Source organism: Thermobia domestica, chromosome 17 (genome assembly GCF_964235325.1).
Source record: "Thermobia domestica chromosome 17, izTheDome1.hap1.1, whole genome shotgun sequence".
NCBI lineage: Eukaryota > Metazoa > Arthropoda > Insecta > Zygentoma > Lepismatidae > Thermobia > Thermobia domestica.
The window spans coordinates 104,310,355-104,887,070 of NC_137470.1; the positions used below are offsets into that span (position 1 = coordinate 104,310,355).

The 576,716-nt window shown below is 36.7% G+C and overlaps 4 protein-coding genes across 14 annotated transcripts; 2 read left to right on the plus strand and 2 right to left on the minus strand.

Annotated features, from left to right (window-relative positions):
• Positions 1-101,616: 101,616 nt before the first annotated feature.
• On the minus strand, positions 101,617-107,838 carry LOC145674618 (uncharacterized). Its single transcript, XM_081744835.1, has 2 exons — positions 101,835-107,838; positions 101,617-101,734 (listed from the first exon to the last, which is right to left on the minus strand). Exon 1 carries the CDS (start codon positions 106,031-106,033, stop codon positions 102,122-102,124), a length of 3,912 nt encoding a protein of 1,303 aa, XP_081600961.1. The 5' UTR covers positions 106,034-107,838; the 3' UTR covers positions 101,617-101,734; positions 101,835-102,121.
• Positions 107,839-114,509: 6,671 nt separating this feature from the next.
• LOC145674276 (BTB/POZ domain-containing protein 8-like) lies at positions 114,510-372,350 on the minus strand. 9 transcript variants are annotated; one of them, XM_081744112.1, is made up of 13 exons: positions 371,631-372,350; positions 339,298-339,461; positions 337,378-337,546; positions 327,838-328,029; positions 326,185-326,348; positions 314,110-314,284; positions 253,525-253,716; positions 239,269-239,482; positions 208,580-208,612; positions 148,154-148,298; positions 130,694-130,830; positions 126,465-126,643; positions 125,039-125,082 (listed from the first exon to the last, which is right to left on the minus strand). In XM_081744112.1, exons 2-10 carry the CDS (start codon positions 339,321-339,323, stop codon positions 148,267-148,269), a joined length of 1,197 nt encoding a protein of 398 aa, XP_081600238.1. In that variant the 5' UTR covers positions 339,324-339,461; positions 371,631-372,350; the 3' UTR covers positions 125,039-125,082; positions 126,465-126,643; positions 130,694-130,830; positions 148,154-148,266. The 9 variants fall into 9 exon arrangements, 8 of the variants coding, with proteins under 8 accessions (XP_081600238.1, XP_081600242.1, XP_081600241.1 ...); XM_081744116.1 differs by lacking the exon at positions 339,298-339,461; XM_081744115.1 differs by lacking the exon at positions 208,580-208,612.
• LOC145674613 (uncharacterized) lies at positions 169,464-192,987 on the plus strand. Its single transcript, XM_081744829.1, has 4 exons — positions 169,464-171,889; positions 176,310-176,485; positions 181,418-181,705; positions 192,420-192,987. Exons 1-4 carry the CDS (start codon positions 169,465-169,467, stop codon positions 192,459-192,461), a joined length of 2,931 nt encoding a protein of 976 aa, XP_081600955.1. The 5' UTR covers position 169,464; the 3' UTR covers positions 192,462-192,987.
• Positions 274,663-314,097, plus strand: LOC145674277 (uncharacterized). 3 transcript variants are annotated; one of them, XR_014128881.1, is made up of 5 exons: positions 287,892-288,151; positions 297,134-297,242; positions 307,320-307,519; positions 308,715-309,558; positions 309,720-314,097. XR_014128881.1 is itself a non-coding variant. In XM_081744122.1 (4 exons), exons 2-4 carry the CDS (start codon positions 297,139-297,141, stop codon positions 308,948-308,950), a joined length of 540 nt encoding a protein of 179 aa, XP_081600248.1. In that variant the 5' UTR covers positions 274,663-274,727; positions 297,134-297,138; the 3' UTR covers positions 308,951-314,096. The 3 variants fall into 3 exon arrangements, 2 of the variants coding, with proteins under 2 accessions (XP_081600248.1, XP_081600247.1); XM_081744122.1 differs by lacking the exon at positions 287,892-288,151 and adding an exon at positions 274,663-274,727 and having other exon boundaries at positions 308,715-314,096; XM_081744121.1 differs by having other exon boundaries at positions 308,715-314,096.
• Positions 372,351-576,716: the final 204,366 nt, after the last annotated feature.

Sequence of the window (576,716 nt, forward strand, 5' to 3'; positions counted from 1 at the left end):
AATAATGGTCATGGCAATGATAAATACGTTTTTCAACATTAAAAATGTACAGAAAAGTAACACAGTATGAAACTTAAAATTGTAGATTTATAGTAGAGGTTCATAGTAATGTGAAATACAAATATATATTTTCCCCTATGTCTTGCAATTTGGTTCCTATAGAATTAATAATTTGTTTCGATTTCCTCGCGGCACACCAGCGACCCATTCGCGGCACACCAGTGTGCCGCGGCACACCGGTTGGGAAACGCTGGTGTAGATCATTCTCTTAACAGCTGTTGCAAAGGAAGAAATGTCAAAATTTAAAGATGTCATCGTCAATGAGTTTATTAGATAAGCTTAATAAGCCATCAATGGTACCCTTTACAAAAATGCGAGATTTGGAGATTGGAGTACCATTTCGTATTGTAAGCTGTGAGATAATTACAACGGTATATGGCAGGAAGGTACGTGTGACATTTGAAGGAGGCGAAAAAGTGATTTTACCAGGACGTTGTACTGAAAAATTTGAAGCAGATAATGGTGCATTATTAACGTATTTACAAATTGGGAATGTCTGTTTAATATATAAAGGAATGAAGATTAATGTATCTGGGCGTAAGATGCACGATCTTGAATTTACTGAACCGGTATACTCGTAGTAAGTGTATGGTGGCATGTACAAACAAGATGAAACATAAATTTTCCTCTTCGCCCTTCACTCATGCGCAGTCATCTGTATGCATAATGTCGTTATTCTGTGTTGATCAGCTACTGGAGCAACATGTCTTTGAGTGCTTGTGCATCAACTATGGATACCAAGAAGGAGTACTTGTTAAATGTGGAATATGGACTTAATTCAATGAAAACCAAATTAATTTGTATTGGTCTGGATAGTGATACATTTGAGCCAATGATTCGTGTTGGTAAAGTACTTGTGTTTGGAGTGGAGTTAAATTTGGCTGAGTGGGAGAAACCTGTACATTTGACCCCGTTTGCTACGGACTATTTAAATTCTCAGTGGAAAGTACATTTATAAAATCTCTTGGCTGAAAAAACGAACTGGTGGTGAAAAAACTAATGGGTGAAAAATTAGTGATGTTAGAGAAGAAAGGAACGCTTCATGCTCCTCGAAACACTGTGTACTTTACTTCAAGTTATTGGCTTTATTTCTTGGAAATATTACCGTGTATTGAACATGCTGTGAAAAACAGTAAAGTTTGCAGTGCTGTGCTACGTGAATATTTTGACTTCTGTACAGATGCTATTCGTAATCATGTACAATCGCAGTGTGTTACATGCAGAGGACTTGGCGGAATCCATACCTGTGTAGATGAACAGAGTATAATTAATGGTATGAACATCAGTTTTCCAAGTGTTTCTCTTGATAAGAACAGTAATGTGAACATTGATGGTGAAAGATTAAAATTGGAAATGAAAGTATTTTGCAAACAAAAACTAATAGATTCAATTATGGCTGATTTATTTGATAGTGTACAGACACAGCCATGGTGGGGGGAGACCGATACTCAACCTTCGGAGGGTATCAATGAAGTGAACGTCTCTTCATAAAGAAGAAAATTGATTTGTTTTTTTCATGTATAGTAAACAACGAAATATCAAATGTAATAAAAATATATAGTGAAAGTGAAATGTTTTATTTGTGTGTGTGTTTCGTGTTCGTTTCATACACCTTAATATGATAAGAAAAAAATCCTAACATATCTTTTTCTCGTATACTATAAATGATATGTACAATCATAATAATAATAATAACAAAAATAATAATGAATTCAAATTCTTGAAATGAATGTTAGAATAAAAATTGGTATTTGAAATTATTATTATTATTATTATTATTATTATTATTATTATTATTATTATTATTATTATTATACAACTTTGTCTTAAGTATGATAGGACTATTTTAGTTTTTAAAAAAGGAACTAAAATAATTAATATTAAATTTTTAAAAACAAAAGTCCTATCATAATAATATTGAATTCATATATTTGGTTTAATTTACGACAGAATAACTGATTAAGTATTTGAATTCATTATTATTATTATTATTTAGTTATGTGATTACATCATTGAATTAAAAAGTCAGTTTTAAATTCTTTTTTAAAAACACTATGAAATTCTTTAATTCTATGAGTTAAAAATATGTTTTATGATATGTGTATTTAATTACATAATTGATCATAAAACATATTTATTTATTAGGAAATGGAGAAAATAAGAAATAAAACATTTGTTTTCAAAGAGAAAAAAGAATACAAAAAGTATTTATTGATGTTGGTGATGCCACTAACACAATTAAAACGACGGTAAGTATAGTGCACTTTCTAAAAGAGAGTACGTTAGATTTTTTTCATTGTTCAGGTGATGATAACTTCACAGTTGCAATATAGTGTTTACTGATGCTGTCCATACACATGTACATAGTTGTGTTGTCTTTTTTTGCACAGTTCAAATAATGATAACTTAGTATAGTACTGCTGTTGATGGTGATGAAACGTAGATAGAAGTCATACTGTACAATGATGATGTCCATACACACGATGACAATCTTTTACTCTCTGAAATGAAAAAAATTGAAAAAATAACTTAAAATTTATTTTGTCTATAATCATGAACAAATAAAACAACAAATGATAATATATACAAACACATTATAATAAAGAAGAAGAAGAAGAAAAGACTACCTGCAATAATAATAGCTAGAATTTTATCTATAATAAAAAAGTAATCAAAACAAACGAAGAAGAAGAAGAATGAAGACATGATTATATGTATGCAGGAGAAATGATTACATGTAAAGGCAAAAACAGCCAGCGGAGATCATTTTTTTCTGGAGTTGATGAGAAAGTATAATGAAATTCATCTAAGCACTTTCCTTTAGCTCTGAAGCAAAGGAAAAATATATGAATAATGTCCGCATAGGGACGATTTCACACTTTGAATTTGTTTAGTATTACATGTATAAGAAATGGAATTTCTACGTAGAAATTGAATATGTTGCATTACATATGGAGAAAATCCAAATATATCGAAGTAGTGGGCACGTCCATCAGTATGAATATATTCGGAAATCCAGTGTGTGCCAAGTTTGTTGGAGGGATTTGTATTTATGATGATAGCTGGAGGTAGTGGAACATGTGTTGGTAATTGATTGGCTGCATAAACGCCAACGAAATTATTGTGAAATAAAGAATTTGTTTGCAAAGCATTCAATAAATCTAGTGTAGAGGACATCATATATAAAAATGCAGACATGTACATATATGGTATGGTATTTAACTAACGTACCTTTAAAAATCCATGATGATGTTCCTCTGATGATCCACTTCTAAGAGAGATTGGAACTCGCCATATGTCATGCATGAGACAGGTGCTGGTAGAGGATTCTTAAAATGAACTTCCAGACGTACACATCCATGTTTGATTAGATTCCAATGTTGCACAGCGCTGGCTTCTCCATCTTGGGTGATGTCGAAAACAAAGATAGTGTATCCTTGAGGAAAGGCAAGGCGAGGAATATTGTTGCCATGATTGGAAAAATTAATACCTGATGCATAGAATAATACCTGATCATTTGCACTCTTGTGAGAGGATATTTGGCTGTTGTTGATTGCAGAAGCTTGTTATGTGTTAGTTTTATTGTAGGACTAACATTAATCTTTTTAATATGTAAAGCAGCGTCTAAAATATTCACCTTAACCTCAACAGACGAATCACTAGCGATCAGAAAAAAGTTTGGCTTTGCAGGAATTAACTTGAGACGTAATTCTACTCCTTGGATTAAAAACTTATCTTGATTAAAAATATCACAATGAAGATGTACAAGCGTGTCAAATTTTGCACTTTTTTGTTAATTCATAAGGTTGTTGAAATCCTCTAATACTACTACATGTTGCATCCATATGTCTAGCAGTATCTTAAAACCAGAATGCACATTGAAGGTGAGTACTTTTAGCAGAATCATCATAATTTAACGGCTTTCATTGTATGATCGATATGGATGATTATGAGATGGAAATGAAATCAGTTCGTTATTTAAATACACTTCCACTTCACTGAACACAGAATTTAAAAAGTCATTAATAGGAGCCACACCTTTATCACTTTCAACAAATGCTGATCCATCAGGCTTAACGATTTGAGCTTCGATGTAAAGAAGAGTATGTGGTAGATCTATGTATTCATCACTTGTTTCTGGGATGACAAATTCTATAGGAGCATTATCAGCTAGTGAACTGATTGGTTTGTATGTAATAACATGATTATCCAATATACTGGTTTGCGTTGGTTTTGTAGAAAAAAATATCTAGTTCACTTTTTACACACTCGCAGGAATGATGATGTAAGAAAGCCATGATGGTGATGATTTAATCAAAGATATCGTGTGATAACTTCCTCTTCTTATAAGACTGATTTTTCTTTATTTTCTGTGTACGTTTCCTCTTTCCCTTCTTCTTGCGCTTGATGATGTGTAATGATGAAGGGTTAAAGATGGAATGATGTGTAATTCTTTTTTCCTTCGTTGAAATCCAGATCCTAGCATAGGTTTCAGTTTATTTTTTGCTTTGTCTTGCAAGACGGATCTCGCTTCACCCATTCGTTGATGAAAGGATTCGTTAATAGATTGTTTATCGACGATGACATCAGTAATAACGTTTGCTACAGATTTTTAATAATTTCTTTCCTACAGTTTTAGCTCCTTGTTTTACTAATGGTATGATAGAACGAAATAATCCTCCAAGGAAACTTCCAATAACATGTCCAACTTCATAAGGGGATCCAACATAAACGTTTCCAGTTCCAGAAAGACCTTGTTTTTGATAATATTGTAAATATGGAATATTCATATTTGTTGATGTTGACGCACTGGTCGAAAATGTAGTTTAACGCATACAGTTCCGAAAGTGAATGCCAGTGGAGAGCCTGTATTATCTCATATCTATTTTGATGTATTCAAAATGCATCTTTTCTATAGGCACATAATGTGGAAAAAAATTTCTATAACACTACTTCCAAATGTATGATTCACAGGATTCATATTTATGATACGTAGTAATGGTGCTACTGTATCTGCAACAAATACAGATTGAATTATATCACAACACATATACATTGTAGGTGGAAGTCCTAAACGTAAATTTGGAATGCTTTGGCCTTGTTGCATATCCTTTAAATCAACGTTTGGATCAAATCCCAACATCGCACTAACACTTGGTGATAATGCAACGTCTACATCTATGTCTCTATGAAGACGTCGTATAAAACAGGTATTACTCTCACGAATATAGGAAATATGCAAATTTGTGAATCTGTTGTACGTATTAATTATAAATTCTTCTTTATCAATTATTATAATTATTCTTTATCAATTCTGATATGTCAGTGTAATAACGTACAGGAATAATTATAAATTTCCATTCATCACGTTTTGCAGGTTTGTAAAACATTTTATTATTTTCTTCATTAATATTTAATATTGAATGAGGATAATGAATTTCAACAATAGCACCTTCCCACTTTTCACGGAATTCCATTCTTTGATGAAGTTTCGTAGTGTATGATGTTAAGGTGTTGTCAGGAAAATATTCCATAGAACTATTACTGGGAAGCGTAACGTAAAAATCTCCATCAGGTTCCATTGTACTTCTCGATCTTTACGGATGATGCAGGTATCCAGGAATCGAAAGAAGAAGGATATCCTTTCCAATGAACAAGATATTCTTTTCTGCTGCCTTTTCTTCTTATACGTATGATTTTATCTATGTAAAACGTCTTTGATAACGTCACAGGTTGTAATTCCTCTCTGTAAAATAATCCATCCAGTGGTTCCTTTTTTAAATCTTCAATTTCATAAACAGGTGGATCTCTTGGTATTATCTTCTTCACTTTAAATATTTCCCAAGTCCAATTTTGCATATATCCTTTATCAAATGTACGTTTAGTTTTACTAATTCGTAGTTTATCACCAATCTTAAGATGTTTTGAGAAATTTGGATTCTTCTTCTTTATTTTATTATCATACTGTTTATGCCATACTTGTAATAGGTTATTTTGAGAAACATTTGCAGGTGACATCTTTATATTTGAATGATAACCTTCATTGTATGATTTCACAAGAAGAGGTAATACGTTTAAACAATTATACGTTTGATACTTTGTAAAACACTTCCACATTTTTTTCTTTTAGAGTTCTGTTAAAACGTTCTACCATACTAGCTTTTATATAAGGATTTTTAGTTGTAATATGTTTTATTTTGTTGTCCTCTAAGTACTTCTGTATTGTTTTATTAGTAAACTCACTTCCTTTATCTGTTCGGAATGTAATTGGTTTTCTGTCTTTGAACACAATTTTCTATGCTTTTAAGACATTATTTGTACTTTTAGATTTTAATGGCACAGCATATGCATATCGACTGAACACATTTATCACTGTAAGATTATGACGATATCCATCATTAAATTTATGAAGAGATTGAAGATCATTAATATCACTTTCCCAGTCATCATCAATGTTATTCACTACAAAGAAATATGTTTTAAAACGACGACGTACAGAGTTGTGTAACGTATATGTTGTTTGTTGCAGTAACCATTTTCCTATACAACGTATAGGAATTTTCTTCTTTGTAGCTATCCAAATTTTTTAACAGTTGAAAACGATGCAGGATCTGAAGGGTTGTAGAAAATCTTGCATAACTCCTTGTTTATGGTTTCCATCTTGACCATACTGAACGTTTATAGGCACGTTTCCTTTTCCTTATAGGAGATACTACCTTTTCCTTTTCTTCTTCTTCTTCTTCTTCTGCATCTTCTTCGTTGTTTTCTGCAAACGATTTCAGAGATATTTTTCCCTTGACGATGATGCTGTTGGTAATGCTTTAGTTCGTCGTAAAATATATGACAAACGTTTTGGATTTCCAATAAGTTCTTGAGGTGTGTTATTAGAAGATAAATAATTACAAAATTCCTCCCATCCCGGTGGATTTGTGTGTTTCCGGGGTCGGGACACATCAGAAATTAAATCTACAATGTGAGATCCTTCTAGTTTATCACCTCTGATGTAGACAGTTCCTTTATTATCCCACGTGATATTATCATCATGTTTTATTCTATGTAGTAGTAATTCAGCTCTTTTACGAAACGTTTTGGGTATAGATAATAATATTTATTCTTCTACTTCAGGCTTCTCAGATTTAGTTGACGTAATCGAAAGTGTCACAGGTTGTTTTTTTTTGTATTAAATGTAAATATTTTTGAAGAATATTATTATATTGATTCCACTTTTCTTCATCACTAAGCGATGATAACTGTAAAATCTCTTGTATTTCTTGATCCAAATTAGATTCACGTTTCTCCAGGGCTGATGATGATGATGGTGTTTGTATACGATTAAGAACTTCAGGTGGAACTAAAATCATCTTCTTTGCGTGTTCCATTGCGCTAACGGAATAGTAAACTTGATAATGCACCAGTTAAAATAGGAGCTAATAATGCCCGTAGGAATCCACCCTGCTGCTGCACTAATAAATGCTTCTTCTTCTTTTGGATGGAGTTTCCTTTCTTCACAAAATATCGAAGCGTCCTCTTCTATCGCTTTAATCTTGCTTTCTGTGTCTTTGTAAGAGGTACATTCCCTTTTAATACATTATAACAACATTCGCAAATACTACGAATCACTGAAGAGTCTGCATTGGCCACTATAGCTTTACGTAATTTAGGATTTGCTTTGCTCAGCGTACGAAGAAGATCTCCGTGTTTTACTCTTGGAGACATATTGTCAGAATGAAGAAACACAGTTTAAAACAAACATTATAAACACATCTTCTTCTAGTTCATTGGAAGATAAACGTAATGATAAATATCATCAGGAAAGATTTTTGTTTGAAACGGAAGTTCATCTGGCGTATCCTGTTTTAAATCAATAATCAAATATCCATATGGTAACTTTGTTGCGTCGTGGAAACTTTCTTGAAGAAATTTTAGATTCTCAGGAGTTAGTTGATAACTCAAATGTTTAATTAGTGTTTTATCTCTTGGATTTTTAAATAATACGAGATAAGAACAATTCAAGCTCATGTCTCTGCTTCCTTTTCCCTGATGAAATCTGTTTTCTGTAATAAATAGTACACTAAGATTTCTATGATGAAAACTCTTTGTAAAGAAATCAACTATTTTGCGCTTCACTTCACACATTTGATCATCAATAATAATATGTGGTCCAGTTTCAGGTAAAAAGTCTTTTGTTCGAGGTAATCCTTATAATAAATTTTACTTTTGTAAAATTTTCTCTGTATGCATTTTCCCATTCTGCATAGTACCAATAAATATGACGAAACGATGTATTAACCATACGTGATAAATTGGACAGGAATCGTATTACAAAGGAAGTTTTTCTACATCCACTTGGTCCGGCAACAATACATGAAAAGGGATGTTTCCACGTCGTATCCATGTTAAAGAGTATGATCATTGTTTCTTCACAAGTATATTTATAAAGGGTCTTATTACATTTCTCTTCTTCTTTTGTTGGAAGTAGAGTAGCCACTTGGAAGAGTATCATCTGATTTTGGTATTCTTCGTCGTTTTATATAATTTATCTTATAAACTTTTGTTTCGGGCATGCTGACGATAGTATGGTCTATCCTTGGCAATTTTTTTCTTATTGGTAATTTTGACTTCAGTGGGACGAGATTCTTCTTCTTCTTTGGCCTCCTTTTCACTATCTACTATCATTTTCTTCATTACGTCAAAATTTACGTGTTTTGAAGATTCATAGTTTAATGAAAAGCCCCGTATCTTGCATACTTGAAACTCCTTCTTCGTACTGGGATCAAAAATACGTAATCCATAGTTCTTGGGTCCAGCCGAGACGTATTCTGAAATAGGCCTCTTTACCATACTCGAGTACTTCATTTGTTAAACCACCTAAAAAGTCACCAGTTGGGATTGTAGATTCACCAGGTTTTTGCGTGTAAATGACTGAATCTGTATCAAAATACAATGCTCTTTCTTGAAGTTGATCTCAATACTTGTACCATTCTAATCTTTCTTGTGCTTTTGTGTATGCGGCTATGACTACGTTTACTGTTGGTAGTGAAAAAGGAACTTCATATATGTATTGCCAATATACATATATCATATCATCATTTACTGGAAATATTTGATGAACGTCAATATCATGAGATGTTAATTTCTCATATAATTCCTTTGGATCATTAATAATGCTTACATGACCCATCTTCTCAGGTTGTCCAAATTTTCTCCAAAATGAATTTAGCATTAATTTAGCTAGACTCCTAAGTGCATGATTATGTTGAATTTTATTTTCATCTAGACGTATTCCTTATTTTTCATAAAATTGCTGAATGTACTTCTGCTTTAGCTCATCTGTTTCACACCATGTTGGCCATTCACTAGCTTCAGTTTTTGCTTTCAGGGAGGTATTTATGTACTCTGCAAATAAGCCGCAACTTTTTGTTTCTTCATCATATTGAACAACATCATATGCCCAAATTTCATGAATATCTATTATTTTGTATCCTTTTTCTAATGATTTTCTTACTTCATCTGCTACCCATGTACCATGTAGAACTCGGTCTTCACCGCTGTGATTACAAGATAACTGGTTTAATTCATCACAATATGTACGACAAAGTGGAAACATCAATCTATCATTTGACTTGTAAGGAAGAACTGGGTGTAAGAGTCTCTTTGGAGGTAGAATACTTAGTTTAATCCTTCCACTTCTTCAATGGTGGGAATATTTGAATCTCCAGGCAGGTAGATAGTAGGATGCAGAATTGGAAACTTCTTAGTCTTACAAATATGTGGGTACAACGAAATAATATCTTTGTATTGGATTGTTTCTCCTTCAGATTCTTGTGCTTTATGATACAAACTTATGGCATTCACACGTCCTCCATAGAAAGCCTCACGAGGATTTAATGGTGTTTTCTTTGTGTATGGATGATCACTAACATACTTCTTCATCTCTTCATTTCCTGCCAATTGTTTTTTTAAATTCACAGCCCCATATTTCGTGCACTTCACGGCCAAAATCTTTTAACTTTTGAATTTTCTTCTTTGTTGCTTCATATCGAAATTCCATGGTATCTGTAGTATTGTTATAGATGGGTTTAACTCTGTCGTTAGGGTAACAGAAGATACAGCCAGGGACCCAATCGCCCTCATATTCCCACACGTGTATTCTTCCGTGTTGGGATCTGTCCATACACCATCTACTTTCATTGATGCAATTCGTTTTTCCTTAGAGCTCCTTCGTGGCTAAGCGGTTAGCGTGCGCGCCTTTGGCGTGGGAGACCCGAGTTCGATTCCAGGCGGGAGCTCATGTGGTTCGGATTCCACGTTAATCAGTAGGTCTACGTCTCATATAGCCTCGCTGCTGAACGGGACGCTAAACTAAAATCATATCACATCGTTTTTCCTTACTACGAGCAGCATTGGTAATTTGTATGTTTCTTGTTTTTTCTTCCCAAGCTATCCATTGTATTGCTTCAACTGATTGGACATCTCTCCATCGATGCCTCGGTATTCATAATACGTTGTTTCAAACGACCTTGTCCTCTCGGCATACGTACATGATGAAAATTCACGATGCAATCTTCATTTATAAGAGAAGCCGCATTACTTTCCAGTACTTTTTCATAACTTGTCCATAGAACTTCTGCTGAGAGATATCTTGCTTCTCTGAACGATAACCGAAAAGGACGATGTCCTTCTCTTTCATTTGTGATTGTTATTCCTACGTAATCATGCTGATCCACATTACGTAGCAAATAATCTATTAGAGCCCGTAGACTTGTTTCAATTGCAGTAAAAGGATTTTCACCTGCACGCACGGGGGTAGACGGAATCTTAGCATTGTACCCTCCATATTGTATTTTCTGTATTCTACGTTCTTCTATTATATGAAGTCTATTGTTTTCATCATTACGCCTGTTATTTCCAAATCCTGCTTGTATATTTGAGTTTTGTTCTGCTTCAAATACGGATAACAACTCGTTCATTCTTTTTTTCTATTTCGTCTAAATCGATTTCTATTTCTGTATGTTCTGTATTAGCCTCTGCTAATATTTCCATAATTGATGGGTATATTACTTCTTGTTGTTGTTGTCCTTTTTGAGGATTAGGAAATAAATTGTTAATCCATTTTTCTAGTTCGTAGAACTCATCTTCTTCCGTCTTCTTCTTCTCTTCCTCATTGTAAGTCTCCCCTATTATTTGGGAGAACGTTAGATATAGCAATTCTTCTTCTTCTTCTTTTGTTCTTTCTTAGACGTCTTCTTATTTTGCTCCTTCTTGTAACCATTTTTTAATTTGGGCAATACGGTCGGATGCTTCCTCTTCTTATTCTTCTCTTATCATTCTATTGCCTGCACTTTCCAATATTTCTAATAGTTCTTCTTCATATCCTTTTTCTTCTGCAATTTGAATTTCAGTAGCGGCATCTCTTTCTTCTTCTTCGGTATTGATGATCATCTCTTCTTCTTTTTCTTCTTCTTCTATGTGTTCTTCCTCCTTTTGTGTACCTTTCTTCATTTCATCTTCTTCTTCCTTCCTTTCATGATGATCTTCTTCTTCTTCTTCTATTCCGATTACGGCATCTACCTCTCTTAGAAGAACTTGCGTCTCTTTATTTATTACGATCTCCTCTTCTTCTTCTTCTTCTCTGTCATTAATAAATTCAGTAATCTCTTTTAATAACTCTTGTGTACACTTGTTTTCCATTTTTACGCCCCTGATGTATATACGTAATGCAAAAAAATCCAATATGTATATGTAAATAGTGAATAGAGAATATAAGTATTATTTAAAATGGAATATAAATAAAAGTGCTTTAAAAGAATATATGAATAAATAAAAAGGTCTATATATAAGTAATTAACAAAGAAATAATATCAGGAAGGATAAGGAAAGTCTAACACACGTATCTTTATTTGTATTCAACCTAAAATAAAAAAAAATTCATCTGGTTACTTATAACCATATTCCAAATAAATATAAACAGTATATAAAAATAGATTTCAATTTCTTATACGGAAAAAGCAGAATTTTCAAGGGAAAAAATAGCATACCCTTTAAGTAGTTAAAATGAATTGTAACTTTTTCTTCGTATTCCCTGGAAGTGAAACAAATGTATGTTCACAGTTTGCTTCAAGTGTGTTGTCTAATGTATAAACGTTCTGTACGTGAATTTTATACTTATTCTTTCAGAGTTTCGGCGACCACGAAAAATATGTATTTGACACTAATATCGGCCATTATGGTTGTCACAGGCTCAAAATCCGGTTCCCACCAACGGAATTTTGTGGTGGACAAACACCGTGTACGTTGAGGATTCCAGTTTCAAACTCCTGTTCCCACCAAATGAACTTTTTTGTGTACAAACACCGTGTACGTGGAAGGTCCCAGGTTCAAAATCCTGTTCCCACCAAGTGAATTTTGTGGTGGACAAACACCGTGTACGTGAATTTCCTCCCACTTTCTTTATTCCAACATTTCATTCATTTCTCATCATCACCGTCTCCATTAGCATAGCCGACATAACTGTGGGACGTAAAACTTAAAGATTTCCCATTAACATAATCGTCATAATCATTGGACTTAAAACTCCAAGATTTCATTTCATTGTTTCTCTCGTCCATATTTTTTTTTATTCTATCATCATTCACTTAGGGGGACACGATGGTTTAGTACTTGGCGGTCCTTGATTTGCTCTTAGCTCAAGGGCATAGTTTCTGAACATATTTCGACACCTTTTCATCAGGGGCCTCTGTGGCTCAGTGATAGAACGTTCCCCTCTAGTGTATGAGGATCACAGGTTCAAAATCCTGTTCCCACCAAGTGAAATTTGTGGTGGACAAACACTGTGTACGCGGATTTCCTCTCGGTTCTCCCGGAGCGTTCGCCTGTGATGCATGAGGCACCGTGTTCAAATTCTGCTCCAGACAAGTGAACTTTATAATAAACAAACACCGTATAAATGGATTTCCTTGGGTGTTCTCCCTTTCCCCCACTTTCTTCACTTCATCATTTCTCATCATCACTTTCCCTCCACTAGTCTAGTAGGCATAACCGTGGGACGTAAAACCCATTTTGTTTGATAACTTTTTCGACTCCCTACCTCCATTTGCCTAATTGACATAATCGTGGGACGTAAAACGCATTTTTGTTTGATAACTATTTTCGATCCCTTTCTTCATTAGTCTAATAGACATAAACGTGGGACGTAAAACCCATTTTGTTTGATAGCTTTACGGCTCCATTCCTCCATTAGTCTAGTAGGCATACGCGTGGGACGAAAAACCTATTTTGTTTGATAGCTTTTTGACTCCATTAGTTTAGTAGACATAAACGTGGTTCGTAAAACCCAATTTGTTTGATAGCTTTTTCGGCTCCCTACCTCCATTTGCATAATAGACATAATCGTGGGACGTAAAACACATTTTGTTTGATAACTTTTTTTCGACCCCCTTCCTTCATTAGTCTAGTAGACATAAACGTGGGACGTAAAACCCAATTTGTTTGATAGATTTTTCGGCTCCCTACCTCCATTTGCCTAATAGACATAGCCGTGGGACGTAAAACCCATTTTTGTTTGATAACTTTTTTCGACCCCTTCTTTCATTAGTCTAGTAGACATAACCGTGGGACGTAAAACCCATTTTGTTTGATAGCTTTACGGCTCCATTCCTCCATTAGTCTAGTAGGCATAAGCTTGGGACGTAAAACCTATTTTGCTTGATAGCATTTCGTCCCCATTACTCTAGTAGACATAATCGTAGACCTTCGATAAAATGAAAGAACAAAACCGAGATGAAACAAGATTCATAGGTTGATGTAGGGAGAAACTGAAACACACACAATGAAAAATCGAAACCAATGGATGTCTATTACACAGAGATGCAGAAATGAGGCATATAGAGAGAGACAAAAGGAGAGAAGAAAAAGAAAAAAAAGAACAGATAAAACTGTAAAATTCAAACGTAGTAAGAAAAGAAAATAGCATTATGAAGTTCTGCTTCCAGAAATACAACAGTAATATAGAAATTACGTCTGTTTTTACATATTTTTTATCCAACAGTAATATAGAAATAACGTTTGTTTTAACATATTTTTCAGAACTATTAGAATATATAGAGAATGCTTTAAACATTCATTATGTCCCTTTCATAATGGATAGCATACTCAATTTCAAGTAGAACTGTAGATCTCCGAGACACATTTAGGATAATGTCAAAAGTTTAACACACATGCTTTGTTTCCGCGTAGTTCGATTGCAAATTCGGTAGTGTTGATTGGACGTACTGTTCCAAAATACATTCTAATAAACCCAGTAGATAGCGCTGGTCATATCCTCCATTTCAAACTACTAATGCAAAACAGAACAAAAACAAAGAAAAATACGAACCGAAAAGAAAATAGAAAGAAAGAAAGAGAAAATAGATGATTTCTATTTTACTGCTAAATTTCTATCACAAATATCCCATATTAAAAGTCCAAAGTGAATCGTAATGAAAAGTTACAAACGTTGGAAAGAAAAAGTTCATGTTTTTCATAGATGTAACATGTTTCCAATTTCAGCGTAAGAAAAAATTGAATTATACGATCGGAACAAATTTTGTGGCAAACTAGTGTAAATAAAATGTAGTTTTCAAATAACAAAAGAGGTTACCATTTTCCAGTCTTTTCCAAAGATTTATCTGTTCCGAACATCCAACGTTGATTACATCTCTTCCGGAACTTTCACAGATAGAATGAACGCGCTAAGCACTCAAACGGATCATCGTGTCAGTCGTATGATGCTGGTTAGGCTATAGACCACCATTGGGCCGAGGATTCAAATCCGTAGTGACCCGGTAATTCGACTGAAACTCGGAAACCCACAAGATAAAAAGAGGTTTTTCTTATTCTCTTGCATTTAAACAGTGTTTCTGTCAGAGATGACCAGAGCTGGAGATGTTATCTCCAGAGAACGAAAAACACGATGCCGAAGTTAACAGTTATTTAGATTCTCCTTACCAGCTTTATCGGGCTCTTGCTCCGTTTTAACTTTGAAATACGAAGTGCGTGTGTGAGAGAGAGGGAGAGAGGGGGAGAAGTGAAAGATGCAAAGACACGATAGGAAAACGTCAAGAAAGAGAGACAGAGAGAGACGAATATAAATATGAAACATACTTATCATTGCAGTGCATGATGTTGAACCCACACACTGTTTACTCGAACTATCGCCAATGATGCCTTGTAAGATCTCCATCAGAAGACAAATCTCTGTACCCATTATTTTATGCAAAAAATTATACTACCTGATGGGGAACCGAACAAAGATTTTCCTTTTGGAAGTCAGCTACGTTACCACTACACCACCGATTGCTTTAGGCAAGCTTTGTTTAACAAATAGTGTAGTGTTTCTTTCTGAGAAAGATAACATGAAAAGTGAATACTGCAGATCAATGATGTCTTTGGAATGTCCTGGTAATGTCCTTGCCCTTTCCCACCCAGCATTCGTAAATCGTCTCTTTCCTATGCCGGAAAGCTATGATACAGGTGTTTGCTTCCACATTCTTATGTATTGCTTGTCCAGTATGATAAGTCGATTCTTCACAATCACTTTGTAAGAATATTAAATTTGGCGCGAACGGGATTTGAACTTACGTTTGATACCTGTATTATTTATAAGGCCATTACATTACTCCTACATTATCACGTCATCCGAAATTACAAGGCAAACAATACTTTCTTTAGCTCTGATCTTTGGACCGAACCAAAGTGCACAACGAAAGTGCACAATCTCTCGACGGCCTAGAGAAAAAAGTGCCCACTAATAAAGAAAAAGATACAATCCACGAAAAATTACAGAAATAAAACATATTTTACTGTAATTTCGTCGTGCAAGTTCAAAAGTACGTAAATACTACTGCTACTACTACTACTACTACTACTACTACTACTACTACTACTACTAATAATAATAATAATAATAATAATAATAATAATAATAATAATAATAATAATAGTAAATGTTCTCGGTACAGTAATCTATTATTATTATTATTATTATTATTATTATTATTATTATTATTATTATTATTATTATGAACATCAATTACCCGCTTCGTTGGTTAAATTGAGAAAAATAGAAATATTTTCCGTTACTCAGTCACTGTTTAGGATTATTAAAGAGCTCTTTCATATCGGTCATTTTCGATATATTTTATATATTCCCTTCCCACTCTATGTTGTAGGGCACAGCATCTGCAGTGTCATTGTTGCTCTCAGCGAGCCAGAAAACTATGAATTCGTCACTGATAATGGTTATTTCGATCATTTTTATAAGTCTCCCCTCCTCCAAGTTGAGGGGCTGCATTTGGATTTAAACAGCATCAGATGTGTCACTGTTAATCTCAGCGACTCCAAAAATTATAAATTCGCCACTTACATCGCTAATTTTTCGTTCTTCTTTTAATTGTCGCTCCCGCTCGCCATCTCTTAAGTTGCACCGTCAAGGTGATATGACAGAAACCATCTCAGGTTCGAGCTTCATCTAGGTTGATAATTTGATCGAGATTGGCTTGATGGTTCAAGAGTCAAATGTGCCCTTGAGGCACTTATGTTCAGACATTAGTACGAATTTCTATCTGCAAAATGCCATGTTTTTGGACCAAATGCTCTTATATAGTCCTTGCAAAAAAAAAAAAAATCTCGTAGGCCTTATATCGGGACAATTACATATAATGCAGCCCAATTGAAACAATCACTTAAGTAAGTATGACGTTCTTATTCCGCAAAAAAAAAAAAGAAAAACTTAAACTCATTTACGTGCCGTTCAAAAATTTTATAGCCCCTGATCCAAAAAACTCCAATATATTTCAATCAATATTTTCTTGTGCGTCTTATATCATGAGAACTACATATTAGCCAAACCTAAACTACCAATTAACTCAATATGACATGCTTATTCCGTAATATATATATATATATATATATATATATATATATATATATATATATATATATATATATATATGGAAACTTAATTTAGGGCCGTTGAAAAACTTTGTGGCCCCTGAACCATAAACTAATTTGGTCAAAATTGGAATATTTTGATGCATTTCTTGGAATCATTCCTAAAATTGTTGTTATCTTATATGACTAACTGCATTCCTATTATTACAAAAATAATAAAAAATAATTAAAATAATTAATTTGCGAAATAAATTATCCTGTGAATATTCTAAATCGCGGATATGGAATAAGTTGTAGCAATGCCTAGTGTTATGTAACCAACTTAACGGATGTGATTGCTTGGGTTGCATACGTAGCAGGGGATCAACATATACTAATGAAAATTAGTTATAATGTAAATCAAACGTTATGTCAGAATTGTGTTTTGCCACAGAATGTATATATCTGCACACAATTTCGAAGCCCTAGTCACTACGGAAATCTAGATTAGAAGATTTGATGAAAAAGAAAGAAACTTTAAAGAAAATAAACAGTAAAATATCCTCTTTCCTAAGAAATACGTCTTCATTAAAAGAATTTTTCTCTTCATTGCTATCTGTTTCGATTAAGGATATGAAAATATTCAACAAGTCTCATACATAACAAAAATTAAACAGTATCTTCTGCACTAATTTAGACAATAACTATGTTTTGAAACAATTGCCGTTTGTTGGTTCACCTACAGAGGCAGGCAGTGGATGAACCGGGTTCGCTTCAAAACAACCCATAAGGCTAATAAAGTTGACCTGGAAAAAATATTTCAGATAACAAGCGCCCTGGAGAGATTTCTAAAACATGATATTCTGAATTTTTTGGAATGTCTTTCCTGTTGTTGATAAAGAAACATAAATCGTTCCAGATTGGCTGTACAGTGGGCCACATAAATTCTTGAGGTACAAAATCCGTGAGTTAGGCAACCCAACTACGCCGGCACCAAGATTAATTACGAGTAGTACAGCAGCTAGAATAGCAGCATGAAGTTGCCCCCACGGGAACTTGGCACTAGTGTTAAACGGCACCAGTCCCAAACGGCACAAGACCCAAAAATCATTTGGCTTCACCAGTCCTAAACAGCACAAAACCTAAAAATCATTTCGCGGCACTAGACCTAAAATTTAGGTCTAGTGCCTATATTTTAAGACTTACGCCGTTTACATCTTGTGCCGTTTAAGGACTTATGAATGTTACCCGCCCCCACTTGTTAAAAGAACAATATTCTAGATCGCTCCATAAACAGTGGGGTTTAGAGACTTGGTTATTTACCACGGTTGGCCATTGAGTGAAATTTTCACTTTACATTAGAATCCAGTATACATTCAGTGACAGATATTCACCATTAACAAGCTGTCTGTTTCCTGAATGGCGTTCATGATCACTACCTCCTCCCACCAACTTATTGTTATGTCAACTTTGCGCTGAATCAGTGAATTCTTAGGAGAGTTCATAAAAGCACGTCAACACTTAGTTGTATTACATTTTCCTTATTTGTAACTTTCGAACTTAGTTGTCCCCAACTCCTAAGTTTGTTCACTTGTACTGTAAAAATTTCAATGAAAAATTTCAGCTTAATTGAACTATTTTAAAATGACCTCCATAGTTCTGCAACTTTCAAATTTTATGAAAATATCGATTTCTTCTTTAAATAGCGTGATTTATTACTTCACATTTTACTGAGGAAAGTAATAGCAAATCAGAAATTGAATGCATATTTTTCTAAGAACTATTGAAGCCAAAGAACTATTGAATTCGAGTTTCTCTTTAAATTGTACTTAATAAAAGCAATGTGAATAGAAATGTAATAAACGCAAACCTTAGTATTTCATTACTCCAGTTTTTATGACGTGAGTACTTGTTTCTTTGTCCAATAACACTAGGCAAAAAATTTCCAATGTTTTTCTCTTTCCTGAAAAAGAATGACTGATTCCTATAGAACTCTTTACGCTGATTAGAGTGATGTAACTGGAATTTCTGTATCAGCCTCTAAGTCTGAGAAATAGCTGATTAAGGTTTTAATATATAATATAATTAATCTGCTAGGTTAAACATTACAGGGTTCGTAAAGGCCGTCTAAATTTTGAAGGAACCGTATGAAATTTAGAGAAAACCTTGGAGATACAAATTCTTACTAATACCTCAAGTGGTCATTTGCCCCTGGATTATCATTTAGAAAAACTGGTTTTAGGCAATTGTATGTACAGTTTGAACAATTTTGTGACAAAATTGCGTACTTTTCAGGGGTTTGTCTCCTTGGGAAAGATCGTGTGGGTGTCCATGCGCTTGAGATTTTTTTCGATGGACAATTGAGGGGAGTAGATTCATCCGCGCACCTCATAGTTACATTACAGTGAGTCAAAGACGTAAATATAAACACTAGCTTGCAATGCATATAAAGTAGTAATGAAACAATATTAGTGAAACACAACGTATAGAAGTGAAATAAAATAAGAATGCTGTACTGCTTCACAAAATGTTCTTATCGGCGTTTCTTTTTTGTACGTGCTAGCTGACTGTTGTTGGACCTCATGTTCTCTGCACGGTCCAACAACAGTCAGCTAGCATACAAACTCAATCACATTTTCCCGAGTAACTATCTACCAGCACACGAATTGTTTCATGAAATCTTTCACCGTGTTCATCTTATACTGCACCTAAGTCTCGGGAAAGAAATTCAATTGGGCGTGTAGGAAATGAAGTTTCAAAGACATATTGCAACCCATTTCTCGAAAACCCAGCATCATTTCTTCAACAATTTGGACATATTGTTTAGATTTTCTGTTTCCCAGAAAAGAATTTACCACATTCTTCAGCGCAACCCATGCTCTTCTCTCGTTTTCTCTCAGGGTTTCGTCAAATTGTGGATCTTTCATCACTTTTTATATTTTTGGACCAACGAAAATTCCTTTCTTAAGTTTTGCATCTGTGATGCGGGGAAATAGTGCCTAGAGATAACGGAAGCCACTACCTTCTTTATCTACAGCCTTGACGAAAATCTTCATTAATCCTAACTTTATGTGCAATGGCGGTGAGTTCATAATCTGCGGTTTGACAAGAGGTTCATAACTTACACTTTTCTGTCCGGCAGTCAAAAACTTCTTTGCAAGCCATTGTTTTACGTTGTGGTATGATCTTTTGCCCTGCTGTCCGATGCGCACAAATAACAATATTTCGTATAACCAGATTGCATCCTTAAAAGTAGGCCAAGAACTTCACAATCACCACAAATGTTCCATGGATTCCACGTACTCAAGTTTTCAAGTAAAAGTTTCATATTTCCGTATGTGTCTTTCATACCTACAGCATATGCAACCGAAATAAAAGGATGGTTATTTCCATTATGTAAATAATACCGCATTTAGACTGAATTTAGAAAAACCCATGAATAAAACCGCCAATCATTCAAATCGTAATCAACGTTCAATGCAGACATGAGTTTGCAAACATCTGTGCAGAACAACAAACCTTCGTGAGAGTCGAGAAACGTAACTACCCGTAGATCACATCCACGAAAGCGATACGTAGTAATTTTTGTGTTCTTCTCTAAAAGGTTCCACTATTTTAGTTTCGAAGCTAGTAGTTCAACCTGAGACTTGGACAAGTGCAAATCTCTAACAAATCATTTAATTTACTTTGGGATATTAATGGCGGGTCCGAAGATTTTTCAGTATAGAAAGGATATTCCTCTTCTTCAATTTCGAAATCACGATCTACGGACTTAGCACGTTCACCAGAATCATCCAATGACCATTTTCTCGGTGGAACAGGCACAGGTAACTCTTTGCTGTGTGGAACAGGTCGAACAGCGGAAGTAAATTTGGGTATATGATTGACTTGTTGCTTTTTGAGACTTTTCCATTCCAGATTATTCCACTTGTTAAACAAAAATAACAGTTTGACGTATGGTCTTTCAGCTCATGTCACGTCAAAACAATGAACCACAATTCCACTAATAAAGAATTTTACACAGTGTTTCAAATACATAGCAGAAAGTGTTGTCAACACGAGAACTGAAAATTTATTATTAAGAATTTCCTTTTTCCCCAATTCTGAGAAAACCACTGTAACACAGTGTAATTATTTACAAACTGTATTTGATTTCTTGTTCCTACTATATGTCAAACTTTTTTTGACATTATTGAATAACTTTCATTTACCTCTCAGCTATGATGCTAAGAATACTATACATTTAAAGTTTCTAGTGCACTTGGAAATAGACATTATATTTTCATGTAGAGGTGAAGTAGTTTTAGAAAATTTTAATTTATGAAAATATCTTGAAAAAAAATATTTGATTTAGACGAAATAAAACCGTTAAAGCGTTTTTGTTTTTAAGAATTTGAGGTCTCTGCTACTAACGAAGTATATGTTCACAAGCTTTGTTTTGCATCACTGTGTTCTCTAGTCATTAATATATTTTGCATTCTTTTGTCTTAATGAAGAGTAACTTCATTATCGAAAGTGAAAATGATACAATTTCTGAAGGTAGCTAACTTAAGGGTTCGACTCTTTTGTATGATAATACTACTACTTCTTCCACCCACCTTATGATGCGTACTGTACTAATTTTAGTAAAATAGTAAAATCCAAATAAGTTTTCATAGTAAGTTCTGGTTAGATCACACCTCTTAAATGATGATAAAATTTTGTTTGAGCTGGTCTTTGTAAAAAAAATATGCAGAGTGTATGCCATGCACCGGGCTTCACTCAACCTTTAGGAACGTGGAATAAAATATTTTTAAAAGAGCAGTACCGGTGAATATCACACCTAATTGTAATAATTCCCAATAATAGTTCCTAAATAATTTCTTCCTTAATTGTGTACTTAGAAAATCCAGAAAACTCACACGGTCATCTTCAGTATTATTTTCTGTTTCACTACGGTAGTTTTCATTGTCTATGGTCGTCAAAGTTTATCTAAATATATTCTACTACTAAAATTTGGTCATAAAGTTGCCACTATTAGTGGCTCGAAACTATTTTGAAAGAGAAGTTCTAAGATGCGACGTGAGCATCGAAGTTAAAGTAAATCACGCCGAAACATTATCTCAATATTTCTACATAGTAGGGACGCAGTTATAAGAAAAATGGCTTTCGTGTGCAGCGACATTCGATTATTCTCGTGTTCCTAATGAACAATTACAATGTTGTCACTCTTTTCTTCCTTAGGACGCGTGTGGTGACGTCATTAATATGGAAGTCACTTGTAACTACGGTCAAATGAAAGTTTCAGTTTAAAGCTAAAAATTATGTTCAGTTACATTGTTTCGTACAAGCAATAATTAAAATGGTACAAGGCATTTTTTACATTATTCGACATCCATATTTGTGGATTTTTTCAAGCAATAAAGAAACTATCAAATTTAAGGAAACGTTTTCAGAACATAAGTTCATGCACTATCATCTACCTTGATCTCCTTTAATAAAGTACACTTCTCCAATTACTAACATTTTCCATTGTACTATGTGCTATACAACACAGCCTCATTAAGCCCTTGCCCAGGGTATTTTCTTGTCCGAAGTCTGCTAATCCGATGTCCCGAGTTTGGCCGATGTCTGCTAATCTTAGTCGGAAAGGAATATGAGAGAAATGGATACATTTGAAAGAACTACTTCAAGAAAGTCTAAACTATGTACTGGTAACTATATCTTGTAGTTCCTTTATGAAAGGAAAACTATTTTTGATAGAAAAACAACCAAAAATTACTCCTGCTAATAACTTCTAGTACTAATAATAATAATATTAATAATAATAATAATAATAATAATAATAATAATAATAATAATAATAATAATAATAATAATAATAATAATAATAATAATAATAAGTACATCCCATATGTGGATAAAGGGTGCACTTTTTAAAAGCTAACAATATTTTTTTGGTTAAACGTTTATATTGCATCAGAAGTAAGTACAACATATTTGGTGGCTTTACAGGGGACGCTGAGCATTATAAATGTTCTATATCCTGGGAATTTTTAGAATAAAAACATTAGATAAGTGTAAACAAAGGGTTAAGCTGGTATCATTAACAAATACATTATCGATTTATGTAATGTTTCTTACTAAATGTATCAAAACTTTATAAACTGTTTTCCTGTTTTCTTGGTATCAGAAACTAGTTATTCTTATGTTATTTCCGGGAAATTTTGGGAGAAAAAAAAAAACATTGCCTTACCTAGTTACAGCATGTTAAAATCAATATTACTTCCTCCTTTCCGTAATTTATATATATACAGTACTATATATTTAAAAGTTATAAACAGCATTTAAATAATAAACTCTGGTTGCATCTCTCGTGTAGTTTTACTGTTGATTAGTTTAGATTGTTTTCCATCGTTTAATTGAATCCTAATAATAATTGAAATATTCTTGATATTTTAATGATATAATGCTAATTTAATATGTTAATATAATGCATTTTACTTTTAGGACTGAGAATGCTGTAACGAATTTACGTGAATACTTGAAATCACTTGTACACATAAACGGACATTGCAATATGGCGACGCACATTCTTTTGTTTAATTTACTTCACGACCTACCATTTTTTTTAGGTTTTTGGTAACAATTACATCTTTGATACGAATATTCATGAACATATTTGTTTTCGAAATTAATTTACATCAATAACTTGAAAGAGTTACAAAAATAAATAACAATATAAGTCTATCAATTATCAGAATAAAGAAATGTAACGGTATCGTTTCAAATTATTGGATTACTTCTTACGTTATATGTGTTAGTAAATTTAGCTTTGATTTGTTTCTTATGTAAAATCATCTTAAGCAAAACAATTTTAAAAAAATTTAGTAATGAACAAATAACGAAGCAAAATAATGAATGCATTTATATAAGTTTGGAAAATTATTTCAAGTGGACAATAAATAGTTTCTTGTAATTATGATGATTGCATGAATATTCTTAAGATTTACTTGTCGTTATTTCATTATTTCAAAACAATCTTGATCTAATAACGTTGACAAAAATATTATTCTTTGTTAATTAAAATATTACATGAAGAGAGAAAAGTATTGAAAAATGAATGATTCACTAACAAAACATGCTATGTTATTTTCATATACCTGGATATACCTGGATTATGTTAATTTGCAACATAATGTTATTTAATAACTCTTACATACTTGAATGTTTAACCTTAAAAATTGTTTTCAAATCCTATAATGCGAATAAAAACGAGGGATATTAAACCATTTTTTAACAATTTCGTATCATTTAGAATATACAAATTGCTGTTTACAAAGCTTTTTACGGTCTAATTAAGTATATAAGTTCAATGAGTAAAGTGTTCAAGTATTTTCTTGTCAATATATACGGAATATTTGTGTTACTTATTCAAAATAGAGGATAAACTTGGTCGACATTTTTAACTGACAAACCAACTTCATACATATTTGAAATTTAAACTAAATATACTGTAGTTCATTTTTTGAATTTTACTCGAAGACTAATATAAGTGTGGTATTGTGGACATGTTTAAAAATGAAGAAATTTAATATTTTTTATTAAATGTTTTACCTTTTAATGCCGAAGAAAATGTTAATTATATTTTGTTATAGTATTTACAGATGTGAGATGTGCAAATGCGAAATGTATATACTGAGTCAAGTACCTGACACTTTATATTCTATGCAAGCTATTATTTTACAACGTGAATAAACAAAGATTTTCTAAACATTTAGTCTTGTTGTTTTATAATGTAATTCTCTGTACTTTTTATACTATATTTCGTTCTTAAAATTATTTGAAGAAATATAGCTTATCATATTATTTATATACAAACTAGTGAGTCATGTTTAATTTAACACATACATATGATTTAATCTTATTTCTTTTTAAGATATACATCTACGCCAACAAGAAAAAGTAAAATCAGATGTTATTAAATGTGTATCCCTCAATTCAAATGTAAATGAATCCAAGTTTCGTTTCTCCGTGTGAAACTATGGCAGATTTCCAAATTATGTGAATTAAATACTCAAAATTGTAGTAGTACATATATAACTACTGGTTATAGTAGAAGAATGAGACTAAATATAAACTATATTTTTTGGATGCTAAATCCATATCGAAATGCCTAACCCGGTCTCTCTTACTGTTATTGTTCTGTAAGGATTAACACTAAAACTGGAAGTAGCACTATGCGTTTATCACTTCTTGTTGCAATAAAATTAATAATATCAGAACGAAACACTGTGTATTCTTTGAGCTGAATCCGTATTAAAAATAAGCTTGTCGCTAACAATTCCCAATTTATTCATTGTTCTATGAGTGCTGTAATCGAATAAAAGTAGACTTTCACCTCTTTTGGTTTCAACAGATATTTAAAATTCGAAGCAACACTTATTCTTGGGAGCTCCTTCATGGCTAAGCGGTTAGCGTATCCGCCTTCGGCCTGGAAAACCCGGGTTCGATTCCCGGCGGGAGCTCATATGGTTCGGATTCCACGTTAATCAGTACGTTCACGTCTCATATAGCCTCGCTGTTGAACGGGACGTTAAACTCAAAATCAACTCACATAACTCAACTTATACTCGGAGCTTAATCTGTGTTAAAAACAGTTTTATTATACAGTTAAAAACAGTCTCTTATGCTTTTAGCTCTATAAAAGTATGTATTGAAATCGGAAGTATTAGCAAATTACAACCGTTTCCTGTTTCGGTAGAGTGTTGCAGGTGATGATAGTATTTTCTCTTGAGACGCTGAACAAACCAAAAGAGCGCTTGTCGTTATCTATTACTATTTCTGTTCTTTGGCGATTAATTTTGAAAGTGGAAATGACTGATTTTTAACACTTATACCTATGAACACAGGGATGGACAGACGAACGGGCGGACGAAAATACAAGTTTTATGACTTGCGACACTTATGTCCCAAACCAATGTCCCAAAGAAAAAGTGAATATTGCTTGAAGTGTTTATGCTGTATTTTTTCTCCGATCATTTTAAACTGCTTTAGTGCCTGCGACTCATTGAAATAACGGAATTAAAATGAACCATTTTACTTTTCATGTAATATAGGTTGCAACTTGTGCATGTTGATCGCATGTGTCTTAATTATTCCACTATATTAACAACTGGTCGATTGTCTTTAAACTACAAATAATAGTATTCAGTTTATGTGGTCATAGTTAAAAAAGAGCTGTAGCAGTACTTGAGAAAACCAAGTAGGTAACATCAAATAATTTTTTTACGTATGGGTAAACGGGGTCGCGTTGGCTCGGTGGTATAGTATCCCTGATTCGATTCCAGCTCTTGCCAAGTGAAGTTTGTGGTAGACAGGTACCGTATGTGCCGGTTCCCTCGGGGTATGCCCGCTTCCTCCCAATTCCTTAATTCCACCATTTCATTCATTTCTCATCATCACCGTCTCCTTTAGCCGATCCGGTATAAACGTCAGACGTAAAACTCAAAGATTTAATTTCATCTCATGAGGTAAATAAATAAACAATATGTTCCAGCATAAAAAATATGTTCTAGCAATGAAAGTCAAACATGTTAACGCCATGCAAGGGTGTTTTATTTTCCCTCGATGATTCTGTAGATGTTTTCCCTGGATAATTTCGTACACATTAAAGTTTACCATAAACGATTGCATTTTGCTCAGCTTGCTTCATTCATCGGTAGATATATGTTTTATATATTTGCAATACAAATATGTGGTAACGTACGTAAACATTGCCCTAACTTATGAAAAACCATGCTACTATCATTGACGATGCTTTATGTGATGGCCGTGAGCTCGTACTATGGCCTCGCTAGCCTAGTATTTAACGCTCTTTCATTTCGGACAAGCGGTCCCGGGGTTTAATTCTCTGTGGGGACACTCAGTTAAAAATGTGTAAGAACTCTCTCAGGCCATTCATTCTAAGTGAAGTTTATTTCTGGGTTTTCCTGGGTGGGATAGTACCTCATATGACAGGACCAGGTTGCTTCCTTCTTTCCTTATTCCATTCCTCCTCTCCAATTCCCCGGGCAGTACGATAAGCTAACGTGACGGGATAAGATGGTTAAACATACTGAATGACCAGAAAGTTTCCTAACCCTAACTCTAAGTGAGTTCTAAATATTGTTCTGCACCGTAGTTTCTGTTGAAGTAAACGAGTGCGAAGTACAGTCGTGTTGAGATTAATCCCTTCTAATTGCTTTCCTCTCCATGGTTCCAGGTTGTCTGCATCAAGGATGTTGACTTTTGTAACAACTCAAAGCACGGTAATCAATTGGTGAGACAAATATCTCTTAAGAGTCGTCGCTTTACGGGATGGCATGCATACACAATACGGTCCCCAGACGTGCCAGAACTCGCCGGGTGAATGCAGATGCGCTGGTTCTTCCCTTATTCTGATTCAGACATACCTTGTAAGAATCTACACATGGACAGAGAGGCTTTTGTGCTAAACATCCCGGTAGAAACGGACGCCTGATAATAAACTAAAGATTTTCACATTGTTAGCTTCTCATTGGATGGTTAATTTGTCATTTCAACGTAATCCTCAAAAGATTATGTAACTCTTGGAGAAATTGTCCACCGTTACACTATTTCATGTTTAGAAATGTTTTCCCTCGTGGATGGTAATATATATCATGACCTTAGTTGTAGTCACTCACACAAACGTATGTCTCCTTTAAAATGACTACAAACATACACCTTCACTGAAAATAATAAGCAGCAACCTAATCGAGGTTAATGGACAATTTGGCTCTAGAACCAGTTAATAATTTGCAACAACATTTCTGGGACAAAAAAAAAGTTAATTTTACGAAGTCGCCTGTAATCAATCGCATAGCGTTAGTGAAAAATTCATAGAAACAATACATTGATTGGTTATTAACCTGTAAAATAGGTTAGAAGAAGGTAACCAATTCAATAAATTTAAAACACTGTGTTGTTATCAGCCGATTGTCACGCAAGATAGTTTTCTCCCCAGAATTTGTTTACTGGTACCACTGCATTGGTGTTACTTTAACAAATCAACGAATGAACTTAAAGTTCAATATGACTCAAGAAAGCTACAGATATTTCCAGGATCATCAAAAGAAAAACAAACCGAGAACAATGAAGCAGAGAACAAGTACGATGAAGTGAAAAGTTCGTTATTGACATGGGGATTACAAGACTACATATTATTATTTGATGGTCAGTTAAATTGAATATTTAATTGTTGTATAAACATAAGTTCGTCCTTTGTCTGAAACCTGAATAACAAACAGCGAAGATAATTATCTTCGATAAACGTGGCCAATTTCTCATAATACCTAGTGTCAAGACAAGTATTGTGTTCCTTTAGTATTCTGGTAGGCCAACTCTATCCATTAGGTTATATAGATCTTGTTTGACAGATGTTTTACATCTCAAATCTGGTGGTGTCTGTTCTAGTGCGATATTTCCTCGGAGCACACGCAAATAATTGCGAATAGATTCATAATATGCCGGCAAACTGATACGATTAGTGATCGCCCCTGTTGCAAACGACTATCTTAGAGTGTGCTTCTTAAGGAAGGATTAGCATTAATACGTGCGGATTGACTTTAGAAGGAATGAATGTAAATATGGCATATTGGCATACGGCATAACAACTACAGTGCATAAACGACGAACCAACTTCTCTTAGGTGGCTACTAAAGGTAGGAATGCTTTCTAAGTGGGTCAGGGTTGAAGCACAACAGGGATGCCCTTGCAATTTCGCGAGGTACATCCGTAAGGAGCACGCGGTTTGAATACACACAAACGAGGATAATGGAAGAGCACTTTATATAGCATAAAACACATATCTACAGCTACGATTGCCCTATCATATTAACAGGGTAAATGGATTACTGCAACTAACTGAACATGTTAAATTTACCGATCTCGGTTATACATTTGTCATACCTTATTACATTAATAGAGTAAATAGGTTAACTAATTGAATATGTTATATTAACCGATCTATTCTGTTATACATTTCTTACTGTATTACCGTGCCGAGTAAATGAGTTATTTTAAATAATTGAATATATTATATAACCGAAATACTCGATTACCCCAGTTGACACACCTGTTTCATTAACTTAGCAGTCGATTGTTTCAATATGCTAACTAGGTTGCCGATTACAGGCTATGATCGGTAGTGGTAACTACATGATCGGTCAGCATACCCCTGTGACTAAAATTTACATCTACAACTACTCTAAATTATTTTTTACATTCACACGTATATTTATTTTCGTAATATTCATATCTACTACATTTGTCAAAACTTTGTTTAGGCATTTTTGTTATGTAAGTGAATCACATATATTTTATTTCATTTCTAATTTCTATTTTCTTCTATCGAATAATGGCACTAACGCAGAGTGCAAAAATAACTGAGATATTTGATTATAATTTTACATTCTTTTTTTCTTCTGTACCTTCAATTTTGCAAAAAAAAAAATAGATATAAAAATTAAAGAGCCTTTATTACGCTATAGGATGCTGTTTACGCAGTCTAAATATAATTAGTAAGAGAGGTGCAGAGCTGTGTTTAAACCTAGAAATATATATGCTATCAGATACACACATGTTTACAAGCACAACCGAATACACAACCAGCCTGTTTGAAATACGAAAGCATCTACATACATTGTCTCCCTCTTTCCTTTACAGTACACTTCTTAGTGGAAATAATTACATGACTTGTTATGATTACACAATGCATCAAACTGAAACATAGGTCTTGTCGGGAGATAAAAGGAGATGCTCTTTACTAACTCTCATACGCTGATTACGAAAATGAAATCAGAAATGTTCCATCAAGTATACGTTTTCTTGGATAAGATATGTCACATATACCACTTAGCCTATATTGCACACAATTAGCGTTATATTGTAATTCATTAAAAAAAACAAAGTAGCAACCTGTTCGACACATGAAAAAGACTCGATTGCACTACAAAATGAGCATATAGATGGATAAAGTACAGATCATGTACCACAATTCATTTGCTGTTACAAAACATTAAGAAAACACGAACATGAAATCTACAAAACCGCGTGAAATGTACTTACAACCAAGAAACTTTCCCTGACAAATTTCCGTTTGTGGGTGGATGGTGAAGCTTCTTGTAGGAGAGTTCTGCAGTAATCTGGCAAAAGGCTTGGTGACCATCTTTCCTTATATCTTCTTTCCATGGCACAGATATCTTTACCAAATCGCTCACCATGTTCATCACTCACATCTCCGAGATTAGGTAGGAAAAATCCAAATGCGAATGTGGGAAATGTATTTTTAGGAACATGTTGCACCGCATAGATTTGTAACAATCCAGCATGTGTTCTGTCAGTTCTCTGTAGTTTTCAGACCTGCAATTACCCAGGAAATTGTTGCACACGTCTTTGAAAGCAAGCCAAGCTGCCTTCTCAGTATTAGTTAGCAACTCTTCAAAGGTACTGTCTGTCTAGGGTGTCTCATAAAATGACAATATCTTGAAACTATTCCTCCCTAGGGTTTTCTCATTCCTTTCCGTGTGAAATGAAAATACATGAAATATGAAGTCACTAAGTTAACGTTTGAGTTTGCCCTAGGGGCTTAAACTTTTAATTAAAAAAAAGACATATGTAATTTTCGAGTTTGTCGATTTTTGTTTTCAATACTTGTCTTGAATTGGAATTATTTTTAGTGTTCTTAAGTGTCAAAAGTAAGAAATTTGGATATAAAACATTTAGAGTAGGGTCGGTTAGAATCGGACACTTAGGAGGCTTGGAATATCAAGTGCTAACTTTCTTATAACAATACATGCAGTTTTCGTATGGAAAACTAGGAGTCCCGGGTTCGATTCCCGGTGGCAGCTAATGTGGTTCGGATTCCACGTTAATCAGTAGGTCCACGTCTCATATAGCCTCGCTGATGAACGGGGCGTTAAACTCAAATAATCAATCTCTATGGAAAACTTTAACTTGCACAGCCAAGTAAGGAAAACGAAAATAGGCAAAATTGAAGCATTTCTAAACTTTTGTCGTGTAGTATCGGACACTATACTTACCTACAGTAAGTTCATAAAACATAGAGCTATGCGTTCCTAAGGCCTTGGTTCACAGTTTTTGCATATGTAAAGCTCCGGACAATGCACTAGATTTGTACACTTTTCATGCACTGCAACGGTAACATTGTATCCAATCTTCTTGAAATGACTTCCCACAAATTATGCAACTCATATGTTCAATCGTCTAGAGTCGATTCCTGTGGTTCTCTCTGGGATCCATTTTGGTTAATGTGTTGCTTATTTACATTGACTTGTTTGGCTGAAATAAACCTGGATCTGCCATTCTCCGTCTTTCGAGCCTTTGTAGTTGAAAGATGGGCCCTTCTAGTTGACGTTTATAAGGACTAGATGTCAATATTTCACTTTGTGCAACACATCTCTTTCGTAACTTCATCGAGTTCTAGGACGATGTTGGACTGTAAAATACTTTGGTTATATGATTGTACAGTCAGCGACAGTAGAAAATGGAGGTTGGATACATAAGAAATGATAGCTTTTACCAGTAGCAGAATAGTTTCACTGTATGTCTGATAGTTGGACAACCAACATGACAGCATAAACATGCCCGAAAACATAACATGAAAGGATATTCCTCCATTTGGAGGAAAAAGTATTACTATCTGAGAGCATCACTTAGAGAAACAACCACGAGATAAATCTACAGAAATTCCATTCACTTTAAGATCAAAGAGATAGGAATTAATGCAAAGGAAACGAAAACAATAATACGCATCATGCAGAGACCGAAAAAGTATGGAAAGCTAAACAAAATGAGAAAAGAAGGAAAGGAAAGAGCAAAAGACATGGGAATAAATTAAATTTTAACATATAAGGATAAACAGTGTCCGTCTTTCCTCCTGCCCCCTGTATCCGTCCTGGTTTTTCTCCCTTCATAGGATAAATCTCATTCAGCATCAAACGCGAACATCATTTATAGTGTTTAACTCTTTGAAAAAAACGTAACTCAGTCCAGGCCGAGACTCGAGCCCCGTACCCTTAGCATAACAGTCAGACGCTGTAACCACTTACCTACACACGCTATAGCAAGTGTGTTTATAAACCAGCCATTACCCGCGCTATCAAACGTCTTAAATCAGCCATTGTCGGGAGTTACCCCAGTTACACTTGAAGTTTGAATTTTATTTACGGCCTTTAGCCATCTACGGCAACAGGCCCCATGTTTTCATTAAAAGCATTTGTTCTGTAGATTAAAATCAAGAATAACTTAATCTATACTCTTACTTACTGTTGTCAATATATATATATATATATATATATATATATATATATATATATATATATATATATATATACTGAGAGAGAGAGAGAGAGATAGGTATATAAAAATCGGATTAATGGGGGTTAAAAGAGTGATTTCGTAACTGCGAAATGGGTGATCGCACCACCACTGACATCTGGTAGCGGTGTTACGTAACACACACATTAGAAATAAAGCTTCGAAACGACAAATTGCACGTTGTGCCGTGGATAAGTCGGTAAAGTGTCTGCTTATTGAGTAGGCAACTCGAGTTCGAGTCTTGAGTACACCAATTACTTTTTCCTTCAAAATACATTTCTATATTTTTATATATGTTATTAATAATTACTTTCCTGCATTTTTTGTAAATTATCTTAAATTAGTGAAGGTTCAGTAAAATCAAGAAGGTTAAAATACATATATATGATTGTTTTATCCGTATGTACAGTCCAGAGATGGAGCGGGTCGGGGGGCCGCGGGTCAACAGAACGTGACCCACTGCAACCCCCCCCCACTCTGACTTAACAACGTATTACGACCCACAGACTCATTCTGCTCAGTGCATTGTAGACAGCTTCTGAACACTGGTGAATTTGTCTACTTTCAAGGCATCCTTTTTCTCTTCATTTGTTTCTATTGACAAAAGAACTTCAGGCAAGTTTAGATATTGATATTTGCAACTGTAATAATAGCAATAGGACTTATTTGAGACGCAGCCTGTGATTTCTTAGAGGAGCTAACTACTGGGAAAAATGTTTCAATCATGTGTAATATATGAATTATTATATAAAAAATTGAATGTAACTATGTGTGCATGATCATCATATCCAAATTGCAAAGTCAAATGAAATGATTTTTGGTATATACTTAGGCCTCAATTTCAACCAGGAAGTTATCATAAATTCGGTATCGATTTCATTATATTACATATTCTAAGAGGGTCCAATTTTTTGCGAAAAATTTAGTATCTCACAAGCCGTTCAAGTTGGAGAGCTGATAGTCAGTATATTAATTTTTTATCTAATATAAATAAAATAAAGAGTTTGTTTGTGTGTTTGTCTGTCTGTCTGTCCGTGTGCGGCCTGGGAACCAGACGAGTGGACCGAGAGTTACCAAAATTTGGTCAGGGGCACCTAGCCCAGGCCCCAGATCAAGACGAAGTCGTTTTTTAAATTTCGAACCAGGGGGGTCTCAGGGGGCTTTTACCGGAACCGGCTTGGGAACCAGACAAATAGACCGAGAGTTACCAAATTTTAGTCACAAATACCTTGGTTCACGCTCCAGATCAGAGTTAAACGTTTTTCTCAAAATTCGAACCAGGGGGTCTCAGGGGGGCGTTTATCGGGACATGTAAAAGTAGTAGAAAATTTCCGATATTAGTGTCGAATTAATAGTTCTCGCGGTCGCTGAAATCAACGGTGAAACTCTGATTACATTAATTTCCAAATTCACCTTATTCGAGCCGGGAGTCAGCGGGGAGGGGGGATACCGAAAAATTTAAAAGTAATCTAAAATGACCGATATTAGTGTCCAATCCATAGTTTTCGCGGTCATTGAGATCAATGGTGACACTTCCATTAGCAAAGATTTGCAAATTCAGCTACAATTGTATGCAAGCCGGGAGTCAGCGGGGAATACTGAGAAATGTAAAAATAATCCAAAATGACCGATTGTAGCGTCAGTTCCATAATTTTCGCAGTCGGTGAGATTAATGCTGACACTTTCATTAGCGATGATTTGCAAATTCAACTACCATTGTATGCGGGCCGGGAGTCAGCGGGGAGGGAGGGGACACGAAATGCCGAGACATGTAAAAATAATCCAAAATGACCGATATTAGAGTCAAATCCATAGTTTCCGCGGCCGCTGAGATCAATGGTGACACTTCCATTAGCGATGATTTGCAAATTCAGCTACATATGTATCCGGGCCGGGAGTCAGAGGGGGAATACTCAGGCATGTAAAAATAATCCAGAATGACCGATATTAGCGTCAATTCCATAATTTTCGCAGTCGGTGAGATCAGTGGTGAGACTTTCATTAGCGATGACTTGCAAATTCAGCTACAATTGTATGCGGCCGGGAGTCAGCGGGGAGGGGGGATACCGAGACATTTTAAAAGTAATCCAAAATGATCGATATTAGTGTCACATCCAAAGTTTTCGCGGTCGCCGAAATGAATAGTAATACTTCCACAAGCGTTGACTTCCAAGTACTGGCCCCATGCGAAGAACGGGTATATTCAGCTGGTATATATGTACTTTGCCAGTACATGTCCCATAGCGTTAGTTTTTGTTGGAATATTTTATTCCCCCCACTCAGACTATGTTAACAAAATCGTAGTCGTAATTATTCGTACTAACTAACAAGAAGTAACTATAAAGTTATGTAGCTTCCTGTGTATTTATATAATCTTGGTATTTGCCTAGAGTCTTCTTGTTCTATAAAATCCCTATGTATCTGCTTAAAACAATTTGAGGATATATATATATATATATATATATATATATATATATATATATATATATATATATATATATATAAAATTTTGTGTATATTTACATTGTTAGTATTTATATTAATGGTTGTTAACTTCTATCTTAATATCACATTCCTATTGAACCAGAATAGTCAAAAATGGTAGCGAGAATTGATGAGATTAAGTAACTACGAACGCCATGATAGTACATTAACGAAAGCTACAGACACTTTCTTCGTGATCCGACTTGTTGAGTTGACTTTTGTTAGTTATTATTCATAATGGAACCTGAGCAACCCGAAGTAGCATTCAAATCAGTTAGTGTTAAATGTGTTTTTCTAATGGCTGGCATGGAATTTTTATTCAGAAAAATATGAATACAACCACTCAGATAGACGACTAACAATTGTCTTTTGGCGATATTTTTAGTCCTCTCGTAGAAACAGAGAGTGATCATAGCAATTGTTTGCTTAATAGCGATAGCGTTAAAGGACGGGTTTTGGTTGACAGTCTGTGTGTGAACACAGAGCCAAAGGTCGTTCACGTTTAAATGGCTTGGCTGATAACAATTCATTCAGCGTCTCGTGCGAATCAGCTGTTTTGAAGTCGAAGGAAAATGAAAACGAAAGTTATTTTTCTTTAGGTTTTAAACCTGGAAGAATTGTGTCTGGTGATTCACGTGTAGGGAATTCATTTATGCCTTTTAATACTAATTTAGATAAAGTAAGTGTAGGCATTGCTTCAGACAGTTTTAGTAATTTATATCAACAAATCCCTATTTGGGATGGACAAGATGATTATGTATTATTTCAATTTCTATTGTCAGTTTATAAAATAGTTAGATTAAAAACCTTCCTTGAAGAAAGCATTCTCACGGCACCTATAGGAAAAGTCATAGCCCATTCAGCCCTGACCCACACAATTGTGCACGTAGAATGAATGACCAATCTTTCCATCTTTCGTAATTATTAAAATAAAACAATACTGTTTTTTTGGAAAACTGAATTTGTGACTTGTAACGTGGCCTGAGTGGAAGATAAAATATTTCCAGAAAAACTAACGCTATGGGACAAGTACTGGTAAAGTACATACACAATTGGTTTTAAATATCTAAAGAAATATATATATATATATATATATATATATATATATATATATATATATATATATATATATATGTGTGTGTGTGTGTGTGTGTGTGTGTGTGTGTGTAATAAATAAGCTGAAACAGAAGCATTAATACTATCAACTGAGTAAATCGCTCAATAGGCTATTTGAATTATGCAATGAAATAATACATAAAGTTCGTCGGATTATAATATGTAAATTTCATTAAGGAAACAGAACATAAAATTTGACTTAAATTATTTTATAAACAATTTGGTCACTCCAAAATAGATCCTACAACAAATATAAAAAATAATATCTGTGTATTCATTGATTATCAGAAAAAATATATAATATTCTATTAAAGTTATTTTATTTGATAATCTTCAATAATCTTCAATCAGCTTAATAGGATATCTTTGAGATAAAAGAGTATTCAATTAGGAAAGTTAACATTTACCAATATTTTTCGCACATCACTACAACATCTTTCATAGCGAATATTACACTTTATACAATAAATATATGGTTTTGTTCCAAAACAAGCTAATAAGGAACCTTCAAAACAACTTTAAGCACAATTCATTTATACTCAATACTCACAAGAATTTGACTAATACATACACTATACCGTATTCATAAAATTCATGAAAAGCAGAATAGCATTTGCCACTAATAAACTTCAACATATTTTCGGATCAATCACAGAATATAGAATACATCTTGAGATTTTGGAAGAAATTGCTATATAACTCTACTATCCATATAGCAATAACTTGAACGTTGTTATCACAAAATTTCATACAAAACTTAACTTCCCGTAATAACATACAGATTCTTGCCTTTCACGTTTCTCTTCCAGTTTCGGAATGAAATTGTTACAGAAAACATTTCGTCGATATTTGATAAATAATACATTACTCATGAATTTGTATACATTTCCATGTTTTCACTTCTGACTATGTATAACTTGTAGAAAATTAAAATGAAGACCCAGGGTCAGATACTGAACCTTGAGAATTTGACTGTCCACTTCTCTATCGTAGTCGTAATTATGAACATACGGACGGCTACGGACAAATCACAGCCTAGCGCACGAGTTCCAATTCTATCCACTATCACATGAGTAGTGCTATTTATACTTTAAATTGACTGCCGATTTCCTCACCTTTTTAACTTCAATGAAATCGTTACACACATCCAGCAGTATATTTACAAACAAATGCAACGTATTTTTTCCCTAATTATGAATGTAAAAGTACAATAGTCATCTGTCAAAACAAAAATTAATAATTTAATTATCTATACCCAAGTAATAATAATATTCTAACTACAAAATAAAAATCCCCAAAACTAAAAATTCCCAAAATAAACTACCTAAATACAAACAAGAAGTCCCAAGTCTAAACGTCAAAACGTAATCTATAGTCTTAAAAGTCTAAGTACTAAATACATTCATAAACAAACATATAAATAACTAGAATCCTGAAATAACTATAGAAATCAAATTTTCCATAGATGTGTATAAATAAATGTACCAAAATTCACAAAAGTAAATCCCCACGTTAAGCGGGTTTTCATATCCAGGCTCCTAACTATGAAAACATTTACGATCACTCCAACCCCAATCATTTCACAGATTCAACCTGTTGTATATAAGTTATTAGGACGTAAAATTGAATGTAGTTTATACGAAAAAGACTTTTATGCATTGCAACACTTGTAACGCCCAAATATTCACCACAAACTTATAGTCATATCGAAATAAACAAAAAAATGTGGAGCAGGAAACTACTTTACACAAAAGTCTAAAGAAGCTCAGTGAAAACGTACGAACTGGTGGAGCGGTTTGGGTGAATAGTCTATCAATCATAACTGTATGTGTTCAAACCCTGTAGGTATTATTCAATTTGTTTCTTTTTTTTCTTAAAAGTGTGTTCATATTTTCATCAGAGGACTGAGAACATTTCTTTGAATAAATCTTTGGCAACTACTTTTCTCTCAAATTCGATTAGAAAGGAACATTATATGAATTGCAAATCTAAAATCCAAAGCTGAAAACAAAATATTAAGTATGCTCAATATTTCATTAATGAATATTTCGATTTGCAATGAAAAACTAATTATAAGCATTGATAATTTCAGAAGATTCTCTCCGGGTAATGGTCAAGATATAAATGAGAGAAAACTGATAAAACATTATTAATCCACTTTGAGCATGATCGAAAATATGGCCACGAAGGGGGAAATTTATGTCGACAAGGTCTCAAATTCTCGAACAGGTAATGCCCTGAAATCATCACTGTTTGAAAGGTTTCCTTAACAAATACCTAGGTAGAATCAGGGGCGGATCCAGGAGGGATCGGGGCGATCGCCCCTCCCAGAAGAGGAAACTTTCTTACTTTATATATATAAATAAAATCTATCCCAGAGTTTGGAGCCCTTAGAAGTTGCATTATGACAACCCACCGCCCCCCCAGAAGTTGGTCCTGGATCCGCCCGTAAGTAGAATATTACATTTATTTCTAGTTCTACGTTTTGAAATGACAAAATCATAATTTTAAAGAGAATTCAACGTGGTCTCTATTCGAAGATCTATTTGTTCGAATCCGATAGAAATACAAAGAGAAACTTCGAGAACAGGTAAAAGAAAAATGTTACTTTGGTGGGACTGGAACTAACGTTTAAGACTTCCTTTCAATTTACAGACAAATGCCTCAGACACTTTGTTTATTTTCTTTTAGTTAACTGATTCACTGAACGTATCTGAGTAAGTTGTCCCTATTCTCTACTCAGTTATACAGGTTTTACAATCATTTCCTTTAAGCTTGAACGACAGGAACACCAATTCAAAAACATATAGAACAATTAAAATTCCAAAGTTCCCCACCGGGAATCGAACCCGGGACCCTATAGACGAAAAGCAAACGTGCTAGCCACTAGACCAGCTGTAAGAGCGTATGAAATGTATTTTGTAGTGTCTGACGTTTATACGCATTTCACCCTGATGTGATTTGTCTATTGACTTTTTAATGTTTATCGTAGTTGTTATTTTGAGGAATGATAAATGTTGTTCATATGGATTCTATTATGTATTCGTCTATAAATAATATATAAATTATCAGAATTATTCATGATCTTTCATGGAAATTCACTGGTGCATGCGCAGTAGAAACAGAAGAATGCAGTTGATTGATATTAGTCCGAATGAAAATTTCTAACAGGCTGTCAGAATTCCTTAATGAAAGCAGTGGTTCCCAACCTGAGGACGCGCAGCTTACTCCTGGTTAAGGATGAAGGGGCCGAAAGCTACTGGCAGAAATGAATTTGAAATATATAAATAAAGCACCACTTATAATGACTACAATTTAGATTGACAATTTTATAATGACCGTTTAAAAAATAATACTGAACTAGGAGGGTATGCTAAAAACTTGCTGGAAATAAATATAAATACCTGAGATTATTATTATTATTATTATTATTATTATTATTATTATTATTATTATTATTATTATTATTATTGGTCTCCCACTTCTTGGCTGAGATGTGAAATATTCACCACTTTCTTCATACCACTAAATCTATTTCTTCACTGTTTTCTTGTCACAGCCCATACCTCTAGCTATCTGAATGGCAGTTCGTTCCATAGTTAAACGACTATGATTTCCCCTCGCATAGTAACAGATAGTTTTCTACAGCCTTTATAGCAAGGCATTTTGACAGCCTGTAGAAATTTGCATTGTGACTCGCATTAGTAATGACAGTAAAGAGGATTTTTCTGTTTCTACTGTGCATCATCAGCATCATTATATAAGAAGTATTCCCCCATTACCAGCGGGTCACTTACCGCGACTGAGAAACTGCCATGCTCTACGATCTTCTGTTAACCTTTCCATCTTCACATACGATTTTTCTGTTTTGATATCGCCAATAGCCTAATTCTGCTTATATATAGTCTAATTAATCCCCTCCCTCCCTTTCCTGCCACCATACCCTCTAGCATATCCCTCATGATACAGTTCCTTCTTAACCAATATCCCAACCAGTGTCTCTTCCTCTTCTTAATAATATTTTTCTCCTTCCATTTCTAACACCCTCTAATTCGTTTTCCTCTCGACCCAGCTATTTCTCTTCACTCTTCTCCACGCACATATTTCGAAAGCCTTCAATTGTTTCTGATCATTTTTGCATAATGTCCATGATTCTGCCTTATAAATACAGTACACGAAACATTATGAGTTTTTTTTTTAATTCTATTCAAGGTTCCAAAAAATAGTATTTTCTTCATCCGAAAGGCGTCTTACGCCATTTCTATCCTTGCTTTTATTTCACGTTCGCATGTCATATCATCACTAATAATACTACTCAGATATCGAAAACTAGTCATTTGTTGTTTTCTTCCGCTCCCACTTCCATATTTGACACCGATCGCTTCGTTTCAATCACCATGGATTTTGTCTTTCTAACATTTATTTTCATCCCATATTCTTCAGAAGCTTTTCTCAAGTTTTCTACATCTTATCAATTTTCTTTTTAGAGTTTGCAACAACAATCATATCAACCCCAAACCGTATACACCTCATCATTTTATCTCCTACCGGAATTCCATCTTTCTTAGGTAGAATCCTTTTCGCTATCTCTTCTATATAGCTATTAAATAATGTCGGCGAAAATCTCTGTTGAACTCACCTTCCAATTACACTGTCTCTCTACTGTGCATGCACCAGCGAATTTCTATGAAAGATCATGAATAATTCTGATAATTTATATAATATTTATAGACGAATACGTAAGAGAACCGATATGAATATCATTCCGCAAAGTAACGAATACGCTAAACATAAAAACATCAATACATATTACATCAGGGTGAAATAGATATAAATTTCAGACACTTCAAAATACACATCATTCGTTATTCCCGCTGGTCTAGTGGCTAGCGCGTGTGCCATTCGTGTACAGGGTCCCGGGTTCGATTCCCGATGGGGAATTTTGGAATTTTAATTGTTCCTGTGTTTGGTTTTTGAATTGGTGTTCCTGTCTTTCAATCTTAAAGGAAATGATTGTAAAACCTGTATAACCGAGTAGAAAATAGGGACAACTTACTCAGATACGTTCAGTGAATCAGTTAACTTAAAGAAAATAAACAAAGTGTCTAAGGCATTTGTCTGTAAATTGAAAGGAACTCTTAAACGTTAGTTCCAGTCCCACCAAAGTAACATTTTTCTTTTACCTGTTCTCGAAGTTTCTCTTTGTATTTCTATCGGATTCGAACAAATAGAACTTCGAATAGAGACCACGTTGAATTCATTTATTGAGTAAGCCTGACATTCTTATAAAACATGGCTATAATTTTATTATTATTATTATTATTATTATTATTATTATTATTATTATTATTATTAGTTAAAGTACGAAGTTTGAAATCAGGCGATGCATTATATACGTAAACTAAATGATAATTTATTTGATAATATTCACTAGCCCAGTATACATTTGCGAAGTATTGCTTTGGTAAATGAAGGGTATACGACATTGAATAGTAAAAATATTACAATAAAAATTTATTATTAAAAATATTGATTAAGTAATTGGAGTTAAACATGCTTTCCAGTAAGAATTATATATAGAGAGGATTTACTTTAAAGTGCATGGAAACGACTATTCTAGTTTTAATCCGATTAGAAATCGATAACTTACACAATACTATTTACAGTAAAGCGTCGATTATCCGAAGTAATTGGGGGACATGGGTGTTCGGAAAACTGGTTTGTTCGGATAATCGAACTGTACATGTTTATTTGCCATGCGCGGAGCGGCACGCCTCAACTCTAAGCTGGCGCAGCTGTTGCTTTGAACAGCTTTGATACTACCGCTACTTCTACAGCCAGTGCCAAACCGACAGAAGTGTGCTGATTGTTGAAACACAGCGACTGGCGGCTTGGCCGGTCAGCAGCGCCTCATGAAGGCCCAATTAGAAGCAATGTTCCGCCAGCGGTGGCTCAGTACGGCGACTACTGTGGGAAACTTGGTTTGGGAGTGAGGGGGATGATGGACGGTAGGGTGGGAGAGTAACAGGTGCAAGCGAGTACACAGTTCGGTTAAGCGGTCGTTCGGTTGCCCGACGTTCGGATAATCGACGCTCTACTGTACTTCATTAGTTATATAAATATTTATACTTATCGTATTATAATTCTCTTTAAAATTATGATTTTGTCATTTCAAAACGTAGAACTAGAAATAAATGTAATATTCTACCCACGGGCGGATCCAGGACCGACTTCTGGGGGGGCGGTGGGTTGTCATAATGCAACTTCTAAGGGCTCCAAACACTGGGATAGATTTTATTTATATATATAAAGTAAGAAAGTTTCCTCTTCTGGGGCGGCGATCACCCTGATCCCTCCTGGATCCGCCCCTGATTCTACCTAGGTATTTGTTAAGGAAACCTTTCAAACAGTGATGATTTCAGGGCATTACCTGTTCGAGAATTTGAGACCTTGTCGACATAAATTTCCCCCTTCGTGGCCATATTTTCGATCATGCTCAAAGTGGACTAATAATGTTTTATCAGTTTTCTCTCATTCATATCTTGCCCATTACCCGGGGAGAATCTTCTGAAATTATCAATGCTTATAATTAGTTTTTCATTGCAAATCGAAATATTCATTAACGAAATATTGAACATACTTAATATTTTGTTTTCAGCTTTGGATTTTAGATCTGCAATTCACTTTTTTTTTTTTTTTTTTGTTTATTTCGATACGACTATAAGTTTGTGGTGAATATTTGGGCGTTACAAGTGTTGCAATGCATAAAAGTCTTTTTCGTATAAACTACATTCAATTTTACGTCCTAATAACTTATATACAACAGGTTGAATCTGTGAAATGATTGGGGTTGGAGTGATCGTAAATGTTTTCATAGTTAGGAGCCTGGATATGAAAACCGATTTACTTTTGTGAATTTTGGTACATTTATTTATACACATCTATGGAAAATTTGATTTCTATAGTTATTTCAGGATTCTAGTTATTTATATGTTAGTTTATGAATGTATTTAGTACTTGGACTTTTAAGACTATAGATTACGTTTTGACATTTAGACTTGGGACTTCTTGTTTGTATTTAGGTAGTTTATTTTGGGAATTTTTAGTTTTGGGGATTTTTATTTTGTAGTTAGAATATTATTATTACTTGGGTATAGATAATTAAATTATTAATTTTTGTTTTGACAGATGACTATTGTACTTTTACATTCATAATTAGGAAAACTGCTGGATGTGTGTAACGATTTCATTGAAGTTAAAAAGGTGAGGAAATCGGCAGTCAATTTAAAGTATAAATAGCACTACTCATGTGATAGTGGATAGAATTGGAACTCGTGCGCTAGGCTGTGATTTGTCCGTAGCCGTCCGTATGTTCATAATTACGACTACGATAGAGAAGTGGACAGTCAAATTCTCAAGGTTCAGTATCTGACCCTGGGTCTTCATTTTAGTTTTCTACAAGTTATACATAGTCAGAAGTGAAAACATGGAAATGTATACAAATTCATGAGTAATGTATTATTTATCAAATATCGACGAAATGTTTTCTGTAACAATTTCGTTCCGAAACTGGAAGAGAAACGTGAAAGGCAAGAATCTGTATGTTATTACGGGAAGTTAAGTTTTGTATGAAATTTTGTGATAACAACATTCAAGTTATTGCTATATGGATAGTAGAGTTATATAGCAATTTCTTCCAATATCTCAAGATGTATTGATTGATCCGAAAATATGTTGAAGTTTATTAGTGGCAAATGCTATTCTGCTTTTCATGAATTTTATGAATACGGCTATAGTGTATGTATTAGTCAAATTCTTGCGAGTATTGAGTATAAATGAATTGTGTTTAAAGTTGTTTTGAAGGTTCCTTATTAGCTTGTTTTGGAACAAAACCATATATTTATTGTATAAAGTGTAATATTCGCTATGAAAGATGTTGTAGTGATATGCGAAAAATATTGGTAAATGTTAACTTTCCTAATTGAATACTCTTTTATCTCAAAGATATTTTATTAAGTTGATTGAAGATTATTGAAGATTATCAAATAAAATAACTTTAATAGAATATTATATATTTTTTTCTGATAATCAATGAATACACAGTTATTATTTTTTATATTTGTTGTAGGATCTATTTTGGAGTGACCAAATTGTTTATAAAATAATTTAAGTCAAATTTTATGTTCTGTTTCCTTAATGAAATTTACATATTATAATCCGACGAACTTTATGTATTATTTCATTGCATAATTCAAATAGCCTATTGAGCGATTTACTCAGTTGATAGTATTAATGCTTCTGTTTCAGCTTATTTATTACACACACACACACACACACACACACACACACACACTCACTCACAGACACACACACACACACATACACACACACACACACATATAAATATATATATATATATGTGTGTATATATATATATATATATATATATATATATATATACACTCACTGGACAAAAAATTAGTCACCCTTGTGCAGAAGGAGAGATTAATCGTACAGCCTGTACAGATGGCGGAGCAGTCGAGTCACGTGCACAACCGTGCGCGCAATGCCTCTACAAAACCGTAAGGCAGATTCAGTCAGTGAGACAAGTGTGTTGCAAGTGGACAGTGTCCGTCAAAATGGGTAAAAGTAACGATGTAACAGAGTGGCAAAAAGGGACAATCGTGTTTGACCGTGCCCATGGCCATACGGTGAGGGAAGTTGCTGGATTTGTTGGTGTTTCGGAGCGAACTGTTCAACGCGTGTACAAGCAGTGATGTCATACACGTGGCCACGAAACACAGCGTCAGAATTGTGGTCGGAAGAAGATCATGACTGGAAGGGACTGGAGACGCGTTTCTCGGCTTGTGAATGAAAATCGGTTCCAAACCCGACAGGAATTGCTGCAGACAGTGAATGCAGGTCCATCCCAACCTGTTAGCGAAAGACGGGAACTGCATGCATTGAACATTTGGAGTCGGGCACCTCGCTCATTGCTCACACGCACATAAAGCTGCGCGTCTTCAATGGGCCAGAAATCACCAAACGTGGAGAGTAGCTGACTGGCGGATGGTAATGTGATCTGACGAATCACGTTTTTTCTTGTATTCCAATGACGCACGTCGTCGAGTGCACCGAAGGCCACATGAAGCATTTCATCCTGAATGTGTGCAAGGGCATGTTCAAGCCGAAGGTGGGTCTGTGATGTTTTGAGGGTGTTTTTCTTATCATGAATTGGGCCCACATACTGAGGCCACCACTACAATGAACCAGCATGTGTATTTGAACATTCTGGATGAGCAAGTATTGCCTTTCAGTCAACATCTTCATGATGAGTATGCTGTGGAGACTCCTATTTTTCAAGACGACAACAGCAAAGTTCATAGGGCTGGAACAATTTGTGCGTGGTATGATGAACACTCCCGAACCCTCTTCCATCTAGATTGGCCTGCAAAGTCACCAGACTTGAACCACATCGAGAATCTGTGAGACATGTTGGAACAGCGGGTAAAATGCCGAAATCGGCATCCACGCAGTATGGCGGATTTGCGCGATCAAATCCTGAACGAGCGGCTTCAACTGGATGTGACACCTGCAAAACCTTGTGGACTCGCTTCCAAACCGAATCCAGGCAGTTATGAAAGCCAGAGGTAGTGTTACACGCTATTAATTTCTGTTGTTCACGAATTCTTGAGGGGGTGACTAATTTTTTGTCCGGTGAGTGTATACATATATATATATATATATATATATATATATATATATATATATATATATATATATATTTCTTTAGTTGTTTAAAACCAATTGTTTATGTACTTTACCAGTACTTGTCCCATAGCGTTAGTTTTTGTGAAAATATTTTATCTTCCACTCAGGCTACGTTACAAGTCACAAATTCAGTTACCACAAAAACAGTATTGTTTTATTTTAATAATTACGAAAGATGGAAAGATTGGTCATTCATTCTACGTGCACAATTGTGTGGGTCAGGGCTGAATGGGCTATGACTTTTCCTATAGGTGCCGTGAAAATGCTTTCTTCAGGGAAGGTTTTTAATCTAGCTATTTTATAAACTGACAATAGAAATTGAAATAATACATAATCATCTTGTCCATCCCAAATAGGGATTTGTTGATATAAATTACTAAAGCTGTCTGAAGCAATGCCTACACTTACTTTATCTAAATTAGTATTAAAAGGCATAAATGAATTCCCTACACGTGAATCACCAGACACCAGTCCCGATAAACGCCCCCCTGAGACCCCCTGGTTCGAATTTTGAGAAAAACGTTTAACTCTGATCTGGACCGTGGACCAAGGTATTTGTGACTCAAATTTGGTAACTCTCGGTCTATTTGTCTGGTTCCCAAGCCGGTTCCGGTAAAAGCCCCCTGAGACCCCCCTGGTTCGAAATTTAAAAAACGACTTCGTCTTGATCTGGGGCCTGGGCTAGGTACCCATGACCAAAATTTGGTAACTCTCGGTCCACTCGTCTGGTTCCCATGCCGCACACGTACAGACAGACAGGCAAACACACAAACAAACTCTTTATTTTATTTATATTAGATAAAGAATTAATATACTGACTATCAGCTCTCTAACTTGAACGGCTTGTGAGATACTAAATTTTTCGCAAAAATTTGGACCCTCTTAGAATATGTAATATAATGAAATCGATACCGAATTTATGATAACTTCCTGGTTGAAATTGAGGCCTAAGTATATACCAAAAATCATTTCATTTGACTTTGCAATTTGGATATGATGATCATGCACACATAGTTACATTCAATTTTTTATATAATAATTCATATATTGCACATGATTGAAACATTTTTCCCAGTAGTTAGCTCCTCTAAGAAATCACAGGCTGCGTCTCAAATAAGTCCTATTGCTATTATTACAGTTGCAAATATCAATATCTAAACTTGCCTGAAGTTCTTTTGTCAATAGAAACAAATGAAAAGAAAAAGGATACCTTGAAAGTAGACAAATTCACCAGTGTTCAGAAGCTGTCTACAATGCACTGAGCAGAATGAGTCTGTGGGTCGTAATACGTTGTTAAGTCAGAGTGGGGGGGGTTGCAGTGGGTCACGTTCTGTTGACCCGCGGCCCCCCGACCCGCTCCATCTCTGGACTGTACATACGGATAAAACAATCATATATATGTATTTTAACCTTCTTGATTTTACTGAACCTTCACTAATTTAAGATAATTTACAAAAAATGCAGCAAAGTAATTATTAATAACATATATAAAAATATAGAAATGTATTTTGAAGGAAAAAGTAATTGGTGTACTCAAGACTCGAACTCGAGTTGCCTACTCAATAAGCAGACACCTTACCGACTTATCCACGGCACAACGTGCAATTTGTCGTTTCGAAGCTTTATTTCTAATGTGTGTATTACGTAACACCGCTACCAGATGTCAGTGGTGGTGCGATCACCCATTTCGCAGTTACGAAATCACTCTTTTAACCCCCATTAATCCGATTTTTATATACCTATCTCTCTCTCTCTCTCTCTATATATATATATATATATATATATATATATATATATATATATATATATATATATATATATATATTGACAACAGTAAGTAAGAGTATAGATTAAGTTATTCTTGATTTTAATCTACAGAACAAATGCTTTTAATGAAAACATGGGGTCTGTTGCCGTAGATGGCTAAAGGCCGTAAATAAAATTCAAACTTCAAGTGTAACTGGGGTAACTCCCGACAATGGCTGATTTAAGACGTTTGATAGCGCGGGTAATGGCTGGTTTATAAACACACTTGCTATAGCGTGTGTAGGTAAGTGGTTACAGCGTCTGACTGTTACGCTAAGGGTACGGGGTTCGACTCTCGGCCTGGACTGAGTTACGTTTTTTTCAAAGAATTAAACACTATAAATGATGTTCGCGTTTGATGCTGAATGAGATTTATCCTATGGAGGGAAAAAAACCAGGACGGATACAGGGGGCAGGAGGAAAGACGGACACTGTGTATCCTTATATGTTAAAATTTAATTTATTCCCATGTCTTTTGCTCTTTCCTTTCCTTCTTTTCTCATTTTGTTTAGCTTTCCATACTTTTTCGGTCTCTGCATGATGCGTATTATTGTTTTCGTTTCCTTTGCATTAATTCCTATCTCTTTGATCTTAAAGTGAATGGAATTTCTGTAGATTTATCTCGTGGTTGTTTCTCTAAGTGATGCTCTCAGATAGTAATACTTTTTCCTCCAAATGGAGGAATATCCTGGCATGTTATGTTTTCGGGCATGTATTTGCTGTCATGTTGGTTGTCCAACTATCAGACATACAGTGAAACTATTCTGCTACTGGAAAAAGCTATCATTTCTTATGTATCCAACCTCCATTTTCTACTGTCGCTGACTGTACAACACATGCGACCACAGCGGCTTTCATATTTTATAATTGCTTCCTCCCATTATCCACTCATACCATTTTTTTTTACTTTCCTTCTCTCGATATTTCTCGAGCCTGTAAAAGAGGTTCTCATATCATAACAAATTTTAGAAAGATTCTTTGCAACATGTGTTTCTCTGGAGCAAGTTTTGCATTATTCTTAGAACCTAGCAAATTCCAAATGTTTCTCAAATTGAGTTCACCAAATGATGGAGTTACCTCAATTCTATGAGTGACATTTACTAGCACATCGGATGGAAAGATTGTTTCTGAAGTAGACACATTGTATTGTCCTTGAGGTACAGTATGTTTTCACCTTCTATATTTAAATGTTATTTTTAGCTGTTACATTTGGAATGAGGTACATGACATAACATTCAATAAGAGAGAATTATTTTGTGTATTTGTGGTTCGCGATGTCATTATTTAGTCTCAGAGTTGGGATGTACTTCCTAAATGTAATACGATCATACTTGATTCCATGCAGGTTTATTTTATACTGGTAGTATGGTGTTTGTACGTATTAAAATCATTGCGTCTGGAAAGTATGTGCAAGAGAGATCAGCTTCAAAAATGATAAACACGAATGACCACAGATAACATCATCGAAGTTCCAGATTATACCCGCGTTATATTATATAACTGTTGTGCTTTGCGCTTCGCGCCGTAGATATCGAATAACTTATTTCTGTGGAATACCACCATTTGAATGGAAATGCAGACAAAATGACAATGTTTCCAGTGACATATCCAGTGAGTACCTACATTGCTTGAAACATCTCAAATTTAATACTCCACATTCACTTACTTGTGATGGTGAGGTGGGTAGTTTGTCATAAAAAAAAACTCCACTCAAGTTTTTGATCTGCATTTCGCATGCTAGACGTATAATACTAACACTCGTTTTTTTCTTTTTTTACTGCTACATACTAGCCTGAGAAACGAGAAAGCAGTCCAGCTTCAACCATTTGACTATACTTAGTGATTTTGTTATTCTAGCTCAGCGTTATTTTTATTCGTATCTATTACTGTCTTGACAAACAAGTTGAACTTCCTGGTATACCCCCTAACGCACCAAGAGCTGGTTTGATAGGAAATAAAACACCAACGTTTTGCTCTTTAAGTCTCTTTAACTGAGGTATGTTCAGTGTACCTAGGTAACTGCAGCACTTTCACTACTACTTCGCACTCCCAGACACTTTGAGAGTTGTTGCTGTGTAAGTATGGATCTCATTAAGTGTAGCTCATTTAGTGCAACTTCAAACTTAACGACTTTTGCCTACGTTCTCTGTTAGAGGTACTTTGGTTTTATAACCCAACCCATTTTCGTTTTAGTATTCATAGCTAGAGTAGTTCATAATGTTGCTAGTTTTTCACCAATACTCGTATCATTGCTAATACACGGCCAAATGCTTTAAACTTCCAATTCCTTATCTACTTTATTCCTAGTATCCAGTTCTTCAAAATTTTTAGACAAATAATAACACACTCCTTCCGAGGTATCAAGCTTGATCTAGCCTATAGATCCCCCTATCATCTTTGCTTAATATTTCATGAAGACAGTTTCTGAACCTCGAAGTTGATAGCCCGGAATGTGAATGTTGATGTTGAAGGAAAATTTATTAATGATATCAATGACCAATCCAATATCTTTATACGTTTACTAGAATCTCGGCGGCAAAAAGTTAACGACCTTAATTAGGTAGCTCACATCGTTAGGATCACTCACAACGAAATTAGACAAAATTTGTACAATCATATAAATGATACTTTCTCGTTGTAAAATGATTGATTTCCGACCATTTCTTCACCAGCAATCACCAAGTGTCGATTCACAAGCTTTCTTACATAATCCGTCTGGTAAATGCTTTCGGCAGATCCGTATACTTTACAATTCCTGCACCACTTCTCCCTCCCGTGCCCTCAACACATATTTTCCATTTGTTTCCTATCTGCTTTGCGTTTGTTCTAGCTAATTCGGTTTCACTATGTTTCGACATTTGTCGCTGGATGAGAATTCAACTATTTTGTCTTGGATCGTGATTATGATACAACACATGAATCATTTTCAGTACGAGCTCCTTGGTGGCTAAACGGTTAGCGTACGTGCCTTTCGCGTGGGAGACCCGGGTTCGATTACCGGCGGGAGCTCATGTGGTTCGTATTCCACGTTAATCAGTAAGTTCCGTCTCATATAGCCCCGCTGCTAAAATGGACGTTAAACTCAAAATCAACTCATTTTTAGTACGTCTGCAAAGATGGTAATCCTCGACTGAATATGCATGTAGCTGATCCTGTTCTAACATCTTCCATGCCTCTTAATTACCATAGAACCGTTTGAAACTATCACCACCTTGAAGTAGTTTTTCGTCGTATATAATAACATCAAGATCAAAGTGCATATCCCAGTTACCAATCATCAAAGAAATAATCTCATGTTTGTTTATAAAGTGCAGCCCAAACATTTCATCTTTATCAGCCTTACTAATACTCAAATAACGCGTATCTAATGGTGCTAATTTTGTATTTTCTATGTGGTTTAGTACCTGCTGCAGAAGCTACAGGGGATAATGGATTACTACTGGAAATATCTGAATAAGCTATTTTTTCATTAGTATGATTGGTAATGGAAAGTTTCTGCAACAATAACAAGGGTCCGCTTGCTCGTTACTTAGAATCTCTCTCCCAGATGATGTTTCGGATGGTGTTGGTGGGTAACCTCCAATATTTTGATCATCTACAGAGATGAGTTCGATAATGAAGTTTGATTTCATTTGTTATATGCCTTTCATTTCTTGCTCTTAGCTAATGATTGCACGAACAAGTGTACATACAAAGTTTCATCTTCCTGACATGAGGAGTTAGTGAGATATTCTATGTGTCGCATATATTTTCTATGACCTGTTCAGATCAACAGATTTCATATAGCCTACGGTCTCTTACAGATTTCCGCTTCTTCGATATAATTACATAGACGTATGTTGAGTTAACGTTGTGAATTTATTTGCCGGACAAACATATAAATATTCATTTTTATCTGAGTGACCCAAAGTTTTATTTATATTTTCTTTAGAGCAAACGACCTTGTTTAATATATTGTCATATAGAATATCTATGTTGAATGTTTATTGCACTAGATAATGATGATGAATTTGAAGTGTTGTATGCAACTTTAATTTGTATGTTAAGCTACAAATCACCATTTACAAGCGGATCCATTTCTAGGGAAAGTTGCCGAACTCAGCACATGCTGACAGGTAAATATATTTACACTAAATTACCCTTTGTTAATGACTGTAATCAGATAATTGTGCTCCTTGTGTTATGTTACGTGGAGTCTGCTTTGCAATTAGCCCACATTTAATGAAACGTTCTTCGTTGTTTCAAAGGCTTATTTTCGCAAGAGTTCATAGAAACATTTTATACAGATTCAGAAATAGGGAGTCCTTTGTCATGAGGCACAGCCCGAGTTGCAGAGGGGGTACAAGAGCATACAAGTTTTGATTCTCTGTTCATTGATATTCATTTCTTAATAGGAGGAACCACGTAGAGATATGACTATCAATAAAATGACTACTAGACTCCTATCAAATCATAGGTACTGCAATGGCATACAACATTCTTTTCCATTGAAACGCTTATTTATTTTCAACGAAAACATAGTTCAGTAGATGTTCGGCAATATTTTGTCTTTCTCTTCTAGCTAATAACCAAAACACTCATACATAAAATGGCATTTTTGTATATGGCGTAATTGAACATTTCCTCGTAGGTAAAGAATAGATTATTCAGAATATTAACACATTTTCAAGATACTGTCCACCTTTCTATTACACCGATCACCAGTTGACTTAGAGAAACCTACCAAATACCGTGTAACACCACCTTTCGCCCTTATAACGGTGGCTACCCGCCACGGCATGGACTTCAAGAAGCGCCTGAAGTGTTGTTGTGGCATCTCAATCCATATCTGCTTTAGAGTCTCTCAAAAAGCCCACAGGTTGGTCCGAAGAGAATCCACAGCTCGAAGGTATCGTTCCATGGCATCGCAGATGTGTTCGACGTAATTGAGGTCCGGTGACCGTGATGGCAAGGGAAAGGCTGCTCGATCAGAGGAGCAATCATCAAACCAGTCTGCTGCCATCCTAGAGAGGTGGGCTATTTCATTGTCCTGCTGAAAGATGAAGCCACCATCCGGATGTTGCAGCCGAGCTAATGAAAGGATATGGTCATCCAAAAGATCGCGGTAGCATTAACCTGTGAGGGACAGAGTCACACGTGTTAGGGGACCCATTTCAGTCCAATTAGACATGCCCCACATGAGATCACCACCACCAGCGGCCTGCACAGTTCCCTGTTGGCACAATGGATCCACTGCCTCATCCGGTTTGAGATGCACCCGTACCCGTACCCGACGTAACCTTACCAATGTGAAAGGTGACTCACCTGTTCAGGCAACTTTTTTCCACATTTCTACGGTCCAGTAGCGGTGTGCTATTGCCCATGCTAGACATTGTTTCTTATGTTATGCGGATAGGAGGGGTATTCGGGTACGCCGATGACTTCTGTACCTCATGGTTAGCAGATGGTTGTGTATTGTGACTGCTAACTCGGCATTGTTGTTCTGCACTGAACCTGTGCGCGATTTGACGCATTCTGGTCAAATCGGCCGACTAGACCGCACTGACATCTGTCGTCAACAGGCCCCTGACCGCGGTAGTTTGCAAGTGCGGGTGAGGTTTTATCAAAATCCAGATACTCATGATACACCCTTGACACAGTTGCCTTTGAAAATCCAAGTGACCCAGCCTTTTCCGAAGTCGAGCCACCTAGTCGTTTGGCCCTTACGATTTGACCACGGTCAAATGTATTCAGGTCCTTCATCTTGTCCATCATACAATGCACTGACACGCATACCTAGAGAGAAAGGACTTGGCAGAAATACACGCGATGCGTTTCATTCACATGCTCTGGTGGAACCTCTGCCGGGTGGTTTCTGCAACTATCCTGCTGTCTCTAATTCAACTGGTAATTAGTGTACATATGAATGCCAGCTAAAAGTATCACGAATAATTTATAATGGAGCCATACCACAACTGCCTTAACCATAATAGAACAATTATACAATTTTTGTGCATGTTATACTAACCGATAACACTTATCAAGCGACAATCTTACGTATCGAGAGTAGCCGACAACGTGAAGATACTGTATTATGAAAAATATTATACACGCTTGCAGTGTTGCATTGATTATTTGTGGAAAAGCCAAAATTGAGTGCAAAAAAAAAACATTGGGTCAAGACTGTAATTCAAAAACCAGAGCAATTTTAGAGCGTTCACCTATGGTGCTTGGTTCGGTCGCGACAAGTGAGCTTTGTGGAGGACAAATACTGTGTGCGTGGGTTTTCTCGGGGTTGAGCGTTTCCTCCTACTTTCTTCAGTCCACCATTTAATTCCTATCTCATCATCATCGGCTCCTTTAGCCTAACCGGCATAAACATGGGAGGTAAAACTCAAAGTGTTTTCGGAAACTAGTGCCAACTTTCAAATTTCAATTTTACTTTTCGAATTCAGTGGCCACATTAGTAAAGTTTAGCTAGTTTTATATCCGTAACATTGTGTGCTGAATAGTATTATACGAGGAGAAGTCAAAAAGTAAGGGGACTTTCGAGAAAAGGTACATTTATTCTAATGGTATTATTGTCTTATCGAAAACATACATTATTTTTCAACATAATCTCCCCGCACTTCAACGCACTTTTCTCACAAGTGTTTTGATTCCCTCGAAAGAAATGTTTTTCGGTTGTACCTGCAACCAATTTTGCACCGCATCAATAACTAGCTGATACTTCACGTTTAAATTTCTTAACTTCTTGTGATGTGTGTTTCCAAACCATGCTCGCAATATTACTTTCCGGTTCGTGATGATGTACCCAAGTTTCATCTACAGTAACGATTTGCTATAAAAATCCATCTCCCTTGCGGCCAAATGTTTAAGAGAGATGTCCAACCTTGGTGCCTTATGCTGCGCCGGCAATTCTTTCAAAACCCAACTTGCACATACTTAGCTTATAGCGTCCTAGTCAGTCCTTGACGTTGATGGCCTGCCCGATCTTTCCTCGTCACATAAAGAAGTTCTTCCCTGCTTGAAACGCTCTATCCATCCGTAGATCTTGCTTTGGGATAAACTGCTGTCCAAATACTGCTCTTGCATTCATCGAATAAATTCTGTAGGTTTAGCAGCTTCCGCAAACGAGAAAGCGAATCACTGCCTTCATTTCCTCCTTGGTGCAAATCGACAATGAAGCTGTCATGGTTAACGATCTGCTACAATCCAACGTCTAACGTGGGAATAAGAGTGACATGTTGCATAGAAGTATTGCAGACGAAACTAATTCAACGATGGATGCTAGTGATACCAAACCCTAATGCGAGAAATTGCAAGTCCCTTGATTTTTGACTTCCCCTCGTAGATCAATGATATAAATGGACGCATGATTCAGTTAGTCTAGGCTTTGTTTTCGTTTGCACTTTTTTTTTTACAATCACCATTCAGTTTCATCAGACAGCTTCTCTTTTCTTCAGTAGTAGCAATGAAATACGATGCTATTTTCTTTGCATTTTGTAGCACTAACTTCTTGGTTTCCAGTGGTACCTTCCCAGTGGTACAATGGCTAGCGCGTTCACTTTTGGTGCACGTGGACTTGGCTTTCACTCTTAGTATTAAAGAATTTCAACACAATACGGTGGCTTGGATTTCATCTTAAACCAGTGGTTCCCAATCTTTTTGATTGCGAAACACTTAACTGAAGACACACAACATTATGACTCAGACACTTGATTTTTGTTGATAATAAAATTTATAATAGTGTGAGAGTATAACTTTCTATGAAGTAGTCACTCTATGTTATATTGAGGATTGTTGTTGCATCTGGAGGCGTTCGCTGGTGCACCCTGTCTCAGAAATTGATTGTAATTAGTTATTAACAGTTTCACGTTCTTTAAATTTTGCGACACATTTTACTGGGTGGGAACCACTGCCTTAAACTGTAGCCTTGCACTTTATATATAACATCAGTGCTGAAAATAAACTATAACCTTCAGACATCCAAACTAAACGAGTTGTGCTTCTTGAGATTTAAATTTAGCGTTCTGATGCGTGTGAATGAATGAAGGAAATACAATTACACTAACAAGTCAAAGTATCAACAAAGAATGCATTACTTGAAATAATGACGGATTAATGTAAAACCATCGAACAGAAGCTCCTAGAACGAAGAATCCATACCACAACCGTTAAAGTGTATTATTCTTCACCAACGGAAGAAAATTTTAACACAAAACATTTTAAATGATCTTCCTAAATTGTGTATAATTAGTTTGGAGATTCTTTAAAAGATACAGTTTCAATAGGACACCTAAGCGACATAAACGAGACATCGTACTAGCACTCGAAGCACTATCTACTATAGTTATAACATGTGCAGTTCTATTAAGAGTTCTTAAAAATTATATGAATTTTAAAATTTCAGAAGTTAGTAATAGTCAACACATTGTAAAAAATGACATGAAGAAATGAAACGAACGTCGCATGATTATGCCCTTTACGCTAAAGGAGGCGGATCATTAATGCAAGTGAAAGATGATGAAATGATAGGTGGAATGAGATTGTGGGAGAAAAGCCACGGACACAATGATGTTCGCCACAAACTTATATTTCAGATAATCAAACTAGGCACTTCATCCACCAGAAATCAATCCTCTAACATTGAGCCACTGTGCCTCCTACGTGAAGCAATAATGATAGCAAAATAATTTTATAAGGATTTCTAAGATGTATTGTGTCTTTGGAGGTCAAAATTGAAAATACAATTATTGCGATTTGAAAATAACAGTGAAACCACTTATGAATTTTGTTCAATACTTGCCATCTTGCTAGCAAGACTATTCTCTAGTAGCTATATAAATTCTGTGATTTCTGATCAAAAAATGTGATAGGGTTTTCACATACCTCTTTGTTTTGAAAATACACTGTTAAAAGTAATTTCTTAAATTTGAAAAACCAATTATTTGTGCACGGATACAATATTTTCTTACAAATGAGATTTGGTAATTCTCATTCATAAGGAAAGTAACGGTATATTTTATAGTTTTGCTTTATACAACCTCATCTATCTCTCTTTATTTTACATTAATGAGAGTTTCAAACTCTTGTTTGTAAGAAAAGATAGTTTCGGTGCACAGATAAGAAACGGTTTCTCAGATTTAAGACAGTATTTTTAACAATGTAACTTAACACCATTCAGAGAGTTCTGCAGACACAGAAAAGCAAATTATAGTCAGAAGGCGCCAAGTTTATTCTATATGGTGAATATATTAAGGCTTCCTAGTCAAATTCTCTCAAGTTTTGACGTTTCGTTAAAAGTATATGCAGTAAGGCATTGCCACGTTATAAGACAATGTTTGCGTTGACCAGTTCCGGAAGTTTCTTTTGAGATGCTAAGTGCATTCGTGTTAATTGTTGACAATACAGTTCCGAATGTACTTTTCTTCCTGGTGGCAGGAGCTCGTGATTTACGACGCACTTGCAGTCCCATCAAACATACAACACAACCTCTTGGGCGTCAGTATGGGCTCTGAAACAGACTGAAGCTTTTCCTCTTCGACCACGATTTTTTCAAACATTATTGTCGCATATTATCCACTTTTCACCACTCGTGATCAACCATTTCAGAAATGACTCCAGTACGTTCCAGCAGAGGTCCCTAATTACAAACACGATCCAGTAGACAGTTTTGAGTCATATCAAGTGGCTCCTAGACGCCGAGCTTCTTTCTGCAGCCAGCTTTCTGGGAATAGTTTAACACCGTGTGGTGTTGGATGTTTAGATCCTTGGCAATGTCATGATTGCTTATATGTCAGTTTTGCTTGACTTATGCCAGAATATCATCCACTTCTGAAGTGATAGATCAGCTACTACGAGTAGAAAGTTGAAGGTAAAAATTTCCAGAGGAAATGCGACGGAAACATCTGTTGGCTGTTGCTCTCTGTAAGGTATCTTGCCAATTAGGAGCACAGTTTTTCACAGGCGGATACACCATTCGCGTTCTTGCTAAAATAAAACTGTAAAATGCAGCTCAATTATGCGGAAATTTTGCTCATCTTCACGGTGCAATATGTTACGACTCTTTATTACAATTCCAATCACCTTTTGCATATTTACTAGATTCAATTGTCAGCCATTAAATGCAGCTGGGGCTGACTACTGTGACTCAGATTTGGAACACTAACACTATCTTGTGCGCAAAAGGCTCGATACCTTTTAGACAGCTTGGTATTTATATTATGATCAAGTACGTAGTTTCTATGTTGGTTTTCTAGAAAATCGTTAATTATTGTGTCACACTTTATGTCTAGATTGCCTTTGTCAAAATTAAACTGGGATTTCTGGTTCTAATATAGAGCGACTGTTATATATTTCTGTGACGGAAAACATTTTGTGAAGTATTTTAACGTCTTCAATCTTGTGTTTGGGAATGAGAAGATGTCTTGGCAGTCCTTATATTCTTAAAGCTCTCTCTTTTAGCGTTTCTGAAGCGGATTTTTATCCAAGTTGTAAGGTTTAACTTGGTTATGCCGATGTAGACTGCACTATAATTACAATACATGTGCTAAACTCCAGACGTCGATAGTTTATTTACAAAGTAACTTATATATCCCGATAGTTTTCTCTGTATTGCCTGCCTTTTCTTCTGTAATAATGCGTGAAACTAATAGGGTATCTATATTATAGTCATTTGTCATATGTAAATCGATTATGGATTCACCTTTTCTTTCCAGTTCCTGTAGAGAGAAAAATAAAGAAATAAAAGAAAAAAATCTTAAGCATTCTTAATATCTGAAGTATCATCTGATGGTTTAGAATGTCTAATATCAGTACGGAAAGGACTAAATGGATCGTTTTATGATCAAATCTGCCACTATTTATAAAAATTGAATCCGTGAGTTTTAATTCTATTTTTAGATATATAGCTCTCTCGCAGATGCAAACTCTAAGCTTACTTAAATTTAAAACGAATGTAAATATAACAGTAGTTTACTTTCTAATAGAAATAGATCTTTTAAAGGAAATAAATACCCAAATTTCGACAGAAAGTGACTTAGCAAATTTTGCCGTATGTTTCACGGACAGTTAGTTTATTTTCATATATAAAGATAACATTGATCTCGTGTGTTATGGAATCACGGGAAAACGACTAACTATTCGAAATGAAGTTTTGAATGTAACTATGTGTTACTTCGAACTGGGAATTCATAATATGAATTTATTTAAATGTGTTTTCTAAGAGGGCAACGGAGAGGTCAAAATTAATATTAAAAATTGAATATCTTATAAGACTATCAAGTTAGAAAGACCAAACGCTATATATATACTGCTCATTTCAAACAAGAGAATACATCTCCCAGCGTTATTGAACACTCTTGTTTAAGGTGGAAAGAACATTTTCTAGAATGTTTTTCCCACACTGAAATCGCGTTGTATGTTGTTTGTGACCGTATCACGAGAAAAGTACTGCCCTGTTTGAAATGAATTTTCGAAGCTGAAGTTGGGTTCTTATCTTCTCACTTTGATCAAAAGGCGCATCCTAAATGGATAGGGGTATTCAAAATTTATGTGAAAATGGAGAATCAAGGGGCTTTTATTATATTTTTGTTGAAATGTCTACCGAAAGGGGTTCTAATATTTCCCATAAACCTGTTGTCCTCATTCGAAAAACGGGTATTTCAGCTAGTTTACTGTGAAGTGAGTAGATGGATAGGTTGTATTCATTTTAACTACTATCCGTGTTGGTTATATGTAATAATACTATTTTTTTCTTGTATATTTTCAGATGAACATTACAGAAATGAAAGAAGGGATTGTTCGAGCTAAAGTCATGACTCACGAGAAGTTTGCCTCTAGTGTCATATATCGTGTTCACATGCAGTCATTAAAGGAAGTGCTCACTGAAGCGTAACATTTCCTTGCATCGATTCATGGCTAAGTTAGACCTAGGTGTATACATCAAAGATAACTATGAGACATTTACTAGTGTAAATGAAGAGAATATTGAAAGTACGTTATGCTGTTGTGAGATAAACTTCGAAACGAAACAGCTTATCGGACTTCGAAAACGATTATAAACTACATGTGCTCAATCCGGAAATTCTATTACAAAACTCGAGGTGGTAAATTCCAAATAATATCCGTAACACAAACGCTCATATGTTTTTTAAAGATTTCCAAATATTGTTCGGTGTATATTGAGTGTTATTAAGTATTAGGTTACTTGTGTTATATGTTTGGTTATTTACAGTCACCCATGAAGTTTCAAAACAAACCACGTATATTACTCAATTACCTAAAATGTCCTAATTATCAACCGTTACCTTATAAATCAGTTTCTGTTTCAAACGTTATCGTTGAAACCAAATATTATTCTATATACTAATACACATATTGATGTTAATATTCCAAACTAATTACCAGTTGTCATTGTAGTATGAGTGATCAACTTTATTAAATTTACGTTATGATTTTGACAAATAGATCTGCTACTAACATACATTTTGCTGAGCAGCTAATCACATACTATATATTAGATGTTCCACGTAGTAAAGGCGAACTCAAAAAATGCTACATCCAATCTGAACGATAGAAATTATATTTAAGGCGTTCGAATAGAGATAGCAAAGTCCTCCGTAAAAGTGAGTTCTCGTACCTATATGTGTAGTTTATAGAAATCATTCCTTTTGCCCTTAAAACTACAGTACCAAAATAAATGGAAGTTGCTCTTCTGCAAGAAGGTGATGTTGCCACGAAATTTGACTTTATTTCTGTTCGTTTAATGTACTAAAAGTAAAGTTCGGTGGCGATAATCAAAGAAACAACGAAATAAAGGTGGCAGGAGAAGGAACATTTCCGAAGAAACAACGCACACAGTGTTTGTCAACCACAAAGCATACTTGGAGCAAGCTGAAATCGAACCACGGACTGAAACCAGAGTTGAGCCCTTTACCGCTGAGCCCCTGCGGTCCCTTAAAATAGTTTATTGGGTTATAATATAAAAGCAGATGTAATAAATAAATAATTAATGCTTTATAGATTCCTCATTTTAAGTATTTCTTCACATCAGTATTAGTATTTTTATTTTTATTGTTAATTTGAAATTTAACTTACATTAGGACTTGTCAAGAACTACTTGATGTTACAAAAAATACAATTATCAAAATATAAGTGAAAGGCGTCTGTATTTGCTTACTTAAATGAATGATTGTTTAAAGGGTCCGGGGGGAAATCCTCACAATACGATCCACATAATGTATTGATGTGTATCGGTTCTTAAATATTTTACTTACTTTATGTTTTATTATTTTCTAACATACAACTTTACAGTGTTACGAAGATTATAATACTGACAGTGCAAGTAAATGTAATTTTACTTTGCTTCTTGAAATCTTCAACTCTTTTGGAAATATCTTCCATTCTATTTCCCATGCTACAGACGGACAAAATGAGCCACATATTTCCGGGAAGAGTGCAATAATTGTAAAATATGACTGTGCTGATAGGAGTCCTCCCCTCCAGCAGACATAACTGGAAGACACTCGGGTAAATCCGGTCATGAAATAGGGGTATCCTATTCCCTACTTGTGATAATTCTAAAGTGCCATTCGTAATATCTTTTTGCGGGAGATCTGTGTGGGTGATGCTAGTACGTCTATACGGATTTGTCGAGGGATAGATAATATGGAAGGGGACTTAAGTCCATCGCAAATCTGGCGATCCTGTTCAACCACGTCATCTCCCAGTACTAGGATTACAACGTGAAGAAATTAAAGTACCGCAGATAACGGGTATAATGAATGGGTGGCGGTGAGGTCACAAGGATGAAGAGCTCACCGAGAAAATGTACTAAGAATTACTAACCACAGGGAAGGGGTAATGCTTTTGTATCCCTTTACATATCGCACCAACGAATGCCTCCATGGTGAGATATTCTCCAATTTGTGGTCGGGAAGACTGACGAGGCCTTACTTTTCAAAGTCAAATAAGGAGGTATTGAAAAACAATAAAAGTGACGGTACTGTCCTTTGAGGGATTTTTTTTTAATACAAATGACTCTTTCGCATCTCAGACTCCCATCAGCAAGGCGCTGAAGGGACCTCAAGGCGCTGGCGGATCGTCAAAGAAATTACACTCGTACTTCTAGGGAATCGCTGGCGGTTTTAGGGGGCTGACCTCACCTTAGTTCGGCTTTGAGTTCGCGCTTATCCCGCCAATGCTCTCTTTCTCTCCATATAAAGAGAGAGAGAGAGAGAGATTCGTTAAGCTGCGTGGTTAGTGCGTCAGATCTCGGTACGCGTCGTTCCTGGTTCGATCCAATCCCAGCTGGAGTTCAAGAGTGCTAGACTTGTAGATCAGACTACCATAGTGAGACAATTGGGGAGCTACATTAAGTAGGATATACAGACAGAAATCCAGTTAAGTAAGATATAAATAAGGGCGCCTGGACGTGAAACTGATGAGCAGATAGACATTACAAAATTCAACATGCGCCATCTGACTAGTCATACCCTTTTATAGGTGATTTGGCTCAACAGACGGAGCAGCTATGGTCAGACAGGTAGTAAATGTTCAACTGAGTGGTTCGTGATCAGTCCATCGCCTCCTAGGCCTTTATTTCTAGCTTATATAACTGAGCGTACACAAACGCACACAGTTTCGAAATTTAAAAGATTTCCAAAAACACTTACCTTACAGTGATAGCTTGTAGTATCCTTACGCCATCTATAAGATTTAGTAGATGTACTAAATTCTTCAGAATACATCGTCTCCCAATATGTAGTGACCTCAGCACTGTGACCCAAATTTTAAAAAAAAACAGAGGGTTAAAATTTCCAGCATTTGTTCCGCGTTTATCTATACGTAACTAATGTAAATATAATTCGAAAGCATGGTTCATGCAGATGACAATGATGTAAGATCATGAATGTAAGGTAATTAGGGATGGGCTAGCTTTCTTTGAAACAACACATTATATTTTGATTACATGAAAACGTAAGAACTTTAATGGGTTAACCAGAAAACGTTTCCAGAAACTCATTTTACAAATCGTTGAATGAATATCAGAATCAAACTTTTTAATAAAAATATTAAATGAGACCTAAAACCCATTTTATATGGAGTAGAAAACATTTACTACAATGTGGTTTAATCACGATGTTCGAACCACAGTACTCACACAAAGCACGGAACCTGTGGAACACTAATAAGCAAGAGAAATTCGTATCCCGATAATATATATGATTTGAATGTCAGGAACGATTTACCAAAATCTTTATCCAAAGGAAGAATTCACATTTTTTAATCAACAATACACATTTCATTCTCGTAAGTAGAAAATAAACCTTAACACAATGGCGATCTCAATCCATTGAAACTGTGCGTTAGTGTATGGGATTTGTCAGTTATTAATTCTGTGATCCTACAATCATATCGTAGGAGATTTAAGTAACACTAACATTTCTTTTTTATTATTATTATTTTACTTTCGAAAGACTGTTTAAATTTCACCCGATTGCTCTATACACATCCTACTAGTCACGAATTCACATTTTGAAGAACACTGTTCTCTAAAATCACTCCAATGGGACGTCCTTACAGAACTAGCATACAATTTAGGGGGTTATAAAAAGATAAACTTGTTTTTCTTCCACTATACGTTTATTAAATGACATTATTTTATAAAACAGCTTTTGTTGAGTATTACAAATTTTACTTTTATTCTTAGAAAAGGAAAATTACATATATAGTTTATAGTACAAAGTAATTAAGACGTACAAAGTAATTAACTTCGCAAATATTCCATGGCTTACAAAACTTATGTTCACCTAACGCAAAAAGACTACTATCATTAAGGTCGGCCTCACACCAAATAAAACTTTTCGTTTCGCAACACCTTCAGATAAGGTCCGATTTTATTTTGATCTTAAACATCTGAATATGTTGCTCCATTATTTCCTTCAAATAGATGAGAAACAAAATGTGTAGTTTTGGTGTTTGAGTGACCTAAAAAAAATATATATGCAAAATTATTTCAAACGAAAACAATTTTAAATGTTTCTCCGTTGCGCTGTTTATATTAAGTGATGTTAATTGTAAGAAAAGTTGTTGAGTCCTAAAGATAAATTCTAAGGAAAATATTTATACACAGTAGCTTAAAATAACTTACTTAAATAAAAGAAATTACCTACAGAAATTTCTTTGACATCCAGTGATTTCCAACACTGTTCTAGCATTACTTGGCAAGTCTTCATGTCCATGTTTCCTCAATATTAACAATAATTGATTAACACATTCATACGTTACATTGTTTTTAATAGCCCAGCTTCTCACTTTTTTTTGTAACACTGGTTTGAACTGTATACGATCGACCATAGTAATCGACAGAAATACCTTTTTCTATAGTACTGATCAGATCTCCAGGAAAGTCACTATTACTACTTGAAGTATCGGTACTAAGATCTTGACAAAATTCTAGATCACTATAATCCGAACTCAGATGTGCTGAAATGTCATTCGTTGCATTATTAAAAGTTTTAGAAGCAGTTGATGTAGAAGCGGCTCTATATCAATACCTGAGTTTGTATTAGTGACATACTTGCTCCTCATTACCTGATGGTTAATTGCAGCTTTCTTTTCTATTGAAGACAAATGTGAGTTTACTGATTTTCTAATATGATGATATTCTTTGTTGTTATTATATTTAATTTGCAATTAGGAACTTTAATTTAGAACAAAATATTGTCTTACTCACTGCCAAATTTTTACTATAAACAAAAAGATTGTTGAAACATATTTACTATTCTATATTCGCAATTTTTCTGACATTTCACTAATAGGTAGTTTTTTCTTCTCGCTCTGCTACTGCATTTTTAAACCATGGTCACGTTATTTGAATATGTCAAAATATGAAAGGCTCTTCAGTGTTTTGTGAGATATTTCTGAAAAACAAAATAAATAAAGAAAAAAATAAGAATCAAGAAAATAGTGTTTGGTAACTAGACAACATGAACTAATTAGCGAGTTCTTCCAAACAGTGAAAATTTTAAATTAATGAATATGTGTAGAACTTATACTGTGAAAGACTAAACTATACTTAGTTGAATATACTTTGTCCACTTTCTGAGACAATTTTTAGATACTGTAAAATTTCCGTTAACGACCCCCTTCCCTATAGCGGGCACGTCCACTATACGGACAAACGCTTTTGTCCAGGCAAAGATATACTGTAACCTTATGGCAGAGACCCTTCGTTTTTACGGACACATTCAGATGCGAACAGAACAGTCTTGTTGTACCCCCAACGTTCTAGTAACCTCTTCATAATGGACAGAACTATTCTCAGCTCGTACGCATCTAACAAGAAAATACTTTCTGTAATTTTATAAACTTCAATTCCGCTTCAATAAATCCAGTCGTTAAAAGCAAATTTTGATCAGAAACTAATACCAATGATTACACGACAGACAACTATTGAAGTATTTTTCCCCCCAAGAAATTCAAAAACTGGCATGATTGGTTAGTTCTCTCTATATTTTCATTATTCAATTGTAATGCTCTTATTTGGTTACTTTTACTGTTAAGATGATCATTAACTAAATTAAGAGACTTCTATAGAAGTGGCTTCTACTTGAAAGGAAATTACCATATAAGCATTAACCCTTTCCCCTCGAATGCGGCGAAGGCCCCGACATTCGAAATTTTCCTTTCCGCTCTTATGTCGTGGCTACCCCGCACTAATTTTGACGCTTTAATTACTCGCATGTCAACAGAGCCCTGCTTGTATGATTTGATCGACAACTTCTGCCATCTTTGGGCCGTCTATTCAACTCCTTAGTGTACCATTCGTTAGTCGACAACTGCTGCCAGTTTTATGCGTAAATCGGTGAAATGGTAGAGAAAGTTATTTTTCTGGCTATTAGAGATTACAATTGTGAATAGTTTCTTATTATTGAACATTCAGAGACAAATGAATCAAAATCCAGGAGTTGCCCATATTGACTACAGAGAAAAGTTGATCACTCAGCTGGTAGGCAATGTCCGAAATACACAACGCAAGCGAGGAGGGCCGTCGTCTACAGATACGGAAGAAAGACTGAATGGTGCACCACATTTTATATATCCCAATCCAAGGAGCAATTCCAAAGACTGTAGAGTGTGCAGTGATAGAAAAGTAAAAGGTGGGAAGAGAGAGACTGTGTATTTTTGTAATATGTGCTCCAGAAAACCTGGATTGCATCCAGGTGAAAGTTTCGAAAAATATCACACACAGCGCAAATATAGGTAACAGATATATAAAAGGGCAGTTTATGCTTAATTTCTTATGAATTTTTAAATAAAACAAAGGTATTTTCTGTAATGGGTTGTTTATTTGTATTGAAATGGCAGTAAGCAGAAATCACTAAAATTATCTCAAAATAAATCCGAGTAGTACAGCTTGCTCTGTCAAAACAAATTCGAGGGGAAAGAGTTAAGTTTTGCAGTGCACACCTACATAAAGAGGTCATCCAGTGATTCTAACACTGAGTACAGCATTTCTATATCAGCCTTTGTTAGAATCGCACAGTGGGCCTTACAAGATTGTAATATTGTATGTCCGTCCGTTAATCTGCTCGATAACTCTTGAACGAATGCGAATTTCGAAATTTTGCTTTATGCAATCAATAGTTAGAGTAATTATCTCGTACAAGTTTGTTACCGAACATCTCTCATATACAGACAAATAATCATGTCCTATCGCGGTTCGTTATTCAGAGTTTCATTGTATATGAAGAGATAGGAAATTTTCTGTAAACAACATCTGCAGAGTCCCGAGTTAGGACATTAGTCTGACAGTTAACTTAATGAGAAGTTTCCTAGTTTTCATCTGAATTCTTCTTCCCATAGCTTTAATTCTTCACATCAAGTGAATCCCAAGCTAATGACAAAAAACTTGTAGTTTTGGTAAAAGAAATCATTGCGTATCACTGGTTTTGAGGGCACCGATTTTCAGGGTTACCGGATTCCACGAAGTAAAGAAAGAGGATATTGAAAAAATTCTGAACTTTCAAAATGGAAGCTTGAAAAAATCTTATGAAACGAAACTTTAAATTTGTCAAACGATTATGAAACGAGGCTAACGGAGCCGGTAATTAATGAAACGAACGAATAATGAGGCAATAACTCGTTGGATGAAGAAACTGGGTGGCAACCTTCGCACACGGTGTTCGCCAAATAACTACAAAAACCCACTTGATGCGAGCGAGATCGAGTCTGGGACCTCATGCACCACAGTGAGTAATATACCATTGAGCATCAGACGCCCACGAAATTTTCTTTTTATGTTTGAAACATATTTCAAAGTAGAAAATTACAAGTTTGCTCGTTGAAAATATTTTGTGTACTTCAGATATATTTTCATACACTTTTGTAAACTTATTTTTCACGTAGATTTAACTCTCTTTGTCGTTACAACATTGTAGACTCCATTTTGCGAACATTCTCACGCATATTTATACATGTTTGTACGCATGTCTACTTATATTTTCCTATTGCTTATGATGTATTGCAATTTCGTTTAGTATTTTTATTGTAATAATAATAGAAACACAAAAATACCTTTTTGAGTTCCATGGTTAATGAGACGGCACTTACTATTAATAGCGGTAGATGAGGTAGGTTTCGTACAGTTTACTGGAATAAGCTCCCTCACATTTTATTTGTGATCGACAGATACAAATATTTCTAACAATCGGAATTTAACTAATTATTTTAAGTTTCGATTTTCGTAGAATTGATAGAAAACACGGGCAATGTCACTATACAGAAAATTCTCCCAGTTGTCTATTATTTCTCAGATAAGAAGACCGGGTCAGGATAAAAAAGATGTTTGGTAAGCCTACTGCTATCAATTATACCTGACGCTGAAATTTCACTTTTCTAAACCTTTTTATAAATATAAAATAGTATAGTCGAATAAATTGTGAGGAGAACAAAGCCTTAATCAATTATTAATGCATCATATTGCCATTAATCACTGGACACCAGTAGGAAGGGAGTATTCCACACTTCTCTTACACCCCCCAATTTCCTTACACACACCCCTGGATAGGAAATGTATATTTACCTAAATCCAATCATATCAATCAGCATAATATATTTATTACATCAATTAAATTAAGTTAGGTTTCGAAAAGAAATCCATATCATTCTGATTTGTTTCTTCCCATTCGTAATACGAAGTAACCACATTCTAATATACGGCTTTGTGAAACACAAGGTGAGAGATTGAGGCTCATTAATGAAGGTTGCGACAGAAGGAGAGAGAGGGAAGCTTTATGTTGGTCTCTCTCACAAGGAAGCCCTCTGAGTACGAGGTCGGGAAAGCAAGAAATCGATGGTGGCATTAAAAACCCCTTCCCATTAAATAACCATATACAAAATATTAGCTGCTAATGGCCACCACAGGGGAACTAGGAGTCTTTATCAAGGACAGGCATATGTGATGCAATTTCAGGAGGAAGTGATGGACACAAGAGAGGTGGATGGAATGTGAATCTTTGGAAATGAATAGACAAGGCAAAGATAAGGAATATATATATCGAAAATTAAAACACTAGTAATAAAGAAAAAATAACAGTGAACCACTAGTGACGTACTTACCTCAAATAGGTGACATGGATGTAAAGCAAGGTCCCATTGGCGATGCAAAATCGAAACTCTTATGGAACATACGTGTTCCACGTCATAAAATGTGCATCCGTCATGTTGAAGAAATAGTACAAACACATTGGCACATTGCACCGCGAGCAACGAATAAAAAACTAAAGGCCACAATGACAGAATGTAATCTCGGTGAGATCAAAGGCAAAAACTTCTCTGGAGCTATGAAGCATTTAGGACGAGCACATTGGTAGCCACTTCTATGAAATGCGTAGAGAATCATATTGGTATATTGTGGTGAACGGAACTGTTGAAAGGTGATTGCATGCAGTCCAATCCGAAAGAATCGGTCATGGAGTCGTTCCTGCAAACAAGCATCCCGAAGAACGTAACTTCAAATGATGCGAAGGTAAGTATCGTATGCTCGAAAAAGACAAACGTCCAATGACTGAATTAGTCCCGTGGTTCCAGGTGGAATGAATTTGAATGTCACACACTTTCCAGGAGGGACAGTTTGATCCAGAATATAGTGACTTTTACACGCAGGCCAGAAGTCCAGCAGAAGCAAGTTATTGTCACCAGCTATGGGCTAAAAGCAATGTTGATACTAAAGTCGGAGTTCCTGCAATCCCATTTTCCACTATTGCTGGCAGTGACGTACACATTTCCTAATGCATTATTTTAAATTCGTCCACACAGGGCCTAATTGTGGGCGGTAGAAAACCCGGAACTTCGCCCAGAACAATAAATAATTTTCCTGCTAACGTCCCATCTAACCGAATAATTGGCATTATGGTGAACGAGTGGGTCAAAGCACTGATGGACGTGTCTTGTGCCACAACTGTCTTGATACCACGAATAGCCAGGATACCTTTCTTATGTATTTCCTCTTCGAATCCTAACTGGTCTTCATGAACAAAACTTATGTTTTTAAAAACACTAATTTCACCATGAGAAACTGATATGTTTGCCATCAGGTGAAATATACCTTTAAAGTAAATATCTCAAACGTTCAAACTCTGATGAAAAAATTTAACAGAAATATTGCTTGGGGCCATTCGCTGACCCTTCATTGGTATCCGAGTTTTAATACAAATATGCAAATTTGTCTTAGGTGTTCAAGACGGACATTTCGATAAGGTCTGAGAATAGAACACCAAACATTAAGAGTGACAAGTTGAGATTGTTCGGAAAAGAGAACTGTCTAGCGCAGTGTTTACGCAACGGCAAGGTACACTGGAGACCCGTTTATGATTCTCAGTACAGTTCCAATTTTTCACTTTGCAATATTTTTCTTTTAATGTCATGGAGCGCAGTTTGTTTATACCCTGCTTTTAGAGTTCAATGTCCTTCTTCAGCAGTAGCTGTGTAAGACGTGGGAATTCTGTTGAAAGCCTGATTCGATCTAGTGTAATGCTTTCAATGCTTTCCCACCAGAAATCTTACCCGAGAACAACAAACAAGTGTGCTAACCACTACACCGGCATTGTTACCTCCCAAGTTTCAACAATACATTCTGCAATATATATATAAGCATGAAACCTCATTTCCCGTAGTTCTTCAACTTACAACTGGATGGAAGATTATTTCATTTATAAATTCTGCCTTTCATTCATTACACCATTGCAGGGAACTCGCGTCCTTATTACATCCCGACCACATTATGCTGAAGCGGAAATCTCCGTGCAATGAAACAAGGTATGTAATGGTGATTTAGTGTAGTAACTTGAAACATCCAATCATTTTGGGGAAGCTATATTAGTAACCTCAAAACGATGAATGAAACTTAAGGCTGTAATAAGTAGAAAGAATAATTGTCTAAGAGAATAAAATGCAGAAAATTGAATGCCAGAAGACATACGATTCTACAATATTGTTATGTACTATATTCATGGGAATTTAAATAAGATTATACTCGTTGGAATTTATTGTTTTGTATTAACGAACTAATCACATTGCTGCGGATAGTAAGTACGCAAAAATATTTTAGTTAATGGAGTGTTCAAAGTAAAAGAGTGGGTGCACTCAGAATAGTGATATATACTTTTACTGATAAGAAACCCCTCTGAGTGCGAGGTCGGGAAAACAAGAAATCGTTCGTGGCATTAAAAGTCCCTTTCCCTCAAATAACCGTATACAAAATATTAGCTACTAATGACTACCAGGGGGCCTTTATCAAAGACAGACGCCTGTGATGCAATTTCAGGAGGGCGTGATGTGCACGAGGGAGGGGGAAGGAATGGTAACTTTTGGAAATGAATAAACAAGACAAAGATAAGGAATACGTATTTCATGGAAAAAGCTAGACAACAATAGGGCCGGGGTGAATAAGCCCCGCAAGTGATTCACATTCGACGAAGTTAAGAAATGGTATCCGGTCACAGCAGATGTTGAAAGAGCGATTGGGAAACGTTGTTAAGGGCGACCGAAGCGCCATTGGGTACTGACGGCGAATGTGTGTTAGTAGTGGACAAGACGTAGACGGGCTCGCCCGAGAGGTAGTCGAATAGAGTGGAAGATGCGGACAGTAAAACACGTGAACGGGCAGTAACGAATGTGGCAAATGCAACAGTGTAGTGATTTGTTTGTGTGTAGCAGAAAAGGTTGGTGGCAATAGAAAGCGTTAATAGGGATATATTTGACTGGTATTTGCAACAACAGTTGCCGAAGTTGATATTTCGCGTACCAAGAACAGAAGAGATATCCGATAAGGAAAAGGAAGTGGCTGATGAAATTCTAGCATTTTTACAAGACAGTACAGTTGATTGCAATATAGAGATACTCTGGATTGTGACAACAACGTAGAGCTGGCACATGAAGACGAGGCATATAATTAGGACTGTGATACAGCAACCGATATTGAGGCAAGATCGTCACCAGTAACATCAGATGCCACTACCCCCTCCCCACAAAGTAAACGGCGGAAAGGGGAAGAAATGCCGGTGGAAAAGATACAGACCATTATTACCTACAGGAATGAATATCCACCTCAGAAAAAGAAAACAATTATGAACAGATTTCGTATTGGTGAACAGCAATATGATCGAGTAAATAAAAAACAGGGGACTCACAGGAGGATGAAGCAAGATGGTTACGACAACTGGCGTTCTTGCGATTCAAAGAGGCTCGGGACGAATTACACGATGTTCATGATAGTGATATACAATGTTATGGGTTTCAATGTGCACGTGATATTGGTACACTGACTTTCAAGCAAGCAAAGAGTGGCTGGAGAAGTTTAAGAAACACTACAGTATAGGGAGACGTAAAATCACAAAATTTCAAACAAGGCGACAATGTGCCGATGAACAAACAACTACAAAGTCCGTATAAGAACTTCTAAATGAGGTGAACGCACTGATTCCCACGTTCCGCAGGAACTGTTTTTTCAATGCAGACCAGTTAGGATTCGAAGAGGAAATGCATAAGAAAGGTATCCTGGCTATTCGTGGTATCAAGACAGTCGTGGCACAAGACACGTCCATCAGTGCTTTGACCCACTCGTTCACCATAATGCCAATTATTCGGTTAGATGGGACGTTAGCAGGAAAATTATTTATTGTTCTGGGTGAAGTTCCGGGTTTTCTGCCGCCCACGATTAGACCCTGTGTGGACGAACTTAAAAAAATGCATTAGGAAATGTGTACGTCACTGCCAGCAATAGTGGAAAATGGGATTGCAGGAACTGCGACTTTTGGTATCAGCATTGCTTTTGGCCCATAGCTGGTGACAATAACTTGCTTCTGCTGGACTTCTGGCCTGCGTGTAAAAGTCACTATATTCTGGATCAAACTGTCCCTCCTGGAAAGTGTGTGACATTCAAATTCATTCCACCTGGAACCACTGGACAAATTCAGTCATTGGACGTCTGTCATTTTTGAGCATACGATACTTACTTTCGCACCATTTGAAGTTACGTTCTTCGGGATGCTTGTTTGCAGGAACGACTCCATGACCGATTCTTTCGGATTGGACTGCATGCAATCACCTTTCAACAGTTCTGTTCACCACAATATACCAATATGATTCTCTACGCATTTCATAGAAGTGGCTACCAATGTGCTCGTCCTGAATGCTTTATAGCTCCAGAGAAGTTTGCCTTTCATCTAACAGAGATTACATTCTGTCGCCATTGTGGCCTTTAGTTTTTATTCGTTGCTCGTGGTGCAATGTGCCAGTGTGTTTGTACCATTTCTTCAACATGACGGATGCACATTTTGTGACGTGGAACACGTATGTCCCATAAGAGTTTCGATTTTGCATCGCCAATTGGACCTTGCTTTACATCCATGTCACTTATTTGAGGTAAGTACTTCACTAGTGTTTCACTGTTTCTTTTTCTTTATTACTAGTGTCTTAATTTTTGAAATATATATATATATATATATATATATATATATATATATATATATATATATATTGTGACTGTCTTAAAGTGACTTCGTTCCTTATTGTGGCCTGCCGGTATTTCTATATTTGGACCCGCATGCAGCATTTCCGCAGCTTATGCCGCAGTCGCCGTTCAGCTTTTTCTATGAAATACGTATTCCTTATCTTTGCCTTGTCTATTCATTTCCAAAGATTCACATTCCATCCACCTCTCTTGTGTCCATCACTTCCTCCTGAAATTGCATCACATATGCCTGTCCTTGATAAAGACTCCTAGTTCCCCTGTGGTGGCCATTAGCAGCTAATATTTTGTATATGGTTATTTAATGGGAAGGGGTTTTTAATGCCACCATCGATTTCTTGCTTTCCCGACCTCGTACTCAGAGGGCTTCCTTGTGAGAGAGACCAACATAAAGCTTCCCTCTCTCTCCTTCTGTCGCAACCTTCATTAATGAGCCTCAATCTCTCACCTTGTGTTTCACAAAGCCGTATATTAGAATGTGGTTACTTCGTATTACGAATGGGAAGAAACAAATCAGAATGATATGGATTTCTTTTCGAAACCTAACTTAATTTAATTGATGTAATAAATATATTATGCTGATTGATATGATTGGATTTAGGTAAATATACATTTCCTATCCAGGGGTGTGTGTAAGGAAATTGGGGGGTGTAAGAGAAGTGTGGAATACTCCCTTCCTACTGGTGTCCAGTGATTAATGGCAATATGATGCATTAATAATTGATTAAGGCTTTGTTCTCCTCACAATTTATTCGACTATACTATTTTATATTTATAAAAAGGTTTAGAAAAGTGAAATTTCAGCGTCAGGTATAATTGATAGCAGTAGGCTTACCAAACATCTTTTTTATCCTGACCCGGTCTTCTTATCTGAGAAATAATAGACAACTGGGAGAATTTTCTGTATAGTGACATTGCCCGTGTTTTCTATCAATTCTACGAAAATCGAAACTTAAAATAATTAGTTAAATTCCGATTGTTAGAAATATTTGTATCTGTCGATCACAAATAAAATGTGAGGGAGCTTATTCCAGTAAACTGTACGAAACCTACCTCATCTACCGCTATTAATAGTAAGTGCCGTCTCATTAACCATGGAACTCAAAAAGGTATTTTTGTGTTTCTATTATTATTACAATAAAAATACTAAACGAAATTGCAATACATCATAAGCAATAGGAAAATATAAGTAGACATGCGTACAAACATGTATAAATATGCGTGAGAATGTTCGCAAAATGGAGTCTACAATGTTGTAACGACAAAGAGAGTTAAATCTACGTGAAAAATAAGTTTACAAAAGTGTATGAAAATATATCTGAAGTACACAAAATATTTTCAACGAGCAAACTTGTAATTTTCTACTTTGAAATATGTTTCAAACATAAAAAGAAAATTTCGTGGGCGTCTGATGCTCAATGGTATATTACTCACTGTGGTGCATGAGGTCCCAGACTCGATCTCGCTCGCATCAAGTGGGTTTTTGTAGTTATTTGGCGAACACCGTGTGCGAAGGTTGCCACCCAGTTTCTTCATCCAACGAGTTATTGCCTCATTATTCGTTCGTTTCATTAATTACCGGCTCCGTTAGCCTCGTTTCATAATCGTTTGACAAATTTAAAGTTTCGTTTCATAAGATTTTTTCAAGCTTCCATTTTGAAAGTTCAGAATTTTTTCAATATCCTCTTTCTTTACTTCGTGGAATCCGGTAACCCTGAAAATCGGTGCCCTCAAAACCAGTGATACGCAATGATTTCTTTTACCAAAACTACAAGTTTTTTGTCATTAGCTTGGGATTCACTTGATGTGAAGAATTAAAGCTATGGGAAGAAGAATTCAGATGAAAACTAGGAAACTTCTCATTAAGTTAACTGTCAGACTAATGTCCTAACTCGGGACTCTGCAGATGTTGTTTACAGAAAATTTCCTATCTCTTCATATACAATGAAACTCTGAATAACGAACCGCGATAGGACATGATTATTTGTCTGTATATGAGAGATGTTCGGTAACAAACTTGTACGAGATAATTACTCTAACTATTGATTGCATAAAGCAAAATTTCGAAATTCGCATTCGTTTAAGAGTTATCGAGCAGATTAACGGACGGACATACAATATTACAATCTTGTAAGGCCCACTGTGCGATTCTAAAAAAGACTGAAATGGAAATGCTGTACTCAGTGTTAGAATCACTGGGGGATCTGTTTATGTGGGCGTGCACTGCAAAACTTAATGCTTATAAGGTAATTTCCTTTCAAGTACAAGTCACTTCTATAGAAGTCTCTTAATTTAGTTAATAATCCTTAATTTAGTTAATAATCATCTTAAAAGTAAAAGTAACCAAATATGAGCATTACAGTTGAATGATAAAAATATAGAGAGAACTAACCAATCATGCCAGTTTTGGAATTTCTTGGGGGGAAAAATACTTCAATAGTTGTCTGTCGTGTAATCATTGGTATTAGTTTCTGATCAAAATTTGCTTCTAACGACTGGATTTATTGAAGCGGAATTGAAGTTTATAAAATTACAGAAAGTATTTTCTTGTTAGATGCGTACGAGCTGAGAATAGTTCTGTCCATTATGAAGAGGTTACTAGAACGTTGAGGGTACAACAAGACTGTTCTGTTCGCATCTGAATGTGTCCGTAAAAACGAAGGGTCTCTGCCATAAGGTTACAGTATATCTTTGCCTGGACAAAAGCGTTTGTCCGTATAGTGGACGTGCCCGCTATAGGGAAGGGGGTCGTTAACGGAAATTTTACAGTATCTAAAAATTGTCTCAGAAAGTGGACGAAGTATATTCAACTAAGTATAGTTTAGTCTTTCACAGTATAAGTTCTACACATATTCATTAATTTAAAATTTTCACTGTTTGGAAGAACTCGCTAATTAGTTCATGTTGTCTAGTTACCAAACACTATTTTTTTCTGATTCTTATTTTTTTCTTTATTTATTTTGTTTTTCAGAAATATCTCACAAAACACTGAAGAGCCTTTCATATTTTGACATATTCAAAATAAGGGGACCATGGTTTAAAAATGCGGTGTCAGAGCAAGAAGAAAAAACTACCTATTAGTGAAATGTCAGAAAAATTGCGAATATAGAATAGTAAATATGTTTCAACAATCTTTTTGTTTATAGAAAAATATTTGGTAGTGAGTAAGACAATATTTTGTTCTAAATTAAAGTTCCTAATTGCAAATTAAATATAATAACAACAAAGAATATCATCATATTAGAAAATCAGTAAACTTACATTTGTCTTCAATAGAAAAGAAAGCTGCAATTAACCATCAGGTAATGAGGAGCAAGTATGTCACTAATACAAACTCAGGTATTGATATAGAGCCGCTTCTACATCAACTGCTTCTGAAACTTTTAATAATGCAACGAATGACATTTCAGCACATCTGAGTTCGGATTATAGTGATCTAGAATTTTGTCAAGATCTTAGTACCGATAGTTCAAGTAGTAATAGTAACTTTCCTGGCGATCTGATCAGTACTATAGAAAAAGGTATTTCTGTCGATTACTGTGGTGATCGTATACAGTTCAAACCAGTGTTACAAAAAAAAGTGAGAAGCTGGGCTATTAAAAACAATGTAACGTATGAATGTGTTAATCAATTATTGTTAATATTGAGGAAACATGGACATGAAGACTTACAAAAGGATGCCAGAACAGTGTTGACAAGCAGTGGTTGTCGAAGAAATTTCTGTAGGTAATTTCTTTTATTTAAGTAAGTTATTTTAAGCTACTGTGTATAAATATTTTTCTTAGTATTTATCTTTAGGACTCAACAACTTTTCTTACAATTAACATCAATTAATATAAACAGTGGAACGGAGAAACATTTAAAATTGTTTTCGTTTGAAATACTTTTGCATATATATTTTCTTAGGTCACTCAAACACAAAAACTTTATCACATTATCTGCGCTTCATAAGAAACAAATGTTGTTTATCTACATGTACTGAAACAAACTCTGCTTGTAAATGTCTTTAATTATATTGTTCAAAACACATGACAAGCATTCAATCAAGGTATTTTGTGTCACTTAATTCCCCTTTAGAAACAAAATCAGACAAATATTTTTTATACGCTGCTCTTTATTTCAACAACTATATATATATATATATATATATATATATATATATATATATATATTTGTACCAATGCATGCAGAACTCTCTTGCCCTTTGTTTGTTCTATTTTCAACACAGGCGCTGGTCTTCGTTCCTTAATAATACATTAATTTTCAAAAGACCACTGACATAGAAGATTCTTTACTAGGAATTATATTACGTATATTTATATTCTCCACTTACTGACATTTTCTCTCATTCATCTTTGCAAATGTAAGAAAAAATATCACTCACAATATCTCAAAACCACACACTCTTTATAATGAACTCAACCACACACTATTGTACACGTTTGCGCCAACGCAACGGAATAAAGGGGCATTAGTTTGCGATAATAGACGTAGCGCCTTTAGAATTCCTTGTTCCAGCTTTTGCTTGCGTTAGAGTCCGCAAAATTAAGTAAAGTTGCAACGGAATGTAGCCCACGTTATCTTGCTTTTTATTTGTTTGATATATCGAATCGAAATCGAAGGTCTCGAGAGAACGAAAGTCGATAAGCGCTGAGGCCAGTCTCTCTCGCAGGTTATTGCCAACACGTTCTCTCGCGGGATTCCCTGAGTAGCTTGGCGGTAGTTTCACTGCCGCCTGAGACACTGCTCGGTGAACCCCCCAGCAGTGGTGCCAACCACGATTTCTTTATCTAACATTTTTTTATCAACTTAGAAAATATAATGCATTCTGTGCAAGGAAAATGAATTATGAATTATAATTTCTGAAAGTAAATAGGTAGGCTGGGCCTCAGGCCTCTTACCACCCTTTGCTACTGACCCTAAGGGGGTAGGAGTTCAAAATTTCGAGTCCTGTATCATATATATATATATATATATATATATATATATATATATATATATATATATATATATATATATATATATATCAAAGACATGACTAGGTCAACACAGGGGAGTGGAGTTTCGCAAAGACGGGAACCGATGATATTGCTTATATTTTATGTTGGCGTAGATTTAGAAACAATTCTGGAGGCACAAATGCAATCTTACTGTAAAGTTTGAAAATAAGTGACGTAATATAAAATGTACCATGCATTACCGCAATAGAAATACGTTATGTTTTTTTCTATGTAGTATTAACCATGTAAAATACCAATTAATTAGTAATTATTGTCATAAATATGTTTATGTGTTTCGATGATAATCCGAATGAGGTTTTATATTATTTTTATCACAGATCAAAAATACCCGCACACCGATGCAAGCAAGTAGATTTTGCTGTTTTAAAGCAAACTACTAAACATATGGTACCTCTTAAAAATGAGTAGTACCTTACATTGAACTATGTAGGAATGCAGAATCAAATCCTGTTTTATAACATATACTCGAAATGGTTTACTCTGTTCAGTAATGCATGCGCGAGTTGTTTTTCCATGTTTAAATCTACGTGCTTTGTGTGTTGGTGCGTGTGTCAACACGTGTACATTGATATTGTAAACCTCCGTCATAATGTTCCTCTAAATACTACAGTGGATGTATAAAGTTTTCCTTTAGGTGCTTCTAAACGGAGATATATATGTGCGAACGATAAATCTGGTGAACGCGGAACCATAATCGATCAGAAATAATGCAGTTATCGAAAAACTTACGCAAGAATTGCATGGTTTCATTGAATGAGTGACATGTAACACCGCTGTATTGGACGCAGCATTTACTTCAAGAATCGAGACAAACTGTGAAAGGTGTCTTGTTATATTATTATACTGTTCATTATATTTTCAAAGGCAATGTGAAAAAATTATCGAGGACGTGATATAACATACGCAAAGCTTACTCTACAATTTTCTGACGTGCAACAGTGTTTCACGTAACACATTTTCAAATGGCCAAATTCTACTGTCTTGATTATTTACGTAAACAATAAGTTGGATCATGCTTCGTTGATGGCGAAAACCTGATCAAGTTCCTCAATCTGTGCTTATTAGCAATTCAACTGAACCACATGCAGTACGCTAAGCGTTTCTTATTCGGTTTCTTTTCTTATGAACATGATGTGCAGAAAAGTGTATTTTCATCTCTTTTTGAGCACTTCCTTAAATGTTTCTGATGATGCTTAGCCTCCTTACGCTTTTTGAAGACGAACGCTGCATCATTCCTGTAACTTTCGCCAGTCCAATCGCGTCAAAACGGTTGGCCTCTCGGAACTTCTCCAGCCTGCAACTGAACCATATCATCGAAAGCAGCGAGTAATTTCTTTTTTCTTGAATTGATATTGTGGATATTTTTGCCTAAACTCTTCTATAGCAAGTGCGTAAGAGCGACTGGCGAAATAATGTTCAATAATAAAATTTCTTTGCTCTTGGGAAAATAACGCACATCTTTCAGCAATACAGTTATTACAAGTGCGATTCATATATTCCGCATACGTTTTTTTGGTGTGCACGACTTTTCAATTTCTGTACTTGAACTACTTCCATAACCTTCACATTTTACGAGAAAACCACAATATCGATACAGAGCCAAAACCACGTATTCTTTTGTTTACAGTTTTGGATATGTTTTCAAGAAGCAAGACATTGAGCGATGTTTGGTATCATTTGAAAAACTGGATGAAAAGGCGAAATGCTACTATCGATACCATCATCAGGTTCAACTTCAAATCTGAGAAGACATTTATCAATAAAACATACAACAGTGCCCATTAGTCGTCAAGAAGGACAAAGCCAATCTCGTTCTCCTTCAGTTAGTGATCAAGAACTTGGGATTCGGAAACAAACCGAGTCCCTCAACAAAACCTACCGCGTGTGTGTGTGTGTGTGTTTTTTTTAGATTTTACATAAATACCCAGTCCTTTAGGTGTCAACATTTCGTCGGACCACTCATACACAGTGGACAATACTCTACGATCTCCAGTCTCCCGTACAACGACGCCTCGGATTCAACAATCCATGAGTAGATTTGTAGATACTATCCGCCCCATACCCGTCTATTGGCATTCAGTTATTGAAAATGATTTGCTAAGAAGGCCATGCCTTCTCTATTGTGGAGGACGAAGCATCCAAAAAAAATTGTAGATCTCTTAAATAGTAATTATAGTCTCCCGAGCCCTAAAACACTTATGAATAATTTGTTACCTTCCATTTATAATATTTTAGAAAAAAAATTAAAGTAGAGCTAGTTGATGCTTAAGCTATTTGTATAACGTGCAACGGATGGACTAACATCAATAATGTCAGTTTTTACGCAAACTGCTCATTATATTGACAAGGCCATTTAACCCTGATCTTGTTTAATTGAATGTGTGGAATTTTCTGAACGGCACACGAATATTAATAGATATCATCCTGGATTAACAATGTCCTGGAATTTTTCCATACGTCATAAAATTTGCGCTGTTGTATCTGATAACGCCGCCAAAATGAAAGCTGCTGTGGCCGATTTGAACGTAAGACACATTACGCGTTTTTGGTCATAGTTTGCATTTAACTGTTAAAGACGCCACATCATCGTCTATTAATGAACTTTTAGACCAAGCAAAAACTGTTGTACAATATTTTAAACAAAGTGGGAGGTATTCAGAGAGAATTCGTTAATCGAGGGTTAGTCACAGACTAGTAAGTAGGCATACTAACTCTTTATTAAGCAAAGTTCACGTTATGGTATTCAGAGTCTACTTTGAGTATAACTAAAATGATGATTTGGGTACGATTAACTTAGATAACAACAATGCATCGGGTGAGAAAAATAAACGTGACAACTACGGAAGAGTAGATCAGCGCATGCGTAGTCTGCAAAAATGAAAACACATGAAATACGAAATGTGAAATGTTGTGTCGCACGCTAAACCGTAAGTAAAAGATTAACCTCTGCTCTAGATTAATTCGTCACATGAGATTAACTTCTTCAAATTCTACTCCTAATCAGAGACTCTGAATACAATTTTGATAACCATCCGTTAATCAATCCCGTAGTATAGCGTTAATCAGATTTCAAAACGACTCTGCATAAGGCCCAGTACCTCTAGCGAAACTTCACGAAACGCAAACTTCTCTTCACAAAAGACAATCTGAAGCTTAAACAGGATGTGACACAGGGGCGGATTAAAGGAGGGGCGAGGGGGCGATCGCCCCCCCAAGAGCCCTCTAAAATATTAAAATTACACACACTGCTGGTTGTGGCTTACCACCACACGAACGAAAGTTTGGGATCGTTCTTGCGTTATTTCAAAAGAGGGCCAATTCTTTAAATTATATTTTAAAAAAATCTCTATTCGGCATGACGCGTTCCCGCTAACGATAACTCGAGTCATAATATCAGATAAATCTCGGGAAGAATGACGGTGTTACTTGAGGCTAGAACATCTGGAAAACTAACCATGGCTGGTTCTTTCCCATAGGGAGAGGGATCTTTTTTGTAAATATTGCTCACTTTTTGCAACTTTTTTTTTTGGGGGGGGGGGCTATCGAAGAAACGTGCCCCTCCAAACTCTTGGGGCTAAACGTTTGAAGAAATTCGCTACTTTCTACGCTATTTTAGAAACAACAAGGCACAATATCATATTAACGCTTTTGAGGTCGGAAAAGCGTTTCTGAAAAACTACTTGGAACCAGTGAAATCAGTCGAGAATCAAATCAACTCGTCAAGAAGACAAGTCATCCAAAATCGCGACAAACTGAAATTAATGTTGCGGAATGTGATATTCCTTGAAAGTGATATTCCTGGGACGATGCTTGTGCAGATAATTGGACCTCAGATGGTGATGGTGCAGAAACTAAGTTCAACGAGGGCAATTTTCGAGAATTGCTCAAATTTAGAATGGCTTATAGTGACGGTCTCTTAAAGAATCACTGAAAGAAAGCATCGAAAAATATCATTTTTGCCAATAAAACCACACAAAATGCCCTCATTGAGGATTGTGGATGAGAAATCACGTCTGTAAAATTGTCAATCGAGTGCGAGAGGATCAGTTTTATTCTATTATGTTTGATGAGACTACGGTCGTTTCGCACACTTCTCAGCTGTCTTTGATTCTAAGGTACGAACACATGGGTGAAAAAAGACAAGACTGTTTCATTGATCCTCCACCAGCAGAGCTGAAAGATGAGGACATTGGTTCGAGCTCGGAATCCGAAGACGCAGAACCGCTCGAACTCTCACTGATTGGAGAGAAAATTGGAGAAATGTTTCTATCTTTGCTACGAGATTTCTCACTCGAACCGAAAAACTGCGTTGGTATTGGTACAGATGGTTGCGCCATCACGAACTCTCAAAGTCGCCGGCAGTGCAGGAGATCCAGAAGGAGGCTTCAAATGCGCTGCACTGTTCATATTGTAGTCACAGCCTCAACTTGTCCATCTTGGTCGTCGTCAGTACAGTGCGTGAGGAACTGTCTGGGAACAACGAAAGAGATCATTGCGTTTTTCACCGCATCTCAAAACGTAATACTGTCCTTAAGTTTACGGTTAGTGGCCAGTTGGAGACATTGTGTGAAACGAGATGGGTTGAAAGGAATGACGTGGTGTTACAATTTCACGTGAAATTTCAATAAATAAGCGAGGCTTTACAGTGTGTTCCAAGTGGTCCGAGTTAGACACAGCAGTCAAGGCATGGGCACTTTCTTCTGCCATGTACGACAGCGAGTTTATCGTAACTATTATGTGTCTTCAGGGTGTTCTCACGATAACCCTCCCCTCAATCGACTTTTGCAGAAGACAAATTTAGACATGAACGCAACGTCAGATACCATTCAGGACACTATCGCAGCATTAAACAAGAAACTTTCAAACAGCAAAGAATTCAAGGCAACTTTCGAAGCAATATCCAAAATGGCTGCTAGTGTCGATCTGCAGATTCAAACTCCTCATCTCACTCAAAGACAAACACATCGTACGACCTTCAGGGCAGATGGCACGACATTTTACTACTGAAGAACTGTCTACATTCCGTTCATAGAGTCGGTTGTAGAGGACCTCAAAACTCGTCTTGCCCAGGAAGTTTTCAATGTATACGGACTCAACATTTTATTGCCAACACGCGCAACTGACTAAACTCTGAGCAACAACGTCCGCATTCTAGCAGAAAGATTTTACAAAACTATCGGAAATCAAGAGACAATGCTGTTTTCCCTCTTTAGTTCTGAATTTGCAATTGCAATTTGCAATTTGCAAACACGATCCTGCCGTCGAGGCAGTAATAGAGTTAGATATATATCTTACCGAACCATACTTACCCCGTTCTAGTGATTCACTTAATTGGTGGAAAATGAGTACTCAAATGGGTTAAATCGGATCTCAGAGGGACATCGTTCTTTTTTTTTCATACCTGTCAAGCAAGTGTTTCTTCAAGCTCTAGTCAGCTCCGCCCCCCATTCCCGAGCAGCATCTCTGATGTTATCTGATCTTTCCCCAGGCGGTAAAACTAACACGTTCCGATTTCAGGGGGACATCATAATCAACATACGAAATTCAGATGATGATAATATGAAACTTTAAAACAATATTGAGAAAGTATACGCATTAAAAAAAAAAAAAACTTTTCGCAGATTTCCTTCACACTTTATTCAGGCTTAGGACTGACAATGTAGTAATTAGCTGTGGGGCACTTTTGAGTCCCCTTGTCATATTACTTTATATGCACAGTATATACAAAAACAGCGGATCAGTTGAGTCTCCTTGTCAAAGTTTTTTACAGAAATAAACGAAATATATAAATTTGCTGGATAGTTTCCATTGTCATAATTTAGGCCGTCTATCTATGGCCACAGTCGAATTAATGACAGTACAAATACTCAATAGCTCAAAGAAAGTCTTCAAAAATTTCTTGCTTTGTACTAAATCTGTTACGCCATACATACACAGGAACGATTCTGTTCTAATTAGGCTCATTCTCCCAATTCGCCGTCGGATATCACGCTTTATTCGACTCCAACATCCTTCTATATTCTGGGTATGTGTTGTCCTGTCATTAGGGTTTACAAAATATAAACTGTGGTTAACAGTATCGTGCTGATATCCTAAACGCGCCAACCTGCTATACCCTCTCCAGCAATCAGTTTTTATAGTAGTTCCTGGCAAGACATTGTCGGCAATTACATTTTCCAAAGTTGCAGCATCCCTTCTTTCAACTAATACCATAAACGTTTCCCGCGTCTCCCTGTCAAGACCTCCAACTACCCATCGATTCTGTGTTTTTCGACCTCTGTTATATCTCCGATTTCCAAAAAGCACTCTTGTCGATTCCAACTGTGTCTCTTATGCCTCCAAGTTGTTTGTCTAGTTTCTAACAACCACATTGAAAGAAGCTGTCTGAACTCATTCAGCAGTTTGGAGACAGTGTTTTTGTCCAATCGTGTCTCACTGACAATTACAGTGGCCGGGTAACTTAAACTCCACGCAAGCAGTACTTCTAAAAATGTGCGAATTTTGATCCCTGTTATTCCGAAGAAAGTACCTTGTCGAATAGAAGACTTTTTTCTGCAGGCTTTTGTTCCGCATCTATACATTGGCTCCCTAACTACAAGGTAAATAATAAAAAAAAGTTTGATCATCAGGGTGACTAAATACGATACGGATTTCTTTTTTTTTAACTTTAAAAATTGAAGCAACGATAATGTTTCAGAACTAGGAGTCTCAGACGTTATGGTTTATCCAGGACAATCCCGTATTTAGTAATCTGCACCCCCTGCCCAAGTTGTTCAAAGCTCCAATTGTCCTGATTTTCTTCCAAAACATAAGTTAACATAGTTCGTGGGAAATTTTTAAAAATCCCGTTTTAATTAATCATCAATATTTAAATAATAACAATAACATTATTCAACAAATTTTAACTTTTTTTCCGCCACATGAGAGAAAACACCTGATCTTAAAGGAACTTTGGTTGCTGAATTCGAATCTGCAATCCGTTTTTCTCTATCAGGCACAGTTTTCCCGTGACAGAGGGATTTTCGGGAAGTTTCCCCCAAAATTTCCCTTTTTCTGCATTTTTGTACCTCTAGCTCGGGTACCCTTAGGCATATAAACATACAAATTATATTCTAGGTTAGCTTGATTTATACTTAGTAAACCCTGTAAGTTTCATCTGAGTCGCATCATTCTTCATTGAGAAATAAATATATTTATATAAATATTATGCTATGTGTACTGTCCATTTTACCATATATAATAGGTGCAGAAGAACCACATGTAACTTCCACGGGAATTGCAATATAAGCAACGTTTATACATCATTAAATTTGTAATGAAACATACTTTACAATGATGTATACACCAAGTCCGCCATTTTTATAAGAGGGAAATTCTAGAGGGATTTTTCGGGAAATTCCCTAAAAAAGTAGATTTTTTGTCTCATGTCACTGTTCATATAGTGATACAGAAGAGGGAATTGCGCCAGAATATAGATTTATATCAATTCAATAAATCAATAGCTCACTAGTAAACAAGGTTTTTGCCACATGAAAGGGAACATCTGATCCTAAAGGAACTTTGGTCGCTGAATTCGAAAGTGCAATCCGTTTTTCTCCATCACCCACAGTTTTTTGCGTGACGAGGGGAGGGGGCTGAGAAATTCCCTCAAAATATACTTTTTTTCCAAATGTTCGTACCACTGGCCCTTGAAATATAAATACAAAAATGACACCATATAAAACTTTGATTTATACTTAAGAAACCTCGCAAGTTTCGGAACAATCGCATTATTATTTCTAGAGAAATAAATATAGCTGCATGTATGTTGTTTGTACTGCTTATTTTAAGACGTGATGTTGCGTTTTTTGCACCGAAAGAAAAAAAAACAGAATTTCATTTATCCATACAGGCACAAATACGAAAAATGAGAGTATACGACATGGAGTAAGAGGTCTGTGGTTTTCTACCACCTGGCATGTGATTGCATTGATACAGCTGTACAACACGTGTTTAGATGCGCAAAATCAGACTCTACTGATAAATTGTCAGGTCCATGGCAAATAGATAAGGAAGTGTTGTATAACAGCATAAGTTTAGTTTTAATTTGGATTTACCTGTGACAAGTGGTCGTAAGTGCGTTTGCGTGTTTGTTTTCTTTCTCCGCTATGAAGAAATCGCGGCGTGCGTGTATAAACTCACCGAACACTTTCTGTTACGTGTGTGGAAAATATATTGTGAAAAGTCAGCGCCGTACATAAACAGAAACGTTAAAACAAGCTTATTATAGCTATTTTAGGTGTCATGTGGGTGATCAAGACAAAGTGTGGGCTCCCCATGTGTGCTGTGTAACATGCTATTAAGTGGAAAAGTGTCGATAAAACTCGAGCTATGCCTTTTGCGGAGCCAATGGTCTGGCGAGAACCAACCAGTCATGCTGAAGACTGTTATTTCTGTCTAACAAAAATTTGGGGTCATTGTAAACGAACAAAATCTAATATTGAGTACCCAAATGTTTCATCCGCTCTAAAACCCATACCACATGGACCTGAACTCCCAATCTCTGATCCATACGCACAGTCAGAAGAATCTTCTCCAGCAGAAGAGCAAGTAGATGAGTTGCCCGAACCATCAACTTCCTTTGATCCAAACTATAGCCCAACCAAAAACACACCTCTTCTTGTTAACCAGTCCAGACTGAATGACTTAGTGAGGGATCTAAATCTGAGTAAGCAACAAGCTGAGTTGCTCGGATCGAGACTTCAAGAATGGAATTTACTGGCTCCTACCACCAGAATTTCAATTTTCAGAAACCAACATGAACAATTTTGAGGTTACTATATAATGCAAAATTCCCTCTGTGCATGTACAAATACAGATGGTTTAATGGATGTACTAGGTTTCCAACACATCCCTGAAGAATGGAGGTTGTTTATCGACTCCTCTAAAACAAGCCTTAAGGCTGTTTTGCTACATAATGAGAACACTAAACCATTAATTCCAATGGCATATTCCGTAGAGATGAAGGAAACTTATGAAAGTTTGTCTGTGTTGTTAGCTGTGATACATTATAACAAGTACTGTTGGCAAATTTGTGGTGATTAAAAGGTCATTGCTATATTACTGGGGCTTCAGGGAAGATTTACAAAATACTGTTGTTTTCTTTGCTTGTGGGACAGTAGGGCAACTGAATCACACTACATTCAAAAACAATGGTCCCCAAGAGAAACATATATGCCAGGGAAACACAATGTTAAGTATTCTCCCTTAGTTAATTCAGAAAAAATTCTGCTGCCGCCTTTACATATAAAATTAGGCTTAATGAAAAACTTTGTTAAGGCCATGGACAAGAATGAACAAGGTTTTGCGTACCTTAGAAGTCAGTTTCCAAAACTTAGTGACGCGAAAGTAAAAGAGGGGATATTCGTCGGGTCCCAAATTCGGAAACTATTAAAGGACAACATCTTTAAGACACAGTTAAGTAATGATGAACTATCCGCCTGGAGAGCTTTCAGTAAAGTGGTGTATGTATTTTTGGGAAATCATAAGGCAGAAAATTACCGTCAATTGGTTCAAGAGCTTTTGGATAGCTATCAAAGGTTAGGATGTAGAATGTCCCTGAAAATTCACTTTCTTCATTCAAACTTGGAATTTTTCCCCGAGAATTTAGGAGCTGTAAGTGACGAACAAGGGGAACGATTCCATCAGGACATTCAAAAAATGGAGCAACGTTATCAAGGTAAATGGGATCCTTATATGATGGGCGACTACTGCTGGTTTTTAGTTTGAGAAAGTGACTGGCACTACAAAAGGAAGAATTAATTGTAAGTACAAATGTTTTATTTTCATACTTTGTAAAGCAGTTGTGCATTTGATCCATTGTGAGTTATTGATATTTGTTTTTGTAGGTCAATATTAATTTTTTGTTTACTATCTTGAATAACGTTTAAAAGACGTGGAAACTAAGAATTTTGTTGTATACTTTCGGAGTTAAAGATCAGTTTTTCAATAGGATTAATCTGGTGCAATTCCCGTTTCTGTATCACTATATGAACAGTGACATGAGACAAAAAATCTACTTTTTTAGGGAATTTCCCGAAAAATCCCTCTAGAATTTCCCTCTTATAAAAATGGCGGACATGGTATATACATCATTGTAAAGTATGTTTCATTACAAATCCAATGAAGTATAAACCTTGCTTATATTGTAATTCCCGTGGAAGTTACATGTGATTTTTCTGCACCTATTGTATATGGTAAAATGGACAGTACACATAGCATATATTTATATAAATATATTTATTTCTCAATGAAGAATGATGCGACTCAGATGAAACTTACAGGGTTTACTAAGTATAAATCAAGCTAACCTAGAATATAATTTGTATGTTTATATGCCTAAGGGTACCCGAGCTAGAGGTACAAAAATGCAGAAAAAGGGAAATTTTGGGGGAAATTTCCCGAAAATCCCTCTGTCACGGGAAAACTGTGCCTGATAGAGAAAAACGGATTGCAGATTCGAATTCAGCGGCCAAAGTTCCTTAAAGATCAGTATTCTTCTTTCATGTGGCAAAAACCTTGTTGACTAATTTAATATTTTTTCACTCACTTTGGTGAGTGTTGATCTTTTATTCTATTACATCTGAATAATAAAGAAGTGCATAAATGTGAATATTCTGTAAATATTCGAAAAAATGTCTCATTTTTCTAGTCTTGAAATTTGGGAGGCCTATTCAGAACAATAAAACAGACTTTAAACTGAGCAATTCTTCTTTAAAAAATAAGCTGTAACAGTAAAGCTTCTGTATATTTAAGAAAAAGTCCACATTTACTTCAGATCAGTAGGATCAGTAATCCAGAAAAAAAAAAATAAATAAGAGAAGTGGCAATTACTTAACACATGGAGAATAATAAATCATCTCCTATCTTGAGTACAAGAAAAGAAAAATATCAGGGCCTCATTCTGTTTTGGTTTTCGCAAAATTTGTGGACTGCAACGCAGCGTAGATAATTCAACAATCAATTATAATCTGTGCCGATTATCATTAACTAAGACGGAAATTTTACATTATGTTCACACAAACCACTACAGAACGAGATCCTACGCTTTGCTAGGACCTTACACAGGCTTGGTTTTTCCATCACATTATGAACATTTATAGCAAATAAATTAACAATTATACTATTACTATTACTGGTCAATAAAGAAATACTGTATTACTTACCATTTCCATTTCCGAAAATCCTGCTATTACCTCCACAAAAGCTGCAGACTTTCAAAGGTGGATCTAGGCCGGGAACGTGGGGGCTAGCCACCCAGTTTTTTGAGTTAAAAAACTAACTTAAGCTATTATTTATATAGTTTTTAATGTTTAAAGTAAACTCATGATATACCTATTATAGTCTGGGTCCTGGCACTCCCCAGTTTTTACCCTCTAGATCCGCCACTGGGTCTTATGAAATTCCAGTTCAGAAGAAACACTCTTAATTCGTTCCTTTCAATAGCAGCCCGTAGGCTTATGATACTTCTTAAAGCATCCATATTCTTCAATTCTTACTAGTAATAGATTAATTAGTAAGTTAAATAATTTATGGTCTGTGGTGATATGTTGCCTCTTTTAAAGCTTCTCAAAAAATGTCAGTTTTCATGGTGTCCCACTAAGATCGGAACCGCCTGGGAAAAGATCAGATAACATCAGAGATGCTGCTCGGGAATGGGGGGCGGAGCTGACTCGAGCTTGAAGAAACACTTGCTTGACAGGTATGAAGAAAAAGAAGAACGATGTTCCTCTGAGATCCGATTTAACCCCCAAATGTATATTCAGTTGTAGTAAAAGGACTATCAGCTACTAGCGTTCCTTGTAAGAGGACGTTGTCTAAGGATGGGCAAATATGCGGAAAAAAACAAAAAAAGCAGGTTAACAAGCGACAAAATTAGCAAAATTTTGTTTAACAACAATATTTTGGCATTGAGTTTAAAATTGTAACACTTTTGCCGTGACTCTAAAACTGGAATGCTATTTCACTGAGTCTAAAATTGTAATATGTTTACACTGTGTATTTGATTCATTAATAATTTCTAAATAGTTTTTCATTTTTCCACTTGTATTGTACTTTGATACTTAATAGTAGTACTTTTATTTAGTCTAAATTGTATATGTATTTTCCATTCGCGTCGTATTTTTAGATTTATTAATAATAGTTTTATTTAATCCAAATTGTACATTATTTTGCATTTAAATTGCACCTATTTGTACATTACATCTGTAAATTGTATTTAGTCTGTTAATACAATTTTATTTTTTAAATTTACCCTCTGCCTTTTGTAAAACTGTGGGTAAGTCACTGAACCGTTCAAATGAACTATTCATTTTGGTGAGCGAACCATTGAGCGGTGAATCGTTTTGCCCATCACTAATTAGCATAGCAGTATTGCGTAGGAATATAGTATTGATACTGTTAGGTCCAATGGGTCGATAGTCAGGGAGAGATGACAGAAGAGACTTGACTTTAGCAGGCGGAGTAGAAAGCGTAGATATGGAATACGAACACACAGCTTCAAGACAAGGAGGAGGATCAGGCATCGGCTAGATTAAGAAGTTTCTATAAAGGTAATCATTGAATGATTCTGTTTTTGAGAAAATCGTCAAAGCAAAATTCATCCCCAAGATTCTCTTCTGGATTTTTCCCGGATGAACGCTTACACTATATTATAGGGTTTTTGATGGGATTTATGAAAAATAAACAAAATCGTTAGAATTATTTTCGAGAAAATTACATTTTTGTTAGTTTTACCTTTCAGCATACTACTCTTATTTTTGCGGATAAGAAAAAATCGAAAAAACCTCTAGAGAATCTCATATCAAACTGTGGTCCAGATCGGTTCAACGGTATGACCTCTAGGAGAGTGTACATCAGGACGACCGGCCGGACAGACATCGAAAAATTATTATTATTTTTTTTCGGTATGTAGGGACCATGAATCGTGCAAATTCATTGAAATCTCGAAATTCGATCTTTTTCACGGTTAACACACTTTTTTCCTATCGTCGCTCAAGAGAAAGAAGAAGAAAAAAAGATGAAAGAAGAAAAAAGGCTTGCTTGTACTGGACATGGCGACACAATCATTAGTAAAGATAGAACGCGGATTAGTGTTAAGCGAACAACAAGAACAAAATCATAGAATGTTTCCTGTGAAAAATTACATTACTCAAGGCTGAACAAGGATATTACGAGAACAGGCGAAAGAAACAAAAACAATCCATCCAAGTATTAGTAAAGCTTGTACCCAACTAAGCAACCAACCGATAAACAATCCTAATCTTGACCGTAGACCTCTCAACGATAATTTGTCGCTTTTATCAGTTATCAAAAATCAACGTTTGGACACTTTATTTCTATTGCTTTCTCTATACCTCTATTCAAGCCCGGAGGCATGAAATCGACATATTTTGTGTGTCTCGAAAACCACAAACCTTACAACAAAATGTAATTTAGAATAATAATTACAAAGGAAAGCTGGAAGAATGCTTCATTAACCGATGAAATGTTATTTCTACAGTAAACAAGTTAAAAAGATAGCTCAGTTTTAATTTGTTTCTATAGTGCTGGAAATTACAGATAATGCAAGTCTCCAAACAACAGTGGTTTCTTAGGAAGTTGTTGCTGATAACGGTAACAAATCGTCGATGAAACGTATACGGACAAAACTATCATTGTCTACCGGTCGTGTGCTTACTTGAATACAAGCTTTATTAGCATTTCATATGCACTCTATGAATTCATTTTTAAGTACGTCTTTCCAAATGTTGGTATAAGAAACAATGGAAACATTAACTGTGTACATGTTGGAAAATGTAGCACAAGAACAATATAGGGTGGTCCAAAAGTAGGTATACGCCCTTGCATTGGTCAAGTATAACATTCTAGTTTATGGGTTTATTTGTTTCGGCTCTTCCTAGCTTAAGATGTAAGTAAAAACACATTAAGAACAAATAATAAAGAAACTAAGTCTACATAAAGGATAATAATAAGAAATAATATAAACTGCAATGAGCTGATCAGTACGGTAATGTATACCTACTTTTGGGCCACCCTGTATAGTGAAATTTCCCTTAATGCATATTTGTATAATGTGGACAGATATTATGTCCCGGTAAAAGATTGTATGTATTTTTACGTGACAGAATCCTTTCCTTTAGCGACACTTTTAGACAGCGACAGCCTTATTTTCCCAGAAAAGCTATAGTAACGCATTCATAACATAAAATAATTTTCAGTTCATACCTATTTTCTGTAATTTGAAATTAAATGTAACAAGAGAGCTAGCGCAAGTTGCGTTCACAATTGCAGTTAAGTTGTGGTTTGTATGAATATGTTTGGGAGTGCTGATTACACACACATTTAAACTAAGTGCCATCACCAATTACCTGTAAGCTACGAAGATGCAATATTCCGCTTACAGTGGACTAACGTGACGTTAGTAAGTGTATTATTCGTAAACAGTATTCCTCTAGCTAATGTAGGTATGTGCAGTATATGCTATGGTGGACACTCGCCGCGTCACTTGACGAAGCGTCTGAGGCGACATCTAGGGGAACCAGACAGACATGAACGCATAAGAGCAAGGAACCCAGTATAATAGTGACCCCCGTTTGTGTTCCATCAACGTCGGTAGTTAATCCGTTTGTGTTTGGTATTACTAGTGTTGTAAAGTTTCCGGAAATTTTGAATCGGCTGGTAAAAAACAGTTCTTTTTTTCGGAGAAATTGGAAAAATAACACAAATCTTTGTATTAGGTTAGTTTTACTAATAATGGAACTTTTTTTTTTTTTTTTTTTGAACGCGTGAAAAATGTAAATTGAGAAATTTCAATATTGTGAATATTGTGAATATTTAAAAAAGAAGCATTCGAAAATAAAATTGTTGTAATTATTCTTGAAAATTACTACTCTGCACTCATTTCCTTTATGTGCCTTTTAGTCGTTTACCTGGTTGTGCATTAATTACAGAACTTTTACAATTACATACACATCTACCATCATGAAGCGTTTCTGTTGCAACAAGTAGGGCTCTTGAATGAAACTGAGTTCTTAATGTGCTCTTTGATCTGGTGAAATTTTGTTAATTTTAATCAAATTACATCTTTAAAAAAAGAGCAGTAGACAAATTTCACTAATACTCATGCACTAAGACATATAAATACTATTATTTAATATTCAAATACAAACTTTAAAATAAACTGTATCTACAAAATTTTGTATGTAAACAAATACTTGTTTTCTAGTGCGACAAGTTATCTACATATATAAAAATGAAAGTGACTATAATTGTAACTTAACAACTCTTGAATCACTAGACTGATCTCGATAAAAAATTTCAACATAGACGATGTTCGGGCCTGGGGTGGATTTTATCATTTCACTTTGAAAGTGCAACTTGGAGGAAGGAAGTGCGGATATATATTGAAAACTACCGATCTTAGTGTCGAACTTATAGTTTCCGGAGTTGCTGAGATGAACAGCAACACTTCCGATGCTGTTTAAATAAAAATTGAGGCCCGCAACTTAGGGGAGGGAGAAGCCGAGATATATATGTAAAAATGATTGAAAATAGCCGATATCAGTATCGAATCCATAGTTTTCGGGGTCGCTGAGGTAAATAGTGACACTTTCGATCCCGTTTAAGTCCAAATATATCCCCGCAAACTGGGGGAGAAGGGATATATATAAAAATGCTTGATATTAGTGTGAATTCATAGTTTTAAGGGCCGCTGAGATGAGCAGTGACATTTCCGATGCTGTAAATCCAAATTCTTCCACGCAACTTGGGGGCGGGGAGATATATAAATACCCAGACAGAAAATGCAGGTGATTTACAGGCGCCTGTGAAACATGCATAAACAGGCATATTTTTACAGGCGCCTGAAAATGGAACACTTTTAAACGCATGAGACAGGTATTGACTTTTTTCACGATCATTGCATGCTCATTTCACGGAAACATGTAGTTTTCATGTTGATAGGGTTGCAATCTTGTTACGTGAAAAATGCATGTAAACAACATGTAGAGAGTGGAAAACATGTACGTAACCGGCATATTTCATGTAGTTGACATATACGTTACCCCATGAGGATCTGACGACAGCTGCTTTTCATTTGATAAATATGTAATTGACATGTTAAATACAGGTGTTAACGAATTAGTGGGCGTGTTAGAGTAATATACATGTAAAGTACATCGCATTAAGTACTATACATGGGTCAGGATCTTGCAAGTGTGCATGACAAACTGGAGACTTAGTGCCTGAATACTACATGTTTCCTACACCTGTAACATTAATGTTTCACTGCAATCAACCTTGTTCATTGCATACATATGTTTAATCCATTTATTGGCAATGATGATCATTGCATTTTCCGTTTACCTTCACATTGCATATAGGTGGGTTCACACTTTGCATGTACACGGAGATAATGCAGGCAATGTATTCAGTTGTAATCCCATATATTATACATGTGTCAGGACCTTGCATAGCGAATGTCGAATTGGAGACTTATGCCTGAATATTGTTATGCCTATAACGTGAATGTTTAGCTCCAATCCCCCTTGTTCATCACACGTATCTGTTTAAAATCCATTTATTGGCAATCATGATCATTGCATGCTCCCGTTCACCTGTACATTGCCTGTACACTGCACGTAGGGGAGTTACACACTTCGCATGTACACAAAAATGATAAATGTAAAATAACTTATTCTGCATCATGCGTTTTCCATGCTATACGCTAATACATGGTATTTACATGTAATGCGAATGTCACACACGTATATTGCATTTATATTACATGTTGATAAACAGGCACCTTCCTTGTACTTTTCATTCTTACTCTATTGCGAACGTGGGGGGCGCGGTGGCTCAGTGGTAGAGCGTTCACCTCCGGTGCTTGGGGTCCCTTGTTCGATCCCAGCTCGCGCCGTGTGGACTTTGTGGTGGACAACCACCGTGCTCGTGGGTTTTCTCGGGGTTCTCCCGTTTCCTCCCACTTTCTTCATTCAACCATTTCACTCATTATCATCGTCTCCTTTAGCCTAACCGGCATATCCGTGGGACGTTAAACTTAAAGATTTCATTTTCATTTTCTATTGCGAACGTTGTCGACAATCCATTCAAGGTACTTTACATGCATATATTCCCTCTATTTATTTGCATCTAAGTGACTATGTATACATTGCATGTTCTCATTTTGATGTATAGGCTCTGCACAACGCCTGTTTCCATGCAAAATTTCCAACAGAAGTTGGATACTTTTTCGACATGCATATCACCTGAACATCTGTGCCTCTAATATTTTCTTTACATGTGTTTTCGACGAAACAGGCGCCTGTATAATGCCTGTCAAAATCTGACACGCTTTTACAGGCAGTTCCATGTACAAAACATTGCATGTTTCCTCAAAAATGGTCATAAAGTATGATCGAAAATTACCAATATTAGTGTCGAATCCATAGTTTTTGGGGTCGCTGAAATGAACAGTAACACTTCCGATGCCGTTTAAATCAAAATTCATCCTCGTAACTAGGGAGCGGAGGAGAGGGGAAGTATACATAAAAATGATCAAAAATGACCGATATTAGTGTCGAATCCATAGTTTTTGGGGTCCTGAGATGAACAGTAACACTTCCAATACCGTTTAAATCCAAACTCAACCCACATTAGTTACTCCTAAAGGGGGAAAGTGACATGTAAAAGTAAAAATGAAATCTTTGAGTTTTACGTCCCACGGTTATGCCGGTTAGGCTAAAGGAGACGGTGATTATGAGAAATGAATGAAATGGTGGAATGAAGAAAGTGGAAGGAAACGGGAGAACCCCGAGAAAACCCACGCACACGGTGTTTGTCCACCACAAAGTTCACTTGGCGGGGGCTGGGATCGAACCCGGGACCCCAAGCACCAGAGGTGAACGCTCTACCACTGAGCCACCGCGGCCCCCATGTAAAAGTAATTGAAAATGACTGGTACTAATGTCGAATTCATAGTTTTTGAGGTCACTAAGTTCATTGATGACAATTTTTGTGCCCTTTATGTCCAAAATGAAAAGTATTTCCCCGTGCGAAGAACGGGTATTCAATTAGTCTTTAATAATAGCAAACGGAAATTTCACATGTTAAATTCTTCACTATATTTATCGCTGCTCAAATTTACGCACTTGTGCAATGTATATGTGTGTATACGTAAATAAGATCCTCTCTTTTTTTGAGTCGTTCGGAAAATACAATTACAAATAATAAAGAGGGATTTTTATCAGAAATCAGAAAACTAAAAACATAAAACTAAAAGCTGTTGCTTTAAATATTTTTCCTTCTAGCGAAATATGTTGTATACATACATGCTGCAGACACGTTACACCAAATAAGATTCATATCAGGCGAAGAAATGATTTTTAAATTATATTTTCTGGGTTTTGTCAATATTTCCGAAAAGATTTTTTCTAATGGATTCAAAATTTCCGGAAATTTTACACAGCACAAGGACAATACATATCTATATAAAATACATATTTGATTTTAACATACTGGTATTAACTAAAATAATTCTGGCCCTGATATTTAACATTTCCCTGCCATAAAAAAGTAACTTTATAAGATTACTTAAGATAATTTAAATGCGTCTATATTCATTAATCTAACTATCTTTTGTAGACATAACGCCATTCTATCACGGTGTTAACTTTAAAGGAGTGGTACAAATATATTTGTTGCCACAAAATTTCCCTATTCTAATACAAGAAATATAACTAATCAATGATGTTAACTGTAAACTAGTTTTCATTTTAAAAGCATAATGTAGAAAAATGTTCGAAAATTTCAGTTTTTCCGTTTTTTTTACAAGCTTGGGAAAAAACGGTAAAAAACTTTTTTTAACCCAAAATTTCCGGTTTCTTCCCAGGCTTTTACAACACTAAGTGTTACCGGTTTCGTAGCGCGTCATGTTACTCTCACTGTTAACGCAATCGTGTGATAATGAATCCTGCAAATATAGTGAGCATTATCATTAGCCATTACAAACACAAAAGAAGACCCACAAATATTACAGTAAAGGAAAGAAACGCAGCTGCATTCGTAATCAATGTATTAGATGAAACGGTGGCAACCAATGTAGTCGAGTCAAAATACGGTTTGACCTGGGCAAAATTGCAACCTTTAGTTTTACACATGTATTTTATTTAGGTACTTCACCTGATGAAAATATCCAAAATCCGACAAAATCGGACCACGGGAACACCCCCAAAAACGGATTTCAAAATGGCGGACTATGGTTTTTCGAAAACATCGTAGACCTTTACGTTGGCGGCTCTAGTAGCTCTCCTAATTGACACAGAGACATGAATGATACCTCGTTGGAACGCTCATAGACCACAAATTCCAACGAAGTGACTTTTTTACCCATCATGCCCAACCCGTAGAAGAAGAAGAAAAAGAAAAGAAGAAGGTGGATTTTTTTTTGTTTTTTTTTAAATTGATATTTCTTGGACCCTGGCAACACTGTATGTCCTCGTACTCCGGCAGAAAAATTGCCATGCGTAGAGCGAACACTGGTAACAATAATATTAAAAAAATGAAGGACGTAGGTTCAACAATAAGGGAGATAAAATTTCGGAACCGTGGACCAAGGAGGGTCACTCTGTATATTTTTTACTGTGGTCTAACTCCTGTTTCTTAGATCTAACATCCTCCCTAATTGTCACAGAGATATGAAGAATATCGCGTTTTAAAGCTTATGGAACCCCCTTGACAACGACGTATCGTTTGTGCCCCCTGTGCCCAACCTGTAGAAAAAGAAGAAGAAGAAACCTTGAAAAAATTGGGAAAATCTACACTTTTACCTTTCTTGGGCTCTGGCAACCCTGATAGTCATTCTACGCATGAAAAAAATCTTGTTTCTTTCTTTAAATAAAAGGTCGCTTTAATATACGTACTGCTTTCTGCAAGTACAATACTTTCTTTCACACCCGGTAGCACAGTTGCAATGAACAATGGTGAGCAAATTTCATACCCATCAAACACGATTGTTGATGTGCCATATTTACAAACCGTATACGCAGCAAATGATGCAGCGATATTGTCGTACGAACTGCCTTTACACCATGGTAGTCTATGTAAAAGAGATCCTCCGTCTAAGACATACAGAATATTGTCTGGCTCCATTTCCTCAAACTGTGCGGTCTGCTGCTTTCTGATCTCTAGTATCGCATGGGCCAGTGGGGCTTTGTCTACCTTACGCATCATGCTGGGTGACTCAAATAAAGCTGGCAGGTAGGCACATAATTCATGCGCTAAGGTCTCCTCTAAAGATGTGCTGCCTGCATTAGCGACAACTAACAGTCTTTGAAACAAAAGATTCGAATCGACGGAGATATCGCTGCTGATTTTAACACTACTCGGGGATGCTAGAGTTTTGACTATCTGCAGACAGTGAACAGGTCTTTGCCAGATAGTTTCTTCGCAAGCTCTTCCCCAACTGAAAATAAATTATGGACGTTGATCGAGGAATCTGCTGTGACTTCAGTGGCAATGTTTCTCAACAATTTGTCTCCGTCAAATGGTGAGATGGGCTGCAGTCGTGCAAGAAGCGACGTGTGTCACTGATACCACGTGACATTCTTGACGTTTCGGCTTCTTTATGTTGTTCGCTAGTGACATATGCTGTGTGAGTAAGAGTTTGCATCGCCAGTTGTACTCGGAGCATGCTGGCATTGAGAGCATCCACAAAGATCGTTGCATCTCCGACATTCCACTCCCATGGGTTAGACCTCCAGTGGATTTTAGCGATCTCATCAGAACCTGCTCTATGACTAGATCAGAGGACAACCCAGCCCAATAACGGTTGCTTCTTCTAATAACTCCGAACTGTTGGATTAACCGATGGCAGCGTTAACATTGTTTGCAGGTACAAGCATGTCGACTTCAGATAATTGAAGTGTCCTGCTGCAGCGAACATGGGAATGTACTCTGCTATAGCATCAAGGTGATCCTCCCAGCTTCCTGTTCGGTCTGCTGCCACAAGTTTCCTTGCTGTAGCCAACATGCGCTGGTATGCAAGCCACAACTGACTTGTTTTTGATGTGTTAATAAGTTCTGACTTTCGTTCTCTTATTTTTTCTCGGGCTTCTTGAAGAGGTGAAGCACTAGCTCCAGTTACAGTAATCTCACCCGACATCAGACTCTGGTAGAGAGAGTACGCATCGTTGATAGTTCTGTGTTTTCCGTTATATGTCTCCAGAAAAACATTCTCCACAAGCAATGCACTTAATGCCAGGTCAACCATCATGTGCGCACGGAAGGCTCTTGCTACGGACTTGCCACTTAATATATGTACAACCGAATTTTCTCCATAAACCTCAAGCAAGATTTCACGTAAGCCTGAACCATCCATCAGGGAACCAATTGCTCCTAGAAGGTTCATCAGAGTATGAAATGAGCCCAACAGAACAACCGTGTCCTTAATACTGGTGTTATGTGCTCTGTCATGCAGGATACGTGAAGCTTTCCGAAACAGTGGTTGGTCTAAGGTGATGATTAGTGTGACTTTATATTTTCTCCCAAGATTATTCAGGTACACTGAAGTGGAATAGATGCATGACATATCAGATGGATGGAGGTCAATAATCGGTAAGCAGAGAACAGTGAATTTCACTGGATGATGAAGAGATGGATCTGCGTGAATGGCCCGCATCATTCCTGACCAGTTTGGTGTGCGAGACGGAAAATGCCAGGAAAGTTTCCACAAAATATCCAGGGAGCTTTCGTTCGGTGATGGTGCTGTTACCAGTTCACAGTTGACCTTTTCAAGAATAGCCCTGGCTTCAGTGTATGCATGAATGGAAACACTGGCAAGGGACTTCACATCAGCATCAGAGACGGGCTTCTGAAGAATGGTTAGACTGGTGGTAGTGGATTGAGTAATGGCCGCCAACATTCCCATACCATGGAATGTGCCTAAGCCACTCAGCGTTTGGAGATCATGGTCTACATTATCCGCTGCAAAGAGGAGAGTCTGGTCTGCTGACATTTCGACCACACGATTACCAAATGTACTTGCAGCACAGCGTTCAAACTACTGCACTTCCGCGTATGAAGAGCAAAATCCCAGGTGATGCAGCGTGTCAGTCAGGTGTTTCAATCGATAGTGGTGGTGCAGCTGCACAGCAACACCTAACTGCAGAGGAGCTAATATAGCTCTTGGTCTGATGCTTGCATCAAACACTGGCCAATCGATGCTATTTTGGTTTCATTGTCCTTTTCGGCAAAAAGTGTGGCACAGAATAGTTTAAGGCTAGGTGGAATGTACTGAAATGATTCCTGAATCATCAAGTCGCTGGATGAAGGATATGTATCACTTCCAGTTTGTAGTTTGGATTTTATGTCGCTTTTGATCAGTCGAGCTACGGTTTCTATTATTATATTTTTTCCTTTTAGTAGTAGTGGTCCCGTTATGGCCGAATGACTCATCCTCACTCTCTTTTACGACCGGGATTTTTGAACTTCGTTCCCTTTTATGGCTAAGATGAGTGCTTTGGTACCTCGATTCTGATTGGCTGAGAGAGGTCACGTGACGTTAGGCCCCGCCCACGCGGGAAATTCAAACTTTCAGGTCACGTGGTATGACGTCATGAGTCACCCCGACCTCACCCTGGATTTTTGAAATTTGTTCCCTTTTACGGGTAAGATGTGTGATTCTGATTGGTTGATAGCTGTCACGTGATTTTAGACCCTGCGATATTTGAAATTCGTTCCCTTTTACGGGTAAGATGAGTGTTTATGATTAGCTGATAGAGGTCACGTGATCTTAAGCCCTGTGACTTTTGAAATTCGTTCCCTTTTTACGAGTAAGATGAGTGTTTTGGTACCTCGATTCTGATTGGCCGACAGAGGTCACATGATCTTAGACCCACCACACGGTGAACAGAATACGTGGGAAAACCCCTCACTCATTTGTTTCCTTTTATGGGTAAGATCAATGTTTTGGTACATCAATTTTGATTGGTTGATAGAAGTCACATGATCTTAGCACCCCCACAGCCCATGAGTGAAATATAGAGCGATATGTCGGTGATCCTGGATTTTAGAATTTAGTTCCCCTTTTTGGTACCTTAAAGTTCCCATGGAGGGTTCAACCACATCCTTAAATAACCCTTTTTTAGGTATCATGATATTGTACTGAAGTTTACCTTAAATATTATCGTTCTCTTTGGTAGATAAGATGATTACCAGCTTTTTTACCTTGATGGAGATCCTGTCCTTGAATTAGTAGTCTATGTCTCTGGAAGTAACAATGGTGAAAGAGGGGTGTCGCTTGTAGATTTCTTATAACACATTGTTGTGAGTTTAAGTGATTTATTGCTCAGTAAGCGCTTCATTAATGGAAACAGCGTTGCCAGATTTTTCTTATCTAAACTGCTCCGATTCTTTTCGAAACGGTTCCGCAGAGTACAAGAAATTTTAAACTAAAAAATTTTTCGAACTAAAAAAATTTTGTAACTAAAAAATTTTAAACAAAAATTTTCAAACAAAAAATTTTGAAACAAAAAAGTTTCAAACAAAAAATTTCAAAAAAAATTCGAACTAAAAAATTTAAACTAAAAACTTTCGAACTAAATTTTCAAATCAAAAAATTTTCGAACAAAAAATTTTCGAACCCAAAAAAAATTCGAACTAAAAAAATTAAAAATTTTTCGAAAAATATTTTAAACTAAAAACTTTCGAACTAAATTTTCAAATCAAAATTTTTCGAACTAAAAATTTAAACAAAAAATTTCGAACCAATTTTTAAAAATAAGTTTCGTACTAAAGATGTAAACCACATTTGAAAATTTTCAAATTAAAAATTTTTCGAACTAAATTAAAAATCAAATTTTGGACACTAAAAAATTCTTTAATTATTTTTTCGAACAAAATCATGTAAACCAAATCTTGGATATATTTTCCACCTTAAATTTTCAAGATTACCATTTATTTGAAAACAAGTGTTCAGGGTTTCAAGAAATAATAAAACATATTTTTTTTTTCAACTTGTTGTATTTTAACGAAAAGTATGTGCTCTTCCTATACATGTTTATTAACATAATAAATACAGGATCTAATTAATGAATATGTTGGACGCGTCATCATCTTCGAATGTTGTAGACGTATCCTGTAAAGAAAAAGAAGAAACGACGGATTACTTTAAGAATTTCTTTTTTTCTGAAACAATAAAAATGAGTCAATATTGATAAGAGAGAAATAAAACTTACTCGTAAATGATGGATCTGTTTAGGCTCATCTTCCTCCTCGGGTACAGGATCACTGCATTTTTTTTTCACCGATGGATGTTTATGAACTCTTCTGGGTACTGCATTTTTCTTGGTGTTGCTCCTTTATGGTCAAGGTTCCTCCTTCGGTACGAGATGACTGCATTTTCTTCCACTGATGGTGTTGGTGGTGATTTATGAACTCTTGTGGGTACTTCATTTTCTTCTTGGTGTTGGTTTTGTGGTTAAGGAGTGGAAAAAAAAGGAAAAGGAAAAAAGAAATGGTGGCCTCATTGGGTGTTTACAGATTTTTCTTCTTCATCTTCTTTTTCCAGTTCCATCTTCTGTTTTTTAACGTACCCGTACGGAACCGTATCATAGGAATTGATTTCTTTAAATCGACGTTTTGTGTACTGGATACTGTACATTTTTTCTTCTTTGCGTGTGACGATGGTATGGTCTTTAGTCCTGCATATCTTATGGGGGATAGTGATGGTGACTTGTCCACGGCATTGATTTGTAATCATTTCTTTTAGCGTATTGAAATTTAATTGCTGTCCTGCATTGTAATTTAATGTAAATCCTCTAATTTTGCATATGTAACTGGTGACGTTGGTATCCGGATTGTATATTTCTAGGCTGTAATTTTTTGGTCCTCCACTGACAAATGTCTTGATGTATGCTCGTGGTCCATAAGACTCCATCTCATTCGATAAGCATCCCAAGTACGTTGAAGGTTCAATGGTTGGCTCCCCGGGCTTCTCCGTAAATATTACAGAATCCGTGTCGAAATATAAAACACGTTCCTGCAACATTTCCAGGTACTTGTACAATTCCAGACGTGCCTGACATGTTGTAAATGCACCTAACACGACATTGGTGTTTCGGTTTTGAACAGGCACATGTTCATTGTACTCCCAGAACGCATACAACATCGTATCATTGATGGGTACAATTTGATGGAGTTTAATGTCGGGGGAAGTGAGTTTTTCATAAAATTCTTCCGGCCGATCAATAATTGTGGTCTGGCTAAAGTTTGATCTTTGCGAAAGTTTTCCCCAAAGAGCATTAAGACAAAGCTTAGATAAGCTTCTTCGTGTAGGATTATTTTCAATTTTGGTCGGATCCAATGCAATACCTTCACGCTCCAGGACGGTTTGTATGAATTTTGATTTGTCTTCTTCGGTCACACAGGAACTAGGCCAGCCAGACGCTTCCATTTTTGATTTTAAAAATGTATTGATATATTCCGTGAACAAGCCACCTGTTTTCGTGATGGGATCATATTGTTCAATGTCATAGTCCCAAATTTCAAAAATTTCCACTGGTTGATATCCCAATTCTATTGCTTTCTGGATTTCATATGATACCCATGTTCCAGTGAGGCATCGCTCCTGATCGTTGTGCGTACACGTTGCTGTAGGGTCTGGGTTCATTTCTTCGGCACACGCAGCACACAGTGGAAAGAGTAGTTTCTTGTTACATCGGTAAGGCAGGAGACCATGATAAAGATGGCGACTTGGTAATATCGACATTTTGATTAGACCATTGACTTTATTTATTGGTGGTATATTTTCATCACCCTGTAGATAAATTCGTGGATGGCCTACAGGGTATTTAGCACACTTATTTACATAAGGATAAAGCGAGACAATATCGAAATATTTTATTACTTCCCCCGCTTTTTCGTCGACTTGGTGGTACAATTTCACGCAATTGGTCCTTCCTCCAAAAAAGCTATCTCTTGGATTTAATGGTCTGCGGTTCATGTACGGGTGATTCTTCAGATACGTCGCCATTGCAGGATTTTGTTTTAAGAACTGATTAAATTCGCACTCCCACATTTCATGTACAATGTACCCCAATTCACGCAGTCTTGCATTTTTGCGTTGCGTTCGTTCATAACGGAATTCCATGGTGTCTTCTGGATTGCTGTAGATGGGCTGATTACGGCCTGTAGTAAAACATACTTTACACCCGTGGTAAAAGCACCCGGCATGCTCGTAGATGTGGTCCTCTAACGTCTCAGGATCTTGGTAGTAACCATCAACATGGAATCCCGCAATAAACACTTCTTTTTGTCGGGCCGCATGTAAGATTTGTTTTCCTTCGCTTTTTTCAATGTAGGCCAGCCATTGCATTGCAGCGATCGATTGGGTACTTCTCCATCGATAGCCATGTGCCGGTAGAATTCCAATGGTGTTGGGTTTAAGGAAATTCCGGCGGAATACTAAATTGGAAGCACTGGCAATCGTGATCGTCTCCAAGAAGGGATTCACTTTGGTTTCTGTTTCAAATGACGTCATAAACGAAACGCATGCTTGTCGCAGTACATTGACATCTTGAATACAATACTTGAGAATTTCTTTCTGAAAATCAAACGTATCATTACGATGATCGTTGTACCACTGCATGAACTTGTTTCTGTCTTCGACGGCCATTTCATCTGCACCATAATACTTCGTTTCTGGAAGTGGTCCAATATACGATTGATTCTCCTTGGTGTTGAAGAAATGCGGGAAGTAGCCTTTGGTTGTGGGTAAATTGAACGCTTTTGACAATTTACTTAATGCCATAGGTAGGAAGTTCAACGAGTCAATGAACGTCAGATTATTCAACGTTAAACTCAGTATCTTGGTCCCATTTAATATGACGTCAGGTCTCCATTGACATTGTTCGACCATAGCCTTTAGGATGAAATGTCCATCGTAGCCCTTCGAGTTGTGCGCGACACAGAAAATCCTATTTATATTGGGACGCCGTTCCCGCAAGTACTGAAGAAAATCATAAACTGGATCCTCTCCTTGGAAAATATGCTGGCGCTGACCACACGTACTGCAAGACTGCTGGATATTATTGTTTTCAACACATGCATAACATACTTGTTGTGCAACCAGTAAATTTGGAATGTGTACATACGTATTATCGCCAATATTCGTGTCCTGCATAGATTCTATATCATAGAATATCAATAAGGCTTTCTTTGCGTGCATGAGTGAAGGAACACCAGGTTTCAAGCATTGGCGATCGGGAAGCATAAAACATTGATGGGATCCCGGAACAATCTTCTTACAAACATTGCAAAAGATCTCATTACAATCATGATGTCGTTGTCCGGTATGCACAAAAGAATATACTCTGTAACATCTAGTACATTGCTTCACCATTTTGCATACAGGTTCCCCACGATGATATACAATATTACGATGATTGTTAAAACATTCTTCGCCGTAAAATTGCCGATTGCAGTCGTTACACAGCACTAGCGTTTGATTCTTGTCGCATAGAGGTCTCTGTAAACATTTGGAGCACGTTACAGGACAATTTTTCACATGTCTGTTACGTTCACTGTATTTTTTATGGCACGCTTCACAGTAGAACTTGGTTGCAAAACAAGCAGTTAAAGATTGGATGATGTCAAAATGGCCAGCCAAACAAATTAAATTTATGGGAGTGCGATTTTCATCGTTGGGCCCCTCGTACATGATGTCACGGCCTGAGAAACTGGTATACACAGTAATTTTATATTCTTTAAGGTATGCCTGGAATTGTCGTATTTCATTTACACTGGCACCATGATCCAAATTGACTCCTGCATTTGAACATAACGCATTCACTTCATCGTCCACAATACATTTCGATTGACGCTTATACTGCTTATAACGTTGCACATCTACATTCTTGTATGCCTTCAGACCAATAGCAATAACAATGGCGTACGCCAGGCACCTTGAGTCTTGATTTTGTACACGTACAATCCCTCGTTTGCAACGTAACAATTCTTCATTTTGAAGTATTCCTTGTGCTAAACGATCTCCATATCCGTATCCTCTTGGAATATCCACACGATGAAAATGAACAGTAAATGGCTCGTGCAGGAGAAATGCATTGTTACTTTGTAACACTCTTTCGAACGAGGCCCACATCGTTTCCAGTGTCAAGTTTCGTGCTTGGCGAAAACTCACCCAAAACGGTTTATTGGTATTGCGTGGTGATATTACTGATAAACCAACCATCGCCTCATCGTCGACATTGGCTAACAAATGGTCCAGCATCGCTTGGAAACTGTTATGTACATACTGTATGATATCGGTTCCTACGGGCGGTGCGTTGAATTGAACTTCGAGCATTCTGCCTTCAATGTTAAATCGTCTATAATGACGAGTGATTTCATTGCGAACAGTAAAACCCGATTCGGCCATGTTAATAAAAGGAGAAAACAAACAAACAGGTACGGTAAAACAAATATGTAATGTGGGGAAAAAAGGAATTATGCAGCGTGAATTTACTACAAAAGAAAAGAAGAAAGAAAAATCTTAATCACCTGATAAACAGGAAATCATAACATTCATGATAAATTCTTAACTAAACAATTCATGTAAAGGTCCTGAGTTTGATTCCCTGGCGGTGGCGTTCAGAATCTCATTATGAAAGCACATGTACTAGAAATCAAAGTTTTTTTAAAAAATAATTATGTTACTGAAATGAGTGTTTTATTGCTGTCAAACTCGAGAGCACTACATCAGCATGTAACTGACCTACCATTCTATAGTGATAAAAAGAATGCATGAAATGAATGAATGTTTCATCAGTACTGAGATGTTAGAAAGCACGCGTAAGCATTTTTTTTCCCCACTCACAACGACCTTTAAATGATGCGTTTGCAAGTTGAAGAGATTCATCAAGCATTAACGATACACATACGTAATTGTCGAAACAAAATCGGTATAGCGTATTTTTTTATTATTGTGACTAAGCGGTTAGCGTACATGGTTCGGACGTGGAAGGTCCTGGTTCAAGCCTCGGTGGGTTTGCTTTTCCACGTCGGGGTCGATGTCAAGCCTTTTCTGTAATTTAATATTCTCACACGTTATCATACATTCTTTTCAAAACTAAGCTAAATGGTTGACGTGCACCCCCTCATAATACATAAACGTACATAAATCGTCTATAATGACGAGTGATTTCATTGCGAACAGTAAAACCCGATTCGGCCATGATTAAAAAATGAAAACAAACAAACAGGTACGGTAAAACAAATATGTAATGGGAAAAAAGGAATTGAGCAGCGTGAATTTGAGTTGATTTTTTGATTTTTTAGTTTAGCGTCCCTTTCAGTAGCGAGGCTATATGAGACGTTGACCTACTGATTAACGTGGAATCCGAACCACATGAGCTCCCCGCCGGGAATTGAACCCCGGTCTCCCACGCCAAAGGCGCGTATGCTAACCGCTTAGCGAGATTCATCAAGCATTAACGATACACATACGTAATTGTCGAAACAAAATCGGTATAGCGTATTTTTTTATTATTGTGACTAAGCGGTTAGCGTACATGGTTCGGACGTGGAAGGTCCTGGTTCAAGCCTCGGTGGGTTTGCTTTTCCACGTCGGGGTCGATGTCAAGCCTTTTCTGTAATTTAATATTCTCACACGTTATCATACATTCTTTTCAAAACTAAGCTAAATGGTTGACGTGCACCCCCTCATAATACATAAACGTACATAAATCGTCTATAATGACGAGTGATTTCATTGCGAACAGTAAAACCCGATTGGACCATGATTAAAAAATGAAAACAAACAAACAGGTACGGTAAAACAAATATGTAATGGGAAAAAAGGAATTGAGCAGCGTGAATTTGAGTTGATTTTTTGATTTTTTAGTTTAGCGTCCCTTTCAGTAGCGAGGCTATATGAGACGTGGACCTACTGATTAACGTGGAATCCGAACCACATGAGCTCCCCGCCGGGAATCGAACCCTGGTCTCCCACGCCAAAGGCGCGTATGCTAACCGCTTAGTTCGGGAAATCATAACATTCATGATAAATTCTTAACTAAGCAATTCATGTAAAGGTCCTGAGTTTGATTCCCCTGGCGGTGACGTTCAGAATCTCATTATGAAAGCACGTGTACTAGAAATCAAAGTTTTTTTTTAAATAATTATGTTACTGAAATGTGTGTTTTATTGCTGTCAAACTCGAAACCATTACATCAGCATGTAACTCAGTGGTGCCCACCCCCCCTCATGTCCATGACGCCACCCCCCTCAATTGTCTATCCGTAGGTGTTCTTCCATGAAAAAAATATTTTCGATTAATTTTTACACCTCCTCAAACATATTTATATAGATTTTTAACCCCCCAAATATTTCAATGACGCAGTTTGCGTCATAGCCCCCCCCCCTTGTGGGCACCCCTGTGTAACTGACCTACCATTCTATAGTGATAAAAAGAATGTATGAATGAATGAATGTTTCAACAGTACTGAGATGTGATAAAGCACGCGTAAGCATTTTTTCTACTCACAACGACCTTTAAATGATGCGTTTGCAAGTTGAAGAGATTCATCAACCATTAACGTTACACATACGTAATTGTCAAAACAAAATCTGTATAGCGTAAAAACTTTTAACCACATATTCATACACTCGTGGCTAAGTGGTTAGCGTACATGCTTCGGATGTGGAAGGCCCTGGTTCAATCCTCGGTGGGGTTTGCTTTCCACATCGGATCGCTGTCAAACCTTTTCTGAAATTTAATATTCTCACGCGTTATCATACATTCTTTTCAAAACTAAGCTAAATGATTGACGTACACGCCTCTGGCCTTGGTTCAATCCCAGGTGATTGCTCGAATATCACGTTAAGCTGAAGGGGCCGCTAATGCTTTTAAAGGGAATCGAACCATATTATTCTCAGACATAGTTTCTGAAATTTTGTAATGCATTCTTTTCAAAACTAAGCACACACATTTTTCTGGCCATGGTTCAATTCCCGACGGGTGCTCGCTGAAGGGACGCTAAACCATATCATTTATCGTGCTTACTTCTAATGTGTGTGGGGGGGGGGTCCTGATTCGTACTTCCACTTTCCCATTCCACTAATTTCTTCATAGTCTAAATATTTCGTACTAAAAGTAAAACAGTGTATTCGTGATCCGCCCACAAATGATTTTCGAATCTTGGGTGACAAATAAAATCTCACTGAACTTACCTCAATTCAATGAATAAAAAGTCGGTGCAATGAAGCTTAAATGAAAACACTTTTAAAAGGAGATCTTCTTCACTCGCTAGTTGAGAGCGATGTAGGATTTGAAAAATGAAATTTAGATTTTTATTTAGGTCGCTGTGAAAACGATGTCACCGTCAGCCAATCAGAAACGAGGAAATTTATAAAATGACATCACAACGAACCAATCAAAACGCTCGCTGCTTTTGTCATGAATCACGAACCAAAACGATGTGTAACAATCGATCGTGACGTCATTCACGTTTCTCAATAGTTACATCATATAGTATTGCAGTTCTGAACCCAAATGCTTTCTGTCAGGATCATGTCACTACATGTCGTAACTGTGACGACATTTCATTTTCCTCATATTCCACACGTGAATGTCAATGTTTGCTTTTTTCATGAATCATGCTGACACGTTCGTAGTAAAACAAAAGTAATGCGATCCGCTGACGTTTGCATTTTTCAATCATATGTGCTTCTATGTCGTCACACAAAGAAGTCTATCAGCATTTTATTTTAATCCACGAACGGAAGCGTTACACTGTCAGATTTATTTTCTTAAAGTATAAGTGTATCCTTTTCAAGGACCATGGTTCGAAACCCACCAAGCATGATTAAATCCGAATTCATTCATAGCTAAGCGGTTAGGATACACATCTTTGGTTTGAAAGACCTGAGTTCGATTCCTGGAGAAACATTTCTTAGGATTTTTCTTAAACTTGGTTTAAATTTCTAGTTCGAAAATTTTAAAAGTTTAGTTCGATAAAAAGTTTGATTTGAGAAGCGTTACACTGTCAGATTTATTTTCTTAAAGTATATGTGTATCCTTTTCAAGGACCATGGTTCGAAACCCACCAAGATCGATTAAAACCGAATTCATTTAAGCGGTTAGCATACACATCTTTGGTTTGAAAGACCTGAGTTCGATTCCTGAAAAAACATTTCTTAGGATTTTTTCTTAAACTTGGTTTAAATTTCTAGTTCGAAAATTTTAAAAGTTTAGTTCGATAAAAAGTTTGATTTGAAAATTTTTTAGATGTGATTTACATCTTTAGTTCGAAACTTTTGTTTTTAAAAAATGTTTTACTTCGACAAAATTTTGTTTCAATTTTTTTTTTAGTTCGAAATTTTTTTGAAATTTTTAGTTCGAAAATTTTTTGTTTAAAACTTTTTTGTTTCAAAATTTTTAGTTCGAAAATTTTTTGATTTGAAAATTTATTTCGAAAGTTTTTAGTTTAAAATTATTTTGTTCGAAAAATTTGTGTTTAAATTTTTTAGTTCGAAATTTTTTTTGAAATTTTTGTTTCAAAATTTTTAGTTCGAAAAGTTTTTGTTTCAATTTTTTTTGGTTCGAAAATTTTTAGTTACAAAATTTCTTTAGTTCGAAAAAAATTTTAGTTTAAAATTTCTTGCACTCTGCCGGAACCGTTTCGAAAAGAATCGGAGCAGTTTAGGTAAGAAAAAATCTGGCAACACTGTTTCCATTAATGAAGCGCTTACTGAGCGTTTAAAAAAAAATCGCTTAAACTCACAACAATGTGTTATAAGAAATCTACAAGCGACAAGGATTCCCCCCCCCCCTCCCGCTGGTAATCATCTTATCTGTCAAAGACAAGGATAATATTTAAGGTAAACTTCAGTACAATATCATGATACCAAAAAGGTTATTTAAGAGGAGGCTGAACCCTCCATGGGAACTTTAAGGTACCAAAAAGGTATCTTTAAGGTATCAACCAATCAGCATCGTGGTACCAAAGCATTCATCTTACCCGTAAAAGGGAACGAATTTTCAAATATCCCAGGGTCTAAGATCACGTGACAGCTGTCAACCAATCAGAATGAGGTATCAAAGTACTCATCTTACCCGTAAAAGGGAACAAATTTCAAAAATCCATGTCATAAAAGAGAATGAGGGATTTCCCCGCGGGGTGACTCATGACGTCATACCACGTGACCTGGAAAGTTTGAATTTCCCGCGTGGGCGGGGCCTAACGTCACGTGACCTCTCTCAGCCAATCAGAATCGAGGTACCAAAGCACTCATCTTAGCCATAAAAGGGAACGAAGTTCAAAAATCCCGGTCGTAAAAGAGAGTGAGGATGAGTCATTCGGCCATAACGGGACCACTACTACTCTTTTCTTCATCAAACTCTCGTTGTAAATCACGATATGCCGGTAGAATGTGATTGGCAGTTTCTCGGCAGCTTCTGTAATGAAGTTGTTTTTTCCACTGTCATTAGAAATTATAATTTTTTCACCGACGTACTCCATTCGTTGACACTTCATGCGTCTGTCATATGCAATGTGATCAGTCCCTTCAAGAAATGTGCCCATTTTTGTAGCAAGTTCTCCCACAGTTAGTTGCTCATCATCGTGCTCTTCCAAATAACTACAGATGCGCTGAAATGCTCTGATTCTCTCATCATTTGTAGGTCGGCCAGCCCGGAATTTTTTTGACGCTGACTGATTATTGGTTCAGTATTGTTGAGGAATTGCTTTACCTGTTCGAAAGTTGATACTACATGATCTGTGATAGACACAATCTGCTGCATGAAGATTAGATGAGAAGTACTCAATTTGACCTCGGTCAGTTTGTGACCAGGTTCGTTTCGTTCATTCCAAAACTTTAATGTGTAGTAATGCTTGTGTTTTCACTAACACATTTTCTGATTTCAACACGTGACGGTCATCAAATAAGACGGCGTACCGCAAAACAGGCAGTCACTGTTGCTGTTGAAGAACCCATCCGAGGAGCGAGTAACTGGTTTTTGAATCGGCGATTACGTTTTTCTTTTTAGGGCAATCGCAATATCTTTTTTTTTTTTTTATCAATGTAACGTTTGCGACAAGAGACATGGACCACCATACCTGCAGCGGCGAGAATGTTAGTACCGCGAGCCTTACTGGCATTGTTCACTCCTTCAGCTCCCTTTTCTTGAAGTGTGATGGGGTTATCGTTAGGATCTAAGCTTCTGCAGATGATACAAAAACGTGTAAGGGAATTAGGCTTGGTTCTGCAGTGCCAAGGTTCATGCAAGACTATGATATGTAGAAAAGCTTATGGAACCCCCTTTCCAACGATGTATCGTTTGTGCCCCCCTGTACCCAACGATTATCAAGGTTGCCAGAGCCCAAGAAAGGTAAAACTGTAGATTTTCCCAATTTTTTCAAGGTTTCTTCTTCTTCTTTTTCTACAGGTTGGGCACAGGGAGCACAAACGATACGTCGCTGTCAAGGGGGTTCCATAAGATTTAAAACGCGGTATTCTTCATGTCTCTGTGACAATTAGGGAGGATGCTAGATCTAAGAAACAGAAGTTTGACCACAGTAAAAAATATACAGAGTGACCCTCCTTGGTCCGCGGTTCCGAATTTTTATCTCCCTTACTGTTGAATCTACGTACTTCATCTTTTTTATATTATTGTTACCAATGTCTGATCTATGCGTGGGAATTTTTCTGCCGGCGTATGAGGACGTACAGTGTTGCCAGCGTCCAAAAATATCAATTTAAAAAAACAAAACATCGACTTTCTTCCTTTCTTTTTCTTCTTCTTCTACGGGTTGGGCATGATGGGTAAAAAAGTCACTTCGTTGGAATTTGTGGTCTATGAGCGTTCCAACGAGGTATCATTCATGTCTCTGTGTCAATTAGGAAGGCTACTAGAGCCGCCAACGTAAAGGTCTACGATGTTTTCGAAAAACCATAGTCCGCCATTTTGAAACCGTTTTTGGGGGTGTTCCCGTGGTCCGATTTTGTCGGATTTTGAATATGTTATTCAGTAGTAATTCCTGAATCGAAAACTGTTTAAAAAGCTTGGGTTGCAATTTTGCCCAGGTTGAGGGTAAAATTGCTCTAGATTTCCTGGACTAATGGTAATAATTTATAAAACGAAAATACAACAGACTATACTGAAGAATATGAATATGCTGAAGATTTGTCGGATTGTGAAGATCCAGAACTTGATAGTGACGAAGAGCTATTACGAAGTGATGGAAGACTGCTTATGCGCCAAGTCTACTGAAGAGGAAGAAGTGAGCTGATATATCTTCTGAAAAGGCAAACGAGATAACTGCATTCCAGTATTCTGGGAAACCTAAACTATTAAGCTTCAATATAGTACAGAAACAATATCGTATGGTGCAAGACATACTTACGTCACGTGGTAGAGAGAAGGGAGGCAGGCCAGCGCTTAAAATTGCACGTACTTGACAATAATGTAGCTGAAAATGTAAGGTTAGCGAGAAATGTTCTAGGCGCTAATGTTCACGACATCGATATCCGTGCATGGGGTTTGGAAAAAGCCCGAGAAATAGGACTAACCCGATTCACTGGATCTATCCATGGCTGGGTTGCACGGTTTAAGCATAGACACCATTTTGGCTCACGGCTAATAACAAAATGTGTAACCACTAACGCTTGGAATACAGATGGTGACCTGCACGAAAGATGTGAAGAGTTTTACAAGGAGGTAATGTCCTTAATGAACACCATGGAACGTACACAGTTTTGTAATACCGATCAAAGTGGTATATGGAAGGAACTTCACTTATCGTGAAGTCTGCATTTCAAGGGAGAGAAGTCGGTGACAAGTTCAGTGCGGAGCTATCATGCGAAAACTCATTCTTACACCATCCAACCCGTTACGTCGGCAAGTGGATACGTGTTTCGAAAGATTATCTAAGATCGGGTCATGTACATCTTGTCCCGAGCGCTCTACCGTTGCGTCATCATTCGTATAACTCGACAAGTTCAGAAGTACAACACTACCAGAGGTAGAGAAACTTTATTTCCACTTCTGTTTAAGTACTGGTCCATCTTATTTCTTTTATAAAAATAACTGATTTCCGAAACGCAATTTTTCAACGAAAGTTTAAAAGAAAAATAATGACCATTACACACATAAATCTAATATTGCTCTGAGATGAAAATAGCAGCGTGTACAAAGGCTATAGAAAACACACTGTTGTACCTGTACATTCGTTATTTTCTTTACATACAAATTTATTGTAGCTGTAAGGTCAGGGTTTGAAAAAACCCAACTCACCTGGACTCATATTTTTTTTTTTTTTTTTTTTTGAGGGGGGTTGTTTTTTTTTCGAAATATTTTAATATATCTGGGGAAAAGTGTTAAATGTGATTTATATTTCAAGATTGTCATTGTCACAATTTCAACTATTTTCTATTCACTGCTGTTTTGAAAAAATGGTTGCCATTTTAAAATTTTATATTGGATCGCCGAGAAATTATATACAGCAAATTTAGAATGACTCGTATTTCTATTCCGTAAATTTTAAGTTAAGAGATCGAAAATTTCGCTTTGTAGCGTGGATACCAGGTATTGCGAAAAAAATTGCCGCCATTTTGTAATTTTACGTTGGATTGCCGCCATACAGGAAATATAGTGTCTCGTGCTTGTACCTTGAATATTTCAACTTAGAAAATCGAAAATTGCATCCTGTAGTGTGTGTCATACAGGAAGGCAAACGAACAATTGCTGATCGAGTCATCTCAGAAGCCTCAGTAACATTCGCCAAATATGAATACCAAATATATTAATTTAAAACAGATATATTTCATGTTTTACAAAATAAATGTTTCAAAATGTCTTATATAAAATAAACATTTTCTGGTGTAAAATAAATTATTTTATTGTTGAAGTTCACTTCCGATACTTTGTGCGTTCAATTATAGAAGTTTCCCGAGCACTTGTTGCAAGACAGTTCTTTCCTGGAAATTAATTTAAAACAATTAACCATTTTAAAATGGTGTCTGTTTCAGGTAAATTATAGACCTTCAGTTAAGCAGGTACTGCTTCATTGAGCTAGCCATATAGTACACAGAACAATATAGTGGTACATGGGACTATACAATATTCCATAGAGAGTGAATGCATCCAATATAAAAATGGAAACTGGAATTCACTCGTTCAACTTTTCCACGCCTGTATGTACAAAATCTAGCGTATCTGTGAAAAATACCAAATAAAATTTAATCTTGATCTTATGTGAACATCACCAGGAGCTCATGTGGCTCGGATCCCAAGTTAAGCAGGAGGTTCACGTCTTATACAGCCTCGCTGTTGAAAGGGATATTAAAACTCAAAATCAATTATGTGAGGAACACTGTACAAGAGACATTTCACGGTTTCACATGAGAGAATATCTTCTATTGCGCTGAATATTACAAACAGAAACATGTACCAATGACGAATATATATTAGAGTGGTCCAGCATAGAATGGTAAAGAAACAAAGATCTCTATATATAAAGCTTGTATCCAAACACCACTTAAGTAATTTTGTGGCAATTTTCTGTTTTGGTGCTAATTTTACACTTGAGCATGCTATTATATATTACTATTCATAACATATACCACTGAAACATGTTTCATTCAATCAAGAACTATTGCTAGATCAATTTGTCGTGTCTTGTGTAAAATTACAAAAAAGCGGTGTGTGAAAACAAGCTCCTCATATATATACGTTTAAAAGAAAGACAATTATCTAACCAAGAATTTATATATATCAATAATATACTGCATGCAAGCTATACAATGTAGCATAGTGTGGCCAAGTACATGAAACAACATTATTGTATAATATACAAATACGAGTTACACTGTAAAATATTACACCACTCGTTCATTATTCATTACCGAAACATATTAATCTTCATTTGTAAATAGTGCATGACTCCTAAGAATATTATTGTACAGACCTTTAAAAAAGTTCAGAAATACTTAATTTCGAAGTTGGTCGAGGCCCGCCATGTCAGTCTTATATCTCCGAAAATATTTGCAGAGTAATGGTACTCACACTGGAATTTGTTTCAGTATTGTCAAGACGCTAAGGAATTCAATTTGTTGTCATATAGAACACCCTAAACGAGATCTTTAGGAAACGCGGTTTAAACGTGAAGATGGCTCTAAGCAAATGTTCCCTCTTAAGCGATTATTGAGAACCGTATTTACGAACATTTCATAAGACACAAAATTGCTTTTCTTACCTTCTATGCAATACTGAAAGAAGGTTCTAGTGTGTTTCGTTTTCCCGTTCATTCTCTTCAGATGTAACACCAGCTTTGAAACCTTTTTAAGTGTCAGACATTTACTTATAGCCAGTACATGATACACGTATTATCAGAAGGGAATGTCAAAATTTAAATACAAGTAAACGGTTATAGCACATGTAGTTACATATTTTATAACAAAAAATATATTAGTATACAATTTACTTGACTAATTGTAGCAATGTGAAAAAAAAAAAAAAAAAATCATTTCACAAAGAGAAAATTAACTTTACTATTCGTAATTTTTGAAAGCTGTCATATGAAAGAAGAATATAGAAGTAAATATTTTATACATTTTACATTACGATTCTTTTCTTGTGTCACCTAAACCTATCGTTCAGAAACAAGAAATCGAAAACTGCGACATTTTACGAAATAAAGTGAATTACATGCAAAACCTTAGGGATGACACACAACAGACTGGGATAAAAGAGGATAGTGTTTGGAATATATTACGTAACCTCCATGTGCCAAAAAATTACTGTGTAGATATAATGCATGACCTTCTTGAAGGTGTTTGCAATTACGATTGTGTCATATTCTAGACTATTTTATCAACGAAATACGTATTTTCACATTGTCCAATTTAAACGCAAGAATAGCAGTTTTAGCAAGTACCTTAGGCCACCTGAATAAACCAACACCTATTCAGATTTATATCCTTTTAAGGGAAATTACAGTGATAGTAACTGCAAGAGTTCTTCATGTGAATACTTCATATTTGCTTTCAACGCATATTAGTGAACAACACGAAGTACTTAGTTCTCTAAGGTGTTTAACGTGGAAATGAGGCTACTTATAGGTGTGAACCTCTTATCCCACACAGTTTCTATTCCATACATATGATGTTGTATAAAAGTCCACGCCTGCTGGCTCTCCTGTGGGTACTTTCCATTCAAGACGTGAAATGTTTTGAAGCATATATCTACCGCCTTGAGTGCACTTTCCACTTTGTAGATATTTCCTTCTATGCTCACATAAAAATGCTCTGGTTCCAACACATTAGGCGCAACTACAATTGGTTAGGGCTGCACAGTACCTCCTAATCTTATCATTTTCAAATGGTGTGTCTCAAGATCTGAAAGGAGATCCGAACCTTCCTGAAATTATAAATATATGAATGTTATTAGTAATCAGCGTAAAATTGCAGATAGTAGTCATATATCTTAATGTGCATAATCTGTCACTTTAGTTGTAGACAAAAAAAAAAAAAAAAAAAAAAAAAATAATAATAATAATAATAATAATAATTATTTCACTTAAGAAAACATTTTACATCAGTTCAAATATTTTTGCATTGTTCTTGTAGGACATTGTACACTCATAAGCATTTCAAATTTTCCGCATGTTCCTCTTACTTCATATAAATTTACATATACTATATTTCAAACCTATATAATTAAATATCATTAAGCCAATATTGAATAATTTCATGTCCCAATGATGAACACAAGGGAAAGAGTTATACTTTATACTGCCCATATTCTCCATGAGAATGTAAGTAATATTTTCAGGGAATAACATTCCATTATTGGCTTTTAAAAAATCTGAAAAAAAGGTGAAATAACTGAAAATCATATGGAAATGCGAAAAGGATAAAAAAAAAAAAAAACAACTCCACTACTCCAGCTTACAGAACACAGGCTGTCTATACACTGTGTTCTGTAACACGGAGCAATGCAGTTCTTTTCAATTTCCTTTTATATTTTCAACATTCCGCATGATTTTTTACCGTTGTTTCACCTTCTTTATACTTTTCAACCTGATAATGACGCAGTTGTTCAATGAAAATGTTACTTTCATAGAGTGTGCGGTGAGTACTAAACTATATCTTGTGTTTGTCATTGTGATGATCATAATTGATAGCATTTTGTACTTATATAATTTTATGTAAGTCCAGTCAATGTCCTGAGCCTGACTATCCAAAGACCGCATAAACATTTCAGTTAGTACAAATGTGTATGCTAATTTCAAAACTGCAAATTGTCTCACAATCGGTGCACTGAATCTCGGGTTATTAATTTTGACAGTTTACCTACATTTGCGTAAACAGTTGTGATTGCCATTTTTGAGTTCGAGATCATTCGGAAACACGTCTATGAACTTCCTTTGTAATTGAGATAGAGTGTTTATTTTTTCCCTCGTAATCAAATTGGCTTTCAAATAAGCGAGAAATAGTGCAGCCATTCATTCACCACGCTGCACAGGAACTTTAAATATCCCCCTCCCCCCAAAAAAGAAAGTTTAAGAAAAAGCTTACATTATTAAGCACATTATCCTTTGTAAGTTTTCAGCCGATGCTTGAAATTTGGTGAGAATTTTATTTTTTATTCCTAATTTTATAAACACGAATATGATTGAAATACTTGTGAGCATCCTTTCCCCTATTTTCCGACTTGCTTTGATCAAGAGCGCAGTTTTCATTCCAGGAAATGAAGTACACATATTAAAAAGATATGGCGTTATCGTTCCACAATGGGATATGTTTAAGAAAAAAAGAACCCTTGGATTTAAGAGAAATTACTTTTTGAGTCGAAATTAATGTCTCCAATGTCCGTTTCTACATATATATAACAATGAATGCAAAAAAATATTTCCGAAACGTTGAACCTCTCTGTCTCATTACATCTGTTGCTTTCTTTCATAAAACACAACAATCTATAATTTGTTCGCGTATCAATTAAAAAAAAAAAACCCTCATAAAGTAGGAAACATAATTCATAGGGTCAGGTGGGATTATGTTGACACGCTCTACAGAATGTACAGTCGTAAAGAATTCAAACTATGTACGCGGGTTATCTCTAAAAATTACTAAATATTATTCCATTGAGTGATCTATTGAATCCATATATGAAAAACACTCTTGAACACAAACTAACGGTAAAAAAAAAAAAAAAGAAAAAAACCTTCTTCCCAAATCCTTCCATTTCTGTAACAAAAAAACTTTTATTTTCTGTCAGAAACTCTAAAACTTTTATTAAAGCTGTTGAACTATAATGGTAATCCAAAATTCACAATATTAGCCGGTAGTGGACTTTATGGAGTAACAGAATCACCACAAAATTCAACGTATCAAGAGTGTGTGGAGAAGCAGGAGCTGTAAAATGCATGGGGCTATTATGGGCCAACATCTGGGGCTCTTGTAAGACGGCTTTTACGACCCTTGAAATACACTACTTTACTTTGTATGTATACGTAACACATTAATTCTACTTGTACTTTCCTGCTTTTAGGAAATGGTTCACAACAAAATGTTTTTCATTAAACAGCAAAAATATTGTGTTACATATGGTAAACGAAGTATACTGTTTATTTTGTTCAATGCTGAGAAAATAATTATTCAAGTTAAATATTTTACTTTTATTATTATATGGGATCAAAAGTGCATCATTTTGAGATAAAGAAAACCATAATATAAAAAAATTGATTTACGTGTCATCAATAATATGTAGAAGATCCTTTAAAGCTTTGAGTGCTTATTAGCTTAATTTTCATTTTTAAACTTAGAAACTTGGCAACAACAAAGAAACCACTGTAAGATAAATTCTTAGTGAAACAGAACGACATATTTAAAAAAGTTTCAAAAACTGGATGTAATTAAAAGTTTCCATTATTTTCTGAACTGTCGTAGTACTGATTTTGAATAAATACTGTAAATAAAAACTATCCATCACAGAGTCACAAAACTTGGTTTTTCTTTAAGAGAATGTCTGCGACTGTCTTACAGGAGCCAACACACATTCGTATGATCGCCTGGGCTAGAGTGATAAGCATGGTCCGTTATAGCCCCATCATTGTTTCATAATAGCGCCAAATGCGGGGCTATGATACACTATTTTTATTTTTTTAATGCAGAACCTTCAGAATTAAGACCTTAAAATGGTGGAATCTAATAGAATCCTCTGTTCACTATATTCTGACGTTTGTTTGTCTTCCTAGCATTAATAATACAGCAGTTATGGCAAAAGATTTTTGTATCTCAAAACAAAACCACCTGACCCTACTTATTATTATTAGGGAAAGTGGTCACTCCGATTTATCCATACTTTTGTATTTACATACCTTTACATGAAAAATGAAGGCCTGCTGCGACTGTATCTTTGACGGTTTCCACACGCCACTTTTTTTTGTCTTTTCGGTTCATAGACGTCAGAACAGGTGGAAAATATCTGCCCAGTGGCATAAGTAATAGTAGTGTTCTGGATCCTGTAAAAGATACAAGCATGCCATATTAAAATATATTTCAGACGTTCTAACGACACTCGCAGGAGTTCTAATCATGTTACTACTTACTCTTCCAGGCAACTCCCAAATATTTCTTACCGGCTCTCCCCTGGATTCTTGCTCACGGAGGTTAAAACATTAGTAAGAAAAATAAAAATAAAAACAACCCAAGAAATAATAGGAATCGAATTAATAGACTGGAGAGCCGTGTTGTAGACACATTATCAAGATCGTACGCCGACATTTCTTCATTAAGGGTCTTCAACACCCGTGACGTTACTGCCAATTTTACAGTTTTTCTGTAATATCTTCAACACAAATAAAATTAATCGAAAAGCAAAAACACAGTGCACTACACGTTGTTATTTTGTATGTAGTAACGTTATCACGACTCAACTATCTGCTTTCACTTTGCAGCTGTTTATCGATTTTGCATTTATTTGCGGGTTTATAAATACCTGCACAGCGAAAGCAGATAGATGAGTCGTGATAACGTTATCACAGTAATATTGTCTAGTGCTCTGTGTTTTTTCCTTTCAGTTACTTTTATTCATGTTGAAAATATTGCAGAATAACTAAAATTTCTGTAGTTAATTTTGCAAGTGTTGAAGACCCTTAATTGCATTCCTTCCATGTCCATGATTGTAACATATGACGAACACATCATCTAAATGTAACATGCAAATAGTTACAAGAGATTTCATAAATATAAGATCTTAGATCATTTGAAACAAATACCTTTAGTACCCTATGAAAGATTTTTCAAAGTTTTTATGGGTGTATAAAGCAGGGGTTAGGTTATATGATTTAAAGCTCTTCATTACTTGTGGTGTGATATTAAGAAATAAGTCTTTTTTTTTTCTTTTTTTTTTTTTTTTGTAAGTAAGGTAAGTGCACCAATGGCTGACACTGCTCCAAAAGCTGACACTTTTATCTTAAATTGAACATTATAAGATTATTTGTGATCATTAACAGATTTATGAACGCACACACCTTTCTTGGTGGTTTGGCAACATTTTGCTTAATCGTGGTTAATTTGCGCCCCAACTGATAGAAGTGTGCCAAAGTTGAATTACGTGCTATCAGAAAATAACAGAAGTGAGAAGAATTCTTGAAAAATACGGTAAGCCTACTTACGTCGTTATTTTTATGTTAATTAATTATTTGTTTCTAGTTCAGTAGTATGTTGAATATGTATAGTGTTGGTGAAACAGGGTAGTGAATCTCTGGAGGAAAATTTTGTTAAAATTCATACTCTAAAACTTCAGGAAGGGGGTGTCAGGTATTGGTGTGATTTTGTGTAGGATTTTCCAGTAGCTGACACTGCATGTCAGGAATTGGTAAACAGCATAACGACATTAAATTATGAATTTCATACATAATTTACACGAGAAAGTAACACTTGTCTTCTGTTATCAATTTCACTAAATTTAGATGCATCGGTCCAAAAGCTGACAGGGGTTATCACTTATTGGAGCAATAAAATATTGTTTTGTACCAAGACCTGACGAAAAAAATTCATTGAATTTGAGCAACGCAATGAGGCAAACATCGTTATTTTACAGAAAAAAGTATTTTGTAGTTGTTCTAAACATGTTTAAGACAAAAAATTCATGACCTGCTTTTCTTAACTTTTCATTGTTTAGAACAGAAAAATGAAATGAAATCTTTGAGTTTTACGTCCCACGGTTATGCCGGTGAGGCTAAAGGAGACGGTGATGAAGAGTAATGAATGAAATGGTGGAATGAAGAAAGTGGGAGGAAACGGGAGAACCCCGAGAAAACCCACGCACACTTTGTTTGTCCACCACAAAGTTCACTTCGCGGGGGCTGGGATCGAACCCTGGACCCCAAGCACCAGAGGTGAACGCTCTACCACTGGGCCATCGCGGCCCCATTGTTTAGAACAGAGATAGATAGTGTTACTTCCTCCTCTTGTTGGAAAATTGGATTACCCGAGGTGTGTGAACTTGTTGGAACAGCCAACAGTATTTTATCCAGGCACCTTAAGATCCATCCAGAATTCTTAACGCAGACGAGACTGCATTCTTTCTATGTCCAAAAGGAAATAGTGTTAATTCGTAAGGAAGAAGAAAATATATACACATGCAAGCAATGATCAAAACGAATGTACGATAACGTTGGTTATAGCTAGTGGATCGGGTATTTTGGCTTCCCCCTCCCCCCAATGGTTTTATACAGTTACAAACGAATAACAGCTTCTGTAGTTAATATAGTGCCTAAGAATTGGGGTATTGGTAGGTCTGAGTCAGGTTGGATGACAGGAGATATATATATATATATATATTTTTTTTTTTTTTTTGAATATATGACTAATGTGTTTCAACCCTGGCTTGAAAAATCAAATAGCAAAACTCCTGTGTTGGTTTTCCTTGATGGTCATGCATCGCATCTCAGTGAGCCTCTAAGTTTTTTTTTTTTTTTTTTTTTTTTTTATAACAATGGTAACTTGTAGCTTTGTATCTGAATTCCACTCATGTTTTTCAACCAATGGATATTTCAGTTTTCCATCCAGAGAAAAGAGCGCCTGGAAATGTGGTGTGCATCAGTGGAGCATCGAACATGACGGTAGAAAGCTGAGAAACTGAGAGTTTGCCTCTCTTTTGAAAGAAAAACAATGAAAATATCAATTACACCAACTACAATACGAAATTTATTCAGAGCATGCGGTCTTAACCCATTCAACGCTGATAATGTAGACTATCAAAATTTCATGAATGGAGGAACAACTCTAGAACTCTCTATAAGGAAACGAATCACGGCCAAATAAATGAATTCTTATGTTTCCTAGAACAATGAACTGCTACTGAGAAAGTTAAAAAATTCTCCGATGGTGATGGCACGTGGTTAGGCAACATATAATATAAATTTTTTTTTCCTTCTGTTGAAATCTATAAAGCTGCATGCAGAAAATGTGTAACGGATGTGATCCTCCACCCAGAATAGACAACGAATAAGTTACGGAAGAAATATCTACTCATCAAAATACAGATGAAACTACTAACATATCAATTCCAAGCATTTCAGAACCTACAGGAACTGACGTTCCTACGCAGGAACAAATTACAGAAGTAACTGAAATTTCTACTCATCAAAAAAGAAGTGAAACTCCAAGGACTCAATTCCAAGGACTTCGAACACTACAGAAACTGACGTTCCTACCAAAGAACAGGAAGCAAAGGAAAATACTCTAATTTTCTCATCATTTGAAAGAGATTTATTTTGGCAGAGTGGAAGAAATATCATGAAAATAAGCGAAAGGAAAAGGAACGTATCCAGGGACAAAAGGGAGATAAAGAAAGCAAAAAGAATTAGCGAAGGTCAAGGAAGAGAAAAAACTAAAAGTTCGACGAAGGAGAAAATGTGGCATTTTCTTCGAAGAATCATCCGACTCCTCCATTGAGCTTCAACTTGAATCTGACGGAAACAGTGGCGATTGGTATCAGGGAAGGTCGTCAACCAGTGGAAGTGAGTCCGAGGGCAATTTTCACGTCAATGATTATGTAATTGTTCAGTATGAAAGTGAATATTTTCCAGGAAAGGTTTTGAAGACCGAGCAAAACGAAGCTTTCTTCAAAGTCATGCTGAAGACTGCATATGGCTGGTATTGGCCGAAATTTGAGGACAAGCTATGGTGTGCATATGAAGACATTTTGGGAAAAATTAATACCTAAATATGATTCCCAGATGGGTGCATATCTGATAGAAGAAATTGAGAAATACCATGTTAACAAAAGGTAAGAAATGTCTTGGAATTTAAAATGGATACATTTGAATAAGTACCCAAAGAGCAGATTCTACCTATTATAAGTACTGTTACTTCTATTTAACCTATATTTTGAAAGAATATTTGATGTTATTCTTACTAATAAATGATTTCATTTTACTGTCAGCTTTCGGTACATTACTATGTCAGGCACTGGATCATTAGTATTTTCTGTGTGTCAGCAACTGGTACAAGTGGGTTATGTTCCACATAAATTTCAGTAACTCACACATGTTTATCTGAAGGTCTCATATAAATTGAAAACCTTTCCTTAAACTTAAACCTTTCAGTTATTATAGCCATAATCTTTCTATGTTGTTTTATTTAAAAACCAAAGCGTTAACTTTAGAAATGCATCCTTAAAGTGTCAGCTATTGGTGCTGTTACCTTATCTGTGTTTTGTGGAATGTGGATAACTGATGCAGGTAAGAGATAAAATATAACTTATTACATTAATATTGAAACGCAGGATCTCAGAAACAATTAGCGATGTCGAATATACATGGTGAGTAAAAAAAGGCTCTTAACACCTCAATATATCACCACGCTAGGTCAAATGTGGAAATGGTGTCAATGAATCACCACATCAAAAATGAATTATCAACACCATCTAGGCTGTCGATGGTAAGGGAGTGGTCGATCACGTGCATAGTACCAGCCTGTTTCCGCCTTGTTGTGCTGATCAATGCCTTTCTCCATTTATACGTCGGAGACTACAATAGGGATATACTTTAGATGCTGAAATACTTTTTGCGCCAACCTCTACAGTATGTATAATTCAGAATGTGTTATGAAATTGTAGTTAACAGCATCTTAATACATTGAACCTTATTCCAGAGAGGATGAAGAGAAAACGTAATTGTTTTAACCTGTGAATATACGAAACGATCACTCCCATAATTTGCATTTAGTTAGTTTGACGCTTCAACTCATATTCAATATGATCTGATTAATATAATTTTATTTTCATTAACGTGTATTTTCAACTACGGAGGAAACATTAATAATTTACCTACAAAGCTTGCACTAGTTCCACTGCTTCTGGAGCTGTGTATGTGGTACTCTCAAAAATTCTTTCTAATTTTGGACTTTCATCTCCCATCTCGAATAGAACAGTATCTCTTTGTCGGGGTATGTGTGACGGAAATCAGCATCCACCTGAAAAGAAAAGAAAAAAAGTAAATTATTAACCTTCATTGTAGAACGGATAAATGCGTATAAAGAGTAAATGTTATTACCATTGATTATTACAGGATCATATTTTTCTTTAAACGAATCAAAGGATCTTATATTATACGAATGATTGAAATCATGGGTTTCATTATCTGAGAAATGGTGTGGTGTTATTATAGACATCACACACCTAATTTATAGACACCAGGCAGGGTACTATATAATTTCTTTCCAGTCTACTAAACGAGACAAATGTCAACATGATGATAATATATAGTTTTAACACTTCATTCCCAATTCCTTTTGCCGGTTTTTGTGATCGCCGAAAGACATCATTCCTCTGACATGAGACAGGCTTATAGGCCACAGTTGCCACAAATGTCCAAGACTGCTTGCAACAATGGCAAGAGAGAGAGTTGGTCCTTTTGTTACTAGGGAGGACAATTTTTTTAATTTTCTTTTTAACTATGATTCTATAGTGACAAGGAAACATCTTATATTAATAGTAGCACTGTCCAATCAAACAATGCGATTCGATAGAGGAGTGAAGAAACGTGAGAAATCCGAAGTTTTAGGGGCCGACACCCAGAAACACAGGAGATACAGAGGAAAGAAGTATCCAGAATCATGTGAAGATAGCAATGCAAAAGATACACTGACACAGAAAGAACTTCAAAATGATTATGTGAAATGCCCAAATGTTGAAATGCACTCTTTCGAATACGATAATTAGTATTGGTAATAATGTGATATCGCGCGCACACACACACACTATACTATATATACTATACTATATATAGGGTGTTAATGAACTAGACCGACACACTGAAACAGGTAATTCCTCACATCAAAAATCCATATGGGCCTGTGGTCAAAAGTGCATAATTTCGGAGTCTTGGGCTGCCGAATACGAGGAAGAATGAAATATAAAGATCCATAGCTCTACTGTTATAGGAACTATCGTAGTCGGGTCAAAACATCACTTAAAAACTAGGATATGCCCTATGCAAATATCCATGTTTTACAATCATCTAGTACATTTTAAATACGTTTCAGAGAGGCAAATGATGAGTACTCAGAAAATATTAAGTACGCCCAAACTGTTTCTCAAAAATTGTCGCGCAAGTACCAGAAGATTGTTAAAGATGGATATTACGAATAAAAAAGTACTCTTCGATAAAAAGAATTCAAATCGGTTAAGCGAAACATCCGGGACAGCTAAAATAACGTTATAAAATATAAAAATTACAATTTAAAAAATACTCTTTTATATATGATATACACAAGAAATGTATTCGACAAGCAACAATTAAAATCCTGAGAAACAGTGAGAATAACAGAAACATTTAAGGTGAATACTACCTTACCTTGAACTACTGGAATACCATCTGAACTTCCTTGATTGCTACAATTTCCTTGACTGCTTCGCTTTTGCGACTCAGAATACTGCTTTCACGGAGAGATCTTTTTCTGTTGTCATATTTATCACATAGTTTGCTAAAATTTTCCTTTCTTGGGTCAGAGAGTGGGGATTGTAATATGTATGCTGTAAAACACAAATGAAAATAGGAACTTCATTTCAGTCAATATTCTTTTAATACTGAATCATACATGTAGTTAACATATAAGCATTTACCAGAAACATGCAGAAATGCGTCTTTCTCTGGTGACAAAACCACATATACATATTATTATTTAATATATGATAATTATTCCTGCCTTCATTTAACAAAATAAAAGAAATAAGTTTAAAACACAAGCAAATAAAATAAGAAAAGTGAAGGAAGGACATGTGAAATGAACCAAATTTCATACATACCCTTTTCTCTTACCTTTCTGGCGTTTCCTGTGAGCTATTTCCTGAGCGCGTCACACCTGAGACAAATGACCGCGAAAAGAAGTCACATTATGGCCATATATGTTACGATAAAAATCTGTTACTTGCCTTCTGTGACTAAGAGAAATCCCGAAAGAATCCTACTTTAAAAGGACAGCGCAATAAACATTTCTACACAATCACTAAATACCCCACCGAAAAGGAAAGGCAGTACCGCCCACAACGAAGGTTACAGCACGGAGCTCGTCAAGGAATACAATAAAACATAAAAGATAGCAACTGGCATTTTACTGCTTGATGAATATATGCCTCCTTCACATTTAATCTTTCAGTATTACTGTACCACTGCCGTAATATGAGAAATGACAGAAGAAAGCGTGAATTTGTTTATCGACTGTATTACTTCGGAAGAAGAATTATTTTGGATGCACTAAAATGTTTCATCACTGAGGTTAGGCAGTTTTCAATGCTGTAATATATACAGAAGAATTGAAGGAGATAGAGAAAGAATAATGTTTACTTATTGAAAATACCAATTTCTAACAGAGATCAAACAACTGAATACGTAGAAGAGTATTTATTTATTTATTTTTTTTACAAACTTTATTTTCTGTTGGAGAAAGGTCAACAATAGCTTCACTTATTCTGATGAAAGTTTCACTCGTAATCCTGTGAAGTATGAAATTATAAATTAATATTAATAAAATTACACTTCATGCCCCCAAAGAAAGAAAAATGGAAGAATACAAGAGAAGTAACTAAATATTCGATTAAATTAGACATCTTTATTACAATTATGACGAAATAACATTATCATCACATAGTGGCTGTAGTGTAAACTTTTACTTATGTTTTATGGTGTGCATTTTGATAAGGGACAATAATGATACCGAATACAATATGAACAATAAAATTTATAATGAACAATAAGAACTACTTCCCGGAACAAATACGTACTTGTCGTAATGTGAGAAAAAAAATCGTTTATATTGTGTTGGTTTGATATGCAATGACTCCTTGCTGTCACTCCTTTAAAAGATTCAAATTAGTCCCGGGGAAGGAAGTAAAAACGAACTGAAATCTTTAAGTTTTACGTCCTACGGTTATGCCAGTTAGGCTAAAGGAGACGGTGATTATGAGAAATGAATGAAATGAAGATAATGGGAGGAAACGGGAGCACCCCGAGAAAACCCACGAACACGGTGCCTGTTCACCACAAAGTCGACATAGCGCGAGCTGGGATCGAACCAGAGACCCCAGGCACCGGAGGTGAACGCTCTACCACTGAGCCACCATGCCCCCGGGAAAGGAAGTAGCCTAAAACCTATAACTTACATATCATCTCGGAATTCAAGTGCTTTCTCTACAAACACAGGATGGATAATCGTAAGTACAGCGTGAGTACAGCACCAGTAATTCTAACAAATGAAAATGTAAACAACTACTTTTATTTACACAAGTTTATGAACATTTAGATGTGTTCCACCAGTAACTGTATACCTGAAAACAGGGTTGGCAAAAACCCTGGCTTTTATTGAAAAAAAAAACAGGTTTTTTGGTTTAAACCCGGTTTTTTTGGTTTAAATAATTTACTCTATGTATTTATATTAGATATGGACAGAAATTAGTTTGCTTCGCCTTGGTGTTATTATACAACAACAAGGTTATGTTGGAAGGGGTCACATAAGCTTAAAGCGGAATCTCGACTTACATCTAAGAGAAACTATCCTTTTGGACACGAAACTGGGACCAATTGGTCACAAATGCGATTGCCGACTCACTCACGAAAGACTCCTGATAAAAATACGTTGTACTCATCTTTACATAGGCGTACTTGTTAACGTAAATGTCAAGAGGCATTTCAAAAGGACAAAAAGATGAACAGTTACAGAAGTAGAATTATATATAAATCGTGAAACTCCCGTTTTAGCCATTGGGAAAATCCTGTTTTTACTTTAAATGTAAAATTTGTATTTGTATGTAAAATTTTAAGGTCAACATATCATAATCACTACGCTAAAACTGAGGTATTAAATTACAAATTTGGTATGAATATATCATTCAATAAAATTAAAACAAAGTCCAAATTAATGTTGGAAGCTACGTAGGCAGTTGATAAATTTTGCCAATTTCTATCAATATATTTAAGCAACCTTGGCTTCTTTATAAAACAACAGGCACTCATTCAAGTAGAAGTGTATAATTTGGTTTGATTTTGTATGTTTAGGCTTAACATTCTTATGAAATACCACGGTTATCACGGAGAACACTTTCACTTAATGGGACACCTCGAATCGCTACTTGGTTTACACTTGAAAGATGGGTTGTGGTTCGACCAAGAATTGAACACTGGACCCCTTGATTAAAAGGTGAAAAGTAAATAAACGTAATGCGGATGGTTTGATATGTGGAAACGTCACCATTAAGTCCACACGATTTAAAGGTTTTTTTTTTTTAAACCACCTTGGTTTAAACCAGCCAACCCTGGTGTTAATATACAACAACCAGGTTATGCTGGAAGGGGTTACATAAGATTAAAACGAAATCCAAACCGCTTCTCGGCTTACATCCAAGAGAAATTGTCCTCTATTTGAACTCGAAACCGGGATTAACTGGCGATACGTCTGCCAAATCACTCACAAAGGACTTCTGATAAAAAATACGTTGTACTGATCTTTACATACTTGTTAGTATAATTGGCAAGAGCCATTTCAGAAGGGAAAAAAAAAAACAGTTGCACAAATGAAATTATTATACAGAATTACATATGGACAATTTCAAAATATTGCAGAGTTCAGAAGAAATATTTTAGTCCAAGTTAGTTTACTACGACTTTTATTAGTCCAAGTTAAAGAAATGCAACGACTTAATTTGCATATCAGCAATAAAAGTGAATAAAGATACGAATTAATTTAAGTCCACTTTGGTTCTGACCCATTTATACATAAATAGATACCAAAGATATTTCTGATTTCAATAACTGCCTCTCGTGGGGTTTGTATGACCCCCCCCCCCAAAAAAAAGTACAGCACTTCGATGTATTTTACCAATAGTAAACATTATTAAAACGAAACAATATTTAGAATTTTTCTTTGATTGCAATTGCATAACAATAATAACAAACTATAAAGAAATCACAAAAGAAACATTCATAAACTTATAAAAAGAACAAAAGTTGCTTTTGTAGCATAATTTCTTTGAGTACTGAATGAGGAATTTAGGTCTGAATACAATACGAATAATATATGGGAGTGAAACGTGATAACCCACAAATGTATGTTTATCAAGATTTTACGAACACTTACATTTTTTTGCGAACATTTTTGTTTTTTGGTTTAAATCAGTTTTTTTTTTTTTTTTTTTTTTTGAAAAAACCAGTTGGTTTAAACCACCTTGGTTTAAACCAGCCAACCCTGAATGAAAATGAAAAGAACTTCAGTTGATTAGTTACAAAAGTAAATAATTAAAAAAGTATTTCACCAAGAGCTTTCTATTCAAGACTCACAGTATAGGACCTGGAAATTGAGGTGAGTTGATTTTAACGTCCCTTTCAGCAACAAGGCACTATGAGACGGGACCTACTGATTAACCTGGAATTCGAACCGCATGAGCTCCCACCGGGAATCGCACCCGGGTCTCCCACGCCAAAGGCGGGTACGCTAACCGCTTAGCCACGAAGGAGCTCAGACCTGCAAATTGTCAGGGGTACACAACTGGACAAGATATATATACCGAAAGAGACAAGAGAAATGAATATACCTTGTATTCGGTCCAACGTGGCGAATTATGACATCACTGAGTAATTGTCGTGTTCGTTGATTTAAACATCCTTTTGTTTTGTATACATTCAATACTTCTCTTCCTTCTAGGTAAGAGTTCAATATGCAGGCCAAATTCTGTAAGCAAAAATGTAGTGCTTACCAAAACAGCATTACACCTGGCAAGAAAACAGTTCGCATATACGAGGATGGACTGATAAGTTCTCGGCCCGACCCAGAAGGACTTGAGCTGCAGGCATGAAAGTGTGAGGCTATTCAACATAGTCCCCTCGAAGGTCAACACACTTGGCACTTCGATGCAGCAACTTCTCCATCTCCCCCCCCCCCCCAAGAAAAAAATTCTCAAGGTCTGGAAAAAACTGTTCCGCAGTTGTTATCACCTCTTCATCACTGTGAAATTTCTGTCCTTTCAGTGCTGTTTTGAGTTTTGGAAACAGATAATAATCAGTAGGGGCGAGATCTTGCAAGTAATGTGGGTGGTCAATGCACTAAAACACTAGGTCTCTCAGAAAACCCATTGTTCTGCCAGCCTTGTGGACAGGAGTATTGTCCTGCAAGAGCAAGACACCTCGTGTCAACTTTCCCCGGCGCTTTTCTTTAATAGCGTCCTTTACCTTAGCCAGCAAACTGCAGTACTCTGCAGTTATGGTTTGGCCCTTTGGAAGGTAGTCTGAGAGCAAAACACCATAATATCGAGGCAAGCACCTTCCCTACGGACTTTTGTGCTTTGAATTTTTTTGGCCGTAAGAGATCCTGAGTGGCGCCACTCGCATGACTGCTGTTTGGTTTCCGGATCAAAGTAATGCAACCACGTTTTATCCTGGGTAACAAGCCGATTTAAAAAATCGTCCTTGGAGTTCGCAAAATGCCGCAAAATCACCTGCGATGATCTCACACCTTCGCGTTTGTGATCCGCGTTCAAACATTTCGGAAGCCATTTCGCAGAAAGCTTGCACATGTCCAACTGACCATGGATTATTGACCCAACACGTTCTTCGGGTATGTGCACTTCGTCAGCTATCTCCTGAAGCGAAATCCGTCTGTTGCTCAAAATCAGGTCATGAATCTGGTCCACTTTTTCCGGAATTGACACTGACACTGGCCTACCACACGTGTCACCCTCTTCTGTTGAAAATTCACCATGCTTGAAGTTCGCACACCATTTCTTCACAGTGGAGTATGAAGGACACTGTTCACCCAATGGGTGTAGCATGCAACCATGGATTTCCTTGGGTGCCCTCTGTCGCAGGAAGAAGAACTTCATAACACCTCGCAACTCCTCTTTGGTGAATTTGACAGCTGGCTCCGCCATGGTTCATTCAATTACCTGTAAAATAAAAACCGTTCATGGTAGAATCGTGAAATTTGGTACGGTAACATATAAAAGATCAACATTTCACATGACATCAATTACATCAGGATAGTACATTCGGAAGAGGGTCGGGCCGAGAACTCCTAACATTGTACAATTCCATGTAGGATAAAGAGATGGACAGAATGAAGTGAGATACCCAAAAAATTACAGCTATCTTTTATGAGAAACATTAAAACACTCAAAGTGATCCTGTTATACAATATGTACACGAAATCGATCGAAAACCGTGTGTGTCGGACAGACATGTTAGTTCTCGGAATGTTTTGAAGTTGAACATATCAACTATGATCTTCTCCTGAAATAGGAACATGCTCTATGACAGTCTGGCAATCTGAAAATATAATGTTGACCATAAACATGCAGAAAAATAAAACCGAAGTGAAAGGTAATCAATTCATAGCAATAACCTATCAAACTTTATAATCTACACATCTAAAACGTTTCGAAGACTGTGATAGGAAATTAGAAAAATTAAAGCATGGTGACATTATTCGCTTAGACATGTACATCTTGAGCATGTGCGAGGCACACAGTAGTGACAAAACTTAACGTACTTTTTTCGCTAACCGTATTTTCAAAAAAAATAATACATTCGAAAAATCATACTTACGAAAGTGTTTTTAAAAACACAATCACAAGTTTTCTGTTTTGTTCAAGCACCATTTTTGATCTGAAAATAATGTAGCATTCAGTACCAAATAGGAGTTGAATATTTCAAACATCAAAGTGTGAGCAGTGTTTGGAATGTTTGGTTACTTTTTGCCCAGGAAATTGTACCTTTTAAGGGACTTACAAATATTCAAGTTTTGGAGGAGTGAACATAAGCTACTCGTTTAATTCTTTTGAGCGCCTTAGAAACAATACCAGAAGGTAAACGTTAAGTCTGAGTACTCAAGTAAGCAACTTATTACATCCTAATGAAATGATATTCAACATTAAGAAACAAAAAACACCGTTTACTTCTACAATAATGCTGAAAAAAGTAGAAAGGAATTCTTACATGATTCTGCCACAACGTTAGAAATTTCAGTGTTTTTACTGGTTGAGCTGCTACAACTACTAGCTGTTAAGTTGTCTATTAGACTATCGGGCTCAAAGTTTACAGCCATGTTGTAAGCGTTCAATATGTGTTACTAATCTCTCTCTCTCTCTCTCTCTCTCTCTAATATGATTTTTTTTTTTAAAAAAAAGCTATTACATATAAAAGTAGAGAAGAAATTGGTGGAATATTCTATCGAGCCTTCGATGTGAAATTTGATGTATTTGAGGAATTACTGGACCATCTACCGTTGTATGACACTGCATGAACGAATGGGAAAAGTAATGACTTCATAGCTTAGGTAGAAGTAAATCTTTTAGTTTTTTTTTTTAACCGTTCACTTACTACTGATGTTTTTTTTTCAGTTGTTACGATTAAAATACATTTAAAAGTAACCAAAGCATGATTTCAATCACAATTGCAACCGCTATCTCTGAAAAAGCAAACTGTGAAGAGACCCGGGATCCTAAGAAACTCTCTCTTCCCTCAGGTGAATTATGATCACAACTTGCTACAGATGATGTAGGTGATGGAAACGTTGGAGATAACTGTCTGTCCTGTTGTTCCTTATATTCTTGGTATTTAAAAAAAATCATTCTAGGGCCAATTTTTGGTATAATCTCCTTGACATTTGTCGTCAGGTAAAGGTGCAAATGATTCATCGTCTATTTCTTCCTTTGAAAAGAAAAGAAAAGGGAACATTGTTTACATAAGCAAACTAAAAAATGATCCATAAAAAAAAGGTGTATTAAACTTGACTTACATTGTGATATTCAGGGAGGTCTATTTCTCTTCTTAAGCGCTTGTAACTTGTACACTAATAGACAAAAAAAAAGCTGAACTTATGCACCATTTAAATATTGCAGGAGGGGGGGCACCGTTTAACATACTAGCTAATACCACCAGAGAGAGCTAACAGCTAATACCGTGGCATCAAAATTTATTGAAGGTGCCATAAATTCTAACAGAGATCCCCCTTCGGATCTTGATTTTTTGCCTCTAGCACTCTCCTGTAATCCAACTGTCATACGTGTTGTCTCTCATCCACTGTAATAGCCAACAATATGTTCTATTGATTAGGGTTGCCGAACGTCCCGGTTTTCAATGAAAGAATTAACTGTCGTCCTGAAAAAGGCTTTCGGGACGCCTGTTTGTCACGGTTTTCGTTCTTCAGATTGAAAAAAAACATGCAAGAACTAGTACGTCTCAGCTAAAAACGTAACGTTTTTTGAAGATTTGTGTAGCCAATTAATTTTACTAAATAAACAACAAGGAGTTTGAGAATCACATCTATTCTTTTATCTTATTGGTTGGTTGGGTTGTTTTGCCAGAGGGTAAAAAACGGATTTGTAAAAATATTCAAGAGGGTCATACGTTTCGGTAACAATTTTCTGAATATCACGTTCAATAGAGAAGAAAGTCTTTTTAAGGTGATGGGCTTTAAGGGGCCGTCCACATATTACGTAAAGCTATTTTTGACCAAGTTTTACCCCCTCACTCTACCTTCGTAACGCAAAACCGAGCCCCTCCCCCTTTGCTACGCAACACTTTTTGGATTTTGTTTTTTAGCCAGTTTTGCTTATTTTGGGAGTTATTTTTAATAGTAGAACATTTTATTACAAAATGCGTCTATTCTGAATATATTTGCGGTGCTTTTCCGCCAAAAAATCAAAGTATTAAAAAGTGGTAGTACCCTAATAATATTTCAACCTCATAAGGTTGTTTAATTAACAGTCTTAATTCTTCGAAATTGCATACTGTCATTTGCTCAAGGAGATTGCACCCATTATGAAAGGACACCGACGAGTGGCAAAAAGGAAATACTACTGGAAGATGCAAGTGAAAGGGAATCTAACGAACTGACATTGTCCTGTTTCTTTCGGGATCCAGGATACTTCGTGTATTTGAAGTCTGCCAATCTCGACGATGCAAAGAAATTTTCGCATACGTGAAGAATCAGGAATATGTTGTTGTGAACAAGCTTTGAGCATTTTCTTTGGACTTTGGACTTCAATTTACCCCTTTTCAAATTATTCTTGTCCTAAAACAGTGCCAGAATGCGAATAAACTTGATTTCTCCAGAAATATTGAAATCCAAAATTTAAAAAAAAAAAAGAAAAGAAATCAGTACAAGATGAACATCCGATGAATTAGGTTTTTTATATCTTATTTTACTCTGCAAACCGTGGACCGTTCCGTCGCAAAAATTATGTCTTCACGAAAAAGAGTTTCTTCTACTTCACATGTGAAATTCTTTAAAAGAATAGAGTGGGTAATGATTCAAATCAAAAGTTTTAAATAATATTCTCAGAAATAGTGATACGAATGGGAAGGCGAGGGCATTTTCAAGCGGTGGTTACGATCATTAACAACTACCTCCAGAAAGCGTTTGGCGTAAATGTAACGCTGCGATAGTCACAAAATGGAAATTTACTGTATTGTAATACACGCAGTGTTTGTAACCAGTCATCGGCTTCGAATCTCTTCTGTATGATTCAATTTATATAGGATAAATGTTCGCAATTTCCCGAAACAACAGAAATATTTAGTTATTTATTGTTAAAAAAGGAAAGAACTGAATAAAATGTTGTTTAAACGATTTCATACAAACCTGAGAATTAAAATAAAAATTATACCAAAAATGCGTTACGTAACGACGACGTAAACCCCTCCTCCCCGCTTATCACACTTTGTAATGCAAGGCAAAACCCTCTCCTCCTTTGTCGCGTTACGTAATATGTGGACGACCCCTAACTACTAGTTATATACACTTCAATCAGCAGCGCAGAACTGCTTTATTGTTTGGACTTTAATCAACAATGGCGATAGTGCTCTCAGTCGCTACATCTTAATAGCATTTAAACTGTCTATTTCATTCTGTATGCCATCGTTTAAGAAAAGTGAAATGAAGTAAATTGATTTGCTTCCTCAATGTTGTGTGAAGTCAAATTGTCAGTAATTTTCAGGTTAAAATTCCGTAACAACTTATTGCAGCACGAGAAGTAGTAGTTAAACACAGAAAGGAACGTCTTGTTTAATTTTGATACTGATTTTTCCTGTCAAACTTTTGAAGAACCTGCGTAAATCTTTAAAGATATATAAGTTTTGTTTATCGATCTGAATTTAGCGTAAATGTATTTTTTCTCTTGCTAACTGCTAAATTTGCATATCCTTTAGGGTAATGTTTCAGACTCAGACGGTGATGCAACAATGAAATACAGTATCTCTTCAATCATAAATGGGAGGGTATGTTGTAAATTCGCGCAATATTTAAGACCTGTTAAACACATCAAATCGGAATTCGGAATAACGGACACCAGGGAGCTCTTCTTATGTCATCTTTTCATATTCTTTATATATCCCTTCTGGAGCTTCATTTATGTTAGCTCTGTATAGAATGGAGTGGAAAACTGTGAATAGTAACCTGGAAAAGACAGGTACCGGTAATTAATTGATTCTGCCCAAATGAGTAGGAATCCTTAGCCTGAGATTGGTGTCCTGGTTTTTCGTTTACTAAATCTGGCAACCCTACTCTTGATGACAGAAGAACGTGTTTCTCTCAATCACAGAATCGATGATTCTTTCAATGTTGTTTAACAAATGTCTTGTTGCTTGAACTACCTTCAAAATATGTTTAGGTTTATATTTCACTGACTAATACCTCTTTTTTTCAAACCAGACAGGGGCATATGTCCTTATAACGTAATTTATAAGCACTTTGAGTTCATTAGTAGGATTTCTTTGAGAAACGTACTACTTTAAAACTCGGTTTGCACATATCAGTTACCGGGGCTGACTGAGAGGTCCAATGTCTCTTAGAGCCAAATTTGGAGCAGACTGCCCTGTCTGAATTGCTTTGTTAGAACTTTTATGGCACCCTCAAAAAATTTTGATGCCAGGGACTAGAATGAGCTGATATATTGGAGAGAATGTTAACTGTCTCCCCCTCCAGTGCTCGAAAGCTTGAGAACAGATCTTATCACTTATGTATAATAAATCTGGTCTGAGTTTGAGTCCTTACATTTTCCATACTATATTCAGGAAGTTGAAAGACGTGTCAAACTTGTTACAGAGTATGCAGGAAAAGTGTGTGGACAAGAAAACATAGATAGCTACATTAGAGCAACTTTGCTCTCAAGATTCACAATGCCAAGATTTGATTTAAAAATTTGAATTTAAGGCTAAATTCTTGACTAAATCAACATGATTTAGCATACCCTAATTGATAGGATGGTGGGGTAGGGTGTGGGGTGGAACTAGAATTGCAGCCACCTTCTCGTGGTGAGTTCTGTGCCATTTCATTAAAAAAACAAGTTATTACGAAATTATGCAAAAACATTAAGAAAATAAAATGTATAAAATCATTCGTATTACCGAATTATTAGCAAACATGATCTCACATAGCTAAAATGAAGTACTTAGACGCTATAGAAGTGGAAAAAGTAATCTGTATATTTCTTGCTTAAAGTTTGGTGTTTTTCATATCTTTTTTTCAAACTTTAGGCCGTTTATGAAAACTGAAGATAAAAAGTATGATGTTTTTCGTTCCATTTTTCTATTGATCAGCACGAGAATACGCAACTTTTGAGCCCTATTAAAATTCGATACTCGAAAATTTGATTTTTTCGCTCCACCCTAATACACACGTTTCCAAGGAGATACAATAAATGCAATTTCAACAACAATGTCGCTTAGGCGATGTTGCTACTTGAGCGAAGATGTGTTACATTTCCCTGTTATTTATTAATTTTGCTATTTCAGACAAAGATTGTGTTGAATGAACGTGGTTAATATCAAATTTTAAGCGCAAAGAGGAATTAAGAAATTTAATCTAACTGATATTCGTTACAGGAAGTGAGTTGACAGTATAGTGACAAATTTTCTCCAATTCTCTTCGTTTGTAAACACTATTAAATAATACAATCATTTATCTTAATAGGCAGACCCCAGTTTAGTCATAAAGTATGGTGTTTATTCCTCGCCAACCTTCGCATGGTCATTCACTCTATCCAGTATCCATGGAGGCCACTATGTAAAACCTACCTTTTTTTTTTTTTTTTTTTTGACAAGTAAACGAATATATTAGGTTTCTGAAACTGTGGTTATGCTGTTTTTTTCATTTTCATATACTTCATTCTAACAACTGTAGGACTTGGTCGCTTGGTCTAGTGGTTAGCACGCTTGCTTTTTGTGCACGTGGTCCTGGATTCGATTCCCGATGAGGTACAGTTGAACGAAAAATGAGGTTAGCATTCCACTATAACCATAGGTCAACGTCTCCTTTGGCCGCCAAGGCATAATCGTGCGATGTTGAACCAAACAAACCAATCTAACAACCTCATAAAGACTACTTTTTAAACTTCAAAGTATACATTTTATTATTACAGATATCACTATCTGCGTTTCAGGAAATGTATGGGAAGGAATGTGAAAGCATAACAATTGGATTGGTGCACACTTCGACGGAAGCGGTTCTTGAAGCCGTGTCCTCACATGAAAATATTGGACAACCTAGTGCTAGCTTATCCTTACCTAAGAAACAAAAGCTTTGTAATCTACTGTTTTGTAACGGAAGTGATAGATTAATCATTCTATAACACCTACGTATTCTTAATAATAATACTCATTAACGTCTGTGTACGTTTTCAATTTTAGCCATGAAGTAATGATTACGTCATTACTTCATGAAGTTACCTTAATATCAGTAATGCCATCCATGTTTGACACTTGCTTTACCAGCGTGAGCTACATCTCGAGCTACGGCTTTTGAAGTAGGAAGGAAAAAAAAACTCAAACAAAAGCAACAAATTTTGATTACTTTACGTTCTAGTATCAGAAACAATGTTTCTTTTAAACAAGTAGCACAATATTGAATGCTGTTCTAATACTAGACAGTGTTTATTGTTTGCCAGAATTTTTTTTTTTCATGAAATATTTAGTCAATGTTCCACGATTATGCACCGAGGCGGTGATTATGATGAATGAAATGGTAGAATGAAGTAAATGGGAGAAAAAGGGATAGCCTAGAGAGAACTCACGCACACGGTGTTTATCCACTACAGAGCCCACTTGGCACGGGCTGTGATTGAACTAAGGACCCCACGCACAAGTGGTGAACGCTTATTTCATGTCATTCAAAACAAGTAATGCTAAAAGAAACTAACTTAATTCCCCTTCATTCTGTAATTATTACTGTATGTTTCTTGCCGTAAAGGTCCGAAGAAGACAAACCGTCCGAAATCAATGAAAGTTAAATTTAGTACGATTATGATGATTTAATGATGATCCTACAGGAATACTAATCAAACAGGAAGTAAATATAAAAGCAAAATAGACACAAACAATAAAACCAAAGAACTAACTCCAAGAAAAAATTAAGAGCTAAAAAAGTTGTCGTGTCAAGGCAACTACATAATGCACCCTTCTTCCATTTCCACAAATGAACTTCGAGAAATACACTTAAGCATTATACTCTAAATATTATAAACAATACATAATGCGAGACGAGATGGGGTGGCTCACGCTTCCAATTCCACTTTCTTCATTCCAACATTTCATTCATTACTCATCATTACCATAACCCTTAGCTTCGGTGGAAAAAAAAAATAATAAAATAAAATAAAATAAATTAAAAAAACACGTCACACTAGATATATCATTTCATTTGATACATTTCCACGTTAAAATTTATATCTCATACAAGCAATATATTCATTTAACAAATGTTCCTTTATTACTAATGTCAAGCAACACACAGCTGAAACAATACAAGCACGCCATCAAAGTGTACACACACACACACACATATATATTATATTATATTATATTATATATATATATATATATATATATATATATATATATATATATATATATATATCCGCACTCTAAACCTAACCAATACGTTGAGTAAATAGCAATACCATCGTATTAATTCACTCTGTTTAACTGCTGAAAGTTATCCGGAAGCTACAGGCCTATATTATCTTCGATATCGGGGAAAGAAAAGCCTCTGGGAAGGTTCCAGAACGGGAAGCACCCACATATAGTTAGCAGCGAAGTTTGTCCCTTTCTGTACCACAGCTTAATCCTTAATTCACACAGTATTACCGAGCGAGCGGCAGCGAGTGAAGGTGGATAATAGCTCTTCAGGACATGTTGTCTTCTACCTTTATTACAACTCAATGGAAAAGGGGATCAGTGTTTGAGAACCGTGCCGGCACGTTATTATCTATATTCATTGCAACTCAATGGAGAGGAGGCCAACGACCCTGTCGAAAACTTGCATACCACGGAAGTAATTTCGTACCGTGGCTACGGCATACCTTGTATGGAAGTATACCTCTTTCTTTGTAACTTCAGAATAAACTAATGTGGGGTTAAGTTCCAAAGTCCGTCCGTTTCTAACAAAATTTTGAAAATTTACCGGGAAGAAACGAATAATTTGCTAGTTTGTGTGCTTGATAATGTATAAGGAGAGCTAAAGTTGTGATTATTTTCTTATATAAAAGCTTGTAAACATGGAACTATTTGACAAGGGGATGGAACTACCTGGAGCAAGGCTACTTTATGGTAGGATTATGGGACTGTAATGAGCATTCGTTTTGTAAACATGGCTAGTGATAATCAGAAAAAAATCTATTAAAAGTAAGTAAAAGTCATGGCTTAATAAATCTAAAAATAAATTGTAGAAAATGTGTTAAGAAAATAACTGTAAAGAAACGTGGAGGAAGTTACATTTTTCAATGTAACGGTAACACATCCAACATGGCGGCAAGGTTCTAGAACACAGGTCCCCCTTCCCATAGTAAGTGAATTAAATATTAAACCTTGGAACACAGAGAAACCAATTATGACGCTTGTATCCAAAACCTAGGAGGACGACCACATAGTTAATTCACCTAGTGTTGCCGAGCGAGCGTTAGTGAGTGAAGGCGCGTTAGAGCCCCCAAAAGCCAGTGGATGACCAACTTCGTAATAAATAGCTGCTCTTCTTACATATCATAAAGCACACAAAAAAGCAAAATAATCATTGCTTCCCGGTAAATTCCCAGGGTTAACTTTACAACGCCCGCTCCATCAGGCATACTTACTCAGAAACGAGAAATGACACTCGATTAATTTTATGAAAATGGATCAAAACTTCCTTAACCTTAAGCTCACCTGTTCCTACCCTACTTATCTTTATTTTACCCTATTCCACCCTCCTCTACTCTACTATACCCTTTTATAGCGGCCTGCAGACTCGCAAAGATGAGAAAAAATAAATACTAGAACAGAAGAACTGAAGCTGTTCTGCTTCAATAGAGGAAATGTATATTTGAATCTGAAAATCAGAAAGTGTCCTACCATCAGAAAATCTGAGAAAAGTATCAGAAAACCATCAGAAATGTACACTGCCGCCATAAAATTTAACAACTAAAATACCCTCCGCTACAACCACATTCCTGAAGGCCTGCAGACCATAGGTTGGAAATTATTTTTATAAAATATTGAGTTTACAGATTTCATTTACTTTTTTCTTTTCTTCTCAGAGAAACATGCCAAAAGTTGTCGAAAGTGGTAGAAAAGTTATTAGTGAGTGGGCTGAAGTACTAAAAATAGACGGAGACTGAAAATGAAAATGCAAACATGTCAAGCTCGGAATAGGAAGTCTGAAGAAGATCAGTTACAAATAAATATTGATCGAGAGGAACATTCAACGATAGTATCACCTTCTTCAAGTGTAACGACAGTGTCACCTTCCTCAAATGTTAGTTTCAGTGTCGATGCCCCTTGTACTCCAAATGCAGTCAGTGCAAGTTCAATTTCAAAACCCTTTAATTTTCAACTGTCTATAAGTGATTTCGCGATAAAAACAACTGAGCACCAGAACCAAATACTTGATAAAGCTATAGCGCAGTTCTTATTTGCGGCAAACAATCCTTTCAATGTTGCTGAGCTCAAACACTTTACGGGAATGATTGAAATGTTAAGACCTGGTTATTCTCCTTCATCTTCAAAAATGATGAGTGGTAATCTTTTAGACATTGCAGCAGAAGAGACTGAAGCTCAGCTGCGAAAAAAGTTGGCATCGAACAGTGTTACTCTGACAATAGATGGATGGTGTAATGTGACAAATCATCCTATTCAGGCTGTGAGTATCCACACGGGGTATGAAAGTTTCCTTCTGCATTCTATGGATTGCGGTTCTCAGAAGAAAACAGTTAAAAAAAATGTGCCGGTGTGGTTGATTCAGCAATTCAAGAATCTGAAGAAAAATTTGGTGTTAAAGTGGTCCCTATTGTAACAGACAATGAAAATAAAATGTCAAAATGTAGCGTCTTCACAAGGAGAAGTATCCGAAAGTAATCATGTATGGTTGCTCTTCACATTTTTTGAACTTGGTTGAGAAAGAAGTTTCACCTAAAACGGTATTAAAACATATTTTTGAAATACAGAAGTATTTTCGCAACATTCATCAGGCACACGAATGGCTAAAGGAGAAAAATGGCCTGATGCCTCAGCTTCCAAGTGATACACGTTGGAATTCCCATCTCGATTGCGTCAAAACTTTGGCTAATTATCACATGTACAGGGAGATAACATCGGAGCATAAAGACGAAATTGACAAGTCAATTGGTAAATTATTGGACAATGTTATCATTTATACGGAAGCACAAAATCTTCAAAGGCAGTACCGGTAGTTTCCTTCGCCCTGGATATCTTGCAGGCGGAATTAACTTCGTTATCTCGTACAGTGAAAGTGTAGTTGGATCTACATGATGATGACATTTTGAAGCAGCATTGCAGCATTTTTAAAGAAGGATTTGATCAAGCCATACAACCGTTTCACCTGCTGGTGAATTTAATGGATCCTAAATATATGGGATACACGGAGTGGTAATTTTCTCATATCGTCAACCACTGAAATTAGTTACTGTGGAAAATCATTTAGTATCGGGGAAGTGAGAGACATTCTACGGAGTGGTGATCCTTTCACATTGGGCAACATTGAACTTAGTGACTCTAGGCTAGAAAATAATTTCAAACTAAATTAGAAAATATCTTTTACGTTTTAGTTTCTCAATGTTTGTAGTTTTTCATCTTTAATCACATTTGTGTAGACCGGAATATTTAGCCATATTTCATACAAATGTGTACATCCTAGGAAACTATGTACTTAAATTTTATTATTGCATTTTGTTTTACAGTATTTTCTAAAATATAAAATTGCATATTTTACTTCAAATAGGCTATAAGCGTAATCCATACATGTCTGATATTTAGTGTCTCTCCCAACCTCGCACATATAAAATCTCCAACAAAATATAACTGGGTTGGGGGGTGATACTAAATGCCATCATCATACATTAATTTGTTCTATAATTATCCCAAGTTAAGGTAAGTTTCTCCTTTTTTTTTATGTATTCAGTGCACTCAGAATTTCATAAAGGCCTTAGAAAAGATTTAATCATTATATGTTGAATATTATTGTATATCTTAACGTGAGAGCACCTAATTCGCCCAAGGAAATACCAAAATCTGGGAAAAATCGCTTTCAATCTGATCATCTTAGGGGTACCAATAATATATACTAACAAAAAGCTCAAAACCCCAGGTGTGCTTTTTCAAATGGGTGAAACCCGAGGGCCCACTTAGCCAAACCCTGTCTAAGGTTCATAAAGAAAACAACTGTAAATGTTAAAATTGTACCCACTATGAACACACCTTTACTTATTCAAGTGTGTACATTTCGGCAAACGCTTGGTTGACATTCTCAACACAGTCTTCTCAGAAAAAACAGTATTGCTTACCGAAACATATCAATGTTGTATAATCTTAACTATTTAATACGCACCCTATTGAAACAAGTAACAATAAAAATGCTTTCCTTGAAATAAACGTACTCTTTATCGATTAGTTTAGACTAGCTTCCGTAACTGTAGTATACCTTAACTCCATTTACCGTACTTACGCGATTATAAGACGCACTCTTTTGTCGATTTTTTTTTTAGCCTCCATTAAGGTGCGTCTTAGATTTCAGTACGCAAATTTAGACCATATTAGATGGAGTTTTGCCAAAAATTGTTAACCCCGTTAGTCACGATTCTGTAAAGAACGCGTCTATTTGACCATCAAAAGTAGAAAAATTGCAAAAGATAGTGATGTCGATGAAGAAACAGATGATGAACAGTAACGTATCAGTGTTGTTTGTTTGTCTGTGTGTGTGTGAGTACATACTGGTATAATACGATACCGATAGTGGATTGCTACAAAACTGACGCAAGCAAGTGTTGTACCATAATTACATAAAAAAAAAAAAAAAAAAAAAACTACCAGCAGATGCACACGAATACAAAGTAAATTCCAGCAGTACATTCCATGTTTATTTTCCCATATTTATTAATCTCCTTTTTTTTTTTCATTCTTTAAAATCAATGCGATGTAGTTTTTTCTCATTTTCGCCAAGCCGCCGTTGAAATTTCGTACGTCGGGAACGAGTTCTTCAGTAGTGGAAGCTCCATCACCAGAAATGAACTACGTTTCAAACAACTATTCAAGAAACGGGTAACACCATCCTGAAAGGTCATACTGCGTGCTGTTCACAACTTTCGCACACGCGAAGAAACAACGGTACCCTGTGAGACTTCGATCGTTGCGTACTCAAATATGTTAGATATCAAATGTTACATAAAGTGTGTAACTATTACTGTCACGTCCAGAATAACTCTATTACTAAAAAACACAATATCGTTATTGACCTCTTTATTCTATATCTTAACTATTTCTATAATCACGAGTTTTCACATCAATCTATCTCAAAAAACTAAAACTCATAATCTTAATCTTCTTAAACTCATAATCTTAATCTTCTTACTTAACTTTTATAATCTTCCATGACTCTTGTCTGAAACATCCATATATCTTTTTTGTTATCACATGCTATATTCTATCTTCAACTTCTCAACTGTATGTGTAGCATTTAAAAGCACTTTGTGCCACTCTCAATATCCAACATTCTCCCCCCTTTACAAAATGAAAGCTATAACAAAATAAATGAAACCACACATTTTAAATATTTATGTTCTATCAACCAGAACTAGACTCACTATACTGCCAATCCACGAACTTCTTTCTTTTCTTCCGCTGATTCAATCTGGTCATCAAAAAATTAATCTGCGCTTGCATTGCATTTTGGTTCTTTTTAAGCTGTGAAATAATTTGCTCTCGATCTTGCATGTGTTCAGGCACTGTGATGGTCTTCGGCGCTGTATAATCTCTATTCTCGTCGACCTGCTTCGGCCAAGTACCACTCTTAGCATTCCCTCGTTCACTTCTTCTTCCTCTTCGGGTGACAAACCACTTTGTGAATACCTGTTGAAATCGTTTTGGTGACGTGACTTGAGGAGTTTCGATTGTTCCCATGAATGGGTTACTTTTTTGTTTTTCTTCCATGGAATCAGAAATAAACAATTGCTCACATCCTACGTTTGACTCGTCTATGTCTTCCTTGCACTTTGTCATTTTCTTTTTACTCTGATCATAAAATAAAATGTCAGCTAAACCATTGTCTGTACTCGCATCGGGTAATTGTATCTCTTCTTCCTTTCCACAAGATAAGGTGTCTAAATGCATTAATCTAGCCAAATTGATCAACTCTTCCTGTTCTGGTTGACTGTCGTTATTATTCTGTGACGGCATTTCATCTATAGTAAGAGTTTGCTGTTTAACTTCTTGTGTCACAAAACTGTCGTACTGGCATGCTAGTGCAAAATGGTTTTTTCTTCCGCATTTGAGACAAGTCTTCCCCCAAGCAGGACAAGCTCCTTTCTTATGTGTTAACCTGCAATAGTTACAACTTGACCTGGGCTTCGGAGATGCTCTAGGTGATGATGAGCTGGAACTGGATGCCCGTTTATCTGCGAAGTTTGAAAAACGACTTTTCATGGTTTGAATTGTATTCACTTTATGGTCAGTACCAGGCTTGAATAACCGCAATTGCTGTTCTGTGCTTTCCATCGTTAGTGCAATTTCAGTAGCTTTATGGAAAGTCAAATCTCTGGTGTTTAATAGTTTACGCCTTATCCCTTCATCTGCAACACCAAAGACAAACTGATCTCGTAAATTCTCTTCTAAACAACATGTATATTCACAGTACGAGGATTGCTTTTTCAGGTCTAAAACGAAACTAGTTATTGATTGGTATGGTTTTTGCTTCATCGTGTGAAATTGATAACGTTCCGATATCACATTTACTTTAGTGGCATAATATCCTTTCATTGCTTCCTTGATTTCAGTGTACGATTTTTCTGCAGGTGAAACTGGCCAACAGATATTGCACAGCTGTTCATATGCTTCTGTACCCATCACTGTAAACCAAAGTTGACACTTTTCTCTCCTCAGGTATTTGCCCTGCTATGCATAAATGCTCAAACCGATCTAAGTAGGATTGTAGACGATCTGTTTCAATGTTAAAGGGTGGAAAATTCGGAATTGTTGACATTCTTGGAACGTAGATTTCTTCAAAACGACTGCGCCAAATATGTTAGATATCAAATGTTACATAAAGTGTGTAACTATTACTGTCACGTCCAGAATAACTCTATTACTAAAAAACACAATATCGTTATTGACCTCTTTATTCTATATCTTAACTATTTCTATAATCACGAGTTTTCACATCAATCTATCTCAAAAAACTAAAACTCATAATCTTAATCTTCTTAAACTCATAATCTTAATCTTCTTACTTAACTTTTATAATCTTCCATGACTCTTGTCTGAAACATCCATATATCTTTTTTGTTATCACATGCTATATTCTATCTTCAACTTCTCAACTGTATGTGTAGCATTTAAAAGCACTTTGTGCCACTCTCAATATCCAACAAAATAAACATTAAACATGAGTCCAATGCTATGGACCAAAGTCCAAACAAGTCAACTAGACAACTGTGATGTCAAGTGCAATTCCACGTACCAGTATGCGCCGAACCCTTGGAAAGGACATACAATGTATCCATACAAGCTACAATGGTACATCAATTGTTCGAGCAAGATAATGTTCAACACACCACATTCTGTGATTGCGAAATCAGCGAAGGTCATGGTTTCATGCAACACCTTATCACATTCGACGAACCTCATTTCCATCTCTGTGGTTATGTCAATAAATAAATATGTCAATTCTGGACTGGTCAAGTTCCTCAACTGTTTCATAAAACGCCATTGCACAGGGCCAACGTTACTCTTTGGTCTGCAGTGAGTCACGCCTATGTGATAAGTCCCTATTTTTTGAGAACGAGCATAAGTGACACAGTCACCACTGAGCGGTGAAACAAAATATTATGAACATCTTACACTCCCGAAATAAGGCGACTTGGCGTAAGGTACATATGGACTCATCAGGACGGTGACACCGATCATACTGCAGTAGTGTGAATGTCCCTTTGACGACACTTGCGGGGATGTCTCATCTCCAAATTAGGCGATATCTATTGGCTACCCAGATCTTAGTCCAACCATGAAGTTTTTGAAATAAGTCACAAAATAACCATAGAAAATATTAATTTCACACAAACTTTGAGGGAAAAAATCATGATTAATTTCTTAATCGTCCTATCTTTTAACGACTATCAACAATTTAAAATTAACTTCTATAAAATTTAACTGATTAAAAATTAGCAAAATTTATAATTGATTAACCGTTATTTTTTAACGGATTAATTATAAGCCTGGGAATGTATTTCAAGGAAGAAAAATGCCGAAGAGACTGAGGTAACCCACGCATATTGAGATAAAAAAGTGAAATAAGAAAAGGAAATTTTGACAAATTTTCTAGAGACAATAAACAATGTAGCCAAATTTAGGGATCATGTCGAAAAAGGAAACCAAATGCCTGCCTTAAACTTAGGTCCATTGACTAAATATTCGATTTCGTAATGTCAACATGTAGCTAATTGTAAGGTGAAAAGGTGGTGACAGAATGCAAGGTTGAACTTCAACATAAGTAATGAGTCAGAAACGACAATGTAAATAATTACCAAGTAATCCTCTGTAAGGGAAGCAATTCCATACGTTGGCGCCTCTGACGTTCCATCCAAATGTGTTACTCGTCTACCTTTCCTCTCTGAGGCTCAACCCACATCCGACCGCGCTAGAACGCAGAAGCGTCTGATGCTAGTACACCTATCAAAATAAATAAATAAAATAAAAACCTGTGAATAAAACATATTACATGTGTCTTAAATGTGAAACACACACAACTAAAACATAACCCCTGATCGATCCCTATAAAGGCTGCACCTACATGAATAACAAAGTGCCTTGTATTTTGCTGTTTTGCCTAGCAGCAAAAGTGACAGTAAGGATCCCTTTCATGTGGCAGAAGTGAAAGAGGTGTGCAGAATTATATCAACGTGGTTCTCAATACGAGGACTGTTGAGACCACACAAGATACTAATTGAACGAACACTGTTAAGGATTTCTACACGTTCCAAGTGAACCACTTAATGTGACCCTCCGTGTAACTTCTAAATTATCAGAAATAACTGAAATATCAGAAGGGAGAACAAGTTTGACATACTCAACAATATAAAAAAGATAATAGCATTGCAATCTGAATAAGAAGTTTCATTTTTTTTTTCAAGTTGAACCTTAGGTTCTTATATATCAAATCTACATGTTTTCTGTGTGTATAACAGAGAAATATTCTTGCGTCGGATTGTCAATTGCGATGAACAAATCAATTAGCTACAACAATCGAAAACGGTCAGTGTAGTGACTGATCGTGATCCAATGAACAGAACGCATCCTAAACCACCACTTCACCGTTAGAAGGTCTTGATGCTGGTGCAGAACGTTGTAGTGCTGAACACCACTAATGCACTGCAAACTGTTCTTAATTATCTATGGTAACTATTAGTGATGTTTTTAAAGATCTCATAAATTTCCTTCTTATCGAGGCTAACCCTTGCGCCTACCCTGTTTAACATCGACTAGTACACTATAATAAAAAATAATTACTGTATCTTATTATCTGACACTTCGCTTTTGAGCTATGGTCCTTCTCAGCATAATTCCCTCAAATTTTCAGCGGACTACAGCTACGAAATAGTGTATTGGTGCATTTACGATTTTCTTTTTAATTCTCTCATGTAAGAAAACATACTGATCTTGCTTCTGACATTCCTAATAATGTGAAGAAACGTGATCCAAAGTGCATTCTTTTCACGATGTAAGAGTCCATAAGGAAGCCATGATGTACTGAGTTCCTGTCAATGGAGTGTGTTGAGTCATGATCTGCAACGATAAAGCTCACAAACACATAGTGATATGAAGTTTACATTGTGTTTCCACACTCGTCGCTTACGAGCATGCTCACCATCGCAGACGCGTCTGCCCCTACGGACAAAACTTTGCGAGAGGGCACCACTTTCATCCTGCTCTTTCCTCGATTAGAAACAATTCGTGTAGATTTGTTGGCGTTTTTGGCATTGTCGTTTTAAAGCCGATAGTGTATTTATATCCATAACGGTTAAGCACTTCTAAAATGAATTTGCACCCCAAAATAGAACTCCTCCCACAACAAATAATGTATAAGATTGTAGAAGTTCATCTCCTGATGTAAGACTAAAATAGGAGAGAACGGAACAATCTGAGCCCATCGCGAACAAGGATGATGTAAAATAGAGTATCTGCCTATAAAACAAAACCTTGAAGCCATACGTCACAGTTTCACCATCCCCATTTCGCCCAAGAAGATCGCAATGTTTTGAGCCAATACTCATGGCGCCAACGAAAGTAGCCAATCAGACGTGCCGATGCTCGGTTATCTTTTTGGCTTCATTCAGTTAACAGGATGAATATACATATGGGCAAATCCTTTATTTTATAACATCCTTGGTCACGAATCACTCAAGAGGACAGGCGCAGAACTATACATTTGAATGTCATATACGTAGTAATAGGCCAAAGAACAATTTACGTTACGGGACCGAGAACTTATCTCCTTAACCGCTCTAAATATTGACTGAATAAAAAGAACCGCACGATTGTTGTAGCACTCAAGAATTGCGAATAGCTATATTACTATTATTATTATTAAAAAACGGCGGGTGTGGGAGAACCCGTCGATTCTGTGTCAGTGTTATGAATTTCACCCTACGTACGAACTTGAACACTAACACTCAGCTACTGAAGTACTTTCACGGACAATGAGTACTGTCAAAACAATACTTCACGAAAAGTGGGTGCGAACTAAGCAAGCTACGCCAGTAAATGGTATGGTACCTTTACGGTTAAAATGAATGATTGTATATGGAAGAAAACTATATTAGGTATTAATTTCAGGCGGAGAAGTATATCTGAACACCGTAATACAGCTTAATTTTATGTGTACAAGCGTTATAAGACAGTAAAAATAATGGAGTACATATAAAAAATGACTGTGTTATATTTTATTTTCTGATGGCAATAAGAATCTCTCCGAAACTCGTTTCATGTCTCCACATTTTTTTTGTTCTTTGATTTTCGTCTAAATTGCGATAAGAGGTAGAAAACAGAGAGTCCTGCGGGGTTTCTAACCCCCTTCGTTCACTCAGCTATATTTTGTGAAGTAACACTGGAGATGTTATAAGTGCAAGATTGGGTGAGAAAGTAAAAGCTTTATTTTAGGTTTGTAAATATAGAGTTACTAGTGTGAAACCATCACAAGTGTTATAGGAGCTCGAATCACTCTAAATCCACATTAAAAACACTTGAAAATGTAACGTACAAGCACTAATATAACCTACGTATTCTAATAACTTAACGTAGCATTCCCATTCCCTACACTACTGGATTATGGTTTGTCGGATGGCACTCCATGATAGAAGAAGCATAAAGCAGTTTTAATCATTAATTCCCTAATTACTTAAGGTTATGTTCATATACCTTATTCACAATACTCCTTTCATTTCTCTGCTTCAGTTGTTATCGTATTCCGCGAATATTTGTTAATTCATGTTTTATTTTTCACTATACGTGGAACCATATTGCATTACTGCGCAGTAGTAGTACATTTCATCTGTTCTGTGTTGCAAACTCTTGTCACGTTCAGAAATAACGAAAACAATGTGTCAATAGAAACATAAAACCAACTTGTGCTAGAAGGCCATTATAAAGGCTCAAATGCTATCTAACCGAGTCAGGGCAGGAGCGCAGAAGGGAGCCCCTTGAGGCAGCATTGTTGGGTATATGCGAGAAAACTAGGATAGTGAAATACTTCTTACCGTATAAAAACATTTGCTTTACGTGTAGCACAATTTGCATTCTACATAAGAGAGGTAAGATCCCGATATATTTTTTGTTTGCTCATACAATACTGTAGTGAAATCATTTCACAAAATTCTTCCGTAGATTTTACTAATTTACGCCACCTAAAATAGGGTAGCACAGAACCCCAAAGGAACGCCATGTTGTAGGCACTGTTGAGTGTTGCCTAACACTTCCCGGTTTAGTAACAATGGTAGTGAGTTTGGAACACAGACATCATGCACTACTGATATTTTACGTAACATGGCGTCACCAAGCACCTACATATAGTCCAATTTCCTCCGTAATTACTCACTGCACAGTGACAAACATTATTACGTTATTCGTTCGTCTAATGTTTAATTTTGTATCATTCAATTGACTTCCCCGAAAATCTTGCAATTTCATTTCTACCGTATTGTAGCACATTTTCGTTCGTATTTTACATAAATAACCACTTGCACGACACATTATGCATTTATTTACACATGCACGAAGAGAATAACACTGCAAACCTTAAAAAAAAAAAAAAAAAAATCATTTAACACACACACACAAAAAAAAGTGAAACCGTAAAAGTAGGCATTACTGGAGCAGACGATTCGACCAAACTTTGAGACACATCTAACATTGTCAAGCTGGGTTACAGCTTTGTATTTCTTTTCGCAGAGTATGCACTAAATGAAAGCTCCATTGCCACTTGCAGTTTGACTTCAGGAGGACTCAACATAAATACAGTTTCGACGTATGGCATTAAGCGCGAAACAACTTGCGCTAGGTTGTCAGTAAAAAAGAAGAAAATGCCACCTAATCGAGTCAGGGCAGGAGCGCAGCAGGCGCGTCAGTGACGGAGTAAATGCACATAACCGAGGGTAGTGTAAGAACACACTTACAAATAAAACCTCTTCACCATCACTAACAATTCATTTCAATATGGTGTACATTCGTCACTGATAGTAATCACGGGTTAAGTGCTGTATCGCCGGTACAATTTTAGGAAATTTACCGGGTCAATTGGAGAATATATTTAAGTTTCGGAGGATGAATGAGTGAAAGTCAGGTAAGGGGAATAATTGTTTTTGATGCTATAAGCGGCACTCTATGTGGAGACGGATGGAGTATTTCGCCGAAAGTTACATTTGATTTACTATACGGATCCATAGATTGTAAAAGGAACAAGTCCTTAATTTGCCTATTTCATGTCGATAACAGAACCCAACTAACCCTTGCGGGGCTTCTAACCCGTTCAACACGCCTAATAATGTAATGTAAACGAATCAAATATAACCGAATGCAGTACATTTTGGTACTTTTTCCGATTTTCAAATTGGTACGGCGATACAGCAGTAATGCCGTAAGCACTTCTATTTACACTCTTATTCCTTCACGAAAAATGTTTCACATTATATTTTAGCTATAAATTTCTTATTTGCTAGACCTGTTTGCTCGATTGAAACGCTGAATTGAACGTTGGTGCGTTTTTTTCGTATGAATAATCATTAAAATGGCAAATCAATTTGCACACATTTTATCAATCTGTACGTAAGTTTTAGCACACCAGAGAAGGAAATAAAATATTCTACTTTAATGTCCCACGAATATTTCGAATTAGTCGTGGACACCAAGGGAGACGATGATTGATGTAAGTGAATGATGATGGAACAACTAATATAGCAGGAAACGGAAGAACAAGACAACCCATCGGCGCAATGTTATACAACACAAACTTACTAGTCCGGGATCGAACCATGGACCACATACTCTACTACTGAGCTATTGTGACCCCTGCGTGCGCCAAGAAAAAAGCAGTGTAGTATACGAAAAGACATCATGGGTTAACTTTACAATGCCTGCTCCAGCTGGTATAGGCCTACTCACAAACGAAAAGTTACACTCTACTAACTTTTAGGAAATGGATCAAACTTTCCCTAACTTTAAGCTAACACATTTATATCCCTACCCTACATACTGTACACTTAAGGACGCTCTACTTATAGATGCGCAACTGGAGCGTGTATTGCAATGTTTATCCGAAATAATTTCAAGCAAGTTCTGTTAAACGTATATTATCATGTACAATTTGATATTATTGCATTGTATCAACCGTGCAGTTTTACTACACGGATCCATAGTGTAAGTAGTAGTAGAAGTAGGGATAGCAGTAGGAGTAGAAACGGGTTAGAAGCCCGCAGGGGTTCGTCTGGCTCTGTTCTAGACATAAAATGGGCAAATTAAAGACTTCCCTAAAATTCTTTGGGCCTTGCATAATGTGGATCCGTATAGTAAAACAGGGCAAGGTTCCAGATTACTGGTCACCCTTCCCATTGAGCAGTAATAAAGACAGAAAACAACGTGCCCTGCGGGCTCTAACCCACCTTCACTCGCTAACGCTCGCTCGGCAATACTGTATAAGTTAAATGTATAAACTTTAGTACAGAAAGAAACCTACCCAGCTACTAATCTATATGGGGGACCAGTAATCTAGAATCTTCCCGTAAAACTACATCGTATTAACTTCAGTACTTACATCATTAACTTCCATAATTCCTTCTCGAGAATTTTCATCCAAAGAAAAATCAGTTCAAATTTTAACTCTTTACCATTTTCATTTCTTCTTCTTGCAAAAATTTTTATACCATGGTTTAGTCTTTTTTCCCATGATCTTCTGCACAAAACAACTTGTAGAATCCTAGTACATATTAATGTAACAAAAATCAATATTCAATCTAATCTTAAAGATAAATCTCCGTCCGGCTTAAAGAACATCACGTCTCACGTGACTTGATACCAGTAATGAATGAATGTAACAGTTAAATTCTCATAACCGGAGCGAAATCACTGAATCGAAGACTCGCAAAAATAAATAAATAAAAATAAATGAAATGATTAACATTAAAAACTTATCTTAAGTTGGCAACGTGTTAGTAGTTCCTATGTCTGGGAGCCATACTGACTTCCAATTCTTGTATTCTTTTTCATCTTTAACATTTTTAACAATGGTAAAGGCGTGACTCAGTGTTTTAACGTCTTATAGAATGCTACGAATATTCTCCTTCTTTTTTGCATGTTTTCACTACTTATCGCCAGATGGCAGTCAAATTAGGTTTTCGAAAAACGATCAAATGCGGCATACAGAATGTAAATAATAGATGTGAGAAATAATAATATCGGGTCTCGTCCGTACCAGAATTCCCAATGTCATAAGAACGGAATGGAATGCAAAGCTGGAATCAGTTGTATGTGTCAATTATCGCAAAATAAAAGCAAACCCGTACGAAAAGAGGTCCATTATATAAAACAGCAACAAAGTTATTATTATTATTATTATTATTATTATTATTATTATTATTTGTGATTTCAAAATATTGCTAGTTACTTCCTAACCAGTGACCAAACAAATCTAGACAATTCCTTTCCACCGTTTAGGAATTTTCGTCGATCTCGGACCTGTTTGACAGGTTTTGGTAGGTGACATCTTATAGGTGGAATTTTCATTTTTATTGTTAAAAAGGTGGGGGAGGCAACACCCCCTCATACCCTCATATCTCACACCATGTGTCCCTGTTATAAATTATATCATGACTTCTAAATTAAGTGAATTTAAGGTCTGAATGTGAACTACCTAGTAGCTGAATTGATATTTTCGAATGAGATATTTGGGATTGTATGTAGTTTAGGTACAAGAATTACAGAAATATTTGCCAATTAAGGCTTCAATGTAAAATAAAATAATTTATTGTGTCTTACTACACCATTATGGAACACAGAGCTTCCGTTTATTTGTAGATCTGTTACTAAATTTTGTTTCTCTAATACTATTTCAGATGCAGAAAAAAATCACAGTTCCCTGAGAATTTCTAAGCTTCATTCACGAAATCCGTAACTATGTACCTGGTATCACTGATTTGAGTGTCAAATATTTTGAGGATAAATCAAGGTGATGATAATTAATGTTTATCTAGAATAATTTTATTTAAATACATGTATAATTTATATTTTTCGTTGAAAATTTGTTTTAATACTAGAAATTAACTACTTTTAATAGACATTGGATATATTTTTCAGACTCCTCAATACATAGAAGTCTACTTAAAATTTTCGAATTTCAATCCAACAGTAAAATGCATTAAGTAGTTGAATGTTATTTTAGTAAATTTTGCTTTCAGCAAGGAAGCATTTTTTAAAATTAATTAGTTCTTGCATGAATGTCGTCTACATGTTGAGGTGAATATTTTCCACAGAGGCTAGTTCTTGTCACTTTTATGATAGGCTAAAATTTGCAATTTACCTTTTAATATCCTCATGAAAGATAGAGTGTTGTCACCTGATTAGTTATTTTAGCATGTTTCAAAAACAAACCTAAATTGTAATTGCTGTGTTGTGAACCGGAAACTAGAAGGGAAATCTTTGCGTTGCAGAAAGGCAAACAAATGCGTAGGTTTAATAGGGCAAAAGTCATAAAAACTAAAATATGCGTATTTAGTGGATATATTATACCTAACGATAGCTTGGAACTGTTAGGGGTTACAAGATACAATTCCAGTAATAAATATAATACATATCTAGATACATTACTGTAAGTTTCAAGTATGTGTGTGATTAAGCATAAATATCTAACTTGCACATTACGTTTAAGAGCACTGCTGGAAATAATTGATCAAAAATTCAAATTTACTGATTGTCTTCCTATTCTGTTGCAAAAGACTTGCTCTGGACGATGACATTTGTATTCGGTACACATTAAATTGATGGGGCACTAATATACAAAGAAAGCTGGATTGCTTGACAGGATATACTTTACAAAAGGGAAGGGAAAATTGTGGATAAATAATGAAATGTAAATCTCGTCATGTATCATATTTTAGCGGGCTAGTTATTAGCTGAAACAAATCATAATTCAAATATGCCCTTTGGTGTTAATAGCCACCGACAGCGGAACCGAAATGGAAAATTTACGGAAAAAATGAACAGAATCAAACGAAATGTCAGCATGAGAGTAGAAAAAAAAAGTTAATGGTCGTCAGTGTAGGTTGATTAATAAGCGAGAAACCTAAAATTTGGACTGTATGAGTTTGTGGATTGATTCGATATGATGTGGACGTTCAGAGGAGCATATGACAGTGTTTCAAACCTACTATGTTAATAACTAAGGTAGGATGTGTATTTAGGTGTAACGGACGGAAATAAATATAGAGCAGCAGCCAGTAAGAGGTGATATGCATCTGAGGTAAATTTAGTGAAATGAGGAATGTTGGGTTATATTCCATGTTAGGGGGGCATAACTGTTGAAAGTACACGTATAAAGTTTTATATTTCATTTATCTATATGATTAAAAAGTATATATCAGGATGTTACACATTAAATGTATAATAAGATAGAAGTACGAAACGGAAAGTGTACTGTGTATCACATAATACTCAATACGAAAGACATGATGAAAGGAAGTGGTAGGTCAAGCAGGACATTTATTCCGAAGTTGGCCCACCGCCTGGTTTTCGACAAAAAGTCGAAAATTCAAGAATCATCAACTTTTAGGACCGCTTTAAAACTATATAATAGATTAGGGTAGAGTTAGGTAGGGTCGGGTTAGCTTAGGGCTAGAGAAGTTTGGACACATTTTGTTAAAATTAATAGCGTAATTTCTCATCTCTGGTTAAAGATACCCAATGGAGCGTCTCTGTATACCTGCACCCATGTTCAAAGAATACAAATGCTCGTTACTTTCCCACAATTCAAGCATGCTGTATAACCTTGGCAAATAGTTCCATATTTATAACTGCTAGAAACGGACGACCAACTTTAGAACTTAACCCGAAGGCAGTGTTCATATTGATAACGCAAGTGTTGCGAAGCTTTGCGACTCACAATCCATTTGTTTTATGACGTATGAAAGGTTTTCCATAATCCTTACATATGCGTATACCCACCGTCGCTGACGCGTCTGCTCCCTACGGACGTTCCCCATTGCTGCCGATTGGGTCCCCTTCTGTGCACCTGCCCTGAATCGGTTAGATAGCATTCGTATTTTAGTGGCCACCTAGCACAAGTCGGTTTGTGGTTAATGCACTGTAGTTCTCATGCCATGCATTCACGCACTGTTAAGGCTGTACGAGTGCGCGTGATACTAAAAAAAGAAATACAAATGTAAGTATTCGCATATTGAACGGTTAGCATGCAGGAAAGAAGTAGGCCCTAGTTTGATAAGGATTCATTGTTTTAATAATTTCTGATTAATTTTGCGCAGCAATAGTATATGAGTGCATACTAACCTAGGACGTATATGCTGCAGTAATGGATAGAAATACAGAAATGTAGAGTGGAAACTAAGCGTATGGCTAAACGAGGATGCGTTTCCAATACGTTACCCCCGCAGCGAACGCGACCTAGGTGTCATCTCGGTAATTTTACTTTCGCCAGAATTATAAATCACACTGTGAGACAGTCAGAGTTTCTAGGTCTTACTGCCACACCCTTATTCTCATTCATGCAAATCAAGAAAAATAGATCTGACTCTGTTGTGTTACACAGATTTTTCTATTGTGATTAGCTAATTTTTCGGAATTTCCTCGTATTTTTGTGAGTTTTCTTTTGTTATACACGTACATATTTTATAATATCAGAGTTCCAGTACTCTGCACAAAGCATCTTCCAAGCAGTTGTTTCTTGCTAAAATCCCCTTTTTTCCTTCCTTTAGAAATATTTTGCTGAATCCGAAACAGTAGGCTGTCCATTGTTCCAAAACGTACCAAATACGCTCAAGCCGACCTATTTTGCGCGGTTTTAGTGCTTTCGCGTTTGCAGCGTATTGTGATTAGCCATCCATATTTAAATATATGGTCAGCGTATTACAAGCGTATGAATGAGCCATACGGGTTGCGAACGCATCGAATAGCCGTGTATTAAGAAAAAGAGGAATTGCATCTGAATCAAATGGGGCAAAATATTGAGTACTATCTCATTTTATAGGCACATAAATTCCACGTTAGAAGTATGTTACTTGATTTCACTATAGGATTCAACAGGTAATCATGATATATCTGGATCTTTTTTTCGTGAATGATAAGGTAGGAATACGAAATGCAAAGTGTACTCTTTATCACGTAGCAGCCTACTCCATACGAAAGACAGTGAAATGATGTCCTATGTAAAGCAGTGTAAAAGTGATCACAGAAGTGTCGCAAAGCTGTGCCATATACAGAGAATGTGTTTTGTGACACATAAAATGGTCTTCCGCTAGTGGCGTTCTAGAGGAAAAACTGGGGGGCAGCTTTCAACGTTGCACATTATATGCTGTCCTGCTGTCCATAATCTACATTCTCTTTCCTTTTTTGCCTTCCCACCAGGGGAAGGGGAAATTCCCCCTCATTTACCTTTTTATCTCCTCACATGTTAGTTTTTTTATCCCTGGGGGGAAGAGTATAAGGGAGGGAACATTGAGTTGATTTTGAGTTTAACGTCCCGTTCAGCAGCGAGGCTATATGAGACGTGGACCTACTGATTAACGTGGAATCCGAACCACATGAGCTCCCGCCGGGAATCGAACCCGGGTCTCCCACGCCAAAGGCGCGTACGCTAACCGCTTAGCCACGGAGGAGCTCAGGGAGGGAACATTGTTTCATAATGAAAGTCTATTTTACATCTATTTCTTTTGTACCGAAGTCTAGCGCCCTAACCATCAGGCTACAGAAAAGTTAATCAGTGCATGGATTTTTATAGAATGAAGCTTATAGTTAACTGCCACATTTACATTGGATAAAACGACTTGTTTGGATTTTACACAACATAAAACTGCATTAAGAGTCCCTTAAAAATCCATAAATACCAGACTGGATATATTGGTATAATTCAACATCAATTTAGACCTAAACAAGATTATTCCCCCCCCCCCCCGAAGAAAAGCAACAAAGATTTGTACTTTTTATTTGTAGGTCGGACTAGAATTTCCTATACATATATATATATATTTATTTTATAACAAGAAGTAAGTCGCACAACGGTTAGCATTCTGTCGTTTTCGATGTAGGGTACTGGTGGAAAATAGGATGACATTTGAAAGTCTCAAATTTAGGCAAAATAGACTAACGTAAAGGAAAAAAAAACTGAAATTCGACTGTCTCTCGAAAGCTAAGTAGTAAGTTCTATTGGTATTATTATAATTACAAATATCATTATGCAAAAGGGCCTGAAGTTCTTTTTTCATTTAGATATACTCATGTCAGGTAAGTAAATAGAAACAAATGAAAAAGGCAAAAAATAGAGGCCTTGAAGGTAAAATGTGGACAAATTCATCAGTGTTTAGGAGATGCTGTCTACAATGAACTGAACATAGTTCGTTGTGGGTCAGAGTGGGTCACTTGGATGATGGGTTGCAATGAGTCACGTCCTGTTGAAATACGACCCAATCACCCACTCACTAATCTTGACCCACGACCCACTGACTCACCTATCTCTACCGCTTAAACACATTAGCAACGGTAACGTGTGACACTGGCAGCATAAGCAGATGTCTTTGATCGAAGTGATTCGTAACGTCCCGTGAACTCCTTTCGGCGGAAAAGAGGATGATCTCAATGCATTCCTCAGGGGATAACATCATTTGCTTCGTCACTTACACCTGCAATAAAAGAGATATGATACCAGTAATCTCGATTTCCATACGTTGTTGTCATCACTTATTCAACATCGCATTAATAATCTTGTAGAAAATCAAGATATCCAAAAATTGTCTTCATATTTGTGTTTTTGCTGACATTCTAGCCTGAAATTATGTTCTACACATACACCTTTCTATTTTAAAAAATGATCTCAATCCAATATGACGGATACCAAGATGGCCGCCGCCATGGTCACGCGCAGCAGTCAATTCTCTCTACCCGTACAGTATTACTATATAGTCAAATCATGCCAAACTCTGCCTCTGGTAGGGCTATGGGGACCTTTCGGACAAACAGTATATCTTGCTCAAGGGAAAGTTAAAGCCTAAAACCTCGCCTTTGCCTTCGGCACTCACCGCCATAGAAAACATAGTGTAATATATAGCGAGAAGGTGTCTTGAAATTCGGTTCGGCGTCTTAATAATATGTTATGTCTCCACTGTTACCTCTTTCTTGAAATCGGGAGTAGTAGAAGTCTTCTATCATTTCCGCTTTTTTTTTTTTTTTTTTTTTTTTTTGCACAACTTACACATTAGAAATGACTGTGTTAATTCAACGCAAAGGCTCTGTGTTACTTGAATTGTGTTAAATTTTGACAGATGCATGATGCTACTTCAATTCCTTCGTGCCTCCGATTTAGGAGTTAAGATGGTAGTTCTTAAATCAATCACGTGACATGAGGAGTCATTTCAGTAACATGTGTTGTTTTATTTAAAGTTGCCAAACAAGTACACTGAATGAGCAAAACTCATGGGATAGCAGGGCTCTGATTTGTGGATGGACAGCACGTGTGCCCAACGCCACCTGGTAGCCTCAGCGACGGTCTCAGTTGTGTGATAGACAGTGCTGGAAGTGGCTGTGTGAGTGCGCGCTGGTAAAATGCAACGTCGTCGCGAGTTGACGGCATTCGAACGGGGCATGGTTGTGGGTGCCCGACGCATGGGGCATTCCATTTCGGAAGTGGTTCAGGAATTCGGCTTCCCAAGGTCAACAGTGTCGAGAGTTTACCGAGAATGGGTGAATGAGGGTGTCACAGTCCACAACAGACACCATACCGGGCGTCCACAGGCCCTAAATGACCGAGACAGGCGAAACCTGAGACGAGTGGTAATTCGAGATAGGGGAGCAAATGTGCAACGAATCACGGCTGAATTCAACACTGGCCGAGATAGAGACGTTTCCCAGTGGACAATCCGTCGGAACATGCGTGTTCTCGGGTATGGGAGCCGTCGCCCCACACGTGTGCCACTGCTAACCCGGCCTCATCGGACAATTCGGCGTGCATTTGCCAACAATCACCACGGATGGACACTGCATCAGTGGCGTAACGTGATCTGGTCTGACGAATCACGTTTTCAACTGTTCCATGCAGATGGGAGGCACCGTGTGTGGCGCACACCGCACGAAGCGATGGATCCAGCGTGCCAAGTGGGCACAGTCCAGGCCGGTGGCCTATCTGTCATGGTGTGGGGTGCATTTTCGTGGCATGGAATGGGCCCCCTGGTCGTTCTGGATGCCACATTGACTGGTCAGCGGTATCGTCAGCTGCTTGGAGACCATCTCCACCCTTTTGTCATGTTTCAACACCCTGACGACATTGCTGTGTATCAAGATGACAACGCAGCCCCACATCGCGCCAATATCGTCCGTGCCTGGTTCGACGAGCATGCAGGTGAGATCCAACGACTGAATTGGCCACCTCGCAGTCCGGATGTGAACCCCATTGAACATATCTGGGATGCCCTCGAGGTCAGGCTCAGGGCATTGAATCCTCAACCCACGAACAGGACCCAATTGGCTGCCGCTCTGCAGGATGTGTGGTGCCAACTGCCTCCGGACGTGTTCCAGAGCCTTGCTGACTCACTGCCACGCCGTATCGCTGCACTCCGCAGGGCCAGAGGGGGCCCGACCAGATATTAGGTGGGTATCCCATGAGTTTTGCTCTTTCAGTGTACTTTCGCAAATATATTTTTCCTCGGTATTAAACGAACGTTACGACGGAGCGGAATATAATGAATAAAGGGAAAATAGGTGAAAGCACATCCATGTTAGAAGATTCATAGGGTTGCGAAACCATTTTAATGGGATATTACAGGAAATATAATACATCGTACGTTACTTGATATAAATATCAAATATATCGCGAAAAGCATTAGTCACAGCAATAAATAAAAACTAATAAAAAATCTAAATCTCATGTACTTGTTAGATATTTATTATGTCTTTGAAGAAACGTCACTTAATTTGGTCAAAGAAAAGGTGTTCCCTTGTATGGACTGCGAATTATCAGGTGGGAATGAAATTCGTGTTTTAGAGAAGGACACTCAATCTTACAGTCAGTGGCGTAGTCAAGATTGATTTGAGGTGAGCCTTAGTGTTTTCATATGTATGCGTTTGTATATGTGGGTGAAGGGAGACATTTAGGTGTCCTTGTACAAATCTGCGTAGCAGCCTTTCGGGTTGTTGCGTTGGAAGGTTTAGTCTTAATAATAATAATAATAATAATAATAATAATAATAATAATAATATCTTTCTCCGAAGTCTTTTGTAGATATTTCTTCGTTGTTTTTATATTGTTTTCGCACAATTTCTTCGTCAAAATTAACAGCACTACTGTCTTTCTTTCGTTCTAGCCACTTTTCTAAAACGTTTTTCGACTCTTTCTCTGAATTAATATCTTGTTTAAACTGTTTTTCGTTGTTTCTTGGTTTCTTTGTTTGCACATTTTCCTTACCGAAGTTAACACAAGTGTCTTTCTTTCCCGCTTTAACCACTTTTGTAAAAGGTTTTCTGACATTTTGCAATGACAAAGTAAAGTTTTTATTTCGACACTTTAACACGTCTAACTCAAGTAAATCTTCTGAACTGCTCTTATTGATCAAACATCAGAGATTGCTGTGATATAGTCACCCGTTACAAGTCTTCACTATTGTCTCCTCCCTCTCTTGTTAATAATTTTTCCTGAAATATTTTTTTTATCTCAATGAAATCAAAACAACAAAGGAAAATCTTTATTTTTGCCTCTCCTTTCTTTCTTTTATTGCCTTGTAGGTTAATGCGGTCAATACACTGTCGTATTTTTCAGTTGTAACCATAAAATTTAATAAGGTAGTTTTGTTATCAGATGTTCATACCTTAGTGTATGGGACCTGTCGTAAGTTTATGTACCGATTTTTTATACCCTGGAAGAATTTGGGTGCTTTTAACTTTGGGCGTAGATACAGTCCGTAAAAGCCGCTCAGATGAAAGAGTTTTAGAGCAGCAAGCTGTCTTGCCCTTCCCACGGCATTCTCACCTGTCTGGTCTTAGTGTTTGGCTACCGAGGATGAGTTTTCGATGCGTTTTCCCCGCAGCAAACGCGAACTAGGTGGCTATTCGGTAATTTTACTTTTGCCAGAGTTATAAATCATACTGTGAGCCAGTCAGGGTTTTCAGGTTCACGTCTATAATAACAGAGTTTCAATACTCTGCACAAAGCATCTTCCAAGCAGCTGTTTCTTGCTAAAAATCTTCTTGCCTGCTCCTTTTTTCCTTCCTGTAGAAATCTTTTACTGATTCCGAAACGACAGACGGTCTATTGTTTCGAAACGCACCAAATACGCTCGCGCCAACATTTTCTGCGCATTTTTGTTGCTTTCGTGTTCGAAGCGCATTGTGATTAGCCATCCACATTTTGATACATGGTCAGCGTATTCCAAGCGCATGCAGCGTATAAAAAGGCGTTGCGAACGCAACGAATAGCCGTGCACTTCTTGTTTTCAGAAGAGAAATACTGTGCTTGAGTTGTTTTCGCGAATCGTTGTTGAGGTTTGCTGGTACAATCCGCGGCAAAAAACCTGCAACATGAGGATGTAAGTTTATTGTGAAACTACGCCTAACAGCACAGGGAATGAACATAACGTCTAAGTGGAACGAATCACGCCAGGATAGACCTCGGCCTCCTCCCGTCCACACTTATTTTGGAGCAAAAGACTTCGTCATTTCACAATAAACTTATATGCTCATGTTGCAGGTTTTTTGCCGCGGATTGTACAATAACCAGCAATCATCATTCCAATCTACTTTCAGTCTTTCTATACAATACATGATCTCGGCTAAATTAATATTTTCTATTTCACAAAACGAGACATTATTTCCTAATTAAAATTCATATTTAATTTTCATTGCATGGAGAAAAAGAAGTATTTAAACCCCATACTTCCTAATCTGAATTTGCAAATGATAAGAGCTTCTCCATGGCTATATAGTCAGCGTACGCGTCGTTAGTGCGGGACGCCCTGTTCGACTCTCGGTGGGAGCTCATGAATTCGGATTCTACTTCTCATATAGGCTCTCTAAACTTCTTTCACAGAGGTAAAGGCGCTTATAAAGATGAAGTCACACCTTCAGAGTTACCCATGTTGTGATATTGAAATGAAATGAATTGAAATAAAACCTTTGAGTTTAACGTCCCACGTTATGCCGATTGGGCTAAGGGAGATGATGATTAAAGCCAGTGAATGATGATGAGAGACTTGGTGGAATGAAATGTGGGAGGACAAGAGAGTACCATGAGAAAACCCACGGACACGATGTTGTCCACACAAACTTATTTTGACGGGGATCGAATCAGGGACCTCACGCACCAGAGGTAAGCGCTCTACCACTGAGCCACGGTGCCTTCCTGTTAAAGAAACAAGCACAGCATGCGACCAATTTATCGCCGAATTGAAAATGATCTATAATTGATACCCGGCTATTTACAAGGAAAAAATATAAGGTTAGCGCAACCAGCAGCAATGTTTCTTCCATGGTTCCCTCCGGCAGAACACAAATAAACCTATTAATAATAGCAAAGATAAATTACGTTTTACTCTTGTGCACTGCACTCCTTCACCAAATAATGCAATTATTTTGTTTTATCCCATGATTCTCTAAAAATATTTTTCAAAGAAAGCATCACCAGCCTACGAGGTAAGTTCAAAAAGTACTAATCCTGACCTTGAACAAGATACTATCCGATATTTCCCTGATAAAACCGAGCAAAAAGCCGCGTTTGAGTATCAAAATTTGCTGATAATTCTTGCTATTTTGACAATGTGCTGCTTGTTATTTTAAGTACTTTCTCAACTTTACAAGAATTTATTGCGAAATACGTTTAGAAAGTAACTATTTTTTTTTCACGCGATTTTGGCATTACTCGTAAAAAATGTAATAAATGAAATATATAATGTTTCTTCCTTCGTATATTATTCCAAATCTCAGTTTGTGCAAATATTTAAATCTAATAATAGCTCTATTTCACCATTAATGCTCATATACTAAGTCAAATAGCAAGTCGTTGTAGCGCTCGTTTTTGTATGGTTACTTTAAAGCTGTGAAAGTTTTTTTTTTTTTTTTTTTTTTTTTTTTTTTACACGCCTATATTTAAGCTAGGTGTATGGTTTGTTAATTTGCAAGTCAAATACATAGGAGGCTACTGTACATTTCGTAGCATGTGCCGCCTTCATCGCAAACAGAAACAGTCTATACAGAGTGGCCCAAAAGTAGGTATTCAGTTCTGCATTAATCAGTATGACATTTTAGTTTGTTAAGATAATGAGCGTTTTTTCTTAGGTCTGTTCCGAGCGTAAGATGTAAGTGAAAAGAACTAACAAGTAGACCTCACCACTTCGCCGTTGCGTTAGCAAAAGGAAACAACTACTGTCCTAGAGTAGGGTTAAATATAAGATATTGACAAAAATTTTAGCTGCTAATGAGCACTAGAAATATGGGAAAACGAAATAGAAACACGAATGTGGGAAAGCCAAGTACAATATAATTTGATAGTTGCAAGACCGATATTTTTTCGAAATACATGGAGGAGCAATAGTTATGACTTCAACTATGTAAATCGAGTTAGGAGGGATGTTTTTATGGCATTCCAGATCATGACCGCCATCTTGAAATCCGCCATATTGGATCGACGTCAACTTTTTCAAATGGAAAGAGGGCCATGTGAGGTATCAAACAACAATGATTTTTTCCACCCAATCTCATACACTAATTAGTTTGTCCATATCTGGAACGGTTTACAACTTACAGTTCTTTCAATGTGGAAAAATTCGTTGTTTGTAGCAGATAACAGATAAGTACAGTGGCAATGAACATAGCTCCAGAGACAGCATTCTTACAGAACAAAATTACGGCAATGCAAAAAATGAAAGTCCTCAGCATTCATAAAGTGGTTCTGATCCCGCCACTGCGTGTGTGCGTTTGTAGATTCAAACTGAAACTATAAGCAGTTGGGGCAGCACGATGAAGAGAATAGCAATATGGGTTGTCAATGGCATTCCTGGTCGTAGTAGCTACGGTATAATGTAGAAGCTTACGTGCATCGTGTACCATTCTACAGCGACAAACTCTTTGTAAGGGGACAAGTGCAGAAAATATATCATTCTCACTGTGAGTTCTACCCGTGAACTTGGATGTGCTTGAGAAATAGTTATTTCGTTTATTGCATTAAGCCTGTAATTCTGTGAGGTGCGTGCGTGTGTGTGTGTTAGGGAGAGTGTGTGCAAGCAACAATTATAGTCTAAAAAACGACACACCCTGGCGTTAAATAAGGAAAACATTGCTATGTACCTCCTGCAGCAGTTACAGACATTACGGTTCAAGCACAATGCAACAAATATATCAGAACAGGAAAGAGTAATCGCAGATGACATAATTAGATTCCTAGCGGATTAAGACTTGGAATTCGAAATGGAATACAATCTGGATATTCTAGAGGTGGCACATCATGAGATAAACAATCAAGAAGCTAGTGTGGAAGCGGAACGGTATGTGAGTTGCTATTGGTCGAATACAGGGAGCAGGAATTCACTTATGCTGGATACCTGAGAATTATTTAATAATGAAGAGGTGCGAAGTACAATAGTTCCACCTGGGAAATCAGTGGAAGTGTGACAAATTCCAAAAGGTACCACCGGCATATTTCAACCTTTGAATGTATTTTTTTTTAGACAATACAAAACATTGGCGTACTATATGTGATTATGCAATGAAGGACGAACATTTCCATTCAAAACTGCATGACAGAGATACTATTGTCACTCTGCATTCCATTGTGTACAATCAATTTCAGTCTCCTCGCTTCACAGGAATGATTCAATAACCACTTTGTAAATCGTATATATTGATGAGCCGATCGAATGGTTCGAAGTGCCGAAGAAGCACGCTTTCAATATTCCAGGCATTAACTTTTGTGATATTTCTGATGCTTCATTTTTCATTAGGTGCTCATGGTACTCTGCAAAATTCTGTCTTGACCATTTGATGAATGCTGAGGACTTTCATTTCTTGCATTGCCGTAATTTTGTCCAGTAAGAATGCTATCTCTGGAGCTATATTCATTGTCACTATAGTTATCTGTTATAACGAATTTTTCCACATTGAAAGACCTGTAAGTTGTAAACCGTTCCAGATATGGACAAACTAATTAGTGTATGAGATTGGGTGGAAAAAATCATTGTTGTTTGATACCTCACATGGCCCTCTTTCCATTTGAAAAAGTTGACGTCGATCCAATATGGCGGATTTCAAGATGGCGGTAATGATCTGGAATGCCGCAAAAACATCCCTCCTAACTCGATTTACATAGCTGAAGTCATTACTATTGCTCCTCCATGTATTTCGAAAAAATATCGGTCTTGCAACTATCAAATTGTATTGTACTTGGCTTTCCCACATTCGTGTTTCTATTTCGTTTTCCCATATTTCTAGTGCTCATTAGCAGCTAAAATTTTTGTCAATATCTTATATTCAACCCTACTCTGGAACAGTAGTTGTTTCCTTTTGCTAACGCAACGGCGAAGTGGTGAGGTCTACTTGTAAGAACAAATAATAAAGGAACTAAGGCAATGCCTGTATGTGTAACAATTAGTAAATGATTATAAAATGCCATTAGCCGATTAGTATAGGACTGTATATACATTTGGGCCACCTTGTATTCCTTCTAAGCATTCTACATTATTTGTGCGTGTTGTAAGATCAATTGTGCCAGTTTCATTGAAAAATTATGTCCCACCAAAATCTCATGGGTGCAACCTGAGCCCTGAGCATACCTTATTTGGAGTAATTTGTGAAGTTTCAATCAATGGAAATTGCCTTGAATTCGGAAATTATTGAATTAAGTGCTGAAATTACTCTTTTGTGCACGGTAGAAGCTTATGTGGAGGAAGGAAGAGAAACACATACCGCGAACTAAAGTATAAGATATTTCAGAACTGAAACATCTTACCGAATAAGAATGTGTGACACTTTTCAGTGAATTCGAGGAAAACGGTATGTTTGTGGTTTATAGCATTGTACCGTTTTGAAAAACGGTTTGCCAGCATACTAGTGCCATTACTTGGATAATGAAGAAACGAGCCTTTCAGCGGATGGTAATCATGTTCCGTACAGTAGATGATTCCACTGGGAACTCAGCACATCCCAAAAAGTGTCATACATCATTATTCAGTGGAGTGCTTCCATTATCAATGTTTGTTTGGTACCTTTTGAGTTTCTCTCATTTCAGTGTTACAGCATAACGATATAACGATTTTTAAACCAGGGAATTTGATGGAAACATAACAAAGGAATCAATTAAGCATAAAAACTATACCACTCGTCGGCAATTCTTTCACTGTCACAAATGTTTCCTAAAGTACATTAAAAGTGACAAATATTAACAAGAGATTAACACGAAATTTCATATGTGGGTAGGGTGGACAGAAATTTCATAAATATTAAGTATTTATTGTTTTGTGCATCGTTAATTGCATAGGTATATGTTTCCGTTTTTCGTAATAGATATTTTCCCTGGTTTTTATGTTCGAATCTGTTAATTTCATGCCTGATCAGTATGACAACGCTGAAAAAAGGAGAGCAGAATGCGTAAGGGAGAGCCGATGAACTATCGTCGAGTTTTCCAGTACTGTGAGCATTTTCAACAACTCCACTGACCAGTTGAAAATTAAAATATGAAATTATTTGATATTTTGATAATTTTCCTGTTCTACCCATAATAAACATTTACGACTATTCTACAATGTTACCATGATACATAAATTAATCTTTCTTGTTCAGAAAAGTGAAGATGCTGAGTTCTCCAAGTCATGACGGGATCGCCTGCATTACAGGTCTTTCAGGCCCTAAAGTCACGCAACTTTTCAGGTCTATTAACTCGTATTTTTTAGTTCCTAAATTTAAGAGAAACTGATCTATAAGTGAATTCGTAGTTGTATGCATCTTTCCAGTTTTAGTTCTAATAGATAGACGTGTAGCTAAAGCACGAAACCTTTTTCTAAAATGACGGTAGACTATATATGTTGTGGTATTCAGTATAAATATGACATTACTAATGTTATTTTTTCTCCTCCTATTAAAAACAGAGACTACAAATATGGACATTCCTTCTAGTGATAGTACTCAAAGTTACGAAGCTACGTACTCCGACACACCTGCAGGATCGCAAGAAATATGCAGCGTTGAAGATCCAACTTCGTTGGCTCCAAGATTCTCTCAGTCAATTTTACATCCTAGTGGACCCATAGATGATCATCCTTTTCAGCAGTCTCAGACTTTTCCACTAGGAGAGTTTTCATCACAAGGAGATCGTTCTCCTCTTCAACAATCTCAGATCTTCTCTCTAGAAGAAGGTTCATCTCAAGAAGTTTGTCTTTCTCTTCAGCGATCTCATAGATTACCCTTAGAGAAAATCTCATCGCAGAATACAACGCAGGAACAATCTGAATGGCATTTCATTCAACGCCAGGTTGAGTCGCAAATCTTGCCTGTACCAGTGCAGACCTCTCTCTCCAGAAATCCTGGTATCATTACTATCTCAAATTATTCACGCATTCCCCTATCCCAGACTAAAGATATGAACATTTCTTCTGGAGATAGCAGACAGACTTACGAAACTATGCACCCCCACACTTCTGCAGAACAGCAAAGAATGCACAAGAGTCCAGTATTGTTGACTGCGATATTGCCGCAGTTAATTTCCGATCCTACTAAACCTATCGGAGATCCTCCTCAGCGATCTCAGACTTCCCCCCTAGAAGAACTTTTAGCACGAGGAGATTGTCCTCCTCTTGAGCAATTACATTCGCAAATCCAACTTGGACCAGCGTCATTGAATCAGACATCTCTCTATGCAAACTCTTGTACCGTTTCTGTCTCTGAGTCTTCGAATACTCCAGAATTCCTGAGTCAAGACACAGATATTTATCCTGAAGATAGCACGCCCACTTACGAGTCCATGTACTCCCGAACTTCTACAGGATGGCAACAAATGCACTGCACTGAAAGTCCAGTTTTGTTGTCTGCAACATTGTCAAAGTTAATTTCTCATCCCGCTGAACCTATAGGAGATCGTCCTTTTCAGCAATCTCAGACTTTCTATCTAGGAGAGACGGCATCACAACAAAATCGTCCTCGCCTTCGGCGAAGTCAGAGCTTCCCTTCATTACAAGATCGTTCTCGTTTTCAACGATCTCAGACGTTCCCTCTAGGAGCGCCCTCATCGCTGAATCCAACGTATGTACAACCAGAATGGCATTTCAGGCAAAGCCATGTTCAGTCACAGTCGCAAAACCAACCTGTGTCAGGTTTAGTGGCGCAGTCTACAAATCATTGTATCGCTACTATCTCAGATTCTTCGACTACTTCGGTAGGTCAGACTCAATATATGGATATTTACCATAGAGATAGCACGTCCACTTGCAAAGGTATGTACCCCCGAAATTCCGCAGAATTGCAAGAAATGAACAGCTCTGAAGGTCCAGTTATGTCGTCTGCAGCATTGCCCCAGTTAATTCCTCGTCCTGCTGGACCTATAGATCAACCTTTTCAGCGGTCTGAGACCTTCCCTGTAGAAGAGTCTTTATCACAAGGAAGTTATCCTCGTCTTCAGCAATCTCAAACTTTTCCTCTAGGAATGTCCTTATCACAAGAAGATCGTCCTTCTATTCGACGATCCCATTCGTTCCCAGTTGAAATACTCTCATCACAAAGAGATTGTCCTCCTATCCAACGATATTATACGTTCCCTGTAGAAATGCCATCATCACAGAATAAAACACAGGGACAACCTCAACTGTGTTTCATTAAGGGCCAGATTCAGTCACATTTGCAAATCCAGCCTGTGGCAACATCAGAAGCCCAAACATCTCTCTCTACATATTCTCGTATCGTTTCTACCTCTGAGTCTTCGAATACTCCCGAATTCCTGAGTCAAGACACAGATATTTATCCTGAAGATAGCACGCCCACTTACGAGGCCATGTACTCCCGAACTTCTACAGGATGGCAACAAATGCACAGCACTGAAAGTCCAGTTTTGTTGTCTGCAGCAGTGCCCCAGTTAATTTCCCATTCCTCTGGGCTTATAGAAGATCATCAGTTTCAGCTATCTCAGACCTTTCCAGTAGGACAGCCTTCATCACAAGAAGATCGTCCTCCTCTCCAACGATCTCAGACCTTTTCTCTAGGAACGCCCTCATCACAAGAAGATCGTCCTCCTCTTCAGCGATCTCAGACATTCCCTCTAGGAACGTCCTCATCACAAAACCCAACTCTAGTTCAACCTAAATTGCATTTCATTCAGAGCCAGAGCCACCAGGGAGATACTGGCAGTAGTAGTGACGGAAATGTAGGAGATAGAAGTAGTTATGATGAAGGAAGATATTCTATTCCAGCAGCAGATGGAGAACAAATTTCATTGACATCTTTGAAGGTGGATACAACTAATAATACTACTACTATTGAAGGGCCGCCAACACCTACACGCTCTGAAATCCAGGACCAAGTAGATCAAGGAAAAGGTATGTGTTTGAAAGTTACTCTTACATTGAATTTTGTAAGAATGAGGAATAGCTGTGAATAAATACTCTTTTAATTCATAATCATATTATACATTAACTTCTAGATGCATATTTGAAAAATCAATTGTTATTATTTAAAGATGTGATGTAGTTTTCAGCTTTGATAACCAGATGGGAAATGCTGCACACCATGTTTATGAAACTTAATATTAGTCGACCATATTTTCCTCCAAATTCTATTGGATTGGTGTGATCAGAATACCCTATCTTACATCTAGTTTAAAAACTTCCGATAACGCAATAATGTATAGACCTAGGTAACGTGTATGACACATAGGTTGCCAGAAATGTTGCCAGAAAATATTCTAAATCGAAGTTTAATATGGAGACCTTTAAAATAATAAATAGTCAAATTGGTCTCTTCGTCATCAGAAACGATGAAAATCCAATTTCAATATAAGCATCTAAGTTGTCACATCGGATCTCGGTCAGAGTCCAAGTAAACATAGTGCTTAATCGTGCTCCAGTTTCTTGTATTTAGATATTTTTTTTCTGTATTTTAATGAAGTCAACAGCTGAAAGTAAGTAATTTCAACTATGTAAACAAAATGCAAAAAATGATTATTATTAAATTATTGGAGCATTTATAATATTTTTTATTCTTTTCAGTTTAAATCGCAAACATTAAAATATGCATAATTCGAAAGTCCACTCTCAAACATTTTTTAAGACTTTTAAATCGTTGTTCATTTATATAAAACAAGAAGCAGCTGTTCCCGCTTGCTCCGTATCCAAGTTTTCATCAGCGGTATAAAAATTTAATTTCGAGCATGCATTGCGAGCATTCTTTCTGTTTGATAAAAAATAATGAAAACATTAAATTTAATTATGTAATAATATTTTTTTTGTGATTTATTTATCTAAAATTCAAAATCTACGACATGCAAAACTCCTCAACAGTCTTTATTTTTTTAAAAAAAAAAACGTATTTTTATTTCAAGACCGCTAACTTATATCCAGTTTTTTGTTTTTAAAAAGTTATATAAAATCCGGAACAAGCGACCTCGGAAATCTCCCAATACTAATTTTAATTAAAATCTAATAATTTTTCATTATGTCCCCTATGTTCGATTCGTCATTTTGTTTTCATTTTTGTTATTTATTTTTAAATATCTGATTGGACATCAAGAACCTAAAATGTCTGCATGTGCTAACCTTTAGAAAGATTAAATTATGTTTCAGATTTTGACTAGGTTTCTAGAAATAAGGACCACTTTGCAACGTCAAACTCTGTATATGCCCAGAAAACCTGTTAGGATGCCTAGTCACTCAGTAGATAGTGGGGCCACGGTGGCTCAGTGGTAGAGCGTTCACCTCTGGTGCTTGGGGTCCCGGGTTCGATCCCAGCCCCGCCAAGTGAACTTTGTGGTGGACAAACACCGTGTGCGTGGGTTTTCTCGGGGTTCTCCCGTTTCCTCCCACTTTCTTCATTCCACCATTTCATTCATCACTCATCATCACCGTCTCCTTTAGCCTAACCGGCATAACCGTGGGACGTAAAACTCCAAGATTTCATTTCATTTTTTTTTTTCAGTAGAAAGTGGTGTTACTAAGGTCGTGCAAAAATGTACAATGTATACAAAATTGCCAGTTAATTTCGTTTTCGGTTCCAAACTGGAATAATGTTCATATCTGGCCGCAGAAAAATTAACAGTGGTTTCAGGCCAGGAATAGTATTGTAAAGGATCGAAAAAACTGAGGATCTTGGGATAAAAGCGGCTTTCTTGCTTTCTTTTCTTTTTTTTTTTTTTTTTACCAAGGCTAGGAATATAAATTTTACCGATATATAAAAATTTAACTTTCCGATGTAGCAGCAAAAAAAAAAAAAAAAAAAAAAGTTGGAATATTGGGGTTGGAACCCATACTCATGGACATCAAAAGTATTACAACCAGCTGCCGAAAACCGCTTGGCCATGATGATTATGCTCAACAACGCCTAATGTATTCACGTTCTGTATTCTACCATTGGTGAGTGTACGTTTGAACACCAGAACTTCCACTTTAAAAAAATACAGCTACGTCGGAATTTTAAGTGTTTGTTCTTTATCAATGGTAAATGGCGTTTACATTCAAAATAACAGTAATTATGGTCACATTTATTTGGATATATTTTTTTTAAATAAAGAAAAATAATACCTAAAGACGAAAACAATTACCGGTACTAAACATTATCAATAATAATTACTACGGAAGACTAAAACGAATAGCTGAGATCCTAACGACGGGACTTACACTTTTGGCTAAAGTATGTTAAGAACTGCTGTGTTCTATGTTCCCCAACGGAATTCAACCTATCTCCACGCGCACAAGACGTAAGAAAATATATTTGTAACGCTGCACACAAGCTTGAGTTAACCGACAATAACATATGCAATACTGCTTCTGACTTATGCATACATAAGATCGATCCCATCTAATGTCATACGGATTTTATGGTGGATAAACACCACGTGCATAAATTTTCTAGAAACGGAAGCCTAAATGGTAGAACTGCCTAATCTTCAAAGAACGTTCGTTAGATTGACTCCGCATATTGATATTATTATTGGTTGAAATGACAATTATACAGGGAAGCTGAGCATTTGTTATTATTATTATTATTATTATAAGCGTACTTTCCCCATGCCGTAAGCGTCGGTGGACCACCGATGGACAACTAGCGACATCTCGCCAAAATTGGCGGCCCCGCAGCTACGATCCGCTGTGGACCCACTTTCGTTTTCAAAATTATACCACCAGCGGCAGAGATGCGATGAGACTCCAATGAACCACAAAAATAACTCCCAAAATATGTTAAATCACCTAAGTGTGTAATTTGTTTACATTGAAATTAGCTAAAAAACACTTTTAAAAAGTAGAAAAAAAGCATTCTGGGGTGTGCGCGAACCACCAACCCTTTGATTATTAGGCGAGTGCTCTTTCAACTTGGCCACAGAGGCGATGAATAAAACGTCGCTTGTAGTGGGATAAATGGTTGAGGTCTTTTGAATTCGGCTAATCAGAGTGCTTCTTTAACTGTGTATATTCGACGATAACCGTTTGGGATCAGATAATATCAGCTCTCCATGTAATTTTACAACAAAATGACGGGCGTCTATTTACTTTATTTCCCGGTTCTCCCATATTCACTTTCAAATGATCGGTGACATTTGTCATCTAAATTCAAACATTTATATGCACTCATCTCAAGATCTTTCACCTCATGATGTAGAGGCAGGGGTTACTCTTGACCCCTGAAGCTAACTTTAGGAACAATTCGTCAGGAAAAAATAATCGAATATAAATAAAATAGAGAGTTTGTTTGTGTGTTTGTCTGTCTGTGTGCGGCCTGGGGACCAGACGAGTGGACCGACTGTTACCCAAATTTGGTCCAGGCCCCAGATCAAGACGAAGAGCTTGTTTTTAAATTTCAAACCAGGGGGTCTCAGAGGAGGCAGGTGTTTACCGGAACAGGTCTGGGAACCAGACAAGTTGACCGAGAGTTATTATATTTTGGACATGGATACCTTGGTGCAGGGCCGAGAGCAAGACGAAGGATTTCTATCAAAATCCAAACCTGAGGGTCTCACGGGGGGCGTTTACCGGGACCGACATCGGGACCAGATAATTTGATCGAGAGTTACCAAATTTTGGTCACGGATACATTGGTTCAGGCCCCAGACCAACGCAAAGCACTTTTATTAAAATTCGAACCAGGGGGCTCAGGGGGGACGTTTACCGGAACATGTAAAAGTAGTTGGAAATGGCCGATATTACTGTCGAATTCATAGTTTTCGCGGTCGCTTAAATCAATGGTGAAACTCCGATCACATTAACTTCCAAATTCACCCTATTTGGCTGCGGGCCGGACATGTGAAAGTAATCTAAAATGATCGATAGTAAGTGTCAAATCCATAATTTTCGTGGTCGCTGAGATCAATGGTGACACTTCCATTAGCGATGAGTTGCAAATTCACCTACCATTGTATGCCGTTCGGGGGCAACGGGATGAGGATCCTGAGACATGTAAAAAGAGAGCAGAATGGCTGATATTAATGTCATATCCAAACTTTTCGCGGTCGCTGAAATGAATGGTGATACTCCAACAGGCGTTGACTTCCAAATACTGCTCCCATGCGAAGAATGGGTATATTCAGCTAGTATATAATAATAACCGCATGCACATGATTGGCGATAGTTGGTGTTGGAAATGGCAAGGGAATTATGTATTTCTGCTTAGAACTGTTATGATATCGCTCTGCAGTAGTGAATCTCATATATTGTTTTCAGTTTTATCTTGTTGTTAACAGTATGGGGATGGGCAGTTTCAAAGAAAAATCACTTTGTAATTCGAAAGTAATTTTTGCTACTCTTATTTCAGATGTCAATCCAATAAGTATCTTGAGCTCTTTGCAGAGTCTATTTCAAGCAGACGGTAGCTCAGCTCAAGCCTCTGCATCAGAAATACCTGATCCTTTTCCTGCCATGCCGAAGTATTGCAGAGAGAACGGAGTATTTAGTTATGTAAAAAGTTGCCTTATTGATGAGATGGAAAAGGTGAGTTAATTGTTGTCAAATGACTTTGTTTTGCAATTGTGATATATAAGTGTACCATTTTGTTAAGTCTGTGTCTAACGTTTTCAGCCGAAATTATTTCTTCGTATACGATAACATAGTGACATACTTTCCAAAAGAGCATGAAAACTATTTGTCGCATTGAGTTCAAAATTTCTTCAGATGTTAATCTACCTTAATAGTATGACTTTCTTTAAAAAATAAACTAGCTTTCGTAGTTCATGAATATTACTTTGGATAAACAAATATAATAGTGCTGGTGAGTACACAAATGTATACACAAATACAGTATTGACGAATGTGTGACTTTTTCTTTTCTGGTCATGGACGTGAAGATACAAGCAATTGTAACATATGACCTGTTGTTCTTGACTGATCTTCGCAAGGTACACGTTGGAGGAAATCAAGTTGTGGAATAATACATCGTGCATCTAACACTGTAATGTGCAGAATGCATACCTTCAAAGTTACGGAAGCTTAGCAGCCAAGCATGAGCAATATGGGAGATAAGAGTTGCGAAAGGGATAGCTGGGGAAACAAGAAAGAATACCACCAGAAATCGGAAAAACTTATCTTCCCACAAATGTTCTGTTTTATAACGAGACATGTCAAACAAGGTTGACTTTCTCATTTAGATATATATGTAATCGCATTAGCATTTGTGCGTAAATCAGTGATCAACTCAAACATTTCTTGGGACAATATTAGAATTTTAGCCTCGTAAAGTTTGCACTTGTATACCGTTCTGCATCTTGCAGTAGGTCGTATGTAAAAAAAAAAAAAAAAAAAAAAAAAAAAAAAAAAAAAAAAAAAAAAAAAAAAATCACTACTTTACAGGGGAATAAAAAAAACTCTTGCATTTTACGGTTGTGAAATAGGATGAGATATATAATTATAAGCTTTTCTATAACTCTGCTTTAATTAGCTGGATACATACGATGCTTTTCCAGGTGATGAAACAAGTGCAGCCAGCTCCAATACTGGTGTTAATTAAAATACCCAAATTTTAACGTACGACGTTTTGCAAGATACATATCTATATATTGATTTTTGCACTGTAGACAAAAGGGCACACGAGCAAGAGGAAAAGTAAAATTCAAAACATTATCAGAAACGGCTAGAGCGCTTTGAACAATTTTTGGTACAAATATAGGCATTTGGCCTTTGAAGGTTTATATGCATAGTATTATAGAACAAGCTTTGAATGTACATGTCTCCTTGTTTGGTTGTTGATACTAGCTACGAAATGATCATTCTCAGTTGCAGTGCAATGTATTGGTAATTTTAACTATTGATTATATTATTCCTATCCCCCAATTTCACTTATATTCACGTTTAAAATCTTTGGAACACATTGAATGTAAATGAAAGTGTAAACGTGAGTTAACATGGCTAAAGAGAAAGCTGTTCTTGTGCTGTTAAAATAATGTGCCAATTTGTCATACTAAAGATGCGGGAGAATATCAACCATTTTTATCTTCCACTTCTTAATCTATATTATAAAATTGAAAGTGACTGTGTTTGTGACTCTTAATCTCTTGAACCAGCCGAACGATCTTGATTAATTTTTTGTTGTAGATGCGGTTCTTTCCTGGGCGTGTTTTTGGCTATTCACTTTGACAGTAGAACTTAGGAGTTGGGTAGGGTAGGGGAGAGAGGTATAAAAATAAATAAAACTCTTGAACCACCCGACCGATCTCGATCAACTTTTGAGCGTAGATGAGGTTTGGGACTGGAAAGTTACACACACACACACACACATATATATATATATATCTTAACTTTGACGGTAGAACCTAGGGGAGAAGGAGGGGAGGAAGAGATTTATATAACTAACTAACTAACTCTATGGCCTATGGAACCCGGAGGTTCAGTGCCGCGTTCACAAAAGCTCTCCACTGACTTCTATTCTTAGCTAATTGCATCCAGTTTCTACTTTGTATTCCTATCTCTGCGAGATCCATCTTAATATTGTCCTCCCATCTGCGCCTAGGTCTTCCTAATGGTCGTTTTCCGATGGGTCTTCCAGTCAAGATTTTGAAAGCGTTTCTACTTCCATTCTAGCTACATGAGATTTATATATAAAATAAATAAAACTTAACTCTTGAACCATCCAACCAATCTCCATCAAATTTTCAACATAGATGAGGTTTGGGCCTGGGATGGTATTCATCTATTCACTTTGACGATATAACTTAAGGATGGGGAGCTAGGAGCTAAAAGGTAAATAAATCTTAATAACTCTTGAATCAAATGATAAATCGATCAAATTTTCAACATGAGGTTCGGGCCTGAGATGTTTTTATCATTTCACTTTAACGTTAGAATTTAGGGGAGGGGATAGGAGGGGTTGATATATACGAAAATAAATAAAACTTAATAACTCTTGAACCACCAGACGGATCTCGATCAAATTTACAACCTGATGAAATTTAACCTGAGATGGTTTTGTCATAACACTTTGACAGTCTAACTTAAAGCCGAGGGAGTGCGAGACATTTAAAAATGACCAAGAATGACCTATATTAGCTTCGAATCCATAGTTTTCGGGGTCGCTAAGATGAACAATGACACTCACGATGCTGTCTAAATCCAAATTCAGCCCCGCAGCTTGGGGAGGGGGAGATATATAAAAATGATCGAAATGACCAATATCAGTGTCGAATTCATAGCTTTCGGGGTCGGTGAGATGAAGAGTGACACTTCCGATGCCGTTCTGCGCAACATGGTTAGGAGAGGGGATGTGTAAAAGTTATCGAAAATGACCGATATCAAAGAGGGCTTTAGTAATAGTAGAAAGTGAGTGACTAACGGAACATATTACCATTTTTTTCTTTATTTAACACAGCGAAGAGGGTAATTCATGGTAGTGATATCTAAAATTGTTCTTTTCCATCACCATTTATAAAACTCTTTCATTCATTTTCCGCTTGACCTAGTTAATTCTCTTCATTCTTCTCCACACCCACATTTTGAAAGCTTATAGTCGTTTTTCATCATTTTTTTCGTAATATTCATGTTTCTACTTTCTATTTTTACTATATTCCCTTTTAAGCACTTAGCAAGAATTATTTCTACACCATTATGACCTTCCTTTCCATTATCTGAGTAATATATCCTATATCCTTCGGTGTTCAACACCCCATTATACTTCCATCTAACTTCACACATTCCTATGAAATCTAGATTATTTTTTTCCATTTCCTTTCTAAGATGAAACTGAAAGAAACGTGTTTTTGACCCTTTAGGACCATCAGGGTCAAAACTTGGATCATAACATTCCTAGAGTTCACGCTTTTCCTTTCTCATTATTCAACAATTTATCTAAAGCGAGGTCTGAAGTTGAAAATATTCGAATCAATGAAGAGAGCGACGAACATTAAATGAATTATTGTAAATTGTATGGTGTTCGGTTTCTGATTTCTTCTCATTATCAGAGAATATTTATATGTATATCATTCCTTCGTATGTTAAAGTAAATGAATACGTATAGTAAATAAGTTTACTCAAACATTATGTCAAATGAAAACACATTGATATAGTCATAATGAAAATATCGTTTTCTCTTATCTTTCTCTTAAATAAAATTGCTTGGGTTTTGTTTTTAATTTTTTAAAGTTTGGAATTGTACATTTAACCTTTAATTTCATGATTCTTGAAGTTGTAAGATTCAATTGCATCTAGAACTGAGAACTGGAAAAACACAATTGCAATTGTGTATAAAATAGATTTCAAATAGATCTTTTGTGAAAGAGGTTTTATAATAAATAACAGGCTAACTTGGGAAAATTGCAAAGCGAGGTTTAGTACCCAAAACTATGCCTCAAAGAGCGTTTCAAATTATTTTTTAATATTAAGTTGGATTCAAAGTTTTGACATTGAGGGTCTAAAATGGTCAAAAATCAGTGAAAAATAGTTTGTTTTTTTTAGTTTTAATTTTTCTTGAGAAGATTGCCATCACTTTCAGACTCTAGAAAAATATGTATGTTGCGTTTAAGGGCATCATATCATTTTAAACAAAAGAAAATCAATGACGTCCCCCATCAAAAAATCACAAAAAACTTTGATTTAGGACCTAAGAGAGAAAGGAAAATCATGAAGTATTTTAAAGCAAATTTCAAAGCAATATATAGTATATATATGTTGTACCTAAGGATATTACAACATTTTGAATAAAAATCAGCTACTTTGCCCCTCTCAATTGTTTTACTAGTTTTTGAAATTTTCATACGCAAAAATTACAAGAACATACGCATCTTTTTGTTAATATTCACGTTTACAGCTATATACTATAACACCTGTGTAACTTTCAAATTATTTGGACTACCTCCACTACTTTTTTAAATATTTAATTTTGAGCATTTATGATACGATCATTCAATAAGAGGTTGGGCTAGTGGTTGAAACATTTTGTGTGGTTTTACGTTAAAACTAACATATTGGGTCACTAACGACCCGATTTGCATCAAGGACAAATTTCACTACTAGCAAAGACCCTTTGAATCATTTGCTAACTCATATATGATCAGTGTCTTTTTAGAAAAGAAAACAGTCTTTTCATATGAAATAGGTAGTGAAAAAATACATTACACACAACGGATTATAATGCCTTTTAGATGTGGAACTTATTGGACAACACGCTTCAAACCATTGAAATTAATCTTGAAATGGAAAACTTTTACGTGTATCAGCTACAAAGGAGAATTCACTTTCAGTGCTTCGTAGGTAAACTGACTGTTGCCTCCTATTAAATGTTACATGTAAGTTTCATTGAATTTGTCGAGACGTCTGTGATACCAGCAAATGTAATAAACACGATCTTATGAAATTATATTAATCAGGGGAATTACTATTACTGTTCAGCGCACAATTCATGTTTAGCATAACTTCTGATAAACACTTATTGTATTGCAGGAAAAATTTCAAACGCAGCTGGATGTTGGAAGAGTCAAAAGGAACACAGGCACAATATACACAGGAAAGTTCTTCAAAATAGATGTGACCAGTCCACTCGGTAAGAAGATATTGTTATCGAGTGCAACTAACATGTTTAGAGATCAGTGGAGAGAAAGCGTAGCAGAATATGAAATTACATCGAGCAACATCAATTGGCCAAAATCAAGAAGCCGAAAGCTTATTTCTGATATGAAAAGAAAACATGTTCACCAATACAGGTTTAAAAAAATACTGAAATCTTCACAGGTAAGTTAATTTTCCCACTGTCTTTCAACAATTTCAGATTCATCTGAAGTGGAAATAAAGTTACATTACTGTACTTTAATATTCTTAATTGGTTGTCTTCTTTGCTTCAGAGTGCAGTTCATGGTATCATTGTTTAGAAACACGAAATATTCTTCATCTGAAAAATGAAATGAAATGTTCACATGTCCCATACACGTATTCTATAGAATACAGGAGAAAACTCACTGACAGGATGGCCGAGGTAATAATGGTGTCCATTATCAGCAGAGATGAATACTCTACTGTTCAGCTACAGTATCCCAATTTTACTCTGTAGCTTTATTATCTTTTTGTAAAGCATTAGGTCCAATAATATGAATAGGGCACATACTGATGTAAATGTTTTGTTACAAATCAAAATAAATGGCACAATTAGATACAATTTGTTTCGCTCTGCATGGAAATGATAGACAGAGAATTATGTTACAAGCATTTTTTTATTTATCTTAAAATTGTCGATTATGTAGCAGCCTGATATCTTTCCTCGCTCTAGGTACACATACACACTGTCAAGAAAATTATTTCGTTTCCAATGGTAACTGGAAGTTAACGTCTCTAGTTCCAAGGTTATCGGTACGGTACTTTAGAATGAGTCGATTTTTGCACAGTGGTGAAACATAGCTCGATTGTGTAATATTTTGCATAAAGCAGGAATACAAAATCTTAAAACTATTTCAGATCCACTGTATGTTCCGATGGACATAAACTTTATCGTGTTATTTCTTAATTTTATAATGGCATGCTTTAGGTATGAACATTTCTCAACCTAGATTGATACTAGATTATAGAATTAGTTGGATAACTTGTTATCTGATGATTTTATTCTTGATTTTTGAAATACAGAAATATTTACTTTAAGATCTAAAATAAAATCAGGTATGAAAGAGTACCAAACATTGTTCTCTAAGGATCGATTTATATATTTGTGTGTGTGCGTATGTGTGTGTTTAAATTATAAGAAGTCATGTGTCATGTGGGATCACAGCTAGTGTAGCCTACGTTTCGTGTCTTTAATCAGAGTAATTTCAAACTATTATCAGCCTCAGCCCATATATCTTGTCTCGAGCTTAATAGAGTTTGGATAGTGTATCGCTATAAGTTCACAAATATGATGTAGGTGATTTGCGGGCGAAGATAAATTATATTTAATAGAAACAATTATGTGTGCGATGCGGGAGATCTGCAAATGGAAAATAATTTTGCAGAAGGTGCTGGAAAGTATAAAATACCTCAGTTTACAACCATGAACAACATTAGTAAACATTAAAATAGCATGATGTGTTCAGGAATATCTAAACTAAAGTAGTAGCCAGAGTATGAATCTGGACTTTGTATGACCTCGTTAAAATCGATTATGAACTTGATAATAGGCCATTGGACGTTAGAAAGGTCCAGGTCAGCTCTAGATTGGAAAGTTTACTAAGCGATTCAGTCTTATCAAGTCTGGCAAAGATACATACATATTTCATCTTCCCTATATCTAATTGATCATGAATCCAAGAAGCTTCAGTTGAGAAGGGGGAATTTAGATACTTCTAAAGATTTAAGAGGGACTCTCGTAGAACTTTCTCTTCCGCGAAAGTTATGCTATTTCTTCATAGAAATATTATTAATTTTTACGTAAGTAGACGATATTTTAACATTGATTTATCATTGCAGTTACTTAATAATAAAGGATCGCCACATATTTCCGATTTCTTTCGCTCATGTTGTTTAAGTATGTGCCGAATATACGGTGACTGAGTGTATATACAAAGGAACATCAAGAAGGATACATCGTAGAAAGTTGAAATTTCCAGAATGTGCAGAACCTGGAAAGACAAACCATCAATTAACACAATAGTGAAGTAGCATACGCGCTTGCTGTGCAATTTACTGCCAGCAAACGGATGCCTAGCAGAAAGCTACAGACTTGTAGGTGCTGTTGAATGTTGGTGTGACGTGACTGTATGCATACAGTTGAAAGATATTCCGTCATTGAATTCTACATTATTTCTAGTAGATTTCGGCATTTGATCGCAGAACAATAGTGAGGCATCACGAATGTGGTTGATACTCATACTAGATGACTGTTGATAATGGATGGTATGCGACCAGTGTGCAGTGCATATAGACTCAACATCTCCATGAAGCCACTACGCAGCGTCACGCCGGATACCAATGAATACATCATAACATGGGTCGCAAGGAGAGATGGCTTGTGTGAGTTACACTGGTGAATAAGATAGCAAAATATCAAAATGGTGTCGCGAGTGGACAGACAAATGATAAAATATTGTCTATTAAGACGAATTTATCTTCTGTTTACAGCTTCATAATGACCACACCTGTTTATTTATTTATTTATTTATTTATAATACTATTTATTGTAATGGCGCTAAGTTAGGCGATGTCCGTGTTTTCATTGCTACGTTGGTCCGGCACCTTTTGTTATGGTGTGGGATGCCATTGAATTAAGTGTCCCTTTCTGCCTCCTACGCATTGAGGGTCATCTGATAAACCAACGATACAATGACGAGGTGTTTGGCCTAATTGTAGTCACTTCAGTGCATGTCCTGCCCTAGACTATAAAGATAACATGCTCTCCTGTGTAGTGCGCACTGCCATAGGCTACATTTCCTGGTAGGGCACAACGTTCCTTTGCTTCCATGGCTGGTGAGTTTTCACGATCTCGCCGATTTAACACGTCTGGTCGATGTATGGATAACTCCTCAGAGACCTGCGATTTCCAATCAGGTACAGTGGAGAGCTGTGGCATCGTATCAAAGGCATATGACTTGTCATTCCCTAGGTGAACATTCAAGTATTCATTTTTTCGATGCCTCGTCATCTTTCAGGTGCACCCACATGCTACTATCCATCACCAGTTTTGCTGCAATGTTGTCACATTTCCACGTGTTGCGTAGTGGTATTTTTTGTTATTTGCTACTTGTTCCACAATGTATTTTTGCCAATTATTGCGCTGCTCCCTTGTTTCCTTTTTGGTTTTGCCCTTTCAGTGGCGAGGGGTGTGTGTATGCAATTTTGCCCCTAAATTTAAACTATTTGAATAGAGCGACATGATTATTATAAGGTAACACATTAACATACTTAAATTAATAATTTTTAGATGTTTTGGTCAGAAACGTGATTTCTGCTTCAGAAAAAAAGAAAACACATTTTACGCATATTAGATTTAATCCAATGTCTAGCGCACACGAACATCAAGATGGGTCGAAAACTTGCAAAATTATTATTTCAAGTCACAATATAACAGAAAAGTTGCGTATTGGGGAGACTAAAGAGGACTAAAAAGTAAATAAAATCGGTTTATATCTTCCAGACATGCATGTGCTCTAAAGTCTGCCGAACTTGAAAAAGATCACGGGCCTTATGCAGAGTCGTTCTGAAGCGTGATTACTACAATATTAAAGAGTTTGACTAACATATGTTTCCTGCACTAGTCAAACCTTTAGTATGACGCTAGTCAATACGTCAAAACAACTCTGCATAATGCTCCACATTTGTACGATACTTTTTATCTTACTTGTCAATATTAAATGCAATGGTTCTAAACGAATCTCACTGCAAGCGATTATGATTTTGAAAAAAAAATATTTTAGAAATGTAAGTCTAATTATTAATTCTAGAAAATAACTATTTTTGCCTGTATCTTATAATTACTTTTTATTTAGGATTGAAAAATACACTGTATTTATAGAGAATGGTGACACAATGTCGATTAGAAAAAACTGATTTAATCCCATCTTCACACATTCGCTTTGTCTTTGAGGTAACTTTTACACTTTTGTGTCAAATCGTCATACAGAGCCTATATTTGACGGTATCCACTACATTTGGCAGACAAAATTAAAATTAATCTATAGACTTATTCTTATGAAATATTCCAGCATAGCCTGAATAAATCGCACAGAAAATATCATTAAACAGAATATATAGGATGGTTCTTTCATATTACTAGACATATCTATAAGACAGGCAGACAAACTTTGTCGAAGCATGAGTTGATGAGATTTAAAACGTTCTGCGTGAAGTTTTTCACACACACACACACACACACACACACACATATATATATATATATATATGCTATCGGACATAGTTTCGGATCTACAAGATGCCGAAAGCGTGGGAAAATGACTTTCGAACGCCAATAGTTCGAAAACTGTCCAATGTAAAGTGGGTGGGTAAAAAATTCACTGAAGAAGTCATACCTGCTGTATTGAATTTTGCGTGTTTCACAATCCTACCATGCGCGCGCAAGGGATTCCCTAAAGGAACATAGGGAGTCCCGGATAATCTGCCAAATGAAAATTGGTCTAAATGGATATGAATTGACAGGGTTTCTACCAGGTAACAATAATTCGTTTGTATTAAGTCGATATCTGGAACAAATACAAAATGGTGGACACCTTCATGCCCGTTGTATGTGATTGCATAATCGCCAGGTACGGATGCTGGCCAACAGTGAAGTTCTGAGTATTAAGAGTAGAGAATTTGTACTCAACTGGTCTAAAAAGACATCTGGAGTGTCGATAGAGCACAACATATGAAGTAGGGTGATTCGCATGTGTGGAAACACGTAAAGAAAAATGCCCAGAAATGCACTCATACTCAGTAAACGTGAGTTCAAAGCGTCGGAAATGTAAGGATTAGCGTCAAGAACATGAAAGCCTTTGCAATTCACCAATAATATTCCCTCAAACCGATGCAATATGATGTGCTATATGATGCAATATGATACAATAGTGGCACATGTTGACATTTGTCCATTACGTACATCTCGATATCAACACACTCATTGCCCACATATCAATATCGATCATGCGATCCCACTAGAGACATTCATTTAGTTTACACAGTTTCTTAGTGAGTCCCCTTGCACAATTTCAACTTGGCCTCAGTTGTTGCATTCTTATTGGTATGCAACCGTGCATATCATATTGCATCGGTGATTTACGTAGTGATATTTGATACAATTTCATATACTTTGGAAAATATAAAATAAAATAAAAGAAGATTGTATACATCAATTACCCTTAGGCATGATGGTGAGAAATGATAAATTTTTGCATAAGCATAGTTGTTTATATTCTGTCTTAAAATATATTTTGACATCTACTTAATATACCACTTACTAATTGTAATTGCAGTGTTATCCATTTTGAGACACCAGCCATTTCACGATGAATGCCCTTAACAGTGTTATTAAATATCTTATCAAAATGCACTTAAGAAAATGTAAACGTCTATATTAGGTACAACGAAGGATTCAGCAAATAAAGAGGAAGAAATTTGCAGACGCTTTCAGACTATTATTAAAATATCAAAAATCAATTGGTTTGAATGAACAGAAAGTATTCGTTAAGGTATTGAGAAATCTTCACTTGATTGAAAAGCTGAACTGCCTACAAGAAAGAATAGAGATATCTCACCAAAATTTCATTCAGAAGTGCATAGAGGATATTATTCCTTATGCTGAACTACTGTAAAAAATGTTGTGGTAAGAATTTTTAGGGTTTTCATGCAACTGTAAACATATCAAATTGTTAATGTTCATCTATAAAATTTTGACAGTCTCGTTTCTCCCGCTGGCATTTATTTCGGTAAATCCCCGCAAGTTTTTCAACGTGACGAAATGGAAGGGACTATTTGGCGGAGGGGTACACTTGTTATGATTTAATGGCGGGAAAGGCAGTGTTGAAATGTTACGTATATGTCAACGTTCTGACATATCGTATTTAAGTTTTATCGAATTTTAACATAACTTGCTAGGTGGCCACTATAGCAGTGTATTTCTGTACAGTGTAGAGAAAATGTATTTTATATTTACAAGTGGAACGCTACTAGTATGAAACCTTGACAAGTGCTATTGAAACTCGTATTATTGTCAAAACTCGCCTGTTCTCACTACCCTCCCTTATGAGCCTGCTTTCTTCGGATACATCTAGCGTTATCGCACGGGCTCACCAACTTCACCATACTCTGACTCGGTTAGATAGCATTCGTGCTTTTTAGTATTCACCTAGCACATGCTCGTTTGTGTTTTCGTGCACAGTGTTCTTTCTTTTTTTTTTTTTTTTTGCACTTCATACATCCGGACAACGTATTTATACGGAAACGGCAATTTTCTATTACAAATTGTAAAAGTTTACCCGCCTTTGTTTTGAAGGTAATTGAAAAGTGAAATGAAATCTTTGAGTTTTACGTCCAACGTTTATGCCGGGTAGGTTAAAGGAGACGGTGATGATGAGTGATGAATGAAATGGTTGATGAAGAAAGTGGGTGGAAACGGGAGAACCCCGAGAAAACTCACGCACACGATGTTTGTCCACCAATGAAGGTAATTGACTTGTGAATCAACCTAAACAGTCGTATTTTCTTTTTTTTATTTTCGTGTGGTCCTACGACAGAGCACTAATACCTAAGGCAGGTTAGGATAAGTTAGTTTAAATTAGGTTAGAGTTTGTGTCCTTCTCGTAATACATATTTTCGTCTGCGGGGAGTATCAGAATTAAACTCATAACTTTTTACGGAGAACATCCCTTGAGAGTAAAGTTTTGTCATACTGACATTGTTTCATTTTGTTATTGTTGTTGTCGAGTTTTTATGTCTTTTCAATTAGTTTTGTTAGTGTTTAATTTAAATAACTCTTAACGTTGGCGTTATAGTTCTTTAGTGTGTTTTTCTGTTAGTTGTTCACCATGTCTTTCAGAGTTTGGCAAAATCGTTGGTGCGCCAGACCAATTTCGATCAACTTTTGAACATAGATGAGGTTCGAACTGTAACATGTTTTTTTTATTATTATTATCTATCTTTGATGGTGCAACTTACCGCCCTTTCACATTATCCTGCGATTTGCCGGATCCGTTTCCGGCGAATTGTCGGACAAGGTAGAAAGACATTGCAGGCAATGGAGCTTTTCACATATGTGCGGCGGTTGCCGGACATTTATCTGGCGATCTCCCTGCTTGAATTCGGCTCGGCAGATTGCCGTGTATAGTCATGCGGGACATTACAAGCAATGAAGCTCTTCACATATACGCGGCAAACTGCCGGATAGGTGATGGGGGAGGAAGCAAGTGTTGCCAGAAATGAGTAGAGAGTGGCTGCGATAATATGGATGTATGTGTTTTACGTATATGTATGTGTGTGTGTATCTGGTGGAAGCGTGTTTGTGTATCTGGTTATGTTCTAGCCCAGTACACCTGGAGTAATTTTAACCAAACCTTTTACATACAATATATGGGGAAAGATCACATTAAAAATAATCGAAAACGACCGATACTACCGAAGTGTCGAATCCATAGGTCGTTGATTAAAGAGTCCAAATCAGTATAAATTCTATTTTTCTATGTAATACAAGATTATAAAATAAATGTCCGGGTAGCACTGGGAAAATGAGCTTGTAATTCTATAAATTTGTGGTGCCACGAAATTGAAATATATACTATCAAATATTTCAGCAAGATTATATATTTAATAATAATACCTTTATGTACTTTTGCAAAGGAAGAGAGAAATCATGATGTGATATTTCATAAATATACCGTACTTTATATATTTTATAATTATCTTTAACACTTCTATGGTTGTAATTTCTTTAATAGTCCTTTGAACACAGGGACTAGAACACTACTTTAAAGAGGCTTGATTCAATAGTCGAAACGCTTAATACAAAAGAATAAACCCAAAATACTATAATAATAATAATAATAATAATAATTAATAATGCCTACAGATCAGCCTTGGGCTCAGTGGTTGTGTTGACTTGGGATTCTGGCAGTGGCGGATCTATCCCGGGGCCGGAGGGCCTAGGCCTCCCAGTTTTTAGGGTGACGAAAATAATTTGAGCTATTATTTTTTTTTTTTTTGAAACTCTATAGTAAACTCATGACACACTTCTCATACTCTGGGATCTGGCAGCCTCCCAGTTTTTACCTTCTAGATCCGCCAGTGGGTTCTGGGATAGATCTCTACCACCGACTATCCTGAAAGGACTTTATCCTGGTTTTCCCAGTCACAACAGGTGAATATCGGGGTCGTATTTTAAATATTCAGAACCTGGCTGCTATTTTGCTCAAGTCTATTAATTGTGGAAACAGTATAGGAAAGTCTCCTTCAAGATACCACTTCTCTCTTTTTTTTTTAAAAAAAAAAGTGAATTCATATGTGTGTCTGACTTTTTTTCTGTCTGTTTTAACAAGGAGAGTAAAAGACACTTTTTGCATCTGTCCATTGCAACTACCACAGACAAGAGTCACAAGGTTTTGTTTCTTCAGTTGCCCAGCAACCCTGCTCGTATATTTTTCATCCACGGCAAAGCGCCGGATAATGTGAAAGGGTACACTTCTCATCTGCAAACTGACGGAAACGGATCCGGCAAATCGCTGGATAATGTGAAAGAAGCCTTAGGGTTAGGGCGAGAGGACGGGGCAGATAAATAAAATTGATCGAAAATGACCGATTGTAGTGTAGAATGCGTAGGTTTTGGAGTCGCTGAGATGAACAGTGACACTCACAATTGCGTTTAACTCCAAATTCAGTCCAGCAACTTGGGGAAATGAAATGAATTCTTTGCGTTTTATGTCTCACAGTTATGACGGCTAGGCTAAAGAAGACAATGATGATGACAAATGGTGGAATGAAGAAAGTGGGAGGAAGCGAGAGAACTCCGAGAAAACTCAAGATCACTGTGTTTGCACACCACAAAACTGACTTGGCGCGAGCTGGGATCGAACCAATGACCCCATGTACCAGAGGTGAACGCTCTACTACTGAGCCACCGTGGTCCTACGCACAACTTGAGAGAGAGGGAGGGAAGATATATTATATATATATATATATATATATATACACAAATGATTGAAAATGAACGATATTAGTGTCGAATCCAAATCGAGTACGTTTCAGAGGTATGGAACACACGAGATAAGAACTTTTGCATTTGAGGTTTTTATTTTAATCGAGCAAAACGGGTAATTTACGGTAGTTTGTAATGTAAGAAAAAGTTAAGCTGAAAATAGCACGAAGAAATGCTCATTCAATTTGCCACTTAAAAAATCCTGAGCGCTGCAATTCCACAATTTCTTCTTTTTAATTCCTGGTAAAATCTGTCCTACCTTTATATCCTCTCCTCTCCGCTAAATGAAAATATTGGACACTTTTATCTGTTAAGAAATTCTATAAAATATTAGAAATTTCCTCTTCTTTCTTTTCGCTAGCTTCTTGTTTTTCCTTCTTCTTCTTCGTTGAGGCGTTGGATGACAAAGTGGCGTAACTCTTTCTTATCTTTTTTTAAAAATGATATTAAGTATTTTAAGGGAACTTGAAACCATAGCCTATTGGATGGCAAAGTTGCATATCTCAAAATTAAAAGACGGCATAAGCCAAAAGATGGCTGCACAAAAAAACGATTTTGTCCGCTTTTTCTATCTCGATTCTAATAAAAATCGCAAGGTTCTTCTCTTCTTTAGCGTAGGTGATGAGAACATTCCAAATCCTTTTTGGGCATACTCGAGCAGCGGAGCATCCCGAAGTCTATGCCTCTGCTGATGGATATGAGATTCATCGTAGTATGTAATTTGTCATGCACGTGGCTCAATTTTCCTTCAAAATTTAAATTCTGTTATTATCTGCAACTACTGTTGTAAGGGCTAAAAAGTCACGTTGAGGGGTAGGAGTTCTAACAATGTGTCCACGACACGGATGATGTCAAGTACGGTAATAACCACCAGTAAAGGAACATAACTGAACAAATTAAAATACAAGGAGCAGTCAAAAATTTCCTGAAATTTTATTGTAGCTCTTTACTTGATCGCCTTGAAAAACGGAGGTACCTTCTGAACACACATACTTTCTCCAACATTGGATAAACCTACGATACTCCTCTTGAGGTATCTTCGAAGTCCAGCCGTCGCGTTGGTTTTGATCTCTTCTACGATGGCGAAACTGGTATCTTTGAGTTCCATTTTAGTTTTAGGACGACCAAAAATTCGATGGTACTAATCTGTTTTAAGGTTATCAAAAACTCTGAAGCAGATTTCCCCAATTTGAACATGCACTTCACGTTTGCACGTTGCTCAAAGTAAGACATTGCCCCAACTGATCACTACGAGCTCCTCCGTTGAGCTACACTGCTCGTACGCTGTCTTTTATGATTTGTTTACATTTGTCAAATTCGTTACTAGGCAACCTAAGGACTGTACAGGACAAAATTCATTATGATTGGATCACAAATTCCGAAACTACAACAACATTCAAGAAACTTTTCGACTATCCCCCGTTCAAATGCCTGTTAAGGAAATTGTGCAATCGTAATGGTAATTATAATAAAATAAAAAATAATAACCTACCGCACCTAACAAGAAGTGAGTCACTACTTCAGGAACACCCGGTATTTTTAATGTTAAGTCAAAAAATCCTGTTACGGTGAGTATTGGTGCGTATCATTCTGGCAGTGTAATCCCCTAGTTATCTCCAAAATCATCTGCTCATTGTAATAAGAAAAAACAAAGTTATAACAGGGCTGCCTTTCATGTATAATTCTAAAGAGCGAATTCTCGGTGAAAATTTTGTGCTTTTTAAGCTTTTAGATCTCTGTTTTTTTAATCATTATTTTATTGTGTGTTGTAGGCTACATGAAATCCTAGTAATGCTTTCTTTTTCTTTGCAGGCATGTACGAGGAGTCACCAGAAAGTATTTAACAATGTCTAGCTATCTAACGATGAAAATTTTCCATGACAAACATTCATAATTACATAAGATTGTGCTTTTCTTAGAATTATATTGACTTCTGAAAAGAATTTTCTCAAGTGTGATTTAGTCTGTCCACTAGTTGATACTTCACTATTCATTTTGATGATAGAATGCACTATTTTGTACGCTTTCCTCTGAGGTGGACCTCGAGATCCCTCTTTATGCAAAGTTGTGATGATGTACTTTATTATTAAATTTAGTAAAACTTAAAATATAACAATGTAGTGTGATTGTGAAAATGCTTAGGAAAGTAAAACAAGGTAGATCTAATGATAAAATGAACTGATGTTGAATTGAGTTTTGTCCAATCATTTGTGGAAAATGTCTTTCATGTAGATTGTATTAACTGATTTCAATATAGTGTTTTCGTTTCATAGATTTATAAGTATGTCTTTTGTGCGTCTTTTTATAGACAAGTACTGAGGATGAAGATAGAAGGCACTGAAACCTAAAACAAAAAATAGTGTTCCCTGTGCTCAATATTTTTTTCCATTTGACTATATTATTATTAATAATATTATATGTAATTGTGCATATCATATTCTTATTTTGTTATTGTTAAAGCTTTAATTTTCAATAAATATTTTATGATAATTTTGTATAATTGAAAAATCATAATAATATTCTTCCTAATTTCGCCAAACGATCGATACATATGTGTGCAGCTATTTGAGTTTCAAAAGCATACCACAACATACGTATGACACAAATACATACTGATCTTACTTTTACTTTCTTGTGGTGTTCGTGCTAGTGTCCACATCAATTTATGTAAATTATAGCGAGGTATAAATATTACTATTAATCATAAATTCCTATTGCAAAATTTGTGTTTATTGGCTCAAGAAAATGTGAATAAATGAAATGAAATGAAACATTTAAATTTAATGTCCCACGATTATACCCATTTGGCTAAAGGAGACGGATGACTGAGGCGAATTGTTGGAATAATAAACTGGGAGGAAGCGGGAATAGCCAGAGAAAACCCACAGACACGATTTTGTCCACCACAAACTTACTTGGCCGGAGATCGAACCAGGGGCCACAAGTACTAGAGATAATAGCTGTACCACTGAGACACTCTGATCATCAAGTAGATGAGAACAAATACTATCTATTTTTGTAGATTGCGAAGTAGAATGAAACAATTGTTGCGAAGTGTGAATATTTATGGTTCTCCTTTTACACCTTGTGAAAAACTTTGTGAATTGTTTTTTTCTGCTCACAGTGCCAGTAGGATTTTCTGAAATACTGATAGGATGTTTAACTATTTCCCACAACGAAGTCAATTAATTTTAGGTGTTTTACACGTATTTTCTACTCCCATATTTAAAGAACTGATGTTTTGGTGTAAGGAGTGTGTGACGCAGAGTAACATTGCTGTAGCTGAAAGTAGTTTATATAAATTTCCTTTAGATGTCTTGGAGTACATAAAGATATATGTTAAATACAAGGAATGACTTCATTTGAATAATCAATTCTACTGTAAAGTCGCAATAAGAAAAATATTTTTGTTTTCTAATTTATTTGTGATTAAAAAATCACCAGGAAGTTAAGCAACAGTAGTATTACAGAGGATTAGAACAACCATTGTTCGAATTACATTTCAGCTAGGAGTAAGTAGATGTCCACATATTAAATGATAGAACGTACAACCATCCGTCCTGCCGGAAGGCTCTTTCGGAAGGACTTTTGTACAGAGCCGCCTTCATGCCTTTCGTACCAACATGACTTTTTCTGTGCTAGAACAAGAGTTCATGCTCTTCCCACCAAGAGAACCTTCTGTCCTGTTGAAGTACACAAAGTACTCTAATTTATAGATAAACATCGTAAGACTTTTAGGACCTTACGTCCTCCCGGAAGGATGTTGTACATTCTATCATTAATGTTACTTCTGCACAGTAATCATAGAATTAATTACACACTTTAAAAGAGTATTCAGCTAAAATTTCATGTATGGAATGTATTAGTTGTAGATGCTTTCAGACGCTAACAAAGCTATCGTGTATTTGTTTGCTTTAATATCTGATTGGCTTTACTTTAAAAGCCCAATATACAGTCCATCACGTAGACTTTAAACACTAAGTTTGATGCATTTTGTTGATCTACAGACTGGTATGCGTTTTCTTTTTTTCTTCCTTTTTTTAGGTTCGATACTTTATAGAACAACATTGAACACAATAATGAGATTCACATTCAATAGTATTATTTATTTAATCCTCGATTTGCCGATGCTTGTAACTCTCAAATACACGTACTTGCCGTATTGTCTTATAAATAATTCAGAATGTAATCAATCTCGATCATGGCTATGGTTAGTATGAACATTTTTGTGCAACAAATAGAGGTTTGATTCCCGAAGCTCATGCGATTCGGAGCCCACTTTAAACTGTAGGTCTATGTTCGTATACCCTCGGAGATGAAAGGGAAGCTAAACCTTAATCCAATCTACCAATCCGAATCTAATGTATCAGTATGAGTGCACTTTTGATAATTGGATACCACATAATCACCATAAACTATGATCAAAATGACACTTTAATAATGGTCGTTTTTCTTGTATTCATATCAACAGAAAATTGACAATGCAGTCATTGCATTTTAGCTGTGATACTTCCTTACATAGTTGCTAACATTTGTTTGGCATGTACAATGTAATTATAATTAAAAGTTCCACTTTCAAAATGCCGTAAAAAGAAAACTACTGGTCAGAATGACTTCAAATTTGAACTGAATATACTTCAAGGAGAAACGGTATGACATAAGAACAAAAGAGTTGCAAAGTGTGTCAATAGATGGCACTGTAAGCTGCATGACATTTTGAATCGAAATACGATGGTTTTGGCATGAGTTTAACATTAAAACAACTCTCGTGTTTAATGTGCATGATTGTTTCGCCTTTGTGACCAACAAAATGACTTCCAAGTCATTCAACAATTGTGCGCTGTTAGTGGAAATCCACTACAATGTCGGTATTTTTTCCACTACGAAACCGAAACAATCATGCACATTGAACACTACAGTTGGTTCAATGCGCAACTCATGCCAAAGCCGCCGTATTTAGATTCTAAATTTCACTTGTAGCCAAATCCAATTTCGTCACGCCGCTTACAGCGCCATCTACTGATACACTTTAGATTTTTTTATTCTTATGAAATACCGTTTCCCCCTTCTTGAAGTATATTTAGTTCAAATTTGAAGTCATTCTGACTAGTGCTTTTTTACTGCACTTTGAAAGTGGGATTTTAATTATAATAGCCCTGTATATCAAAAGAAAGTAGTTGTTGTACAAAAGGAAGAAGAATCAAAATAATTAGATGTATCATTCACATAAGTAAGATACAAAAATTAAGAAGATTGTGGCAAGTTAAATATATGAAGGCACCAAAACGGAAACTATTTTTGTTGAATTTTTGAAACACCCACGTGAACGTTACTGGTACACTCATATTCACACGTAAAATAATGGTAATTGAGTAGCCTTTATCCAATTCCTTGTGCATAGTTAATTTTGAATTTAATGTTTATTATCGTTGTAGCACGAGTACTTCTATGATGTTAAATATAAAGATTCTCTGAAACTTTATAATCATACGAGATTTTCTATATGTTCGAAATTGTAACTGCCATTTTATTACACAAATCCCAAGGTCACGGCCATTCATCTATGTTTGGTTCATTACGGTAGGATCACCCTAAATAAAAACATTCACAGCAAAAAATGAGGTGTTGAAACAACACAAAATGACTACCACTTTAATGTGTTACTTGTGTGTTAATCTTACACCAAGATTTTTTTTTTAGATTACGGGAATAGGGCTAACTTTATAAATCCTTATTCATCGATTTATTTTCCCTTGCCATTATAGGGTTATGCCCTCTCTTTGACAAACACCAATGACATCGCCTTCAAAGCATATCAGAAATAACTAGCTACTGGCTGTGAGAACTTGCATTGTTTTCTATTATTTGGTATAAGCTAAGCTTTAAGCAGTATATTTGGTACTTATACCAAACAACGAATAACGTTCTATGTTTCCTGTAATCGGTCACAAGAATAGTTTTGTAAACTTTAGAATTGTCTCACAACTGTTATATAAGTAGAAGTTTCGCAATCTTCTGTTCTTATATGTTAAGACACAAGAATAAGATATAAGGAAAACAGGTGGAAACACTGCTATTGTTGTAACTGTTGTCAGACAATTTACAGGTTTACAATACTATTATTGTCACCAATTACAAGAAACATTAAACGTTATTCTTTACTTGGTATAAATGCCAAATATATTCGTAAAGCTTTGCTCATACCAAACAATAAAAACCTAATGCAAAAAATTACAGAGTACTGAGTTCTTTCTGATATGTTCAGAAGGCGATGACAAGTAACACGCTAAAGCGGTAGTCATTTTGTGTTGTTCCAACACCTCATTTTTTGCTGTACACCTAATGGTAGAAACAGATGAAAATGAAGAAATCCCTTCGATTTTACTCTTCAGCCAGGATAAGTTATTAGCCTTTGGACTGGAAAAGATAACCCATATATTCCCCTAAAATACAAAAGTACAAAAAAGGACTAAACAAAACAATAATGAAGAAACGAATGAATGTAGAAGTTACCTACACATTGCACTAGCCACATCAGTAGCAACAAGTCACCAATTATCCTATGGGTAATTAGAAGACATAGCTTAGGAGAAATAGAATGCTCTGTTGTCATAGAAAATACGATTAGAGAGTTCTATTTATGAAGGGTGAAAGAAATATTCCTTAGGGTATTTAAAAAAGAAGAATTCAGAAGTTGAACAAAACACACTAACTGGGTTGAGTTTTCACAAAGCACATGTAAGATCCAATAACTAGTGTGAGTTTCTGCGGCAACGAACTCTTAATTCAAGAAGTTATTTAAGATATGAAATTTTAAAAAAGAAATACTGTTTTGTACTATGAAAAAAATATCTTTTAGGATACCTGGAAATAAATAAAAATCAGTATCCCCAAAAAAAAAAAAAAAAGGAAGAAAAGGAAAAGAAAAGAAATGAAATGAACGGTTATGCCATACGTTCCACGGTTATGCCAGCTTTGCTAAAAGAGACGATGATCACAAGAAATGGTGGAATGAAAAAGGTGGGACGAAATGGGAGAACTTCGAGAAAACCAACGCACACGGTGTTTATCCACCACAAAGCTCACTTCTCTCGAGCTGGGATTGAACTAAGGACCCCATGCACCAGAGGTGAACGCTCTACTACTGAGTCACCGAGGCCCCTATTATCCAAATGAAGTAGAGAGTTTCAGATTATATGTTGGGTTATACTATATTTTTATGTATGAGTATTACCGGAACATGTTTATTTAATTGACAATAATGTAGTTTGGTTACTTCAAATACGATATGACAATTCTCTAGTGAAAGTTGACCCATCTTGCTGTCTAGTGGTTAGCTCACGTGCCTTTGATGTACAGATTTCCGCTTTCGGTTTTCAGTGGGAGAGATTTAATCCATTGTGGTGGTTTGGATCCCACTTATATCTTTAAGTCTTATATAGCTTAGGTGCTGCAAGAGTCCTAAAATTCTATTCGAAGCATCTAATGAAAGCTGTAATTCTTTTTAAGAGATCTATATCTTAAGATGTTAGGTTTATATGTTTGTGATCAAGGAACGATATGTTTGTGGCCAAGAAAAGTTTACATGTTTGTGGCCAATGCTGTTGATAGTGAGTTCTCGAGAATTATAGGCTTTAGAAAGATGCAGTTTCCACTGATCGATTGCAAATTTTGTATAGATTCTTCAGTTTAAATTAAGTGTTTTAAAAAGGGTGTTATTCCTTTATTACATGTTTTAGGTGTACACTGGAAATGTTGAAATTTTAAAAATGTAAAGCATCATATCCTGTGGGTTATACATTCCAACACAACACATTTGTATATGGGGTTATCATATCCTTCCGGCATTTATTTCATGGAAAAATGATAATTAAAAACGATGGATAACCATTTCTCCAATCTAAGATGAATCTTTCTTGTTCAGTGTTTTGCCCAATGAACACCATATGTCACTGACATTATAATTAACTGTGTGTGTAATGTATTTTCTTATTACATACTGCATGCAAAAAAAGAAAACAATTACCGTACATGAATTAGAAACTCCAGCGGAAGTAATCTCAAACCTTGCAAACGGTGCTAGATATTTAAAAAATAATAGAAAAAGAAATTTCAACCTTATGGTACACCTTGCCGATTTTTATCAAGAGGTCCTTCACTTGCGTCTGTAAAGGGACGTGTACAGATGTTGTGAAGAATGACAGGGAAAGTAATGCTCATACGTGAATGATGCGCTGTGTAGAGTGCGCAGGTTCTACTAGTATTAAATTAAATCGCCGATTGGTTGGCTCGGTGAGAAGGCTGTCTCATTTCTTACCAGTATTACCTCTGTTGAAATTCAATGTAGATAATGTGGTCCTAATTAAGTACGATTCATAGAGTGTTCTGTTGCTGTGAGAAAAGATCACGTGTAGAACTTCAACCTCTTTCAGGTTTCGTTAAGTAGCTTCAATAATTTAATCATACTTGTCCTATTCTTCTGAACTCAGAAATGTTAATATTAGCAATTCTTTTTGTCAAGATTTTTAGTTTTTATATTGATAGGTTTGATCATTTTTTCTCAGAATTTCCGTAAGGTATTTTTCAGACTTGGGAAGGTTGAAATACTGATTATATATATTAGTAGACTAGATTCAATAGTTTGTCATTTGACAACCTGTTTGAAGGAGGATGTTTTCTATAGTGCCTATCCGGTTCTTCATAAGGATCAGACTGTGTCAGGTGATCACGTCAAAAGTCACGTTGCGTGCTAAATCAAGTCTGGAAATTCCAAATACAGATATGAGATATTTCAAGCACGTTACCTCCGCTTGGGATGCCCTGGGTGATTCGAGGAAGATACCTATACTTTATCTTCATTATTGATTTTACTCAAACAACTTGACTTTTGACAAGGTTCTATCCATATCTACCTTATATGCTATGCATCGTTTTAAAATTATTGATGTTGTCTTTGCAATAAGCTTTCAATTAGCCATCTCATTATATTTTTTGAGATATGTGAACGATTTCAGGTTTTTCATTGATTTACCATTGACCTTAATGTTCGTGTTTCGGGATTTTTACTATTTTGCACAAATTTTAGGACAATTTCTTCTCTGAATATAGAATCTACATAGTCTCATCTATACTGAAGCTGAATTTCAGCCATTTCCGTCTTTAGGTTTTCGAGATAAGTGGAGGAATTATTTGTTTTTCATTGGTTATCCATGCACATCAATGTTTCGTGCTTTTTGTTACTGTTCTATCTATTTCAAGATAATTTATTTTTTGTATGTAGAATTTACGTAATCTGTTCTATATTTAAGCTGATTTTCAGCCATCTCCATCTTTTGGTTCCTGAGACAAATGGAGGAATTATTCGTTTTTAACTGATTTCTTTATTGACATTAGTGTTAAAGTTTAGAGCTTTTTGACTATGTTCCATCCATTTTAGGACAATTTGCTTTCATATAATATAATCGACATAGTCCCTTCTAAATTTAAGCTGAATTTCAGCCATCTGCCTTAAAAGGTTGTTCACATAATTGCAACCGGATAGGCCCTATATTTGCATATGTGATTTGCTAATTTGTAATCGTTTCAACTGAATCCCTGAAAGCACAAAACAAAATAATTTAGATTTATTGTTTTAGAAACAAAAAAAATTCTCAAAATATTAGCCTAGTACTAAGATAGCTTTCGAGCAGTTGACACGTGCTTGGCTTTTGGCTTTCTACGCTTGCACTTGAAACGCATGCTTTCATACAATCTGCCTTTTGTTGTATGTGCAAGCGATGCGTTAGACCTTTCGCAGAGTGTCAGCATTCGCCGTTCATTGGATATTGACTTCACTTGACTTTTAAAACGCTTGAGTCAAGCTTGAGTGGAACACTGATTGCAAGGTTGCCTCCATGTAACTTCGTTACTGAAATCCAGCTTTCGGCATGCTTGCACGTTTTCCAATCAAGTGGGATGCAAGCTTGGCCGATTTGCAATTCAAGTTTACAACAAAGTGTTTGTAAGTTGTCTCAGCTACTAGGGTAACATTTAACATTACAACGCAGTGAAACTTCTCTTAAGAAGTTCGATTTACCAAAATTCCTCTATACTCATATATTTTGTCCGTGTGTCCTTCCCGGAGACACAAAATCTTAAACACTATTTACTGGATCACTATCAGTTTTGAGTAGGTTGTATAGGAATAAAAGTTACCGAGGTCGTAGATGGAGGTGATCCATCTGACCGAAGTACTACAAATCAAAAATTTCTGGTTTTAACGTTGATCACTGTAAGCCGGAAACGGTAGATAGCGACAAGTTATTTTCTGCAATCCATTAAGCGTAACAAGAATACGTTTCACTTTTCTTCTTAACTCTATACTATAAAAGGAAGTGATAGGAACACACTACAACTTGTGACTCCAATACTAATCTACATAGAGAAAAAAAAAAAAAAAAAAAAGAATAAGATATAGCGGGAAGCGATAGATCCAGAGTTCTTCTGGAATCGATTTAGAGTTCTAAGATTAGGTTCGATTCATCTTAATTAGGCTTCTATTCAAACTGGAATTCGCAGAAAGCAGCCACTTCTGGTGTTGCCGTTAATTATTTTACTGTAAAAAAGGTAACGGATAGGAAGAAATGGTTTTCTACAATGTATTAAGAGCTCCATCTCTACATTAATTTCAATACTAGAATCGACAGTGTTACAAATCTATTACAACTTGTAGTTTCCATAAAAATGAGAAAAATAGTACGCCATACAAACCGAATTTCTTCATATGCTGTACACAAGACACTGCTACTTGTTATCTTGATTGTTTGTTTCAAACCCATTCCACTTTCCCCAATGCCGTAAGCGTCAGTGGACTACCGATTGCAACTTGCGATATTTCGCCAAAAATTGGCAGCGACGGCCCGCGGTGGCCTTATTTTCGTGTTCAAAATTATACCACCAGCGGCAGAGACGCGACGAAACGCCAATGAACCACAAAAATACTCTCCAAAAGTATGTTAAATCGCCTAAATGGGTGAGTTCTTTACATTAAGGTGAGTCTAAAAACACTAAGAAAAGTACTCTGGCGTAAGCATGAACTACCGACCTTATGAATACTTGGCGCGTGTTCTTCCGACTTCGACAGGGAGGCGATGAAGAAAACTTCGCTGGTAGAGGGATGAATCGTTAAGGTCTTTTTACTTTGGTCAATGAAAGTGCTCCTTTAGCCGTGTATATTCGACGATAACCGTTTGGGATCAGATAAAATGCATTCGCCATGCAATTTTATAACAAATGACGAGGGTTTATTTAGTGTATTTTATAATTCTCCCATATTCAGTTTCCAATGATCAGGGATAGTTACCATCTAAATTCATACAATTCTACGTACTCATTTCAATATCTTTCATTTCATAATGTAGAGGCAGGTGTTACTCTTGACCCTCAGAGCTCACTTTAGGAACAATTCGTCAGGAAAAAATAATATATAATAACAGCCGCATTCACATGACTGGCGATAGTTCGTGTTGGTCCCTTCGCGATTCTCCGATACGAATACAAGGAACATGGTCCAAAATGGAACTCTCACTGCTACGTGGTGGTAACTTCAACACCTGACTCTAGATAATTGTTTCGACTGGACAAAACCCTGTCGCTAGTGGCACATTTGTGGTAATCCTTCGACGCGTCGCTATATCGACGATCGACATTTACCGGCAAGTGAGCCAGTAGGTGCTGGCGATGTTTATGGCATGGGATTCATCATTTATATGTTATACATACCTATGCTAATTTTATTAATAGCATTTTGTATTCATATACTACGCTCGTCCTCAACGGAACGATCTGCTGTGCGTTCCTGTGCCACGCCCTTCTTTAAAGGGGGTCCTTTAAGGATGAATATCAATCTGTCTTCAGAGACGACGAAGAAAAAAAGGTTGAATTAAAAGCCATCCAAGCCTGTAAATGGAAATTGAAGTTTTATTTCACAAATTAAATTCAAATGAGTATTTATAAACCACCTCCGCCCTCTCCGTCAAGATATTTGTGTGCAATGACTGTCTCTAAAGAGTTAAACTATAGTGGGTGAATTTCTGTAAAGATTCAGTTAATCTACTGTAGTTTTTATACGAAGCTTTTTACATGTCATTCTCTTCGTAGTCAGTCAACCCTCTTCAGTTTCTTTAATATTTGCATTATACTGTTAAGTAAAATTAAAAATAAATTGCATTTTTCTTAATCTTCATTAGTCTCAATGGTGTCTTGTTACAATAGGGTGGATTTAATGTAATGTGTTGTACAACCTATGTCTCATTATTGTTGAAAAGGTAAGCGTTACAAATTATAGGCATTTTGAGGTGAGACGAAAGCTATGAATTAATTTGGTAGTAAGTACTACGTGCGTCAGATAAACCGGGTTTGTCCAGAAAGTAGTAGAACTGACGTTTTTTTTTTAAAGAATTATTCACAATTTTGACACATCGACTTAATAGTTTTCAAAATATGCCACGTATGCATCACCACACGTTTTCAGAGACTCTGCAAATCACTGAAGCGCAGAAACTCCCTTGTTACGGCTTCTTCAATGTCCTGGACTGAGCCGTAGTGACCTTCTTTTATGAGTTTTTTCTTTCGGGGGAAGACGAAGAAATCTACAGGACCGACACCTAGTCTGTAGGATGGTTGGTAAGGCTGTGTGAAGTCATGTTTGGTCAGGAAGTCCATGACAGCAAGGGTCGTGTGGGTCAACGCATTGTCGTTATGAAGCTTCCACGATCCAACGATTGTTGGACGGACGCGGGTTACTCGTTTTCTGATTTTTAAAAGTACTTTCAAGTAGAATGCAGCATTCGCAGTTTGATCAGGCGGTACAAACTATCTGTGAACCGCTCCCTGGCTGTCAAAAAAGATGATCAACATCAATTTAATTTTCAACTTACTCATGCGGGTTCTGATCGCGTGGCATCACTCGCACAAGCAGTCTTGATGATATCATGGTCTCATTCGCATTTTTACCCAGTTTAGTCAAAACTTTAAACTCTTAATGCTGCTCTATCACACAATTCATTGTGGGATGACAAGGCACCTTCAATGGTGTTCACGTTAAAATCGATCTACACTCCGTGAAGGCTTGGGAATGACTGGCGACTGGTACACTCATAGCTAAGACTCCCCCCATCCATCCAGGACAGTAACATCCCCCTCCTTCACTACGTTTAGCCGAGAATTAGAAGTCCTGCTACTTCCCGGACAAACCGTGTATATATGTTACCTTTGCGAAAAGACAAACAACAATCTACTAGTTAAAACTTCGTTTCTTCTAACAAAATAAATTATTATTGGCATTGAACGACGTATTTTCCTAGCGCCACGATTTTTTTTATTTTTTTATTTTTTATGTTATGTTATTTTTTTTTTTTTTTTTAGTATCGGTGAAAGTGACATCCAGTATAATTTTTAAATGAGTCGTCCATTTTCAAACGGCATGTTGTCCAAGAAAATTCAAGAATAAAACAAAATTTATTTTACACTTTCTAATTTTACACAGTCAGCAGTAATGATGTAACCAGAAACAAATCGAAGGAAGTTAATGTATATACTGTATATACTAGCTGAAATGCAAGTTTTCGCACGGGGAGAATAGGTTTCGGGAAAATATTTGATTCTCTTTCACTTATAATATTTATTTTAAAGATAAAAATACAGAAGATAATCAACTTTTGGTATAAATATTGCAAAACCCTACAGGCACAGGATGTATATTTAATCAAATTAATATATTTTAAAACATCAGCTTAAATGGATACTATCTGAGAAAGGTCATCTGAAACGAGTCAGACGTTTCAAGATCTCAAAAACTATTAATTTCACACCAATCTCAGTCATTGTTGACATTTTCCACCTTACCCTCACACTCTGGCGATCTGGATTAACTTTGACTTAAACGGCATTGGGAACATCGCTTCATTTCAGCGACGCAGAATTTTATGAAATGCACACTAATAAACGTCCCGGGTTTACACTGAAACATACATTCATAGATCCAAATACATACACACGCACACACACAATTGTATATATATATGTTTGTAACCTAATAGCTTGACGAATTCAAACTATGTGTTCGAAACTAATCTCAGTCATTTCAGAGATTCTATTTCTCACGCCTCATGCCAACTGGGCTGTACTTGGACTTTAGAGCTATCGGATTGTTACTATCGGCGACATAGAGACTTATGGATACGATACTAATATCGGTCGTTTTCGGTTATTTTTACATGTCAATCCTTTCACAGCAGGAAGTGCTCTTAACCTATGTCCAGAACCTCTGCTTCTACGGTCTCTTCGCAGTGACGTCAATAACGAGGAACTTAAGGTTGTCGTCTGCTTCGCGCGCGAGTAAGACCACAAACAATTCTTTACTTAGTTCGAGTTTTTGTTGTGTTGAATTGTGTTACTTTCGCTTTTAGTGCACATTTTTTGGTACGTTTTAGACTACTTAGTCGAATTATATTTAATAGTGAAGAAGTAAATATCTCGGAAGATAGAGAATTCTTTACGTGGGCTTGGCTGTACAGACATGTAATATTGCAAGATAGTGTCGTCAACTTGAGTACGTGTGTACCTATTTATTTTTACGTCTATTTGTGCCCTTCCTTTTGTGTAATATAATGTTTTTTTGTTTGTGTGTGTGTTTGTGGGTGTAAATAAAAATGCCTTCTTGTGCTGTAGCAATGTGAAGGAATCATAATAGAAGAACAACAGTTACAGATATTGTGTACCACAATTTCTCTTAGAACTCTGTTCTTGCTAAACAAAGTTAAATAAAGTAAGTTATTTTTCTTATTCATTTTCATAAATTTCTATGTATGCATTAAGTTCATGATTTCAAATGTTAAAATGATTTAAAATGTTTGCTTTGTTCCTCTCTCTCCGAGGTTTTCATTCTTTTTTTCCCTTCCTTTGGGACCGCTTATTGACAAAAAGTGCAGACATGACCGGTATATGCAGACATGCTATTAGGCAGAGTCAGAGATTTGAAAAGGAAACGAATTTTAATAGTAATAATAATAATAATAATAATAATAATAATAATAATAATGACTCTTTATCACATCTCTTTATCTTTCATATGAGGGCTGAAGTCTGCTACGCCAATGGTGTCCCTTATTCTGTATTTGTCTCTCTATTCATTTCTTGTGGATGTTTCTTTTGTGCTGTTAGGCTTTTATATTAAACCTATACATTATGTAACCTTACGAGATTTTTTCTTTTTCTTTCTTTTTTCATTTTTTTTTTTTTTTTTTTTTTTTGAAAAAGAGAGAAACTGCTTTCCTCTGATGTATATGAATTACCATTCATCTTGTTTGAACTCTTTAAGTAATATCATTTTGTATCTCTTTATGTTATCAATTTACCTCACAATAATAAAATCGTTATTCTTAAAATTTATTATTCTCTTATTTGCAGTTTGCCACACTCCTATATTTGTAACAAAATTGAGGTTTGGTCCATCGCCTTTCTAATTCTCAACCACTCCAACGACACTGTTTTTTAGTTGAATACAGAAAAATTCCAGTTGGAAATCTACTTTCGGTGTCGTCTTACAAATATAAGAACTCCATATGTTTACTACGGAAATCTGTACAGAAGATACTTTATCCATATTCTATATACGTACTGCTCTTTTCCCGCTTAGATGGTGCATCATGCCACTGGAGGATAACGTACGCTTCTTCCGTATATTACATGCGTATATGTATCTTACTTCCGTCAGCTATACGTCACATATGACTGTCTGTACGTGAGATACTGAGATACGGAAAGGACATTTATATGAAACACTTATACGCAAAGTACGTACAAAACCTACCTTTTCAATTATATGTTTGCAGCAGGACGTTACACAGGATTGTACGTTAAATCCAAAAACAACAGGCTTTACGCATGTAACCTAAGTATTTACGTATGTGCTTAACTGCTTCAGACACTAATTAATAAACAAAAACAAGTACTCCAACCCAATAGCTCCTTCTTTCCTACCGCTACCCTTAAGGTTTAGCAGCAGTCCTTCTCACTCACCTTAAGGTTACATGTAATCTATATATACAGGGTGTTTCAAAACAACACCGGCAACTTTGGGAGGTTACTCCTGACAATAAGATAAGACAAAATGTATGGACCAACCTTGGTGCACAAATGATTCCTTTCGGAGTTACGGGCTGCCGAAAACATGAAAAACTGAATTTTAAAGGTCCATAGCTTTAAAACTATGAGACCTACTATAGTCGGGTCTAGACTTCACTTATGAACTAGTATGTGCTCTATTCAAGTATCGAAGTTTCTGAACCCAGCGGTACCTCCGCAACAATTTTTATAGAGGTAGTTGACGAGTACTTCAAATTATATGCCCGTAGACAAACTCCCTCATTAGATGTTGAAATTTCTAATAATGTCATTTGGGGACCCGTTGATGAGACTACTTTAAATAATTTTCCATTTACTGAAAGTAGACCAGGAATCAAACCTGAAATCTTCGATAACTTCTCCGATTAAGTGACGTAAGATTTTTTTTTCAAGCTGTATATCACTGACGACATTATTCAACACATGGTAGTAGAAACTAACAGATACGACCATCAAACAATTAACAAGGGTCATAAACCTAAGGCCAATTACATAAATAAGTCTATGGAGCCACTGGCTTTACGATTTCAACACAGTAAACGATTCCTGTGGACTTTCGTGTTACCACATAGCATACGAAAGCAATCAACGTGAGGCATCCATAAGTGCCACGCGGCACAAATTTACAAAAACAGTGAGGCATAATGTCGATGCCTCATGGCGGTTAAAGGATTAAAAAAATAACTTCTCCCTCAATAAATACACTATACCTATTAATTAAAAATATTAAGCCTAGTACAAATAAAAAAAATATTTATGCTATTTAAGAATAGAAATCTAGTTAAACAAATTGAGAAAGGTGAAACCACGGCCTGGAGGCTTTTGAAAGGCTTCCTTAGTTCCACAAACTAAAATTTTTATTAAACTACCCAAGCAACTATAAAAGCAAAAAATCTTGTACCAGTAAAATATATTAACAAATTTAAGGGCAATCAATTTCATATTAACAATAAGTATTCCCGCACACTCCTTCCCCAACAAGAGTACAAACTAGAATAAGGTTTACCATATAGAGTATATGAATATAAACACAATCTATAAGCTGCTAAAAAAGGAAAGTAATGCTAAACCTACACCCATGATCACCCAACAATTCTGTTTAATAAATTAATTTCACCTAATAAATTCAACGTAGGGGGAGGGGCAGCCATATTAGCAATTCTTGATAAAATCGCCAAAGGCTTATGCTCGGTATGAAAGATAATATACCTCGATTAATTAGCAATCTTCGACTTCCTAGACGTTCATAAGAAATATTTGTAAGACTGAATAATCCTGAAGAACATGCGCCATGCACAATCATCAATGTTAATGCTCCTCTAAATTCTCATAGTCTTATCGTCATCAAACCCATTAACACTAACACTATATGAGCCACAGAAGAATAAGGAATCAAAGATTTTACATCAGGCTGCCGCAAACAAAATTAATCTAACTGATCAAATTCCCACAACACTAATTCCAAATCAAATCAAATTTATATTTACAGCCACATTTTCCACAAAATACATAATACGTAACAAGCCATACGTCCTAACCTTGGTAGAACGCTAGCTAGAATTATTGATCCACTTACTGGAGCATCAACATGAGCCCTCGGCAATCACATATGAACTAAAAATATAGGTATTCTAATTAAAAAAAAAAAGCTACTACTAAGGTAAAATATCACATATAATATCTAATCCTTAAATTTATAACACTCCCTATACTAATCATTAACAAATTATCCTTAATATATTCTAACTGAAAAACACTGATCAAAAGAGGTAAGGAAGCGAATAAGGTATAAAACAGTAAATACATGCCTGCCTGCAAAAGTTCAGGTTGATACCCCCAACCTAAAATTAAGAACAAAGTAGGAATTATTGATCCTTCAAAAAAGAAGTAAAACATAAATAATCTAGAAAAAGAAAATCTCAAATAAAATAGTACAAGTAGTACTAAAACTAAATTAATAAAATTAGCACAATATAAAGAGCTACTCAATACTTCTTGTCTAGTCATAATTATAACTATAAAAATTCAAATACTTAACAAAATTAATGAATATCTCAAACCATCTCTTCATAGACAACCCACTCTTCAAGGAACAAATCTTATACTATCTCATTTATAAATAAAAAAAGCACACTCTGATAAGACAAAACTGAACAACTCACCATAATTTAAAATTAAAACCCAAATAAATTAAATACAATATAAATAATAAATACTTTAACATCGCAACACAACTAAAGAATTGAAATAATCTCCCCCGTGAGTTCGAATAATAGATACTAAAATAGATAATCCTAAACTCCCTTCACAAACACTAAAGTTAAAAATAGTAAACAAAATGAGTTCTCAACTTATAATCTATCTAAAAAATAAGATAATGACAAGAAAGTCATTAATACTTCAAATTCAAGTCTTAGTAAGACTATTAATAAATGTTTACGCTGGATAATAAAACAATTTATGCCCAAAATAATAAAAAAAAACAAGAAAACAATGTAAATAATATTTTTATAAGCTTTAATAGTTTAATCAAAACGTTGGTCTGTAAACCATTAATGAATTTAATTTTAAAAGCATCAAGAGAAAGTCTAAACTTATCTTTAGTACCCAAAACTAATATTTTAATAAACTACCCTTTAAAATTAAAATAACATGAATATTACTTATAATTTAGACAATCTTAAGATTCATTCTAATTCAAATATCCCACCCTCTCTTAATAGGCTTAATACTCATTACCAATACTATTATCAGTTCCTTAATTATTTTCACTATAAGAGAATCACCTTGATTCTCTTATATCCTCTTGTTTTAGTTTTTCTGGGCGGTATATTAGTATTATTTATTTATGTAACAAGACTAGCATCAAATGAAATATTTACTTTAACCTCTAATCTTCTTCTATTAAACCTCTCCAATCCTCCTATTTTATTAGTTATTTGAGTCATTGACCAGTTACTCATTCCTAACTCAATTTCCATTTCTGACCCTCAACTATCAATAATTAGTTATCACGAAATTCCTAGTATAACATTTTAAATAACATGAATTTCAATAAATACTATTATACTAGCTATATACTTATTTATTACATTATTTGCCGTCGTGAAAATTACTTTCTTGTACCAGAGACCTCTTCGACCTTCCAAAATATGTCAATACCAATACGTTTACATCACCTTTTATTTAAAATTGCTAATAACGCATTACTAGATCTTCCAGCACCAATTTACATTTCACACTGATGAAATTTTGGTCCCTTTCTTGGTTTATGCTTAATCATTCAAATTGCCACAGACCTATTCCTAGCAATACACTGTGTCTCAAAAATTGAACTAACCGTTAATAGAGTGATTCACATTTGTCGAGATGTTAACTTTCATTGGCTACTGCGTACACTTCATGCCAATGGTGCATCCTTCTCTTCCATTTGCCTCTACCTACACATTGGTCGAGGAATATATTATGGCTCCTATCTGTATCTCTTGTATACACGACTTCAAAAGTGCATTACCACCTGCAATTCTCCTTTTCCTGCAATAGCAGGCAACCCAAAAAGCTCGGCGCTTCGGTTGGTTGCAAATTCGAAAGGCGTTGGACCAAACCTCAATATTGTAACAAATATATCAGTGTGGCAAACTGCAAGAATTACAATTTTATTATCGTGACGGAGTTGGATGACATCAAAAGTTACAAAATGTTCTTACTTAAGCAGTTCAAACAAGCTGAATGGCAAGAAACAGATATCAGAGCAAACCATTTCTCTCCTTCGCCCCTCAAAAAGAATCTCATAAAAAAAGAGAGTTATATAATGCAAAGATTTAATATAAAAGCCCAAATCAAAATTTAAAAAGTTGACACCCGAAAGGCAAGAACAACTGAAACGAAATGAGTGCAATTGTGCACAGATATTGCAGACGGAAAATGAAGTAATCCGGGTTTCGTATTTTAATAAAAAAACGGTTCGGTGGGGCATGGGCCCCCCCAAAACATTTGATCACGAAACATCAAAAGTGTTGGTAACAGTATGTCAGATGTGTGTAAAGAACATGAAGAATTGCCACGAAAATTTACGTATGGACAATACGAAAAAACAAACGAATACGTTTTTTATTTTCTGCGGAAAAACGGTTTTAGGGGGCAAAAGCCTCACCCAAAATTTTGATACTTGACTCCGAAAAGGCGAAAAGAAGTGAACCGAAGTAAACGATGTTGTGGACAGATACTGTAGACGTAAAATGACAAAAAAAGGGTTTCGTATTTTACTTGAAAAAAACAGTTGGGTGAGGCACTAATCCCTCCAAACTTTGATCACAAAATATCAAAAGTGCTAGTAACAGTATGTCAGATGTTTGTAAAGGACATGGAGAATTGCAACATAATTTTGTGTATGAACAATACGCAAAAATAAACGAACACTTGTTTTTTATGTTCTGCGGAAGAAAATTTTAGGGGTCAAAATCCCCAACAAAAAATTTTGAAAATTGACACGCGAAAGGCAAAAACAAGTAAACCAAAGTGAATTAAAATGTGCACAGATATTGTGGATGTAAAATGACAAAAAAAAAAAAAACAAAAAAAACGGGTTCCATATACTCCTGCAAAAAAGGGTTGGGTAGGGCAAAGACCCCTCCAAACCTTTGATCACGAAATGTCGAAAGTGCTAGTAACAGTATGTCAGATGTGTGTAAAGCACATAAAGACTTGCAACGAAACATTGTGTATGGACAATACGCAAAAAATAAACATATACTGTGTTTTATTTTCTGAAAAAAAAAGCGGTTTTGGGGGGCAAAAGACCCTACCCAAAAATTTTGAGTGTTGACGCCCGAAAGACAGGAAGAAAAGAACCAAAGTGAAGAAGTTGTGCTCAGATATTACAGACATGAAATGAAGGAATACGGGTTTAGTATATTCCTGGGGAAAAAAGGGTTATTTGGGGCACCGACCCCTCCAAACCTTTGATCACGAAATATCGAAAGTACTAGTCACAGCATGTCAGATGTGTGTGTAAAGGACATGAAGAATTGCAGCATAACTTTGTGTATGGACAAAACGCCAAATATAAACGTATACAGTTATTTTATTTTCTGCGGAGAAACGGTTTTAAGGTTGCAAAAAAACTCACCAGAAAATTTTGAAAGTTGATGCAGAATGCTAAGAGGAAGTGAACCGAAGTGAACGTAATTTTGCACAGACATTGTAGACGTGAAATGATTATACGAGTTTCGTATTTTCCTTCAGAAAACGGTTGGGTGGGGCACCGAACCATCCAAACATTTGATCACGAAAAATCAAAAGTGCCAGTAACAGTATTTCAGATGTGTGTTAAAGACATGAAGAATTTCAACATAACTTTGTGTATGGACAATACGCAAAAAAATAAACATATACTGTTTATTATATTCTGAGGAAAATCGGTTTTAGGGGGCAAAGTCCCCCACCAAAAAATTTGAAATTTGACACCCGAAAGGTAAAAAGAATGAACCAAAGTGAATTAAGGTGTGTCAGAATTGTAGACATAAAATGAGGGAATACGGGTTAAGTATGTTCTTGGAAGAAAGGGTTGTTTGGGGCACCGAACCTTTGATAACGAAATATCGAATGTGCTAGTAACAGTATGTCAGATGTGTGTAAAGGACTTGAAGAATTGCAACATAACTTTCTGTATCGACAATACGCTAAAAATAAACGAATACGAAAAGGTGGGGCACGGACCCCTCCAAACCTTTGATCACGAAATGCCAAAAGTGCTAGTAAAAGTATGTCAGATGTTTGTAAAGGACATGGGAAATTTGAACGAAACTTTTTGTATGAACAATAGGCAAAAAATAAACGAATACGCGTTTTTTTAATTTTCTGTCGATAAATGGTTTTAGCGGGCAAAAGCTCCCACTCAAAAATTTGAAAGTTGACGCAAAAAAGACAAGAGGAAATGGACCGAAATGAATGAAATGTACACAAGTATTGCAGAGGTAAGATGAGGGAATATCTGTTTCGTATTCTTCCTGAAACAAACAACTGTTGAGTGGACCGAGGCTATGAGGGGCGAGAGGGGTGGATCAAAGCGAATGAAATTGTATGTAGATATTGGGTGTGTAAACTATGGCCCTTCGTGTTTCACATGTGTCGTGTCTCCATCCGATTTCTTTAAATTTTTCAGATCAATTACAAGCACAAACAGTATAGCGTTTTTTATAGTATTTCAGGAGGCACTTTTAACCCTTATAATGTTTTTGCGCATAAACAAAAATACGTGTCGATTTATATCTAGTTTGTTCTTGATCTGCCAAATTTGAAGCAAAACTTCCGCAAAAATTAAAACACGATTCATTTATTGTTTTGGAATATACGAAGTTTCGTTTCAATTCGAAATATTCTTTAGGAACGTCCGACACATGCTTATTTGCAAATTTGATATTTAGTAATCAACGGTTTGTAAGGTCCGTGGCTCACTCAACCGCTTTTTTCCAGGATAATAATAAACCCAATTATCTCATCTTACGTCTACAGTATCTGTGCACAATGTAATTCAATTTGGTGCAGTTCTTCTTGCCTTTTGGGCCTGAAATTTTAAAAGTTTGGGTGTGGCTTTTGCCCCCTGAAAACCATTTTTCCGCAGAATAAGAAACGGTTATCGTTTTTTTTTTTTTTGCGTATTGTCCCTACACAATGTGTTGTTCCAATTCTTCATGTCCTTCAGGCACTTCTGACATACTGTTATTATCACTTTTGATATTTCACGATCAAAGTTTTGGAGGGGTCTGTGTCCCACCTAAACGGTTTTCTTTTTTTCAAGAAAATAAAGAACCCGTATTCCCTCATTTTATATCTACAATATCTGGGCACAATTTCATTGACTTCGGTTAACTTCCTCTGGCCTTTCTGGCCTCAATTTTTAAAAAAATTGGGGGGCTTTTGCCAAATTAAGTTGCAACAGATTAATTGTTAGAAAACCCGAATTGGCAATGCGAATTTAAGATTAGTCCATACTTTAGATAACATGGAAAAAAGTTGAAGAGTGTAACCTAAGTGTGTGGCCAAGTAGGTTGCGAGGCGATTTAATAAATTGTATGTCTTCTACTCGCCAGAGTCCACCTGAACCGTTTCATTTTGTTTTAAAACAGAACACTTTTATCATGAGTTACATTAGCATACAGTACATGAGTGACAATTTATATTATGATAGAATATACTATGAATTTTAATAGAAAAAGTGCAGACACTCGATAATTATTACGTAGTAAGATTTCAATAGATTCAGTGCTTGATCGTGCCGTGTGTGAAATTATGAAATAATTATCGCCCTTCCCTTGACGCTCTGGTATACACTGGATAAAATGGGTTTCAATCCTACTTTATTTACACTGGATAAAGTTGGCAACTATGCTTTAGTCCCTACCTTGATCATATCCTGGTTCGGCGGCTAGGTTTCCGAGACGAGACGAGGCATCTCTTGAAAAGTCTTGTCTCGTCTCATGTCTCAGAAATGTAAACACAGTTTTTGAATGTGTTTAAAAATTTATTAACTCTTAATAAATTATTGCCTTCGAAAGTATACCAGCGTTTATTATTTCAAATGAGGACTATCCCAAAAATAAGGAATACCTAAATTTTTTTAATGATTCTTACAAACAGCTTTCATTTCCATTTTCCAATCGATTCAAGTTTAAATATTTTGTGATAGTGTTCCAGATTCAAGTAAAATGTTAAACCATGCATCGAGATTAATGTCTCAGAAGATTTCATTCCGACGGCTGGTGGTTATATGTATGTATAAAAATCCTTTATAGAAATACAAGTTCTCTTAATGCCAGTTTCATCAGTGACTAACCATTGTTTCATGAGTTTTCTCGTTCCGAACAAAGACACAAACGTGTCAGCCTTTTTCTGTCTGAGTTATAAAGGATGCTGGTTTGACAATAAAATTTAATTTCTTTTATTGTTTTATGATGTTACTCGAACGAAAGCCATTTTTGGAATCGGAAAGCCACATAGGTTGCATTTCTTAATAATTTATTTCATACACACTACAGATAGAACTACTCATATCATTTTAATTACACAGCACGTAGTTCTTTGACATAGAGGGAAATCTTTGGTTATAGCAACATCCAGTATTACCAATGGGGATTTCCCTCATCCCCCTTGTAATTCGCACACCGTCAACAGATATAGAACATTGTTGAACATTTCTCGAACCATCACACTCCTGGCCTTGTGACATGGTGCATTTTCTTGTCGAAAAATGCCACTTCCGTTGGGAAACATGGTTGTCATGAAGGGGTGTACATAGTCTGCAAGCAGTGTGCGATACGCCTCGGCCGTCATTGTGCCTTGCTCGACCTCCACTAGACACATGGATGCACACGTAGATGTTTCCCAGAGCATTATTATTATTATTATTATTATTATTATTATTATATTTGAAGTATTATTATTATTATTATTATTATTAAAATCAAATATCACGACAATTATTATTAGTTTTAATTAACTGAATTGAGCTGAAAATTAAATCTTGATTTCGAAAGATTAACTATTAAGTTTATCCGCTCTGTACCTTTCTAAAGTAATAAATGCTGGAATTGGTTTCAAAGCTGTTTCTAAGTGAACACTTTCATCAAAATAATATTAAAAATTATAGAAAGATTTTCGAGACATTCGAGTCGAGTCGAGATTTTTACGAACAGTCTCGACTCTACTCGTGTCTCGACTCGAAAATTAGAGTCGAGAAATACGTTTGTGTCGACACGTCTCGAATTTTGCAAAGTGTGTCTCGACTCGAATTCCAGTCGAGATTCGGGATCTGTCGACTCGTGCGCATCCCTAAATAATCATATTTTAAATCTGCAATACCACCTTGTGAAAAATGACACCTAAGTTAATTCACCAAAGTCTACTTTCTTCTTAGATTAGTGATTGTTGTTTAGGATAGATTATGCAAAGTCAGATATGGTTATGTATGTTTACACTTTCGTTTCTTTCTTTCAAAATGTATTCCTATCTATTCCCATTTATTATTAATAATTTATGTCTTGCATTTATTAATAACTATCTGAAAAACCCATTATTCGCATGGTGGTTGTATTTGGAAGTCAACGCCTATAGTAGTATCACCGTTGATTTTAGCGTATACGAAAACTATGGATTTGACATTAATATCGGTCATTTTGGATTATTTCTACATGTGAGGGTATCCTCTCCCGTACCCCGACCCGCAACCAAATGGGTTGAATTTGGAAGTTAATGCAATCGGAGTTTCACCATTGATTTATGACCGCCAAAACTATGAATTCGACACTAATATCGGTCATTTTCTACTACTTTTACATGTCCCTGTAAATGTCTCCTGAAACCCACAGGTTCGATTTAAAAAAAGAACGCTTCATCTTGATCTGGGACCTGGACCAAGGTACCCGAGATCAAAATTTGGTAACTCTCGGTCCTCTCGTCTGGTCTCCAGGCAGCACACAGATACATACAGGGATGCGCACGAGACGAGTCCAGACAGGATTTTCCTGACAAAATTCGAGTCGAGACACGGCTCTTCCAATAGTGAAATATACATTTTTCGAGTCGAGATATCACTTTTACAGCACATTTTCGAGACCAGACAACCACAAATCTTGTCTAGTGCGCATTCCTAGATACATACAAACAGACAGACAGACACATAAACAAACTTTTTATTTTATTTATATTAGATTAGGTGTATTTCAAATAGTGTTTCTTCCAGAAGTGTTTTATGGGGGCACTGCCCGCCCGGACCTGTGAGAGTACCCCCGGAAGAGACCAAAATAATACGTGTATAATATAGTAATAAATAGAATAATATCAACAGTGTCACCCGGAATACGAAATGTGCCCCCTGGGAACATAGTTTCTGAAAGAAACACTGATTTCAAACACAACAGATAGAACCAACGGCGCCGACTTTCCAAAACGTATGTGGGTGCATATCAATGGCGGGGCGTGTTATATGTTTTCAAGGGAGTCTCGATATATTTTTTTTGATTGATTTCTTTTCAGTTAAAATATTTTATGAACGCTGTCATAAAAGGCTGTGCTGTGATAAAGTAAAATATAACGGTAATATAAGGATAAGTTGGGGCTGTCCTAGCTCAGTCGGTAGCACGGCTGACTTAAACGTAAAGAAACAGGTTTAAAAACGTGATCAAGTTTAATTACTGTAATGCATATTCCCAACATATACAATCGTGATATTTAGTGTATATTTTCAACAACTTACATGATGCACAATGAGCACAAGAAGCAGTGATATTATCAATACGTTACTAAAAGAATATACTACATTCATACAAATTAAAATGAAAAAATCATCATAAAAGAACATACTTTTAATGCTATTGCAGAAAGAAATTGCAAGGATTTTGTTGTGGACATAAAATATAAATTGACTAACTTAGTGTGTTCCTTGCTTGCCTTTGCACAAACAAACTTAAACAATTATGCTTTAGAGGTTAGAAATTTTAACTTCCGTCTCGATGTTTTAATTGTTTACTTTTTGATAGTGGCAAGTGAGAAATATTTATTTTATTATGTTTCTATGAACCTAAAAACCTTGCCTGGAGCTCCCAGACAAGACTATTTGTGTGAGTGCTGGAGCCAGGGAGCACCCACGTAGTCGGCTCGCATGAACAGAACAACCCCTAGCATTTCTTACACAGCACGTGGTTGTTTGCATAGAACGTTGCTACTATACTAGCGAGTTCCAGCTAGTTAAGCCTTTTATTAACAGCCGGAGGCAGCATTCTGTTGTATCGTTGTAGTGAGTCGCGCGGTAAAATACTCCTAGTATCAGCGTTTTCATCCTTCTATTGACCTTGAAGGACAAAATAAATGCCTTTCGAGGAATACGAGTTCCCTTTAATTCATGAAGTTGATATAGAAATGACCTTCCAACCTATGCTGTGTATAAATGCTGGAAGTCTTTCTAAAACTAGCGGAACGAGTGAGCCATTTATCAAACGACTCGACTCGAAACTCGACGTCAAAAACTGACTCGTCTGGGAACTCGATTCGAGAAAATTACCTTTGATTCCACTCGAAACTCGACTTGAATTCGAGTCGTGTTTTAGCTCGACTCGTGCCCATCCCAAGGCATTAGAAAAAATGGCAGCTTATTATTATTCTGCTAAACTAATTATATAATAATAACAATGTTGTTATGTAAAATTAAAAATACAGAATATAGAGAAGCGTAGGATATGCAAACTGATCTGAAAGAACTCCAATATTACATACCATCAACAAACTATTTTCAAGTAGTGCAGTAGGCCTGCTCATCAGAACACAGTTTATTCATATTAACCCCTTACTGTATATCGTTAATTATGGTACCCTTGTTTTCAGGGTGAGAATTACCAGGGAATGAGGGGGATTTGTCCCCCTCAATCACATTTTGTTCCCCCCAAAATATCAACTGAAGTATCCCCACCGGAGATCGCTTCTCCCCCAAAAACCATGCTTAGTATAACGCCAAATTTCACTGATTTTTGTCATTTCTTGTAAGTTTAATCTGCTAGCCGTATTTCAAAATGAGCGATGTAAACTGTTCAGTATTGGTCGTTTTAATTTCCCCACTATTTTCACCGTTGCTTAGTTAAACTATAATATTATGACTACAGTTGCCACTTGCAACGGTATCCTCATACCCTTCAGTTCGTCGTCGTTCGTGAATATTGAATGTACTAATTGAGCATAACAAAGTAGGGTATGGATTTATAAATGCTCTTAGTGGTTGGCCAAGAAGTAAACAAATAGCTTCCTCCATCATACTCGGGCATGTCATATCCATCCCCTACATTTGTATCGATTACCATCTTGTTTTAATTTTTGTTATATTTCATTTTAGTTTGCAAGTTTGCATAATATTTGTAATATCCAATAAATAGAACAAGTGGATTTTATAGAACATAAGTGGACTATTATTGCTTGAGCATCAGTGCCTTTTACAGTTTACGAAAATGAACTTTTGACGCTGTACTCAAAATCTGAGTTCCGCCTATATATTCTCTCGTGGCTATATGTTAGTGTATACACTTACGATGCGTCCGTAGTAAGCAGACACGTTAGTGAAAGTGAGTAAGAACATAAGATTTGTTTTAGCATTTGCTAACACGACTGATTCTCCGTGTCATTCATTGTCTGTCTGTGTCTGTATAAGCACTTCAACTGGAGCGGGCCGTTTAGTTAAACCTTCACTTTCTACCCTTCTTTTCGCTATACAGTTTGCTGTCCACGCCAATAATTTTGTCTGGAAAACTTCAATGTGATATTTATACTTCATTTGATACCATAGAACATAGTGAATCAACTAAGCTGTATCCTAACAGTAAAGTAATTATAAGTGCTGATTTCCTGAGCTCCAACATAGACTTGACTTAGGGATGCGCACAAGACAAGATTTGAGGCTGTCTCGTCTCGAAAATGTGCTGTAAAAGGAATATCTCGACTCGAAAAATGTATATTTCTCTATTGGAAAAGCTGTGTCTCGACTCGAATTTTGTCAGGAAAATTCTGTCTCGACTCGTCCCGTGCGCATCTCTAACTTGACTTGATTTTGAGTTCAATTACAATTGTAATTATCTTTTTCTTTTAACACAAGCGAAGCACGAAGTTTCGAACACGGGTCATCAGGGTGGGAGTTCTGTACGGATCCAATGAACTACGGAATAACGTAATAGAAACTCCCTACTCTGTAAATATATATTGCTAATCTTCTTAAGTTTCAAGCTTGTAAAAGAACGTAGCTGTTTTGTCTTTCTATTAAGGTTTACGATATTTCTATCGTTTCTTGTCTGAGTTGCAAAACGAAAGATAATACATTTATCGATTTATGGTTAGGGATTGGTCCTTTAAAACATTTAATTATTTTGAGAGGTGATACAGATACTATCCCTCGAAAAACATGCATTTTCTTTTGTGACAGATGAGAATACTACTTCAAGTTTGACTATTGAATTCATATAGTTTGGAAATCTTCGTTTCACACTGTGAAACGATACTCACTTCTTTTAGTTTGGTATTGGTACTGGTAACTCGTCTAATATATACAACAAATTGACACTCTTAGTCATAGATTAGAAACTTGTAGCAATACATGTTGAAACCGTACTTGGCTAACTTCAGCTACTTCTGGTTTGAATAGGAACTGGTGGAAAATATTCTTGTGATGCTGAATTCTTGGAGGAGCACTTTCCTACGACCCTGAATTGATTGTAAAAGTGCCGTATCTTGATATCTCCTATTGTTTTGATTCCTGGAAACAAGAATTGAAATAGGAAATAATAGTTAATTTGAACCACTTCCTGTTGATCGTAAAAAAAGCCGTATCCTGGTATCTCCTATTGTTTTGATCTATGGAAAAAAGAATTGAAATAGGAACTAATAGTCAATTTGAACCACTTTCTGTTCCGGTAGGGTGTTGACAAGAATTATGGTATATTGCCTTGAGACGCTAAATCGTTTGGACAAAGATGTTCTCGCTATCTGTTACCGTTTTCGTTCTATGGCGAGGAACGTTCAAACAGAATATGGCTAATTTTAACAAATTCTGCTTTGATCAAAGCTGCCATGGAGAAGGAGGAAACTATTCTTGAGACGATGAATCGATTGCAAAAAGCTACTTTTTAATATCTTTTAACATTTTTGCTTTTCGGAAATCAGTATTGGGACCAAAAGTACTAGTAAATTTGAACAATTACCAGCTTTGGTAGAGTTATATGGATAGTAACGATATGTATGTTGAGAGGCTGAATTGTTTGCTTCAAACTGCTTCTCGCTATCTGCTGACGTTTTCGTTCTATAGCGATAAATGTTGAAACCGTTCTTGAAAGAAGAGTTATAGTAAATTTTAACTACAGCCGAATTTATTGGAGTATTGTAGACAGTCATGATATGTCGTCTTTGGACTCTGAATCATTTGCAGAAACTACTTCTCAATATAAGTTATCATTTTCTTTATATACAAACGTTCAAACCGGAAATGGCTAATTTGAACCAATTCCAGTTTGAGTAGAGGTTAACGAAGGAAATAAAATATATTCTTTGGACACTGAATTAATTGCAAAAGACCACATCTTGAAGCATTTACTATTTCTATTAGGCGTAAATTAGAAATTGAAACCGGAAGGAATAGCAAATTTCAACTATTTGTGGTTTCGGTAGAATATATTGGATACTCTTGATATTGGCTCTAGATGGTAACTCGTTTTCAAAAATCAGTTCTCGCTATGTTACCGTTTCATGCTATGACGATAAAAGTTTAAACTGTTGTTGAAACCGGAAGTAATAATTTAAACCCTTTTCAATTTTACTACGGATTGTGAATGACCATGATATGTTGCCTATACACGCGCAATCGTTTACAAAATAGTCTTCTTGTGTGTTGCCGTTAAATGTTAGAACCGCAAATTCCAAATTTGAACCACTTCTGGCTTGAATATAGAGTTAGCGGATAAGATGGAACCTATTCGTTAGATGCATTATCAATAGCAGAAAACCATTTCTCTATATCACTGTCTTTGCTCTGGTATCTGTCGACAGCAGAGCCCTGCACGGACAGGGAGCGCGCGGTTCGGCCCGAATATGCCCGTCCCGGCCCTGCCCGTTTCAAGTAATATCAAACTGGACCGGACCCTAACCGGGCCGAACCAGGCGAGGCATATTCCGGGATCGGAAACTAATCTTGTCAGCCTCTTTTTAAAATGTTCTTCACTACCCCTGCCTTCGCCGTGATCGTAGGTCTTACTGACAGCCTATGATAATCGTAATGTGTTTGGGAAGCTGACTCTTTATTCAAGACTGCAAAGTACTGTAATACTACCACTAATACTACTTCTACTATTACTACTAGGAACACTGCTAATTCTACTACAACTGCTACGACTTCGCGTCAGAGTTGACATATCTGGTTGTACCGAATTTACCTTCTAAGTACAGAAGAAAACGAAGCAATGCTAGTTATTATGGCCGGTCTGCATAGAATGTGAACCGATACTTGATCTACGAGGGACAACGCTGGCTCAGTAGGAAAAACACTCACATCAGGTGCTAGAAGTAGTCGGATCAATCACTGCTTGTGCTATGTGAGTTTTGTGGTGGACAAACACCGTGTGCTTGGGAGTTTTCGTTGTGGTCCCGCTTCCTCCCACTGTTTTCATTCCACCAATTCATCCCATCTTCATCCATACGGCCTGAGCCGTAGTTACCTAAGATAAAGTCAAGTACTTGACCTACTAAGTAGAATTTTGTACGCTACCATAAGATCACGGAGGCCAAAACCGTGAACTGGCGCGCTCATAAGATCAGTACAATTTGTAGTAATGTTCAATTAGCAAGGCAAATACCAAATAGTGTTATAGTTTTCTGTATTGTTTACAGTATGATACTACAAATATAACAAAATATAATAATCAAATAAATCACCAAGATGCCAGGGTCGATTAGGTGTTCTTGGAATGGTGGCTCAGTGGTTGAACGTTCATCTCTAGTGGATGGTGTCCCTGGTTCGATGCCAGCTCTCGCCAAGTGAACTTTGTGGTGGACAAACACAGTGTGTGGGGGTTTCTCGGCGTTCTTCCGTTTCCTCCCACTTTATTCATTCCACCATTTCATTTATTTCTCATCATCACCGCCTCCTTTAGCCTAGCCGGCATAACTGTGGGACGTAAAACTCAAAGATTTCATTTTTATTGTTTTGTTTTCGCATTACAAGTAATAGCAGTAGTGGTATTCGCTGTCGCATTAGTATAGTAATGAGTAGTAGCAGTAGTGATAGTAGTAATAGTAGTAGTAGTGGCAGCAATAGTGGAATTAACACTAGCATTCGTAGTCGTAATAATAATAGTAGTATCAGTTGTAGTAGTTGTAGTATTAGTATCACATACGGTGTAATAGTTTTACATATCTTCTCTGTTACTCGTAATGCACTAATGAGCGTAGTATAAGACTTTTACGTCAATGAGCTGTATTATTGTACAATAAACATGGCTGGACAGAGCAAGCACAGATAACAAATAAAAAACAGAATAGGGACATAGAAAGAATAACTTGGGTAACCTTTCACACGATTTTCCTATTCGAGAAGGACAAATAGATATTGCAATATTATGACGACACATTTCTCATTTCCCATTGCATATTGAAGGATTGACTTGACTTATCAACTTGGTTGTTCCCAGGCCGGTTACGCCCGGTCCGTTTAGAACCCGGCTCGTTCGTGCCCGACCAGTTTAGTGTCCGGCCTGCTTTTGCCCGGCTCGAGATTCGGGCCGGGCCGAATCGGGTCGAGACGGGCACTGAATACAGATCCATCCAGGCAGGGCCGTGCCGGTCTTTGGGCCTGGGTTTGCAGGGCTCTGGAACTTTTCCTACTTTTATGCACAGCATAGTTTGGACGTTTAAAACCTGTCCTTGGTCCCATAAATATCATTAACACTAACATATCAATGATACTCTTGTGTATAATTCAAAAAGTTAGCTGTGAAATTTAATCCAAATTGGAAGTAGTTGTGGAAAGGCCTCTTGCTATAACAGATTTGTGGGTGTTCAGATAAAACCAACATAATCTTTCTATTTCACAACGGGTGAGTAATGGATAGGCCATTTCTACTGTATGTAAACTTCACGGACCAAAGCAACTTGTGACTTTATGAAAAAACATTTGTTGGTTCTTCAAGGTCAATAACAACAAAATTGCTAATACTAAGAGTACACGCGACCCATTACTTCGATAGAGGAGGGAAATTCAACAGACGTGTTTACCTATAAAACACTAATGCCCTCCGGCACTTAGTAGAAGGCTTAACTGGGTGGAAGCAACATAGCAACGTTCTATACGATAGAACGCTGTTTTTTTCTATCTGTTGTGTGTATGAAGCACGAGTTTGTTTGTGTGTCTGTCTGTGTGCGTCCTGGGATCAGACGAGTTGACATAAAGTTACTAAATTTTGATCACGGATACTTTTGTCCAGGCCCCAGACTAGGACGAAGCGTTTTTTTTTTCAAATCGAACCAGGGTTCTCAGGGGAGGGGTGCATTTACCGGGACATGTAATGATATTAGAAAATGGCTGATATTTCTATCAAATCCATAGTTTTCACGGTCGCTGAAATCAATGGTGACACTTCCATTAGCAATGACTCAAAATCGGCTACCATTGTATGCGGGCCGGAGTCACCGGGAGGTGGGGGTACCGAAACACGTAAAAATAATCCAAAATGACCTATATTCGTGTCAAATCCCTAGTTTTCACGGTCGCTGAGATGAATGGTGATTCTTTCAAATTCGTTAGCCTCTAAATACAGCTTGAGCCGCGGTGGCTCAGTGGTAGAGCGTTCACCTCTGGTGCTTGGGGTCCCGGGTTCGATCCCAGCCCTCGAAGTGAACTTTGTGGTGGACAAGCAGCGTGTGTCATAGCTCACCGACTCACTGACAATGACTGATTTAACAGGTTTGATAACAGCGCGTGTAATAGCTGATTTATAAACGCAGTTGATATAGCGTGTATACCTGTAGATAAGTGGGTAGCGTGTGTAACAGTTGTTCTAAAAATTCTGTGTTCGAGCCGCACCCTAGACTGAATTACATTTTCTCTCAAGGAATTAAACACTATAAATGATGTTCGCGTTCGATGCTGAAAGAAATTTATCCTATGAAGGAAGAAAAACCAAGACAGGTACAGAGGGCAGGGGGGAAAACGCAGACTGCGTGTTAAAATTTAATTTATTCCCATGTCTTTTGCTCTTTCCTTTCCCTCTTTCCTTTTTTCCCAATTGTTTAGCTTTCTATACTTTTTCGGTCTCTGCATGATGCGTATTATTATTTTCATTTATTTGCATTAACTTCTCTCTCTTAGAACTTAACGTGAATGGAATTTCTGAAGATTTATCTCGTGTTTGTTTCTCTAAGTGATGCTCTCAGATAGCAATCCTTTTCCCTCCAAATGGAGGAATGTGTAAGGCTACTGTACCATACGCGCACAACCCCTATGGGACTATGGTAGTGAGTTGCGCAGTTTGAGCAATTCGCACGGATAAACCACGCTTACATTTATATTTATTAAAATCTCATATCAGGACTTACTCCGCAATACGAACTTTTAACAAATGCGCCTTTTAAAATTCTCTTCTTCTTCTTCTTCTTCTTCTTCTTCTTATTATTATTATTATTATTATTATAGCAATAGTTATATGAAGCAATTATCTCGCCCAACTTGGTCGGGCCGCGGTGGCTCAGTGGTAGAGCGTTCACCTCTGGTGCTTGGGGTCCCGAGCTCGATCGCAGGCCCCGCCAAGTGAACATTGTGGTGGACAAACACCGTGTGCGTGGGTTTTCTCGGGGTTCTCCCGTTTCCTCCTACTTTCTTCATTCTACCATTTCATTCATTACTCATCATCACCGTCTCCTTTAGCCTAACCGGCATAACCGTGGGACGTAAAAGTCAAAGCTTTCATTTCGGCCAACTTGGTTAATACACACCATTCATCAATGGGTAGTTGTAGAAATGAGTCTTTTACAACAGGAGTGTTATCTCAATCTTGCCGGTTGGTGTAGCCGAGCGGTCTGAGGCGTTAGGCTGATGATCGCGAGCTGAAGCAAGTTGGGGGTTCGAGTCCCTCTGTAGTAGCAAGGGTGGTATTTTAACTGTCGTCGATGTTTCTGTGTTCGTGTCCCTGTCGTGTCTAGTAGTCCTGAAAAAGTAGTTGCAGTAGAAAATAAATCAGGAAGTTTTAAAAAAATCGGTAGAGCGCTGACTCATGGATTCGAGGGTTGTGAGTTCGAAACTAGTCCGAATCAAAAGATTCTTTTCTGATTTAATCCTTCAGATGGAAACGTTTCTCTATTCACTTTCATCTCGTAATTCTGGATAGAAATGTTTGGATGTGAAAAAAGATACTAGAATACAAGAAAAGAAAGATAATTTACGTGATATCTTTTGCATTTTTTAACTATATTTTACCTATCTAGGACGTTTCTGAAAGTTCAGATTTCTATATCTTCTTTTCGATCTCTTACGTGTCCTTTAACTACGTAATTCATACACTTATTTCTTAAATCACATATACATATATTGCAGATGTATCTCTTTCTCTTCTCTCTACATCATGTCTGGAGATAATTGTTTTGACAACACGTTACAGACACGATTTACAAAAAAAAAAAAAAAAAAAAAAAAAACAATACGGTCTACGATATCAGTGATACATGTTGTGGTGTTTAACATATAAAACAATAAATAAAAAAGCTGAGAGTGCACTGATGCTTCAAATCTGTGTCTTTACTCCCTATACCTATGTTAATTCTCTAGTCAAAATAAAAACTCTTCAAAATTAATCACAAATTCTTATACAACTATCCCTTCCTTGGAGTACCACGCGGTCACATACCCGTCACGGCGATGTAACGGTACTTTTGGTGACGAGGATAAAAATACGCATACGTCAGAAGTCCCTAAAAAATATGGAAAATTGCAACGAAACTTCGTATTGGGACTATCTGCAAAACAATAAATGAATCATGTTTTAATTTTTGCGGAAAAACAGTGTTGGGGCCTAGGCCCAATCCGAAAAATGAATTAATAATACCGTAATAGCGAAGGAAGGAGTGGACCGAACGAAATGATATTGTGTAGATATATAGACCCTATGTAAAATAAAAGCCCTTTCGTCTTTCTGAAGTAACCCTATCAGTTGTGCTTCAAATTTGGCAAACAAGAGCAAACTGGAAATAAATCGACACGTCTTTTTGTTTATGCGCATAAACATTCTAAGGGTTAAAGGTGCCTCTTGAAATACTATAAAATACGCTATAATGTTTGTACATGTAGTTGATCTGCCAAATGTGAAGAAATCGGATGAAGACACGACACTTGTCAAACACGAAAGGCAAAATTTTACATATTCAATATCTACATACAACTTAATTCGCTTCGGTTTACTCCTCACGCCAACCAACGCCTCGATCCACTCAATAGTTTTTCTTTTCTTTGAGGAAAATACGAAACACGTATTCCCTCATCTTACCTCTACAATATTTGTGCACATTTCATTCACTTCGGTCCACTTCTTTTTGCCTTTCGAGGTCAAATTCCAAAATTTTGGACGGGGGGCTTTTGCCCTAAAAAGCGTTTTTCCCCCGAAAATAAAAAAACGCGTATTCTTTTATTTTTTGCCTATTGTTCATACACAGTTATGTTGCAATTCTACATGTCCTTTACACACATCTGACATACTGTTACTAGCACTTTTGATTTTTCGTGATCAAAGGTTTGGAGGGGTCGTTGCCTCACCCAACCGTTTTCTCCAGGAAAACATCAAACCGGTATCCTCATTTTACGTCTGCACTATCTGTGGACAATTTCATCCACTTGGGTTCATTTCTTCTTGCCTTTCGGACGTCAAATTTCAAAATTTTGGGTGGGGGCTTTTGAAACCTAAAACCGTTCTTATGCAGAACATAAAATACCCGTATTCGTTTTTTTCTTTTCGTATTGCCCATACGCAAAGTTATGTTGCAATTCTTCATCTCCTTTACACACATCTGAAAACTGTTACTAGCACTTTTGATTTTTCGTGATCAAATGTTTGGAGGGATCCGTGCCCAACCAACCTTTTTTCGAGGAAAATACGAAACCCGTATCCCCTCATTTGATGTTATACAATATCTGTGCAGAATTTCATTCACTTCGGTTCACTTTAATTTGACTTTCGAGCGTCAACTTTCAGAATTTTGGGTGGGAGCCTTCGTAACCTAAAATCGATTTTCTGTAGTAAATAAAAAAACGTATCCGTTTACTTTTTGCGTATTGTCCATACACAAAGTTTCGTTGCAATTCTTCATGTCCTTCACACAAATCTGACGTCCTGTTACTAGCACTTTAATATTTCGTGAATAAACTTTTGGAGCGGTCCGTGCACCACCCAACCCGTTTTTCTAGGAAAATGCGAAATCCGTATCCACATTTTACGTCTGCAATATCTGCGGACAATTTCATCCACTTGATTCACTTCTTCCTTGTTTGTCGGGCGTCAATGTTAAAAATTTTGGGTGGGGATTTTTGCAACCTAAACCCGCTTCTACGCAGAACACAAAAATCCGTATTCGTTTATTCTTTGCGTATTGTTCATACACAAAGTGTCGTTGCAATTCTTCATATCATTTACACACATCTGACATACTGTTACTAGCACTTTAGATTTTTCGTGGTCAAATGTTTGGAGGGGGCCGTGCCCCACCGAACCGTTTTTCCAGAAACATAGGAAACCTGTATCCTCTTTTTACGTCGTCAATATCTGTGCACACTTTCATTCACTCCGGTTCACTTCTTGCCTTTCGGACGTCAACATTCAAAATTTCGGGTGCTGGCCTATTCCCCCTAAAACCTTTTCTCCATAGAACAAAAATCCCTTATTCGTTTATTTTTTGTGTATTGTCCATACACAAAGTTATGTTGCAATTCTTCATGTGCTTTACACACATCTGACATAATGTTACTAGCACTTTTGATATTCCTTGATCAAAGCTTTGGAGGGGTCCGAGGCCCACCCAACCCTTTTTTCCAGGAAAATACGAAACTCGTATTCCCTCATTTTATCTCGACAATATCTGCGCTGAATTTTATTCACTTCGGCTAACTTCATTTTGTCTTCCGGGCGTCAATTTTGAAAATTTTGGGTAGGAGCTTTTGCCCCTAAACCGTTTTTTCCGCAGAAAATAAACAGTATTAGTTAATTTTTTGCGTATTGTGCAAACACAAAGTTTCGTTGCAATTCTTCATGTCCTTTACACACATGTGACATACTGTTACCAGCACTTTTGATTTTTCGTAATCAAAGGTTTTGAGGGGTCGGTGCACCACCTAACCGTTTTTTCATTAAAATACGAAACCCGCATTCCCTAATTTTATGTCTAAAGTATCTGTGCACAATTTCATTCACTTCGGTTCATTTCTTTTTACCTTTCGGTCACCAATTTTCAACATTTTGGTAGTGGGATTTTGTCCCCTAAAACAGTTTTTCCGCAGAACATAAAAAACCAGTATTCGTTTATTTTTTGCGTATTGTCCATACACAAAGCTATGTTGCAACTCTTCATGTCCTTTACACACATATGACATAATGTTACTAGCACTTTTTATATTCCTTGATCATAGGTTTGGAGGGGTTCGTGCAACACCCAACCCTTTTTTCAGGAAAATACGAAACCCGTATCCTCATTTTATGTCTACAATATCTGTGCACAATTTCATTACTTCGCTTCACTTCTTGCCTTTCGAGCGTCAACTTTCAAAATTTTGGATTGGGGCTTTTGCCCCCTAAAACCGTGCTTCCGCAGAACATAAGAAACACGTTTTCTTTTATTTTTTGCGTATTGTCCATACACAAAGTCATGTTGCAATCTTTATGTCCTGTACACGCATCTGGTATACTGTTACTAGCACTTTTGATATTTCGCGATCAAAGTTTTGGACGAGTGCTTTCCCCACCCAACCGGTTTTTTCAGGAATATACGAAACCCGTATTGCATCATTTAACGTCGACAATATCTGTGCACAATTTCATTGACTTCGATTCACTTGTATTCGCCTTTCGGGCGTCAACTTTCAAAATTTTTGGTTAGGACTTTTGCCCCTAAAACTGTTTTTCCGGAGAAAATAAAAAAAAGTATTCGTTTATTTTTTGCGTATTGTCCATACATAAAGTTTCGTTGCAATTCTTAATGTCCTTTACACACATCTGACATAATGTTACTAGCACGTTTGATATTTCGTGATCAAATTTTTGGAGGGGTCCATGCCCCACCCAACCGTTTTCTCCGTTAAAATTCGAAACCTGGATTCCCTTATTTTAAGTCTGCAATATCTCTGCACAGTTTCATTCACTTTGGTTCAGTTATTCTTGTCTTTCGAGTGTCAGCTTTGAACATTTTGGGATTGGCTTTTATATTAAAGCTTTACATTATGTATGTTTTTCTTTTTTATGAAATTCTTCTTCCGGGATGGTAGGAGAGAAATGGTTCCCTCTGATATCTGTTCCTTGCCATTCATCTTGTTTGAACTGCTTAAGTAAGATCATTTTGTAACTTTTGATGTCATCCAACTCCGTCACAATAATAAAGTTGTCATTTTCAACAATTTGTTTTATTCTCTTATTTGCAGTTTGCCACACTGATATATTTGTTACAAAATTGAGGTTTGGTCCAACGCCTTTCGAATTCGCCACCAACCGAAGCACCGAGCTTTTTGGGTTGCCTGCTATTGCAGGAAAAGGAGAATTGCAGGTGGTAATGTACTTTTAGAGTCGTGTATACATACTGAAGAGTAGGAGTTACTATTATTCTATTCCCAGTTATAGCAACAGCCTTCGTAGGGTATTTTCTTCCCTGAGGATAAATGCCATTCTGAGGAGCACGAGTTATTACAAACCTTCTATCAGTCATTCCCTATTTATTAACAATATTAGTACAATAACTCAGAGGGGGATTTGTCGTAGATAACGCTACCTTAAACCGATGCTTCGCCTTTCACTTTCTCTTGCCTTTCATTGTAGCAGCCATGTCCATAGTATGCCTCCTATTCCTCCACAAACAGGCTCTAACAACCCTTTAGGACTTAACAGAAATTAAGATAAAATTCCCTTTCATCCTTAGTTTTCAACAAAGGACGCTACACACTCTACTTCACGTAATGTACACGTGTCAATATATATAGATCGAACAAGCAAGTGTATGTTTGCCTGTCGAACTCGAATTTTGTAAGTATTTGACAAGCTGTAGTCTTTTTCTTAATAACTACAACTCAGCATGATTTAGTTTAAGGAACTAGAATGAGGAAGTTAAGTGCAGCCCGCTTCTCTTATTAAAATTTATTTTGAAATTTTGTCTGTCGTTTTTGTTGTTTTATATTGTCACAAGTGCCGACTTTTAATTATAATACAAAGTATAGTTTGACCATGGTCACCTGCAGCAAGAAGCAGTTGTCCTCCTAACTGGATTTTCTTGGAAATCTAGTGGAAGTCAGTTCTTGGAAATATATGTCAAAACATACTAATCTGCTCTGACATATTATGATATTTAATATTTATATTAAACATTAAAATACTGTAGTTAATAAGAATATGTGAGTAAATTGTTTTATATGAAGTACGAAATGTGATCAAAAAATACGGTGAACAGTTTTATTAGAACAAAGTAATAAGGTTACATGGAATTTGATTTAATCTCCATCTAAGTACTGTCCTTGACTAGCAATGTACTCATCCCAAGGTTGAATCCATGCCTGGAAGCATTTCTGGAAGACTTCTTTTGTAAGGGCGTTCAGCTGCTCTGTCGTGGCCATATCAATGTCAGGAATGTTGTCAAAACGTTTTCCTTTAAGCACGGTGTTAATTTTTGGAAAGAGCTAGAAGTCGTATGGTGCTATATCCATGATAATACTGTGGATGTGGAGAAACACTAATATTTTTATCGGCCAAAAACTCCTGTTCGTCACTCAAAAGTAGAGGAACGTATTTTGCACTCACTCTTCTCATTAGCAAATCAGAGGTTAAAATGCTTTTCGCGGACCCGTACGAGACTCCAATTTCTTCAGTAAGCTCTCGAATAGTTATTTGCCTGTTTGAACCAACAATTTTGCCACTTTTTACACATTTACTTCTCATTTTCAGGTTAATGGACATCCCAAATTTTGTTCGTCTTCTACCGACTCATTTCACCTTTTAAATCGGTCATACCTTATGTAAATAGTCTTCAGAGTTACAACATTATCGCCATACTCTAATTTGAACATTTCATGATTTTTTTTTTTTTTTTGTTTCTTTCTATTTTCTTTCTTCCTTCACTTGTTTGCAACTTGATTCAAAACTTAATGTTAACGCGTTATTCAAAATCCATGATGCGCAACAGAAACAGTAAATACAACATCACCCTAGCTGGTCTGGACGTTGACTGACAAGTCAGAACGTGTTCCAACTTCACGCTGCGTCTCTCAATGGATCAGAATATCGGACAAATTACAGTAAATCGTTGCTACTAAAAGCTCTTAGCGTCAGCAGTTGCTGCTAAAAGAAAATTCATACACTGTATTCTTTTTTATCACACCTTGTATTATGTGTGTCGGTCTCTTGTCTTCAGCGTCCCTGGGTGTGACACAAATAGTATTATGAACCTGTTAAATGCGATTTGTGGTATGTAAATTGACAATCAGGAATTTGTTGTATATTTTATCTCTTCAAAGTACTCGACATTCGAAAAATTACGTAAACTTCCTTAATTTCAACGTTTTAGCTCGAAGATGATTTTTTTTTTTTTTTTCAATAATAATAATAATGATAATATTATCAATTTTTGGTTGTTGTTACAGAACCTTCTTCCGAGATATTTAACTGGAACTGCTGAAGGTTCTTTCCATTTGATTTGATTTGATTTTCAGTTCAGCGTCCCTTTCAGTAGCGAGGCTAGATGAGACGTGGACGTGCAGCTCAACGTGGAATCCGAATTATATGAGCTCCCGCCGGGAATCGAAGCAAAGGCGCGTACGGAAGTGCTCAGAAAGGTTTTTTTCAACACATTTAAGTTAAAAACTAAAAAATAAGTTCTTAAATCTGTATTAATATAATTTTTGCATTCTGTTCAAGCTTTTCATTTTTGTTTTTTTTTTTTTTCATTCAGAAAACAAAATTAAAAAAAAAAAACAAGAAAGGAAAAGGTGAAACAAGTTTCGACAAAGTAAATGAGCCTCTAGAAGTTAAATCTAGGTATTTATACATTGGAGTTAGTTGTTTCAGTTTCTACATAAAACATAAAAAAAAAAAAAAAAAAAAAAAAAAAAAGTTCGATGGTTCCGGAAAATCCTTCCTTCACGAAAAGGTGCCCCTACTTCATACCGCTCGAGAACATGAAAATAATTCTATAATACTATTAACGATTAAAGAAAAAAAAAAGAAAATAAAGACATATACCAATCGATAGACTTATTGAGCTGAACAAAATCATATACGTGAGTATTAACCCTCGTGCATAGTTTTCGAGCAAATGAAGAAAAAATAATCTGTAAACCTAAAAATTGATGTTGTGCAAGAACCATGCAATTTATTGGCGAGAAACATACTGAAATATGCCTTTGCTGAGCTCTTTATTAGGATGCCAATAATAACTACATAGCCACGAGCGAGCTTTTCAATCGTTCTTTCAGCAAGAACTTTCAAAAGATATACAGAACGATTTCTATATACTGCACGAAGAAAATACATAGCAAGATTAATCTTGCACTAATTAGATGAAAATATTGAAGAACTATATCGTTAAACTAATATTTTTGTAGAAAATATACACTTTGATTCACAGTTAATAAAATGTGTGTGGGACCGTGTACACTGTAATTTTATGCTACACTTCTCTGCCTGAAGCTTAACTTAAACTTCAATGAAATTCGAAGGATGAGTGAGAGTTCTGCGTTGTTTTGAAGATTATGAATGGAACCTATTATTAAAATGAGCTCCGAGTCAAGACTGGTGATTGAATCTGGAACAGCTGGTTGGTGCATAGATCATCACGCAAGATTAGCTTTTATTTTATTGGTCCTTCCCCACCACATCACATCGCCTTCAACAAAGCTGAAGTATACGATCACGCCCGCAGCTCCGGCTTGGCGAATGAAAATACGTACAACTGGAACGAGAATCGAACCCAGGTCTCCTTTTTCCACCATTATGAGGCGTTAACCACTACAGTACCCAGCACCCTTATGATAAGCCCGATATTTAAAATATTGAGATCGGTGATCAGCTAGTGATGAATATTTTGATACCTGAAATCTTTCTGTTTAGTCGAACAGAGTTGATGGGAGGACCTAACATAGAGTATAAAGTTTTTTTCTTTGCTGTTTATTATGGATTGGGATGTCCTCTCCCAGATTCCGACGGGTGCTACTCTGGCATCCTTGGGCAATTTTCAGTATCACGTCATTTATGACATCACTTATACACCTGCCGAACTTACGTAATAAACAGCAATCCGTACAAAAAAGTTCTCTCTAATTCCCTAACAGTACATGATGCTAAGGCGATATTTTCAGAATAAAATGTGGCTTGTAGATTTTACAATTTGGATCATTCTGGTGATCAAAGGTGGTATGATAACGTCACAATAATATCACAAAAATCAGACATCTAGATTTTAAACATTTTCCACATTTTTAATTTGTATAACACAAATTACGTTATAAAATTCAGCTAAATTTAGGATCTACTATAAAAGTCCAGTTACACAAAACACAGTATTACATGTATTATGAAAGAACCTGAAAGAAACTCCTTTAGGATTTGAACAGGAATAAAACTTCTACTAAAATATAACCGAAAACTAACACTACTAATAAAGTACATTAGAATCTTCTTTCTTTCACATATAAAGTATTATATATTTTTCGCCGTTCTACAAGTGAAACAAAAGTTAGTAAGTTTAAGACAAATCATCAAGGTTTTCATCGTTATTATCACCATCACTACTGAAATCAACGTCTCTTGAAGTGTCGTATTAACTAGAAATCACTTTGGTGTACAAATTCATGCACATATCAGTGGACCCACATTTGCAATATGTTGTACACGATACTTTACACGATTTACAACTGCAATTACTTCACATCCACATCACATCAACTTGATCACTTCTGGGGGTCCAACAGTTCTTACTCCAGTTCATGGAAAACAAATATCATTTTCAACTTTCCATCCATAGTCATCCAGACATAACTGGGGAGAGGAGAGTTTGTCTGCGGATTTCCAATATATCTCCTGTAAGTGGACACGCTTAACATGTTGCTGCATGGCCTCATCTGTTGGTGGCAGTGCCTTCAGGCTGGTTCAAGCATGCTTTTTAGTAGTAAGATATAGTGTCGCAGTTGATTCATAGATTCGCAAGTTCTTGCTCTGTACAAGACGGCGAAGAATGTATTACCAGCTTTAAAAATCTCCTTGTGATGTATATTGATCTCTCCAAATGACTAACCCAAGGCTTTCGTGTTTCAGTAAGAGTTTCCATGTAGCAGCTCTACCTTTACGACATAGATAAGAGACTGAATCACATCCTGTAAGAGTGAGTACAGCTACTATTTCCATGCTTTTGTCACCCAAATGAATGGCACTCGTATTGGTGAATTATCTTGCCATTGAACTTTCTCATGGAGAAAAGAGCATCTAGCTTGAACTTACAGTAAAAATGTAACATTAGAACAAACACATCTGTATCAACACTGAGAAGCTGCACACTTGTCTTTCCATTTTGGAAAATCAGCTACAAAACGTAACTCATAAGTGTGACGTGTTTCCTCATGCATAAACACGGCTCTATCACTACTTATAAACTTTACATGAGGCTTAGAATGTTTATTAGAGCATAAAAGATGAATGAGTTGCACCTTATTATGCACATTACTAAGAACAGCACTTCGCGCGAGTAGTGGTGTCAAGAGAGCCAAAACAAGCTGCACTGCACCACCAGTTAAACGTCTGTTTCGATCGTGAGACTTTCTAGATGATGTCTTATAATTGTCGAAGATTATGTACATATTATGGTCATGGGAGATTGCCTTTAACATGTCGGAATAAAGACTTAACATTCTACCCCTAACTCGCCACTGCACATGGTATAATACATCATTTCCATCCACTAGCAGCACATCTGGTCTTGAGTCTGTTGAAATCATGATAGCAAGTTTATTTGTCAGTATTGCTTTGTTACCCTTTTGCATGTTACCATACTTATCAAACAGAGAAAACGGTATGAAAAAAGTTCAGATCGAAAAAGAGTATTAAGATTTCTATTCGTATGTTGAGAGATAACCATTAGTCGAGCATACAGCTTTTTACATTACATAACTCATTTTTTTTCTTTTTTTGACCCTGAGAGTTTTCTTCATTGATACCATGGTGGTTACTCCTTTGCGGTTGTCATAGGATCCACCTTGGAGTTTGTTTTTAAAAGTAGTGTCCATTCTGTGACCAATTACTAATGTATCATGCATATTGACTTTCTCATCAGCTTTCTGCCCACTGACGATGTTTATTACAGTTTCTTTTTGAACCAGCAGCGGATGTATGTACTAAAACAGACCGCTCTTTATTTTCTTCCGGTTATTAGTATCCAAGTCTTGCCTGCGTTGTCTGACTTCTTTATGTGTACCACACTCCACATCATGAGATGCAGTTTTGAACATCGTATCCACTAACATTGACAATGTGTTGTTGCGAAAGGACCCACCCTGCTACTTGATCAACAGACAGGCTCAACCAAACAAAGCCACCTTTTGCTTTGCCATACCAAATATAAGTTTGCTCTCCAAACTGGTCAAGCGGCACAGCATTTCAGGAATCTGATCTGTGTCTACAGACATGCTCTCTTCTCTGCAAAAGTTTTCACGTTACTACGTAAGGCATTTTTCATCACTAGTACATGCCACGTGATATATCTCGCATAGTTCCAGTGTTCTGCTGTAAAGAAATACGGTAGCATGCGCTTCAGACAGTACATTTTGAGCAACCAATCTCCTCTCTGGGATCGTAAGAATAAGTGTATTATCATGACAGGTATAATGAGCATGTCTACCCACAATCTACCATTGGGGTCCTGTCGGATTTTCCCAAGTTCCATCTAAAGAGCATTCACGTCTCCAATTCGATTTTTGATTAAGTTCTCGTGAAGTACCGTCATTACCATACGCAGACTTCTGATTGCTTTTGGCCATGCCTTTCCAGACATCATATTGGCATCTCCACCGTACGCTGCATGCAACAGATCTTCCTAACCAGTTCCTTGCATAAGGTGACGAATGCAACCAATGAAAGACATCAAGATAAGCATCATGCCGGGTCTTGTTATTATGTTTCCAATGACTGAGATCTGACAATTTAATCTTCATTATTACTTTGCATGGCTGCATATTCGCACATTATGTGAATAAATGATTGTCCATGCTCTCTTTTCTTGACATCCATCCCAACTATTCTTTCTTTCTGGTAATACTTTGAAGCCGCTGCCACATAACAAATAAAAAATCGCAAAACTAAAATTCACTTTATTATTTCCCCTTTATAGTATTATTCTTGTGTGCATTTATAATTTGAAAGTGTTTTCTACTGCAAATCAACTGATATATAATTAATACCACTGTGACATTTACAGGCTTAAGTAGTTATTTTTAAATAGAACTTTTAGATTCCGGATGAAATCCAGGAAATCTGAAAAGCTTACGAGAATTGCCTACAAGTGCCAGGGTGGCACCTGTCATAATATGAAGGTTGAAGTACCTAACTATCATAAAATGCAAAGAAAAAAACTTTATACTAAATGTTACAGTGTCGCAAATTTTTACATGGGTCACCTCCAGACTAGTTAATAAATTTTACATTATTATCGCTTAACGAATGAAAAAATGTCCTAAGGTGAGGCAGGTAGAAGCACATACAGATCTTGTGCTGAACAAAAAAATGATATACGGTCTGCGTAGTATAAAGGATGGGAGAAAAAGGGACAAAACGAATTTCTTCGTAAATCTAGAAATTGATGTAGTAGGAAAACCACGCCAGTTACTGATGTGCAAATTGTACTGAAATATATTGTCATTTAGTTCTTTATTATGAAAGTAGGAATTTGACAATACAGAACGTGGTTAATGAAATATACCCTACAATTATCATTAACTCTTAGATTTTAAATTCTGCTTGTCTAAAATATTATCCAAAAATCAGACATACCTTAACCAAGAGATCTCGTAGAGTTGAAAAAAAAAAACAAATAATAATAATAACAACATGCTAGCACGCAAATTCTCGTACATAATTTTCGAGAAAATAATATTAATCATCAAACGAACTTTTGTAGTGCTAGAAAGTACGCTGTTCGTTGACAGTAACAATTAACCATTTCTGTTTCGCTGGAAGAAATTATTATTTATTTACACATTATACATGCAGCAAAATACACTGTTAACTACCAAACTAAATTTATTTTTGTTTGTCTTTCCTAACAGTGACACACATACTCGTTTACTTGTAAATTCTACATTATTTTAGCATTTACTGAAAAAGAGAAAGGATGAGGACTACATCAATCGATAGATAACACTGAGTTGGAAACAAATGCTCTGACTGTAAATCCTCATGCGCAGTTTTTGAGTGAAACTATTTTCTTATAAACCCAAAAAAATATGCTCTACAACAACTACGACACCTAAGATTAAACTGATACAGAAATAACCCCCATAAGACATTAGCAAGAGAACAATACACAAAACCTCTTAATGTGGCGTCTAAAAAATTGTGCAGAGGTGACATATACATTAACCCACTGTTTCTAATCGATGTGTTGCGGCACACTGATGTATCGTGCAGTGTAGTAGGGTGTGTTGTAAAACTTTGAAATTTACAAATCAACAAGCATTTAATAATTAAAAATGAAATGAAATTTTTGAGTTTTACGTCCCACGGTTATGCCGCTTAAGCTAAAGGAGACGGTGATGATGAGAGATCAATGAAATGGTGGAATGAAGAAAGTGGGAGGAAACGTGAGAACCCCGAGAAATCCCACGCACACGGTGTTTGTCCACCACAAAGTTCACTTGGCGGGAGCAGGGTTTGAACCCGGGACCCCAAGCACCAAAGGTGAACGCTCTACCACTGGGCCACCGCGGCCCTATCATTTAATAATTAATTAAAATCAATTCCGAGAGAGAATATACCAGACAACGCCTCCAGCAACAGCTACAATTCTCAATAGTACAAAGAGTCGGTACTTTGTAGAAACACATTTTTACACTATTATAATTTATATTTATAAAAGAAACCAGAAAGTGTATCGCGACATCGTGGGAACTCAGTAGATTGCGTCATCAGTTGAAAAAGGTTGGGAACTACATTAATCGATAGATGACTTCAAGCTCAACAAAACGACATGACGACTGTAATTTCTCAAAAAGTATGTCGTTCGCTGCAAGAAACAAGTGTTAGTTTGTATTCTACAGAAACGGAATATTTATTTATGCACTGCATATATATCAGAAAGACGTTACCTGCAATTTGCAAAATTCCTACTGAGCCTAAGTCAGTCAAACCTTCAAGAAATCACAGTAGACAAACACAATGAATAAGATAAACAAAACAAAACAAAACAAAAAAAAAAAAAAAACATTGTGTTCAAATACAAATATACCTATCTAGTTAATTACATATTTCACAGGTGTTGCACATATTCACCTTCCGTAATACAGCATACATACGTCAATACAGTATACAAACATACAGTATATAAATAATAATTCATTACGTCCTATATACGTGCCAGCATATCACAGTCTACCACAGCCTTTGTAGGTGTAATACATTGTTAAGATTCTGGAGATTAAGAGAGAATGGAAACACATGAACACGATTCTCCACAAATTTCCATAAGAAAGAGAAAAAAAAAAAAAACTTACAGAAGGTAAAATCCGGAGACTGGAGTGACCACCATATTAATGAGCCATCTTGTTCTGTGAGTATCTTTGTCGTAAATTTCAAATAAGATACCCTTGCGCATTGTCGTGGTAGTAAGCCCAACAGAAACCTGATGAAGAATAACCGTATCCATTCGTCTTTGGCATCAGATACTTTTTCAATACGTTCCAGCAACTCACTGCAGTAACGACTGATCTTCAATGAAATATGATGAACTAGTGTTATTGTAAACTGTAGAAACGTGCGATATATATGCAGTATATATATATATTTTACTGTTTTAAATGTTTTCTTTCTTACCCTTCAAAAATTCGAATCTAAACTAAAAGAAATGATTCTTAATTCTAAAATTCACCTTTAATAAAATATTATGCAACTTAAAAAAATTTGAGATGCAAAAAAGCCGGCTTTTTTGAATCGATGGTTTTTTCACATAAAAAGCCGGCTATTTTGGGGAAAAAACGAGAATTTTGGAAATTTTGGCTTTTTTCAACTTCATGATTTTTCTATGTAAATAGCTTTCTTATAGTATATTCTATAGTTAGATAAAAATTCCATGACCTGAATGTGATATTTCGCTCTGAAATTCACCATCAAGATGGATGGAGCACATGTTTTACGAATTAAAGCTAACATGAAGAATGTAGTATTTGAGGGTAATTTTAGAGGCTATTTAACTTTATTTTAACTTTTGAGTTATCGACATCTTTTTTCTTCTCTAGTTTGTCATCCGTGTTTCATTTCTAAGAGCTTTTAGTACTCTAGCTTCTAGCGCAAAAGTTAAACTTGCCCGTTTTTCTATTTATCCGTCAAAGCGTACGTTTTTCAATATATCCGTCAAACCGTACTTCCACATTTCTGTTATACTGTAGCTGTGAAGTGATTTAGCAATAATTTTCCGGACACAACCTTGAATACCAATTTATACAAATAATCAGTAGCGGATTTAGAAAAGTACTTTAGGAGGGTTTTTTCTGATTGTTTCGTTTCCTAAAAAGTCCTAATTTTATTTGGGAAGTGCTTGAAGTTTATGAGTACAGACATAACTAATATTTCGTTTCGTTTATATGTTTAGCAATAATCTTCCGGATACAACTTTAAAAATCATTTTATACTGAGAATCAGTGGCGGATTTAGAAAAGTATTTTGGGAAGGATTTCTTACTAATGTTTAGTTTTTTTAAACATTCGTAATTTTTACTTGACGGGAGCTTAAAGTTTATGAGTAAAGGCATAAATAATAGATATTTCGTTTGTTGCAGACATTCCGTAACTTTGGGGAACGGGCTTCAGTCCAAAAGACCGCCCCCCTAACCTTCGCAAAACCGTCACTGCTGGTAATTAGTAATAATAACGATTTAAAAACAATAAAAAAGGAAGTCGCCCAACTCACAGTACACGCACTATTTCTACATTCACAGATGGAATGAAGAAAAAGCTTTGTCAGAATGGTCGAATGCTGGTTGAATCCCGGACTTCCCGATAGAAGCGCAAAAGCTAATCACTCAGTCATGTTTGTTGTGCAGTTGTATTTAGCTTAACTTAAATATATTCTGTAGTCTTTTTTTTTGGGGGGGGGGGGAGTTCCGTAATGATATGTTGAATCCCTCTTGTTAAAAATTCAGAAAACTTGAGGATTGGGTAAACTGTGATGGTGGTTCTATAAAACTTAACTGTAGAATTTCAAGAATATACAGAACCAAAAGCTCTAGATGTGCAGCCTTTAAGTGTATCATATAAATCTAAGTATTTCTATTATGTTTTATTTTAATTTTATTTTGTTTCAAAAACAGGGTATGGAATATTTTGAAGTAAAAATACTACATACTATTTTGCTAGTTATTTGTGTATTCTTTAAAAAGAAGTGTTTACTTTTAGGGTTGGCTGGTTTACACCAACTTTTTTTTTTTTAATAACTGGTTTAAACCAGAAAAATAAAAAGAATGAAAAATGCGAATCGTGTGAACATCATGGTGACATTTCCAGATATCAAACTACCTGCAATAGTTTTATTTCCCTTTCACCTTTTAATCAAGGTGTCCCATGTTCAATTCTCGGTCGTACCACAATCCTTCTTTCATGCGTAACACAAGTAGCGGTTCGGATGTCAGTTTAAGCGAAAGTCTTCTCCTTGATAACCTCGGTATTTCGTAAGGATGTTAAGCCAAAATATACGAAACAAACCAAATTGTATATTTCTACATGCCTAAATGCGTGTTGTTTTATAAAGAAGCCAATATTGCTTAAATATATTGATAGAAATTGGCAAAATTTATCGATTGCCTACGTAGCTTCCAACATTAGCTTGGATTGGACTTCCAATGATATCTACGTACCGGTACTAAATTTGTAATTTAATACCTCAGTTTTAGCGTACTGATTACGGTACGTTGACCTTTAAATTTTACATGGAAAGCAATAACAGGATTTTCCCGTTATTGTCTTACATTTCAAGTAATGACGGGATTTTCCCAATGGCTAGGGCGGGAGATTCTCAACTTAAGAAATTTACTGACCGCACTTCTTTAAGCTTATGGGAGTTCTTCCGGCATAACCCCGCTGTTGCATAATAACATCAAGGCGAAACAAGCTTAGGCTATTTCTGTGAATATGTAATATAAATACATAAAGCAAAAAATCTAAGTCAAAAAAGCCTGGTTTAAACCAAAAAAGCCTGGTTTAAACATCCCCCAAAAAACGGGTTTTTGGCATTTTCAAAAACAACCACGGTTCTTGCCAACTCTGCTTACTTTTGTATATAGGAGGTTAAAAAATTCTTATTATATACATTGGTTAATCCTGTGGAATTCATAATGTAAATATGTTGAAGAAAAATTGTTTGAAATATTTTTTCGAAATTCATAGTTTATTTTCGATGTTTTATATTATTATCAGCATCAACCACTAATTAAATGATTTTTTGTGTTATAGAGAAGCGATACAAAGTCTGTTTTATCAATTTAAAGCAGTATTTTGAAAAAAGCCCAAAATTTCCGAAGCAAAAAAGCAAAGCAGAAAAAACCGAGTTTTTTTCCAAAAAAGTCGGTTTTTTTCCGAGCCCTTGCATCTCTAAAAAAAATACTAATAAAGAAAACTGGAGAGGGGTTAATATAATCGTACACAATTTAACTGGTTTGAGCCCTAAGCAGTAAGGATATTGTGGAAATTCTAAACAGCATATGTATTATCTGTCAGGAAAGTAAAATGTACACCTGTTTTTTAAGTCTGGCATTCCTGCGCTCCATCCATGGAGAGTATGAGAATTAAATCAATCAAATGTTTACTGAGGGAAAAGAAGAACAGTCTAATCTGAATAAGAAATTGCAGAGGGGCACAAGCTGTGAATACGAATAGTGCATAGTGTAAATAAAGGGCGACACCGAAAGAGAACGCCAGAAACAGCTGCTAAACGGAGAAAATAGAGTAAAAATTGTCGAAGTGGGAACATAAAATACAAATACAACAAATATGCCAACAACAAAGCGTTTACCAAGCAACGATCTTGGTGTAGTGGTTAAGACGCTAGATTACAAATCAAAAGAGCGGCGGTACGAATCTGCTCCAAGTAGTATATATTTTTTTCAAATAATGCATACAGCACATGAAAGGTGGTAAAAGAGAGCGTATTACCCGTTTAATATGTTAAGTCAAAACGAGTCAAAAAATTCGATGAAATTTATTAGAGAAGTGAGACAATGAAAATGAGGAAGCAAGTATATTTAATCAGGGGTTGTATCAGAGGGTGGTAATCTCAAAAACTGCAAATTTTCCCGAATTTCGCACATGTGAGTCTCTACGATAGGTAAACTTCTTCAGAAATGTGCCTATTGCAGAGAGAGAGAGAGAGAGAGAGAGAGAGAGAGAGAGAGAGAGAGAGAGAGAGAGAGAGAGAGAGAGAGAGAGAGAGATATGCTCCCGGAACTGAGAGTGTGCTGCTTCTTTTCAAATCAACGAGATGACAAATAGACGCTTACATAATAAGAATGCCGAATACAAACAGCCATAAAAAAGCAAAGTAATAATTGCAAGCGTTATCACCTAAGGTTCCAAGATCCGAACAACATATCACTAATATCCCGAATGCCAAATTATTGTGACTTACACAACTCCCCATCTCCCCAAATGTGTCCTGTGAAAACAATCACAAGTTTTGGGATGACAGACCATATTGAGACTACAATATTAAACTATATAAGTAGACTTTTAGCAGATTCGTATTCAGTTATTTTTTTCCACAACCAGTTTTATTGATATTCAAGACTCCAAAAGCACTATATTTGTTAACGACAAAGCGAAGTTATCGCAACACTGCGTTACACAGTGAATCATGCATATTACACTCGTGAGTTTTGCTATGCAGAGGCTAGCCACCGAGGCATGCTGAATAACGCCTGAAGGAAGCAGCGAGGACAGATAGCGATACAGTGAACGAAACAAGCAATGCATTACAGACATTTCAGGAGAAAAAAAAAAAAAAAAGATCCCTCTTTCCACACTTCATGCTGTAGTTTTAACTTCCATTTCCCCATCAAAGTTACATGCCTAGACTATTATACAGTTCCATTACACTTAATCCAGAGCCTTCAAACAACTTTGTTCTACGAAGGAAAACATAGAACACTACACTTATAGATATATCATACATAGACAGTTAAGTAGTAATAGATAAAATGCAATTAACCCCACATAATATCGATTGTCTAAATATACACTAGTTTCAAACAATTAGTCACATAACAAACATTCACAACACCAATATAACCTATCATATGTTAATTCCACTTCACAAGTGGTAGAATGAAAACCGTAGAAAATAAAATTATTTTTTTTTTTTAAATTACAATTATGAACACAAGTTAGTGAAGTAAACAATGACAGTCAATGAAAGGAAGATGATCCGAGGTCGGATTTCGAGAAATAACTTGATAATGAGATGAAAACAGAACTTTATAAAAGGAATGGTTATGATGCGCTAGACACAACATGGTTGCCTCTTTCGTCTCGTCATGTGAAAATGTCTCGTTTTAGAGAGGCGAGAAAAAGCCTGTGTTTCGTCTTGTGCAGTAGCGGATCTAGTTTGGGGGCGGAGGGCCTAGGCCCCCCACTTTCAGATTGACGAAAATAATTTAAGCTATTATTTATATAGTTTTGAAAATTTATAGTAAGGTCATGATATACTTATCATAGTTTACATTCAGGCAGCCCCCCAGTTTTTACCTTCTAGATCCGTCAGTGGTTTCGTGGCTATCCCGGTGTCATCTCGTGTTTCCGAAACGAGACAAATTGTTATCTCGTCTCCCTTCGTCTAGTTTTCTTTCGTAAACCTCATAATAATAGAAGTAAAATTGGAAGCCATGCGGCTTCGAAATGTAACGAAGTTTACAAGTTAGAATTGATAATCGGACAAGAGAGGGCTATGGAATGCTTTCAAGACATTTAAAACGCGACGAGTCCAGACAAGGACCTGTCACGTCTCGTCTAGGAAAACGAGACGAGACAGACGCTTTGTCTCGTGTCATCTCGGACTTAACAAAGCCTATATTGTCTTGCCCATGCTGGATTGGAAGCCTCTCACCAGAGATGAAGTAGATCGTGGGCCGTGGGTGAACAGGACGTGACCCACTGCAACCCACCATCCGCCGTGACCCACCATAACCTACATACCCACTACGACCCACCGACACACTCTGCTTAGTGCATTGTATATAGCACCCTCTGAAGAGTGGTGAATTTGTCTAAATTTTACTTTTTGGATCTCCATTTTTTCTTTTTCTTCTTCTTCTTCTTTTGCATTTGTTTCTATTTACTTACCTGCGATGAGTATATCTAACAAGGACAAGGCAGACTTTGTTAAATGAACTTAGGGGCCACCTTTCGCGAGGTAGTAGTGCATATTTAAACTGGGAGCGCGTAAAAGTCAGAAATAGCCTAGAAAAAGTATCTTAAAGTTTCGACTCGCCGTATATATGGTACGACGCCTAAAATTATAAAGTGGCGGTGTGGCAGTGTGGAGCACTCACGACTCTCGTGTAAAGGGTCCAGCGTTCGATTCCCGCTCGAGTCAACTTGTTTTTGCTCTTTACCAATAAAGTCGTCATTTATAACTACAAGTAAAATATTAATTCACCATATGTTCATATATTCTAAACGATAGGAATTTTCAAATCAGTTGTAAAACTTTTCAATATTTTATGTGAACTAGATACAAAATATAACCTATTTCATAAATATATTGATATCACTAGCTGTATTACGGTTACCACAGTCGTTGTGTCCGAAGTTTCGTGTCTATATCTGTGGACACTGTGCGAATTGCAAGGGGGATGAGGGGGAAATCCGCTAGGGAATACTGGATGAATGCTATAGCCAAAGGGGATTTCCGAATTATCCCCCTTGCAATTCGCACTCTGTCCACAAATATAGACACGAATCGTCATGAAATTTTTTCAATTAACGACTTTACGAAATAGGTTATATTTGTATCTAGTTCACATGAAACATTGAATACTTTTACAACTGATTTAAAAATTCCTATTGTTTCATGCATTATAAACATATGGTGAATTAATATTTTAATTGTAGTTATAAATGACTACTTTATTGGTAAAAGCAAAAACAAGTTGACTCGAGCGGGAATAGAACTCGCGATCCTTTACGCGTGAATCGTGAATGCTCCATACTCTGCCACACCGTCACTTTGGAATTTTAGGCGTTGTATCATATATACGGCGAGTCGAAACTTTAAGACGCATTTTCTAGGCTATTTCTGGTTATTGCGCTCTCCCAGTTTGTAATATTAACACTTAAAATATGCACTAATACCTCGCGAAAGTTCATTTAATAAAGTCTGCTTTCCCCTTGTAAGATATAGTCATCTCAGGTAAGTAAATAGAAACAAATGCCAAAGAAAAAAAAAAGAAAATAGAGACCCTAAAAGTAAAATGTAGACATATTCACAACTGTTCAGAGAATGCTATATACAATGCACTAAGCAGAGTGTGTCAGTGGGTCGTAGTGAGTCTATAGGTTATGGTGGATCGCTGGTTTATGGTGGGTCACAGTGGGTAGTGGATTGCAGTGGGTCACATCCTGTTGACCCACGACCCACCAACGGACTTACACATCTTGACCCACATGTCTCACTTGACACAAGACCCACTTCAATTCTGGTGAGAGATTTCCGATTCAGCATGGAAGACAATATAGGTTTTGTTAAATCCGAGACGAGACAAAGCGTCTGTCTCGTCTCGTTTTCCGACACGAGACGTGACATGTTCTTGTCTGGACTCATTGCGTTTTAAATGTCTCGAAAGCATTCCATAGCCCTCTCTTGTCCGATTATCAATTCTTACTTGTAAACTTCGTTACATTTCGAAGTCGCATGGCTTCCAATTTTACTTCTATTATTATGAGGTTTACGAAAGAAAATTAGACGAAAGGAGACGAGATAACAATTTGTCTCGTTTCGAAAACACGAGATGACACTGGGATAGTCACGAGACGAGACACAGGCTTCGTCTCGCATCGCTAAAATGAGACAATTTAACATGAGGAGAAGAAACAGGCAATCACGTTGTGTGTAGTGCATCATAATAATTTCTTTTCTAAAGTTCTGTTTTCATTTCATCATCAAATTATTTCTCGACGTCGACATCGGATCATGTTTCATTGACCGTCACGGTTCTGGAACCTTAGGAGATAATGCTTGCAATTATCACTTTGATGTTTTATAGTTGTTTGTATTCCGCATTCTCATTATGTAAGCGTCTATTTGTCAACTCGTTGATTTCAATGGAAGCACCTCACTCTCAGTTTCGGGAACATCTCTCTCTTTCCGCTTCAGAGGTGATGATAGACAAAAGGGCAAAATTCCATAGAAATTTTACGGCATTTCTGGCAAGATGATCTCTGCAATAGGCACATTTCTGAAGAAATTTGCGAAATTCGGGAAAATTTGCAGTCTTTGAGATTACCACCCTCTGATACATACCCCTGATTAAATATACCTGCTTCCTCGTTTTCATTGTTTTACTTCTCTAATAAATTTCACCGAAATTTTTAACTCTTTTTCACTTAACGTATTAAACGGATAATACGTTCTCTTTCACCACCTCTCATGTGCTATAAGCATTATTTTTAAAAACCTAAAAAAATATATACTCCTTGGAGGAATTCGAACCGCCGTCCTTTGGATTTATAATCTAGCGCCTTAACCACTACACGAAGATCGTTGCTTGGTAAACGTTTAGTTGTTGGAATATATGTTCGCATTTGTATTTTATGTTCCTACTTCGACAATTTCTACTTTCTTTTTCTCCGCTTTCTCTGTATTGATTTAATTCTCATATTCTAGATGGTTAGAACGCAGGAATGTAGTGGCTAAGACGCTAGATAGAAAATACAAAGGACGTAAGTTCGAATCCACTACAAGTAGAATGATTTTTTAATAATGCATACAGCACGTGAGAGGTGGTAAAAGAGAGCGTATTACCCGTTTGAGATGTTAAGGGAAAACTTGGTAAAAATTCCACTGACATTTATTAGAGAAGTGATACAATGAAAATGAGGAAGCAAGTATATCTAATCAGGGGTATGAATCAGAGGGCGGTGATCGATAAAACGAAATTTTTCCGAATTTCACACATGTGAGTCTCTACAATAGGCAAACTTCTTCAGAAATTTGCCTATTACAGAGACCATCATATTCCATCGATTGCGCTAGCCAAAGTTAGTTTAACAATAACAAATGGTGTAGTGTTTCTTCCTTAGAACGATACATTAAAAAGTGCATACTGCAAGTTCAATAGTATAATAATAATAATAATGATAATAATAATAATAATAATAATAATTATTATTATTATTATTATAATTTTTCATCGGTCCTGCGCGGAAAGTGAGAATTAAATCAATCACACCACGTCAAACATTATCCGGTTTTAACTATTCGATTAACAAATAAACGGTTTTGATCATATTTATCAGTGAGTGCAAAATGTTGAACGAAAAATGTTCAAACCAAGATTTTTAAACAGTAATCAATAAATGTTAAACAAAACTTAAAACTAAATGCAGCAAAGATTTGAAAATCATCAGCCATTCAGATTGCACGAAAGATAGTGATCAATCAATCAGTTTGCATGGAAGATAGTGATCAGCCAATCAAATTGCATCAACAATAACTTTGCTAGTGATTAACGAATCAAATTATGTCACCTTGTGATTAAATTTCAAAATGTTGCCTTTCGTCTATGAGTCATAAGATTCAATTAGGTTACCTATCAGATTTCAGAAAACTCAAGGTTAATTGAACCACCACCAATGATATTAGACTATGAGCTATGACTAAAGTTCAAAGTATTGTTTCAAATTTCGCGCCTCATTCTAAAATTTTTTTATCACAATTCCCAAATTTAAAGAATGGTCCTACGTACCTCTCTCGATATACCTAAGTCTTAGAATTAATCATATAATTACATGTTGTAGTTAGGTCTCAATTAGGTCAATTGTTTACCTTAGCAGAACCAACTGTTGTCTAGAAACGTGTTATTTGATAACTTCCACGAATTTTGAAAAGAAAATGAATCGGATCCCTGTTCACTACCTCATCAAGGTCAATCACATGGTACATCGTGTTGCTTACGTTTATATTTGGCCCATAGGTGGAATAATCAAAACCAATGACGTAATTTCATTTTGACAATTCTCAAATTATCCTACAAAGTTTAAATGTACAAATGTCCTTGACTCCTAATCCCATCATAGGTCAATAACAGATCACGTGACCATACTCATATTTGACAATGATTTACCCAAAGAATGAGATACCACCCAATTCTAAGAACAATTACCAATTACTGATTTACAATAAGAAATGTACCCCTCCCAAAATTTAAGATTGGTACACAAATACACCTGTGTCTTATGAAAAAGTAATAAATCCTGTACTCATTTAATAGTAAAGTCGTATCAAAAATGATAAAATAGGTCAATAACCTTTAAAATTTGAATATAGATAAAATAGGTCAATAACATTTAAAATTTGAATATTTGGCCATAAGAGGGACACCAACATTTACAATGGGTCCTAGAAAACGTTTACCGAATTTTGTTATTTGATAATTCCCAAATTTAAAAAGGAACATAAACATATAAAGGTAATAAACCTCTGTACATACTCATATAATGTGCTAAATCGTTATCAAAGGGGGGTCAGTAGATTCTGAAATTTGATTTTTGATAGTTCTTTACCCGTGAAAGGGAACGAGGTGGACCATATAAATTTATAGTGGTAGATATTGAGGTCCTGTACTATCATACCAAATGCTTGTATTGAACAATTTCTAAACCTGAGTGGATGAGCCAAGGTACCCCTCCCAAATTTTTAAAGGGGGGCATCAATGTACCCAGGCTTACGATAGGATATTGACCCCTATATATGACCATATAACCATATAAGGCAAGAGGACCTCATCAAAGGGGATAAATTGGGGCAAAACCAAACACGTGGTACAACGTATTGCTTGCGTTTACATTTTGGCAATTTTTTACCCCTAAAAGGGAATGAGGTGGACCACCCAAATTTATCATAATACATATTAGGGTCCCGTACTATGATACCAAATGTTTAAATTGGGCAATTTCCAAAATTCGGGGGGTGGGCCAAGGTACCCCTCCCAAAAATTTAAAGGGGTGAATTAATATACTCATGTCTTATGAAAGGGAATGGACCCCTGTATACGTCTATATCACCATATAGGGTAATTAAACCTCATCAAAGCGGGATAAATTAGGTCAAAAACCCCCGAAATTTAACTTTTTGGTAATTTTACTTATGAAAGGGAACGAGGTGAACCACCCAAATTTATAGTGATCTATATTAGGGTTCTATACTATTACACCAAATGTTTAAATTGGATAATTTCCAAAATTGAAGGGGTGGACCAAGGTACCCCTCCTAAAATTTGTAAAGGGGTGCACCAATGTATCTATGTTTTATGATAGGGAATAGAGCCCTATACATGACCATATAACCATATAAGGTAATAGGATCTCATCAAAGGGGATAAATTGGGCCTGAAACCAAACACGTGGTACAACGTATTGCTTACGTTTATATTTTGGCAATTTTTTACCCCTAAAACGGAATGAGGTGGACCACCCAAATTTATCATAATACATATTAGGGTCCAGTACTATGATACGAAATGTTTAAATTGGGCAGTTTCCAAAATTTAGGGGGTGGGCCAATGTACCTCTCCCAAAAATTTAAAGGGGTGCATTAATATACCCATGTCTTATGAAAGGGAATGGAGCCCTGTACACTCCCATATAACCATATAAGGTAATATCACCTCATGAAAGGGGATAAATTAGGTCAAAACCCTCCGAAATTTGACTTTTTGGCAATTTTTTACCCATAAAAGGGAACGAGGTGGACCCCCAATACTAATGGAGGTACATACTATGGTCCTAGGCTACCACACCCAATTTTTAAATTTGGCAATTTCTAAAATTTAAGGGGAGTAGTCCTATGTACCCCTGCCAGAATTTAGGGGGTGGGCCAAGGTGCTCCTGCCAAAATCTAGAGTGGGTGGTCCTAAGTACCCCTAGGTCATTGATCCCGGCCAAGGTCATTGATCTTTGACGTCACAAAATCGGGGTCAAAGTCCAAATTTCGATAGGGTGACGCAAGTACTACTGTGGCTGATCGTGACACGTCGAATTATAGTTGGACACATTTGCTAATGGATATTGTAGGATACATACTACTAATATAGCCACACACACACACAAAAAAAAATAAAAGTTCTGTGCACCGAACCCCGGGGTATGGATTCGATGTATTTTGTTACACAGAATCCCAATTTCGAAACTCCAAGACGATCGACCGTGTCAGTTTCTTTTTATGGGCGAGGAACTTCAGCAATTTTGGATAGGGAATACACGTAACACAGCCATACAAAAAACCAAAGTTCTGTACAATGGACCCCTGGGTATGGATTCAATGTATTTCATTACACAGAATTCAAATTTTGAAACACCAGGATGATTGACCGTGGCACTTTTTTTTAATGGGCGAAAAACTTGAGCGATTTTGATAGGTAGAATACACAACACAGGCATAAAAAGAAAAAAAAAGTTCTGCAGTGGACCCCAGGGTATGGATTCGATGTATTTTGTTACTCAGAATCCAAATTTCGAATCCATACCCTGGGGTCCGCTGCAGAACTTTTTTTTTCTTTGTATGCCTGTGTTATGTGTATTCTACCTATCCAAAATAGCTAGTTTTTCGCCCATAAAAAAATTAAAAAAATAAAAAATAAAATAAAAATAGAATCCGTACCCTGGGGTCCGGAACTTTCATTTTGTGTATATTATATATATATAATTAAAATAAGTACTAACCTTGTATCCATTTACCTATATAGGAGTTCGAGTATAAACAGTACATATCATACGTTCCTGAAGTTGTTAATTGATCATAGTTTTTCAATTTGGTTAGTGTGTTTCGAAACGGGTCTCATATTTCACAGAATAATCGATGCCAATTTATATCCAACATTGCAGTTTTCCAGAAATACCAGATTAAAGGAAAAAAAAATACATGTCTTATTAGAGGAATATTTTTGCGGTCTCTTGTGAACTTCTCATGCAGTCTTCTTTCATTTTTCTACAGTGTAAACATCGAATCCACTTTCATTCCTAGACCAAACACTAACCGTACATGTTGCCTAAGTACGGATTCTTCGGAGATGATACGCAAAGCTCGTAGAAAGAAGTTTTTCCAAACGTTTGCTTTTATTAGATATGAATGCGCTGAATCTTTGTGTACAAAATAATCACACGTCTTATCACATGTCGTCTTATTCCTATATACTCGGATAAAGAATTTGTTATGTCGATATATCTTAGATCGAGAAAATTTACAACTTGTTTCAGTTTCCTCTTCCAAAGAAAATTTTGTATTTTCATAAATGAAGTTAAATTGTAATAGAAAATCTAATAAAGTGTTTTTCTTCTTATAATTAATCAGGCAATTATCGACATACCTAAAATACCTTATAAATTTAAACCTTTCTTTACTCAAAATTTTTGTTGCAAAATTGTTTATTACGATATTGGTCAATAATGGAGACAAAGGACTGCCTATAACGAGAAGAAATATTTGGAGAGCTTCCAAATGTGGTGTTTAAGGAAGATGGAGAAGACGAAATGGACAGAAAGAGTAAGAAACGAAGATATTTTAAAAAGGAAAGGAGAGAAGAGGACGCTCCTAGCCAGTATCTTTCGTAGGAAGGCCAATTGGATTGGATACATCTTGCGAAGAAATTGTCTTCTTTATGCTGCCGTAGAAAGATGGAAGGAAGTGAGAAGAAGGAAGAACACAACTGATCGATGATTTAAACATTAGAAGAAAATATTGAGAGTTAAAAGAGGAAGCTGAAAATCGAAAAACATTTCCAGGTCCAAACTGAAAATTAAGAAGAAGAAAAAACCTCATTAGTCCCACGACCTGCAAAAAGGCAGAATACTTAATAATAATAATAACGAGATCATCTCTCTGGTTGTAAATTATCTATTAGAAGGTGAAATAGCTATTATTAACAGAACATTCAAGTAGTTTACTGATTTCATATATGACAAGATCTGAAACTTCGTTTGCATGGTACCATTGCTGAGTGCAATAAATAGTAAGATTAACTGCGACAGAATTAAATATATATCTATGATATCAATGGAAGCTAGCGTAAGATCCCCAGAGTTAACCAGTGACTTCATGTGCGAAATGATTCCTATATTATTAATATATATAAATCCTGAAATTATATAAAGAAACGAGAAACTTCTTTAAAAGGATATAAAGTTGGTACTTACTTTAATTATGGTGTTATACTTTAGGGACCGAGGCTCAATTTGTGTATTCTTTTCTTCAGACTGGTTAGGTTGACAATTCAAAGATTTTGTTGTTTCTTAATACCCGATGCATTTTTTAATTACCATCTATTTCTTGTTTAACTTACCCTTATCTATCCTAAGTTTCGAATGTTTTCAAAGAACAAAGAAAATTTCAAAAAAAAGTCATTCTATTTCATTCTTGGCTCCAAATAAAATTCTTCAGTGGACAATATTTCTTTTAAATTTTCACGGATCAGAACTTAAAAGTAGCGTTAGCATATAGTCTGACGTGTCAACGAACTGTTAAGAAAAACATAAGTTTTCTGACTTTACACTTACTCGCATTAAGCTTGAATGTCGTGACTTCTGACCATCATCTGGGTCTAAGACAAGGCAAGCTGCTTCTTGGATATGTGCTCGAAGCTCTGGATCCATCTGATTCCATGCTTTACATCTGGCCGCTTTAGGCGCTTCACGAATTAAGCTCGTTTGTACTCTGTCCTGGATTCGCTGCAGCAGCTCAATGAAACTCTGTGAAAGGATAAAACAAAACTTCTTAAGTACATTACTGGGTATCAGATTTACCACAGAAATTGTCCCTAAACAAGTTTGAAAGAAACAACTGAAAAGATTATAAATGTTAATGTAAACTTTAATAGATTGATTGATTTTGAGTTTAACGTCTCGTTCAGCAGCGAGGCTATATGAGACGTGGACCTACTGATTAACGTGGAATCCGAACCACATGATCTCCCGCCGGGAATCGAATCCGGGTCTCCCACGCCAAAGGCGCGTACGCTAACTGCCTAGCCACGAATGAGCTCGTAAACTTTAATAGAATTTAACGATGCTTCAATACCTAACTCCCTCATCCCAATAACACGGCTCGAACAGTAAATATTAGAAACTAGTATATTATACAGAAATATTAGTAAAGAACGCAATATTGTCTTACAACATCGATGGCTTATTTCAACTTTTTACGTGTTTTGTTTCGCTTGTAGTTCAACTCTCCGAAGGAATCCGGAAGAGGGAATAGAAAATGGATTACTTATCAGAAAATAGTGAAAACCCCCATAGACAATGAAGAGATCACTACAAACGATTTCGCTAAATGCTTTATCAGGGGCAGAAGGAAGTATGAAATGAAGGAGAAACAAGTAGGAGTGACACAGTATAGAAAGGGGTTGTTTCTTATCTATGGTAACGAAATTACACACGTTGCGGCGCACCACCAAGCGGGAAGAGACGGAAGCTGCCAGTTGTGTAGGCACCTTGGACCACTGACTACGTGTGACAGGTGTGGAAAGTGAATATCGAGACAGATGCCGCCGAAAATAAATGCTTACTGGGAGGGCTACATAACTACCCTTTCCGACGTGAACTACAGTTATACTGCCTTTATTAAACTGTGCAAGAAGCGTGGATTCACTGTGTCCAAAAATGGCATATCACGGGTGTTGAAAGGGGACAGGTAAGGTTAGGTGTGGGATGATTTCTGAAGGGCAGAAACAGGTCAACCCCCGGCCTGCTACTAGCCGCACACGAGCTAGAATTCGGGAAGTCAGAGTTCTGGTTACCAGGGAGAATCCATCCGCACAGAGGAGTATCGCGAACCGGCCACACAGATCACTGAAGTGCACACCATCATTCACCGCGACATGAGGTTGGTAAAGCGATTCAAGGACCGTGTTCATGAAACACATCTAGGAACGTCGCACCAACTGTCGAAGGCTGTATGAGTGGGACCTGGGCGATGAAAAGTGGAAGTTTGTTGTAATACTGGACGAGGCATATGTTTATCTGAATGACTATCACAAGCCATGTGCATTTTTTTTTTTTTTTTTTTTTTTTTATCGATCGACAGATGCGAGGGACTATCAAAGATGTTCTCTGAGTGCAAGAAAAGATTTAGCACACGTTTTATGATCATTGCAGGATACTCGTACAAGGGCAAGCTGACCATACATTGTGTAGCAAAAAATACGAAGGTGAATCCGGAATATTATCAGGCTAATGTCCTGACACCCATTTATCGCCATAAAATTCCCTATCTCAACAGGAGGGATAAGCATCATGTGTGGGTGCATCAAGACAAGGGGTCAAGTGACACATCTCGCTCAACCCGCCTCTTCCTCCAACAAATGGCAGCAGAAACTGGAATTCGAGCCATTCCATTCACAGACATTCCAGTGAAGTCACCAGATGCGTTACCGATAGACTTTTGCACATTCGGCCTCCTGAAACGAGCCTTGTCTTACAGGAGACCCCGCACCAATAAAAGGCTATGGAAAGCCTGTCAAGAATGGTTGCCATTTGACATGACTACACTCTGCGTGCCAGTCTCCTACAGTGGAATCTTCGCTCTCGAGCAATTGTCTAGATGCAGGGCACCAAATAGAGCACTCTCGATGGTGGAGACATGGTTTCTCTTAACGCAAGTGTAGTTTGAAATCGTCACCATAGATCGCAAACTACGTAAAGATATTTGCTTTGTTACAGCGTACGCAACGTGAAAATTGATATTATCCACTTTTCATATATATGTATTTCATATTTTTCATATAAGAAGTAAATAACACTCCTTGAAAAATCGAACTCTTGTCTGGTTCATAGGCAACCAAATTAACAGCTAAGATATGTGTGTTGCATATCACACAAGGGGGATTTGCTACGCTAGTTTGTGTACTATACCAGAGGAATAAATGGGGAACAAGATTGTCTACTTGGGATCAACTGGATGGATCATCATCATCAACGAACTCGATTTTTAATTTTGACTTCCAAAGTTGATGATGATCCACCCAATAGTTCTTGAGATATTGTCTTCAGGATAGACAGAGTGAATATACATAAAGGAGATTTTATATACGTATATATACTTATCTGACGAATTACTGTGTGTGTTCTGTAGAGTATTTGCTGTTGTGTTTACGTTGTGTTATTGAGTAAAAGGTGTGTTAGGAGGAGAAATATGAATGCTTTTCAGCATTATTTTACAACATTGCCAGAATATGCGAGCGGTAAAAATCAGTCGACTTAGTCCATTTCGATGGTACTTTGCTGCTACCTCGTATCTCAAAACCAAAACACAACTTACAGAAGAAGAAAAGTTTGAAAAGTTAGCGACTTTTAACTAATCTCCAACTTTTTCAAACGTTTTTTCTTCTCCTGTAAAGATTTTTTTTAAAAAAAAAGATACGAGGTAACTGCAAAGTACCGTCGGTTTCTCGTTTTTTTTTTTTTTATAAGGTTATTGAAATCTTTGTTGTGATCTGAAGAGAAAAATGGAAACGCCAGAAAACTTTTTACACAGAGTAATTCGACCTCGTACAAAAAAAGAAAAAAAAAGTATTAAAAATCTGTAAAGAAAAACCCTACGCTGTAAACTAGTGATGGGGAAACTTCTTCAGCCAGGACCCAAACAAGAAAATAATAATAATTAAAAAAAAAAAAAACAACAATGGTATAGAGTACCTTCCTTCGCCATGTTAGAAATCACGTCGATGCCGCATAGAACTTTCATGGAGACCTCGTCTGGCTCGCGGGCCATAGTTTACCCATCACAGGTGTAAACTATTTATCGTAATGTTTTTTAAAACATTCTTAAACATATTAATTTATTGACACTTTCCTGAATTTTCTTATTGGTTTAGGAACCTTGCTCAAGACTCTAGTCAAGTAGAAGCGAGGAAAGTTCTTCGAAAAAAAAAAAAAAAAAAACTAGTTCCGATCTTTCATCTTGCAAACAAGTCTGAACAGATTAACAACGTTGGAAGTAGAAAGTGAAGTACTTAACATTATAGATGTAGAAAAAATATTAAGATATTCTGCAGAGTACAAGGTCAGAAAAATATAATCTTGATGTTTTGGGTTTTCGCTGAAACTTTTGAGAAGATACGTGCCTGCTCTCAAATCTGATTCTTACTATTGAGATGCATATTTTAGAGTCATATGTTTTTTTTTCATTTATTTAAATACAATTATTTGTATAAGCGCTAATCTTCGTATTTATATTTTACAAGTATCATATCATATTTTTTTAATGGACGTACTACAATAAAGTACCAAAGTCATATAGTGTACTCCGCTTGGTAAAAGTGCAATATATTTAGCGCGGGTAGTAGAAATAGTGGCACATTCACGTACAGAGGAATTCTGGTCACATTCTTTACGGGGGAGAGGTGGAAGAGGGGGCAAGTAATAGAGTGTGCCAAGTGATAGGCGTGCATCTCCAAAATTTTTTCCCTCGAACCGGCCCTGGGCGGGCACAAATATTTGTCGAGTTTGATGGTAGAAACTAGTTCTAATTAAGATCAGAAACATACCCTTATTTATTTCTCGCTGCGGGTAATTTTGGTAGAGATATTAGTGTAAGATTCAAACACAGAAACTTTTTTTTTTCTGCAGTAGCAAACAATGCGTCTACACCTAGTAATTATGCAACCCAACTGACATCAGTGTAATATACAAACAAGGGAAATAACAAGGTTCTGCGTATGGAAGATTCCTTTGTTAAGAAAACAAAAACGTCCTTATTCACTGATAGCTTCAGGTAATATTGGCATTAATATTAGCGTAAGGAACAGACACCGAAAGGTTAACATTTTTCCTGACTTCGTTTTTGGAGAGCAAATAGTGCATTTACACCTAGTTGTTATGCAACCCAAATGACATCGGTGTAAGTCATCGTAACATACACACAAGAAATACAAGATTTTGCGTATGGAAGATTCGTTTGCTCTTTCCACTTCTAAGCCTAGGCAACCTACTGTATTTCAGAAAGTCCGGATACGGAGATGAAGGACATAACGGACTAAATTTCAGTTTCATTCAACAGTCGCTTTGTTATGGCTACGTTTACGGTACAACAAATTTTGTTAGTATAGCTGACCTATGAAAATTAAAGAGTAAATCCTCTTAACTTCTGTCACCTGCCTATATTAGTCTCTCTAGTATGAAACCTTCATTTTCCCCTAAGACATGCATTAGTTTAAAACTACGTGTGTGTTGGCCACCTATCTATCTTGGAACTTGGCCGCATTGAAGGCTGCAGTGTAGCTGCTCACAAGCCGCTAATGCTAAATTAACCTTTCTATGTTGGGCACCTACGTAATCTTTATTCCTTAGAAACCCTTTCAGAAGATATCTTACTGTTTGGTTCTAGGAGGCCAGTAAAACGAAGTGTGAGAAAGGGTTGACCTGTCAATTGAAATTACTCTTTCAAAAATACACAATTGCTTGTAATCTTTATTGCTTTTATGATTTTGTCGATAAGTGTATCAATATATTAGTGCCGTTGTGGTTCAGTTCAGATGCACTGAGATGTCCTTTTATTTTCGTCGCGTCTTCGAATCCTTTTTACCGTTGGAGAGCTTGCAGGAAAATTAGAAGAAATAACGATCGGATATATGTTGTAAAGTGTTAAAAGAAAGGCAGATAAACATAATAATAATAATAATAATAATAATAATAATAATAATAATAATAATAATAATAATAATAATAATAATTGTTCTTTCTTGCTTCTTGGTCAACAACCATTTTCCAGATGTACAATCGGTCACATTTGGTGTTTCAGCGCTGAAAGGGAAGAGTGAGAGTGTGTGGATGTTTTGAGTACTGCTTGGAACTGACGTTTTGCCTTATTTCATCTATCGTCATAAGTGAAGGGGGCAAAAATGTGCCATAGTGCTTGGAGCTAATCAGCATTCTGAAATTAGAAATAAAACTGTGGGAATGACTAAGATTTATTTCTTTATTTCACAGGATATTTTTATCTTCCAGGAAAAAAAAATGCCATGTATTATTTATAAAATAGGAACTAGTATAAGGTAATAATTATTAATAGCTGCATTAAAAGCGCTTATTAAGATCTATAATAGATTTTGTTTCCGTAATAATTTATTTTCTCTAAGTTGGCCACTTTACAGTGGAACCGATGATAGAAAACAAACAGGTTTCAATGTATATCTGTATTATAAAGCAAAAACATATCAGTAACACTAATCAATAACCCCCTTTTGTGTAATGTTCTCCTAGTACCCTGGGCTGGAAAAAAAAAAGTTTTACGAATTGCATATTCTTAGGAGAGATGGGGTAGTTTTATTTATTTATTTATTTATTTGGTCTAGGAATTAATTCGTGCGGGTGGACAAGAGATGGCGCAACGAACGGAGCGTCCCACAGTTCCGTGTATCCACACATGTGTTGCAAACCCCTGTCATCGCGTATCGTTCGTAGTATAGGGCAGTGGATTAAAGCGTCAACAACACCAGTTTGTAGTTAAGTGAACATGGCGCAATTTGTGCCTGATAAAGTGTTTTTGCGGGGTGTCCTGCTGCATTACTTTAACATGCAGAAAAGTGCGACTGAAAGTCATCGTATTTTGGTGGAAGTGTATGGTGACCATGCTCTAGCTGAGCGAACGTGTCAGAAGTGGTTTGCACGGTTTAGAAGTGGTGATTTTGGCTTGGCAGACCAAGAGCGAGCTGCACAGCCAAAAAAATTTCAAGACGAAGAATTGACAGCATTGCTCGAGCAGGATTCGTGTCAAACGCAGGAACAACTTGCAGCAGCATTAGTCGTTGATCAAACAACAGTCTCCAAACGCTTGAAAGCCATGGGAATGATTCAAAAGATGTCACATTGGGTTCCACATGAATTGAAAGACAGAGACGTTGAAAGACGAAAAACCATTTGCGAATTGCTGCTTCAACGACAGAGCAGAAATGGGTTTCTGCATCGAATTATTACGGGTGATGAGAAGTGGATCCATTACGAGAACCCTAAACGAAAAAAGGCCTGGGTGAAACCAGGTGAACCAGGTCCATCACAACCAAAACGAGATATTCACTGTGCAAAGGTTATGCTGTGCATATGGTGGGATATGAAAGGTGTGGTGTACTATGAGCTGCTGCAACCGGGTGAAACTATGAATGGAGAACGTTATTGACGACAATTAATGCGTTTGAAGCAAGCTCTGGCCAGAACACGACCAGAATGGGAGAACAGACATGATAAACTTATTGTTCAACATGATAACGCTCGCCCACATGTCGCAAAACCGGTCAAAACCTATTTAGAAAATGTCGGATGGGAAGTTTTACCCCACCCACCGTATTCACCAGACGTTGCTCCTTCGGACTACTACTTGTTCGATTGCATGAACAACGATTTGATTGGACAGCGGTTTACTTTTTCAGAAGATATCGAAACATGGGTCTCTGACTGGATCGCTTCCAAGGATGAGGACTTCTTTCGCCACGGAATCCGTACATTGCCTGACAGATGGGCGAAAGTGGTGGCTAGCGATGGACAATATTTTTCTTAAGGTATTTATGTATTTTGTGTTTGTACTACAGCTTCAATGTGTGCGTACCAACCGCACGAATTAATTCCTAGACCAAATATTTATTTTTTTTTTTTTTTTTGCATATTTGTGTTATTCACATACATTCAATTAAGCCGACGAAGAAGAGTGGAATGGAATGCAGGAAGAGAAAGAGGTGAAAATATTGTCCACAATAAGACGAAGAGGTATATGGTAGTAGTTCTATAAAAGTAAAGCCAGTCAGTTGTGTAGAAGTAAAGAAACTGTGAAGAAACGTTTTCTACAAATACAAACTAAGTAGAATAACAAAGGAAAAACAAACATTATGTCAAGATGAGAACGGCTTTCCTCATAGCAGGATCAGCGGTCTATTTTTTATTTTTTATCTTATTTATTTATTTATTTATTTTTTTACACAGATATCACAAGAGATCTAGAGCTTACATATAGACCTACAAGAGACATACGAGAAAAACACGTATTCTCACTACGAATCAAACGTAAGGACTTCTACAACAAAAACAGCATCACAAATCTTAGTATTTAGAAAGATGAGTAAAAACAGATAACAGAAACGTATACATATTTTAAAAGGTCTTGCGGATAGCTATCGTTTACAACAGTAGTTTCTACGTTTATGAGTATATCTATACTTATAGAAGAGACAAACGATAATATTCGTTATTGCTTTATGGCCACCGTGCTGGAAACACTTAAAAAAGAAAAGTACCTATACCTATCTTGGTTCGGTTCGCTTCCGATTAATAATTTCTTTACACTAAATGCTGAATATTGTCCTGAAACGAGAATTTCGCATACCGCATAAATAACGAGCACTTTTCCGTTTTTTCCCTCCGTTGATAACTAGGATGCCATAATTATTAAATGAACTGATAGGATGCGTATATTTAATAATAAAACACTACCGCTGAACTCCAGATTACGTATACATACTCGTATTATTTGTATCATGCAAGGGTGCCGATCCCCCCCCCCAAAACTCATGTGGGCTCCCCTATTGTATTTATGAGTATACAATATTTGGCATAATTTGAGTGCAATTTGTCTTAAAATCTTTATCTGCATTTGAATGCCTCCCCCCCCCCAATTTACAGAGAAATCGACGCCCTTGGTATCACGTGTATATTTGTCGGCGACTGTTTCATCATCATGATCACCATCATCATCTGTACCTAACTTCTAAGGAATATTCACACTGTGAATTCATGAATCAATACCGACCAACCTGTATTAGGTAATCATTACTAGCTAGACTGTATGTAATTCGAGTTAGGGCAGAGCCAATCAGGTAGCACTGAGATCAGGGGTAAAAGTGCGGGGGATGCCGTCCCCTCACCTCCAGAAAGTATGTACGGCGTCCTCCCAGTTCTTAAAAAAATAGAATGGGCAAGGATAGTCAGGGGGACGGCGTGACGTCATGCCGCTACCTAGCGTCTCCCTACTTTTACAGATCCGCTTTTACCCCTGACTGAGATAGTTCAATAATGCAGCCGTCGGGAGCAGGCGCGTTAGCGAAGGTGAGTATGTACTTAAATCTCTTTATTTAATCATTTGATCCGGTGGGGGCACTCGGTCGAAAAAGTGTAAGGGGTTTTCCAGGCTAGCCATCCTGTGTGTTTTCTGGGTTTTCCTCATTCACACCAGACAAATACCGGGATAGTACGGGACAGCACTTAATTTGCAGGTTCCAGGTCACTTCCTTCCTTCCCTACCTTTCTGGATAGTGCGTTCGTCGAAGGATGTCATACGTGACTTGCTTAAGGACATAGATGCCAGTAATGACCAGAATTACGTATAAATAAGCAAAAATAAATGAAGATTTGATAAGTTCTCATGGTCGAAAATAATAATATTCGTTTCTGAATAACCATATTAACTTAAACGGGCTTTCCGATGTCAACCCTAAAATTATAAATAAACCATTACAAGTAGACACGATGTGAACACACGCGCATGGTCTGCGATCGTACCCAGTACTTCGGAAGTTGGTGAGTGCTTTACTACTTATCTGCCATGCCCCTGCCGCAAGGTAAAGCAGAGTAGAGTATAGAGAAGTACGTATTAGTAGCTTAATATTGCTCATTATGAAGATTTTGTAGTGCAGTTTAATAGCATGGGTGCCAAGATTTGAACATTTTACGAGTATAATCTTTACTAAAAGGAGACTAAGGATTAACGAGCTTATTTATGCAGAAGACATACTAAAGTAATAACATACAGATACGTATTAAAAACACAAGGACAAAGTTCCAATACCCAACTGTGAACACCTAAAGTTTAAGGGCGCCAGAAAAAATATATCTGAGGAGATACTTTCCGATAGGTAGAGGTACAATGTATGCTTTATTTTCATTAACACAAATTATCAATTTTAAATAGCGAGTACCGGAAACTAGCTTACTTGTAGGTAGTCATATTTTATTTAAATCCTAGCGTAATAAATTGTGATGGATGGACGCCGTGTTAATTATTCAATTTTGCTGCTTTCGCGCAAGCATGGGCAGTATTATTGTTATCGCAGAGTGTTTCAAATGGTAATTAGTTTGTTGTAATAAAGTGAAGTATAAAAAATCTAATTAGTTTTAGTATGTATGTTAAAAGGCAATTCGTGGTTACACAAACTACTGGGAGTCGTCTTATGGTATGTTTGTATAGCCACTTGAATGATTAGGATTGGGATTTAGATTTCTGGGCTTTCGGCATCTAAGGCCATTTAGCCCGTCACGTTTGAGGGATGACGTCCCTCGGTGAGCACACTATCCGGGGAAAGGGAAGGAAGGAAGAATTGGGAAAGAAGGAAGCGGCCTGGGACCTGTAAGTGAGGTACCACCCCGGCATTTGCCTGGTGTGAATGAGGAAAACCTAGGGAAACCTCATTCAGGGAGGCTGGCCTGAAAATGGTTTTACACTTTTTAGACCGAGTGCCCGCACCGGGAATCGAACCCGGGACCGCTCGCACCTTAGGTGAGAGCGTTAGCGAGTACGCTACGCGGGGTCACAGTAGGGTGACCAAATCTTCAACTAGAGAAAACGGGACATTTTTTTACGTTTGGGTAGGTTATTCCCCTAAATATATATTTTTGCCTCGGCGTTCTCTCTCCGTCTTTCTCTCTCTCTCTCTCTCTCTCTCTCTCTCTCTCTCTCTCTCTCTCTGTATCTCTCACAAAAAGGGCAAATTTACACTTTTTTCATTTTAAAACCTATTGATAAGGTTGTGGAATTAATTAGATAATAAGTAACTATCAGCAACTAACAAAAAATGAAATTTTGAAAACCTTACAAAAATATATAGGGCCTATATATAACATTCATCAATATCTGTCAATCAACAAAATGTGTCACCGGCAGAACTTATAAGGAACTACTCTCAGCATCGGACTCCAACTCCCTTTATTTGCTTTTTCTTACTTTTAAACATTATTTCACTTACAACTAGTTTTCTTTCTACTTTCACTTTTATAGTTCTATACTTTTGTTCCCCTTTCGTAAATGACAGTATGTTACATCTTAGTCAAATCATGGAAACACTGTACTGTACTGGTGACAGAACCTCAGTCTTCCACCGCCCGAAACAGAGAGTAAAAACAGTTTGTTTTTCATAAGACTTTCAGCCCCTTCCACTGTCGTCTGTGGAGTGGGAGTCTTGGAGGGGGAGGCCTAGGAGGGAAAACAGTGCAGCCACCACATCCAATATCGCAAACGTCGTAATGACGTTGTTCAGTAATTAGACATATTCCAATATAATCACATAGCTTAGAAAATAATATTAGTATTTTCTAAGCTATGTGATTAGAAAATAACAATATAAATTAAGAAACTTTAGATTGGGAAGCTTTCTTGTACTTAATGTACGTAAATAGGGGACATTTGGGTGTCCCGGGAAAATTTTTCGGGACACCGGGAATGGTAGTGAAAAAACAGGACAATCCCGTTTTTACGCGACGGTTGGTCACCCTAGGTCACAGCCACTGAATGAGTGTAAGGTAAAGTAAGGTTAGGTTAGAGTAGAGTAGGATAAAATTAGATAGGGTGAGGTTAGGTTATGTCAAGCTAGGTTAGGGTAAAGTAAGGTTAGGTTAGGGCGGAGTATTCTAGAGTTATTTTAAGATAGAGTACAGGAAAATAAAGCTATTCTAGGGTATGGTAGGATTAGGTTAGGATAGAGTTGAGTGAAGTAAGTTTAGAATAGAGTAGGGTTAGGTTAGGGTAAGGTAAGCCAGGATCCTTCTCTGGAAATTAGTTTCTATATATTTCACCAAACAATTTGCTGAAATATTCTTTATCAAAGACGAGATTATCAATACCTCAAATGATTTTACCATGACCACTGTCAGTTTCTACGGGGGAGTCACTACAAACAAGTTTTCCACTAATTGGGTTCAAGAGAGAGGACACAAGATGTCTCCTTAGTGAGGAATGCGTTGATGGAGAGCAGGCGCGTTAGTGACAGTGGGTATGTAACCGAGGATTTTTGTTTCTAACGTTAGTGACAATTTCTGTATGCGTGGATATTCAACATCATTATGTTATAAATATTTTTGGTTTCTTGTCTAGTGGGAGGGGGTAACACGGCACATTACAAACGAGTAGAGTTTTAATTAGAAATTTTAAAAAACTCGTATTTCAAAATTTCCGAAATTTCCTCTCCTAAGGTTGAAAAGGCTTTTCTGTAATATCCAAATTTCCCTTTTCTTATTCAGAAAGTGACCAATGTGGAGATACGTTAAACTTGAAAGGGTGAAATTCGGTACATAAACTCTTCATTAAAAGTGAAATAATACGTGTTCCAGAGTTTATGAAAATTCTGCTCCTTAAAGGGGAAGCGGAGAGGGGATTGATAATATTATACGAAAGAAATTTAATGGAATCTTTAAGTTTTACGTCCGATGGATATGCAAGCTAGGCTAAAGGAGACGGTGAAGATGAAAAATAATTGAAATGGTGGAATGAGAAAAAAGTGGGAGGAAACGGAAGAACCTCGAGAAAATCCACGTACACGGTTTGTCCCCCACCAATTTCACTAGGCGCGAGCTGGGATCGAACCAAAGACCCCATGCACCAGAAATGAACGTTCTACCACTGAGCTACCGCGGTCTCCATTATACGAAAGAGTGAATGTGATTGAGACACACATCGAAGCTTAATAATATATATTTAAAAACGTGAGATTTGGACGGAAAGCTCGTTTTGATTTGATTTTGAGTTCAGCAGCGAGGCTATATGAGACGTGGACCTACTGATTAACATGCTATCCGAACCACATGAACTCCCACTGGGAGGAAAGCTCGTCTTGTTACGAACATAATGAATGAGAGGTCTTTCAAAGAAGTTAGTTACTAAATTTTCTCTCTCTCTCTCTCTACGCGTTTAACTTGTATTGCGATAACTCATATTTATCGACTTTTCTCTGTTTTTGAGTTTTGGCACTTACGCCCTTTCTAATTTTATTCAATTTTCCTCTTGTCTCATCTCGTTGACATCTATAAGCAATTAATACCAGTTTGCCATTAATAAATTCAATTTCTTTTTCGTACCTGTCCCCTCCTCTTCTGATGGTAACGCCACTGCCTTGGATTGACGCTGCGTGTGATACTTCTTCAGATCCTTCATTGTGGCCGTCCCATCTATTTTCCTTGGTCCAGGATACTTCAAACCACACGCATTTTCCTTCATTGTTGTCCATCAAACTCGTGGCAACGTTGCATTTTTCTTTCCATTGGCGGTTTTACCAAACGGTTTGGGTGTAGAGCCCAAACGGTTGGTTGAATTCCGAAAATTCCAACATTTTAGATTGAAAACGCATACTTTCCAACAACATTGCTCTCTTATCATTTTCTCGTATCTTCAATAATTACCGAGATGGCCTATGTAAACGAACTTATGGAACACCTTGTATATATGTATCTCGGGAACTGTAAATCATAGAGAGATTATACTTCGCGAATTTCTCAATTTTGAGCCCTCCATTTTGAGTATGTTTCTTCTTAAAACAACATATCGTAGAACGTTTTAACAGAACTCTTAAACAAAACACGTGGAAAAAATGTAATACTCAAGGAAAATATAAATGGAAAGATATATTACAAGATTTGTTTAATGAGTATAATAATAAAGTCCATAGAACAATTCGTAATAAATCCGTAGAAGTTGATAAGAAAAAATAATTGTTCTTACGTTCGTTCCGACAATGGTCTTGGATGATACCAACTGCTTTTTTTTCTGACTTCCTATTTAGAGTCGCAAACCAATGCGTTTACACCTAGTTAGTATGCAACCCAATTGAGACCTAGTTGGTATGCAACCCAACTAACACCACTGTATGTCCGTGTAACGTACACACAAGTAGAAATACAACTTTCGAACTCTGGGTCTAGGCAACCTATTTCGGAAGTGCGGATACGGAGATGAAAGAAGTAACAGTCTTAGTTTCAGTTATCATTGAACAGCCGCTTTGTTATAGTTACATTTATATTAATACAAACTTCTACAGCATAGCTGACCCATGCAAATCATATAGTAAAACCTCTCAACTTGGCTACCTCCCTATATTGGTCTCTTTCTTACGGAACCTCTAATTTCCCTGTTAGACATGCATTAGTTATAAATTATGATGTGAATATCTTAAGTTAGGGAAATGTACAACCTCGCTATGCTACGCTTACAACCTCGTGAATTACTGATGTTTGTGAACGCATCAAGGGAAAACGGCTGAAAACTTTGAAACTAATTCTGGAGCATCCTTAGTACATACTTCGAGCTAGGTTTCCATCACGTCACTTTGATGAAATAGCGTATCCCAAATGAAATGGTTTATGTCATAAAGTGACAATCTTACGTAGTGGTGCTCGTAAGGAAGTTTTGGGGTTTAAACTCCCCTTGAAAAGATATTATGTAAAAATACGGAGATGAAATCATTTACTATCATACTATATATATAGGGTGTCTCAAAAGTCCCCTGACATAGGGGTAACTCTTATTATCAGAGTTGTAACAAAATGTAAGGGGGAAACTTGTCTCCAAATATGATGTTTTCAATCTAAAATAAATGATTTTTTTTTAAATCGGACGAGCCGTTTGAGCTGTACACTCTTTATGCGTCCAATGTTAAATGAAAATGCAACGTTGCCATTTACCTTGACCCACAACATGAATGAATGAAGTTACAGTTTGAAATGGGGGCTTGCCATCGACACATTAGCGTAAAGGACAATTACGTCCAAAATTCGTCTTTTGTGAACGACTTCGTGAGAAATAGCTTATACAATATATTAAATATTTGTTTATTAAATATAAACAAAAGAAATATCATGGAATTCAACGCAAACGCACACCCCAAGAATAAACTACCCCTTTTTAGGGGAAATGAGTTACGCCATATTGTCATGTTATTAATGAAACATCAATACCACCTGACTTTTTTTTTTTTTTTTTTTTGTGGAGAAAATCGTCAAGATCGTGAGTAAAGTGCCCCCTCTGGACGGATTTAGGATTTTAGATTTCTGGGCTTTGGGCATCTATGGTCATGTTAGCCTGTCACGTTTGTGAGGAATTACGTTCCTCGGCGAGTACACTATCCGGGGAAAGGGAAGGAAAAAAGAATTGGGGAAGGAAGGAAGCGGCCTGGGACCTATAAGTTAGGTACCACCCCGGCGTTTGCCTGGTGTGAATGAGGAAAACACAGGAAAACCTCATTTAGGATGGCTGGCCTGAAAAAGCGTTTTACACTCTTTCGACCGAGTGAATCCACCGGGAATCGAACCCGGGACCGCTCGTACCAAAGGCGAGAGCGTTAGCGACTACGCTACGCAGGGCCACCCCCTGGTATCGGTGAAAACGACATACCACAATATAAGGTTTTTAAATGAAATATAAACAAAAACGTTTAACCTCCTTCAGACAAATTTGCCGTTTTATACATTCACCTACTACAATATTCTGAGTTTTCTGGGTAAAAAAAAAAAAAAAAAAAAAAAACTGAAGATCTCCCTCTGGATAGTCCTATAAAAACCTTAACCACAGAAAAAACTAAGATTTTGATATTTTCTCTGTGTCTCAACTTCAAAACTATGCGTTCTACATGAGTGCACATATACAGGCAGAATGGACAACCATACATTTAATAATAATTTTATAAAATCTTTTTAACTTATCATCTCACAAGGTTAAATTGTTTTCCCTTCCCCCCTAAAATTTCAATGACACACTTTGCGTCACAACTACCTTCTTCGCACTACTGTCGTGTTCTCAGCGAGAATCGAAGTCGGAACCACTCGCACATACGGCAAATAATGTATTAATTGTGGTGAAAGCGTCGACTCCTATATAGGCCTGTAGCCAGAACACTAACACCAGGAAATTAAAGTAACTTTGAAAGGGCTAACCTGAGCGCACCTTTATTTCAAAGTACATGAATGTTTATTATTATAAATTTTCCTTAGCCATGAGCACAGGTTAATGTGATTTTCACAACTCCTGAGTAACGAAAATTAATAAAATGACTATGACTGCATGTAGAGGACAGAATCATTTGAAGCTGCCAGAGAAAAGGTCAGAGCAGCCACATTGGCACAATAAATGAAATACTGCTTCGAGAAACTTGAATTGGCAAATAATGAATAAGTCGCTCCTTCACCCTTCAGCGATGCAAGGAATCGTTGTGATGTAAATAAGGACATAATCTTTCACTCGATAACAAAGCGGTCATTTTTTTTTTTAAAACTGTGGCCTTTTCTCGCAGAAATAACGGACCGGAAGTAAACCAACTAATGAACTCCATGGTCTATGGAACCCGAAGGTTCAATGCAGCGTTCACAAAAGCTCTCCACTGACTTCCGTCTTTAGCCAACTGGATCCTTTTTCTACTTTGTATTCCTATATCTGCTAGGTCCATCTTAATATTGTCCTCCCATCTGCGCCTAGGTCTTGCTAATGGTCGTTTTCCGATTGTTCTTTCAGTTAAGACCTTGAAAGCGTTCCTACTCTCTTCCATTCTGGCTACATGACCTGCCCACTTAAGCCTCCTATACTTGACGATCCTAACAATGTTTGGTAAACCGTATAAATTATGCAGTTCCTCATTATGAAGTTTCCGCCATTCCACATTTCCGTTTCTCTTGGGTCCGAATATTTGTATTAGGATCTTGTTCTCAAATACGTTCAATCTACGGGGACCGGAAATACTATGTAAAATTTTAAACTGGATTCTCTAATCCTCTCCATATCCATTTTTTCTTTTCCTTTTTACTTTCGAGCGACGACAAGAAAGTATGGTGATTATGAAAGAAATCAAATTCGAGGTTTCAACGGATTTACACGTTTCATGGTTCCTACATACCGAAACAGTGATTTTCCAATCTCGGTCCGTCCGTGTGTGTTCACAGGAACTCACCTCATCTCGCTACTAATTACAAGCATTCTCCCAGAACCATTACAACTGATATTCTCTCATAATCCAGTATTTCTTTAAGTCACATTGACAATTTTGAGGTATTATCGGAAACCGAACCTAGGACCATATTATTATTATTATTACTATTATTATTATTAGCTAAAATGTCCGTTTTTCGAGCAGTAAGAATACGTTTATGGAAAATATTTGAACCCTTTCCCCCATTATGATATGCATTTTAATGAAAGTGAAATTAGAAAACCCCACAAGACACATTATTTTTGGTATAAAGTTTGAACTCCCCTACACCCTTAGAATATGATCCTTGATCGATATGACATGAAAAAAAAAATTGAGGCAGGAACTATTCGAACGGGTAAACCGTTTTCCGTGATGCGATCATAAACAATAGACGTTTATGCCCCCAAGAAAAAAACTTTTCCCCTTGAATCTGGAAATTTGAGAAATGATGGTTTATGTATCCGCTTACTTGTAATGAGGAATTTATATACAGATTACGTTTTCATACCATAATGCAGTGTTGTCTTTAACCGCTTATTTAGGTCCTATAACAAGCACTTATAACTTAAAGCTGAGTTTTGTTTATTGGTCAAGTCAGACACGGACCAAGGAACACACCAGACGCGTTTTGGAACCAATGATCAACTTGGTGGCATCAAATGGGGCGGGGGAGGGGGGGGGCGTGACGCCTTTTTTCAAATAATTTTCAAAAATTTGTCCCGCTTTTAGCTTTCAAGATATTATATTGAAATTTTGCATACGCATTGTGTGTACCTATAACTATTTATCAATTTCTTTTCTTTTTTTCTTTTTTAGATCTCTACGTCAACCGGGCCCGAGGAGCTCAAACTTTTTAAAAAAGGGATTTCTTCGGAAAATTTCCCGGAGTTTTCCTAATTTCCCCTTACTAGTGTATCACATGGGCATGCGAGTGGTACCCCTTGAAAGGTTGCTTTATTATGAAGCGAATGATGTATGAACCATGATCAAGGGAAAAATAGTTCTGTTTTAGGAAATGTCTACATCACGTCGTATAAATATATGTATTCTATATACGTATAAAAAAAAAGTTTGGTCGCCTTGAGATTTTTTTAAAAAAAATGCCGCCCTTAGCTTAAGATATCAGATTGAAATTTTGCACACGTTTTGTGTACATAATTCTGTATTTTTTCAGTGATTTTCAGATCCTTACGTCATTCTAGGCCCGGGCCAGAAGGGCGCAAACTTTTTGAAAAAAGTTATTTCCATGTTAATAACATTTTGAAAAAAGTTATTTAAAATATCTTCGTCTTACCTTTGCAGGATAAAGAGTAAAATACATGTTGCAGTGAAATTACGGCAAGTCTCAATGGTTACTGAGAAGAGTTTATAATTGTCTTTCTATGCACATTCACTCTGAAACAACTGTTAATAGTTTCGGGACAGTGATTTGGTTCTTGGAAAAACTGTGTATGTTGGTATGAGCAATTACAGACAAGTAAAACCAGGGTGTTAAGTATTCACTCACATAATGTACCTGCAATAGGCCTTCTGTTAAAGTGACAAATTCTATACTGCACGAGCTACCTTGGGTGCCTGAACAAAAGTTTCATACATAGAATGGACTTGGTAAAGAGGGGTTCAATCAACTGTCAGCTTGCTGTTCATCAGTTTGCCGATGGAATGCAATCGTTCTGTCTGACCAGTTGTAGTAAACTGTACGAATGCCACCTTGAGCCACTCCCTTTTACAGGGAGAAGAGCATAGCCAATACGCAATGATGTCATTTGATTTTAATAATGCCATACCTTACATTTAGCACTTAACATGAATTATCCGATAAATGCAATACTAGGCTCGAGGTCGCCGCCTGGAGAAGTTTTCCTGAAATAAATGCAATGTGATACCGCTGTCCAAGTCCGTAGCAACCAATGTTGCCACCTAGAAGTCAATATTGGCGTATGATCTATCGTTCACAAAGAATATAGTTGAAATAACCAAAATAACGCAAATTACTCCTCGGATTGCAACGAAATAATAAAATAACATAATACTTCAAGAAAGAAGTTTCACGCATAAATTTCAGCATCAGAACATCAATATTATTCGACTTATAACAAGAAATAAAAAAATGATATAACCACTACCATTTTAACAATTTTATGAAATTTGGAATTTAATTCAATTTTCTTATTTTCTTTTCAGTCTTGATCTCCTACGACTTCCTGCTATGCTGCAATGAAGAAAATGATAGATGGTTGTCCTTCTGGTAACTTTTCATGTTGTAGCCATAATTATAATAGGATTAGGTTAGCCGTAGTTTGTAGTTACTTGTGTAACTTGTTTTAGCTGTAGCTGGTAGTTTCTTGTTTGGTTTGGTGTGATTTAGTTTAACGTCCCACAGTTATGCTTGCTAGGCTAAAGGAGACGTGGAGATACTGATTACAGTGGAATCCGAACCACTTTGGTCGTTCAACTGCACCCCCACCTGGAATTGAAGCCGGGACTGGTAGTTTCTTGTGTACGTTGCAGTACTAGTATTACTAGTGTAGAGTGTAGTACTTTCTGTGGAGTAGAAGTAGTGTTGTTCTCAGATCAGTGTATAGTAAAGACTATGTGAAGTGTGCCCCTCAAGAAACACCTGAAATTACGCTACTGCTATGTTTATATTACAGACGTCCCTAAAAGTCACTTTTGCACAGATTTCTTAAAAGAGGTGGCATTGGTGATGGGTGATGATTTCAGGGGTGGTCTGGTCCGGGGAAGACCCGCCGTGGAGCTACAACCTTCCCTCTGGGGATATATCCCATCGTGGTCAACGTGGATTACCAGTAAGATTTTTTTTTTTTTTTCACTATTTCATTCGCCCTTTGTGCAATGAAATTCCTCCTGCAGAAAAATCACAAGTCATTAGTAGTAATGGTAGAACCCATGTTTTACTTAGTCTCTTCGAAAAATAGAAACATTCCTTTGACACTTTATCATTCTTCGAAGTTATAAAAAATGTGACAATGAACTAGCTAGACGTATTTTTGCTTGGGACCTATGAAACGCTATTCAGCATTAAATATTGCGTGCATAAATGGTACATTCAAAACGAAGCAACGTCTTACGCAGACAACAGAAAAAAAAAAATAAACATGAGCATAAAAGGGCTGCAAAGTGAAATTCGAACCACTACTCGGATTTGTATCAACAAACAAGCATTCCAATCAGTACCATCAGGAATCAAACCATGGAATGCGTGCACAGAAAGTACGCATGCTAGCTCAACGTTCATGAAGAGAGACCCGTATCAATATGATCAATGCATTTCTCAATCAAGGACCAGATGATTTTTAATAGCACACGTTAAAAGTTAATATTACATTTTGCAACTTTAAGGGATATTACCAGGTCCGTAGCTAGGGGTGGTTAAGGGGGCTCATCCCCCTGCGTCCAACTTCAGTCCCCTAAATATTTCAGTTGTTCTGTGCTGTGCATGTATGAATGTAAGATGAACTCAACTGAATCCCTTCCTTTCCAAAAACATATTGGGATTGACCCCATGTCTTAGTGTTCTGGCTACAGGCCTGGATATTATCACTACTGTAAATGAAATTAAATATAAGTTTTACGACCCACGATTATGCCGACTAGACGGTGATGATTAGAAATGAATGGAATAGTGGAATGAATAAAGTGGAAGGAAACACGAGAACCCTAAGAAAATGCATGCACATGGTGTTTGTCCACCACAGAGCTCACTTGGCACAAGCTGGGATCGAACCAAGGACCTCACAAACCAGAGTTGAACGCTCAACCGCTCAGCCAACGTGGACCACATTACCACCACTGTCTAAGGGTTTCTGGTAACAGAATATTTAAGAAGATAAACCAGCAAAGGACAAAAGCAACTATCTGTTTCACGAAATATGTATTTCCCTGTAATATTTGCATTTTAAAGTTTTAGCGTCATTTTCCAACGTCGAGGCTACAATATGAGACGAGATCCTATAGCTTAAAGTGGAATTCGAATCACAGTAATAGATTCAAATTTGTAATGCTATTCCAGCGGGAATCAAACCCGGGAGTATGTACACCAAAGCCACACGCATTAGAAACGAGACTGGTGGTGAATCTCCTTTAAATACATTCTTAATTAAAAAATGGGTACCTTTTTGGCAATTTATTAAGTTCGCGAATACACACAGGGGGAGCAAACTAGAAGTAGAAGGCCGTATGTGATCCGCGGGCCGCCAGTTGGACTATAACGATACGCAAATATTGCACATTTTCACGGTATAGCTAACAATGGTATCGTATATTAGAACATCCTATAGCTTTAGCGACATTGATGTTCAGAACTAAAGCGAAATTAAAATTCATGATAAATTTGTGACACCGAAACTAAGGTTTCATTATATATCGAAATTGATTTATTTTATTCACTTTTTTAATTTTCTTTCTCAAAAATATACTTGACTAAGCACTATGTTCCACTTAAAACGAAGATTTCAATAATAAAATCAAACGCATGGCTGTGCAATGTTTAAAATTTTCAGTCTAATACAAGAGCGCCTTTAAGTTAAAATTGGTCATTGTAACATTCTTCAACGCATTTATTTATTTATTGGAAGTTAATTTGGAGTACAGAATTTCCGTTAACGTTCTACTGCAGATACAACAATACGCGTAAATACGGCAGATAAATACTCCTTCTCTGATTAGCTAATTAAAGCACGTGACATAACGAATTTTATTCAAGCGTGCATCTCAAACAAAAGACAGTTAGATTACGCTGAGTGATCATCAGAGCAGGTACGTATAGCACCTAATATGAAAATTATTTATTTTATGTTATTGTTTACTACTTTATATCGTTAGCTATAAGTTATATTTTTATGTTTTTAATATTTAATACGAAATTATAAAAATTTCAGGAATAAATAATGAATAAATGACATTTTGCAAAATTGATAGAGATGGTGGAGGATTGTGATGCTAGTAAAGGGAATATGAGATTTTAACTTTTATTTAAAGGAATAGCTAATAATGGGGATTTGATACAATATTATAACTAGTTTTTTATATGACACGCATCCAAAACGTGAAAGTGCAACAAAAATCGAATTGTGTTATTGTTCGTGTTAGTTCATCTCGCATGAAAAGAAGATATTTCGTTTTCCGAATGGGTTGAGTTGTGTTTTACGGCTTTATGCATCACCGCTGTTATGTGATTTTAAGTTCAGTGTTCCGTCCAGCAGCGAGGCTATATGAGACGTGGACCTACAGCTTAACATCGGATCCGCACCACATGAGCTCCCATCGGGGATTGAAAACGGGTCTCTCACGCCGAACACTGATGTTATGAAGAACGTCCTACTATTAATGCAGGGTCCAAACTATGACAAGATTTTGAATCCGGTGCACTTGGGGGATGCGCAGATCGTGATACCTAGCAATAATAGGCCGTGTCCGAATACACTATTTGGATTACAGGACCCCGCCACCGATCCGGTGATTTTCTAAAGGATAATAATTTTAGGGGCATCACGTCTTCCATAAACTCAATGTCCTAACAGTTGGGTGTCACTGTTAGGTCCGTTTGATATGGATGCATCTACCGTAAGAATGATTTTTCTCTGTAGCAACTGGTGATGATGGAAATGAAAGGAATTTTTAGTTTCATCTCACAATTATGTTCTGAACGGTTAAAGGAGACAGATGATAAAATGCAAGTGATTATGAACGAATTAGTGGAATAAAAAAGCGGGAGGGAAGGGTTGTTGTTGTTGTTGTTGTTAATGATTTCAGCAGTGAGGGAATGTGAGACAGCCGCGCAGCCAGAAATGTGTTGGGGGGTCCACCACTAGTAGTCACTGCCTAGGTAGTACTGAACTGTTATTATTCTATAGTCAATAAAATGATAAGTAATTTTAAAGTACTGTCACCTACATTCTTAGCAAAAAATATTAAAACAATTATTTTTATATAAAAAAGAAAGTACATATGTAGTATAAGATCAAATTTTTAAGGTACATTAACAATTTCTATCCTAGAGAAATTATATATAGTTTTCTTAAAGCGTAGAAATGTTTTTCGAGTTACGAAGACTGGGGAGGGGTTTAGACCCGGTAAACCATCCCTGGGGGTGCGCCCTGTAAGACATAGAACCTAGCTGGTACATTTTTGGATTTGAGGGACCAGAATTTTTTGGTTAAAATTAGTACTTTTTCGCTATATTTTCTGTATTTTTTGTTTGTTCAGGTTAGGTTAGGTTAGCACTTACCTTCACAATTTGGAGAGATCAGCTTACTTGCTATATTTCTGTAATTTTGTTCGTTCAGGTTAGGCTGGATTTGGTTAACTTATTTATCTTCACTTAGTTATTACATTTTTGTAACATCATTTGCCCTATAAACATTTTTTTTTTTTTGTTTTACCTCATTCTGGTCCCGCAAATCCAAAACAATCCCCCACAGCTTAATGCGGGATGCGAAACGAAACGTTTCACTTTATTATCCGATGATTATGCCCGTTAGGCTAAGGAAGGCGGATAAGTAAAGCAAGTGAAAGATGATGATCGAATTGGTTGACTGAAATATTGGCAGGAAACAGGTGCGCCCTGAAAAAAAACCTACGAACACGAGTACTAAATAAAGGCAGTGTACAAAAGTACCATAGAAATGTGTTTCATGCCAAATAAAGTTTTTTCCCACTATCCTCATTTATACGCATACCCACTTAACGCGACTGCTCCCTTCGGACGCACTCTCTCGTACAGCTCAAGTCCCCCTGCTGCGCACCTGTCCTGACTCCATTAGATAGCATTCGTGCTTCTTGTGGCACGCAGCACAAGTTAGTTTGTATTTTAAAGTGAATTCGTATTTTATGCATTGCAGTTAGGCTTACGGGAAAATTATAGAAAAATTATACGAAAAACCGATCTCTCACACAATGGTTGAGTGCGGGACTACTGTGTTCACTCTGGCTGTGGAAGTTATTTTATCTAGAGTGTATTGATTTTTTCGATTTTAAGTCAACAATAGTTTACTTTTTTAAAGCGCATACCTTGTTTGAAAAGTTCTTGAAAAAACCTGTTTTTCGAAAAAATGTGTTGAAAAAACCTGTTTTTTTGAAAAAATGTTTTAAAAAAACCTGTTTTTTTTGAAAATTGTTTTGAAAAAACCCGTTCATCAAAAAAACCTGTTTTGAAAAAACCCGTTTATCGAAAAAACCTGTTTTAAAAAACCCGTTTTTCGAAAAAAATGTTTTGAAAAAATCCGTTTATCGAAAGAAAACCATTTTGAAAAAAAATTCAAAAAAACCGCGGGGTAAACTTTACATTAAACGCTCCTGTTCTTCATCTGCGTCGAAAAGTAGTTTTGTTTACATTTCCTTCTTTTTTTGTTATATTGTTAGGTGTGAACTGATGACGTTGTTGTTAGTTTCTTTACGCGATTGAGTTTCATTTGATTACCTAAATGATATGTACTGAGACTGCACTGTGTGTGGTCGATCACTTTTTTAAGTGTCTTTGTTAAGGTGGTCAAATACTGTGTTAACATGTAACTTCGTATTTAGTTCTTGTGTAGTGATTGTGATGTAAATTTACTTTAATTTTTTTTTTTTTTTTTACGTTAAACAATAACGAGAATGAGTTTTTGAAATATTTGGAACGGGATGGTTTAACCAAATAGGGGCATTTTTCCGCAGTTGGTCATCCGCCTGCTCTTCCAGCAAAAGTGTAATAAAGACTATGAGAATCTAAAAATTATCAATTCTTACTTTAAGTTTACTTTCGGGGCCGTCATTTGCGGTAATTAACCTGAAATGAGTATAAATACAGTGCGGACGATTAGCAAAAATATTACAGTGCATTAATCATAAACCAACTTGTGCTAGATTGTCATTAAAAATCACATATGCTATCTAACCGAGTCAGGGCAGGAACGCAGCAGGCGAGCGTTAGCGAGTAGATGCGTTCGTAGGAAGCAGGCGCGTCAGTGACTGTGCGTATAAGTATAAATGAGTATATTTGAAATGAACTTTGTATGGCATAAAATACATGTTTTGTGTGTTGTACAGATTTGCGACACTTGTATGATCTCTTTGTATACTGCCTTGTCATATTCATGATGTATTCAATCGGTACATGAATGGAATACTATGTAGTGATAAAGCAATGTTCAGAATACAAATGCTCGTTACTTTCCCCAATCCAACCATGTGCCAAGTAGGTCCCTCTGCTTGCCAAATAGTTCCAGACTTATAACCATAAAAAAAAGTTTTGATCTTCTTACATGTTATCAAGTACACAAACGAGCAAATTATCTATTTCCCCGGTAAATTCTTGAAACTTTGCTAGAAGCGGACGAACAATTATAATTTTAAGTTTTTTTTAAAAAAAACCCGTTTTATGTTTTTCATGCGGTTTGTATTACACGGAAAATTTATTGTAAAGTCAAAGTTAGGTGTGAAGGAGATCTCGCTGATTTACATACATCTGAATTTCGAAATTGAGGTAAGTAGTATTGTATGTTTTATTGATGTTTAGGGGGGAGCTTACCCACCCTTAAGTGTGGAATTCGTGTTGCTTTGTTAAATAGTGTGATTTGGTTCGAAAACTGTGAAGGATGCTATCTACAGCATCAGGTTAAAGCTGGAGAGAGTTTCGTAAAATTTGTCGTGGACATAGAATACATGCTCCAGTTTATCTTCTTAGTTACCTAAAGGTGGTTTATGTATATATATTTGGCTTGGTTCTGTAAATGTGGAATTTGCGTTGTGCTGTTTTGTTTATTTGTTAAATTGTATGTTATTAGGACTTTCCTTGTTTTAAATACGGCGGTGTGTTTTTGGCTGGAAAATAGTGCCGAGGAGCTAAAATTCCAACTTGTATTTTTTTTTTAAAAAAAAACGTTTTTTTAAAAAATAATTTCGAAAAAACATAATCATGGTTTTTTTAAAACGGTATTAAAAAAAACTAGGCCCATTTAGATTTTGCAGTCCATTCCGGACGGTGATTTTCCTTGTTCACCTCATCCGAAACAAAAAATTGGCCTCATCCGAGAACAGCACGTCATATGCGGATCGAGGTTTCTGTCTGATTTGTTCCGCGGTCCGCTCACAGAATTCGACTCGGCGGTCTGGATCACCCGCGGTTAGATGTTGGAATAGTTCTATCTTGTATGGGTGCCACTTACGCACAGATAAGATTCTCAGGATGGATGTACGGGATACACCACATTCTTGGGCTTGGCAGCGTGTGGGACTTTTTGCGAATGATGCCAATACAGCAGTGGATGTTGATGCTTAAATCGAATTAAGAATTAATTTTCAGAACGCGTCTCATAAGTTCCCCTTTCTCTCCCCTTTTTAATTTTTTTTTTTTTAATTTGCATGTGGGTGTGTGTGAATAATCTTAATTCGTATCTACATCGAATAAACCACTCGTTCAATTATTTCCCATTTCTTGTGACGAACAGACACACAACTCACGAAACAATACTGCTAATTCAACACAGTACTTAAGTCATAGCTCGATCACTACTTCAGACCCACGAAAGATATCTTTTGCTACTTGTTGGTTGATCGATATGCATCTGTTTTGTCAGTCTCACCAGTCACTAAGAGATATCTCACCAGAATGAAACATTTGTTGGACATCACTTTTGTGTTTCTGTTCGTTATTATCCCTAAAATGATGAATGGGAATCAGTAATTACAAAATTTGCATAGTATTGGCATAATAATAATAATAATAATAATAATAATAATAATAATAATAATAATAATAATAATAATAATAATAATATCAACATGAGTTGGCAGCCTTCCACAAAAAGTGACCAAATTAATACCGCCATAACACAATCCGCGTGTTAATCATTTGACGTGTGATTCATGGTGTTCACTGCTGTGCTCTGGTAATTCCGTTCCTTTTATCTTTCCCGGGTGTTCTTATTTTTCTGTCGCCTGTTTTTATCCTCCGTTACCTACATTCCAGGGGAGAGTCGAAAGATCGGAAGTGCAAGTGGTATTCAGGAATTGCATAAACCCGTAAGAGTAAAGGGTGGTCCAAAAGTGTGGAAAGAAATAAAATCCAAATCATTCAGAATTGGGTAAAAAGGAAAAAAGTGATGATAACAGACAAGGGGAAAATCTTTTGAGACATACGAGACCATCGGCCGCCATCTTGAAATGGCGGGAAGTTATTTTTTAAATGGGAACCCTATCGTGTGATACATCAAATAGGACTAAAATTTTTCCAGGAATGCAGTGGTAAAATGTTTTTGGGTCTATGACCAACTGTTGCAAAGTTTTAACCTTTAAATATTTTCATAGGAAAAATAATTTTTTTTTTTCAATATCCTATGTCTATGGAATTTGGGGAAAAAATGAAATATCTCATTAAAGTAATTAATTATGTATGCCTTTATACAACATTTTTTGGAATCCGTCTCGTTTTCCCTGAAATTCACTGAAGCAGTACCTTGAAACTTTTCTAAAAATTCTAATATTAAAGCTCATTGTTGGAGAAGAGGATGGCCAACTTGTAAAAAACTGCCACAGATTTCTGTAATTCCTAAATATTATTTGTACTTTCGAGCTTTCGACTCTTCCCTGGCCTCATCAAGAGAAGAGTGGTGCTGGAACATACTTTGTCAAATTCAACTATTACATGTCATATGGTGGTGATACAAGTTATAATATGGCGGAGTTGATTTGTGTGTTGTTTTGTTCTTTAGTGCAAAGATGCCATCTCGTACTTCGTGCTGCTAATTTTGTCGTTATGCCAATGACGTGCGAATTACCGGTTTCCATTGACCAGTTAACCATCCCTTACCTAAATTTTATTTTGGTTTTCTTAAATGAATAAATACATTCTCAAATACGGGTCTATCTAATCATTTTTGATCCTCAATAACATTTTGAAATATTCTACCTTGTGTTGTTTCAATTAGATAATTTTCGACAGACCTAACATCGGGCCATCTACTATTGAATCCCTAATCTGCTCCTTGACACGGGCCTCGAATTTACTTTAATTTTAAATTAACAAAAAAACTGGCTACTTACAAAGGAATCCTCCCTTGGAAAGCCTAAATATTTTTCTGACGTTTCGGAGCTCACAGCTGGTTCCTTCCTCAGTGACAAGGTGAAAAGGATTAACACGGATAGGAAATAAAAGTATAAAACAAGGAATACATACCACTAAATAAAGAAATGTAACGTAAAAAGTAGATCCTGAGATGGACGAGCAAAGCGAAATGCAAAAGGAGTGGACTGAATCGAAGAAAGAGCGGGTCTATGTTACGTCACTATTGCTAGATTCAAAGTACGCATCAAAGGTAGGTACCCAAATTCTATCAATGTTGCAAGTATCCAAGTTCAAAGCAGATTTGTATTTATGAATAAAGAATGATTCTTTAATCTTCTTTTTTTTTTTTTTTTTTTTTTTTTTTTTTTTTTTTTTTTTGCTGAACCTATTACCTTAACCTGTTTTATATTATGTGTATGTTGTTTTAAATGAAGCGCCAATCCCGACATGCCTTCTTCTTGTCATTTATTTATTTATTTATTATTATTATTTTTGTCTAATACACCATGTTATTTAATTCGGGTGTTAATATTGCGTTTTGTTTGGCCTATATATAAGGAGTCATATTCGCATTGAACGCGGTAAATGCCGGATTTATTTAGTGGATCAACAAAACTTTTAAATCCGGTGAGATGTTTTTGTAGACTTTTTGGGGGGATACTTGAAGCAGATATGTTATGCTTTGCAAGAATACGTTGAATTTTTGTCGATAGTTTGGAAAATAAGGAATTGCTATCCAAGTTTTTGCTTCTTTGGAAGTGACTGTTTTGGGGGCTTGCAATTGATCTACGTGTTTGATTAAATCACTTTTGTAAAATACACAACAGTTTTTTTGGTCCTATTTTGTATAAAAATTGTATTTCGTCATTAAGATCTTTTTGGCGGTCACAAATTAATAATGCTGTACGAAAGAAATTCTTCCAAATATTGGCCTTGTACAGTGGCAGATGAGCTGACTTGGATAGGAATTCCTGATTTTCCACAATTATCGACAAAAATTCCACGTATTCTTGAGTGAGTAATCAATTATTGGTAAGTAGACGATTTTTTTTTTTTTTTTTTGTTAATTTGAATCCTCCTCTCATGCGCTCATATAATTATAATTTCTTTGGTTTTGCCTATGTAACTCTCATGGCAACTGCATTTTATTTTATAAATACCTGATTCTTCATTGCGATCCGTGTAGTAACTCTTCAATGGGGTGAGGCTCTTTTCTAAAGTTTTGAGAGATTTCAAAGTCGTACGGAAACCGTATTGTGTACAGATCTTATTCAATGCAATTGTCAATCTCGGGAAAAGTAGGAAATCTCACCCATTTTATGTCATTCGAGTTGGTGTCAGATCTATCGAAACGTAAATTCCTTTTAACCTGGTTATACCTATTAATAATGGGCTGGATTTCCGTTCATACTACCTAGTTTTCTAAAACTAAAATTTAAGTCAATAATAACGTTTAAAAACCTAGTTCCTATTTGGACCCAGGCTTAATAGGAGTTTAAACTAATTTTCCGTAATCGGGAATACATGTGTCAAAATTAATAGTCAATCGCTTAAAATCCATCTTGCCTTTGCGCGCTATGCAATAGAAATTTAGTTAAATGGTATATTCGAAATATAAATATGTCAGAATCAATAAGTGTTAGCATACAATCTTCGTGTTTGTTTGCCGGCAAACAACAGAGAGCTTGGCTCCAGTCTAAAATTTTATTAAGTTGAAAATTTAGTATTTTCTTGATTTCTTATATCTATTTGAGAAAAGTATTAGAAATGTATTTACTTATCGTTAATTATTATAAAATCTTTAATGTGGACATCCTTCGTCTGATCTGTGAAAACACATTATATATCAGAGAGAGAGAGAGGGGAGGGGGGGGACTAGTAATTCGATGCATTCCTTGCAAGGGGATATTCTACAAGTACTTCGGAACATTTTCACCTATATGAACCGGGGATCGCAAATCAATAGTTTCTGAGTAATTTGCACATGTGTGATTTCTTTGAAATTTGCGGCTAACTTGAGGTACGCAAAAAAGTTTTACCTTCACCCACTTTCACATATCGTAAAGAGATAAAATTTTACATGTGTAATCCTCATACCTATGTACGTCATGTATTAACGTACAGCTCGTAACTCTGCACCGTTGCAATGTTATAGGTCCAAACGTGAAGTAAGGTGTAATGGTCCAAAATCCAATACTGCACCTCAGAAAGCAGCGTGGCAACATCGCAGAAGTACTTACCCCTAGAAAATGACTGCATGGTTGGGAAGAGGTGGAATGAAGATAGTGTGCGGTCAAGAGAAAACGCGGACTATGACGGATTTCATACCTAGGGTCGTGCATCTGTCTGGCCAACATTCGAGCATTGTTTCCCAGGAGGCAGACACCTTTTGTCAGCATGTCACGCTCTGAGATTTCACAGAATCCCGCAACGCACTCAGCGATGAGGCATAGTATATCCTGGTAATTGTGGTACCTTTTCCTGGAAAGCAAGTAGTAATACCCCATTCTGATCCCAAATAAACGTGACCATCTCTGGTCGCTCAGAGTTGAACACGGACTTCCTTTGGTGGTGGTACATTGGCATATTGTCACTGGTTTGATTAGGTTTTCCTTGGTTTTCTTCACTTTCACCAGGCGAAGCCCAGGAATAGTACCTTCTAGAAGGTCAGACTCAGTTACTTCCCAAACCCTAGACCCACCTACAAGACCGATGTGACCGCGGAGTTGGAAGTTCGAACACTTCCTTGAGTAATTTCCTTGCATAAATACATAAATAAATAGCAATCGAATACATCGCTTTAATAACTCAAAACAAAATGTACCACTACCAAAAGGAAGACCGTGTTCAACCAAAGCGACCGAAGTAATGATCACGTTTATTTGGGTTCAACATGGGGTATTACTACTTGCTTTCCAGGCAAAGGGTACCTCAATTACCAGGATAAACTATGCCTCACTGCCGCGTGCGTTGCGGGATTCTGTGAAATTCCTCAGCGAGGCATGCTGGCAAAAGGTGTCCTCCTCCTGGAAAACAACGCACCCAGACAATGCTCGAATGTTGGCCACACAGATGTACGACCCTGGGTATGAAATCCGTCATAGTTCACGTTTTCTCTTGACTGCACCATCTTCATTTCACCTCTTCACAACCATGCAGTCATTTCCAGGGGCAAGTACTTCTGCGATGTTGCTACGCTGCTCTCTGAGGTGCAGTGTTGGATTTTGGACCATTAAACCTTACTTCACGCTCTGACCTATAACACTGCAACGGTGCAGAGTTACGAGCTGTACGTTAATACATGACCTACAAAGGTACGCAGTATTACACATGTAAAATTTTATCGCTCTACGATATGTGGAAGTGGGTCAAGGTAAAACTTTTTCGCGCACCTCTCGTTAGCCGGCAAATTTCAAAGAAATCATACATGTACAAATTACGCAGAAACTAAGATTTGCGACCCTCGGTTCATATATGTGAAAATGTTCCAAAGTTCTTATAGAATATCCCGTTGCAAGGAATGCATCGAATTACCAGTTACCCTGTATATACGTGTATAAATCTTTCATCATCCAGCTTCGATACGGAATTCAGCGTCGACACTTAATGTTTGATTATAGCAAATAACCATATATAATTAAACATCTATTAGTCAATTAGGGAATTCCTTAACAGTGATTAGCACAGTACATTTCACTGTATCAATATAACGACCGTTTTAATTAATTTTTTGCATTTTGCTATTTTTCGTTTGTTTTTTTTTTTCTTCCTGGTACTGCAGTATTATTATTTGCTGCTTTTACTTCAATATTATAAGAGATTATTTAATATATACTATAAAAATTCTCACTGAAGTAATTATTTCGTCTAATACCTATATTTCTATATGTTGACATTATTTCTTTACAGATTCTTAATATCTATAAGATTCATAGTAAGTTAAACTGTCGAAAATCTTAAATATTCTTCGTACATGACTAAGCATTAACGTTATTTTGTTATGTACTACTTTTATACAAATCTGAAAATATATCACTCATTTTAAACCTAGTTCAACTTTCTATAAACTATTCAAATTAATCCTACAATGCATAGTGGGACACACATGATCCGTAGTGGTAAATAATCTGTGCTTTCCTACACAACGGTATGTAAAAAAAAATGAAATCTTTGAGTTTTACGTCCCACGCTTATGCCGGTTAAGCTAAAGGAGACGGTGATGATGAGTAATGAATGAAATGGTGCAATGAAGAAAGTAAGAGGAAACGGGAGAATCCCGAGAAAACCCACGCACACGGTGTTTGTCCACCACAAAGTACACTTGACGGGGGCTGGAATCGAACCTGGGACCCCAAGCACCAGAGGTGAACGCTCTACCACTGAGCCACCGCGGCCCCACACAACGGTATGTAGTTGCTAATGCATGTTGAACCAGATTGGGAACGTTCGAAGTTAGATGTAATTACACAGTTTCCGCATAGATGGCACTATTTAGCATACCGGTACTTCCGTTACTCATTTTTGTTTTCTTTTGCAAAACTATTTTTTTCCACAGAAAATAAAAAAAAATCATGCATTGTAGGGTTAATGCTTATATTTCAAATGTTTACTATTCTCTTAATTTTCTAGGAAGATGGAACGCTTAAATAAATAAACTGCGCTGTTAACGAACGACAAAAGGGAACTATCTGGTACTCTGTGGCAGTCTCAATGCTAATTGCGGCCTAAATATTACTATGACTTACTAAATAAATTTATATTTATGGAAAAGTCTAGGATTTTCGTAGTTCATTTATGAGACGCAAGCTTTCCATCTACCTTGGGAATTCACACCAGGAAATCTTCGAAATTCAGTTTTGACCTTTTGTATCCTAGCGACAATTTTCTAGGTAAATAGGATTCTACGTTTAAAAAATTACACTGCTTTACAAGCCATCAAACGAAGCTGCTACCGTATCAATCTCTCAAGTGCCTTTAGCGGCCTCTTCTAACGTTGTCGCTGAAGACTAATATGATTAAAATAAAACGTAATTTTCTATGGAGTCAGGCCCTATGAAGTTTTTATCTTGTGAGAATTTGACTTCTGCCTAATTAGGGAATTTATTTTAGGAAAATTTGTTCTAAACTTAATTGTTAAATGTACCAATATTTTAAATTATAACTTAAATCGACAATAAACCCAACATTTAGTTAAAAAAAAAAAAAAAAAAGCTACTTACCAATGAATCCTCCCTTGGGAAGCCTGAATATTTTCCATACGTTTCGGAACGCACAGTTGGTTCCATCTTCACTGGCAAGGTAACAAGGATAAAACACATAGGGGATAAAAGGTGTAAAACAAGGGATACATACCACTAAATAAGTGCAACGTAAAGAATGGATAGCAGAGCAAAGCGCAAAAGTGAGAGCTGAATCGAAGGAGGTGCGATGTCCATGTTACGTCACTATTGCCAGATTCAAAATAAGCATCAAAGGTAGGTAACCAGGTTCTATCAGTGTTGCCAATATCTAGATTTAAAGCAGGTTTATATTTATGAATAAAGAATGATTCTTTAATCTCCCGTTGTTTCTTTGTTTTTGCTGAACATATCATATTAACCTGCTTTATATTGTGTGTATGTTGTTTTAAGTGAACCACCAATCCCGACATGCCCTTTTGTTGTGACTTTTTTGATTGTATAATATGTTCTTTAATTCGGGTGTTAATATTCTGTATCGTTTGGCCTATATATGACGACTCACATTCGCAGTGAGCACGATAAATATTTGACTTATTTAGTGGATCAACAAAATAACTTTTAAATCTGGTAAGATGTTTTTGTAGACTTTTCGGGGGGTGATACTAGAAGCATATGTGTTATGTTTTGCAGGAATACGTTGAATTTTCGTCAATAATTGTGGAAAGTAAGGAATTCGTATCCAAGTTTTTGCTTCTTTGGAAGTAATTCTTTTTGGGGCTTGCATCGAACTACGTGTTTGATTAAACCACATAACTTGTAACCTTTTCCTTTTTTTTTTTTTTTTTTTTCCTATTTTGTATAAAAACTGTATTTCGTCATTGAGATCATTTGGACGATCACGAATTAATAATGCCCTGTGAAAGAAGTTGTTCCAAATATTAGCTTTGTACAGTAGCGGATGAGCTGACTGTTGATGTATGGAAGTAGTGCCTACATTAAGTTTTCAATATACTTTTCTTATACATGTATTGTAAGATCGGGTAGTCAGTAAGTCTAAAAATGGAAGACAGTTACCAGATTCACGTTCGAGGGTGAACTTCAGCCTAGGATGCTCATTGTTGAATTGTTCAAATATTTGTAAAAGTGTATTTTCGTCACGTACAAGTATTAAAATATCATCGGCATAACGGCAATACCTAATGTATTTAAATTTCTCCTGCTGTAAAATAGAAGTTTCAATCAACAATTTTTTATAATATTGAAAATAGTGTGTTGCCCATGGCTAAACCATAATTCTGGGAAAAGTAATGATTTTTCAAATTACAATACATTGTAATTTGTTAAACAGACCTCAAATAATTGTAATGAAAAATGGGTTTCATAGGCAAAGTAAGTTCCAATGGTATGGACGGTTACATATCAACGACGTCTATGGATGCAAGTAAAATGGCATTAGCATTTACAAGTGATGATAACTATTGTTTAACGTCAAGACTACTTTTCACAACATATTTGAAACCATTGTTGTAATTACAGAGTTTTCTTTTATATAACCATTTGGATATTAAATAAGCTGAATGGTTAGAACTTGATATGATCGGGAGAAGGAGAACTTTTAGTAACTCACTATAGGGAAGCCAGCAAGAGAAGGTCTCTGACAGCTCGCACTGACGTTGCCACTACTCACGTGTTAGGCCTTTTTACGGTGCATCTATAATGGCAATTTAATGGTGTAAGACAGAGTGACTGTGGTTGTTGACACTAGTACCAAAGTAGGGCCTGCGTTGTCCCAACGCATGTAGTAAGAAGCGTCAGACACCACCTCTTGTTGCCCCTACTTTAGTTTTCGGTATTTTATCTTCCAGTTTTCAAAAGGAAAGGTCAGCTTTTAGTCCGATCCTGTTGAAGCTTTGGTAGAAAACACTGAGCGGTTCAACTTGCTACGGTCTAATCTAAAGGTAAGTACGGTAATGTGCTTTTAATAAACTTAGTTTTAGGCACTTCATTGTTTACTATTGTAGACGCTAAATCAACAGTAATGCTTTCGTAATCTAGATATTTAAATTATAAATATGTCTTTCCAGCTGTAAATAGGGAAACTGTCCCAATAATTGACAGTATAAGAGCAGTATTTGACAAATTGCATGTTGTTTTACCCTTCAAATGAGTCTAACTTACTTAACTCTCGTGTAGGTACGAAGGCATCCTTCCTTCATCCATACACACCACCGGAAAAAATATAGACTGATAATTATTATTTTTAAATATATATATAAGAAATGTTGTATATTGTACCAGAAATTGACACTGTGATTTGAGAGAATCACCAGTAATTGACACATCGTGACCCAGTAATTGACATCTCTTAATATCTTACTTCTAATGAACTACATAATTTTCTACCACCTTATCAAGCTGATTTATAACAGTTTTGAGATATTATTTTTGTATACAACGGATGTTAATACTAAAATAATACAAATATTCATAGCATAGTCTTGTTTCCAGTTGACATATGACAAGAAAATTAAGTACTAATAATTGTATAATTGAAAAGTAAAATATTTTCTAATACTATCAGTGAAATATCTTATTTGAAAAGTCCTCGGTCCTAATGTAACAGCATCGCATAACACAATAATTAAAATAGCCTAATGATGCCGGAAAACCTTTATGATAGTTTCATCTGTCGGTATGAGATTTTGATCTTCCGCAGAATGACATTATCCAATTAGAGAAATCGATCCGTAAAATATGAATTTTATGTCCACCATTATCAATATCAGTGACTTTCAGCCACACAAATTTCTCTTCCGTGACCTCTCTAAGTAATCTGATGAACCCTGTCTTTATCAATAGCAGTAATGCAACCGATATAAAATTGTTCATCATAATAAACACGTGTTTTTTTTTTTTTTTTTTCAATTTAACACGTTGATAGTTGATGTGATGTGGTTGGAATGCCACTATCCATTCCCAGACTCTCTTACATGGTGGCTCAGTGGTAGAACGTTCACCTCCGGTGTTTGGGGTCCCTGGTTCAATCCCAGCTCGCGCCGTGTGGACTTTGTGGTGGACAAACACCGTGTGCGTGGGTTCGTTTCAGGGTGTCTACTGGTCTTGAAAGTCATGAAAGTCATGAAAAAGTCATATATTTTGCTTAGTGGTCATGAAAGCCATGAAAAAGTCCTTTATTTACCCACCTGGTCATGAAAAGCTGAAATCTCAGAGTATATTTTTATACTTCATACTTTTATACCTCATACTGCATGTCCTGAAACAGTTGTATCAGGTCAGTAATTGTGAGAATTTCCCCCACCAGTTAGTGCTGGCTAACTGGTACTTTACTGTCTTCCTAGCTGCTCCCCATTCATCTTCTAGTCTCTGTAATATAGTAACAACTTTTTACTGTCCAACTTTCTGATCTGCTATTTCTTTACTTCTAGGAAATGTAAATTGTGTATTTTTGGGCCTTTAGACTTATGCAAATAATATTATTCGTTTGAGTTTGCAGATTTTAAATTTGATGATCTATTTTTTTAAAACTAATTTCTTTTATAATAATTTTTTTGTCTTTGGGCAGTTCTCTGAGTGCTTAATTTCAGACAAATTTCTGCTAGATGGATAATTATACTCAGAATTAAAACTTCAAATACAGTATAGAGTGATTCACTGGTAAGAGCAGGCCCGTATTTAGGTAAGTGCTATTCTGTGCTCGAGCACAAGGTGGCCGAATTTTATTCTTTCTTTAAGATTCATAATAAGTGATATTTAAGACTAGCAACCCGCATAGTTCCGATGCACCACTGATGGTAGGGGTTTATTATTACTAATGGTAAATTTTTATCGCCATGGTCATGAAAATTTGAACAAAAAGGTCATGAAAAGTCATGAATTTACTTTCTGGTATTCAAGTAGACACCCTGCGTTTCCTCCCACTTTCTTCATTTCACTCATTTCTCATCATCACCGTCTCCTTTAGCCTAACCGGCATAAGAATGGGATGTAAAACTTAAAAATTTCATTTAAAGAAGAGTTAGTGTTTTCACCACCTGATGGAATCTAAAGGGACGAATTTGATGGCACGGACGGTATTTCTAACGCTTGTACCACTTCTGTTTTCTCGTTTTCCTCTGGGCTATCACCAATATCTAGGGAAGACTGTGCCCTCTCGCTTCTAGGTGTGGCCAGTTTGCAGCTGTGTTGCATTCATATGATCACTAGCTAAAGATACACTGAGTTGACACTAGACCTATTAGATGTGATTTCACTTGTAAAGAAACAAAGCAGAATCTTTCCTTAGCATCATCAGTGTAAAGCATTCAGTGTCCATAAATATGTTAAATCTTTTTTTTTTTTTTTTTTTTTTTTTTTTTTTTTTTTTTTTTTTTTTTTAACTAATCGGATACTGTAGTCTACTCTACCAGTGGCAACGTGCCAAGTAAGAGTACTGTAGGTTAAGGGAAGACACTTGCTTAAAGTCATATTTAACGCTTAGAAAGACAAAGAAAAATAAAGAAAAAGGCCTAGGTCCACTTAACTCCGTACCAGGGGGATATTTACCACTTCAAGATTTTTTTTAAAAAAGCAAGGTCGGTTCTCTGTTAATCACAAAGGTGTCAACCCAGGACCTTTCGAATGATGACAAATCACAATAATGTGTAAATTCAATTTTTCTGCAGTAGCCTAGTAATTGACACCCCTGGATCTAGTAATTGACACCCCCTGTCAACTACTGGGATTTTATAAGAAATAATGTTTTTAACTCTACCAGTAAACTTAACTTCACTGAAATACACGGTATACAAATTTCTACTGATATTCATTGAGCTTACGCAAATCACCAGTAATTGACAGGGGTGTCAATTACTGGTGACTGCAGCTAACCTGTGACCAATAATTGACCCCCCCCCCTGAAAACTTGGTTTAACTCAAGAAGCTAAAATTTTTGGTTTAGTCTGATCTATTAGTCCTTCAGTTACATCAAAAGATCTTTAACTCGTCAGTCTTTATTATGGTCTATTTGATATGCGCCGGAAACAAAAACAACTTTCCTTAAGCGTAACCGTTACTAGAAGCCTGAAAAAACAGTCGACTTCTCACTGTCCATCGATGTTCTGCTTGTTTCGGAGTACTACCACCTAGTGACAAATATTAACAGTAGTGTAGAATTGACAACACCACAAAGGAATAACAGGTGGCAGCATTTGCTGGTATCTAGTCCCGCAGTCTTGTTGCGGCGAAAAAAAGACGACAGTGTCAATTACTGGTATACTGTCAATTATTGGGACAGTTACCCTATATAGTTTTATTCTATTTAAGTAACATATTTTGTCTTTTTTTTTCTTTCTTAATGCTCTGAAGACATGTTGTTACATTAAAACATAATTGTCCTTCATAAGCTATGTATTCCATTTTCATTTTCTTAGATGTTAATATTACTTTTATTCGCTTTATATTTGTAATGCCAACTTGCATGCTATAAAGACATGATATTGTACATTTCACTCCATTTATTATGCTTCTCTAACGGTATGTTACATTTCGCCCCCAGAAAGCAGAAGGTGCTAAGCACCACTTTCCTTGATTTCCTACTAAGTGCATATCCTGAGTATCCATTTCATGTTTAATGTTGTGCAGAAAGGAGACAAGTGGCAGGAGACAATATGAAAGGTCTGCAGTGAAAACTGAATTCTAGAAGAAAGAAAGAATCGGAATTAATTAGTGCTTCGTTCGTTTTTATGTTCTCCTGAAAAATTTTAATTTTGGCGCTTAGCACCTTTCTGATTTGTGAAGGCGATATATACATATTGTTCTGTACGTCTGTGCTGTCATTATATTTTTGTCTTGAAAAATTGATTGCATTCAATTTTTACATATCCGTTCTGCCTAGTGGAAATGTACTTTTTTTTTTCCGTAAGCATGAAGCTGTGTTATTTAATTGAAGAAAAATAAAAATTCTTACATCAATTTATATAAAATACTGCTTTACCATACCAAAAATATCCATAACCAATTTGTTAATAATCTATTTACAATTCTTTCCGTCACCTATACATTATCATGATTAATTTTTGTGTATGTGGTTAAAATCCATGAGATCCATTAATAAAGAGTCGGTTGTCTTTTCAATTTCGAATATCTCGTAGTCTGTTGTGGACTTAGAATTAAGTAATCGTAATATTCGACATTTTAGCTTGCATCGTCCGCGACGACTTAAACGAACATGTTCGTCTCCTTATGTGAGTGTAATTAATTCTCCGAGTCACTGTAAATTATTAGCACTTAATAATGTAGACGTAGCAACGTAATTCATTCCATTAATCTAGTGTGGGAAGGTCTGAGGTTATTAATTTCTTCACCAGTATCCTAAGGATCTAACTACGCTCTAACTTAAAATTACTTAAATCTATTTAATATTTTTTACTTGACATCCTTACAAAGGCGTACGCCTCACAGCATTCTGTATCATGACGACATGCCTTAATGACACTGTTATAGGAATGAAGGTAGAGCTTAAATACTACAATATTCAGGGATATAAAGACACACGTACTTTCCCAATCTCGTATTCGTAATCTTTTTGCAGAAATGAATTGCTTGACAAAGATTTTTTTTTTTTAAATAGTATTTCATTGAACATTTAGGAAATGTAGAGTTTTTAATGTCGTGTACTAAATCTGTTCATGCAAGGAACATATTTCTCTCTCACTAACCTGCTGTTAACTGATGCATATGACTTCCTTCTTATGATCCTGGAAACGGCTCGTCCTTGTGAATCGACGAATGAGACTAAACACAAAGTCCATTGGATGCATTACTTATCCAGTGCAACTTAGAATGAGGTAGGTGGTAATTGAGAGTGTTACTTCTCAGAAAATAGTTTGTTTTGAGTTAGCGCTGCGGACTTGGCTATTTATCTTTGAAAGGTTAAGGTGTTGGTCTGCTACTTACAGGTGACTATACTAGAGACAGAACTGCATGAAACTAGGAAGTCCCCAGTTTATGTACGACAGAAGAGAGAGTATTGAAACGTGGAAAAGTACTGCATGGGTGTCTCAAATCCAAAATCTTGACATGTGCAGAAAAATGTCAGTTTGAGAGAAATACGTTCATCAGCATGTCACTAGGAAGTTCTTACAGTTTGTTACAATTTGTTGCACACACAGTTTCTCATGACAACGAAGTTATACAATAGAGACAAACAACATAATTCACATATGTAGACATAACGCTATTCTTTTCCGGTTTGTCTGGACAATTTAAAAGCAGATAGAACAAAAAAAAAAAAAAAAAAAAAAAAAAAACTAAGTAATCCACGTGCGTGAATATAAAGATTTTGATAAAATTAAAATATTGATTTCCATGTTTACTTTCTAGGTCCATACTTCTCTTTAAATAATATGCAATGATAATTAAGAGAATTAAATTATATATTTTCAAAATTAAAATGTACCTGAGTAGTATGAAAATGTTTTAAAACTTAAGTCAGGAAAACTGTTTTGTAGAAATAAGAACAAGAATCAGACACGTGGCCACAATTTTCTTTCCGGAAGGGACAAAGACATGAAATCTTTCGAGATTTTTGCTTCTGGAACTTCCTTTATTGTCCATAGATCTGCACAGTGCGATTCGGAAGCACACAAAACCTAAACTCATTTAATTTCAATTTATTAACTACCTATTGGTATATACAGGTGTAACAAAGAGGTACGGAAAAGTTCAGGGGTGAATTTCTTATAGGTAGAGAAGCAAAAAAGCTCATACGACCATATATCAGGAAGTGCATCGTTACAAAGTTACGGCCATTAAGCCGTCTGATGCTATGAAATAGTCACATTGTGGTCGCCCCTTAATGTGACTCAATTTAAACCTCAATAGCTCACCCCCTAATTAAGCTGTGAAGATAATTTTGGTATCAATGTGTTTCTGAAGGATGAAGCTTTCCGCTGATATGTATCCCATGTATGTGGAGGGTACCACGGCGGACGAGGGAGCGAAACTACGTGATGCAAAAAAACAAAACGCAGATAGTTTCCCTCCCCCGACCGCCGTGGTACCCTCCACATACATGGGATACATATCAGCGGAAAGCTTCATCCTTCAGAAACACATTGATACCAAAATTATCTTCACAGCTTAATTAGGGGGTGAGCTATTGAGGTTTAAATTGAGTCACATTAAGGGGCGACCACAATGTCACTATTTCACATCAGGCGGCTCAATGGCTGTAACTCTGTAACGATGCATTTCCGGACATATGGTCATATATAAAATTTTTTGCTTGTCTACCCATAAGGAATCTAGCCTTGAAATTCTGTCGCACCTTTTTGTTACACCCTGTATATAAAACTCAGTTTTCTTTAAAGTGTACACATACACTTATTAGAAAACACAATGAAAAGGGGTCAGTTAACAGAAGCAAATTTCTTTCACAGCTATTGAGTTACGCTAGCGGCCATAACAATCACCTTCTGAACATTAGATGACAGATGGGAATGGATTGATAGAAGCGCAAGTCCTGTAAGCCGCTCCCCACACACACTGTTTCGGTGATAGGATTTGATTCTTTTCAATCAAGAAAATGATCTCTCCACCGACGCGGTTGAAACAGGCAAGCAAGCTAAGATTTTGAATAGCTTGCTGATTGTTGGAAAGACGGATGGATTATAGGCATTGATCACATTCATAATTTCGACAGATTTATTTGGTCTATGATGCAATTTTTTCACACTACATACCATACTCAGCCCTAAGGACTGATTCTGAAGCAAAATTAGTTCAATAGTTCTAAATATTTGTCAGATCTTTTGGTTTTCCTCCCTCAGCATGTTTTGTCAAGAGAGAGGAAAGCTCGCACCATTTGAAAACTATCCATACTCGTAACGCACGAAATTTCTTTCTGAATACAGATATAAACAACGTGTTTGTCACTCGCTTAGTACAGCGCGCCGCTTGTCACCCGAAATCACGTTTCCGAATACCATTGAAAATGTTTCTTGATACTATATTCAAGTTTGAACTTTCAATATTGAATGCGAGTTCGTGGTATTGAATGTTATTAGTTACTGTTATTTACTTCTGAATATTAGATTTGGTAATACGTAAGGAAAAGGACTGTTTTACAAAACGCCTCACACCGAGATCGCCCTTTTACTCAGTGTTTAAAACTCAAATATGCACACATATTCTTACTACTAAAAGCATTCAGCATTAAGTACAACCTAGTCTGGTAAAGCTTTTAAAATTTAGTACAATGTGTTCTTAATCTGAAGTGCTTTCTAAGCAGTCCCCTTAAGTACGAGAAGTCAAAAAGTAAAGGGACTTAAAATTTCTCGCACTAGGGTTTGGCAACACTGCTAGTATCCAGCGTTGAATTAGTGTCGTCTGCAACATTTCTATACAACGTGTCACTCTTATTCCCGCGTTAGTCGTTGGAGTGTAGCAGACAGTTAAACATGGCAACTCTATTGTCGATCTGCACCAAGGAGGAAATGAGGGCAGTGATTCGGTTTTTGTTTGCGGAAAGTGTTAAAACTGCGGAAATTATTCATGCAATTATTTGTCACCATACTGCGGAATGCAAGTGGAGTATGGTGACAGCTGTTTATTGCGAAGCAAGATCGGGCAGGCCATCGACGTCAACGACTGAGGATAATCTGAAAGTCGTTGAGGCTATGGTGATGGAGAATAGATGAATTACAGTGCACGAAATCGCCAATACTTTACATATTAGTCACGGTTCAGTGTATTGAAGGAAGCGCTCAGGGGAAGAAGATTTGCAACCGATGCAGAAGTCACTGATGCGGTGCAAAATTGGTTACAGGTGCAACCGAAAAACCTTTTTTTTTTTTTTTTTCGACGGAATAAAAGTGAGTTGAAGTTCAGGGAGATTATGTAGAAAAATAATGTATGTTTCAGTTTTCTATCATTATAATAAATGTACCTTTTCTCGGAAGTCCCTTTACTTTTTGACTTCTCCTCGTAATATCATACCCATTATTTGGAAGAATAACTAATGAAAATCAAAGAACACGCACTCACATTCGACATTCAAGATTGAAACTTAAATATATAGGAAATAAAACATTGTCAAACTATATATTTCCTGTTATTGCACCTAGATAGCACCGAAAAAAACAGTAAATAAATTACGTTTCAAGGGAAAATTCTAACTTATGTTCACTGATGTTAAGTAGGTGCAAGTTACTATCTTTATTCAACCAAAAATATTACAAATTCAGCATCATTGTAATCCTCAAACATTTGCTCTGGCTCTTATTCACATTGCTCGACGAATTCCATTGAACATCATCTTCACTTGAATCATTAGTATACATTAACCATCTCAATCTCCTCACCATTGTTTTGTCTTGAAGGAATTTACACTTTACTCGCTGATTTTGAATTTGCTCACCCAAATTTGGCGGAGAAAATGTCATCCTTAGTGTACTCGTTTTCTCGAAGTAATCGCGCCAAGAAACCACGATTGATTCCTACTCCAGATTAAGTACAAATTTATTAAAGAGTAACAGCTTAATCTAGTTTGGAAAAACTCATCCTATGCGTATTGAAATTCACTGTATTATCGTCATACTAAATCTGAAAGTAGATTTGTTTAGGATTATTATTATGTATTCTACTTCCCTTTTTTTCTTTTCCTTCAGTGTTTCAACCTCTTTTCATTTGTCATTGACCGAAATTTCGGGAGTTTCCCCCTTGACTACGTCCCTGACAAAATAATGGGAAGGGGAATGCTAGAAGGCCGTGAACTCGAAGGTTCCACCGCCTATGCTCTCTTAACAATTTAATGTGATAAAAACTTAAGTTAGGCCATGGTCCATTTATGTACCAAAAATAATCGGTCCAGTAGGAGTTGGCTGGCAAACATTGTTACATTCTTTTTGTATTTACACAGATGATGTTCTTTTTTCTTGCAGAAGAAATGTCACAGAAAACGAAATACGGTTTCGTTGTTCGGCCAAAGAAGCCTGAATCTCCACAGATAGAGGAAGCTCCAAAGGAAGAGGAAACTCCTACGGAGTCCTGGTAATTCTTTTTTAAAATTTACTTACAAATACATTTGTCTGTGTGTATAATGCACTGTATTTTAGCGTTTGTTTACAAGAGCCTAATAGTGCAGTGGAATCCATTAGTGGAAAAAGCAAAGGACTATTAAATGGATGGTCGGAGAATTTACATTGGAAAAATTGTTCTATTTTTTCTTTTCAGTTTAATGTCCCATGATTATGCACTGTGACTAACGGAGACGGCGATAATACGAGAACACGGAAAAATCCCACGCACATGTTTAAAATGGTTATTTTTGCGAATCAGTATAATTTAACAATGGAATGACAACATGTAATAAAATAAAATTTCTGAATATCATAAAGGGATAAATAGGACAGGGTTCTTGCTGGTCATGGAAATCATGGAAGTCAGGGAAAACTCAGGGAAAATGATGCAGGTCAGGGAAAAAGACTGGAAATCAGGGAAATTTTATAAAATATATTTTTTTTAACATTAATTGTACACCAATTTCAGCTTAGCCAACCATAAATGATCATAGTATGGGACATTGCTCAGATTTTTATGGGAAATAAGTGGAATGTACGTATGAGCAATTTATTATTATTATTTGTCTCTATAGAATAAATGTTCTCATACATAAGTAATCACAGTTATTTATTTCTTATTTATATATTAACGTCATCCGACACCTGTCATGAAAGTCAGGGAATTTCCTGCCATAGGTCAGGGAGAAATCAGGGAAATAGATTTCTCCAGATCAGTATGAACCTTGTATGATCTTTACCATGAAATGGCCGATGGAACAATAGACTAGCCAATGGGGCAACTGTGTGTGTTTTATTAGGGCTAGTAAGAACGTAGTTCAATTTTAGTAAAATGTTGATGAAAAACAAAATCAATAACTGGAAAAGTAGAGTACGTGAAGAGAGGAGTATTTTGTTTTTAAGGGTATCCAGAAGTTTGGATAATTATGCAGAATACCAGAGATGTATCCACATGAACTACAGTGACTATATTGAACTGTAATTATACCCCATTTCTCATCAATGAGGAAACTACAGTCTGGGGCACTTTAAGATAGTAATAAAAGATTACGGGATGTATGGAAAACTTTTATCGTATTTATTCGATTATAAGCCGACCCCGCCGGAATCAAAAACGATAATTAAGTAAGTGAGTTTCGTTTCACAGTGTGAAACTCCGGTAGACTTCCAAACTTTGAGAATTAAATGCTTAATCTTGAAATGGTACAGCTATAATTCGTGGTTTCAGTACAGGATTAGCATTTAGGATTTAGATTTCTGGGCCTTCGGAATCTAAGACCATTGACCCCGTCACGTTTGAGGGATGACGTCCCTCGGCGAGCACACTATCCGGGGAAAGGGAAGGAAGGAAGCGGCTTGGGACCGAGAAGTTAGGTACCACCCCGGCATTTGCCTGGTGCGAATGAGGAAAACCTCATTCAGGGTGGCTGGCCTAAAATAGCGTGTTACTTTTTCGACCGAGTGACCCCACTCGGAATCGAACCCAAGACCGCTCGCACCGAAGGCGAGAGCGTTAGCGACTACGTTGCAATAGAGGAATAAGATCGAAGATAGATTCTGTTCCTCGGACACTGAATCCATATAAAAAAAGACATTATTCGCTGTCTCTTATTGTATTTGCTCTAACAGGATTAATATTAAAACCGGAAGTGGTATCCTCTCTAGTTGCAATAAGAGGAATAAAATAAAAGACATAACGTTTTCTTGGAATACAAACCAAAAATTTGCTTGTCACTATTTCCATTTTACTCATTTTGTGATAACTTAATCTTATTTGATTTGATTAATCTTGATCTTATTACGTAAATTTTTAACACTTCCGGTTTCAAAAGATAGATAAAATTTGAGAAAAAACTCATTCTTGGATGCCTCAATGTGTCGAAAACGATTTTTTGATATCCCTTACCGTTTGTACTCTATGGAAATAAGTATTGAAACCAGAAATAAATTCCAAACACTTCCGGTTTTGGTAGTGTGTTGCGGATGGTGGTGATTATGTTCTTTTGAGACACACCGTCAAATGCTGAAATCCATTTGTCGCTATGTATTAACGTTTTTTGTTCTGTGGCAAGGAACATAAAAACCGAAAACAGTTGATTTCTACCACTTCCAATTCCAATCGAGGGTTAACGGTTCTTCGGACGCTGAATCGATTGCAAACAATCACTCCTCGGTATCATTTACCGTTCTTTCTCTATGAAAATCAGTATCGTAACCGGGAGTAGTCGTAAATTTTAACCTCTTCCTAATTTGGTAGTGATGCAAGCAGTGATCGTACGTTCGGCTGAGACACTAAAATGACCGCAAAGAAAACAGCTTTTCGATATCTTTTACCGTTTTTGCTCTATGGAAATCCATATTAGATCTGGAAGTACTAGTAAATTTCAAAAACTTCTGCTTTCGGTTATGTCACAGGTAATGATGGTATTGAGACGTTAAACATATCGCAAAAAACGCTTCTCGCTATTTATTACCGTTTTTGTTCTATAGCAATGATCGTTGAAACCGGAAATGATTGATTTCTACCAGTTCCGGTATGAATAGAGGTTTAACGGAGATGGAACATATTCTTAAGACGCTGAATCGATTGTAAGAGATTGCTTCCCGGTATCACTTACCGTTTTTGGTCTATGGAAATCAGAATTGCATTCGGAATTACTAGAAAATTTCAACCATTTCCGGGTTCAGTATTTCGTTGCAGATGGTGATAATGTGTTCTCTTAAGACGCTGAATCGATTACAAAAAACCGCTTCCTGATCTTTCTTACCGTTTTTGTTCTGATACCTGTCGATGGAAGGATATAGCTGTTTCATAAGACTTCCGATACTTATGCATAGCATAGTTTGAAAGTCTTAAAAAAAAAAAAAAAAAAAAAAAAAAAAAAAAAAAAAAAAGTTAATGGTGCATTCAAAGCATAGAAATAAATTTCTTTCGCTAAATGCTAATAAATTCTGATATAGTAATATCCTCTTTATGCACAAAAAAGTTTTTTTTTTCTTGTTGTGAATATTTAAAATATCTGCTAAATTCAAACATGGGCAATATATCACCTGTTTATTTCAAGAATGACATAACTCAAACATCGCCCTTACTGACTTATGGGCAGAAAATGAAAGCTAATCTCGATGTCTACCCCGGGTAAAAATTTCACGGATGTGCTTCCAAAACTGGGCCAAGCTGTTTTCACCGCGTTTCGAAACTTTCAAACGCTTCTTCTGAAAAGTTAGGAATTTTGAGTTATGTCACTCTTCAAATAAACAGGCGATATACGAATTTCTTTCAAAGTTTTATTTCAGTGTGAAACTACGGTAACTTCCAAACTATCTGGATTCAATACTCAAACTTCAAGGTACATCTGTAACTACTGGTTGCAATTGAGTAATAAAATCAAGGATAGAACTTGTTGCTCGAACACTGAATGCACAGCAAAAAGCAATTACTCGCTATTCCTTGCTGCTTTTGCTCTATGATGCTAAAAGTTGAAACCAAAAACTATAGTATAAACAAAAGTGAAGTGTGAGATAACATATTAGTTTTGTTTTGTTTTGTTTGAAAGATATAGACGAGAAGGAGAAACAGTGACTAGAAATTTGAAAGAAAAAGCAATTTCCATATTTTATAGTTATTTATGCCTTGTTAATATGTTAACATTTTTAAATGTCAAAGATATCCTATATTAAAAAAAAAAAAAAGTGTTTGAGAACGTTTTGTATGCCTCCTTATTGCTCGTTGGAATAGCAATGACGGTCACTACTTATGCACTCGCACTCAGGAACAATTAGGCATAAAAGGCCGTATATTGGCCGTCGTACACACTTTTCATTGTATAGTATCTTTGCGTTTTTAAACGTTACCATATCAACAAGGTTTCAAGTCTTCCCCAAAAGAAAGAAAGAAAAAAAGTGTGTATCGCAGTGATATATACATACAGATGATTGTCAAAATAATGGAAACATTTGTAGTTTTGTAAGACTTAAGACGTAAAAATAGTAACATTCAGGATGCGTGGTAGCACCTGGCCGTTGTTAGTGGTGTGTTAGGTGCTCATCTATAGTATATCAGGCGTGGAAAAACGTAGACAAGTGATGACGCGGACGGACCGTCGTAATGCAAAATGGGAAACCTATCTCAGTTTCAAAAAGGCCAAATTGTAGGTTGAGTGGTTAGTTGGTGCAAGGATCAAAAGTGGCTAGTGTTTTAGGTGTGCTGCGATCAACAGTGTCTAAGGCAATGATACGCTCAATACCCATGGCAAAAGAACATTGGTGGAAAAGTGTAAGGGAGTGTACCTCAGTAAACATCGCGATTAAGCTAACTTTGCACTTTGAAGCCGTTACTTTCCAAATAAGTCAGACAAAAAAAGAAAGAAGATCGTAAAATACTACGCATGCGCACGACGTCTTGCTAACCGCGTCAGTTTATATGCCTGCTGTCGAAAAAACAAACCTCTCATGTGTTCAGTTTCTCCTTCAAAGTTCCTGGCTAATGATGGCACGTTTGTCTTAGCGAAAAAATAAGATTTTCGAGTATCGAATTCTAATAGAGCTCAAAAGTTGCGGATTTGCATGCTAATTAATGGAAAAATAACGAAAAAGTTCACACTTTAGATCTTCAGTTCGCACAAACGCCCTAAATTTTGAAAAAAATGACAAAAAAAAAAAAAAAAAAAAAAAAACCTTTATGCAAGAAATATACAAATTACTTTTTTTTTCATTCCTATAACGTCTAAGTACTTTATTTTAGTTGTGTGAGGTTATGTTTGTTAATAATTTGTTAATGTGAGTGATTTTATACACTATTCTCGTAATGATTTTACAGCTCTTCGCCTATTTCTCAACGCCCCCCCCCCCTTGAAATGGCCCAGAGCTCATCACGAGGTGGTGGTTCCAATTCGAGTTCCACCCACACCCTATCCAACCATCCTATCAATTAGGATGTGCTAAATTATGTTCATTTAGTCAAGTATGTTGTCTTAAATTCAGATTTCTTAAATCAAATTTTGGCATTGTAAGTCTTCAGAGCAAGTTGTTCTCATGTAGCCATCTCTGTTTTCTTGTCCGCACACTTTTCCTGCAGACTTTGTAACAATTTCGAAACAATTTTTTCACTTCCTGATTATGGTATGAAAAATTTAAGAAGTCAAACTTATGGGCAAATTTGTCATTCATAAGTGATAGTTTCTGTTGTCAAGCTTTCGAGCACTCGAGGGGCGAGAGCTTACATTTTCTCCAATCTATCAGCTCACTGTAGTCCGTGGCATCAAAATTTATTGAAGATGCCTTAAAAGTTCCAACAGAGCAATTCAGACAGGGCAGTGTTTTCCAGATTTGGCTATAAGAGATCCTGGACCTCTCAGTTACTTCCGATGGCTTACATATGCAAACCGGTTGTACACTTCTCAAACAAATCCTACAAACAAACTCAAAATGCTTGTAAACTACATTATAAAGACATATGCTCCTGTCTGTTTCTACACAGAGAGATATCAGTCAGTGAAATATGGATGTAAACATATTCTGAAGATAGTTCAAACAATTAGACATTTGTCAAACAACATTAAAAGAATCATCGATCCTGTGATTGAGAAAAATGCGTTCTTCTGTCATCCAGAGAACATATTGCTGGCTATGACAGTAGATGAGAGACAACACATACGAGAGTTGGGTTACAGGAGGGAGAGTGCTGGAGGCAAGAAATCAAGATCCGAAGGGAAAATCTGTTAGACCTTTTATGGCCGCCCCCTGCATTATCTTATCATTTATGATTGACAAGTCTGCTCATGAGTGACTTCTTAAATTTTCCATGCCATACTCAGGAAGCTGAAAATTGTGTCGAAATTGTTACAGAGTCTGCAGGAAAAGTGTGAGGACAAGAAAACAGCTACATGAGAGCAACTTTGTTCTCAAGACTCACAATGCCAAAATTTGATTTTACAAAATCTGAATTTAAGGCAGAGTCATTGACTAAATCAACATAATTTAGCACACTCTAATCGGTAGGATGGATGGGTAGGATGTGGGTGGAACTGGAATTGTAACCCCTCCTCGTGGTGAGTTCTAAGCTATTTCATGAAAAAAAAAAAAAAAAAAAAAAAAAAAAAAGTTGAGAAATTGGCGAAGAGCTGAAGTCATTATGAAAATAAAATGTATAAAATTACTCACATTAACGAATTATTAACAAACACGACCTCACACAACTAAATAAAGTACTTAAACGCTATAGAAATGAAAAAAGTATTCTGTATATTTCATGCGTAAAGGTAAATTTTGGTGTTTTTTATATTTTTTTTCGAACTTTAAGCCGTTTGCGGGAATTGAAGATCCAACGTATGGTTTTCTTCGTTATTTTTTCATTGATTAACACACGAATATGCAACTTTTGAGTCCTATTAGAATTCGATACTCGAAAATCTGGTTTTTTCACGTAAATGTTTTTTTTTTTTTTTAATTTTTTCAAATTTTAGGCCGTTTGCGCGATGTGATCTTTTTCGTTATTTTTCCATTGATTAGCACGCGAATACAAAACTTTTTGAGTCCTATTAGAATTCGATACTAAAAAATTTGATTTTTTCGCTCCACCCTAATATATATATATATATATATATATATATATATATATATATATATATATATATACAGACACTCACACACAAAGAGAATGAGAGAGAAGAAACAATACTCCGTAACTATAAATATGCTATCACACAGAATATCAATTAAGCTCAAGTGTATTTTTTTATTTATTTTTTTTAATATTAAAGAAAGAAAGGAGGAATCCTACGCATCTCCTTCCGGTCAACAGAATACATGGTAACCCCTGCTGTTTCTGGGTAATAGCGTTCAATTGAGACAGAGGCTTGGGTCAGTCATCCCTAAAAATATAAGAAATTTCCGATTCTTGCCGAGGTTTGTTCTTTGGTCAATTTTCGTATCGTGTATCGGCAAATCGAAAATTAAGTGTTTGTTTTTACGTACACGTTTTACACTCTACATATACATAGATGGAAACATACAACATACGAATTATAAATAATTCTGAACATTTCAGATTCATAGTGAATATTTATTTAAGTTGGCAACGCTGAGGAATTCACTTTCCTGTCTGTCACATCTCACAAGGAGAAGGCACACTTTGGTAGGTGAACTTCAGGGCCATTTTTTGCGAGGTGGTAGTGCACATTTAAAGAGTTAATATTACAAACTGGGTGAGCGCAATGGGCAAAATTGACGGAGAAAAACAGTCTTAAAGTTTTCTACTCGACGCATATATCGTACGACGCGCAAACTTATCAAGTGACAGCGTGGCAGAGTGAGAAGAATCAGCTACTCAAGTGCAAAGGGTCTCGGGTTCGATTCTCGTTCGAACCTTTTTTTTTTCTTTTTTTTTGCTTCAACCAATAAACTAGACATTTGTAACTATAAGTAAAATATTAATTCACTGTATGTTTATAATGAATAAAAAATTAGAAATTTTCAATCACTTGTATATTCTTTTGATGTTCCATGTTAACTAGGAATAAAATTTAATATCTTCCGTAAATATTATTGTTACTGCAGTCGTTGTGTAAAAAATGTTCTTGAAGCTTCGTGTCTACATCTGTTGACAGTGTGAGAATTACAAGGGGAATGAGGGGGAAATCTGCTTTGGTTATAGCAACATCCAGTATTAGCAAAGGGGATTTCCCCCCTCAACTCCTTTGTAAATCGCACACTGTTAACAGATGTAGAAACGAAGCATCAAGAACATTTATTACACAACGATTATTGTCAAGGGCGCCGATTATGGGGGCCTGTTCCTCCCAAGCTCATGTGGGCCCCATGTATTTTTATGAATATGTATTTTTATTGTTACATGTATTGTTGTATGTATTTTTATGAATGGTCCACCCCAAATTTACAAAGAAATCGGCGCCGTTGACTGTCGTAACCATAATACAACTCGTGATATCAGTATATTTACGGAATTGATTACATTTTCTTGCTAGTTTACATGGAACATTGAAAGATTTTACAAGTGATTTTAAAATTTATATTGTTTTATTCATTATAAACATACGGTAAATTAATATTTTATTTATAGTTCCAAATGGTTACTTTATTAGTTGAAGCAAAAAACAAAACAAGGGAATCAAACCCGGGACCCTTTGCATATGAGTTGCACACATTACTCACTCTGCCACGCCGTCACTTGATAAAGTTGCGCGTCGAACAGTATATGTGGCGAGTAGAAAACTTTTGAAGACGGTTTTTCTCCCTTATTTTTGCCCATTGCCCTCTCCCAGTTTGTAATATTAACTCTTTAAATGTGCACTGCCTCCTCGCAAAAAATGGCCCCGAAGTTCACTTACCAAAGTCTGCCTTCTCCTTGTCAGTCTCTGGCAGGCAAATCGCGAAGAACAGTACGTCACCCAAAAGCAAAGCTGTAGCAAGCTATGTCTAACATAGATCGCACAGCATTGAAGATGATTGCAACCAGGGCCCTATTTTACATTTTTGCCACCTCACGCCACTATAAAAATGACGTCCCCTCAATATTAGTACATACTTGTGGCTGATTAAGACACCAAACTGATAATATTAGACAAACTCAACAATAATAATAATAATAAAAAAAATGAAATCTTTAAGTTTTACGTCCCACGGTTATGCCGGTTAGGCTAAAAGAGACGATGATGATGAGAGATGAGTGAAATGGTGGAATGAAGAAAATGGGAGGAAACCGGAGAACCCCGAGAAAACCCATGAGCACGGTGTTTGTTCACCACATCAACAACAATAAAATAAATTTGTCACAACAATCGTAAGTTTCTTGCGGTGGCGACAGGGTTGATGAATTCTAGTTAAGTTTGCAAGTTAACCAACAACGGAAAGTCGAATTTAAGATAAAACCATACAGTGTCAATAATCGATGAGAAATAATTAATATAAATTCATGATCCATTTTTACGGTAATTACCTTCTTTTAGGGTAAACAGATTTTTGTTATTTGGATATTTACAAATAGAGAAGTCCCGTGTCATAATCTACATGAACATGGATAGTAAATTTCTGAAATTTCTACAACTGAAGTGTGAAAAAACTGTTCCGAGAAAATCTGCCGCCTCGAAACATGGTTCACGTTGGTCCATGCGTATATACGGCCCTGATTGCCACCAAGGACAGTAAAGCAGAAGCGGCAAAAATGGCTACGGAACTCAACAAGCACTTTGAACAAATTACTGCAACAATTCCAGTCGGATGCGAGTCACATTAGTGAACATCTGGGGTCGGGTTACAATTTTATAACTACTGCTTATCGCCAACAATATTTCAACATGGAGGCAATGGTGCCGAGAATATGCAAAGTAGACCACCAATGATTGGAACGTGCAGTATAGGCCCATGAGTCCTCTTTCACCTTAATTCCTACAAGAGGACCTGTTTCTGTTTATCAGACGTTGAAATAATTCCAAACTGTCCCCTCTATAATATGAAACATGGTAGCTACTGTGATACTGTGGGCTGCGATATCTTAGTATCCCGTGGGTTCCGTTATTACGCTCACAATACGTATTACTACCAGTTATGATGTGGATATTTTAGGATTATGTGGACATCTCCATCCTATGCAAGATGACAATGCATCAATTCATAGTTCTGAAGCTGTTGAGGCGTGGTTTCATGAACGTTAGGCAACATCTCCCATGATCCCCCAATCCCAAGACTTCAACATTACTGAACACCTGTGGTTGGTTATGGAGCTCAGGCTTCAGAGCAGATATACTCCTATATCCTTGCTGACGGAACGGAATGCTGCACTGCATGAATAATGGTACAATATTTCTATGGAAACCATTCATGAATTGATGTGTCTAAATTCTACGACGAATCACACATGCTGCAGTCAAATGGTGGTTCCACGCCGTAATAAAAAGGTAACTTATATTATCTTCAGGTTTCCATTATTTTGCTAACTATTAGTACATATCTATGCAACTCTGTATTCCATGTGCTATTTATTTTGATTCGTACTGTACTCGTTATTTATGTCTTCTCTATTCTTTCGAAGGGATGAATGGGAAAATGTCATGATGCTCCGGCAGGAGGTAGGAAAGCAGAACACGGAGATTGGACTTCTTAACACTAGATTAGAGCGACTGACAACAAAGTTTGATGGGGTGATCGACAACCATGTTAAATTGATTTTGAAACTCAGACTGGAAAGAGGGTGGTCGCCATATCGTGAAGAGAAAAAGAAGGCAAAGAAAGGTATTATTATTAAATAATCTAATATAAAATAAAATAAAAAGTTTGTTTATGTGTTTGTCTCTGTGTGCGGCCTGGAGACAAGACGAGTGGACCAAGACTAACCAAATTGTGGTCACGGGTATTTTGGTTTAGGCATTTTTCGTTTTTTTTTTTTTTTTTTTTTTGTTTGTTTGTTTGTTTAAACCGGCCAACCCTGTTGTAGAGGTATGAAAAGTAGTCACTATAAAGTTTGACAAAATTTGAAAGATATCACCTAAAAGAGTTTCCGTCAAAGTTAAGTCAGTTTCGTGGAATACTACAGGGTGCGGCAGAACCAACTAAGCAGTTTTAAGGAGCAATAAAAAGTAAATCTGGATATATAGAGAAAAAATGTTTTTATTTTCTAAATTAGTACAATATACCATTTTACATTCATTTAGTTTTGAAAATAATGTCCTCAAGATGGCGGCCGTTAGCATCAATACATTGTTGTAGACGATCCCTGAAGTTTCGAGCAGTTCTTGCACACATATCGCGGGGTATGGCATTCACTTCGTCAAGAATTCGCTGTTTTAACTCTGGTAGGGTATAAGGGTGGCTTTTGAAAACCTTTTCCTTCAGATATCCCCAAAGAAAGTAGTCACAAATGCTCAAATCTGGTGATCGCGCAGCCGACTTGACATCACCCCTCAAAGAGACGAGGTGTCCCGGAAACATTTCTCTCAAAACGTCACAGATCTGTTGTTTTCATAATAAGCGCGAACGGCAAAACCACGATGTGCACCGGTCCAGACCCTCGTAGTGATTGAGTTTTGAGAGTAAATTTTGGGCTATATCTTGCCAACCATTCTATATACTGTCGTCTTTCTAGTGTCATAATGAAAAGCTGAATGAAGTTATATTTAAGTATCACTTTCATCTCAATACCTGTTATTGCACAATGTCAATTCTTAAGTTTACAAAGAAACTAGTTTCCCTTGCATATGTCGAAAACTACACAAGTATGCCTCATCTGTGTGCATCTTTTCTCTTAAATGCTAATAATGTAGAATTTGTAAATCATTCTTAAACATTACAAACTAATAAAAATTAAGACTTAGGTAAAAGAATATTGCAACGTAGAATGATAAGACAAATTAGTAGCTAAACCATAATGTAAAACATTGATAAATGTGTAGAATTTTGAAGAAGTGATTTAATATTTGGTTCGTTGCAGAAAAACGGAAAAGGAAGTCTGGCTCTCATACTAAGAAAACAGACAAAGAGAACTTACGGAAGTCTGGCTCTCATACTAAGAAAACAGACAAAGAGAACTTACGGAAGTCTGACTCTCATACTAAGAAAACAGACAAAGAGAACTTACGGAAGTCTGGCTCTCATACTAAGAAAACAGACAAAGAGAACTTACGGAAGTCTGGCTCTCCACCAAGAAAACTTAGAAAGAGAACTTAAAAAAGTCTGGCTCTCACACCAAAGAAAATAGTCATGAAATTACGATGTGTTTGTGTATTTTAAAGACCACCAAAGTTATATTAGTCATGTATTTAACGTTGTATTTTTATATTTGTAACCGATACCAAAGATAACTTAGTCATGTAATTAACGATGCATGTGTGTATTTTAAACGGTACCAAAGAATATTTAAAATCATGCAATTAAGGATGCATTTGTGAGTTTGTAACCGGTACCAAAGAAAACTTAGTCAATTAACGATGTATTTGTGAGTTTGTATCCGGCACCAAAGGTAACTTAGTCTTGTAATTAACGATGCATTGTGTATTTGTAACCGACACCAAAGATAACTTTGTCATGTAATTAACGATCTATTTGTGTATTTGTATCCGGCACCAAAGAATATTTAAAATCACGCAACTAAGGATGCATTTGTGAGTTTGTAACCGGTACCAAAGATAACTTAGTCATGTAATTAATGATGCATTTGTGTATTTGTAACCCGCACCAAAGATAACTTTGTCATGTAATTAAAGATGTATTTGTATCCGGTACCAAAGAATATTTAAAATCATGCAATTAAGGATGCATTTGTGAGTTTGTAACCGGTACCAAAGAAAACTTAGTCAATTAACGATGTATTTGTGATTTTGTATCCGGCACCAAAGGTAACTTAGTCTTGTAATTAACGATGCATTGTGTATTTGTAACGGGCACAAAGAAAATTTAAAATCATGCAATTAAGAATGCATTTGTGAGTTTGTAACAGGCACCAAAGATTACTTAGTCATGTAATTAACGATGCATTTGTGTATTTGTAACCCGCACCAAAGATAACTTTGTCATGTAATTAAAGATGTATTTGTATCCGGCACCAAAGAATACTTAAAATCATGCAATTAAGGATGCATTTGTGAGTTTGTAACCGGTACCAGAAGATAACTCAGTCATGTAATTAACGATGCATTTGTGTATTTTAACCGAATCAAAGAAAACTTAAAATCATGCAATTAAGGATGTATTTGTGCGTTTGTAACCGGTACCAAAGAAAACTTAGTCAATTAATTATGTATTTGCGAGTGTAACCGGCACCAAAGATAACTTTGTCATGTAATTAACCGTGTATTGGTAACTGGCACAAAACATAATTTAAATTTATGCAATTAAGGATGTATGTATGAGTTTGTAACCGGCACAAAACAGAATTTAGTCATGTTATTAACGATGTATTTGTGTGTTTGTTTGTTTGTGTGTGTGTAGAGATAAAAGAACTGTACATATGTTCAACAAATGTTAACACTATTAAATTTTTTTCTTGATATGTTTTCTTACTAATTAAATCAGAATATATCATGTCATTCGACAAATATTCGAAGAATTTGTTAAAAAAAATTGAAATGAAATGAAATGAAATCTCTGAGTTTTTCGTCCCACAATTTTGCCGGCTAGGCTAAAGAAGACGGTGATAATGAGAAATGAATGAAATGGTGGAATGAAGAAAGTGAGAGGAAACTGGAGAACCCCGAGAAAACCCACGCACACGGTGTTTGTCCACCACAAGTTCACTTGGCGCAAGCTGGGATCGAACCGAGGACCCCATGCACCAGAGGTGAACGCTCTACCACTGAACCACCCCGGCTCCGACACCTTTTAGTTTCGCGGTAATGACAGGATTATTAATTCGAATTCAAAATTACTCTTCATTACTGATCAATATTGGTTTGAAGTCAGGATGATTCATTTAAATATTTCTGAGAATGTTAGGGAGCCTTGAAATTTTATGTGTATCTCGCGTAAATTATTATGCCAATTTTTCTTGGACGAACTGATGGACAGATGTCGAAAAAAACAATTTTTCGGTACCTACGGACAATGAAACGGTAAAGGCGAGAACGTTAGCGACTACGTGTAAATAATACGAAATATACCGTGACACACCGAAATATACGCGGTATTCCGAATACGAACTGGAAGCCGGTGGTCTCTAACACCTCTGACTCCCCCCCTCCCGACGCATTATGTGTTCACTACCCTGAAGATTTAACCCTTTGGAGAACCCGGCTTTTTGGAGTGTTTTTTAGACTTTCAGTCAAGCAGTTACTGTATCGTCATTATTTATCCTAGGATCATGGTTCATACCTCATTCTCTTCAAAATAGAACTGCCTTTCAAATGGTATTACTTGCATGCCCGTATCATATACCAGGAGAGGGAAAATTGATGTCAAAGGAAAAATTTCGTGGGAATTTTTTTTTTCAAATTTTGGGCCCGTCTGGGGCGGCCCTGTGTAAACGTAGAGATCTCCAAAAAATCTGAGAAATAGTACTTGGTAGGCTGAATGTGTGTGCCAAAATTCAAGTTTCTATCTTGAATAGTAAGGGCGGGAGAAATGTTATCAAGAATCCCCACAACGCCCCAAATTACCGCAAAATAGCATGATCTCAGGTAAAAAATTTCCTGAGATATCCCTAATTACCCTAGGATTGTAAATCGCCAATCATTCTCTTTAGAATTGAACGGCCTTTCAGACGGTATGACTCACGTGTCTCCATCATGTATCTAAAGCGAGAAAATCCCGAAGAAAGGGATTTTTTGGTCTGAAAATCCCGAAGAAAAGGATTTTTTGGTCTAAAAATCCCTTTTTTCAACTTTTGCCCCTCTGGATGCCCCCCTGTTTTAACGCCGAAATCAAAAAGAAAAATCTGGTAAATACTACTCGGTGGACTGAATGTTTGTGAAAAATTTCAATCTTCTACGTGCAAAAATAAGCCCGCCAAAAAATAATGAACATAGGCTTAATAAGTGAAAATACATATTTTAAAATTATGACATCATCACCTCCTATGTCTGGACGCAGGAAGGTGTGAAACCATACGTAAGGTCTTCTACAATGCCTCTGGACTTGGAAAACAAAAAACCCGGACGAAAAAGCTCAAATAGAAGAGTTATAACGCAATGTACCATGAAACACCCGTATGGTACAAATTATACCATTTAACTTTTATCTACTTTGAACCCACCATTAAGTTCATGTGTCTCACCCCTTTTAGACCGAGTGTCCCCACCGGGAATCGAATCCGGGACCGCTCGCAGTGCACTGCGTGTCCATATTTTCGAATTCCTGTATATTTTCGGAACAATGAGGTATCATGTATATATTGATATAGACTTTTTGTTACTAGTTCTTGAAAGAATCACCTCTCAAGTTTAGAAATACCTTAACGTTCTACCCTATACATTGACTTTATATTACATAGTGTAACTTGATGGCTTACAAAATGATAACCAGTATTTCTGTTATTGATTATATTTTGATAGGTTCAAAATTCGAGCGTAAAAGTTAATTCCAATTTGGAACAGACATCTATGGAAGTTTCAGGGAATCACAACAGATGAGAGGTGTTCAGGTTTCTTTACTCATTTAATGGTGAACACGTTGTTTTCGAAATTCAATGTGATCGGAGAAGCTTCAAGGCAAAAATCCATGTTTGAGCACCCATTATTAACGAAGACGCAATTCTCAGTGCTATGAAAAACAATCCTTCATTACCCCTATGGTGGAGAGTACTATTACTGTTCAGATACACAAATGTTTAAGATTCTTCAAAAATAAGGCAAATGGGCGTAATATGGTAATAACATGAATTGGTAAAAAAAAAGTTTTTAAATTAGCATATCCGTTTTTTTTACAGCTGACTGGAAGAGTAATTATTAGACAAGGCTGGTGCCTGTGACGATTAATACGCGATAGTGAAGAATTCTCTAAGCTAAAAACAGTGACTTTCCCCAGATTGTCCTCTCTATAGAAGCCTAGACCTGAGTAGCGTGAACAGCATGATCGGTTGTTTTTGTTCTATGGCGATAAAGGCTGAAACCGGATATTTTAAATTCACCCATTTCTAGATTGAATAGATAATTAAGGGAGGAGACAGAATCATCTCTTGGGAAGATGAATCCATTGCAGAAAACTGCATCTCGATATCTCTTACCGTTTTCGCTTTATGAGATCAGCATTGAAACCGGAAGTAGTAAATTTCATCCACTTGCGGTTTAGGTGGTGTGTTGCGGGTTGTAAAGATATGCTCTCCTGAGACACTGAATCGATTGCAGAAAACAGCTTGCAGCTCTCTATTACCATTTTTGTTCCATGGCGGTAAGTATTCAAACCTGAAATCGCTAATTTGAAATAGATCCGGTTAGAACAGCGGGTTAATGAAAACGATATAATATAATCTTGGGACAATGAATCGATTCCAGAAGACGAAATCTTGATATCTTTTACCCTTCTTGCTCTGTGGAAATCAGTATTGAAACTGGAAGTAATAACAAACATGAACCACTTTTGATTTTGGTAGCGTTCGGGATAGTCATGGTACGTTGTCATGACACGCTGAATTGTTTGCAAAAAAAACTTCTCCGTATATGTTGCCGTTTTCGATCTATCGCGATAAACGTTGAAACCGGTAATCACTGATTTGAACCATTTCCGGTTTGAATAGAGAATTAACGGAGGAGATGGTACCTATTCTTGGGAAGCTGAATGGATTGCAAAGAACCATATCTCGATAACTTTTACCGTCTTTGCTCTGATACTGTCGACGTACGGACGGACAAAGCCGTTCTATAACACTTCCGACACTTACGTGTAGCATAGTTTGGGTCTGAAAAACAAACACACACACACAAAAGAAAAAAAAACGGACGCTATGCTGTCTACAAAATCTAACATAGTTTGAAATTGAATTAAAGGCATCAAGAGTCACTATTCTACTTGTGAGTCACCTTAACTCACAATCTATCTCCTCATTTAGAAACGACGGCGAGTATTAAAGATGTTAAATATTAGACACATACTACAATGAAAAACGAATTTAAAAAATACAGTTGAACTTAGTTATCACGACACCAAAGGGACCCAGGAAATAGTGTCGTTATACACGAGCGCCCTTGAACCCGAGATGTATAATATCAGGCAACGAAGGCTGCCAATGATTAAGTATTTGACTACTCGATCAAGCCTATATATGTGTGGTATAAAATCACTTGCCTTCCACGGAAATACTTGTTCTCACTGAATACTTGACGCAATAGCCGAAGTGTCGCAGAAATCGTGTCGCTATAGCCAGGTTCAACTGAATGCACTAAAACAGAATGGCTTACCGTACTCCACTGCACTTCAGGCGGGGGATTTTCCGAGTGTGCTACCGCTAATATTCGATGCAATCGAATGTGGCTATTACAAGCTTGTTCGGCTGGAAGACTGTCCGTTGCCGCCATTATACTATCTTCAAGTCTGCTGATATTCCAGCTCAGCTCCTTTCCCAGAGAGACGAATCTGAAAGAGAAATAATCATGTTCTGAATAAAATGTAGAGCTGTGTTCAAAGTAATTTACTTTCTAGAATTTAAATTTATGGATACTATAAGGATAAATTAATAAAAATACACTAATCTCTGTATTTAGATTTAACCTTCCTCATGGTGTATTAAAATACCTTTGTTAGTGTGTAAGTGTAAATATTTCAATACTAATAATTTATGTTTACTGCGAAAAGATAAATCAGCATGCATAAGAATGTTTCTTAGATATTTTTGGAAAGCCCTAGTGGTTTTCTGGTGATTCTACATAGACTGACATAATGTGAAACGCAACCATTCTTTCAAATATTACATAACAAAGTAGCTCTGAGCGTAATATACTGACGACATTACATAATTTGAAAATTCAGTGCTTGTATTAGCAACATGCTTCAAGAGAAACACATTTCTTAAGTGCGTGGAAAAAAAAAAAGTTATTAACTCTTCCGGAAAAGCTTCGTATACACTTCTACAAGTGTTTTTCTGATTATTCACATTCCTTTAAACTTTTTAAGATTACCTCATTCTAGGAAGATTTTTTCGAGGAATCTAATGTAAGCAGACAATGTCTTAACGAGAAAGATACCAGCGAGCATCGAAATAAATTAAAATGTGAACTGGATACAAAGGTTAATAATTTTTATTCATTTAACTTTCGAGAGGTTATCATTTTTATCTCTACACAAAATTACAACCCACCACTCACCCAACTGCGTTCTTATTTTATTTTATTTTATTTTTCTCAAGTCTATTATACATTTTAAAAATATTTTAGAATCAGATTGGAGGTACAAAAAGGGACAAACAAATGCGTGGTAAAATTCTCCCGTTTGTTTCTCTCTTTGTACCCCAATCTAATTTATAAATATTTTTAATAAGTATAATATTGTCTTTTTGGCCTCCACACGGCGTTGAAAGTTAAACTGGTCAGTCACGTAAATAAAAACGTGACGGCCAGCAGGTTCGGAAAGCTTCTGATACGGCTGTTACGGGCAGACAAACGCAGTGCGCTGACTCCATGTTCGTCGTTGGCTTGAATGCAGTCCAATTGGTCGCTAACAGAGGGCGTTAGAGCAGACTCAGGCACAAGAAGACCTGTCACGCTAATTAATAATAATAATAATAATAATAATAATAATAATAATAATAATAATAATAATAATAATAATAATAATATAGTCTTGAGAAAAATAAAGAACGGAGATGGGAGAGAAGCGGTTACAATTCTGTGTAGGGATAAAAATGCCAACCTCTCAAAAGTTAAATGAATGAATATCTTCTAACCCTTGTGTCCAGTTTGAATTAGAAATTATTTCGATCTCGGTGATATATTTCTAAATGACATATCACATAGTTAACATTAAATTCCTTGAAAAATTCTCCTAGCGTGAGGTAATCGCAGAAGATTTAACATTAATAATAATAATAATAATAAACAATATAGTTGAAGTATAATGAGAAAAATACATAAACTGCATATGAAATGAAATGAAATCTAAGTTTTACGTCCCACGGATAGGCTAAAGGAGATGGTGATGAGAAATGAATGCAGTGGAATGAGTAGAGTGGGAGGAAACTCACGCACAAGGTGTTTGTCCACCACAAAGCTCACTTGGCACGGGCTGCGATCGAACCAAGGACTCCATGCACCAGAGGTGAACGCTCTAGCTCAGACACCGGGCCCCCAAATTAAACTTCATAGTATTATTTACTCTGTTTATTTACATTAACATTGTTCCCGATATGCTTGTGATACAGTTCACAGTGGAAAAATTAGCAGTGAAACATTAGAACAAATTTTGGTAAGAAAATGGCCAGGGTCGATATGTTTAAAGGTACCATCTGAGTAGTCGCTAGGTGAAACTGAAGATAAACAGAATACACTACACTATATACATAGATTATTAGTATGGTGTAAAATACTCATGCACACTGTCACAAGCTCATCTCACTGAAATTGAGGAAATGTCATTTGAGGCGCACATTTAAGCTAAGCGTACGTTTATTAGCTTTAAGAGAGTGTGAATCTGTGGAATTACTAACGCCGGATGTATACGCTACACTAAAGGTAAAGATATTCTAAAAGCAGTGTTTAAATAGTGTTATGTGATCAATGAATAGTTTCGATTTTGGTTAGAAGTAATATGTACACTCATGTCCAAAAATATTGTCGCATATCTATAAATATATTGTTGTATTAATCTAATTTGATAACAAATTCGCTCAGTATTTCTTATAATGTTAGTATGTATACAATTGGCAAAGATATGTATACAATTGGCAAATTTCACGTGAAAAGAGCAGTAAATACGAACAATAAAATGAAAATAAAAGTTTCTTGTCCACTTAGCAACATTTTGGTTTACTCATTCTAATTTTCGTATTTATAATTCATTTCCTATGAAATTTACCACAAATATACATTTTCCGATTATACACAAAGTATCAGTACTCTGCAAAACCATTATCAAATTATATTCTTACAAGAAGACAGTTATAGACATGCGACAATAATTTTGGACATGCGTGTACATTACTGTTAAGATTATATACCTCACCGTCAGAAAACAAATAGCAATCGATACAGTGTGCTACTTCAATAAACTATCCTTTCACACATACAATGCATAAATAAATAAACAATCTCTTCAGGCAAAATAAAATAATTATCAATTACTAGCAGAATACCCGTTCTTCGCATGGAAAGAGTACGTTTCATTTTGGACATAAAGGGCAGTGGAGGCTGAGTATGGATTTAAACGACATCAAAAGTGTCACTGTTCGTCTCAGCGACCCCAAAAACTATGGATTCGACACTAATATTGCTCATTTTCGATCATTTTTAAATCTTTCTGCCCTCTCCCTTGCCTACGTTGTACCGTCAAAGTGAAAAAAAATCCTAGGCCAGAACCTCAGCTTTGTTGAAAATTTGACAGAGATCGGTCGGGTGATTCAAGAATTATTAAGTCATAAACATAGTAACTTTTAATTTCATATATTAGATAATTGATACCATTTACTGTGCTAGAGATTGTTATTTATTTTAAGTAGCCTCTGTCCCCGGTGTTACCACGGACAATATTTTTCATCTCATCCTCTTCTTGGGTTCCATTTCTCCTCGTCTTCGATACTCAATGCTAGTGAATGAAACATTTTCATAATTCTTCGCTCAATAGTTTAGGAAGCGTAATGAACAAAAAATTTCCATTCCAATCTTAGCGTTGGCATTTGAGAAATCTTGTCTAATCTGGAGCCTAGGATGCAAGAACAACACTTATACAAACATTCAAGATTCTACACTTGACAGTTTGGTAGATCTGGCGAGCAGAAAAAAAAAAAAAAAAAAAAATCAAGCCCTCCACCCTCCTGACGAGTCTTATTTCGCAAAATCTTGTCTTGAAATGTTTCAGTTTAACTTCCCATGATTATGCCTCCTAGGCTGAGAGACCGATAATTACGGCAAAAGAATGATGGAATGAGAAAATGGGAGGAAACGGGAGTACCCCGAGAAAACCTAAGGTTGGCCACCACAATCTTACTTAGCCGGGGATCGAACCAGGGACCCCATGCAGCAGAGGTAAGCACTCTACCACTGAGACGAACACCATACTAACAAAAATATCCCAGTAGTTTTGTCTTTAAAACAGCGTCTTACTCACAGGCACAAGAGGTTTTTACCTGGGGGATTTGAAAATTAAAATACCACTTTATCCAGCGAAAACAGTTTCAGAGTGCTGGTTAGCTTTCAGTATCTCAGTTGGTAATCATACATGTAGAGAGCTTGATTGAGGCACTGACAAATTAACTAGTCTAAGTAGATATTTAATGGTGCGTTTACGCACCTATTATTTTTATGGTCCAAGGTATACTCACCTTGAATTTACGAAAAAACGAGCATATACAAAGGTGTGTATAAGCTTTATTAACGACAAATGTCGAGCGTATACATACCAAAAATTCTGGTATTACATCACAGCATATAAGATATAGTCTGCATGAATCAAAAAAATTAGGGAATCAAGTACAAGACCGTAATTAGACAAATAATTCATACAGGCTAGATTATCGGCAAGAGTCTTTATGAAACAATTGCAACTAACGAAAAATTTAAGTTCAAATAACATCGGATAAGCTTATGGTAGTATGTTAATATTTCCACTGACCCACGATGTTGGCCGATGAGTCCATTCAACTTAGCACAGAGGACTAATATCAGACTCAGCTACCAAAAAAGACGTTAGAGAGGGTATGAAATGTACTTAAGAAATCGGTATGCAATAAAATTTGCTTTATACATATGTACACATTACCCAAGGAAAAAATATTTACCATTACAGAAAGAAATATGCTGTTTTCAAACACTGATTTCCTCTCCAAGTCCCCAACACCGGGAGTTATGAAACGTGTTAGTCCAACCGCACATTAACCAGAGAAGAGGGCAACCAAACCAACGTACACTATTGGGAGCAATGAAGCAAAACCTAGTACTGCATATTCATCCGAGCACGTACTATACAAAGTCCTCTCAACGTTACGATTGAAAGGAAAGCTTTCAGTTAATCTCATGTTTATGCTGGGTAGGCTCAAGGAGACGCATGGAATGGAGGAATGCATGGAATGGAGGAATGAATGAACTGGGAAGAAACTGGAGAGGCCCGAGAAAACCCACGCACACTATGTTTGTCCACCACAAAGCCCACTTGGCGCGAGCTGGGATCGAAGCATGGATTCCATGCACCAGAGGTGAACGCTTCTACCAGTGAGCCACCGCGGCCCCTAACGTTGTGATTGAGATACACGATCAAAGCACTCAGGTTTTCTCTGGTCATTGTGCAGCCGCCTTTAGATTGTGTATGGATTTCCCGCTGCTTTAAAAAGTGAAAGTGAACTAGACAAGAAGAAAACCTGGGAAAGTATACGAAAACCTGAAGCGTGGCAATAAAATAACCGTAAACTGGCAGCATAAGGTAAACTAAGACTGTGCTAATTTTGAATAAGATTCCATTGGATTTTCAATTGGTTGGTTCTATTAAGCTTTCTCACAGCTGAAGCTATGTGAGGCACTGACCAACAGCTGAATGCAGGATCCGTACGATGTGAGCTCCTACCGAAAATTTTATTTCTTAAGCAGATTTTATAGAAATCGAATATTGGATTTCCAATACCTAAGGTAAGTAAGCTAACCAGTTTTTACGAGGAAGCTCACAGTATTTTCAGCAAACAAATAATTACTCACTACTACTGACTTGTGTTGGTATAAGACAAATGGAAAATAACCTTAAAAATTAGCTGTGAAGATTTTATTATGTAATCTCAATTTACGAATGCATAAATTTATAAAATGTACACAAGAAAAATCTAATATCTCAAAAGAGGAATATATAAGTAATCAACATATATGAGAATCTTACCTACGACATCTTTAATAACGTTAAAAAACGTAATCCAAAGTGTACACTTTTAAGCACGTAATAGTCTGTAAGAAATTAAGATGGACTGAATTTGTATGTGAATGCAATGTGTTAAGTCATGATCCCTAACGATAAATCTGTCTGATACGTAAGGCATCTAGCAACATGAAGAACATGTCTCGACTCTCCTCACTTACGCACATACCGACCGCTAGGGCACTTCAGCATCGCCCTGCCCTAACTCGGTTAGTTAGCATTCGTGCTTTTTAGTGGCCACTTAGCATAAGTTACCTTGTGGTTTTTGCACTGGAATTTGTATAGCGTATATCCGGACGTTGTATTTATACAAACAAACGTTAAGCCCTTCTAAAATGAATACGTTCCCAAGGTATCCAGTAGTGGAACTCTACATACAAGAAATAACTTATAAGATATTAATTTCCTAATGAAAGAAGTACATATTACATAGATTAATGTATGTATCCGTAAACTGAGACAGCACAGATTTTAGTTGCCTGGTAAACAAAATTAAGTAAAGCCATGCAGATTATTTCAATAAAAAAATCCCGTAAACTTGATAGGTTTAAGACTTGTCAGAACATTCATTTAAAAAATCAAAATTGATTGCGCTTTTATCAGTTTCTATTCCAAATGTCCCAAACAGTTGAAGTTTTCAAATTTTCTTCTTAGTACTGCCTATATAATACTAAATTTCAGTTTCTATGAGTACAATACTTCGCAGAATTAATATCTATACTTGAAAATTCGAACGTAGGTACAACGATTAAAGAATTTGCATATAGATCAGTACCAAATATTGGTTCTCAATGTAGCAGAAATTATGTATTTATATAGCACTTATAAATAGCTTCTACCAAAAAGTATATTAAGGGATTAATCACAGATAAAACTCTACAACACAAATATTACTATTATTACTATCTATAACTAACTAACCCAATGGCCTATGGAACCCGAAACTTCAATGCCGCGTTCACAATGCAGCTCTCCACTGACTTCTATCCTTAGCTAACTGTATCCAATTTCTACTTTGTATTCCAATCTCTGCGAGATCCATCTTAATATTATCCTCCCATCTGCCCCTAGGTCTTCCAGTTAAGATTTTGAAAGCGTTCCTACCTTCTTCCATCCTGGCTACATGACCTGCCCACTTGAGCCTTCTAGATTTGATGACCATAACAATGTTTGGTAAATCGTACAAATTATGCAATTCCTCGTTATGAAGTTTCCGCCATTCCCCATTCCGGTTACTCTTACAAGGGAAGAGAGGGAGATTATATACCGAAGTGGAGGATGGCTTGTACACCAATCGAAAGCACTAATGACGCCTATTGCGAAATTGTAATAAAAATTTTCCGTATGCATATACTGTGCGAGTTATATGAATATACAGGGTGTCCAGAAAATCCGTTTCCATCCTTAGAAATCGCAAACAGTGAATCACATGCCAAAAACTGGAAAACACGTGTTTGATTATTTTAAAAGTACAACGTATCAAAGCAAAAAGTGTTGTCCCAGTGCCACCCACAAGGTCCCAGGAGGAGTCCAATTCAAAAGTTGCAAATGGTGAGGGGGTCAAGTAGCATATCGTTGGAAACCTGTTGGGAAACGAAACGAAAGAAGACGGAACAAGTCTCGCTCTCTAGAATTATCCTGTGCAAAATGGCCACCGGTAAAAGTGTCATCAAAAACGTCATTGTAAAGTCTATGGCCACCTAAAAAAAAAAAAAAAAAAAAAAAAAAAAGTGAGACAGATGTCAAAACAGGAAAACATATGTGTAATCATTTCAAAAGTACAATGATTGAAAGTAAAACTATTTGTCCCAGGTCCTCCATAGGGTCCCAGACGGGGTCCTACTCAAAATTTTCAAATGGCAAGGGGGCTCAAGAAGGATATCGTTTGAAAGCTGTTGTTAAATGAAAACAGATGGAACAAGTGTAGGCGCTCTACAAGTGTGGGCGTTCTTCTTTCTGTAGTCGGGTTTTAGTTTGTTTCCACTTCAATTCTTATCCAACGGAAAGAAAGGAAATGCCCCTACTGTGAGATTCTCCTCTTTGAGCCCAGTAATATCTAAATAAATAAAGAAAAGAAAATTAAGAAATAAAGAAAAGAACAGAAATAACATTTGACTTATTTGAGTATAGAACTGACTACCTAACATATAATGTGCAATAGTGGTACTCATGCTCGTTGTCTGGATTATGAAGTATAAAATGATTCAAAAAGTTCTTGCACCAGGAACAGCAAATACGTGCAATCTGTCTCACATCTTTTTTTTTTTTTTTCTTTCTTTTTTTTTTTTACGTTGCCATAGACTTTAAAATGACGTTTTTGTTGACCCTTTGACCGGTCGCCATTTTGCACAGGATAATTCTACACAGTCGAGGCTTGTTCCATCTTCCATTTTTCAACAGGTTTCCAACGACTTGCTTCTAGACCCCCTCACCATTTGCAATTTTTGAGTTGGACCCCGCCTGGGACCCTGCGGATGGCCCTGGGACAACACTTTTTGCTTTGATACGTTGTACTTTTAAAATTATCAATCACGTGTTTTCCTGTTTTGGCACTGGTTCACCGTTTGCGATTTCTGGGATTGGAAACGGATTTTCTGGACACCCTGTATATTCATATACCTCAAACAGTATATGCATTCGGAAAATTTTTATTACAGTTTCGTAATAGGCGTCATTAGTGCTTTCAATTGGTGTATAAACCATGGGTCTTGTTCTAAAATACTTCTTATTTACGTTCTTCCCTCAGAGTAAGCGACCATGTTTCGCAACAACACAGAACAACAGACATGATTATCGTTTTATATATCATACTTTAAGCTTCAAATTCCTCGACAGAATTCGTACAACAAGAGATTTTGAACTGAATAATAACACTATATCATCACAAATACTTCACACATACACTGGAGAAATGCAAACACTATTTATCAGTTTAAAAGAAATTCCCTCGAAACCAGAGATGTCTCAAAAGTGCATTAATCCAAATGCAAAATAAATTATGGCTTAAAATTTACTATTTAAACTCAAATCACCCTAGAATGGCTTATCTATCATTCTGAATTGTGCAAAATCCAGTTAAATATTATAAACTTTAGTCATATCAGAAAACAAAATTTCTATTGCTGAAAAGCAAGCAAGCAGAAGAAAAACAAGCAGTTCAAAAAGCTTCCTCTCAACTTGTACTTACGAAAGGCAGTAAACAAATTATTCGAGAAACAGAAATAAATATATACACCACTAGTCACATGAGGTTTGCTCCACTGGTCAGTTTGAGGTCGACTGTCTCAATTTTACAAAAACTTAATATAATTTTTGCACATTACAATATCATCGTAAAATAAACACTTAAGAAGTACTGTTACTATTTGATTTTGCTACCATTATGCAATCCAATAGTATATTCATGCTTTCCATGGTTGCCTATTTCTAACAATAATTTAAATTTCAGTAAGCAGAAGTTCTGGGGTTACTATCCCTCGACAATGACAGTAATGAATAGGGGGAGGAGTTGATGAAATGTCATCTTTTTCTGGTATCGCGGACACGAAAACTATAAAATACACATAATATTACGCTTGGCTCTGAAACAAAAAATGATAATTTTAAATAATTTTATATATATACAATGAAACCACCTTTAACGGACACCTCTATAATACGGACAGATTTTTTTGTCCCGGCAAAAACATATGTTCTCTTACGGAACAAACTCTCTCTTTTACGGACACACTCAGATATGGACGCGGAGAGCCCATTTTCCCCAAGAAGTTTTAATAACCTCTTCATAACGGACAAGAATTATTCCTGGTTCTGTGATATATTACAGTAGACAGTCTTTTCCACACAAGTGTATCTGTCATGAGTCTAGACCTGGTGAACAATTAAACAGAACAGCTTCAAGCTGAACTTGAAATTCCCACAATAAACAGCTTTCTGGTGGAAGTCCTAGAAAACCTTCATTAAGCAATAACACTCATGCAGGGCCATAGCACGCAGGTATGGCTAAGAATTCTATGCGAAAGATCTTTCCTTCCCTAACAAATTTAGTCCTTTTTGCTCCGGGCCTTGCATTTTCCCCGCTAATTTCATAGATAACGAAACAAACATTGCTTATTTTATTATAAAATTTTCAACGAGCAATTTCCTCTCTTACTATGTTGGAAAAGCAACATTTTTCTTTTACTTATGATACTGGAACAAGACTGGATTGGAGTTTTCCCGGCTTTTTTTCACTTTCTCAATAGGATATTCTTTGTGATTGGAGTTGGGTTAATAAAAATATGCACTCCTAATAATTTGCCTTTTCATCCATTCCTCCAACGAAGATATCGCGCCAGTACACAAACACACATCCGTCGTCTGGAATTCAATACCGCTTAAGTAACATTTTACCAGTTTTACAGGAGAGAAAAAAAAACTGTTTGAAAACTAGCTTCAGCCTCATTATACGCGGTATTGCTTTGAGAAAATAACAAAGCTATTTGTCGTGATATACGTGTACTACTTAACCAGATTGTGCGCCATCCTGTAGTGATTTTAATTGTATCAAAAACTCAAATCGCCCAAATTGGAGATACACGGTGTTGAATCTCAGACGACATGTTTCTTCCGGAACCGTAATGAGGATTCTCAGAGGACACTTGGTAATGAGTTTTATTATCCTTGTAGAGGTAAAAGCATGCCTTTTTCGCTAAACAAAAGAGTTTAGCCGGTTAATTGGTTCCTAACGTAAATTGCCATATACACATTATATTTTGCAGTATACGAATGTATCAACACATCCCCAAGCAATATTATTATTTAAAAGAAATAAATTTCTCCTTCATCCTTCCCAGTAGTTCAAATACGTACTAAATGGAGTATTTTCATATTGAATTTTACGTATTTACGCTCATACATAATGTATTTACTGTATATTACTGCATGCAATTACCGTTGTGAGAAATTAAATTTCTGTAACCTCTCGTAACGGACACCACTCAGTAATGGACAAAAATTTATGTCCCATTGGTGTCCGTTATTCAGAGATTTCATTGTATATATATATATATATATATATATATATAGAGAGAGAGAGAGAGAGAGAGAGAGAGAGAGAGAGAATTTTCAGCCTTTAGGTAATTTTTTTGAGTTTAGATAATTTTCGTGTCATTTTTTAGTTTCGTTGATTTTTTCTACATTTTTGGTATGTTTCAGCAATTGTTCCTTATTTTTTTATATTCTTTTAATTTTAGCAATATGCTCTAGACTTTGCACCGGGGTAAACATATTTTCTCATTAGATGAATATTTACAAGCGAAAGAAAGAGGATCTGAACTACAGACATTAGTCTTTGTTCCTATGTTACCAAGCAAATGGTTTCCATTTTCATTAAATGTTCCCAAAATTAACTTGTGTGTATAATATTTTTAAATCATTTTTGTCATTTAAATTCGTTGCTTTTTCGACAGTACGTATTTTGGCGGAAAGAGGCAATGTGCCCAGGAAGTCCCCCTTCCCCAAACGTGTCCTTAATTTTCACTTTCCCATTTTTCATACACAATTTTTGTTAATTCTATACAATAATAATCATGATTTACATAGTCACTATTTCTTTATGTCTGTAGTAACGCGCACAACATGGAAACACACCTTGCTACATAGTACGCCAAGATGCAGGCAATAAGTACATTTTACGCTGAATAATTTGCTGCATGTCTTAATTATTAAATTGTTTACATTTATATTTTTTGTTTGGTTATTTTCATTTAAAATCAAACTTACATGTTTCAACTAAAGAAACTACTGAAAAAGGGTGAAAAAGTACCTAACTGGCCCGGGACTCGAACCAGGGACCTCCAGTCTACCATACCGATGCGTTAACCACTACGCCACCCAGTCCGTTTCCCAGAACAGCTACTCACTCTCTCACTTTCGACGTCAGTGTTCTTATCTTGGACCATGGGTTGTATCACAGACCCCTGCTGTGATTGGATAATCCTGTCTCCTTATACCGAACTCTCTGCGTTAGAATTCGCACCTATAAACGATTTGGTGTGTAAAATAAAAAAAAAAAAACTTGTTTCCTCCTTCCATTAATATAAAGAAGATCTGTTACTTTTTTACTGGTATCGTGGCAGAATGCCCAACATTTGGTATGTTTCTTGTACTCCTTTAAAGTTACAATTATAAATTTAATCGTCATTTTCAAATGTTTTCAGGTCATTTTATCATGGCTTTAGGGCATGGTAACTTCCGAACTCATTGTAATAAATGAAATTTTTATTCATAAACTTTATTATCAATATACACTTCCAAGTTTCGTTCACGAATTACAATCAAGGAAAGACTTGCAAAATAAACACAAAATTCACCCAGTTTGCTTCTTCTCTTAGTCCAACATTCCAGTGTATCACAAAGACAGATAGTAATTAAAAATAGTGTATGCTTACTTTTCGCTGGTGAGTATGGCACAGAAGTTGTCCGCTATGAATTTAATGGAGGCTTCAAGAAGCTGAGAAGTGAGACCAAAAACTGGTTCTGCCCATCTTACATTAGGTAGTGTTGCCAAAAGTTTATCACAGGACATGACAGTATCGAGTACATTATCCACTGTCTGCAAATAAAAAAGAACAAAAGGAATACACATAAATTTCGAATTATTTTAAAATACTCAATGATACACTAACACAAATACAACTAAGAGGAACAATGACTTAGTTTTAAGAATTGTCGCCTGCGGTTCTATATTGAACAGACTTCAAAACATGGAGGTGGTTCTCAACTCCACCCGTTTTTATACAACGCGGTGGCTCAATGGTAGAGCGTCCATTTCTGGTGCTTAACGATAGCGTAGAAGCTGGCAGTGTGTAAACAACTGAGTAATTTTATTTCTGTCACATAAAGTGTGTAAACGGCACGGATGGACCTAAATTCAAACCCAGATCTTCGGCTTACCGTGCGTACACGTTAACCACTGCGTTACGCAGCTTGTTCCCTGAACAGTCACACGTCCTATCTCTTAAAGTATGTATTCAACCAATCAGAGTAAGAATCAAGGATGACAGATTGTGTCGCTGTTCAGGGAGCGAATTGGATAAGTAGTTATTAATGCATTGACACGGTAAGCCGAAAACCCGACTTCGAGTCGGTGTACAGGCATGCATTTTTCACTCTTTGTATTTCATTGAGTTTCCACCTATAAAGGAATTCGTGTGATATAAAATATGTAGTTTCATCCATTTATCATATGTAATTTATTTTTACTTAATTCCGTTAAATATCTAGCAACTTCGATGGACCTCCAGTTTTCGGGTACGAGACACCAATTTTAAACTACACCTCGTGTTTTGGATAAGTCATTAGAGGAGACTTCGGAGGGGGCTCACAAGAACAATGAATTCGAAGTCGAGACAATAACTTTTTTCAGTATAAGCTGAAGATTTGTATTTGTCCTCAGGGCCGGCCCTAGGCAATTTGCCGCCCCGTGCAATCGCATCATTTGGCCCCTCCCCTTTTTTCTCCAGAAAGAACAAATCTTAAAAGCCAAGATTTTAAGTATGCTACACCATCATGAACAACGAAGAGGAGGGAAGGTACACTCGCACTCAGAAAGGACTAAACACAACAAATACAATCACGTTGTGTCTGTTTTTTCTTTCTTTAAATAATAATCTATATATCAAAACTGTGATAACTAACTAAATGGAACAGGTGTTTGCTACTGTTCGAGAACTGAGTTCTTGTATTTAACAACAAGCAAACAATTCAAGCTGGGGTTTGTTTTAACTATTCGCTTTAGCACTGTCCATGTGATCTTAAACTAATGCGACCTAACCATGGTTTATGAATGTAGTATTCAAATAGAGGGTGAGGTTAGTAAATTTAACTACCATCATCATGAAGTCTGTTTCCGACAAGAAATATTTATTTTAAATAATATAGTTATGACAGTTTTTACCGTCCCGTGCAAATGCACGTGTTGCATATATGGTAGAGCCGACCCTGTTTGTCCTCAGTGTCTTCCATCGTATTATCCGTAACTGTGCAAAGAATGATAAACTCAACTAGTCGGAAGTAAAGCGTTAATTGCTAATTCTACTTACCATATGTACAATATGCTGATGATAACACTTTTCTATCAGCTCTCTGGGTAAAGAGGCAAACGATTTCGTTGGCCAAATTCTGACGAAATACTTTGTAATCCATTTTAAGCTTTTCCTGTAGATCTCGTCTAACCCATATGCAGCTGCAAGCGGCAAACATTCAAGGACACCAACCGCACACATAGTACATGGCTGAAAGAAAATAATCTCTTTTATAAGTTCTAAACAAATTATTTGAGCCAATCTCACAATGTTTTATCGAATATAGCAATAATCTTAGGATTAGCTTTGATTACCGCTTGAAACAGTATCTCTAAAGGGTATGTCTCATACATCTAAGAATCATTATTTGGGTAAAAAATGAACCAAAGAGTACGTAAACAAAAATTATGAAACTCTTCAATACAGGCTATCTGCTTTCTATTTTTTTTTTTTCTAAAGCAAACGAATTAACGGCAAACAAGTATTCCAAATGGTTTGAAACTCAACTGTTTCGTTTGTAGTTTAGCGTTCCATTTTATCACAGAGGTTATAATGAGATGTGAACCTACACTTAACGTGGGATTAGAACTAAACCTATGTCCTCCACAGCAACAGCAAAACTTCAAAACCACTAGCTACGAAGAAGCTCCTCTATTTGCTATCCCCGTGCTAACAGGTATGACCTCTCACCTACGAAATAACGTTTCTTTCAAGAAATGATATGAAATGAAGTAAAATCTTTCAGTTTAACGTCCCACGATTATGCCTTTTAGGCTAAAGAAGACTACGATTAAACCAAGTGAATGATAATGGTAGAACTGGTGGAATGAGAAAGTGGAAGGAAACGGGAGTACTGCGAGAAAACTCAGATACGACGTTGTTCGCCACAAACTTACTTTGCCAGGGATTGACCCAGGGACCCCAAATACCAGAGGTAGGCGCTTTAAAGGGAGAAACAATAGGTGCAAGAATTGTAGTTTCCTTACTCTCATTGTGCTACAAGTAGAGATACAAGGGCTTGGAAAAAAACCGGCTTTTTTGGAAAAAAAACTCGGTTTTTTCTGCTTCGCTTTTTTGCTTGGGAAATTTTGGGCTTTTTTGAAAATTCTGCTTTAAATTGATAAACCAGATTTTGTTTCGCTTCTCTACAACACAAAAAGTCATGTAATTAGTGGTTGATGCCGACAATAATATAAAACCTCGAAAATAAACCATGAATTTCGAAAAGATATTTCAAACAGTTTTACTTCTCAACATATTTACATTATGAATTCCAAAGGATTAACCAATGTATATAATAAGATTTTTTTAACCTCCTACATACAAAAGTAAGCAGGGTTGGCAAGATCCATGGTTGTTTTTGAAAATGCCAAAAGCCCGTTTTTTGGGGGGGGAGTTTAAACTAGGATTTTTTGGTTTAAACCACGTTTTTTGGGTTTAGATATTTTGCTTTATGTATTTATATTACATATTGACAGAAATAAGTTTGTTTCGCCTTGGTGTTATTATGCAACAACGGGGTTATGCTGGAAGAGGTCACATAAGCTTAAAGAAGTCCGGTCAGTAAATTTCTTAAATTGAGAAACTCCCGCCCTAGCCATCGGGAAAATCCCGTCATTACTCTAAATGTAAAACAATAACGGAAAAAATCCTGTTATTGCTTTGCATGTAAAATTTAAAGGTCAACGTATCATAATCAGTACGCTAAAACGGGTATTAAATTACAAATTCAGTGCGTACATATGATTGAAAATACAATCCAAGCTAATGTTGGAAGCTACGTAGGCAATCGATAAATTTTGTCAATTTATATCAGTATATTTAACCCTTTGGGGATCTTATCGTACATTTTGTACGATACGCATTTTTCATCGTACATTGCGTTATTTCTCTTCTATTTGAGCTTTTTCGTCCGGTTTTTTTTTTTAAGTCCAGATACATTGTAGAAGACATTACGTATGGTTTCAGACCGTCCTGCGTCCAGACATAGGAGGTGATGTCATAATTTTGAAATAGAAATTTTCCCTTATGAACCCTATGTTCATTATTTTCTGGCGGGCTTCTTTTTTCACGTAGAAGATTGAAATTTTGCACAAACATTCAGTCCACCGAGTAGTATTTACCAGATTTTTTGTTCCGATGTCAGTGCTAAAACAGGGGGGGGGGAACCAGAGGGGCAAAGGGTTGAAAAAAGGGATATTTTTACGCAAAAAATCCCGTTTTTCAGGATTTTCCCGCCTCACATACATGATGGGGACACGCGAGTCATACCGTCTGCAAGGCAGTTCCATTCTGAAGAGAATGCCGGTCGAATCATTATCCTAGGGTAATTAGGGACGTCTCAGGGATTTTTTGAAAAATATACTTCTATATAGGGAAAAATGGGGCATTGTCGGTATATATATATTTTTGGCGGGCTTATTTTTGAACGTAGAAGATTGAATTTTGCACAAACATTCATTCCACCGATTAGTATTTACCATATTTTTTGTTCCGATATCAGTGTTAAAACAGGGGGGGAACCAGAGGGGCAAAGGGTTAGAAAAGGGATATTTTTACCCCAAAAATCCCGTTTTTCGTCATTTTCCCGCCTCACATACATGATAGGACCACGTGAGTCATATCGTCTAAAAGGCAGTTCCATTCTGAAGAGAACGACTGTCGAATTATTATTCTAGGGTAATTAGGGCCGTCTCAGTGAATTTTTATCCAAATATACTTCTGTATAGGGTAAAAGTGGGGCATGGTAGGGAAATTTTTTCTGGCGGGCCTATTTTTTCACGTAGAAGATTGAAATTTTGCACAAACATTCAGTCCAGCGAGTAGTATTACCAGAAGTTTTTTTTCGATTTCTGCGTAAAAACAGGGGGGGTCCAGAGGGGGCAAAAGTTGAAAAAAGGGATTTTTAGACCCAAAAATCCCTTTCTTCGGGATTTTCCCCCTTTACGTACATGATAGACACACGTGAGTCATACCGTCTGAAAGGCAGTTCTGTTCTGAAGAGAATGATGGGCGAAACATGACCCTAGGGTAATTAGGGATGTCTCAGGAAATGTTTTCCTTGAGATCATAGTGTTTTGTGGTAATTTGGGGCATTGTGGGAATTTTTGATAAAATTTCTCCCGCCCTTACTATTCAAGATAGAAACTTCAAATTTGGTACACACATTTAGTTTACCAAGTACTATTTATCATATTTTTTGGAGGTCTCTACGTTCACACAGGAAGGAGGCAGGGGGGCCCAAATTTGGACAAAAAAATTTCCCCTCAAAATTTTCCCTTCGACATCAATTTTCCCTCTCCTGGTATATGGTATGGGTATGCAACTTGTACCATTTGAAAGCCAGCTCTATTCTGAAGAGAATGAGGTATGAACCATGATCCTAGGATAAATAGTGACGATGAAGTTGCTGCTTGACTGAAAGTCTAAAAAATAGCCCAAAATGCCAGGATCCCCAAAGGGTTAAGCAACCTTGGCGTCTTTATAAAACAACAGGCATTCAGGCATGCAGAAATATACAATTTAGTTTCGTTTCGTATGTTCAGGCTTAACATCCTTACGTAATACCGAGGTTATCAAGGAGAAGACTTTCGCTTAAAGTTACATCCGAACCGCTACTTTGTTTACGCATGAAAGAAGGGTTGTGGTTCGACCGAGAATTGAACATGGGACACCTTGATTAAAAGGTGAAAAGGAAATAAAACTAATGCAGATGGTTTGATGTGGGGAAACCTCACCATGAAGTTCACACGATTCGCATTTTTCGTTCTTTTTATTTTTTATTTTTGGTTTAAACCAGTTGTTTATTTAGAAAGAAAAACAAAACTAGCTGGTGTAAACCAGCCAACCCTAAAAGTAAATACTTATTTTTAAAAAAATACACAAATAACTAGCAAAATTCTATGTAGTATTTTTACTTCAAAATATTCCATACCCTCTTTTTGGAACAAAATAAAACATAAGAAAAATACTTCGATTTATATGATACACTTAAAGGTTGCACACCTAGAGCTTTTGGTTTTGTATATTCTTGAAATTCTACAGTTTTATATAAGCACCATCACGGTTTATTCAGTCCTCAAGTTTTCTGTATTTTTAACAAGAGGGATTCAACATATGAAGAGTATGAGGCAAGAACATGGTAACCCATAATTTTACTATTTTAAGAAATTAGAAATTTTCTGCTGCACAATCCATTTTGGAAGTCGGAAAGCTGATTTTTCACATAAGTCTATACATGAGGGATTAAACGAAGCGGTATGCGTTGCTGCCTATCTGATGCTGCGTAACTCAGCAATTGAAAATTTGTTAATTACCATGTTCTTGGCTCACACCCTTCATATCATTACGGAACTCTCCCCACCCCACCAACACACACAAAAAAAAGGACTACGGAATATATTTAAGTTAAGATAAATACAACTGCACAACAAACATGATTGACTGGAGCTTTTGCGCTTCTATCGAGAAGTCCGGAATTCAACTCAGCATTCGACCATTCTGACAAAACTTTTCTTCATTCCATCTATGAAGTAGAAATAGTGCGTGTACTGTGAGTTGGCTGACTTCATTTCTTATTGTTTTTAAATCGTTATTATTACTAATTACCAGCAGTGACGGTTTTGCGAGGGTTAGGGGGGGCAGTCTTTCGGACTGAAGCCTGTTCCCCAAAATTACGGAATGTCTAAAACAAACGAAATATCTATTAGTTATGCCTTTACTCATTAACTTTAAGCTGCCGTCAAATAAAAATTACGAATGTTTAGAAAAACTAAACATTACTAAGAAAAAACCCTTCCAAAATACTTTTCTAAATCCGCCACTGATTCTCAGTATAAAATGATCTTCAAGGTTGTATCCGGAAGATTATCGCTAAATATATGAACGAAACGAAATACAGTATTAGTTATGCCTGTACTCATAAACTTCAAGCTCCTCCCAAATAAAATTAGGAGATTTTAGAAAATGAAACAATCAGAGAAACCCGTCCCAAAGTACGTTTCTAAATCCGCTACTGATTATTTGTATAAATTAGTATTCAAGGTTGTATCCGGAAAATTATTGCTAAATCGTTGCACAGCTACAGTATAACAGAAATGTGGAAGTACGGTTAGACGGATATATTGAAAAACGTACGCTTTGACGGATATATAGAAAGACGTAAGTTTAACTTCTGCGTTAGAAGCTAGAGTACTAAGCTCTTAGAAATGAAACAGACGACAAACTGAAATGATATCGAGAAGAAAAAATATCGATAACTCAAAAGTTAAAATAAAGTTAAATAGCCTCTAAAATTGCCCTCAAATACTACATTCTTCATGTTAGCTTTAATTCGTAAAACATGTGCTCCATCCATCTTGATAGTGAATTTTAGAGCGAAATATGGCATTTAGGTCATGGAATTCTTATCTAAGTATAGAATATACTATAAGAAAGCTATTTAGATAGAAAAATCATGAAAATGAAAAAAGCCAAAATTTCCAAAATTCTCGTTTTTTTCCCAAAAAAGCCGGCTTTTTATGTGAGAAAAACCATCGATTCAAAAAAGCCGGCTTTTTTGCATCTCTAGCTACAAGTCTGGATCTTTGATAGATACTGTACCAGCCCTTCCAATTGTGAAAACCACTGCCTCAGAGTAATCCAGTATAAAGTGATGCCAGAACCAGTGAACATAATCTTCTCAAATACTTCCTAAATTATACTATTATTTAGATTAACCACTCAAGAACTTTTGACATGTTGACACGTCATATGGTGTGAAGCGCAGTGGGTTTGGCGTATGTAAACGTCCCGACAGAGTTCAGTTTTCACTTAACGTTTGTATTGTCTGCAAATTTTTACTGATCTACTTTTGTGAATTTTTAAAACTGAAATGGGCTGTAGGAGGCATCGTAGAGTTTCAAATACCCACTCTAGGATCGCGAATCGGAGAGGAAGGTAATCACTTGAGTGGTTAAGAATTATAATGAGAACGTATGGAAATTAACATGAACAGTACTTAATCTAGATTGTTTTGCACGAAACTACCTAGTTATATCATAAATACTGTCACATGTTTGAATGTGAATAACACCGAGAGTATTAACACCAAGGCAATTTAATTTGGTCATGTTTTACATTGATATGTTGTACATCTGACACACGAATCATTTTTCGTAATGTCCCCCCTTGGCCTTGATGCAGGCACGAAGTCTGTCCGGCCATTGGTCAATGGCATTACGCACCACGTCCATGGGAAAATAGTTCACTGCTCGGGTCAAGGATTGTTTCAGACTGTCGACATATGGATGCCGTTTATGGCAGATCTTTGCCTGAAGGACTGCCCAAAGTTTGTAGTCCAATGGGTTAAGGTCCGCGCTGCTAGAAGGTCAATCAGCGGTAGAAATGAAGTCGGGGATGTTCCGTGCCAACCACTTCTGGGTTGTTTTCGCTTTGTGGCCTGGAGCGGAATCCTGCTTGAAGGTCCACCTTTTTCCACGGAACATGGTAGCAGACAGTGGTTTCACTATAGATGTTAGCACTGTGTCCTGGTACACCTTGGCAGATGTTTTAACACCTTTTTTTTTTTTTGCAAAAATGCAGCTGGGTTGTGTTTGAGTAGCTCACTCCCCACCAAACCATCACTGAGGCAGGATGATGTGCCCTCTGAGCCCTTTTAGCTACCTCAGCAGCTGCAGTAGATGACGTGGCATACACACGGTCATTTTGGGCGTTGTAAGCCTGCTCAATTGTGAACACCTTTTCGTCAGTGAACAGAATCTTTCTGTGCAGATTGTTGGCGTAACGCCGCAACAGTCTCTTTGATTTAAGGACCCTCTGCGACATTAATGTTTGGGTCAGAAAGTGACCAGTCCGCCTCTTATACGTCCGTAGATTTAGGTCACTCCTGAGAACACAAGACAAGGAATTTCTGCTGATGTTCATCTCAGCAGCCATCACACTTTGTGTTCGAACAGGATTTCTTCGAATTCTTGCTGCGACTGCTTTCTGGACCTGCGGGGTTCGTACCGTTCGTGGTCTGCCACACCTTGCGCGGTCAGCTGCCGTTCCAGTCTCGGTGTATCGCTGTATGGTGCGATACACGAATCTCTTGCTGATTTGTAGAGGTTTTAGGAGGTTGAAAATCTCACCTGCTGTCTTCCGGACCTTGTGTAGTGCAATTACTGCTACACGATTTTTGTAATCGCCCCACTCCATCAGAACTCAGTACAATATCAACGTATGTCATGAACAGTCAAACACACACTACATGCATCTTCCGCTTTATACCCAGATGGCAGCACTGTGCCACTCCGGATGCCTACAGTGCCATTCCAAACTTTGTGACAGTATTTATGATTTAGGTAGAATAGAACGCTTGAATCATCGTTCACTTAGTTGAAGTATTTACCATGTCGTCTTACTATTTATGGGTGGACAAATACCATGTGCGTCGGTTTTCTCGGGTTTCTCTCATTTTCTCCTACTTTCTTCATTCCACTTATTTTCATTCTCATCATCACCGTCTCCTTTAGACTTTGCGGCATAACCTCCATACATAGTGAGGTAGTAGTTCCACATCTATGGTGACCAAATTTCACGTGACATTAATATTTCGTTTTCATATTCTATGTAAGGATGAAAAGCAGTCCTGGTCATTCTAAGGTATCATACCAGCATTTCTCTGCTCAAAATAACGAAAATAAGTGTAAAGCTCTCAGAATTCAGGAAGTGCCATCAAAATTGATGTATTTCCGCAAATATGTATATTTTACTAATCGAAAATTTGGGTACATGATAGATGCTAATTTCTTTAAAAACAAGATATACCGGCAATTTTCTTATAGTGTGTTTTGATCTAGAACAGAGTTATGCCTTTATGACAGATTGAACTTGAGAAAAGTATCGGAACTTTTAATGTGGATCACAATTTTACAACACTCTTATCCGTTCAAACATAGCGTTTGTGGCCTATACAGAGGAATTACGGTCAATAAAAGCGTCTGAAGAAAGGTTTTTCTTAGTTTATTTGTGTTGCGTGAAGAAAGCCTGTAGTAGTTGGTATCAAGACGTATAAGTTTTGTAAAATATATTCCACAAAAATATGTTAATTTTCGTGAAAATACTCACAAAAAATAAGATGAAGTGAAGAAAACCTGCGGGAATATGGTACACTTCAAAGAAAAAGAAATCTCTTAACAACGTGAGTTTTCAAGTGCCTATCAGGATACACAAAAGTGAATTTCGTGGCTTTTTCAATGACATTTTCTCCATCTGAATATTAAATTTAGTTGCATAGTACTCAAATAAAAATACATCTTATACATACAGTAAGAAAAATATTTCAATCTTAAAAAAATAAAAATAAAAATAAAAAACTATAAAGGCAAGTGATGTACGACTACATATTGAGACTTATTTTTACTTAAAACAGGAAACTCATGAGTTCTTTAAAACTCACCTTTAGCTTTACAGATGGTCATAATCAGCTGTACAACCATGCTCTACAACTTATTACTTTCACTATGTTCAATTTCTATATTTTCTATGCATAAAGCACCCTATCATTACACAAGTTCAAATCTTACATAGCTTATTTTGTGAACATCTTTATTTAACTAAGAACATTAAAACTCATTAAACTAAAATTATTAAATATTATTATTTCATATACACTAATTACCAGCAGGCACAGAACAATAATGGGATAACGTGTAAGAATTTGGCCGCTCGATTTGCGGTGACTAGAAAAACAATCTTTCGCTTTATGGTAGTCAATGATTTAAACCCGTGTGATCTTATCCTAGATAATATTTAATCAAAAAATAATAAAATAAATAAAATAAAACTCTTTCTTATCAAGTTGAAATTTTAATTTCACTCCAAAATATTAAGTCTCCTAAGTAGGTTGTGGGAACATGTCCTTCTGTGGGACCATTTTTTAAAACAAGACTGTATATACAGCACACCAAAACTTCATTTGAAATATCCACCGTTACAGAAATATGTCTACAAATTGCCAGCAGACAGGGGTTTAATGTATAAAGCACCAAACTCAGAAATATCGTGCTGGCCCGAAAATTGTATGATATTTTGTTTTGCACTAAAATAGTTTTCTAAAATCATAGCTTGTATTGCAGAGCCAACCCCTTTACAGTTTGAAAAAAAGAAAAAAGTTTATTTCATACCATCTGTATCACTTTCCTGCGACAGTGTTGTGTCGTTGCATGACTCGTCAAGGTCCGACGTATACAAGAAACAGTTAGTGGTAATACGCCATGTTGTGGTTTGATTCGATTAACAATTACAATTTGTTATTAATAATGTTTACTATCCTTCTACGAGATACTCAAATGGGATTACGGTAGAAGAAAGTGCGCGTTATGCACACTTCAATACATGTATTCAGTGGTAAGTTATTAGGAATTTGAATAACCAAAGAATATATCGTTCGAATATAGGATTTTGATACTACTAGTACATTCTTTCTGAAAATACTGACGAAAAACTATTTGTAGAAGAATAAGCTCAGTTGATTGATTCTACATACCGGTACATGAGGAAACATATTTCACGTACCTTATGGAAGAAATGGCAGTATTTCACCTTTAAGGTATACATTATAACTTCCTTAAGACCCAGCATATCAGCTAATGTAGCTAATTCCACAATGTTAATGGAGTCAGGTATATTACTTGTACCACTATAGATATGGCACAATGCGAAATGGACCGCGTTGTAAGAGAACCTGAAATTTGATTAACAATACACATACATAAGTTCAATAATAAGCGAACGGGATATTGTTAACCTTATTTAATCTATTTTAGGCGATATTACAGAAAAAAATATGAATTTGAAATCAACAAACAGAATGCATATTAGTTACCAAAGAACATTTTTTAGGAAAAAGAAAATCCAAGAAAACTCTAATAACTTTTTCGTGCTTTTGTCATAACCTATACGCTATCATAAAACGTTATAATCTTAAAATGTATATAAAGAACTGAGTGTAGATTTTACTAGTGATGCTCCTTGAATACATATGTGCTAAATAAATAAACAAATTATTTTCAGATACTGATGTTTGTCGTAAGAAATCCATCATATTTTAGTGTCAAGACAATACCGTTTCAAGAAATGCAACTACAGTATGCGGCAAAACAAACAGTACTGAAATCACATCGCTGGCATTTATTTATTTTTTGTACAACATAATGAAACATAAGAAAGGTTGTCAAATGGATGTTAACTAAATGTTACTCAACACATATTGTAAATTTACAAGGAATCATTCCTGTACATCATGTGTTCAAAATGTTGAACATTATGTCGCCCATATTCTTTATAGCGGTCCTGTAGATCGATGAACATGTTAGTGAACACGGTTTGGTGGAATGACAAAGCAAATCACCGAATCTTTTCTCTTAACTCCGGTATAGTGGTAGGAAGTTATCTGTTCGGAAAATTGCTTCCTTCAGCATAACCCGTATGTAGGCATCTGGAGTCATACGGTGAGGGGAGTGGGAAAGATATGGAAAATCCGTTCCACAGGAAATCAAGCGATGTCCAAACTCTTGTGAGCAGAAGGGTAAGTGACTCACTTGCAGTGTGGGCAATAGCTCCGTCTTGCTGCATCCATTGTTATTGTAACGACAGATTTTTCGTGCGGTAAAAGCCCCACAAATCATGCAAGACAGGGTCAATAATCAACTGTCGATTGATGTAGCGATCAAAGTACACGTGGCTTTTCATCACTGAACCATATGTTACTGATAAAATCTTCATTTTCATATGCTATAGCTAACACTCCAGAGCAATACAGTAGACGTCCACGCTAATCTCTTGCAGTGAGACGCTGCCCCACACCGTACGAGCGGAAATATTGCTCGACAATAAGTACCTCCTCTTCTGTTGTGGGGGCCGCGGTGGCTCAGTGGTACAGCGTTCACCTCTGGTGCTTGGGGTCCCGGGTTCGATCCCAGCCCCCGCCAAGTGAACTTTGTAGTGGACAAACACCGTGTGCGTGGGTTTCCTCGGGGTTCTCCCGTTTCCTCCCACTTTCTTCATTCATTTCTCATCATCACCGTCTCCTTTAGCCTAACCGGCATAACCGTGGGATGTAAAACTCAAAGATTTCATTTCATTTCATTTCATTTCATTTTTCTTCTGTTGTAACACTATCTTCGCACCAACTGCACACTGCACTAGTCCACGCACAACTGAGCACACATGTGGCACTCACAGCTCATACCACATAGCATCTAAGCGCCACCCGTATGCGAATTTCAGTACTTTGCAGCATACTGTATATACATAATTGGTGTTGTATTGGTTTATTTCTGAAGAACAAATACAATTTAAGCATTTGCATTGGTCAATATGTCAGCGTGAGAATTTCTCTGTATTTTCATGTTTTATCGAAAAATCCTTTTTCCTAAATTTACCTAAGAAATTTCCCTAGATCACGGAAGTTTCACTCAAACTATGAACACTGACCTCACTTTAACATTTTCCGGCGTCATAGAATGATGACATTTCGCAAAGCGACTTGAGTCGAATGACAATACGATGCTCCATTGTTACTTTTATATATTTCTGTATTTTTATTAAGTTATTAATACTGCTCTCTGCTAATTGCATTTCCCATTTCGTCATGAGACCTAAAATTAAAACATTACAACATGCAGGAGATCCTTTTAAATTACTTTTCACATTGTGAAAGTCGTGCACATTGTTGGTCAAGCTTTGTTAAATTAGGAATTATGACAGTACCGGCAATTTTCATGTATCAATGTTTGCTTTACATCAAGGAAAACAATCATATTTACAATCAATTCGGGTACTCTCATACTTACCAACCTAGAAACAAGAACCGTTTAGGATTATATAGATGTGAATATACTACGACACAAAAGACCTTTTACTATATGTCAGTTAAATTTTATAATGTTCTTCCTATATTTTTAATAGAACTTCTATTTATGGCCTTTAAAAACAAGTACAGAAATTACTTATTAATAATTGTATACATAGTGTAGAAGAATTTTTTGAACTCAAAATTGATAGTTAAAATATTTTGCGCCTGTTATACAGTGATCTTTATTTATATTATGGTATGTTATATATGTAACCCTAAAATTTTCAACTTCTAACTATCTGACGATTGTAATGCATCTGATGTTCTCAGATGTCCCTGCAACAAAATGTATTATTATTATTAAAATAGATTTGGAGAACTGATTGAATGTGACAATATCTTGTAAGTAATAAATAAAAGATAATGATTTCCTAAAATCTAAATCCTAGTAAAAAGTTGAAAAAATAAATCATTAGTAAGGAAAGCATAAAAACAAAATTCCTTTTTTCTAAGAAAATTACTCTTGAGAAACGTATTTATGCATAACTCAGAAGAAAAACATAGCAGCGCTCTCATATGTTTATATTAGTTGTAATCTAAATTGTGTACGAAAGGACGGGTAAACTTTACAAGACACGCTCCAGTTGCGCATCGATAAGTAGGGCCCTTTTAAAAAGTATAGTAGAGTAGGACAGGGTAGAGTAGAGTAAGATATAAATAAGTAGGGTAAGGGTTACGAACGGGTTAGCTTAAGGTTAAGTAAGTTTGGATCCATTTTCATAAAATTATTAGTGTGTAATTTCTCGTTTCTGAGCAAGTATACCTGCTGGAGTGGGCTCCTTGTTGTTAACTCGTGATAAAGTTAACCAGAAAAGACTTCTTATTATAGTCAATCAAAAATATTCTTGCACGGAATTTAGTATCTCCCCGACTCGTTTCGTGGCTCCAGAACCGAATACCATGTTTCTCTCTAAATTGTGATAAAGGTAGAAAAGAAACGGGCCTTGCCGGGCTTTTAACTCCCTTCGCTCGCTCAGCTATATTTTGTGAAATAATTAATAGGCCTACTTTAGATCTTATATGTGCAAGATTGAGGGAGATACTAAATATCAGCCGTATTTTTAAAAGTAAATTTCTCAAAAAGTATTCTTAAGATTTATTTTATTCCTGAAAGAAAATATCTTTTTTTTTAAATATTTTATTTTAAAAAAATATATATTTATGTGTGAGCTTAAAAGTTATAAGGGGGTATCACAATAAAATAATTTTTTAAGCTGAATAATAGGTCATTCTTCATTAAATCTTTAACCCTTTTAAATTCTCGCCTTTTTAGGCGTTTTTCTTGAGTCTCAGATAATCAGCAACAGCGTCATCCCTGTTTATCCTAGGATCATGGTTTATACCTCGTTTTTCTCAGAATGGAACAGCCTTTCAAACGGTATCACTTACATGTCCCTATAATATGCCCGAAGAGAATTATTTGAGGGAAAACCGGTTTTTTTTTTTTACCAAAAAAAAAACTTCTTCAAAGTTTGGGGCCCCCTGAGGCTCTAACGGGTCTGCGCACAAACCTCCAAAAATTTGGAAAAATACTACGTGGTGTACTAATTACTTGTGACAAATTCAAATTTCCTGTCTTGAATAGTAAGGGCGGGAAATTTTTTTACCCATGTTGAGAGAGCATCAAAAAACGCCCAAAATTTCCCTAACATGCACCCTACAAATTTTAAAAAATTTCTGACACGCTCCTAATAATCGTAAAATTATGGTTCATACGTCGTTTTGTTCAGAATGGAGTAGCCTTTCAGATGCTATCACCCGCATGTCCCTCGGATATCCCTAAGGAGGGAAAAATTGAGGAAAATAGGGATTTTTGCTGAAAAAATCCCTTTTTTCCGGTTTGGAGCCCTCTGACGCGACCCTGGGTAAACACAGAGATCCAGAAATCACTTTCAAAAATACTACGTAGTGTACTAATTGCTTGTGCCAAATACCAATCTCGTATCTTCAACACTAAGGACGGGAGGAATATTCCCAGAATGTCCCAGAATACCCTATATAAATTTCAAAAATTTCTTGACACGTCCCTAATCATCGTAGGATCACGATTCATGAACCATTCTCTTCAGAATAGAGCAGGGTTCCAGATTGTATTACCCTCATGTCCCTAAGGAGAGGAAAATTGAGTAAATAGGGATTTTTGCTGAAAAATCCCTTTCTTCCCGTTTTGGGGCCCTCTGGTGTGGCCCTCGGTAAACATAGAGATATGGAAATCACTTTCAAAAATACTACGTAGTGTACTAATTACTTGTGCCAAACACCAATTTCCTATCTTGAATACTAAGAACGGGACGGGAAAAATATTTCCCGCTTCTGCGAATATTTCCGAAATTTCCGAAGGATACTATACAAACTTCAAAAATTTCCTGACACGTCCCTAATTATCGTAAGATGATGATACATACGTCGTTCTCTTTAGAATAGAGTAGGCTTATAGACGGTATCACCCGCATGTCCCTAGGACGTTCCTAAGGAGGTTACAAGTGAAGAAAATAGGGATTTTGCAGAAAAAAATCCCTTTTCCCAGATTTGGGGCCCTCTGGCGCGGCCCAGGGTTAACATAGAGATCTGGAAATCATTTTCAAAAATATTACTTATGATACTAATTACTTGTGCTAAATACCAATCTCCTATCTTCAATACTAAGGGAGGGAAAAATATTTTCCTCTTCTGCGAATATTTCCGAAATTTCCCAAGGATACTATACAAACTTTAAAAATTTCCTGACACGTCCCTAATTATCGTAGAATAGTGATTCATACGTCGTTCTCTTCAGAATCGAGTAGGCTTTCAGAAAGTACTACTGAAATGTCCCTATCATGTAGCCGAGCGGAGCAAGAATCACGAAAGTGGGATTTTTGGTCAAAAAATATCCCTTTTTTACCCTTTTGTCCCTCTGAACCCGCCTTCTATGTTGACGAAGAGATCCGAAAAAATTCTCATAAAAACTAATTAGTTCACTGATTGTTTGGGGAAAATGTTAGGATTCTAGGATTAAAGAGAAGCTCACCAAAAAATGTTGAAGTTAGACCTCAGTAAAAAAAGGGAATTTGTAAAATGATGACGTCATATCCCCCTATGTTCTGACGCTTGGAAGCGTATAGACCCTTCCAAGGCTTTCTTGAATGCCTCCTCTCTTGGAAAATTAAAAAAAAAAACGGAACTAAATAGCATTCTTAGTTCTCTTTTAATCGAATCTTTAAGACACTACAATATCGGTCGAAAACGACCGAAAAAACTTAAAAGGGTTAAGGCTAGCCAAACTACACTCTTTCCATATCGACAAATAGTATTAACACAGCATACCGAAAATTCAATCTTTAATAATAATAATAATAATAATAATAATAATAATAATAATAATAATAATAATAATAATAATATAATAATAATAATAATAATAATAATAATAACAATAATAATAAAAACAAGACACTTACTCAGTTATTTATTATCGTTTCCTTAAGCTTCTGAAAACTCTTACACGAGAAAGGACTTTTTCGACATTTTAGCTTTTCGATGAGCAAGTAATGTTTTCTGCTTATGTAATTTATAATTTCCGTCTTTTCTCTTATGATTATTATTTTTCATCAAAAAGCAAGAACTTATACAGTTATTGTCAAATGTAGTAAAATTAGAAGTTAATTCCATTTTCTTAGAATTAACCTGAGAACAGAAAACTGTCCACGGAAAGTGCAAAGGGTGAAAACTGAAAAGTGCAAATATTTGTGAAAAAAAAAACTATGCTGTATTCTCGAAAACTGTCAAACACTGTTAGGTAGAAAAATGGTTTGAATTATAAATCTATACGTAGCTCTTGTGATAGACGAAACGAATAAGTTCACTTAGCGTAATGGAAATATTTTTTTAGACACGATTATAAACAAACCACACTTTCTCTTTCGTGTTCACTGCTTAGTTTTACCACTAGATGGCAGGCCAATTGATTATTTAGCTGACAAGCCAGCTGCGTTTAGATGCTCTCAGCTACAAGTGTAAGAAACTTCAAGAAATATATCGAATAATAGCAAGTTGTAGTTTATTTATTTATTACTTATGTAATGGAGAATTTAATGTTGATTGATTACAACGAGATTAAAATTATCTCAGGAAATTATCTCATGTTTAAATGCTTTTAATATGCTGAATTATCGTTGTTGGGGATTCCCCACTCTACTTTTATTTTTTAACATTATACGCTTGTTTAACTAATGTTCATTAGCGGGTTTTCAAAACAATTTTCGCTTCAATGCAATGGTGTATATTATAATCAATTATTCCGCTCTCTGTCTTTCCCTCTCTCTCTCTCTCTCTCTCTCTCTCTCTCTCTCTCTCTCTCTCTCTCTCTCTCTCTCTCTATATATATATATATATATATATATATATATATATATATATATATATATATAAAATTGAAAATCATTATGTTTAGGTTTGCCAGACGTTCCGGTTTTCCGGGACAGTCCCGGTTTTCAATGAAAGAATTAACTGTCCCGAAAAAGGCTTTCGGGACGCCTGTTTGTCCCGGTTTTGTGAATAATGCTGATGTGAAAAGGGTATTCTCTCTCATTAATGTGCAATGGAAAGAGGAGAAGTAGTCTGTATGTGTCAACAATTGAAGGAATAATTAAATATGTGTTGAACTATCGAATGAGCTGCTTAGAATTCTTTGATTATGTGGGTGAATATTTGATTAGGGGTAAAATCGTGTCCCATTCAGCTTTCATTGTATTTTGAACAAATACATGTTATATTTACCTTCCTGGTATTCCTCATGAACTTTTACGAGCGTTATAATATGGTTTTTGCATTAGCATCTATTCTTTGTATTTTTTTTAAATATGTTTTTACTTAGATGTCATTACCGCAACGTGTCCTCACTAACAAGTTGTCAAAATACATAAATGTTTGTGTCATTTTATTTTTAAATAATCGACACATTCAAGAGAATATACATTGCTCCTCATTACTCCGATGAATAAAATATTCCACCTTTAATTTTATTTATTTTATCTATCTATTAAAATGCTACAGCAGCAATTAAAAGCGCCTGAGCTCCAACCTATAACTTTAGCTTTCAAATCTTTCATTTACGGTTATGTGTGATTTCACGTTTAACAGAGACAAACATTTTAAGTATTTGTACTTTAAATAGTCTAAATTAGTTAACTATATCTTTTTCATAAAGTTTATGATATAAAATTATTGTTCAAAGCCTTTGTATTTTCATAAGCCTTCTCTAAAATCAATGCATGTAAATTGTACTTCCATCTTCCGAGTTCTTTTAAACTATATGTTGAGGACGTTTATATGTTTGTGGTCAATCCTTCCGACAATGAGATCTCGAAAACTACAAGCTCTAGAAAGATGATGTTTTCACTGATCGAATGGAAATTTTGCGTAGATTGTCCAGTTCTAATTGAATATAAAAAAAAACATGGCCATTATTTCTTTATTACATTTTTAGGGTACACTGGAAGCGTTGAAATAATAAAAAAAACTAAAGCACCATATCCTATGCGTTATACAATCCAACACCATATTGTTGTATATTGGGGTTGTATATGTCTCAGGCATTTCTTTCATGGCCAAATAGTAATGAAAAAGAAAGGATAACCATTTCTCGAGTCTAAGATAAATCTGTATTTTTTGAGTGTTTTGCCCAATGAACACCATATATAACTAACATTATAATTAATTGTATATGTAATGTATTTGCTTATTACATACTGCATGCAAGAAGAAAGAAAACACTGGTCATACATGAATTAGAAACTCCAACCGGAAGTAGGCTCAAATCTTGCAAACGGTGCAAGATATTGAGAAAAAATAATCGAAAAAAACTCCCCTTTATGATACCCCTTGCCGATTTTTTTTTTTTTATCAAGAGGTCTTCCACTTGTGTCTGTAAAGGGACATGCACATATGTTGTGAGGAATGAGAAAGAGATTTATGCTCATATGCGAATGATGCGCTGTGTAGAGAGCGCAGGTTCAGCTAGTTGTTTGTAAAATCTCAGTCTCCAGCTTAGTATGTCATTACCGCAGAAAGTTGACAATTGAATTATTTAGCAACTTGGAACTGGTAACATTGAAGAAGTAACAATTGAATAACGATTTGACATCCTAGTTGTGTGTGGTGTACGCGAAAGTTCACGTGTAAGGTATATTATTGAAGATTTATTGTGCTTCAAACTTCTATGTTTGGGTGAGCATTTTTATTCAACGTCGTTACCACAACCTGTGTTTTGCTTAAGAATTTTTGTAATTATAAACCTTTTTACGAAGTTACATTATATTGTAATGCATTATATGTGTCCAACTTACCTCATGGTCGTCATTTAACAATGAACAAAGACAATAGGGATTTATTGTGGTTTGTCGTCACCGTAACTGTCATTACCACAACATACATTTTTGTTTTGGTAATGACATAGAAGTGCGATAATGGCTATTGAAGTACATAAACGTGTTTCTACTGTATAGCATAATTATTTATGGTATGCTTTTTCTTAATAAAATATACAAATTATGCAGATCACATCTTTATACTAGAGGGAAGCAAACTACTACTATTCATGCCATTTAAACTGCCAATTACAGCGTTTATGAATTAACTACGAATTTGACAACAAGTCCTAGACTCAGTGACGGTACCAAAATTAAATAGGCGATGGGGAAGATACAAAAATTTCTTTCGAAAGTAGGGAGCCTAACATCTGTAATATATCAACCAGAAAACATTAAAAATATTGTCTTATTTATTTTATCTGTAGGGCAACTTGTGTCTTAACACCCTCTTAGGGACTTAAGCCCCACCTAGCTCCATCTTGTGCTATCACAGTGTAATGTTACATTTGAAACGTTTCATTAATATTAGGTGGTAGATTATTTTTTTTTTAAATTAGAAGTTTGCTGTTTAGTTTTAATTAATATTCTTATGTAAGGGTATTCACTAATTTCGTAATAATTTCTTAAAGTCTATTAATGGTTTCTCACAAACGTGCTATACTATACCACGTCAAGCGTTGGCTGTTAAAAGGCGAGCTGCTTGTTATAGAGCAAAATTAAAGGAATATTCAATAAAATGGCAAAAGTACTTGAAGATGGAAAGAGAAAGATACAAAGAAAGGATCAGTAAGAAGAAGTTGAAACCTGTAAATGAGAGAAGCCCAAGAGAGGAAAAAAGACAACGAAAACAGTGGAGAGAGAACCAAAGAAGGAAAAGAAGCAAAGACACATGTTTATCAAATATTATCAGAGAAACTCCACCAGCATCTCCTCCGTCATCAGAATGAACGTAAGTTGTACAGCCTATGATACAAAAAATATAGGTAATAACTTAGCATGTGCCTATTGCAGTTTAGCTTTCCTTGTTCTGTTGTAGTTTAGTGATTTTGGTCGTTTTCTTTTGGAAGGGCAGAAAGAACAAGACATGGGAACCAATACCGGGTTTATATGCGTCTTTAGGTAAGGTAACGAATGGTGATGGTATTCTATGTGGTGTAAAGGTATCGAAAACCATTAACCTTCTCCTGAGAACATGTTCCAGGGTGGTGAGTACCTGAACCATGGGCGGCGATTAGGGGGGGCAAAGGGGGGCAGTTGCCCCCCCCACTTTTTTGAAGCAACCCATTAATGTATATACCGTAGTTTCATTTGGAAATATAAAGTTTATGTATGTATTACTGTTTCATAAGAAAAATGGTGCTATGTAACATTTGTCGCTGCGTGAGTACGTATTGGTTGTCTTCCCGTGAAGTTAAGAATGCTACAGGAATTGCGTTTTAAGTGAGACGGAAAACAACCCCAAAATTAACCTATCGGAGCACAACAATTCGAGAATACTTTCAATCCACAGGTATAGAAGCCAAACCTGCTAAATCCATTTTCAGTTTTGTCAGGAAACGAAGAAGTGATGTCCTTAGATTTCAGAATTGTTTAACAATTTTCTTGTTTAGAGGCCCCTACTTAATACAAATGAGTGAAATCAACCATTAAACAAAAAAAGTTGTTCAACAATTCTGAAAACATGAGGGCGTCACTTTTTCTTCGTTCCCAGGCAAAATTCAAAAATGGATTTAGCAGGTTTTGCTTCTAGATTCCTTCTTACAAGGGGTCGATATGTTAGTCAGCCGCTTTGAAACTAATTGAGAGAACATTTAGCAAAAACACGTATTTCACAAGTTATTCTTTAATTGCACAAAAATTGACAATTTCTAAAATGTCTTCTCTTCTTTCTAAAGTAAGGAATATTGATTAAAAAGAGTGTAATAAGAAACAACTTCTACCTTTTCCATTGTTTTGTAATGTAATATACGAGTGAAGTGGTGTGTTTAGGGGTGTAACTGTATATACAATTAAATTTAGTGAATTCAACATAATTATAGGTTTTAGGATTATTTTGTATAGCTGGAGTGTAGAGTGATTCTAAGTATTGTTGTCTTTTGATGTGTTCCAAGAAAGTGAAAACTGCACCTATTGGCAAGGAACATATTTCGGGAAACTGCAAAAGCAAATATTGCTTTAAGTGTCGTAGCATATGCTTTAGTATTTACTGTTTTTCATTTTCTAAGAGTAATAAAATGCATTTAATAGCATGTGTGGAACTAAAAATTAAGTTGTTCAATTATCCCCAGTTTCAGTATAGCATCTACAGAACAAGACTCCTTATTCATTACTATGATTAATATTATTATTTCTATTTATTTGGTTTTCAAATTTGTTATTAAATAATCTGATTACACAATTTTCCAGACAGAATTCTAAGATGTTCATGACCACGAATCAAATCTCTTCTTACATTTTCGTTATTTCAGAGTAAAGGTTTAGTACCTACTTGCGTTGGTTTTGTCAATTTACTTAAAATATGAAATACGATATACAGTATTTTAACTTTAAAATATAGTATCCTATTAGTTATATAACCTTTCGTGAAACAAAGTGTTGGAAACAACCAGGAAAACTAAGATTGATATACACATATTGAAATCATGTCTTGCCCCCCCACTTTTAACGTCCAATCGCCGCCACTGACCTGAACAATTATGACTTCACCGCTACCCATCACGAAAATAAAGTAGATGTTTAGAATACGCCTGATAAGATAATGTCCATTAAAAAATATTACATTTGAGTTGTTCAATATATTCATAAACGAATGAAACAGGATAACTCAGAATTTACAATAATTGAAGACTCGCTGTAGAAAACAATATAAGTGTTACCTTGAAATTGTTTCACTTATTTTTTAATACGTTTATGCTTTAGTTAGATTTTCGTACACAGCTTCACTTTCTTATATGCTAGTTTGTATTTCTGAGAAATAGTATTTTCTATTTAGTGACGCTTGGGCACAATTTATTGTCTTTTGTCTCTACTGCTACAACAAATATTGTTTTTGGCACTTACACTTTCATCTACAGCGAGACTTCAATTATGTAATAGCCACAGAAAGACATGCAATGTTCTTATAGTTCACTAATTCTCATTTTTGAAAAAGAAAAACTGATGACAGCAGGGACGGCGTTAAGGGTGGGCGACCGCCCACCCGATGGATGGCCTCGCCCACCCATCCGCCCACCCCAACAGAAGTAGAATAATGAAGGTGACCAGTGCCGGATTTAAGTTTGATGGGGCCCTAAGCTATTGAAGATAATTTTTTTAGTTTTCTTTTTCAGCGACAAAATTTCGCTTTTTTTGTTTGAATATATGTTATATGGTAATTTATGGACCTAATACATATCTAAATACGTTTTCATATATATATTTCGTTAACTTAACTTACTGTTTTGAATACATTACAGAAAAACTGTAAAATTTGTAAAATTAGCGGTAGTTTAGTTTGGTTCCAATAAAGCCCCTTGCCGATCTTCTCTGTTTTCTTTTTGCACCAACTATGATCAAGGCTCCACGCCATGCTTCTACAATATGTGGAGACCGCATCATTTCTCCTTTCAAGTTGTTTCTATTCAGTTGGGTAAAGTTTGAAAGGTTTCAGGGATCCGGGTAAGTAAATACAGTCTGAATATCATCCAGAGTTAGTAATTACTGCCTGAAGCTCAAGTAATCGTGTGAGGTTTTTCCAGGTCAGGTTACTAGGGTAACTCAAACTGGAATGCAACCCTCGAAAATTACACAAGGTGTAATACGACACAAATTCGCTGGAAGCAGAGGCGAATCTAGAAGGTTAAAACTGAAGGAGGGGCAACTAAAACCCAGATTATGATACATATATCGTGAGTTTAATATAAACTTTCAAAAATATATAAGTAGTCTTCAATTATTTTTGTCACTCAAAAAACTGGGGGCTTAGACCTCTCCGGCCTCTAGTTAGATACGTCTCTGGCTGAAAAATCATAAAAATATCGTTTAAAAACCTAACTGTTGCAATAAAATTATTATAAAACCTATAAATGTAGGTGGCCTCTTTTTACTGCGACGTGAAAAGATGTTGGTACCTTGCGTTGCTATGTAGTCACTAGTGCCGATAACCTAATGCATTCAGCCTGCTGCATACTAACTTACACAAGGTAAATTCGGGCAGTTCTGAACGTAACAATACATAGAATACTGTTAATATATACAAACGAACGACTCATATGCCTAGAACAAATGGATGAAATTACTATGATTCGTGCTTCTATTCTTTCCTTTAGTCAGGGGCGGATCCATTCTAAATGTTGGGGGAGGCACTCGTTAGAAATAAATAGGTTTTATTTTACGTTTATAACACAAAGGTGAAAATTCTTAGGATAGGTTTTATTTTTAAAATAAAAAATATTCAATTCTGGGGAGCAATCGCCCCCTGGATCCGCCCCTGCCTTTAGTGATCCATTATTGCACTCTATAGATCACTATATGAGCTCCTCCGTGGCTAAGCGGTTAGCGTACGCACCTTTGGCGTGGGATACCCGGGTTCGATTCCCGGTGGAAGCTCATGTGGTTCGGATTCCACGTTAATCAGTAGGTCACGTCTCATATAGCCTCGCTGCTAAAAGGGACGTTAAACTCAAAATCAACTCAACTCTATAGACCACTATGAAAATCAGTGCCAAGCTCTGAAACTTATGAAAATACTTCTGCACACTACTTTTCATACTTACGTACAGCGAGATATCTATAATTTCGCGATATAAAGATTATTGCCGCTTAGGAGTGTAATTCCGTTATATTTTACTGTTATTTCGCGAGCTTGTCGTTTCATGCCTTTTTCTTATGCATCCACTGTTACCAGACTCAATCTCTTTCCAAATAGTACGTGAAAGGGTAGCACGAGAGTCCTATCCACATACAAGATACTGTATCACTTATGCTATGAAGTCTCATTAAAGTAGCTAAGTGTAATGACTGGAAAACAGGGTCCCCATTACAAATGGGGCTCTGAAACAAGATCCCCATTACAAGCGGAGCTGGGAAACGAGAGCTCCATTATAAATGGGGCTGGGCAACAGAAATCCCATTGCAGGCGGATTGGAAAACAGGGCCCTATTACTTGCTTCCTGAGAGCTTAATTCATAACAGTACAGAACACCGTTGTTGTATGTGCGTTTTATCTTATTTGCTTTTTCTTATTATTTGGAAATGACATTACAGCCATTTTTCTTTAAATTTTTTTGGGCCCCCAAGAGAGCGGGGCCCTAAATTATAGCTTGTTTAGCTTATACGTAAATCCGGCACTGAAGGTGACATCCTGTATCTCAAAAGCAATAGGTATTACTTTGTAATGTAATAGATTGTAGGACTCTGTTTAACTCTGTAATGAACAATGATTTTAAGATACTTGTAGTAATATAATGATGCCAAAAGTCGTGATTAATGAATTAAAATTTAACACACACACACACAATCGTGCTTTGAAACGCCAGTGTTTGTATGTGCTGCACTGAGAAAAAAATGATTGTGCTTTTTAAAAAGCCGACTAAATAATGGACAGGACTGGCCAGTATTGTCTATTGTTTCATTTCAGAAAGAGAGAGAGGGGTGTAGTGCTTTGTGTCGGCGTGATATCTTCTTATAAAAGGGTTGCAACTTGCAATTGTTTACAGCAATGTACCGCATGTCTTACCCGCGTGGCATTAGACAGATTTGTAAAAACCCTTATTATAGCATTGTTGAGTTGATCTCTGTTGTGTTCAGAAGTCTCGGCGGTCGGTGCTTGTTCAGCTAATATGTCGAAAAACCCTATCAGCAATTTCTTCTTAGGCTCAGTGTCTTCCTCGTGCTCAAAGAAGCGCGATTTTCAATCCGTCGACGTTAGTCCTTCTTCAATAGAAAAAAAAAAAAAATACAAATACATTTGACAACCAGGATTCGCAATTTGAAGTGTTCGATTTCGAAGAAAGTGAAAATGAACTAGACGCTGGAGAGAGCAAAGACGACAGCATTGCTTCTGAAAATACTGATTTATATTTTTTGTCTCTTGCTTTCTTGTAATAAATCCTTCAAAGGTAAAAATGTTTGCAGTAGCCTATTTTATCCTTGTTTTACTTTACCTACTTATTGTGTACTATATTTTATGTTATTAACGAAAAGTAGAGTATTATCTGTTAGTCTGTATTGTTAGAACCTTCTTTTATTTTTATGCATTCATGTGCATTCTTGGAGGGAGAGGAGTTAAAGCTGTCTTGAACTTCATCGACTACACAGTACACACCGTTATAAAAAAAAAGAAAAAGAAAAAAACTAACTGGAAGTAGAGGTAGTGTGTCTGCCACGCGGAATTCTGTAGGTCGAGCATATAGCCACGAATTCTGTAGGTCGAGCCAGCCCATCCTAAGTCCTGCATTTATTCAGTCCCACCAGGCGATTGCCAGAATTGTACCTTCTATAAGGTCAAGACAGCAGTTTTCCACATCCTTGTTCCTCCCCTATTTCGATCTGAGCCTTAGCTAACTAAAGACTATAAAAATTGAAACTTAATTATTGTCAAAAATGTCTAGATTGCCCAGTTCTCATTTTCATTGTCCGCCCACCCAGCAACTAGGTCCGCCTCTTTCCGCCCACCCCATCAAGCGTTCCTGGCGCCGTCCCTGGATGACAGGAAAGTATATTTTGAGATAAAAGAAGTCAGAAATTAAATTTGTTCTATATGCATTACTTAGATTATAACTGCAACTTCGTTCCTTTTTTCCAGGGTCGAATGTTTGCAGGGAGCACACGGAAGACATGTGAGAAGAGAAAGACCCACTGCATATAAAAGAATTAAAGAATTGGAGAAAAATAGAAGGCACAGAAGAGAAAAGCTGGAAGGTACAAGAACGATATGAACGAACAACAATGAAAAAAAGTGAGAACTTAGCAGAGCTTAGACCTCGGAAAGAAACTAGAACATCATGTCTTCAGGTCACCGTGAGAGGGAACTAACACCGATAATGGAAGAGACGACATTCTTAAAAACAATTGAAACTCAACATTTAATGGCTCTTTGTGCATAGTCATGTACACTCATGTCCAAAATTATTGTCGCATGTTTATAAACATGTTGTTGTGGGAATATAATTTGATAACGAATTCCGCCCGGTATTTCTTAGAATGTTAGTATATGTATAATCGGCAAAGACATGTATGTGTCAAATTTCATGTGAAAAGAGCAGTAAATAAGAACTAAAATGAAAATAAAACTTTCTTGTCCATTTACCAACCTTTTGTTTTACTCATTCTAATTTCCGTATTTATAATTCTTTTCCTATGAAATTTACCACAAGTATACATTTCCCGACTACACACATAGTATCAGCATTAAAAGTATCCTGCAAAACCATTATCAAATTAGGTTTATATTCTTACAAGAACACAGTTATAGATATACGACAATAATTTGGGACATTAGTGTACATGGACAAATCATATTTAAGTCCAGTAAAAAATGACGTAGAATATAATTACGAAGTTCAGTGCATGAAGTCTGTTGGCAAAAATAGATTCTTTTACCTCCAAAGCCTGATATTTTGTGGTATGAAAGAGATGATATTGTAGATTTCAACCTATCTGAACCTCAGCATGTAAGCAGGATAAGAGGACATGTTCAAATTAATCCAATCCTGTGGAAAGACTTTTGTATTACAATTTGTAGTGGACATCAACTGTTGAGTTGTTTTTTATTTATGTTTGTCATTACCACATAGCATTGTGCCATTACCACATAGTATTTTGTCATTACCACATTATGTCATTCCCACAACGGACCAATAATTTGTAGTTAATATGTAACGTAAGAAGGTATCAGCTACAACAAGGCTCTAAATGTACACAACTAACGCATATTTTTGGTATTACGCAATATTATACTAAATTGTTACTTAATTGTATGATATATAGATTTAGGATTTAGGATTTGGATTTCTGGGCTTTCGGCATCTAAGGCCATTTAGCCCTTCACGATTTGAGGGATGACGTCCCTCGGCGAGCACACAATCCGGGGAAAGGGAAGGAATAAAGGATTGGGAAAGGAAGGAAGCGGCCTGGGACCTATAAGTTAGGTACCACCCCGGCATTTGCCTGGTGTGAATGAGGAAAACCCAGGAAAACCTCATTCAGGGTGGCTGGCCTGAAAAAGCTGTTACACTTTTTCGACCGAGTGACCCCACCGGGAATCGAACCCGGGACCGCTCGTATGATATATAGAAATTTTGGTGTTACTTTTGGGTTCGATTACCGTACTTGCACAGTTATCAGTATTAAATTAGTATTTTTAGTTTGTTTTTCACTAAAATTGTTTATATTACTGTTCAATATATTACAATAGATCTAGCAAGTATGAGAAATAAAAGAAAATTGCAAACACATCAATTATGGTGAAGAAAAATGTAAATGTGACGGTAATGACAAAAATTTGCAATTACTGAAAAATGAATAATTTCTCTGAAATAGGTCGTGTTCCAGCGCTCCCCTATACTGACAGGTATCGTAAAACTATGTACTAATATCTGATGTATCTTTGCTTGAAGATATATATATATATTTGAAAACATGACGTCATTTTTCACCTAATCTAATATCGGCCCATGTTAAGTCAGAGCCGAGATCTTCTCTGCAGGGTTTCTAAATCAGAAAAATATCAGGAGTGAAAGTAATAACTTGAATGTGAGTAGCTTATTGACTTTATATAGATGGTGTATTGTTCTTTCTTTAAATGAGTGAGATGATTTCAGCTACTCTGAACATATTGTTTTAAACTTCCAAGCAAGATATTTCTTGATGTTCATAAAACAGGTGTTACTCATGCTTTCTAATTTCCACTTTTATCATTTTCGAACATGGCTTGCAGTGACAAAATTCGTTGTTAACTTTGGTACTTTTGTTTTGGCAGTCATACTAACTGCGCCCGTATATACATTATGACCTAGCGGAAAAGAGTTCTAGAAGTTTGCAAACATTACTGTAGCAAAAGTGGGATTTATACCAGTGGAAAAGTGAAATTTATACAGTGGAAAAATATTAATAGAAAAACACGTGTTCTGACGAAGAGCTATTTTAATCTTTTGCTTGCCATATTACTTTCGCAAATTAATCTAAGAGTCCGAAAAATCTGTTACATGTTTTATACATTTGATGTGAAGAATTTTCTTCACTCTTCGAACAATTCACTGCTACTGTTGTAAGAATAATATGGCAGGTTACCTGAGAATATATCGCATTTAAATCCGCAATATACTTTCCCATATGTGGATAAATAATTCTAAACATGCTGTGTACGCATTCAATAATGTTGGAATTATATTTTTTCCTTTATCTCATAAAATTTTCAGTATTTTTCAGGTTAAAATCCAGTAACAACTTACTCTAGCACGAGAAGTGGCAGTGGTATGAAAGTATGCGTCTTATTAATTTTGAAACTGGATTTTGTTTTCCAAATTTTTGAGCATGCGCAAATCTATAGAGAGATTTACTTTGTGTTTATCGTTCTGGTTTTAGCGTAAATGTATTTTTTGTTGTTAAATGCTAAATTTTTAAATTTCCTTTAAGATATTGTCAGTTGATGTGACTTTGGCATACTTCATGCATACTTTTGTTCATAACGTTTTCTGTGGTATAGCTATTGCATTCTTTGTGATATATAAATACTGAGGGAAGGCTGCTGTATCACTGGATATTCGAGTCTTAAAAGTAGGACTTCTCATTACCCACGAAAAGAAACAACTATACCATGCCAATCTTACAACAGTTTTGGGGTGACTTTGGTACCTCCTCTTTTCTTTGCAGAAATGAACAAAATACATCATAAGGGTGCTAAAGTCAAAACTCACATGTAATTTTGATGCCTTACTGCGAAGTTATAGAGATTTTTGAACTTAAAGTGACTTTGACACCTTCAATTTCATATCACTTATGACAATTAAAATACAATATAGGCCTACTGCATTGAGTGCAGTATTGTGTTTTAGAAAAATGTAGAAATGCTACAAATAAAGATAGTACATTGATAGGAAAAGAAAATTCCCATGCACAAATATGTACAGAGATGTGGACCTTGAACTAAGAAAGAAAAGAAAAACAATTATTCTAGCACGTGGCTACAGGAGTGTACCCATAATCTCTCCTCCAAAAAGTAGGTAGAACCCGGAACACAAAAACAGTCACTTTTCTGCTGCATCAAGGTCCATTGGAAATTCATATCTTTCCGTGCCAATCCTTGGACTTGGGGAACTGGATCATATAATATTACCAGTATGTTACGTAGTCGAACTGTAGACTGATCTGATTCAACAACACTGAACAAACTTTTTGCATTGATGGAATGGAGTTCTGTAACCCTAAATTCTTCGCCCTCAAGGACATGTCTGATGACACAAACATACTTATAGGTTTGTGCATTTCTCTTACACCCTTTGAATGATACTAGAACAAATTTCCCAGGAAGAAGATTAAATTTTGCTGGAGCTTCATACTGGTAGATGTCCATGTTGGAAGTTGATTCATTTTCACCAGTATCATCATTTGATTGGTCATCTGAAAGTAAGTTTAAATCTTCATCTTCGTCTGTACCTGAAGAACTTGCAGCCGTCATACTTTTGCCTGGATCAACAGTGAGTCGTTTCTTTCTTCGTGAAGTTCTGACACCACTTGAGTGGTCCAAATCTTCTTTCTCGTAAAGCCATTATCAATGTAGACTCTACTTCCTCCTGAATTTGTTCCTAACCTGGGTTATTAACTGGTTCAGACAAACCTTCAGGAATTCTCTTCAAAACAGATTGTTCCAAAGATGCCAAAATCACTTCATTTCCAAAAGTACAATACACATACTCACTCTTGTTTGCAACAATTTCGTACTTTTGGGATTGTAAAAGGAACAGATAAATAAATAAGCATGCAAAATTTTTAACGGATATTTTTGGTGGTGTGACGTGTGGCTCTGAAGTTTTACAGCTATTGGAAAATGACGTACGTGTTTTTAAATAGTGTGCGGAACTGCAAAAAAAAAAAAAAAAAAAAAAAAAAAAAAAAAAAAAAAAAAAAAAAAGAATCTTGATTCGTATAAATGTAAATGGTTTGTTAGAATAATATCTGTTTCAAACACTTAGACACAACAAGTGCAAAAATTATGCTGTGTTTGGGAGGTTTTTTTTTTTTTTTTAAGTAAATGTACCAAAGTCACCCCAGATGCCAAAGCCATCCCAACTGACGGTAGTGTTTCTGACTCCGGTAGTAATGCAACAAAGAAGGAAGTGTCTTCAATCATAAATGGAAGTGTATGTCGTACTTTGCGCAATATTTAAGGCCCATTTACCACAATAAATCGGAATATGGAATGCAAGGCAGCTTTTTTCATGTCCCCTTTTCACATTTTTTATACATCCCTTGTAAGGCTTCATTTGTGTTAACTGTGTATAGAATGAATTAGAAAATTGTAAGTAGTAGCCTAGAAAAGACAAATAATGAATTGATTCTGACCAAATGAGTAGGAATTCTGACCTTATATATAGACTGATATTGGTGTCCCGGTTTTTCGATTACAATATCTGGCAACCCTAACTATGTTTGTGACTAAATCTCCTGAACTGGCCGACCGATCCCGATCAAATTTGTAACATGGATGAGGTTCGATGCTGGACTGGTTTTAGGCTATTCACTTTGATTGTAGAACTGAGGGGCGGAGGAGGAAGTATAAACATAAATAAAAGTTAATGACTCCTGAATCAATCTTGATCAAATTTTCAACAAAGATGAGGTTCACGTCTGTTATCGCTTTCAAGATTTAAATTTGACGAAGCAACGTAGTGGTGGAGAAGGAGGGGAGATATATAAAAATAAATTTATATAAGACTCAAAGTGACTATTTTTTGTAACTTAATAAGTCTTCAACTATCCAACCAATCTCAATCAAATTTCCAAGATACATGACATTCCGATTTGGAACCATTTTTGTAATTTCACTTTAACGGTAAATCCTAGGTGAGGGGGAGAGAAGGGGGACGTATAAATAAAAACTAATAAAACCTAATAATTTTTGAACCGCCCAATCAATCTCGATCAAATTTTCAGCATATATGAGGGTCGAGGCTTGGGTGTTTTTTTGTCATTTCACTTTGACGAGCCAACCTAGCGATTAGGGAGAGGGAGATACACATGTAAAAAAAAAATTAAAATAAAAATGACTGCCTTTATGACTTCATCACTCTTGAACCACCCGACCGATCTCAATAAAATTTTCAAGATACATGAGTTTAGTGGCAGGGATTACTTTTGGCTATTCAATTTCTCGATGCAACGTAGAGGAGGGGGAGCAGGAGGGGAAAATAATCAAAGATGACCGATATTAGTGTTAAATCCATAGTTTTCTGGGTCGATGAGAGAAACAGTGACACTTCTCATGCTGTTTCAATCAAAGATCAGCCCTGATTGTTAGCGAGTGGAAGATACAACGTAGGGGAGGAGTAAGAATTTAAAAATGATCGAAAATGACTAATATTAGTGTCGAATCCATAGTTTTAGAAGTAGCTAAGATTAACAGTGAAAATTCTGATGCGGTGTGCCGCAGCACGGAGGAGGGCTGAGAAGAAGCTATAATGATCGAAAATGATCAATATTAGTGTCTAATCCATTATTTTCGAGATCACTCAGATGAACAATGATACTTCTGATCCGGTTTAAATCCAAAATCAGCCCCGCCACTTGGAGGAGGGGGAGAAAGAGATACATATAAAAATGAACAAAAATCGAAAGTATCAGTGTCGAATTTATAGTTTTCTGGGTCGCTTAAATAAACAGTGATACTTTTGATCGAGTTTAAATTCAAATTCAACCGCACAAGTTGGGGGAGGAAGATATATTAAAAATGATCGAAAATGACCGATACTAGTGCTGAATCCACATTTTTTGGGGCCACTGAGATGAACTGTGACACTTCCGATGCCATGGCCCGGAACATGGGGAAGTGGAATATATATATAGTCGAAAGTGACTTATATTAGCGTTGAATCTATAGTTCTTGGAGTCGCCGAGATGAACAGTGACACTTCTGATACTGCTTAAATCCAAATTCAGCCCTGCATCTTGGGGGGAAATACATAAAACTGATAAAAAAAACGTATTAGTGTCGAATCCATAGTTTCCGGGGTCGCCGTCATGATCAATGATCTTTCTAATGCCGTTTAACGGAAACAGCATATTTCACTGGTACTAAACACATGAGATACAGAGTTGTCCATTTAAATTTTCATTTCAACCCACCGAAGCGGGTAATATATACTAGTAGTTTATAAGTGAACTAGTTATGCTCCTCATGCAGCGAAATAATTTATTATGAACGTGAATGCTGCTTAAATTCCTCAAAGTTTGCTTTTCAAACAAGGGTAAAAGTTAGGAGGAACACGGAGAAGTCGATCCCCCGGTCCAAACAAGGGCGTCATACCAACCGGGGACATGTCCCCAATATTTGAAAACTGTTTTGTTTTTCCCCAATATTTCAAGTATCTTACGTCATATATGACCCCAAAACAGTTCAACCATGTAGCAATTTGCTGCCTTCACAAAACAATGTTAGACAAATTGGATATGAAAAAAATAACATAAAAACTTGTTTCCAATTGTGAAAAAGGCAGGTAGCTTTTGGCCCTATGAAGGTGAAGGTGGAGAAAATGTAAAGTTATCGACATTTTTTGTTTAGATAGCAAGCCGCAAAGCAAGTTCAGTTTAGGTAAATAAAATGATAATTTTCAACTATCTTTTAAAATTATTGAGCCTCATTTACATTAGTTGTAGGCTTGTAGACCTGAAACCTGTTTTCTGAACTTAATTGTTTTTGGTATTCATGCCACACTAGCTCTTGGCACTATTTTGTTTCTGATATACACTTGGTATGATTTAAGTTTAACTAAAATTGTAAAACAAGGTTGAACTTCACTGTTTGAATAAACAAACAAACTGTAAAGTGTGTGTGTGTGTGTGTGTGCTTCTTAGTATCAGGTTTAAAAAAAAGAGTATCGAAGGTTAAAATAAAAACAAATATTTTTATTTATTAGTATATTCTATTTTAAAGCATTTTTGCTTAGAATTTAACAAAAAACTAAGACTTTTTCTTATTTTCCGGTAAGGGCCCCGACCCTCCGTTTTTCTGGGGGAATTACGTATACCCCAATCCCCCGGTAGCCTGTCGCCCGAAAGTTTATGTACTGTTGACGCCAATGCTTCCAAAATAGCTATGGTGTCCGTCCACGATGGACAAAGATTAGGCACTGGGAGTGTGAAGTTATCCATTCACCTATCTTTACAGATCCACTTTTATCCCTGTTTCAGATGCTGGAAACTCTTAAAACAAGCCAGAGTGTTTGCTTAAAATTTTATATTCATGCGCAGTGTCATGACATTAGTGACACCGACCTTACTAAATTTTTTGGGGATTTTTTCGGACAACCCCTTACCCTGCCCCAAGGAACTTAGTTTTTACCGTATCTGGTTAGGCAACATGCACAACACCAATGAAAGAAAAGCTACTTGGGGGTCGTTTCTCGAGTTGCCTGATCCCCGTCAGGAAGTCGCGGTCGGCAAGACAAATCGACGTCGTTGACGGTGGCAGGCCGCCGGCACCCGTCAACGGCGGAACGACGATCTACTTGTTGAAAGTTGGCGACCTTTTGCCGAGACGGCAAGCGGTCGAAAATCGTAAAAAAAAAAAAAAAAAGCCCTTTGCCGACTCGACGGCGGCGTCGGCGCATTTTATGCATCTTTTTTGCTGTTTGCCGACTGCTTGGAGAGGGTACTTTCCAGCGGAGGCGCCGGAGCATTTTATTGACTGCTCGAAGCATTGTTGACTGCTCGAAGGGACCTCTTTTCGATGTTGGCTTCCCGATTCTCCCACAGGCGTCATCCGACCTCTTGTCGTCGTCGAAAAGTGGCCTTTTGGCGACTGGAAATCAACCCTTCAGGAAGGGAAAAGTTTCACCTCCTTTTACATTAGTCTTGCCTAAGTTTTCCACCATGGAGCACCCTTGCAAGTTCGTGAAGTATAATACTTGCATCTTTTTGTGTGTCCCAGTATAAAATTTATTCCTTTTTGCTTTTAAGCAGCACTATAAGCCAAAAAAGAAGAAATTGAATGGGACATGCAAGTATTATATACTTTCAGAACTAGCAATTATGCCCTTGCCGAGAAATCATAGCACGGAGGCACACGTGCGTGAAAGAAAAACATTGCAAATCATCAGTCTTCGTTTTACTATGAGTGGAATATAGAACGTTGCTTCCACATGAAACTAAACAATTCTTATTAATATTATACGTTCTGAAAAGCAAACTTTGAGCTGCCAAATGTAGGGTCAGCAAGTAACATGAGCCACAATCAAAGAACGCCAAAACAAACAGCATTGCTAACCAATCCAATATGCACTGAAGCGTTTTCCATCACACAGATGTATACGGATAGTCGACAGGAGTATAAAATACACTTATTTTATGAAAGAAATGTGTATATACTAAAATACTACTCACAGAGGGAGATCTGTTTTACAATTTTTAACATAAACGTCTGATGGGATAATGTTTTGGAAAGCAGAAATGTGATTTTTCATTACATTAACCCAGGTTCTAAGGCATATCAGAAGGTTTTTCTTGATTGGCAATTCTTGTCAGAAGCAAAAGCACGCATGGTTGCTAGTGAAACGAATTTCGTTGTGTTCGGAAAATAAGAAATCTCATAGTAATTCTTGAAGTATGATTCTTTGACTTGATTTTGAGTTTAACGTCCCGTTCAGCGGCGAGGCTAAATGAGACGTAGACCTGCTGATTAATATGGGATCCGAACCACTTGAGTTCCCGCCGGGAATCGAACCCGGGTCTCCCGCGCCAAAGGCGCGTACGCTGACCGCTTAGCCACGAAAGAGCTCAAGTATGATCTTTATATTGATGTATTAAAATTTTATTTTGTATTTTAATTCAAAATCAACTCAACTCATAAATTATTCTATGAGAATCCTTCATTATCTACATAAGCTAATAATTAATTTGTAAATGCGTGTTTACTTTCATTTGCTTTCTAAACTACTACCTATTTTTTCCTTATTTTATAATTATAAGATTACTTTTTTTTTTAAAAAAAAAGGTATCATTATATTGGTTTGCTTCAGCACAGTCCCGTAATTTATATATATGAAAGCTTAAAAATGAATTCCGTTTGTTACTTGATAGTGTAATAAAATTAAGAAACCTTTCCTAGTGCGAAAAACTTTCTCGTTCACTAAACCCGTGCTGCGTTCAGGGGCGGATCCAGGACCGACTTCTGGGGGGGGGGGTTGTCATACTGCTACTTTTAAGGGCTCCAAACTTTGGGATGGGTTTTATTTATATATATAAAATAAGAAATTTTCCTCTTCTGGGGGGCGGGCGATTGCCCCATCCTGGATCCGCCCCTGGCTGCGTTGCAGGAGCACTGCTGCGACCAGAGCCTTTAACTTCTGAGATAGGAGAAAGGAGACTTAACATTCGCTCCAATTGCCACGCTGAAGAAATCTGGTCGTTGTATGCTTGCTGCAACGCAATATAAATTAGAGACCCTTGATGTGCTATTGTCTCGTTTTCGAAAACGGATTAATGGATTTTACAGTTGTAGAAGTGAAAAGTATATTATTTAAAATATATATGAGAGTAAGAGAAAGTATTTTTTTTCATTTTTTACTACTACTGTTAATAATAAAGTTTCTTGAAAAACTTAACATTAGCCACGACTGATCCAAACTAACCTAATTTAAATAAAGGGAGTTACTGCTGTATCGCAGAACCAATTAGAAAATCGAGAAAAAAAGTACCCAAACGTACTCCAATTGGTTATATTTGGTTGTATTAGATTAAGTTACGTTAGATTAGGTTAGAGGCATAAAAAACTACAGTGCAAAAAACAACCCAACCGGTGCTAGTTGGCCACTAAAAAGCACGAATGCTATACAACAGAGTTAGGGCCTGATGGGTCCGCACGGTAGCCGGAGGTGTGTCCGAAGGGAGCAGGTGCGTCATCGACGGTGGGTATACGCGTAACCGAGGGTAGTGAAAACATGTGGGCTTTGGTAATTATACATATTTCAATATCGCTTGTTATGGTTTCATACTAGTAACGCTTCATTTGTAAACATAAAATACAGGTTTCGTACACTGTGCAGAAATACATTGCTGTTGAGTTAGAAGCCAGTTACCTTCAAAACTAACGCTTGTAAACTTTTGCAATTTCAAGAAGCAAATCATTTACTACAGTTTCTTAACTGTCGCTCGTTTTTTAATAAAAAAATAAATGAAATCTTTAAGTTTTACGTCCCACGATTATGCCGGTTAGGCTAAAGGAGACGGTGATGATGAGAAATGAATGAAATGGTGGAATGAAGAAAGTAGGAGGAAACTGTACAACTCCGAGAAAATCCACGAGCACTATGTTTGTCCACCACAAAGTCCACACGGCGCGAGGTGGGATCAAACCAGGGACCCAAAGCACCGGAGGTGCACGTTCTACCACTGAGCGACCGCCTCCCATACTTTTTAATAGTTCTATATAACTCACACATAATATGCCATTCCCTTGACATACACGCACCATTTCCACACAGCCTTTCGCACCACTATATCGTAACAAGTGTACCTCTCCGCGAAATAGTCTATCCGCCTCCACATACAGTGAAGCTTACATCGAAAACAGCCACTTTCTTAAGTTTTACTATTCCCATTATCTAACTTTTACTCATTCTTCCTCACAGACTTAAACAAATTCTCCAAGTGAGCAGGTAAATTTCCTAAAATTGGTCCGGCGATACATCAATTAACCCAAATTTAGTACCTTGAGTCGTAGTCTTACCCACTTATTCTTATTGCGTGTCTTCTTCGGTTTGACCCACTCTTTGTTTGAAGCAGTCCTCCAACACTGCATCACCATGTGACAAATGAGGAACGCGAACCGTACATACAGGCTGCGCGACCAGACGACAATTTCCCCAATCAGGCTTTTCAGCGGCAAGTGTTATCGTCGCTGACGGTCCGCCATCGGGAAAGAGCTGCAAAACGGCATAAGCGGAAAATGCCCACATCCCGCCTTGAAATCGCCTGTGTTGGCGGCCTGGCCGCTGAAGTAGGAGGCGGTCCGCCATCGACGGCGGCAAATTGTCAATGGGGGAGACCTATACGAGCATTAACTGCCGCAGTCGTTTCCTCCACTGTCTGCCGAACCTTTTCCGACTCGTTTTTAAAAGATCATCAGCTTACTGTATTAGCTGTGAAACTTACTTTCCATACACTGTTCCTCTTGCAGGTCCTATAGTACAAGAGTTATTTTACTAGTCAGTGAACCGCCAGCGTTCCGGTACCTGTCCGAGAACATTTGTCGCGGTCGGCCCGTGCGCTGTTTGTCGTCTTCTTCCAAAATGTTTGTCAAGGATCCTCTCGTACTTGTAATTTAATTTTAAAAACGTAGTTCTCATATACCCTTTACGTGCAGTTCCTTTACTACATTTCTTTCTATAGATTTACCTTTTTTATGGTCGGCACGCCGTCAGCGCTTCGACGTTTTTACAACCATCATTTGCCGTGTCGTTCTGTCTGCTGTATGCCGACTTTCTGCCGACTCCGTTTCCACAAGACATATTAAATGGAATTAGTGTCTACCCGCAAGAAAAACCTTAAGACATTTTCAATTTTTACTTAATCATTAAAGAAAATACAGGATCTATTCGCTTTCCAAAATTCGACTCGTTGCCGCTGGTACACGATATTGAAACTTACGCCGACGTCGTGCCGACTTCGGTTTTCAAGAAATTGCCGGCAGTGTCTTTTTGCAGATGTCGTCCGACTGTCTGCCGACTGTTTCGATAAAGCTTTATACGAGGGAAATATAAGCCCTAATTCGTATTTTAAAGCAACAAATTACCTTCTAAATCTCTTTCTTTTCATTTGGTGAACGATTTGTTTTTGCTCGTCGCGATCATAAATCGCGCGGAAAGACACCGGTGTCCGGCGCCTGCAATCCGACCGTGGCATCTGGTCGGCATGGACAAATTGTTCACCTGTAGGCAACAGGATCCTGATGGTAATGGTTTTTACTAAAAGAAACTTGTAACGATGCCAGTGAATAATAATACTAATGTTTATGAGTCAAAGCACAGCTATATTGGTTCAGTTGTTGGATGAACGTCCATTTTTTGTTCGAAATGCCACGTTAAAGATGATTGTATTCATAGTATTTGTTACAACACAATTTGTTTTGTGCAACTCTTCGCTTTTTGTATACAGTCAACTACAAAAGTACGTTCCTCTTGCTAAAATATATGTTGCCAAAAACTCCAAAGAAAAACACATAAATTCAATTGCTGGTTTTGGTAATATTAAGAGAATGATATTTTCTGTATCTTAGCGAAAACTGTGCCAAAATTGGGCCAACCGTTGCCGAGTTATCAATGAGTAAATTATCAGAGAACGATGCTTACTTTTCTTCCTGACTGTACACACGGACAGCAAACGCCATCTGGCGCAGGTTACACAAGTTCGTGGTTGCAAGCTTTGGCCACGCAAATCAAGCGCTGTCGCGATGTTCCACGCCGTCCAGAAGATTAGCGCTCTTTCCCCCTTGCCTCGTTGGCTTCAGATCAACGCCGACGTTCACAGAGTATTCTCGCTCGAAGCTCGGCGGTTTATAAATTAAATTTCGCGTACCTCGGTTAACCAACCCAACAGGCCAGTTTATTGCAGTCTAAGCTTTAATGGTTTTAGTTCGCTACTGATTCTGTTAAGACAGAGAGAATGTGCGAGTGTGTGTTGTACCTAGCGTTGCAGTCTCCTTATGGGGCGTTTACACTTAGTCGATTTAGTCGCACGACTAAATCGACTCGCTGCATATCGAAGCAACTAGGCCGAATCAGATTGATGGATGTGTTCAATTATTTCAACCACAGAAAATAGAACGTCTTTTAATTCAGTTGCCAGTCGATTAGTCGCCTTCGATCAACAAGCGATTAAGTTGAAGTCCCGTTTACACGGTCGATTAAATTGAAAGTGACGTCAATTCAACTGAATCGAACGCAAATCGACTAAGTGTAAACGCCCCATTAGAGTGATACGCTTCAGTGACATGCAATACTTTGGTTTCAATGTTCGGAAGCAATGGAAAGCAAGAGGAAAAAAAAAAACTTCCCATAGCATGCCAGCACAGAAAAGTGTGAAACGAGGCTTATTTGACGCTCCATGTGAAATGAGTGAAGTGCAGTTACCCACGTACGCCGATATTGTGCGACATTATCATTGGTTTCGAAGTGGTTAAAGTGGTGACGAAAGTGTAACTAAACTAGCAGTGACCAACTTGTAAACTAGTTGGACAAAGAGTTGTTCATGTGTGGCGTAAAGCAGCGTTACTGTGATTTCAGAGGAGATAGTTTTTGACATGCTTAACACATTTTATACCGTAATGATTGTCGCCCAAAGGAAAAATATTTCAGTCGATATGGACAAGAAGCCGTACTAATTTTGAGCCCTATAGGCGTTATTTGAAAAAATGGATAGGAAATATAATTTGGCAAAATTACAGGACAAACAGATTTTAACAATAGAATTTAGGAAAATAATAAGAGACTTGCATGAAAAAGGCAGGTCGGTAGCATATCCATGTCTTGAAAAAGTAGACAGAATGGAATTAATAATCTCTGATCTTCCTGCGAGCGGGTCAGATCTTATTGAACTGGCGAATAAAGTCTATGTAAAGCAAGGTATCTACTGGAATATAGAAAATGTTTATAAGCAGCTAGTAAACGCCTATGACAGGGATTATTTTGATTTTATCAAATCTGGCAGGGAAGCAGTGGTTCATACGAGGTATACATAATAGTAAAAAAACACTAAAAATAACTCAAAGTAATGCTCAACGATCAAAAATCGCCACGATAGAACTCAAGCTACTGACTGAAATAAACGAAGTAGAGATTATTGGAATCGAAGAACAATACTTAGTAAAAATGTAAACTTACAAAATTTTCTGGTATTATAACCGCTACCAGGTTATAGAAGGATTTTTTGTGGATACTCTGTATATTTCGTAAAGACAGTGATTATTATTTTCGATTTGTACTTTATTCTGCGACGCATATATGTTCTTTCTTTGGTGGGAATTCTTCTTTCCCACACAATTGGACAAAGAAGTCTTTCATCGCTTTTTCATATATATATTTAAAACATTGCTTTTGCTGAGAACATTTCAGTTAGTGACAAACCATTTCAGTGTTTCTCCCTGACTTATTATATGCGCAGTATATATTCTATAGTTATTAGGAACTGAATTAAGTGTTTTCTTTAACCGCTTATGAAACATTGCCATAGTTTGGAGAAATACGGGCTGACCAGATGTTCCAGTGACCAAAGTGGCACCAACTGCGTTGTTTCGTAGCTCGTTATCTGTACTTTCTCACGCCAGAGTTATCGCCGTGTCTAGTGCATTGCAGGCAGTTGACTAAAATTAACATAATTTTTTCGATATTCTGTTTGTATGTGCATACAGGTGAGTTACCTGAGTGATTTTTGAAATGAACTGCCAACCCTCTTTAATTGACCACTGCAGCCCGTACCTTGAGCTTTGGTGCTCAGGGAGTTTGACTCCGGTATTGTACGCAGCCACGCACGTTACGTCGGAAACCAAGTACGATTGTGTTAAGGGGCACAAGCTATTAGCCGGCGAAGGAATTTTCTTATGGCTAGCCCCCAACTAGTGAAGTCCCAGGTCCGCAGACCTTGTACGTTTAAAAAGTTATACACGGGCCCTCCAACATTAGCATTCTACTTCTTTTTTATTTTGCTGAAGAATCACTTTTACGCTTCAGGATTGTTCGGCGCAGCAACTGGATTCATCGTGGGACGATCCAGACAACTTTTCCCCCGTGCGTCAATGGTGTGAGAGAAGTATTTGTCGTAAAATCTGAATTATAATCTCATATATATATATATATATATATATATATAAAAGGCTATATTGCCTTAAAAGGGCAAAGTGTGATTTCAGTGACGAAAATTATTATACATATTCAGTGTTCAGTGTTGTGTTCATTTCTCTTCGCTCTTTTTTTATATATATAATAATGTTCTAATAAATAAGTATAGTGTTATTTAATCCAGTGTGTTTTCGTTGTTTGTGTGAGTGATGTTTGTGTGCGTTATAGTCTGGATGACCGTCTGATCGTCCGTGAGGTTTTCGAGACGAGACACCCGAACCTCTCGGCGCCTCATGCTCATCTCATCATTGAGACCGACGAGCGATTTGGGAACAATTTGTAACTCTTCTTGGAGAGGTCCTTCGTCCTGTCCAAGTAAGTTCCAGTCTCAGGAGAATACTCATTGGTAGGACCACGAACCGCGAGCAGATTACACGGATTGGTTACAGATAAATGTTCACCCAAATAGAGATCTCGAATTGAAAAGGTTACAAATAAATGGAAGCCCGAACAGCGATTCGAACATAGGATGGTTACAGTATCATGAAGGAAAATATTAGGTGGTACGGACAAAAGTAGCAATTGCTGTATTGAATAAAGATCTCGAAATACTCAAAATTGGTAAATATTGTAATAATTGGCTGATCGGTGTTGAAATAATATATAATCAAAGGAAGTTTTGGCTAATAAATTCACATTTTCAATTTAGCATGAACAGTCATTTTTTTAATTGACAATATACAGGAAATCATTCAAGAAAACCGGAATAATAAATATATATTGACAATCGAAACAAACACTAAATCTGCTCTTTAGGATCACCTGCGACTGATAACAAAGGCGAACTGTTAGAGGATTTTATACAGCAAAAGGAATAAAATTATGAAGAGGGGTGGCAACCTACTTTTGTGGGTCGGATGGAGTCACCTTGTATTGATATAACCTTATGCTCTCCACAATTAGAGATAAGAATATGTGACTGGATGGTACATGAGAAAGCAACAACTAGCGACAACGAAGTATTTACATTTGAAATAGAAAGGAAGTACAGTCAACCACATAAGTACCTGGACCACTGACTGTTATAATTTCATTACTTGGGGTCCAGGTCATTTGCAGTTGTGAGAACGCCTAGACAGATGCAACCCTACCTACACGTAACTTTTCTCGGCACTGACAGAAGTTGGTAGCCCTCAGCAACGTGTTTACGCAGGTAAAATTTAAAGTAGGTGACTACTGAAACAGTTCTCTATTCTAAGATGAATCTCTATGGTTCGGATCTTGTTTTCCAAAGAACACCATATATTAATCTCAATATTACTGTGTATGGAATGTATTATTTCTTTATATACTATATGTTTAGAAAAATAAAAGTACTGACCACGCATAAATCGGTAAATGCTTGAAAGTGGCTTAAAATATCAAATCTAGAACAACCGCAGAAAACAAGTTTGTAAATGATTGCCTCCAGTGAGAGACCTTCTCCAATTCTCCTCATTCGAACATATTTTTCTTTCTGGAGGAGACAAGATCTTGCTTGTTATACTGAGTATGTATTGAAATTGAAACATCTGAAAAGTTTCAACCCGGCCGGGATTCGAATCCGGGTCCACAGAATAGTTCTATACTCTAACCACTTACCTACGCGTCACCTCATTTTTCACCTAAACTATTAGCTAGTTAAAATCGTACGTAAGAGTATACAAAATACCAATGCTGAGACCCTCCTTATGTCACAATGACTTAACCAAGATTTCCTTTTTAACCGAAAAACAAGTTATATAGACGTTCCTCAATCAGAAACATATCACTAAACGTTCTTTAAGTTAAGACTACATTATCGTTTTCAGCGATGGTCCCGGTCGATTTACAGTACAATTGAGGGGATTAGCGCAACCGTGGTCTAACCCACATTTTTAAAAATGCAGAAAATCAAGTTAAACTTAAACACATGTGGTTTCTTGTACAATATAACAAAAGCAAGGACAAGTGGTCTAATATGTCATACATTGTTCATACTTAGATTGTACAATAAACACATGTGTTTAAGTATAACTTGATTTTTCTCCATTTTTAAAAATTTGGGCTGGACCGCTGTTGCGCTAACCCCCTCAATTCTTCTTTACCTTCTAGTTTCCAAAGAGGAAAAGAGGGTAGAAATTAATTTCCCATTCTTTGAATTATATCAACACGTGTAAAAATAGTGCGTGCTATGTCTATCTAACATAGCTGCTAGTTTATTTTCGTATTTTTGTATGAGGAATTGATGACAAAATGTGAAAGTAGAGAACTGCCATTACAGCGACCCGGATTCGAATCCCGTCGTGGCATTATTTTTTCTTTTATTGGAAGTGAAACGTCCCCACCCGCCTAGCCTCTCAAAATCGAAACTGAATCGAGTTATTAAACAGAAACCAATAATAATAATAATAATAATAATAATAATAATAATAATAATAATAATAATAATAATAATAATAATAATAACTGTCAATTCGAGGTCCGATAAATAAATCCCGGCAGAGGGGACTTGCAGGATTGACCAAATTGTCTTGTTCTTAACAAAACGCAATAACTGATCCAATATTTCCAATAAAAACAGAAATTTATACTCTTAATCACGGATAAATCACACACATGCAAGTGAAACACAAAACTTCAATTTTTCAATTATTTATTGAAAACGATTTGGTGGTAGTGTCTATGTGCTGTTACGTTAGAATAAAGCAAATACACTCTCAAACAAGTATATATAATTAATAGAATCGATGATGACAAAAATTGAAAAAGTATAAATAGTGCTGAAAGTCAAATTACCTAGAACTCGGTATTTTAGAATTATTTATGATTAGTAACCTAACAAATTTCAACTGAATAATTTGGAATTCTCAGCAATCTAAGTTAAATTCACATTTCTTCAATTAAATATTTAACAGTGAAATCCATGAATAAAGCTAGTCGATTCAAACTACTTTCAAAATTTCAAGTTAATCAGTAAGTAAGTCAAATTCCTTTCATTCAAACCTAAATTAGCGCCCATTAACTTAAGTCAAACAATATAATCTCTAATTTTATCAGTCTTCAGAGGTTTGACTCGTTCTATCAAATGCAACCATTTCATTAACATTTTGTCTGAAATTTCAAATAATACTACTCTAATTAATACTTTCAAAAACATGATTCATAGACTGCTGTAGAATAGAAAAATTCAGCGTTATTATCGATTCGCAAGAAACAATTCTATACGATATCAAAATATATAAATCCTTACCAGCTGAAAAAGGAAATAATTTGGAAATATTGGATATCTTAAGTTCAAATGTAACCCGGAATTAGCCAATTTAACACAGTTAACCGATTGTTAAATTTATCCATTCCATTGAAAATCAAAACTTACATCCGTGATAGTTAAAACAACAGGAATCAAGTCGGGAGAAAATAAATTCGACCATGGAGCCAAGTAGTACAACCACACAACACACACAAATTAACGTGACACACCTACTATTAATTTTTAGAGGGCAAATTTTCACTCACCTTATACTTTTGCTCAATTTCTTCAGATTACCTTGGGATATCGGCTGCCACAAGTCTCTCCATTCTCTCACGTCTGTACTTCCTGAATTATTTCAAGTGACAATTCAGGTGTATAATGCCAGTCGATAATATTTCAGTTGTTTGACTAGAAAATAGGTCAAAAGCAGTATCTAGAACAATATGACGAGTGAGTCTAAGGATTCTACGGAAATGCTTACTGGTACGGATTAACAATATCGACCAGCAGCAAGGAAAAATCACTAATCAAAACGGTCAGAAAAAGACCTCTGTTACACAATGTAATTTTCCAAAATATAAGAACTGAGCCTGAATTATCACAGCCAATATCGAAAGGAACTCGGCATTAAACTTCAAGAAAAGTATTAGATACTTTGCTTCAGACTTAAAATGGACTCCCGATTGAACCACCAGGCTCGCAGTTCCGGCCCCAAAGCAAGAAATACCCGAGGAGCAAAAATTCACTAAAAATATCACACACAAAAAGAATTGCAATAAAACTTCACATAATCTATTGCACTTATTAATCTTCCACTTATAATCACTGGCATTAACAACCAAATAGTCACGTCCTTTCCAATTTAATGCACTACGAAACAGGCACGTCGAACTACGATCGGAACTAAAGCGATCAAAACAATCAAGATCTTTCCTGTCAAGAAGCAAAGCTACAAGTTAGCGAGCACAAGATGCTTCGCTGTCTCGTAACTTCACTCACGCGTTTAGCCACGCCCACTCCCAATAACTTCTTTTTTTCTTTCTCCAGCAGTTACAACCATTTGAGCAAGTCTACCGTTCAAGATTTTAACTCTTACTTTTCTTCCTTTTTATAAATATAAGGAGAGAAACAAAATAAATTGAAATTTTAAATTGACCACTTCTTTTAACAATCATAGCCTGAATTAAACATATTTAAAGTACATAATTATTTTCAATATTTTTCTCTTCTTTTCTCCAATTCTGGAACGAGTCCATTTTTCGAAGGGCCTCAATCCCGGAGAAGAAGGTATTGTTTACGTAATTGTTATTGTAATTCTGTTATTCCTTTATTATTATTATTATTATTATTATTATTATTATTATTATTATTATTATTATTATTATTATTATTATTATTATTATTAGTAGTAGTAGTAGTAGTAGTAGTAGTAGTAGTAGTAGTACTAGTATTAATAGTAATAATAATAATAGTAATAATAATGCAAAGTAGAGATTTGGCTACTTTTTAAAATTTTATGAATTTTCTTATTGGATTTCAGTCTTTTTGCTAAATAATCAACACACTCCATTGAAGGGGCTTTGGGGGAGGGAAATATCATCCTGTTGCTTTTTATTTGTTTACTTGCACGCTACACGAAGCCTGGATACTACATTTCACCTTTCTATATCTACAGGAAGTACCCTAAATGTTTTGATGATAATAAAAGAGTAAGTGAATAAGTGATGAGATGAATGAACTTTGCTTATTAACAACATTTAAAGTATCAGGCTGTCGGAAAAGTCATGTTCTATTTCGGTAAAAATATGACAAATAATGATTTGTGGATATACTAGAGTTATTCGGATGATGCAATAGTTATGTTATGAATAGCTAAGATGTAGAGCGTTTTGTGTATTAATATTGCTCTTTGTTTGGTTTGGTTTTACAGATTGACCAGAGGTGACGTGAGTCAATGAAAACTTGACACACGACTAGGGTGACCAAATCGTCAACTAGAAAAAACGGGACACCTTTTATTTTTGGATAAATTGCTCCCCTAAATATATATTTTTGCCTTTCCGTTCCCTATCTCTCTCTCCCTCTCTCTGTATCCCCCACAAAAAAGAGTAAATTTACACTTTTTAGTTTTAAAACCTATTTAAAAGATTCTGGAATTAATTAAATAACAAGTAACTATCAGCAACTAAAAAATGAAATATTTGAAAAACATTACTAAAAATATATCAGTGCTCAAATCTGTCACCGACAGGATTTACTTTACTCTCAGCATCGGATTCCAACTCCTTTTATTTGCATTTTGTTACTTTTAAACATTATTTCACTTACAATTGATTTTCTTTTTACTTTTATAGTTCTATACCTTTGTTACCCTTTCGTAATATGTTACATCTTAGTCAAATCACGGAAACACTGACGACAGCGCCTCAATGCGCCCAAAACGGAGAGTAAAAACAGGTTACATTGATCTTCATAAGACTTTCAGCCCCTTGCACTGTCGTCTGCGGAGTGGGGAGGCCTAGGAGGGAAAACAGTGCAGCCACCACATCCAATATCGCAAACGTCGTAATGACGTTGCTCAGTAATTCGACATACTCCAATATAATCACATAGCTTAGAAAAAATAATGTAAATTAGGAAGTTTTAGCGATTCGAAAGGTTTTTTTTTTGTACCGAATGTACGTAAATACGGGATATTTTGGCGTCCCGGGAGAATTTTTCGGGACACCGGGAATGGTAGTGAAAAAACGGGACAATCCCGTTTTTACGGGACGGTTGGTCACCCTACACACGACCCACCGTTACCACTCTGACCCACTACCCACAATAACCCACCGCCCACCGTGACACACTTTGACTAACCACCCACCATGACCCACTCCGACCCACCACCCGCCATGAAGTACTAACCCACCAAATCAAATCGTCATCAACACTAACACATGATCCACGGCCTCTTCTCTACCGCCTAAAGAGTAATAAAACCAGGTTGTGAAATTCAAAGTAATCGGAGTATTAATTTCTACGGTCAATGGCTCAAGCTCTGCTCTGTTACAATGGCGGTGGATCTGACCTTTACGATATAAAATGGTAAAGTGTTTGTCATGGGCAAAATTACGATAAACTTCAATTAAATTATCATGGTCTAATTGTTTCCTTGTTGAATTAACGACACTTTTCAGTGGAAAAACGGATGAAATCTGAAAGTCCCTAATCAAGGTAAGTAGGTCAATGTACTGAAGCTTACATTATAAATTTTATGTCTACTTTTCACACAACTTTTTGGGTTGAATGTCCTGTGCTCTATGCACTTCATATAATAAACAAGCTTCAGCAATTAATATAGTAGAAAGCGCATGGTAAGCATATATGGATATGTGATGCGAAGCACTGTGTTTTTGTTTCCCAACTAATATCGATCGTTTTCGATTACTCTTACAAACTAACCCACTATCAATTTACCATATATGTAAAGTACCACCCCTCCCAATAAAGGAGAGTTTTAAAAAATGCTAGGACACGTTCTGTTCATTTTCAATATATGGTTAATATACTGAATTTCTGCTTCGTAAGTTTAACGGCTTGTGAGATATTCATTTTTTTTTTCGCAAAAATTAGGACCCCGACTATCGCTTAGGATATTATTATAATGAAAGCAATATAATAACATCCCAGTTTGAATTAAGGCCGTTTATATGTTAAATTTTGGGATATAATGGGCGATACACTAACATTGATTGTAAATGAATGGTTCTTTGCTTCAGAGACTATCAAGCGCCCTAATACAGCCGTCACGGTCTTTATCCCTAAAACTGTTCAACCATCTAACGTTAGCCATTATAGACCTATATCCCTTCTTAATACAGATATCAAAATTTTTAGTAGATGTATTAAAAACAGACTACAGGACTACATGGATAAGTTATTACAAAATTTTCAATATGTGGCTGTTAAACAGAAAACCATCTATCACCTTTTATTAACTATTCGAGATAGTATTACTATTTGTAATGATTGCACTCTTAAAGCGGCTCTGATAAATTTAGATTTTAAAAATGCCTTTGATAATATTGAACACTTGTACTTATGGTCTGTTTTCAGAAAATTCGGTTTTAATGAACAATTTGTTACATGGATGAAATATTTTTATAAAGACGCTCATACGAAGTTAAATGTTAACGGTCACCTATCCAACAACATTCCCATCAAACGTTCAATAAGACAAGGTGATCCCCTTTCAATGTTGAGTTTTGCTATTAGCCTTGCTCCCCTGTTATATGCTATGAATGACCGCCTAACCGGTCTAAATATTATTACCCCTGCTATAAAGGTGGCTAGTTATGCAGATGATGTAACAGTTTTTGTCTCTTCTAAACTAGATTATTCTCTCATGATGGAATGTGTTCGTGAATATGAGGTAGCATCTGGGGCTAGATTAAATGTTTGTAAATCACATATGTTAAACATAAACAATAGTATTGATTTTAATGATATAGATACCGTCCCTCAGGCCGACAGTATCAAAATTTTAGGAATTACCTTTTATTCAAACATAATGCACACTATTGATCATAACTATACGAATATTGTAAACACACTGCGTCATTCAGGTTATGTAAATCAATCCAGAAATCTATGTTTATATTCTAGAGCTAAATTTATAAATGTTTATCTCTTAAGCAAAATCTGGTATTTGGCAAATGTATTACCTATGCCTCAACTCATAGGAAAACAAATTCAAAGTTTATGTGGTTGGTATCTATGGAAACATCAGGTCTTTCGTGTTAATTATGATGTAATGTGTTGTTTACATTCACAAGGTGGCATCGGTCTGTTCAATGTGCAAGAAAAAGCTGCCAGTTTGTATGTTACTCGCTCAATGACCTTGTACACAGACGAAGCTAATAGTGTAACACAACAACTGCTCACTTACGTATTAGCACGAACAGACAGGAGTCTACCCCTGTGTATGGCTGACCTCCCTCAAAGCTGTAAGTACTTGGAAACTGTTTTGTGTGATTATATATATCTGTCTCAGCTTTTTGATTTTAAAACTTTAAGTAGTAAAAAGCTGTATGTTTTTAAAATGACTAGATTATATGTCCCACCTAAAATTGTGTTAGATGAGTGCTTGTGTAATTGGTCCAATATTTGGGCCAATATCAATGACTCGACCTTGAGTGTTGCCAGCAAATCTATCTGGTTTATGATTGTCCATAATGTTATTGATACTAAAGAAAAGAGAAACAAATATGGTTTTAGTCCTGATGCTCTTTGCAATAGATGTAACAATATAGATACGTTGATTCATAGAATCACGACATTTCTGGAATCCACAAAAATCTGGTCTCAGTTACGTCACTTTTTAGCCATTCTTACTCGTAGTTCGGAACGCAATATAAATATTAGCATAGTTTTAAGACCTGATTATCGTTTTTATCCCGTTAGTAAACAACATAGTGTCAATTGGTATATAGGAACGACCGTCAAATATATATTTAATTCCAACTTAGAAGCAGGGGCAGCCTTCTATGTACAGCATTTACAAAAAGAATACTCCAAATTAACAAAGGATGTACGTAATAAGCTATTTGCAAATTTTATAGCCAACTCATTGTTCTCGTAACTTCCTTTTTTTGGTGACAAAAGCATAACCACTTCAATGTAATTGATTCTTGAGTTACAATAAATTATCTTAAAAAAAAGAGTAGTGGCTTAAGCGTTAATTCCATAATGTTGTTGTCGCGGGTTCGATTCCGGCTGTGGCAATTAAGGATTTTTCTTATAATTTTCAATATTGATAATTCTGATGTATACTAACATAAAAATATTCAATTTCTATGGGTTTAAGAGTTAAGACGACTTTCTTAACAGGTGAAATGCCAACAACATAAAATTACATCCGTATCAACCTTCATTAGTACATGTCTGGAAATGTAACGTGTTTGGACACGAATTGATGAATACATAAGGGCTAAACTCGTCCTTACGGCTGTAGTATGGGCCAAAAATGAGTTCCAAGGAATTGTTTCTAGCTGTGCACAAATTTAAATAGTGATCGAACTTACAACTCTAGTCGCGAGAATGATCCTATTTAAGATGTCACCTCACGTTTCTACCTAGAAGAATTGCCAAAGAAAATGCATTACTTTTATCAGCTAACAAATATTTATATTCCATTTCTTGTTCTCATAATATGATAATTCTATCTGTTAATCCATAAACGTAATAATATTATTGCGTTCATGTGTAAACCTAAGAAACATCTGACATACTGTATATCTTTTCTGTTCCTATGAATACATTCGAATATGTTACTTTTTCTTTACTTCTGTGGTACTATTATTATTATTATTATTATTATTATTATTATTATTATTATTAATAATAATAATAATAATAATAATAATAATAATAATAATAATAATAATAATAATAAAGGAATAACTTAATTACAAAACCAATTACATAAACATTACCTTCCCATACAGAAAAATTAATCATTGCCACGACGGGATTTGAACGCAGGTAGCTGCAATGGGAGTTTCCTGCTTTCACACTTCTTTCAAAAAAATTGCCCCAACCGGTGTATTTTTCGCCACTGGCACCTCATTTTCTTTCGTCGTATTCCAAACACTACAGGGACACCAACACAGAAATACTAAGGATAGTTAAAATTCCGACCTTGCTCTACAGAGGAACTCGAACCCCAAGTGGATTGCGCCTCATGATCAAAAGCCGAACGCCCGAGATCACTCGGCAAGTGCCACCGGCTCTAATTGCCACCAATTTCTCGTATGAATATAAAACATAAACTAGTAGTTATGGAACATAAACATAGAACAGTCTATTTTATACGTGTTGATACAATTCCAAGAATGTGAAAATAATTTCTGTCGTCTTTTCTTCTCTGGAAATTAGAAGTTATGGTAAAGAAGAAATGTAACGTAAATAGGGGCAAACCCTGAAACTCTTGACGTAGCCTCAACTTGAAGAACGTTTAGTGATATTTTACTCATTGAGGAATCTCTATATAGCTTGTTTTTGAGTTAAACAAGGAAATTTCAAGTAAGTCATTAGGACACTCACACAAGCGTTAGTATCTTGTTTATATTTTTCCATGAAACAATGTTAAGTAGGTATTAGTTTGGGTGAAGATGAAGTATCGCGGTATGTGAGTGGTAAGCGCATCGAACTTCTATTCGGTAGACCCGGGTTCAAATCCTGGCCAGGCTGAAACTATTTTCGAGTGTTTCTGTTTCAATTTCAATTACAATTGCAATGCATACTCAGTGTGAGAAGCAAGATCTTGTCTCCCCTAGAAAGAGAAAGATGTTGTAATAAGGACAATTGGAGAAGGCCTGTCAATGGAGATAGCCATTTACAAACTTATTTCATGCCGTTGTTCTAGATTTGATATTTTCTTCTAGTTTCAAGCATTTTCTGATTCATGTGTGATCAATGTTTTTATTTTTTAAATGTACAGTATATAATGAAATAACACATTACATACACAGCAATATTGAGATTAACATATGTTCATTGGACAACAAGCTCTGACCAGAGATTCATCTCAGAATGGAGAAATCTTTCTTGCGTCATCTACTCACAATTTTACTTGGATAAAGACCTGACTCAGTGATACCAACTGCTGTCAGTGCCGAGAAAAGTTACGTGTAAGTTGGGTTGCATCTGTGTAGGTGTTCTCACAAGTGCAAATGACGTGGACCCGAAGTAATGAATTATAACAGGCAGGGATCGAGATACTTATGTGAGTGACTGTACATGAAGACCAAACTGAAAAGAAATATAATATTAATATAATAGATTGGTGCAAATTTGAAACAAATCTAAAATTATCTTATATAGGTAACTTTGAAGACATTGATGAATTGATATCTCAAATTGAGGTAAGCACAGAAAGGGCAAAAGAGGTTTCGATTCCAGATTTTACTCCAAAGAAAAAATATATGTTAGCTTTTGTTCACCAAAATTAGATCATTTTAAAAAGCTAGTCAAGGCGAAAAGGAAAAAGTGTCACGCTACCTGGTCCCAAGTGTTGAAAAGAAAACAACTGAGTGAGTATAGTGAAATCAAACAAAAATATCCAGAGGAAATGTTAACCGCTAAAAGAACAAGTTGGGAACCTTTTGTAAGAAAAAAATTAGAGGTGGATCCGTGGGGACTGCCATTTAGGCTTGCTCTTCAAAAATGAACCCTCTAACATTATCAACACCAAAACACGAGGACGGGTCATATACTGCAACTAGAGAGGCTACATTGTCCAAACTAAGCAGCATTTCTCCCTAAAGACACACAAGAATATGAAACGGAACAGCAGAAAGAATTGAGAACTGAGGATCCGTTGGCAGATGAAGAAATTGAATTAACTGACAATTGGAAGTGGAAACATTAATCAAAAAATTAAAACCTAGAAAAGCACAAAAGTTTCCTTAACTGTGAAGAGAATGTTAAGTATTAATTCTTTTATAAAGCCAGAATAAACATCTAACTAAAGTTGGTTCTTGTCGCCCAATCTGTCTCCTGAGTAACATCTCGAAATCATTTGAAAGAATAATCTATATAAAATCACTGTTTGTGACTCTAAACCTGCTGAACCGCCCGACCGATCTCGATCAAATTTGTAACATGGATGGGGTTCGACGCTGGGCTAGTCATAGGTTTTCCAACTCGATGGTAGAGCTAAGGGGTTTCGCAAGGGGAGAGGGTATAAATATAAATAAAACTTAACTACTCCTGAACCTCTAGATCGACCTTTATCAAATTATCAACATACATGAGTTTAAGGACAGGGATTATTTTAGGTTATTCACCTTGACGATGCAACATAGATAAGGGAGAGGGGGAGAGAAATATAAAAATGATCAAAAATTACCGATATTAGTGTTGAATCCATAGTTTTTGGGATCGATTAGTGAAACAGTGACACTTCTGATGCTGTTTCAATCCAAGTTCAGCCCTGAGAGTTGGAGATTGGGAGGGCACAATGTAGGGGAGGGGGATAAACATTTAAAAATGATCGAATATGACTAATATTAGTGTCGAATCTATATTTTTAGGAGCAGCTAAGATTAACAGTGACAATTCTGATGCCGTGTGCCGCAGCACAGTGGAGAGAGAGAAGGAAGGGTATTTATAAAATGGGTGAGGTTCGAGGCTGAACTGGTTTTAGGCTATTTACTTTGATGTTAGAACGTGGAGGTTCGGGAGGGGGAGGGATATAAAAATAAATAAAACTTTATAACTCGTGAACCACTAGACCGATCTTGATCAAATTTTCAACATAGACGATGTTTAGGTCTGGGATCGCTCTTACGATTTAAATTTCATGAAGCAATGCTGAGGAGGAGAAGTAGGGGTAATATATAAAAATCAATTTACGTGTATAAGACTAAAAGTGACTTAACAACCTTTGAACTATCCGATCGATCTCAATCAAATTTTCAAGATACATGAGGTTATGATCCAGAAACATTTTTTATGATTTCGTCTTAACGATAGATTTTAGGGCGGGGAGGGGAGAAGGACTGATATATATATAAACTGATAAAACCTAATAACTTTTGAACCACTGAACCAATCGTGATCAAATTTTCAACATATGTGAGTGTCGGACTTTGGGTGTTCTTTATTGTTTCACGTTGTCGAGCCAACCTAGGAGAAGCGAGAGCAGATATATGTAAAAAAAAAAGACTGCTTTTGTGACTTTATCACTCTTGATCCAACCGACCGATGTCAATCAAATTTTGAACATACATGAGTTTAGGGGAAGTGAGTACTTTAGGTTATTTACTTTGACGATGCAACGTAGGGGAGGTGGTGGGGAAAGAAATTTAAAAATGATCTGAAATGATTTATATTAGTGTTGAATCCATAGCTTTCGGGGTCGATGAGAGAAGTAGTGACACTTCTTATGCTGTTTCAATCCAAGTTCAGCCCTGTTAGTTGGAGATTGGGAGGGTATATCGAAGGAGAGGAGGATAAACATTTAAAAATGATCGAATATAACTAATATTAGTGTCGAATTTATATTTCTAGGAGTAGCTGAGATTAACAGTGACAATTCTGATGCCATGTGTTGCATCACAGTGTAGATGGAGGGGGAGCTGAGCGAGTTAAAATGATGATCGAAAATGTACAATATTATTGTCTAATCCATAGCTTTAGTAATCATTTAGATGAAGAGTGATATTTCCGATCCGGTTTAAATCCAAAATCATCAACATACATGAGTTTAGGGGCAGGAAATACTGTAGTCTATTCAATTTGACGATGCAAAGTAGGAGAGGGGGAATGGGAGACAAACTTAAAAATTATCTAAAATGACCGATATTAGTGCTGAATCCTTAGTTTTCGGGGTCGATGAGAGAAACAGTGACACTTCTGATGCTGTTTCAATCCAAGTTCAGCTCTGGTTGTTGGGGGGGGGGGGAGGATAGTACAACGTAGTGGAGGTGGTAAACTTTTAAAAATGATCGAAAACCATTAATATTAGTGCCGAATCTATAGTTTTAGGAGTAGCTTAAATTAACAGTGACAATTGTTATGTCGTATGCCTCAGAAGAAGGAGGGTCAGGGAGAGCTGTATATAATAGTGATCAAAGTGATCAATATTAGTGTCTAATCCATAGTTTTCGGGATCAGTCAGATCAACAGTGATACCTTCGATCCAGTTTAAATTCAAATTCATACCCGCAAGGAAGAGGGGAAGGAAGAGATATTTGAAAATGATATTAGATGATTATATATATATATATATATATATATATATATATATATATATATATATGTATATAAATTGTCGAAAATGAACAAAATTAATGTACAATCTATAGTTCTTTTGGTGGCCGAAATGATCAGTGGCACTTCTGATGATGTTTAAATCGAAATTCAGCCCCGCATATCGGGATAACGTGTAGTATAAAAATATAATGCTCCTTATATATATATAAACGCCACTACTAAGTAGTATCTCTAATACTACTTTGGCACAAAACACCTTTTTTAATTCCTCTCTAGCTCAGTCTTTTTCACACTGAGCTGTTAAATCAATATACTACACAAATAAAAAAAAAGAATGAAGGATTAAGTCTAATTATTCCCTTTTCACTGGCTCCTCTCAAAAAACTTAATTGTCTAGGGTATGATTAATATTATTCTTATTACATCCGGGCACAGGGAAATTTTTGTTTTAAAGAACGAAACATTACTTAGGCTTTTATAATATTTTATTCGTAGACTAGATATGCGCAAAAAAGTGAAAATTTCTCTATGAGAAGAAGAAAAAAAGTTCTCTTTCAGGACTCTAAAAACTTTACTCGTGAGGGATCGAACTCGGAACCCATCACTCCCTACTTAGATACGAATACATGCTAGTTTATGCTCTAATTTATAAGGGTCCTGTGGCATAAGTTTATCTGCCCTCTCTAACGGAACAGCTCCACTCTGCCTTAGCTTTAAAAGCACTTCCTTGAATCAAAGAAAATGCTTGGCCTATCTACACAGGTCTCCAGAACTCTAGAGAACCTGCGAAAAGGAAACCCTGGCTAAATAACTTTACAAGGTAAGAGGTTAAGTTAAGGTAATAAACAAGTCTCTTTCATAAGACTATAAACTGGCCCTTAATATGGACCTTGCCCTAGCCAAGTCTCTCTCTTTGAGACAATAAAATGGCCACCAAAAAATAGGCCTTGCCCTAATAAAGGTCTCGCTCTAAAAGACCAGAAACTTATCTCTTTTTTAAGAGATAATTACTAACACAGGATTAGGATCAGGGAATCAAAAAGGAAAACAATAAACTTTAACTTGAGAAACAAAGTTCTCATTCCAGAGGGGACTCGAACCCAAAACCATTTGAGCTCGAAATTAGAATTCTTAAATGGACCTATCCAAGAAATCAAAATGTATCTCAAAATACAAAAACCTATTTAATAGATATCCCCACGTCCTCGTCGTGACTAAAATTTAACCTATTAAACAAATAAAAAATTCTCCCCAGAAAACTATTCTTAAGTTATTTGCGAAAGAAAAACCTATTCCCTATCCTTGGTCATTCCGAGAGACCATCCTAACCTGCCAGCCTTAAACAGCATAGCTAAAAAAAATTGGTTGATCCAACAGACATTAGGACCGTCGGTCGAACTTAACCATGTGGTCCAGAGCGTCAGAAGAACCCCTACCAAGCGAAACAGCTCGGTATATATACGATTTGGCTCACACGTGGCAGCATCCAAAAACTAAAAGATCTCCAGCTAAAATAAAGAAAGTTCGTTGCAAATTTGAAAAAACCGACGCTACCAACCTCCCCCCATGAAGTTCTAACAGTTAACAAGCACGTATCCTATCCTAAGACTATGGAAGCAAATGCAACAGTGTATCTATCTAAGCAGAAAATCTTTAAAGGCAATCTCTCTAATGCTATATATAAAAAAATATGATAAATATGATACAAATTATATACAGATAAGTTATACAAATTATATAAACATTATAAACTATATAAATATATAAGCACCTAAATGATTATCCAGGCCTGGAATTTTAATGAACTTAAAAACTATTAGATTATATATATATCTATATTTAAACCAGATATTTTTACAGTTAATTTATTACAAGTAAGTGGATCGAAAATATCCACTTACAAACGGGAGAAGGAAATACATAAAACTGGTAAAAAATAACCCATATTAGTCTCGAATCCATAGTTTCCGTGTTCGCTGAGATTACCGGAGACACGTCCGATGCCGTTCTGAAGGAGAGGAGGGGAAATTTATAAAAATGATCAAAAATGGCCGACATTAGTGTCTGATCCGTACTTTTTATTGGTGTTGAGATGAAGAGTGAGATTTCCGATCCCGTTTAAAAGCAAATTCAGCCCCACAACTTCTGATATGGGCAGATAATAAAGTGATAGAAAATGACCAATATTAGTGTCGAATTCATGGTTTTCGGGGTCGCAGAGATGATCAATGATTATTCCGATGCCGTTTTAATCGATGGCATTAAAAGCGAAAACAGGATATTTCGCAGTACTAAACACATAAGATACGAAGTTGTACACTCCGCATCAAAAAATTGCGTCAGCTAACGCCGTGCTGTTAGGCCTCCCAATATACACATTCTTATTCCATAATCGTGTCAGGTAAAGATACCCAATCTTTCTCCTCCTTTCTTGTCTCCCATACTAAAATTAGCTAACAACATGAGCGCAATTCTAATTTAAAACTACACATGTATTAATTTCGATTAAATGAAATAATAAAACCGAGACGAAAGAAGATTTATAAGTTGATGTAGGGAGAAACTGAAACACACACAATGAAAAATTGAAACCAATGGATGTCTATTACACACAGATTCAGAAATGAGGCAGAGGGAAAGAGAGAAAGAGAGAGAGAGAGAGAAATTGAGAGAACAGGACAGAAGAAAGAATCGAAAAGGAAGAACAGATAAAAATGTGGAATTCAAACGTAGTAAGAAAAGAACGTAACATTATAAATTCCGTGTCCAGAAATCCAACAATAATATAGAAATAACGTTTGTTTTTACATATTTTTTCAGAAGTATTCGAAGATATAGAGAATGCTTTAAACATTAATTAAGTCACTTTCATAAAGGATAGCATACTCAAATTCCAGTAGAACTATATATCTCCGAGACACATCTAGGATAATGTCAAGAGTTTAACACACATGCTTCGTTTCCGCGTGGTTCGATTGGAAATTCGATAGTGTTCACTGGACGTACTGATCAAAAATACATTCTAATAAATCCAGTTGGTGATATCCTCCATTTGAGACTACTAATGCAAACAGAACAATAAAAATAAAACGAAAAGAGAAAGAAAGAAAGAAAGAAAGAAAGAAAGAAAGAGAAAATTCAATGAGTGGTATTTTACTGCTAAATTTCTATCAGAAATACCCTATATTAAAAGTCCAAAATGTATCGTAATGAAAAGTTACAAATGTTCGAAAGGAAAAGTTTATGTTCCTTATAGATGTAGCATGTTTCAATTTTCAACGCGAATAAAACACATTGAATTATAGAATGGAAACAAATTTTGTGTCGAACTAGTATAAATAAAATTTTGTTCTCAAATAAGCAAAGAGGTTACCATTTTCTAGTCTTTTCCGAAGATTTATCTGTTCCAAACATTCAGCATCGATTTCCTCTCTTCGGGATATAACGTAATTTGCACAGATAGAATGAACAGGCTAGAGCTCGAACGGATCATTGTGTCAGTCGGATGATGTGACCCAGTAATTCAACTGAAACTCTGTAACCCAGAGGATGAACAAAATAGTTCACTTATTACCTTGCGTTTAAATGCTATTTCTGCCAGAGATGACCAGGACTGGAGATGTTATCCCCAGAGCACGAAAACACGACGCGGAAGTTCCCAGTTAATTAGATTTTCCAGACCAAGTATATTGGGCTCTTGCTCCGTTTTTACTTTCGAACACGCACACTCCCATGAAGTGCGTGTGTGTGTCAGAGAGAGGAGGGTAAGTGAAAGATGCAAAGACAGGATAGGGAAACGTCAAGAAAGAGAGAGAGGGTGGGACGAATATAAATACGAAACATACTTATCATTGCAGTGTATGATGAAGAATGCATACACTGTTTACTTGAATCATCGCCAGTGTGCCTTGTGAGTTCTCCCACAGAAGATGAATCTCTATTTCCAGCCAATATTTTATGCTAAAAAATCATACTACCTGATACGGAATCGAACTAAGGTTTTCTATTTGGAAGTCTAACACTTGGCCACAACACTACAGATTGCTTTAGCCAAAGTTTGTTTAACAAGTGGTGTAGTGTTTCTTTCTGAGAACAATATCACGAAAAGTGTATATTGTAGAACAATGGTGTGTTTGGAATGTCCTGGTAACTATCTTGCCATTTCCCAACCAATATTCGCAAATCGTTTCTATCATGATACAGGTGTTTGTTTCCACATTCTTAGTATTGCTTGTCCAGTATGATAAGTAGATCCTTCGTAAGCACTTTAAAAAAAATCAACTTTGGCAAGAACAGGATTTGAACCTATGTTAGATAGCTATATTATTCCAAAGGCCATTAAGTTACCCCTACAATCTCATGACATATTAAATTACGAACCAGATATTACTTACTTTAGGCCTGATCTTTGGAACGAACCAGCTTCTTCCTCTAAGAGGAGTTTTATATATTCTCTCCCCGCTATATGTTGTGAGGCATGACATCTGGAGTGTAATTGTTCATCTCAGCGAACCGAAAAACTATGAATTTGACATTGATATTGGTTATTTCGATCATTTTTATATGTCTCCCTCCCCTCCAAGTTGCGGGGCTGAATTTGAATTTAAACAGCATCAGATATGTCACTGTTAATCTCAGCTACTCCAAAAATTATGGATTCGCCACTACCTCTGGTCATTTTACGTTCTTTTTTAAATGTCGGCAGAGAGTGGGAGATACATGTAAAACAAACAAGAAAAAAAGGATATGAAATTGACAATCTTTGTGACTTCATCACTCTTGAATCACCCGAAGGATCTTAAATTTTCAATATAGATTAGCTTCGGGCCTAAGATGGTATTTATCTATTTATTTTGAATATATAGCTTAGTTGTGAGGGAAGGGAGGAGATAAAATGAATAAATAAAACTTGATAACTCGTGAAACAAAAGATCAATTTCGATCAAATTTTTAACATACATGAGGCTCAGATATGAGATGATTCTTATCATTTTACTTTCTCGGGAGAACTTGGGGAGGGGAATGGGAGAGGGAGATATGTAAAAATAAATAAAAATTAATGACTACTGAACCACCAAACCAATCTCGATGACATTTTCAACCTAGATGAAGTTCGAACCTGAGATGGTTTCTGTCAAATCACTTAGACGGTTTAACTTAACAGAGGGGGGAGCGACATTTAAAAAGAACTAAAATGACCGGTATTAATGGCGAATCTATAATTTTTGCTCTCGCCGAGATTAACAGTGACACATCTGATGCTGTTTAAATCCATATTCAGCTCCCCAACTTGGAGAAGGGGAAGACATATAAAAATGATCGAAATAACCAATATCAGTGTCAAATTCACAGTTCTCTGGCTCGCTGAGATGAACAATATCACTGAAGATGCCGTGTTCCACAACATAAAGTGAGGAGGGGACATATAAAACTAATCAAAAACCATTTATAACAAAGAGCGCTTTAGTAATAGTAAAAAGTGACTGAGTAAAGGAACATATTAATATGTTTTCTCAATTTAATCTAGCGAAGCGGGTAATTGACGATAGTAATAATAATAATAATAATAATAATATTAATAATAATAATTGACACCTATGCTGTGATTGAAAATATTTCTTCTTCTTCTTCTTCTTCTTCTTCTTCTTATTATTATTATTATTATTATTATTATTATTATTATTATTATTGTTATTATTATTATTATAATTATTCACGTACTTTTGAACTTGCGAACTTACTGCAAAATATGTTTTATTTCCGTACTTTTTCCCCGCATTGTATGTTTTTCATTTATTAGTGGGCACTAATTTCTCTCGGCCATCGAATAGATGAATTTCATTGTGCACTTTTTTGCAAATAACCTTAGAGGAAAAATCCCTTTCGTTCCAAAGATGAGGCCTAAAGTAAGTAAAATTTGATTTGTAATTTAATCTCTCATGATAGTGAAGGGGTAACGTAATGGACTTATGAATAATATAGCTATCTAACATAGGTTCAAGTACTGTTTGCTCAAAGTTGATTCTCTTACAAAGTGATTTTGAAGAATCGACTTATCGTACTGGACAAGCAATAAGTAAGAATGTGAAAGCAAACACCTATATCATGATAGAGACGATTTACAAATATTGGTTTGGAAAGGGGAAGAGAATTACCAGGACATTCCAAACACATCATTGATCTGCAGTATACATTTTTTGTGTTATCGTTCTCAGAAAGAAACACTACACCATTTGAACCACTGATTGGAAAAAGGGAATAAGTACATTTTTTTACGATTTTAAACTGAGATAGCAGATGTGTTCCTTTAAGATAGTTACATCGTTGAGTAGAAAATAGAAATATTTGGGCAACTCTATATGACCAACATAGAAGGCGAAATCTCTCGCTGATTAGAAAAAGGGAATAACTACGTTACTTATTTCCTTCTTCCAGTCACTACAGGACACCACCACAAGTGTGAGACTGTGTGTAATTAGACAGCGACTAGAGCTCTCTCCTGCCATTACGATACTTGATTTTGTCTGTTAGGTTTGTTCAGTGGAATGCAGTCAAGACCATTTGTGGTGTGAGCTTTTACCAAAAATATTACGCGGCTTGTGTCTAGGCTTAGTCCTCATTCACGAGACTTGTGTGTATAGAATTGTGGTGATAGTGTGTGGCAATGTCGAGTGATGATGAACTTGACCAAAGCCTATCTAAACGAAAGAAAGGAGTGAGAAATATTGCGAACTATGTAAACGAAATAAGGAAAACAGCAAGGATGAAGGGCCACGAATATGTAAATAGTAAAGGTAAGATTATTCCTGCTAAGACAAGTGGTTCAAATTGTAGGTGTCACAAGAAATGTTGCAGCACGTTTTCCCAAGAAGAGAAGGAGAACGTCTTAGTTTCTTTATATGCAAATAGAACAAAAAATGAACAAGACACGTTTCTTATGGGGAATATCGAGCAGTTTGATGTACAAAGGCCAAAAGCAAATGCAAATAGTAAAAAGAAAAAAAACATGCTTCATTCCAGTATTTTGTAATGAAAGGCACGGTATATGTGAACGTCTGCCGCAAAGCGTTTCTTAGCTTGTATGCTGTCAGTAACAAAGCTGTTTTCCGTCTCACAACTTTGCTTGCCAACAACGAACCTCCGAAAGACAAGCGTGGTAAACACTAAAATAGAGGTAATTTGCTACCACCGGAAGCAATAGCACATATCGATGAACACATTCAAAAGTACCCAACGAAAATAGCTCGTTACACGGGTAAACCTGTGACGTACCTAGATAGCACCTTAACAGTAAAGAAAATGCACGAAATGTTTCCGGAGAAGTACCATCAATGGAAGGATACCGCGAAATATATTATCTTAGACAATAGAACACCAACTATGGCTTCAAATTTGACAGGCCGCTAGTGGACGTATGTTCAACTTGTGAAGTGTTGAATATTAAAGTCAAATCGCCTTTTTTGAATGACATGGCAAAACGATGTGCTGTGGCCAAGCTCATTGTTCACAAAGGAAGGGCCAGTAAATTCTACACAAAGTTGAACGAAATCAAAGAATTCAGCAAAGAAAACGCAAATATTGCGGTTTAGCATTTGATTACATGCAAAATCTACCTTTACCTTTCATGCCCGTACAAGAAATGTTTTATTTGCGATAACTATGGCATTACGTTTTTGGTATTCACAATCTTTCTACAAACCAATCAGTCTTCTACACTTATCATGAGGGCCTAGGTTGCAAAAGACCTGATGAAGTGTGCACGTTCATTCCACATTATATAGAAAACTTTTTGCCTCAATCAGTGACAGACTTACATGTTTTCAGTGATGCATGTGGCGGTCAAAACCGCAATCATACGGTGAGAAGAATGCTTTCCAGCCTGACCGTGTCAAAGCGTTTCACTACTGTACAGCAATATTTTCCCGTCAGACGTCACAGCTTTTTACCATGTGACCGAAATTTCGCTTTATTCAAACGACACGATCGCATTTATTTACAAACACAGTACAACCACATGATTTCAAATGCAAGAAAGACTGATACTCCATTTCACGTTTACGAGGTTCTCAATGAAGAAATCTTAAATTTTAAACATTGGTGGCAACCGTTTTACAAGAAAACTTCAGGTAGCATTGTGGACAAAACAGTGAAATTTCAAATAAGTAAATACAAACACTTTGCTTATAAAGCAGAATCTCCGGGCTATGTGCAAGCTCATGAGTTCATCAATGGACTAAGAACTGATATTTTTCGATTACTGAAAAGTAATATCACAAACGTTCCACTGCCAACAACGAAGGCATACAATGGGCAAGTCCCAATCAATCAGAAGAAGATCAACGATATTTCACAAATCATCAAATACATTCCTGACCCATATAAACAGTTTTATAGAATGATTTGTTCATGGAAGACCACTGACCAAGAAACTGTAGAAGACGAAGATGTATACGACTAAGACTCTTTCTAAAACCATTTTACTATGACAGTGTATTTTGTTACGTATTTTGTTCAGTTGGCTATTGTATTACTTTTCTTACTGTAGGAATAACATGTGCTATACAGAAAAACGAACGGTGACAATAAAAGTGTTCAAAACCTAACACATGTGATAGTTCAGATACATATAACCAGTGACGTATTTACGGGGTCTTCCGGGTTTAACCCCCCCCCCGAAATCTTCTTTCCTCTTTTAAAGCAAATGAAGTATCTTCCAGAATTTTCACATTTCCAGGAATAAAGTTAGCAAAGCCCCCGAAGCAAAATCATAAATACGCCACTGCATTTAACCAAGATTAACACACAGCACTGCACTCAACATGTATATTTTCACAGCTTTCTTTCATCAACTGCACATTACATACCATACACACAATTACAATTGCGTCCAACTCTTATTGATTGAGAGCTCCTCCGTGGCTAAGCGGTTAGCGTTCGCGTCTTTGGCGTGGGAAACCCGGGTTCGATTCCCGGCGGGAGCTCATGTGGTTCGGATTCCACGTTAATCAGTAGGTCCACGTCTCATATAGCCTCGCTGCTGAAAGGGACGCTAAACTAAAATCAACTCAGCTCTTATTGATTGAAAAAAGGGAATATGATTTGCATTTTTAAGCTTTTCTAACCAATTATAGTATTGCAATATAAGCTTCTTCTTCATGTCTTAGTGTTTGTTGGTTGTTTTGCTACAACTTATCAATTATACACTTTTGGAAACAAATACAAACAACGCCTCGGGATGTTTTTTTTTTTACGTTTTTGAAAACTAAGGTCTGATGCACTTTTTTCCTTTTTCCAATCAGTGATTCATTTGTTAAACCAAGTTTAACTAAAGCAATTTGTGGTGTAGTGTAAAAGTGATAGACTTCCAAATAGAAAATCTTGGTTCGATTCCCCATTAGGTAGTATGATTTTTTCGCATAAAATGATGTCTGGAAACAGAGATTCATCTTCTGTTGGAGAACTTACAAGGCATCACTGGGGATAATTCAAGTAAACAGTGTGTGTGTTTTACATCATACACTGCAATCATAAGTATGTTTCATATTTATATTCGTCCCCCCTCTCTCTCTTTCTTGACGTTTCCTATCCTGTCTTTGCATCTTTCACTTCCCCCTCCTCTCTCTGACACACACACGCACTTCATGTGAGTGTGCGTGTTCCAAAGTTAAAACGGAGCAAAAGCCCGCTATACCTGGTCTGGAAAATCTAATTAACTGGGAACTTCCGCGTCGTGTTTTCGTGCTCTGGGGATAACAATGCCAGTCCTGATCATCTCTGACAGAAATACTATTTAAACGCAAGGTAATAAGTGAACTATTTTTTTCATCCTCTGGGTTACCGAGTCTCAGTCGAATTACAGGGTCACTACGGGTTTGAATCCTCAATCCCGTGATGGTCTATAACTTAACCATCACCAGACTGATACGATGATCCGTTTGAGCGCTTAGCGTGTTCATTCTATCTGTGCATATTACGTCTGTGCATTCCATCTCTTTACCAGACAGGATTATGGGATAAGAAGGTGTATATTGGGTGGTGTAACTTCACGGCGTTAGCTGTTGCAATATTTTGATGCGGAGTGTACATTTAAATTTTAATTTCAACCCAGCAAAGCGGGTAATATACGCTAGTAGCTAATAAAATTCAGAGGCATAGGAACGTTGGGCATGATGAATTACAATATTTTTTCAGAAGGAATAAATCTACTGAAGAAGCTTTAAATTCATTTGTTTAACAAATTAAGAAAAGTAACATGGAAAATAAATATGCTTGGCTCTTTTTTCAATATAGAGGGTGCGTTCGGTAATATATGTGTGCCATCACTAATTGCAAGATTAAAAAAATTGCAACTACCTGAATATTTAATAAACATAATAAGTGATCAGTTCCTGAATAAACAGATTTATTTCCATCACAGCACGGAAAACATAAAAATTACAGCACAAAAAGGATGCACACAACGATGGATTGTAGGATCTTTGATGTGGGATTTGAAATTCCAGCCGTTTTTAGAAAAATCAAAAAATTAGAGGATGCTGTAAGAGTAATTGGTTTTGCTGATGATTAGGCGGTAATTATCTCAGCCAATTCTAGGCAAAAAGTGCAAAGAGAAACATCACATGTTATAAATGGATGACTTATATGGTGATAAAAATCTAAATTAAAAATCCCAGAAAAGAAAATGAAATATATGATTTTTGATACTGAATTATTAAGAAGCCATATAATGAAAATTGGAAACAGTAAGATCGAAAAAGTATCTGTATTTAAATGTTTATGAATTACGATCGATGTTAAAATCAATTTTGTAGAGGATATCAATTACATTACTAAATAGGGTCATAGAATAGGCAATAAACTTATCTCATTGGCGTTACGAAAGTACAGGCTACTCAAAAGACTAATTAAGACCTATCAGAAGGTAATCATAAGCTCCTCGATGAATTATGCTTCCAGTGTGTGGGCGCATCATGTAATAGAAAATAATTCCCAAAAGTAAAATCAATTTTCCACAAAGAAACTTATTAATTCGGTTCGGCGATGCCTTCAGTGCGATACCAAATCAGTCCACTGTGTGTTCTGATGGTCATTAAACATATGTATTTAATAGTACTCCAGAGAGAGGTATCGTATTTACAGAAAGAAGGAAAATTAAATAAGACGAAAAAATTACCAGGGACTAAAGTAGAAAACCAGGAGGAAATATAAAAACAAAAACAACAAAAATGGACAAAGGATTGGCAACAGGAAGAAACATCTAGAAGATTATTTGGATTTTAACCAGTTTTTGAGATACGAGTAAATTGGAACTACTTCAACCCTAAAAATGGATTAATACATCTACTTACAGGATATGGTCCGTATCTCAAACATCTTTACAAGATGAATAAGAAGCAAAATGACAGATTTGATTGTAGAGAGTTGGGTGTTCTAACAACACAATATTCTGTGGTGTTCACTGTTGGAGGAGAGCATGAGAGACCGCGACAAAATTGTATGTAAAGTAATTAAAGACATCTTGGAATCAGAAAGGGACTAGAAAATCCTGCCTGATGTAGCACAGGATTATTAAGAGTTATGCAGAAAAGTCTTTTATGGAGATAATATTACTTAAATGGGAAAGGAATGGAATGGATATGGCTGCTGAATGAGGATCCCTCCTGGACCGGAGCCAACTCCAGGAGGTGGAGAATTTCCGTGCCGCCACGATGCAACTGTGAGTGATGGTGTGCGAGAGCCTGGGGAATCCCTGGAATTGGTTTGGAGAGTAACTCCGGATGTTCTGGGAATGTGTCTGTGATGTGTTGGTGTTGGGATGAGTATTTAATCATACGTGCGAGTAAATTAAAAACATATGCTACTATGTAGCGAAATTAATCAAAATAAAGTAATATTCCAATTGTGATAAGGAAGACTCAGTAGATGTATACCCATACGTCCTTTTTTGACCTTGAAAGTTCTTACTCTCTAGGTACTCTATGTACATACTGTCGTTGAAGTAATTCATATTTTGATTACTCTAAGTACTCTCGTTGAAGTAATAAATTGAAGTACAAAGGTTCAATTATAATTGAATTATTACGGCTTTTTTACCGGTACTTTAGGAACAATTACTGACATGTAATTATGCTGTACCGGACTGTAGTCTCATTACTTCAGTGTTGCTTTTTTGCGTACGTAATAACGACCTACATATTTTTTTGTCCACTTTTCTTTTATATGCGTTACTTTGTAGAGCATGATAAAGTGACACGGTGAATTATTTTTTTGATAAAGGTTTAAATATGAAATTGAACGAAACGGTCGGCTGTGCTCGTACATCATGTTGATGAATTATTTCTTGTGTATTTTGTAACATTTTGAATGGCTAAACAGAGCTCGCCCATATATAATGATCTTTGCATTTGGTCTATATAAAGTGGTAAGTTGAATGCATTTGTAATGAGGGTGTGAGATAGAATGAATCGGAAGACTTTGTAGTGCTTTGAATTATAGTGACAAATTTATATAAAACAACGTTAGTTACTGAAAATAAATTGTTTTGGGTTTAAATGAGAAAATAATGTTAATTTAGTTTTGGGTATAGTGGACATTTTATTATAAAGGAAGTAATTAATAATGTAAAGAATTCACGCATGGTTCTTGAATTGTATAATTAATGTCAACCGTTTGATTTTAAAAGACTTTTTTGAAACGGAAACGCAATCCTTTAATGATTAATTGTTTGGGTAAACAACAGGTAAACAAACTGCAACGCGACAGGAAAATTAATTCAGAACGAAACATGGAACGCGACAAGGGTTCTTTAAGAAAAGAGACCACCATTTGTTTTAACATGGCCCTCGCCCGCAGGGAAGGTTGGGCGATACAGAGGATGTAGTATATGAGTCACAGAGAGTGAGAGTAGTAAAATTGTTCTAGAATTTGGAAGAACCTTCTGGATTTATTTTCGTTGGTATATAAACTTTAATGCAAATCCAGTGGTTACATTTGAAGAAATAAAAGTGCACGATGCGTTTGAGTTGGTGGATTGTATTCTATAGAAGTTAACAGAGAAGAAGAATTTATCTGTAAGTACTGGCTTTGTGTTTCTTTTCTTGTTTTATGTTTTTGTTTACTTTTTTTTTCATATGAGAAGGGACATTGGAAATGAAATACACGTAAAACACTTGCAATTGTTGGGAGTATAAGGGGACAGAAGTGTTTGTTTTTTTATCGGGAATTGATTGCGGATTTTCCGGCATTGAAAACCATATGGCTCGGTGTATATTTATGGAATTATAAATTAACTAATGTATAGTGTAATGTAATATGGAGGCTACAGGGATTCAATATTGGTCATTGCACTTGGATTCGAACCAAGATTTTCTTACGTGGAAAACCGTACGCTAAATCTTTTGCTCGATGGAGTTTTTACTTATATGGCACTAAAATTGAACACAACCTGTGACGTTGGCGGGAATCGATTCAGGATCTTCCGCGCCGAAAGTCAAATACAATAAACAAATAGCAAGGAATTTTGGATTGTTTGGACCTCTCCGTCAGAACTAGACGTAGTTATTATTTTCCATATTAAAAGAATAGTAGCATAGACACACAGACAGATAAATTTCATAATAAATATGCGATTATTTTCTTGGTCATAGAATCCTAGCATATCTTCAGAATATAAGAAGTTAGTGTTACATGAAAAGACTATTAAATGATGGGTGAAACTGATTATTTATGTAATATAGTATTAATTGTTTATTATTTTTTGTGTCTGGTATTAACATTTACAGTAGGGGAAAGGAACTGGGTAACCTACACCTGCTTTGAATTTTGTTTGTATTTATCTTTAGTAATATTGAACTGAACATAAGTTTGAATTTTGGTGACGAATAATATTTTTATATTTGTTAGCATATGTCAGTAGTTCCCAACCTTTTTTATTTTGAGACGCATTTGGAAAAAAATGTTAACTTTGTGAAATACAGGAGGTGAATAAAGCTAAGTATGTGATATGTTTTAATTGTGATACTTTTGTAATCATTTTATGAGAAAATTTAGACTTTTCTTATCGTTCCTTGAGGGCACAAATAATCGTATTTGATTTGGAGTTTAGCGTCCCTTTTTTTTAGCACCATAGTTATGTGAGACATGGACCTACTGATTAACGTGGAATCAGAAACCTTGAGCTCCAGCAGGGAATTCAATCCCCACGCCAAAGGCGCGTACGCTACTCACGTAGCCACAAAGAAGATTAATTCGGGTTGAAAACCGTTACGTGAACTAAAATACGGTATATAGTTAATTTCTTTTGGTAAGCTTCGTGTTTTACATTATATATTCACCTCGTGATTTACAGCGGTTGTAAATTAATAGATAGGAGTTTTCTGTTGTAAATGGGAGGAGAGTATTTGAAAATGTTATTTTGCTCAAAGTTGCGTCTCAGTTTCATTAATTGAATGCCGGACAAGCGCCTTTTGTAGATATAGAGCATGTGTTTTTTACTTTAACGCCTTAGGGTTACACTTCCTGGCTATGAAAGATGCGAAACTAGTTTAAAAAGTAAAACAATTACTATGTTTTATATGAAAGAAGCACCGGGAATCGAACTCGGGCCTACGTGTACAAAAAGCGCCCATGCTAGCCATTAATTTATCGGAATATATTAGACAGTGTGGAGAACAAGAATTAGTACCAAGAATGTAAATTTACGTGCGTATATGAAATACAGGCTGGGACGTTATACTAACATTAGCAGTGAGGTTACTTCGTTTTGCTAGTATTATATATCTAGATTTTAGGGTAAAGTAGACGGATGAAAGCGAATACTTATAAGTAATTTATGAAGGGAAGAAATAATAATGGTAGAGGGAAATAGACATAATGTTTCTTCGGATGAAAGGAAGACATTTCGTATGAGACATAACCATACTATTTTATTGAGACATTAGGTCATAGAATTTTGGAACAAGAATTTTTAGATGGGGATAATGTAAAAGTAATTAGAACATGATACGGTATTAGTTAACGAAGAATCCTCTTCATTAAAATTCTGTGTATGAAATTAGTACACAGTACTAATACTGCAAACTGGAGTGTGCTAAAATGAACCGAGAATAATAAATTGTCTAATATTAATTACGTTGATTGCATGGTTTAAAGACACTTGTAATTATAGAAAACATATTTGTTTCTCGCCGAGAGTTTAATAGCGACTTTGTGTATGAGAAGTGACTAGTAAGAGGATATATATATGTAATAACAGGTAGTGTACGTCAGAGACAACTTGTAGTCATCTAAACAAGGTAGGTAGCGACACCTTTTTTTGTTACGGAATATAAGAGATAAATGTTTATTCGGCAGCGCAGGTAACGGCATCTCATAATGTGATTAATGTACTTATTATTAGAATTAGCCATATATATTGATTATAGTATTTAAGTTTATGACGAGATTTACTAGGTTTGAAATTTTGTAGGTCTTCCGCAAATTCCCTGTACACTAGCGCCATGTTTGCCGTCAGATACGAGGCAGCACAGATAAAAACAATTATTGGCTTAACCGACCTATTAGGAATTACCGTGACTGAGTTACTGAGACGCCTTGCTGTTAGAATACGGATAATAGTTTTAAATCAGTAACAATATCTACTGTATAGAAGCTGTCAGTTATGCAGGCAGGACATATAGTGAAATCTATTAATGTGAGATACAGACTGAGACATTCTGTTCATTATTAGGATAACAACATGGTGCACCGTGGTAAATAGAAAAACTGTTTAGAATTTGCCCGACATACTTGACATATTTTGCATTATCGTCAGGGTAACAGTGTTGCCAACTTAGCACAAAGTTTTATCATTTTTTGAAACGGAAGGTTATTTTGATGATTGAAATTAATTGTGAAAAAATAAATATATACATTACTTAAGTATTTGAAAAGACACAAATTGCTTTGAAATCACTTATTGTTGGAGTTACAAATGTGTTATGAGAGGAGATAATTTAAATGACATGTAACAGTAAGGGAAGTGGTGAGTTGCACCTTAAAATCCTTGAACATTAGAGCACACTTGGAGTTCGCAACAACTGTGGCATATAGAATTCAGCTTGCGAAAGATAGATTGATGTTTTATACATATTTGTGTCTATCTATCTTCTGTGGATGCATTTTCTAAAGCGCGACTGTAAATGAAATCTTCAAGTTTTATTCTTACGTTCATGATCTGTAGGACACCTGAAAATTAAAACAAACAGTTGAGGAGCACACGTCATCACAAAAAAACATTTAGTGTTTAATGGGATCGAAGCAGGGGGTCCCACGTACTAGGGTTGAGTGCTCTACTATTTAGCTAACACAGCCTCTTCAATTGATTGAAAAAAATCGATCCCCTCTTTTCCGTTATTTTTTTTTAAAAGAGGCATAGTAATGATTCTTCTTGCACAATTTTGGAGGGCACTAAATTAAAAATACCGATAGGAGGTATTGTTGGATATATATTTTTTCCTCTAATATAACATGATTATACTAAAAAGCTTAAGATATTCGATTTAATTTGCTATAACTTTTATTATTTCAGTTGCATATTTCACACTTTTTTTTAACTATAATTCTTGTATAAGCGTTGTCCATTGCAATTATAAATGACTAGATTTTCATACATAGGTAATAATAACATTGCAAACGTGGAATAAAAGCAAGGATAAAAATGGCAAAAGAACCCTTTAGGAGGAAATTTATTCTGTGCGTCCGTGAATAAAGAGAAATGATTTGTGTGGTATGAAAACAAATACGTGAAAGAGAGTACAGGGTTGAAACTATTGGGTGTGGAGAAGAATGAAGAGAATTAGGTCGCGAAACAGGCAGTTTTAGACTAGGAATTGTTTGAAAAAGCTGTATAATAAGAGAATGTATAGTGTTAGGAAGAACAGAATGTTATACGCTATATCGTTGCGAAAGTTGACGAGAACAATATGATAGGTTGCGGAAAAGAAAATATTAAGATGAACGTAGTGAGATGGAAACTTTTATAGTGTGAGATAATTTATATATTATCGAAAGATGACCAGATCATTGACGCACAATGTTATCAATTGGTCCATAATATATTTGCAAAGAGAAATGGAAAGCATTGGTGAACGTTTCGTTATTGTCGACATCCTTTCTTACTTCATACCATCTTCATGTAAATTTACATAATATTATACATAGAATATATAAGATCGTTTTACTTTCTCATTCTTTATCCTTTCGTCTTCTTTAATCTCTACTAATTATGTGTCACTGTGTGAATCTGATATTGAAGATTACGTTCCCTTCTCTGTCTCCGTCTTTCCCTGTTACGTTGATATTCGATGTTTTATTGCGTATCTTGCAAATGTCCTGTCCTGGAATTCCTTTGGAAGCTAATTCCTTCAGTTCTATGCATTGTACCTCTTTCTTCACATACTCTTTAATTCTTATGCTTACATATTCGTTTGTTTTCTGATTAAAAGTTTGTTGTAGAACAGTTTCGTTTCTTATTAGGTATTTCTATTATAATGATTGATTACCTCACTTTGTTTTTCCTTGCTCTTTAGCATATCATGAGCATATGAATAGAATTTTAATTGTCTTGTATACCCTTTATTAGGAATATTATTGCTAGTATATATATTCTCTTCATGATTACATTTCTATGGTTGATCTTTATAACCTTTTAATATATCTTGTATAAATTTGACTGCTATGCTTTTCTTTCAACACTATTTTTATGATAATCTTATAAAATATATGTATTGAAAATAAGAATAGTATATTCTTGTGCAATAATTGTTAGAAAAATATTACATTAATATATTCTTAGGAGATACATTTATTCATAGAAATGTATCTATATGCTTAAAATGTTTTACTGTTATAGCTCAAAATTGTCTTTATTACTATATCTAACATTAATATTGCTACTATTACTACTATTATCTGAATTATGAAAAGTGTTTTACTGAAACTTGTGATTGAGTAATTACTACAAAGGTAATTATGTTTGGAGTAATCTACAAAACATGCTGAAATAAGTCATAATTTATAAAACAATGAACTAAATAAGGTGATAAAGTTGTTAGTTAGTCTACTACACACTACAAAGACCAAGAAAATGACTTAAATGTTATTTAAGCATAAACAATAATTGGATAAAATAAAGCTCAGAAATCAAGTTAAATGTTTTACTTATATATATCTTTAACTTCCATAATAGTGAGAAAATCTAGTGATAATTGACTGGGATTGAATTAATGATTTTTCCATATGAATAGAGAGAGCATCATTATGATCTAAGCAAGAATCTTTAGATAATTACTTCCAACTTCCAAAACACTGCCATGTAGTTGCACAAACTATGTATCAGAAACTATCAGTAATGTTTCTTCTTTTAGAATTTATTTCTTCAGCGCCCTATACTATACATAGTTGCTACTCCCTTTCTAAATTTTGAGTGAAGTTGAAATATGCCTCGATGATTACACTGAGAACCACACGAAGTATTGACTTAATTTCAGCTGTATTGATAGTTTGACTTTAGCTATAAGTGTATCTTTTAACTCTCGTCCATAGGGTTACTAAAGACTTAAATATAATTTAGTACGTCAAGTAATTACTTTTGAGCATTATTATAATTTAGTAAAAGAAAAAATTGAAAGTATAACATTGTTAAATCCACGGAAAATTACTCGTAAACCTGGATTTACTATAGTTACAAGACCTGAAACTAAAATGCATCAAGTAGTAAACAATAAGATACGACGGTTAAATCCCCACAGTAAAACAGACTATAGAACATTACCCTATGGATACCAAAGTTAAAGCTTTGCTCAGTTGTAATCCATGCATGTATGTGAATTTTGATGTAAAACCAATGAAAATATAATTTTACACATGTGAAAAAATGAAAAGATTTGTGATAATAATATCTGGTGATTCAACTTAATAGTATTTTGTATATGATATAAAATTACATGGACATTTTCATGTATTAAAATAATGTGTATTGTATTATTTGTTATTATTACCCAACTGTACAACAATATTATATGTGTATAAATATTATCTTGATTACCAAATGTATGTAATTGTGAAATTACGTAAAAATCATACAAAATACGATAATTTCTACCAAACAATTACAAAGAAGAATAATATTTCTTACAAATTAATTTCATATATAAATATAAGAGAGTTTGAAGCGGTTAAACTAAGCAGGTTTGGTCATAAAAATTCATCACTCTCAAATAAGAAAGTTCCGCGCGGCACATCCGGAAAGGGTGAGTATGAAGGGTGAGCAAGTGTCCTTCAGCCGTATATTAATATTAATGGCAAGAGATTAGTAATTAGCATACTACCACAACTTTGATTCAAATAAAAGGGTATATTACGGGTACTTATGAACTTCAATTACAGTCCAACAATGAAACTACATACGCGGAATGCTAGGTTATATACAAGTAATGAGACTGTATATCTTCAAGGTTACATACATACATAAAAAAATTGACAGTAATGAAACTGTTAGTACAAAAACTAAATATTTTCAATGTTACCTACGCGAAGTAATGATACTACAGTCCGGTACAGCATAATTACATGTCAGTAATTGTTCTAAAGTACCGGTAAAAAAAGCCGTAATAATTCAATTACAAATGAAACTTTGTACTTCAATTTATTACTTCAACGAGAGTACTTAGAGTAATCAAAATATGCATTACTTCAACGACAGTATGTACATAGAGTACCTACAGAGTAAGTACTTTCAAGGTCAAAAAAAGGACGTATGGGTATACATCTACTAGACTCGAGGAAAGGATATGATTGCAAAGCGTGCGACTTCCGGCCCGGGGGTACGCGGCGGTAGGACTAAACTGACAAGGGCCTGCACTGAATGCACCAAGAGAGCCCTGGACATCAAGCTGATACATCACTGTTCGACAGATGTGCTTTAAACGCAATCGAGTACACTGATCAATACAGTGACATTAATAATTACAGTAACTATAAAGAATAACTAGTGAATGAAGAGATGTGAAGTACACACAGTTGATTTATAGTGAAGTGTTTTGTTTAGGTGTAGAGTTTAGTGTAATTGTAGTTATAATGGTTATTAACGACACAGGGTAAAAAATATCACAGGAGAGAAACATACCCACAGATCAAGAAGAAAATATATAGGTGTAAAAAACAAGAATATGAAGATAGATCCAGCTGTAAGGTATCATACTAAGTTGTAAAAATGGAGTTAGAACTCAAAAGTGCAGAAATAAATTCAAAGTTATTGGGTTTCATTTCTATAAAATAGGACGATGAGATTATAGGGTAGGATTTGGAGTAGTGTATGAATTACAATTACGTAATGAATATGTTTGCTTTAAAAGATATGATTAGATAACTCAAGCCTGTTGCTCTTTGTTGTTTCTGTTTTGGTTTGTTTTCTGTTTGTTTTCTTTTGCTGCTGCTGTGCTGTGGTTTTGTCTCTCCTCTCCCTTGTTCTCGTTCCTTGTTTCTTTTCTCTCCATTTTCTCAAAAATGGTGAAGAAAATGTTGAAGAAAATAAAATTGCCATTATGACAGCCCATTTCCTTTAAATTCTTGAGGTGCCGAACTGAGGAGGCGCGTCTGAGCAAAATAATATTGATAATAATAAATCATGTGCTTTTATCAAATACGGAAATATATAAGTTCAGGAATGTAGAATACCTTTATTTACAGCTACTAAAAATATTTAAATATGCCACTGAGTTACAATTTGAGGAAAGAAAAATTAAAAAATCTGTTTAGTTCTCAGAAATATGTGAAACAGGAATTTCGTTTAAGAAATAATATGATAAATTTGAGCTAGTGCAGAGAGCAGAAAAATTCCGTATATCAGAAAAAAAGTATTTGTTAATTTATGTTAATCATATGTTATCAAAAGTAGTTATAAATTATTATATGAGTGTTAGTTCCATACACAGGAAAGAGCAAACATTAGACTCATATTTTTTCTTACATTTCACATTGTTAACACACAAAGAAGGGGTGGAGAGCACAATCCATTGAAACCACTGAAAACATTTTGTACATTGCACCAATCACTGAAATCGTTTTTGTCGTAAAATCAACCTCGGCACATAGCACAATAATTTTCTTTTAAGGTTTTTCCATTTTTGTTACTGTGTTTTGCATTATTTGTATCTGTACAATTTTCTATGTGTAACTTCCTTTCTATTTTTCTATTTTACTATTTTTCTGTGCACATCATATAAGTTTCGCACTGTTCTCCTTCGCTTCACATTACCACTACTTATTTTCCTGAGTGAACCAATACGTATATAATTAACTTTTTTCTAGTGCGTGTTCGTCGTCTTCAGCAAATGTTGTATGTTCACCAAAGTGTTTCTTGCACTTAACTTTGAATAACCTGTTACGTAATTTATCCGAAGGAGTTCAAAAGCTCTTGGAACTGTAGCAAGTAGCATTTCGTTCTTTAAGGCCTCTATGGCTACTGACATTTTGTTCAGATTCCAGGAACATCTCATGCCTTCCCGTGTGTTATTTCGAACAGTGACGGAATGGAAAAGGAATTCAAACATCCTAGTATCTATATGTCAATACTAATATAGTATTTTTGATCGCTGATATTTATATAATTTTTTCCACGAGAACGTACTAAAATGTCTTAAATAGGTGGCACGGAGAAGACTGTGGGTACAATACAAGAGTTCAAATGTCTAAGATCAGCAATAAATCTATAAGATCCATTTTTCTTACGAACTAAAATGATTGGGCTGTTGTAAGGGCTACTACATTTTTTAATAACCTCTTGTTTAAGTAACTGCTGCACTTGTTCATTAACAGCTTCACGTAAATGATACGGATTTGTGTATTGACGGACATTTATAGGGTGGTCAGTTTTTAGTCGAATTTCATGCTCATAGTCACGGGCTTGAGAGAAATCGCCTGGGGACCAACCAAAAACATCTTTGAACTTCGTTATTAAATCATAAAAACGTTGTTTTTCACTATTTGACAGTTCAGGATTCACATTTACTCTAGTACAGTCAAACTGATCAATTTTAGTTGGTTGAGGATCATTTTCAAGCGTAAGGTTAGTACACAAATTTTCTTCCCTATCTTCTACCGCTTTACTTAAGTTCTTATTCCGCCATAAAAGAAATCGCTTTTTGGTGGGGCTAGTTACCCAAATATGTGAATTAACACTATCCACATATGACTCTTGCACTAACAAATTGACAGTACTTGCTAAAAACTTGCTAGGTTGCAACCAATTTCTAGAACCCATCAAATCAAAACATTTGGTGACTGGAACACATGTTTTTGTACGGGGTGGCAACCATACGGAAGACAAAACCTTAAAAACTGGTGTGATTATAGTTGCAAATTCATGAGAAACATAATTAACATGAGGAGAATTTGGCAACGTTGATGGCGGAATCTTTCCGAATCTTGTAACTTCTAAAGTCAATTCATTGTGATCTAAATTAGCCTTGTATGCAAGCAGAATAATCCTGTCCAAGAAGTGGAGAGTGTGTATACGTAGGCACCACTCTAAATGGATGACAAAAAATATGCGATCCCAACCGGAATCGAACTAGAGCTATCTTATTAACTGACAAAGTGTTCCCCGTAACCTCTTTTAAAAATGAACACCCCGTGGAACCATCTGAGAGCCTATACACGAAATCTGAGAAAAAGAATCAAGAAGAATAGGGCCCTCTTTTCCACTTATATTAGCGTTAATATGTGGTAGCGTTCGTTCTATGTATATAGGGACGTCAACACGCTTAAGAGTCAACAGCACTTCATCATCAACCCTGTGTACTAGTTTAAATTGGTTCTAGTACTGGTTAAAATGGTTCTCTTTGCCACATTTATGACAAATTACAGGACGTCTATTGAAATTCTGTGAATTTTCACTATTATTGTGGTCACGAGACTCACTGTATTGTGATCTCTGGCCATTCCCCCTACGAGAGGAAAAGTTACGTCTAAAGTTACTATTATTATTATTACGTCTAAATGAGTTGCGCTATTAAGTATTTTTTTCATTCTCATCTACTTTTAGAGTAAGCTGCTTTAGCTGCTTCTGAATTGCAGCTAACTGATCTTTGTACTCTTCTCTCGGCTGTGAAGCGGAAACAAGAGAGTTCAAAGTCCGAGTCGGAACTTGAGAAGGCTGAGTTTGCACTAAATGTGTTTGTTGCACAGCTGTAGTCTCCGGAGGATTTAACTGAATCGAAGAATTTGCTAAGAATGGATTTTTCTTCATGGTTTTGTCTATTGCTTTACGTTCAAGCAACATACGAGCTTTTTCTTCCTCAAGTAAATCCTGAAGCAATGCTTCCACAGTATCGTATTTCTTCTTTATTGCCAACCGCATGTATTCAGAAATAAGTCCGTCTATAATAAGCTGAATTTGTTTCGTAACCGGAGCATCTTTGTCATTACTGTTATGGCATACGAAGTAAGGACAAGCTAGGATATCTTTATTTCATGTGGAAATTCAACCAGTCATCCACAAAAGCCAAGCAGCCTTCAAGAGTTCACTGCCTGATGTTATTAACACAAATATTCTGTTGTACGTTGCTTGCTGACTTCACATCGAAAGATAAATTAACTATTGTTTTGCTGTTATAGAGGAAGTCTTTGTACTTGTAATTTGTAATAAACAGTGGTAGCGACCTTCAGAACCTTCACCCTTTAACAGTCTCACACGCGACGCTTTTAATTTGCTTTGTTAGATCAATTTCTTCTCTCAATTTGTTCGACCTCATTGGCCCCTCATAGTCAGGCTACTACAAGACATTGTCCGTTTCGTTCGTTTACCCACGACACGATGTTACAACAAGGAAGTACTTTGACTCAGGTGAGTCTCCTTTTGGTTCATTTATCTGTCAACGTTAGCAATCTCAGGAGCAAGTTCGAGAACTTTGTGTTGAGTCGACGACATGTAGAAACATGGACTTGGTCAATGTCAGTTTTGGGTAATCGACCACGCTCGGAAACTCTGTGGTGTCACCATCATCTCATTCTGACGTCAGAGCGACAGTCATGTCTAAAGCAATTGAGAGAGCACGATCTTGGTGTTTTGGATCTCAACCACGAGACAAGACACATCGGAGTCTCCCGGCCTTTGGGATCCGGCATTCAATGCCATGGTTGATTGTCGGACAAGTATTCATCATGGACTTCATCACGACAACCCAACCTGCAAGTCACTGGAACTTCGAGGATAGCGTCTAAACATCACCTATGAGTAAGAGGGAGAAGATTGGAACTACTTTGAATTAGGGTGAGACTGTTCTAAATTAGTTGCTATGCCTTTGCTCTACCATCTATTCCTTAACGCCCTTATTGCTACCAATTTTCAATGAAAATGCATTGGCTATTTTAAAATTATTTTAACACTAAATTCATATTCATTATCTTGTCTAATTTTGCTCATGGTTCTAGTCGCCTAAGACATGAGGTGGAGTCGCCCCCATTTAGTATGTGCTTTATTGCTATAAATTTGGTATTGTTATCTCGCACCTCTTAGGTGCCTCTCGTTTCTATCCCGACAGTTAAGTGGTGTCGGAACATTACGAAGTATAAGGTTTCTCTTAGCATATACGTACGGAACTACAGATTCAGTCTCATACTGTTCACGTGCCCTCATTTCCTGTTCCGTTAACTGAGGTAACAAAGAATTCTTGAACTGATCAAGAAACCTCTGTTTAAATTGTGCGTATGTCTTATCAGAAAAGTCTGACTATTTCGAAAGTGTGTCAAACCAATAACCCGCAGGACCTTTCATCATGGAACCTAAAATCCATTTCTTTTTCAAATCCGACCAATTATTCACCTGGGCTAATATTTCAAAATGATCAACATATCTCTCTAGATCATCGCCTATCTGCCCACAAAATGGTTCTGGCCTGAGAATATGTGACAAAACCCCTATGTTATCCTTCTGTCCACCTTCAGCCATGTCTGATTGAAACAAACTGTTACTATTTTGAAAAACCGAATCACAGGGATCTTCTATACTAGATAGCGAGTGGGAAAACCATAAATTTTCTTCAAGCTTATCTAAACACTTTCTTGTAAAATGAAGGGGAGGAAGGGGTGGCAAGCTGAAGGACGAACAAGGTGAAGATTTCTTGGAACGTCGTTTGTACGGCTTAAAAAGTAGGAAAAAGGCCAATAAAAGTAAAGTGATCTCAATAATGTCGACTACAGTCCATAAAACGTCTTGATCCAATGAAATGTTTTCAGCTCTTGCACTACGAAAGCACAATGCACATAAGAAAAGTCATTGACGATGTAATAAGTAAGCTACCGCGAGAGACAAATAACATTCCATATCATGAGAAAAATTTGAATAAAATTTTCTCTATAATATATAGGCTTATAAGGAACAATAGGAGCCACAGAATAACTTGAAATGTTTAAATGGGGTACAGGAAATCTCCAATTAAGGTTCAATAAATTTAAGGAGTTAAAAACTTCATGAAACTTAAATCGTTGATTTAAATGAATAAAATTATTAGAAGCGAGAAATGCAGGGAACAAATCAAGAACTGTTGATAGAACAGCATTAGGTTGAAACCATGGGAATACAGCTTTAGCAAACAGGTGGGCGTTTACTTTTAAAAGCATGTTGCAAGGTAGCGAAATCAGAAGAGAACCATATCTTGCTTTTTCTGAAATGTCCATTAAAGTTGTATTATCACCAATAATCAATTGGACAGTAGAAGGTGGGTGAATAAGAACATACGTGCGGGGTTTCAATTCCAGAAGCTGAGAATGCGTATTATCTCGGAATACATATGAACACGTAGAAATAATGTCATGAACTGTAGGTCCGAAAAACCCATTAAATATACAACGTGCTAACTGTGAGGATACAGCTATATGAGAAGGAATCTTACACAAGTTAGAAACCTGAAGTTTGCAATATAATAAATCTGAACCAACTTAAAATAGGGCCAAAACTTTTGATTGAAACACAACATAACTTGGTTCTAAGTTAATAGAGCAAGTCTGATTGTGGTAGCCGAAAGGTATCGCTTTAACAGAATACAACTTAAACAAAATGTCACGTTCTCTAAAAGGTACTTTAAGTTGAGCGTAAATGTAAGTATCTTTTATTGTGCAGGATAATAATTTCACAGAGTAATACACATCAATATCAGAGGAAGGTATCGCAAGTATCATTCGATGAGTAAACAATGATTCTTCTAATAAACGTAACTGGGCTTCCAACACATCGTAGGGAACTAAAGTTGGGTCTAACTTTCCCAAGCAGCAACTTTGAATAGCTGTTTCATATTTTTGTAATTCTACCATCTTTAAAATATGCATAGATAACTGATATATCTCACCCAAAAGTTGAAGTTGATTTTTATCAGAAAGGCTTTGCAATGATTTAGCTATAATTTTCGATTGGTGAAGTAGCGTTTTCGAAAATACTTCCATCTTTTGAAAATTCTGGCATAATTTTGATTGAAATTTTAAGAGTTCCGCAGAAGCATTATGAATATAAATAGAATTACGTAGTAATTGCTGACGAAGCTGTAAAACAGTTTCTTCCAATTTATCCTGCTTTTTCATATAGGATGATAGTTGATCTTGCGTAGCTACATCACAACGATAGGAAAAAAGATTTCCTACAAATCCTAATAAAACACGTTTAGAACGTGAACCTTCCTTATGCCTATACGCTTCGTTGATAGTCAACAAGTTATTTGCTAGGTGAGAATGTAGGGCATCCAAAGATGAGGCTAGACTACATGTCTGTATCGAGTAAGAAGAATTATCGTCACAATGTAAACCTTTAAACATAGATGAAGCAGGAATAGGAAATTCAAAACTTACATTAAAAAAAATGGGGCTGAGTGTTGATAAAGAACTTGCCCAAGCAGTTCATTAAAATAGATTGGTTGATTGATTGATTTTGAGTTTTACGTCCCGTTCAGCAGCGAGGCTATATGAGACTTCATTAAAATAGAATCCACTCGATATGGATACCTCCAAATTTGATGTAACATATGCTACAAAGAAGCACAGCATCATCTGAAAGTATAATACAAAGAAACATACAAAATATAAAAATAAAAGAAAACTCTTCCCCTAAAATTACAATAGTAATACAGTATAGATGCATAATAATTAAAAAAATCTACAATGTTTTCTATTAAATAAGCTAAATCCAAGTTCGTTAGTGAAATAAAATACACCTGTTTAGAAAAAAGACTTGGAAAAATAAGTTTATTTTAATAAACTAACACATATATATCTCAATTCTTTATTATTATTATTATTATTATTCCCTCTCTTTACAATAAATACGTAATTATTAAGTATCGAAATCACAGTAAACAATATCAAACAACAAGCAACCAATGTAAATGTAATACAATATAAAATCATGTCATAATTCAGGAAAAATAAATATATTAAGAATCCTAGGATTAGCCATATCCATGAAAAATCAAAATTAGCGAAATAATTATAAGAAGAATTTTATGGGCTCATAACTATGTAAACAATGTATTCTGAGTACATAACAGTAGTTCAGGTAAATAAAGTATCAAAGATACAAAATCCATTTAATTGCAGATGGTGTTAGCAATTCACGAATTAGACATTAAGTCAAATTAGGTAATAAATATTATCCAGTATAATACTATCAATATGTCAAATATTAGTTCATATGCGCATATGGAAAAAATCCCAAATAATCAGTTATGGGTGGTCACTCCATAATTGAAGGGGAAATGTCTAACAGAGATTAGATGTAAATTATCTTAGCGAGAGAAAAAAAAACAAATAGTCTAATCAGGGTATTCTCTTTTTTTGGTAAAATATTCTTCTATCAAAGTCAATGATGTAGGAATAAGCAGAGAATGGGAAGCGGTAACTGTCTAAATAAAATAGTGTGTCCTTAGATATTAGACATTGCTTTTCAGAGAACATAGCTACGATGCAGATAACTTTTTTAACGGAGATATTCCCCTTATATGTCTTATCTAGAATAAACTTAGCAGACTTATATTCAGTCATAGGAAAATTGATGGAAATATTGTCATGATAGAGATCTTTGTTCTCTTTGTGGAAAACGCAGAAAACAATTCGGTCGCAGAAAATCAGCTAAATTTTTCTCCAAATCATTACATACTGTTGACAAAGCAATCTTCACAGCTTCAGTTTTGTCAAAATGAAATGCACCTGTTCCTAAACATGAAATACTCAAAGTCCTATACTTGTTTTCGATAGCTCGCTGAGAACAGTTAAAATAAGATTGACGTAAAATACGCTTATTGTTATCTCGTGGCGCACACGTAAATAAAACAATATCTGCTGGCAAATTTAAACCAGGAGAAATTTTGACCTCACCAGGTTTCAAAGAACCCAGTTTAACACAAACTTCTCGCAATTGTGGCCCGGCTGCAAAATGCAAAGCACCGTCCACTCCTGAAACAGGTGTTAAAGTTTCATTTGCAGCATTAAAGACTGCATCACATTTTAGTGTGGCAATATTTCCATGATAAACATAATTTTTTCGTTAATTTTTTCATTATAATCATACAACGGTTTTCTAACCGAAAATATATATTTCATTTGAGTAATAGTTGGTAATTTTAACACGTCGACCACAGCAAAACTTTCAGTAAATAGTTCAGATTCTATTGTTAATGCAGCATGATGAGATTCATTGGGTCGTTGATCTTCTGAGTCAGGAACATAATTACTTGCACGAAACACTTCTTCATCTTCTTCGTTCGGTGTGACATCTGGATAATAAGGTTTCAATCGTGTAATGGCTATCGATTCGATCTTTTCCCTGCCTTTCGAAGTTTTATTTTTAACAAAATAAGAATTAGCGTTGTCCTTTGGAACAACAATTGCTGGACCAAAGAAAACTGAAAATGCTCTGGCGTGGCCACGACGTCTAGTTGGATCATAAATCTACACACGTTGACCCTCATTATACGTCACTGTTGTACGGTGTTTCTCATATGACTTTTGTGATGTCCAAGACCTGTCAAATAATTTATCCTGTGCCTTCTCTCTGATATCGTGAAGAGTTATTAAACGTTCTTCGTTGGAAATATGAAAACAAGGTTCACTTATAATCGCCTGATGTTCTAAGTATGGTTCAAATCCATATTTCATCCAAGATAAAATGGACTGTAAGACGTGAATTGATTCACGGTCACATTTTGAGAAAACGTCACAGCAGAAACATGCTCTACCCAACTTCCATGGTTCATAGGGTCCACTTTCCTTTTTAACAACGCTTCCAAAATACAGACCATAACTTCCATAAAGCCATTCGTTTGATGATAGTGTGATGGTGGAGATGCTGCGTAATCCAGTAACGGTAAACATACAGGGAGATTTATGCAAGCTACCGCGTTTTGATATAAAGTCAGGAAATGACATAGTTGCATTGTTTGAGGAATTTGACGACGCATACCAAATTAATGGTTACGATGATAATAAGAAGAAATTGTTATTGCCAGCTGTTTTCAAAGGTCAGTGTAGGCAATGGATAAAAATATTCTTAGACAGGAAGGATGTTGACAATGCACAGTATAATAACTTAAAAAAGGAGTTAATAGAAGAATTTCGAAATTCAAATTTTGCATTAGACATTGAAGAAAGAATTAGGGATAGGTTGCAGAAGGAAGTAGAGCCTATAATAAATTTTGTATATGACATGTTAGCCCTTATAGAGAAATTTGACAAAGACATGGACGATACGAAGAAGATAGGGTTAATAGCATCAGGGTTGCTACCTTACTATATAGCCAAAGTAGGAATAAAGACATACGACACTATTGATGAGTTTATAGAAGATTTGTTAAAGGTAGAGAAAAATAAATGTGAAATAGAAAGAAGGAAGAAGCGTGAAAAGGGAAAAGAGAAAAAAGAGTCAGTTTCGGTGGAGGAATTAATAACTAGAATTAAGAAACCAGTACGAATAGGAGATTCATCAGATAGTGATACAGATGATGATAAAGTAGTGATAGCTAAGGAATCAAAGAAGTCTCAGAGTAGTCAAAAAGACTCAGTAGAAAATAAAGAAATTAAGGTAGAACCATCATCTAGTACGCAAATGGCCCGAATAGAAAAAACACTAGAAGAGTTAAAACTAACAATGATTAGTCAGGCACAAACAGTAAATAATGCAGAGAAAGAAAATAATTCGTCTCAAAATTTTCGAGGTGGAAAGCAAAAGAATTTTACAGGTCAAAATAAGCAAAATGGTCAGAACTCGAATAATGGTAGAAATTCGAATAACAGAGGAAATTTTAATCAGAATAAAGGGAACTGTTCTCAGAATAGAGGTAATTTTAATCAGAATAGAGGTCGTGGTAAAAGACGTTATCAAAATAATTACAATAATAGGCAGGGTTGGAATCAATGGAACGGACCACCACAACAGTATCCTGCGTATTATCAGCCAGTACAACCACAGGAGCATAACAGTAATTTAAATTACAATGCTGTACCTTTTGTACCATATGGTCAGGGTTGTTCCACATGTAAAAACTGTCAGAATAATTCAATGCAGGGAGTTCAGCAAACTTTAAACTAGAAAAGACTGTAAATGGTAGAGGCGCATTTACAGGTTGTATGGCCAATAAGAAAAAAAAAACAAATATTAGCCTCTATTCAATGTGAGAATGAAATCATATTCTTACCAGTTTATATAGAAAATAGAAGAATGAAAGCTGTCATAAATTCTGCATCCCAATTGTCCATAATAAATGAAAGTTTAATTCCACCCGATGCAGCAGTTAGGAATATTGAGACTAGGATTAAGGGAATAACTCAGAATTCTGTTTCAGTAAATAAAATAGCAATTGTTCGGTTTTCCATTGCTGGGAAAAAATTGTCACCATAGCTTTCGAGTAATAAAAGGATTTCCTCACGATTTGTTATTAGGCAATGATTTCTTACATCCGCTAGCTAACTAACTAACTAACTAACTCTATGGCCTATGGAACCCGGAGGTTCAGTGCCGCGTTCACAAAAGCTCTCCACTGACTTCTATCCTTAGCTAATTGCATCCAGTTTCTAGTTTGTATTCCTATCTCTGCGAGATCCATCTTAATATTGTCCTCCCATCTGCGCCTAGGTCTTCCTAATGGTCGTTTTCCTATGGGTCTACCAGTCAAGACTTTGAAAGCGTTTCTACTTTCTTCCATTCTAGCTACATGACCTGCCCATCTAAGCCTCCTAGACTTGACGACCCTAACAATGTTGGGTAAACCGTATAAACTATGTAGTTCCTCGTTATGAAGCTTCCGCCATTCCCCATTCTCGTTCCTCTTGGGTCCGAATATTCTTCTCAGGATCCTGTTCTCAAATACTTTCAGTCTATGTTCTTCCCTCAGAGTAAGCGACCATGTTTCGCAACCATACAGAACAACAGGCATGATTATCGTTTTATATATTTTAAGCTTCAAATTCCTCGACAGAATTCGCGACGACAAGAGATTTTGAACCGAATAGTAACACGAATTCCCTGCTTTTTGTCGACATTTAATTTCTTCGTGAATATGATTTTCGTATGTTAATATTGATCCTAAATATTTGAAAGTATCCACATCCGCACGAAATGAAATTAGATTATGGGAACAAAACTTTGACTTTACACAGATTTGGGAGACCACCCAAGAAAATAACAAAAAGTAACAAAACACCACTTCCAGTTTCTGAGAAAGTACATAATATCTTAAAAACATGTATAGTGCCAAAATTTGTTTTGAGTAAAACAGTGTATTTTCCACCTAGAAGTAAAGTACATGTTCCAGTAAAATTAGTAGATTCATGGTCAGGAAACGAATATTTATTGGAGCGAAATAGAAAGCTAGAACATGACTATAAGATATTAATACCGAGAACTCTACTATCTAAAGAACAGAATTTGCTAAAAATTACAAATCCTTTAGAGAGGAAAGTAGTTTTGAAAGTGAATACAGTAGTAGGTTATGGAGAAGACTATGTTAGGGAAGAAAAATGTTAAACAGTAAATAGTGAAGACTCAGAAAATGAAATAGAAAAAGAAAGGCTAAAATTTGATGAGAAAAAACTAGTGATAGGAGAAAAAGCAGATCCTGAAGTTAGAAAGAAATTAGTAGATCTCTGTTATGAGTTTAATGACATATTTGCATGGGATTCTAGTACTATTGGAAGGGTGAAAAACTCTGAACACCCTAGTTCACATAGAACTTAAAAAAAAACACCTTTTCACCGTCCCCAATATCCCTTACCGGCAGCATGTAAGTCATTGGTTCGTGACCAGATTAACACACTTTTAGAACAAAACATAATAGAACCTGCGTCTAGTCCGTATAATAGCCCAATGCTATTTATAAAGAAGCCATATAACTCGCTCCGGTGTGTTTTTAATGCCAGGGTCCTCAATAAACATGCAGTTTTTCATTCAACGTCATTACCGCCTATACATAATATTTTGTCAACAATGGGAGGACATCTTTGCTACTCAGTCTGTGACGTAAAATCAGCCTATTTTCAAATCCCAATTACTGAAGAATCTAGAGATTGTACAGCATTTAATATACCAGGCTTAGGCAATTACCGTCTGTAGTTCTACCACAGGGATATCTATCAGCGCCCGCGATCTATACCAGTATTATGTCTATAACGTTAGCAAATGTTGCCCCGGAGAACGTATCGTTCTATATGGATGACATTTTTGTATATTTTAACAATCAGGAGCAAATGGTGGCCATTTTGAGTAGTGTATTTGAAAGATTAAGGAAAGCAGGTTTGAAATTATCAGTAGAAAAATGTTAATTCTTGCAAAATCAAATAATTGCTCTCGGACATATTGTTAGTCCTATGGGTTTTCAAATCAGTGAAAAAATTATTAATGCTATCAAGTGTTTTAAAACACCAAAGACACCCAAACATTTAAAATCATTTCTTGGGTTGTGTAATTATGTAAGAAAATACTGTAAGGACTATGCCTCTTTGGTGGAGCCATTACAAATTATGCTTAGAGGAGGGAAAAAATTTGAGTGGATGGAAGAGCACGAAACCGCGTTTCAAAATTTAAAAAAAAGTACTCATGGAAGCTCCGATTCTCTCACCTTATGTAGAGGGAAGACTCCTACGATTATGTACAGATGTCAAAAATCGATCGGAAGTTGTTTGCTAGAAAAGCAAGAAAATGGTCAATGGACACTACTGGGGTATTACAGCAGATTATGAAGACCAACGGAACAGAAACCCACATATTAGAGCTTGAATTATTATCAATTTTATCAGGTTGTAAAGCGTTTAATTTTTATTTATACGGGAACGAATTTGAACTTTACACAGACTGTAAATGTTTGACCTACCTTAAAACCGCCCCTAAATTATCCACAAAATTGGTTAGATGGGTATTACATTTAGAGGATTATAAATACGTACCAGTGCACGTGAGAGGCGATCACAATCCTAGTGATATATTAAGTAGGGACACGAATATAAAACCAACAAAGGAAGACTTTGATTTTGACGAGTTAAATACATTCATGTCATTTGAGGAAGGAATAGATGTAGGAAAACTACAAGAAAGTGATCCTCACTTTGGGCCAATATTTCGTTCTCTCGAAAAACCAGAAGAATGTGACGGACGGATGGAAAGACAGGCATCTGCATTTGAAATTAGGGATGGCCGATTGTTTAGAAAGCATCATTTCGCAAATAAGGTGAAATACTTGCTTTGCATTCCTTATTCATTACGCGAATATGTTTTTCAAAAACTTCACACAGACCAGTACGGGAGAGGTCATTTTTCTTTCACAAAATGTTATAATAATGCATTAAAAAAGATCTACATGCCAAACATGAAAAAGTTTTTGCATGATAAATGCGCAACTTGCATCACATGTCAGGTTAATAAGAGAAGACCGGGGAGAACACCATTGCACCCCCAAACTTATCCGCAATACGCGCCAATGGAGTCAATTTGTATTGACGAATTTGGCCCTCTCCCATTATCAAGCACCTACAGGCATAAGTATGTGTGTATAATGGTCGACATGGCTACGCGCTTTACCATTGCTAAATCGATACCAGACTTAAGCGCCGATTCCATTAGTCAAGTTATTTATGATGAAATAATTTTAAAACATGGTATACCAAAAAAAAGGTATTCGATAGGCTCTCTGCACATAAGGGTAAATGGATGGAAGAAATGGCTGAAAAGTTCGGTATTCACCTAAATTTTGCAAATACAGGGGCACACTATTCTGCAGGTCTAGCTGAACGCATGAATGACGTAGTACAGAATTGTCTAAAGCACTATGTGGACAAAAAGATGACGAACTGGGACATTTTATTACCGTCTATTATTTTTACATTGAACTCTCATGTTCATGATGGAACGAAACACACTCCGTTTTTCTTACTGCACGGTTTCGAACCGAGGACACAATTAGATGCTTCTTTAGATATTCCATGCGAATATGAAGAGAACGAAATGCGACTTGAAAACTTAAAAGAGGCACGAGATTTAGCGTACAGGAATCTTCAACGAAGGTTCAAAACCAAGAAAAAATATATCGAACAAAAGTTCAAATCACAACCATTTGAACCGGGTCAACAGGTTCTCATTCAAGATATTGCACAGAAGCCGGGTGTTCCTGCATGTTTCGGACAGAAATTTAAGACGCGAGGTGAAATTTTAGAAGAAATAAACGAGAATTCGTATCGAATCAAATATCTAACAGACAAAAATGAACAGAAGGTTGATACATTCGACATAAGAAGAATAAAACCATTCAATGTTGCACACGCTGAAAACGTAAGATGATTTCTTAAAAAAACGGGTGTACTAAAATAATTGATGTATTAATTTATTGGTATAACTAAACATATAGTTTCATAAAATAAAATAAATAGTTTCATTATAGTGAGGATAGTATTTTCTACTTTTCAGGGAAAATGCGAGTATTAGAAATTCTATTCTACTGCATTATGGTAATGTATACTACTGCCAGTCCACAACAGTTTACTATTGAAAAATTAGGGATAGCCGTATCGCAAAATTCTTTTGCAGTGCACACAACAGAAGACATTTACACTACTTTAAAAATACATATAAACTTTCATGAGGCAATACCGGTAGTTTCAGAATGTCCTGGACTAAAATATATACAAGAGGGAATTCGGTAAAATGAAAGACTTTTTAGGGAAAAAATTATGAATACAATTCCATGTGCGTTTCAATATCAAAACGGTAAAGCATCTTGTATACATTCTAATAGAAACAAAAGATCAATATTTTCCTGGATTTTAGGACTTGGTTCAATTGGGTTATCTACATACAACTTAATACAACAACAAAAATTATCGTCTTCAATAGAGGCATTAAGGAAACATGATGAATTATTAACTGGAGAAATCCAAACTTTAAAGAACCGATTTAATGATCAAATAAAAATAATTCATAATGTAGTAATAACAATTAAACATGTTCTTTCAGATTTTAGAAATCAATTGGACTATATTTTTTGTAGAATATCTGCTATTCAACAACAATTGCTTTCTAATTTTTTGATGCATACGGCGCAACAACATATTCTGGAAATGTTTTCAAATATTATAGCTAATGAATTTACATTCCATATTTTAAATAATAATCAGGCACTCAGATTTTTAGAGGAACACGATATTTTGAAATCAACACTTTATATTCATGATTTAGGCCTATTTTATAAACTGTCTAGTATATATTTAGTACGCTTCGATTTGGAATCAAATAATCTAGATTTGTTATTACGAACACCAATTATCTATTCATCAAGCATATCAAAAATATACAAAGTAAAATCTTTAGGTTTTCTCATTGGCAACAAAAAGTACCATTATGATTTACCAACAACATCTTATTTGTCAAATGGAAAGTTTCATAGTCTAGAAAAAAGGTTATGTGAATGGAAATCTTTTCTTTACTTTTGTCATACTACAACTATTACTATAACACCTCAATCAGAATGCTTAAATAATATTGTACTGAATAAGACCTTAGAAGGATGTACATTGTTATCCGAAACATATAAAGCTAAGCTGATTTTTCAATATACGAATGCAGGAATATTATATTCATCACATATTCCAGGATATAAAACCATAAGACTAGATAATCATATGTTAGAATCGAAACAATTGGAATATGGGAAAAACCAATCTTATTTTCTAGCATATCATGAATTTGATAGCTTAATATTTAAAAATAGAGTCTTACCGACACTAAAATTAGTTGAAATTAAAAATGGTAAAATTAATTTAGTGGGAAATTGGTCAATGTTTCATTTAAATCTTACAAATTCGACCTATATTTTAGATAAGTTGGCGGATGATTTATTAAATTTACAGATCAATTCAACAATAGTGGCATTACAAATGTCTCATTCAACTATGACGTTTACTATTATAATAATATTAGTTTTGGTAGTGTTGTTGATAGTGCCATCAATCCTTACTTATATAAAAGTAGTCAGACTTATAAACAAATACAAAGTAAATAATATAGAATAATTGGCACTTACTAGACAATAAAGTGCAAGGTAGTATTAATCTGAGTTGATGGAACAACTGTAGTAAATATGTAAAAGTAAAAAAAAAATAAGAAAATCCTAGTTCATTATAAGTAACAGCAATTTTTATATTAATAAATTAGAAAATTATGTTAAGGCACGTTAGCTTCCTGAACTGATTGTCAATTAGTGCAATATTCTATCATAATAGTCTAACATTATGAAACTAGTCAAGTTCAACATCTAGGTCATCAACGAGAGAAGTATTTTGCATTTTGGTTTGGGCAGCGAGACGGCTGCTTTATCTACCAAAGGCCCATCGAGATTAGACTAAATGCTAATCTCATTTCTTGAAAATCAAAATGTAAAAATACAGATATGTTATTATGTAAAAAAAGACTACTACCGCCAACCTAAAATGAAAATAGAAAAAATAGCACTAGACTTGAATACTAGGGAGAAACTAGAGAGAAAAAGAATAGAAACGCCTGAGTTAACTTTTAATTATGTACGCGTACACAAAGTAACTTACTTTAATAAAGTATATATATCAAATAATATTTTAGCATATGCATATGTAATTATTTATCTTGTATTATATACGTATGATTATAGTATTATATTTTAGTAAACCATATTATTTAATGCATATAGACTTAGTATTCATTAAAAAGAAAAAAAGAATTTATTATTGACTATAGAATAGGTTAGTATAATTTAAAAGATAAGAAATATTAAGTTAGTCATTAATCACTCGTACTTGTACAGTAGATTGATCTCATGTGGTTGAAATAAATATGATTCAAAGAATCATTCAAGAAGTACCACATACCTTAGTTTAATTTTCATAGATATGGATTTAATTTACGCAATTCAAGAATTGAAATGGTTCATCCATATCAAAAGCTGGATAAAGAGGCCGATTTTATTTAAAAAAAAAAGTCACTTAAAAAGAGACTACGGATAGGTCATGTAAATATTCATTTAAAAAAAGAATGAAAGAAAGAATATATACAAGTTCATACATTCCTCCATTTCTTTTATTTTCAGAATGGAGACTTCAAAGATATTGCTATTTATCTCCCTTGGTCTTGGAGTGTTCGTTTTTATAAAGGTATTAATATATATAATCTGTATATGTAAGTCTAGGCGGAATAATATATCTACATTCAAAGAACAAGCTTCAAAGCCACATTCAAAACATACACTACAAACTGGAAATTCCATCAAACTCGATATAATAGATTCATCGAAAACTAACACGAATACTAATACGCAACACGAGGTTCGAACATCTGACCCTCCATACGCCACTATTACAAAACATATCGACACACACACACAGACAGAGACAGAACACAATACACGTTCACCTACACGTATACATGGCAGTGGTGGACTTGAGCACATATATATGGATGTGGAATTACCATCACCTAAATCTCCAGTTACAACAAATTACAATGCTCAATTAAAGAAGGAACTTCATATTCCCCCTCCTCCTCCTTTTTCAAAAACTGGTATTTCAAAACCTATTAAGATTGTGGGAACTAAAACGTCAAACACGGACAATGACAAGGAACAGTATCATCTTTCTTCAACTAAAAATAAACAAATATGTATAGCAAATCTTCCTCTCTTTCGTTAAACAAACAATGAGAAAAAAAATACTTGCCTGCCTGTGCGTCCCGTGTTCACGAATTAATATAGCATCTACAGTGTCTGCATCACATTGTGTTATTATGTTCAACAGTGTTTAGTGTAGTCAAGTGAATTCTAATTCAGTGTCATCATGATTAAGTGTTTTTTTCTTTTGATTTAATATATAAATAAACAAAAATAAATGAAATAATAATTTAACAACATCCTCGCACTCAGCTCACTGTGCACCGACATTTTGTATTTTCTCTCTCTGAACTATGTGGAAGCATCCCGGAGACTGTGTATGAAGCTGAGTCGCTGAGTCAAACTTGATACGAATACGATGCTTACTTAGTCAGCATTCTTGTGTGAACTGAACTGATAAACTTGCTTCTGTCTCTTGTCTCTGAACACGAATTAAGACGTCTAAACATTTAACATTGGAACTGATTTAATAATGGACAAAGTTATATTTGCCATACTACAAGAGTAGCACACATATTGCTTTGTGCAAGCAGAAACATTTATGATAAAAATTAATATTTTTCTATTCCAGATTTTGTATTGGGGTTTCGCTATTATTATTGTTTTATTTGTGTATTACTATTATTGCACAGTCTTATTTTTTTATTCAACTAACCGTTAACTTATGTTATTAATGTAAACTTATTTATTTCTACTCCTGTATATAAATATATTCTGTCTTGCGTAGCAACACAGGATTCAGGCCCGGAGATGTAACCGGCCAGTTATAAACTTTTTATTTGTGTTGTACTTTGGTTCTAAATTCAACTCTTAAAGATGAACAAAACAGGAAAAGATTCCTTTATCTAAATACAGATTAAAACTCTATAATAAATTGTTAAGAATTATGTAGTTTGTCTGCGAATTTGTTTTATGTGTTGAAGTCAGTTTGACTTACATAATGAACTTCCTCATTATGTAAATCTTGCGTTGACAGATTTCTTCGTCTGAACCAAATTCCGACTTCTACATGAACCCGAGTTTCTGGGTCATGGCATGGATCTACGTCACTTTGGGTAACAACCTCAGCAAAGGAAATAGTATATAACCTCACGATATTTCCGGGATACAGGAGAGCGACCAGAGATTACATCGTCGATAGTCTCAATGTAACTGAGTTCTTTGAAACAATTTTGTCTTGAGACTTCGAACATTAAATTCTACATCAGATAAAATTTGGAAAGTCACTGTTGTGTCAATAAGGACTTGGGCTGAGATTGGACCTAGAGTGACTGTCGTGGGACAATAATCTTCAACAATTTTGAAGGTCATGAGTAAAATTCAAATTTGGATTTTTTGGCAAATTTCTACATATTAACGTGAAGTTAGCTGAGGTCCTAGTAGGAAGATTCAAAGTATCGGTAATTATGTGTTGAAATTCTTCTTACTTAAAAAAGTAAGTTGATGAGCGATTAACTGCATCAGCGACTAACATGTGGTTTCTTTGAAGTGCTATTTTAACAGATTTACGCGTAGTAAGATTAAGTCCCATGGGCGTATATAGATAAAATTCCTCTGTTTGTGACAAAGTAGGTTTCAGATGGCAGCTATCGGTTGTATTTCGAAAAACTAAATTAAATAGACAGCTTGGTTGTGAGAGCGGGGTTCTGCTTGTAATTTACATATAGAGAACATATTATGTGATTGGCATAGTGATAAGTCTAACTCATAGATTCCTTGGTCTGTCTAAATTGCATATTCAGGTGTCTGAATACGTATATGAGCTGCCTTAGTGAGAAGTCCATTGTTATAAATTTTATATAAAATATGATAATCATTAGTGTGCACAATTGGTGTCTGTATTATAATGTCTAAATTGGCAGATTCTGGGTCAAATGAAATAAAAAATGCCTTTGAACATTGATAAAGTAATCCAAGATCTCTTTCCATTAATGTTCCTCTTAAGTTTATATTTTGTCTAATCATTTCTTTAGATAAAGCAGGTTTTATTTAGGCGTCGTTAACTTTATTTTGAAGAATGCTTTGTATGATAGTATTAAAGTGTTGTTCTAAATTTTGAAAATTAAGAAGGGCGATCAGGTAGCGTTCATTTGTGGCTGTTGTGCATATCAATTTCAATATACTATGATGAGTTTCGCTTACCAGTTTTTCGACGGCTACTGAATAGTTCGTCACCAAATGTGTGAGTTCAAAATTACTTTTCTTAATTTCCTGTATCTGAGAGTTTAGGTAATCATTCTGTGCGCGCATTTGACTAATAGCTGATTTTAATTTATGAACCTCATATAGACTATATCCACTAAGTCCAATATTTGCGAGTCCAAGTAATAGGTTAAAGATCATTCGTCGCGGTCTTTTGGAACACCCTGTTTTAAAATCACAGGGTATGATATCTTTAATTTTATTAATGAATTGACGCTTTTTATCGTGCATAAGTGATACTATTTGTTCATATCCAGTACATGAATCATTCGGTAGGTGTACTGCCGAAAAGTCTAAATGGAGCCTATAAGGTAAGAATTCTATATTGTCGTAACTGATTACGGGCTTGAACTTAGCTATAGAAATCCCATATTGTGCGAATAGAAGTTCATTGCCACTTACGCCGTCTATAAGCAGTACTAGGAAGTGATAAATGAAAAGGATCAGCATTCTGCTACTGAATATGCGTACTCCCTACAAAAGAGAAGAAAAAAATGCTGAGTAGCAAATTTAATATTAAATAGCAGTCAAGTAATAATTATTATTCAGTTGAACAGCATGCATATTACTAGCAAGGTGCTTCAGGAGATCAACCTAGTTTTGAAAGAGAAGGGTGTTTTAGGGAAGGATAGGAGGAAGGTAATTAAAGTCTATTGATATTTAGATCGTGTAAAAGAGGAAAAGTTGTGGAGGCAGGTGCGGGGGATAGTCGAAGTATATTCGGAAGTCCTCCAAAGGAACGGGGAGGTCGTTATACGATTTGAGAAGTGGGTGAACGATAAGGGCAAAAGGAAACTTAAGTTCAGCGTTTATTAGGTGAGTATTATGCATGCTTATTAATTATATTGTATTGCATTTTTTCACATTTAATAGTTACTTTAATTTAGAATTAGAAAGATAATGACACTTTATGAAAAATATTAGCAGTAAACATATGTGTTTCAAAAAATAATCCAATTTTAAATGTCAATGACGATAATAATGATGGTCCTGAATTCCTGATCATCCTGTATAATGTAGAAGTGGTCATAACTTTTGGAACGTACTGTAGAATATTTATATTCTATTTGGTGGCACCGTTTATTTCAAAGAATGGAGAAGTTGTATGATTATAAATTAATTGTCCTTGTAAAGGTCAGTTGCCTTTTAAACGCAAAAATGCAGATCTCAGCATTCTTTCAGTCCCCCGTAAAATAAATGAATCAGCTTTTCATAAAACAAAAAGGAAATGAATGTTTACATCGTAATGAAAAAGTGAATTTATCTGCTGAAGTCTCTGTATTTCTCTGTATTTACTTATTCCTAGTGGTGAGTACTGTATATTTTTTTCGCTCGTGTAGAAAATAATACAGAAGTTATTTATTTTTGTTCTATATCTTCTCTGTCTTCATGAAATGGTTTAATTAGGTCTATTGAGATTTCTTGTATTTTCTTCCGAAAAGAATTTGGAAATTCTATCTTATAAAGGTTAGGATTCAGTCTACCCAGGATTTGAACGGGTCCAACATAGGAAGCTGAAAAACTTTCCGGCACTCCTATTTGCCGATTAGGAAAGTAGACCAGTACTTTTTGTCCCTTTTCAAATTGAGTTTGTCGGTGTTTGCTATCGAAATACTTTTTCTGTTTATTATAGCTAGCGATCAAGTTATTCTGTACACTCTCACGTATTTTATTCAAATGTTCTTTATTGACACATAATGTTGGAGTTGACGCTAACGCAATATCAGAGATGGTCTTAGGTTCATATCCATACATGAGGAAGAAAGATGAATATTTTGTTCCTGCTTGTACGAATGTATTAATTGCGAATGTAATATATGGTATCAGCTTCGGCCAAAGATTTTGGTTTTCTTGTACGAAAAACTTAAGTGCATTCTGTATTGTCCTGTGGAATGTTTCCACTATGCTTAGGCTTTTATGGTCGTATGCAGGGCAAAATTTAAATTCAAAGTTATAGCATTTTGCCAAATTTTGTAGCCTCTTAGCGCTATGTACTGGATGTCTATCTAGGTATAAATATGAAAAAGCTTCAAATTTGAGTATGATGTCATATATGAGAAATTGTTCAATTTCTTCCGCTGTTATGTTGTCCACCACCTTGGTCACACAATATCTTGTGGACATTTCTATGGCCACTAATATGCGTTTAAATTGTCCATTTCCCACTGTTATTTTTCCAATAGAATCATATTACCAAGCTGTTGCAATCGGCTTAGGTGGGAGATGGAGTAATTGACCCGCTGGTTTAACTGGTAATTTCTTGAGTTTCAGACATGAAATGCATGTTTTAATTCTGTTGGCAATGTACGCTTTCATATTAGGGAAGTAGTATTTCCTAAGCGCCTAATGATATGTTTTGGTATATCCAAAGTGTGGTGCCATGGTGTTATTATGTAAGGCATCAAACCACTTACTTAATAAAGATTTCGGCACACATAGTAAATATAGCAGTCCTAATTGGGGGTGCTTCTGTGTTCTGTATAATATCCCGTCCTTTAGAGAAAAATATTTTGCGGCCCGAAAGGTAGACAACTTATTAGGTTCCTTATTTTCCAAAACAGTAATAATGTCAGAGAATGAAGGATTTTTTCTTTGTTCTTCTGCTAACTTTGGTAGGATTATAGGTTGTTCAATTTGGAGAGTAGTGTCTAAAGAATGGGTTGCAAATACTTTAGCATCTTCCGTGTCCGCGAAATTGTCAATTTCTTGTTTTTCTCCCTGTTTAATCTCCTGTTTATCTTCTAAACGACTAAAGATGTCCGCTGGTGTAATTGACTTTTAATGTGTTGTATTTCGAAATTGTAATCTGCTAAGAATATTAGGTAGGGACTAAATTTTCCAACTTTGTCCGCTTGTGTTGTGAGAGATGTCAAGCATTTGGCGTCTATAAATAATTTAAATCTTCTATTTAGAAGGAAGTATCTAAATTTTCTCAAAACATAAATTAAGGCGTGCCAAGTGGATGCTTTCCTTTCACTTGGTGTAAAACCTCTACTAGCATAGGCAACAACACGTTCTTGTTTCGTTTTATGGTTATAACATGCTAATAAGCCTCCTGCAGAGATAGAGGAAGCGTCGGTATACACGCGCATTTCCAGTGAGGAATCGAAGTGAAACAAAGATGGCGCGTGTATGATGTCCGTCTTAAGTTTCTCAAATAATTCGTCATGCTGAGAGGTCCATTTAAATTTTGAATTCTTGTCTAAAAGGCACTGAAATGGTTCTATTTTTCCGAGAAATTTTTGATATGTGTTCTTAAATAAGAACATAATCCTAAAAAGCTTTTCAGAGTTCTTTTAGTAGTTGGTTTCTTAAAATTTCGAATCTTGTTAGCGATTTTGGGTGAAATCTTGATTTGTTTCCCACTAACTGTGAAGCCTAAAACGTCCAATTCTGTGTATAATAAGTTGGTCTTCTTTGGACTGGCACGAAAATCATGCTTTCTTAATCTTTTAAAAAGTAATTCTAAATCCGATAACTGTTGTTTCCAATTTTTACTCCCTATGACCAAATCATCAGCAAAGGCAGATATACGGGGTGGTAGGCCCTCTAAAAGCATGCGTATAGCTATACTGAGTCCGGCGGCGGAACTGGAGTGACCCATGGTACACCTCTGGAATTTATATGCCTTTCTAGTATGGTTGGCCTCAAAAGTCATGTATGTTTGGCTTTTGGGATGCAAAAATAGTTGGAAATACGAGGATTTTATGTCAATTGTGGATATACAGGCTTTTCCTCTTAATACACGTAGAATATCCTTCGTATTTTGAAATGGAATACTTAGGTAATGTGAGAACTTATTGCAAGCTTGGAGGTTCAAAACTAGCCGGAATTCCGGAGTCCCGGGCTTTTTCACAATGAGCAATGGAGATGAAAACAAACTATTTCTAGTTTCCTTGATAATATTTGCGTCTAAGAGTTGCTTGATTTGTAAGTCAATTTGAGGTCTTACTGCTAATGGAACCGGAGATCTTTGATGGAAGGATGCTCCTTTGTCTATCCGTATTTTATTGTATATAACCTCGGAAATATCCAATATCTGTTGGTGTGTAGGAAAAAACATCTCTATATTTAAAGAGTAAATCTTGTACGGCTTTTTTTCTTCTGATAAATCCGGGTTTATGTCAAACAAATTAATATCAAAAAATGATTTTGTTTGTTCTAATCCATCCTGAATTTCTTTTTCTGATCTGTAAAAAGTTTTGTCATCATGGCCACTATCTGGACAATTACCTTGTAAATCTATTTCTTGAAGGTTCTCTTCTACGTATGCTACAGGTGAGTTCTTTACTAGTGTTACCGGCCTGTTTGTAGGATTCGATATTAATAGAGTGAGGTATTTTTAGGTACTTTGGTAGGCAACGTTTGCAGACCATGCCTGTCTAATAAATTCTCTAATGGAGAAATGAAAAAATGTTTGTGTTTCTTCTGCTGATTTTTAATACTAATAGGTAAAAAGAAATGTGTCCTGGCAGGTATAGTTACTTTTCTGGTTGTGAAAACATCAGCCGATTTGCATTGCCTAATTGTATTCATGGCACTAGCCGATAGTTTTTCCTGAGTATTAATCTCCGTTGGATACTGTTTAGGTTTAGGTTTTTTATACACTGACAGTGTATAATTTTGCAAATCGATCTTTGCTTGCAATCGGTTTAAAATATCCTCGCCAAATAGAGGTAGAAAGTCTCCATGTTCTAAGATTCTGAAGTAATGTGAGAATGTCGTTGAGCCCAATCTAAATTTAATTAAAGCTATGTATCGTAGATTTATAATAGAATTCTCAATTTCTCTCAAATTAGTGTTGAAAGGGATTAATTTTGTATTAGGAGGAATGGCTAATCTAGGCCAGAGAAACGACGAACTTCCGGTATCAAAAATTACTGGATATTTTTCTCTGTTAACCGATAGGTTAACTAATAATTTATGGTCTTGATTTAACATGTTAACATTTTCTCTTCTTTCCGACAAAAAAGCCATTGCATATAGCGATGTGTTTCCTGCCATCTGATGTTCATTTTTATCTATGTTTTCGGCTCCCAGAACATTTTCTTGTAAGGGTCTGTCCTGGGGCCTGTCTATACGTTTTCCTGCTGTGTATTTTTAAAACATACGCTGGAAGTATGCTGGTGTGATTTGTTGTTGTTGCTGGTGAACAGGAAAGGAAGCGCCAGTGATCGGTCTCGAATGTAAATTGCTGACTGGTGTATTTTGTTCGCACAGCGAGTAAATGGCCTGTTGTAGCTCAACATAATCCCGTTTTTTCATCAAGTCATTCGCTTTTTCTAAATTATGTAAGTGAGTTTGTAGAGCCTGAACAGTTGTAAAGGATTCCAAGGCCATTTTTTGTAAAACAATTTTCTGCAAACCTAATGATAAGTAATTGATTTTCGGTGGCCTGAGGTAGAACTTGCCTAATTACTCTTAATTTCCTAAGAAAGTAAGCACCTATAGGTTCATTTTCCCCTTGCTGAACCTGGAAAATTTCAAATTCCGCCTTATACGCTGGAAGTTTTGGCCTGCTTAAATCTATTAATTTGCTTTTTAATTGATCATAATTTAGTGTGTCCAATTGATTCTGAGCTTTTAATTGCAAAACTAAATCCAAAGCGACGTCCTGCAAATACATAGGTAAGAGCTCTTTCTTCTTCTGTTCGTTCCACGAATGTAATAATACCAGATGGTTAAAGAGCATAAAGAACCTATCGGGATCCTCTTTCACATGACCCGAGTATTTAGTGAGGTGTGGTACATTAAAAGAAAGACGCGAATTCTGCTCCATGTTAAAAATGTTTTCTGGAAAAGTGTTTTTACCAGTTCTAGTTTGAGGCATAAACAAATTCAGTTCACTAAAAGCACTATCACTTAAAAATTCACATACTTTCCAAAGAAAAAAGTCCACTTCCGGTTAATAAAAGTACTGTCCGGTAGGAGAGTATTCAGAGGTTATTCTGAGTCGGTCAAGCCTCTACCTTGTTAAACTTTGTTTGATTTCGTCTCATATGAGGAAGAGGTGGAGCTGTTAATAAAAAGAGTGTCCGGAATCGACTCCCACTACCAGTTTTATTATAAAAATCCACTATAAGAGTATTTGTACAAAAATACTATACAATTTGGTCTCTATTTAAAAAGATAAGTAAAAGGTAGTCTTTGACCGAGTGGTCGCAGACAGGATCTCCAACAGAGCCCCGTAGAAGGCTAAGAAGAGTGGAGTTAAGGAACCAATGCTCCGTAGCAAGCAGAGGCAGGTTAAATTGCCAACAGAGCCCCGTAGCAGGCTAAGCGGCTGAGGTTGCGATTCCCAGACAAAGCCCCGTAGCAGGCTAAGCCAGGAGATAGGATAGGCGTAGTCCCGTAGCAGACTAGAGGCCTGGGGTTAGGTTACTCCAAGAGTCCCGTAGCAGACTAGAGGAGTGTCACCAGAGAACTGGTCCTGAGCTGGATTCTTCTGTTCAATTTATAGCGTCCCTTGGGTGGCGGTGGCGCTTCTGCTTCAATTTCGTCTTCTGCTCCGTGGAGAGGCTAAATGTTGTCTGCAGGTGATTGCAGGTCCCCCTGGTGGAAGTTCCTCTTGATGAAGCACGTGGTGGTGTTTATAAACACTTGACGCGTGGATTTATTTATAAACAACTTCACATGAGATATTACAATATCCAATCCTAGGCGATACAAGGGAGCCACCGATGGCATCATCTGAAGAGTTCCTGGAGGTGATCCTGGGACATTCTTGTGGCGTTGACATACTTCGCACTGGCGGCACCGGACAGCAATAAACTTCATCATATGAGGAAAATATACAGTTCTCAGTAACAACTGGTATGTCTTGGAAAAACCAGAATGTGACGATCCCAACGTTGAAGTGTGTTTAAAAAAAAACACTTTTTCACGAAGAGTAGCCGGAATGACAACAAGACACGGTGGGCCAGATGGACCACGATGTTTACGGTAAAGAATTCCATCTTTCATCTCATAACGCAACGCATGCCATTCCGTGGTGTAATCCTGTAAATTTTGCCCTTCTAAAAACAAAATGATATCCTTGAAATATGGGTCCTTTCGCTGGTCTTCTTTCAACGTGTCGTCAATTTCGATGTGGAAAATTCGTAGATCTTCAAGAATTTTCTGTTCCTCGTCGATGTCTCGAGGCACTAACACATTTCTCGAGAAACTGTCTACCAGAGTGTTCGATTTGCTAGGAATGTGTGAAATAGTATAGTTATACATCTCTAATCCAGCAAGAATCCGTGCAAATTTATCCACATTTTTTGTCTGACGAAGGTACGTTAAGGCTTTACAGTAAGTTCGTAAATAAAAATGCCTACCTAATAAAAAGTAGCGAAAGCGCCGAAGAGTAAAGACCAATGCAGCTAATTCAAGTTCAAATGGATGATATCTCATTTCCTGGGGACCCACAGCACGACTACAAAGCGCAATAGGAACTAATGAAGCATTTTTTCGTCACTTTCAGGTTGTAGGACGTATCCAGAAAAAACATGGACACTTGTATCTGTATAAACGAATGCGTCTCTATGCGGGTGAAATTGCATAATAGTTGGGGCTGAACAAATGGCATCTTTAAGCCGCTCAAATGCCTGCTGCTGGATAGCAGTCCAGTTTAATTGAGCATTCTTTTTAAGCAGTTTTTGTAAATCTTCAGCTAAAGTTGAAAACTTGTCTATATAATTTTGCACAAAAGAACACAGTCCTAAAAAAACTCTTCAGTTGTTTCAGAGTTTCCGGGAACTTGTAATTTCGAATGGAATCCGTAATGCGATCAGAGATCGACACACCATGACGAGAAATAGTATGGCAAAGAAGTTCTAAAGAAAAGTGTCCTAACTTTTTTTTCTGGAGTAAGTTTTTGTCCTCTAATTCTCGATCTCTCGAATGACTTTCGAGTGGTTTCAATAACTTCATCAATCGTATCCGATCCCCACACGATGTCATCGAGATAATAATACACAGAATATTTCTCCAAACCAGCAAGCGTTAACTTCATCAGATCATTCAAAGCAGCTGGGGAAGTAATGCTCCCTTGTGGTAACGAACAAAAACAATACTGCTGGTCACAAGAATCGAAAATGCAGTATATAATTGACTCTTTTTAGTCAATTTCACTTGAAGGAAACCGCTCGAAAGATCGCTGATATTTATATATTATTTTCCACTAGAACATACTAAAATGTCTTGAATAAGTGCCACGGGGAAGACGGTGGGTACAGTACAAGAGTTCAACTGTCTAAGATCAGCAATAAATCTATAAGACTTATTTTTCTTATGAACTAAAATGATTGGGCTGTTGTAAGGGCTACTACAGTTTTTATTAACCTTTTGAATAAGTAACTGCTGCACTTGTTCATTAACAGCTTCACGTACATGATACGGAATTGTGTATTGACGGACGTTTATAGGGTGCTAATAAACACCCTCACCGTACATGGAGTCGGTATTGCACTGAAGGCAACCTAATATAATAAGAAAATCGTTGCCTAACAGATTTTAGATGTCTCCACCACCAGCTTTTATGAAAAGCTGGAAACATGAATAATTAAATTGTATAATTTTTTCATGTAATGCAAAAGATACTAAATTCAGGATGTAGCTTTAACAGGTTTAATATTGTAATAATAAATGAAATACACAAAATAAATTTTTCAAAAGATGCGGCAGAATTTGGGTAGGTAAACTAGAATGTTAGGTCATTTTTTTGTTTTAAGGCCTCCACATTCTCCTGCCGTTGCCAATTACTTTTGGACTTATTATAGGGCAGTCGCAACTTTGCCTCTGCCTTTATTTTCTTTCTTTACTTTTATTTTCGTGTATCTCTCTTTTTTCGGCTATTATTCCTCAGCAGGTTGAGGTGAGGCATATTTTTCTAGCATGGCATCTCCTTTAATGTACTTTTTTATTTTTTTAATATTTTCATTTTTATTATTATTATTTTCTTTTTTTTACAAAACCGGACAAACCTGTAAAAGAATATTTTATATATATATATATATATATATATATATATATATATATATATATATATAAGATAATTTTCTTATCATTTGTCATTCATTAAAATTTTCATTGCACTATTTTGGGCTGCTTCCTCTACCGCCACCTGAAAGTAAATTCAAAAGAATATACATTAATAACAATATAACAACAAGAGACACATTGCGAAACCAATATTGGTTTTACATATTTCTTCTGAGTTTTTCCTGTCTTTTATTACTTCTTTTTATGTTATTATTTTGTTTATTTCTTGAGATCGCACCAAACATTCACATCAAAACACACTATTAACAATATGACACTAGCACTGACACTAAACACTAAACACAAAACAAGAGTAGTGTCTTCCTATTCCGGTTTTCATTCTAGGAATTTTATAAAATTTATTTATTATTTGTAAGCAGAATACCGTATGTTATATTTTCCTCTAAAACTAGTTTGTGTTCCGTTCTCTCCTTCTTCTGTTTTCAGTTCTTCTATTCCACATGTTTCCCACTACGTGTTTTGTCAATTCTTGGAATTTCTGTAGCTTTATTTTATCCTGTCTGATGTTTTCCCATGTTTAATTTTTGAGTTCGTCTCTGATATTTATTATATCTTCTCTAGTTATAAAGTGTACGCAGTCCATGTTACATGTTCGGGTGCCTGGACCATTCCGCAGATACATGTCTGATTTTCTTCTATTGTGATCCTGTATAAATGTGACTTAAATCGTCCATGGCCAGAAAGTGTCTCCATAGTCTCCGTATTTAAGTTTGGCATCTCTTTCCTTATTTGTATCGTCGGTATGTATTCTTTTAGTTTCTGTCCTTTACTTGAGTTTTCTCATTCCTGTTGCCATTTCCTTTCAATAATTTTATCTAACTCTGTTTCGTTATTTGGAATTTGTCCTAGAATTTCTAAAATTTTTGTAATTTCGTTATTTTTCGTCCACATTTTATAGGCCTGTCTTAGTACCTGGAAATGTATTGGTTCTTCCTGAGCCAGTACCTGTAGAGCCTCCGTTGACATGGTTTTTATTACATTTAGGGTTCTTATAAGTACCCCTCTTTGTGCCCGATTTATTGTTTGTCTTAATATTGTGTTCATAAAAAGTCTGTGGCACCAAACACTGGCACAATAGCTGAGTACTGGCATGATAACTGTTTTGTTGTAACTTTGCAATATCATGTTAGGGAGTTGGTAGTCCCTTCTTGCTATTGTTAGTAATTTGTGTGTTACTTTTTTGCTCTTACTCGTAATCTCCTCTATATGTTTTCCGTGATTTAATTTTTCATCTATCCATACTCCCAGGTTCTTAATCTCTTTAACTCTGTCTGTGTTTTTGCTGGATATCTTTAGAATAGGACCTCTTTGAATTTTCTGTCCAAAAATTGTATACTTTGTTTTTGTTCCGGAGAGAGTTAAATTATTTGTTGAACACCATTTTTGTAGCTGTTCCAGTATTATGTTTCCCTTCCTTTCTACTTCGTGTCTTGAAGATGCGGACAACACTATCGCTATGTCATTAGCATATCCAACTACTCCTTCTGTTTCTTCAAGTCGATTAAGGCACTTCAGACATGGATCTATTACAATATCCCACAATGTAGGGCCAGATATGGCATCCTTTTGTGAGCATCCTTTTGTATTATATGTACTTATATTTTTATTTGGTGCTGTGTATGTTATGTTCCTATCGGTACAGTAATCTATCATCAATTCATACAAAGACTTTGGTACCCCCATTTCTTTAAATTGTTTAAATAGTGATGGCCACCATAGGTTATCAAAGGCCCCACTTATATCTACGTATATTACTACCTGATATTTCTCCGTCTTACCCTTTTCAATTAGTTCCAAAAGTCTCCTTATTGCAGTCTCAGTACTTCTTCCTTTCCGAAAACCATGTTGTAGTCTATCATTTTCTATATTCTGTATTTGTTTAATCTTTTAACTATAACTCTCTCGAAGAGTTTGCCAATTGTATTTAGGAGACATATTGGTCGTCGTTCATTTTGTCGTCATTTTGATTATGACTAAATTGGCTTTCCTCCCGTTTTTAGATACCCCTCTCTGTTTTAGACATAAGTTGCACAGCCTCGATAAGTATGGTGCCCATTTCTTCACTTGATCCTTGTATATTTCTGATTTTATATCGTCCGGTCCTGCGGCTTTCTTGTTTTTCAGCATTTTTATGTACGCTATTATCTCTTCGTTCGTAGTTTCTTCTATTTGTTCATCATTTCTAGGTGGTATTTTCATCTAATTTCGTGTCTGCCTATGATCATCGTTGTTTTTAGTTGGGTCGTCAGTCGGTAAGGGCTTTGTCATTAAATAATTTACTGTATTTTCCCAACTCTTGGTATGATCTCCCTTGTCCATTTTGACGGCAGAAACAGTTGTTGGCTTGTTTACTTTGCTATTAATTATTTTATATCGTTCACCCCTTAAAAATGCTTTCCAACTTTTTAATTTTGTTTCTTTTAATTTATCTTGATATTTGTTTCTAATTTCTCTATATTTTTCTAGTCTTCTTTGTTTGAGTTTGGCATCCCACGTGGCTTGGTATAATTTCGTTGCTTTTCTGGTTTTCGTTTTCAGATTTTGTAACTCCCCATTCCGAATTTTTTTGTTTTAATCGGTTTTTCATATTGTGATTTTGTTTTTGTTGAACTTATGATAGCGTTTATTATTTCGGCTTCTATTTTTACTGACAAATCATCCACATCATCATCATTTATATTCGGTAAGTTTATGTTTCTCGAAAATTTTTCCCAGTTTATTCTTTTGGTGTTGTAGATTATTGTGTTTTCTTGTGCTTTCATATTTTCTTTCACATTTGTACCGCCAATCTCGGAAATAATAACATTGTGCTCACTTAGCGTGGCCGTATCCAAGACCCTCCAGTTGTATATTCTGTTACTTAGTTGTAACGTTGATAATGTTACGTCTATATTTGATTTCCCGCCTTGCGTGTTTCTAAATGTTGGCGGATGTCCTTCTTTATTTATAACCACCAGCTCATTTTGCGCGATCATTTCTTCTAACTTTTTCCCTTTTTCATCCGTAATCCTACTATTACAGATTGGTGATTTGGCATTTGCATCCATACAAATATGTATTTCGTCATTTTTATATGTTTCGCATATTTTTGTGAAATTTATTAAAAAAGGTTCGATGTCAAGACTAAACTGACAGAAGTAATTTATGATTTTATAGTTTCCCATTTCTGTTTTGAGTTCGATGCTAATTGTCCACGGATCTCTAAATTGAATTAAATTTAATGTTTTGAATTTCTTGTTTCTCTCTACTGTAAACGCCATTGGTTTCTCTCCTATGTTATTTTCGTTCGGTTTCTTCCCCGTGCCTGGTTTATCACCTGTGTTAGTTTTCTTAGGTTTCTCTCCTGCATAGATATCCTCCATTGATCCCATTACTGTTAATTTATTGTTTTTGATGTAGCGATCATGTATGAGAGTAATATCTATTTCCTCTTTTTCTGCTAATTCTTGAATCTCTCCATGACCGTTATTGAGAATGTTAGGTCCGTAAAATTGTAATGGTTTGTGATATAAAGTTCTTTCAATATGTCAGCTGATTACAATACCTTCAACTATCAAAGTAGCTCCATGACCTGTCGTCTGAAGACGTTTTCTTCATCAAAATCTTATCCACACTTCCTCGACAAACGGTGTTCGTGGTTTTATTCAAAGGCTGGTTTTACAAAACCCAACCCCTTTTCTTCTTCTGTCCATAAAAGGTAACAATACTTCAAATGTTCAGGAACAAACACAATCACGTTGTCTTGACGTAAAATCGAAAGTTCTAGAAGGTTTAGGACAAAAACCTCCAAAGTTCAGTACCACAAGCATTACCCTCAATCAACCTCGCAGGAGGTGACATCGTCCAACGTGAACTCACCAATATAGCTGATAACGTAGAAAATAAGTATTTCCACAATAAAATAATGTTTATGTTTGCGGATATAAATCACTTAACTCAGTAGAAAGAGCATTATCTGGTATGTTAGTCAATATCAGAATATTGAATCAACAAAGTGACAAAACGAAATACAGCTGACATATGACACGATGTGAAATTGTGAAAAAGTAGCAAGTAAGGAAAAAAAGCAGGACAAGGAATAAGGTGTAGACATGTGCAGGGTAAAGGACTTCTGCCATTGCATCTAGTTTAATGAACCAAAAAAGTATTACAAATTGCTTCAAAGAAGCTTGAGGCTACATGAGTTCAAATCTTCTTGAAAAAAAAATAAATGTGACATCCACAAGAATCGAAGGACGGACTTCCGGAACCATATCTCTCATCATGTAACAATATATTATTATAAATCGATAGAAAATCGCATCTGTCGAACGGCGAGAGTCGAAAGTACCCCGAATGTGTATGCTGCAGTTAACTGTATTTTTTGCAAGTTAGAATCACTGCACACTGATAAGCCAACTTTAAGCTGTATGCCATCCACCATGAGTACTGAACAGTTCAACTTTTACTTCCAAACAGATGCTTAAAAAATACACACAAATTTTACAATGACTCTTAACTTTTCACATATCTCTCACATACCTAATAAATTTAGATCTTTCTCGTTAAATTATTTTACTCCTTCTTAAACTTTTACAGATATACTTTCCATACACCCTATAGTTTCAATTAGTACGCGGACGTCTTCACTTCCAGATAGAATTAAGAGGGTTGTAAGCTTTAAAGTACCGATATTCCCCAACTGTCGGTCTTCCAATGATTGACAATACTAGGCGCAATGATTTTTTTTTAAAAAAAAATAGCAATGCATAACGGAATGTTTTTTATTATCTGTTTGGAGTGAAGTATATTTCATTAGTTACTTCGAATTGATTAAGAGCTTGTTTTTCTGCATATTTCGAGTTATGGTACCATTTTACTTTTTATATTATTTTGAGAATATTCTTGACGTCATACAATTCAATTGTTTATTTTCCCTATACATCAATAGTTTTCTTTTATTTCGTTATACACCATGTCCATCTTATTGTTCATTCGAGCTTTATTAATATATTACGGCTAATGTCATCCTAGCTACTTGCTATTATATTATTGTGTTATTATTATTACTTATTTTTGATTTTTATCCCTATTTTCACTTAATTTATTCATTTTACTGTTGAAGTAACTAAACCTTGACCCCAATTTTGACGTGCAATTTTTCAGAATATCTTTTTAGTTGTGATTAGGCTATTTTTGGTTTTTGGAATTATTTAAGATAAAAGTACCTTCTGGTTTCATTATAATATTCATACCGATTTTTAAAATGAGACGTATAGTTTCTAAATCCGCCATCTCCAATTTTCAAAAAAAATGAGATAACTAGATTTACCGGTATTTCTTTCCATGCTCTACATGATGGTGAAAAGAGTTGTTTGAAATGTCGCCACCTCCACCCTCAATTACTGCTTTAAAGTTCAGGGTATTCTTCAAAAGCCGCCATCTCCACTCAGCAGTGTGTTTGTAAACCCCATCATCTCGATTCTATTCTATTCTATGCTATGAATTGAAGATTGACGTTAATGAAAAAAAGTTGCAAGATGTTGTTCAACTCCTAACGAAACACTTCGGGAAGAATTGACGTGCTAATTCAAACTTAGCCATTTATGTTGATGCTGAAAAAAGACTGACTGCGTCAACAGAAGAAAGTGTAGATGAGGATTAGGCTGAATGCCAGTGTTTCGAACATGATTCTGATGAGAACTATATCTGAAAACAGTGTAAAGATCACTTTCAATCCTTTTCTTGTTGGTAAAGGTGGCATTTATTCCGAAGTTCCCATCCTGTTATGTCAGGCTATGTTAGGTTAGGTTAGGTCCCAATGGGTTAGATTAGGTTAGTGAGGTGAGGTTAAGTTAGCTTATGTTATGTTAGGAGACGATATTTCTAAACGGGCTGGGAACTTCGGAACTTGACCCGTAAATGTAGCTAACGTACTATGATTAGAGCTTCATTTTTTTCCTTGATTGTGCACATTATAATGTCACCCAATAAGTTAATATCGTTGTTTAGATTCAGTTTATCTTCATCTACTGTTCTGCTCTGCAATAGTTATCAGAAATTATAATAGTAATGACTTGGAAGCAAATAAACCCGAAAAAACTTAAGTACTTTTGTTTCAAAGTCCTCCATCTCCAAAAATTGTTTTCAAAATCCGCCATCTCCAAACTGCTTTCTGCAATAACCGAGAAATGGGATGAGAGTGATTTTTGTCATTTGGTAGTTATAATGAATGTCCAGAAAGCAGTAAAGTATTTATAAAAAGAAAATTTTATCTCGCATAATCTCTGAGTTATCAGTTTTTCCTGTTTTTCTCGAAACCGTTTATGAAGGAGATGGCGGATTTAGAAACTATACGCCTCAAATATTCTAAAGAATACTACTGAAGTATTTACTTTTGAGTTTTCATTTTCATTTTATTTTTGAAATTTATTGGTTATTATTCAAACTTATTTGCATTCTAAAACTTCTTAGTAAGTTAAATATCAGAGGGAGACTTTGCTATTTCAGTTCACTGATATTCTTTGAATTTAGTTTGTTGTTTTAAATCGTTAATTCAATTTTAATTGAATTTTCATGATATGAAACTTTGAATTTAGAAAGTTTTCAAAAGTTCACTTTTGAATTTTAATATTACCTTTTAAAAATTTAATTTTGATTTTTATTTATTTCACACTATCTCCAAATATTTCACACTCTATATTTCACATTATCTTCAAATGTTCATTACCTTTTACTCATTAGAAATCTGACTTTCTCTGTATATTGAGTTTATATATATATATATAGGGTGGCCCATTTTAATCTTTCCACGAAAATGTATCGAAAACGATTGTACATAAATGAACAGAACAAAACCTCAAATAGGAAATACCGTAAGGCAAATCGAATTCTGATGGTGCAGTGCCCCAGAGCCGCTCTTTAAAGGGTACCGAGGCCAAACATAAAAATTTTAAATAGAAATACGGGGCGTGTGACACCTCATTCGATAGATCTTTAAAAACTAAAAAGTGATGAGGTCACCGCATTTAAAATAGCCGCCAAGATATTTTACCTGTATCAGATAAACGCTCAGTAGCACTAATATAAAAACGGATGAACATAAATGAACCAAACAAAACCTCAAATAGGAAATCTATGGGGCAACTGGAATAATATTGTCGCCGTGCCCCAGGGCCGCTTTTAATTGGAATGAATGAATGAATGAATGAACGGGGTTAATGGGGACGTCAGCAACGAGGCTATATATCCCCGTCACGATTAACAACGTTGCTCAGGACTACAAGATTAAAAAGGAATTACTGGCTAAAACGAAGACCGTGCAAAGGAACGAGAGTGCTGCTAAATGAATAATAAAAGGAAAAAGCAAAAGTGGAAGATAAAAGAATAAATAAAATAAAAAAAAAAGAAAAACAATATACAAAAATAAACTTAAAACATGTGAGAAAATATAAAAACGTAGCAGCAATAAAACAATTCCAACAGACTAAAAACAGCTCAGGGAACGTGAGCAACGCCAATAGCACGCACGAACGCAACCACCCGGCCAACAACACCACTATCATCCCCCAAAGCACGGGTAAGGAGACAAGGCAGTCCATAACGTTCTCTGAGATATGAGTATTCAGGACATTCCACAAGAATGTGCTGAATACTCAGGGGGACTATACATTCCTCACAATATGGACGGTTCAGCATCCGCAGCAAGTAGCCGTGCGTCAGATGAGAATGTCAGATACGCAAACGCGCCAGAAGCACTTCATCTCGACGACGATCGGACGAGGACGTACGCCACTCTCCTAGCAGTGGTTTGAGTGCGTAGTTTATTCTCAATGGCCTGGTTTCAATCGGCTTGCCAGTGACAGCGCATCAAGATGTGAAAATACGAATGAAGATCGGAGCAATGAAGGTTATGCTCCAGTGCAACCCCGGCCAAGCGTTCTTGGCAGCTGTGTCAGCAAGTTCGTTTTTCCGGATGCCGACATGACCCGGCACCCAGCAGACTACGACGACACAACCCTGTTGCTGCAATTGATGGCATCTCACAAGAATGTCCTCCACGAGAGAGTTCATACTGAAGACATTCTGTAGACTGAGAACCACGGTCTGAGAATCAGTGCAAACAAGCACACGACGTAATGAAAGCGTGAGAGCATGGTCCAAGACAAGCTTAAGTGCAGTCAATTCAGCAGTGAAGACAGAACACAGGCGATGCAAATGGAATTCTGAGCTGCCCTCGTCAGTGACAAAGGCACAGCCTACAGATTCCCCATCCTTAGAACCGCCCGTAAGGAACACACTAAAATCGGGGTACTGATCTAACATTGCGGCAAACTCTTGGTGGTACACCTGGGAACAAGTCTGCTGTTTCGAATGCATAGACAAATTTAAATCATGGCGAGGTGGAATAGTTGCCAGGGTGGAATAGCACTAAAGTGAACCAATGAAAGAGAGGGTCACATGAAATCGTTCCCAAGGAAACTCTCACACGCACGGATGTACCATGGACGTGTAGAACGAAGACGTGCAGAATAGTGCTCGTTTATAGGACCACCACGGAGACATGGTCTACACGGGTGGTCTGGAATACAACACACATGCGCAGAATAATTAAGAAGTAGTCTGCTGCGACGATATGCTAACGAAGGTTCATTGGCTTCAGCATACAGGCTGGCGACAGGACTTGTTCTTATAATTGTTTTAAGATACCGTAACGTGAGGTGGTGTCATACGCCTTCTCTAAATCAAAAAATATAGCTATAAGATGTTCTCCGTTTAGAAAGACGTCTTGAATTTGACCATCTAGATAAGCAAGATTGTCAATAGTTGAACGGAAGCGACGAAAGCCACTTTGAAATCTGCTCAAAAGGGAATGCGATTCTAAATACCACAGCAGGCGCTTGTTGACCATTCGCACCAGCAGCTTACAGACAAGAGATGGGCATTTTTGCTAACCCTCATTCACCCTCATTCACCCTCAGCCACCCTCACCCTCAGTTGACTTCCTCACAGTCACCCTCAGCCACCCTCACCCTCAGTCGACTCACTCACAGTCACCCTCAGCCACCCTCAACCTCAGTCGACTGCTTCACCCTCACCCTCAGTCGACTCCTTCACCCTCATACTCATTCAACCTCACCATCAATACACTCTTCCACCCTCACCATCAGCCACCCTCACCCTCATTCACCCTCACCCTCAGTCGACTCACTCACAGTCACCCTCAGCCACCCTCACCCTCAGTCGACTCTTTCACCCTCATCCTCACTCAACCTCACCCCCAATATACTCCTTCACCCTCATCCTCATTCAACCTCACCCTCAATATACTCTTTCACCCTCACCCTCAATCGACTTCGTCACCCTCAGCCACCCTCTATCAACTCCCTCACACTCACAGTTTCTCTCATGTAATAAATAAACAATAATTAAGGGTTAATATGATTCTCATTCAAGTGATTGAAATTTTTATATTGTAATATACGTAGATATACATTATATCTACGGTATAATATTATTTATATTTTATACACTTGTATACATATATATATATATATATATATATATATATATATATATATATATATATATATATATATATAATAGATGGCCATTTTGCACTAGGATCGCTCGCGCTCGGGTTCACCAAAACAAGAAAGAATATCAAAGGGTCGCGGACATAAGCTCACTGGCAATAAGCTCATCGGGCATAAGGTCACCTTTGTTAATGTAAAAGCGGACAAAAGCTCCCCGGACATAAGCTCACCACTAATAATATAATTATAAGATAATTAATGCAATAAAGAACACAATAATGATAACTAAATACATTTATAGGTTAACTAATTTAATTGCAAACGAAAATAGACCTGAATAAAATAAAAGAAGCAACTGAAAAGTGGCAAACAGAAAATATGACAAAAATGAAAACCAGATTTTTAATGTTAGTATGAAATAGATTTTGAATATTGAAATATAAATTGAAAACGGATTTGGACAAACAAAAGAGTACTACTTCCTTTTACTGAAGAAAGTAATCCGACCCTCTCCTCTATGCTGAAACTTTCACTGCTGGAAATTTTCCAGTACAGAACTATTGGTAAACGAAATTTTGGTGAACGGGTGTCTCCTTGTTATGTGTTTTTTTACTATGGCTCAAATCAACTCAGAAATATTTCATTTTCCTTTAGAAAAAAATGAAATGAAATCTTTTAAGTTTTACTCCCACGATTAAGCCGATTAGGCTAAAGAAGACGGATGAATAACGAATTAAATGGTGGAATGAAGAAAGTGGGAGAACCCCGAGGATACCAACGCACAAGGTAGTTGTCCACCACAAGGTTTACTTGGCGGGGACTGGGATGGAACCCGGGACCGAAGCACCAGAAGGGAAAGCCCTACCACTGAGCTACCGCACTCCCCCTTTAGAAAAACGTATGATGGGTATGAACAGGTATTAAAATCTAGACTTTGACTAGTAGTAGGCCTAGTTCAGTAGAAAATATAGCTACTAATGCTATATATCAGTTGTCAGATATCAGAATAGAATAATAAAGATGTTGCAGGGTTTAATGTGTTAAACGTGGGTTGGCTTTGAGGAACGTGTAATAAAATGCTCCAGATATTTAAATCTGGGCTTTGACTACTAGTAGGCCTACCTTCTCAATAGAAAGTAGCCTATATGACTAACGTCATATAGGAGTTATCAGACATCAGAATAAAATATTAAGAATGTTGCAGAGTTCAAGTCTTAAGGCTGTTATTATACTTGCAGACCAATACTCATCAAATGAACGTCTTTCTTATTTTATTTATTAAGAACAAAACAACAACTTATGAACCAAAAGAAAAACCTTTGTGTTAATAAATAAGAAAGAGATTTCTTTGAGTGTTATGCTGAAAACACGACGAAAGCACTAAAAAGCAAGGCCTAAATACATCTGAGTATGATGAATTTGTTAAAAAAAGTCACAAACCAGAATCACGAATCCCGTTAAGTAACCAAATTCTATTATGCATGCCTAATCATGAAAATATTTTAATACAGTGAAATTGATTGGATTGTCCGACCTATAAGAAAAATTTGGTTCCAAAATTTCCAGGGCAAAAATTACGCCTACTGTCGCCCATGCTTAACACATTAAACTTGCAACATCCCTATTTTATTCTGATATCTGATAACTGCTATACAACATTGGTAGCTCTGCTTTCTACTGAATTCTTAGGAGTATTTGTAATTGTAGTCAATGTTTAGATTTTAATATCCACGGTATTTTGTTACAAGTTCTTCCAGGTCTGTCCACGTTTAATACAACGCAACTCCCCAACGTCCTTATTATTTTTTTTCACCTGATAAGTGATATAAGATAGTAGCTCCATTTTCCGCTTAGGAAGTAGCCAACGCCTAAATTTCAATATTCGGTGAATTTTATTAAAAGTTCATGAAATGAGCTTATGTTTGCTATCGGTGAGTTTTTGTCCGCCCCTGTAATATAAGACTACCGATGAGCTTATGTACGGTGAGCTTTTTGCCGATGAGCTTATGTCCGACGGGAGGCGGTAATTTTGTCACCGGAAAGTTCGTCATGGTAATTTCGTCACCGGTAATTTTCTTACCAAAATATTACCATATAGGTAATTTCGTCACCAAAACTTTTGTCACGACAATTTCATCATGAGTGTCTTTTAGAACATAATACAAGTACAACGAATGAATCGAAAAAGCTTTTGAAATTGCTTTCTTTAATCTTCAACTAAAGCAAGTCGAAATATATAATAATAATAATAATAATAATAATAATAATTGTTATTATTACTATTATTAATTAATAGTTACATATTTTAGATATCGTATTTGAGATGGGCATTTTTGCTAACCCTCACTCACCCTCACACTCAGCCACCCTCACCATCAGTTGATTCCCTCATATTCGCCCTCAGCCACCCTCACCCTCAGTCGACTCCTTCACCCTCACCCTCAGCCACCCTCACCCTCAATCGACACCTTCACCCTCACCCTCAGCCACCCCACCCTCAGTTGATTCCCTCATACTCGCCCTCAGACACTCTCACCCTCCATCTAATCCCTCACCCTCAGTTGACCCGCTCACCCTCACCCTCAATAGACTCTTTAACCCTCACCCTCAGACACCCTCACCCTCATCTACTGAAATGAGGGTGAGTGAGGGTGAGGGCGGCTCTCTTGAGGGCAAAAATGAGTGAGGGTGCCCATCTCTGTTACAGACAGCTCGTGAGAGCAACAGGTCTGTAGCTCGTGGGGCTAGTTGTGGCTTTCCCTGGCTTCAAGATAGGATGAACCAGGGCCTCACACCAACCCGGTGGAAAAAACTCCTCAAACCAGAGGCTATTATACAGCTGCAATAACGCAAGCTGAGTGTCATGGGAAAGGTTGCCCACCATATCGTACGAAACACGGTCAAGCCCTGGAGCAGTATTGGACGATTCGCGGAGATGAGATTCGAACCCAACGAGGGTGAAAGGAGCGTTATAGTACTCACTGTTGGCGGTACGGAAATTTAGCGGGTTTCGCTCTAGCTGAGAACACGAACGAGCAATGGCTGGTGGGTAGTGATCTGACTCAGAGATAGTGGCAAAGTGGTGGCCCAATATATTGGCGAACTCTGAGGGATTGGTCTCTAGAACACCATTCACGTTTAATGCTGGGACAAGAAGTAAAGAAGCAGAGCCGTTTAGGGATCGAACCCGACGCCACACAGTTGACATAGGCGTGCCACTACTGAGTGACGAAACGTAATTCTTCCAGCTTTGGCGCTTCGAGATCTTTAAAAGACGTCAAGCACGAGCACGCAGAATGCGGAACTGCTGAAGATTTTCTTCTGTGGGATGACGATTAAAAGTGGAAAGAGTAAGCCGACGAGCCTGGATAGCCTCACGGATTTCAGCAGACCACCATGGAACACGCCGGCGGGAAACGTCGCCACCGCATTCTGAAATAGAACCATCAACAGCATCGAGAAAAGTCTGCTCAAAAGCCTCTGCCACAACAGCTACAGGGAGATCATCACGACAATGAAACTCACTGAGCTGACGGAATTTACGCCAGTCAGCACGCTTCAGATTGAAGCGGCGGAGAGGAAAAGCAGGTGTAACAGGGAGATCTTCAACAAACAACATGAAGTGATCACTGTCACAAAGATCGGGATGCACCCTCCATGTCAATGAGGTCAAGAGACCAGCACTGCACATGGAGAGGTCCATACAAGAATATGTGCCATGGGCAGTGGAAAAATGAGTAGGACTGCCATCATTAAGGATAAGCAAGCCACTCTCCTCAAGAAATTCTGTGACCTCGCGGCCACGACCGTCAGTACGGACAGAACCCCACAGACGGTGATAGGCATTAAGGTCTCAAGCTTTACTGGAATTGTTAAGGTGATTTAGGCCAAATATAACACTTTAGAGGAGTAATTAAAATTGAAAAAAACAGGCTCAACATATTAGTGATCTCACTTGAAACGTTCGTGGGTTCATCGGAATTTTCAACTTCAGTGAAATTCTTTACCTACCCGTTTGACTTAACAAGTTCTAGTGGTGGTTGAACAAACCTCTATACGCTAATTCTTTTCCTTACATAGCCAATTCTCGCTTTTTGTGTACTGAGAAAACCGTTACCTATTAACAACTTGTTTGGAAAGTCTGTAACTATACGAAACATGTGATGGAAATTATTGCCAAGAATTTTATTATTATTATTATTGTAACGTTGTCTATTTTAAGCAAGATATGTGTTATTCATTTTATTCTTGTTTTCCTATTTATTATCCTAGCGATTGGTGGTACAAGTTCACTAGAAGTAATTGATATCTGTAATCCAGAGTCAACAACAGATTTAACTACCATTCCATGAACTATAACAGGTAGGATGACCATGTTATTTTTGCAGAAAATAGAGGTTAAAATTTCTCTACATCTTTTGAATTTTTCTAAGTAAATGTGCCTCTGCCATTTACTGTGAAAATTAATTTAACTCTTGTCCTTGCCAGCTATTTTTGTAACGTAGACTGCAACTGGGGTCTTACCAACTCTATTAGCCTTACCAACTCGATATGTTCATGAATTTAACTTCGACTAAAGATAGAAGAATTCAGAATTTTATGTCATCGAAATATTTATCGTAATTGAGAAATTCGAAAACAAATATAAAGCTACTGGATCTGGGAAGTCCCGCTTGCCCAGATAAGGGTCAAAGAAACATTACATGAACACTGATTCATTTTGTATGTATTGCTTCGAACGAACGGCTTGGCGTTCAAGTTTAATTGACTATTTGTGCAAGTTTGACCATTTGAATTGACATGACAATAACTAAATTGTTGAAGACTGCAACATGGTGTATTAAAATTTTGACCGTTACATGGCTGAAATTGATAAGTATTTTATCCTGAACTACATCCTCTTAAATATATTCCTCTTTGAAATTGTCTATTGCTTCCTCCTTGTCTAAAATTCCTATTACCAAAATTATTTCCAGTATTATCTCAAATGCGATTTCTATTTCCTTGATTACGAAACTGTCTACCTTCTATTGTAGTTATTACTACTTCTTCTACTGTTATTGTATTGGTTCTAATTTCTGCCCTGTTTGTCTTTTTGCCCTTGGTTACTATCATTTTTCGAGTACCTGTAGTTCCTCTAATTTCCTTTCAAAATTTGATATTTGGGTTAAACTAACCGATTCCTGTTTAATCTGCTTTCCTTCTTTCTTTTTCGAAATTCTTGTTACTAATTCATCTAAATGTGAATCACCCTCATTTTCTTGCTTTCTTAATTTACTTAACATTTCTCTTACTCTTTCTTCTGGTTCACTATTTTTACGATTTTGCCTTCTATCTTTACCTTATTCTTTTCTTCTTCTGTAAGTCATTCAAGAATTCATTTAGATTAGCATACGGTTTTCTTCCGACTTTATCAATGTAATAAGACACCTTTTGCAATAAGCCATATTTTCTTTTTGTCAGTCATGGTCTCATCGTATCTCTCAGCTAACGTTAGAATATCATAGGCAAAATTTATGACTGGTTCGGCTTCTCATTGAAGCATATCCCTTATCCTATCTTCCATGTCTACGTTAAAACCTAACTCTGTAAATTCATCAATCAGTTCTTTTCTCAATGTTGTGTATGGTGTTGTATCAGTTTTTCCTATTCAAGAATAGTTTAACCCACTGACGACCAATTCCTTTGAAAGCAGACGGATTAACGCTTTTGGCTTACTGTCATCATAACCAGCAATATCACATGCATCGTCAAATTCTTCAAAATATGACACTATGTTCTTATCATTCTTAAGCTTCCATAGGAATAGAATACTGTAAAGGCTATTTTCTGTTCTTGCATTGTACTTCCTTCCTGATTCATTTTCCTCTCTAGTTTAAGTTTTTCGCTTGTGAATACTGAACCACTAATATTTTTGCTTTTGCCGCGGCGGTGTTAATTATTTAATAATGTTTTCTATTACAACATCAATATCTTTTAATGCCTTTCTAGTTATAGCTAAAATACCTACAGTCATTACCAAGTAAAGAAATCAGCAATTACAAACACTGATTTCAACAATATGCAATCGCATTATTCCAACATTAAATTCAAGACGCGATATTAAATTCAATATTAAACGCGAATCGACTTCTATTTTATCTAATTTCTATCTTTGTTCAGTACAAGACACCATGCAATTTGCCACTAGTAACCGATTTGATGATTTTGGGATAGTTACAAAGGCATCACAGCATATTCCACCACGTTAGCCTGGCTTACCAAATTTAATCTGTATACGCGGATTGTAGCTATTAAATAATAACCAGAGAAATATCTTAAATTACTTCCTGAAGTACGCTCCTAAAATTTGAGCTCAATTGTATAACATGTAAGCTGAATTCAATTAGAGTAACGATTACACAGTGTTACAGTGTTTTTCTTTGCTGGAAGTTATTCACTGATTGTAGTCATATTTCGTGTCCTGATCTTAAAACCATAATTCGTTCATTTATATCAGAATCCATTTTCCTAAAATTAAAAAAAAAAGGGAATTTTAAATAATAAATTTTCCCTTCTCGAGTTGCCAACATTTTCTGCTGTGTAGTTTCAACACTGTGTAAAAGTATTTATCAGTGGAATTGTGGTCCATGAATTAGACTTCCTTATTTGTGATTTTGCAGCACGTGGAATGAAACATTACCAATTTTTGATTGTAATGAAATGGTAATGTTATTTCTTTTACCTAAAGTTTACACGACAAATAGACATAAGATTTTAAACCGAAAAAAAAACAATAAACCATTACTTCTTTATAATTATTTGAATGTAGTTTGTTTACATTAAGTTTAGAAATAAAACCCATTCAAACATTTGGCACGTCAAATTATAAGGAAAAGTGAAGGCAAGAATTATCTTTGAACAGACTTAAAGATACTTTTGGTGTATGTGTTCCTGGTTGTTATCTAGCACTTTACCTTTTGTAGTCGATAAAGTCCCATCGTGCAAAAGATAGAATGAACTCTCTCTGAGTACGCGATGTCTCCCTAACAAACTCATCGACAAGACCCCGAATATCTCACATCCTCCTCGTTTTGTTAATCCTCCATTTCCGGGGTTAAGTTGGAACTCCGCCTCTATCCTCCTCCTAATTCCAAATATGGGACGATGGTGTCCAATCTAGCACTCCCATACTCGTAATGAAAATCCAAACGTCAGCTTCGTATCCGGGGATTGACCACACAAGTGGACAACACCCGGTAGAAATTCTGGCGTTGATGCAAAAAGGCTAGAGTGTGACATCAGACTAATAACACGGAAGACACGCGGCTCAGCAAGTTATTCCTTCCTAGTTGACGGCCAAAGCAGGAACTTCTTAATCAATACTTTAGCATTCTTCGAGAGTGCAGACCTATAGGGAAATCGGAACAGACAGGGAAATAATGAAGGAATCCAGAAGTAGAAAATTAACTAACTTTGCGGAAGTTTTTGGTAGGAAAGGATATTTGCCTCATGTGTCATCGTTTATTGTTAACAGGAAAAAAGAAGAAAATTACAGCATGCTCATCGAGCCTTGAGACTACAATAGTTACGAAAAAAGAAAAATAAATAAAATCTTTTTATGCAGGTACATCGCAGGGAATCGAATCCAGGACCTCTAGGATGGGATACGGAACATGCTCACACCCCGAAAATATGTGCAGGGTTTTCCAGAATACATGGAAGGAAAAGCCGAACCATAAAAACCTGTAAAAAACTAAAATATTCTTTAAATATTTCCTTTTAAGCACAGCGTAAATAAAAGAGCGAAACCACAACAGACGTAGTACAACCTGACATACCTAGATGCCAGCAGGATACTGAACCTCAGAACAGAGACACACTCTGTCGGTCAAATATAGAACAAGCGGGTTGTACTAGAATGCGGCCCCAGTCATGGCGTGGAACGGGAAAAAAGAGTCGATTCTTTTACAGGTGAATCGAAAATGAAGCTTCAAGATCTGTATCTGGCAACAGTGTACAGCATACCTCAAACAGCAATACATAAAAAAAACGAAGTCCGGTAAGTAAAGTATAGATATAAGTATAAATAGATGTAAATAGTAACAACTTAAGTCGTGTCGTGCCTAAAACTGGGATGTACTTGCGTTATGACACGAGTAAGTTGCTTCCGTCTACTATCTGAAATAGACGGGAATGACAGAATTTGATATGTTATTGCGAGAGTTTTTTTTAGCTAAATAAGAACATGACCACATACTATTAAAATCATGTATTTTCGTAAATGATTCATTAAGTGTAATGTCGTGTATGAGAGAATCAGTTTGTGAATACCATCAGATCACACAAATAGACTTTTGGCGATTTACTCAATTGAGAGCAACAGAGATGAAACACCACATACCTGTTGACTTTTAGATGAGAATTGATGGAATCTGATTTCCTTCCCTTCGGGATGTTGGTTTGACTCTGGACGTCGTTACTTCGCTGAATTAGCAGTGGAAAGAACTTCCACTGTTTATGGACTTCGAACAACTAATCTTATTTGACTGAGCTGATCCATCCAACTGATTGTTGTATCGGCTCCCTGCAACTGATTCCAATTCTCTCCAACATAACCTTTTTATTTCATCGTCCAGCCAACGATGTTGCGTTCTCATCTCTTTCTTAATTTTCGTGTTGTTTCATCTCTTTGCTGAAACCATTGGTTTCTCCATTGTCTCTCAATGAATTAAATTTCCAAATAGTCTACGTCTGCGATTTCAATAGTTTTGACAAACTCCTAAAATGTGTTCGTGTTAACAAAATTTTAGAAGAATTTTACAATTAATATTTTCTCAATGTTTGTTGTTATAATGACGACACGTGCAGACTCGTGTCTGTCTCGTTACTTCACAGATGTAAACAAAGACAAAACATAAACATAATGAAATCTTATTTAGAAATTATTCTGTCTGCAGCATTTCTTAATTTTTGAAATACACCGCCAATTTTTGAAATACACCAAACTAGGCTTTATAAAACAAAATGAAACGAAAATTAAAGCGGAAGAATACACGAGCGTGTAGAGGGGAAAAAAGGTAGGAAACCAAGGAGAAAAAACCAACATAATAGCGACTCATAGATGTATACTATAAACGTGGTCAGGAGTATAGAGGGGAAAAGTTTGAGGATAAAAAAGATAATTTAAAAAAACAAAAACGTACAAAAGGAGAATAAAATGGTAAAAGGTAGGAGAAAGAATGCAAAAGAGTGAAATAAAGATGCATTGCTGGGGAAGGGGTAAATAGATACTAAGTGAATCAGCCTTGCACTTATGGTGTACAGAAATAAGTCAGTGTACCGGGATTTCTAGGATACAGGTATAGCGAATAGAAAGTGATCAAATAATGGTTTAAAAAATAATTAACATAATTTTCTTTTAAAAACTCTAAAGGAAGAAGTAGAAAGCAAAACAAAACGTGCTAATCAAACTAAAAAAGACAAATATTAGATGTTAGTGGAATGACTCGATGGGAGACGTTTTTCTAAACTGCACCTGAATGAAAGGAAAATCGCAGGATATTTGGGCCTAGGATATCCGACGATTTTTATGCCTTATAGCGGGCTAACTCTCTTCTTGAGGCAGCATGCAGTTCAGAAAACGATAAACCACACCCTCCTAGCTAAATCTGAACACGGACTAAATCAGCACAGCTTTTACAATAAAGGTACAAATATCGAAATTCGAGATCAGACAACATTGAAGTAAGCAAAATGTGATAAAGGAAATTACAGGCGGCGTCAAAATCTTCCATGGCGTAAATAACTAATATCTCCATGGGTATATTGAGGTTAACGAAAAGGTAGCAGTGTCACTGGGTATAAGCAAAAAATTTAAAACGATATTCAGAGGTATGTAGAAAATCCAAGTAATCGGAAAGTAAAGTCCAACACAAGGTTAGATAGTAATTAATGTAGAAATCAAAAATAAAGATCAAAAACTAAAACATAACGTTATATGTCCACCACAAACACAATAACGTAGATCCATGACCAAAATTATGCAGCATATACGTAGATAAAATAACACTATCTAAAATGTCAGGGTGTAGATAATAGAATCAGTCACCAACGACAGCAACACACTCGTAGGTAATTTGTTCGTAAAGTCATGTATACAAACTTTTATAATTAGAACTTAGTCAATGAATATGTATATCCTCCATACAGAAAATCTCGAAATATCATTGTACTAAAAGTACTTTTCTTCTCTTTACAGGAAACACGAGAAACAATGCAAATCGACCCTGGGCACCTACTAATGTTACATTTATAGTAACAATTTTAATATTAAAAAGCAAGTTTGCATGATAATGTATACGAAAATAAAACAAATATTAACGTTTCCAGTTCCACTAACTGTTTATTTTAAAGTAACCATAAATAACGTAAATCAAATCAACTGTCGTAAATTCTTTAATTATAGTTGTAGATTGTAGTAGAATAACATAAGCCTTCCATATTGTATAACAAATCAAAAGCACTAGAAAAACTAACATAATTCACTGTAGGCCAACTAACATCATGTGGCCAAAACAAAATTGTTCCGCAGTTAGTAGAGTGTGCAACGAAAAGACGATGCAACGCAGACGAAGAACAGAAAAACAAACTCGGGGGAAAAAAGATACTAGCTTCAATAACATAGCCACATAATAATATCATAGCTGATAATAGCTTATAGTCGTAGAAAATATTGCATGTTTAACTAACAAAATAAGAATTACTAATGATAATCACTTAAATATATGTGTTTGTATGTACATGTTGAGATATTCATAGAACATAAATAGTAACAAGATATTATCGAGACATCACATATATATATGAAAATTAACATTAGGTCATAATTGTTTTATTCCAGACGTGAGAAGGAGGAAAATAAACAAAAGTAACCAAAATCAGGACTTAAAAGTAGGACATAGTCGTTCAAGTGCGAACCGGGGTTAGAAACGGTGACAATTGTACGCTGGTTATCTGAGGAAGCAGCAGGGGAATGGGGGCAGACTATTTCGACGAGGCAAATGAATGTCACGTCTAACAGCAATACGACGTTTATATAATTTAAAAAGTAAAAAGACTGCTAATAAAAGGAATGAAATCTCCAAGATATGGAATCTAGCTTGCGGAAACATAGAGCGTACCAAAAGAAATCGTGTCTATAGAGCAAATATCCAATTGCTAAGGATAGTAGTAGGTTCCAGCAGACTAGGAGCGTAGGCACAAGATTCTCTCGATAGTAAATTGAAGTAAACAATTGGGTAGGAACTACACAGTAGGATGACAAATTTAAGTGTGGAACTGTAAATCTCGAGTTTAAATTCTATAATTTCGAGTTATTAACAACCTCGTGAGACTTAAACTTTTTGGTTAAGATGCAGAAAACTATTTGCAGTTAAAAAACTGGGAAAGAGATACAATTCAGTCGGAGAGGTGAAATGATTCTGGAAACAGGGGTACACTGCCTTAGCGAATAAGTGGTCGGATACTCTTAAGGTAACATCACAGAGCAAATAAATTAACAAAGATCCATATTTGGCTTTAGCTGAAACATCCAAAAGAGTGGTGTTTCCTGCAGAAACGAATTGTAGAGTATAGGGCGGATTAGTTAAAACAAACGTATGCGGTGCAAGTTCCAGAAGCTGACTATCGGTATTGTTATGACAAGTGTATGAACAAGCTGATAAAATATCATTACCAGTGGTTCCAAGAAAACCATTATAGAGGCAGCGTACCAATTGCGAAGAGACAGCTATGTGCGATGGAATCTTACACAAATTGGAGGTCTGCAAATTACTGTAAAGTAAATCAGACCCAACAATGGGGAGAGCCAAAATTTGCGATTGGAAAACAACATAATTATGGGAAACACTAATAGAGCAAGTTTGGTTTTGGTATCCAAACGAAATAGCTCTTGTGTCACGTTCTCGCAATGGGATTTTAAGATGTGGAAAAATATGCGTATCAAAAATGTTGCATGATAGTAATTTTAATGTGTAGTAGATATCAATCTAGACAAAGGTATAGCCAAAAGCAAACGTTTAGGTACTAATGATTCTTCAAAAGTCCATAACTCCGCTTCCAAAACATTGTAAGGTATTAAAATAGGATCTAATTTACCAGGTCTATAGCTCTGAATGGAAGTTTGATGGCGTTGCAAATCTAGCAACTTTAAAATGTGAATATATAGCTGATAAGTTTCACCCAAAGTAGAAAATGTCTCCAACTGATCTTTATCAACAAAATTTTGAAATATTTTACAAGTACCTTAGAGTGATCCAAAAGTGTTTTCGAAAAGATTTCCATCTTTTGAAAAACTTTACTCAATTACTCAAAGTTCTGCTGAAGAATTCTGAAAAATAATAGAATTACGTAAGAGTTGTTGGCGCAATTCGAGAACGGTAGTCTGTTGTTTATCTTGTTTTTGCTGGTAGGCTGAAAGTTGGCTATGAATAGCGACTCCACAACACCAAGAAAAGAGAGAGCTCACCGCATTAAAAATAGAACGGGTACTTCTCGTATGTTTCTTAATCCTATAAGGTTCGTTTATTGTCAATAGATTGTTAGCCAAATGGGTATGCAAGGCATGTAGACTAGAGGCCAAGCTACATATTTGAACAGGATAGGATGAATTCTCTAACAATGCAATGTCTTAAACAAAGAAGACGCAGAAATAGGCTTACGAAATTCAAAACTCACATTAAATAATAAGGGCACAGCATTCTGATAGAGTACATATCCATGCAGTTGAGAAAAATAAAAGCCGCTAAATATAAATACATCTAAGGACGCCAAAGCTACGGATAACAAGTCTTATTATCATAGTAGATAAATTCCACATACGAAATTTGCATGCCAACATAGGTGTTCATGGCCTGTTAAATTCATAAGTACTAACAGCAACAGTGCACTGACAGCAAACAGAATCCACTTAATTTTCAAATTAAAGATGAAAGCAAGTCAAGGAAAGTATGACATGTCATGTTTACAACGTCAGGTATTCAATAAATTGTATTCAAGTCGGGAAAAAACACAAATCCGGGAAAATATATCCTATGCGTAAGTAAATCAATAGATCAATTATGTATTTGCTCGCAAAGTCAAATCAGGTATATAAAATGTCAAAGCCTAAATCACCAGGGCTTGGCCAAAGCCCAAGAAGAAATAATAAAACGTAAGTTTATTGTATTAAATAATATAAGTAAATATAGCAAAAAGAGATAAGGTAGCAGTTATGTCTTTAAATATGCTACAATGACTACTACGGGGTATTTTGTTTTCTTGTAGGTAAGAAAGAAAAAAAAACAAGGCAGATGACCTTCCAAGGCAGAATAATGCGTGAGCAAGTCGCCACACTACTCACTAAAAGAAACTGCGTGGTACACGAAGATTGGTAAAACGTTTAACTTTCCATATGGTTTCTCAGAGGTAACCAAAAAGAAAGTAAAAAAGACCTCTAATGAATCATAGATTAAACTGATGTACTAACACTACAATAAGTGCTTTACTAACCACATTTAGCCTTATTGGGGAAAAAGGCAGGTAGATTGTCTTCATATATTGTTTTGTTGTCCTTGTCATATAGACAAAACACAATGGCGTTAAAGTCACGTAGGTTTGTCTCTAATACATTGCGTATAGTAGATAAGGCTATCTTCACTGCTTGCCGCATATCAAAACCAAATGCACCCGTGCCAACACATGGAAAAGACAATGTGCGACAATTATTATCAATAGCTCGTTGTAGACAATTTAAGCAGCAACGTTTCAAAATGCGCTGTCGTTATTACTGTGTACACAAGTAAATATTACGTGAGTTGCTGGTAAATAAAACCCCGCAGAAATTTTTGCTTCTCCAGGTTTTAAAGAACCAATTTTATTACACATTTCAACCAATTGGTCACCAGCTGCTCTATGAATGACACCATCTACCTCAGAAAGAGGAGAGAGCGTTTCATTGGCAGCATTGACAACATTGTCATATTTTAATTTAACGATGTCCCCATGATAAATTTTAACTTTGTCATTAATCTCACCGTTGATACTATATAGTGGTCTTGCAATTCCAGGTTTATAGTCAACGGATAGAGTGACGGTAGCCCTGTCACATCAACAACATCCAAAAGCTGAATAGGTTCATGCAAAGGTGTAGTTAAAGTCAGTTGTTGCAGATGCAAGCTTAGGTCGTCCTCTACACCAAAATCCTGCTCATGGACATTCAAAACAACATCGGCGCGTTGCAAATCTTCTTCCTCTGGTGGTGGGTCGTCCGGAAAGTAAGGCTTAAGTCTGGTCACTATAATGGATTCAATCTTCTCTCTCTCCTTCGGCGTTTACTACTTGACGAAATAGGCGTTCCTATTATTCATACGAAAAATAACTCTAGGTCCAAATTACTGACCCGAGAAGTCTTTTGCATGGCCATGGCGTCTAGAAGGATCAAAAATACAATACGTTGGCCGATACTTGACTGCAGTGTGATGTTGGTTACAAGACTTCTCAGATATTCGGAAGCGATCAAATAATTTGTCCTGAGCTTTCTCGCGTACATCCTGTAATACAGCCAGCAGGTCCTAATTAGAAATATGCAAACATGGACCATTAATAATAGCTTGGTGCTCCAAATACGGTTCGAAACCAAAAAGCAAACGAAAGGACGAGAAAGAAGTTCAATGATTAATAGTAATATTGTGCGAAAAGGTGATGACAGGTACATGCTCGACCCAGCTACCCTGATTGGATGGATCTAGCTTCCGTTTTAAAAGAGCCTCAAGGTTTCTTACGGTCACTTCGACCAGGCCCGCGGTTTGCTATTGGTAAGGGTTGACAAACTTAATTTCCACCCCCAAAACACTGCACAGTTCTTGAAATAATGATGCCGTGAAGGCGGTGGAGCGAACCACCGGAACTTCCTTACAGAGTTCAAAGTTTAAAAACACATTTTGATAAAGAAAGTCGGCAAGTGTAGACGCAGACTGGTCACCCAAAGTAGCCGTCACGAAGTTTCGGGTGTTACAGTTGACAGCTATGGCTAGGTATTTGTGCCTCAATATATTAGCATCAGAGTATGGCCCAGATACATCCAACCCCACGCGATAGAAGGGGGACATAAGGCATCGTTTGGAGAATTTGGAGAATTCCTGGCGATTTCCCCAGTGGCTTTTTGAACTGCTGACAAATCTGGCATCTCCAACATCTGTCAGCCACATATTGCTTCATAAAGGGAAAATAAACAGTCTTCAACAGCATCTGGTACGTCTTCCCGTTCCCCGAATGCGAGGTTCCAAACGTAGATTCATGTGCAGACTGAAACACCTTGTCACGCAGTGATACTGGAATTACTGGCGTCCCAGATGGAAGCCGATGCTTACGATGTAAAATACCATCCTTCAGTTCATAACACAACGTTTTCCTCTAAATATCATAGTCCTATGACGTCCTCCCTTCCAAAAAGGCGATGATATCCATGAAGTAGGGGTCCCTCCGCTGTTCATCCTTCAATTTATCATCCAACCGCAAAAAGAACACACGAGGATCCTGGAGATTCTTTTCTTCGTCCACAATATCACCCATTTCGAAAAAGCGTGTCTACTAAAGTGTTAATTTTCGCGTGCACATGCGAGATGGTGTAATTGTACTGATCTAACTCTGCTAACTTGCGGGCGAACTTAGCTACATTCTTGGTTTGCCTTAGGTAGATCAAGGAGCGACAATCTGTTTTTAGGTAAAAATGACGGCCCAATAAAATATATTTAAAACGTCTTAACGTAAATATAATCGCAGAAAATTCCAGATCTAGTAGGTGATAACGTTTTTTGTGGGAACCAACTGCTCTATTATAAAAAAGGATAGGGACCAAGGGAGCATCCTCTTCAGCCAATTTAGGTTGCAAAATGGCCCCGCTCACCCGTGCATACTTTTGTCGCAGAAGACGTAGACATACCTATGTGGGTGAGAAAGCATTAATCTTGGGGCAGATGCTACCACCTCTTTCATTCTATCAAAAGCCTGCTGCTGGGCCGCACCCCATCTGAAAAGCACCTTCTTCTTGAGAAGCATCTGCAGGGATTCCGCGATAATTGAATAGTCTTCAATATAAGTTAGCACGAAGGAACACAACGCCAAAAAACTTTTCAACTGCTTCTGTGTTCTAGGCCTCTTGTAATTACGAATAGAATCCGTGATACGATCCGAGATGGAAATCCCATGCTTTGAAACTGTGTGTCCCAATAATTCCAATGAGAAATGCCCGAGTTTGGTATTCTCTGGTGATAACGTCAGCCCTCGGTCCCTCAATCTTTCAAACAACTTGCGGGTGGTCGCCAAAACTTTTTCCAATATATCTACATTCCACACAATATCTTCCAAATAATAATAGACAGAGTTATATACCTCTAAAGTCGGAAACACACTTAATTGTTTGCATACTTCCACAAAACATACAAACACCAAATTTTGCATACTTGTTTGTCATGGGATGTGAGTAATGGGAAAATTCCGATATCACGAAAAAGGCGACATTTTCCATGTAAATGAAGTGTCGAAATTTTTCGTCGTTTCGAAATGTTGGTTTTTAGAGTAGTTCCGCACAGCATAGAAACGTCATATTTTGTCAGTCAGTGAAGCTACAAACATAGTTTATGATAGAAAAAAGAGCATTAAAATTCGTTTTGGTTTGGCGGCGCAAATCGAGAAAATGTGAAATTTGTAATGGCTGTGTCTAGGACGTTGAAATTCCTCGGTGATGTTTACTCTCATGCGTAGTTTACGAATCCGCCCTTAAACTTGAAAAAAAATTATCATTTTCGGTGTAAGAAAGTTCTAGGAATGTAATAAGCGGGCGTCTAATTCTAGGCAACTTGTAGATATGGTGGAATCACGAAATTTCGTTTAAGTGTGTAGATTAGAGCGTAAGTTAGGGGAAAAATCCGACATGTTGGAAAAGACGCCATCTTCGATTCAAGATGGCGGTTCAAATGTTTGTAACCATGAAAATTATAAGTTGTTCTCACGGTAGGACAGTCATGTTTTGCTATACTCTTAAGGATGAATGCAGTTTCTGGGGGGTGGTGGGTTGTAATACTGCTACTTAGAGCTACTTTTAAGAGCGTCAAAAAATAAACTATATATTTTATTTATATATAAAATAAGAAAGTTTCGTCTTTTTGGGGGGGCCACCCCCCCGATCGCCTCCCCCTGGATTCGCCCCTGGTATGTTATGTTCGTGTGTAGTTTCGAGACGATACTGAAGTATTTAAATTCAAACCTATGTAGCTTTGGAAATGGTGCATCACCAGTGTGTCTTTCGAAAGCAATGTTCCGTGTGTGTGTGTGTGTGGGGGGGGGATTATTAGGACGGGTGCACTGCTGTTAATATTCTATTTGTTATTGTATTTTAAACGTATTATTTTGATCTCCTCCAGGGGCGCTCTGAGGAGGCTGTGTCCTTCAAAAATTGTCTGAAAGAAACATTGGGCATCATTTTCACGATATAGTTTCCATAGAAGACAACAATACATTTTGTCTCGCGACAACAGTTTCTGCTTCAAACCGGAAATGATTGCAAAATATCTCTCTCACCTTTTATGTCCCTCGTTAAGATACATGCGTATAGCAATTTTGAAGTCAATGCCACAACTGGAAAGTATAAAATAATAATTTTAAGGAAATACAGACACACACTCATACACACACACACACATTAATGAGCACCTCTTGAAAATTTTCTCGTCGGCAGCGTAGATAGTTATAATATATAAGATACGTGGAAAAGTGCCCCTTTCGATTTAATAGTTTGTGTGGCGGTTCCCGTTGGAATGAAATGCCGTGTATAATAGAGTCAAGCTTATTGGCAATCACCTATGCTATAAAAATAAATTTTCGAAAAAGAAAAAAATCAGAAAAGAATTTGATAAGGATCGAACGCAGGTCTTCTGTTCAGAAGTTTTACGTTTTGTATTATAAGAGGTATTATTTTGATGTGCTCCGAGAGGCACTCTTAAAGCTCCGGCGGTCTCCCCCACCCAATGAAATACAGGTCTGGAAGTAACACTGGGCATCACTTGTACGATATTGTGTCCCGCGATTAAAATGTATGTTCTTCAAACCAGAAATTAGCTGATATCCCCGAAACGATGCAAGAAATCAGAAAAATGATCGCACAAAATCTCCCCGTTTATTCTCGTAGTTGATCCTCGTATAACAAGTTTATCATGTATACCACACATCTAGCCTGCAAATAGGAAGTACGTTAGTATCGGAAAAAGTTTGGAAAATAGTCATAATAGATGCTGAAAAAAAAACGCCTTTTCGCTTTTGTGTGGTCGGCAGCGTAATTAGTTATAATATATGAGATAGTGGAAAAGTGTTTCTTTCGATTCAATAGTTTCTCTGGCGGGCAAGGTGCGAATGAAATGATGTGTATAATAGACTCAACCTTATTGACAATCAATATATGTTAACGAAATATAAGTTTGAAGAAAGAAAAAAAATAAGAAGAAATCGATGGGGATCGAACCCAGGTCTCGCCCGCAGTAGTCTGACATCTTTTCACTGGACTAGTGAACTGCTTAAAATTTTACATATTCAAGTTTCTACTTAACGCACAACGTAGATGAGGGGTCAGTATCTCATTGAATTATATACCTCTAAAGTCGGAAACACACTTAATTGTTTGCATACTTCCACAAAACATACAAACACCAAATTTTGCATACTTGTTTGTCATGGGATGTGAGTAATGGGAAAATTCCGATATCACGAAAAAGGCGACATTTTCCATGTAAATGAAGTGTCGAAATTTTTCGTCGTTTCGAAATGTTGGTTTTTAGAGTAGTTCCGCACAGCATAGAAACGTCATATTTTGTCAGTCAGTGAAGCTACAAACATAGTTTATGATAGAAAAAAGAGCATTAAAATTCGTTTTGGTTTGGCGGCGCAAATCGAGAAAATGTGAAATTTGTAATGGCTGTGTCTAGGACGTTGAAATTCCTCGGTGATGTTTACTCTCATGCGTAGTTTACGAATCCGCCCTTAAACTTGAAAAAAAATTATCATTTTCGGTGTAAGAAAGTTCTAGGAATGTAATAAGCGGGCGTCTAATTCTAGGCAACTTGTAGATATGGTGGAATCACGAAATTTCGTTTAAGTGTGTAGATTAGAGCGTAAGTTAGGGGAAAAATCCGACATGTTGGAAAAGTCGCCATCTTCGATTCAAGACGGCGGTTCAAATGTTTGTAACCATGAAAATTATAAGTTGTTCTCACGGTAGGACAGTCATGTTTTGCTATACTCTTAAGGATGAAATGCAGTTTCAATGAGGAAACAAATCATTGGAGAAGTCGCCATCTTGAATGCAAAGATGCCATGTTGTTGAATTTGCTTGATCTGCCTTGTTATGAGCTATGCTAATCATAATGGAACAAACTAGAATCAACATACGAGCTTAGCTCAGAGGTAACGATTGGGCTTTCTAAGTAGCAGGTCTGGGTTCTATTCCCGGCTAAACGGTTTTGTACTTTTTCTTATCTCCATTTCTTCGTTTTAGCAAAATACTTTCTGTTCGTATTGCGGGAACGAAATATTTTCATTATTACATACGTAGAGGGAAAAGGTATATTTATACAGCGACTTTTGAGATGGTCCCGAAACGAGGCAGTTTGTTCCAGGGGCGGATCCAGGACGGACTTCTGGGGGGGTGGTGGGTTGTAATACTGCTACTTAGAGCTAGTTTTAAGAGCGTCAAAAAATAAACTATATATTTTATTTATATATAAAATAAGAAAGTTTCGTCTTTTTGGGGGGCCACCCCCCCGATCGCCTCCCCCTGGATTCGCCCCTGGTATTTTATGTTCGTGTGTAGTTTCGAGACGATACTGAAGTATTTAAATTCAAACCTATGTAGCTTTGGAAATGGTGCATCACCAGTGTGTCTTTCGAAAGCAATGTTCCGTGTGTGTGTGGGGGGGGGATTATTAGGACGGGTGCACTGCTGTTAATATTCTATTTGTTATTGTATTTTAAACGTATTATTTTGATCTCCTCCAGGGGCGCTCTGAGGAGGCTGTGTCCTTCAAAAATTGTCTGAAAGAAACATTGGGCATCATTTTCACGATATAGTTTCCATAGAAGACAACAATACATTTTGTCTCGCGACAACAGTTTCTGCTTCAAACCGGAAATGATTGCAAAATATCTCTCTCACCTTTTATGTCCCTCGTTAAGATACATGCGTATAGCAATTTTGAAGTCAATGCCACAACTGGAAAGTATAAAATAATAATTTTAAGGAAATACAGACACACACTCATACACACACACACTAATGAGCACCTCTTGAAAATTTTCTCGTCGGCAGCGTAGATAGTTATAATATATAAGATACGTGGAAAAGTGCCCCTTTCGATTTAATAGTTTGTGTGGCGGTTCCCGTTGGAATGAAATGCCGTGTATAATAGAGTCAAGCTTATTGGCAATCACCTATGCTATAAAAATAAATTTTCGAAAAAGAAAAAAATCAGAAAAGAATTTGATAAGGATCGAACACAGGTCTTCTGTTCAGAAGTTTTACGTTTTGTATTATAAGAGGTATTATTTTGATGTGCTCCGAGAGGCACTCTTAAAGCTCCGGCGGTCTCCCCCCCAATGAAATACAGGTCTGGAAGTAACACTGGGCATCACTTGTACGATATTGTGTCCCGCGATTAAAATGTGTGTTCTTCAAACCAGAAATTAGCTGATATCCCCGAAACGATGCAAGAAATCGGAAAAATGATCGCACAAAATCTCCCCGTTTATTCTCGTAGTTGATCCTCGTATAACAAGTTTATCATGTATACCACACATCTAGCCTGCAAATAGGAAGTACGTTAGTATCGGAAAAAGTTTGGAAAATAGTCATAATAGATGCTGAAAAAAAAACGCCTTTTCGCTTTTGTGTGGTCGGCAGCGTAATTAGTTATAATATATGAGATAGTGGAAAAGTGTTTCTTTCGATTCAATAGTTTCTCTGGCGGGCAAGGTGCGAATGAAATGATGTGTATAATAGACTCAACCTTATTGACAATCAATATATGTTAACGAAATATAAGTTTGAAGAAAGAAAAAAATAAGAAGGAATCGATGGGGATCGAACCCAGGTCTCGCCCGCAGTAGTCTGACATCTTTCCACTTTTTTTTATTGCAACTTAATGTCAGTACAAGTCAATAAACAAACTAAGGAAGGTAATACAAATGGGCAGATACAAGAAAAGGTACATTATGCAGATAGAACACTAAAAAAAATTTGCAAACAACTTATTGCGCATAGCAAAAGGAATTTGGTTTAGCTGAGCATATAAAAACATAATATAGGTAGTATGAACAAGTTTCTGAGATTCTACGAACAAATATAAAACAGTGTGGCCAATCAACCAATTAACAGCTTGATATTTTGTTCTCGGAAAAACTAAAGTCGGGAAAAAGTATAAAGTCTATTGAAATAGCCGTGGGAGTAGTGCGGCACATGTGGGCCATATAGCGACAGAACTGAGGCCACACCACTGTTGCTTCACCACATTCCGTAAGACGATGTGCAATAGTGTCCTTTACATTGCAAGAAGCACAAAGGTCAGAGTCACTAAATCCAAGTGAATGTCGTCGGGATACAGTATCAACAATTTGTTGCACCACAATAAACCATACTGATCTTGCACGATAAGTTAAATAAGGAGCATGTAGAACACGCCAAATACGTTGCCAATTATGATGAGCATGCTGAGTAACAATGGTAGGAACAAGAGTACAAGGTTGTCGAAGTACCGAATACAGTCTTTTAACAGTGGGCACTTCGTCTAAATCATGATTTAACAATCGATAACAAATCTCATACAAAACCGGTTTCAGATATGTATATTGAGGCGGGAGGTGTCCAAGATAGAAAGGTGCTTTTAATGGAACACGGTGTAATAAGTTCATGAGAAACTGAGTGGTAGGATGATCAGGATGCTCGTGGAGTAAACGTAAACATCGTTGGAGAAATAGGGCTTGGGTCTGCAATTCGACATCTTTCAAATTTAATCCACCTTGTTGGAAATCGTTGCACAAGATTTGGTAGGAAACACGAAAAATCATAGGTTTCCACAAAAAATTACCCACAATTTTCTTAATTTTTGCAAGATGACAGTTAGAAAAAGGCAGGACTTGGGCAATGTAATATAATTGAGTTAATCCATACAAACGTACAAATTCTAAGCGAGATAAAAGGCTAAGGTTCCGAAATCGATGTTGGTCAAGAACATAAGTTAGCCGATTCACTGTAAGGCCAACATTATTAGTAATAATGTCCACCACACTGGAACTGAAAGTCACTCCCAAGATTTTAACTGACTGTTGTAACTGACCAATGGAAGTAGTAGTAATAGTGGTTGACTTACCCAGAGGCATAACGTACGTTTTATTAGGGTTAAGCGTGGCTCCGGATACTGATTCGTAGAGCCGTATGTGCTGTAGTAAAACGGCGAAGTCAGAGTGACCAGTCGTGAAACATGTTACATCGTCCATAAATGAGTAAACTCGCACAGAAGTATTACATATAGTGACACCATGAAGGGCATGTTGGACATTATATAGAAATGGCCCTAAACTATCCACTGGACTAGTGAACTGCTTAAAATTTTACATATTCAAGTTTCTACTTAACGCACAACGTAGATGAGGGGTCAGTATCTCATTGAATTATATACCTCTAAAGTCGGAAACACACTTAATTGTTTGCATACTTCCACAAAACATACAAACACCAAATTTTGCATACTTGTTTGTCATGGGATGTGAGTAATGGGAAAATTCCGATATCACGAAAACGGCGACATTTTCCATGTAAATGAAGTGTCGAAATTTTTCGTCGTTTCGAAATGTTGGTTTTTAGAGTAGTTCCGCACACCATAGAAACGTCATATTTTGTCAGTCAGTGAAGCTACAAACATAGTTTATGATAGAAAAAGAGCATTAAAATTCGTTTTGGTTTGGCGGCGCAAATCGAGAAAATGTGAAATTTGTAATGGCTGTGTCTAGGACGTTGAAATTCCTCGGTGATGTTTACTCTCATGCGTAGTTTACGAATCCGCCCTTAAACTTGAAAAAAAAAATAATCATTTTCGGTGTAAGAAAGTTCTAGGAATGTAATAAGGGGGCGTCTAATTCTAGGCAACTTGTAGATATGGTGGAATCACGAAATTTCGTTTAAGTGTGTAGATTAGAGCGTAAGTTAGGGGAAAAATCCGACATGTTGGAAAAGACGCCATCTTCGATTCAAGATGGCGGTTCAAATGTTTGTAACCATGAAAATTATAAGTTGTTCTCACGGTAGGACAGTCATGTTTTGCTATACTCTTAAGGATGAATGCAGTTTCTGGGGGGTGGTGGGTTGTAATACTGCTACTTAGAGCTACTTTTAAGAGCGTCAAAAAATAAACTATATATTTTATTTATATATAAAATAAGAAAGTTTCGTCTTTTTGGGGGGGCCACCCCCCCGATCGCCTCCCCCTGGATTCGCCCCTGGTATGTTATGTTCGTGTGTAGTTTCGAGACGATACTGAAGTATTTAAATTCAAACCTATGTAGCTTTGGAAATGGTGCATCACCAGTGTGTCTTTCGAAAGCAATGTTCCGTGTGTGTGTGTGGGGGGGGGATTATTAGGACGGGTGCACTGCTGTTAATATTCTATTTGTTATTGTATTTTAAACGTATTATTTTGATCTCCTCCAGGGGCGCTCTGAGGAGGCTGTGTCCTTCAAAAATTGTCTGAAAGAAACATTGGGCATCATTTTCACGATATAGTTTCCATAGAAGACAACAATACATTTTGTCTCGCGACAACAGTTTCTGCTTCAAACCGGAAATGATTGCAAAATATCTCTCTCACCTTTTATGTCCCTCGTTAAGATACATGCGTATAGCAATTTTGAAGTCAATGCCACAACTGGAAAGTATAAAATAATAATTTTAAGGAAATACAGACACACACTCATACACACACACACACTAATGAGCACCTCTTGAAAATTTTCTCGTCGGCAGCGTAGATAGTTATAATATATAAGATACGTGGAAAAGTGCCCCTTTCGATTTAATAGTTTGTGTGGCGGTTCCCGTTGGAATGAAATGCCGTGTATAATAGAGTCAAGCTTATTGGCAATCACCTATGCTATAAAAATAAATTTTCGAAAAAGAAAAAAATCAGAAAAGAATTTGATAAGGATCGAACGCAGGTCTTCTGTTCAGAAGTTTTACGTTTTGTATTATAAGAGGTATTATTTTGATGTGCTCCGAGAGGCACTCTTAAAGCTCCGGCGGTCTCCCCCCCCCAATGAAATACAGGTCTGGAAGTAACACTGGGCATCACTTGTACGATATTGTGTCCCGCGATTAAAATGTATGTTCTTCAAACCAGAAATTAGCTGATATCCCCGAAACGATGCAAGAAATCAGAAAAATGATCGCACAAAATCTCCCCGTTTATTCTCGTAGTTGATCCTCGTATAACAAGTTTATCATGTATACCACACATCTAGCCTGCAAATAGGAAGTACGTTAGTATCGGAAAAAGTTTGGAAAATAGTCATAATAGATGCTGAAAAAAAAACGCCTTTTCGCTTTTGTGTGGTCGGCAGCGTAATTAGTTATAATATATGAGATAGTGGAAAAGTGTTTCTTTCGATTCAATAGTTTCTCTGGCGGGCAAGGTGCGAATGAAATGATGTGTATAATAGACTCAACCTTATTGACAATCAATATATGTTAACGAAATATAAGTTTGAAGAAAGAAAAAAAAATAAGAAGAAATCGATGGGGATCGAACCCAGGTCTCGCCCGCAGTAGTCTGACATCTTTCCACTGGACTAGTGAACTGCTTAGAATTTTACATATTCAAGTTTCTACTTAACGCACAACGTAGATGAGGGGTCAGTATCTCATTGAATTACACCTCTAAAATCGGAGTACTGATGGCATTATATATGCGCTCTGTTAGAGCATATTTTTTTGGAATTCATGTTTTGTTAGCTGATTGTAATAAGAAATAAGTTTTTTTCAGTTATTAAGAAATGATTATCTACTAAATTCTGTCTTCGGTGAAAATATAAAAATAAATATGTCGGAAGACTGCAAATTTTTACCCACTTTTATGTAACAGATAGGACGTACCTTTGCTGCTGGTAATATGTTTTTGAAATTATCCCCAAGTACACCATTATAATACATTGTAATATATTACACGGCAAATGGTAGTATTTATGAAAATACTATATATAAATGTTTAAAAATCCTGCAACAAAATTTATATTGTAAGGTTTATCAAGTAGGAGATTGCAAGACATTCTCCACTATTATGTGACAAAAAATAAGTAGTGTTGTCTCTGATACGTATGTGCGCAAGGCGCGCATAATAAGCCATTTACATGATTGTCAGTGTACACGTAGGAATATAGTTCTTTTTAATAAATTGTATATTTGCTGCTCAAAGTGAAATTCAGGAAATAATACCCGTTGAAATGACGCATGTGTTGGTGATAAGTATATTCTTTAAAGAGAAGTAATTTCTCCAGAATTGTTATCCAGAAGTTGAGAAAGTTCATTGCAAAGCCATGACCGGGGGTCTGGGGGCGGAGCCCCCTGCGAGCAATAGCGAGTATTTCTCTAAGTCCTGAAACGTGAGTTTCATTAAATCACTTAACGCACGCGGGCTAGTGACCAGACCCATCGGTAAAACTTTCAAACAATACTGTTTCTCACCAGGAACAGAGAAATCAGTGATCAATTGGCTTCTCTGAGTAAGTTTAATTTGATAGAAACCGGAGGAGAGATCACAACTATTGATAAATCTGCAGCGTTGTAAGATGTCCTGCATGGCCGGGAGCGGAAATGTCGAGGCGATAACGTGAGTGTTCACCCCCTGTGGTCAACTATAAATCAATAAGAACCATTCTTCTTGCGCACTAATGTAATGGGGGAATTCCATCGAGATTGGCATGGCCGAATCGCGTCTTTTTCGAACAACAGCTCTATCTGGTCACTAACAGCATTCCGAAGATGGTACGGGATTGCATAAGACTTAATATTCAGAGGTTGCAGATCTTTAAGTTGGATATCATGCTTATAACCCTGACCCAGAGAAACACATCCGTAGATTCAGTAATCACATCGTAAACACGCTGTTTCTCGGACACGGAAAGCGCAGAATTCACGTCAACTCGAGTAGAGTCAAATTTAGGGTTCCCAGCTGTCTCAGGACCATCTATAAGCGTTACATTCATACATAGATAGTCGGCTTCCTTGTCCACTGCCTGCCCTAATATTTTATTTTCCCACAATAGATATCATCTACTGGTGGGGTTAGAAACCCATATAAAAGAATTGGCCTTGCCAACATAGCACTCTTGCTCTAAAAGGGTAACCACTACCCAGACAAAAGTTGTGGGTCGCAACCAATCCCTAGATCCAACTAAATCATAAAATTTCCGGACAGGTACACAAACTTTAGCAAGGAGGGAACCAAGTAGATGACGCTACCTTAAAAACAGGAGTGACAAGAGTAGCTAACTCTGTGGAAATCGTGTTAATGCTTTTAGAATATGGCAAAGTGGCGGGTGGAATTCTCCCAAATTTAGTGATTGTTAGCGTACAAATTTTTTGATCAATGTCTGCCTCGTGCGCGAGCAGAAAATCCTGGCACAAAAGAGGGGGTGGGGATAACTAGGAATCACCCTAAAAAGATGAAAAAATATCCCCGACACAAGCTGGAATCGAACCAAAACTGTTTTATTAACAGGTAACGTCTACCCCGTGGCCCCTCTCAAAACAATATTTGTAGGTAAAATTTTAACCTTACGTGGGAACATTTGGGCCGAGATACATGAAATCTGGGAACCACCATATGAAAGCATAGGACATTCTTTACCGTTCAGCCGTATTACAACGTGAGGGAGAGCTTTGTTAATATGCAGAGGGACTTTGCAGAGTCGATGGCCCTTTTTCATCAACAATTCCTATCAGTTTAAAGTACATAAACAGTGTGCGGCGAGATGGTTCTCCTTACCGCATTTATAACAAATAATAGGACGCCTATTCGATTGATTGTTATTACTATTACTACCATTATCCTGATTCCCTCGTGAAGGTGCTGAGCGTTGTTTTGACGCGGTTGAAAATTACGTCTACCACGATTACAATTGTTATTGCCATTACTGCGAAAATTATTACGTGAATTATTATTTCTGTTCCCAGACTGTCCTCGCAACGAGAGCTGGGTCAATTGCTTCTGTATAGCTGACAGTTGCTCTTTGAAGTCCTCAGTTGATGGCTACGAAGCTGAAGCATCATCGGGCAAACTCAGCGTGCAAACCTGAGGTTGCTAATTCTGTAAAACTGTATTGGTTGGATTTCGACATTATCCAGTGGATTAAGCTGAGCACCCGAATATGAAAGGAACAGATTTTGCTTCATAACTTCTCTATTGACTTTCTTTCTAATAAAACACGCGCCTTTTCCTCATCAAGTAAATCCTGTACTAATTGCTCAACCGTATCATATTTTCCTTTATAGCTACCTTCATATACTCAGGGATCAACCGTACCTGTTTCTGGACGGGAACATCCTTGTCATTCCTAAGGATCAAATTACGCTTTGCATATACATAAGAAAGAACAGATTAACTAAATGTCTGTTCTCTGCCCGTCATCTCGTGTTCCGTGACCTGCGCCAACAACACGTTATTGAATGCGTTCTTGAACTTATTCTTAAATTGGTCATACGTCATATCCAGTTAATCCGGCTGTTAGGAAACAGTATCGAACCAGTAAGACTCTGGTCCTTTTAAGAGAGACCATAAAATCCATTTCTTCTTGGCAGCTGGTCAGTTACTAACCTGAGCCAAAACTTCAAACTGTTCCTCGTATCGCGCCGCATCTTCACACATGCATCCATAAAAAGGTTCCGGACGAAGTATATGACTAAGTAAGCCCACATTATATTGAGTACCGCCCACTGCCATGTCAGAATTAGTCACTAAACTAGAGGATACCCAATATCAGAAAGGGACTGACTAAACTGTAAATTACGCTTAACACGGTCTAAACACTGTGGGATAAGATATATATTGCCAGGGGACGAAGACGCAATAGGTTCGAAATACTCGGTCAGATATAAATTCTCACATACATCATCATATAACACATAATTTTGTACAAAATGCCGCAACAGATACACAATCAAGAAAAGAAACAATAAATAAACAGAGGCATGCAAAACCAATTCAGAATAATACACCAAATAAAGTCAATTGCAATGAATGTCAAGATTCATAAAAAAATATAAACTTAGAACAACGCAAATCCCATACAATATTTCTCCTAACTAAATAAAATTTTAGGCCAGTCCTCTGTTAAACAAGAGTAGCAAAAGAGATCTAAAAAAACAGCATATCTCCACCATGAAACATTACCAATTTTTGATTCTAATGAAACAGTAACGTTATTTCTTTTATCTAAAGTTTACACGACAAATAGACTTAAGATTTTAAACAAACAAACAATAAAAACAATAAATCACTACTTCTTTATAACTATTTGAATGTAGTTTGTTTACATTAAGTTTAGAAATAAAACCCAATTCAAAACATTTTTAAATATTTGGCACGGCAAATTATAAGGAAAGGTGAAGGCAAGAATTATCTTTGAACAGACTTAAAGATGCTTTTGGTGTATGTGTTTCTGGTTGTTATCTAGCACTTTACCTTTTGTAATCGATGAAGTCCCATCGTGCAATGGATAGAATGGACTCTCTTTAAGCACGCGAAGTCTCCCTAACAAACTCATCGACAAAACCCCGAATGTCTCACATCCTCCTCGTTTTGTTAATCCTCCATTTGCGGGGTCAAGTTGGAACTCCGCCTCTATCCTCCTCCTAATCCCAAATATGGGAGGATGGTGTCCAAACTAGCGCTCCCATTCTCGTAATGAAAATCAAACGTCAGCTTTGTGTCCAGGGATTGACCACACAAGTGGCCAAAACCCGGTAGAAATTCTGACGTTGAAGCAAAAAGGCTTGGGTGTGACATCAGAAAAATAACACGGAAGACACGCGGCTCAGCAAGCTATTCCTTCCTAGTTTACGATGAAAACGGGAACGTCTTAATCAATACTTCAGCATTCTTCGAGAATGCAGACCTATAAGGAAATCGGAACAGACAGGGTATAATAAAGGAATCCAGAAGTAGAAAATTAACTAACTTTGCGGAAGTTTTTGGTAGGAAAGGATATTTGCCTCATGTGCCATTGTTTATTGTTAACAGGAAAAAAAGAAGAAAATTACAGCATGCTCATCGAGCCTTGAGACTACAGTAGTCATGAAACCATGATAAAAAATAAAATCTTCTTTTTGGAGGCACATCGCAAGGAACCGAATTCAGGACCTCTCGGATGAGTTACGGAACAGGAAGGAGAGGGAGGGTATATATTGGAAATATACAGCTTTTATCGTTGACATTTGAAGTTGTTGGATAAAGATAGAAGTTTGTTGCTGGATATTACTCTAGGATTTTTTCCTGCAAAAAGTCCTTGTACGAGTTTTGTGTGCAGTGTCATGCCAAGAACTCGCTTGAATAACCCTAACAAATTCTATCACATATGTGGGAGAGTGAGTGTTAAATGCAATATTACACAGATAACACTTGTGAAAAGAGCTTATAAATTGTACTTCGAGTGCAAGGTGTCGCTTCAAAACAAAATACACATTAAAATAAGATAAATAAATATTGCGAAGTGAAACTCCGGATGCGTGCCTTGATGTTACAATTGACCACGCGTGGTATAGAGGGTTAAATGATTATAACCCACAGTGAACAGGGGATTATCAGGAAGTGATGTCATGTATAAAGCACCACCGAGGGATAAAGAGAGAACATCTTTAAATTTACTTTTCATTGATAATCATAACAACGTCATTGAAAGCTTGACAGCAAGTTCTAGCTGCAAGTATTATTGCGAAAGCTGTCATAAGAAATATGAAAGAAAGCATGTACATTTGAAACATTGTACAGCTGTATGTTACCGATGTCATCAGAAGCCAACATGTGACCTTAGAGAGGACCGTATTACATGTATTGATTATAATTGAGAATTTTATGGTCAGTCATGCTATGAATATCACAAGTCAGCTCCTTATCACAATGAAAAGCCTTTATGTTCAATTATGAAATGTTTTGCCCAGTGTGTGAAAATTAATGTGATGAAGGAAAAGGGATCTCACGTATGTGGAGAAACGTATTGCAATATTTGCTATACTATAGTACCACCTAATCACGAATGTTACATGAAAGTGAATGAAAGAAGATAAAAAAAACAACCAAAAAGTTATTGTGGAGAAGAAAGGTATGATTCTATTGTATGATATTGAATGTGCAGAAGATACTAAAATAGAAGAGGATGACGCAAACATATATGAACATATACCTAATGTCTTGATTAGTGAGCATGCATGTTAAAGTTGTTATGACGATAACAACATGAAAAATGATTGTATAGTTTCTTAAAAGCGTGAAAATATATTTGATAAAGGAAATGAAATAGAAGACTTCTTAACACATTTATAAAAAGGCGTCCAAACATTAACACAATAAAATGCATTGCCCTAAATTCGAAAGCCTATGATGCACACTTCATCATTAAGACCATGGTTGAGAAAATGAATTCCAGAAGTAATCATGAATTTGGCGAAACTTGGGAATGTAATCTTCATATACTCACTAAGATTTCTTCCTACGCCCTTGAGTAAATTAAGTGGTGCGTTTGATCTTCAATCCATCATAGGGTTTTTCCACACTTTTTCAATCGACGTGAGAAAGAGACGTATGAAGGTACCCTTCAGACATTAGGTATTATGGAGCAGATACCATGAAAGTAGACAAAAGACTCAAGTTTCTGCAATGGTATACTGTAAACCGCAATGGCATCTTTAAAATGGAAGAAGAACTCATCAAGTATTGTCTACATGATGTAGAAGTTTTACGACAAGATGCATTTTCTTTATGAATACATTTGAGTCTGATACTAATGTAAACCCCTTAATTGAATGTATTACAATCACTAGCGCATGTAACTTGCGGTATTGAAGAAATTTCTTAAAGTAAAATACTATTGGTATCATACCAAGGTACGGGTATCGATGGAGAGATGTACAATTAATTGAAGCAGTACAATGGATAGGTTGGGAAGAAAAAACAAGAAACATTCAAATTACCAATGCTGGAGGCACTAAAGAAAAACTAATTGAGTCAATGAAAGTAGATGGTGAATGGACAGACCCCGATACAGGAAGATTACACTATGGGACTATGAAAAACGTTTTACCCATGGTTGTATTTTTTGCTATCCTAATTGCAGAGATAAACTCATATATAACATGCTACAGACACCTTGGAATTTTGGTATGAAGCAACAAAGAAGGTTTTAAAATTAAAAGATTTTGCCTGTGAAGTTGAGGAAATATGTCATTGTGAATTAAAAAAAAACTATTGGCAGGAAATGAAGAGACGAAGAAGTATGTTAGTAATCACACGTGCATAAAGAAGACTCTTGTTCAGGATCCGGCCTTGGGTTCGACTCTCGTTGGACCCACACCGAAGGAAAACTATATTGCTTTTTAATTACTTCAATGTAGTATCAAGGCTCTTAGAGCATTTTTGTATAATTTTATTTTTTCTGTCATTAAACTCGGCACATGAAGCAAACGTCCTATAAGTCCCTTACCTTTTCCCTTTTAATTTCCGCTTATGCTTTATTTTGCCGTTCACTGAGAAACATGAAGAAATGCTGGATTCTGTCTGAAGACGTTTGCTTCCGTGATCAGCAACGAGGAAAACAACATTTTACTTAGGTATGTATCTTCCGTGTTTTCTTCAAAAGTAAGAGGTTTCCCGTTTTCTGCGTGAACATCAAGTTTTTGGCGGGTTAGATTTTCATTAGTGAGGATCTTGAAAACATTGCCTCGGAGGAGGAGAATGTGCATCGTAGACGTCGAGTGTGACGTCAGTTTGATGTCTAAGACGTGGGAGGCGTGGGATGTGTCTTTGACCATATTTGGAATATCATACGAGGAGAAGGTGGAACCCGGAGAAACGCAAATTGAACAAAAGTGGGGAGCCGAGGCTTCTCGTCGAAGGGGACAGGACCGCCGTTTAGGTTACAACTTCGGTATTCGTTCGGCAGAACATGGGTTATACGCAACAGCTGAAGGTAATTTACCTTTTCGGCAAGACAGAACTTAAACACCAGCAGCATAAGCACATCCCTTATTACTTTTGTATTTAGCTCTACCATCCCCTTTTTAAGTTTGCTGTGCTATTCTAAATTACAAGTTTGTGTTTTATTTCAAAATAGAAACATAATTAATTAAGATTAATTGAAACATTAGCTGCTGTTATAAAATCACTGTTTAGCATGGAATTTACCTAATATGAGTAATGTGCATAATTGTTAGCACGAATTGTCTGAGCTTCATGCGCCTTCCCGACATTCATCCAGTGTCAATTTTTGAATTTTGGCCAGAAAATCTAGCTGGAAATGTCGGAATTAAACTCACATTTCATGGTGGAGATGTATTGTGTTACGGTTATCTGTAGTGCCCCTTGTTACTTTATACAGTAGCTTTGACCACCCACCAGACAGTTTAATTTTCCCCGGCCCTTCCACCCTTGATTTAGTTTGTATTACGTTTGGTGTTAAAGTTTGAATTGCTTTTTTTAAAGTTTATTTATTTTTTATTTTACTTGTGTGTATTTTAAGAGTTTTATGCTGCGTCAATTTGGCCAATTGTGATGTTTTTGATGATGTTTATAATGATTTAGACATTACTCTATATTTCGAATCTATAGTAACATCTTCTCCGAGAAGAGAGCACTATACGAGGCAGTGCTTCGATTGCTTAAGACCACATTTACTTTTCTCGCAATCTATTTCGGATATTGAGGCACCGATATCTTTTAGTTTGCAATCCGATATGGCAGCCGGTGGTCATGGACTCATGGAAGACGATGCAGCACATTACATTAATCAGTTTGAGGATTTAGCGCAGGTAAAGAATTGGTCAGAGTTGAAGGAAAAATGGATACTTGGTTCACTTTTGAAAGGCACGGCATCGTATTGGTTTGACATGATTTTTAAGCAACCGCACTTTCCGGATATGACTTACGAACAGTTTAAGAATACATTTAATGATGCTTTTAAGAATGCCCTGTTACCGTAGCTAACAGAACATGAGATACGTTCGAAGGAGCAAAGGTCTAATGAGTCTGTTTTATCTTACGTTTATGCGAAGCGAAATTTGATTCTTCGTAGTGATAAGAATGCACCTGCTGAGAAACAGATTCAATTAATAATTGACGGGCTGGTTCCAGAATATAGCCGAATTGCGATTACAAAGAGGTATGCTTCTGTAGAGGAATTAGTTCAAGATTTATTGGACGAAGAGTAAGCACGAGTTTTGCTAGAGCGGAAAGATATTGAAAAACTTGTTAAGCAGAATCCTTTTCTTACTCAAGCGCCTGTTCAGCTAAATCCCCCAGAGAGTATTGAAGGTCGTGTGAATTCTGTTGTGCGAGGACAGCAAGTTGATCGATCATCTCGGACTTTATCCTCTAAAGCATCCGCTCCGAAAGTGTCCACTGACAAGTTCAAGGACCAGTTAGCTAATATTCAAAAGCAGTTGACTCAGTTGTCACTGCAAGGACAGCATTCGCAGAAAAAGACAAATGAAAAAATAATTACCGTCGTAATAATAATAATAATAATAATAATAATAATAATAATAGAGGCAGACGTAATTTCTCTTCACGCCAAAACAATGGTCAGCAGTTTAGACAGCAGCCATGGCTCAATAGTAGCAATAATAATCAGAGTAGTAATGGATAAAATGGTAACAAAATAACTATTATCTGTTGCAAATGCGGAAAAGAGAACCATCTTGCTGTCCACTGTCTTACTCCTTTAAACTAGTTCAGAGGTTTGATAATAATGGGCCATCAACTCTAAAGCGTTTAAAAGTCCCTGTTCTGATAGAGAGAGCTGTTCCATATATTATAGTCAGAATTAATGGTAGAGATAATAATATTCTTCTCGATAGTGGCTCACAAATATCGTGTATTTCATCTCAGATGGTTCCTCATAAGGCGAAGATTTTTCTACATTAAATGTTTTGAGGGGAGTTACGGGTAGGACTCTATCTGTAAGTAAAATAGCTCTTGTTCGATTCCAGGTGGGATCAGAATATTTTTGCCATCCTTTTGTCATCCTCTGTTAGGGCAAGAGTTTCTTTTAGCACATGAGGCCGATCTGAACCAGAAAGAGTGTTCGTTAGCTATCTCCAGATTTGGGAAAATACCTTCTACTACCTTGCCGCATTCTAGCCATATGTGTAATGTATCGGCAGGATTTGCAAACCTTGTGAAACCTGTGTTTAAAGTTTTGACATCTACGTGCATACTGCTTCGATTTGAAGATCGAGTTCCTGTTCGTAAATTTTATGATTTTTTGGGGTCTAGGGATTCGTTACAGCCTTCTAAGTTTGTACTTGGGGTGGTTAGTCTTTTAATTCAAGAAAAAATGTTGACGGGGTTAATTGTTTTATTTGGGTGACGAACAGTACCAATAAGAAGTATTTATTGTGGAAAAATAAGGTCGTGGGACAAGCTGTAATGAAAGATTTAGAAGATTTGTGTACTAATGTGAAGCAAGAGTTGGTCCTCAATCTTCTGAAACTCCCGGATTTGACTGTAGTCGTGTTAATATAAATCCTGATCTTAGTGACAGTGAGAAACGGCAACTGTATGATCTAATTACTAAGTTTAAAGATGTATTTAGTTGGTAACCTGATGATTTTTCGCAAGCTCGTGGGATGGTCATAAAATTCAGCTCAAGGACCCAGAGCCCGTCTCAGTCAAGCCGTATCCCATACCGTTCCATCTTCGTGATGCTGTTAATGAAATAAATGGAATATTATTAAAGCAGGACGCGATTCGGCCTTGTCACTCGGCCTGGAATTCTATAATAACTTTGGTGCGTAACAAGAGTAGATCTTATCAGCTAATCGTGAATATCAGAGCGGTCAATAATCATGTGATCGTATCCAGCTTTCCAGTTCCGTCTATGCAGGACATTTTAGAAAGATCTAGCGGCCATAAATTCCAAAATTGTTCCAATTTGACATCTGGCTTTTATAAAATCAAATTGACGGAGAGGAGTGAACCTAGTACTGCATTTTCAGTGCCAGGAGAGAGACAATAGTGTTTTAAGGACTACAAGAAAACTGTTTCAGAGGCTTAGAGAGCGTGGGTTAAAGCTATCACCGGACAAAACTAAATTAGGTCACTATTCACTTGAACTTTTTTGTCATATAGTCTCCCAACAAGGAATCTCTATCTCAGACCGCATTACCGACTCTATACGGAATTATAAAAGACCAAAGACGCAAAAGCAGCTTAAGTGCTTTTTGCGATTGTGTTCGTATGTACGGTCGTACGTCAAGGACTTTTTTAAGATCGTGGAACCCTTATTAAAGTTGCTTCTATACGTGATCGTCTGCCCAAGAACAGGCATTCGAGAAAATGAAGGAAGCCATCATTTCCGCTCCCACATTAATGAGATATGACCCCAAAAAGGACGTGTACGCTTTCTCGGATGCCAGTTTGCATGGGTTGAGTGGGTCGATTTTACAGCCAGAAACAGATAAAGAACACGCACCTTTGGTACCTATTGCCTTCTGCAGCCGTTCGCGTGGACAGCATGAACGTAAATATCACGCTTACCATCTTGTAATAGCAGCTATTACCTTTACGTTGCGTCGTTTTGAGTATTTTTTGTTGTGTAGACACTTTTATTTAAAAACAGACTGTCATTCGATAACTTCTTTTCGCCAGAAAGAATGTAGCGAAGTTTTCTTGTATTAATTCTGAATTAGAGCAATATCAGTTCACAATTCAACATGTGCCTAGTTAAATAAATTTTTTGGCATATGCATTGAAAAAGGAATGTAAATTCCGAAAGAGATGTAGTGGATGAAGAGAAGAACCTTCAGGGTCCACGAGTGTTTATGGTTGAAGTGGATGATACTCTTAAGGAAGAACAACGGAAGGACTCATACTTTAAGGACATCGTTTCATTCTTGGAGCGGGTGAAAGACCAGGACTATAAGTTAGAACGTTAGGCATTTTGCTTAGAACTCAAAGATGGTATCTTATTTAGGAAACACCGTTTTCCTTCAGGGACGCAACTGCTACCTGTTATTCCATCGACGTTACGGGATCAAGTTTTTCGCTCAGTACACGAATATACCCTAGGTGCTTCTCATTCTGGTTATGGGAAGACGTACCAGATACTTTTGCGTTCGGTTTAATTCGGTTTCCTGAAGCAATTTCTGGCGGATCTTTGCCCTTGTCAGCGTTTCAAGAAGACGTCTGGGAAACCACCTGGAGTTCTGCAAACGATGCCTTCTATGCCTCCATTCTACCCGTGGCCCTAGACGCGGTGGGTCTCTACTCCGACGCGAATGCCCTTCATCACAAGTATTTGGTAGTCGCAGTTGACTATAACACCAGGTACGTCGTAACAGCCACAGTTCCTGATCAAACTGCAGCTACAATCAGCAGCCGATCAGCAGCCTTTACCGGAATGGTTTTACAGGAGTTGTGTAACATCTTAAGTGTAGGGGTTAAGTTTGTTAAGCCTTGGCAACACCAGACCAATGGGTTATTCGAGTCGCAAATTCGGCATTTAGAAGCTCTTTTGAAACGAAAAGTAAACCCATTAGACCATGTGAGTTGGGTAGATCATGTTCCTGCTGATATATTTTCGCATACTGTCACTGCGAATCTGTCCAAATCATACTCTCCTTTTTCTTTTCTTTATGAGTTCAATCCGTATTTGGAACATCAGGTAATAATTAATTAAAATTGCATTCATTCCTCTAATGAAGACCGTTTGGCGACGTTGAAGGATATTAGGGAAATAGCTCAAAACAAATTGTATGATCGGTTTCGTACATCATCTAACAAGGGAACCTTCCGAAAATGATAGTTGCAGTGAAAGATTTGGCCTATGCCAAATGAAAGAGCTGTAACAGAGACGAGCATTCCCAAAAAATTATCTGCCCATAGCAATAGCTTCAAGAAATATATGGGGTGGAAGTTGGGGAAACAGCAAGGTTGGACAAGGGGGAAAAGTGCAAATTCCGCAAAAAAGCGGGCACGGCACAATGCTGACAAGTGATGTATAGAAAGAGACTTGCCACAATAGGGAACAAATGAAGGCCACCAGTGGGATTAACAGTGTTGCCAACTGCAATGTAAAGTACATGTTTTGCAAAGAGCACTATATGTAGTGAGTGCAATATTCAGTGTCATGTAGAACATAAGATTTGACGTGTATAATCAGTGGTACAATCTAACAAAAGAGACTAGAAAAAACAGAAGTACGAAAAATACTGAAAAGACGAAGTTGGCCACAATGCGCCACATTTGATCACGAACTGTGCATATTACAATGAACAAAACAAGAAGCACCAACTATGCAGGAAACCGACGTACCTAGAGTCGAAAAGAAACACGAGTTCCAAAGTTGGCAGCACTGGCCATGAAAATCCAGACAATTCTAATATAGTTAGGCCACTCGCTTCACAAAAAGAAAATTCCGGCAAGAGCCATTAGCCTTCGCATCATTTGTACATGATCGTCCACATTGTACGTGCAATTGTTCGATGAGACAATGGTCCAAACAGAAGATACATTTGCAGTGAGCACGGCGGAATACTGCCAATCCGTCATACATGGTACAATGATCGCCTGTGAATGTCTCGAAACAGTACTATAGAGGTGTCGGAACCTTTGGTGGTCTTTCTATCACATATCCACATCAGTAGAAACAAACATAATCAAAGGCTTTTTCTGCTGTGTGTTGCTGTCTGCAGTACTGTCACCGCCTATATGATGTATCCAGAGTGTCGCACCTAACTCTGCGATTGAAATAGTTTCAAAGTGAAAAAAATGTGACACATCCAGTTGTGCAGGAATGCACCCATGTCAGTGGGCGAGAAACTTCTGTGAGACGCAAGTGCCACCAAGTCCCCCATCATAGGGTTCCAGGGGCCGAGTTCAAACTTTCAAATAGCATCATCGGTCGAGTTATATTTCTTTCGATAAATCATGGAATATGCAACAATGCATATCAGAAATATTTACTATATGGGATTTCAAATTGGCCGCCAAAAATATCTGTTCGGTGACAAGAACAACGTGCATTTTTGGCGGCCATTTTGAAACCCGTGCTTCATATGGCAAATGTTTCTTATAGGCGGTGTTGTATCTATCCAGAGAAATACCATCCGCCCCCTGTTCCCATTTGAAATGTTGTGGTTGACCCCTCGAGGCTTATGCTGGGGACCCTGGGGACTTGCTTCTTACAAAGTTTTCTTGGCCCTCGACATGAGTACATTCCTGTGCAATTGGATTTGCAACATCTCTTTTCGCTTCGCAGCAATTTGAGATCACAATGTTCGATGCCATGTTAAGACACAACATATATTTCTGGCGGCCATTTTGAAAACATGCTTCATATAGCAAATATTTCCTATATGTGTTGTTGCACATTCCATGGTCTATCGAGAGAGGTACCACTCGGTCCCTGTTACCATTTGATAGTTTGAAGTTGGCTCCTGGGGCCCTATGATGGGGATCCTGGGGGCACTTGCTTCTCACAGACTTATCATCCCCTGACATTGGTACGCTCCTGCACAACTGCATCCGGCACATTTTTGTTCGTTTCTCAAATCTTTCAGGTCACAAAAATTGGTGGGACACCCTGTATATTCCCACATACGACCCAACCATGACATAATGTTTACTTCTATTATAGGTTGTTGGCTCAACCCAACCATTTCATGTTCCCCGACTTGGCATTGCCTCAATCACTCTAGCATTGATGCATTCCGAGTGATGCCTGTTGCCGAAATTTTCTTTTTGTGAAGCGAGTGGCCTAACTATATCAGGCTTGTCTGGGTGTTCATGGCCAGTGCTGCCAACTTTGGAACTCGTTTTTATTTTCGACTCTAGGTACGTCGGTTTCCTGCATAGTTGGTGCTTCTTGTTTTGTTCATTCTAATATGCACAGCTCGTGATCAAATGTGGCGCATTATGGCCAACTTCGTCTTTTCCGTATTTTTCGTACTTCGGTTTTTTCTATTCTCTTTTGTTAGATTGTACCACTGATTATACACGCCATATCTTATGTTCTACATGACACTGAATATTGCACCCAAATCATATAGTGCTCTTTGCAAAACATGTACTTTTTATTGCAGTTGGCAACACTGTTAACCCCACTGATGGCCTACATTTTTCGCTATTGCGGCAAGTCTCTTTCTATAAATCACTTGTCAGCATTGTATTTTGCCGTGCCCCCCTTTTTTTTTTGCGGAATTTGCGCGTTTCCCTCTTGTCCAACCTTGATGTTTCCCGAACTTCCACCCCATATATTTCTTGAAGCTATTGCTATGGGCAGCTAATTTTTTGGGAATGCTCATCTCTGTTACAGCTCTTTCACTTGGCATAGGCCATATCTTTCACTGCAACAATCATTTTCGGAAGGTTCCCTTGTAAGTCGAACAATCAGTGGCACGTAGCTGTCAAGTACAATGTAGGACAGCGTGTCTGGATTTTTGACCCCGACGACGAAACGTGGGCATGCGAAAGTATTTTCCGGTCATTATTTTTGACCTGGTATTGTTGTGAGAAAAAACAATGGTAATGCATAGTTCGTTAAATACAAAATACCTAAAGGAAGGGAGAAAATTGAATCGATTGTTGTTACAAGATTGAAGCCTTATTTCCCAGATGATCCTCCGCCTGAAGACTCCGATCAGTTTGAGAATATATCGCATAACCTTCATGAAGATCAAAATGATAATAACCCTTTACTAGATTTCGAATATCTTATTTAGATCTATGACGCCGAAGAAGCCTAAAAATAGGCATACTAGCTTAAGGCGGCTAGGACTCGCCTCTTGAAGGGAGCTAGATTGAGAAACGATAGGCCCAAACCGATCATACAAACTTAGACGAATACATGCCTAATCTTATGTTAGTGCACTGCACATACATGATTCCTGAGAGAAATTGTCAACTTCCTCTAAGAAATCATATTTAGATAAGACACGATAGTTATAGTTACGTCTGAATTGATGTAGTCATTTGCTATTCCGTGAGATATGTAGATATGTTTTATTGTTGTTACTCTGCTTGCTACTTACAAGGGACATGTTTCGGTTCGAACGCGAGGATCAACATAAAACTTGGTAGACATATACAGGACTAAGTACAGACCACTGTATGGTGTGTCATTCCCCTGTAAAACTCGTTTTCCACCGACAGCGCCACCTATCCTTTGAAACACTAGCAGTTAGATTCTTCGTTATCGGTGGCTAGTGAAGACTAGTCAGGTGCATCAGTGTGTGGTAGTAAGCTCGAATAAGTATTAGGTGTGATAGTCAGTGTGGTAAAAATGGGGTGGGCTGCTGGCATTAACCCCTTCATGTGGTTGAACTGTTAAAAGACAAACTGAAGCGCAGATTTAAGAATCAAACATCAGATGAGTAATTCGCGACATTTTGGTGCTATTTAATTATCAATAAATACGAAAATGAATTAGAAAGGATACACACATCGACACTCGACAGAGATGATAAAGAAAATGTCACGGCATAGAAAGATATATATGATAGCAGTTCAGAGCGGGATGAAGGCAGCAGTCCAGAGCGGAAAATGGAACTCCAAACAGTGAAATGTAAAGTAACCAGATTATTTGATAAAGGTCGTAATCGTTCGTGAAATAATGCCTGCTTGTTTCTGAAGATTTTCAATGAAAGTTGGCTCCGTTTTGAAATGCGATAAGCCATCTTCTTTTATCGCTTGGAGAGTCCAGCACTGTAAATACCAGTAATGGGCTGATGTTTCATGTTCTCGCGCCTCGACAAATAATCTGATGATTTCGCACTTCATTGTTTGGAGTGTCATTTCCCATTCCCTTTAAATGAAGCGGAGTTCCTAGACAGTGCATGTTAATAATCCAAAATAAGTTTGCAGTTACTCAAGGAAATAATTTTCTTGTGCCGTGTCAGAAAGTTCCAGTACGGGTTGTATTCTCCTTCATAATAATCTTTGTATATAATCCGGACTTCCTCGTCCATAAACTGCGGTAAAATATATGTTCTTTTCAGTTTTCATGCTGAAGATATGTCGCATTCGCTTTGACTAATGCCTTGTTCCCGCTCTGGACTGCTGTTTTGTTCCCACTGTGGACTGCTGTCTTCTTCCCGCTCTGAACTGTTATCATAGATATCTTTCTGCGCCGTGACATTTTCTTTATCATCTCTGTCGAGTGTCGATGTGTGTATCCTTTCTAATTCATTTTCGTACTTATTGATAATTAAATAGCACCAAAATGTCGTAAATTACTCATCTGATGTTTGATTCTTAAATCTGCGCTTCAGTTTGTCTTTTAACAGTTCAACCACATGAAGGGGGTTAATGCCAACAGCCCACCCCATTTTTTCCAAACTGACTATCACACCTAACACTAATTCGAGCTTACTACCACATACTGATGTACCTGACTAGTCTTCACTAGCCACCGATAACGAAGAATCTAACTGCTAGTGTTTCAAAGGATAGGTGGCGCTGTCGGTGGAAAACGAGTTTTACAGGGGAATGACACACCATACAATGGTCAGTACTTAGTCCTGTATATGTCTACCAAGTTTTATGTTGATCCTCGCGTTCGAACCGAAACATATCCCTTGTTAGTATGTTGAACATGGAATTCCTTTCTTACCTGCAAGAAGATGGAAAAGAAATATTAATATATTGACCTTTCTTTTCCCTTGAGAGATTTATACTACCTTATCTCTATACACGTAACTTTTATATATGAACGTACGCTTTAATGTCAGAATACCCTGACTTGAATATTTGACGTCAAAATATTTTTTTCCTGATTTGACTTACAAGGTTACGAATTTGTCCATTTTACTGGAATGGGCGTGATCCCCAGTAATAACGATTATGGCCTTTTTTGGTAAAAGAAACCTACGTAACTTTCTGATAAATCTCGATTTTGGAAGGAATAAAAAAAAACATTACTTTATGACTAAATTCTCGTTATACATATAAATTTATGCATGAATTCTACTGATTTAGTCTATTGTTAATTTCCTTTTCCTTTTTTCAACATGTTGAATTTTACTGATTTAGTCGTTTGTTTCTCAAGATATTTTGTTTTATCCGGACAGGTGTTGACTTTACTCGATAAGATGTTTTTGTTTGACAAGTTGATGATTTTACTTCACAAGGTATTGAGTTTTACCCTATCTGACATATTAAGGCTTTCTTGTATGTTCTATTTGAGTTGTATATTGGAAAAAATGAAGAGTTAAGGACGTTTTACTCCACCAGATAGATCGTAACAGCCACAAACTGCAGCTACGCTTGCGGACTTTTTATATAATCATGTTTTTGAAACGTGGTATTAGAAGGTAATTTTCGTAGACTGATCAGCAGCCTTTATTGGAATCTTTTACAGGAGTTGTGTAACATCTTAAGCGGCGAGAGTAAGTTTGTTAATCCTTGGCAACACCAGGCAAAAGGGTTAGTAGAGTCGCAAATTCAGCATTTAGAAGCTCTTTTGAAAAGAAAAGTAAATCATTAGACCATGGGAGTTGGGTAGATCATGTTCCTGGTGTTATATTTTCGCATAATGTCACTGTGCATCTGTAAACATCATACTCTCCTTTTTTCTTTTCTTTATGCCTTCAATCCGTATTTGGAACATCAGGCAATAGTTAATGAAAATTGCATTCATGTCTCTAATGAAGACCGTTTGGCGACGTTGCAGGATATGAGGGAAATAGTTCAAGGCAAATTGTATGATCGGTTTCGTACATCATCTAAGTCGAACAATCAGCGGCACGTAGCTGTCAAGTACAATGTAGGACAGCGTGTCTGAATTTTTGACCCCAACGACGAAACGTGGGCATGCGAAAGTAGTTTCCGGTCATTATTTTTGACCTGGTATTGTTGTGAGAAAAACAGTGGTAATGCATAGTTCGTTAAATACAAAATACCTAAAGGAAGGGAGAAAATTGAATCGATTGGTGTTACAAGATTGAAGCCTTATTTCCCAGATGATCCTCCGCCTGAAGACTCCGATCAGTTTGAGGATATATCGCATAACCTTCATGAAGATCAAAATGATAATAACCCGTTACTAGATTTCGAATATCTTATTTAGATCTATGACGCCGAAGAAGCCTAAAAATAGGCATACTAGCTTAAGGCGGCTAGGACTCGCCTCTTGAAAAGAGCTAGATTGAGAAACGATAGGCCCAAACCTAAAACTAATACTAACTAAAACGCGGCCTAATTTCGGTAATTTGGAGATATCGGCTGAAGGAGAAAATTTAAAATATAACGATTATCAGTTGAACTTGAGAGATGATATAGAGATGCGTGAAATTACAAAAATCGTAGTAACAAGCGTCAAAGTTGAAGTTATAAGAATCCACTAAATAGCAGTTTCCAAGCTTTACTCTGAGTGTAAGAACGTAGTAATCCACAAAGGAAAGGAAATAATTATTCAGAAGGAAATGAACGGGTTCGAGATAACGTGAAGTAAGAATGAATGTGTTGATAAACACAGTGCGGATGAAATTTTCAAACTATATATATATATATATATATATATATATATATATATATATATATATATATATATATATTTGCTATAACTTCCACCGAAACCATAGTTGAGTTGATTTTAGTTTAGCGTCCCGTTCAGCAGCGAGGCTATATGAGACGTAGACCTACTGATTAACGTGGAATCCGAACCACATGAGCTCCCGCCTGGAATCGAACCCGGGCCTCCCACGCCAAAGGCGCGTACGCTAACCGCTTAGCTACGAGAGAGCTCCCACCGAAAACATAGGTAATATGAATAAATGTATAACTAACTAGTACGAAATAACCAACATATAACGTAAAGTAGAAGTTTCAAAAATATGTGTAAAACAAGAGTTCATAAGCACAGGCATGTGTGCAAATTTCACTAATAAATATCGTACACATTATGAACGTAACGTTAACTAATTCTTTATAATTCTTTCTTCATAGGTACTGTGAATCACACCAAAACGGAACAACATGGCCATAATTCATTTACATGTCATAACTTACATTGCATGTGGCATGAATATCTATTAACGTGTTCGAAACGCAATAAATTGCTAGTTAATGCATGTGTCTATACACAATGCTAACACGTAACCTTACTAACTCACTAACTGTACGAGAAAAGGAAAATTAAGTCATCTAATCAAAATAAATTAATTCGCAACTGCAAGAAATACTCCTAACAAGAGGTAGTCATGAACTAAGTGACGTAGTATCTTACTACTCGGACAAAAATCCCACAGATTTTTCTTGCAGGTGCATTTCGCCAGCCCCCCCACCTTGGAGTTTCGGAAAAAAAACCTATGCCAATCGTTTGTGCTACGTTTGTGCCGGAATGTACCGTAAACATTTCGTTTGTACCACTTCCGGTACGAAGTTATAATAGTTTTAAAGTGGGGGGGCTGGGGAAACGGCAGCCCCACACCTTGGAATTTCGAAACGAAACCTATGGCAATCGTTTGTGCTACGTTTGTGCCGGAATGTACCGCAAAAATTTTCGTTTGTACCACTTCCGGTACGAAGTTATAAGGGTTTTAAAGTGGGGGGGCTGGGGAAACGGCAGCCTCCAAACTTAGAATTTCGAAACAAAACCTATGGCAATCGTTTGTGCTACGTTTGTGCCGGAATGTACCGCAAAAATTTTCGTTTGTACCACTTCCGGTACGAAGTTATAAGGGTTTTAAAGTGGGGGGCTGGGGAAACGGCAGCCCCCCACCTAGGAATTTCAAAACAAAACCTATGGCAATCGTTTGTGCTACGTTTGTGCCGGAATGTACCGCAAAAATTTTCGTTTGTACCACTTCCGGTACGAAGTTATAAGGGTTTTAAAGTGGGGGGGGAGGGCTGGAGAAACGGCAGCCTCCAAACTTGGAATTTCGAAACAAAACCTATGGCAATCGTTTGTGATACGTTTGTGCCGGAATGTACCGCAAAAATTTTCGTTTGTACCACTTCCGGTACGAAGTTATAAGGGTTTTAAAGTAGGGGGGCTGGGGAAACGGCAGCCTCCAAACTTAGAATTTCGAAACAAAACCTACGGCAATCGTTTGTGCTACGTTTGTGCCGGAATGTACCGCAAAAATTTTCGTTTGTACCACTTCCGGTACGAAGTTATAAGGGTTTTAAAGTGGGGGGCAGGGGAAACGGCAGCCCCCCCACCTAGGAATTTCAAAACAAAACCTATGGCAATCGTTTGTGCTACGTTTGTGCCGGAATGTACCGCAAAAATTTTCGTTTGTACCACTTCTGGTACGAAGTTATAAGGGTTTTGAAGTGGATGGGCTGCAGAAACGGAAGCCTCCAAACTTGGAATTTCGAAAAAAAAACTATGCTAATGGTTTCATCTACGTTTGTGCCGGAATGTACCGCAAAAATTTTCGTTTGTACCATTTCCGGTACGAAATTGTAAGGGTTTTGAAGTGGCGGGCTGGGGAAACTGCAGCCTCCCACCTAAGAATTTCAAAGCAAAATTTATTTCAATCGTTTGTGCTAGGTTTGTGCCTAAATGTACGGCAAAAATTTTCGTTTGTACCACTTCCGGTATAAAGTTATAAGGTTTTTGAAGTGGAGGGGCTGGAGAAACGGCAGCCTCCAAACTTGGAATTTCGAAACAAAGACTATGCCAATCGTTTGTGCTACGTTTGTGCCGGACAAAAATTTTCGTTTGTACCACTTCCGGTACGAAGTTATAAGGGTTTCAAAGTGGGGGGGCTGGAAAAACGGAAGCCTCCAACCTTGGAATTTCGAAACAAAAGGTATGCCAATCGTTTGTGCTACGTTTGTGCCGGAATGTACCGCAAAAATTTTTGTTTGTACCACTTCCGGTACGAAGTTAAAAGGGTTTTAAAGTGGGGGGCTGGAGAAACGGCAGCCTCCAAACTTGAAATTTCGAAACAAAACCTATGGCAATCGTTTGTGCGACGTTCGTGCCGGAATGTACTGTAAACATTTTCGTTTGTACCACTTCCGGTACGAAGTTTTAAGGGTTTTAAAGTGGGGGGCTGGAGAAATGGCAGCCTCCAAACTTGGAATTTCGAAACAAAACCTATGGCAATCGTTTGAGCTACGTTTGTGCCGGAATGTACAGCAAAAATTTTCGTTTGTACCACTTCCGGTACGAAGTTATAAGGGTTTTGAAGTGGGGGGCTAGGAAAACGGCAGCCTCTAACCTAGGAATTTAAAAACAAAAATTATGCCAATCGTTTGTGCTACGTTTGTACCGGAATGTACCGCAAAAATTTTCGTTTGTACCGCTTCCGGTACGAAGTTATAAGGGTTTCAAAGTTAAGAGGTTGGAGAAACGGCAGCCTCCAAACTTGGAATTTCGAGACAAAAACTATGCCAATCGTTTGTGCTACGTTTGTGCCGGAATGTACCGCAAATATTTTCGTTTGTACTACTTCCGGTACGAAGTTATAAGGGTTTCAAAGTTAAGAGGTTGGAGAAACGGCAGCCTCCACACTTGGAATTTCGAGACAAAAACTATGCCAATCGTTTGTGCTACGTTTGTGCCGGAATGTACCGCAAAAATTTTCGTTTGTACTACTTCGGTACGACGTTATAAGAGTTTTAAAGTGAGGGCTGGGAAAACGCCAACCGCCTACCATGGAATTTCGAAACAAAACATATGCCAGTCGTTTGTGCTACGTTTGTGCCGGAATGTACCGCAAAAATTTTCGTTTGTACCACTTCCGGTACGAAGTTATAAGGGTTTTAAAGTGGGGGCTTGGGAAACGGCAGGCCCCCACCTAGGAATTTCAAAACAAAACCAATGCCAATTGTTTGTGCTATGTTTGTGCCGGAATGTACCACAAAGTTTTCGTTTGTACCACTTCCGGTACGAAGATATAAGGGTTTTAAAGTGGGGGGGGGGCTGGAGAAACGCCAGCCTCCAATCTTGGAATTTCGAAACAAAACCTATGCCAATCGTTTGTGCTACGTTTGTACCGGAATGTACCACAAAAAGTTTCGTTTGTACCACTTCCGGTACGAAGTTATAAAGGTTCTAAAGTGGGGGCTGGAGAAACGGCAGCCTCCAACCTTGGAATTTCGAGACAAAACCTATGCCAATTTTTTGTGGTACGTTTGTGCCGGAATGTACCGCAAAAAATTTCGTTTGTACTACTTCCGGTACGAAGTTATAAGGGATTTAAAGTGGGGGTTGGGAAACGGCAGGCCCCCACCTAGGAATTTCAAAACAGAACCTATGCCAATCGTCTGTGCTACGTTTGTGCCGGAATGTACCGCAAAAATTTTCGTTTGTACCACTTCCGGTACGAAGTTATAAGGGTTTTAAAGTGGGGGGGGGGCTGGAGAAACGGCAGCCTCCAACCTTGGAGTTTCGAAACAAAACCTATCCCAATCGTTGGTACTACGTTTGTGCCGGAATGTACCGCAAAAATTTTCGTTTGTACCACTTCCGGTACAAAGTTATAAGGGTTTAAATGTGGTGTGGCTGGAGAAGCTGCAGCCCCCAACATTGGAATTTCGAAACAAAATATATGCCAATCGTTTGTGCCGGAATGTACCGCAAAAATTTCGTTTGTACTCTTCCGGTACAAAGTTTGAAGAGTTATAATTTGAAGGCTGTGGAAAGGGCAGGCCCCTCACTTTTGAATTTGGAAATGAAAGGTATGTTTATCGTTTGTAGTAAGTTTTTACTGAAATGTACCGCAGAAGTTTTCATTTTTCCCACTGTTTGTAATTAAAAGTGTACTCTATATTTGTATAGTCTTCATTTTCTTTTGCATTGTGTATAAAGTAGTTATCCGAATTTTCGTGTTGGTAGAATATATTTGTTTTGTTGTCCTGAACGTGATAATACTAAATCAAAGTTTTGTTAAACTCGGTTCGCTTTTCTGCTGCCACCTATTAAACATAACAGTAATTAGTAACCGATATTGTAAATAAATATTTTTTGGATTTCTTGTTTGTTCGAAAGATGTCGCGTTTAGGGGAATGCTTTATTTTCCTTTATTATTCCCACGTTCTTAAAAGTTAGGGTATGCAAGTTTATTTATTTGTTTTGTAAATTATTTATGTTACTAACGCCAGATACTTAAACTGATCAGAAGAGATAGCGTTAGCTATTCCTAGCAATTTGGTACATAATCCAGCATTGCACTTTGAGGCAGTAGCTTAATAAAATGCATATGTTGTAGTCTACTATTGGCATGAACTCACAGCTCCAATCACTGTTACAGACATCACAACAGTCGTGCAGCATAAACGAAACTCTGCTCCTGGTTTTGATTCCATCACATATCGTCATATCAAAGAAAGTCCTATTTCTCTACTTCTTCTTCTAGCCTCTATTTACACTTTTATTCTCAGAACTGGCTTTTTCCCCGCTGAATGGAAGCTGTCCAAAACCCTCATGTTTCCGAAGCCAAACAAACCTCCTAGCGCAGTCTCTTCCTACCGACCTATACAACTTACTTCCACTTTCAGCAAAATTCTTGAGCGCATCCTTGTCAACAGACTTCATCCATACCTCCACGCACGTCATCTCATTCCTTCTTTTCAAGCCGGATTCCGCCCGTCTTATTCCATTAACGATCAGCTTCAATGTCTAACCACTCTCATTACAAATCACTATAATTCCGTTCGTCCATCCTGCCTTGTTCTGTTCGACCTAGAAAAAGCATTCGATAAAGTCTGGCACCTTGCACTTATTTTCAAACTCATCAAGCTCAAATTACCCATGTCTTACATTCGCTTCATTTTTCACTTCTTGGCATGCCGTATCACCTATGTTAATATCAACAACCATCTATCACATCCTATCTTCCTAAATTCTGGTGTACCACAAGGCTCAGCTCTGTCCCCTTTGCTGTATTTACTGTTTGTTTCAGATTTTCCTTCTCTTCCAGACGACGTGTATACTTTCCAGTATGCAGATGATACAGCCTTCCTTGCCCTTGGTCGCACCATCAATCATATCAACCTCATCTTACAAGAATCCATGAATCGTTTTTCGCATTGGTGTCATAAATGGCACCTCACCATAAATGCTTCGAAAACACAGGCCATAGTATTTCTGCCGCCACGCAAACGCTCCAAGACCCACAGAAATCCATCACTTCTTTCTCTAAAAATTCAAGATACAGCGATCCATCCATCAAAAACTGTTACTTACCTTGGTATTGTTTTTGACCATCATCTCACCTGGCTTCCTCATCTTAATTACATCAAAACCAAAGTATATAACCGTCTGAATCACCTTAAACGTCTCACTGGCACTACCTGGGGCCCCACCTCAACCATGGTTCTCAACACATATAAAGCATTTCTCCGCCCTGTCCTTACATACGGTTTCACCGCTTGGCTCTCAGCTCCTACCTCGTACTACTACAAACTTGCAACATTTGAACGTCATGCCTTCCGCATTGCCTACCGCATTTCTCTTCCCAGTCCGACTAGATACCTATATTCACTCATTACTTTCCCTACATTACTTTACCACCTCGAATCTCTTCGACTCAAGTTCATCACTGTCCGATATATGCAGCAGCAACCACTTCTACTCGCCACTATGCACTATCTTGCCAATTCATCTGCTCGCCCTCGATATTACCATCTCCCTCTAAATTTGCTGTTTACATTATACTGTTATACCTTGCCGCCAAACCATCCCGACCTAGAACTATTACAGGATCATCGCTTGCATGTCCATCTTCCTCATATTTTTCCCTCGCATCAAGCACAGTGATTACCCTCTGTATCTAACAGGGCCTTCCTCGTCCTCATTGGCCTAGCGTCGCCCCTAGGCAGAAGATAACCCGCATTTGTTCTGCTAACATTTCCTATGTGTTGTGGCGTCATCTGCACTCATTTCATCCCTCATGATCATCTCTGCAAATAAAATATTTTTAATCAACTTGTTCTGTAATCTATAATGTATGCATGGTATGTATTTCTATGTCTTGTGTACCCTTTGCCTCACTGATGATTATGGTCGCAAAGACCATAATGACCTGATCTGTAGTAATTGTTAAATAAAGAAAGTCTCATAGCCCAACGCCCGTCATTCCACATCCATATACTTCCTATGCAACCCTTCCCTTAAAGAGGGTGTAGCCCTCTACAGGGTAGCTAGCCTGCGGGCTAGCATTAAAAAAAATCTACTATTGGTTTGGAGCTATCTTCAGTAATTGAAGTGTATTCGTTGTATGTTTTTGGATACCATTGGTTGTGAAATTAAACTTCTTTTTTTTACGGTTTTCCAACGAAGCGTTCTGTGTGCTGTAAACTGTTGTGTTGTGTTTGTGTGTGCTGAAAATTGCGTTCTTATTTACATGTGATTCATTGCTCCTTTTAATATATTTGTGAGTAAACTTTAGTGTACAAAAATGCCTAGAAAGCCTGTTATTGAAAGGACACTTCTGCTTGATGAAATTATGTGTTTCAAATGTGAAATCCTCTGTTCTGACGGTGGTATTCAGCCTCCATCTTCAGAAGTGTGGAGAAATATTAGCGAAAAGTTGAACTATCAGTGTTCTCCTAAACATTTATATTCCATTGTGAAGTTGAATCGCTTCAATGTTCACAAACTGTTGGGGATTTTGACAAAGAGTGGAAATAGTGATGGTGAAGAAATCAAAGAACTAAGTGATCAAGAGTCATCGCCATCAGTGTATTCAGAGACCGAAGATGTTCAATGCAAGACGTTTATAGTACCTCTTTCGTCCGAGGAATGGGAGAAGATCAAACCGCAAAGTGTACAGTACAAGTGTTTAGAAAAAAATAAACCAACTCGGTTATCGAGGGAATACCAAATATTTCCACCTAATGTTTGGGAATCTGTAATGAATGAACATTTCTGGATACATACGTCGTTGCCTTGTTGCTTAGCTTTTAAACGGGCAAAAATTTATCCTCGTGGTGCAAAGTATTCTATAATGTGGGCAAAATGCTCATCATGCAAGTCAGAACTTAAAGGCTATATTGAGAAAGAACCTACAGAAGGCGCAAGAGTTCTTGTGCACTGCCGATATGCAGGAAATTATGCTAACTGTGGAACTTCCTCAAAAAGGAGACTTGTAGGATCACCGAAGGTTAAAGCTGTGAAGGCTTTGCTCGAACAAGGACTCTCCCCCACAGCTTACCGAAAACAGGAGGCAAGGAAACTCATGAATTTCGGAGACAAAACACCAAGTCAGTTACTTTCCAGCAATGCTTTGCGAGTTTTAAAGTCTAAAGAGCTGAGAAAGAATTTTATTCACGACGATCCGGTGATAAGAATTAGTCATATGATGCATGAAAACCAGTTACAAGGATCAATCAAATGGCTTAGTTACGACCCATTTTACGTCTTGTATTGGCTTCCTTCTCAAGTACATGTTTATCGCGCGTACTGTAAATCTGACGAAACTTCGAAAATAGCATTTGACGCTACAGGTGGTGTAGTTAAGCGCATTCAGAGACCTTACGGAAATAAATCGGCTTATATTTTCTTGTATGAAGTTACTGTACATCTGGGATCACATCAATTTCCGGTAAGCAATATGCTCTCCGAAAGACACGACAAAATAGTAATTGCCCATTGGCTTTCAGTTTGGAAAAAAGAAACAGGCATTATTCCAAAAGAAATAGTGTGCGATCATTCGCTAGCTCTCGCCGGAGCTATTATCCAAGCATTTACGCAATTCAACGATCTGAAAGATTACATCAGAGCTTGCTACTGCATTATATTTAAACAAAGACAAGTCGACATGCCATATTGCTTCGTTCGATTTGATGTAGCCCATACTGTTAAAATTCTAACAACTTGGAAAGCTTTGAAAGATAAAGGTCGACGAACACGCCAATTTTTTATCAGAAGTTTAGCATTAATAATTCAGTCGCAAGAAATTAACAATGTGAAGGAGATTTTGAGAGATTTGTTCATCGTTTCACAATCTGAAACAGAAGGTACAGATAAGAACACAGGACAAATAACATCATGTGAAATTTCGAAAGACAAATTGAAAAGAAAAATTGCTGCAAGTGTTCCTGAACAAGATTTAACTGATATCAACATCGAAAGTTCGACAAATGAGTTACCTTCTGATATCAGCATCACTGATGTATATGACAATTCTGATTTTGGCCTATGGGCAAGAAACCTTGCCCAGGAAAGTCTTTTGCAAGTAGAGAAGGAAGAAGGAGATCATGATAACCTACAGTATTTACCTGAGATCGTCCCCTGCATCGTAGATTTTGTGAAACGTATACCATTATGGTCAGCGTTAATGGTACCACATTTTGGATACGGATCATCAACGTGTAGTTCTGCATCCGTTGAAAGCAGTTTCAATGATTTGAAAAATCGAGTTCTGGCTCACAAAAAGCTGCCGTTATACCCTGATGTTTTTCTGGACTTGCATATAAAGTCTATTGAGGGAACAATGAAACTTGTGGCAGGAGAGTGTCGAACTGAAAAGGGGTTAAATGAAGATTCAGAGATGTCAAATGCAGCAGAAGCACTCTCTGGAAGGAAAGAGTGCTTCCATGTTCATGTTCTTCCGGGATGCTCCTTTCCAATTGACTCTTCCGAAGAAGGTTATGGCGAAAAAAGAATTTGCAAATCGTGTGCTGTAAACCGAAGTATGCAGGATGATGATAATACATCGGTAGAAAACTGGAGAGGATTAGCCTTACCACGAAAGAAGCGTCCAAGACATTCCTATTTGGAGCCCCATAAGGAAATTTTGAAGACAGATTTCAGGAAACGTAATGTAACTCAACCAATTGGAGTTTTAAAAAATGGTAACCGTAGCAGAGATTTGAAATCTTTGAAAATGAATGGTAGACAAATGATAATAAATAATACGTGTGCTTTTGATTCTTTGATGCAGATATTGGCAACTTCGGCATGTGACAGTCAGCAATATTACGCTCAACTGCAGTCGTTTTCTGACTGTCCCACTGCCTCCTTCATTCTTGGAATGGTACGAGGTGGAGTGACTCTGAGCACATATCGTCAAAGAATGCATTTATTGATGGAAGCATTCCCTTCCACACACTTGCCTCACAATGTATGTCAAGTATCTGCTGAGTCGACGGTGAAAAAAATGGCAGAGTGCATGCTTGCTCGTCATCCGTCAGTTACGGAGAATTACACCTGTGGTACAAACCATTGTCCCTCAAACAGAGCTGTTCAGCGAGTAGTAATCACTGTTGGAATGGCAAATTACGAAATTGGTAATCTACAAAACATTTTGGAAGACTATTTCTCCACAACAAACACTGTATGCTTGGAGGCAACTGAACCAGGACGAATGTACCAAACTACAAAAAAGACTACCTTTTCCGTCTCAAACGAACACTTGTTAATAGAGGTAATAGATACACTGTCATCAGATGCTACGGGTGATCTGAATATTCCATTGTCCGCAATACCTCGGGAGATTTATTTTGAAAGGTCTTTTAAGCTTCGTGGAATAGTGGTTTTCTCTGGAAGAAAAGGAAAGGAAATAAATGCAATTGGCCACTACATAGCGTTATGTTTGCGTGAAAATGGTCATTGGGAACTGTACAATGATCTGGATGATAAAAAATGAGAATGTATCAACGAGAGGAGTTTCTCCTGCCAGATGCTTGTCTATACAGTTTAAAAAAAATAATAGTTGACCTTTCGTTCACTAATAAAATTTAATATACGCACTCGACGATCGATAACACAAAATATTCTATAAAACAGTGCAACATTTAAGGCAATGCTGCACGAACTCTACTTCCTTGGTAAAAAGAAGAAAATTCGATTATCAAAATCCTATATAAGGTAATAAATACTTCTAAATAACATTAAATGTACTACTTGAAAAGGAAAATCAAGATACAGGGACTTCCGTTCCAGTGCAATTGCCTAAAGAGAATTTTGTAATAGTTCTCCGGCTAAGTTCATTTTATATTAAAATAAATAAAACCATCGCAAACTATATCTTTGTACTAACTTTAGAATATGTTCGCATTTTACGTACTAAGTACATTTGCTAAATTAACACCCACTAGTTTCATTTATATATATTGTATAGACTATTTGTATTTTCATCTAGATGCAAAGAATAAGTATAATGGTGTGTTATGTCTTTTATATAAATTCATCTCTTAGTCTCTGTTGTTTATTTGGCAATAAAAAGTACCTACCAAATGGATACTAGTATAAATTTTATTAAACACGTAGTTTTAGTGTGTAATATTAACAATTCTGGAATTAATTGTCTACCTGTACGCGTTGTGTATTTCTTGCTTCTATACATTTATATATACAAGAGATCACTCATGTGTTCAAAAAAATATATTTTCTTTGTTCTCTACCCGTGAATGGTAAAATAATGGAAGAATTTATTGTAATATATACTAGTATTGAGTACTAATTTTACAATATACGATGTCTCTCAGTGAATTCATGGCATTTATCTAATTAAAATTCCACTTGCTTAATTTGTATCGTATTTATAAATACAACGCTTTGTATATTTTGGAAAGACAGAAATCATTCTTCAATTTATACTTTATTTTTGCGACGCAAATACCGATAATTTCTTTTCTTCGATGGGAACTGCTAGTAACCGATTCTTTTCCACGAATTAGAACAAAAGAGTCTTTCATCGTTCACCCAAACATATATGTGAAACGTTTTTTTCACCTGAGAAGATTTTAGTGATTAACAAAGATCACATTCATTTTCTGAACTATATATCGGGTGTTGCAAAATAAGTGTTACAACTCTTGGGAGGTTGCTCCTACCACTGAGACAAGAAAAAAAGTTCTCTTCAACTTTCTGCTATCGGACATAGTTTCAGATCTACAAGGTGCCGAAAGCGTGGGAAAATGACTTTCGGACGCCAATAGTTCGGAAACTATCTAACATAAAGAGGGCGGGTAAAAAATTCACTGAAGAAGTCATACCTGCTCTATTGAATTTTGTATGTTTCACAATCCTACTGTGCACGCGCAAGGGATTCCCCAAAGGAACGTAGGGAGTCCCGAATAATCTGCCAAATGAAACTTGGTCTAAATAGATATGAATTGATAGGCTTCCTACCAGGTAACAATAATTTGTTTGTATTAAGTCGATATCTGGAACAAATACAAAATGGCGGACACCTTCATGCTCGTTGTGTGTGGTTGCATAATCGCCAGGTATAGATGCATTAGTATAGGTGTCCCAGCAGTAGTGCGACATGTTGACATTTGTCCATTAGCTAGATGTTGATATCAACACACACATCGGCCACATTTCAATATCGATCATGCGATCCCACTAGTGGCATTCCTTTAGTTTACCCAGTTTCTTAGTGAGTACAATTGCACAATTTGAACTTGGCCTCAGTTGTTGCATCCTTATTGGTATGCAACCGTGTACATCATATTGCACATCGGTTTGAGGGAATATTATTGGTGAATTGGCAATGGCTTTAATATTCTTGACGCTAATCCTTACATTTCTGATGCTTTCAAATCACGTTTACTGAGTATGAATGCATTTCTGGGCATTTTTCGTTAAGTGTTTCCACACATGTGAATCACCCTGCTTCATCTGTTATGCTCTACCGACACTCCAGATGTCTTTCTAGAGCATTTGAGTACAAATTCGGTACACTTAATACTCAGAACGTCACTGTTGGCCAGCATCTATACCTGGCGATTATGCAACCACACACAACGAGCATGAAGGTGTCCGCCATTTTGTATATGTTCCAGATATCGACTTAATACAAACAAATTATTGTTACCTGGTAGAAAGCCTATCAATTCATATCCATTTAGACCAAGTTTCATTTGGCAGATTATCCGGGACTCCCTACGTTCCTTTAGGGAATCCCTTGCGCGTGCACAGTAGGATTGTGAAACATACAAAATTCAATAGAGCAGGTATGACTTCTTCAGTGAATTTTTACCCGCTCTCTGTATGTTGGATAGTTTCCGAACTATTGGCGTCCGAAAGTCATTTTCCCACGCTTTCGGCACCTTGTAGATCTGAAACTATGTCCGATAGCAGAAAGTTGAAGAGAACTTTTTTTCTTGTCTCAGTGGCAGGAGTCACCTCCCAAGAGTTGTAACACTTATTTTGCAACACCCGATATATATATATATATATATATATATGAAACTCGACTCGTACCTGTATTTCAACTACTTGGATACTTCAGTGTTTCTTCCTTACTCATTAATATGCAAATATTACGTTCTATAGTTATTAGGAATTAAATTAAGTGCTTTCTTCAATTATTTATAAAAATACTGGCTGCAGGCCAAAGCAGACCAGGTGTTTGAACGACTGACCGGCACCAACCATATCGCTTAGCCAGTTTTATCTCCACGTTCTCACGTTCGAACTACTCATCCCCTCTTTCTACATTGTGGCCAGTGAACTGTGAATTAACGCAAATTCTTTCGACATTTAATTTGCATATTCATACAGGTGGCTTAACATGATCACATTTTAAAATAAACTGCCAAAATTGATCAGTCGGTCAACCCAGCTCACACCTGAAGCACCTCAACTCTAGGAATTTTTCCATGCGTCAATTTAGCCAACACGTTCATTGAATTCGCCATAGAATTAATTAAAGGGGCGTACGTCTAGTGACCGCTCAAGAACTGATACAGCGGCTAGCCCCCATTTAGTAAAGTCCTGGATCCGCTGACCCTGTACGTATAATTAGTAAACGGGCCTACCAATGTCCTAATTACACAGTGTGACTGTCTGCGTTCATTCTGCCGGATACTACTGCCAACTTTTTACAAATTCTTCTCCCAGCAGCCAGGAACTTACGTTGTGGGATTACTTTTAGTGTTACCCCCATAGCGCTAATCCTAATGTTCATTATTTAGTAGCTTGAAAAAAGTATTTGTGATGAACCCCCAAATATATATGTTTGCGTGTGTGTGTGTATAATACAAATCTAAAGAGCTATAACGTCGTAAAATATGAAGTGTAATTTTATATTTGCAGAAATAGTTAAGTGTCTACATCCATATCAATATTTAGTGTTTGGATTTTTTACACATAGTGCTTTTAATAAATAAGCAAAGTATTATTTTATCTCATGTGTTTTCATTGCACATGTGAATTATATTTTTGTGTGTCGTGGTCTAAGCGATCATTTGGATGTCCGTGAGGATTCCGAGAGGAGACATCCGAACCTCTCGGTGCTTGATGCTCATCTCATTGTTGAGACCTGAGGACGATCCGGGAAGAGTTCTGTAATCCCTTTTTGGAAATGTTCTTTAATGTCTTAACCAGGTAAATTCAGATCTGAAAGTACTCGTTGGTGGGACAGCAGAGGGTGATTCGAAAAGAGGTTCTACTATCATTACAATATCGTGTTTTTCAAACCCACATTTTGTTCCTTGTAGTGATCTTGCCGTGAAATTTACAAACTCATTCTGAAATTGAAATATGCAAAATTTTACAAATTACGTTAATTCTTAATAATGTCATGGTGGCTTCTGGATTTATTGTTCATTTATTTGATTTACTTTGTAATGATATGGATATGCACAAGATATCATTAAAGAGCTCCTCCGTGGCTAAACGGTTAGCGTACGCGCCTTCGGCGTGGGATACCCGGGTTCGATTCCCGGCGGAGCTCATGTGGTTCGGATTCCACGTTAATCAGTAGGTCCACGTCTCATATAGCCTCGCAGCTGAACTGGACGTTAAACTCAAAAATCAATCAATCAATCAAGATATCATTAAGACGTGCTGAGTTGTTTTTACTTCTCTCATGTAATATATAGTATTATTGCAAAAACGTTTTTGAAAATTTCTTATATAGATATTGGAAAATTAATTCTTAATGATGTCATTGTATTTTTTACATTTGATCCCTTCTCTGTTTTGTATAGTCTTTGTGCGTATATTTATATGTACAGGAGATCATTAAAATATCGTGCAGAGTGTTTTAAATTTAATTTTGGTCTTCTACCATATAGTGATTTTGCAATAAAATTAATAGATGATTTTCCCACTATACTGCAATATTGTCAAAGGTTTAACTTAGATACTAACCTACCAAATTCTTACAGAGTATCAGAAAGTAACTATGCAGTTCATAATTTGTCGTATTTTATTTTCCACAAACCACTTTAAACAACTTAAATTAACTCGAAGCTAAACTTTAATGTCATGGAAGTTATAAGACATGCTGGAAGTGATCCCCTTGCACTTGAAGACACAATTGTACACGTTTCTGCATGTTCTTGAAGACGTTTTGCAGAACGTCTGGAGCGATGTTCCGAATGTGACGTGTCAGTGCAGCTTGGAGCTTTTGTATGGTGTGCGGATTGCCTTCATAGGCCTTTCCCTTCAACGTACACCATAGAAAATAATCCGGTGGAGTCAAGTCGATAGTCATCTAACCGACTTCTTTGGACTGTGCAGCATCCTTTCTTGCACTTCCGCCACCTTCTCTGCGGATGTGGCTGTGGATGGCCTACCTGATTTTGGAGCATTATGAACGCTTCCGGTCTTTCGAAACTTAGTGATGAGGTTCCGTACTGCATTGCGGTTAGGCATCTTCACTCCTGGGAACTTTGCTGCAAATGCAGCTTCTACTGCTGAGGTAAACTTGTCTCCATTGCGGAACAGATGCTCTACAAGAAACATTCTTTGCTCAATCATCAGTATCACAAACAAACTTGACAAGAGTATAAAAGAGTGCAACATCATAATGAAATAAGTTAGAAGAGGCTTTCAAAAAATACATTTCTAAAACCGATATGATACAAGGTAACCAAAACCGTTGTTACCGTTCTAGAGCAGTGATAAACAAATAGCAATACAGTGGACGTACCTTTAGGTATAGAAGAAATCTCCATGAGCATCCAACATCTTTTTTCAACGTTCCTGCAGCCGTATCTGGTAATAAAAGTCGGAGGTCTTTGATGCAAAGAAGTCCCTGAGTGCGTTCCACAAGTCTCCTTCATTTGCGAAGGAACTCCCAAGGAGGTGGTTGTCAAGGCAACGAAAGAGGTGATAATATGCTGGCCCACGGTCCAGTGAATACGGTGCATAGTACAGTGGCTCCCAGTCAATTGCTGAAGGGTCTCCCGGGTTTTCTTTGCCACATGTGGCATGGCATTGTCATGCAAGAACAGCTCACAATTGCGATATACCAATGCTCGCTTCTTCTGACCCAATGCATGGTGTACACCCTTTGCAATTGCTCAGAGAAGAGGTCAACAGTGATAGTCTGACCAGGTGGAAGCTCGTAATACATCACTTGGCGATAAGTCAACCATACAGAGAACATGGACTTCCGATTAAGCAGAGGTGGTCTTCAGGTGCGAAGAACAGGGTCACGTGGCAACAACCAATACCTGAAACGTTAGAAGTGGCATGGAGAACACACTTTTCGTCACCAGTGAGTAAGCGATGAAATGTGGGTGTGTTCAGGTGTCGAGTGAGCAAGAACAAATATGTTGTCACTCGTTGTTAAATATTGGCTGCCAACAATTTGCGGGCTGCTCAGTTGCTTAATCTGTATGACTTCTCTATCCCATGCAGGTCTAGTCTAATTGCTTCAGCGGAAATATGGAACCTGTCTGCAAGTTCATAACAAATTAGACCACTGTTCTCCCCGATTGCTGCTTTCAGGGCCTCTTAGTCCAACATATGTGGTTCTTCACTGCAAGGTTCATAAGCAAGGCTCATATCTCCCGAACGATACTTCTGGAGCTAATACCTGGCGGTGCGTTGGTTCACAGCATTCTTCCCAAATGCCTACCTAGCACACGTGAAGACTTGATGCGACATATGACAGGCACATTTTGAAGTCATACAAAAAAAAAATAAAAGTGAACAAACTGCTACGATACTTCTATTTCTCTTCGACACTGCACGAGCTATGAATCCTGTGCGTGCGCATCCTGCGTGTATTCCTAAAGTTCGACAATCAGATTATGTTCCGATCGCTTGGCAGGTACTTGTTATTTCATTTCCCCTCTGTAAGCACATGATTAACAGTACGTCAAAAACAGCAAGAACTTCTTTCCGGTTAGCTTGTAGTTTATTCATTTGTAGATTTCTAGAGTTTTCTTTGAAAAGAATAACAAAAATGATCAGTATTTATGAGAACTCTTCCTTTTCAGATGTCAGGATTGAGCATATTAAATAATCGCCATAGTGGGTTAGCCATTAACTCTTGGCGCAAATTTATATCTCTGTTTCTCATATTACTTGACTTCAATCCAGCTTAAATATGAAATATCCTCCGTATAAGTTGTATTAGGAATCACCATGTTCAGAGCTTCATCAGTGAAAATGAATATATTTTACACCAGACTAACAGTTGTTTGTAACATAGAACCGAAAGTGATGATCCGCGACACCATTCTACGCCTCGGATAGGAAATACTGTTGCAACTGATATACTTTCCGGACATTGCACCGTCCGATTATCACCTGTTCCATTCTTTGAACAACCATTTTACCAGATGCAGTTCACATCTCTAGTAGAGGTGCAAAACGCAGTTGATACTTTCTTTGCTTCACTCTAAAACTCTTATAACTTCGTGCCGGAAGTGATACAAACGAAAATTTTGCGGTACACTTCGGCACAAACGTAGAACAAACAACTGGCAAAGGTTTTGTTTCGAAATTCCAAGGTTCGAGGCTCCCGTTTCCCCAGGTCCCCCACTTTAAGACTATTATTACTTCGTGCCGAAAAGGGTACAAACGAAAATTTTCATGGAACATTCCGGCACAAACGTGGCACAAACGATTACCATATGTTTTGTTACGAAATTCCATGGTAGGCGGTTGGTGTTTCCCCAGCCCTCACTTTAAAACCCTTATAACTTCGTACCGGAAGTGGTACAAACGAAAATTTTTGCGGTACATTCCGGCACAAACGTAACACAAACGAATGCCATAGTTTTTGTTTCGAAATTCCAAGTTTTGAGGCTGCCGTTTCTCCAGCCACCCCACTTTAAAACCCTTATAACTTCGTACCGGAAGTGGTACAAACGAAAATGTTTACGGTACATTCCGGCACAAACGTAGCACAAACGATTGCCATATGTTTTGTTTCGAAATTCTAAGTTTGGAGGCTGCCGTTTCTCCAGCCCCCCACTTTAAAACCCTTTTAACTTCGTACCGGAAGTGGTACAAACGAAAATTTTTGCGGTACATTCCGGCACAAACGTAGCACAAACGATTGGCATAGTTTTAGTTTTGAAATTCCAAGTTTGGAGGCTGCCGTTTCTCCAGCCCCCCACTTTAAAACCTTCATAACTTCGTACCGGAAGTGGTACAAACGAAAATGTTTACGGTACATTCCGGCACAAACGTAGCACAAACAATTGGCATAGGTTTTGTTTCGAAATTCCAAGGTAGCAGTTTCCGTTTCTCCTGCCCCCCCCCACTTTGAAACCCTTATAACTTAGTACCGAAAGTGGTACAAACGAAAATTTTTGCGGTACATTCCGGCACAAACGTAGCAAAAACGATTGGCATAGGTTTTGTTTTGAAATTTTTAGGTGGGGGCTGCCCTTTCCCCAGCCCCCACTTTTAAACCCTTATAACTTCGTACCGGAAGTGGTACAAACGAAAATTTTTGCGGTACATTGCGGCACAAACGTAGCACAAACGATTGGCATAGGTTTCGTTTCGAAATTCCAAGGTGGGGGGGCTGCCGTTTCCCCAGCCCCCACTTTAAAACCCTTATAACTTCGTACCGGAAGTGGTACAAACGAAAATTTTTGCGGTACATCCGGCACAAACGTAGCACAAACGATTGCCATAGGTTTTGTTTTGAAATTCCAAGGTGGGGGGGCTGCCGTTTCCCCAGCCCCCACTTTTAAACCCTTATAACTTCGTACCGGAAGTGGTACAAACGAAAATTTTTTGCGGCACAAACGTAGCACAAACCATTGGCATAGGTTTCATTTCGAAATTCCAAGGTGGGGGGCTGCCGTTTCCCCAGCCCCCACTTTAAAACTATTATAACTTCGTACCGGAAGTGGTACAAACGAAAATTTTTGCGGTACATTCCGGCACAAACGTAGCACACACTATTGGCATAGGTTTTGTTTCGAAATTCCAAGGTTGGAGGCTGCCGTTTCTACAGCCACCCCACTTTGAAACCCTTATAACTTCGTACCGGAAGTGGTACAAACGAAAATTTTTGTCCGGCACAAACGTAGCACAAACGATTGGCATAGTTTTTGTTTTGAAATTCCAAGTTTGGAGGCTGCCGTTTCTCCAGCCCCCCACTTTAAAACCATATAACTTCATACCTGAAGTGGTACAAACGAAAATTTTTGCGGTACATTCAGGCACAAACCTAGCAAAAACGATTGACATAAATTTTGCTTTGAAATTCCTAGGTGGGGGGGCTGCCGTTTCCCAAGCCCGCCACTTCAAAACCCTTACAATTTCGTACCGGAAGTGCTACAACCGAAAATTTTTGCGGTACATTCCGGCACAAACGTAGAACAAACGATTAGCATAGTTTTTGTTTCGAAATTCCAAGTTTGGAGGCTTCCGTTTCTGCAGCCCATCCAAAAACCCTTATAACTTCGTACCGGAAGTGGTACAAACGAAAATTTTTGCGGTACATTCCGGCACAAACGTAGCACAAACGATTGGCATAGGTTTTGTTTTGAAATTTCTAGGTTGGAGGCGGCCGTTTTCCTAGCCCTCCACTTTAAAACCCTTATAACTTCGTACCGGAAATGGTACAAACGAAAATTTTTGCGGTACATTCCGGCACAAACGTAGCACAAACGATTGGCATAGGTTTTGTTTTGAAATTTGTAGGTTGGAGGCTGAAGTTTTCCTAGCCCCCACTTTAAAACCCTTATATCTTCGTACCGGAAGTGGTACAGACAAAAATTTTTGCGGTACCTTCCGCCACAAACGTAGCACAAACGATTGCCATAGGTTTTGTTTCGAAATTCCAAGTTTGGAGGCTGCCGCTTCTCCAGCCCCCCCACTTTAAAACCCTTATAACTTCGTACCGGAAGTGGTACAAACGAAAATTTCTGCGGTACATTCCGGCACAAACGTAGCACAAACGATTGGCATAGGTTTTGTTTTGAAATTCCTGGGTGGGGGGCTGCCGTTTCCCCAGCCCCCCCACTTTAAAAGCCTTATAACTTCGTACCGGAAGTGGTACAAACGAAAATTTTTGCGGTACATTCCGGCACAAACGTAGCACAAACGATTGGCATACCTTTTGTTTCGAAATTCGAAGGTTGGAGGCTTCCGTTTCTCCAGCCCCCCCACTTTGAAACCCTTATAACTTCGTACCGGAAGTTTTACAAACGAAAATTTTTGCGGTACATTCCGGCACAAACGTAGCACAAACGATTGCCATAGGTTTTGTTTCGAAATTCCAAGTTTGGAGGCTGCCATTTCTCCAGCCCCCCAACTTTAAAACCCTTATAACTTGGTACCGGAAGTGGTACAAACGAAAATTTCTGCGGTACATTCCGGCACAAACGTAGCACAAACGAATGCCATAGTTTTTGTTTCGAAATTCCTAGGTGGGGGGCTGCCGTTTCCCCAGCCCCCCACTTTAAAACCCTTATAACTTCGTACCGGAAATGGTACAAACGAAAATTTTTGCGGTACATTCCGGCACAAACGTAGCACAAACGAATGCCATAGTTTTTGTTTCGAAATTCCAAGTTTGGAGGCTGCCGTTTCTCCAGCCCCCCCACTTTAAAACCCTTATAACTTCGTACCGGAAGTGGTACAAACGAATATGTTTACAGTACATTCCGGCACAAACGAAGCACAAACGATTGCCATAGGTTTTGTTTCGAAATTCCTAGTTTGGAGGCTGCCGTTTCTCCAGCCCCCCAATTAAAACACTTTTAACTTCGTACCGGAAGTGGTATAAACGAAAATTTTGCGGTACATTCCGGCACAAACGTAGCACAAGCGATTGGCATACCTTTTGTTTCGAAATTCCAAGGTTGGAGGCTTCCGTTTCTCCAGACCCCCCACTTTGAAACCCTTATAACTTTGTACCGGAAGTGGTACAAACGAAAATTTTTGCGGTACATTCCGGCACAAACGTAGCACAAACGATTGCCATAGGTTTTGTTTCGAAATTCCAAGTTTGGAGGCTGCCGTTTCTGCAGCCCCCCACTTTAAAACCCTTATAACTTCGTACCGGAAGTGGTACAAACGAAAATTTTTGCGGTACATTCCGGCACAAATGTAGCACAAACGATTGGCATCCAATGAATATGATACAAAAAATAGGTGGCAGGTTATTATATAGGTGGAAAGCCTATCATACAGGTGGAAGGCCATCACAGGTGAAATCTAAATCTAATGAAGATGGTGATAGTACAAAAATAGGTGGAAAGGATATTATATAGGTGGAAAGCTAATCATACAGGAGAAACCTGACTCAATGAGGAAGATGATCATAAAAACTAGGTGGAAAGCCTATCATGCAGGTGAAACCTAGACCTATGAAGATGATGATAAACATACGAGAAGGGCTAAGTATGATAAAAGGAACGAGGATGAAACAATAGAAGACTAGAGTAAGCTAAACTTGAGTCGAGAATAGAATAGAATAGGAAAATTAGAAGATGAACAAATATTAGGTAGTTAGGAGTTTATATTTAAAATTTTTTTTCTTTCTTTTTTTTTCTTTGTTGATTTTGTCTAAATTTTATTTTGTTGTTCTTTAGTGTTGTGGTTTCGTCCATTTTTCCTATCCCTCGTCCCTGTCCTCCCTTGTCCAAATTGAAAATCAAATGAATGATGAAAAATAATAAAGCAAAGAAGATTGCAATGATGATAGCCCTGTTTCGGTTAAACTTTCAGGTGCCGAAACTGAAAGGCGCGATCTGAGCAAAAAAAAAAAAAAAAAAACGATTGGCATAGGTTTTGTTTTGAAATTCGAAGGTGGGGGGCTGCCGTTTCCCCAGCCCCCCCACTTTAAAACCCTTATAACTTCGTACCGGAAGTGGTACAAAGGAAAATTTTTGCGGTACATTCCGGCACTAACGTAGCACAAACGATTGGGATAGGTTTTGTTTTGAAATTCCAAGGTGGGGGGCTGCCGTTTCCCCAGCCTCCACTTTTAAACCCTTATAACTTCGTACCGGAAGTGGTACAAACGAAAATTTTTGCGGTACATTGCGGCACAAACGTAGCACAAACGATTGGCATAGGTTTCGTTTCGAAATTCCAAGGTGGGGGGCTGCCGTTTCCCCAGCCCCCACTTTAAAATTATTATAACTTCGTACCGGAAGTGGTACAAACGAAAATTTTTGCGGTACATTCCTGCACAGACGTAGCACACACTATTGGCATAGGTTTTGTTTCGAAATTCCAAGTTTGGAGGCTGCCGTTTCTCAAGCCACCCCACTTTGAAACCCTTATAACTTCGTACCGGAAGTGGTACAAACGAAAATTTTTGTCCGGCACAAACGTAGCACGAACGATTGGCATAGTTTTTGTTTCGAAATTCCAAGTTTGGAGGCTGCCGTTTCTCCAGCCCCCCACTTCAAAACCTTATAACTTCATACCTGAAGTGGTACAAACGAAAATTTTTGCTGTACATTCAGGCAAAAACCTAGCACAAACGATTGACATAAATTTTGCTTTGAAATTCCTAGGTGGGGGGGCTGCCGTTTCCCCGGCCCGCCACTTCAAAACCCTTACAATTTCGTACCGGAAGTGGTACAAACGAAAATTTTTGCGGTACATTCCGGCACAAACGTAGCACAAACGATTGGCATAGGTTTTGTTTTGAAATTTCTAGGTTGGAGGCTGCCGTTTTCCTAGCCCCCCACTTTAAAACCCTTAAAACTTCGTACCGGAAGTGGTACAAACGAAAATTTTTGCTGTACATTCCGGCACAAACGTACCACAAACAATTGGCATAGGTTTTGTTTTGAAATTCCTGGGTGGGGGGCTGCCGTTTCCCCAGCCCCCCCACTTTAAAACCCTTATAACTTCGTACCGGAAGTGGTACAAACGAAAATGTATACGGTACATTCCGCCACAAACGTAGCACAAACGATTGGCATACCTTTTGTTTCGAAATTCGAAGGTTGGAGGCTTCCGTTTCTCCAGCCCCCCCACTTTGAAACCCTTATAACTTTGTACCGGAAGTGGTACAAACGAAAATTTTTGCGGTACATTCCGGCACAAACGTAGCACAAACGATTGGCATAGGTTTTGTTTCGAAATTCCAAGTTTGGAGGCTGCCGTTTCTCCAGCCCCCCCACTTTAAAACCCTTATAACTTCGTACCGAAAGTGGTACAAACGAAAATTTTTGCGGTACATTCCGGCACAAACGTAGAACAAACGGTTGGCATATGTTTTGTTTTGAAATTCCTAGGTGGGAGGCTGCCGTTTCCCCAGCCCCCCCACGTTAAAACCCTTATAACTTCGTACCGGAAGTGGTACAAACGAAAATTTTTGCGGTACATTCCGGCACAAACGTAGCACAAACGATTGCCATAGGTTTTGTTTCGAATTTCCAACTTTGGAGGCTGCCGTTTCTGCAGCCCCCCACTTTAAAACCCTTATAACTTCGTACCGGAAGTGGTACAAACGAAAATTTTTGCGGTACATTCCGGCACAAATGTAGCACAAACTATCGGGATAGGTTTTGTTTTGAAATTCCAAGGTGGGGGGCTGCCGTTTCCCCAGCCCCCACTTTTAAACCCTTATAACTTCGTACCGGAAGTGGTACAAACGAAAATTTTTGCGGTACATTGCGGCACAAACGTAGCACAAACGATTGGCATAGGTTTCGTTTCGAAATTCCAAGGTGGGGGGCTGCCGTTTCCCCAGCCCCCACTTTAAAACTATTATAACTTCGTACCGGAAGTGGTACAAACGAAAATTTTGCGGTACATTCCGGCACAAACTTAGCACACACTATTGGCATAGGTTTTGTTTCGAAATTACAAGGTTGGAGGCTGCCGTTTCTCAAGCCACCCCACTTTGAAACCCTTATAACTTCGTAACCGGAAGTGGTACAAACGAAAATTTTTGTCCGGCACAAACGTAGCACGAACGATTGGCATAGTTTTTGTTTCGAAATTCCAAGTTTGGAGGCTGCCGTTTCTCCAGCCCCCCACTTTAAAACCTTATAACTTCATACCTGAAGTGGTACAAACGAAAATTTTTGCTGTACATTCAGGCACAAACATAGCACAAACGATTGACATGAATTTTGCTTTGAAATTCCTAGGTGGGGGGGCTGCCGTTTCCCCAGCCCGCCACTTCAAAACCCTTACAATTTCGTACCGGAAGTGGTACAAACGAAAATTTTTGCGGTACATTCCGGCACAAACGTAGCAAAAACGATTGGCATAGGTTTTGTTTTGAAATTTCTAGGTTGGAGGCTGCCGTTTTCCTAGCCCCCCACTTTAAAACCCTTATAACTTCGTACCGGAAGTGGTACAAACGAAAATTTTTGCGGTACATTCCGGCACAAACGTAGCACAAACAATTGGCATAGGTTTTGTTTTGAAATTCCTGGGTGGGGGGCTGCCGTTTCCCCAGCCCCCCCACTTTAAAACCCTTATAACTTCGTACCGAAAGTGGTACAAACGAAAAGGTTTACGGTACATTCCGCCACAAACGTAGCACAAACGATTGGCATACCTTTTGTTTCGAAATTCGAAGGATGGAGGCTTCCGTTTCTCCAGCCCCCCCACTTTGAAACCCTTATAACTTCGTACCGGAAGTGGTACAAACGATAATTTTTCCGGTACATTCCGGCACAAACGTAGCACAAACGATTGCCATAGGTTTTGTTTGGAAATTCCAAGTTTGGAGGCTGCCGTCTCTCCAGCCCCCCCACGTTAAAACCCTTAAAACTTCGTACAGGAAGTGGTACAAACGAAAATTTTTGCGGTACATTCCGGCACAAACGTAGCACAAACGAATGCCATAGTTTTTGTTTTGAAATTCCTAGGTGGGGGGCTGCCGTTTCTCCAGCCCCCCACTTTAAAACCCTTATAACTTCGTACCGGAAGTGGTACAAACGAAAATTTTTGTGGTACATTCCGGCACAAACGTAGCACAAACGAATGCCATAGTGTTTGTTTCGAAATTCCAAGTTTGGAGGCTGCCGTTTCTCCAGCCCCTCCACTTTAAAACCCTTATAACTTCGTACCGGAAGTGGTACAAACGAAAATGTTTACGGTACATTCCGGCACAAACGTAGCACAAACGATTGCCATAGGTTTTGTTTCGAAATTCCAAGTTTGGAGGCTGCCGTTTCTCCAGAACCCCAATTTAAAACACTTTTAACTTCGTACCGGAAGTGGTACAAACGAAAATTTTGCGGTACATTCCGGCACAAACGTAGCACAAGCGATTGGCATACTTTTTGTTTCGAAATTCCAAGGTTGGAGGCTTCCGTTTCTCCAGACCCCCCACTTTAAAACCCTTATAACTTCGTACCGGAAGTGGTATAAACGAAAATTTTGCGGTACATTCCGGCACAAACGTAGCACAAGCGATTGGCATACCTGTTGTTTCGAAATTCCAAGGTTGGAGGCTTAAGTTTCTCGAGACCCCCCACTTTGAAACCCCTATAACTTTTTACCGGAAGTGGTACAAACGAAAATTTTTGCGGTACATTCCGGCACAAACGTAGCACAAACGATTGGCATAGGTTTTGTTTCGAAATTCCAAGTTTGGAGGCTGCCGTTTCTCCAGCCCCCCCACATTAAAACCCTTATAACTTCGTACCGGAAGTGGTACAAACGAAAATTTTTGCGGTACATTCCGGCACAAACTTAGTACAAACGATTGGCATATGTTTTGTTTTGAAATTCCTAGGTGGGGTGCTGCCGTTTCCCCAGCCCCCCCACTTTAAAACCCTTATAACTTCGTACCGGAAGTGGTACAAACGAAAATTTTTGCGGTACATTCCGGCACAAACGTAGCACAAACGATTGCCATAGGTTTAGTTTCGAAATTCCAAGTTTGGAGGCTGCCGTTTCTGCAGCCCCCACTTTAAAACCCTTATAACTTCGTACCGGAAGTGGTACAAACGAAAATTTTTGCGGTACATTCCGGCACAAATGTAGCACAAACGATTGGCATAGGTTTTGTTTTGAAATTCGAAGGTGGGGGGGCTGCCGTTTCCCCAGCCCCACCACTTTAAAACCCTTATAACTTCGTACCGGAAGTGGTACAAACGAAAATTTTTGCGGTACATTCCGGCACAAACGTAGCACAAACGATTGGGATGGGTTTTGTTTTGAAATTCCAAGGTGGGGGTGCTGCCTTTCCCCAGCCCCCACTTTTAAACCCTTATAACTTCGTACCGGAAGTGGTACAAACGAAAATTTTTGTCCGGCACAAACGTAGCACAAACGATTGGCATAGTTTTTGTTTCGAAATTCCAAGTTTGGAGGCTGCCGTTTCTCCAGCCCCCCACTTTAAAACCTTGTAACTTCATACCTGAAGTGGTACAAACGAAAATTTTTGCGGTACATTCAGGCACAATCCTAGCACAAACGATTGACATAAATTTTGCTTTGAAATTCCTAGGTGGGGGGCTGCCGTCTCCCCAGCCCGCCACTTCAAAACCCTTACAATTTCGTACCGGAAGTGGTACAAACGAAAATTTTTGCGGTACATTCCGGCACAAACGTAGCACAAACGATTGGCATAGGTTTTGTTTTGAAATTTCTAGGTTGGAGGCTGCCGTTTTCCTTGCCCCCCACTTTAAAACCCTTATAACTTCGTACCGGAAGTGGTACAGACAAAAATTTTTGCGGTACATTCCGGCACAGTAGTAGGGACCCCGTTATGGCGAACCGAGTCAGCAAAAATTTCTCGATTCTGATTGGCTGAGAGAGGTCACGTGACGTTAGGCCCCGCCCACGCGTGAAACTCAAATTTTCAGGTCACGTGGTATGACGTCATGAGTCATCCTGCGGGGAAATCCCTCACTAATTTGTTCCCTTTTACGGGTAAGATGTGTGTTTTGATTGGTTGATAGCTGTCACGTGATTTTAGACCCTACGATATTTGAAATTCGTTCCCTTTTACGGGTAAGATGAATCCTTTTGGTACCCCAATGCTGATTGGTTGATAGAGGTCACGTGATCTTAAGCCCTGTGACTTTTGAAATTCGTTCCCTTTTTACGAGTAAGATGAGTTTTGGTACCTCGATTCTGATTGGCCGACAGAGGTCACATGATCTTAGACCCGCCACACACCCCATGAGTGAAATATAGAGCGATATGTCGGTGATCCATCCTAGACCTGTATTTTAGAATTTTGTCCCCTTTTTATGGTTATCCTTAAAGTTCCCATGGAGGGTTCAACCTCCTCCTTAAATAACCCTTTTATGGTATCATGATATTGTACTGAAGTTTACCTTAAATATTATCGTTCTCTTTGATAGATAAGATGATTCTTACCTTGATGGAGATCCTGTCCTTGAATTAGTAGCCTATGTCTCTGGAAGTAACAATGGTGAAAGAGGGGTGTCGCTTGTAGATTTCTTATAACACATTGTTGTGAGTTTAAGCGATTTATTGCTCAGTAAGCGCTTCATTAATGGAAACAGTGTTGCCAGATTTTTCTTACCTAAACTGTTCCGATTCTTTTCGAAACGGTTCCGCAGAGTGCAAGAAATTTTAAACTAAAAAATTTTTCGAACTAAAAAAAAATTTCAAAACTAAAAATTTTCGAACCAAAAAAAAGTTTGTTACTAAAAATTTTGAAACAAAAAAGTTTCAAACAAAAAATTTTCGAACAAAAAAATTTCGAAACAAAAATGACAAATAAATTTCAAACTAAAAAAATTAAACAAAAATTTTTTCGAACGAAAAAAATTTAAACAAAAAATTTCGAACCAATTTTAAAAACAAGTTTCGAACTAAAGATGTAAACCACATTTGAAAATTTTCAAATTAAAAATTTTTCGAACTAAATTAAAAATCAAATTTTGGACACTAAAAATTCTTTAATTATTTTTCGAACAAAATCGTGTAAACCAAATCTTGGATGTATTTTCCACCTTAAATTTTCAAGATTACCATGATTTGAAAACAAGTGTTCAGGGTTTCAAGAAATAATAAAACATATTTTTTTCAACTTGTTGTATTTTAACGAAAAGTATGTGGTCTTCCTATACATGTTTATTAACATAATAAATACTGGATCTAGTTTAATGAATATGTTGGACGCGTCATCATCTTCGAATCTTGTAGCCGTATCCTGTAAAGAAAAAGAAGAAACGACGGATTACTTTAAGAATTTCTTTTTTTTTCCTGAAACAATAAAAATGAGTCAATATTGATAAGAGAGAAATAAAACTTACTCGTAAATGATGGATCTGTTTAGGCTCATCTTCCTCCTCGGGTACAGGATCACTGCATTTTTTTCACCGATGGATGTTTATGAACTCTTCTGGGTACTGCATTTTTCTTGGTGTTGCAGCTTTATGGTCAAGGTTCCTCCTTGGATACGAGATGACTGCATTTCTTCCACTGATGGTTGTGTTGATGGTTTATGAACTCTTGTGGGTACTTCATTTTCTTCTTGGTGTTGCTGCTTTGTGGTTAAGGAAGGGAAAGAAGAAAAGGAAAAGGAAAAAAGAAATGGCGGCCTTATTGGGTATTTACAGTTTTTTCTTCTTCATCTTCTTTTTCCAGTTCCATCTTCTGTTTTTTAACGTACCCGTACGGAACCGTATCATAGGAATTGAATTCTTTAAATCGACGTTTTGTGTACTGGATACTGTACATTTTTTCTTCTTTGCGTGTGACGATGGTATGGTCTTTGGTCCTGCATATCTTATGAGGGATAGTGATGGTGACTTGTCCACGGCATTGATTTGTAATCATTTCTTTTAGCGTATTGAAATTTAATTGTTGTCCTGCATTGTAATTTAATGTAAATCCTCTAATTTTGCATATGTAACTGGTGACGTTGGTATCCGGATTGTATATTTCTAGGCTGTAATTTTTTGGTCCTCCACTGACAAATGTTTTGATGTATGCTCGTGGTCCGTAAGACTCCATCTCATTCGATAAGCATCCCAAGTACGTTGAAGGTTCAATGGTTGGCTCCCCGGGCTTTTCTGTAAAAATCACAGAATCCGTGTCGAAATATAAAACACGTTCCTGCAACATTTCCAGGTACTTGTACAGTTCCAAACGTGCCTGACATGTTGTAAATGCACCTAACACGACATTGGTGTTTCGGTTTTGAACAGGCACATGTTCATTGTACTCCCAGAACGCATACAACATCGTATCATTGATGGGTACAATTTGATGGAGTTTAATGTCGGGGGAAGTGAGTTTTTCATAAAATTCTTCCGGCCGATCAATAATTGTGGTCTGGCTAAAGTTTGATCTTTGGCAAAGCTTTCCCCATAATGAGTTCACACAAAGCTTAGATAAACTTCTTCGTGCAGGATTATTTTCAATTTTGGACGGATCCAATGCAATACCTTCGCGCTCCAGGACGGTTTGTATGAATTTTGATTTGTCTTCTTCGGTCACATAGGAACTAGGCCAGCCAGACGCTTCCATTTTTGATTTTAAAAATGTATTGATATATTCCGTGAACAAGCCACCTGTTTTCGTGATGGGATCATATTGTTCAATGTCATAGTCCCAAATTTCAAAAATTTCCACTGGTTGATATCCTAATTCTACTGCTTTCTGGATTTCATATGATACCCATGTTCCAGTGAGGCACCGCTCCTGGTCGTTGTGTGTACACGTTGCTGTAGGGTCTGGGTTCATTTCTTCGGCACACGCAGCACACAGTGGAAAGAGTAGTTTCTTGTTACATCGGTAAGGCAGGAGACCATGATAAAGATGGCGACTTGGTAATATCGTCATTTTGATTAGACCATTGACTTTATTTATTGGTGGTATATTTTCATCACCCTGTAGATAAATTCGTGGATGGCCTACAGGGTATTTAGCACACTTATTTACATAGGGATAAAGCGAGACAATATCGTAATATTTTATTACTTCTCCTGCTTTTTCGTCGACTTGGTGGTACAATTTCACACAATTGGTCCTTCCTCCAAAAAAGCTATCTCTTGGATTTAATGGTCTGCGGTTCATGTACGGGTGATTCTTCAGATACGTCGCCATTGCAGGATTTTGTTTTAAGAACTGATTAAATTCGCACTCCCACATTTCATGTACAATGTACCCCAATTCACGCAGTCTTGCATTTTTTCTTTGCGTTCGTTCATAACGGAATTCCATGGTGTCTTCTGGATTGCTGTAGATGGGCTGATTACGGCCTGTAGTAAAACATACTTTACACCCGTGATAAAAACAGCCGGCATGCTCGTAGACGTGCTCCTCTAACGTCTCAGGATCTTGGTAGTCACCATCAACATGGAATCCCGCAATAAACACTTCTTTTTGTCGGGCCGCATGTAAGATTTGTTTTTCTTCGGTTTTTTCAATGTAGGCCAGCCATTGCATTGCAGCGATCGATTGGGTACTTCTCCATCGATAGCCATGTGCCGGTAGAATTCCAATGGTATTGGGTTTAAGGAAATTCCGGCGGAATACTAAATTGGAAGCACTTGCAATCGTGATTGTCTCCAAGAAGGGATTCACTTTGGTTTCTGTTTCAAATGACGTCATAAACGAAACGCATGCTTGTCGCAGTACATTGACATCTTGAATACAATACTTGAGAATTTCTTTCTGAAAATCAAACGTGTCATTACGATGATCGTTGTACCACTGCATGAACTTGTTTCTGTCTTCGACGGCCATTTCATCTGCACCATAATACTTTGTTTCTGGAAGTGGTCCAATATACGATTGATTCTCCTTGGTGTTGAAGAAATGCGGGAAGTAGCCTTTGGTTGCGGGTAAATTGAACGCTTTTGACAATTTACTTAATGCCATAGGTAGGAAGTTCAACGAGTCAATGAACGTCAGATTATTCAAGGTTAAACTCAGTATCTTGGTCCCATTTAATATGACGTCAGGTCTCCATTGGCATTGTTCTACCATAGCCTTTAAAATAAAATGTCCATCGTATCCCTTAGCGTTGTGTGCGACACAGAAAATCCTATTTATATTGGGACGACGTTCCCGCAAGTACTGGAGAAAATTATAAACTGGATCCTCTCCTTGGAAAATATGCTGGCGCTGACCACACGTACTGCAAGACTGCTGGATATTATTGTTTTCAACACATGCATAACATACTTGTTGTGCAACCAATAAATTTGGAATGTGTACATACGTATTATCGCCAATATTCGTGTCCTGCATAGATTCTATATCATAGAATATCAACAAGGCTTTCTTTGCGTGCATGAGTGAAGGAACACCAGGTTTCAAGCATTGTCGATCGGGAAGCATAAAACATTGATGGGATCCCGGAACAATCTTCTTACAAACATTGCAAAAGATCTCATTGCAATCATGAATGCGTTGTCCACTTCGTACAAAAGAATATACTCTGTAACATCTAGTACATTGCTTCACCATTTTGCATACAGGTTCCCCTTGATGATATACAATATTACGATGATTGTTAAAACATTCTTCGCCGTAAAATTGACGATCGCAGTCTTTGCATAATATCGGCGTTTGATTCTTGTCGCATAGAGGTCTCTGTAAGCATTTGGAGCATGTTACAGGACAATTTTTTACATGTCTGTTACGCTGATCATACTTTTTATGGCACGCTTCACAGTAGAACTTGGTTGCAAAACAAGCAGTTAAAGATTGGATGATGTCAAAGTGTCCAGCCAAACAAATCAAATTTATGGGAGTGCGATTTTCATCGTTGGGCCCCTCGTACATGATGTCACGACCTGAGAAACTGGTATACACTGTAATTTTATATTCTTTGAGGTATGCCTGGAATTGTCGAATTTCATTTACACTGGCACCATGATCCAAATTCACTCCTGCATTTGAACATAATGCATCCACTTCATCGTCCACAATACATTTCGATTGATCTTTATATTGCTTATGTCGTTTCATATCTGTATTCTTGTATTTTTTCAGGCCAATAGCAATAACAAGGGCGTACGCCAGGCACCTTGAATCTTGATTTTTTACACGTACAATCCCACGCTTGCTTCGTAACAATTCTTCATTTTGAAGTATTCCTTGTGCTAAACGATCTCCATATCCGTATCCTCTTGGAATATCCACACGATGAAAATGCACGGTGAATGGTTCGTGCAGGAGAAATGCATTGTTACTTTGTAACACTCTTTCGAACGAGGCCCACATCGTTTCCAGTGTCAGGTTTCGTGCTTGGCGAAAACTCACCCAAAACGGTTTATTCGTGTTCCGTGGTGATATTACTGATAAACCAACCATCGCCTCATCGTCGACATTAACTAACAAATGGTCCAGCATTGCTTGGAAACTGTTATGTACATACTGTATGATATCGGTTCCTACGGGCGGTGCGTTGAATTGAATTTCGAGCATTCTGCCCTCGATGTTAAATCGTCTATAATGACGAGTGATTTCATTGCGAACAGTAAAACCCGATTCGGCCATGGTTAAAAATGAAAACAAACAAACAGGTACGGTAAAACAAATATGTAATGGGAAAAAAGGAATTGAGCAGCGTGAATTTACTACAAAAGAAAAGAAGAAAGAAAAATCTTAATCATCTGATAAACAGGAAATCATAACGTTTATGATAAATTCTTAACTAAACAATTCATGTAAAGGTCCTGAGTTTGATTCCTGGCGGTGGTGTTCAGAATCTCATTATGAAAGCATATGTACTAGAAATCAAAGTTTTTTAAAAAAATAATTATGTTACTGAAATGAGTGTTTTATTGCTGTCAAACTCGAGAGCATTACATCAGCATTTAACTGACCTACCATTCTATAGTGATAAAAAGAATGCATGAAATGAATGAATGTTTCATCAGTGCTGAGATGTGACAAAGTACGCGTCAGCATTTTTTTTTTCCCACTCACAACGACCTTTAAATGATGCGTTTGCAAGTTGAAGAGATTCATCGAACATTAACGATACACATACGTAATTGTCGAAACAAAATCTGCATAGCGTATTTTTTTATTATTATTGTGACTAAGCGGTTAGCGTACATGCTTCGGACGTGGAAGGCCCTGGTTCAAGCCTCGGTGGGTTTGCTTTTCCACGTCGGGGCATGTCAAGCCTTTTCTGTAATTTAATATTCTCACGCGTTATCATACATTCTTTTCAAAACTAAGCTAAATGGCTGACGTACACACCTCATAATACATAAACGTACATAAATCGTCTATAATGACGAGTGATTTCATTACAAACAGTAAAACCCGATTCGACCATGGTTAAAAATGAAAACAAACAAACAGGTACGGTAAAACAAATATGTAATGGGAAAAAGGAATTGAGCAGCGTGAATTTGAGTTGATTTTTTGATTTTTAGTTTAGCGTCCCTTTCAGTAGCGAGGCTATATGAGACGTGGACCTACTGATTAACGTGGAATCCGAACCACATGAGCTCCCGCCGGGAATCAAACCCTGGTCTCCCACGCCAAAGGCGCGTATGCTAACCGCTTAGCCCAGGAAATCATAACATTCATGATAAATTCTTAACTAAGTAATTCATGTAAAGGTCCTGAGTTTGATTCCTGGCGGTGACGTTCAGAATCTCATTATGAAAGCACGCGTACTAAAAATCAAAGTTTTTTAAATAATTATGTTACTGAAATGAGTGTTTTATTGCTGTCAAACTCGAAACCATTACATCAGCATGTAACTGACCTACCATTCTATAGTGATAAAAAGAATGCATGAATGAATGAATGTTTCAACAGTACTGAGATGTTAGAAAGTACGCGTAAGCATTTTTTTTCCCACTCACAACGACCTTTAAATGATGCGTAATTGTCGAAACAAAATCTGTATAGCGTATTTTTTTATTATTGTGACTAAGCGGTTAGCGTACATGCTTTTAACGTGGAAGGCCCTGGTTCAATCCTCGGTGGGGTTTGCTTTCACACATCGGATCGCTGTCAAGCCTTTTCTGAAATTTAATATTCTCACGCATTATCATACATTCTTTTCAAAACTAAGCTAAATGGTTGACGTACACACCTCTGGCCCAGGTTCAATCTCGGGCGGTTGCTCGAATATAACGTTAAACTGAAGGGACGCTAATGCTTTCAAAGGGTATCGAACCATATTATTCTCAGGCATAGTTTCTGAAATTTTGTAATGCATTCTTTTCAAAACTAAGCATACACATTTTTCTGGCCATGGCTCAATTCCCGACGGGAGTTCACATTCAACATTAAGCTGAAGGGACGCTAAACCATATCATTTATCGTGCTTACTTCTAATGTGTGGGGGTTCCTGATTCGTACTCCCACTTTCCCATTCCACTAATTCCTTCATAGTCTAAATATTTCGTACTAAAAGTAAAACAGTGTATGAGTGATCCATCCCCACAAATATAAAATAAAAATGATTTTCGAATCTTGGGTGACAAATAAAATCTCACTGAACTTACCTCAAATTCAATGAACAAAAAGTCGGTGCAGTAAAGCTTAAATGAAGACACTTCTAAAAAAGCAGATCTTCTTCACTTCACAGTTGAGAGCGATGTAGGATTTGAAAAATGAAATTTAGATTTTTATTTAGATCGCTGTGAAAACAACGTCACCGTCAGCCAATCAGAAACGAGGAAATTTATAAAATGACATCACAACGAACCAATCAAAACGCTCGCTGCTTTTCGTCATGAATCACGAACCAAAACGATGTGTAACAATCGATCGTGACGTCATTCAAGTTTCTCAATAGTTACAACATCTAGTATCACAGTTCTGATCCCAAATGCTTTCTGTCAGGATCATGTCACTACTTGTCGTAACTGTGACGACATTTCATTTTCCTCATATTCCATACGAGAATGTCAATGTTTGCTTTTTTTCCATGAATCATGCTGACACGTTCGTAGTAAAACTAAAGTAATGCGATCCGCTGACGTTTGCATTTTCAATCATATGTGCTTCTATGTCGTCACACAAAGAAGTCTATCAGCATTTTATTTTAATCCACGTTACACTGTCAGATTTATTTTCTTAAAGTATATGTGTATCCTTTTCAAGAACCATGGTTCGAAACCCACTAAGCACTATTAAAACCGAATTCATTCATAGCTAAGCGGTTAGGATACACATCTTTGGTTTGAAAGACCTGAGTTCGATTCCTGGAGAAACATTTCTTAGGATTTTTCTAAAACTTGGTTTAAATTTCTAGTTCGAAAATTTTAAAAGTTTAGTTCGATAAAAAGTTTGATTTGAGAAGTATTACACTGTCAGATTTATTTTCTTAAAGTATATGTGTATCCTTTTCAAGGACCATGGTTCGAAACCCACCAAGATCGATTAAAACCGAATTCATTTAAGCGGTTAGCATACACATCTTTGGTTTGAAAGACCTGAGTTCGATTCCTGGAGAAACATTTCTTAGGATTTTTCTAAAACTTGGTTTCAATTTCTAGTTCGAAAATTTTAAAAGTTTAGTTCGATAAAAAGTTTGATTTGAGAAGCGTTACACTGTCAGATTTATTTTCTTAAAGTATATGTGTATCCTTTTCAAGGACCATGGTTCGAAACCCACCAAGATCGATTAAAACCGAATTCATTTAAGCGGTTAGCATACACATCTTTGGTTTGAAAGACCTGAGTTCGATTCCTGAAAAAACATTTCTTAGGATTTTTTCTTAAACTTGGTTTAAATTTCTAGTTCGAAAATTTTAAAAGTTTAGTTCGATAAAAAGTTTGATTTGAAAATTTTTAGATGTGATTTACATCTTTAGTTCGAAACTTTTGTTTTTAAAAATGTTTTAGTTCGACAAAATTTTGTTTCAATTTTTTTTAGTTCGAAATTTTTTTTGGGTTCGAAAATTTTTTGTTTGAAACTTTTTTGTTTCAAAATTTTTTTGGGTTCGAAAATTTTTTGTTTGAAACTTTTTTGTTTCAAAATTTTTTGTTTGAAAATTTTTGTTTAAAATTTTTTTTAGTTTTGAAATTTTTTTAGTTCGAAAAATTTTTTAGTTTAAAATTTCTTGTTTCGAAAAGAATCGGAGCAGTTTAGGTAAGAAAAATCTGGCAACACTGTTTCCATTAATGAAGCGCTTACTGAGCAATAAATCGCTTAAACTCACAACAATGTGTTATAAGAAATCTACAAGCGACACCCCTCTTTCACCATTGTTACTTCCAGAGACATAGGCAACTAATTCAAGGACAGGATCTCCATCAAGGTAAGAATCATCTTATCTGTCAAAAAGAACGATAATATTTAATGTAAACTTCAGTACAATATCATGATACCAAAAAGGGTTATTTAAGGAGGAGGTTGAACCCTCCATGGGAACTTTAAGGATAACCATAAAAAAGGGACAAAATTCTAAAATCCAGGTCTAGGATGGATCGCCGTCATATCGCTCTGTATTTCCCTCATGGACTGGTGGGGGGTCTAAGATCATGTGACCTCTGTCGGCCAATCAGAATCGAGGTACCAAAACACTCATCTTACTCGTAAAAAGGGAACGAATTTCAAAAGTCACAGGGCTTAAGATCACGTGACCTCTATCAACCAATCATAAACACTCATCTTACCCGTAAAAGGGAACGAATTTCAAATATCGCAGGGTCTAAAATCACGTGACAGCTATCAACCAATCAAAACACACATCTTACCCGTAAAAGGGAACAAGTTAGTGAGAGATTTCCCCGCAGGGTGACTCATGACGTCATACCACGTGACCTGAAAATTTGAGTTTCACGCGTGGGCGGGGCCTAACGTCACGTGACCTCTCTCAGCCAATCAGAATCGAGAAATTTTTGCTGACTCGGTTCGCCATAACGGGGTCCCTACTACTGGCACAAACGTAGCACAAACGATTGCCATAGGTTTTGTTTCGAAATTCCAAGTTTGGAGGCTGCCGCTCCTCCAGCCCCCCCACTTTAAAACCCTTATAACTTCGTACCGGAAGTGGTACAAACGAAAATTTTTGCGGTACATTCCGGCACAAACCTAGCACAAACGATTGGCATAGGTTTTGTTTTGAAATTCCTGGGTGGGGGGCTGCCGTTTCCCCAGCCCCCCCACTTTAAAACCCTTATAACTTCGTACCGGAAGTGGTACAAACGAAAATGTTTACGGTACATTCCGCCACAAACGTAGCACAAATGATTGGCATTCCTTTCGTTTCGAAATTCGAAGGTTGAAGGCTTCCGTTTCTCCAGCCCCCCCACTTTGAAACCCTTATAACTTCGTACCGGAAGTTGTACAAACGAAAATTTTTGCGGTTCATTCCGGCACAAACATAGCACAAACGATTGCCATAGGTTTTGTTTCGAAATTCCAAGTTTGGAGGCTGCCGTTTCTCCAGCCCCCCACTTAAAAACCCTTATAACTTCGTACCGGAAGAGGTACAAACGAAAATTTTTGCGGTACATTCAGGCACAAACCTAGCACAAACGATTGCCATAGGTTTTGTTTCGAAATTCCAAGTTTGGAGGCTGCCGTTTCTCCAGCCCCCTCACTTTTAAACCCTTAAAACTTCGTACAGGAAGTGGTACAAACGAAAATTTTTGCGGTACATTCCGGCACAAACGTAGCAAAAACGAATGCCATAGTTTTTGTTTCGAAATTCTTAGGTGGGGGGCTGCCGTTTCCCCAGCCCCCACTTTAAAACCCTTATAACTTCGTACCGGAAGTGGTACAAACGAAAATTTTTGCGGTACATTCCGGCACAAACGTAGCACAAACGAATGCCATATTTTTTGTTTCGAAATTCCAAGGTGGGGGGCTGCCGTTTCCCCAGCCCCCACTTTAAAACTATTATAACTTCGTACCGGAAGTGGTACAAACGATAATTTTTGCGGTACATTCCGGCACAAACGTAGCACAAACGATTGGCATAGGTTTTGTTTTGAAATTTCTAGGTTGGAGGCTTCCGTTTCTCCAGCCCCCCCACTTTGAAACCCTTATAACTTCGTACCGGAAGTGGTACAAACGAAAATTTTTGCGGTACATTCCGGCACAAACGTAGCACAAACGATTGCCATAGGTTTAGTTTCGAAATTCCAAGTTTGGAGGCTGCCGCTTCTCCAGCCCCCCACTTTAAAACCCTTATAACTTCGTACCGGAAGTAGTACAAACGAGAATTTTTTTGGTACATTCCGGCACAAATGTAGCACAAACGATTGGCATAGGTTTTGTTTTGAAATTCGAAGGTGGGGGGGCTGCCGTTTCCCCAGCCCCACCACTTTAAAACCCTTATAACTTCGTACCGGAAGTGGTACAAACGAAAATTTTTGCGGTACATTCCGGCACAAACGTAGCACAAACGATTGGGATAGGTTTTGTTTTGAAATTCCAAGGTGGGGGGGGCTGCCGTTTCCCCAGCCCCCTCTTTTAAACCCTTATAACTTCGTACCGGAAGTGGTACAAACGAAAATTTTTGCGGTACGTTGCGGCACAAACGTAGCACAAACGATTGGCATAGGTTTCGTTTCGAAATTCCAAGGTGGGGGGCTGCCGTTTCCCCAGCCCCCACTTTAAAACTATTATAACTTCGTACCGGAAGTGGTACAAACGAAAATTTTTGCGGTACATTCCGGCACAAACGTAGCACACACTATTGGCATAGGTTTTGTTTCGAAATTCCAAGGTTGGAGGCTGCCGTTTCTCAAGCCACCCCACTTTGAAACCCTCATAACTTTGTACCGGAAGTGGTACAAACGAAAATTTTTGTCCGGCACAAACGTAGCACAAACGATTGGCATAGTTTTTGTTTCGAAATTCCAAGTTTGGAGGCTGCCGTTTCTCCAGCCCCACACTTTAAAACCTTATAACTTCATACCTGATGTGGTACAAACGAAAATTTTTGCGGTACATTCAGGCACAAACCTAGCACAAACGATTGACATAAATTTTGCTTTGAAATTCCTAGGTGGGGGGGCTGCCGTCTCCCCAGCCCGCCACTTCAAAACCCCTACAATTTCGTACCGGAAGTGGTACAGACAAAAATTTTTGCGGTACATTCCGGCACAAACTTAGCACAAACGATTGCCATAGGTTTTGTTTCGAAATTCCAAGTTTGGAGGCTGCCGCTTCTCCAGCCCTCCACTTTAAAACCCTTATAACTTCGTACCGGAAGTGGTACAAACGAAAATTTTTGCGGTACATTCCGGCACAAACCTAGCACAAACGATTGGCATAGGTTTTGTTTTGGAATTCCTCGGTGGGGGGCTGCCGTTTCCCCAGCCCCCCACTTTAAAACCCTTATAACTTCGTACCGGAAGTGGTACAAACGAAAATGTTTACGGTACATTCCGCCACAAACGTAGCACAAATGATTGGCATTCCTTTTGTTTCGAAATTCGAAGGTTGAAGGCTTCCGTTTCTCCAGCCCCCCCACTTTGAAACCCTTATAACTTCGTACCGGAAGTGGTACAAACGAAAATTTTTGCGGTTCATTCCGGCACAAACGTAGCACAAACGATTGCCATAGGTTTTGTTTCGAAATTCCAAGTTTGGAGGCTGCCGTTTCTCCAGCCCCCCTACTTTAAAACCCTTATAACTTCGTACCGGAAGTGGTACAAGCGAAAATTTTTGCGGTACATTCCGGCACAAACGTAGCACAAACGATTGGCATAGGTTTTGTTTTGAAATTCCAAGTTTGGAGAGTGCCGTTTCTGCAGCCTCCCACATTAAAACCCTTATAACTTCGTACCGGAAGTGGTACAAACGAAAATTTTTGCGGTACATTCAGGCACAAACCTAGCACAAACGATTGCCATAGGTTTTGTTTCGAAATTCCAAGTTTGGAGGCTGCCGTTTCTCCAGCCCCCTCACTTTAAAACCCTTAAAACTTCGTACAGGAAGTGGTACAAAGGAAAATTTTTGCAGTACATTCCGGCACAAACGTAGCACAAACGAATGCGATAGTTTTTGTTTCGAAATTCTTAGGTGGGGGGCTGCCGTTTCCCCAGCCCCCACTTTAAAACCCTTATAACTTCGTACCGGAAGTGGTACAAACGAAAATTTTTGCGGTACATTCCGGCACAAACGTAGCACAAACGAATGCCATATTTTTTGTTTCGAAATTCCAAGATAGGGGGCTGCCGTTTCCCCAGCCCCAACTTTAAAACTATTATAACTTAGTACCGGAAGTGGTACAAACGAAAATTTTTGCGGTACATTCCGGCACAAACGTAGCACACACTATTGGCATAGATTTTTGTTTCGAAATTCCAAGGTTGGAGGCTGCCGTTTCTCAAGCCACCCCACTTTGAAACCCTTATAACTTCGTACCGGAAGTGGTACAAACGAAAATTTTTGTCCGGCACAAACGTAGCACAAACGATTGGCATAGTTTTTTTTCGAAATTCCAAGTTTGGAGGCTGCCGTTTCTCCAGCCCCCCACTTTAAAACCTTATAACTTCATACCTGAAGTGGTACAAACGAAAATTTTTGCGGTACATTCAGGCACAAACCTAACACAAACGATTGACATAAATTTTGCTTTGAAATTCCTAGGTGGGGGGGCTGCCGTCTCCCCAGCCCGCCACTTCAAAACCCTTACAATTTCGTAACGGAAGTGGTACAAACGATAATTTTTGCAGTACATTCCGGCACAAACGTAGCACAAACGATTGGCATAGGTTTTGTTTTGAAATTTCTAGGTTGGAGGCTTCCGTTTCTCCAGCCCCCCCACTTTGAAACCCTTATAACTTCGTACCGGAAGTGGTACAAACGAAACTTTTTGCGGTACATTCCGGCACAAACGTAGCACAAACGATTGCCATAGGTTTAGTTTCGAAATTCCAAGCTTGGAGGCTGCCGTTTCTGCAGCCCCCCACTTTAAAACCCTTATAACTTCGTACCGGAAGTGGTACAAACGAAAATTTTTGCGGTACATTCCGGCACATATGTAGCACAAACGATTGGCATAGGTTTTGTTTTGAAATTCGAAGGTGGGGGGGCTGCCGTTTCCCCAGCCCCACCACTTTAAAACCCTTATAACTTCGTACCGGAAGTGGTACAAACGAAAATTTTTGCGGTACTTTCCGGCACAAACGTAGCACAAACGATTGGGATAGGTTTTGTTTTGAAATTCCAAGGTGGGGGGGCTGCCGTTTCCCCAGCCCCCACTTTTAAACCCTTATAACTGCGTACCGCAAGTGGTACAAACGAAAATTTTTGCGGTACGTTGCGGCACAAACGTAGCACAAACGATTGGCATAGGTTTCGTTTCGAAATTCCAAGGTGGTGGGCTGCCGTTTCCCCAGCCCCCACTTTAAAACTATTATAACTTCGTACCGGAAGTGGTACAAACGAAAATTTTTGCGGTACATTCCGGCACAAACGTAGCACACACTATTGGCATAGGTTTTGTTTCGAAATTCCAAGGTTGGAGGCTGCCGTTTCTCAAGCCACCCCACTTTGAAACCCTCATAACTTCGTACCGGAAGTGGTACAAACGAACATTTTTGTCCGGCACAAACGTAGCACAAACGATTGGCATAGTTTTTGTTTCGAAATTCCAAGTTTGGAGGCTGCCGTTTCTCCAGCCCCCCACTTTAAAACCTTATAACTTCATACCTGAAGTGGTACAAACGAAAATTTTTGCGGTACATTCAGGCACAAACCTAGCACAAACGATTGACATAAATTTTGCTTTGAAATTCCTAGGTTGGGGGGCTGCCGTCTCCCCAGCCCGCCACTTCAAAACCCTTACAATTTCGTACCGGAAATGGTACAAACGAAAATGTTTACGGTACATTCCGCCACAAACGTAGCACAAATGATTGGCATACCTTTTGTTTCGAAATTCGCAAGTTGAAGGCTTCCGTTTCTCCAGCCCCCCCACTTTGAAACCCTTATAACTTCGTACCGGAAGTGGTACAAACGATAATTTTTCCGGTACATTCCGGCACAAAAGTAGCACAAACGATTGCCATAGATTTTGTTTGGAAATTCCAAGTTTGGAGGCTGCCGTTTCTCCAGCCCCCCCACTTTAAAACCCTTATAACTTCGTACCGGAAGTGGTACAAACGAAAATTTTTGTTGTACATCCCGGCACAAACGTATCACAAACGAATGCCATAGTTTTTGTTTCGAAATTCCAAGTTTGGAGGCTGCCGTTTCTCCAGCCCCCCACTTTAAAACCTTATAACTTCATGCCGGAAGTGGTACAAACGAAAATTTTTGCGGTACATTCCGGCACAAACCTAGCACAAACGATTGGCATAGGTTTTGTTTTGAAATTCCTGGGTGGGGGGCTGCCGTTTCCCCAGCCCCTCCACTTTAAAACCCTTGTAACTTCGTACCGGAAGTGGTACAAACGAAAATGTTTACGGTACATTCCGCCAGAAACGTAGCACAAATGATTGGCATACCTTTTGTTTCGAAATTCGCAAGTTGAAGGCTTCCGTTTCTCCAGCCCCCCCACTTTGAAACCCTTATAACTTCGTACCGGAAGTGGTACAAACGATAATTTTTCCGGTACATTCCGGCACAAAAGTAGCACAAACGATTGCCATAGATTTTGTTTGGAAATTACAAGTTTGGAGGCTGCCGTTTCTCCAGCCCCCCCACTTTAAAACCCTTATAACTTCGTACCGGAAGTGGTACAAACGAAAATTTTTGTGGTACATCCCGGCACAAACGTATCACAAACGAATGCCATAGTTTTTGTTTCGAAATTCCAAGTTTGGAGGATTCCGTTTCTCCAGCCCCCCACTTTAAAACCCTTATAACTTCGTACCGGAAGTGGTACAAACGAAAATGTTTACGGTACATTCCGGCACAAACGTAGCACAAACGATCGCCATAGGTTTTGTTTCGAAATTCCAAGTTTGGAGGCTGCCGTTTCTCCAGCACCCCAATTTAAAACACATTTAGCTTCGTACCGGAAGTGGTACAAACGAAAATTTTGCGGTACATTCCGGTACAAACGTAGCACAAGCGATTGGCATACTTTTTGTTTCGAAATTCCAAGGTTGGAGGCTTCCGTTTCTCCAGACCCCCCACTTTGAAACCCTTATAACTTTGTACCGGAAGTGGTACAAACGAAAATTTTTGCGGTACATTCCGGCACAAACGTAGCACAAACGATTGCCATAGGTTTTGTTTCGAAATTCCAAGTTTGGAGGCTGCCGTTTCTCCAGCCCCCCCACTTTAAAACCCTTATAACTTCGTACCGGAAGTGGTACAAGCGAAAATTTTTGCGGTACATTCCGGCACAAACGTAGAACAAACGATTGGCATAGGTTTTGTTTTGAAATTCCAAGTTTGGAGGGTGCCGTTTCTGCAGCCTCCCACTTTAAAACCCTTATAACTTCGTACCGGAAGTGGTATAAACGAAAAGTTTTGCGGTACATTCCGGCACAAACCTAGCACAAACGATTGCCGTAGGTTTTGTTTCGAAATTCCAAGTTTGGAGGCTGCCGTTTCTCCAGCACCCCAATTTAAAACCCTTATAACTTCATACCGGAAGTGGTACAAACGAAAATTTTTGCGGTACATTCCGGCACAAATGTAGCACGAACGATTGCCATAAGTTTTGTTTTGAAATTCCAAGTTTGGAGGCTGCCGTTTCTGCAGCCCCCCACTTTAAAACCCTTATAACTTCGTACCGGAAGTGGTACAAACGAAAATGTTTAGGGTACATTCCGGTACAAACAAAGCACAAACGATTGCCATAGGTTTTGTTTCGAAATTCCAAGTTTGGAGGCTGCCGCTTCTCCAGCCCCCCACTTTAAAACCCTTATAACTTCGTACCGGAAGTGGTATAAACGAAAATTTTGCGGTACATTCCGGCACAAACGTAGCACAAGCGATTGGCATACCTTTTGTTTCGAAATTCCAAGGTTGGAGGCTTCCGTTTCTCCAGACTCCCCACTTTGAAACCCTTATAACTTTGTACCGGAAGTGGTACAAACGAAAATTTTTGCGGTACATTCCGGCACAAACGTAGCACAAACGATTGGCATAGGTTTTGTTTCGAAATTCCAAGTTTGGAGGCTGCCGTTTCTGCAGCCCCCCACTTTAAAACACTTATAACTTCGTACCGGAAGTGGTAGAAACGAAAATTTTTGCGGTACATTCCGGCACAAACGAAGCACAAACGATTGCCATAGGTTTAGTTTCGAAATTCCAAGTTTGGAGGCTGCCGTTTCTGCAGCCCTCCACTTTAAAACACTTATAACTTCGTACCGGAAGTGGTACAAACGAAAATTTTTGCGGTACATTCCGGCACAAATGTAGCACAAACGATTGGCATAGGTTTTCCTTTGAAATTCGAAGGTGGGGGGGCTGCCGTTTCTCCAGCCCCCCCACTTTAAAACCCTTATAGCTTCGTACCGGAAGTGGTACAAACGAAAATTTTTGCGGTACATTCCGGCACAAACGTAGCACAAACGATTGCCATAGGTTTAGTTTCGAAATTCCAAGTTTTTTAGGCTGCCGTTTCTGCAGCCCCCCACTTTAAAACCCTTATAACTTCGTACCGGAAGTGGTACAAACGAAAATTTTTGCGGTACATTCCGGCACAAGTGTAGCACAAACGATTGGCATAGGTTTTGCTTTGAAATTCGAAGGTGGGGGGGCTGCCGTTTCCCCAGCCCCACCACTTTAAAACCCTTATAACTTCGTACCGGAAGTGGTACAAACGAAAATTTTTGCGGTATATTCCGGCACAAACGTAGCAAAAACGATTGGGATAGGTTTTGTTTTGAAATTCCAAGGTGGGGGGCTGCCGTTTCCACAGCCCCCACTTTTAAACCCTTATAACTTCGTACCGGAAGTGGTACAAACGAAAATTTTTGCGGTACATTCCGGCACAAACGTAGCACACACTATTGGCATAGGTTTTGTTTCGAAATTCCAAGGTTGGAGGCTGCCGTTTCTCAAGCCACCCCACTTTGAAACCCTTATAACTTCGTACCGGAAGTGGTACAAACGAAAATTTTTGTCCGGCACAAACGTAGCACAAACGATTGGCATAGTTTTTGTTTCGAAATTCCAAGTTTGGAGGCTGCCGTTTCTCCAGCCCCCCATTTTAAAACCTTATAACTTCATACCTGAAGTGGTACAAACGAAAATTTTTGCGGTACATTCAGGCACAAACCTAGCACAAACGATTGACATAAATTTTGCTTTGAAATTCCTAGGTGGGGGGTGCTGCCGTCTCCCCAGCCCGCCACTTCAAAACCCTTACAATTTCGTACCGGAAGTGGTACAAACGAAAATTTTTGCGGTACATTCCGGCACAAACGTAGCACAAACGATTGGCATAGGTTTTGTTTTGAAATTTCTAGGTTGGAGGCTGCCGTTTTCCTAGCCCCCCACTTTAAAACCCTTATAACTTCGTACCGGAAGTGGTACAGACAAAAATTTTTGCGGTACATTCCGGCACAAACGCAGCACAAACGATTGCCATAGGTTTTGTTTCGAAATTCCAAGTTTGGAGGCTGCCGCTTCTCCAGCCCCCCCACTTTAAAACCCTTATAACTTCGTACCGGAAGTGGTACAAACGAAAATTTTTGCGGTACATTCCGGCACAAACGTAGCACAAACGATTGGCATAGGTTTTGTTTTGAAATTCCTGGGTGGGGGGCTGCCGTTTCCCCAGCCCCCCCACTTTAAAACCCTTATAACTTCGTACCGGAAGTGGTACAAACGAAAATGTTTACGGTACATTCCGCCACAAACGTAGCACAAACGATTGGCATACCTTTTGTTTCGAAATTCGAAGGTTGGAGGCTTCCGTTTCTCCAGCCCCCCCACTTTGAAACCCTTATAACTTCGTACCGGAAGTGGTACAAACGAAACTTTTTGCGGTACATTCCGGCACAAACGTAGCACAAACGATTGCCATAGGTTTAGTTTCGAAATTCCAAGTTTGGAGGCTGCCGTTTCTGCAGCCCCCAACATTAAAACCCTTATAACTTCGTACCGGAAGTGGTACAAACGAAAATTTTTGCGGTACATTCCGGCACAAATGTAGCACAAACGATTGCCATAGGTTTTGTTTTGAAATACGAAGGTGGGGGGGCTGCCGTTTCCCCAGCCCCACCACTTTAAAACCCTTATAACTTCGTACCGGAAGTGGTACAAACGAAAATTTTTGCGGTACATTCCGGCACAAACGTAGCACAAACGATTGGGATAGGTTTTGTTTTGAAATTCCAAGGTGGGGGGCTGCCGTTTCCCCAGCCCCCACTTTTAAACCCTTATAACTTCGTACCGGAAGTGGTACAAACGAAAATTTTTGCGGTACGTTCCGGCACAAACGTAGCACAAACGATTGGCGTAGGTTTCGTTTCGAAATTATAAGGTGGGGGGCTGCGGTTTCCCCAGCCTCCACTTTAAAACTATTATAACTTCGTACCGGAAGTGGTACAAACGAAAATTTTTGCGGTACTTTCCGGCACAAACGTAGCACACACTATTGGCGTAGGTTTTGTTTCAAAATTCCAAGGTTGGAGGCTGCCGTTTCTCAAGCCACCCCACTTTGAAACCCTTATAACTTCGTACCGGAAGTGGTACAAACGAAAATTTTTGTCCGGCACAAACGTAGCACAAACGATTGGCATAGTTTTTGTTTCGAAATTCCAAGTTTGGAGGCTGCCGTTTCTCCAGCCCCCCACTTTAAAACCTTATAACTTCATACCTGAAGTGTTACAAACAAAAATTTTTGCGGTACATTCAGGCACAAACCTAGCACAAACGATTGACATAAATTTTGCTTTGAAATTCCTAGGTAGGGGGGCTGCCGTCTCCCCAGCCCGCCACTTCAAAACCCTTACAATTTCGTACCGGAAGTGGTACAAACGAAAATTTTTGCGGTACATTCCGGCACAAACGTAGCACAAACGATTGGCATAGGTTTTGTTTTGATATTTCTAGGTTGGAGGCTGCCGTTTTCCTAGCCCCCCACTTTAAAACCCTTATAACTTCGTACCGGAAGTGGTACAGACAAAAATTTTTGCGGTACATTCCGGCACAAACGTAGCACAAACGATTGCCATAGGTTTTGTTTGGAAATTCCAAGTTTGGAGGCTGCCGTTTCTCCAGCCGCCCCACTTTAAAACTCTTATAACTTCGTACCGGAAGTGGTACAAACGAAAATTTTTGTGGTACATTCCGGCACAAACGTAGCACAAACGAATGCCATAGTTTTTGTTTCGAAATTCCAAGTTTGGAGGCTGCCGTTTCTCCAGCCCCCCCACTTTAAAACCCTTATAACTTCGTACCGGAAGTGGTACAAACGAAAATGTTTACGGTACATTCCGGCACAAACGTAGCACAAACGATCGCCATAGGTTTTGTTTCGAAATTCCAAGTTTGGAGGCCGCCGTTTCTCCAGCACCCCAATTTGAAACACTTTTAGCTTCGTACCGGAAGTGGTACAAACGAAAATTTTGCGGTACATTCCGGCACAAACGTAGCACAAGCGATTGGCATACTTTTTGTTTCGAAATTCCAAGGTTGGAGGCTTCCGTTTCTCCAGACCCCCCACTTTGAAACCCTTATAACTTTGTACCGGAAGTGGTACAAACGAAAATTTTTGCGGTACATTCCGGCACAAACGTAACACAAACGATTGCCATAGGTTTTGTTTCGAAATTCCAAGTTTGGAGGCTGCCGTTTCTCCAGCCCCCCACTTTAAAACCCTTATAACTTCGAACCGGAAGTGGTACAAGCGAAAATTTTTGCGGTACATTCCGTCACAAACGTAGAACAAACGATTGGCATAGGTTTTGTTTTGAAATTCCAAGTTTGGAGGGTGCCGTTTCTGCAGCCTCCCACTTTAAAACCCTTATAACTTCGTAAAGGAAGTGGTACAAACGAAAATTATTGCGGTACATTCCGGCACAAACCTAGCACAAACGATTGCCATAGGTTTTGTTTCGAAATTCCAAGTTTGGAGGCTGCCCTTTCTCCAGCACCCCAATTTAAAACCCTTATAACTTCATACCGGAAGTGGTACAAACGAAAATTTTTGCGGTACATTCCGGCACAAACGTAGCACGAACGATTGCCATAGGTTTTGTTTTGAAATTCCAAGGTGGGGGGCTGCCGTTTCCCCAGCCCCCCCACTTTAAAACCCTTATAACTTCGTACCGGAAGTGGTACAAACGAAAATTTTTGCGGTACATTCCGGCACAAACTTAGCACAAACGATTGGCATAGGTTTTGTTTTGAAATTCCTGGGTGGGGGGCTGCCGTTTCCCCAGCCCCCCCACTTTAAAACCCTTATAACTTCGTACCGGAAGTGGTACAAACGAAAATGTTTACGGTACATTCCGCCACAAACGTAGCACAAACGATTGGCATACCTTTTGTTTCGAAATTCGAAGGTTGGAGGCTTCCGTTTCTCCAGCCCCCCCACTTTGAAACCCTTATAACTTCGTACCGGAAGTGGTACAAACGATAATTTTTGCGGTACATTCCGGCACAAACGTAGCACAAACGATTGGCATAGGTTTTGTTTTGAAATTTCTAGGTTGGAGGCTGCCGTTTTCCTAGCCCCCCACTTTAAAACCCTTATAACTTCGTACCGGAAGTGGTACAGACAAAAATTTTTGCGGTACATTCCGGCACAAACGTAGCACAAACGATTGCCATAGGTTTTGTTTCGAAATTCCAAGATGGAGGCTGCCGTTTCTCCAGCACCCCAATTTAAAACACTTTTAACTTCGTACCGGAAGTGGTACAAACGAAAATTTTGCGGTACATTCCGGCACAAACGTAGCACAAGCGATTGGCATACTTTTTGTTTCGAAATTCCAAGGTTGGAGGCTTCCGTTTCTCCAGACCCCCCACTTTGAAACCCTTATAACTTTGTACCGGAAGTGGTACAAACGAAAATTTTTGCGGTACATTTCGGCACAAACGTAGCACAAACGATTACCATACCTTTTGTTTCGAAATTCCAAGTTTGGAGGCTGCCGTTTCCCCAGCCCCCCCACTTTAAAACCCTTATAACTTCGTACCGGAAGTGGTACAAACGAAAATTTTTGCGGTACGTTCCGGCACAAACGTAGCACAAACGATTGCCATAGGTTTTGTTTTGAAATTCCAAGGTGGGGGGGCTGCCGTTTCTCCAGCCCCCCACTTTAAAACCCTTATAACTTCGTACCGGAAGTGGTACAAACGAAAATTTTTGCGGTACATTCCGGCACAAACGTAGCACAAACGATTGCCATAGGTTTAGTTTCGAAATTCCAAGGTGGGGGGGCTGCCGTTTCCCCAGCCCCCCCACTTTAAAACTATTATAACTTCGTACCGGAAGTGGTACAAACGAAAATTTTTGCGGTACATTCCGGCACAAACGTAGCACAAACGATTGGCATAGGTTTTTTTCCGAAACTTCAAGGTGGGGGGGCTGGCGAAATGCACCTTTTTCTTGCTCTACTTCAAGTAGCAGTACTAATAATGTTATTGTCTAACTCACAATGTCTTTCTTCTGCAACTAACAACAAAGGGCATCTTCGAAAAGTTCCGAAAACGGGAGTGCGTAAGAAACGAAGAAAGAAGCACATATGAGTGGTACCATGTGCGCACTGGAAATCAAGGTAAATGCTTCACAGCTTGAATTAAAATCCTTTTCTATAATTCCATAAATAACTAAGAGATGGGTTAAAAGGTAGTGCATGTACACTATAATTACTAAATTTAAATACTATAGCATATATATGTATATGTATAAGTATAATGGTAAAATAAATAAGCAAAAATCACACTATACACACAATCACTGAACATATAAGCGAAACAAAAACATTCCTTAGTTTAGAAGTAAGGAACGTAATCATTAAGGTATGAGAAAGGATTCGAAGTAGATACTGCAGGTCGTTGATTATCAGGAGAAGTCACAGGCGGTGGTAAAGGTATACTAATACTGCGTTGGGCTTTAACCTTACGTTTAAAGACAGAACGTCGTTTATATAATTTAAAAAGTATAAATAAAATTAACAGTAGTAGAAGAATTTCGGTAGCATAGCAAAACCCACAGCACATCCTGGTCCAAGGCAAAGGGCTCTGCGTTAGCCTTACGAATGCACAAAGCGCACAGGAAAAAGTCATGTCGATACAATAGATAGCGAATCGCTAAAGTTAGAATGATGTTCCAGCATATTAAAAATATTGGCACAAAGTTTTTGTCTATAATAGATAGGCGTATAAGGCTTAATGGACGTGACAGTATATGACGACAAATTTAGATGAGGTACAGTATATCTCCAATCAAGGTTAATTAGCTTGGAATTATTAAAAATCTCATGAGATTTAAATTGTTGATTTAAATGAAGAAAATTATTGGCCGTCAAAAAGGCAGGAAATAAATGTACTACTGTAGGCGATGAAATCCGATTGTGGAAACAAGGAAATATCGGTTTAGCGAATAAATGCTCAGAAACTTTTAATGTAATATCACATGGTAATGAAATAAGTAGTGACCCAAATTTACTTTTGCTAGAGACGTCCAAAAGTGAGGTATTTGTGGCAGACACTAATTGTAACGTAGGGGGGGGGGGGTCAAAACAAAAGTATGGGGCTGCAATTCCAAAAGTTGACTATATACGTTATCATGGCAAACATATGAACAAGACGACACAATGTCGTGGACTGTAGAACCAAAAAAACCTTTATATAAACATCTAGCCAATTGAAACGAAACGGTAATGTGAGACGGATTTTTACACAAGTTCAAGACTTGTAGATTACAGGACAACAAATCAGAGCCTACAATAGGAAATGCAAACAGCTGAGATTGAAAAATAACATAACTGGGAGATATACTAATCGAACAAGTATGATTACGATAGCCAAAAGGAATGGTCTTAACAGAATATAATTTAAATAAAGCGTCCTTCTCTCTCAATGGTACTTTTACATGTGCAAAAATATGTAAATCAAAAATATCACATGACAGCAATTTTAATGTGTAATAAACATCAACGTTAGATATCGGAATAGCCAATAACATATTCTTAAGGTTTACTGATTCTTCTAAGATACGTAATTGATCCTCCAATACTTTTGTAAGGGATAAGTACCTGATCTAGTTTACCCACTCTACAACTCTGCAGGGAAGTCTGATATTTTTGAATTTCCACTAATTTTAAAATGTGCATCGAAAGTTGGTAAATTTCTCCGAGTAACGAGAAAATTTCTAGTTGACTTCTATCAGCCAGATTTTGTACGGAATTAGCCAAAACCTTCGTCTGATCCAATAATGTTTTTGAAAAGGTCTCCATTTTCTGATAGTTTTTCTCAATCTGAGATTGAAATTCGGTCAGGGTTACAGATGCGTTATGAATAAAAATCGAATTATGAAGTAATTGTTCACGAACTTGAACAACAAGTGACTGAATTTTGTCTTGTTTTTGTTGGTATGAAGATAACTGACTATGGGTAGCTAGCCCGCAGCACCAGCTGAATAGGGTTCCAATTCCATTAAAAATGGAACGGGTATTACGAAAGTGGACCTTGGTTCTATAAGGTTCATTAACCGTTAAGAGATTATTGGCTAAGTGCGTATGTAACGCATCCAAACTGGAAGCTAAACTGCATGTCTGAACAGGATAACAGTTACTGCTATTACAATGTAAAGAGTTAAGCAACGAAGAAGCATGAATAGGTTTAGGAAACTGAAAACTCACATTGAACAACGAAGGAACTGCATGCTGATACAAAATGTGTCAATGGAGTTCATTAAAATAAAATCCGCTAGATATAGATACATCTAGGGATGATACAACTGAAATTAATAGGAGAACCTGTTGCAACTGGAACAAATTAAAATAAAAAAAACAACATAGACCAAATGCACTATAATAAAATAAGTCACGTATAACGTACCACAGTATGTACAACAACTAAGTGATGAATATAAATACCATATATCTGTATTCGAATATATATATATATATATATATATATATATATATATATATATATATATATATATATATATATATATATATATATATACTATTAGAAAAAACTCTGTATTTATACCCTAGGTACCTTAAAAACATATGTAGAACCACCTTAAGATAATTAGCAACAACCTTTACTACATAATAAGTTCGCCTTGTACTGGCAACAGATACCTCTATATCTGACTTATACCACTAAATTGCTTTATATGTCAATTCTGTAACACTTTCACTCAGTTTACATCACTCAGATAAAATAGGCAAAAAAGTTAATATGTCATGTCAAAGTAAACATTACCATTTCGAAGTAGCATTAATACCTTATCAAGAATGAATATCTAGTCAAGCAAAATTATCGTCTATTCTTGAAAAAAAAACAGTCTAAATCGGTAAGATTCAACATGTTGAAAAATAGGTTTAAAAAATCGACTATATCGGAAGGATTGTATGCATACATATATGTCATAAAATAGTGCTTAAAAATTGTCACATTCAGGATTCCTCAGGAAGGTAGCTAGTCTTCCTTACAGAAAATAAAATTCACAGTTAAATAGAGATCAAATCCGTAAATCTGTCATAAAAAAATGCACGTGCTAAATAACTATAGCTTAAGTGTATATAGATAAGATGGAATATATCTCTCAGGAAAGAAAAAAAGGTCAAAATCGTAATAATCTTTTCTTTCTTTGCAGGTAAGAGGGGAGAAAAAAGTCCAGCATCAAGCACACAACGTCGCAAGCAAATTAGCCACACTGAAGCTTTACGTAACTATAACTAAGATATTTCGAAATATGGTTTCTTAGAGAAAAAAAAGTACAAATTCTCTCGGGAATCATACGAATCCAAAATACTAACATAGAATAAGAGATTTTTTTCTGACCATACCTTGCACTACTTAGGGAAGTATAAGGGAACGTACTCATCGTAAATTTGCTTGTTTTTCTTATCAAAAAGACAAAAGATAATTTTTTCGAAGTCGGACAAATTTGTCTCAAGCATATTACGGACAGTTGATAATGCTATCTTGATTGGCATTACCATTCTCATAACATGTTTGTTGCTCAGACTATTGCTGATTAGTCTGTTGCGAAGAAAAATTACGTCTATCTCTATTGTTGTTGTTATTACTACGGCGAGAATTATTCTTCGCACCTGAATTCTTTTGTGCATGTTGACCTTGCAACGACAACTGAGTCAGTTGCTTCTGAATATTTGCCAACTGGTCTTTAAACTTGTTAGTTAACTCAAATCAACAAAGATACACACTTAACTTCTTCTGTATCTTTACTTTTAATCTTTGCCTTTATATAACACAGCTATCTATATCCGTCTTACTTCACAAGTACATTAATCTTCTTACACATCAATCTATATCTTTATACTTTGACTTCATAACATAATCTGACTCCTATTATGTTCTAACTTCCATTATATTCTAAGTTCCATCATAATCTAACTCTATTTCCACATACTATATCTCTTAGCTACCGTAACAGCTTGTTTCTTATTTTTAAGCACTTTGTGCCCTATTCCCATATCCTACATTTCTCCCCCTTTACAAAAATCAAACCCTACACTAACCAAACCCAAAACATAACAACGAATATCCTACTTCAATCTAGGATTCCAAAACCAATTCATTTTCTGGCAATCCCTATATTTTCCCCTTTTCTTTCGCTTATAAGCTTTGGCCTTCATAAAATCGATCTGCGCTGGATTTTCCATGAGTAGCGGAATAATTTGTTCTTGCTCCCGTACTTGATTGGTCATTACTGTAATGTTTGTCACTGAAGAACGTCTGTTATCCCCGGACTGCTGCAGAGTCGTATCACTCGTAGTATTCCTTCTTCTTTCTCATCTTCTTCTGCTGTCGACAACCCACTTAGCGATTACTTGTTTCAATTTCTTTTTTGAAGGTACTGGAGAAGTTTCTATGTTTCCAATGAGGGGGTATCTAGCTTGATTTCCTTCTATGCAATCTGACGTAAATACCTGGGTTGAGTCTGACTCATTTATATCTTCCTTGCACCTCTCCTTTTCGTTTACTTGAATGCTAGTGTCTGTCTTATCCTGATTTTCAATTAGCATGCGTTCATTAGTCAGCTGATTGTGCGATGCCTTTGGCACAGGAACGTCAATGTTCTTGATATCGCGTTCCAATTTGAACTTGGGATTTAATCGTTTTGCAAAACATGCCTTAGCAATGTGTCCTAAAAACAGGCATCGATAACATCTCTTGGTTTTAGCAGAGCAAATCTTACCATTGTGAAATCGCAGACATCTTTTACAGACCTTGGAAAGTCCACCTATGCTTGCTGGCGTTGTTGATTGCCAATTATTTTTCAGTGGTGCCGAAGATTTAGAATGCTTGTATTGAAGTTGACGTTTTAAAAAAGAAATTTCTTTCTTTAACTGAGCCAGCTGTTGATCTCTCTGGTTTAATTCATATCCAATCCATCTTTTAACATCTGTGTGTAGGCAATTCTTGAGTTTTTCCCCTGAGGATGAGAGTGTAGAGTCCTTCAAATTAAACTGTGCCATTGTAGGAACGTAGCTTTCTTCTATCCTACCGACTGCGCCAATGTTAGTTAACTCAAATCAACAAAGATACACACTTAACTTCTTCTGTATCTTTACTTTTAATCTTTGCCTTTATATAACACAGCTATCTATATCCGTCTTACTTCACAAGTACATTAATCTTCTTACACATCAATCTATATCTTTATACTCTGACTTCATAACATAATCTGACTCCTATTATGTTCTAACTTCCATTATATTATAAGTTCCATCATAATCTAACTCTATTTCCACAAAACTCATCCGCTGACAGCTTCGGAGCGGAAGCTTCAGGGGTTAAAGTCTGCGCAGAGCGATCAATCTGCTGACAAGGAACAACAACATTCCCACGACCTTCGTAATTTTCTGGCGGATTCAGCTGAACTGGCGCTTGCGTGAGAAAAGGATTCTGTTTAACGAGCTTTTCGATCGTTTTCCTTTCCAATAGAACCCTTGCCTGTTCCTCATCTAATAAATCTTGCACCAATTCTTCAACCGTGGTATAAGTATTTTTTATCGCAATGCGCATATACTCTGGGATCAACCCATCAATAATAAGCTGAATCTCCTTCTGAACTGGAGCCTCTTTATCGTTACGAAGAATTAGGCTCCTTTTTGCGTATACATACGACAATACAGACTCGTTGGATGGCTGCTCCCGGGAACGCATCTCATGTTCAGTTAACTGAGGCAATAAAGCGTTTTTGAAGGTATCCTTGAATTTAGTTTTAAACTGGTCGTAAGACATGTCTGGGAAATCTGGTTGTTTTGAAATTGTATCAAACCAGTACGCGGCTGGACCCTTCAATAAAGAGCCAAGTATCCATTTCTTCTTAAGTTCCGACCAATTGTTATCCTGGGCCAAAACCTCGAACTGGTCAATATAATGGGCTGCATCATCCCCCATGCGTCCATAAAACGGTTCAGGTCGTAAGATGTGGCTAAGCACGCTGAGGTTGTCTTGTTCACCACCAACTGCCATGTCGGATAACAAAGAGGAAGAAGTACTAGAAGGTGCCTCGATATCAGAAATGGAATGTGAAAACCGCAAATTACGTCGAATGCGATCAAAACACTGCCTAGTATAATGAACACCTCCAGGAAAGGAAGTAACAATAGGCTCAAAGTATTCCGTAAGATCTAAATCGTTATATGCATCATCACTAACATCACACTCTTGAGCAAATTGACGCAGCATAAAAAACGTAAATACACACACTTACAAAATCACAAATAGTATCACTTAAAATTAAAAACAAGTCAGATTCTAACACCAGACATCCTTACTAAATCAAGGGTGGTTGGGTGCGGGAAATTCCAAATTTGTGCTAAACAAATAGGTGGGAGGCAAAATTTCTAAAAATAACGAGAGAACTCACAGAGACCAAACCGTAGGCGCTTCCACCATGAAACGTAACTGGAATTCTGACTTTTCCAGATACGGAACGAATGTCGGGAAGGTACATTAAAAGAAAACCAATGAAATCCAATATAAACGCATTTTCTGACCATACACTGGCAATACGGCATATTGCCAAATATTATACTGATTAGCATCAATTGATAAGTTTTGGAAATAAAACTCAAACTCATATTTAGAAAATAGCATGGCAAACTTATAGGAAAGGTAGAACAAATGTGATGAAATTCTAGGGGCGAGCTTATGCAGTTTGGTGTTTCAATACTGCTAGGCCAAAATGGTACTTTACCTTTAACTGATGTGGATAATCCATGATTCCGTATCTAGCTAACGCGAGTGAATTACGGAGAAGTTCCTTCGACAACAATCCAACCACTTATTCCTTGAGACTCCACTGTCCGATGGTTTTGTTGCAGTTCTGTTTTTCCGGGTTCCTCCTTCCTGTGATACGGTCTTCCATAGTTAGTCAAGGCGTCTCTCTAGACGCCACCCACGTCTAACTCATCATTTCGACATCACTCAGAAGTTCGTTGTCCAGGTCGACCTCATCAGAGGCGATGTCCTCCAAGCCCATTATCATCATGATCGAACCCGGCAAAAACTTGAAGACAAAGCGGAAGGCAGAAATCTCTGACTCTAGGTGTAAATACAAAAGATACAAACCTCAGGAGAAAAACTTCCTCAATGCTGATCGCGGAAGCCAGACACAGAAAAACAAGATTCAGCGACTCGTCTGTTTGTCAATCGACTGCATAAGCGGAAGAGGAAGAGGTGAGGGACTTCTAGGACATTTGCCTTACATGCTGGGTTTAATAACACAGAAAAGAAAAGTAATACAAAATGCTCTACGAGCCTTCAGACTACATAAATCAAAATAAAGAAAAAAAATAATGTTTTCTTCTGTTGTGAATCCTCCAGGGATCGAACCAAGAGACCGGATCCTCAACACTAGTTAAAAATTTGAAGGAGCCAGTTCAATTTATACAAGTAACCGATGCCGAAGAATCACCGACCGTCTCTTCGATTCAGTTTCCGAAGTCCACCAGGAAACCGTTATATAACGTTAATGAACATAATAATAATAAAGTTAGTATCTTCCATGGTTACGTCGCTAATTTAAAATGTTACGAAGTCGTGAATGCAGCCAATGAGCCATTGACGTCTAGATCTGGTATAGATGGGGCGATTCATAGAGCGGGCGAAGAGCAGCTTCTTGAAGTTTGTGAGAAGTATGGTTCGCTTTGACCAGGAAAAGGAAAAAATTCGCCAGGATTTAATCTTACCGCTTTAAATGTTTTATTTACGTGCGAATGGTACTTGAAATATATGATACCTGCCATTGACAATAATTGTCGGACGCTCGACTTTTGTTGTCTTCGTACTGGAGCATTTAAATTTGACAAGTCACAAGTGGCAAAGGTAGGTTTATCTATAATCCGAAACATGCTAGAGACGAATCTGAATGATTTGACAGAATTATTTTTTGTCTTTACGACAAAGAAAATAAACAGATTTATGACGAATATATCCCAATATATTTTCATAAATAGTGTAAGGTGTGGTTAGTACATATCTAATCTTATGCTAGTACACTGCACATACATGATTCCTGAGAGAAACTGTGAACTTTTTCTAAGAAACCATATTTAGATAAGAGACGATAGTTATAGTTATGTCAGGATAGATGTAGTCATTTGCTTTCCCGTGAGATATGTAGACATATTTTATTGTTGTTACACTGCATGCTACTTAGTATGCTGATCCTGGAATTCCTTTCTTACCTGCAAGAAGATGGAAAAGAAATATTAATATATTGACCTTTCTTTTCCCCTGAGAGATTTATACTATCTTATCTCTATACACGTAGCTTTTATATATGAACGTATGTTTAATGTTAGAATTCCCTGACTTGAATATTTGACGTCAAAATAATTTTTTCTATATTTGACTTATAATGATCTCGAATTTGTCCATTTTACTGGAAAAGGCGCCATCTCCACTAATACCGATTATGACTATTTTGGCAGAAAGCTACCTAACTTTCTGATGAATCTCAACTTCAGAAAGAATAAACAAAGTTTACTTTATTACTGAATTCTCGATATAAATATAAATTCATGCATGCATTCTACTGATTTAGTCCATTGTTAATTTCCTTTTTTCAACAGGTTAAATTTTACTGATTTAGTCGTTTCTTTCTCAAGATATTGGGTTTTATCCGGACAGATGTTGACTTTTCTCAATAAGATGTTGTTTTTATTTGAGAAGTTGTTGACTTTACTTAACTAGATGTTGAGTTATAACCTATCTGACATATTAAGGTTTTTTTTGTATGTTCTATTTGAGTAGTATATTGGAAGAAATGAAGAGTTATAGACATGATATATATGTTCTAATTGATGATATAAGTGACATGTATATTTTTGCTAGTACGAAGCATAATTAATATATTGTAGTTTTTGGAACTCTGATACTTTTGAAACATGTGAATATATTGATCGCCATACATTTCCGTATAGCATGGATATATTGCATAATTATTAACTGTAATTATACTTTGACGTATATATATATATATATATATATATATATATATATATACATTAGGTGTTCATTAATATTGTAGCTCAGAGCATATATTCTGATTATTTATTTCATTCAATTTTCTATTTTATTAATCATGTCTATGCTTCCTTGAAATTATCCATTCGGTCATTGTGGCAGTATGAGGTAAAGAAATGTTAATTAATTTAAACATTACACAAGTTACGAGTTGTGCCTTAAAATTGATGTAATGGTTATATAACTCTGGTATTCAGGAAGATACTGCCCGGCGCATTATTGTAACTTCTGTAAAGGAGAAAAAATCCGAAATAGTTACTAACTGGAAAGAATTAAGGAAACGTATGTAATAAAACTTTGTAAGTAATTTCTTAACACCAACAAATTTCCTTGTATGTCAAATTTGCTAGTATCGCCGACGCGGAAATTCTGGAGATTCTCGTCGCTAATCAACTATGAGGAAACTAACAAGATTCGTGGAGCAGAGAACAACGGATTTTTGACGCAAGGATGATAAGGCTAAATCCCGGAAGATGGAAGCAGGACAAAAACCAGGTAATCAGCGGTCTCCATAAGGAGAGAGTGAGAAAAACGGAGCGAAAGCCGAGTGACAAGTGACAGATAGCGGAAAGTAAGACAGAGCATCAAAAGTCATAAATAAAAGTTCTTCGAGGAGGTTTACGAGCCGATTTAGTCGTGAGCAGCTACATCTACACCAAGAATCGTGAGATACTTGAAGTTTGCAATTGGTCGCATAGGGGGTGTCTGTAGAAGAAACATCATTGCTCTCCTGCGAGGACGTCGTCCATTGCCAACTTCTTAAGGATGTCAACACTGCAGGCCCAGATCATCATTTAGACATTGGATGACGACCAGAATCCATCAGGTATTATGTGTTCCTTCTCTGGCTTAGTTATCAGTGGTATAATATTAGGTATTGTCGTTATGGAGACCTGGCAGAATTGACTTATCCGCAACTAGACACACATTCTACACTTTGAAATACAGTTGCTAATACGAACTATAGTAGCATAACTATTATTAACTTTCAATTGTTATTTCAAGTCCTTTTACTCTCAGTTATGAGTTTTCTTTAGGTTTTTCTGATTTTCCGTTCATCCTGGAAGGTGATCGAAAGGGGACTGTCCCGTGTTGTCTCGCTAGATCATTCCCGGACCTCATACACTAACGTGGGTTAAGTCCACATGGTGGAGATCCTGAAAGGCTTACAAATTGGTAACAATCTCATGTAGCCACATAACCCGCACCACCCACCGTTTTGCCGATTTGGTTATGTTGGGATTTGAAGATATGGTTGAGATTCATGAATGTTTTTCCCACTCATCCCTCCGAAGCCAAATAAAAATATGGTTTTATACACCTTAAAGTAAATGAACGAGGAGCTTATACGTACACGTGCTCAGAAAGCGGTTAGGGGTGTTCAAATCGGTATTGATAATTTGTTTAATATCGGCACTCCTGGGAGACCTAAACAATCAAAGACAACGAAACAAGACGAAGAATCTCAATCTTCAAGTCTTATAATTGATTTTCAGTTAGGACAAGTAAATAATTTTCCATCAAGTACTGTTGTTAAGTTATTTTCAAAGGAGTTTGAGTCAATTGTACGAGATGAAAATTTGACAGAACAAGGAAAAGTAGGTGAGAGTAAGACAGGGCGTTCTGGCGCACGTAGTAGTAATGAAATAATGTTCAAGTCATGTTTAGGAAATAAAGGTCAGAGTGAACAGAAAATGTCGACCAATATTTAATGTACATGTTAATAAACTACCAAAGTTCGATCTAAATACCGATTCGGATATATTAGCATTTTGCGATGAATTCGATGATGCGTGTCAAATCAATATATCTAAGCTATGATATATTCCATTTGCCAAATAAACAGCTTCTGGTAATTGATTTAAAAAATTCGGGAATTTTCCGTTAGATAACACAAGGAAATGACATTGTATATTACTCATACACTGTTGTCATAAATAATGGGCGCTTTATACAATAAATCAATATTATTCTCGTTATAGTGATACCTCATGAGTGTGATAGTGATACTTCTTTTTACATCTAAATTCAATAGTATGTGATAAGATAATTGATTATTTAAAATAATTTTCAAAACTTTCGCTACTCGCTCCTTCATCATGTGCACAAATAAATTCTTTAAAATTTTCCTATGAGCCTGGTGTAAATAATGATAGAGCTCCGCCAACTTACTACCAAATCCCTCTAGTACATGTTGTACCTTTTGACAATGCGATAGACAATCGAAGTTTCATTATTGAATGAGGACTTTAAATTCTGTATTTCCGTTGTCCACAAACTTTAACGTTCAGTTAATTTTTGATTGAGGATGACAATTGTTGAATATGAATAAAATTATAGGTAGATAGACCTATTGATGACCATCCTAGTAGGCATGGAAATATAGACTTCTTACTTCTAGCAACCTGTATACATCTTAATAATGTTACTTCTAAATTGTTTTTCCTTTATGGCATACTCGTGCAAAATGTCATACGTTTCGATACACACGTTATGCATAGGTACTGACTGATGAAAGTTTATGTGTATCTTTATTGTCGTGTATGCAACCTTCGAAGAATGAACTGCAAATGCATCTTGCGTTAACCCTACAATGGTCGGACGGAAAAAGTTTCAAAAACTATCAGGCTGGGTCTCAGAGATCCAAGAGAATAAAACGGCATAATTAATTTGTGACCGATATTTTAAAAAAATGAAAACACACTTTTATGTAGTTACTAGCATTTCTAAAAGAGAAAAAAGCATTTCAGCTAAAAACATGTGTATTTGCTTGTTTTTAAAATATATTTGTAATTGTTTACATATTTTTGTTTTAAATTATATGAGCCTTTCTAGAAATTTATATAAAAAAGAATACTTGTTTAAATGTTGTTATAGACAAATAATTTTGTAAAGGACGCTTATAAGATTATGTAACATAACGTAATAAAACACTTATTTTAGAACGTATTGAATATCATAGGGTAAAGTTTTCCTGTTTTTGAAGTTGGAAAATTGTTTTCTAATGGCGGAGTGGGTGGGGTTTTCTCAGCAGCGGCAACAGATAACAATTCCCCACTCCTATCATAATCTTCATCCCACTCACTGTTACTCTCATGATCACTTAATAATGCCAAGTCACGATCTGCATCGGAGTTATCCAGTTCACTTTCATTATCATATAAAATTCTACGTATTTCACTCACAGAAACTTTTTCAGGTTTCAATATGTTCTAAAGTTGCTCAAAATACCAACTGAGGTGTTGTTCGTATATACACGCTCAAAAAATTTCAAATAGGTAATCACAATAAAAAAGTAAATTTTGTACAATATTCTTGACATTCCGAAAAAATTTGCGTGAACCGTCTTGCTGGGTATGACAGGCCTACTCGTGGTTCAGAGCTCTATTAAAAGCAAACTAACAATAAATTAATTTAGTTTGCAACACTAACGTCTGTTGTCGAGCGTTTCAGGAAGGTATACGAAGTTACAACTCAAACCGCTAACTTTAAGTGAAAATTTTATTTAAAATAAAAGTAGCTGGGTCTCACAGAACCGGCCCGACCGTTCTAGCTTTAATGCAATTCTTAAGTCCTGCAACCTTACTTTCTGATGTTCTTTGTTCACTACGGCTGTTGTTGTCGCCAATAAAATTCCTTGCCTAATAATTGGATTCAAAATTTTCCCAGATTCCTGTCCCTATGTTTTCTAAATCGTTTTCTGAAATTAACGGAGAATTTGATAATTACTAATTCATCCCACTTTAGTGCCTTAATCACTTATTTTAGTTATTTTATTTAATTATTTATTTTGTTGCACTTTAGTAACAAAGTTTACTATTGAATTTCAACATTAAATATATGTCCTAGCTTACGTCTAAACTCTAAAATCCTACAACACTATTCAATGTAACCAAAATACGTCTACCGATTCGGAAATGCAAACGGAAGTCCACATTTCCTCAGCCTTCGGATTGGGGTTTCTTTGATAAACTGCAGCCCTAGTGGCAGTTGGAACGCTAGACATATTTTGTTCATTGTTAGACAAACCCCTAATTAATCTAATTTCCAACTTAATAACCTATTCCGGTCCATCCCTATTCCATGTACTTGACTTCCCCCTTTTTAAATTTCACTTTTCAATCCTTGATACCCTTCCTTATCAACGTCTTTCTCATCGTTCGGTTCTCTGAATGGTTTAATTCCTCTTATCTCTATCGTAACCTCTTTCGTTTCTCCTTTTGCTGTCACATACGCAATTTTGTACGAATTATTATTTAATTTATCAAGTATCACTTCTTTGATGCTGTATCTTCCTGCGAAACATGCCGAAATTCCACCTCGTGGCATCTCCTTAATGTGAACAGCCTGATCAATAATAAAATTCCGTTGATCGAACTTTTTCTCAATGTTTTTTCTGCGATTTATTTTTTTCTGCAAGTTTCGGTATGCGAATCTTCTTGCTTCCTTGACTGCTTTAATTCGTACTTCATTATCAATATACTCAGAGTGTATATCCAAATTATGTTCTAAGAATGTTCGTGGCTCAACTCATGCAATAAATAATAAGCCGAAAATCCTGTACCATCATGTATTCGTGAATTCATTGTAAATATTATACTCGGAAATATTTCGTCCCAATTTGTAAATTCCTTGTCGACATAATGCTTCCTGACCTGCTATATTGAACCTATTGCTTGCTCAACGCTTCCAATAGAATAATGAGCTCTCTTGTTCGCAAAATGAAGGGTCATTCCAAACTTTTCGGCCATCGCTACAATATCTTACTTTTATGTGTAGAAAGCTTCCCAAATTCAGATATTTCGGGACACCGTGCTTATTTATTAATTCTTTAAAAATCACCTGCGCTATTATTTCTGCATTAATCACTGGTACCGCTCGAACAATTACGAAACGAGTCGCGTTATCAACGAACACAAAATATACTTATTTATATTATTTCTCGATATTTTGAAAGCTCCTAACTTCTCCAACGTAACAAATTGAAAAGGTATGTAACTAGGATAAGTTTGAGCATGAAAGGGAATTCTCCCTGTTTTCCCCTTCTGTGTTTGACAACTAACAAACTGATATACCTTCTCTTGAAAAACTTTCTTTATATTAGGAAAGTAAATTAAAATCAAATCTCTTTTTTAACACTTAGTATACGAATAATGACCTCGTTCGTAAATTGAACAACGTAAATTCCGAAAAGCCTGTTCCCTTAATGAATACGGAATCCATAAAAGTAATTTCTTTCCAGTAGCCAATTTCTGTGTCTTATATAACCGATTGTCTTTGATTGTATACCATCATGCCTGCTTCTCCGCACTCACACCTGCATCCTCTGGATGCTCCATTGCGTTTACAATAGGCCAAAAATGAATCTTCGCGCAACAGTTCTCCCACATCAATATCCTTATCAAATGTCAAATTAACTTCACCCTCCTCCATCTTTATATGTATTGCTTCCTGATAAACGTCTTCCACTGTACATTTAAAATCGGTATTACGAGATAATATATTATTAGGTTTCTTCTCGCTCGGACAATGTACAGGTGTGTAATTGTACTGTGCTAGCTCCAAACTACATTGTAATTATTTTGGAGACAATTTCGGGGTTGCCTTCAAATAAGTTAAACAACGGCAATCTGTGTATAACTCAAACTCTTTGTTAAACATACAATAATTGACTGCCCGTAATGCACTCATTGCTGCTAAAATTTCAAATTCTACTATATGTCGTTGCATCTCTTGAGTACTTAACACCCGGCTGTAATATGCTACTGGCGTCCATTCCCTATTTTCCTGCTTTTGCATTAACTCTGGAACAATGGATTTTGTTGACGCATCCGTGTACACTTGGGTCTCCAAATTTTCCCGGAAAGGAGCCGACAACGAAGCCTTCAGCAAGGCTTCCATCAATTTCTCAAATCCACTCTGATGAATATCAGTCCATTCAAACTTCTTTCCTTTCTTATGCAGACGTTGAAATCCTCCTCCTATCTCGGCATACTGCTTGAAAAATTTACGTAATTCATAGTCGTTCTTAGGATAATTCATTAATCCTAAGAACGACTTAAGTTCTTTAGACGATTTTGATGGTTTACACGCCTTAATCGCTTGTATAACCTTAGGACTACTCTTGTGTCCCGCATCACTTACCATATGCAATAATGCCAGCAATTTTTCCTCTACAAACTGCCACTTTTCTTCTAACCACTTCGAACCACAGTGTCTTAATCTTTGAAATATGGACTTCAGAACCTGAACCGTCATCACCTGTTCATTTACGTAAACAAATATGTCGTCCATGTAATACGACACTGCCTCTGGACTTACATTAGCAAGCGTCATGGCCATAATTTTAGTATAAACCGCCGGAGATTGAACGTACCCATTGGCTAAACTTTATAAGAATAGGCTCCTATGCCTGGGGTGTTGAACGCAATATACTCTTTAGACTCTTCAGAAATCGCCGCTTGGTGATAAGCAGCCTTTACGTCCGAAATAGAGTACCAATTATGCCCCCCATGCATGTCAAGATTTGATGAATAGGTGGTAATGCAACAATGTGGAACTTGACCTTGGAGTTTAGAAAACGACAATCAAGCACCACTCTGACCGCGATCTGATGAATAGCATGGGCGAGTTATAAGCACTGTTACTTTCCTGGATAATGTTTTGTTCCAGAAGAATGTTTATTTGTTCTCTGACCTTTTCACGTAATGCAACTGGTATCGGATGTTGCTCCCTCCGAAAGGGTACCTTTCTGTCTAATTCAATATGATGTTCGAAATGTTCTACAAATCCTATCTCACTTACCCACCAAGCGAATACATCCGCGTAGTCATAACAATTTTCCGATCTTCTCATTAATTTCCGGCTTTGTCTTATCTCCAACTTTAATCTAAACTTATCAAAGTTTCCGCTTGCTTCCAAGACCTTCTCTATATCTTCCTTAGTTAAACCTTCCTTTAACTCCTTTTCATTCTTAGATTCTTCGGCCTTTAGAATCATCAGGATAGTTTTCAAGAGAATCGGCTTGCTCGAGGGATTTGCTAATTTTATTATCCTCCTTTGACAGTAATACGCGTGGAATCAAAATATTTTGTCTCTCTAAATCTCTATTTGGTTCTAATAAAAATTCACTACTATTCCAAGAATTTACTAGATTAACAGCAACAATAGTCCTACTCCTAGTTGATAATTTAACTCTATGATCTAAAACACATTTCGGCTTTAAACTATATTTCACTCCTCCAGCAATTTTTTCCAATACTGAAATCGTTTCCGAGACGCTAGTCCCTTTGATTTTCGCTTTTCCGAATCTCTGCACTATTATATTGCTCACTCCATATTCTATATGACAATTGTGACATTTCAGAAAATCATACCAATTAATACTTGATAAGAAAAATCTTTAATTACTCTGAGCGCTAAATGGAACGTCTGATTTGCAATGTTGACTCACAATTGCCAATGTTATATTAATTAACACATTATGTGTAATCTCCTTCATCTTTGTTTGTTGTGAAGTCACCCTACCATTGGGTGGTATCAACCGTTCATTTATAATTTAGACTTGAGAAGCACTATCGCAAAATGCTTGCGACTTTCTGTCTTCTATTTCTATCTGTAAATATAGCATGTCTTTATCCGGAACAATCGCTGCTAGTACTTTACGTACTTTTCTATTATTACGCCCTGCAAATGTGCCTCGTCGATTTACCGTTTTATCTAGTTCAAAGTCTGAGCAGATACTGGCTGGTAAAACGTTGTACCATTAACTTGTGTCGGCACTAACTGTACACATGGAGGCTGTTGACTTTTACTTTACTGATCCTGACTGACTATATCCATGAAAATATCCTTGACATTGATTCCTATTTTGAAACCAACTACGCCCGAGCCTATTCTGCCAATAGTTCTGTTGCTGTCTTCCTCTATTATTTCTCCAACTACCTGCTCTATTTCCTGTTCTATTAAACAAGTTATTATTACCTCTATTACCATTCCAATAGCTATTACTGGAATTATCCTGATTCCTATTACTATCCCAACTCCTATTATTTCCTCTGTACTGAGTTCTTCCTCGGCTTCTGAAATATTTATTTCCTCTACTATTCCCAAAATTTTGATTCAGTCACAAATTATAAAATTTACTTTCCCGATTTTCACTTTCCTGAAACTTTGTTGATAGTGTTACCTGTAACCGAATTAACTTCTTTTCTAATTGAGCTAATTGGGTCGTACTCTGTGGTTCTTGCTTAATTATGCCTCCTCCTTATTCCCAATTTCTTTTCTCAATATTAACTTGTCTACCTCTAAATCGCTGTCATCTTCTTCTGCTTGTTGCTTAATTTTCTTAACTAAATCCGTAATTGTTACCTTGCCTGATTCCCGTTTAACTCGCCTATCTACTGTATATTTCCTCTTCTCTATTATCTGTAGATCTTCTACAAATCTGTCTATTGTGGAATACTATATTGTTCCAACCTTTTCTATGTAATATGGCTGTAAACCACTAATAATTATTCCTATTTTCTTTTCGTCAGATATATTCGAGTCCAACCTTTCACACATTAATAACATGTCATACACAATTTTTATAGGTTCATCCTCCTGATGCAACAATTCCTAATTTTCTCTTCAATATCAATCGTTAGGTTTCTTCTTGTAATTTCGTCAATTATATTCCCCTGTGATTCTTTATATGTCAGCTCGTCTACACTTTTCCTCTTTAAAAATAACTTAATCCACTGTCTACCTGTTCCCTTAAAACAAAAGTTAGTAACTCTTTACGCTTGTTTTCACTTATTCCGGCCATTTGACACGCATCATCGAATTCATCGGAAAATGCTGATATATCCGAATTGGTTTTTAGATCGAACTTTGGTAGTTTATTAACATTTAAATAAAATGTTGGTCGACATTTTCTCTTCACTCTGACCTTTATTTCCTAAACATGACTTGAACATTACTTCATTACTACTACGTGCGCCAGAACGCCCTGTCTTACTCTCACCTACTTTTCCTTGTTCTGTCAAATTTTCATCTCGTACAATTGACTCAAACTCCTTTGAAAATAACTTAACAACAGTACTTGATGGAAAATTATGTACTTGTTCTAACTGATAATCAATTATAAGACTTGAAGATTGAGATTCTTCGTCTTGTTTCGTTGTCTTTGATTGTTTAGGTCTCCCAGGAGTGCCGATATTAAACAAATTATCAATACCGATTTGAACTCCCCTAACCGCTTTCTGAGCACGTGTACGTATAACCTCCTCATTCATTTACTTTAAGGTGTATAAAACCATATTTTTATTTGGCTTCGGAGGGATGGGTGGGAAAAACATTTATTAATCTCAACCATATCTTCAAATCCCAACATAACCAAATCGGCAAAACGGTGGGTGGTGCGGGTTATGTGGCTACATGAGATTGTTACCAATTTGTAAGCCTTTCAGGATCTCCACCATGTAGACTTAACCCGCGTTAGTGTATGAGTTTCGGGAATGATCTAGCGAGACAACACGGGACAGTCCCCTTTCGATCACCTTCCAGGATGAACGGAAAATCAGAAAAACCTAAAGAAAATTCATAACTGAGAGTAAAAGGACTTGAAATAACAATTGAAAGTTAATAATAGTTATGCTACTATAGTTCGTATTAGCAACTGTATTTCAAAGTGTAGAATGTGTGTCTAGTTGCGGATAAGTCAATTCTGCCAGGTCTCCATAACGACAATACCTAACATTATACCACTGATAACTAAGCCAGAGAAGGAACACATAATACCTGATGGATTCTGGTCGTCATCCAATGTCTAAATGATGATCTGGGCCTGCAGTGTTGACATCCTTAAGAAGTTGGCAATGGACGACGTCCTCGCAGGAGAGCAATGATGTTTCTTCTACGGACACCCCCTATGCGACCAATTGCAAACTTCAAGTATCTCACGATTCTTGGTGTAGATGTAGCTGCTCACGACTAAATCGGCACGTAAACCTCCTCGAAGAACTTTTATTTATGACTTTTGATGCTCTGTCTTACTTTCCGCTATCTGTCACTTGTCACTCGGCTTTCGCTCCGTTTTTCTCACTCTCTCCTTATGGAGACCGCTGATTACCTGGTTTTTGCCCTGCTTCCATCTTCCGGGATTTAGCCATATCATCCTTACGTCAAAAATCCGTTGTTCTCTGCTCCACGAATCTTGTTAGTTTCCTCATAGTTGATCAGCGACGAGAATCTCCAGAATTTCCGCGTCGGCGATACTAGCAAATTTGACATACAAGGAAATTTGTTGGTGTTAAGAAATTACTTACAAAGTTTTATTACATACGTTTCCTTAATACTTTCCAGTTAGTAACTTTCGGATTTTTTCTCCTTTACAGAAGTTACAATAATGCGCCGGGCAGTATCTTCCTGAATACCAGAGTTATATAACCATTACATCAATTTTAAGGCACAACTCGTAACTTGTGTAATGTTTAAATTATTTAACATTTCTTTACCTCATACTGCCACAATGACCGAATGGATAATTTCAAGGATGCATAGACATGATTAATAAAATAGAAAATTGAATGAAATAAATAATGAGAATATATGCTCTGAGCTACAATATTAATGAACACCTAATGTATATATATACGTCAAAGTATAATTACAAGAAATACTTATGCAATATATCCATGCTATACGGAAATGTATGGCGATCAATATATTCACATGTTTCAAAAGTATCAGAGTTCCAAATCTACAATATATTAATTATGCTTCGTACTAGCAAAAATATACATGTCACTTATATCATCAATTAGAACATATATATCATGTCTATAACTCTTCATTTCTTCCAATACACTACTCAAATAGAACATACAAAAAACCTTAATATGTCAGATAGGTTAAAACTCAACATCTAGTCAAGTAAAGTCAACAACTTCGCAATTAACAATATATGTCGTTGCATCTCTTGAGTACTTAACACCCGGCTGTAATATGCTACTGGCGTCCATTCCCTATTTTCCTCCTTTTGCATTAACTCTGGAGCAATGTATTTTGTTGACACATCCGTGTACACTTGGGTCTCCAAGTTTTCCCGGAAAGGAGCCGACAACGAAGCCTTCAGCAAGGCTTCCATCAATTTCTCAAATCCACTTTGATGAATATCAGTCCATTCAAACTTCTTTCCTTTCTTATGCAGAGGTTGAAATCCTGCTCCTATCTCGGCATACTGCTTGAAAAATTTACGTAATTCATAGTCGTTCTTAGGATAATTCATTAATCCTAAGAACGACTTAAGTTCTTTAGACGATTTTGATGGTTTACACGCCTTAATCGCTTGAATAACCTTAGGATTACTCTTGTATCCCGCATCACTTACCATATGCAATAATGCCAGCAATTTTTCCTCTACAAACTGCCACTATTCTACTAACAACTTCGAACCATAGTGTCTTAATCTTTGAAATATGGACTTCAGAACCTGAACCGTCATCACCTGTTCATTTACGTAAACAAATATGTCGTCCATGTAATACGACACTGCCTCTGGACTTATATTAGCAAGCGTCATGGCCATAATTTTAGTATAAACCGCCGGAGATTGAACGTACCCATTGGCTAAACTTTATAAGAATAGGCTCCTATGCCTGGGGTGTTGAACGCAATATACTCCCTAGACTCTTCAGAAATCGCCGCTTGGTGATAAGCAGCCTTTACGTCCGAAATAGAGTACCAATTATGCCCCCCATGCATGTCAAGATTTGATGAATAGGTGGTAATGCAACAATGTGGAACTTGACCTTGGAGTTTAGAAAACGACAATCAAGCACCACTCTGACCGCGACCTGATGAATAGCATGGGCGAGTTATAAGCACTGTTACTTTCCTGGATAATGTTTTGTTCCAGAAGAATGTTTATTTGTTCTCTGACCTTTTCACGTAATGCAACTGGTATCGGATGTTGCTCCCTCCGAAAGGGTACCTTTCTGTCTAATTCAATATGATGTTCGAAATGTTCTACAATTCCTATCTCACTTAACCACCAAGCGAATACATCCGCGTAGCCATTACAATTTTCCGATCTTCTCATTAATTTCCGGCTTTGTCTTATCTCCAACTTTAATTTAAACTTATCAAAGTTTCCGCTTGCTTCCAAGACCTTCTCTATATCTTCCTTAGTTAAACCTTCCTTTAACTCCTTTTCATTCTTAGATTCTTCGGCCTTTAGAATCATCAGGATAGTTTTCAAGAGAATCAGCTTGCTCGAGGGATTTGCTAATTTTATTATTCTCCTTTGACAATAATACGCGTGGAATCAAAATATTTTGTCTCTCTAAATCTCTATTTGGTTCTAATAAAAATTCACTACTATTCCAAGAATTTACTAGATTAACAGCAACAATAGTCCTACTCCTAGTTGATAATTTAACTCTATGATCTAAAACACATTTCGGCTTTAAACTATATTTCACTCCTCCAGCAATTTTCTCCAATACTGAAATCGTTTCCGAGTCGCTAGTCCCTATGATTTTCGCTTTTCCGAATCTCTGCACTATTATATTGCTCACTCCATGTTCTATATGACAATTGTGACATTTCAGAAAATCATACCGATTAATACTTGATAAGAAAAATCTTTAATTACTCTGAGCGCTAAATGGAACGTCTGATTTGCAATTCTGACTCACAATTGCCAATGTTATATTAATTAACACATTATGTGTAATCTCCTTCATCTTTGTTTGTTGAGAAGTCACCCTACCGTTGGGTGGTATCAACCGTTCATTTATAATTTAGACTTGAGAAGCACTATCGCAAAATGCTTGCTACTTTCTGTCTTCTATTTCTATCTGTAAATATAGCATGTCTTTATCCGGAACAATCGCTGCTAGTACTTTACGTACTTTTCTATTATTACGCCCTGCGAATGTGCCTCGTTGATTTACCGTTTTATCTAGTTCAAAGTCTGAGCAGATACTGGCTGGTAAAACGTTGTACCATTAACCTTTGTCGGCACTACCTTACACATCGAGGCTGTTGACTTTTACTTTACTGATCCTGACTGACTATATCCATGAAAATATCCTTGACATTGATTCCTATTTTGAAACCAACTACGCCCGAGCCTATTCTGCCAATAGTTCTGTTGCTGTCTACCTCTATTATTTCTCCAATTACCTGCTCTATTTCCTGTTCTATTAAACAAGTTATTATTACCTCTATTACCATTCCAATAGCTATTACTGGAATTATCCTGATTTCTATTACTATCCCAACTCCTATTATTATTTCCTCTGTACTGAGTTCTTCCTCGGCTTCTGAAATACTTAATTCCTCTACTATTCCCAAAATTTTGATTCAGTCACAAATTATAAAATTTACTTTCCCGATTTTCACTTTCCTGAAACTTTGTTGATAGTGTTACCTGTAACCGAATTAACTTCTTTTCTAATTGAGCTAATTGGGTCGAACTCTGTGGTTCTTGCTTAATTATGCCTCCTCCTTATTCCCAATTTCTTTTCTCAATATTGACTTGTCTACCTCTAAATCGCTGTCATCTTCTTCTGCTTGTTGCTTAATTTTCTTAACTAAATCCGTAATTGTTACCTTGCCTGATTCCCGTTTAACTCGCCTATCTACTGTATATTTCCTCTTCTCTATTATCTGTAGATCTTCTACAAATCTGTCTATTGTGGAATACTATATTGTTCCAACCTTTTCTATGTAATATGGCTGTAAACCACTAATAATTATTCCTATTTTCTTTTCGTCAGATATATTCGAGTCCAACCTTTCACACATTAATAACATGTCATACACAATTTTTATAGGTTCATCCTCCTGATGCAACAATTCCTAATTTTCTCTTCAATATCAATCGTTAGGTTTCTTCTTGTAATTTCGTCAATTATATTCCCCTGTGATTCTTTATATGTCAGCTCGTCTACACTTTTCCTCTTTAAAAATAACTTAATCCACTGTCTACCTGTTCCCTTAAAACAAAAGTTAGTAACTCTTTACGCTTGTTTTCACTGATTCCAGATATATTGATCAATTTAAAAGTTTTCTATATTTTTGTGAAAATATTATATTGGACGATAAGGCAAAGTGTTTAAGCAATATTTGGTTCAATAGGTCGTTGAAAAATTGTCAACAAAATACGGAGAACCTTTTTGCAAAAGTGATATATAAATATACACACGCTGGAGTACTATATTCATCGTTGCAGGAAAGTCACTCGAGAAAACTAGTTAAACGTTCTGCAACCACATCAACCAAATTAATGTGTGGTAACAACTGATGGTATTTTATAAATTTTAGCCAGTTTGATAGTGTAATAATAGCCGAATTAGCAATTGCTACCAAACGAGTAACCTAAGTCAGTAATAGCAACAATATTAACTAGTCTCTGTAAAGTGTTAGTATGACGTGTATATGAAAGTAGTATGTTGAACACAAATAAAAATATGACAAAACTACAGTAAATAAGCGCTTAATTCCAGGATAGCAAAGTAATGACAGTTAAGGGTTAGAGGATATTAACGTAGGGTTGAAGCATATAAGAAAAGGTTTATAAAAAGATTTGCATACACACCAATCCGTCTGTACGATATTTAAATTGGGGGCAGGTTACGCCGGTTCGATGCCCGACAGAAGCAAAGAATATAGAAGAAAACGTTAAGGATGGTGTTGGTTACTCATTAACCTGGTCATCTTATGGTGGACGTCAGTTAAAACTTCTCTTTAGAGGCATAACAAGACGTTAAGATGCGGAAAACATTGAAAATCCGGTGAAATTTAAAAGTGCCGAGAGTGCTACAAAGGTTTCCCTCCAATGGACTTCAATAACGATCAATACTCTGACTTCCAGCGCCCCTATCAGTGAAGCGACGAAACACAGGAGAGAACTTGGGTCGAGACAAAAAACATAATTGCTGCCGGCTGCTGTTAGTCACGCCCACATCATTATAACAACGAAATGATATCGGAAACACTTGATAAGAGAACTGATGCAGAGAAGGAAACACTTCCAGGAAAGAAGAAAAATACTGGAGAAATCCGAAAGAGTATATTGCAAGCATACAACGGCATCCCGTCCCTGAGATACAACTGGACTTGCCACACACGAATCATTCGAAGAAAAATCGCGCGACAGGCTGAGATAATGTCAGTACGACGAATAACGACAAAGATTATTTTGTTCCATGAGAAATAATTATTGTGTGAAATATTTTTGTACATTTCACCGAAATTGTCGCGACGACGGACATAGTGTTGTTAACGTTTTACCAACCGACGCTACACTGAACAACCACGTAAGAAGTCAACCTTAACCTTCGAAGAGTTGAATTTTGCTGATTCAGCAAAGTTCGGTGTTAAAGTCATCGTTAGAATCCCCGCAAAATATGATTTTCATAGTGTGTATACTAGTGTCGTATCTTAAACATTTTATTTTATTGTGTTTCGGACAAAAAAACAAATAAGTGGAAACAAACGCAACAGTGCATTTTGTGTGCATATCCTTGAATATTAATATTTTCATATTTAAAAAGTGCAATAATAGTGTGCGCGAAAAGCTTTACCCGAGCCGTGATGAATTTGGAAGACAAGGAAAAAACTGAAGGCTAGACTGACAATAGATATTCTTCACTCTGCGTTCTGATATTTCCATCGCAAGTGTAATGATCGGAAGACTGCGAAGAAATAACTTGCAAGAATCATCTAAAGAACAAGAACGGAAATAAATACAGGATTGACACACGTCTCAGTGCGTGTTAATAATACACAAAAGTGAAGGACGTTACCATTTCACTACGAACTCAATAGATTGAGCGCGAATGGTCATTAAAGGCAGGGGAGACTGTTCAATGTTCGAAACATTATTCAAAGCATTAAAAATTATGATTAAATAAGTAACAGGAATAGAAGAATAGGATATTTTATAGGAATTTTAATAGTTAAAAATGTTTCGAATTGTGTTGGTTTTATTCATTTTGTCACAGTTAAATTTATAAATTATGTATATACATCCTCATTGTCAAGGCTCTATATTGGTATTTTACATTTAAAATTGCAACCGAGTGTTTCTCGCAACCGTATACGGTTGACAGATCATCACACTTGTTCTTCGCGCGCAGAGTCATTCGAAGAACTGAAAACGTACTGTGTACACAGTTTATGGTAGTGAACTCGGAAAGCCTGGTACTTCTGCTTGTCAAGGTCAATAAGTGGGAGAAAAAAGCATGAGTATAATGTAAAGAGTGTGCAACAGTGACTGATACTTGTAAGAAACATATTCATTTGTAGTTCGTGCACATTCCACCTGTAGCGCTACTGCGGCACAACGTATATTGTAACTGTGTAACTCTTGCACACCGCTAGTAGGTCTATTGGCGTAAGTGACTACCGAAACTTTGTTGTCAGCTCTGACTGCGATAAGGAACTGCTGTGCTGCTTTTGCTCTTCTTGTTTCTCCTTTGTCATTTGTGAGATGCCAAACATGTTGTGTTTGCTTGTTGCACGCGCTGAACGGGTTCCTGCGGAGCGAAGTATTTAAGAAGTTGACTACATATTCTTGTTTACGATAGAAATATGAAAAATACTTTGAATTATAATAGGTTTTAAATTGGTTAACTTGAAAAAAATGCAAAAATAAAGCTGTATTTGTAAATGTATCTTAGTCGAGGACGTAGCTACTGACAGTGTTGATTACAGATTTTCTTGTATAAGAATTTCATTACACTAGAGATAAAAAGCTGACGTCCATTTAGACAGCTCCCCATCTTTTCAGACTCAATCGGCTTGGTATCAATCGTTTGTACAGAAATGTGCAGGCGAAATTTTCGTTGGTACAAAATACGGGGCGACGCCAGAACAAAAACAAAGTGAGGGCTGTCTAAATGGTAGCCCCCACCATGTCCAATTAAATAACAAATCATCGCAATCGTTTGTACATCGTTTGAACAGAAATGTGCGGGCAAAATTTTCGTTTGTACACAATTACGGGCGCCGCCGGAGCAAAACAAAGTGAGGGCTGTCTGAATAGTAGCCCTTCCACTATGTCCAATTCAATCCCAAATTGTCGCAATCGTTTCTACATCGTTTGTACAACAATGTGCCAGCCAAATTTTTGTTTGTATACAATTAGGGGCGCCGCCACAACTAAAACAAAGTGGGGACTGTCTGAATGGTAGCCCCTCCACTATGTCCAATTCAATCACAAATTGTCGCAATCGTTTCTACATCGTTTGTACAAGAATGTGCAATCGAAATGCAGGTGGGAGTCTAGAAAGTGAAGTTTAAGGGACATGTTGCAACCCATTTCTATGAATGATTGCAGGAAATCACTCACAATTTCACGGTAATTTGGGGCTTTCTTGTTTCATAAAAAACTCTCTGTTAAACATTTAAATGAACACCAAGCTGCTTTCTGAACCAGAATTAAGCGATCCGCTTTTAGTCACGAATCAAGTAGTGGTAGGACCAATAAGTGGTAATGAGTTTGTTATGATAATGAGCACCTGCGCCGTAGTTTGAATAGTTTTGAGAGGGGTGGGGTGAGAGAAGGTTACTGTTTACAATAATTTTGATAGAAATGTTATTAACCTTTACGATATTTGTATACCATAGATGTTTTATTCTTTTATTATATATTACTATATTTTATTGATTGTTTATATTATTTTGTATTGTTAACAGGAATTGCTATTATTCTTGAGTATATACAGGTGTGCGTTAAAAGTTTTTATTGTATTCAGGAATGTTGTTTGTTTTGGGGAGAGGTAGAACACAGGTGTGCGTTAAAATTTTTCTATTGTGACAGAGAAGTGGTATGACCTAGTTTAGTCACGTACGCAGAGGTTTGTTTTGGAATTTCTAAGAAAAGCTTATGTTTGTTTGGGGGAGAGATAGAACACGGGTGTGCATTAAAATTTTTCTATTGTGACAGAGAAGTGGTTTGACCTTGAATAGTCACGTAGGCACAAGTTTGTTTAGGAATTTTCTAAGAAATGCTTTTGTTTGTTTTGAGGTGAGGTAGAACACAGGTGTGCGTTAACATTTTTCTATTGTGACAGAGAAGTGGTATGACCTTAATTAGTCACGTAGGCATGGGAAAAATTCCAAGATTTTTAATGATCACGTGATAGGGAGACTTGTATGAACTTGTTGTTAGGACGCCATTTTGTTGTTACTTAAACGCTTAAATACAGAGTTTCAGGTGAGTGTTTTATGTATTACGCTATGGCTCCCGCACGCAAGTTAGTTTTTAGCGAACTCGACGACGTGGAGAAATTATCATCGCCTCCGACCGAGTTAAAGACCAAGAACAGGCCGGATTCCCCGGACTCTATTTAAGTAGTCTACATATCATTTTCGGATGATGAAATTTATTCATCATCTTCGGATGAAGAAGGCGAATTGGAGGAACCAGAGACACCATCTCCTACGGTGTTGCCAACGCCGCCTGCATCACTATCGCTGTTAAGCCGATCCAGTTTCAGATTTTGGAGTTTAAACTGTTCATGTTCCAGTCAAAAAGTGGATCGTGATTGTGTAATTGATGCAATTCTTAATTGGGACACTGATAGAATATTAAATTGTGGTGGATGCGCAGAAGCATTAGCCAATCAAATGGGACATGATTGTTTGTTTTTGAGTCCAGAGGAACTAGAAGATCGTGCCTTGAAATCTTTGCTGGACGTCGAAGTGGACAACTTATTTTATATATATGCGAGAACGCATATCATTGGCATATTTACACAAGAACTCTTTTATGAAGCCTTTTTTGACTTAATTGAAGAAAAGGACCCTAATTTTTTGAGTGAGTTAGTTAAAATTTTTGAAAGCAAAGACAAAAAGAAAGGCTTTGCAAAGTGATTGTGTGTGTGTGTGTGTATAAATAGTGAAAAAAATGTATGCAAACTGAAGTGACAATGTTTAAAAACATGTAATCTCATATCAGTGGTGGTGGTAATTATATTTGTGTATCTTGTAGTGACAATAATATTAGTGAACTGTGCATTTTAAAAACTATAAATGTATACTTACGTTAAAATATTATTTTTTGCGAACAATGCACGTTGAATCTTCAACACCGGTGTTTGCTTCTTCATGATACTGGAACTTTTGCTGTACAGCATTTATCCAATGAAATAACTCTTATTAATTTGTTTGAAGTGTTTGAAGAACATCATAGTGAAATCTTAAGTATAAACTTTATACGAAAAACGCGAGAATGTTTAAACAACATGGAATTTGTAGGACAAATAATTCCCCTTTTGTTGAATCGTAAACATGAAATTTCACCATGTGTTAATGAATACATTATCGACATACAAGGTTTTAAGATTTCAAATAATGAATTTATTATTCGTGAATTTTGTTTAATTGCATGTGATGATACAGTAAATTTCCATTGTTTAGTAAAATCTCCGATTGAATACAATCAATTGTCTTCAGAATGTCAGAAACAAGTTGATTGGTTAACATCAAACTTACATGGACTTACTTGGAATAATAAAAACGGATATACTGTATCACATATACGTAACCTCGTATATCAATTATGTTTGCAAGATCCAATCTTTTATTGTAAAGGTGCAGAGAAATCCATTTGGATTAAGAAACTATTTTTGTTAGATAATGTTATTGATCTTGAATCAAAACAATGGCCACCATTAAATGAATTATGTACAAATGTTATGAATGAATATTGTTCTTTTCATGAACAAAATATACAACTTGAGAAAAAATCAGGTTGTGCATATCAAAATGCCCAACAACTTAATTTTTGGTGGAAGTTTCAACGATCAAGAGCATTAACTAACACGTTTTAAAATATGTAACTTTACTTTTTTTATTTTCATGTTTGTGAAATGAAACACACGAAGTAAAATTTGAAACTTTTATTTTTTAAAAAATCTTTTTTTGATTTATATATTTATGTACACCTTGTCTCAAAAAGGTTGAGCGCATTCTTTATTGGTTTTTTGAGGCAAAAATTTTTAAAGTCCAACTTCGGGTATCTTCGGGAAATAGTAAACCAGGTTCGAACCTCCAAGCCAGCCTTTGTAATCGGGAAAAAGTTTGCAGATGTGTTTTTCTTCTTTTAAATATAATACGACTTGTTACCAAGTGTACAAAAAAGCAACATTGATTGAAATACTTAATGATACAATATTTCGAAACTTTGTATTAATGTCAGCTCATGTTTGTTTGTCATTTAGCTCTCCATACGTAATGGAACATTTAGATATGTAAACGAATCTTTCCATATGTAAAAGAATGCTCAAAGTTAAGACATAAAACATAATTATCGCCTGAGTACTAAAATAATAGTCAAAGTAGAACAAAAACAGCGTTTCTAGTGGGTATGAATGTCATAATTTTCTTGAGAACCATTATACATCGCTAAAAGTACCTTAGCAGAAGTCCTTGTGTTAGCTCACTGGTAAGCTGTCGGGTTTCAAATCATAAGGTTGTGAGTTCGAATACTATCTGGGTCAATGCTCTTTTAAAAATTATATTTTCCGCAATGCATGAAAAATTATATAAAATAATGACATTAAATACATCAGTTGTATATATATAACATAATTATATATAACATAATCATTGCAGAATGTAGTAATTATTATGTTTAAAATATAACATCTGAAATAGGTAGGTGTTCACAGTAGGTCTGTATTATATATATGAGAATATTAAATACAAGTTAAGAAACTCGTTCACTAGCAATAAATAAATCATGTAGTGTATTTATTTGCAGCTATTTGTCATATAGAGGGTAATTCTCGTCATTCATAATACAGCATGTCATTTATGTTCTTGAAAACTTATTCGATGCATAAACCGAGGGTTTAAACAGAGAATCCGAAGTCGCAACGCTCGCAAGAAATTCACGAACCCCAAAGGTCACGTGAGCAGACTGGAATTGTCCTTATGTAGCACGCCACAGCAGAAAGTCTTTACATAGATTTTCAATTCAATTCCTGATATATGCTTTTGCAATGTGGAAGTGGTGATGCCTTTAGTCGCTCTCTCTCGCTCGATCGCTCACTCTCTATTTATACAGAATATAAAAGTGGATGTATGTGTGTGTTTCAACATAATTCTGATATATCTAGCGCAATTATAACTATATTTCTTACAGTCTGGTAAAGAGTACTGTCGGGATACATATCAAAAATGCTAGAAACGGGTCGATATTAGTATCGAATCCATAGCTTCGTGGTCGCTTAGGTGAATAGTTATACTTTCAATTCAAGTCCAATTAAGCTCCCATTAGCACCCAGGGTGGTTACGTAGCGACATAAAAATATCGAAATCAACCGATATTAGAATCGAATCGTAAGTTTTCAGCGCCGCTTCAGCGCCGCAATTCACATTAGTCCACATTAGTCCACATTTCATATTAGTCCCACTGCCTAGAGGGCAATATATATTTGCAGAGTGCAAAATTTAAAACTTGAATAATATTTTAATTTTTTCCGTATGAAAAAGTTAAAAATCAAGAGCAAATATACTATTTCATGAACAATCCTCTTTTACTGTTCTAATATGTATAATAATAGCGTAAGAAATCTAAAAATAATTCAGAACACGTTTCACATTTGTTATTTTTTATTACGTAGTTCTAGCTGTAGCATGTAGTGAGTGGTATTTAAATGTAATAAATTCACTAACTAAGCAAATTTGAATCAAGTTTTATTTTTAAGTTAGGGATGAAGGGGCGGAGAAATATGTAGTTATTGGGGGCGCCGAGAGCAAAAGTGCGTAGGGGCGCCGAGCTTTTAAATGCAACACTGGTCGCTAAATTAATTGGTAGAAATTTTAATGTCATTTAAGACCAAATTTAGTCCTAACGGTGGCAGTATCCGTTTGCTCTCCTAGGAGAAATGAAAGGGACTGACATCAAAATTATATATATATATAAAGACCGACATTAGTGTCGAATCCATAATTTTCGAGGTGGATTAGATAAAGAGTGGCACTCCAGGTGCTTAATGATATAGAAAATTAGTTTGTCTTTCTTTTTTTACGTTGGTCTACTTTTCCTTGATTTGAGACTTTCAAATTTCATCCTATTTTCTACTGAAATGTGTCTGTAAGGCAACAAAGAAATAATTATATATGATAAATTTAAATTCATTTTAATTCGGAAGATGAGAAACACTTTGCCATTATATGTCGTAAAGGTCAGATCCACCAGTATTGTAACAGAGAGGTGCTTGAGCCATTGACGGTAGAAATTCAAACTCCGATAAGTGATAATTTCACAGTCTTGTTTTATTACAAGTGTAGCCTTTTTAGTCAACGGAGAAGAGGACGTGGATCATGGGTCAGAGTTGATGTCGATGGGTGTTGGTGGTTCGGAGTTGGTCGCAATGGTTTAGAGTGGTTCATAGTTGGTGGTGGGTCAGAGTGGATCACGATGGATGATGGGTCAGAGTGGGCCAATGGGTCATTTGGGTGGTGGGTGATACTGGATCATGGTGGTTCGTGGATCAAATTTTCATTGACCCACACCATCTCTGGTTAACATCGTACTAAAGATAAGAGGCAGCGAAGATGCATGGCGGCTATTATACTCAAATTTTGCACATAGATAGTACCCCACTAGAAAGCAATAAATCTGAAACGGTTCACAGTATCACCTCCTAGAACTCGAGATGTAGGGGTTTGTCTGATTGGCTAAATTAAGACGTCAATGATTTATCCATCAACAAGCAAGCTTTTTATGATCGTTTTCGTGGGAAAATCAGAAGAACACGTGCCTAGTAATCGTAATATTGATAGTTCGCGTCCACCCTGGGGTATTTGTTTTGTTTTTTTGACTCACCTAAATATAAACAAATCACACATATAGGCATTTTAACATATTTTGGGAGAGTAATTTTGTGGTTCGTTGTCGTTTCATCGCGTCTCTGCCGCTGGTAGTAATGTTTTCAAAATGGAACTGGGGCCACCCCGGATTGTCGCTGCGGGGCCACCAATTTTTGGCGAGAGGTCAATAGTTGACCATCTGTAGTCCACCGACGCTTACAGCTTAGGGTAATGAACGATGTCTTTGCTTTGTAGACGTCATGACTACCGACGTCGGCAGTCAACTAGCTTTTAGTATTCCTTTACTAACTATCTATCGTTCATGTTTATACACGGTGTTGTAATAATCATAATAATAATAATAATAATAATAATAATAATAATAATAATTATTATTATTATTTGTAGTAATAGTAGTATAATTGATAATAGAATAATTATATTGTCTATGTATTGTCTCGGTAGGACTACACACAGGATTTGGCTCGTTTTAGTTTGACTCGACTCTAATCCGAGTCGAGTTGGAGGATATTTTTCGCGCCGAGTCCTAGAGTAGACCTCAAAGATGTCTGTTTCGAGTCGAGTCGAGTTTCAAGGAAAAATCGCTCGTGCCCATCTCTACTAATGAGAGCTTAATCGGAGTTAAGCGAAATCGAAAGTCACACTATTTATCTAAGTGACCCCGAAAACTATGAATTCGACACTAATACCGATCATTTTCTAGCAATCGTTTATATGTATCCCCCTCCCATTCACCATAGGTAACCCGACAGCATTCTTTTTCAAACTATAAGAAATTTGGTTAAAATTACTCTAGGCCAGTGGTTCTCAATCTAATTCCTATCACGATCCCCTTTTATCACATCCTCTTGCCAGCGACCCTTTTATAATTTGTGTTTTATAATAAGCTTGTGTGGGATTTTTAACATACCTATTTCTATAATAGTATAATCCATTTCTTGTTTATAGTGAACAGTGCCGTGGCATGGAAAATCAGCGCTCGGGGCGAGAGTATACGACGATGTCTCCGTACATATGAGTGAGGTCGACAGACTAGCTGCGAAGAGCCACCATGGTTGGCACGAAGCTCAATAAAATTTTCAAAAATAAACACTGCCTTTCCTTGATTTTGAGCACATTTTATTACGTTTTTCCTTCTATTTTATACATGTGCACATGCACTTTCCTTATAGGGATGCACGCGAGACGTCTCGTCTCGTCTCGCGTCTCGTCTCGCATTTGCGTGAGTGAGAGACGAGAGTGAAAATTTTATGCGAGACGCGAGACGAGACAGTCTCGCAGTCTCGCAACATTTATGAATTACATTTAATTGTATATTTAGTAATTTTACATTTATTGAGTTTTCTAAGTTTAGCGTTAATGCCTCCAGGAACAAAAAAAGTGATTGGGGCAATAGGCATTTTATGAGATTTATTATTAATGAAGGTTAATTTTCAGAATTAAAGCCTTCTTTAGTTTCTAAAAAAGAAAAGCTTTGTAAATTGGATATTTATTACAGCATAGATTTAGGACTTTTTTTTGCGACACAAACACATACACGCGGGCGCGCACGAATACATGAACTTCTATTTTTGGTCTGAAAAGCGAATAAGACTCCCTATTGCTGCGAAATATGTTATTTCTGTTGTTTCTGTCTTTTTCACATTACTACTAGCAATTAATGTTGGGGGATGGCGGGGAAATCCCCTCTCTCAAAGTTTATCCCCGGCCCGGCTCGCAGAAATAACATGATATTTTTACATGGAATAAGTATTTTCTTTCTATATATTTATCAAAAACATCCCCCTCTAGCTCGGAAGTTTAATTCAAATACTGGTTTGGCAGGATGTCCCTATAGGTTTCGTGGGAGATGGTAGGAATGGCCCTATATCTGTCAGTAATTTTATTTTCTAGATCTGGCAGTATAAGTTGAAAGCGAAAGTTGATAAAATGCGATAATCCAACATTGCTACAAGCACGAACGAACCAAAAGAATTGGGTCGTATTGTGTTGTGAGGAGTTCTTTTGTTGTGTACAAGCGCTTTTGGTGGTATAAAAACATCTTTATACTGGAAAAATCACCCTTCAAGGAAACGACCAAAACGTGTAAATGTTGATAGTGGCGACGATATTTTAGAAGAGCCAAATATTGCTGGACGCCTCTAAGCTGGAAAACAATGTTGAATCCAGCAACAATTTATGCTGGTTTTGCTGTAAATTATGCTATTAATTTGACGAAAATTAATGGTCCAGCGATCAAATTCCAGCACAACTTTTCTTTTAATTTGTAGCGGAGGGGACACAAGTTCGAATACCATGTTGAACTCTAGGTTCCGTCTCCTTAGGATGTTATGAACATTCATCCCATGGAAAGCAATGGCAAACCACCATTCACCTTGCCAAGGGACTTTTAGCTCAAATACCTGCCTTCGGACAGAATATTACATCATCATTCAACAGCCATAGAATAACACATTGCAAAATTTTGACCTAGAATATATGTGAGACTGCGAGACCATGCGAGAAAGTCTCGCGCGAGACGCGAGATGAGACTCAAAATTTTATGCGAGACGCGAGACGAGACTTCACATTTGCGAGACGAGACCTTACGCGAGACGAGACCAACGTTTGAGGTTGCGAGACGAGACGAAATTTTCCATTTCTCGTCTCGTCTTGTCTTGCGTGCATCCCTACTTTCCTAACATGAGTAACACACTTCCTCCGAAATTTGTGCCTCTTTTTTCGGCGCCCGGCATTGACAGTGGATACAGTAACTGTACTATCTATATTCCCAACGACGAAGGTGCTGGTTCAAGATGGATGTTAAACTCCTTCATTGAAGAGGCCATTAACGTATCTGATCTAAGCCCACGACTTCTTGACCAAATAATAGAATGATCATGCTACAAGTCTTTGCAACTGCTTTTCTGTAACGAAGACTTGGACAAGTTCTGCCTGATGAGGAGAGAAGAATATCCTGGTCTGGTATCTGCTGCTTTAAAAGTGATAATTCCATTTGCTACATCGTACTTGTGCGAAAGTTTTTTTCATGGTAAACATTAAAACAAAGACAAGAAATCGCTTATCAGTTGAAAATGGCTTCATAATGTTCGTCACGAAGATTGAACCGGGCATTGCTGCACTAGTGAAATTACACCATGCTTAGGTATCTCATTAGGTTTCAATTTTAATTGTATTTCAATGTGCAGGTTTTGTTCCATGTGTATTTTTCTGGTATTTCTATATACAGTTCTCATTAGTATCATATCATACGTCTTTCATTTAAATTCATTTTTAAACAACTCTGCACCCTTTGAAAACGTTCAGTAGACTTATTTTTTATTGTTCTTTACAGTATGTATAAAAAATAAAAGTATGCCTATCAGAACAAAATTCAAAATAATTTCCGGTATTAGATTCTAACTATATTTATCTCTTCTGCTTATCTTCGCGACCCCCTAGGGGCCACGACTCTCAGGTTGAGAAACCATGCTCTCGGCATACATGAGTTATGTTGGAACATAACTGCAGATAAGAGAGTTGAGAGAGAGCGATTAAGATATTACCGCTCTCAATCTCTTCACTTTACTTTTGCGATTGGTGATTTTCTTACGTGACAGTTTGGGGCTAGCTAGTTTTTTGTCTTGAACCACGATCCGATTTTCGATATTCTCTACCTAAATGCTGTAATGCGAATATTGAGAAGTTACCTGCGTATGAAAATAGCTGCAAATAAATACATTACATAACTTATTTATTGCTATTACACGATTTTCTTAATTTGTATTTAATATTCACATATAACATACCGACGTTCTGTCAATACCTCAAATATTATATTTTAAAGATAAGAATTGCTTATGTCGTGAAATGATATGAATATATATATTCAACTGATATATACAGCTGATGAATTGTAATGTAACTATTTTACATAATTTTCATGCATAGAGGAAAGTAGAATATCATGAAAGAATCTCACCTGAACGGGTATCGAACTCACGATTTAAACGCTCGGTGGTGTACCACTGAGCTAACATGACCGCTTTTCGGAAGCTGCTTCTGAAATATAACTGAGCTCATACGTAAATTATTTTTTTCGTATGGAAATCACAATGACGAAACGAAAGTGTGAATATATAGTTTCGAAATATTGTATCATTAAGTATTTCAATCAACTTTACTTTTCTTCTACACTTAATACCATTTCAACATGTCTTATTATATTTAACAGAAGGAAAAACATACCTGTACGTTTTTTCCCGATTGCTAAGGTTGGCTTGGAGGTTCGAACCAGCAGCTTTAGTTTACTGTTTTCAGAAGATGCCTGAAGTTGGACTTCGAAAGTGTTCGTCTCAATACAGCTATCATCATATCGCTCAATCTGTTTGGTATATGGTATATGTTTTTATACGTGTAAAGTCAGTATAAAAATTCATTCTTTAAACAGCTTTTCGTATGTATTAATATTCCTTTATAAAAACTGTTTTTAATATTATTATTACGGCGCACCATTTTCAGATTTCTTTCGCGAGTCGTTGACGAAGTCGTTCCCCACAATAGGCGTGTCGTGCAATCAACCAACCACACGTCAGGTACTAGCTTTTACGTATTGCTACCTGAACACAGCTCAGAACATTGGTAACTATGGATAGACGTACAGCAGTAATTACTTTATGGGAGTTGGAAGGCTATTCTGCAACCTCAGCTAGTAGGCGAGTAGGTGTCGCGGCCTCTAAGGAAGGCGATGGATTCGGAAATATGGTCCTACACGTCAAACTGGTAATTTACGATCTTCTGGTTGTCCGCACGTGTCAACCGAAGCAGAAGATGCGAGATTAGTAAACGAAGCCCGGTTAGACCCACTACGGCCGTCTAGACAGCTAAGGGAAGCTTCTCTCTTTCCTGGTAGTAAGCATACAGCTCTGCGAAGGCTTCGTCATGCTGGGTTACGTGGCTGTGTTGCTGCCGTGAAGGAAAAACTCTCAGACGACCACAAAATTTGCCGTCTCGCGTTTGCACAGGCGAATGTGGGTCGCAATTGGGAAAACGTAGTTTTCTCAGATGAATCCATATTCACAACATTAAATGAGGGACGCCGTTTTGTGTATCGCCCGAGAGGCACCCGATATGACCCTGGATGTGTTGCTGCTTGAAATCGCAGTGGCCATGTATCTATTTCATGTTGGGGTTGGATTTTCAGGCGCGGAGCAGAACAGCTTCACAGAATTGAAGGACACCTGGACAGTGCTCAGTACTTAGATATTATGAGTAATATCATGGTGCCATCTGTACGAGTATTTCCGCCTGATGATGTAATTCAGTTCCAGCAAGACCAGTCGCCAATACATACTTCCCGTGTGGTTCAGGAATGGTTCGCAGGGCAGCCTGAGATTGATTTAATTGACTGGCCGCCTCGTGGAGCAGACCTCAATCTCACGGAAAATATGTGGGCAGAAGTGAAGCGTACTCTAAGGGATAGTTGGCCTGAGGCAGATCCACCAAGAACCCAGGATGACCTGTGGCATCTTGTTTCCGAAGCATAGATGGAGGTAGGGGAAGGAGATAAATTTGTCACCCATTTAATAGATTCCATGCCCAGAAGAATGGGGCGTGTAATAAATTCAGAAGGGTATTGGACACAATATTAATGTCCCCGCCTTAACTCCCGAAAACAGTCATTTTCAGGGCTACCTAAACGCTTCTGAAAATATTTCTAGAAGTAAACCACTCCTTGAATCCGATTTCTGTGCAATTCTACTAACAAAAAAAAAGATAATTTTCTGCAGGCTTTGAGCGCAAGACGACCTTATTAACAAGCCCGTACTCTACCAGTGAGCTAACATGAACACGCAAATCCAACCTGAAGAAACACGACTTTCAATTTCCGGTATTCCATGACACTGATGGTCATATACTTTGCAAATGTTGTATTCAACTTGGGATATTCCGCAACACATAAACAAAGCGAAAGAGAGAGAGAGAGAGAGAGAAATGAATATATAGAAAAGCATATTCAACGTATCCGAATGAGACTCTAAGTAACGATATTCCGTTCTAAAGAGAATTTATGTTTCTTCCCGTGACGTTAAGGGGATCGGGAAAAGTTATGTGTCTTGAAGCAGGATCCGACTTTGGATACTCTGTTTACACACTTTCTATATCCGTAGGAATATACTGTATTTCACGAATGTAAATGACATGCTGTATTGAGAATATTGAGAAGTTACATCTGTATGACAAATAGCTGCAAATAAATACACTACATGATTTATTTATTGCTAGTGAACGAGTTTCTTAACTTGTATTTAACATTCTCATATATATAATACAGACCTACTGTGAACACCTACCTATTTCAGATGTTATATTTTAAACATAATAATTACTACATTCTGCAATGATTATGTTATATATAATTATGTTATATATATACAACTGATGTATTTAATGTCATTATTTTATATAATTTTTCATGCATTGCGGAAAATATAATTTTTAAAAGAGCATTGACCCAGATAGTATTCGAACTCACAACCTTATGATTTGAAACCCGACAGCTTACCAGTGAGCTAACACAAGGACTTCTGCTAAGGTACTTTTAGCGATGTATAATGGTTCTCAAGAATATTATGACATTCATACCCACTAGAAACGCTGTTTTTGTTCTACTTTGACTTTTATTTTAGTATTCAGGTGATAATTATATTCTATGTCTTAACTTTGAGCATTCTTTTACATATGGAAACATTCGTTTACGTATCTAAATGTCCCATCACGTATGGAGAGCTAAATGACAAACAAACATGAGCTGACATTAATACAAAGTTTCGAAATATTGTATCATTAAATATTTCAATCAATGTTGCTTTTTTGTACACTTGGTAACAAGTCTTATTATATTTAAAAGAAGAAAAACACATCTGCAAACTTTTTCCCGATTGCAAAGGCTGGCTTGGAGGTTCGAACCTGGTTTACTATTTCCCGAAGATACCCGAAGTTGGACTTTGAAAATGTTTGCCTCAAAACACCAATAAAGAATGCGCTCAACCTTTTTGAGACAAGGTGTACATAATATATACAAACAATAAACTTATTATTTCAGAAAAATATTTTGTTTTCTTTTTAAAAATTTATTTACGTGGTTATATACAATTTTATCATTCTTTTTTAATTTTGTCTTATGATATAAACTTAAAGTTTTTTTCAAATGAATTATTGCGTACTATATGATACATGAGAAATAATACGAAATATCCACACAGCACAGATTCTTCGTGTTGGTATGGTTGACTATTTACATAATAAACTTTAGTATTTTTACATAAGAATAAATGAATTTCTTTTGGCACAGGCATTTGTAAACTATCGAAATAAAATCCTTCATGATTTTTGTTTATGTATAGTCCAACCCAATGCCTTCCTGTGGAATCTGATGTATCAAGATTAATGATTAGTCCAACAGGAGTTTGCACTGTTTGTGGAATTGTATCAATGGAATAAATTCTATTCACATATGATCCAGTTTGTTTATCACTGAGAAGCACTTTTAAAATTTCATCTGTATACATGACTTGTTTATTTCTTTAACGGAGTAGGAACATATTTATCACTGGTATTGTTCACAAAGAAAACATAGTCATATACTTTTACATATTCACTGTATAATAAAGCTTCATGCACACTGCACTTGTAATGTCCAAAGCGATGATTATAATGTGCACACTTTGACACATGAAATCCTAGAGATGTGTACCGTGGACAGTCCAAATCCTCGAGATTGATAATATCACGTTGAAGAATTTTCTGCAGAAAGTCCTGACGAGCTTTGCCGAAAGTGTAAACAGATGAAATATTTGTACAATATTTGCGAAGAATTTCTTTAAGGTGTGAGTATTCGACATCTCCTTCATGCCATTGGATTCCATAAAAATTATCACACAAGTATTTGTTTACTTCTTATATTGTTTCACACAGTTCAGTTGTAGCGCACGGAGGTTTAAATATCCAGCTTTGTATGAATGGTATATCTGGGTTAGCTATTGCTAACACTTTGACAATAAGTTCATCGTCGTCCTCCCCACGATAAGCGGAGAAGTGAACAACAACCCTCATGCTACTCAACTGATTTAAATTTAAAATGAATTATCACTATATACATTTCTATCTTTATCTATTAGTATGGGTGAGTCAAATTGAGCATACACAATACAAGTGATTGGTTGTGTTAATGACTCTTTGAATGATACTTTTAAATTAACGAGAGCGTCGCGCACAACATCCCATGTAGTATCATCCAATGTAGCAGTAGGGGATAGAATAAATGCATAGTGTATCCATGTGGATATTCATCATAGGTAAAAGAATGGCCATCATCTTTATAAAATATTCCTGTACCGGAGAACAGAGTCTGGTAACTTAGAACGTATAAATTATTTAAAAAATCAGGGGTGAGGGGATTGGGAGGAAATGATTTTGAACCAACTTGTAGTTGCAACTTGTTAATGTTAAAGTTTTGGAATTCAAAAGGGTTAATTTCTGATTTCCCATTAAAGGCTGCGTTAGAGACAAATCCGATAACGATTGCTTTAGGTACTTTTCCAAGGAACAGATTTTCAAGAATGTATGAATTTACTTGTTGAGGTGTTGTATATGATCGAGTTTCAACTCTTGTAAGAGGTAACTTGGCCGTTTCATGCACCATACCTGAATTTATTTCCATACCAACATGTGGATATGTGTCAACACGTCGTGCATACATCGCAACTTCTTGAAGCACTACTTTATAAGATGTATTTGGAGCGTGCAGTAAACAAAACATATCTTTTTTCGGTGTAATTTAATACGAAGACCAACTTTGTTTGGAAGCACACGACCTAAACTTGCAATATCAACATGAATACGTCCGTACATTTTAAATGGTGCACTATTCTTAACAAAAGCAGCACGTCTATTAAACCCTGCATTAGTTTCATCTAATGAATTAAATTGTTTTGCGGTATCTTTGTACCATAAAGAAGATGTAAGATGTGTTCGCGAAGCATCGTTTGAATAATTTAACAAGGTTTCAATATATGCGCGATAAGGATAAGATCCAGATGATGAACTAATTAATTTATCATTTAATGAAATTTCAACTTGACTAAATAATGAATGTGAAAAGTTATTTACTGGTGCAACTACATCGTTTGCATCTAAATTATTACCATTTGATTTTGTAATTTTACAACGTACATAAAGATAAAGATAAGCAGGATGAATAAATTCACCTGTTTCACCAGGAATAAAAAAATCAATAGGTCCTTCTGAAGTTAGTGTAGATATAGGACGATATTCCACATGAGAGGTTGCTTCTATCGCAGTTTGTGTTATTGGAACGGAAAATAAGTCAAATTCTGAAGTACAACACTCATGGCTATTTGAATTAAGTAAAGCCATTATTAAAATATATCTTTAGTCTTCCTTCTTTTTGTTTTACGTTTAACAGTATGAGAACGTTTATGTTTGATTGGTGATCCAATACGTATTACAGGAGCTTTACGTTTTCGTGGCCATCTCTTACCGCTACCAGATAGTAACTGACCAACTTTATTAACAGCTTTTGTCTTTAATGTTTCACCAGCTTCTTTTACACGTGCGCGAACGGATTCTTTTATTGGACGATTTTCTAATACATCCCCTGCAACTTGTATACCGGTTTGTAATGCTTGGCGACCTAATGCTTTGGCACCTTGTTTAAGGAATGGTAATGCAATACGTGCTAAACCTTTAAAGAAACTACCGATACCGTGTCCACGTTGATAAACTGGTCCTGAAAAATAAGGTATTCCACGACCACGTTGATAACATATACGTCTAGATTTCATTTCTTTTATTTAGGAGCAGCGCGTTTAAAATGAAGTGTTACCGTCAATGTCCCGGAACGAAATGGCAAATTTCGCCCTGCATGGTCCTTTAGTAGTACTTCGATATTGTTAAAACAAAATTTTGAAACTGGTAAATAATGAATATCTTGAAATGTAACTGTTTGCACTTTTCCGTATTTCACATTGCAAATTGTTGCAATACGTAATAATGGTGCCTTGGTATCACCTAAATATTGATATTGTACAATATCGCTATACACAAAAATTTGATGTGGATTACCAATATCAACGTAAGGTTGCTTAATCCACGTTTATGTAAAACAAGATCTTTATTTTCGGGAAATCCTAATTGTAAAGACAATATTGGTGACAATGTAATTGATTTAACACGTTGATCACATTCTACGAATAATGTATTTGACACATTAAATTTTATGAATTTGGAAACTTTATTTAATTCTTCGATTAAATGGTACACGGTTGGATAATATCCCGGTGTAATTTTACTTTTCAGGGTTCTCCATCTTTTAATGTAATCAAACAACATTTTCACCATCGATAACATTATGACATGTTAGCGGAAAGTGTATTTCACTTAAACCAACACACCAATCTGATTCAGATATACGAATAGTATTATTTAATTGATTAATAAAATGTGACGGGGTATTTTTTGGATATACATCAGTACTAGCATTTGAAACGAGTGTAATGTAAAAACTATCATCAATCCTATCAGAAATCATTTCTGCTTAAAGTGTAGTGTTAAGTTTGAAGTTCCAAATTGAAATGGTAGTTTTTGTCCTTGTTCATCTTTTAAGTTTACTTCTATCGTGTTAAAATATTTTTTCTCTACTTTAACATAGTGTGGTGTATGAAATACAAAACATTTGATGTGTCCATGCTCTTCATCATAAACATTAAGTGTTCGAAGTAAAGGTCCAACATCTTGTTGTTGTTTTGCAACATCAACACAAACATTTACTACAGCTGGAATATTATAATCTAAATTGCACGGGAATTTTCCACGTGGTAGTATTCTTTCTAGTGTGTTTGGTGGTTTTAAGTATACAACAGGAGAAAAATCTGTTGAATGTTCATT

Bases quoted from the DNA above. Each gene is read 5' to 3' on its own strand.
- LOC145674613 (XM_081744829.1), top strand. From the start codon at position 169,465: ATGGACATTCCTTCTAGTGATAGTACTCAAAGTTACGAAGCTACGTAC. The intron at 176,486-181,417 runs GTGAGTTAATTG...ATTGTATTGCAG, and splicing joins TTATTGATGAGATGGAAAAG to GAAAAATTTCAAACGCAGCT. The intron at 181,706-192,419 runs GTAAGTTAATTT...TTTTCTTTGCAG, and splicing joins AAATACTGAAATCTTCACAG to GCATGTACGAGGAGTCACCA.
- LOC145674276 (XM_081744114.1), bottom strand. From the start codon at position 339,323: ATGACGCCGGAAAATGTTAAAGTGAG. The intron at 314,285-326,184 runs GTAAGCATACAC...TTTCTCTTTCAG, and splicing joins GCCATACTCACCAGCGAAAA to ATTCGTCTCTCTGGGAAAGG. The intron at 253,717-314,109 runs GTAAGCCATTCT...ATCCTTTCACAG, and splicing joins CTGAAGTGCAGTGGAGTACG to AGTTTCATTGAGCTGCTGCA.
- LOC145674618 (XM_081744835.1), bottom strand. From the start codon at position 106,033: ATGGCCGAATCGGGTTTTACTGTTCGCAATGAAATCACTCGTCATTAT.
- LOC145674277 (XM_081744122.1), top strand. From the start codon at position 297,139: ATGTCACAGAAAACGAAATACGGTTTCGTTGTTCGGCCAAAGAAGCCT. The intron at 297,243-307,319 runs GTAATTCTTTTT...ATTCTTTCGAAG, and splicing joins GAAACTCCTACGGAGTCCTG to GGATGAATGGGAAAATGTCA. The intron at 307,520-308,714 runs GTATTATTATTA...GGTTCGTTGCAG, and splicing joins GAAAAAGAAGGCAAAGAAAG to AAAAACGGAAAAGGAAGTCT.